This window comes from Pristiophorus japonicus, chromosome 15 (assembly GCF_044704955.1).
Source record: "Pristiophorus japonicus isolate sPriJap1 chromosome 15, sPriJap1.hap1, whole genome shotgun sequence".
Classification (NCBI taxonomy): domain Eukaryota; kingdom Metazoa; phylum Chordata; class Chondrichthyes; family Pristiophoridae; genus Pristiophorus; species Pristiophorus japonicus.
The window spans coordinates 64711218-65161240 of NC_091991.1; the positions used below are offsets into that span (position 1 = coordinate 64711218).

General features: G+C 44.9%; 2 protein-coding genes and 1 pseudogene across 3 annotated transcripts; 2 read left to right on the forward strand and 1 right to left on the reverse strand.

Annotated features, from left to right (window-relative positions):
* Positions 1-34465: 34465 nt before the first annotated feature.
* LOC139280820 (FYVE, RhoGEF and PH domain-containing protein 4-like) lies at positions 34466-404674 on the reverse strand. 2 transcript variants are annotated; one of them, XM_070900542.1, is made up of 18 exons: positions 404459-404674; positions 140137-140313; positions 126267-126441; positions 118049-118547; positions 113475-113564; positions 108573-108721; positions 85559-85715; positions 77587-77725; positions 72157-72215; positions 68382-68531; positions 66467-66559; positions 66291-66370; positions 61164-61194; positions 53785-53877; positions 52667-52792; positions 51922-52071; positions 51426-51569; positions 34466-38921 (listed from the first exon to the last, which is right to left on the reverse strand). In XM_070900542.1, the coding sequence occupies exons 1-18, from the start codon at positions 404541-404543 to the stop codon at positions 38646-38648; spliced, it is 2673 nt and encodes an 890-aa protein (XP_070756643.1). In that variant the 5' UTR covers positions 404544-404674; the 3' UTR covers positions 34466-38645. The 2 variants fall into 2 exon arrangements, with proteins under 2 accessions (XP_070756643.1, XP_070756644.1); XM_070900543.1 differs by lacking the exons at positions 85559-85715; positions 108573-108721; positions 113475-113564; ... (2 more) ...; positions 140137-140313; positions 404459-404674 and adding an exon at positions 78343-78442.
* On the forward strand, positions 61341-61542 carry LOC139226000 (U2 spliceosomal RNA; annotated as a pseudogene).
* Positions 404675-406545: 1871 nt separating the features above from the next.
* On the forward strand, positions 406546-407843 carry LOC139281497 (dynein light chain Tctex-type 1-like). Its single transcript, XM_070901668.1, has 2 exons — positions 406546-406781; positions 407744-407843. The coding sequence occupies exons 1-2, from the start codon at positions 406546-406548 to the stop codon at positions 407841-407843; spliced, it is 336 nt and encodes a 111-aa protein (XP_070757769.1).
* The last annotated feature ends 42180 nt before the right edge of the window (positions 407844-450023 follow it).

Here is a 450023-nt window from a genome sequence, read left to right on the forward strand (position 1 = left end):
GTTACAATTGTCTGGACTGGAAGAATTTCGAAGATGATCACATCAGACCTAAGCAGGAGCAGAAGCATGCATTACATTTTTTTTAAAGACATACACTTTTTCTGTCCCTTCCAACTATCATCTTTTATGTGATGGGGTATCTCTGTAATTGGAAGAGGTGTTCACCATTTCATGTACAGTAATTTCCATCCACACATGATGTATTTACCTGTTATATTTTTGGGGAACAGGAGTAGGCCATTCAGCCCCTGCAAATCTTGGCAGTGGTCAGTTTCAAACGGACATCACCGCAGAGACTGGAGCCTTATTCCAGCACCTTAGATTGCTTGGCCACACTACTCTATTAGTACAATCAGATATTTCTCCGCTGCTCTACATCCAGTCTTACATAAGCTGTGACAATAAGAGCTCCATTTTGTATGAGTTTGCATCTCCTCTCCCCTCTGCCTACCCAGCTGCAGTGGGGATTTTAAACCCTTGTGAGCTAAGTTCAACTAAAATGTAACACTTTGATAGCCAAATTCCTCTGTGGCAACATAGATTGAAACCTTGAAATGTAACAGCTGTGACCCACTGAGAGGAAACTTAGATATAGAATGTATAACATGCAAGGTGCACACAATACAGTCAAAATGTTGGACCTTAAACTTGGAGATCCCAGTTTACATCCCAATCAGACTTGGTGTTCTCCCCTGGGATGATCTTTGACAATTTTTAATGAATCATTTGGGAAAAGAGAGAAGTTTGGAGATCCCTTCCCTGAATGGTTGACTGACCTTGGGCAATACCTCTGGAGCTTACAATGAGCTGAACTTTTCCACAATTTTTTGACAGAAGAGAGTGGGATAGGGGATGTTTGGGAGTAAACCTACTCATTTATTTCTGGCTTCACATCCGTCAGAGAAATGGTCTGACAGTCCATGATACTCTAGTGTGCATCAGTGATAAGAATTCCTTTGGTCACTGTGCATAGCGATCGCGTAAATGTATTGATGAAGAGCTGCTCTGTTGCAAAGGTACATGTACTCCATATAAGAACACCTCACAGAGGAAAACTTCACCAATACATTTTTACTGCTGACACAAATAACCACCAGAGGAATTCTTCTTCCCCCACCACATGTCTCTGACCCCAACCTTCTTGAACCCACAACCTTCAGAGACGAGAGTGCACGGACAACATAGCTGCACTCTCAGAGAAGCTGTGCATAATGAGACTGCAACCAACTGCCACAGAAAACACAGTTTCAAGGTCACTGCAGCCCTCAACTTCTTTGCCTCTGGTTCCCTCCAGGCTGCCACAGGGGATGTGACATCAAAGTTGCTATAGGAATGGAGTGGAGATCATCATCATCATAGGCAGTCCCTTGAAATCGAGGAAGACTTGCTTCCACTCTAAAAGTGAGTTCTTAGGTGACTGAACAGTCCAATACAGGAATTACAGTCTCTGGCACTGGGTCGTTGAAGGAAAGGGTGGGTGGGACGGGTTTGCTGCATGCTCCTTCCGCTGCCTGCGCTTGTTTTCTGCATGCTCTTGAGGTTCTCAGTACCCTCCCGGATGCTCTTCCTCCATTTTGGAAGGTCTTTGACCAGGGACTCCCAGGTGTCGGTGGGGCTGTTGCATTTTATCAAGGAGGCTTTGAGGGTGTCCTTGAAATGTTTCCTCTGCCCACCTGGGGCTCGCTTGCCATGTAGAAGTTCCGAGTAGAGCACTTGCTTTGGGAGTCTTGTATCAGGCATGCGAGCAATGTGGCTCACCCAACGGAGCTGGTCGAGTGTGGTCAGTGCTTCGATGCTGGGGATGTTGGCCTGATTGAGGACGCTAACGTTGGTGCGTCTGTCCTCCCAAGGGATCTGACCACAATCTTTCAATTCTCCTTGAATATGGGAGTGATGCCAGAGGTCTGGAGGATTGCAAATGTTACACCCCTGTTCAAAAAAGGGGAGAGGGATAAACCTAGTAACTACAGACCAGTCAGTCCAACGTCAGTGGTGGGAAAACTACTAGAGACCCATTGTCAAGGACAAAATTAATTCTCCCTTCGAGGAATATGGATTAATAAGGGACAGCCAGCACAGATGTGTTAAAGGCAAATCATGCCTGATTAACCTGATTGAGTTCTTTGATAAAGTAACGGAGAGGGCTGATGATGGTAGTGCAATTACACGTATGTATGGACCAACGTTCCCTCTAAGCTGTGTGGCCATGCAGCTGTATGCTGGACCTGCACAGCCCAGGACTTTTTTCAGATGTGAAATTTCGCACATGTGTAAAACTTTGAATGGGCTGCGCATCTGAAATAAATTAGGGGAACATTGGTATGGACTTTCAAAAGGCATTTGATTAAGTACCATATAACAGACTGATTCAGAAAATGGAAGGACATGATCTTAAAAGGATGATGGTAACTTGGCTCCGTAATTGGCTGAGGGATAAGAGGCAGAGAATAGTGATGAATGGATATTTTTCTGACTGAGAGAGGTGTGCAGTGGTATTGCTTTTCTTGTTATACATAAATGACCTGGACTTGGGTATGGAAGGATAGAGTTTCTGTTTTGGGTGCAATCATCATTGGTGTACAGTAGTCAGTTTCTTAGTAAATTAAATATTTTTTAATAGTTAAAAGGTTTTAAGATGTGCCTATTAGTGTCCTTGCGCTTTAAAAAAAAGCTTAATTTAAAGTGCCTCCTCGAAGGCCCAATTCGAACAGCGCAATTAGCGGAAACTCGCCATGTTGTTTAATTCGATTGGTGGGTGGGCTAATTTTGTGGGTGTGGCTAATATTGTGGGCAGGGCCAGTTGTGTGGGCAGGGCCAGCTTCCAGCACGATTTTTAAAAACAAGCGCACAAGATCGCAAAAACTCAATTTGTGCTAGACGTAATTTGTGCTTGAAATTCCTCCATCATTTGCGCTGGTTTCCCTGATTTTGGGCGAATTGCGCTGAACAAAACAGCGCAACATAGTGGAAACTCTAGGCCGAGGAGTACAATGTCGAAGGTTGCATATGATACAAAACTTGACAATGTAATAAATAGTGTGCAGGATAGTAGTAGCAGACTTCAGGAGGACATAGACTGACTGGTGAAATGGGCAGACACATAACAGATGTAAGTTAATGCAGATAAGTTTAAAGTGATGCACTTTGGGAGTGCACAGGCATATCCCAGCATAATTTGTAAGGGAGCTGCATCTATAAATGAACTAGCATGGCGATCCAGCGAGGAATTACATGGAGTGAGGGGCAGGATGTGTGCCTAATGTCAGGTGTGGGAGTGTGTGTGTGTGTGTGTGTGTGTGTCTGAGAGAGAATATCTGGAGAGTTCATGCCCAGACACACAGCACCGAGACCTGCACCATTTGAAGATCCACCGAGAGTCACAATGGCACAACAGAATATCGATTTATTTACCATTCATAAAATTACATAATTACAATTCATGTTGAAAGAATGATCAGCTGCTAAGGAAGCTGGAGAAGATTGGAAGCCTGTGCGTTTAATCTTCAGTCTGATGGTGAACAGCAGCAGTTCATTATGTGGAGGTTCCAGGTGACCCTCCGGGCGGGGTACACACGTTCTGTCGGTTGGTGAAGTAAACATGCAAAGGCATGTGATCGCCGTTGCTCCTGGGGGTTCTGGAAGAAGGACTTGCAATCCATGACATATGAGGTGATCCATTTTGGGATATCTTGAAGCAACTGCAGTGAAAGATCTTTTTGGAAGTCCATATAGCTTCTGGTGGGTTGCTCCTGATACTTTTCAATCAACGAGGAAGCCTCGGCAGATCCAGTAAGTGGGAAGACCAACCGTTGTGTTGAACTACAAGACCTAGTGACCTCCTCATTCTTTCCATCCAGGTGCCACAACAAGCGTGCCGGTTGGAATGGAGCTGTTGGCAGGAGGAGGATCTGGAACCTCTGATTCCACACTTGGCCAAGTTCCCCAACATGCTGAATGCTTCAGCCCGCACTTTATCACACTCTGCCTCGAAGAGTGGTCGAATCCTGGCGAGGATTTTCTCTACAAAGAGTTGGATTGTGTTTGCTCACATCTGAAGTAAGAGCTTCAAGAGGCACAACAGCATCTCACATATTAGCACCTTCTGGTTCTCCTGGTTCCCCAACAGATTAATCATTGTGCACATCACTTTCCGAGAATATCTTTCAGTCTTGTGATGTGCTCCAATTGTAACATTGCCCAGGCTCCTGACACACAGCAACTGGGCAACTGGTGAACCACAGAGCAAATATTTTAGCAATCTGCTTGCCAGAGTGTCTTTGAGCTGCAGCTGTGAAACCACTGCCGATTTTAACAGCTCTCCAAGGAAGGAGGCTGTTATATATGTAAACTTGTATTTACTCTGTACAGCCACCAGAGGGCTCATCCTCTGGAGTCCCAAGGGATCCCATAATCCCTTGGGAGCACAGGTATTTAAGGAGGCCTCACAGATTGGAGAGGCACTCTGTAGACCTGCAATAAAAGACTAAGGTCACACTTTACTTTGAGCTCACAGTGTTCAGTCTGACTATTTCTCCATACATAACAACTGGCGACGAGATACAGATAGTAAATCCAAAGATGCAAAGAACAGTGGGCATCCTGGAGAAATTCTCGGAAGGAGATGATTGGGAAACCTTTGTGGAGCGACTCGACCAATATTTGTGGCCATCGAGCTAGATGGGGAAGAGAACGCTGCTAAATGAAAGGCGATCCTCGTCACTGTCTGTGGGGCACCAATGTATGGCCTCGTGAAGAATCTGCTCACTCCAGTGAAACCCACGGAGAAATCGTACGTTGATTTGTGCACACTGATCCGAGAGCATTTGAACCCGAAGGAAAGCATTCTGATGGTGAGGTACCGGTTCTACACCTACTAAAGGTCTGAAGGCCAGGAAGTGGCGAGTTATGTCGCTGAGCTAAGACGCCTTGCAGGACATTGTGAATTTGAAGGACATTCGGAGCACATGCTCAGAGACTTTTTCGTACTTGGCATTGGCCACGAAACCATACTTCGCAAACTTTTGACTGTAGTGACCCCAACCTTGAGTAAGGCCATAGCGATAGCCCAGGCGTTCATTGCCACCAGTGACAATATGAAGCAAATCTCTCAGCACACAAGTGCTGCTCCAAGTACTGCGAACAAAGTAATGTTGTTTTCGAATTGCAACGTACAGGGCAGTTCACACGTCCGCAGATGTCTCAGAGTCCACCATCAAGAGTGATGAATGCAAGGCCATTAACAGCTTGTTGGCGCTGCGGGGGTGATCATCATATCCATTCATGCCGATTCAAAGGGTATGTTTGCAAGGGCTGTGGAACAATGGGACACCTCAAACGTATGTGCAGGCGAGCTGCTAATCCTGTTAAACCTGCAAACCACCATGTTGCAGAGGAGGACAGATCCACGGAGGATCACGATGAACCAGAGCCTCAGACCGAGGAGGTAGCATTACATGGGGTGCACACAGTCACCACAAATTGTCCCCCGATAATGCTGAATGTTGAACTAAATGGACTCCCGGTGTCAATGGAACTGGACACGGGCGTGAGCCAATCCATCATGGGCAAAAAGACTTTCGAAGGACTGTGGTGCAACAAGGCCTCAAGGCCAGTCTTAACTCCAATTCATATGAAACTGAGAACTTACACGAAAGAACTGATTCCCGTAATTGGCAGTGCTACCATAAAGGTCTCTTATGATGCAGCAGTGCACAAGCTACCACTCTGGGTGGTACTGGACGATAGTCCCACGGTGCTCGGTAGGAGCTGGCTGGGAAAGATACGCTGGAACTGGGACAACGTCCGAGAGCTATCGCCCGCTGACGACACTTCGTGTGCCCAGCTTTTAAACAAGTTCCCTTCGCTGTTCGAACCAGGCAATGGGAAATTCCAAGAAGCAAAAGTGAAGATCCACCTAATTCCGGGGGTACGACCCATCGATCACAAGGCGAGAGCAGTACCATACATGATGAGAGAAAGGGTAGAGATCGAGCTAGACCAGCTGCAACAAGAGGGCATCATTTCACTGATCGAGTTCAATGAGTGGGCCAGCCCAATCGTTCCTGCCCTCAAGGGAGACGGCACCGTCAGAATCTGTGACGTTTACAAAGTAACTATCAATCGTTTCTCCCTGCAGGACCAATACTCACTACCAAAAGCCGACGACCTCTTTGCAACGCTGGCGGGAGGAAAGACATTCACGAAGCTGGATCTGACTTCAGCCTACATGACGCAGGAACTGGAGGAATCATCGAAGGCCCTCACCTGCATCAACACGCACAAGGTCTTTTTGTTTATAACAGATGCCCATTTGGAATCCGATCAGCGGCGGCGATATTCCAGAGAAACATGGAAAGTTTACTGAAGTCGGTCCCGCACACTGTGGTCTTCCAGGACGATATCTTGGTCACAGGTCGGAACACAGTGGAGCACCGACAGAACCTGGAGGAGGTTCTAAGTCGACTCAACCGCGTGGGGCTCAGGTTAAAACACTCGAAGTGCATTTTCCTGGTGCCTGAAGTGGAGTTCTTGGGAAGGAGGATTGCAGCGGACGGCATCAGGCCCACCAATGCGAAGACGGAGGCAATCGAGAATGCACCGAGGCCAGAGAACGTGATGGAGCTGCGGTCGTTTCTGAGATTCTTGAACTTTGGAAACTTTTTACCGGGTCTCAGCACCCTGCTAGAACCATTAAATGTCTTACTACAAAAAGGGGGTGAATGGGTTTGGTGCAAAAGCCAAGAAAATGCCTTTGTAAAAGCGATAAAATTGTTATGCTCAACAAATTGCTTGTGTTGTATGATCCATGTAAGCGTTTGGTACTAGCATGTGATGCGTCATCATTTGGCGTCGGGTGTGTATTGCAACAAGCTAATGATTTCGGGAAACTGCAATCGGTTGCTTATGCATCTAGGAGTCTGTCTAAGGCTGAGAGAGCCTACAGCATGATTGAGAAAGAAGTGTTAGCGTATGTCTATGAGGTAAAGAAAATGCATCAATACCTGTTTTGGCTAAAATTCAAATTGGAAACTGACCATAAGCCACTTATATCCATGTTTTCCGAGAGTAAAGGGATAAATACCAATGCATCAGCCCACATCCAGAGATGGACGCTCACGCTGTCCGCATACAACTACGCCATCCGCCACAGGTCAGGCAAAGAAAACTGCGCTGATGCTCTCAGTAGGCTGCCATTGCCCACCACGGGGGTGAAAATGGCGCAGCCCGCAGATCTAGCCATGGTTATGGAAGCATTTGAGAGTGAGCAATCACCCGTCACTGCCCGTCAGATCAAAACCTGGACGAGCCAAGACCCCTTATTATCTCTAGTCAAAAGCTGTGTGCTTCACGGGAGCTGGTCCAGTGTCCCAGTGGAAATGCAAGAAGAGATAAAGCTATTCCAGCGGCGCAAAGATGAAATATCTATACAGGCAGACTGCCTTCTGTGGGGCAATCGAGTAGTGGTCCCCAAGAATGGCAGAGACACCTTCATCAATGACCTCCACAGGCATTGTAATGATGAAAGCGATAGCCAGATCCCACGTGTGGTGGCCCAGTATCGATGCGGACTTAGAGTCCTGCGTTCACAGATGTAATACATGCTCGCAGTTAAGCAATGTACCCAGGGAGGCGCCGCTAAGTTTATGGTCTTGGCCCTCCAAACCGTGGTCGAGGGTATATGTCGACTATGCAGGCCTATTCTTGGGTAAGATGTTCCTTATGGTTGTAGATGCGTACTCCAAGTGGGTTGAATGTGAGATAATGTCAGCTAGCATGTCGGCTGCCACGACTGAAAGCCTGCGGGCCATGTTTGCCACACACGGCTTACCCGATGTCCTGGTGAGCGATAACGGGCCATGTTTTACCAGTGCTGAGTTCAAAGAATTCATGACCCATAACGGGATCAAACATGTCACATCTGCCCCGTTTAAACCAGTGTCCAATGGTCAGGCAGAGAGAGCAGTGCAAACCATCAAGCAAGGCTTGAAGAGGGTAACTGAAGGCTCACTGCAGACTTGCCTATCCCGAGTCCTGCTTAGCTACCGCACGAGACCCCACTCACTCACTGGGATCCCGCCAGCTGAATTGCTCATGAAAAGAGCACTTAAGACAAGGCTCTTGTTAGTTCACCCCGATCTACATGAACAGGTAGAGAGCAGGCGGCTTCAACAAAGTGCATACCATGATGGCGCAAATGTATCACGCGAGATTGAAATCAATGATCCTGTATTTATATTAAATTATGGACAAGGTCCCAAGTAGCTTCCCGGCACTGTCGTGGCCAAAGAGGGGAGCAGGGTGTTTCGGGTCAAACTTTCAAATGGACTCATTCACCAGAAGCACTTGGACCAAATCAAACTCAGATTCATGGACTATCTTGAGCAACCCACCTTGGACCCTACCTTTTATGATCCCCCAATATACACACCAGTGGCAACCGGCACCACGGTTGACCACAAAGCAGAACCCATCATCCACAGCAGCCCTGCAGGGCCCAACACACCAGGCAGCCCAGCAAGGCCAGCTGCAGAGAAGCCCAACGAGGGCCCAAATGATTCAACAACACCAGCTTTCACACCGAGACGATCAACCAGGGCAAGAAGGGCCCCAGATCAACTCACGTTGTAAATAGTTACACTATTGACTTTGGGGGGGGGGGGGGGGGGAGTGTTGTTATATACGTGGACATGTATTTACTCTTCTAGGAGAGGGCTCATCTCCTAGAAGATCAAGATAAAAGACTAAGGTCACACTTTACTTTGAGCTCACAGTGTTCAGTCTGACTCTTTCTCCATACACATCAATCTCATTATGTATTTCATCAGTAAGCTGACCGGTCCATTCCTTGTCATCAATGGTATTGAGAGTCAAGACCAACAATAATTTCTCCTTGGCTTCCTCCCTGATATAAGCAGCAATACATGATGAGAAGCCGGGGCAGTAGTGCCTGGGCTTTAGGGAGATTGACATCTTCATTTTCATCTTTATCTATCTAATCGTAGCCAGAAAATCTCCTGCAATTGCTTCTCTTCTCACTCCTGCATCGTTACCTCTGGTGCCCCCCAAGGATCTGTCTTTGGCCCACTCTTATTTCTCATCCAAATGCTGCCCCTTGGCGATATCATCCTAAAACACAGAATCAGTTTCCACAAGTACGCTGACGACACACAGCACTACCTCTCCACCACTTCTCTCGACCCCTGCTTGGTATCTAAATTGTCAGATTGTTTGTCCGACATCCAGTACTGGATGAGCAGAAATTTTCTCCAATTAAATATTGGGAAGACCGAAATCATTATCTTTGGTCCCCGCCACAAACTGTGTTCCCTAACCATTGACTCCATCACTCTCCCTAGCATCAATCTGAGGGTGAAGAAGACAGTTCGCAACCTAGTGTCATATTTGACCCTGAAATGAGTTTCCAGTCACATATCCGTGGCATAACTAAAACTGTCTTTTACCACCTTCGTAACATTGCCCACCTCCGCCCCTGCCTCAGCTCTTCTGCTGCTGAAACCCTCATTCATGACTTTGTTACCTCTAGACTTGACTACTCCAACTCACTCCTGGCCGGCTTTCCACGTTCCACACTACGTAAAATTGAAGTCATCCAAAACTCAGCAGCCCGTGTGCTAACTCGCACCAAGTCAAGATCACCCATCACCCCTGTGCTTTCTGACTTCATTGGTTCCCAGTTAAACAACGCCTCAATTTCAAAATTCTCATCCTTGTTTACAAATCACTCCATGGACTTGCCCCTCCCTATATCTGTAATCTTTTTCAGCCTCACACCCCCACTAGATGGCTGCGCTCCTCAAATTCTGCCCTCTTGAACATTCCTCATTATAACTGCTCAAACATCGGTGGCCGTGTCTTCAGTTGTTTGGACCCTAAGCTCTGGAACTCTCTACCTGTCTTTCCTTCTTTAAGATGCTCCTTAAAACCTACCTCTTTAAACAAGCTTTTGGTCATCTGTCTTAATTTCTTCTTTCGTGGCTCGGTGTCAAATTTATCTGTTTTGTCTTGTACCACTGCTGTGAAGCACCTTGGGACATTTTACTAAATTAAAGATGCTATATAGATAAAAGTTATTATCTGATAGCCATTACAGAGACATGGTTGGAAGGTGACCAAGGCTGGGAACTAAATATTCAGGGGTATTTGACAATTCGGAAGGATAGACAGAAAGGAAAAGGAGGTGGGGTAGCTCTGTTGATAAAGAATGAAATCACTGCAATAGTGAGAAATGATACTGGCTCAAATGATCAAGATGTTGAAAAAGTTTGGTTGGAGATAAGGAATAATAAGGGGAAGTAGTCACTAGTGGATGTAGTCTATAGGCCCCCTAACAGTAGCTACACTGTTGGACAGAGTATAAATCAAGAAATAATGGAAGCTTGTAAGAAAGGTATGGCAATAATCATGGGTGATTTTAATCTTCATATTGATTGGACAAAGCAAATTGACCAAGGTAGCATTGAGGGAGAGTTCATAGAGTGTATCCGGGATGGGTTCTTTGAACAGTACATTGTGGAACCAACCAGGAAGCGGGCTATCTTAGATCTGGTACTATGTAATGAGACAGGACAATAAATGATCTCATAGTAAAGGATCCTCTAGGAAAGCGTGATCATAGCACGGTTGAATTTCAAATTCAGTTGGAGGGTGAGAAAGTTAGATCTCAAACCAGTGTCCTGATCTTAAATAAACGAGACTGCAAAGGTATGAAGGCAGAGTTGGCGAAAGTGGACTGGGAAAATAGATTGAAGTATTGGACGGTTGATTATCAGTGGCAGACATTTAAGAAGATATCTCATAACTCTCAACCAAAATATATTCCAGTGAGAAGGAAAGACTTTAAGAGAAGGGAGAACCGTCATGTGGATAACTAAGGAAGTAAAGGATGGTATCAACGGATAGGCATTCAGTAAGGTGCCACATAAAAGGTTACTGCACAAGATAAGAGCTCATGGGGTTGGGGGTAATATATTAGCATGGATAGCAGATTGGCTAACTAACAGAAAACAGAGTCAGGATAAATGGGTCATTTTCCGGTTGGCAAACAGTAACTAGTGGGGTGCCACAGGGATCGATGCTGGAGTCTCAACTATTTACAATCTATATTAATGACTTGGATGAAGGGACCGAGTGTAATGTAGCCAAATTTGCTGATGATACAAAGGTGGGTGGGAAAGCAAGTTGTGAGGAGGACACAAAAAATCTGCAAAGGGATATAGACAGGCTAAGTGAGTGGATAAACATTTGGCAGATGGAGTATAGGGCTCAATTTTCCACAAAGCTTTTTTTTGGCGTACTTGAAGAGTTAAGCCCGTTTTTTTGGGGCCCAAGTAAGCCAAAAAAAAATGTTCTATGTTTCCCCGTTTGATTTCTTCATTTTGGTGCAGCCTAACCTGTTCTTTAGTTTTGGGGGTGGAGCCTTGATCTGCGCCAAAAAGATCAGGTTGCCAAGGTAACCAGGGACACAATGCGGGCTGAGGCTGCAAAGTGAAACATACAGCCAGCTCGCAACACATTAAAATACATTGCAGATGTTATGTATGTAAACATTGTAACTGTGTGAGACGTGCCACCAGAGGGCGCAACTGTTGGTGACCCAAGGGTCACCTGCACATCTCGTGCAAGGGAATATAAAAGGTTGTCTGCCAGGTTGCTGAGGTACTCTGGAGTTGTATAAAAGAGACTAAGGTCACATCAGTTTTAGCTCACAGTACTCAGTCTTGGAGTTCTTCCATACTTAACAATTGGCGACGTGTAACAGATTACGAACTTTCACGCGGTCATGGCTGTTGTTGGTATTTTAGAGAGATTTGTAGAGGGTGATGATTGGGAAGCCTTCGTTGAGCGTCTGACCAGTACTTCGTGGCCAACGAGTTGGATGGGGACAATACAGCGATCAAGCACAGGGCGATTCTCCTCACCGTGTGTGGGTCCACAATATACTGCCTCATCAAGAATCTGCTAGCACCGGAAAAACCAACGGAGAAGACATATACAGAGTTGTGTACACTGGTTCGGGAACACCTGAAGCCGAAGGAGAGCGTCTTAATGGCCAGGTATCGCTTCTACACGCACCACACCTCCGAAGGCCAGGACATGGCGAGTTACGCCGCCGACCTGAGACGCCTTGCGGGAACTTGCAAATTTGCTGGATTTTTGGGGGAAATGCTGTGGAACATTTCTGTGCTTGGCATCGGCGACGAGGTCATTCTTTGAAAGCTGCTGTCCTCCGACTCCCTAGACATGAGCAAGGCCATCACGATCGCCCAGGCATTCATATCCATGAGCGATAATACCAGATAGATATCTTTCCAGCATCGAAGCTCACTGGCAAGTACTGTGCATAAAATAACGTCACTAGCAGGCAGAACGGCATATGGCAGGGCCTACACGTCTGCAGCTTCAAGACCTAGAATGACCCAGAGTCCGCCATTGGGCGTGAATGCAAATCCATTAGCACCATGTTGGTGCTGTGGGGGTAATCATCAAGCCCATCAATGTCGATTCAAACACTACGTGTGCAAAGGCTGCGAAACAATGGGGCACCTCCAGCAAATGTGCAAGAGTGCTGCGACTCACCACATGGCAGTCGGCAGAGGATGATCAATCCGGCGCAGATCACGCAGAACAAGAGAGGCAACTCCACCCGAGGAAGAAGTGTATGGGTTACACACCTTCACCACCGAGCCCTCCTATCATGCTGAAAGTCAAATTGAATGTTATTCCGGTATCAATGGAGTTGGACACAGGGGCGAGTCAGTCAATTATGAGCCAGAAGGCTTTTGAGAAACTTTGGGGCAACAAGGCACAAATACCCAAACTGAGCCCGATTCAGACAAAGCTGCGCACCTACACCAAAGAGCTCATACCAGTCATTGGCAGTGCAGCAGTTAAGGTATCGTACGATGGAGCTGTGCATGATTTATCACTGTGGATTGTACCAGGCGATAACCCAACGCTATTCGGCAGAAGCTGGCTGGGAAAGATTTGATGGGACGACATCAAAGCACTATCTTCAGTGGATGACGCCTCGTGTGCCCAAGTGCTGAACAAGTTTCCATCGCTATTTGAGCCAGGCATCGGCAACTTCACAGGCGCCAAGGTGCAAATCCATCTAGTCCCCGATGCAAGGCCCGTTCATCACAAGGCTCGAGCGGTTCCATATATGATGAGGGAGAAAGTTGAGATCGAACTGGACAGACTTCAACGAGAGGGAATCATATCACCAGTCGAGTTCAACGAGTGGGCCAGTCCGATTGTTCCGGTGTTGAAAAGCGATGGCACGGTCAGAATCTGCGGAGACTACAAGGTAACAATCAACAGAGTCTCGTTACAGGACCAGTACCCGCTATTCAAGGCGGATGACCTGTTCGCAACGTTAGCAGGGGGGAAGTCGTTCACCAAGTTGGACCTAACCTCCGCCTACATGACACAGAAGCTGGCTGAATCTTCGAAAAGATTGATGTGCATCAACACGAAAAAAGGACTGTTTATATACCACAGGTGCCTTTTTGGGATTCGCTCGGCTGCTGCCATCTTCCAGAGGAACATGGATAGTCTGCTGAAATCGGTTCCACACATCGTTGTGTTTCAAGACGATATCCTGATCACCAGTCATGACACCACTGAACATCTGCACAACCTGGAAGAGGTTCTAAGTCGTCTAGACAGAGTGGGACTCAGGCTGAAACGCTCCAAGTGTGTTTTCCTGGCGCCAGAGGTCGAATTTCTGGGGAGAAAGATTGCGGCGGACGGCATCAGACCCACGGACTCAAAGACAGAGGTCATCAAGAATGCACCCAGACCACAGAATGTGATGGAGCTGCTTTCGTTCCTGGGACTCCTCAACTATTTTGGTAACTTTCTACCCGGGTTAAGCACTTTGCTGGAACCGTTGCACATGTTGCTACGTAAGGGTGATGACTGGGTTTGGGGTAAATCTCAAGAGACAGCCTTTGAGAAGGCCAGAAACCTATTTTGTTCGAATAAGTTACTTATACTGTATGACCCGTGGAAACCATTAGTGCTAGCTTGTGATGCATCTTCGTACGGGGTCGGCTGTGTGTTACAGCAAACCAATGTATCGGGTAAACTTCAACCGGTTACATACGCGTCTAGAAGTCTGTCTAAGGCTGAAAGAGCCTACAGTATGGTCGAGAAAGAGGAGTTAGCATGTGTATTTGGGGTTAAGAAAATGCACCAATACCTATTTGGACTTCGGTTTGAGCTTGAAACCGACCACAAACCGTTCATTTCGCTGTTTTCAGAAAACAAAGGTAGAAACACCAATGCTTCGTCCCGCATCCATCGCTGGGCACTAACATTGTCCACCTATGACTATATTATCTGCCACAGACCAGGCACGGAGAACTGTGCTGATGCCCTCAGTCGGCTACCATTGCCCACCACTGGCGCAGCCCGCTGTAAAGTCCTTACACAATACCACAAATCCACACGAGGCACATTCTATGGACAATGTCACTCCATGACCTGAACCTTTATTCACAGGACCAAGAAGTGATGACCTTGCATGACACCTCCCTTTATATACCTGGATGACCAGGTGAGGAGTGTCTCCCACAAGTTCACCCCCTGTGGTCAATGTGTGCATTTCTCAAGTATATACAGTATTGCAGTGTTGTTACATGAAGGTTACATACATGATATCACCTCCCCCAACGTCTTATTGGGATCACAGGTTAAGCCTTTCGGGTGGTCTGCGCTCTCTCGTGGAGCGCCGCAGTTGGGGCTCTGGCTGTTGAGCCTTGGCCTGCATGTCTGTTCCCTGTGGTGATTCCGGCCTGTCCGGGCTGACCTTAGGGATGAATGTTCTTGTTGCTCGTTCACTGGCGGCGGTGTGAATACCATTTCATGATCTTCCTCAGGTTCCTCAGAGTCCATGCTAAACCTTTTTTTAAACTTGGTCCAGATGCTGGCGGCATATCTGTCCATTGTTAAGTTTAACCACGATGACCCTATTCCCCTCTTTGTCTATTACAGTACCTTCAAGCCATTTGGGCCCCAAAGCGTGATTGAGAACAAATATGGGGTCACCAATTTCTATACATCTCCCCCTTGAATTATGGTCATGGTACTCATTTTGGGACTAGCGCTTGCCTTCAACAATGTCGGACAAGACAGGATGAATGAGGGACAGCCGAGTTTTGAGTGTACGTTTCATAAGAAGCTCCGTGGGCGGGACCCCCGTGAGCATGTGCGGTCTGGACCTACAGGCCAGCAGAAGGCGCGATAGGCGGCATTGAAGGGAGGGACCTTGAATCCTGAGCATGCCTTGTTTTGTTATTTAGACCGCACGTTCCGCCTGGCCATTGGAGGCTGACTTGAATGGTGCTGTCCTGACATGGTTGATGTCATTACCCGACATGAACTCCTGGAATTCGTAGCTTGTGAAACATGGGCCATTATCGCTAACAAGGATGTCCGGCAAACCATGGGTCGCAAAGATTGCACGTAGACTCTCCAAAGTGGTGGATGTCATGCACAAATTCAAAATGATGCACTCGATCCATTTCGAGTACGCATCAACCACGATGAGAAACATTTTCCCCATGAACAGACCCGCGTAGTCTACGTGAATGCATGACCATGGCCTGGTGGACTAGTGCCACGGGCTGAGCGGGGCCTCCCTGGGGGCAATTCCCAGCTGAGCACACGTCGTGCACCTGCGAACAGTGTTCCAGGTCTGAATCAATTCCCGGACACCAAACGTGTGACCGGGCAATGGCCTTCATCAGCATGATGTCTGGGTGCTCGCTGTGGAGTTCCCTGATGAAAGCTTCCCTGCCCCTCTGGGGCATGACTACCTGGCTGCCCCATAGTAGGCAGTCGGCTTGGATGGAGAGCTCATCCATCCGCCTGTGAAACGGTCTGACCTCCTCAGGGCATGCTCCGTGTGCGGATGCCCAATCCCCAGTCAGGACACATTTCTTAATCAAAGATAGGAGGGGATCTCTGTTTGTCCAGAATTTGATCTGGTGGGCTGTGATGGGGGAGCCTGCACTGTCAAAGGCATCAACGGCCATGACCATCTCAGCACTTTGCTCCACTGCCCCCTCAGTGGTGGCCAGTGGAAGCCTGCTGAGCATGTCAGCACAATTTTCAGTGCCCGGCCAGTGCCGGATGGTGTAGTCATACGCAGCCAGCGTAAGAAATTATCGCTGTATGCCAGCTGACCCATTGGCATTGACGGCCTTGCTGTCTGACAACAGGGATGTTAACGGCTTGTGGTCCGTTTCTAATTCAGACCTCCTGCCAAAGAGGTACTGGTGCATCTTTTTCACCCCATAGACACATGCGAGTGCTTCCTTCTCAACCATCCCATATCCACGTTCTGCTTGAGAGAGCGACCTGGTTGCTCAAAGGTTGGAGTTGCCCCTCAGCATTGCACTGCTGCAACATGCACCCAACCCCATAGGACGATGCATCACATGTCAGAACCAATTTCTTACAGATGTTGTACAGGGTCAACAACTTATTTGAACAGAGTAGGTTACACGCCCGATTGAAAGTCCCTTTTTGACAGTCCCCCCAAGACCAATCGCAACCCTTACACAGGAGCACGTGTAGTGGTTCCAACAATGTGCTTAAGTTCGGCAGAAAGTTCCCGAAATAGTTCAAGAGTTCCATAAATGAACGCAACTCCGATGTGTTGCAGGGCCTGGGCGCTCGTCGAATCGCCTCTGTTTTGGATTCGGTAGGCTGAATCCCGTCTCATGCAACCCTCCTGCCCAGAAACTCGACTTCGGGAGCCAAAAACACACACTTAGGCTTCTGGAGTCGCAGACCTACCCAGTTCAGTCGGCATAGCAACCTCTTCCAGGTTGTGGAGGTGTTCCTCGGTGTCCTGTGATGAGGATATCGTCCTGGAATACGATCGTTCCAGGAATGGATTTGAGCAAGCTTTCCATGTTTCTTTGAAAGATCGCGGCTGCCGATCGAATGCCAAACGGGCACTGTTGTAAACAAACAGTCCCTTGTGCGTGGTGATTGTAGTCAGTAGTTTGGATTCGTCGGCCAGTTCTTGGATCATTTAGGCTGAAGTGAGGTCCAACTTGGTGAACAGCTTGCCGCCTGCCAAAAATATGGCAAAAACATCCTCCACTCTCGGAAGCGGGTATTGGTCTTGCCGGGACACCCGGTTGATAGTGGCCTTGTAGTCGCCACAAATCCTGACCGAGCCATCCGCTTTTAGGACGGGAACAATGGGGCTCGCCCAGTCGCTGAATTCAATGGGCGAGATGATGCCCTCTCTCAGCAAACAGTCCAATTCGCTTTCAATTTTCTCCCGCATCACATACGGCACAGCTCTGGCTTTGTGGTGCACTGGTCTGGCATTCAGGGTGATGTGAATCACTACTTTGGTACCTTTGAACGTCCCGACGCCAGTTTGGAATAGTGACTCAAATTGCTGCAGGACCTGTGAGCATGAACTTCACTCCACATATGACACTGCGTGCACATTCCCCCATTTCCACTTCATCTCAGCTAACCAGCTCCTCCCCAACAGTGCGGGACCATTGCCCGGGACAATCCAGTGCGGAAGCCGGTTCACTGATCCATTGTGTGTGACAGCCAACATTGCACTGCCTAGCACAGGAATGATTTCTTTGGTGTACGTCCATAATTGAGTCTCAATGCATTCTAGTTTGGGTCTGCTGGCTTTGAGTGGCCATAGCTTTTCGAATTGTTGAATGCTCATGAGTGACTGGCTGGCCCCCGTGTCCAGCTCCATGCATACCGGGATGCCGTTTAATAGGACCCTCATCATCATAGGTGGCGTTTTGGTATATGAGCTGTGAATGTTTGCCACATGAACCAGCTGAACTTCAGCGCCCATTGATTTGACCCACGTGTCATCCTGCCTCGCAGACCCCTCTTCTGGTCCAGCCGCCTCATAAATTAGCCTGGGTGCAGGCTTAGAAACATAGAAAATAGGTGCAGGAGTAGGCCATTCAGCACCAGCACCGCCATTCAATGAGGTCATGGCTGAACATGCAACTTCAGTACCTCATTCCTGTTTTCTCGCCATACCCCTTGATCCCCCTAGTAGTAAGGACTACATCTAACTCCTTTTTGAATATATTTAGTGAATTGGCCTCAACAACTTTCTGTGATAGAGAATTCCACAGGTTCACCACTCTCTGGGTGAAGAAGTTTCTCCTCATCTCGGTCCTAAATGGCTTACCCCTTATTCTTAGACTGTGACCCCTGATTCCCAACATTGGGAACATTCTTCCTGCATCTAACCTGTCTAAACCCATCAGAATTTTAAACGTTTCTATGAGATTCCCTCTCATTCTTCTGAACTCCAGTGAATACAAGCCCAGTTGATCCAGTCTTTCTTGATATGTCAGTCCCGCCATCCCGGGAATCAGTCTGGTGAACCTTCGCTGCACTCCCTCAATAGCAAGAATGTCCTTCCTCAAGTTAGGAGACCAAAACTGTACACAATACTCCAGGTGTGGCCTCACCAAGGCCCTGTACAACTGTAGTAACACCTCCCTGTCCCTGTACTCAAATCCCCTCGCTATGCAGGCCAACATGCCATTTGCTTTCTTAACCGCCTGCTGTACCTGCATGCCAACCTTCAATGACTGATGTACCATGACACCCAGGTCTCGTTGCACCTCCCCTTTTCCTAATCTGTCACCATTCAGATAATAGTCTGTCTCTCTGTTTTTACCACCAAAGTGGATAACCTCACATTTATCCACATTATACTTCATCTGTCATGCATTTGCCCACTCACCTAACCTATCCAAGTCACCCTGTAGCCTCATAGCATCCTCCTCGCAGCTCACACTGCCATCCAACTTGGTGTCATCCGCAAATTTGGAGATACGACATTTAATTCCCTCGTCTAAATCATTAATGTACAATGTAAACAGCTGGGGCCCCAGCACAGAACCTTGTGGTACCCCACTAGTCACTGCCTGCCATTCTGAAAAGTACCCATTTACTCCTACTCTTTGCTTCCTGTCTGCCAACCAGTTCTCAATCCATGTCAGCACACTACCCCCAATCCCATGTGCTTTAACTTTGCATATTAATCTCTTGTGTGGGGCCTTGTCGAAAGCCTTCTGAAAGTCCAAATATACCACATCAACTGGTTCTCCCTTGTCCACTCTACTGGAAACATCCTCAAAAAATTCCAGAAGATTTGTCAAGCATGATTTCCCTTTCACAAATCCATGCTGACTTGGACCTATCATGTCACCTCTTTCCAAATGCGCTGCTATGACATCCTTAATAATTGATTCCATCATTTTACCCACTACCGATGTCAGGCTGACTGGTCAATAATTCCTGCACTTTCTAGCTAAATGGCCAGTGAGGTTACAATTTCTGCAGACGAACTGTTGAAACCTGCAAGTCCTAGTAGCATGTCTGCCCCCACACCTCCAGCATGAACTGAGATTCCCATTGTTGTGAACAAAAGAGCTGTTACCAGACATTTCTCACTGATTGTCCCTTTGACTGTTCTTGAGCACCCTGTTGGTGGGTGTCAATGGCCCCATCCCAGAACGCATTGTCCACTGGGATGGCGTAAATGTCTGTTCAGCCTGCCATTGTCTGTGTTGAAAACCTGTTCTGGGGTCTATTGCTGCCTGGGGTGTGTCGAACTGCCCTTGCCTGCCTGCTGGGCTCTGAGTCGCGTTTATGATAATGACCCCCTGATCCATCGCCACGTTGGAGTCAGAGTTGTGCGCGTATATTATCTTGGTTTCCTCCTCCCCCGCCATAAAAGTCTGAGCCATCAACGCCGCCGCTTCCAAGGTCAAGTCCTTGGTCTCGATTAACTTTCTGAAAATCCCGGCATGACCGATGCCCTCAATAAAGAAATCCCTTAGCATCTCTCCCCTGCAGGTGTCTGTGAACTTACAGAGGCTGGCCAAGCGCCGGAGGTCTGCAATGACCTTCCCGACGTCGGTGGGTATAAAATCTGTGCTGGGCCATGTGTGTGCTGCTTGCTGGTTTGAGGTGCTCACTGATTAGCTTGCTGAGCTCTTCAAAGGTTTTGTCCGCTGGCTTCTCGGGTGCTAGCAGGTCTTTCATGAGCGCGTAAGTCTTAGATCCACAGCTGGTCAGTAGATGAGCACTTCGCTTATCGGCTGCTGCATCTCCCAGCCAATCCTTCATGACAAAACTCTGCTGGAGCCACTCAATGAAACCATCCCAGTCCTCACCAACCCAGTCACCGTTCATCTGTGCTGCCGGTGGCCATTCTCATGGGTCGTTGATTCCCGTTTCTCGTCGCCATTGTAAAGTCCTTACACAATACCACAAATCCACACGAGGCACATTCTATGGACAAGATCACTCTGTGACCTGCACCTTTATTTACAGGACCAAGAAGTGATGACCCTGCGTGGGACCTCCCTTTATATACCTGGATGACCAGATGAGCAGTGTCTCCCACAAGTTCACCCCCTGTGGTCAATGTGTGCATTTCTCAAGTTTATACAGTATTGCAGTGTTGTTACATGAAGGTTAAATACATGACACCAGCAGACTTGCTTCTGGTCATGGATGCTTTTGAGAGCGAGGGTCACCCATCTCTGCTCGCTAGATCAGGACCTGGACCAGTCAAGATCCTGTGCGATCATTTGTAAAAGGTCGCGTCTTCAATGGGAGCTGGTCGGCTGTTCCCAGGCAGATGCAAGATGAAATTAAGCCGTTTCACGGAGGCAAAGATGAAATGTCCATCCAGTCGGATTGTCTCTTATGGGGTAATCGTGTGGTTTTGCCAAAAAATGGCAGGGAAACGTTTATACGTGACCTACACAAAACCCACCAAAACATAGTCATGATGAAGGCTATAGCCAGGTCGCATGTTTGGTGGCCCTGCATTGACTCAGAGTTAGAGTCATGCGTACACCAGTGCAACACATGCTCACAACTGAGCAATGCACCAAGGGAAGCTCCATTGAGTCTGTGGTCATGGCCCTCCAAACCGTGATCCAGGATCCACATAGGTTTTGCTGGCCCCTTTCTAGGAAAGATGTTTTTAGTTGTAGTGGACGCTTACTCTAAATGGATTAAATGCGTAATCATGGTCATCTAGCACATCCACTGCCACCATTGAAAGTCTCCGGTCTATGTTCGCTATCCATGGCTTGCCCGATGTCCTTGTCAGTGACAATGGACCGTGTTTCACCAACTCGGAATTCAATGAGTTTATGATCAGCAATGGCATCAAGCATGTCAGGTCTGTCCCATTTAAGCCTGCATCCAACGGTCAAGCGGAATGGGCAGTCCAAACTATCAAGCAGAGCTTGAAACGTGTGATGGAAGGTTCCTTGCAGACCCGCTTATTTCGGGTTCTGCTCAGCTACCGGACGCTCACTGGGGTTTGCCTTGCAGAATTGTTAAAGAGAGCACTCAAAACCAGGCTCTCCCTAGTCCACCCGGATCTAAATGATCATGTGGAATCCCAGCGTCACCGGCAAAACATGTACCACGATTGCGTGGCTGTATCGAATGACATTGATGTTAATGACCCTGTGTTTGTCTTGAATTACGGTCATGGTCCTAAATGGGTTGCTGGTACTGTCTTGGCCAAGGAGGGAAATAGAGTGTTTATAGTCAAACTATTGAATGGACAAACGTGCAGAAAGCATTTGGATCAGACCAAACTGCGGTTCACCGACAACCAAGAACAACCTGATGAAGACATCACCATCATCGATCCACCAACACACACCCAACTAGCAATCGACCTCGCTGTCAATCAAGAGGATGAACCCACCATTCCCAACAGTCCTGTCAGACCAGCCGCGCCACAGTACAGCAATGGTCCAACCAACTCACCCATGCCAGAGTTTGAACTCAGACGATCAATCAGGGAGCGTAGGGCCCCGGATCGTCTCAACTTGTAAATAATTTGTATCAAAGACTTTGGGGTGGAGTGATGTTATGTAGGTAAACATTGTAACTGTGTAAGACTTGCCACCAGAGGGTGCAACTGTTGGCGGCCTAAGGGTCACCTGCAAACCTCATGCAAGAGAGTATAAAAGGTTGTCTGCCATGCCCCTGAGGCACCCTGGAGTTGTATTAAAGAGACTAAGGTCACACCAGTTTTAGCTCACAGTAGTCAGTCTTGTGGAGTTCTTCTATACTTAACAGCAGCAACTTAAAAACACATTAAATACATTGCAGTAACTTACCTCCAATTATTAAAGTCCCCCTGCTCCCCCTTCCCTACCCCCCTGCTCCCCCTTCCCTATGCTGGTGTCGATCCCACTCCTATCCCAGGCCAAAGGGCCTCCCAGTCTACTCCCCCGCCCAACCCTAGCCCTGGCCGAGTGACCTGCCAATCCGCTTCCCCAACCAAATGACCTGCCGGTCCGTTCCCTCCCTCCCCCAACCAAGTGACCTGCCGGTCCGTTCCCTCCCTCCCCCAACCAAGTGACCTGCCGGTCGGCTCTGCTGCCCCTAGCCCTGGCCGAAGGGCCTCCAAGTCCACTCCCCCACCTGCCCCTAGCCCCGAGTGCCTTGCCAGTCCCACTCTCCCGCCCCTAGCCCTGGCCCAAGGGCTTGCTGGTACACTCCCCCACCTACCCCTAATCCCGAGTGAGCTCCCGGTCCACTCCCCTGTCCCTAGCCCAGTCCGAGTGGCCTTCCGGTCCGTTCCCCCGTCCCTACCCCCTATCCCAGGCCGAATGGCCTCCTCCCTCCCAGTCCCCGCACCTAACAATACCCGAAAGGCTTCCCCCCCACTCTCTCTTCCCCTCTCTCTTTCCTCACCTGCTGCTGCTGTCCGGGCATCTGCTGCACTTACCTGCATCGATTTCCTTAACTCTCCAGAAGGTTTTTCTGCAGAGGCCACATACGCTGGCCTAAGAAGAACTGGAGTAACTCTCAGCTGGCCAAACTTCCCTAAATGGCTAGAATTGGTGCAGGTGGCAGGTTATGCCCCCTTTGGCTGAAAAAAAAGTACCTAAAAAAATTGTAACTAACTGAGTTACTTACGCTGGTGTAAACTGTGGTTTTTAAAAACTTAGGCCAAAAAAAAGCGGCCTACTCCAAAATAATGACGCAAATCACTGGGTAACATTGAGCCCATAATGTGGGAAAGTATGAGATTATCCACTTTGGCAGGAAAAATAAAAAGGCTAATTATTATTTAAATGGAGAGAAATTACAAAGTGCTGCAGTGCAGAGCGACCTGGGGGTCCTTGTGCGTGAAACACAAAAAGTTAGTATGCAGGTACAGCAAGTAATCAGGAAGACAAATGGAATGTTGGCCTTTCTTGCAAAGGGTATGGAGTATAAATGTAAGGAAGTCCTGCTACAACTGTACAGGGTATTGATGAGGCCACACTACTGCATACAGTTTGGTCTTATTTAAGGAGGGATATATTTGTATTGGAAGTAGTTCAGAGAAGGTTCACTAGGTTGATTCCTGAGATGAAGGGGTTGGCTTATGAAGAAAGGTTGAGCAGGTTGGGCCTATATTCATTGGAGTTTAGAAGAATGAGCGGTGATCTTATTGAAACATATAAGATGCTGAGGGGGCTCGACAAGGTAGATGCAGAGAGGATGTTTCTCCTCGTGGGGCAATCTAGAACTAGGGGCATAGTTTCAGAATAAGGAGTCGCCCATTTAGAAAGGAGATGAGGAATTTCTTCTCTCAGAGAGTCGTAAATCTGTGGAATTTTCTGCCCCAGAAAAGGAGGAAGTCAGCGGGTTCCTGAAGCCCTGTCAATTTCAGCAGTTTTAACCACCGACCTACCTGCCCCCAAATCCACACACCTGCCACTGTGAAAATTCCGGCCTTCATCGCTATGGCAACATCCAGTACCCGACACAGACACTCTGTAATGGAAAATTGCCCCAGTCGCTTCTTGTAGTGACAGGATGCCTGACTCTAACCTGGGCGGCTATTCCTCCAGTGTGTCCTTGGCAGCAGGGAGATGACATTGCCCAGAGCTTCGACTATTGGGATCTTCAATTCAGAGGACTCCTTCTCGAGCCTCACCTTGAATAACAGAGTATAGTCAGCGTTGATCTTGGTGGAGAAGGACTCTTTAGTCACTTTAGGGTCTGAGACGTTCTCCGTATTTCCCAATTGATTAGGATGCTTTTGCTAAAAGTTGCCAGTGCTGGGGCAAATGCAGATTTCAGTTCATCTTGGCTAACTCCAATGAGTGCTGGAATCGTGGTCCCTAAAATATGATGATGTAAAGGATTAAAAGCACCATGCCGCACACATTTTCCATTGACATTTTTGTTAAGGTTGTCACCATGTACATATGCAGATGGTGCCCTTGTTTGAAACTCTTTGTTGTCAACTGGACAACTTCATCTCTGTATCTGAAGCTCCTGGTAACCAGAAGATTGCTGGCAGTCAGCTTGTGCTCCTGTTAACATCGCCATCCGCAGTGCGCTTTCTCAGCAAGTGCTGGGCTAATGTGATCAAGGGTGTCTATGATAATCATCGCCATACTCTCCACTACTACAACACCATGTGGAGCTGTCTGCATGGTGTGGTGGGACAGATAGTTATGGCAGCTCATTCACACTATTTCCAGTGCTGTCGTCCCAGTGTCTTTGATATTTTCTGCTGATAACTTTCATCTTCCTCAGCTATCATCTTCATGAGGACAACTGAGAATGATTGCACATTGAGGTACATTTTAGCAGTCTTTCCAGAGCCCTGTGGAAATTTAGAATTGCTCACTTCTGTATTATTGTTACTGCCCTCTCACTAAGCTGTCCGATACACTCTCAGCAGCTCCGTCCTCTTTACCCTAAATTCATCTACTCTTCAATATGAAGAAAACCAAATCATTTCTGTAATGATCAATTAAAGACTGTCTTTGTTCACTCACTCACTCAGTGTGAAATCAGATCTCTGCTTGGATGGCTCTCTCCTCTCTGACTTCTTACTTTCCAATAACTAACACTGTTCCTTTCCAGTGTTACCAAGATGCTCTTGGTGATCTTCCAAGATTTGGATAGATTTGATGAATGCACTTGTCTTTAAGCTCTCACCTCGATGCTCTCTCATGCACAAATGCACAGTTTGTATCACCTAGCTGTATTTTGTTCACCCTTATGGTTTCTGTATTGCCATGGTTTTCATTGTGAGGTCCGGTTACATAACCCCTCAGTTGTGATGTAGCCCTGTGTCATGTGCCCATATAAGTCTTGTCAGCTATTTATGGCAGTTTAAGGTGGGTGGTGGGTAAAGGCCCAGACCTGAGATACAGACCATACGGACAAGGCAAAATTCACAACCCATGGCAGCCATATTAGATTGAGCAGCTGTTTGTTCCCAATAAAGAACCCACCGCACCACAGACTCTCAACGATGTAGAAATGAGAGTGTCGGACAGACATTTCTAGCAGAGTTGCCCTCTAATTGGGATGTTCATGTGACTTAAATCAATTTTAAATACATGAGAAATAAAAGATCGTGAACTCATGAGATTATTCTGGGGTTAGAATGGGAAAGCATCATTTCCAGGCCAGATAATATGGGAGAAAAATAAGGCTTCTTCACTCCAGTAGAATAATCCCAAATAATATGGAACAGGTCAGATGCTATTTGCATTTTTTTCTAGAAAGGATGGGTAAACACTGTTGTGTATTTGTATGTTCATCTAAACAAATGATTCCACTGTTTTTATTTGTGCTCTACTATCAGGGGCCATGCCTTCAGCTGCCAAGCCCCAAGTTCTGGAATTCCCTCCCGAAACCTCTTCTTTACCTCTTTTTCCTCCTTTAAGACACTCCTTAAAACCTTTCTCTTTGCCCAAGCTTTTGGTCATCTGCCCCAATATGTCCTTATGTGGCTCGGTGTCAAATTTTGTTTTATAATAGTCCGGTGAATTGCCTTGGGACGTTCTACCATGTTAAAGACGCTATATAAATACAAGTTGTTGTTGTTGTGGTGCATTGAAAGGAAGCAAACTCTATAGGGATTGAAGCTGTTTCATGATATCATGAGGAAGTTGTTGTGATATCAGAGCGGTCCATTGTGACATCAGAGCACTTATTCTACTCTCCTTTAAAATCCTTGTTCTCTACTGCCTACCACCTAGTTTTCTGACCCACATGTCTTCTCTGCTTTCCTCCTTCAGCATCTGGACTCAGTGGCCTCATCCTCATCATTTCAATCTCCATTTCAATTGCCCTTGCTCTCTCTCCTCTGATTTTACTACCCTCCTTTTGTCCTTTAAACTCTCCTACCCATGATCACGGCTACCCCTTCAACTTTGCCATCTCTCCTGGCTTCACTATTCCCATGGTCTCAATTACCTGCAAGGCCATCTCTGGCCAATTCCCTGTATCACCCACAATCGTCTGTCTCTTTCCAACCCCACTTCCTTCTGTATCCACCTCTGCAAAAATACTCTCCCTCTTAGGAACAGGAAGAGGACATTTGGCCCCTATGGTTTGCTCCACCATTCACTTAGATCATGGCTGACCTGCACCTCAACTCCATTTACCCGCTTTGCTTTACATCCCTTGATACCCTTACCTATTAAAATTCCATCTATCTCGGTCTTAAAAAGCTCCAATTGTCCTAGAATCCACAATCCTTTGGGGCAGAGAATTCCAGATTTCCACTACCATTTGTGTGAACGAGGGGGGCTTTTTAACCTCAAAAAACACGAGTGTCGGAGTCGGGTGGGAGGTTAAAGTGTTAAAAAACGGAATCCCAAGCCCTACCGCCTCCAACCCGCCCACTTGCGGTTTTCACGGAGGCGGGATGGGGAGCGGATATCCGACCTGCTCCCAGGAGACAAGTTGCCCATTTAAATATTATAAATAGGCTGGCGTGCCTCCAATTTAATCACCATTTCAAATTTAACTCTGGCTGGTCGAGTTTCTCAGGCCTCGGGGAACGCACCAGCTAAAGTAAAGCGAAGACTGCTGGATTCAGGAGGTAAGTGCCTTTACACTTACCTGCTGCATCCAGCATCCCTGCCTTACCCAGCAAGGCCTTCGAATGCCACTCCCGAGGCCTCCAATCCCACCCCCCGAGGCCTCCAATTGCCTTCCCGGACTCTTGCCTTCAGCCCCGCTGCTTCCCGCTGATCCTCCGGCCCCAATGCTTCCACCCCCTCCTCTCCCCAGTCCTCTGTCCCAATCTTTCTCCCCCCCAACCCCCGCATCCACAAATTCAGGAGCAGCAGCGAGAAACCCATTCTCCCAGGTTTTCCGACCACTTTCTAACCCCCACCCCTGCTCTCAACCCGCCTCCCTATTACAATTCCGGCCAACGTGTTTCTTGATTTCACCCTTGAATGTCCTGGCTCTAATTTTATTATCTCCCCTTGAATGTCTTGTCCCCAGTAAAATCCTTACTCTCTTCCATCCTGGTGAGAGGAACGGCTATTAAAATTGTGTGTACAGCAATGCACACAGTATCTGTAATAAAACAGGGGAACTGCAGGCAATAATACGTCACAACGAACCAGGTATGGTAGGGATTACCTAAACATGGCTACAGAAAAATCAGGACTGGCAGTTAAACATTGCAGGGTATAACACATTTAGAAAAGAATGAGGGGGAGGTGGACTAACTGTACTTATTCGAGATAACATAATGGCCGTAGAAAAAAGTGACGCAGCTATCAGTAACACAGAAATAGAATCCATGTGGATGGAGATAGAAGATAATGGGCTGTAATTTGTAGTCCCTACGGCTGTGTACGAGGTAAGGGCCGCGCAAGTACCAGGTTTTCCCGTGCAAAGCGCATGCGTGGAAACCTGGAACTTGCGATCTTGACAGATCCACGCATCCCTGGGATAAGGTCATTCTTGGGCGGAGAGTTGGGCTATTTGCCCAACTTCTGCCTAGTGAATGCTCATGAAATTCTTACACCCGATAAAAGCAGGCATACAGTCTGCTTTTACCAGTGTAAGATTTCAGAAAAACATACAAATAAAATGTTATCAATCATTTATACATTAAAAGCCCTGTGGAATAAGCTAAGTTTATTTTCAGACCTGTTAAAACAGATAAATTAATTTTTCAAAACATGCAATTTTGTTTTAAAATATTTAATTATTAAATGCCATTTTAATTCATTTTAAATATCTAATGTTTTTTAAAAAATGTATTTGAAGTGTAGATGCATTTTTTTGGGTATTCCCATTCATACTTATGGAGATTCCGTACATACGGATTCCCCATAAGCATGAATGGGGATCCCCTTCTTTCATTCGTTGGGCTGGCCCACGTGATCCCAGGAGCACTTGCGAACCGCCTGTGTCCCTGTGATACGTGGGCCACTACCCATGGGTACCTGGCGAGGCCCAGAACTGTGAATCTCCGTACCTCCCGGACAACCAGGGCCCACTGTTGTTCACAATTTATATTAACGATTTAGACTTTAGAATCAAAAACATAATTTCTAAATTTGCGGATGACACCAGGGGGGTGCATTAATCAATACCGAGGAGGACTGCAACAAATTACAGGAAGACATTAATAAACTTGCAGAATGGGCATATAATTGACAAATTAATTTCAACACAGATAAATCTGAGATATTACATTTTGTTAAGAAAAATAAGGTCACATATGACATATAAAATAAGAATCTAAATGGGTAGAGGAGCAAAGGGATCTAGGAGTACAAATACACAAATCGAACCTTAGTTAGAACACATTTGGAATACTGTGTACAATTCTGGCCATCATACAGGTTGAGCGTCCAAAATCTGGGGTTCTGAAAGTTGGAATGTTTCAAAATCTGGACTTACCACCGCTCCCCTCCCCCAGCTGGACTGACCTCCCCTGCTAGGCCGCCGAACTCACCTTCCCCGCTGGGCCGCCGAACTCACTTCCCCCGCTGGGCCACTGGACTCACCTCCCCCGCTGGGCCGCCGGACTCACCTCCCCCGCTGGGCCGAACTCACTTCCCCCGCTGGGCCACTGGACTCACTTCCCCCGCTGGGCCACCGGACTCACCTCCCCCGCTGGGCCGCCGGACTCACCTCCCCCGCTGGGCCGAACTCACTTCCCCCGCTGGGCCGCCGGACTCACTTCCCCCGCTGGGCCACCGGACTCACCTCCCCCGCTGGGCCACCGGACTCACCTCCCCCGCTGGGCCGAACTCACTTCCCCCGCTGGGCCGCCGAACTCACCTCCCCCGCTGGGCCGCCGAACTCACCTCCCCCGCTCCGCTGCCGGACTGACATCCCCCCCTGCCCGCCGCCTCACCCCCTTACCTCGGACCAAGCGTTTCCAGATTCGGGATGTCAGAAAGACGTTCCAAAATCCGAAAATACCCGAAATCCGGAACGGCCTCAGTCCCGAGATTTCCGGATTTCTGACGCTCTACCTGTATTATAAAAAGGATATAGAGGTACTGGAGAGGGTGCAGAGAAGATTCACATCGATGATAGCAGAAATGCGAGGGTACACCTATCAGGAAAGGATGAACAGCGGGGTCTCTTTTCTCTTGAAAAGAGTAGGCTGAGGGATGATCTGAAAGAGGTCTATAAAATTATGAAAGTTTTTTGTCATGTATTCAACTGTCATTGTTACCCATGTATAAGCTGACCTAAGTTGTACACCTTGAGAACACTGACCACAGGGGGCGAACTTGTGGGAGACACTCCTAACCTGGACTTTCCGGTATAAAAAGGGGAAGCTCCACCCACCGTCTGTCTCTTGAGGCCTTGGTAATAAAGGTAACTGGTCACAGAGTGATCTTCTCTCAGGTATGGGCAGCATGTGCATTTATACTGTATAGTAAGGGCATATTATTTTTGATAGAGTAGACACAGAGTGTTTTCATTTATGGGAAGTGAAAAACTAAAGGCCATCAATATCAGATAGTCACCAAGAAATCAAATAGGAACTTCTTTACCCAGAAAGTGGCAAGAATGTGGAACTTGTACCACAGGGAGTGGTTGAAGCTAATGGTATAGATGCATTTAAGGGGAGGCTAGATAAGCATATGAGGGAGTAGGGAATAGAGGGTTATGCTGATAGAGTTAGATGAGGAAAGACTGGAGGCTCGAGTGGAGCATAAACACCGGCATGGACTGGTTCGGTTGAATGGCCTGTTTCTGTGCCATATATCCCATGTAATCCCTTCCTTCTTCACTTGGTGCATGTTTTCATTAAGTCTATCCTTGAAGTACATTTTTACATTAAAGGTGTTATGTAATGCAAGTTGTTGTCCCACTGTACCTCTCTTGCTTGTAATACACTCAGAGAATGTTTTGTTATTGTCCTTTAAATTTTTCACTATGCTCCTCTTTTTTATTAGCTCCTTTGCTTGTATTTTTTATAGCTCTTCTGTTCTTTCCTGCCTTTTTAGCCACATGGTTTTACTCTACTGTTTTGTCTTGAATTTGATTTTTGAAATAAATGGCTCTGTAACATTTAAGATAATCTCCAGTCATTTCGGCAGAAATGTTGTACAAATGATTCGCTTGTGCATACAGATTGTCCTCACTTTAAGAGTCCGAAATTGCCCACCGCCTGAAACATGGTGCACCTACCATTTTCTGGCCGCCCCAATGCATGGGGCGGCCATTCCGTAGAAATTCAGCACTTCAGGGTTTTTATTGGAGCAGGATGGAAGTGGCCTCATTATTGGGGTGGAAGTGAGGGCAGGGCGGAGTGACCGACGCTGCAACGTATCAGCGGTGCGCTGATGACATCATTGACCTGGCACGTCACAATGTCTCTCCCCTTCAATTAAAGGGGAGGGCTGCTACGAACTCTGCAACCACTTTAGTGGCAAACATTGGGCCACCAGGGAGGTTTTCGGCCGGGCCACCGCGGCCATAGTCGTCGGCCTGACCTGGTAATCGGCCGACAAAGTAAAATAACATGGTGTCGCTGACAACGCCACCTCCCCTTTAAGAGCGGATTTGCCGTCAAGCCAGAGAGTGTACAGACAGCAAAAGCTGTCAGTGGCACTGACTGGCAGCGAGGCCGCAACCGCGGGGCAATTCTGGAAAAGGGGCAATTTCGGGAAGGGGTCCCTGCGGCAGCAAAATGGGAGGAATGGTCCTGGACACCACTCCAAACATGAGGAAGGACAATTTTCAAAATGGTGGCCCTTCTGCGGTGACTTGGAGGCCATTCCATACCGATCCGTGGCCGCCAATTTCGGGCGACCAGAGGCCTTATAGAAAGGGGCAATTTCGGCCCCCAAGTCTCTCGACTATGTCATGAAAGTTAACATCTTCCATGATTACAGCTGGCTTTAGCGCTAAACATTTATGACCTCTCACAGTAGTACATCCACTCGGCACCCATATTAATCTTTCGTGATGCACGGTGCCACGTCATCCCTTTATTTCCTTCGCTATCCTATTTGAAGTATGTACAATCAGATACGTGTTTCCCACTCATGCTCTTTTTAAAGCCAGTTTGATATTAGCTTCCTACTTACTCATCTTATTTCTTGTGTGCCTGGCATCCATGTAAATACATCATTGATCATTTGTCTTCCTTGCTGTATTCACTTGACTGCATCCTATTAATTGGCTAATGCAGTTATCCCTTCCAATCTGGTTTCCTAGTTTAAATCCTTTCCAACTCCTTGATTTATTCTATCTGCCAAGGTGAATGTGCCTTCTTGGTTTAGGTGATGTCTGTTCCAGTGAAATAGTCCTCCCTCCTCCTTTTCTTCAATCTTTTCCCTCGTTCCTGAAATTGCCTTTGCAGCATCTCTGTTCCACACCTATTTGGATCAATAGTTTGCCGAGGATTCATACTGCAGTTCTATTGTATGACGGGACTCACTGAAGTGCTGTTGCATCAGGCTTCATACCAGTGATAAAACATTACAGCAGTATGAAGTATGTGATTCATACTGCAATGCTGTTGTACTACATTATGACTCATGCCTTCAAACTAATTAAATATATTGGGTTCTTTTTCATAGCATGCTAAGTGGCAAAAGCATATTATGCACGTGATGCAGTAAAAGCCAGAAGTTGTGCCAGGGCTGGTAATGGGTGAACAGTAACTATGGAATATATTAACAGTCAACACTTTTCAATCCTGGCTCATCTGGTCATGCTACTTTTGGCTCGTCTAGCCTTGCCAGATTCTTTAAAGTATATCATTTACTTCCACATCGATTCTCAGGGTATGCACAGTTGAGCCTGGTCACCACCAGTTACCAGGAAGGGTTGCACTGCTCTCCTCTGGGGAGGGTATGGTGAAATGCCAAACATGGCCTAGCCCCTGACATCTACCTTGTACAGCAGTATGTTTATTTTGCTGGTCATCGAGAAGAGTAAATTAGTGTCACTTCCTTGCAGAATCTGTTAAGTACCTCCACTTTGGATTTCTTTGAGCTTCAGTTTTGACTGTCTTCGCCCCCGACCCCACCAAAAGCCAACATTTTTCAAAATTTGAACTCGACTTACTGGCCAGATTCATCCCACACCAGGTGGGCTCCCTGCACAAGCCCAAAGCCGCATAGACAACTGAATAACTTCCAATAAGCTGGTTGTGCTAAATTACAGTCCGCCAGCTCACTGCACTGAACAAGCTTTGCACTAGGTAGAAATGCCTAAGTGTAGCCTTGATTGCAAAATAAGCCTGTTAGATACTAGAGGATTGCTACATGGATATAGTTTAAGCTATGTTTATGGAATCTGGTATTTGGGGTCCTCTTGTATAAGGTTTGAGGTGGACGTATAATTAAGGGCTGCATTTACCATTTCCTAAAATAGAACAGAGAAGCCTAAATAAGTACACGTGTCACTTGCATACATGTTGCACTTGCATATAAAAGGATATACTTGCTTTGGAGGCAGTTCAGAGAAGGTTCACGAGGTTGATTCCAGGGATGAGGGGGTTGACTTATGAGGAAAGGTTGAGTAGGTTGGGCCTCTACTCATTGAAATTCAGAAGAATGAGAGATGATCTTATCGAAACGTATAAGATTATGAGGCGGCCTGACAAGGTGGATGCAGAGAGGCTGTTTCCACTGATGGGGGAGACTAGAACTAGAGGGCATGATCTTAGAATAAGGGCCCGCCCATTTAAAACAGAGATGAGGAGGAATTTCTTCTGAGGGTTGTAAATCTGTGGAATTCAGAGAGCTGTGGAAGCTGGGAGATTAAGAAACTGTCTATCATTGGAATAAATTTAAGACAGAAATAAAGGGGTTATAGGGAGCAGGCAGGGAACTGAGTCCATGATCTTATTGAATGGCAGAGCAGGCTTGAGGGACCATATGGCCTACTACTGTTCCTATTTATGTTCTTATGTCAATGTTGCCATTTAGCTGCACAGTGCTCTGGTAGTCCCATGCAGACCACTCTGTGCATGCATGGTATTCCTACTAAAAGCCACTGAGATTTGAATGGGCAGCACAGCCAGTTAAACAGACCACACATCCCAAAAAATTAGCGGGAACATTGCTGCCAATATAGGAACAATTTATTTATATGGCACCTTTAACATAATAAAACATGAGTCAGCCATTCAAAGAGATGGCTAGCAATAATCTATAGATCCCAGATTTAAAATTATTAATTGGGCTAGGATCTTCTTCCCACACAGGATTGTAGATGTGTGGCACTCTTCCACAATAAGAAATGTTTTGTAACTCTCCTGGGGCCAGCCAGCCAGCCTGTAAAAAAAGGTAGGGAGTTGGGCGAGGTACAGTAACTCTGAACTGGCACAGGAGGTTGAATGGGGGACAGTGTTGAGGTAAATTTTGAGGAAAGTGATGGTCTGGTGCTCTGTTGAAAATTGAAATGTCACGGTTAAGATTTTTTTTAAATCAGTTATGAAGTGCATATATACAGATCACCTCCTTCCCAGTCAATGCTACAGCTGCAGGTGGTACAAAAAACACACCGCCATTGCTAGCTGCCACATCATTCAGGTTGGAGGGTCTGCATCCTGCTCACAGTGCTAATTGTTGGAGTAATGGTTAATGTAAACAGTCAAGATTTTCCAGGGGAGCATGCCCCTGGATTCTTTAGAACAGTATCACCAATTTGATGCCATCAACATTTGGATTTCCCAATTTAAATTTCATATTCTTATATTTTTTTCCTTTCATACAAGTAAAAGAATGTTGGGAACAACTACAGCTCAAGTTAAAGGCTGGTTGAGTTGGCAGCTATTTTTTTGTTGAGAACTTTTAGTTTTCTACAGCAGCACGCATGCATTTGGAACCAAGGCAAGTAGATCGCAGTAAATTAAAACCAAATGAGCCGTTCTGCTCTGTACATTACTACCAGCTCTACTGCTTCCAACGGGCAAGAAAATTGGTCAGAAAACAATATCGCAGACTAGTTAATGTGCTAAGATTTGTTGTTTATATGAACTTGTTAATGGAAATTATGTTTTTAAAAAAAAATCAATACAAAGTGCCACCTTCTGAAAATTGTTGAAGGGGCTGTGGGGTGCATGTGATCACTGCACTGTACCTTATGGGAATACCTAAAGACTAAATATTATAAACAGCAATATGTTACTATAAAAGCAACTTTGAATATTGTGGCACAGCCAGTCATTTTAATTATACAGCCACCTTCATACACATAAAATTTCATTTCATTAAACTGCATTTCATAAACAGGAATTAAATGAGTAACTCAAGAAAAGCACTCTGAGCAAATGATTGAATAAAAGACATATTTGGAAAACAATAGCAGAATTTCACAAGGAACATAACTTGGTTTCATTTATATGTACAAGACCATTGACAGATAGTGGGAGGTGTGAGCAGCAAATTGTACCCATGTTCCCAAAATGAATTTCTCAATTGTGCTACTTTTTGTACTGATTTTGCACTCAAACCCCAGTTTGTCAACTGGGCACCATTCCAGTTCATGTTATAGGAGGTAGGTTGTGAGGAATTCTTAAATTTTACAAGCATAGGCATTGTACAACAATCCATATTTTAACAAGTGCTTTATGTAAAACCTCAAAACTCAAAGCAAAGCCCATCGGCACTGAGCAAATTATGATCTCTAATTTCTCTTTGCATTTTTAAAGTGTCTGTATAGAACAGGTTGAAACCAAATAAACATCTGTTGTTCATTTTGATGGGTAATCAAAATAGTCAATTTTCATACCATCTTCTAATTTAGCATGATTATGGTTCTTTAATATTCAAATATCAGATTTGCACCAGCTGTAGTGTCATGACAGAGCATTATATCCTCTAACAGTACATCTTATATCCTCAACTATGAATTATTTTTGAGAGTTGGCCTGAAAATCTTTGCTGACAATAATCCAAGTGTTAAGGCACTTGAATCCCAAGACAGAAGTAGCCAGTTCAAACACTTTTGGCAAATAGTTTCTCAAACTCAAAGGCCTTGATTAGGTGAGTTTGATCATCACTGGGCCAGTCTGAGGCATTTCTTCAGAAAGGAGAAACAGAACGGATAAACTAGCTCCCATCACTTCATGACAGCTGATGATGGATTACCAGTGAGCATGGTCCCTGGGTTTCATTGACCTGGCTGTAACAGGAAACATACAAGGTGGCAAATGGTACAATTAGGAAGAATTAAAATTTGAAAACAATTCTATAATATAGTATACCTGTATTCATTCAGTTTTAATACTGTACTGATTGGAAATTTAGAAAAACATTTATATACATGAATTTTCGCAAGTATCAGTTGATTGAAAATGATTGCAGAGTTTTATCATCAATTTAAACTCTACTGAAAAGTGTAGTACTAAAGATGCAGTCAATGCATGCCAGCATGTTCAAGTGCTAATACAACTTAAGCAGGCTACAGACCAGGTGACAGAACATTTGAAACAAAAGTGTGAAAGAACAGGTCATACAAAGTGGGGTCCACAGATACCTTTGAGGCATCCTCTGCAATGTGGAGCAAATGGGACTAAAGATTCATTGCACTCACCTACAGAACTGGTAATGTGGAACAAGAGGGAAAATCACAGGTATACGTTTTCTAATTGCACTGTAAATGAGAATGGCGATTAGTGTAAGTGATCAGCAGGAACATTAATTCTTAAAAGTGCTCCATTTACTGTTTGAAATCAACCTAAAATCAGCTATATTGTAATTTTTGTTTTTAAATGGAGTGTTTAAAAACTTACTATACAGTGCATCTCCCTGGGACCGGATATTATCTGGCTGACATCCACTGCACCAACATTTCGCGGAGACAATCCTGAGGAGTAACTCAAAAAGGACTCACAAACCTACCATAAGCTCCATCCACTTATTTTTTTCCAAAACATATTTACATTAAGAATTTAAAAAAAAAACTTCTCTTGAAATACATCTCCAATCCAGGCTCCAACAACATCACAGATGGAGACGGGCTGTGAATTGAAGTGCAAAAGATACATGGAAGGCTCCTGGGGGCCACAAGTGGTGCCGAGCATGTGCGAGTGCTAGGACATCTTTGATGAAACTGTGATAGAAGTTCCTTCACCAGATAGCAGGCCGAGATCGTGGAGGTTGGGGGAAGAAGTGAATGGCCATGATAACTGTCTCACTGTATTTTTTGTGTAAAGGTAGTGTCATGGGGTGAAATATTGTTTTAAAGGGGCACCATCAACAAGAAAAAGTATTTGCAAACCATTTCATTTGTTTGACGTATTCATGACTTAGGGAATACATTTCTTCCTTGTGCTACGTGTAGCAAAATCTAAACTCATTCATAATTCTTTTGGATTTCATTACCCATTAAACAAAGGAAATTTGCTCCCACGATGCAACTTGCATTGAAGTACATTGTTGCTTTGCATCAAACCCACATTATATCATAGAATGGTGACAAAATCCATTTTAAATAGTAATATCTGGCTTGGTCATTGAATTCCATTTGACACCATGGTCAAATGAAAAACAGAACCCTCAATATGCAGCTCCACACAAAATAATGTAAATGTTCAACTTTAATTAAAGTTGGAGTATCCCTTTTCCCGATCCTTTTACTGGGGGCAGGCACTAACCTACTACCTCACTACAGAAACCACTGCCTGCCATCAAGCATGCAATATAATTTCAGACACCAGTTTATACTGCAATACTTGCGCTCAACAACATTTCTCTGGTCAGTGCTCTTGGTAAATTTTCCAGTGATCTGAAGCAGGATTGTTTTTCAACTTCTACAAATGAAGTCACCAAACAATACATGTTATAGGGAATGACAAATGGGTAGGAAAGATTGCAAGACAAATCAAGGTCAATAGATTGTCAATAAACCCACATTTTAAAGCCATCAAACCCAAAAATTTTGTTTTTCTATTCAACTGCCTATCTTTCATCATTGCCAGTGAGAGTCTTGTGTTATGATTTCACATCAAAATGATTAAAGCTGTTATTTGGTGTCATAATTTTACTGAAAAATTGTAGAGTTTGAGCAAGTTATTCATTATTTTGTACATATTTACATAAAATGTATAGGCAGGACTTAAAGGCAGCGAGGAGTTTAAACTGTTTCATCCCATTTATTTAGGTCATGTTGTTGGACTCTTAGTGTGTTACTGCCTTTGTCTCTATTCTTTACTTTATATAGATATTGATTTCAATCTGTATAGATACACATTTTTGCTCTTCATTTGAGGTTTATTTTATTATATTCTTATTCAATTTTTGTAGATTTTTTCTCTCCCATCTTATTAGGTGACCCTCATATCTCATCATGGACCATTTACAATCTGAGTGGATGAGTGATTGACCTACGCCCAGGACACTGGCAATAGCACTGCTGAACTAAAATCAGGACGACTGAGGGGTCACTTGCCTCCTTTTGATTTTGAATCCCTTCTCTGTTCGACAGTTTGCCAGGCACCATATGCCTCAACTGAGAGCAGGGACTTACTTTAAATCATTTTGCTAACTTGCTCTTTTCTATAATGCTGATTCCTGCCATTCTGTAGTGCAGCATAACTATTAATGTATTATGGCTCCTGTCCATCTTCATTGGTTATTTTACATTTCAAAGCTGGTTAAACTTTTACTGTATTTCCTGATAACGAAACCACCCCATGCACACACATATCCATGATCTCTGACTCTGAAGTTAACCTGTAACTATTACATAGGTGAAAGAAAGGAAGGGATACTGCAGCTTTAAACAATACAATATTACATCAAATCTTTGCCACGGTTTAAAACACAAGGTTAATATCTTGAAGGAGGTCAGACAAACAAACCGTTGCCTAAAAAACAGAGAATTATAGTCTCTAAAGAACTTGGGTTGGTGCTTTTCTGTCACAAGCTCGTTGAACAGTCTGGGATACAAGGATATAAATCGCAACTTCACAGTTCATAAATTTCAATCCAGTAGATTACCGAGCAGTACCTTCTACACCACTTCAACTTTACTTGAAAAAACTGCCAAAAGACAGAAGGAATTTATAATGAGATCACCATAATTTAAACCTTATTCAATTGCCCAGTTTTTTTGTATCAGAAGTTGATGTTGGACAGTTTTTAATGGATCCTGGACATTTGAGAGAGCTAGGATGAAGTTTCAAAAGGTGAGTGACTAAGGTAGTTTGTAGTTGCTGCAGAATGAGTCCAGGGATGAATTAGGGCAACAGATGCCGTGGACATAGATATTTCATTTGAAGAAGTGGATTTTAAATTTTTTTCATGTAAATACCACACATGCTTTAGAAATTGTCATTACGTGGCTTTGGAACTTCCGTGTCAGCTGTTGATAGCTTGGTCTGCCTCAGACTGGCTGCTTAGTCGCCAAGTAGAGGAGTCATCGCTACCGAGATCATTATCGTCAGTGGGCGTTTCTCCCTTTGCAGCCATATTGATGATTCTCAGCCATCGTTGTTTTTGATCATCAGAGTCTGCAGCAAAAGTATGGATGAACCTTGACTGTTTAAGTCTAAACACATGAGACACATCAACTCCCCGTGGATTGTCTTCTATTGCGTAGCCAAGAAGAGGAATAGTGGCCAGTGCCTTCACATCCTAGAGAAACAAACAAAAAAATGCAAATCATTTTGTGAAATGCGTTTCCAAGAAACCACGTGTTAACTTGACTGCTGAATAATTGACGTTTTTTTTGCACAAATGGCAGTGACCTGAACAGTTAATTTGGGGGGGAATATTTATGCTTAGATGAGAGATGCTAGTGCTAGGATTATTTTTCTTCCCAGAATTTGTAGTCAACTGCCTCATGTAGCATATGGTTGTTTTTGGCAGGAGCTCTGGATACACAGATCGACATTTGCCCAAAAATCAGGATGGGTGGGAACTCTGATTTGTCAAACTTCTGTTCCAGCCACTACCCTGTTTTTAGGGAGAAATGGGGCAGCAGCAACACAAATATCATCCGGCGATATCATCCAGAAACAGCGTCAGTTTCCACATGTACGTTGATGACACCCAGCTCTACCTCACTACCACTTCTCCAATTAAATATTGGGAAGACCAAAGCCAGTGTTTTCAGTCCCCACCACAAACTTGGTTCCCTAGCCACTAACTCCATATCATTCCCCAACTTTTGTCTGAGGCTGAACCAGACTTCGCAATCTTGGTGTCATATTTGATCCTGAAATTAGCTTTCGACCACATATCCGCAGCATAGCTATGACCGCCTATTTCTACCTCTGACATCGCCCGCCTCCGCCCTCGCCTCAGCTGATCTGCTGCTGAAGCCCTCATTCATGCCTTTGTTACTTCTAGACTTGGACTATTCCAACGCACTCCTGGCAGGCCACTCACATTCTACCCTACGTAAACCAGAGGTGATCCAAAACTCGGCTTCCCTTGTCCTAACGTGCCAAGTCCCGCTCACCCATCACCCGTGCTCGCTGACCTACATTGGCTTATGGTTAAACAACGCCTCAATTTCAAAATTCTCATCCTTATTTTCAAATCCCTCCATGGCCTTGCCTCTCCCCATGTCCAATCTCCTCCAGCCCCACAACCCCCCCCCCCCACCCTCACCAATTGTTCAACCATTGGTGGCTGTGCCTTCGGTTACCTGGGCCCCAAGCTCTGGAACTTCCTGCCTAAATCTGTCCACTTCTTTCCTCCTTCAATACGCTCCTTAAAACATACCTCTTTGACCAAGTTTTAGGTCACCTGTGCTAATTTCTACTTATGCAGCTCAGCGTCAAGTTTTTAAATCGCAAAATACTCCTGTAAAGCACCTTGGCGCTATATAAATACAAGTTGTTGTTATGCAGAACATTCACAACTAGACGAATTTAGGGAGCTAAGAGTTAAATTAAAACGTAGGACCTCAAAAGTAGTAATTTCAGGATTGCTACCAGTGCCATGTACTAGTCAGAGTAGGAATTTCAGGATAGCTCAGATGAATATGTGGCTCGAGAAATGTTGCAGAAGGAAGGGATTCAAATTCCTGGGACATTGGAACCGGTTCTAGAAAAGGTGGGACCAGTACAAACCGGACAGTCTGCACCTGGGCAGGATCGGAACCAATGTCTTAGGGAGAGTGTTTGCTAGTGCTGTTGGGGAGGAGTTAAACTAATATGGCAGGGGGATGGGAACCTATGCAGGGAGACAGAGGGAAATAGAAGGGGGGCAGAAGCAAAAGATAGAAAGGAGAATAGTAAAAGTGGAGGGCAGAGAAACCCAAGGCAAAATGCAAAAAGGGCCACATTACAGCAAGATTCAAAAGGGGCAAAGTGTGTTAAAAAGACAAGCCTGAAGGCTCTGTGCCTCAATGAGAGCAGTATTCGGAATAAGGTGGATGAATTAACTGCGCAGATTGCAGTTAACGGATACAATGGGATTGGCATCATGGAGACATGGCTCCAGGATGACCAAGGCTGGGAACTCAATATCCAGGGGTATTCAGCATTTAGGAAGGCTAGACAGAAAGGAAAAGGAGGTGGGGTGGCATTGTTGGTTAAAGAGGAAATCAATGCAATTGTAAGGAAGGACATTAGCCTGGATGATGTGGAATCGGTATGGGTGGAGCTGCGGAATTCCAAAGGGCAGAAAACGCTAGTGGGAGTTGTGTATAGACCACCAAATAATAGTAGTGAGGTTGGGGACAGCATCAAACAAAAAATAAGGGATGTGTGCAATAAAGGTACAGCAGTAATCATGGGCAACATTAATCTACATATAGCTTGGGCTAACCTAACTGGCAGCAATGCAGTGGAGGAGGATTTCCTGGAGTGTATTAGGGATGGTTTTCTCAACCAATATGTCGAGGAACCAACGAGGGAGCTGGCCATCCTAGACTGGGTGATGTGTAATAAGAAGGGACTAATTAGCAATCTTGTTGTGCGAGGCCCTTGGGGAAAAGTGACCATAATATGGTAGAATTCCTTATTAAGATGGAGAGTGACAAAGTTAAATCGGAAACTAGGGTCTCGAACTTAAGGAAAGGTAACTTCGATGGTATGAGGTGTGAATTGATTAGAATAGACTGGCAGAGGATACTTAAAGGGTTGACGGTGGATAAGCAATGGCAAACATTTAAAGATCACATGGATGAACTTCAGCAATTGTACATCCCTGTCTGGAGTAAAAATAAAACTGGGAAGGTGGCTCAACCATGGCTAACAAGGGAAATTAAGGATATCGTGTTAAAACAAAGGAAGAGGCATATAAATTGGCTAGAAAAAGCAACAAACCTGAGGACTGGGAGAAATTTAGAATTCAACAGAGGAGGACTAAGGGTTTAATTAAGAAGGGGAAAATAGAGTACGAGAGGAAGCTTGCAGGGAACATAAAAACTGACTTCTATAACTATGTGAAGAGAAAAAGATTAGTAAAGACAAATGTAGGTCCCTTGCAGTCGGATTCAGGTGAATTTATAATGGGGAACAAAGAAATGGGAGACCAATTGAACCAATACTTTGGTTCTGTCTTCACAAAGGAAGATACAAATAACCTTCCGAATGTACTAGGGCACAGTGGGTCTAGTGAGAATGAGGAACTGAAAGACACCCTTATTAGGCGGGAAATTGTGTTAGGGAAATTGATGGGATTAAAGGCCGATAAATCCCCAGGTCTTGATCGTCTGCATCCCAGAGTACTTAAGTGGCCCAAGAAATAGTGGATGCATTGGTGATCATTTTCCAATAATCTATCAACTCTGGATCAGTTCCTATGGACTGGAGGGTAGCTAATGTAACGGCACTTTTTAAAAACAGGAGGGAGAGAAAGCGGGTAATTATAGACCTGTTAGCCTGACATCAGTAGTGGGGAAAATGTTGGAATCAATCATTAAGGATGAAATAGCAGCCCATTTGGAAAGCAGTGACAGGATCGGACCGAGTCAGCATGGATTTATGAAAGGGAAATCATGCGTGACGAATATTCTGGAATTTTTTGAGGATGTAACTCGTAGAGTGGACAAGGGAGAACCAGTGGATGTGGTGTATTTGGACTTTCAAAAGACTTTTGACAAGGTCCCGCACAAGAGATTGGTGTGCAAAATCAAAGTGCATGGTATTGGGGGTAATGTACTGACGTGGATAGAGAACTGGTTGACAGACAGGAAGCAGAGCTGGGATAAACAGGTCCTTTTCAGAATGGCAAGCAGTTACTAGTGGGGTGCCGCAGGGCTCAGTGCTGGGACCCCAGCTCTTTACCAATATACATTAATAATTTGGATGAAGGAAGAGTGTATAATATCTCCAAGTTTGCAGATGACACTAAACTGGGTGATGATGTGAGCTGTGAGGAGGACGCTAAGAAGCTGCAGGGTGACTTGGACAGATTAGGTGAGTGGGCAAATACATGGCTGATGCAGTATAATGTGGATAAATGTGAGGTTATCCATTTTGGGGGCAAAAACACGAAAGCAGAATATTATCTGAATGGCGGAAGACTAGAAAAAGGAGAGGTACAACGAGACCTGGGTGTCATCGTTCATCAGTCACTGAAAGTGGACACGCAGGTACAGCAGGCGGTAAAGGCGGCAAATGGTATGTTGGCCTTCATAGCTAGGGGATTTGAATATAGGAGCAAGGAGGTCTTACTACAGTTGTACAGGGCCTTAGTGAGGCCTCACCTGGAATATTGTGTTCAGTTTTGGTCTCCTAGTCTGAGGAAGGACATTCTTGCTATTGAGGGAGTGCAGCGAAGGTTCACCAGACTGATTCCAGGGATGGCTGGGCTGTCATATGAGGAGAGACAGGATCAACTGGGCCTTTATTCACTGGAGTTTAGAAGGATGAGAGGGGATCTCATAGAAACATACAAGATCCTGATGGGACTGGACAGGTTAGATGTGGGAAGAATGTTCTCAATGTTGGGGAATTCCAGAACCAGGGGACATAGTCTTAGGATAAGGGGCAAGCCATTTAGGACTGAGATGAGGAGAAACTTCTTCACTCAGAGTTGTTGAATTCCCTACCGCAGAGTGTTGTTGATGCCAGTTCATTGGATATATTCAAGAGGGAGTTAGATATGGCCCTTATGGTTAAGGGGATCAAGGGGTATGGAGAGAAAGCAGGAAAGGGATACTGAAGGAATGATCAGCCATGATCTTATTGAATGGCGGTGCAGGCTCGAAGGGCCGAATGGCCTACTCCTGCAGCTATTTTCTATGTTTCTATGTCTTCTCATGTTTTAATAACTGGTGGGATTCACTGGGCTGAATGCACTCTCATTTCAATACCAACTTTTATTGCAATGCTTCCATCTATGCACCTCACTTCCACTGTTGCCGTTCAGTTCGTTAACATCTTTGTACTGTTTTGTTAGATAATTTCATTAAATATCAAACAGCAAGCTACTTCTTTAAAAAGAAACTTCACTGATGACTCACTAGCCAGTCTCCCACTGCCCCACATGGTTTCATTACCTGTATTGTGTTTGCAACTGGCTCAGTTTGCCAATTATAATTCCTGTGATAGTCTCAGCATTTCTCTTCAGTACTATTCTGCCACTGTTACTTCCCCAACTAAAATGTCTGATGAAAGTCATTACAACACAGCCAAGTTTGATTATTGACCCAAGCAGTGGCATAATTGCACAACGCACGATTTTGACTTCAGAATTTAACTGCACAGTTGTGAATATATCTATCATTCGCTCATTTTACAATAACTGCCCATTTACTGCTCTGCTCTTTGAGCTGCCTTTCATTCTCTCCAGTTTGATTTTTCAGCAGTCTATAGTTTACTCTTTTTGAATCACTATTTCTGGCTATGGTTATTCATTTTCAATTCAATTTCTCTATTTTTCTGCTTTTGTTATTTGCCCGTTTGATTTTTCAGTTTTTCTGGTTGTCTGTTTTGCACAACAGTTCCACAGAATTATGGAATTTTACAATGTAGAAAGACAGAGGGCTAGAACCTCTACTTTTGAGCTTATCGACCAAAAATGGCCGTTATTTCCAGCGTGGGCGGTTAAAAAAAAAAAGTGTTTTCAGATTGCCGGCTTCTCGCCCATTCTCAAAACACCTAGTTTACATTTTCGAAAATGGGCATTACCGCGAGCGATAACAAATGGGTGGTAGCATTAAATTTTTTTGACCTTCTGCCATAAAGTGTGGCTATCCTTAGCTACAGCATGGCAACGCTCAATTCCCGTGAATCTGGAGGTCAAGGGTCACAATGACATGCGCAGAAGAGGAAACAGAGAGAGGGAGCTCAGAGGGACTGAAGGCGTGTCTGGGGTGATGTGGCTGCTTTAGGAGGAAGGAGGGAGACTAGAGCTTCACAGCAAGTAGGCAAACAAAAAAGTAGCTGTTACCAGCCACATATTTGACTGAATTTGCCCTATAAATGGAGGGAGAGGAGGAGGCATCACAACATGCTGTGGAGACTGACACTGGAGAGCAGCAAGGTGGGAGAGGAGCACATTGGAGGATGCAAGAGAGCCAGGAGGTTCTCGGACGAGGCAAATGCCTCCGTCCTGCAGGAGGTCGAGTCACGCTGGGGTGGTTTGACACGGATGGTGTGGGAAGCCCACCCCAAAGGCCTACCAGAGGATATGGACCGAGATAGCAGAGGTGGTCTCGTCAGCGACCAAGGTGAGTGAGGGCAAGCAATGCCGCAAACAATGGAACGACCTTGTGGGATCCGCAAGAGTAAGCATTACAGTGATTTACATGTACTTATATAATTTGATTTGTAACAGTCAAGAGTGACTATCAGCAGATGTGAGGTCTTGCACTTTTACCGGGAATGCATTACCCAAAGCCTGCAGTCACGGTATATGTCTTTAGTTAAAGAATGATAATAATCATAATCATGATTACATCTGTTGGTTATGTGTTGTATCAGTGTCTGTGACAGTACCTAGCAATGATATCACGCAATGATCTCATGCCATGTCATCCTGTCAGTTGTACAGGGCCTTGGTGAGGCCACACCTGGAATATTGTGTTCAGTTTTGGTCTCCTAATCTGAGGAAGGACATTCTTGCTATTGAGGGAGTGCAGCGAAGGTTCACCAGACTGATTCCCGGGATGGCTGGACTGACATATGAGAAGAGACTGGATCGACTGGACCTTTTTTCACTGGAGTTTAGAAGGATAAGAGGGGATCTCATAGAAACATAAAATTCTGACGGGACTGGACAGGTTAGATACGGGAAGAATGTTCCCGATGTTGGGGAAGTCCAGAACCAGGGGACATAGCCCAAGGATAAGGGGCAAGCCATTTAGGATTGAGGCAAGTAGAAACTTCTACATTCAGAGAGTTGTTAACCTGTGGAATTCCCTACTGCAGAGAGTTGTTGATGCCAGTTCATTGGATATATTCAAGAGGGAGTTAGATATGGCCCTTACGGCTAAAGGGATCAAGGGGTATGGAGAGAAAGCAGGAAAGGGGTACGGAGGTGAATGATCAGCCATGATCTTGTTGAATGGTGGTGCAGGCTCGAAGGGCCGGATGGCCTATTCCTGCACCTATTTTCTATGTTTTAATGTCAATAGCTTCTTATGTAAAAGGTGACAATGAAGTCCATGCAGAGGCGAACAGGTGGGGGGCCACCAATCCCCAGCGACATCACGGAGATGGAGGAGCGAGTGCTAGCACTCGTGGGGAAGCACCCCTGGACGCATCTGCAGAACCTGAAGTGATGCCACGTGAGTAAAACTTACATCATTGCGTGATGTATAGTCAATAGATGCCACACCAACTCATCCGAACAATCATATATGATAGATGATTTCCAAAATAATACTGGCCTAATGAAAATCATAGCAATGCACATTGTGTTGGTCATGAAATGTGATATCTGCAATGATTGAGAGCAGTGGTGCTTTTGTCGTGCATATGGTGTGTGTAGCGCTGGACTCACTTAGTCACCCTAGCACCCCCTTCTCCTCTAACAACCTCATGTGTCTTGCAGCTCAGCCAGCAGTGTGGCCCCAGAGGACTGATGCAAGAATAAAAAAGTGCTTATTAATCATTAAAATTGATTATGTGCAGGTATAAATGTTAAGTGTAGATTAACGGAAAGGCCTGTTTGTGTTGAGATAAAATGGAAGCCCACAGATTGCCAGCAAGGGCTAAGTTTTGTAAGAAACAAAATGAAAGCCCCCTAGAGCTGCTACATGGATTTTGTATATTGGAAAGCCATTTAAACTAATCAGAGATGGCTGAGCCAGACCAGACAGCCACAGGTGTTAGGAGAGCAAAAAAGGAGCTGCCCTGGAGCCAAGATCCAATCATGAGGCTTTCAGAGGGACAATGGACTCAAGGGATTTAAAAACTCAAAGCCACACAAGTTGCTCTCTCTTGAACATGGCACGAGAAGACATTCCTTTTTAAGACCAGTTGAAACAGTAAGCAGTGTGTCCAAACCAGTCAGCAAAAGGGACGTAACATATATAATTCGTTATTATAACCTTATTGTAGCTCTGTTATAACATAATTGACAACTGTTGGTAATGTGCATGTGTGTGTCTTTTTAAGATAACTGATCACTGCTGCTAATGTGCATATGTGTGTATGTTTTTAATAAACTCTAATTGTTTGGAAAGAATCATCTCACTGTCAAATATAAGCCCAGAGAGATTTAGAAATCTTACACAGAAGGTGTAAGGAGTCGGTGGACGATCCTGCTACATCTGGTGCTGAGCTCAGATTGTCGCCAATCAATCCGCTGAGTCTTTTTTCGACGATGAGAGCGCGAACTTCGAAGAACTTGCATCGCCACGCTCCAGAACCTATTCCACCCCAAGGCCATCTAGTGGTCCTCCGGTCATTCCCGCCTCCACTCTGGAGTGCTGGCCCCAACAGGGCACCCCATTTGTCCCCAGGATGGTGGCGACCCTGCGGAGGCCTCGTGGACACGGCAGGTCTGTTCCACGAGCGCGACACGACAGCGGCGAGATGGTGCAGTTGTCCAGGAGGACTGTAGATATTGGTGACCAGCTCATCGAAGCTTTGGGGGGGGCACATCCCGACACCTGGCAACCATGACCAAGTACATTCCGCGGATGGCGGAGTCCTTGGATGAGATAGCCAGCAACACTGCTGCCACAGCCCTCCCAGTGGTCCCAGAACGCGGCACTCCACCCCTAGGTTCCGCACCACCACTGCGAATGACAGATGAGAGCAAGGACCAAGATCCTGCTTCTGCATCAGAAAATATCGCCCCTTCGGCAAACTCCCCTCCCGTACCCATCCAACCAATGCATCTGCCTTCATCCTCCCCCCCCCCAAATGAGGCACCACTTGAGGAGCTCTTCAGCCAGGCACCGTGGAGCGAGGAGGGAAAGGGATAGAGGTGGGGGGGGGGGGGGGGGGGGGGAAGGAAAGTGAGGTGCATGTGCGCAGGTGATGGCTGTGTTATATCTCCATCTGGGTGTATGTAATTTGTTGCAATGTATGGGGGCTGGGGACCACCCTCCTGCTTTGCCTTTGTATTCTGTGTTGCTGGACATGTGATTTATGTCAATGGTAGAAAAAGTGGGATGTGGGCGTTATTGGCTGTGATTTCAGCCCAATGTTGGTATTAAACTTTTGTTATTGAACATAACCTGGTTGCGCATTGTCTCAGATAGCTGGACCGTTAGACACTGGCGATTCCTTACCACGAAAGGGTTAAATACAACTTATCAATCTATTATGTACATAAACCTTGGCAACCTGTATCACACCACCACCAGAAGGCCTACCTGTTGGAGTCCCAAGGGATCCCAGCATCCCTTGGGAGCACCTGTATATAAGCAGGCCTCCCACGCTGTACCAGCACTCTGGAGTTTAATTAAAGGAGCTAAGGTCACACATACTCATTGCATACAGTACTCAGTTGTATCCTTTATTATGAGCGTAACACAATCAACGTAAACTTTAACTGGCACCAATGTGATGGGCACCATTGATGTCTGAGTTGCACACACACAGCAGTGTGTCAGCATTGCCACTCACATCAGCACTCTGTCAAATTTTTCCGATATCAGCTCCTCACCCAAGAGTGGGATTTAACAAATGCCAGCCACAACGCTGGCGTTCGTTCCGGTTAGTTCCACTTTTTGTGGGCGGTTTTTTGAGCAACGATATTGTGGACGATGTGTGAGGTGGCGAAATTGAAGATGGGCGACCTCCTTGGCCGCTAGTCTGGATAAATATGCTCTTTACGACAAAAAAAAGAGTGGGCGGACATTATTGAATTTCTTAATTCCATGCGGAAAGTAATGCTGGGCGATATTATGGGCGTTGAATTTGCCCCCAAAAAAGTGGTCGGGCAGTGATATTTCTTCTTGGTGTCATTGGGAAAATAAAGCTCTGCGATAAGTCTCCTAAAAAGGCCCAGTTTCCATTTTGTGCTAGAATGGGCGATATCTGGGCATTACACATCATTACAGCAGTAAAATGGGCGTTAAACATGCAAAAAAAGTGGAGGTTCTAGCATAGAAAGAGGGCATTTGTGCTGTCACGCCTATTCAGGCTCTCTGAACGATTTCTCCATATAGTCCCATTCCTCACATCCTTTATAATGTTTCTTCCCTTTTAAAAGTTTTTATAGATTCTGCTACCACTACTGTTCCTGGTACAACATTCCATGTTCTAAAAACACAGAATATTTCCCCCAACAGCTCAGTTTGTTCATTTGGTGAGGACCTTAAATTTATGAATCTAGAAATTGAGCCATGTAGTGCCTATTTTTTTTTTTTTTTTTAGATAAAAAGGTACTACATGGCCTACCAAAGACACAAAATGGTGGGCAGGAAGCATGTGCACACTGTCAGCTAGAAGTACACTGACCACTTTCAACAAGAGGTGTCCCTAACTCACGGCTGAAGCAGGAGTTAGGCACTTTGCATATGCAAATGATGACCCAACGCTGCTCGAGGTCCCTGCTCCAACACAGGTTTGCCCCGAGCCAGCCAGCACCATCACTGGCTTCACTCAGGAAAACTAGCCTTACAATGTCTGCAACAATGGAGGTAAATAAATTACCTGAATGTGGAGCCTGGAGGAGCAGGATTGCTCCTCCCAACCCCACATTGGAAGGACTAAATCACCATTCTCTACTCCTCCCCCCTCCCAAAATCATCTTCATTCCTGACCCCACCCCCCCCAGCTTTCTACCCTAATCCTTCACCTCAAACCCCACCACTGCAGAAGTGCTGTTTAATCTAAATCCTAATTGCTGAAATCTCCCTTTGCAGGACCCTAATTCTACCTATATCATTGGTTCCATCATGAACCCACAACTTCTGGCTGTTTCCCTTCTCTCCCCAAAATCTTTAACTCCTGCTCTATGATATCCATGACCGAGTGCCCGAGGGGCAACATACCATTTGGGATAATCCTTGGTTGCAACTGCATTAGCAGAAATAGATTTCTGTTTTCCCCTTATTCCCCATTCATTCTCTTCCTTTGATTTTTTCCTCCAGTCATTTTCTAATTAGTTTACCTCTCTTACGCTCTTCATTTTCTGGGTGATTTCTCTGTAAGCCTCAAATTCAGAGGGATATTTCCCTCCTGTGGAGAAGGCATGTGGAACAGACTGGTAGCAAGAGCACCAGTAGTGGAACTATTATCTGTCATAATAGTTGAGCCCCTTCTGGCAGATAACGGAGTCCTCCTATTTTGAATCTGATACAGGGGCCCTAAAATACTGTGGGATATGAACATACACTTGAAAATAAATGGATCAACACCTCCACGGAAAAGGAGAGAAATTTCAGACGAACAGATTAATGTGGATGTTAGTATTCCAGAGTATCATTTCAAGGCCAATGAGTTTTTAAACTTCACATTGGTCTGTTTACATTAACTGATTACGTTTTCAGCACTCACAGTCAAGACCAACATTTTTCCATTTTATTTGTGGAAAAAATGTTTAGAACCTCACTGTTGCAGATGTCCAGAACCAGAAGGTACACATCACACTGCATGGATAGAAATTTCCATTAAGTACTAAACATTCAGATATTAACTAGCTATCCACTGGATCAAAAGTACAGAACTTGGAAAAAAAAAACTTAAAATGCTCAACTGCAATTTTAACTACTTTATGCAAAACGAAGCTTCAGCTTCCATGAAAACTTCTTGCATGTAATTGTATGTATGGATAAAGGGTGCACAATTCTTTAAAGGAGAGATTGGCCCTGAAATTCCAGCCTTCCCGGGTCTGTAGAGAGTGTGTACAGACCTGGGAAGGCATCAATGTACATGCGCTGAAAACCAGCTTTTCCGATCTGTCAAACTAGAGCTTAACAGATCCAATGCGTATCAGGAACGAGGACATTTGTAAGGGCAAGATTGCGGTATTCACCCATATCTTGCCCAGCAAATCTCCTCAAAATTCTTGCGCCTGATAAAAGCAGACGCATAAGCCTACTTTTACAGGTGTAAGAGTTTAAAAACATACAAAAATATTAAATTAACACATTTTTAAAAACCCTGCCCACTAAGTTACATTTATTTTTAAACAGTCATGAAAAAATTGTTTTAAAAACGCGGGGAAAAAAATTGATTAACTTTAATTTCAATTAATTTTGATTATGGGAGTTGTGTTTTTTATTACATGTGTTTAGTGTCTGTTTTTTTTCTCATTAATAGCAATGAGAACTCATACAGAGCTCTCTGCTATTAATGAGAAAACTGTGGAATATAGTACCTGATTGGTTCAGCAGTCACACGTGACTGCATCTTCTGCGTGGGAACTAGGAAGACGGGTGCGCGCTTCGCAGCGCAGGAAGAGAAGGCCTCCCCAACGGAATCGCAGGCTCCTCTTGGACTAGGTAAATTTGTAGAAATGTTTCAGGTCGGAGTCAATTGCTCGCGGAAAACCTCCAACCGGAATTTCAGGGCCATTATAGGTGACCTGTTCACGGGCCGGTGTCAAAAATCACCCTCAAGGTGGTTGCTAAGAGCACAACAAGAAGCTAGCATCACACACCTACCCAGTTTTGTTCCCCATGTGGTAAGTATTTGGTTTCCACAAAGCATCTCTCTCTGATGACAAAGATGATCTGGAACTCACCAAAGTGTGAATCCCAGATTAGATTCTGTGTCTTACCTCTCTCTAATGTAGCCAATAACATTATTGTTCAAGGTTTAAGATTGGTACCTGGGGTGCTCCATACATGTAAAGAACCAATCCCTCATTCTTAGGAACCACACACCACACTTTCTGCCAGGGTTTGGTAGGCTTCTCCAGATAATGAAGGAAGTCACAGATGATGCAATTTTCTGAGACCTCAGCAGCCTCAATCTGAAAGGCGGATGGAAAGGTCAAATTTTTTTTAAAAAGCAAATTTAATTGGAGTAAGAAATAAGGTGCAAATTTTTTATCATAAAAAAATGAGTCACAAAAACCACATAGATGACTTGGCTTATTATAAACCTGGGACAACATCACTTGTATTTTAACCTTTTTCTCTTGTATTAATACATTGAGACAATCTTTCAAATTTATTGTCACTTTGATTTTCAAACTGATTTGTTTCATTTTATGTTAAATGTGGTTGTCCCCATGGCATTAAGCTTTTTTTAAAAAAATATATATAGCAGGAACTTAGCTGCATGCACACATCCCGTCACACTTAGAAAACTACAGCTCCTACCTCTAGAATTCCTTTCTTTTTTCTTTCGTCCTTCTCCTCACTGTCAGTTTTTCCTGTTATTATGACATAACAGTCTTTACATACTTTGCTGAGCTTGCTGGTGTCATATGCAAGGTTTGCTTTGTAATCAGAACACTTCCAGCATACAACCTAGAAGAAAAAAAGAGACACATTCAACAAACACTCCTGATGGGTCACTCAGCTGGAAATGGCATCATTTATGTAATCTCCTGTCTGTCAGCCATCTTGATGAAGGTAAGTAAGTGATAGCAGGTAATTTCAACCTTTAAATTGATGATTTTTAAGACCATGTTATAAGTTTATGGTTGTGTGCCTCTTGGTCTGCCAGCAATTGATTGTCATTTTGTGTCGAACCCGCTTCCTCAGTTTCTGTTGACCCAACTAGGCCTCCCATTGTGGTCTGCGTCGAGTGCACACCTCTTCCAAGAAAGCTACATTGGCGGCTTCTTTCTCCACCTGTTCCTGGCCATTGTCACAGGGGGATCACATGGGGGTGGGGAGATCACATGAGGTTGGTCTTGATGTTGGGACAAAAACAACATGATTGCCCAGAACCAAGATCAAGATTGGATCAGTTTGAATGTCAGGTGTAGGATGGTGAATGATAGAATTCTCCTTTCCTTATAAAACAATGCATCTTCCAACTTACTGCCAGGAGCGATAGATTCAATAATTACAAAAATATATTAAAAGCCATGCACTTTGAGTCACCCATTCCACTTACATATCCACATGCACGGCAATGATGTCTTCGCCTGGTCAGTGCATTGAAGGGTTCCTTACATTTCATGCATAAAGTAACTTCATTGTCACGAATCCATCTTGGTGCCCTCATTCCCAGTTCTGCCGTCTTTGGAATGGTAGAGAAAGAAAATATCATTTGAAACAGAGGCGAAAGTGCCAGCCAGATGGTATATGAACAAAACATTGCTTATAACCCAAATTGGTCTGTTCCCCCCAGTGCTATTTAATCAGCATATCTGCTTTCTGCAAACAGAAGATACATCTTCAGATCCATTACAGATATAAAAACTATAGTGGTCATTTTTTAATTTTTTATTGTTACAGCTGAGTGATCTATGAATGTTTGGACTTAAATCAAGTTTACTGCCTCCAAATCCCTCTGCTTGTCAGATGATTAAAGCAGTGTGTCGGGTTTCCTTCTGCCACTGAAATCAGTGTAAACCCGGGCATCACCTGAATGTTAAATGCAAGCCATGTTTTTTTTCTGACCTTGTGTTCCGATCGCAGTTGGCATATATATAGGAATGGGTTTAAAAATGGTTTTGATTACTACTCGTTAATTCCTCGGACTAGAAGCACAGATTTCAGGAAAGCTAAGCATGTGGTAAACAAAAATGTCACGAGAGTAGATGGAGAAAATTATCTTGCAAGGGAACTAAAAATGCTGACACTTAAGAAAATGATTCCTTCTTGAGCGGTGATGTTCATTCACGACATGATTCACACCCTTCTCAATTTAGTTGCAGTTCTCTGGTCATGAATGTATTTTTTAACCTCTGCTAAAAGTTATGGATAAATAATTTCACTGTGGGCTCAGAATTAAACTATCATATAGAAGCAAGAGGTGTCGCTACACAAAATCAAAGTACTCATTATACATAGAATATGAAACTTGATATATTGTTGAAAAAAGTCCACTAATAACTCATCTTAAAAGACTGAAGCATCATGATAGTGATATGAAAGTCAAGGGGGAAAAATTACCACTGGTAAAGAAAGTTTCATAAAGTGTGTTCTTCTTTGTGTATTTCACCTAAATTCAGTTTAAAAATCAAAAATGACATGGTCAGTGAATTTATTGAATATCACAAAACTTACTGAAACCTCAGAACCCTGCTCTCCTTCCTTGGCTATTGCAGATCTGAATGTTTCATTCTTCTGATTAAAATCTTGTATTGTATTCTTGAGAGCCTGTAAAACAATGCAACTTTAAATAAAAACAGCACAGTACAGACCATGCCACAAAGGTTAACAAGTCAAAAATGTAGCTTCTCAATGGCTTAAAGGTAAATTGAGCACATGGAGTGCTTCTGAGCCATATAGAGCAGTCTGTTTAGAGAGTTACTTGATTTTGGTGCCAGAGGAGTTACTGGTTGGCTAGCTAACCATTGTCTGCTGTTTCAGGCCCCACTGCATTGGGTTGCCCAAATTGTGAGGCCTTGTACTCTAAAGATTTACAAAGATCACAAATTATTTAAAAAAAAATAAAGAAAGATACAAATACTAGGGATCTCTGTTCTTCAAAGAACTAGATAATAAAAAAAAAAAATAGCTGCATCATGGACAATATTGATTCTTTCTCTCCCTTCCTTCCACCCCCCCCCCCTTCCCAATCCCCACCCCATCCCCATCCCACCCATATACAGCAATGTTCATTCAATAATCTATCATACACTCAATCCCACAAGGCAAAACACGGTCAGTTTTTTTTCTCATAACAGATATAACAGACTTCTGTACTATTTTAAACATTAGTATAAAAAAAGTATACAATTAGCTTCTTGCATTGGCAATCAACTGGATCATAACACAAGCTGTATTTGTAAAACTTGTGACTGACTATAAGCATCTCCTTCAATCCTGCTAGCAAAGGTAAACATGAGGTAATAAGCACTTATCTACCAAAACAAATTCTTTATAATGGTCATAAGAACCCTGGCCCGAATGAGGAATTAGAGAATAAGGCACTGCAGTTCTAATGGTCAGGAACAGGGTGGAGTTACTGATCGGAGCTGCGCCAGTTAATGATATGCATAGCAAAGGCTGTGGCATCTCCTTGCTTAGTACCAGAAATTCTTCAGTGGGCAAGGAAAGATTTACAAGCATGCACAGGTAAAGGTCAGAAAGGAAAATCAGGAACTGCAAACATTCCAGATCTCTCATGTACTTCTGTCTGTACTGTCAGTCATGTTTATGCACAACTTCCTGTCATTACAGGCAGTTAACATTTAATAAAATGGATCAATAGGTGCACAAAATACCTCCATCCATCACGCTGCAACCCGAGTCTGTGAAAATGCATTGCAGCTTTCAAATATAGTGTCATTTTGCCATTACAAATATATGTCATAACAAATATAAAGAGTCCAGCACCAGAAGGGATAAGATATTGTAAATCAATCCTGCCCAGTGGCGTTCCAATGTTTAGTTAACTTATGAATCTCAAGATAAATGTACGGTTTGGGCCTTTGAATTCCAGAGGTCCCACTAGATTCACAGCAGTTCCATCAGGAGACTGGTGCAGCCCCTAACAAACCAGCAGAGATCCAGTTACACTGCCTTGTAAGCAGCAAAACTTCCCGTTGTCCCTTACGAGACAAATGGTTGGCAGGGAGCGGGGCCAGAGATTCCCCGCACCAGACGTTCAGTCCCAATCAATAGTAAGGACCCAGTGTTGCAATGGCAGCTGGTACAGCAAATGAGTGGAGGAGTACCGCCCACCACAACAGGCCGTCTTGGGCCCCCTTGATTAGGGAGCTGGCAAGGTAATGGAAGGAGGGCCTGAGCAACCCACCCACAGGCAAGTGCCAGGAGGTTCTGGCTGGCATGGGCAGTTGGACACAAAAGGTAAGCTAAAGTGATGTTTGCACCCCAGCTGAGCAATGCAAATGAGATAACCCACAGAAGTTTCAGGTACGTTCCAATATAACGACTATGATTGCAGCTAAAGACATTTCTAGCCTTCATTATTAAAAAAAAATGTGGAATTTGATAAATTTAACTTATTTGTCTGAAAGTGAAGAGTTGTTGTCTGATGTGTGAATTGTGCAAAGTTAGATCAATTAAATGGTATATCACGTGGTGAGGTAAACAAATTGAAAATTACACCATAATCATAAAGTGAGTCATTGTAACCCAAAGTATTCTAACCCAGTAAAACCAACTGTTATGGAACAGACACCCTGGGAATAAGTACATCTATGTAAAATTAGCTGCATAAAATGTGCAATGCCTTATAACAGGTTATTTGATTTCAGGCCTGTTTATCCACATAGAAGGATACACACAAAAAAAAGTTTAATAGGTAGTTGCCAATTCAAAAGGACACTACACAATCCAAGTAACCTATCTCCTCACTGGTCACTCTGCATCTCAGACTCTGGGATTGAGTGCCACCCAAAACTGAAGGAAAGAATGATATTCCTCTTTCTATTGGCTATAAAGGCTGCAGGAAATGTGCTTGAGGCAGTGTCAACCCAGTTTCTAGTGAGTGCAGGCCCATAGCACAGAGCAACTGAGTATTTCATTACGAATTAAGAATCTCACTTAGAGGATGGCTAGTGTGAATAGAAATATTAACAGCGTGCTATACTATCTCCCCTTTGAATCCTTTAATGATATTCAAAAGCAGAATATTTCATTCCACAGGAATAAATTTGCTCATATTGATGACCTCAAATATTTAATAAAAAAAAGTATGAAGTCACTATTTTTTTTTCCTTATAACAAATATAACTGATTGTAAAGAGAGAAGGTTGAGCAAGGTAGTGATGTATATACGGACTTTCGGAAGGCATTCAAAGTGCCACACAGGAGGCTTATTAAGAAGATGGAAGCTCATGGAATGAAGGGGTAAGTGGTGGTATGGATACAGAATTGGCTCAGTGACAGGAAGGTTTGCAATGGTGTTCCCCAAGGGTCAGCTTCGAGTCCATTAAACAACCTAGACCCAGGTGTAGGGTGCAGCATTATAAAGTTTGCAGATGATATGAAACTTGGCAAAGTGGTAGATTACAATGAGGCTAGTTATAGGCTTCAGGATGACAGACAGGATGGCAAAATGGGCAGAAGCACAGCTGATGGAGGTCAACGTGGAGAAGTGTGAAGTGATGCAATTTGGGAGGACTAATATGGAAAGACAATACACTATAAAATGGCATGATTTTGAAAAGTGTAGATGAGCAGAGACCTTGGTGTCCATATACACACATCCTTAAAAGTGGCAGAACAAGTTGACAAAGTAGCTAAATAAAAGCATATGGATTATTTTGGTTTATAAAGAGGCATAGAATATAAAAGGAAAGATCATGCTAGAACTTTATAAATCATTGGTTAGACCTCAGCTCAATATTGTGGACAATTCTGGGCACCACACTTCAGGAAACATAGAAAATAGGTGCAGGAGTAGGCCATTCGGCCCTTCGAGCCTGCACAACCATTCAATATGATCATGGCTGATCATGCAGCTTCAGTACCCCGCTCCTGCCTTCTCTCCATACCCCTGATCCCTTTAGCTGTAAGGGCCACATCCAACTCCCTTTTGAATATATCCAACGAACTGGACTTAACAACTTTGCAGTAGAGAATTCCACAGGTTCACAATTCTCTGGGTGAAAATGTTTCTCATCATCTCGATCCTATATGGTTTACCCATTATCCTTAGACTGTGACCCCTGGTTCTGGACTTCAACATCAGGAACATTCTTCCTGCATCTAACCTGTCCAATCCAGTCAGAATTTTATATGCTTTAATGAGACCCCCTCTCATTCTTCTAAATTCCAGTGAATATAAGCCTGGTCAATCCTCATATGTCAGTCCTGCCATCCCAGGAATCAGTCGGGTGAACCTTCGTTGCACTCCCTCAACAAGAATGTCCTTCCTCAGATTAGGAGACCAAAATTGCACATAATTTCAAGGTGTGGCCTCACCAAGGCCCTGTACAACTGCAGTAAGACCTCCCTGCTCCGATACTTAAATCCTCTCGCTATGAAGGCTAACATGCCATTTGCTTTCTTTACTGCCTGCTGTACCTGCTTGCCTACTTTCAATAACTGATGTACCATGACACCCAGGTCTCGTTGCACCGCCCCTTTTACTAATCTATCACCATTCAGATAATAATCTGCCTTCCTGTTTTTGCCACCAAAGTGGATAATCTCTCATTTATCCACATTATACTGCATCTGCCATGCATTTGCCCACTCACCTAACCTGTCCAAGTCAACCTACAACCTCTTGGCTTCCTCCCCACAGCTACACTGCCACCCAGCTTAGTGACATCTTCAAACTTGGAGATATTACATTCAATTCCTTCATCTAAAATCATTAATATTTATTGTAAATAGCTGGGGTCCCAGCACTGAATCTTGCAGTACCCAACTAGTCACTGCCTGCTATTCTGAAAAAGGACATGTTTATTCCCACTCTGCTTCCTGTCTGCCAACCAGTTCTCTATCCACGTCAATGCATTACCCCCCAATACCATGTGTCTTGATTTTGCACACTAATCTCTTGTGTGGGACCTTGTCAAAAGCCTTTTGAAAGTCCAAATACACCACATCCACTGGTTCTCCCTTGTCCACTCTACTAGTTACATCCTCAAAAAATTCTAGAAGATTTGTCAAGCATGATTTCCCCTTTATAAATCCATGCCTACTTGGACCGATCCTGTCACTGCTTTCCAAATGCGCTACTATTTCATCTTTAATAATTGATTCCAGCATTTTCCCCACTACCGATGTCAGGCTAACCGGTCTATAATTCCGTTTTCTCTCCCCCCTCTTTTTTTAAAAAAGGGGTGTTACATTAGCTACCCTCCAATCCATAGGAACTGATCCAGAGACATAAAGGTCCTAGGAAAGGGTACAGGAGGTTTACCAGGGGTGAGGGCCTTCAGGTATGAGGAGAGGTTGGTAAAGTTAGGACTGTTCTCTTTGGAACAGAGAAGGTTAAGAGGTGACCTAATAGAGGTTTTCAAGATGATGAGGTCTTGATAGAGTAGATAGAGAAAAAGGATTCCTTCTGGTGATAGATTCCAAATCATTGGCAAAAGATCTTGAGGGGAGATGAGGAGAATTTTTTTCATTCAGCTGTCAGGATCTGGAATGGTGGTGGATGCAGATTCCATAAATAATTTTAAAAAGGGAGTTGGACAGGTACCGGAGGATGAGGAACTTACAGGGTTACAAACAAAAAGCAGGGGTGTGGGACTAAGCACGACTGTTCTTTCAAAGAGTCAGCATGGGCACGAAGGGCCAAATGGCCTCCTTCTGTGCTACAAGTTTCTATGGGCCCAAGTTTTAGGAGCAACTGGTGGAGAACGGACTATCTTAGAATTCGCAATTCTCCACATTTTTTTTTCTGCAGTTCTAGTCAGGTAGAACAGTTCTACTTTGGAACAGAATTTTTTCTTCAAAAGGGGGAGTGTGCAGCCACTGACGCCTGATTTCAAAGTTTCCACAGTGAAAATGTACTCCAAACTAAAGTAGAATGGAGCAAGTGAAGATTTTTGTAGAACTGAAAAAACCTGTTCTACACATTAAAAAAAACCAGGCGCAGGTTACAAATCAGGCGTCCAGAATGAGGTGGGGGGGGGGGGGGGGGGGGGAAGGGAACTCATTAAATTCTACAATCAATCCTTATTTATACTTATACAAATAAATCCAACCTGAATAAACATTTATAAGCAAAGAAAAGATTAAATAAACCATCTTCCTACCTGTGTGAAAGTGCTTCAGCCAGGAAGAATGGTGCAGCAAGCCTCATAAAACGAGGGAGCCGACCGAACACGGGGGGGGGAAGGAGGAAGGGAGGGGAGGGAGGGAGGGAGGGAGGGAGGGAGGGAGGGAGGGAGGGAGGGAGGGAGGGAGAGAGAGAGAGAGAGAGAGAGAGAGAGAGAGAGAGAGTCGACCGAACGTGGGGGGTGGGGGGGGGGGGGGAGAAAGAGAAGGGAAGGGAATGGGATTGGAGCCGTTTCAGACGGCTGGCGGGAAAGAGAGAAGGCTGCAGGAAGCCTCAGAAATTGAGGAGCCATTTCCCGACGGCAAAAGGGGGAGGTCGTCGGGAAACGGCTGCCTCAACTTTGAGGCTTCCTGCACCCTTCTCACTGCTACAAGAAGCCTCTGTGCTGATGGCAATGTACTTTTATTAAAAAATGTTCAAAAACTAAACAGCTACAAAGAACTACAAAAATGGCCGAGTGCCAATGTTTTTTCACACTGAGCATGCGCGAACGCTCCAACGCGCACGTGCAGCGTTGCCGGCAGGAAAAAAAACTAATTTAAATAGTACCCGCCCCCTCCCACTTACAAAATCGGCGCGAGTGTAGGCTCCGCCCCCCTGGGCGCCGCGCCAAGCAGACAAGGAGCTGCAAAGCGCTCCAGCTCGGAGGGGCGCCCGTTTATCATGTGGAAACTTGGGCCCTAAGATTCTATAACGAAATAAAAATGAGGACGGTTGTTCAGTTCTTAAATACTTCTGTGGAGTTCTTCAATTTGAACACAAAAATCCTGTTTTGACAACCTATAAATGTTACTTGTGAAATAGCTATTAGGAACATAGGAATTGCTAGATGAAAAAAGATCAAGGTCCATCCACATATTTCACCTACCACCATCCTGGCAGTCGCATGATACAATGATAACGTTGTTGTTGACTAATGATAGCAATCAATCTCTATCAACTAGATGCAGATATGGCACGCAGAAAACTCCAGTGGTGGAGAGCTTTGGGAACCAAAGTCACCTTTTATTGAATAAAAAGATTAATTTCTTGCTTACATACAAGAAAACGGCAACTATCTGCAATGTTTGCAGAACTTGCTATATTGCCGATTCAGATCAAATCAAAATGTTAAGATGCAAGATATCTAAAACAATGGGCTAAATTTTAAAGGAGAAGGTGGGTTTGGGGGCGGCTGGACTCCGAGGCACTTGGAAAACCCAGGGAGAACAGGTTTCTCGCAAGCACTGCCAATTTTAATGGCAGGGCCAGATTTGAATGGGAAGCCTCAGCTAGATAGAGAGGCTGGCTGGCTATGGGTGAAGGGAGGCCTGTGGAGTGGGGGGGGGGGATTCTCGGATCATATGGTGGGGGGGCGGGTTAGACCAGGACCCTGGATCCAGGTGGTAGGTGTAAAGGCACTTACATCCTGGATCCAATAGTCATCGCCTTGCTGTACATGGTGAGTTTTACGAGGGGTGCAAAACCCAATCAGCTACAATTAAACATAAAATGGAGGTTAAAGGAGCTTCCAGCCTCATTATAATATTTAAATAAACATCCCGCCTCCTGGCAGCGGGTTGGCTGTCCGCCCCCTTCTGCCTCCGTTAAAACTGGAAGTGAAGTTGAAGGCGGGTTCAAGTCAGGATTTCAATTTAACACTTAACTACTCCCATGCCCCCAACCCACCCTTTTTTTTTTTAAAAAAGGTTAAAATTCCTCCCCCCCCACCCCCTCCAATATGTTCAGTTCTTACCTTTATCCATTCCTCTTTGTTCTGATCAGAGCTGGAATAAAACAAAAACTTAATCAGAAACGCTCCAAAGTACTCACTAATGGGGAAAGGTTTCCTCTAAGCAATATCAATAACAAAATCCTAAACATGTTCCCTTTTACATAAAGAAATAGGAGCAGGAGTTGACCATTTGGCCCCTTGAATTCTCGGCCTTTTGGCTAAGATCATGCGTAACTGACCTGACAGGGGAGTAACCATGACCCCAAAGTGGTTCTCCCTGGATCAGGAAGGTGGTTCTCCTATGCTTTTTGGAAATAGGAGGTGGGTGGGGTGGTTTGACCCATCCACCTCCATGGCACGAACCTGGTATTGCAGTACTTCCAGGAACGGTGCAGTGGCTCTAGGCCTTTTGGCTAAGAGCATTGGCGCAGAGTGATCCTTGATGTGTGCAAGGTGACCTCTGGCGTTTGTGATCTGAAAGAATTAGAAAGATTGGCTACGAGAGAAAAAAAAAAATTGGCCCCTTGAGCCTGCTCCGCCATTCAATAAGATCGTGGCTGATCTGATCTTAGCCTCAACTCCACTTCCCACCTTTTAAATGCTTTTATGATTTTACTCTTGTGGCTGGCAGAAAATCTGCCCTAGAAGTGCCAACAGACACTTTCTCGTGCTCCAAATATCTACCTGGATGCACTGTGCTGTTCCCAGAGACTGAACACAATTTATATTTGTATGATGTTTGAAATATAATGCACCAAGTAAATACTGACTTTTGTTGTCACCAATACTCATTGCAGCCATGCAACAGGCTCAGAGCCATATGTTATTCCGCATTTTAATTCAAACACTAACATTACAAACATAACGCACATTCTACATCCAATATCATAGACTATTTTCCTCTACAGAATTATTCTTCCCTTCAAATCTTTTGGCTAATGTTTTAAAATAACTTTTAGAAAAGTAATATTTATCAGCTCCTGCACGCATGCATGCACACACAATAAATATATATATTTTTTTAAATCACCCACATTCAATATCTTCTGTGCTAAAACAAAATGCAAAATACTGCAGATACTGGAAATTCTAAATAAAATTAGAAAATGTTGGAAACACTCAACAAGTCAGACAATATCTAAAGAAAGGAGAAGTGCTTCTGTATTAAGGTTAGCTAATCTCTGTTGAGGTGGAGGAGAGGGTACAATAAAATGTATCTCGATAACCCGATGTTAGGCAGGGCTTAAATGCCCGCCGGAGTTCCTGCACCCAATTACCATGTCAGTGGCTCCACTTGAAAATGTGTATGTGTCAGACAAAGACATAATCAAGCTCATCTGCACGTTCACAATTTGTGGTCAGCAGTGAAGCGAAGGTATTTGCTGCTGGCCCCAAAGCAAGCTTCGCACAAGGATCTCGTGATCCCAGTCTTGAGAACTTTGGGGTTTCCGACATTCAATTCAAATCAACGGAAGTTAATGGGGATCCCCTGGTGCGAACTGCTGTGACATCAACTGACTGTCTAAACAGCCAATCAAAAGGCAGAATTCCCACAGACAACGAACAAGGAAGGGAAGCAGCTTTTAAAATTCTAACTTTAAAAAAATGTTAGAGAACTAAACAAAAATTGAGACTCACACGAGGAAAAGGCAAACCTGAAATAAAGATAGTCAAACTTTAAAAAAAAATTGTTAATTTTCTTTGAAAATGTTTATTTTTATTAACTGGACAAATTTCACATTGCACAAAGTTAAAAGTACATTTTCCAGGCCCCTAACATTTGTTTAGCAGTGATAACGCTGTTAAAACCAGAGTTACACCTAATCCCTTTGGATCTAACTTTTAGTGGGGAATGAAGCAACATAATTATTGCGGAAGAGCCAAAGTTTCAGATTCCCCGATTACATGGATTGCCACCGCGGGGAGCAGGGGAGGGCACAGCACAGCCTATTTCGGAGCTGTCAATGAGACTGCAACTTCAAGATTTCCATGTGCCAGATTCCAAAGTTGCGGTCAGTTTCAAAGGCGGAATGACACTGAACGTTACCAGGTTGACGTCATCCCAACCAGACCATTGTTTTATTTGCACATGTGTAACTTTTGAAATAAGCACAGTACTGTTTAAATCCTACAGGTGGAGCTAGCAGATCACATTGTATGCTAGAAATGAACTTGTTTTTGAAACCTATTAACCATTATCCTATCGGGATAGGTTCATAAGGACAAGGGAATCATTATTTGAAGTATTTACGCCAAGCTGCGTATTTCACCATGACAACAGATTACATTTTGTTAATTATTTAAGGCAATGTTTAACACATTAAGCTAATGAAATTAAATTCACAAACTTTTCTGTTTACCAAGGAAAGATTCAGGAGGTCATGTGGATACTATCCAGTAGGTAAACACATTTTTCATGAAGGCAATGCTGCTTTAACTTCAAACAGTGAAAATCATTTGTTATTCTGATATTGTGCTTCCAGCTACCAGGCATATGTAGTCAGTTAATAAATTCTGAAAATGGCACTGCTTAAAAATTATGAAAATTCAGCAAAGTAACTAAAGGAAATGATATCCCAATAGTAAAGTTAAACATTAAATTACATTACTTGCTGTTCCATTCACAATCACGGAGTGGCTCTTCTTTTAGCTTGCCCTATATTCACTTATTTAGGTCACCTAGATTTCCACTGCCGTTTTCCTTGCTAAGGACTATGGGAAAATTACATAATTGACCCAAAGTTGCTGTTTAAAAAAGGTACGCAGCCCAGCAGCTTAGATTTATGCTGGATACCAATTAGAGTGTTACAGGATGCTGCCGATATACAGGAACTCCATTAGCTGTGACATGTCTTACCTACAGTTCTTTGCAGGAAAAGAGATTACACCAGCCCCAACTTGTTCAAATAAAAAGGAGGGCAGATGCCTTCAGCTGAGCAGTAAGAAATGGGGAAGAAACATCACAGGAACTTCACACGCAAGGAAAACTGGCTGGGCTCTGGTAATTTAACTCAGCAAAAACAAAGAACTACAGAATTAATGAGGATGTACGCTGACTCATTGCTACATCAGAGCGAATTCCTGTTGTACTCGCCCTCACTTTGCTGCCGAAATCGACATTAGCAGCATTCCACTCCAACATTAGGAAAACACAATCAGACCAAAAAAAAAACACAAGATGAACCAACCACTCAATAATAAAATAAATATTCGGTTACTTGTTTTCCAGTGAAATTTGTGATTGTTAAGCTAAGATTTTAATACTGGGAAATGCAGCACCTTCCTATTTGAGACACTGAATATCAGTAACGGGCACTCCAGCTCAGTTAAGTATGCTTAGATGCACAATGAACTTCCTCTTACTTCCAACAAGATGCCGCAATTTTAACCCCAGTGAGCATACTGCATCAGTGAGATATTGTTCCCAATGTCCACATCAACCATCTTGCAGTCTGACTGGCAAATTTGGAGAGGTTTTGTGCTGTGTCTAATAGATTAAAATGAGCTTACAAAAGGTGGTTTTATTTTTTTATTTGTTCATGGAATGTGGGCAGCATTTATTGTCCATCCCCAATTGCCCTTCAGAGAAGGTGGTGGTGAGCCACCATTTCAAAGGGCAGTTAAGAGTCAACTACATTGTGGGTCTGGAGTCACATAGGCCAGGCCGGATAAGGACAGCAGATTTCCTTCCCTCAAGGACATTAGTGGACCAGATGGGTTTTTACAACAATCTGATAGTACCATTACTGATACTAGCTTTTTATTCCAGATTTAATTAACTGAATTTAAATTCCCTGGCTGCCGTGGTGGTATTTGAACTAATGCCCAGGCCCCTGGATTACTAGTCCAGAAACATAAGCACTATGCTACTGTACCCAATGTACTGGAGGCAAGATTTTAGAAATTAGTGACGATAAAAGCACACCAAATCTTGCCTCAAAGTTAAAAGCTTATGGGGTCAAAATTGCCCCTTCCGATGAGGCCTCTGGCCACCTGAAAGTTGCGGGCACAAGTTGGCGCAGAATGGCTGAGTCTCAGTGGAGGGGCCATCATTTTGAAAATTGCCCTTCCTCAGGTTTGGAGCGGTGTATGGGACCGCTCCGCCTGCTTTCCTGCCCCGGCATGCATGCGCCGACCCCTTACCGACTGGCAGGGACCCTTTTACAAAATTGCCCCTTTCCCGGAATTGCACTGCAGGAGCCGCCCCACCGCAGGTCGGTGCCCAGGACAGCTTTTGCCGTCGATACACACTGTGGCATGGCAGCCCGGCCGCCCTTAAAAAGGGCAGGTAGCACTGCCATCGATGCCATGTCATCTATTTTTGTTGGCAGGTCAGGCTGACAATTAAGCCCATTGGGTCGGCCGGGCTACCAACAGGCAGCCCGGCATCCGCTCTTGGATGCCATGCCGTTGGCTCAGCCAAAACCCTCCCTGGTGGCCCAGTGTTTGCCACTAAAGTGGTGTAGAGTTCGTAGTGGCCCTCCCCTTTAACTGAAGGGGAGAGACATTGTGACGCGCCAGCACGATGACGTCATCAGCGCGTCGCTGATGACCGACAGCCTGGGCTACTCCGCCCCACCCCCACTTTCACCCCGCTAGTGATGACCACTCCGCCCCTCCCCCACTTCCGCTCCCAAAAAATCCCCAAAGTGCTGAATTTTGACGGTGAGGCTACCCCATGCATTGGGGGTGGCCAGAACAGATCAAAAACGATAGCTACGCCTCGTTTCCAGCGGTGGGCAATTTCGGCCTGAGTTCACAAGCACCACACCAGGATAGGAGTGCACAACCTAGACTGACACTTCAACAATGCTGTACTGCCATAGTACTGCACTGGAGGTGTTGTCTTCAGGATTTGTTAAACAAAGCTACCGGCTACATGTTCGGGTGAATGTAAAATATCTCATGGTACTATTCGAAGAGCAACCACGACCACTAAAACAGGTGATCTGATCATCTCACTTGCTGTTTGTGGGACATTCCTGTGCATATCTTCATAGGCTCCAAAATATTTGGACGTGCACAGTACGTGAAATATTTATATAAATGCATGCTCATTCTTTCTTCCAACTGAAATTCATTGTTTTACTGCAATGGAGAGAATAATTTTACATCTGTAATAACCGCTAAAGCAGGTTTATGCCTTACCTAGCCTGCAACTCTAGAGTTCGTTCTTTTCCAGAGACTTGGAACGTGTTTGGATAGTCTTTGTTATGGGTCTCAATAACCTAAAATATTCAGTAGCAGATAGAATATGTTAAGCTGACATGATACAGAAGAGACAAATGAACTGCAGTTCACTATTAAATAAGAATTTGACAAACCTTCATGCCTTCAATGCCAATTTTCGTTCGAACGGAGTATCGTGTAAACACCAAACTGAATTTTGGAACACAGTACAGCAACATATTGTTTAACTGAAAAAAAAATCAAAAATCTGAAAATTATTAACCAATTTCAACACAATGTGTATCCTGGGGTTGGATTACCAGTCATCAATGGTTTTAGCTGCAATTTCATGCCTGTTTTTTTTTGTTTAAAAAGGGAGCCCTATTAAATAGCACATACATTGAAATGGTGGAACTCAATAACACAAGCAACAAAGTCAGCAAGGTGATATAATGTTGGGTCTGCCCATTGTATCATTTCATATCTAATAGATCCAAATATCTTTCCTGTTATAGCATGGGCACAAGTATTTATCTATTCAAATACTGGATACAGTATTACTTTAGAAGAAAGATATTCATGCAAAATAATATCTCCAGGCACTTTGAAAGATTTGGGCTGGGGGTGGGGGGGTTGGGGGGAGGAGGCGTGTTGCAGGGTGTGTCGGGGAAGAGCTGGAGAAAAGAAGTTGGGCACTAACCAAGAAATGTCTAAGGATATTTGAAGATGTGGCAGATAAAACACACCCCAAATACAAGCTGGAAATTAAAAAAAAAACGGTGGTAGAGGTCTGCAAGAGACTTTGCTCTCAGTGGGAAAACTTTTCCACTAGGTATGGATATCAAAAATGCAGGAGGCTGTGCCTGATTTTCCAACCATTAATTTAAATAGTTGGACAATTATGTTTAGTAGTTGCCTGAATTTCTGATACATGTTCCTGGCAGGGAAAAATCTTTACCAGGAGTGTAAAGTCAGAAAATCTCCATATCCATCTCCTTTGTGACAAATTCTGTTAAGAAGTCAAGTAGGAAGGATTCTGGCAAAGCAAAACCCCATAAGTAGCGAGAGAGAGAATCACTAGTAATAAGTGGCATGCTGCTATTACTGGCGTATCAAATACCAATGAGAGAAGGTTTTCCAATACATTTTGTTTGTTATAATTAGTTTCCTTTCACATTTCAAAGTATTCACATCCAGCATAAAGTGAATTCAACTACAAGCTATATTACAGATCACCAAGTCCATCACTGTTGTTAGCACTAGGACTTCAATGAAATGTAATGGACATGGTGTGAAATTTTGGTACTACATCTATTTGAACGACAAACCAAAATAAAATGACTATTTTGTTTGTGCAAACTTAATAGTGCCTGAAGAAGGTACTTGAGCTATAACACTAGGATAAAAATGAAAGGAGAAATTTGAGGTGTTGAATTAAGAGCATCACAAAAGAAGCATATTGCACACAATGAAGATTAGTTTAAGTGCAGTTTTCCTTTAGAAAATTGGCGCCAAGGCTCAAATAAATCCGATGACAATCGATGGGTTTCCTCAGGGCTTCTGCCATGTCACTACCGTAACTTCGATGGAAGTCCTGTTTACGCACAAAGGGGAATTCCAGCACACCTCTGGCAAAGTTACAGTGGTGGCGTAAGAGAGGTGTTGAGGAACTCCACTGCCATTCTCCCTCTTTCCTCCCCCAGCCCTGTGGCCCCCTCCAGCAGTTACTGCTCATTATTAATAATAATGGTCTAATTTGGGGCTTTTTGTCCAAGTACAGCAAACGATCATGAATTTTACCCTCATACACATCCCTTCATGTTCCTAATCCTCCAGCTGAGTACATGACCAAAGATATCTCAAAAGGCTCAGTGATGTAGGGGTTTTCTGGTGCCAATTTTCTTACCTTCACATCAGCTAAATTCCCCCCAAAATTGAACAAAATGCCAACTCTCAGGCTGAGAAGAGAGAGAGAGAAGCCCATTTGCAAGGATGTAATATGAACACAGTTCTCACTGCCTTGTTGCCAGCTTATCCAATTTGTGCCTTTTTAATGGCAGCAATACTTACCAAGAAAAGATATCTTTCCTGCGAAGAAGTGTTGCGAGCAGCCAGTTTAAGGATTTGCCCCTCTTTTATTAGTTCATTTGAGGGATGAACAATATCCTCCTCTTCACCTCCTAACATTTCATACACATCAATCAACTTCTTCATCTTTTCCTAAATGTAAACAAAATATTAGTAATCTTCCTAAACTTATAATGGCATGCTATTAAAGAAAGTATTCATCGGTCATTTAAAGTCATTTCTTTCCCCATTTCTAGGTTTCAATCCCCCATGCCATGTATTTTTCTTCCAAAAAAAAAAGTGTATGGACAGATCTTCAAAATCATGCTTGAGCTGGTCATTCATTGATATGCAAGATTAGTCTACGGATTATGTTTGGAAGGAGTCTTGGGCTGGCAATTCTTGCTTCCTTAGATGGAAATGCCTAAATTCTGGTTTTCTTCTGAAGAATATTGGTGAGGATAGAAATCCAAGTGCAAACACGTTGGAATATCTCACGTTATGTTACACTGCATATCTCAGTGTACCACTCATAGCCAAGCTGCTAAGTCTGTTTTATTGTAATCTAACCTATTCTCCCCATTTACCGTAATCTTTAGGAGTGGAAACGTGTGTGGACAGGCCTCAATGTGTAATTTCAATCATATCCAATCAGATAAATTAGTCACAAGTTCAAATTAGTTATATATGGCTTCTGAAGTCAATTTTAAAAAATCACCATGGCTACTATCTTTATATCTAAAACTCTGGAATTTTATATCTCCCAGTTGGATATGGGCTGTGGACCATTTTATGGACCAAATTTCACCACCATTTAGCTCCAAATTTTGATAACTGTTTTTTGGAGCTAACTTAATTTTGCAAGTTTTGACAAGGGTATAATGCCATCCTTAACAGGTAACGGCCGATTTTATTTTTAAGTTAAGGTTTTTATGACGTCTCTCAGGGTCAAACCCCCCCCATAATGGCATTTTTGCGAGTTTTGCCAATAAGGATTTTTTCCAAAATGGCGCTGGGGACCTCCTTGAACAACCTTACCAAATCGGAGTCAGGTTGAAATTGTCACTACAGATGCCATCTTGTTTGTTGGAGCCGAGTTACGAGAGGGAACAAGACTTATATTATATTCAAAACAAATTAAAAATGTTTGCTTGTGCAGAGGGAAAAGAGAAACTTTATTTATCGCAGTAAATTGCGAGTTTGAAGATCCACCACCGAACCGCTGCTTACCGGGCTCGAGACACACCGGGTTGGAATGCCGGCTAGCAGCATCGCTCCCTTGGCCGGATACAGGAGCTCAGCACTGGGCTTCCAAAGAAGCCTGGGTGGGGGTCGCAGACGGTGAAAGCCGGGGAAAAGGCCGGCAGCGGGGGTTCCATTCGGCTGGGGATAGGGGCAGAAAATGCTGGAAATTTCAGCAGGTCGGCACAGGAAAAATCAGCACGGGTTAGCTACAGAGTAAAGCTGTACAATTACACGTTACCCAGCTTGGGAGTGTGCAGAACATGGCTTAAATTTTTCGGCGCCATCAATTAGCTTCACCCACAGAAGCCAATGTCTTTTTGCGCGGCGCCAAATTCAGAGAAAAATGGTGAAACCGGATTAATTTTTTGGCGCTACTTCGGCTTAAAAAAAAAACGGGTGTTCATCTTAAATAGTGCCAAAAAAAGGCAGTGTGAAATGTTGGACCCTATGATTGGCAATAAATGGCACTCAGGAATTGGCCATCAGGTTAGAGGTGCTCTTCTATGCTAGTTGCCTCTTCCGGTTGGCTGGAAGAGCTGTACAGCTCTGGGGGAAACCTGCAAGGGGAGAAAATGAGGATAGGGTTCACTGGAGTGTAACAGTCCATGGAACCACAGAAGTTGTCAGCAGAGGAGCCTACTCAGTCGATTGGATATGTGCTGTTCGAACAATCCAAAATTAATCTCACTGTATCCTTCTCTGCTTCAAATATTTATCAATTTTACTTTAAAAGATGCAATGGTATCTGCCTTAACCACTCCTTGTTGCAAAACGTTTCATGCTCCAACATTCCTCTATGTAAAGTTATTTTTATGAGCCTCACTCTTCAACTGATCTTAAATTGATGACGCCTTTGTCACTAACTGCCCAACCAGAGGAAAGAGCCTTTCCCTATTCACTCTTCATAATTTTTAAAACTTCTATTAAATCCTCTTTTAGCCTTCTCTGCTACAGTGGAAATCAAGCCTTTCCTCATAACTATGGTTTTCCCATCCCTGGCATGATCCTGCTTGGGGAAAAGGGTATGGTCATTAATGTAATTTCTGTATATGCAGGAATTTCCTGGTATGACTAAAAACATGTAATTCCATGCTTGTTTAGAACTCACCGAAAATAAATTCAGCGAGCTGCTTTAATTTTATGGCTAAATTTCAACAGTAGATAATTTTTTATACAAATGTAAACTGTGGACATTTTTGTAATGTTGAATAGCAAGATAATATGAATACATTTTACTTTTAAATGAAGATCCTACACTCTCCACAAAGATTTAATAAATAAATTGCATTCATAATTTGAGTTGGTTATGTGGCAGCAAGTTCAACAGAATAATAATAACTGGTAAAAGTAGCAATTTTACATGAATAATGGATCACAGAAATTGGGTCAGTATGTGATGTCTCCTGCACAAATTAATCCTCAGTCAATCTTCACCGCCCGGTATCGCTGGCAACATTGGTCCGGGTGGTGCGTCAGCGCAGTGCGACAAACGATTTGCTCCGACGGTGCAGGGCAAGTTATCTGGGACACGGGATTCTTTGGGTCCAGAGTTCTGCACACATGCGCTCTTCCATCGACCTCTGTGTCTCTTTCACGCTCTCTCTCCTCCTCCTCCTGCCCCCGCCTCCTCCCCCCACCAAAAAGAGGAGCAGTCCGGAGGTCAGAGATTGGCAATGTCGGATCGCAGGCAAGTGTCTCCAGGTAAGTGTCTCCAGGCAAGTTTAGATTTTTAATTGTTTTGTGCAGTGTTTTTGATTTATTTATTTATGCGCTTTTCTGGTTGGGGGGGGGGGAGGTGGCACGTGAAGAGAGAACTAGACCGCTGTGTGGGGAGGGGGGCATTGTAGTTTACTGCTACCACCGACATAAAACCACCTTTTTTCAGATGGCGTGCAGCTCCGGCGGCGTGTTGGTGGTATTCTACCAGTGTTAGACTTTTGGGCAGTCGTTAGGGTGCTCCTTGTGGGTGGACGGTATGCATACTGCCCGGTGGTATGTCGCTGATGAATTTCCCGCTGGGGGGTATGTAGGTATTTTTGGATCAATTTTCCGATTTTGGGCAGTATGTCCATCAATTTTGGCCCCAGGGTATATACCGTTTTTTTGCCATTACTCAACCGTACAGTTCGATCATTGGGCTTGCTTTAATGATTATGTGCAATTAGAAATGATTTACATTTCTCCAGCAGATTGTGCAGTGAAATCAAACCTGCTGCAGTTAATCTGGTTTGACAGCAGATGCAATTGCAGAGATATTCATGATCAGAAATGTCACAAGAGTGCACTGGTAAGACAATCTCACTGTTCGTATGCTTCACAATGAATATTTATTATATAAATAGCTGTCAACTACTCCCAACATGATTGGATTTTAATGTGCTGACTCCTCTCTGTGCAGCAAGGACCCTTACATTTAGTGTTTGTCAATGGCAATTACTTGCTTGCTTGCTCACTTGCAAATAGGTAATCCTGACGCAAGCACTTTTTGCAAAAAAATTAAGCTATATAAGGCAAATTTAATTTTTGTACTCACCATTATACGGATTGCAGCATTTGAGTGGGTGGCTGCAGTGGAAATAATTTCAAGGGACTCTAAAAATATTTTAAAAAATAAATACTTAGTTTAATTATTCAAAGTCACAATGAATCTTACTAAGTATCTCACTAATGCAGTCAATAAAAACTTGTATTTATATAGCACCTTTAACGTAGTGAAAGGTCCCAAGGCGCTACACAGGAGTATTATGCGATAAAAATTTGACACCAAGCCGCATAAGTAGAAGTTAGCGCAGGTGATCAAACGTGTGGTCAAAGAGGTATATTTTAAGGAGCGTCTTGAAGGAGGAAAGAGGGGTAGAGAGGCAGAGGTGTTTCGGCAGGGAGTTTCAGAGCTTGGGGCCTAGGCAACAGAAAGCACTGGCATCAATGGTTGAGCGATTATAATCCAGGATGCACAGAAGGGCAGAATAAGAGGAGCGCAGGCATCTCGGGGTGTTGTGGGACTATAGGAGATTACAGAGATAGGGAGGGGTGAGGCCATGGAGGGATTTGAAAATAAAGATGAGAATTTTGAAATCGAGGCATTGCTTAACCTGAATAATAATAATAATCCTAGTTTCTCAATAAATTACATTGACCTAAAAATATAATAGAAAATAATGGGCAGAATAATAAAGAAATAATATGATTGAAAATTTCAGGTGGCACCTTGGCCCCAAAGGTGAAGCTCAAATGGTTCACCAGAGGTAGCTGAGCCCCAAGCTGAGATTAAAACTTTAAAATTGCTTTCCTCCACAATTGTCAGAGTCATGCTCAAGTTTGCCATGCTTCTGATTGCAAGTTGGCGTTGCAATTATAAAAAATAAATAAAATTCAGTGAAAACTTCTGGCAAGAAGTTTGCTCTGGAGCGATTCTCCAGCAGCCAAGCAGTTTGTACAGACATCCTTGTGTCAACTGGTTCCGGTAACATGCCTGACCATCAACCTTCCACCATTCAGATGCAAGTATTTCTGCAATAGAATAATACATAAACTACTTATTTGCAAATATTCTGTCCTTTAGGTTACTTCCTAAATATTTACTTATCGTCTACAATTTGTTTCTTTGCTTAAGCATTATCTCACCAATTGGTGCGATGCAAGTATCAAAAATGTTAATAGCACTATGTGGCATGGTACAGAGTTAGATAGAAGATGAAGAGTCCATGTTCAATCCCTTGGCCTGGTTTGAGTTAGGTGATCTCCGTAGGGATAGCAATGGGACATGATGATGTATGGTCATCCCCGAGCTGGAGAGAAAATTCATCAACTACATTCTCTGCTCTTCATCCCTATCCAGCAACCTCTGTTAGGAAGTAGATGCCAGTGCACCTGTATGGTGGGTGAAGAAAGGATATGGCATATGGAAAAGCTACAATTGACCGCCGAGGGGAATATTGTGCCAACATTAACTTGGTTCACGTGTGAAGAATGGACCTTCATGGATAGCACTACTGCTTGAGTCAGGCAGTTTCAGGTTCAAGTCCCACTCCAGGACCTGACCACACTATCTAGGTGCAGTACAGAGGGGAGTGCTGCATTGACCGAGGTTCTGCCTTTTAGAAGAGATATTAAATAAAGACCCTGTCTGCTTCTTCAGTTGGATACAAAGAACAATTATTCGAAGAAGAGCACGGGTGTCCTGCTCAACATTTATCCCTCAAACCACTTACTAAAACAGATTATTTGGTCATTTATCTCATTTGCTGGGGTAAGATGATAAAATAAGTCAGTCTTATCAGTTTGTTTCTGAAAATAGTGGACTTTATCACATTTGATACCATCTTCTACATAAGGAAATATTAGTGGACATGCGCAATAAATACAAGATTGTATTGGTAGAGCTATCTAATCCCATTTCCATGCAACTTTTAATATTTTTCTTCTTCGAGTGCTTATCTAACTTCCTCTTAAAGGGAATGATGATATAGTGGCAATAATAGAGACCTGGTTCAAACAAGAGGAAGATTGGAAACTTAATATTCATGGCGACAAAGTATTCAGAAAGTGTAGGGAAGGAAGTATTGATCAAGGACACAGTTACAGCACTGGAAAGTATGATGTACTTGAGGGTTCAAAGACAATCTATTTGGTTAGAATGAATGAAGGAACAAAAGAGGAGCTATTACACTGCTGGACTGATACAGCACAGAAAGGGGCCAATGCCGAGCAAATACACCACCAAATAATGGGAAGGAGATAGAGGAGCAAATTTCAGGAAGATGCAAGAATCTTCAGTAGTGATAATGGGGGGTTTCAATTATCCTAATATAGACTGAGAAAGTAACAGTGTAATGGGCAAAAAGGGGGAGGAAATCCTGAAATATGTACAAGCGAACTTTCTTAATCCGCACGTTTCCAGCCAAAACGAGGAAGGAAGCAGTGCTCAATTTGAGTCTAGGGAATGAAACAAGGCAAGTGGAACATAAAAACATAATAGGCACAGGTGTAGGCCTGCTCGGCCATTCAATAAGGTCATGGTTGATCTCAACTCCACTTTCCTGCCTGATCCCCATATCCTTCAATTCCCTTAGAGTCCAAACAGCATGTTTCAGTGGGAGACTATTTTAGAAATATTGATCACAATAACATTAGGTTTTGAACAGTTATGGAAAAGGACAAGGAACAATAAACGTGAAAATACTCAACTGGAGGAGGGCTAATTTCAGTGAGCTGAAAGGGGATTGAGCCCAGGTGCATTGGAATCAAAGATTGGTGGGTAAAACAGTAAATGAGCAATGGGAGACCTTCAAAAAGATAGTTTGGGTACAGACTCTACACATTCCCATGTGGGGGAAAGAAAGGACATCCAAGGCTAGAGCACCCTGGCTGACTAAAGATACAAAGTTAAAGTGAAACAGAAAATGGAAGCTTATGATGAATGTCAGGCTCATAATACAGTAGAGAATCAAGCGGAATACAGAAAATACAGAGGAGAACTGAAGAAGGAAATAAGAGGGGAAGAGAGACTGTACAAGAATAGATAAGCAGCTAACAGGGAAAGCAAAAGCCTTTTATAAAAACACACACATAGTAAAAGGGTAATCAAAGGAAGGGTGGGCTGATTAGGGACCAAAAAGATCTTCTGGTGGAGGCAGAGGGCATGGTAAAGATACTAAATGTGTATATTGATCTGTCTTCCTAAAGAGGATGCTGCCAATGTCACAGTTAGAGGAGATGATCAAGAATTTAGATAGAATAGATAAAAGAGGGAGTACTTAAAAAGTTAGCAGCGCTCAAAGTAGAAAATTAACCCGGTCCTGATGGGATGCATCCAATCCGCCTTAGATATGGGAGTGGTGTCAGAGGATTGCAGGATTGCAGATGCTACACCCTTGTTTTAAAAAAAAAAAGGGGAGAGGGATAAACCCGGCCCCTACATGCCAGTCAGCCGAATGCCGGTCAGTTGTGGAGAAACAAAGATAATAATCAGAGACAACATTAATTGTCGCTGGGAAAAATATGGTTTAATTAATGAAAGCTAGCACGGATGTGTTAAAGACAAATTGTGTATGACTAACTTGATTGAGTTCTTTGAAGTAGTGAAGAGGGTTGATGAAGATAGTTTGGATGATGTGTATTTGGGCTTTCAAAAGGCATTTGATAAAATGCCACATAATAGACTTATCAAAATTGAAGCCAATGGGATTCAAGGGGCAGTGGCAGCATGGATATAATATTGGCTAAAGGTCAGAAAGCAGAGAGTAATGGTGAACAGTTGTTTTTCAGACTGGAGGTACGTATGGAGCAGTGTCCCCTAGGGATCGGTATTAGGACCACTGCTCCTTTTGATGTGAAAATGACCTGGACTTGAGTATACAGGGCATCATTTAAAAGTTTGCAGACAACACAAAACTGAAATGTGGTAAACAGTGAGGAGGATAGCAAAAGATTTCACGAAGAAATACACAGACTGGTGAAATAGGCAGACACATGGCAGATGAAATTTAACGCAGAGGAATGCGAAGTAATGCATTTTGGTAGGAAGAATGGGGAGCGGCAATATAAACTAAAAGGGGGTGCAGGAGCAGACACCTGGGGGTGACTTACACAAACCTTTGAAGGTGGCAGGACAAGTTGAGAAAGTCGTTTAAAAATAGCTTACAGGATCCATGGCTTTATAAATAGAGGAAGAGTGTACAAAAGCAAGGAAATTATACTAAATCTTTATAACATTGATTAGGCCCCAGCTGGAGTACTCTGTCCAATTCTGGGCACCGCACTTTGTAAGGCTGTTAAGGTCTTAGAAAAAGGTGCAGAAGAGATTTACTAGAATGGTACCAGGGATACGTGACTTCAGTTCCATGGAGAGACTAGAAAAGCTGGGGTTGTTCTCCTTGGAACAGAGAATGGCAAGAGGAGTTTTAATAGAGGTGTCCAAAAGAATCAGACAAGATGAAGAGTTTAAAAACAAAACGCAGCAAGTTATGATTTGGAATGCATTGCCTGCAAGGGTGGTATAAGCAGATTCAATAATAACTTTCAAAAGAGAATTGGATAAATACTGGAAGGGGAAAAATTGCAGGGCTATGGGGAAAGGGCAAGGGACTAATTGGGATAGCTCTTTCAAAGAGCCGGCACAGGCATGACGGCCAAATAGCCTCCTGCTGTGCTTTATAATTCTATGAATTGAAACCATGCAAAGCATTTAAAAAAAAACAGTATGCAAACTTATTCATGCTTAGAAATAGGATTAGAGACATCAAGGAGCTGAAGGAGCAGTGTTGATATGGAAAGGCAAAAAATGGAAATACAGGGAAGAACTGTACATCTCCCTAATTCAAGAACATCCTCAGATGTGGAACAGTACCAGGCCTAGGATATCTTGCCCTCATGAGCTTGAGGATAACAGTTAACATGGGGAATGACAAATGGTAATAAATTTGAAACACAAGAAAAGCTTGAACTTTGGTACAAAATTGAGGACTTGAATGTCATTCCCACAAAATGCTGACCAAGGTGTAACATTAAAAAAGGAAATCAATGTGCAGGGACATATGTGCAGAGAAGGGCTTGCATGCTTTGGTTTCTACAACTATTCAGGTTAATGCAGGATTAGGGCTGCAGTGCAGCTTTGGTGATCTATGTCATGTGGGTTATACTAAAGGAGATATATATAATTCCCAACCTAACCTGGTTCTGCCCTGCAAGCTACTTGGCACAGTGGATCATAGCATTCCATCCCAAGGCAGAATCAACAAACCCTCTTGCTCAAGGTTGTTGGGTGGGGATAAACAGAATGCTGAAAATGGAGAAAAGAAAACACAAACAAAAAAAAACCCCATATAAAAAAAAGTTTGAAATTTATTTAGCTTTATTTTTGTCAAGTACCCAGAAGCATTATTCTGATCTGATCGATTTAACGTCCTAATTTAGTGATCACAGTATTGAACCAATTTTAAAAATAATTCAGAGTTTTCCTTACTCTCTGCATCTTTCCTGTCTGAGGAATTTTCTGGTAGTTTCTTCAAATAATCCTTGAGGAGCAGCTCATAGCGAGGAATTCGTTGGATGGGTTCCAACATGTGATGTTGCATTGTGAGGGAACCACAGATCTCTTGTTTCTGAAAAGCAGACAAATACCAACAAAAATGTAAAAATCAAAGCTGGCATCACAAAGAAAAAAAGCAGAAGTAAATAAGAAGCCAAACTAAAAGTAATTGGCTCAAGTGATTGGAAAATAGGCTGTAGATATAAAATTCATCAAATGGTACATTATAACTGGTCATGAATTACACGGCATAATTTTAAGAAATCAGCATTTTGTACCCCTCAGTAAGTCTGGACTACTATCAGAATGTTGTTAAGAACTATTCTCACTCTCCTTGATAAATGAGTTATTCAGTAGTGCATTCAGGTTTGATTTTTACCTGTGCGGAGTTAGTGGATCATGGCTGGAATAATAGAAGCATAACAATTGAACTTGGTGCCCCTGGGCTACAAGGTAAGTGGGGTAAAAGTGTTTCAAAATTTGTTCTTGGGAAGCAGGAGACATTGGAAAGGCCACATATATTGCCCAGCCCTAGATGCCCTGCGAAGGTAGTGGGCCGCCTTCTTGAACCACTGCAGTGCTTATGGTGACTATACTCAATGGTGTTAGGTAGGGAATTCCACAATTTTTATCATGATTCCCAAGACCTTGCTCTTAGCATCGCAAGACCAATGTTCAAATGTTACTCACATGGAAACCTTCTCCACTTCAGCATCAAAGTTCTCGTTTGATTTTGATCCAGTAACATACATCCAAGTCAGAAGGGTATGTGACTTGGAAAGGACAGTGTTCCCATGGAGATTGCTGCTTTTGTCCTTTTCAGTGTTCAAGGTTGTGGATTTGTGAAGTGCAGTGGAAGTAAGCTTAGGTAAGTAGTTGCTGTGCATCCTGCAGATAGTATATACAAAGGCCACAGTGTGCTGGTGGCAGAGGACATTGCTATTGAGTCTCGTGGCAGGAGAGCTCATCAAGCAGACTGTTCTTCTCTGTATTGTGTCATGCTTCGAGTGTTGTTGCGGCTGCGTCAATCCAAGTGAGTGGCGATTATTCCATCACACTCCTGCCTTCTACCTTGCAGTTGGAGTCGTCGGAGGCATCAGGAAGTGAGCCAATTGTTGCAGAATACCCAGCCCCTGCCCTGCTTTTGGAGTCACTGCATTCATTTAAGGTTCTGGTCAATGGTGAGCCAAAGACTCAAATTGCTGGAGCATCGCATCTCATGGTGAACACAGTGAATTGGATTGTTTACGTCACCTCACTCTTCAGATCATATATTTGTGCCGCAAATTGCTGGAAATGCGAATAGATAATGACATGGCAACATCAACAGGACAACTGAATCCTCATGAACATCAGGTCCACTGGTCTATCTCTTTAACCAATGAAGCAAAAGGAGAGAAAGAAACAAAGCGAACGATGGAAAAGGAAACCATCACATTAAGCCAGTCGCAAACTCTACTCCCTTGTTACTGATTTCATCGCCTTCTTTGGCCACATTCTCAGGCTGAATGAGACTTCACAATCTTGGTGTCCTGTTGAACCCTGCACTGAGCTTTTAAATCCATATCATATCCATCACCAAGACCAGTATTTGCACCTTTCCACTCCACCACTGAAACCCTGATACAAGTCTGTCACCTCTAAACTCCTTGCTGGTCTACCTCCAAAAAAAACAATGATTGCAAAATTCTGCTGCACAGATACAGTCTCATACCAAGTCCTGCTTGTCTTATCCCTGTCCTTACTGATTCACACTGGTTACATTGAAACATACAAGAACATAAGAACATAAGAATTAGGAACAGGAGTAGGCCATCTAGCCCCTCGAGCCTGCTCTGCCATTCAACAAGATCATGGCTGATCTGGCCATGGACTCCGCTCCACTTACCCGCCCTCTCCCCGTAACCCTTAATTCCCTTATTGGTTAAAAATCTGTGATTTGAATACATTCAATGAGCTAGCCTCAACTGCTTCCTTGGGCAGAGAATTCCACAGATTCACAATCCTTTGGGAGAAGAAATTCCTTCTCAACTCGGTTTTAAATTGCCTCACCCGTATTTTGTGGCTGTGCCCCCTAGTTCTAGTCTCCCTGACCAGTGGAAACAGCCTCTCTGCCTCTATCTTGTCTATCCCTTTCATTATTTTAAATGTTTCTATAAGATCACCCCTCATCCTTCTGAACTCCAACGAGTAAAGACCCAGTCTACTCAATCTATCATCATAAGGTAACCCCCTCATCTCCGGAATGAGCCTCGTGAATCGTCTCTGTACCCCCTCCAAAGCTAGTATATCCTTCCTTAAGTAAGGTGACCAAAACTGCACGCAGTACCCCAGGTGCGGCCTCACCAACACCCTATACAGTTGCAGAAGGACCTCCCTGCTTTTGTACTCCATCCCTCTCGCAATGAAGGCCAACATTCCATTCACCTTCCTGATTACCTGCTGCACCTGCAAACTAACTTTTTGGGATTCATGCACAAGGACCCCCAGGTCCCTCTGCACCGCAGCATGTTGTAATTTCTCCCCATTCAAATAATATTCCCTTTTACTGTTTCTCCCCCCAAGGTGGATGACCTCACACTTTCCAACATTGTATTCCATCTGCCAAACCTTAGCCCATTCGCTTAATCTATCTAAATCTCTTTGCAGCCTTTGTGTCCTCTACACAACCAGCTTTCCCACTAATCTTTGTGTCATCTGCAAATTTTGTTACATTACACTCTGTCCCCTCTTCCAGGTCATCTATGTATATTGTAAACAGTTGTGGTCCCAGCACTGATCCCTGTGGCACACCACTAACCACCGATTACCAACCCGAAAAAGGAGCCATTTATCCCGACTCTCTGCTTTCTGTTCGCCAGCCAATTCTCTATCCTTGCTAATACATTTCCTCTGACTCCGCGTACCTTTATCTTCTGCAGTAACCTTTGGGGTGGCATCTTATCGAATGCCTTTTGAAAATCTAAATACACCACATCCATCGGTACACCTCTATCCACCATGCTCGTTATATCCTCAAAGAATTCCAGTAAATTAGTTAAACATGATTTCCCCTTCACAAATCCATGCTGCGTCTGCTTGATTGCACTATTCCTATCTAGATGTCCCGCTATTTCTTCCTTAATGATAGCTTCAAGCATTTTCCCCACTACAGATGTTAAACTAACCGGCCTATAGTTACCTGCCTTTTGTCTGCCCCCTTTTTTTTTTATAAACAGAGGCATTACATTAGCTGCTTTCCAATCCGCTGGTGCCTCCCCAGAGTCCAGAGAATTTTGGTAGATTATAACAAATGCATCTGCTATAACTTCCGCCATCTCTTTTAATACCCTGGGATGCATTTCATTAGGATCAGGGGACTTGTCTACCTTGAGTCCCATTAGCCCGTCCAGCACTATCCCCTTAGTGATAGTGATTGTCTCAAGGTCCTCCCTTCCCACATTCCCGTGACCAGCAATTTTTGGCATGGTTTTTGTGTCTTCCACTGTGAAGACCGAAGCAAAATAATTGTTTAAGGTCTCAGCCATTTCCACATTTCCCATTATTAAATCCCCTTTCTCATCTTCTAAGGGACCAACATTTACTTTAGTCACTCTTTTCCGTTTTATAAATCTGTAAAAGCTTTTACTATCCGTTTTTATGTTTTGCGCAAGTTTACCTTCGTAATCTATCTTCTCCATCTTTATTGCTTTCTTAGTCATTCTTTGCTGTCGTTTAACATTTTCCCAATCTTCTAGTTTCCCACTAACCTTGGCCACCTTATACGCATTGGTTTTTAAATTTGATACTCTCCTTTATTTCCTTGGTTATCCACGGCTGGTTATCCCTTCTCTTACCGCCCTTCTTTTTCACTGCAATATATTTTTGTTGAGCACTATGAAAGAGCTCCTTAAAAGTCCTCCACTGTTCCTCAATTGTGCCACCGTTTAGTCTGGGTTTCCAGTCTACTTTAGCCAACTCTGCCCTCATCCCACTGTAGTCCCCTTTGTTTAAGCATAGTACGCTCGTTTGAGACACTACTTCCTCATCCTCAATCTGTATTACAAATTCAACCACACTGATCACTCAGAGAGGATCTTTTACTAGGAGATCGTTTATTATTCCTGTCTCATTACACAGGACCAGATCTAAGATAGCTTGCTCCCTTGTAGGTTCTGTAACATACTGTTCTAAGAAACAATCCCGTATGCATTCTATGAGTTCCTCCTCCAGGCTACCCCGTGCGATTTGATTTGACCAATCGATATGTAGGTTAAAATCCCCCGTGATTACTGCCGTTCCTTTTTCACATGTCTCCATTATTCCCTTGATTATTGCCCTCTCCACCGTGAAGTTATTATTTGGGGGCCTATAAACTACACCCACCAGTGACTTTTTCCTCTTACTATCTCTAACATAGAAAATAGGTGCAGGAGTAGGCCATTCGGCCCTTTGAGCCTGCACCACCATTCAATATCATGGCTGATCATTCCCTCAGTACCCCTTTCCTGCTTTCTCTCCATACCCCTTGATCCCCTTAGCCGTAAGGGCCATATCTAACTCCCTCTTGAATATATCCAATGAACTGGCATCAACAACTCTCTGCGGCAGGGAATTCCACAGGTTAACAACTCTGAGTGAAGACGTTTCCCCTCATCTCAGTCCTAAATGGCTGACCCCTTATCCTTAGACTATGTCCCCTGGTTCTGGACTTCCCCAACATCGGGAACATTCTACCTGCATCTAAATCTGTCCCGTCCCGTCAGAATCTTATATGTTTCTATGAGATCCCCTCTCATCCTTCTAAATTCCAATGTATAAAGACCCAGTTGATCCAGTCTCTCCTCATATGTCAGTCCAACCATCCCGGGAATCAGTCTGGTGAACCTTCGCTGCACTTCCTCAATAGCAAGAATGTCCTACCTCAAATTAGGAGACCAAAACTAAACACAATATTCCAGGTGAGGCGTCACTAAGGCCTTGTACAACTGCAGTTAGACCTCCCTGCTCCTATACTCAAATCCCCTAGCTATGAAAGCCAACATACCATTTGCCTTCTTCACCGCCTGCTGTATCTGTCTGCTAACTTTCAATGACTGATGAACCATGACACCCAGGTCTCGTTGCACCTCCCCTTTTCCTAATCTGCCGCCATTCAGATAATATTCTGTCTCGCATTTTTGCCCCCAAAGTGGATAACCTCACATTTATCCACATTATACTGCATCTGCCATGCATTTGCCCACTCACCTAACCTGTCCAAGTCACACTGCAGCCTCCTAGCGTCCCCCTCACAGCTCACACCGCCACCCAGTTTAGTGTCATCTGCAAATGTGGAGATATTACACAATTCCTTCATCCAAATCATTGATGTATATTGTAAAGAGCTGGGGTCCCAGTACTGAGCCCTGCCTGCCATTCTGAAAAAGACCAGTTTATCTCGACTCTCTGCTTCCTGTCTGCCAACCAGTTCTCTATCCACGTCAGTATATTACCCCCAATATCATGTGCTTTGATTTTGCACACCAATCTCTTGTGTGGGACCTTGAGAAAAGCCTTTTGAAAGTCCAAATACACCACATCCACCGGTTGTTGCTTGTCCACTCTACTAGTTACATCAAAAAATTCTAGAAGATTTGTCGAGCATGATTTCCCCTTCATAAATCCATGCTGACTTGGACCGATCCTGTCACTGCTTTCCAAATGCGCTGCTATTTCATCTTTAATAATTGATTCCAACGTTTTCCCCACTACTGATGTCAGGCTAAGCGGTCTATAATTACCCGCTTTCTCTCTCCCTTCTTTTTTAAAAAGTGGTGTTACATTAGCTACTCTCCAGTCCATAGGGACTGATCCAGAGTCGATAGACTGTTGGAAAATGATCACCAATGCATCCACTATTTCTAGGGCCACTTCCTTAAGTACTCTGGGATGCAGACTATCAGGCCTTGGGGATTTATCGGCCTTCAATCCCATCAATTTCCCTAACACAATTTCCAGTCTAATAAGGATATTCTTCAGTCCCTCCTTCTCACTAGACACTCGGTCCCCTAGTACTTCCAGGTGGTTATTTGTGTCTTCCTTCGGTGAAGACAGAACCAAAGTATTTGTTCAGTTGGTCTGCCATTTCTTTGTTCTCCATTATAAATTCACCTGAATCTGTTTGCAAGGGACCTACATTTGTCTTCACTAATCTTTTTCTCTTCACATATCTATAGAAGCTTTTGCAGTCAGTTTTTATGTTCCCGGCAAGCTTCTTCTTGTACTCTATTTTTCCCCTCTTAATTAAATCCTTTGTCCTCCTCTGCTGAATTCTAAATTTCTCCATCCTCAAGTTTGTTGCTTTTTCTGGCCAATTTATATGCCTCTTCCTTGGATTTAACACTATTCTTAATTTCTCTTGTTAGCCACGGTTGAGCCACCTTCCTCGTTTTATTTTTACTCCAGACAGGGATGTACAATTGCTGAAGTTCATCCATGTGATCTTTAAATGTTTGCCATTGCCTATCCACCGTCAACCCTTTAAGTATTATTTGCTAGTCCATTCTAGCCAATTGACGCCTCAAACCATCGAAGTTACCTTTCCTTAAGTTCAGGACCCTAGTTTCTGAATTAACTGTCACTCTCCATCTTAAGAATTCTACCAGGTCATGGTCATTCTTCCCCAAGGGGCCTCGCACAACAAGATTGCTAATTAGTCCTTTCTCATTGCACATCACCCAGTCTAGGATGGCCAGCTCCCTAGTTGGTTCCTCAACATATTGGTCTAGAAAGCCATCCCTAATACACTCCAGGAAATGCTCCTCCACCACATTGGGCTAACCAAACTGGTAGCAATCAATATTTAGATTAAAGTCACCCATGACTACTAGGGGGATCAATGGGTATGGCGAGAAAGAATGAAGGGGGTACTGAAGTTGCATGTTCAGCCATGAACTCATTGAATGGCGGTGCAGGCTAGAAGGGCCGAATGGCCTACTCCTGCACCTATTTTCTATATTTCTATGTTTCTATGATAACTGCTGTACCTTTATTGCATGCATCCCTAATTTCTTGTTTGATGCTGTCTCCAACCTTACAATTGCTGTTTGGTGGTCTGTACACAACTCCCACTAGCGTTTTCTGCCCCTTGGTATTCCGTAGCTCCACCCATACCGGTTCCACATCATCCAAGCTAATGTCCTTCCTTACTATTGCGTTAATTTCTTCTTTTAACCAGCAATGCCACCCCGCCTCCTTTTCCTTTGTCTATCCTTCCTAAATGTTGAGTACCCCTGGATACCCCACTCCCCAACATACTAAAAACAAAATCCTGTCCTCACCCCTAAATCCCTTCATGTCCTTGTACTATCTTTGCAATCTTCTCCTCACATATATTCCCCTCCCAAACGCTTCATTCCTCTAATTCCAGCATCTCTTTTCTTCCTTGGCCTTCCCATTGGTGGGTGGTGCAGCCTTCGGGTGCCTCAGATGTACTCTCCGAAACCTGCTCCCTAAACCTTGGTTTCTCTCCACCTTTTAAAAAATCTCCTCAAATCCCATATCTGATTAAACTTTTTGTCACTCATCCTAATCACTCCCCTCCTGGCTTAGTGTCCATATTTCTCAAGTCTATTTGTGAAGCATCCAAAAGCATATAGACACAAGATGTTGTTCTGACCAAATGTACAATAAAATATGTATAAGAATATTAGTGTTCTGTCGAGGTGCATGAAATTGTCTTAACCTGTCCGCCTCAGGTTCAGCCACAAGTTCAAATGCTGCAATAGATATGACATTAAACTGCATCTTTAAAAGTAAAGATTGCTGTAGTATTTGTACTCTGTCACCATCATATTTAATATGAACCATGTCTAATTATAGGAGTTTTACTTTAAGCTATTCATCACGCCTGTAATTATGGCATCGCATCATCCTTGCTGGTTACCTGAATTTCCTCGACAATGGCTTTGAACTGTGGTGATCTGCCCAGCCATGTTTTCAGTAGCCCCATGGCCTTTTCAAAGTTTTTAACGTACTCGCCATACATCTTCAGAAATGGAGCTAATTTCTGCAAAATATCCCCTATCTGTGGTGTAGTAGTCCTACAGGAGATAAATTCAGACATTACAGAAAACAGTCATTTTGAACAATAACTGAGCCCACAGCAGTGCACTGGGCCTCCAATGTGTTGAGTCATATAACATTAGCATGTGGATTGGGGCTCATGAGTCTCCCAAGCAGTGAATTCATAAAGAAAACACACAAATTCTACAGTACATCTTATGTAAAAAGACAGTGATTTCAAGGTTGTAATACAATTGCTACTGACCATTATTCTCTATTTAATTACAAATATATTCCAAGACAACAAATATATTTTTACAAAAATAGAGATGATTAGTGGGAAAATAACAGAACTCACATGCCAGATATTCTTATGCACTGAAAATTAAAATTTGTTCATACAGGGCAACCACCATCTGGATTGGTCCTATCTCTGTAGATGTGAGAAACTGTGTGGTTTGAAAAAGTGGTAAGACAGCATCTATTTAATACTAGCGAGTCTCCTGTGGCATTGTGCACAGAGTGAAGAGATAATACATTGGATTTACAGCTCAAACAGGCCATTCAGCCCAACTGGTCTATGCCAGTGTTTATTCCTTTCACTCTGCATCTACTCACCCCATCAGCATATTATTCTATTCCTTTATGTACTTATCTAGCTTCCTCTTAAATGCATCTATGTTATTCCCCACAACTATTTCTGTGGCAGCAATTTACATATTCTAGCCACTCTCTGGGTAAAGAAGAAAAGGGTATGGAAGTTGTAACATCCCCCTCATCCCTGAGGAAGGAGGGGGAAAGAGAGGGGTCCAGATTGTGATGTAAATTCTATATCCTCTCAGTTCAACTGGTTTTTGCCAATGTTTATGCTTCACATGGGATGGGCCTCCTCCCACCCTATAGCCACATCCTTCTACTCCTTTCTCCCTCATGTGCTTATTAAATGTTGATGTAAAGTGTCCATGTTGTTGCATGTAGGTTAAAAACTGCTGCCCTAAATCAGGGATAGGAAATGGTTATCAGCCAATTCCCATGTACTGTAAAACCCATTACGTAAATTGTAACTTTATGCAAGATTTTGCAGGTCTAGTAGTGTGAAAGTTATGGCTGCATTTTTTATTCTGATTTTTACATAATGGGATTTAGTTTGGGAGGGTCAAGCTTGTGGGGCAGTGGTCTACATTGTGGAATTGGTGCGTTGCTTCAACCTAAAGCAGATGCCCGAAAATGTCCCCATGTGACAGACACTAAACATACTTGGGCTCATTTCTGTAGCTCAGCCATTTATACGATGTGTTAAGAGTGCAATAAACATCAATTTTTTCCTCATCAAAAGAGATTAGTTGCTAACTGTTTTTGACCTATTAAAACAAGAGCTTAGTTACAAATATTCTCCTTACATTAATTTCTCTGAATACTTTTAGGTTGGACTCAAAATGGATAAATTTGACAATCCACAAAATTAAAATTCGTTTTTCAGGGCCATATGTTGTTAAAACCAAAGTTACACCTGACCCAAAAGGAGCCATCTTTTAAATGGGGTATTTAACAGCGGTAATACCGTAGAAGTGCCAAAGCTTTTGCAGTTTCCGAGTGCTGGCCATGGGGGGCACAGCAGAGCCAGTATTGGAACAGTGAATGAATGACCACAAATTCAGGATTTCTGCATTAGGATGCACTATATCCTGAAGTTGCGGTCATTGTCAAAGGCTGCTCATTTGCTGTTATTGCCCACTGCAAATTTTGGACCAATTGTCTATGAAATAAAACTCAGGATTGCTAAAATGAGTACCTGAAATTTCTTTTCAGTATTTTAAAATATTATTAACGGAGGACAAATCTTTTATGAACTACATTAAATTCTTAACAATTGATTGCAAAAATGACAAAAGGGCTTATTTGAATATTTATTTAAAAAGAATATGCAAGAATAAGGTCACTATTTGCCATCAAGAGAAGTGAATTTTTATGTCCAAAAGAAATATTTCTTGGAAGAATCAATGACCAAAATTAATGAAGTAATGTGTTAAAGATACAGCAGATGTACAGTACAGTTCTACACAACAGTCTCTGGAACTAAGCAAAAGGTTTGTATAGCAAGGGTGGGGTTATGAAGAGGGTATTTTCAATATGTTTCATCGTTACTGATATAACTATATGAAATAAAAGTGCTTTTAAATTGGTTCAAATTTCCCAGAACCATTAAGCAAAGCAAGACAATTTATTCGCTATACATTACTGAAAACGTAACATAATAATTTAGCAAAGTCTAATTGCTGTATTCTATAGACTTTTGTGACAGAACATAGTAAGAGGTTCAAAGAGTTGGAGGAGCCGAGAGCCCAGTTATTGAAAAATTCCAACCAGGATAATGAGCAACATAATGGCGTGTTATTTTGTTGAATGTACATAGTGGATAAGGGTGTAGTTAACTATTTATTGTTTTCATTTACTAATTGTTAAGTTCAACATTACAATTTCTCGATAAGGCTGGAATAAGGTTCTACAATGAGACTAAAACCTGAGCAGCTAATTAATCTCATTTTAACCCCCAAATATTTTATTGTCCTTTGACACACTCCAGACTGCTATCTTATATACAAACATAGCATGTAGAATTAGATTAGCTCACATATTTTAAGTCTGCGTTAATCCATCCAGAATTTGTAAAAGAGGGACACATGTGCAATCCATTTTTTTTTTTTAAAATGGAGAAATCTAGTGAAAAGCTAAGAGCCATAGTGGTGGAAGGAAAGGGCAGACAAAAAGAGGGAGCAAAACAGAGAGAATTTACACAAGAACATAAGAAATAGGAACAGGAATAGGCCATTTGGCTCTCCGAGCCTGTCCACCATTCAACAAGATCATGGCTGATCTTCCACCTCAACTCTGCTTTCTTGCACTATTCCCATATCCCTTAATTCCTTCTGTTCCCAAAAATGTATTGATCTCTGTCCTGAATATACTCAATGACTGAGCATTGACAGCTCTCTGGGATAGAGAATTCCAAAGATTCACAACCCTTATTTTGAGACCATGACCCCGTGTTCTAGATTCCCCAGCCCGGGGAAACATCTCAGCATTAACCCGGTCAAGCCCCTCAAGAATTTTATATATTTCAATTAGATCACCTCTCAATCTCCTAAATGCGAGAATACAGGCCTAGTCTACTGAATCTCTCCTCATTGGGCAATCCCCTTGTCATGTTTGTAACCTCCACATAACTGTAACCAATATGTAACAACACTGTACACTGTATACAACTGAAATACACACTTTGACCACAGGGGGTGAACGTGTGGGAGACATTCCTTACCTGGTCAGCCAGGTACTTAAAAGGGAGGTTCCACGCAGACTCAAGACTCCTTGGTCCAGGGAATAAAAAGGTGCAGGTCATGAGTGACCTTGTCTGCAGTATGCCTCGTGTGAATATGTTCTAGAGTTGAGAACTCTAGATCTGGCGACGAGAAACGGGAATCACTGAACCACAAGGATGCCCACTGGTAGCACAAAGGAACGTTACTGTGGGTGAGGACTGGGACGATTTTGTGAAGCGACTCCGGCAGACCTTTGGTCACAAAGGACTGACTGGGAGTGGAAGCTGCTGACAAGCGGAGGGCGCATCTACTGACAAGCTGCGGGACAAAAACGTACGCGCTGATGAAAGACCTGCTTGCACCTCTCAAGCCGGCTGACAAGTCCTTCGAAGAGCTCAGCCAGCTAATCAGCAAACATCTGAAACCAGTGAGCAGCATACACATGGCCCGGCACCAGTTCTACACACAGGCATCGGGAAGGGCAAAACATCTCGGACTTCATTGCAGACCTGAGGCGCTTGGCCAGCTTCTGTAAGTTCACAGACGCCTGCAGGGGGGAGATGTTAAGGGAATTTTTCCATTGAGGGCATTAGTCATGCCAGTATTTTCAGGAAGCTTAGAGGACAAGGACTTGACTTTGGAAAGGGCAGCTTTGATAGCTCAGACCTTCTTGGCGGGGGGAAGAGGAGACCAAGATAATTTACGCACGCAGCCCTGGTTTTAATGTTGCGATGAACCAGGGAGTTAATGTTGTAAAAGTGAGAGAGAACCCCGCAGGCAGGCAAGGACAATTCGACACTGCCCAGGCAGGCAGGCAGGCAAGGGCAATTCGACAGTGTCCAGGCAGCTACAGACTCTAGGGTGGGACAGCGAGAGACAATAGTAGGAGGATCGGCAGGTCACGCCATCAAGAGGAACAATGCGTCCTGTGATGGGACCATTGACACCCACCACCAGAGTGCTTAGAAACACCCAAGGGGACAATCAGAGGAATGCCTGGTAACAGCCCCTTTGTGAACAACAATCTCAGCCAATGCTGGAGATGCGGGGGTAGACATACTGCTAAAAGCTGCAAGTTCCAGCAGTTCACCTGCAGGAATTGTAATGCCAGAGGACATTTGGCTAGGATGTGCAAAAAGGCTGCAGTGAGGCTAATCTATGAAACAAAGGAATCAGACGAGGGGCCTGCAATGCAGGATGATGCCTGGGGCCAAGCCATGGATGCTGAGGTTCAGAGGGTTCATGTGGCTGACGTCCGCAGCTCATACAACAAAACGCCACCCATGATAAAAATTTTATTGAATGGCATCCCGGTGCGCATGGAGCTGGATACGGGAGCCAGCCAGTCCCTTATGAGTGTCCAACAATTTGAGGGACTATGGCCACAGATAGCAGGCCCAAACTGGAACGCATTGACACGCAGCTACGCACGTACACCAAGGAAATCATCCCAATGCTGGACAGTGCAAACCTGGTGGTGACACACAACGGATCACCGAACCGGCTGCCACTCTGGATTGTTCCGGGAAATGGCCCCGCGCTTTTGGAAAGGAGCTGGCTAGCCGAGATGAACTGGAAATGGAGATGTGCATGCCATTTCATCTGGGGAGCGAAGTTCATGCTCGCAGGTCCTACAAAAATTCGGGTCACTTTTTCAACCCGGTGTCAGAACGTTCAAAAGGCACTAAAGTAGTGATACACATCATCCCGGATGACAGACCAGTGCACCACAAAGCCAGAGCAGTACCGTATGTGATGCGTGAGAAAATTGAGAGTGAATTGGACAGGCTGCTCAGAGAGGGCATCATTTCGCCCGTTGAATTCAGTGACTGGGCAAGTCCCATCGTTCCTGTCCTTAAAGCGAATGGCTCGGTCAGGATCTGTGGTGACTACAAAGCCACCATCAACCGAGTGTCGCTGCAAGACCAATACCGCTCCCAAGAGCGGTATTGCCACATTGGCAGGTGGCAAGCTGTTCACTAAGTCGGACCTCACTTCGGCCTACATGACTCTGGAACTGGCTGAAGAATCCAAGCATCTGACCACCATCACGATGTGCAAGGGACTATTCATCAACAACAGGTGTCAGTTTGGCATTCGTTCAGCAGCCGCAATCTTCCAGAGGAACATGGAAAGCTTGCTCAAATCCATTTCCGGCACAATCGTATGCCAAGACGACATCCTAATAATGGGCCGAGACACCGAGGAACACCTCCACAACCTGGAGGAGGTGCTACACTGACTGGACCGGGTAGGCCTGCGGCTGAAAGGCCAAATGTGTGTTTTTGGCCCCAGAGGTCGAGTTTTTGGGCAGGAGGGTTGCTGCAGACGGGATCCGGCCTACCGAATCCAAAACGGAGGCGATCCGTCGTGCGCCCAGGCCCGGCAACACATCGGAGTTGCGATCGTTTCTGCGACTTTTGAACTATTTCGGGAACTTCCTGCCTAACTTAAGCACATTGTTGGAGCCATTACATGTGCTCCTGCGTAAGGGTTGTGACTGGTTCAGGGGGGACTGTCAGGAACGGGCTTTCAACAGGGTGCGGAACCTGCTTTGTTCTAACAAACTGTTGTATGGCCCTTGTAAAAAAACTAGTTTTAACATGCGATGCATCATCATACAGGGTTGGGTGTGTGTTGCAGCAGGGAAATGACGATGGCAGACTACAACCGGTGGGATATGCCGCCAGGTCGCTCTCCCAGGCAGAGCGTGGGTACGGCATGGTCAAAAAGGAAGCACTCGCTTGTGTTTACGGTGTGAAATAAATGCACCAGTATCTTTTCAGCAGACCGTTCAAGTTAGAAACGGATCACAAGCCGTTAACATCCCTGTTGTCCGACAGCAAGGCTGTCAATGCCAATGCATCAGCTCGCATACAGCGATGGGCTCTCACGCTGGCTGCATATGACTACACCATACGGCACCGACCAGGCACTGAAAATTGTGCTGACGCGCTCAGCAAGCTTCTGCTGGCCACCACTGAGGGGTCAGCGGAGCAAAGCGCTGAGATGGTCATGGCCGTTGAGGTTTTTGACACCGCAGGCTCCCCCATCACAGCCCGCCAGATCAAACTCTGGACCAACAGGGACCCCCTCCTATCCATGATAAAGAAATGTGTCCTGACTGGGGATTGGGTGCCCGCACATGGGGCGTGCCCAGAGGAGGTCAGACCGTTTGAGACGGATGGATGAGCTCTCCATCTAAGCCGACTGCCTACTATGGGGCAGTCGGGTGGTCATGCCCCAGAAAGGAAGGGAAGCATTCATTAGGGAACTCCATAGCGAGCACCCAGGCATTGTGCTGATGAAGGCCACTGCCCGGTCACAAGTATGGGGATTGACTCAGACCTGGAACACTGGGTTCGCAGGTGCATGACATGGGCCCAGCTGGGCAATGTCCCAAGGGAGGCCTCGCTCAGCCCATGGCCCTGGCCCACCAGGCCATGGTCATGCATCCATGTGGACTATGCAGGGCCATTCATGGGAAAAATGTTCTTGATTGTAGTCGATGCATACTCGAAATGGATCGAGTGCATCATCCATCACCGTGGAGAGTCTGCGCACGGTTTTCATGACCCATGGCTTGCCGGACATTCTGGTCAGCGACAATGGCCCGTGTTTCACCAGCCATGAATTCCAGGAGTTTATGTCGGGTAATGGCATTAAACACGTCCGGACGGCACCGTTCAAGCTGGCTTCCAATGACCAGGCAGAACGTGCAGTACAAGTCATAAAACAAGGCATGCTCTGTATCCAGGGACCCTCCTTTCAGTACCACCTATCGTGCCTCCTGCTGGCCTATAGGTCCCGCCCGCACTTGCTCATGGGAGTCCCGCCAGCGGAACTCATAAAACGCACGCTCAAAACGCGGCTGTCCCTCATTCACCAAAGCCTGGCAGACATTGTTGAGGGCAAGCGGCAGTCCCAAACAGAGTGCCATGATCGAAACTCAAGGGGGAGGTGTATAGAAATGGATGACCCGGTATTTGTGCTTAACCAGGCACTAGGACCCAAGTGGCTTGAGGGCACTGTAATTGGTAAAGAGGGAAATAGGGTCATAGTGGTCAGACTAAACAATGGACAGATATGCTGCAAACATCGACCAGGTAAAGAAAAGGTTCAGCATGGACAATGAGGAACCTGAAATAGACCATGGGATGTCAACCACACCACTGTCAGTGAATGAGCAACAAGGACAGTCAACAGCATGCACAGTCCCTGCAGCCAGCCCGGAACCAACTCAGGCGACAGAGACGCATGCCATGGCTCAACCACCAGAGCCACAACTGCGGCGCTCCACGAGAGAGCGTCGATTGCCTGAAAGACTCAATCTTTGACCCAAAGACATTGGGGGGAGGTGATGTCATGTTTGTAACCTTCACATAACTGTAACCTGTATGTAACAACACTGTACAGTGTATACAACTGTGAAATACACACCTTGACCACAGGGGGTGAACTTGTGGGAGACACTCCTTACCTGGTCAGCCAGGTACTTAAAGGGAGGTTCCACGCAGGCTCAAGACTCCTTGGTCCGGGGAGTAAAGGTGCAGGTCATGAGTGACCTTGTCTGCAGTATATACCTCGTGTGAATATGTTCTGGAGTTGAGAACTCTACTCATCCCAGGAACCAGTCTAGAAATGTCCCAAAGTACCACATACACTGCATTATTTCAAAGTCCAATGACATGTTTTTCTACATAGAAAGAGAATAAACCAGGAAATTGTGATGAAGTGATGTCAAACTTAGGTTTTAAATGTTGATGTTTGGAAGGAGATCAGGTTGAAGACTTCCACAGCCGAACATTTGTAAAAGAATCAATTTGAGTTGGAAACTGTGCCATGAATCTTGATTTCAACACAGAGAATGAAGAGGGAAGCTGCAAGATGTAGAATAGCACACTTGGAGCTTAGGAAGGACAATAAATCTGTCCATAGTAAAACTAAACATAAAAAACAGAGCTCAGAGAAATGTCCATCAGACAACAACCCATTTCTTGCATCTTCTTCCTACTCCTGGACCAAATACAAGAGCCTTCCCAGATGTGGAAGCAGTTTAAAAGTTTGGACAGACTTGGGCTATAGAGAGATAAACATTGTTAAAGGCAAAAGTTGGCACAAAAAGAAACCTGAACAACTTCTTAGGAGTTTTAGCTGTAGAGATGATCTGGGGGTTCTATGAGATGAGGAGGAGAGCGCAAGGCCCAAGAATTGATATTCTTGGAAGAATTAAGTTGAAGCAAAAAGGTAAGAGTTTGTAGCTGATGGACTTGAGACACACAAAGAAACCTTGCCTTTGAAGATTTGAAAGGAACATTTTTGTTGCATGATCGATGATCAAGATGCAGTGACTCAGCACCATACTGAGAGCGATTGTGTGCACCGAAGACATGTAAACAAATGGAAACTGATGAATATAAATGGAATTAGCAGCGAGGACAGAAATGCATGCGATAGATAATGCACCAATACAGATCTGTATCATAAGCTATTTAAATACAAGAATGCCAGGAAATTAACATATTTAATTCAAACCATAATGAATCTGAACTACACACAGTTTTTTCTTGCTCTCTGGTAATAAAATTATTTTTTTCGTGAATTTAATAACACGAGTTTCAATTCACACACATTTCATGAAGTCAATTTTAAATTACAAATGCTGTGGAGAGGAGTATGTTGGTTCATTAAAGTTTCTTGGCAAGGTCGCACTGGCACTAGAAGCAATCATCTTTTTGTGGCCACCCTCCTGGCCCGTCTATATGTGGATTGCTGTTATTGGTCCACCTTCATCCCCATGAGGTGGTTTGGGAGGGGAAGGCACTGTACTAAATGAGTTTTGAAGAAAGTGCCCAAATTATTTTATTACACCATGAAGTGACGTTTATCTACATTAAAAGGCACTATATAAAAACAAATTATTGGTGGCAATTTTGTGGCTTTGGCCAGCCATGGTACAGGTAACAGAATGGGTTAGCCTTGCCAAACATTGAGAATGGAACCCATCCAACTAATTGCAATAGATTATCTCAAGTTAGGTACTTTGATAGTGCTCCTTCCAAAATCAAAAGTTTCAAATCAATGTTGAGAATAGTCTGGGGCAGAAGAGGCCCAAGCTTTCCTGTGGGGCCTGGAGAAGTCTCCACCAAAGAAAAGAAAAACACTTGCCTATTTCAGCCTCCTCTGGGGTTGATCCTCTTATGTTCCAAGTTGCCTGGCTAGAAAGCCATAGCAACTTGCTCATTCAATCCAGAGTTAAAATTGCAGTTGTGTCCCAATGATGTCAATGAGACTGGACATGCATATGTAAAGGGCCCCTTCTCCTGCCCCCTACCCCCTGCCCCACTTGATTCCCTTCAAGTCCAAAAATCTATTGATCTCAGTCTTGAATATACTCAATGACGGAGCATTCACAGTCCTCTGGGTAGAGAATTCCAAAGATTCATAACCCTCTAAGGTGAAGAAATTTCTCCTCATCTCAGTCCTAAATAAAGCAAGAGTCAATCACTTATCCTGAGACTATGATCCTAGTTCAAGACTCTACAGCCAGGGGCAACAGCCCCTCAGCATGTACCATGCCAAGCATTTCGAATGAGATTACTTCTCAATCTTCTAAACTCCAGAGAATATAGGCCTATTCTACTCAATCTTTCCTCAGAGGACAGGCCTCTCATCCCAGGAATCAATCTCGTGAACCTTTGTTGCACCCCTTCTAAGGCAAGTTTATCCATCCATGGATAAGGAGACCAAATCTGTACACAGTACCCCAGGTGTGGTCTCACCAAAACCTGAAATAAGAGTAAAGAAGTCGGATTACAATCATAAGCCAACTTCCTTGCAATAAAGGCCAACATACTATTTCCTTTCCTAATTGCTTGCTGTTAACTTTGTGATTCATGTAAAAGGACACCCAAATCCCTCTGCATACCAATATTTACTAGTCTCTTACCTTTTAAAAAAAAATATTCTGCTTTTCGATTCTTCCTACCAAAGTGGATAATTTCAGGTTTCCCCACATTGTACTCCTGTTATTTTCTTGCTCACTCACATAACCTGTCTATGGGCCCAAATTTCCCCAACCCCTTTTTTCAAGCGCACTCTCCCAAGGTATGCCAACTTTGTGCGCTGGAAAACTTACTCACGATTCTGGCCACTCTGCTGTGTCCCGGGTCCTGGCATGGTGCTCCTCATGGAGTGGGGGGGGGGGGGGGGGGGAAAGGGGCGGAGCTACAGCCCTGCACCAAAAACAAGGCTGGCAGCTGTGCGCATGCGCAGTAGCTCCGTCCCATGATTGTGATGATAATGCCTACAGAACGCGTCCAGCCCCTATCCCAGGCCAAATGCTGAGGGCTGCAAGAAACAGGTTGGTGCGACTGAGTTTTGATCAGGGCTGGGGGGGGGGGGGGGGGGGGGGGGGGGGAAGGTGAGGGAAGAGGTTGGTCGTTTTTGTCTGCAGACTAGTGGTTTGGACAGAGGATAGCTTGTCGTGTAGCAACGTTGCTTGCCATGCTGGGCTGGCTTTGCATTAGTTTGGTTGGGTGGTGGTCTGGTCATGTTAAAGAAGCACATATACAGTGACAGCCATGTGCTTAACCTACATCCCATCCTGTGCATCAATAAATAACCAGCAACATGCAGTTAGATTGTATTACAAATAATGTGAAGCTCTTTGAAGATGTCAGTGGGCAAAAAGGAAAAAAATTCCTGCCTGAAAAGTGTTGAAAGTCAGTGGGGCGGCAGGCCGAAGGTAAGATCTACTTCAGCTCTTTGTTAATTTAATTACTTACTTCAGTTTTTATTGGTTATTACTGCTTGTGCTTTGTTTGGTGCTTGGTGGTGCTTTAAATGTAGTTACTTGCACCGATTCCTTAACTGTAAGTAAGGTCTTTCTTTGCAGACAAAAGTGGACACACACACACCCCAAGTTAATTTAGTACAACTTTTTTCTGATAAAATTGGCATAAAATGGTACAAGTGGCTGAGAACGACCCCTTTTGAAAAAAAAACTGAACAAAAAACCTAACTAACTCACTTACACTGGCGCAAATTAAATGGCCATATTTGCAACTAAAAAGATACCAGAAAAATCAAGTTGTACCAAAAAAAAGTGCAACTCATGCGGGAAATTTGGGCCCCAAAATCCCTGTGTCCTCCTCACAGCTTATTTTCCCACCAAGCTCTATCAACAAACTTGGATACATTATACTCTGTCCCCTCATTTAAATCATTGATAGAGATTGTGGTCCAAGCAGAGACTTGCAGCACCCCACTAGTTATAACCGGCAAACCCGAAAATGACCAGTTTATTCCTACTCTCGGTTTTCTGCCCGTTAACCAATCCTCAATCCATGCTAATATATTACCTCCAATTCCATGAGCCGTAATCCTGTTCAACAACCTCTTACATGGCACCATATCGAATGCCTTTGGAAAATCCAAACATACTATGTCCATTAGTTCCCCCTTATCTACCCTGCTAGTGACACCCTCAAAAAAAACTATTTTTTCCAAACACTATTTCCCCTTCATAAAATCATATTGACTTTGCCACGACCCTAATAATATTGTTACGATCATATTCGGCATCATTAGGACTTTGCTGGTTTGTGTGGCTGAGAGAACCTTTTTGCAGTTGAACTTCAGGTGGTCTCATGCTACCTTGAGACAGATTAAAAGAAAGAATCAGCCTGTGGTAATTGATTTGATAACAGTGCCAGAGACCTTCAAGAAGGTCATAGGGTAATTGATTGGCTCTTTGCCAGATAGCTCTAACTATGGGTTTATATTGGGCTTCGTGTACACATCAAGGTCACTACAGTTACCAGCAAGCTTTAACCAGTAGCCTGAGAGCACAGTATTTAAAGTTTTATACCAGCCAGTAGATTAATTAAGCTTGCTTCAAATGGTAACCACTTCCACAGCTTAGGAAGTGAGTTTATAATTTAGTCTATGCTGAGAGAGAAAGTGAGTTACATATTTTATGCTTCAAAGGAGGGCAAGAAATGTATAATTTATTGTTTTATACCATTAATGATTTAGACAAAGGAATTGAATGTAATATCTCCAAGTTTGCAGATGACACTAAACTGGGTGGTAGTGTGAGCTGTGAGGAGGATGTTAAGAGGCTGCAGGGTGACTTGGACAGGTTAGGCAAGTGGGCAAATGCAGTATAATGTAGATAAATGTGAGGTTATCCATTTTGGTGGCAAAAACAGGAAGGCAGATTATCTGAATGGTGACAGATTAGGAAAAGGGAAGGTGCAACGAGACCTGGGTGTCATGGTACATCAGTCATTGAAAATTGGCATGCAGGTACAGCAGGCGGTGAAGGCAGCAAATGGCATGTTGGCCTTCAGAGAGGATTTGAGAATGGGAGCAGGGAGGTCTTACTGCAGTTGTACAGGGCCTTGGTGAGGCCACACCTTTAATATTGTGTACAGTTTTGGTCTCCTAATCTGAGGAAGGACATTCTTGCTATTGAGGGAGTGCAGAAAAAGTTCACCAGACTGATTCCCCGATGGCAGGACTGACATAAGAAAGACTGGATCGAGTAGGCTTATTTTCACTGGAATTTAGAAAAATGAGGGGATCTCATAGAAATATAAAATTCTGACAGGTTAGATGTAGGAAGCATATTCCCGATGTTGGGGAGGTCCAGAACCAGGGGTCACAGTCTAAGGGTAAGGGGTAAGCCATCTAGGACCGAAATGAGGAGAAACTTCTTCACTCAGAATTGTGAACCTGTGGAATTCTCTACCACAAAGTTGTTGAGGCCAGTTCGTTAGATATATTCGAAAGAGAGTTAGATGAGGCCCTTATGGCTAAAGGGATCAAGGGGTATGGAGAGAAAGCAGGAATGGGGTACAGAAGTAGCAAAAATGATCAGCCATGATCATATTGAATGGTGGTGCAAGCTCGAAGGGCCGAATGGCCTACTCCTGCACCTATTTTCTATGTTTCTATATTTACTGTTCACTTACCTGTTTTATGTAAATAGACTACTTGTTAGCTCAAAGCCCAAGTCTTTGATAAGAGTGTGTATTTAGGCCACTTTTAAAACAGGAGAATCATCTGGTGACACCTGACAAGTCTCAATAGCCAGTGTACAGATTAAAAGTTCTCGGTCACAATCTTTAGGTCTCACCATCAATTGCCTAGTTATTGTGCAAAAGATATGGTGCAATCCAGATTGTATGGGGTATAAAGGTTCACGTAGCCACACAAACTAGAAAAATCCTAATGACATCGAATATGTTCATAAAAACAAACAAAAATGTGACACCAACAAAGGTGAGGAGTGCTAGGGCACAGCTGACCTAAACAATGCAAATTTATCATAATGTTTCCTTCACAAGGCTGACACAGACCAGCAGTGCAGTTTCTCTGACGTTTTTTTGTCTCTGAAATAAATTGTGCATTCAGTAATTTGACATGCATCTAATCCCAATGTGTTCCCCATAGTGAGCTCCAACACTGTAGCGGGGTCTTGCAATTTTGGGGCTATACTGTAATTACATGCCATATCACATCACAAAAATTTCATAAGCCTTTTCCTTCAGCAAAAAATGTGTCCCTTTAAACATCACAAAACATTCAATTGAGGCACTGGCATGAGTCGTCAAAATCAAGACTGCTCTGGTCAAATCCAGATGTCTGTTTTTATATCTTACACACATCATCCATCTAAGGTCTTCAGTTTATGTACAATACTTCAAATCACAATATTAACAAAATTAAATACAAAGATTGATATTTGCTCCCTCAGTGGCTTGGTGTGTGGTACTATGTCACACAAACCATAAAAGTTCGAGGTGTAATCCCTGGTTTGTTCCAAGTTAGCAGATCTTGGCCAGAGTAGCAGTTGGGCATGAGAGTTAGGCACAGAGAGGGAGTGTATGTATATTGGTAAGGACACAATCCAACTCCAGTGATGTTTCCCAGATGGTTAAACATCTTGCCGACACTATCTAGTATCGTGCATGTAGAATTTGCATTTGGCATAGCACCAAGGGACTGCTGGTACCTGTGGACAGTGCACCGTCAAGAGCCAATGCTTTGGGGCGAGGTGGTGACATCTAGACCACCACCCTGCAACCCGCCCCCCCCATGGGGCTGAAATTGGTCGATGCATGAGGTCTGCCCATTTCTTGGCGGTATGTCGTTTCAAACCGCCGGCACACTGCCAAGACCGAAGAGGACAAAGTTGCATGCGCAGGTGAGTAAAAAAAACTGGGGGGGGGGGGGCGCGGAAAGAAAAAAAAAAAGAAAAAAAAAAAAAAATCGCACGTGCGCAGTTAAGTGCTGCACCGTCCATTGAAGAGAAAGTCGATCTGAATCGACTACTAAGTTATATACCACCCGCTGCAGACACAACGGCCGCTAATCCTGCAGCCAGTGGAGGTGGAGACGGAGGAAGATACACCAGCTCCATGTGGGACAGCTGGAACATCCTCCACCATGGAGTCGGTATTCAGAAGATTCCCCACAGCTCGTGATTCTGCAGGACCAAGCCATGCGCAGCAAGGCACCCCCAGTGTTGCAGCACCTTTGCCGCAGCTACAGAGGTGGGTGCAGGAAAGGTCGGATGCTGTAGGCATGTACCAGGACATGGTGTGTCTGCCACAGACCAGCGTCGACATAGGTCGAGCGCTGCTCAAGGCCATCATTACTGTCATGTATGTACATTCTGTTTATAGCCACTAGATGGCATCATTGTTGGAGGCCTATGAGCAGCACGCACATGGTGCTGCTCTGGTATAAAAGGCCTGCCATTGAGAGTCAGGCACTTTGGGCCACAATAAACCAGAGCCAAGATTGTACCTTGCTTAGTTAAACAGTACTTAGTCTGAACCTTTATTGCATACATAACATTTGGCGACGAGAATACAAGAACCTTTGTTTGCAAAATGAGCATGACTGGATTTTTAAGAGCGATTTGGGGAGGGAGAAGATTGGGCAGACTTTGAGCGCCATTTGAACCAGTACTTTGTGGTCACAAAATGAAGGGGGTCGATAATGCAGATCGGCGCCGGGCCGTGTTCCTCACTGTGTGCGGTTCAAAGATCTACGGTCTGATAAAGAATCTACTCATGCCTAGTGATCCGACAGAGAAAACGTACGAGGAGTTGTGTACATAGGTACGGGAGCACCTCAAGCCAGACGATGGCATAGTCATCTCGAGATACAGGTTTTATACACGTTCGATCGGCGGGCCAGAGCGCGGCAAAATTCGTTACCGACCCGAGACGTCTAGCGGGACCGTGCAAGTTTGTAATGGTGTTGGCAGACATGCTGCGGGACTTGTGTTATTGGTATCAACCATGAGGTGATTCTGTGCAAACTTCTGGCAGTGGGAGTTGGATTTAAAAAGGGCCATCCAGATCGCTCAATGAATGAATGATGACGGACAGGAGTCTAAAGCAAATAGCTGTGAAGAACTGAACCTTGGCAAGTACTGTAAATGCGATTGATTTGGCGTTCAGCAGAGTGGCACATGGCAGGGCCTATCCGGCTGCATTCGCGAAACCTGTGGCTGCCCAAAGTCCACCAGTGGGAATGTATCCGACTTCTCAGTGTTGGCCTTGTGGGGGAAATTGGCACCAGCAGTGCTGATTTAAGCAATATAGTTGCAAAGGTTGTCTGAGAGTGGGGCATCTCCAGCACAAGTGTCTGCAGATGAGCAAGCGAGCTGCGACACAACCCATGGAGGACGAGAGTCAGGCTAGTACGGATCCGGATACGCAATCCGAGATACCAGAGGAGGAAGTGCATGGACTATACTCTCATAGCCAAGAGTAAACCAATTTTGATTAATGTGAAGTTTAACGGGATACCGTTATCGATGGAGCTGGACACAGGGGTGAGTCAATCGATCATGAACGAGAGGGCATTTAATAAGCTGTGGGATACTAAGACTGTGAGGCCCAGGCTGAGCCCGGTTAATGCCAAGCTGCACACGTACACCAAAGAACTGATAAAGATGATTGTCAGCGCACAAATTAATGTGTCGTATAACGGTGCGGTTCACAAGTTACCGCTGTGGATTGTTCCAGGCATTGGCCCAATGCTGCTCAGCAGGAGCTGGTTGGAGAAAATCAGATGCGACTGGAACAACATAAAGGCGTTGCCATCGGCGGAAGATGTGTGTGCCAAGTATTGAGCAGGTTCCCCTCGCTATTCAAATGGGGTATCGGCAACTTCACGGAAGCCAAGGTGCAGATCCACGTGGACTCAGATGCATGACCTGTCCATCAAAGCTCGGGCAGTACCGTATATGGAGAAGATCGAAATTGAACTGGACAGACTCCAGCGTGAAGGGATCATATCATCGAATTTAATGAATGGGGCTGGCCCATTGTTCCTGTGCTGAAAAGTGATGGCACAGTCAGAATTTGTGGAGACTACAAGGCTACGATCAACAGGGTTTCAAAATGAAGGCTGATGACTTGTTTGAGATGCTAGCCGGAGGGATGTCGTTCCCAAAACGGGACTAGAGGTCAAAGAGACTTGCGTGTATTAACACGCACAAGACTGTTTATTTACCACAGGTGCCCGTTTGGAATTCACTCGGCTGCAGCAATATTCCAGAGGATTATGGAAAGTCTACTGAAGTCCGTTCCCAGAACCATCGTGTTCCAAGATGACATCCTGATCACCGGTCGTGACTCCAAGGAACATCTGAACAACTGGGAAGAGGTTCTACTGCGTTTGAACAGAGTGGGACTCAGACTGAAATGCTCGAAGTGTGTCTTCATTGCACCGGAGGTCGAATTCCTCGGGTGGAAAATCGCCACTGATGGCTTTGGTTTTCACGTCAGTAGGTCTGACGCCATCAAGAATGCACCCAAGCCGCAGAACGTGACAGAGCTGCATTCGTTCCTGGTCTACTCAACTATTTTGGTAACTTCCTACCTAAATTGAACATCTTTCTTGAACCACTGCACATGCTATTGAGAAAAAGCAACAACTGGGTGTGGGGTGTATTGCAAAACAGAGCTTTTGAGAAAACCACCAATCTGCTTTGCTCGAACAAGCTGCTGGTACATTATGACCCATGTAAACTTTTAGTTTTGGCCTGTGACACATCGTCATATGGAATTGGTTGCATGTTACAACAAGCCAATGAGTCGGGGAAACCTCAACCTATCGCGTATGCATCCAAAAGTTTGTCTAAAACTGAAAGAGCCTACAGTATGTGAGAAAAAGAATCTTTAGTATGTGTGTACGTTGTTAAAAAGATACATCAATACCTGTACGGTCTGAGGTTTGAATTAGAGATCAATCACAAGCCACTCATTTCGTTGTTTTCCAAGAGCAAAGGCATCAATACCAACGCTTCATCCCGCATCCAAAAGGTGGGCGCTGACATTATCTGCCTATGATTGTCATTCACCACAGACCTGGCATAGAGAATTGTGCCGATGCTTTGAGCCGGTTGCCATTGCCCACACCGGAGGTGGAAACGCCACCAGCGGCAGATTTAGTCTTATTCATGGATGCTTTTGAGAGTGAAGGTACCCCTGTTACGGCTCAACAAGACAAGACCTGGACCAGCCAGAACCCGATATTATTGGTGATAAAGGTTGCATCCTCAAAGGGGATTGGTCTGCCATAGCTAAGCAAATGTGCGAGGAGGCCAAACCGTACATTCGTCGCAAAGACGAACTGTCTATTCAAACAGATTGCATATTGTGGGGCAATCGAGTTGTAATGCCCAAGAAAGGGAGAGAGAAGTTTGTGCGTGAGTTACACAGCATACATCCTGGTATAGTGATGAAGGCCCCACGTATGGTGGCCAGGAATTGATTCCAAGCTGGAAGCATGTGTGCATCAGTGCAACACCTGCATGCAGCTCAGCAAAGCACCAGCAGAATCACCGCTGAGTTTGTGGCCATGGCTATTCAAACCTTGGTCCAGGATCCATGTAGATTTTGCAGATCCCTTCCTGGACAAAATGTTTAGTGGTGGTGGACGCTTATTCGAAGTGGATAGAATGCATAATCATGTCAACCATTACGTCCTTGGCAACCATAGAGAATCTCAATGTAATGTTCACGACACATGGTCTGCTTGACAGTGGTGAGCGACAATGGGTCGTGCTTCACCAGTCAGGAGTTTGTAAAACTTGACATAAAACATGTTCAAGCCTGCGTCCAATGGGCAAACAGAACGTGCAGTATAAATCATCAAGCAAAGCATGAGGAGTGTAACTCAAGGCTCACTGCAGACCTGCTTGTTATAGGACAAGACCCCACACACACAGGGGTCTCGCCTGCTGAACTCATGAAGAAAAGAGGTCTTAAGACCAAGTTATCTCTTGTACACCTGGATTTAAGTAATCATGTTGAATACAGAAGACAGAGTCAACAAAGGTACCACGATCGCGCAGCTGTATTATGCGAGATGTGTGTTAATGATCCTGTATGTGTTGAATGATGATCAGGGTCCCAAATGGATCGCTGGTACGGTCATGGCCAAGGAGGGCAACAGAGTATGTGTTAAGCTCAAGACTGGACAAACTTGCAGGAAACATGGATCAAACAAAGCTGAGGCACACAATCGAGCCAGAGCAGTCGGACAAAGAAACCGTCGACGACCAACCAACCTACCAGCAGCCTTCAGTGGACTCAAGGGTCATCAGTGAACCCGGAATTTCTATCACGGACTTGTTCAATAAAAATGTACTTGCAATTCCTGACATGGCCACTGCCACCCCCAACAAGTCAGTCATCCAGCCATCAGCCACAACAGACCCCGCACACTCACCCAAGGCTGGAATCGAACTGAGATGGTCAACCTGGGAACGTAAAGCACTGGACTGTCTCAACCTGTGAAAGACTGTGATAAGATCTCAGAAGAGGGTATTGTCATGTATGTACATTGTGTTTGTAGCCACCAGATGGCGTCATTATTGGAGGCCTCTGAGCAGCATGCACATGGTGTTGCTCTGGTATAAAAAGCCTGCCATTTTGAGAGTCAGGCACTTTGGGCCATAATAAAGCAGAGCCCAGGGTTGTACCTTGTTCAGTTAAACAGTACTCAGATTGTACCTTTATTGCATACATAACTACGATAGCCACAAACATCGCGGCTCTATCAGAGTTGGCAGTCGGAGGATATGTCACGCAAGATCACCACGATGGAGTGAACTGCTGAAGCCATATGGCATCCAATAGGCACCCGAGGGTGGGGAGCTGCCTGCAGCTCCCAGCCCCGAAGCCACGCCTTCCACATCACAAGCTTCTCCCGAGGCCCCATTTACTGCGCCTGCAATGTCTGACCCCCAACGACAGCAACAGCACTCTGGGTGCGGTGCTGCACCCAGACTTGGTATCAGCACGGGGAGGTCCATGCTCAGGGGCACTGGGAAAGGGAAGGCGAGTGTAAGAGGGGGGGAAGAAATAATTCCAAGGGTGGTTTAGCACACAGTCCAGGTCGGGAGCGAGGTCGTGGCCGAGGCCAGTAAAGGGTCTTTTTTTGTACTTATGTAAACTTAAATTATTCAATGCATAAGAACATAAGAAATAGGAACAGGAGTAGGCCATACGGCCCCTCGAACCTGCTCGGCCATTTAATACAATCACGGCTGATCCGATCATGGACTCAGGTCCACTTCCCCACCCCCTCCCCATAACCGCTTATCGTTTAAGAAACTGTCTATTTCTGTCTTAAATTTATTCAATGTCCCAACTTACACAGCTCTGAGGCAGCAAATGCCACAGATTTACAACCCTCAGAGCAAAAATTTCTCATCTCAGTTTTAAATGGGCAGCCCCTTATTCCAAGATCGTGCCCTCTAGTTCTAGTCTCCCCCATCAATGGAAACATTCTCTCTGCATCCACCTTGTCAAACCCCCTCAATCTTATACATTTTGATTGGAATTCAGAAGAATGAGAGGTGATCCAATGAGTAGAGGCCCAACCTACTCAACCTTTCCTCATAAGTCAATCCCCTCATCCCTGGAATCAACCTAGTGAACCTTCTGTGAACTGCCTCCAAGGCAAGTATATCCTTTCATAAATATGGAAACCAAAATTGCACACAGTATTCCAGGCTGTGGCCTCACCAATATTTTATATAGCTGTAGTAAGACATCCCTGCTTTTATACTCCATCCCCTTTGCAATAAAGGCCAAGATACCATTGGTCTTCCTGATCACTTGCTGTGCCTGCATACTATTCCTTTGTGTTTCATGCACAAGTACCCCCAGGTCCCGCTGTACTGCAGCACTTTGCAATCTTTCTTCATTTAAATAAGAACTTGCTCTTTGATTTTTTTTCTGCCAAAGTTCGTGACCTCACACTTTCCAACATTACACTCCATCTGCCAAATTTTTGCCACTCACTTAGCCAGTCTGTCCTTTTGCTGATTTTTGTGTGTCCTCCTCACAATTTGCTTTTCCTCCCATCTTTTTATTGTCAGCAAACTTGGCTACGACACACAGTCCCTTCCCCCAAGTCGTTTATAGATTGTAAATAGTTGGGGTCCCAGCACTGGTCCCTGCAGCACCATACTAGTTACTGGTTGCCAACCAGAGAATGAACCATTTATCCCGACTCTGTTCATTAGCCAATCCTCTATCCATGCTAATATATTACCCCCAACCCCGTGAACTTTTATCTTGTGCAGTAACCTTTTATGTGGCACCTTGTCAAATGCATTCTGGAAGTCCAAATACACCAAATCCACTGGTTCCCCTTTATCCACCCTGTTCATTACATCCTCAAAGAACTCCAGCAAATTTGTCAAACATGACTTCCCCTTCATAAATCCATGCTGACTCTACCTGACTGAATTTTGCTTCTCCAAATGTCCTGCTACTGCTTCTTTAATAATGGACATCGAACATTTTCCTAACCACAGATGTTAGGCTAACTGGTCTATAGTTTCCTGCTTTTTAATCTGCCTCTCTTTTTTTTAAAATTAAAAAAAAAAAAGTAGGGGTATTGCATTTACAGTTTTCCAATCTGCTGGGACCTCCCCAGAATCCAGGGAATTTTGGTAAATTACAACCAATGCATCCACTGTCCCTGCCATTACTTCTCTTAAGACCCTAGGATGCAAGCCATCAAGTCCAGGGGATTTATCTGCCTTTAGTCCCATTATCTTACTGAGTACCACCTCCTTAGTGATTGTGATAAGTTCCTCCCCCCCTATAGCCCCTTGACTATCCACTGTTGGGATATTTTTAGTATCCTCTACCGTAAAGACTGATACAAAATATTTGTTCAGAGTTTCTGCCATCTCCATGTTCCCCATTACTAATTCCCCGGTCTCATCCTCCAAGGGATGAATATTTATTTTAGCCACCCTTTTCCTTTTTATATACCCATAAAAACTCTTGCTATCTGTTTTTATATTTTGTGCTAGTTTACTTTCATAATCTATCTTCCCTTTGTCATTTTTTTTTAGTCATTCTTTGCTGGCTTTTAAAAGCTTCCCAGTCTTCTGTCCTCCCACTAGTTTTGGCCACTTTGTATGCCCTCGTTTTTAAATTGGATCCGTCCTTTATTTCTTTAGTTAGCCATGGATGACTATCTTTTCTCGTACACCCTTTTCTCTTCACTGGAATATATTTTGAGAGTTGTGAACTATCGCCTTAAAAAGGTACACTACTGTTCATCAACCGTCCTACACTTTAATCTATTTTCCCAGTCCACTCAGCCCTCATAGTCTCCTTTATTTAAGCTTAGTACGCTGGTTAGAGATCCAACTTCCTCACCCGCCATCTGAATTTGAAATTCAATCATACTATGATCACTCATTCCAAGGGGATCCTTTACTAGGAGATTGTTTATTAATCCTGTCTCATTACACAGGACCAGATCTAAGATAGCCTGCCTCCTGGTTGGTTCCGTTACGTACTGCTCAAGGAACCCGTCCCTTCCTCAAGGCTACCCTGACCAATTTGATTTGTCCAATCAAATGGAGGTTAAAATCATCCATGATTATTGCTGTTCCCTTTTTAGAAGCCCCCACTATTTCCTGGTTTATGTTACGACCAACAGAGTTGCAACTGTTAGGGGGCCTATAGACTACATCCACCTTTTCCTCTTATTGTTCCTTATCTCTGCCCAAACTGTTCCAATACCCTTATCATTTGCGGCAATATAGTTTCTTACTATTGCAGTGATTCCATCCTTTATCAATAGAGCTACCCCACCTCCTTTTCTTTTCTGTCTGTCCTTCCGGATTGTCAAGTACCCCTGAAAATTTAATTCCCAGTCCTGGTCACCTTGCAACCACGTCTCTGTAATGGCCATCAGATCATACCCATTTGTCTCAATTTGTGCCATCAACTCATCCAGTGTTACAAATGCTACGTGCATTTAGACAAAGTGCCTTTAAGTTTTTTTTTTTAGGGAGGAGGAGGGGGTACGTCGATCAATTTCAGGCCCCATGTGTTATATGCTATACACTGTACTTCCCAGTAATGCATTGCTAGAAAATAAGTTACAATGTTTTACTACATTCCACCATCTTGCATACAATGAGTAAATTATTCAATGTTTTAAAATTTGTTAATTATTATTAACAGAAAATAAACTAAAACCAAGAAAGATTTCAAAAAGACTTACCACAGATTCATGCGTGTTTCCAGCTCTGGCAGCAAGAACTGATTGTGGAAGGTGTAAATGGATGAAATGTTGGAGAAGATTTTGGTCACCACCTCTGCAGGAAAGGAACCCTTGCTATTGGCTTCCTCTAGTAGTTTAGCATAGAAAACCTGCAGAACAAACCAAAGAACTAGCCTTGACTAATTGTGCTCATAGATAGGCTACAAAAAAGGTAGGTCTAGGTTCAATAAGGTTCCACAAAACAGGTAATTTTAATATTTTACAGACATGGGCAATATGTATATAATCCCACTCTTCCTTTGAAGGATTCACAATATATTCTGTTTATACTGTATATAAACATTTATTTGTAAATAATTAGGCAGAGAGGTTTCTTTAAAAAGAATAGTTGGGTTGCTGTGTAGTTGCAGATGGAGAGAGTACTACTTGGGCTACTGCTGTGAGGCAAGGGTCAGGACTGTTTTATCATTTGAACATTTTGTTTAAACAAATTGTTCCACTGATTAGAACATACTACATCTTCACCTACACCAAAGAGCTCATACCAATCATTGGCAGTGCAGCAGTGAAGGTATCTGTGCATGATTTACCACTATGGATTGTACCAGGCGACGGCCCAAAGCTGTTCGGCAGAAGCTGGCTAGGAAAGATCCGATGGAACTGGGACGACGACATCAAAACACTGTCTTCGGTGGATGACGTCTCATGCGCCCAAGTTGTTATTCGAGCGAGGCATTGGCAACTTCACAGGCACCAAAGTGCAGATCCATTTAGTCCCTGATGCACGACCCGCTCATCACAAGGCCCGAGCGGTTCCATACATGATGCAAGAGAAAGGCGAGATTGAGCTGGACAGACTTCAACGAGAGGGGATCAAATCGTCAGTCGAGTTCAATGAGTGGGCCAGTCCAATTGTTCTGGTGTTGAAAAGCGATGGGACGGTCAGAATCTGTGGGGACTACAATGTAACGATCAACCGAGTTTCGTTATAGGACCAGTATCCACTATCCAAAGCGGATGACCTGTTCGCAACGCTAGCGGGGGTGGGGTGGGGGGGGGGCGAAGAGAAGTAGTTTACCAAGCTGGATCTAACCTCTGCTTACATGACACAGGAGCTGGCTGAACCTTCTAAAAAAATTGACGTGCATCAACACACACAAAAGGACTGTTCATATACCAGATGCCCCTTTGGGATTTGCTCGGCTGCAGCCATCTTCTAGAGGAACATGGAGAGTCTGCTGAAATCGGTTCCACGCACCGTGGTGTTTCAAGATGCGACCAGTGATCAGGATGTCAATACCGCCGAACACTTGCAAAATCTGAAAGAGGTTCTAAAGCAACTGGACAGATTGGGATTCAGATTGAAATACTCCAAGTGTGTTTTCCTGGTGCCAGAGGTCAAATTTCTGGGGAGAAAGATTGCGGCGGATGGCATCAGACCCATGGACTCCAAGACGGAGACCATCAAAAATGCACTCAGACCACAGAATGTGACGGAGCTGTGTTCGTTCCTGAGACTCAACTATTTTGGTAACTTTCTACCGGGGTTGAGCACTTTGCTGGAACCGTTGCATTTATTGCTATGCAAGGGCGACGACTGGCTTTGGGGTAAATCTCAAGAGACAGCCTTTTATAAGGCCAGAAACCTGCTATGTTCTAACAAGTTACTTGTATTGTATGACCCATGTAAATGTTTAGTACTAGCTTGTGATGCATCTTTGTATGGGGGCGGTTGTGTGTTACAGCAAGCCAATGGGTGAGGCAAACTGCAACCAGTTGCATATGCATCCAGAAGTTTATTTAAGGCTGAAAGAGCCTACAGTGTGGTTAAGCAAGCAGCATTAAGCATGCATATACGGGGCTAAGAAAATGCACCAATACCCATTTGGACTCCGGTTCAAGCTCAAAACGGACCACAAACCGCTCATTTCGCTGTTCTCAGAAAGCAAAGGTATTAGCAGCAATGTTTCGTTCCGCATCCAAACTAATGTTATCTGCGAATGACTATGTAATCTGCCACAGAGAACTGTGCCGATGCCCTCAGTCGGCTACCAATGCCCAGCACAGGGGTGGAAATGGCACAACCCGCAGACTTGCTTTTTGTAATGGATGCTTTTGAGAGCGAGGAGTCGCCAGTCATGGCTTGCCAGATCAGGACCTGGATGAGCCAGGACTCTGCTATCACTAGTAAAAAGCTGCGTCCTCAATGGGAGCTGGTCGGCAGTTCCCGGGGAAATGCAAGACGAAATTAAGTTGTTCCACCGACGCAAGGATGAAATGTCCATCCATTCGGATTGTCTCTTTATGGGGGAATCGTGTAGTTTTGCCCCAAAAAAGTAGGGAAACGTTTGTACGCAGCCTTCACAGTACCCACCCAGGCACAGTCATGATGAAGGCTATCGCCAGGTCGCACGTTTGGTGGCCCGGCATTGATTCGGAATTGGAGTCATGCGTACACCAATGTAACACTTGCTCACAGTTGAGAAATGCACCAAGGGAGGCCCCACTGAGTCTGTGGTCATGGCCCGCCAAACCGTGGTCCAGGGTCCACATAGATTTCACTGGCCCCTTTCTAGGAAAGATGTTCCGAGTAGCAGTGGATGCTTACTCTAAATGGATTGAATGTTTAATAATGTCATGTACGTCCACTGCCATCATTGAAAGCCTCTGGGCCATGTCTGCCACCCATGGTTTGCCCGACATCCTTGTTAATGACAATGGACCATATTTCACCAGCTCAGAATTCAACGAGTTCATGAGCAGCAATGGCATCAAGCATGTCAGGTCTGCCCCATTTAAGCCCGCATCCAATGGTCAAGTGGAACGTGCAGTCCAAACCATCAAGCAGAGCTTGAAATGCGTGACGGACGGTTCCCTGCAGACCCAGTTATCTTGGATTCTGCTCAGCTACCGTACTCGCTTACTGGGGTTCCCCCTGCATAATTACTAAAGAAGAAAGCACTCAAAACCAGGTTCTCTTTAGTCCACCCAGATCTCAATGAACATGTAGAAACCCAGCGTCACCGGTATAACATGTACCACGATCGCGCGGCTATATTGCGTGACATTGAGGTTAATGATCCAGTGTTTGTTCTTAATTACGGTCATGGTCCCAAATGGGTTGCTGGCACTGTTTTAGCCAAGGAGGGGAATAGAGTGTTTGTTGTCAAACTTTTGAATGGACAAACCTGCAGAAAGCACTTGGATCAGACCAAACTGCGGTTCACTGACAACCAAGAACAGTTTGAAGGGGCATTACTATCATTGATCCACCTACACACACCCAACCAGCAATCGATCCTGCGGTCAACCACGAGGATGAACCCACCATGCCCGACAGTCCGATCAGACCAGCCGCGCTGCAGCGCAGCATGATCCAACCGACCCATGCCAGGACTTCAACTCAGGCAATCAACTGGGGAACGCAGAGCCTCGGATCGCCTCAACTTGTATCTAAGACTTTGGGGCGAGGGGTGGGGGGGGACGGGCGGTGGGGAGAAAGTGATGTTATGTATGTAAACTTTACCAATGTGTAAGACTTGCCATCAGGGGGGGGGCGCACCTGTGGGAGACCCAAGGGTCACCTGCACACCCCGGGCAAGCAGGTATAAAAGGCAGTCTACAATGTTGCTTCCTCACTCTGGAGTTACATTAAAGAGACGAAGGTCACAACAGTTTGAGCTTACAGTCTTGTGGAGTTATTCTTAATATAACAGGTATAGAACATTACAAAATCATATAAACGTAACCATACAAAGCTCATCACAGCTCGTGTTCACACTGCTTCCAGGTTACTCATCTGCTCAGGTGGACTGCTAACTAGTAAATCTAATATCACATCTACCCCATGTTGAGAAGCAACCACTGATTACCTTTATGAAATTATCTAATTCTCTACCATCATCTCTACTAGTTGTTCCTTGTCTAGCCAATTAACTCCAGGGACAATGAAAACTCTTGTGATTGTCACATTAAAATGCCCTTCTCTTGCCTAAACATTCCCATTATCCATATGTTCAATTTGAACGTGGTTGATAGTTGCCAAATTTTATTTTGTTGCTTCTACCTTTTTTTTTAAAAAAAAAAACTATTTTCTACCCAGATTGCTTTGCTCTTTTATCCATCCTCTCAATAGTTGTTATATCTTCCATTATCAGTAATGCCAACCCCACCAATCTTTACACATCAGTATGTGTGAAGTATTCTACATCACCTTAACTTTCAAAATGCCCAAAATTAGAGTTCACATTTGCCTTTTTTGTTCTCCCCACATTAAAGAATACACTGCAAGGTTTTTCTACTTTTTCTCTCACCCCCACCCCACCCACTGAGTTTCACTTCTGAGTGCATGGAATCTTGCTGGGATATAGTTCCATGCTAAACTCTTGATATCTGATTCTAGTTAGCTCTTCTTCCATATATGCACTGCATAATAAGCTATGCAGCCAAAGAATCCACAAACCATTACAAGGCAAATAAAGCTCTTTATGTGCAAGTCTAAATAAAAAAAATCTAACAAAGGCGAATGACCGTTTTTCCTCTGCAGTTTATGACTCGTTAACAAAATTACAAGAAATGTGTAACTTTGAAATGTAAGTTTCAGGGAATTTTGAATTTTATCACAAGTGTTTAGTTAAATAACAATTAAAAAAAAAGAGAAAGAATGAAAGACTTGTATTGATATAGCTCCTTTCACAACCTCAGGGCATCCCAAAGTGCATCGACAGTCAATGGTACTTTTTAAGTGTAGACACTGCTGTCTTGTAGGAAATGTGGCAGCCAAATTGTGCACAGCAAGATCCCACAAACAGCAATATGATAATGAGCAGATAAATAAACAAAACAGTTGTTAGCACGCTTGTAAAAAAAGATAGACAAACACTGAACAAATCCATCACTAACCTGGTCTAGGAGATGAAGTTTGCTGACATAAGCTTTTTCTGTTAGCAGAAGCTCATTAGCAATCTTGTACAGCTTCTCTTCATTTGTCTCCTACAAAGAAAAACAGTTTGTATTTATATGGAATTATTGGCCCATAATTTGCTGTTAAAATAACAGCAAGGCTATTGGCTTCGCTATTATTTATTTTCAATTTAATGAAAAACAGGTGGGTTCTGTAAAGGATGTTCCATCCATCCCATCAGATTACCACCCAGGCAGTGAAGACAAAAATCTACCCCTACGTCTGCAGAGGACGTCACCAAGGGACAGCATGCAGATGAGGAAAAGGGAGGGTGAAGGAAAGACTCTGTTAGGAGGCATAATAAATTGTGCAGATGGGAGCAGAAAGTTACAAAGGACATAGATAAAGTGAGTGAGCTAAACTATAGCAGATGGAATTCAATGTGGGGAAGTGTGAGATGATCCACCTTGGCTCAGAGAATGACAATTCAGGAAAATTCTCTTAATGGCGAGAGTGGGAGCTGTGGAGGAGCAAAAGGATTTGTCCATGTACACAAATCAAAATGAAAAGCTGGTGCGCAGGTACAAAAAGCAATCAGAAAGGCAAATGGAATGTTCCCTTTATCTCACGAGGGTTGGAATACAAAAGTGAGAAAGTGATGCTTTAGTTGTACAAAAGTTTTGCTTCGGCCCTAAAGTACTGCATTCTGCTTTGGCCACCACATCTTAGGAAAGAAATATTGTCCTTGGAGGGAGTACAGGCCATTTCACCAGAATGATACCAGGGCTTAAAGGTTAAAATGACGAGAACAAGTTTGATAAACTATTTTTGTATTCCTTGAATTTAGAAGAAAGTGATCTGATCGATGTATTTAAAATTATTAAAAAGAGATAGAGAAATTATTTCCTCTGGTAGGGGAATCCAGAACAAGGGGCATAATCTTAAAATTAGAGTTAGGCCAGTTATGAGTGAAATCAGGAAACATTATTTTCACGCATAGGGTAGTGGAAATCTAGACTCTCACCCAAAAGGCTATGGATGTTGGCTCAATTAAAATTTAAGACAGAGATCGTTAGATTTTTTTGTTAGTCAAAAGGTATCAAGGGATATGGAGAAAAGGTGGGTAAAATGGAGTTATGGTACAGATCAGCATAGAATAGGTTTGAGGGGCTGAATGGCCTACTCCTGTTCTTATGTTCCTAAGACTATGGAAATAGTGGTGCAGGACTGGAAAGAGAAAACAGTGCTGGAGATCTGCAGTCTAGGATTGGATAGGTAAGAATCTAACCAAACGGCGACTCTCCCACCGAGCTAGACAATGGAGGAGGATGGTGTGGACAACCGTGTCAAAGGCTGCAGAGAACTTAAGCAAAATGAGGCATAATGCACCACGGGGTCACAGTCACAGAGAATATCATTTGGGACTTTGCTCAGGGCCATTTTGATGCTATGACAGGAGTGGAAACCCGATTGGAGAGATTCAAACAAGGAGTAGCTGAGGGATGACCTTGGATTTAAGGCTGACAGCACATGCAGTAACTTTGGAATTTATGAAAGAAAAGGGAAATTGAGTTGGGGCGGTGGTCAACATTTCCTTTAAGTTGCTGGCTACCTGTCCCACACAGCTCAGGAATGGCTTTTGCAACGATAAAGCACAAACGTGTGAATGGGCCGTGTAGCTCCTTAAAGGGGCCACGCACCCAAAAGAAAATTACAGGGAACATTGGCGGTGGCTTGTGAGGACAGATTCGTTAAGAGTGGATTTTTTTTTGAGGGGATGCTAATGGCGGCTTTGAAGAGTAGGAGGGGCAATGGAGGAGAGGAAGGGAAGTTGGATACTCATCAGTTTAGTGGGAACGAAGTTACTGCGAGAAGATGGAAGAGAATGAATGAGAGAGAGACAGGTTTAAGATTAGGGAAGATGAAAGTAGCAGAGGCAGCTGAATGGAAGATTTCAATCTTCACAACTAGGAGGCCCAAGAGCTCTTTGCACTTGTTGGAGGAGAGGTTGGAGGGGGAAGGGCAATGAGTTTTAGGGAACAAGTTTATAGTGGAGAAAAGAAGTCAGTGGCTAGCTTTGGCCTCCAAAGAGTGATCTTGAGCAGTGGGTATTTTGGCAGCGAGGATGGATAGCACTTGATGTGGTCCGGCCACATTTCGTGATGGATGACTAAATCAGTTGTGTGCCAGATACGCTCAAGTCTGTCCCCTTGGACTTCCAGGAGGACACATTGGGGTCATACCAGGGAGAATGACCAGAATGAGAGAGTAAAAGTTTTGCTGGGACAAGTGTCACAAAAGTAGAGGTGAAAGAATGGTTGAGAACATTGACAGCTGTAGTAGTATAATGGCAAATAGAGGGCCAAAAGCTGGGCTGGTGTGAATTTGAAAGTGCAGTTGCAAATGGTATGGAGGTTTTTTTTTTCCCCAACGGGAAGATACAGCAGGAAATGGGGTTGGACAGGGGATGAGAGTGGTAAGGGATACAAGGAAGTGGTTGGAGATGTTGTGGTCAGTGATCAAGACCATGGAAATAAAGAGGTCACAAGAGATATCAAGGTTAATGGGGTTGCCGTGAATATGGGTAGGAGCGGATGAGATGTAGAAAGAACAGGAGGGCAGTGAATTCAGAGGAGAGAGAACAAGGGGATCGAGATGGAGCTTGAAATTACCGATAATAAGAAGCTGCTTAATGCAGAGGCTGAAGGAAAAAAAAGGCAGGTGGATATCTTGGAGAAATTCAGGGTAGGGTATGGGGGGGGGGGGGGGGGGTGGTGGTATACAAAAAAGATTTTAAAGGGGAGGTGGGAGGTGTGAAACAAGATGAAGTGCTTGAAGGTATCAGGGGAGCTGGGGAAGTGACAAAAGTGTGAAATGTAGCAAATGGCACCCATGTAATGTGAGATGCTAAATTCATCATAGAATTTACAGCACAGAAACAGGCCATTTGTCCCAACTATTCTCTGCTGGTGTTTGTGCTCCACACAAGCCTTTGTATCCTACATTCAAAACAAAAATCTTGAAGAAAAAAAAAGGTTCGAGCTATGGGAAATGAGCAGGGGATTCATTGGATAGCTCTACCAAAGAATTGACACAGGCACGATGGGCCGAATGGCCTGCTTCTGTGCTGTATGATTCTACTTCATCTAACCCTATCAGCATACTCTTTTATTCTCCCTTATCTACTTATCTCGCTTCCCCTTAAATGCATCTATGTTATTCGCCTCAACTACTCAATGTGGTAGTAAGTTCCACATTCAAACTATTCTGTGTAAAGAGGTTTTAGCTCAATTCCTCATTGGATTTATTAGTGGCAATCTTATATTTCTGACCCCTCGTTGGATTCCCTACAGGCGGAACCATCTACCCTACCAAACTCCTTCATAATTTGAAAGACATCTTAGGCCACCCCCTCAGCCTTTGCTTTTTTTTTTTTATAAACAGAAAAGAACCCCAGCCTGTATTGGCATTCTTGTAAAACTTTTTCGTACTTGCTCCAGTGCCTCTATATCCTTTTTGTAATATGGAAACCAGAACTGTGCACAGTACTCTAAGTGTGGTGTAACCAAGGGTCAATACGAGTTTAACATAACTTCTCTGCTTTATAATTCTATTCACCTCAAAATGAACCCAAGTTTTTTTTGTATTTTTTTAAAAATCAGTGAGCGTTAGGACAAGGAAATGTACTTGTGTAATCTGGAGGGGGGGTGGGGGGATGATAGAGAGAGCAGGTTGGAGGTCCCATGCATGAGCTGGATTAGGGCTTTGCAGAGTTGTGGTGAGGAGGATGCCAAGGGGATAGTCTAAAACTGGAGATAAAATTCCATGAGCTCCACAATTCCCGTCCACCCCGGATTTCGAATATCAATGTTCCTCTCATGGGGAAGAATGACTTTAGTCAGGCCACCAAATGTAGCAATGTTGAAAATGCATTTAAAAAGAACCAAGAAATGTATCCCTCATTGTGGAAATCCTGGCCCATTGGATCATGGGCTGGTCGATTGGAAGATCTTTGAGCCTCATTTCAGTTTATCACAGCTAAGCTGCATTTGTTTTGTTTAACAAATTTAATCCACCCTCATAATTGCAAATTTAGATAAACAAATTGCTTTGAAAGTGCCATAATTTCAGGCAAGAAGAAATATCTTGTGGTCGGCAAAAGATTTAAGCACTCTGCTTAGACACCTACCTGGCTATCGGGCATAATGTAACTTTATTCCAAAGCAAGCAGTCACGTTAAACATGCACTTAATATTAGAACAGGCAGCAGTAAAATGTGCAAACCAAACATGGAGGGAGCATGGAAATTCAGTTTATAAAAAAGTACTCCATTGAAGTCAATGAAATTGGGTGGGGCATTAAAAAGTGTTTTTTTTATAAAACTGGTGATGGCCCAAACCTTTTAAAATGAAGGTGGGAATTTATATGGAAATGCATTGGAGGTGGGCAAATTTCTACTGAAAAATCAGCGTTGTTTATGAAAGAACATTTGAACCTAACTCTCTCTTTAATTAATAAATTATGCGGTGTAACAGGAGTAACCCAAGAGTCAGCTTTTAAAAAGGTTCCTTACCTTCTTTTCTACAGACACTTCATTTTTCTTTTCTTGAATTTCTCCATTCCAAATTTTCTTTGATTCCAGAACTTTCTGTGTTTCTACCCCAGACTCCTCTCTGAATTTCCCATGAGGACTCTGGCCAGCATGGGGGTCAACTGCTCTTGTGCACAGATCAGTAGATGGCAACAGATTCAAGGTAGCAGCCCTTTGTTTCCCGTTTGGTGGTTTGCTGGCCATCACTGAATCAACTGTACAAATGCCGACTTCAGTGCTGCTGTTATTTTGGCTCTCTGTTAGAAGTGGTGTTACCAGTCCATTGACTGGCTGAAGCCCTGTATCTGGAGCAGATTCTACAGCACGATTTGATTTCACTGTGTCTGTCCTCTGTCGTTGAATAATAGGGTGTTCTGACAGGAGTTTTGGCTGATGAGATTGAATCGAAGATCTTGCAGAATTGAGAGGAGAGTGTGACCCACTTTGAGCATCCTTCTGCACATCATTAGAGCTTGCTGGACTGTCAAAATAAAGCTATTGTTAATTCCCACTCACTCATTGGTTAAACAACACTACATTCTGTCTGCATACTGCTGCATTACAAAGAAGGGAAGAAAGATACATAAGCTAGTTGTTTTCTGCTTTCTGGCAATAAGTGATGCAGAAATGCAGTCCCAAGAGGGTAAATGCACCATTTCTGCAGAGCAAAAATACACCTACTAAAACAAGCATATCATATAATAGAACTGGTGAACAGTGTAACGTTGCACTGTGATAAGAGGTTGCTTCTTCCAAATATATACACACACTAATGGAAATGAAGTAATCCATAATAAAAAAAATTATTTATTTCTCACTTCTCAAAATGACCCAGTTAAGAACACAGCACTGTCCTTCATGATCAAGGAGATGTGACAATCCAACCTGCAGACATTCAGACAGATGCAGACAGTGCCATTCCTTAGACAAGTTGTCATGAGGTTTGCTGGTAGTGCAGGCTGGGTTGCCCACCTCCCCTTCCATTAGTCAGTATTCCCTTCCCCCTCCACCAAGCAAATATAATTTAGCTTACACTCAAGCGGGAATCCAATGCTTCAGTGTTGCAACTACCAGGTTGCTGTGACTTGGTCTGATAGAGCTCAAATACTACAAATCAAAACAGTTACAGGATTTAAAAAAGGGAACTTCTAGCAATGGCGGGTACTTATCTCCCAAATCATTCTCATCTTTTGATTCACATGGATCACAGCAACCTCACTCCCACCAATAATACTGAACAGAACTCAACGATTACACTGCCACCAAAAATACCGAGTGGAACACACTATTATTACTAAGTTAGGAGCAAAGTAAGGAGAGGCAAGGTGAAAACTGGAGAGAGCAACAGTTTATTAAAGGTTACTCTGCTCACTGGTGGCCCGTATCATTCTGGCCCTTTTGTTCAGCCCAACCCATGAAGAAAATCTCACTACATAAGCACAACAGCCTTGCTGGCCATTGCAGATGCCATTGTGCAAATGTTTTAAATGCTTTCCCTCTCATGGAACCTCTTAAAATGAAAAAAAAAGTTAAAAACAAAGAAAAACTAGCTGCAATAGAACTGTTTTTTTGACTCTGTAATCAAACAATGGGAAACCAGAGTCACAAGGGAAAGAATGTACTTCTACTTTTCACTACAAAACCAACTATTTCCAGGTATTCTGCATTGTATTTTGGTATGTGTACCATCTTACATTTAGTGATTAAATGCTGTATGCCACTTTTTTCCCATTCCATAGTCTTATCAATACCTCCTGAAGCTGCCCTAGGTCTTCAGAAGGATTTACTACGCTTCCTATTTTAGTATCTGAAAATTTGGATACCACTCCATTTAGCCCTATATCCAAACCACTGATGTACATGGTGAACAGAAGATTAAGAGCGCCATGAAGAAAACAGGATTTATAGATCCACATAAGACCTGTATACATGGCATTAACACAGTTTGCCTACTGATCAAATTAACAAGCTAACAGTTGGACATCTTGGGAGTATATTTGTGGCCTCCCACCCAGCAGAAATAGGGCAGCAGCACTCCAAAAATGGTGGGGTATTACATACCACCCTGTTCCTGCCAACACTATATTCAAAAGGGTTATATCGCTGGACGGCCAGAGCACCAGCCCAAATCAGGTCGTAGACTATTTTTTTTATATACAAATTGGGGTCTATGGCATACATAGGACTCTGATTCCCATTTTAGGACTCATGGGCGGAGCACTCTACAAGCCGGTTGTCCGAAAACCACACAGATGGAACATCTACCCCTTCATTTACTATTTGTAACTTGCATCAACACAAATTACTACACGAGTGATGATACAATAAACAACTATTTTACAACCCGGTACCTGTAATCTGAGTTACAACGGTCTTGATAAAGAATGTCAATGCGGTACCACTGTTGCGGTCAGGATTTACTTATTCAACAAATTCACATTGCACATAATTCTGGAATGGATCCTGCAATGTCAACTATTAAGTAATAACAAACTAGATTGTCTTTCCATTTTCAATGCAGTTCAATACTACACTCCTGCAGTGTGGAATTATCTAAAACCCACAAAACCAGTAATAATCCCTCAAATAACTTTTGAAGTTGATAAACAAAAAAATATGTAGAAGTCTACATATATCAAGCTTTGCTATATTGAAACATTGGTATATTTAACTTTGATATATATTAGATTAAAAAAAACACCTTTAATATACCAGAGTATCTTTTGGGCTGCACTGCCTATACTGTACCTTATTGACACATCAGTACAAAGCCGAGGATCCGTAATACATTCAATGATCTGCTCCATTGTGAGCTATGTTAGCTATTCACAGCAAATCCTTTAAATCTTTGGTTTATGTATTAATTTTTCAGAACCAATCATAATCAGGGTTGTAGTGTTCATGTGACTTGTCATCTCCAATCAGATTCCAGACTGGAGTATGCATGTGATCTGTCATACCCAATCCAATTCTGGGCTGTAATGTGCATGTAATTTGTCATACCCAATCCAATTCTGGGCTGTAATGTGCATGTGATTTATTACACCTGATTCAATGCCAGGCTGTAATATACATGTGATTTGTTACACCAAATTAGATAAAGATCTGCTTGGATAGTTCATTGATCAGGAGAGACAGAGGAAAAAAATTAAGCGATAGAAATATGAGGAAATCACAGAAAAGTTAGATTTTACTGGAAAAGTTTATTGGCCTGGTTCCACACCCCTGAAACACCCTTGGCTAACAGAACTCTATCAATTTCAGTTTTGAAATTTTCTATTGACCTAGCCTCAACAGCCTTTTGGGGAAGAGAATTCAAACTTCTACTTGCGTGAAGAACTGCTTCCTGAATTCACCCCTGATAGCCAAGCTCTAATTTTAAGCTTATGTCCCCCATTGTTCTGGTCACCTCCATCAGAGGAAATAGATTTTCTATATATACCTTATGAAATCCTTTAATCATTATTACAACAGTGCCTATACTCCAAAAGTACTTCATTGGCTGTACAGCGGTTTGAGACGTCAGGTGATCATGAAAGGCGCTATATAAATGCAAGTCTTTCTTTTCTAAAAGGGTAATCAAAGAAGATTGGCAGTCAATAGGAAGTGAAACAACAAGGATATTAAAAAGTACAATATAGTTATCATCATCATTATCATCAAAGGCAGTCCCTCGGAATCGAGGAAGACTTGCTTCCACTCCCAAAGTGAGTTCTCCAATGGCTGAACAGTCCAATACGAGAGCCACAGTCCCTGTTACAGGTGGGACAGACATTCGTCGAGGGAAAGGGTGGGTAGGGCTGGTTTGCCGCGTGTTCCTTCCGCTGCCTGTGCCTGACCTCTTCACACTCGCGGCATTGAGGTTCGAAGAGCTCAATTCCCTCCCGGGTGCACTTTCTCCTCCCAGGGCGGTCTTCGGCCAGGGTCTCCCAGGTGTCGGTGGTGATGTCGCACTTTACGAGGGAGGCTTTGAGGGTGTCCTTGTAACGTTTCCGTTGCCCATCTTTGGCTCGTCAGTATAGTTAAAGGATCAATGCAGAGCAGCAATCAAAAAAGCCAGAGGATATTGAAGTACATAGCTAAAACTGTCGAATAATGGTCAGAGGAGGTAATATTAAAATGTTGCAGTGCTTTAGTCAGACTGCATCTTGAATATCGCATCCAGTTCTGAAACAAACCGAAAGAAGACAGAAGTTCAAGAGCCGGAGGCACTGCAAAGAGCCATAAAACTGATTCCTAGGGTTAGAAATTCGGTTTTCAGCGAAAATAGTATTTTTCACCAAAATTACCATTTTCGCTTCGCTACCACTTGCAGGCCCGATATTCAGGCCTTATTTTGCGCAGAGGTAAAAATCAACATTGCACGAGGATTCGCAGCGCAAATTGCGAATTTCGGCAACTTTAGTTCGAAGTCGATAGTACTGCGAGAGAGGTCTTGGGCAGGCGGGGGGGGGGGGCGGTGGGGGGAGGGAGTACCAAAAAAAAATTGAAAAAAACAAACAAAAAAAATGCACAGAACATTTACAAGACACTTATCTATCAAATCGCTGAAAAGAAATTAAACAATAAAAACTTTAATTTACCTTTTTTGCAGATCTTCATACTTACCACTGCTGGCAGGGCAGCACGACAGGTTTTGGGCGCAGAATACGGGTGCAGAGAGAGCCAAATATCGGATGAAAACGATATTTCGGGTGTTGCACGACGGTGCTCCTCACCCGGCGGTACGTGGAAAGCGCTCACTGAATTTCCCGCTGACCGGGTTTTCGTCAAAAAGGGTGAAATAGCACCAAAAACCCGGTCGCAAAATCGCCCCTAGTGTCAAAGATTTGCATTGTGGGAAAAGACTGGAGAAACCTGGGCTCTTCAAACTGGAAAGGAGGTGTCCAAGAGGTGACCCGATAGAGGTATACATGATTGTTAAGGGTAAAGAAAAAGTTTACCCAGCAGTAGTAAAACTAGGGACACAGGTTCCAACTTGAAAAGAGTATTTTAGATCAGATGTCAGGAAATTCTTCACACAAAGAGCAATAAAATGTGGAATAAACTTCCAGAAAGAACAGTGGAGCCAATTACCCTGGAATCATTTAAGAAACAATTGGATGTTACAATGAGGGAGAATGTTAGGATCTCTCTGGATGGATGAATGAAATGGGCTGATTGGCCTTCCTCATCCTTGTCCTTAACTTGTAATCTGCTGATTTAAATGAGAGACTTCAGAAAATATTGGAAGATATCTATGTACCCGGGATGCCCTTGTGCATTCCAGTTGTGCCTTTTCTGCACTCCAAGTAGAAAATTGGTAATCGCATGTGGTTGTGAACCCCAGTTTTAAAATCTATTGCATACCAGTGGAACTCCTCTATATCTTATACAAAAGCAAAATACTGAGGATGCTGGAATCTGAAATAAAAACAGAAAATGCTGGAAATCTTAACGGGTCAGACAGCATCTGTGGAGAGAGAAACAGAGTTAATGTTTTAGGTCGATGACCCTTCGTCAGAACTCATATCTTGTTGGGAGTCAGAAAAGACCTTTCAGTCTATTTAGTTCACCTCATTGTTTAGGTTTATGCTAAGGATATGTTTTAACCATTGTACAGCATTATATTAGTAAGGTACTAAGAACAATATCTCCTTTTTAAGTAGCATCTGGGACCCTTGATTGATTGATTGGAGCCAAACTATTATTGAGCACTAGTTTGGAGCAGGAATTAGTCTCTCTTCTGTACTTTTTCCCCCCTCTGACTTTACATGTTTTCAAGGTCATGGTACAACACAAAATATGTGGAATTTGAAAATACATAAATTGAGGGCCCAACAGAATTTTGTATGTCTTAGTGGTATTCGTCAGTTTGAAGATTAGGACAGCCCTTGGTGAAGGTCTTAAGTTAAGCAGGGGAAAGGAAAACAGGCTCTGGGTGGTCTGTGAGCCTTGTAGACGTTTGGAGGGACAATAGAATATTGGTACATGCCCATGCTAATATTGATTACAGGGATGTGTAGAGGTTGAGTAGAATGTACAAGTAAGAAGGGAGATTTACTGAAGTTTATCTTCAGCAACTGCAGTATTCGTGACTTGAATTTAATTTGTACCAAAAAGATTACCATTATCATTTACCTCTTGGTTTGAAGGGAGTGAACATAATTTTTATAAATGTCAAACCAAATCTTTACAACTTTAGTTTTACTATTTGAAGTTTAGAATGGAGATGGTCTCTCGGAAAGACCATTGTGGTTGTTCAATGCAAACAGACCAGGAGAGTATCAGCTTCAATTCCTGCTCTGTGTTGGTTAGCTGATCTCAGACAGTGCAACAATTGGGATGTTATAAATTGCTGCAGTACGCCTTGGTTACTGAGGGGTTGCATTGAATCAGCCAGCGTTTCCTCTCATGACTCCTGCCAATAAGTGTGCTGATGTGCACAGCAATATTGAGCTCAGCTGTGATGCCTATTTTTGCGAGGTGCCAAAAGAATCCTAGTGCCCATGGAACCACACCTCAATGGTAATGTAGGCAATGAATCAAAGACTGCCAACGCAACAACTTTCCTGCCCATGTTTGACCTGATGCCACGAGTCTTCATGGGGTCCAGAGTCAATGTTGAGGACTTCCAGGACCACTCCCTCCAGACTGTATACTACTGTGCTGCCACCTTTGGTGGGTCTGTCCTGCTGGTGGGACAGGACATACCCAGGGATGGTGATGGAGGAGTCGGGGATGTTGGCTGAAAGGTATGATTCTGTGAGTATGACTATGTCATGCTGTTGCTTGACTAGTCTGTGGGACAGCCCTCTCAGTTTTGGCACATGTCCATAGATGTTAGTGAGGAGGATTTTGCAGGGTTGACTGGGCTGGGTGTATCTTTGTTGTGTCCAAATCCGTTGCTTAGGTCGATGTTGAGTGGTCCATCTGGTTTTATTCGTATTATACTTTGTCGTAGCGGTTTGACACAACTGAATGGATCGTGAAGCCATTTCAGAGGGCAGTTAAGAGTCAACCACATTATACCATTTTTATTTCGAGCTCCAAATTTAACTTGGATTGTGAATCAGGTGGGCAGGGCATGAGGCAAGTGCTAAAACCCCCTGACTTTGGCAGTGTGAGGCCTGGGCAATTTTAACCACTAGGTCTAAGACCAGAAGAAATAGGAGCAGGAGTAGGCCATAGGGCCCCTCAAGCCTGCTCTGCCATTCAATAAGATCATGGCTGATCATCGACCTCAACTCAACTCTCCTGACAGATGTCTATTTCCCTTGATTCCCCTAGACTCCAAAAATCTATCGATCTAAGCCTTGAATATATTCAGAGACTCAGCATCCACAGCCCTCTGGGGCAGAGAATTCCAAAGATTCACAACCCTCTGAATGAAAAAATTCCTCCTCATCTCTGTCTTAAATGGCCTACCTCTTATCCTGAGACTGTGCCCCTAGTTCTAGACACTCCATCCAGGGGAAACAACCTCTCGGCATCTACCCTGTCAATCCCCTTCAGAATCTTGTACGTTTCTATTAGATCACCTCTCATTCTTCTAAACTCCAGAGAATATATGCCCATTCTACACACTCTCTCATCATAAGACAGCCCCCTCATCCCATCTCTTCTACATTTCCTCGAAACAGATGGAAAATGGCAGCTGGCAAGCAGGCGACAACATAATTTCAGATAGCTGGAATGCTTGGATTGGGACCGAGGCACAGGGAGTGGGTTTCGGGAAGATCTCACATTCACGAATCGGGGGGGAGCCGGGGCAGGGGATGTGAAAATGTTTCTTTAGGTGCCGAGAGGAGCACTTGTATTCCTCCTGGCCCGATAAGGAAAGAAAAGTAAGGAACGTTTGTATTTGAACGCAGTAACCTGGCCCTTCTCCTGAAAACCTGTTTTTAGACAAATTGATTAATTATGGGAACAAAATGTGCTGGGACATTGTTCTGCTCCTTATACACCATAACAGAATTAAAGAATGCCAAGTCTTGGAAAAAAAAACTGTTCATAACACGGATGAGTTACTTCAGAACAATGCCTAAATCAAAAGATAACAAAAACTTGGGAATTACTGCTCCACTAACCACCTTTCCATTTGGAAAAGGCGGACGGGCATCAGGCAAGAAGCTACGGGATGCAGAGGGAAAGAATGAGAAAGTGGAAAGACATAAAAACAGATGGTACACATGACTGTTATCTTCATAATCATCATTACCTGCCTCCTTGAAACCGATTTATGAGATCAGACACCTTGCCAACTTTCTCCTTGCACGCGCTGGAAGGTATGAAGGTCTCCATCCTCGTTTTCTCACTGTGTAATGCCTTGTTTTCAGGAGTTTGGCTTGTTTGTTGTGTTGGTGAATTCTGAAGATGTAAAGGTTTTCGAGGCACTGAGTAAAAAAAGAAGAGTGAATGATTCATTTATGATTCCTGAGTTGTTTTGACACTATACAGGGCAAACAGTCAGAAATGGATTCAACAAAATATTTAGGCCAAGATTTAGCAGTAACAAGCTTTGCTCGTTGCTGTATATTCCTGTTTTACTTATAAGTTAATTTGATATCAATTGTTTCATGAAAATCAAAAATATTTGCATACTCACAATTTTCCCCAATGCTATTTTTTGGCATATTGCCAGAGTTACACTCATTTTTCTTGGCCCCAACTACTCCAAAAAACAGTAGCAAGTTTCCCCATTCTATTTTTTGAAATTGACAGCCTGTCATGTGGCCTCGGGGGGTGGAGCCTAATGTCTGTGCTGAAAAAAACTATGTCGTCCCTTCTGCGCATGTGCAAAAAAAAAGGACGTTTTTGAAGTGATTGCTATGGTTGCGCATGCCCAGTACAGCTCCCGGTCTGCATTCGGCCATTTTTAAAGAGCCAGCTGTGTGTGAGAACTTTAATTCTCAGTTGAAAAATTGGAGCTGCAATACAAGATGCAACGCGGTGCAAGGACCAATAATTTCTTACAGGATGAAGTGGAGGCACTCGTTACTGTGATTGAGAACAGATGACACGAGCTAGACGCCAGCAGAGGTCACATAAAAATTCCACCAAAAGAAATGAAGAAACGCTGGAACCAACTTTCACAAGGTTACTGTGCAATGGTGACCACCCCGAGGTCCGGAGGCCAGTGCAAAAAGAAGTGGCAGGACCTTGGTCAAGAAGTTAGTGTAAGTAATATTTTCATTTATTCAATGGAATTGCAATTGTAAATGTGACCTACTGTATATGTCCCACCCAGCAGAAAGATACCGTCTCTAAAAAGTTATATTTTCATCTTTGCAGAGGAAAGAGGCACACAACAAACGAGAAAGAACTCAAACAGGAGGAGGCCCGGCAAATCTGCATCCACTGACACCCTTGGAAGAGAGGGTCGCTGCTTTGATGGGTCCTGCCTGGAGAAAAGCAATCACCACTGCACAAGCTGGGCCCACACTCGAGGGAGAGGGTAAGTCCTGCAAATTCCACAGTCTGACTTTGCTAAATGTTAAGTACTGCGCGGGCTAGCCATGCTTCAGTTCATGGGGATGTCGCCATCAGCTACGCTTCGGTTGATGCAATGTGTTATCATTCATTGTGGTCCTTCAAATCAGCCTGCTGCCTGCACTGTGTGAGCCTTCTCATGTCACCAACTCTGCCCCCTCCTCTGCTGCTAACAATTTGTCTGCTCTGTTATATGTTGCAGAATTTGAGGCCAACCCTGACGATGCAGAAGAATATTCAGATGCGGACGATCCCACCTTCCAGACCAAGAGCATGGGGGTGAGGAGGAGGGGGAGGGAGAGGGGATGGACGAAGACCCACTGTTGTACTCACTCTGGAGGAGGTGCAGGTGGCGCCCATTGAGGTGCCAGCCCTTTCCCTGAGTGGTATGAGTGTTGGTGGGACATTCCATGGTTTCCCATTGTCCGAGGCTGGGGATTCCAGTGGGGTGCAGCGAGGCACACCCAGGGCCCCACCGTCCAAGGCTGCGGGTCCCATTGGGACGAGCGAGCCACACCCAGGGTGAGGAGGGGAAGGAGAGCTTGACAGCGCTCTCCTGAGGTGCAGGATCTAACAGATGTGGTTCAGATGATGGCAATGAGTGCGGAGAGCACTGACCTTACCCGATCACTCCTGGACACCATCAGTGAGGTGGGTGATGAGGTATCGGGACTGTCAGGAGAAGTAACAACACTCTCATGAGAAATGGGAACACTGTGTGGGAACATGAGGGAGGGAATATCTCAGTCAGAGGAAACAATATCGGTGCATATGAGGGAGGGAATGTCGCAGGTATCCCATGCGCTGTCAGTGAACATGAGGGAGGGAATGGTGCAGGTAGTTGACAGAGTGTTGTTCAACATGAGGGAGGACATGTCACATGTAGCTGAGACACTGTTGGCGAACATGAGGGAGGGATTGTTGCAGGTAGTTGACACACTGTCAGGGCACATGAGGGAGGGAATGTCGGAGAGGCCCAAGCCGGGCCCTCCACATTACTGCCTGCCCCTACCCACCATTAGGAAGTGCGCATTACTGGAGATGTTCAAAGGAATAAGCTTGGTACCAACCCGAGAAACGCTACGCCACCACCTGCGGGCAGGGGTGGAGTCACCAAGACCAAGCGCAACGGGTGGTCTTAGAATAAGGAGGAGAGATGGGTATAGCCTTTCTTTGCTGCTGTTGTTATTATTGTTGTTACTGTTGTAACTGTTCTCAAATTAAAGTTTTTTGTAAGTTATATAAATTTACAAGTTTGTAAGTGATCTTAACTGAAAACTTTAAAGTTTGATACAAGAATATTTTTATTAAAGTTAAGTACAAACAAATGTTTGTTAAACTTTTGAATAAAATATATTTTACATTATAACTGAATCATTTACATTATTTGTTCTATTATTAACACAACTTTTTGAAGTAAACTAGAATAATTTGTTCCATTAACACAACACATTACGGAACAAGTCCAAACAGTAAACATGGTCCATTTGGAATAGTTGCCGCTGAGCCTTCAGGCAGCAAAGCGTTCATGGATGAGCTGTTGGCGCAAGGCTCAAGTAATTATTAAAGGGGCTGGATGGCCCGCCCTCCTCCGCTGTAGTGCTCCGGGTTCAATAGGTGCATGGCTTCCACGTCCTCCCCTTCCTCGTCATATGCATCTTCCTCCTCATCAGCAGCCACTCACACCTCAGGTGGGTCTTCTACTACCAGCTGCTGCTGCCTCATGATGGCTAAGTTATGCAGCATGCAGCACACAACAGTGAACTGACTGACAATCTCAGGGGAGTATTGCAAGTAGCCTCCGGAATGGTCCAGGCATCGGAAACACTGTTTCAAAATGCCAATGGTCCTCTGTATTATGCTGCGTGTCGCAATGTGCGACATGTTGTGTTCCCGGTCAGCTTCCGTCCGCATAGTGCCGTCATGAGCCAGGTGGCGAGGCCGTACCCTTCGTCTCCCAGTGGCCAGCTCTGCCCTTCTGGCTGCTGCTGAAACATGGCAGATATAACGCTCTCACGTAGGATGAACACATCATGGAAGCTCCCAGGGTATCTTGCATCAACTGACATGATACGAATCATGTCATCACATACAAGCTAACAGAGTGGAAGCGTTTTCTGTTCCTGTACATCTCGGAATCCTCCAAAGGTGCTCGCAAGGTTATGTGGGTACACTCAATGCAGCCCTGTACATTTGAGAAGCCAGCAATCCTGGAGAAGCCCACAGCCCTGTCATGCATTGCCTGGGCGGTCATGGGGAACTTTATGTAGTCATTCGTCCGGGTATATAGTGCAGCAGTCACCTGCCGAATGCAGATATGTGTTACATGTTGAGAAATGGCGCACACATCCCCAGTTGTGACCTGGAATGATCCAGATGCATAAAATGAAAGTGCAGCTGTAACCTTCACTTCAACTGACAAAGCAGTCCTCCTGGCACTTCTAGGTTGCAGGTCTGCTTTTACTAACTCACAGATCTCAGTTACTACTTCTTTCCGGAAATGCAGCCTTCTGACACAGTCTGCATCACTCAGGTGCAGGTACAAACGCCTGTCTCAATATACCTGACGTGGGTAAGGCCTCCTGCCCATCACCCTACATGCTCTGAGGTTCCTCATGCGATGACGTCGAATCAATTGTCTCCTCCGCAGCACAATCATGCAGAAGGCTTGCACAAGGTATGGTATTGTCTGTATTGCTCCCATGATTAAAATGTACTTTTGCAAAAGGCTCAAAACGGCAGGAAGGACAAAGTTCTTTGTTCTCTCTCCACAAGGTCGACACCCTAGTATGGACTTTATCCAGTTTTGAGCAGGCGCAATGATTGGGAACCCACCCCCGGGTTTCATTTGATGCATTGTGTAGGCTTCTCATGCCTTCCGTTCACCTTCCACAGCCCCCCACCCCTCTGGGCTTCTTTTCAACACGAGCCCCGAGTCTCTGTGTCCGGGCGAGGGACCGATTCTATCGACCGATGCTCCGACCCGCGAGCCCAGTTTGGAGACTTTCGGTGGTGGCATGTCAATTTTTTTTAAATTCCATTAATTTTCCATTTCCTGCATTTTAAGTTTTTAAAATTTAAGCTTGATTATGGATATTTATGTGTTCTTGACTTCCTCCAAAACTTCGCATAAAAACAATGGCGTCTTTCTGCGCCGATTTTTTAATGTGCGCTGGTTTCTCTTAAGTGGCCAGAAGTTTTTTCTGGAGTGGTCACATACGCCATCCTAGAAGAAATTTAAATTGGCCAAACTTCCATAATTGTGAAAAACTGACGCAGACATCAGACATGACGCAAAAAAAAACTAACCTAAAAAAATCGCAACTGGCGCGCAAAGATTGGGGAAACTTGGATTTTAAAATTTAAGCCAAAAAAAGCATCGCGCGGCAAAAAAAGGGCACAAATCACTGGGGAAAATTGAGCCAAGAAAAACACAAATTGTAAATAAATTATTGAAAGAGCTACACTTTTACACTGCACGAGTTTCTGTTAAACACATGCCTGATAATACCATGTGGTTGGCACAAAGCAATTAAACTGCAAAAACTAAAACAGAAAGGAACCCTGAGTTCCCAACTAATCTCACCAATAATTTCTAAAGATACCGGAGAAACATAAAAAAATAAGTGTTATAAAAAAGTTCACCATCCAGTGGTATGCACATCCCCCATGACTTTATCTTTTGACTTCACTTGCTTGCCTCCCATCTATTTTTTCATGTCTATGTGCATTTTTCACAACTCTGGCAACTTAGCCTTACCAATTGACCATTTCTTAGTCTTCAACATTCTCCCTCTCTGCCTCAGGTCCTGCTTCATAGCCCAAACCTGCCTCTTCAACACAGCTTGCTTCCCACTCTCACCCTTCATACCACCTGTCCTCAGTTAAATCTTTCAACTTGCCTATCTTGTAAGTTTAAAAAAATTTTAAATGTCAGCCTGAGTCAGATCATGGGTTCAAGCTGCACTCCAGGACATGAGCAATTAATACAGGCTGAAACCTCCGTGTAGTACTGAGACATCATTGGTGATATTTCTCCAGCGACTTGAGGTGGTTACTGTACATGGTCCATGTCTCTGAGCCATACAGGAGGGCAGGTATTACTACAACCCTGTAGACCATGATGGATTTGAGGGCCTGGTCTTCAAACACTCTTTCCCTCAGGCGGCCGAAGGCTGCACTGGCGCACTGGAGGCGGTGTTGAATCTCGTCGTCAATGTCTGTTCTTGTTGATATGAGGCTCCTGAGGCATGGGAAATGGTCCACAATGTCCACGGCTGCGCCATGGATCTTGAAGACTGGGGGGCAGTGCTGTGTGGCGGGGACAGGTTGGTGGAGGACCTTTGTCTTACGGATGTTTAGCGTAAGGCCCATGCTTTCTTACACCTCAGTGAATACGTTGACTATGACTTGGAGTTTAGCCTGTGTATGTGCGCAAACACAAGCATCATCCGCGTACTGTAGCTCGATGACAGAGGTTGGGGTGGTCTTGGACCTGGCCTGGAGACGATGAAGGTTGAACAGGTTCCTACTGGTTCTGTAGTTTAGTTCCACTCCAGCGGGGAGCTTGTTGACTGTGAGGTGGAGCATGGCAGTGAGGAAGATTGAAAAGAGGGTTGGGGCGATGACGCAGCCCTGCTTGACCCCGGTCTGGACGTGCATTGGGTCTGTGATGGATCTGTTAGTAAGGATCACAGCCTGTATGTCATCGTGGAGCAGACGGAGGATGGTGACAAACTTTTGGGAGCATCCGAAACGGAGGATGCTCCATAGACCCTCGCAGTTGACAGTGTCAAACACTTTTGTGAGGTGGACGAAGGCCATGTATAAGGGCTGGTGCTGTTCCTTGCATTTTTCTTGCAGCTGTCGCGCTGCAACGATCATGTCCGTTGTGCCCCGTAGGGGACGAAATCCGCACTGTGATTCCGGGAGGATCCGCAAGATCCTGCAAATCCCCAGATGCACCATTTAGTGTCCTCGACCAGGCCAACATCCCCAGCATTGAAGCACTGACCACACTTGTCCAGCTCCGTGGAGTAGGCCACATTGTTCGCATGCCAGACACGAGGCTCCCAAAGCAAGCGCTCTACTCAGAACTCCTTCATGGCAAATGAGCCAAAGGTGGGCAGAGGAAATGTTACAGGGACACCCTCAAAGCCTCCCTGATAAAGTGCAACATCCCCACTGACACCTGGGAGTCTCTGGCCAAAGACCACCCTAAGTGGAGGAAATGCATCCGGGAGGGCGCTGAGCAACTTGAGTCTCATCACCGAGAGCGTGCAGAAATCAAACACAGGCAGCAGAAAGAGCGTGCGGCAAACCTGTCCCACCCACCCTTTCCCTCAATGTCTATCTGTCCCACCTGTGACAGGGACTGTGGTTCTCGTATTGGACTGTTCAGCCACCTAAGGACTCATGTTTAGACTGGAAGCAAGTCTTCCTCGATTCCGAGGGACTGCCTATGATGATGATGAGTAATAAGAAACTGTTCATTGTTTCCAAGTTCCATAGAGAAACTATGAACACACACACAACTTGAGAATTTGCAACTGCTCATGAAAATGATCAAAATTGCACAACTGAATCACATGTCGAAGCTTGTGAATCAAGTCTACATGAAACGTCACATCCCAATGAAGTTGTGCAACTTACAAAAAAAAGTAAAAGACCACAAGCTTAAAAACTCTTCAAAAATCCCACGATGGAAAAATAATGAAACACGATGGGCTAGAAATTCGGGTCATTTGCACCTCCGAGGTGTAAACGACTTAGCCACCGGGCGTGGCGCCTCTAACGACTCTCGCTAAATTCAGCGAGAGTTTAGTGGCGGCAGTAACCCGTAGCATCCCGCTCACTGCGCCAACGATGCTGATGTCATCACCATGCGCAGCGTCCCGGACCCTAAATTGGGTATCACCCACTGAAGATGCGCCAGGCGATGGCAGTGACAGCTTCAGGAGACGCGTACTGGGCGGTCGGCCGCTCGCAGGGCAAAACTTAAAGGGTGTTGCAGTATAAATGAAAATTGTCCGATTTTTTTTTCTGCGCCCCGTTGGCACTTTGAACGCAAGACCCGTGCCGCAATCGGTCAGCCCAGCATTTTACTTGCGTGCCGGGCTGTTGGCATGGCTTCCCTGCTCCCCGGTGGCCCAGATAGAACTCCTTTTTTGTTGCAGAGTATGCAGCTTGGGCTCTTCCCTTTAATTAAGGGAAGAGCCCCTCCTACAAGGTAGCGCTTCGCAGGCCAATGCATTGCGCTGTGCCCCGCTCCTGATGCATCCGCCCCGTTACCGCCCCAGAAAGGAAGTGGAGCGCGTTATTTTGCACACCACTTCCTTTCGGGGGCGGTAACCCCAATTTTTACTGAGAGGCGAGACTTCTGCGCCTGGGGCAAAGTTACCGCCAGTGTTACCGCCCTGCATTTTTCCCGAATAAATGTAACTTTGAACAAAAAGACAAACAGAAAAAGCTTGTATACTAAATTCCAGCTGGTTTCTTCATTACTGATGTGGTCAGGGAAGGAACTGAAAGAGGATGCACCTCAAAACTTAACTGTCTGAGGTTGCATTTTATCTTTTATGCAAGTCCCTTACATACTAATGGCTGACGTGACAGAGTAGAGACATCAATCAGACGAAACAGAAATGTCAACTTTTCCAGAGAAATAAGGAAAGGTTACTTCGATGGTATGAGACGTGAATTGGCTAGGATAGACTGGCAAATGATACTTAAAGGGTTGACAGTGGATAGGCAATGGCAGACATTTATAGATTACATGGATGAACTTCAACAATTGTACATTCCTGTTTGGAGTAAAAATAAAAAGGGGAAGGTGGCTCAACCGTGGCTAACAAGGGAAATTAGGGACAGAGTTAAATCCAAGGAAGAGGCATATAATTTGGCCAGAAAAAGCAGCAAACCTGAGGACTGGGAGAAATTTAGAATTCAGCAGAGGAGGACAAAATGTCTAATTAGGAAGGGGAGAATAAAGTACGAGAGGAAGCTTGCAGGGAACATAAAAACTGACTGCAAAAGCTTCTATAGATATGTGAAGAGAAAAAGATTAGTGAAGACCAACATAGGTCCTTTGCAGACAGAATCAGGTGAATTTATAATGGGGAACAAAGAAATGGCAGACCAATTGAACAAATACTTTGGATCTGTCTTCACTAAGGAAGACACAAATAACCTTCCGGAAATACTAGGGGTTCGAGGGTCTAGCGAAAAGAAGGAACTAAAGGAAATCCTTATTAGTCAGGAAATTGTGTTAGGGAAACTGATGGGATTGAAAGCCGATAAATCCCCAGGGCCTGATAGGTTGCATCCCAGAGTACTTAAGGAAGTGGCTGTAGAAATAGTGGATGCATTGGTGATCATTTTCCAACATTCTATTGACTCTGGATCAGTTCCTATGGACTGGAGGGTAGCTAATGTAACACCACTTTTTAAAAAAGGAGGGAGAAAACGGGGAATTATAGACCAGTTAGCCTGACATCGGTGGTGGGGAAAATGTTGGAATCAATCATTAAAGATGAAATAGCAGCGCATTTGGAAAGTGGTGACAGTATCGGTCCAAGTCAGCATGGATTTATGAAAGGGAAATCATGCTTGACAAATCTTCTAGAATTTTTTGAGGATGTAACTAGTGGAGTGGACAAGGGAGAACCAGTGCATGTGGTGTATTTGGACTTTCAAAAGGCTTTTGACAAGGTCCCACACAAGAGATTGGTGTGCAAAATGAAAGCATATGGTATTGGGGGTAATGTATTGACGTGGATAGAGAACTGGTTGGCAGACAGGAAATAGAGAGTTGGAATAAACGGGTCCTTTTCAGAATGGCAGGCAATGATCAGTGGGGTACTGCAGGATTCAGTGCTGGGACCCCAGCTATTTACAATATACATCAATGATTTAGATGAAGGAATTTAATGTAATATCTCCAAGTTTGCAGATGACACTAAGCTGGGTGGCTGTGTGAGGCTGCAGGGTGACTGGGACAGGTTAGGTGAGTGGGCAAATGCATGGCAGATGCAGTATAATGTGGATAAATGTGAGTTTATCCACTTTGGTGGCAAAAACAGGAAGACAGAATATTATCTGAATGGTGACAGATTAGGAAAAGGGGAGGTGCAATGAGACCAGGGTGTCATGGTACATCAGTCATTGAAGTTTGGCATGCAGGTACAGCAGGCGGTGAAGAAGGCAAATGGCGTGTTGGCCTTTATAGCTAGAAGATTTGCGTATAGGAGCAGGGAGGTCTTACTGCAGTTGTACAGAGCGTTGGTGAGGCCACACCTGGAATGTTGTGTTTAGTTTTGGTCCCCTAATCTGAGGAAGGACGTTCTTGCTATTGAGGGAGTGCAGCGAAGGTTCACCAGATTGATTCCTGGGATGGCAGGACTGTCATATGAGGACAGACTGGATCAACTGGGCTTGTAGTCACTGGAGTTTAGATGAATGAGAGGGGACCTCATAGAAACATATAAAATTCTGACTGGACTGGACAGGTTAGAGGCAGGAAGAAGGTTCCCGTTGCTGGGGAGTTCCAGAACCAGGGGTCATAGTCTAAGAATAAAGGGTAAGCCATTTAGGACTGAGATGAGGAGAAACTTCTTCACTCAGAGAGTGGTTAACCTGTGGAATTCTCTACCGCAGAAAGTTGTTGAGACCAGTTCGTTAGATATATTCAAAAGGGAGTTAGATATGGCCCTTACGGCCAAATAGATCAAGGGGTATGCAGAGAAAGCAGGAAAGGGGTACTGAGGTTGAATGATCAGCCATGATCTTATTGAATGGCGGCGCAGGCTCGAAGGGCCGAATGGCCTGCTCCTGCACCTAAGTTCTATGTTTCTATGTTTCTATATTACAATTCAATTATTTTCCTGGGGAACAGGGTCTAATTTTATCTGTTCTGCTCCAAGGGGGTCTAGCTTTGAAAAGAAAATAATGAGCTGGAAAACCACAACTGTAGGGTCTGTACAAAGATTGCACCTATCAATTGAAATTATGACACCCATACATCTAAAATCAAATGTAGTTTTAATTGAAGTTTTCTCCCATTTGTCCCATGCCACACATCAAATACATACATTTCATCTGCAGTTTATATGAGGATGTAATATTGCTGCACACTGCAAAACTGTAATGTTTCCCAACTGGAATTTTCAGTTAAAGGAAATCAGCAAACTGGCTTACACCAACTGACCAAATTAAGATATGTAAGGCAGAATGTAAACTCAATTGTTTAAAGTACACTCTCAATGAGATACCTCCACACAATTTACAACAATAATGCAACAAACAGAATATGTTGGAAAACACATAGTTAATTTTCATCTTTCATATAAAAACAAAAACATACGCTTCAAAAATGGATCTTTCACACGAAGAAAGAATGGTGCTGGGGGGAGGATGTGCTGTATGGAGTGCCTCGTGGTTTAGTTTTAAGACACCTGGATTCAGGAGCTCACTACAAATCACTCAGACTGAAAACTGATTTTAAACTGGGGAGGAAGATGGAAAAGGGGTGTTGTATCATGAAGAGGCAGCCAAAAGTCGACATAATCAGTTGGACAGAATATGTAAATAAACCGACTAGAGGCAGATGAAATTCACTGTGGCTAAGTGTCAAATGTTACACATACATACTCCATGAATGGTGTGAGTTAACTAAGGGTGACATTGAACGAGATCTGGGGCTATTGGTTTTCAATACTTAAATGATTCCAAGGCTTTTACCTCGCATTTTACCCAAAAATCATTCTTTGTATGAAGAACTTCTTGACATCAGGCTTGTATTTACTTTTTGCTAGTTTCAAACTGTGCCCCTTGTTATAGCATTGATGCAGATGAGGAAGACTATTTGATCCACCTTGGAGCATTCATCCACAAACAATTTACAGCCCCCAATCATGGCATCCACTTATTTTTTGAACAGTTCAAGATTTTTCACTTCCACTACCTTAGCTGAAAGTACACTCAAAGTGTTGACCACTCAGCGTGGAGAACTTGCTAACATCAGCCCTAAATATGCCGTTTATTACTTTGAACATGTGCCTCCTTGTTGTGCTGCCACAGTTTAGTTAGAAGTAGGGCTCCAGCTCAACTCAGTGTACTACCTTAATATCTCTATAAAATCACCTCTCTCTGGCCTCCAAATCACTCAGTCCTCTGATGCTAATGATCAGTCTTGTAGCTTAATGGCCAATACTGAACACAGTAATCAGAGTGTGGTGTGACCAGAACACTGCAATTTGAGTGGCCTTCCTACTGTTTTGGCTATATAATTCAGAATTATCTTTTCTTTGTTGATTGCTGTTCTTTAGTGAAAGGACAGGTCAACGAAAACCCATTGATCTCATTCAAATTCACCCTGAGGTATTTTGACACCATTCATCGAGTACACATGTTCTTATTAAATTTCATCTTTTGATTGTGCCTTGCTTCCTTACTGGTCAGTGGCTGTGTTGCTGAAACTAACAGTTCTGCTCATTTGCATAACTTGTGCAAGTGATTTTGTAGTTCTCAAACTGCCTCCTCAGGTTATTTGACCATTTGCATTGAGCTTCTGAATCCAAATTAGAAACAGTCGGGGGCCCAAAATTGATTCATGATGCACCACACTCTGCATTCCCCTCTGCTTTAATCAATACTTGCTGCTTCCGACCCTTATTATCATTTTCCAGATTTTACCCTGAATCCCAGGATCTTAAGCTTTAAATGGTAGCCTTTTGTCAAAGTACATTGTGTCATAAGGCTTTTCCTCAGCCAACATAGAATATCACTTCTTCAAAAAGACCAAGGAGGTTGGTCAGGCAGAATGTTCTCTGTTTTTGAGTTTATCTTTGTTACTGTTTGTGAGGCCATTCTCATACAGGTAACCCTCACATTTGTTTTTGATAAATGATTCCATTATTCTACCTATCCATCCCTGGGGATTTTTATCTTTTGAGCTCTTCAGTCTCTTGGGATTTACATCTCCTATATGCCGAAGTCATTAATTCATTGGAGTATCTCTATTTAGGGAAGGCATGTTAAATTGATTCAGGGGAAAATGAAGCATTTTAAAAAGTAGAGTACAAGTTGTTTGATTACATAATCACAGTTGCTTGCTTCTGCAACACAAGCACTAACTAATAATGAAGTAAGGCACACCTTGAACTTAAGCACATAATCTAGAATGACACTTCACTGCAGTACTGCGGGAGTGCTGCATTGTTAGAGCTGCCTTTCTTGTGTGAGATGTTAAACCAAGATCTTGTGTTACTGTTCAGGTGAACGTAAAGGATCGCATGGCACTATTCAAAGAGTAGGGAGTCTCCAAGTGTTCTGGATGACATGCATCCCTCAAACCACACTACCAAATCAGATTCATTGGTCATTTATCTTCTCTGCTGTTTGTGGGATCTTGCTCGGTGCAAATTGACTTCCATATTCATTTACAACACAACAGTGACTATGATTAAAAAGTAATTCATTGGCTGTGAAGTACTTTGGATGGATGCAGCATGGACATTTGTTCTAATGCTAAGATTGTTTCCTCGCAGCCCTCCAAGCTACCCCACCATCGGATAAACCAACCAGCACCCACCCGGGTCAGTGATCGGAACCCCCCCGGGTTCGGGGATCGAAATGCCCCCGGGGTCAGGGATCGGACTCTCCTTGGGATCGGACCCCCCACCCCTCCCTCCGCCCCCCCCCCCCCCAACCACCGCCGGGGTCGGGGATCGATCCTACCTAGTCCTGCAGCTTCCTCCAGAGTATTCCCCACCCAAATGGAAAGACGCATGCTGTGAACATGCAGTGTGTGGGGGGATCCAGACTTCTGGGTTTCCCACATGCTACCGGACAACACTGCTCCCAGAGTGTCTCTAATTAAAAATTCCCTTCTTTGTCTCTGTCAAGGTTGTGCTGCAGCAGGTCCTGCAATTCAGCACTGTGCTACTTGTGTAATTATTTTTTATTAGTTCAGATCTAATTTATGTTATCTGCAGTATTGTGGGCTCAGCAAGTGCACATTATTCATGCTTAGACCAGCTGTTTCCAGCAGTGAACTGCAGAGTGAATCATAGCTCTGTCAGTACTCCAGCGCAGTGGCCAGGCCAGGTCCAGGACTCCATCAACCTGAAGTCACTCATTTGGGGCACAGTTGGATTTAGCATGATTACATTTTTTTTAAATGGGGAGTTATCCTGTAGAGGATTCGGGAGGAAGAAGCACATTCATAGTGTAACATAAGAACATAAGAAATAGGAGCAGGAGTAGGCCATTTGTCCCCTCGAGCCCGCTCTCACATTCAATGAGATCATGGCTGATCTTCCACCTCAACTCCACCTTCCTGCACTACGCCCATATCCCTTGATTACCTTAATATCCAATAATCTATTGATCTCTGTTTTGAATATACTCAACGACTGAGCTTCCACAGCCCTCTGGGGTAGAGAATTCTAAAGATTCACAACCCTCTGAGTGAAGAAATTTCTCCTCATCTCAGTTCTAAATGGCCTGCCCCTTATTCTGAGACTGCGACCCATAGTTGTGGATTCCCCAGCCAGGGAACACATCGCATTTCATCAATGTACAGTTGCAGAATAACTTACCTTGAGGCTTTGGACTTGTTGAGTGTGATATGAATGTATTTGGGGTATTTCTCCCATTTATGTCCTGAGCATCGTTTCCTGTTCTGCTCTTGAAAGTTCTCTGAACTGGCCTTGACGTATTTGGCAGACTGGGCCTACGCTCTGATGCAGAAGTCTTTAAGTGATTGAAATTGCTGGCTGAGGATAAAGAAACAGAAAGGTTCAATACAAAGATCAGTTTGAGTTGAGCATTTTTAGTATGGCAATTTATTTTCGATTTCCACACACCTGGAGGAGTATAAAACTTGGTATATAATCTGCAAAATTTTGTTGCATTATTTTTAACTGACCAATCGGCAGCAAAATTTCATTAACGAGTTACGTTTGTTTTTATATTCAGCCATCATTACTGTTATGTCAGTCCTGTTTCAAGTTAAAAGAATTTCTACAGTGTATATTTTTATTTGAACTAGTAGTGACTCCCAAAGCAAGCACAATTATTTTTAAAAATGTAAGCCATGGAGGCTTTATTTTGAGATTCCTTTTATTCTTTTGTCTGCAGTGGTGATGTGCCCATTATTGCCAGTCTCACCTTGTTCTGTCCTCCTACTCCTTTAGCACCTTCTCCTCCTTGGAGTACCTCACCTTGTTCCATCCCTCTCACCTCTCCCTTAAAATCCTGTTCTCTACTGCCCACCCAAGTCCCAAGGCAGGTTTCTCACCGAGACATCCTCACAGCTTACCTCAGTCACAGACAAGGCCATCTCTGATCGCTTCCTGTATTCCTCACCACTCTCATCCCCCTCCTCTTTCACTTCTTTCTGTGTCCATCCTTGGAAATAAATCTTCCCCCAAGTAACTTACAACTTATAACCAGGTTTGTGTCCACGTTCAATGTTTCTATTTCATTGTACTGCTGTACAGGATAGATGGGATGTCTCATAAGAACATAAGAATTAGGAACAGGAGTAGGCCATCTAGCCCCTCGAGCCTGCTCCGCCATTTAAAAAGATCATGGCTGATCTGGCCGTGGACTCAGCTCTACTTACCCGCCCGCTCCCCATAACCCTTAATTCCCTTATTGGTTAAAAATTTATCTATCTGTGATTTGAATACATTCAATGAGCTAGCCTCAACTGCTTCCCTGGGCAGAGAATTCCACAGATTCACAGCCCTCTGGGAGAAGAAATTCCTTCTCAACTCGGTTTTAAATTGGCTCCACCGTATTTTGAGGCTGTGCCCCCTAGTTCTAGTCTCCCTGGCTAGTGGAAACAACGTCTCTGCCTCTATCTTGTCTATCCCTTTAATTATTTTAAATGTTTCTATAAGATCACCCCTCATCCTTCTGAACTCCAACGAGTAAAGACCCAGTCTACTCAATCTATCATCATAAGATAACCCCCTCATCTCCTGAATCAGCCTAGTGAATCATCTCTGTACCCCCTCCAAGGCTAGTATATCCTTCCTTAAGTAAAGTGACCAAAACTGCACGCAGTACTCCAGGTGCGGCCTCACCAATACCCTGTACAGTTGCAGTAGGACCTCCCTGCTTTTGTACTCCATCCCTCTTGCAATGAAGGCCAACATTCCATTCGCCTTCCTGATTACCTGCTGTACCTGCAAACAAACTTTTTGGGATTCATGCACAAGGACCCCCAGGTCCCTCTGCACTGCAGCATGTTGTAATTTCTCCCCATTCAAATAATATTCCCTTTTACTGTTTTTTTTTCCAAGGTGGATGACCTCACATTTTCCGACATTGTATTCCATCTGCCAAACCTTAGCCCATTCGCTTAACCTATCTAAATCTCTTTGCAGCCTCTCTGTGTCCTCTACACAACCCGCTTCCCCACTAATCTTTGTGTCATCTGCAAATTTTGTTACACTACACTCTGTCCCCTCCTCCAGGTCATCTATGTATATTGTAAACAGTTGTGGTCCCAGCACCGATCCCTGTGGCACACCACTAACCACCGATTTCCAACCTGAAAAAGACCCATTTATCCCAACTCTCTGCTTTCTGTTAGCCAGCCAATTCTCTATCCATGCTAATACATTTCCGCTGACTCCGCGTACCTTTATCTTCTGCGGTAACCTTTTGTGTGGCACCTTATCGAATGCCTTTTGGAAATCTAAATACACCACATCCATCATGCTCGTTATATCCTCAAAGAATTCCAGTAAATTAGTTAAACATAATTTCCCCTTCATGAATCCATGTTGCGTCTGCTTGATTGCACTATTCCTATCTAGATGTCCCGCTATTTCTTCCTTAATGATAGCTTCAAGCATTTTCCCCACTACAGATGTTAAACTAACTGGCCTATAGTTACCTGCCTTTTGTCTGCCCCCTTTTTTAAACAGAGGCGTTACATTAGCTGCTTTCCAATCCACTGGTACCTCCCCAGAGTCCAGAGAATTTTGGTAGATTATAACAAATGCATCTGCTATAACTTCCACCATCTCTTTTAATACCCTGGGATGCATTTCATCAGGACCAGGGGACTTGTCTACCTTGAGTCCCATTAGCCTGTCCAGCACTACCTCACTAGTGATAGTGATTGTCTCAAGGTCCTCCCTTCCCACATTCCCGTGACCAGCAATTTTTGGCATGGTTTTTGTGTCTTCCACTGTGAAGACCGAAGCAAAATAATTGTTTAAGGTCTCAGCCATTTCCACATTTCCCATTATTAAATCCCCCTTCTCATCTTCTAAGGGACCAACATTTACTTTAGTCACTCTTTTCCTTTTTATATATCGGTAAACGCTTCTACTATCTGTTTTTATGTTTTGCGCAAGTTTACTTTCGTAATCTATCTTTCCTTTCTTTATTGCTTTCTTAGTCATACTTTGCTGTCGTGTAAAATGTTCCCAATCTTCTAGTTTCCCACTAACCTTGGCCACCTTATGCGCATTGGTTTTTAATTTGATACTCTCCTTTATTTCCTTGGTTATCCACGGCTGGTTATCCCTTCTCTTACCGCCCTTCTTTTTCACTGGAATATATTTTTGTTGAGCACTATGAAAGAGCTCCTTAAAAGTCCTCCACTGTTCCTCAATTGTGCCACCGTTTAGTCTATGTTCCCAGTCTACTTTAGCTAACTCTGCCCTCATCCCACTGTTGTCCCTTTGTTTTAGCATAGTACGATCGTTTGAGACACTACTTCCTCACCCTCAATCTGTATTACAAATTCAACCATACTGTGATCACTCATTCCGAGAGGATCTTTTATTAGGAGATCGTTTATTGTTCCTGAGAATTCATTTCTCATGTAAAAAATGTCAACACATACTCGTTCAAAAATGAAACTGCTTCAGAATTTTGTTTTGGGTCCAATTTAATGTTCTAGTGAAAGTTACGTACTGTATTTTTATCTGCTGATATGCATATTCTTTCTAGCTACACTTTATACCTATTGCAGAGATCAGGATGAAATGGTGAGCAATCTGTATTATTTCCATGCATACCTCAGAGGTATAATGATAGGTTATTTTCCCTGTGTCACGCTACTTCATATGCTTCGTACGTAAAATCAAGTTTCAGTTAGTTGGAAGCTCGGACATTCCTATGAAAACCTGGTGACCACAAGTAAAGAGTACTGGGAGAATATTTCATGTGCGGAATTACTACTTCATAAGAACATAAGAAATAGGAACAGGAATAGGCCATATGACCCCTTGAGCCTGCTCCGCCATTCAATAAGATCATGGCTGATCTGATCATGGACTCAGCTCTACTTCCCTGCCTGCTCCCCATAACACCTTATCCCCTTATCGTTTAATAAGCTGTCTATTTCTGTCTTAAATTTATTCAATGTCCCAGCTTCCACAGCTCTCTGAGGCAGCGAATTCCACAGATCCACAACCGTCAGAGAAGAAATTTCTCCTCATCTCTGTTTTAAATGGGTGGCCCCTTATTCTAGGATCATGCCCTCTAGTTCTAGTCTCCCCCATCAGTGGAAACATCCTCTCTGCATCCACCTTATTAAGCCCCCTCATAATCTTATACGTTTCGATAAGATCACCTCTCATTCTTCTGAATTCAAATGAGTAGAGGCCCAACCTACTCAACTTTTCCTCATAAGTCAACCCCCTCATCCCCAGAATCAACCTAATGAACCTTCTCTGAACTGCTTCCAAAGAAAGTATATCCTTTCGTAAATATGGACACCAAAACTGCATGTAGTATTCCAGATGTGGCCTCGCCAATACCTTATATAGCTGTAGCAAGATTTCCCCGCTTTTATACTCCATCCCCTTTGCAATAGATACCTTGGCCTTCCTGATCACTTGCTGTACCTGCATACTATTCTTTTGTGTTTCATGCACAAGTACCCCCAGGTACCGCTGTACTGCGGCACTTTGCAATCTTTCTCCATTTAAATAATAACTTTCTCTTTGATTTTTTCTGCCAAAGTGCATGACCTCACACTTTCCAGCATTATACTTCATCTGCCAAATTTTTGTCCACTCACTTAGCCTGTCTATGTCCTTTTGCAGATTTTTTGTGCCCTCCTCACACATTGCTTTTCCTCCCGTCTTTGTATCTTCAGCAAATTTGGCTACGTTACACTCAGTCCCTTCTTCCAAGTCGTTAATATAGATTGTAAATAGTTGGGGTCCCAGCACTGATCCCTCTGGCACCCCACTAGTTACTGGTTGCCAACCAGAGAATGAACCATTTATCCCGACTCTCTGTTCTCTGTTAGTTAGCCAATCCTTTATCCATGCTAATATATTACCCCCAATCCTGTGAACTTTTATCTTGTGCAGTAACCTTTTGTGTGGCATCTTGTCAAATGCCTTCTGGAAGTCCAAATACACCACATCCACTAGTTCCCCTTTATCCATCCTGTTCGTTATATCCTCATAGAACTCCAGCAAATTTGTCAAACATGACTCCCCCTTCATAAATCCATGCTGACGCTGCCTGACTGAATTTTGCTTTTCCAAATGTCCTGCTACTGCTTCTTTAATAATGGACTCCAACATTTTCCCAACCACAGATGTTAGGCTAACTGGTCTATAGTTTCCTGCTTTTTGTCTGCCTCCTTTTTTAAATAGAGGCGTTACATTTGCAGTTTTCCAATCTGCTGGGACCTCCCCAGAATCCAGGGAATTCTGGTAAATTACAACCAATGCATCCACAATCCCTGCCGCTACTTCTCTTAAAACCCTAGGATGCAAGCCATCAGATTCAGGGGATTTATCTGCTTTATTGTAATGCATCTTCCTGTCATATGCCCATTCCTGGTAATATAACTGATTGCTTACTGTCCTGTCAAACTCAGGTCTTGCCTTGTCATTTCTATCACATGTTTGTAATGTAGTTGCTGCAACCTCTTCCAATGTTTGGGCATTGAATTACAGTCATTAACATTTGTAACTGAAACACCATGATCTACTATTCTCTATATGACCCATCATTGTCCTGCCAAAAGAATTTGAAATATAAACTGGTGTTATAGTTTCTTACTTACCATTTTGACACATCAGAAATGTCACCCTTTCACTCACCCAACAAAGACCACCCACACAAAAACTTTACATTTTAGCTGAGTGACTCAGGCAACAATAGGTTCTTCTGTTTTTTTTTTACAGATCTTTTTTTTCATTAATAACGTTAAACAAAACAAAGGAAATCTCTAAATGAAATTATAATATTGGCCCAGAATTTGTTAGGAAAATAATGGTGAGTTAAATGTGCATGCCATTATTAGTGTGTAAGTAACTGAGCAATTTGTGGTGAGGAAGAGATACCCAGTGAGTTGCGAATTGTCAGAGGTTAGATTGCTGGAGTATATACACTGCTCCACCATTAGCCTCGCAAAAGCAGAAGCTCGCCGTCAACCCCCCCCCTCCATGAGTGTCAAGAAATTGCAGAATTTGTGCTATTAGAATGAATTAAACTCTTTGCAGAAAGTTAGGGCTGGTATTTAACGATTTAAGCACCCTTTTAATGACGAGATTCATGTTCCTGCAATGCCATTCTATCTCTCCGGCCCAGAAAAGGAACAATTGGAACTATTGAGTCTCATTCCTGCAGGCAGTAAATTGTTCCTAGAGGTTTTTAATTTTTTTTTAATGTTTCTTTTTTACTCTTCTTTTCTGTCTCTTTTTTCTCTTAATCCAATTTTTCTTTCCCTCTCTTTATTTCTCTTTCTGTATATAATTACATTCTAATTCACCCTATTTCCATCTCTGTCATTCCTGTTTCTTTTTCTAACCTTCTATCTCTTTGGTTAAGGAGATAGACTGTTGCTCCCATCATTCACCAAGGTCCCAGATTCCCCGTTGACCTCGCCATGCTGTTATCAGCTCACACTTCTGGCAATTTGTGGCGCAAATGTATTTTGCGAGCTGAAGGGTGAGGAAAATAATCTAACAAACGGGGAACACAGCGAGATATCCCACTCCAGAAAATTCTGGACAGTTATTCCTAATATCCACAAAACATCCTTGCGGTACCCACCGGTCGCGGAAGATCTCAAACATACCCGCATGCTCCCTCTCCAGGACCACCAGGTGTAGATAAGACCGTGGGAGAGAGGCAGGCAGCTAGAGTGACACCCCACTGACAATAGAAATGGGTGGGACCTCCTGCCACAGCTCTCGGGTGGCTGGCCCATGCATTCCGCTGACCAAATATTATGTCAAGGAGACCCTATTCAGTTTCAGAATAGCAGGAAATGGTTTGTAGCGATCACGCTAAGTGTGGGGGTGGGGGAGTGGTAACCAGTTTAATTTAGCGACTTACTAGCCACTTCCAGGCAGGGAAAGGGTCAGATATCTGTCACTAGTTTCCTGTCCAGGAGAAAGTGGCAGAACACATGTGCAGATCTGTTAATAAAGGCAAGAAAGGCCTACACAGTTTATTGTAAGACTACTGCCAAGCAAGTCTATATAAAACTTTATCTATTTCAAAGCTAAGAGGGACTAGTAACGTGTGTATATAGCTCACTAACTGCAATTTATGGATTTTCTTATTCACAAGGAGAGATTTAAAGTTAAATGAAGTGAATTTTGATTATAACAGTTACTCTGTATATTTAATTGATGTCTGTAAAATAAAGTGGTTTATCGATTATTATCTGCTCTTGTCTTGCTACAAGTGGTTCTCAGTCTGCCTACTGAAAGATTAGAGAAGCTTTCATAATGTCACATGCGAATATCAGGTTCAGATCACTATTGTTACATTCCAGAGTTACACTACCATGTGATTAGATACTGGGCAGTACAGGCACACCCCTAAATATAGGGACCACTTAAGAATTTTGCACTTAAGAATGTTTAAGGTTTTATCATTTTATGTATATGTCCCCTGTTTATTTTCCTCCCAAAATGTAATACCCCGCATTTCTCCACACTGAATTGTTTGTTCAGTCTATCCACCATTCATTCCTTCATCCTCTATGAGAAGAACCCTAGTCTTTAAGTCTCCTTTTACCTGTGTGGATAAAATCTTTCACTATTTCCATGATGTTACCTGCTAGTCCTTTTCATATCCTTCCTTGACCGTTCATTTTTTCTTGCTTCTCTTCTATATTCTGCTTAATTTTCTTTCGAACAATATTTTTAAATGCATAAACCTTCCACCATAATAACATAATCCACAAAAGCAGAAAATAGTTGCAACATACAGAATCCTTAACATACCAGTTCTTAAAAAAAACCTCAATACTTTGCTCACTTATAACTTCTATGTTACAATTCTTTGGGCTAGACTTTCCACTTCTATCGCTACTGTCCCACTTTTAAGAACCATCGGAATACCACCCGTTTTCAAAACTGCTAGTGGTAGCAATTGGGTGATAGCGGTCTTTTTCGCTGTGCAAGGCTGGCGTCCCATGCGCAATTTATTTTCCTGTACTTTACTTTTCCCGTGATTCAGGGGTCACCTGCGCATGCGCAGAAGAGGAAGGGAGGGGGAAAGAGAGAGACAAACAGAGAGAGCAAGTGGAGAGTGGCTAAGCAGATTATTTGGTGTTTTAAACCTTATTACCAATTTAAAATACATTCACAATGGATATTGAGGAGGGAGTGATGAATGATGTGGCTGAGGTAGGAGGGAGGAAGAGGGCCAAACATTTTTCGGATGAGGCCCGAGCTGCCTTGGTCCATGAGGTAGCGACGCGGCAGAGCCAATTGACCCGGGGTGGGCGTGGGAAACCACCCCCCAGGGTTTACCAACGTATATGGGCAGAGATTGCCGAGGTGGTGTCGTCAGCCGCCCATGTCTATCGAGAGCCAAGCCAGTGCCGCAAGCGCTGGAATGACCTCGTTGCGTCTGCGAGAGTAAGTACTAACTTTAATAACTGTAATCATGCACTGACTCATTACTTAAAATGTAAATCTGCCAGATTGTAATTAAGCTTGGTAAATTGGGTAAGTTTGGTAAACATAGACATAGAAAATAGGTGCAGGAGTAGGCCATTCGGCCCTTCGAGCCTGCACCGCCATTCAATAAGATCATGGTTGATCATTCCCTCAGTACCCCTTTCCTGCTTTCTCTCCATACCCCTTGATCCCCTTAGCCGTAAGGGCCATATCTAACTCCCTCTTGAATATATCCAATGAACTGGCATCAACAACTCTCTGCAGCAGGGAATTCCACAGGTTAGCAACTCTCTGAGTGAAGAAGTTTCTCCTCATCTCAGTCCTAAATGGCCTACCCCTTATCCTAAGACTGTGTCTCCTGGTTCTAGGCTTCTCAACATCGGGAACATTCTTCCCGCATCTAACCTGTCCAGTCTCGTCAGAATCTTACACGTTTCTATGAGATCCCCTCTCATCCTTCTAAACTCCAGTGAATAAAGGCCCAGTTGATCCAGTCTCTCCTCATATGTCAATTCAGCCATCCCTGGAATCAGTCTGGTGAACCTTCACTGCACTCCCTCAATAGCAAGAACGTCCTTCCTCAGGTTAGGAGATCAAAACTGAACACAATATTCCAGGTGAGGCCTCACCAAGGCCCTGTACAACTGCAGTAAGACCTCCCTGCTCCTATACTCAAATCCCCTAGCCATGAAGGCCAACACACCATCTGCCTTCTCCACCGCCTGCTGTAGCTGCTAGCCAACCTTCAATGATTGATAACCCATGATACCCAAGTCTCGTTGCACCTCCCCTTTTCCTACTCTGCCGCCATTCAGATAATATTCTGCCTTCGTGTTTTTGCCCCCAAAATGGATAACCTCACATTTATCCACATTATACCGCATCTACCATGCATTTGCCCACTCACCTAACCTGTCCAAGTCACCCTGCAGCCTCTTAGCGTCCCCCTCACAGCTCACACCGCCACCCAGTTTAGTGTCATCTGCAAACTTGGAGATATTACACTCAATTCCTTCATCCAAATTGTTAATGTATATTGTAAAGAGCTGGGGTCCCAGCACTGAGCCCTGCGGCACTCCACTAGTCACTGCCTGCCATTCTGAAAAGGACCCGCTCATCCTGACTCTCTGCTTCCTGTCTGCCAACCAGTTCTCTATCCACCGTCAGTACAGTACCCCCAATACCATGTGCTTTGATTTTGCACACCAATCTCTTGTGCGGGACCTTGTTAAAGCCTTTTGAAAGTCCAAATACACCACATTCACTGGTTCTCCTTTGTCCACTCTGCTAGTTACATCCGCAAAAAATTCCAGAAGATTTGTCAAGCATGATTTCCCTTTCATAAATCCATGCGGACTTGGACCGATTCTGTCACTGCTTTCCAAATGCGCTGTTATTTCATCCTTAATGATTGATTCCAACATTTTCCCCACTACCGATGTCAGGCTAACCAGTCTATAATTACCCATTTTCTCTCTCCCTCCTTTTTTAAAAAATGGTGTTACATTAGCTACCCTCCAGTCCATAGAAACTAATCCAGAGTCAATAAGACTGTCGGAAAATGATCACCAATGCATCCACTATTTCTAGGGCCACTTCCTTAAGTACTCTGGGATGCAGACTATCAGGCCCCGGGGATTTATCGGCCTTCAAATCCCATCAATTTCCCGAACACAATTTCCCGCCTAATAAGGATATCCTTCAGTTCCTCCTTCTCACTAGATCCACTGTCCCCTAGTACATTCGGAAGGTTACTTGTGTCTTCCTTTGTGAAGACAGAACCGAAGTATTTGTTCAATTGGTCTGCCATTTCTTTGTTCCCCATTATAAATTCACCTGAATCCGACTGCAAGGGACCTACATTTGTCTTCACTAATCTTTTTTTCTTCACATATTTAAAGAAGCTTTTGCAGTCAGTTTTTATGTTCCCTGCAAGCTTCCTCTTGTACTCCATTTTCCCCCTCTTAATTAATCCCTTAGTCCTCCTCTGTTGAATTATAATTTTTCTAGCCAATTTATATGCCTCTTCCTTGGTTTTAACACTATTCTTAATTTCCCTTGTTAGCCACGTTTGAGCCACCTTCCCCGTTTTATTTTTACTCCAGGCAGGGATGTACAATTGCTGAAGTTCATCCATGTGATCTTTAAATGTTTGCCATTGCTTATCCACCGTCAACCCTTTAAGTATCCTCTGCCAGTCTATTCTAGTCAATTCATGCCTCATACCGTCGAAGTTACCTTTACTTTTGGTGTCACGCATTACTTCCTATCCACAATCTTATTACATTGCTTTTCTGAACTTAGATGTGTTCATCATGCATCAATTGCATCCTAACGGTATTAACATATAACATTAACGGGACATTGATGAAGAGCATTGGGGATGAATAATTGTGAATGTCTATCTGTGTGCTCCGACTAGTACCTGGACAATTACCTTATACCATGCTCTTGTCATCTTTACAGAAGAAGATATCTGCCAATCGCGCGGAGCATGGGAGGAGGGCCGGCAGAGTTGGTTGAATTGACTGATCTCGAGGAGCGGGCCGCAGCTCTCATAGGAGCACATAATCGCTCGGCCGCCCGTGGTGGTGCCGATCCGGTTGTAGCGGCAGGTAAGTCATGTATAATCCCCGGACCGTGCAGCAATCAGTCATGTAATTGAATGCTATTTGAGTATAATATATGAATGATGTAATGTAATGTAATGTAATTAATGCTGGGATCATGAAATCTTATTATAATGCCATGCAGTTTCTGTACATTCTGTTCATGTTAATTAAATGTAACGTCTCTCGGTGATATCTAATGCAGTAGTGTTGCTCCTCCTACATATGCCTACGGAGCATAAACATTTTCATCTCACCCTGGCCCTCCCCTCCTCTTCTACTAACCTCTCTTATAATGTTTTCTAGCTGCCCAAGCGCATCGGAGATGTGAGGAGCTCCCTGGAGTGTCACCCATACTGCTGCAAGTGGTACTCACCACAGGAGGGGAGACCACAGAGGAGGAGGATCGTTTGGATGTCATCATCATAGGCAGTCCCTCGGAATCGAGGAAGACTTGCTTCCACTCCCAAAGTGAGTTCTTTGATGGCTGAACAGTCCGATACGAGAGCCACAGACCCTGTTACAGGTGGGTCAGGCATTCGGCGAGGGAAGGGGTTGGTGGGGCTGGTTTGCCACGCGCTCCTTCCGCTGCCTGTGCTTGGCCTCTTCACATTCTTTGCGTTGAGACTCGAACAACTCAATGCCCTCCTGGATGCACTTTCTCCACCTCGGGCGGTCTTTGGCCAGGATCTCCCAGGTGTCAGTGGTGATGTCGCACTTTACCAGGGAGGCTTTGAGGGTGTCCTTATAACATTTCCGCTGTTCTCCTTTGGCTCGTTTATCATGAAGGAGCTCCGCATAAAGCATTTGCTTAGGGAGTCTCGTATCTGGCGAACTATGTGGCCTGCCCAGCGAAGCTGATCAAGTGTGGTCAGTGCTTCAATACTGGGGATGTTGGTGCACCTGTCCTCCCAGGGGATTTGCAGGATCTTGCGGAGACATCGTAGGTGATATATCTCAAGCGACTTGAGGTGTCTTCTGTACATCGTCCATGCCTCTGAGCCATACAGTAGGGCGGGTATTACTACAGCCCTGTAGACCATGAGCTTGGTGGTAGATTTGAGGGCCTGGTCTTTAAACACTCTTTTCCTCTGACGGCCGAAGGCTGCACTGGTGCACTGGAGGCGATGTTGAATCTCCGCATCAATGTCTGCCTTTGTTGATAAGAGGGTCCCAAGATATGGGAAATGGTCCACGTTGTCGAGGGCTGCGCCTTGAACCTTGAGGATTGGAGGGCAGTGCTGTGCGGCGAGGACAGGCTGGTGGAGGACCTTTGTCTTATGGATGTTAAGCATAAGGCCCATGCTTTCATAGGGCCGAGCTTGCGGCCAACACTTTGCCATAGGCAATTAGGCTTACAGAGTTGTGCCTGGTCTCCAGTTGTCTTGGATCCCCTTGCCACTGGACCAAGACCTTGTTCAGCGTTGGATGAGCCTCAAGCCAGCTCATCAACACATCTGGAAGAGGGGGAATCAGGGACTCAAGGGTCCAATCTACCTGCGGCCACCTCTTTCTCAATCGAATCAAACATTCCAGCAAGATTTGGTTCTGAGGAAGTAGCGGGACCAAACGGCTTGCAGCAGGGCACACCGAGTGGTCCAACACCTACACCGAATCTGCGGGGATTGATTTGGTGAGGTAGACATGCTCGACGACAGGCAGATGTTGACCTGGACATGGTAGCATTGTCTAGGGCGAGCGTCAACGTCGGTCGAGAGCTCCTCCAGGCAATATGTGGGTTAATCGGTAACATTGCCATGCTTTCAGCTCATCATTCGGAGGACATGGCGCAGCTGATTCCGGTGATGCGGCGAACCGCCGATTCCACCGATGCCAAGCGGCAAACGATGGAATCGGTATATGGTACTGCACCCCAAGGTGCCATACCACTTATGCCAGCAGCACCAGAGAGTCAGGAGGAAGCAATTGCTTCTGACTCTGAAGGTGGGTCTTCAGATACCGATTCTTCTCCGGAATCCCCAGAAATGATGCTGCCAATGTCACCCCCCCCACAGCAGCAGCGCTCGAGGTGCCCTGCTGCACGACGTCTTGGTGTAAATGCGGGTAGGGCCAGGGGCAGGGGCAATGGGAGGGGGAAAAGGTATGTAAAGGTCAGGGGGGGTAAAGGCAGAAGGAACGGTGGCTGCAGGTAGAATTTTGGGCAGGTGGAGGGTGTTACTGTTATTTTTATTGCTATTCACAAATTGTTGACTGTTGTGGGGGAGGGGGTGGTTTGCGGGTGTTTCTCGATTGTTTAAATGTTTTCAATGTTTGGTCTCTGTTAATTGGTTGTTTATTTAAAATGATGTTGCTTTTTTCCTTTAACAATTATTTAATTATAAATTTCAAAAAAAGGTTATTGCAATTTTGTTAAATTATAAAACATTTTATTACACTTACAATTCTTGTGCAGTGTCTCACTCACTTTTACAAACTGAAGGTTAACAATCAATACAAGAGTTGCAAACAATGGCCAGGCAAGGATGAACCGTAACTGTCACCGTTCAAGCAAAGTAGTGTTCATTTATGAGCTGCTGACACAACAGTTTTGCAGTTGCGTAATTACCACGGGGCTTCGCCTGTGGGGTGGGGGGGTGGGGGGGAGTGGAAGGGGAGGTGGCATGGGTTCATCACCAAGCAGATTATCCTCCTCGAGGTCCTTGTCCTCCTCCTCTTCCGCCTCCCCTCTCTCCTGAGGTGGACAAGCGGTCCTATCTGGCAATTCCTGTCCCCTCTTGATAGCTAAGTTGTACAACATGCAGCACACCACAATCAACTCAGCGACCTGCTCAGGGTGGTATTGTAGGCTGCCTCCAGAGTGGTCCAGGCATCTGGAGTGCTGCTCCAGCACTCCAATTGTCTTTGACGATATTGCATGTGACTATATGGCTTTGATTGTAGTGATGCTCGGCATCTGTCTGAGGCTTATGGAGGTGGGTCAAGAGCCAGGTGGCGAGGCCGTATCCTTTGTCACCCAGCATCCATCATTGACCTTGTGGCTGACTCTTAAAAAGGTCAGAGACAGTGCTCTCATGCAAGATGTGCGCATCATGAATGCTCCCTGGAAAATTTGCATTTACTGCTATGATTACTTGCTTGTAGTCGACAACGAGCTTCACGTTCAGGGAATGGAATCCCTTTCGGTGCTCACATGGCGATGTGCGTACAGTCTATTGTGCCCTGGATCTTAGGGGAGTTTGCTATACTCGAGAAACCCAAAGCCCTCTCACTCTGTGCCTCCCTGGTCATAGGGAAATTTATAAAGTCCATCCTACGTGTGCAAAGGGCTTCAGTCACCTGGCGAATCCAGCAATGTGTGGCGTGCTGAGAGATGCAGCAAATGTCGCCAGCTGAGGCCTGAAAGAAGCCTGATGCATAGAAGGAAAGTGCCGCAGTAACCTTATTCTCAATGGGCAGTGTGGTCCTGATGGTGCTGGTAGGCTGCAGGTCTCCCTTAAGCATCTGGCATATCTCACTGACGACCTCTTTTTGAAAGCGCAGCTTTCTAACGCACGCTGTATCGGACAAGTGCAGGTATGACCACTGCTCCCTGTAAATGCGTTGGGGGTAAGGCCTCCTCCTCCTCCTCAGCAGTCTGCCACCTCTTTGATTGGGCACATAATGCTCTTCAATGAATCTTCTTCCATCTCTATTCTGCAGCATGTGAGTTGTCAGCAATATTGGCTGAGAAATTATAGGCCCCATTCCTTTAAATGTTCTAAACGGTCTTCAACTGGGCCTGTATTCACTGGAGTTTAGAAGAATGAGAGGGGATCTCATAGAAACATATAAGATTCTGACGGGACTGGACAGGTTAGATGCGGGAAAAATGTTCCCGATGTTGGGGAAGTCCAGAACCAGGGGACACAGTCTTAGGATAAGGGGTAAGCCATTTAGGACTGAGATGAAGAGAAACTTCTTCACTCAGAGAGTTGTTAACCTGTGGAATTCCCTACCGCAGAGAGTTGTTGATGCCAGTTCATTGGATATATTCAAGAGGGAGTTAGATATGACCCTTACGGCTAAAGGGATCAAGGAGTATGGAGAGAAAGCAGGAAAGGGGTACTGAGAGAATGGTCAGCCATGATCTTACTGAATGGTGGTGCAGGCTCGAAGGGCTGAATGGCCTACTCCTGCACCTATTTTCGATGTTTCTATGTTCAGAATTCTTCAAATGTCCTTAAACAACCATAAGTGTACTCTAAATTGACCACAATGTGCTCAGATAATGTTCAAGATTTTCAAACGCCCTTAAAATCAGTCACAAATTACTTTAATGCTCCCATCAACTTGAAGCAGCCTTTTCATTAAGTTCATCCGATTTAAAACATCGTGTCCATACCGCTGGGTTAAGGTCAGGTGAGTGCAGCTTTTTCCGGGCGGTAAAATAAGCGGTATTTGGGCGAATTGCCGAATTTAGCACCTGGCGGTAATTTGGGCGGTAATTTGGCGGTAGTTTCCATTATAAACACTGTTTTGGGCAATGACGTCAGATTTTAATTTTAAAAAATGGGCGGGCAGTATCGCTTACCGCCGGTGGTAATTGACTGCCGAATTTACTGCCGGCGGTAGTTTCCATTTAAACACTGTTTTGGGCAGCAAACTGGTTCTCAGTGGTAAATGGGCGGAATGATGCCAAAAGTCTAACCCAATTTTATGTGAAGTCACACTTTTGACTTGAGGTTTGTGCTGCCAAACCAACAGACGTCACCAGCACTCATCATCCAGGTTTCTTACAGGTACACATAGGAGAATCAACACATGTCTTTTATGTTCACTTTGCAGTTAGGACATGTTTCATCCATTGGAATACCTTTATATCTACGCTCGCCTACAGCAGCACCCATTAGTTGTAATTTGTATTAATCAGGTGGTGTTTTAACGAAATGGACTACTAACTGCTTAAGATAAGCTTAAAAAATATCTAGTTTATAATAGTGCATATTTAAAAAATTTGTAAAAGCAACAATTATTTTTATTTAATAAAGATGCATTGTTGTATAATTCTGCATATTTACTGCTGCTTCCTGCTTTTATCAATGGCAAAAAAGTGTTCTCTAAACAAACAATATTTAGCCACAACAAAAGCGAAATACCTGTACTGCGGATACTGGAAACCTGCAATAAAAACAGAAATTGCTGGAAATACTCAGCAGGTCAGACAGCATCTGTGAAGTGAGTTTCCCATCCATTGGGGGGAATTTTAACCCCCAAAAAACAGTTGGATTTGGGTTAGGTGGGATTTTAACAATCTCGAACCCTCCTATGTCCGTTTTTTACGGAGACGGGACGGGTGGCCAACGCTCACTTAAATATTTTAATGAGGCTGCATGTCTCATATTTTACCTCCATTTTAAATTTCAGGCTCGCCGACCAGGTTTCCCGTGCCTTGAGAAACTCGTCAGCTGAAGGGAGGTGAGGACTGCTGGATCCAATAGGAAAATGCCTTTCCAGCACTGCATGTGGGCCAGGAGCAGAAGGACCCCCTCCACGATCGGCCATCCCACCCTATGATCCAATTTGCCCCACCCACCAACTTGGCCTTTCCTATCTCCGCCTCCTCTCGCCAGTCTTTCTGATCCCTCCCTCCCTCCTCTGTGCTCCCTGGCTGCGGCCTGCGATCTCCCCCCCCCCCCAACGCTTCTGACACTGCCCTCGACAACCCCCACCCCCCCCCCCCAATCTCCCCCAACACTGGCCTCTGATCTCCCCCAACTCCCGATGCAAAACTGCTTCTCTGCTCCCTTCCCGGCATCCCATAAATATCAGGGCCAATGGTTTAGGTCGATGACCTTTCGCCAGGACTAGAAGAAGTTAGAGATGTAACAGTTTCTAAGCAAGTACAAAGGCACGGAAAGGGGCTGGGAGGAAAGAATAAAAGGGAAGGCCTGTGAAGGCATGGAAGGCACGAATGATTATATGACAAAAGAGATGATGGTGCAAGGCAAAAGGTCATGGTAATGGAACAAGAAAAGAAATAAAAGATGGGTCTGGAGGAGCTGTAAATGGCAGCAGCAGAACCATTACCAACACCTTCTGTTCACAAAATGGGAGTAGTGGTTCTGATCTGAAATTGTTGAACTCAATGTTGAGCCCAGATAAAGTGCTTCACTGTAAGATGAGGTGCTGTTTCTCAAGCTTTTTTGAGCTTCATTAGAACAGTGGAGGAGACCGAGGACAGAGAGGTCAGAGTGGGAGTGAGATGGAGAATTAAAATAGCAGGGAGCTCAGGGTCACGCTTGTAGACTGAACGAAGGTGATCCGCAAAGCGATCTCACCCCATCTGTGTTTAGTCTGCCCAATGTAGAGGAGAAAATGCAGTATACTGAATTGAAAGAAGTACAAGAAGTTGTTTGACCTGGAAGGAGTTTTTGGGGCCCTGGACGGTGGGGAGGAGGTGAAAGGGCAGGTGTTGCATCTCCAGTGCTTGCACAGGAATATTTAGCCACAGCTCAGAGTTACTTCAGTGCCAAGCCTACTAATTTGTGGGTCTCGGTGGAGGGGGCAGGGGCAGGGAAAAGCTAAATTGACATGAAAATTAACTGAACTATAACAGGATATTCATGCCAAATTGATATTGATATGGGTGTAAACTTGGCAGGAAAATCCCAAAATGCAGAGTTAAATAACCTTCAGGCTGCTGAAAATGAATTCAATTACAGGCTGCTGCATCGTCAGCAGCAGTCCTTAGGTAGGTTTCAGGAAAGGGCGGGGGGGGGGTGGGAGTGATCAGGAGAGAGGAGGCATATTCAAGTAAGCATTTTTTCTTTTAAAAAGTAGCTTTTTATTGGCAGCCTCCTGTGGTCCCTATAAGGATCGTTGTTTAGGCTGTTTGTAGAACATGCCTTCCTGAATGCAGCCAGCCCCCCCGGGGCCCACTGTGTACAGAGCAGCAACATTTTACAAAGAACCCAAAGCCTGTTTCAGGCACAGGGCCCTGGATGCCTCTTTTTCTATCTTTACCGATAAGGCCTACGACACACTTCCAGCACGTAATTACCGCACACGTCCTGCCCACTATATAAGTGATCATTTTAGAACTGAGATGCTCATGGTCACTGATTAAACTTAAGGTGGAGATAGACAGATTTTTGAATGATACGGGAGTCAAGGGTTATGGGGAGCAGGCAGGGAAGTGGAGCTCAGCCTAAGATCAGATCAGCCATGATCTTATTAAATGGCGGGGCAGGCTCGAGGGGCCAAATGGCCTACTCCTGCTCCTATTTCTTATCTTCTTATATTTGCACATGAAAAACTAGTGTGGTGTTATTGAATTTCTAGGCTTTAATACTTTAAAAAAGAAGTGAAGTACAATCAGTAACATTTGTGTGAAAAAATACACTTCATGGATTCAGTCATCTGAGCTCATTCAACACAGACAGTACTACATTCCTCCATTTTTCTCTGTATAGTGCCTTTTTAAATCAGTGTTGACAGAACACGAGTGTCCTACTAAACAGAGATTGTTTAATTTACCTACTAAAAAGAGATGACATTTTCACTACCTCCCCCTCCTTCCCACGCTATCATATGACTGACTGCAAAAATGCTGATTACTCTTTAGGAAACCATTAAATCATTCACAGGCTGAACCACATGAAAATGGCATTTTCTCTCCACAGTCATTTGTTGTTCAATTTGCAAAATATGCAGCCTTTTAGATGGGCGTTGCATATAATTCACTTGCCTGAGAGTTACAATTCTCCACTCAACAAGGGATATGTACTTCTTTATGTAGGTGTTTGTTACATTTTAGGATTTTAGAAAAATAATGATGTTTGGATTCTGGATTTTTAAAGTAAAATGTATTCAGACAAGTTTTTAAAAACACTGAGATTAAAGCTCGTTGATATGCTCAAGGTCTGACATGGAAATTGTTTTCTCCAAAGATTATTAACAATAAAAAATGTATTAATCTGTTTTGGTGATCAATAAATAGGTCATACCCATTGTGCTGGGATCACTGTGCCCAGGTGCTCAGCAGAGATGGTCTGGCAACCCTTCCCTCTGGCTGTCAGCACGGAGATAAAAAGCGACAGAAACACTCAAGTGACAATCAGAAAGCTGAAATGGCAAGGAGGAGAACGCAGGATGCTAGTTCAGAGTTATTTATGACCCAATAAGGGGGTTCACGTGTAAAATAAATTAATATCTAGTTTGGATCATAAAGGAATACTATTGTTACACTGAAGTCAATGGGGATCAGAGGATAAACTTTGCAGTGGCTGGAGTCATTTCTAGCACAGTTATATCACTGCAGGAGTTCCTCAGGGCTGCATCATAGGCACAATTATATTCAACTGCTTAAGAACATAAGAACATAAGAATTAGGAGCAGGAGTCGGCCTTTTGGCCCCTCGCTTCCCTTAATTTTCAAAAATCTATCGATCTCTGTCTTGAATATACTCAACAACTGAGCCTCCACAGCCCTCTGGGGTAGAGAATTCCGAGATTCACCAACCTCTGAGTGAAAAGATTTCTCTTCATCTCAGTGCTAAATGGCCGGCCCCTTATTTGGAGACTGGTTCTAGATTCCCACCAGGAGAAACATCCTCCCTGCATCTACCCTGTCAAGCCCTGTAAGAATTTTTATGCTTCATCATAGAATATAATAGAATCATAAAACAGTACAGCACAGAAGGAGACTATCAATGACCTTCCCTCCATCATATGTTCAGAAGAGGGGTCATTCGTTGATGATTGCACAGCGTTCAGCTCCATTCGCAATTTATCAGATAATGAAGCAGTCCATATCTGCATGCAGAAAGACCTGGACAACATCCATGCTTGGGCTGATAAGTGGCAAGTAACATTCATGCCACACAAGTGCTAGACAATGACCATTTCCAACAAAAGAGAACCTAGCCACTTCCTCATGACATTCAATGACATTACCATCACTGAGGCATTAACTATCAACACCTTGGGGGGGGGGGGGGTGCATCATTGACCATGGAGCATTTTTCAGTCTTAAAAATACCTCTCTGCTATATATTACAGAGCCAGCCCTATGACTGCTATCAGCACAATCCAAGCAGCTCCGTAACACAGGACTCTGTGCTCTGCAGACTGTTCCCAGGGACGCACACCGAGACAGACATCATCTGCTGCTGGAGAGCAATCAACTCGGTGAAAGACACACTTTGGTTTTCCCGAAATTTGCTGGTCTTCCAGAGCAAGGAGTTGTCCACGGCCAAGTGTTGCAGACTGGCACAATCCAAGGTCCAGGAGTACGTGCTGAGGGACGCACTAAAGGTTGCTGCAGTCGCCGCAAAGGCATGATGGGGAAGAGCCACAGTTTAAGGCCCTTCCGCCATGGTAAACCCAGGGGATGGAATCAGATTCCCCTCGGGCTGTACTTGTTAATCTGCTTGTACCATGTACTGAAAAACACCTGTGTTGTGCCATGTATAATGAAAGTCTCTGCACTGTTTAGTAAATTGTAAAGAAATGTAAATGTATTCTCATCCGTTCCGTGTATTGCTTTCATCTGCAGAGTGCTACATCGTGATCAGTATTGAAATGTATCCTGGAATGTAATGTAAACCTGTTCTTATCTGCTCCATGTAATACCCTTATTTGCACAGTACTACATGTAATGTGATTTACGGATTGTACTAAACTGTACCTTGAAATGAAATGCACACTGGTACATTGTATGGAACTGCTGTCAGCATCCAAACAAATTGTATGGAATTGCTGACCGCAGGTTACTGAACTATTTTACAATGTATTGTGAAAATTTTATACGAATAAAGTATATTTTTGAAAAAAAACCCAGCACAATCCAATCCAACTACAATGTTGTAAACTTCGGGGGCTTGCTACCACCGCAGTTGTCTATTGAAAAACCAAAATGGGAGTGGCTGCAGTCACATAGACTGAAGGGAAAACAGATCATGTTATCAAGCGTCAACAGAAAGTTATTTTTACAGGGAATAACCACGATCGAGTTGCAGATCATATTTATGTCACAATATTATATTTAGGTGTACTGCAGCATATCATTGCATATAAATCAATCAGCCCATTTCAACATGTGTAACAGAAGCAAATCTGTGGCAGTCAACACAGATCCAGATCTCTAAACAAAGGTATTGCTAATGTTGGGCAGTATCATGGACAAACTCCTCTACTGCACAGTACAACACCAAGTAATTGATTATATGGAGAGCAATTGAAGCACAGTATTTTATTTTTCTTCTGGACTTTGGCATGTTGGTTGTGGATTTCTTTTGTTCATTGTGCTACGAACCACGTGGAAATACCAATTATTTCCCAAGGGCTAGAAATTTAACTCATTTGCGCCTGCCGTTAGCCCTGGGCACAAATGAGTTTATGACCGGGTGCAGCGCTGTTAACGAATCCCGCCATATTGGGTGGGAGTTTAGCGACGGTGCTACGGCTTTGCGCCCTGATCTCCTGAGCCCAGAGATCGCGACATCAGCGGCGCGCGCATCGTCCCATCAGGCTCCCCGGCCCCGAAATTAGATTTTCTCCTCCTGCAGCAGCGGCGGGCGAAAACACCGGCAGCTGCAGGAGGTGCGTCTTGGGCGGCCGGCTGCTACCAGGGCGAAAATTAAAGGCGAGGTGGCCGAGTCAAAAATTAAAAAAACCTTACCTTCGTTTTGCCGTTCCTGATCTGGTTTCTTCGTGGGGTCCTGACCGCGATCGCTCAGCCTGGCACTTTGCTTGAGTGCTGGGCTGATTGCGTGGCACCCCGCTCCTTGATGGTCCAGGTAGGTCCCTTTTGCTTCTGCAGAGTCGGCAGCGTGGGTCCTTCCCTTTAAGTGAGGGAAGGGCACCTTGGACGCGGCAGCGCTGCTGAGGCGTCCGCCCCGTTAGCGCCCCAGGAAGGAAGTGGAGCACTTGATTGAGTGTTCCACCTCCTTCCGGGGACGGTAACCCGAAAATCTGGAGAGGGGTGAGACTTCAGCGCCCGGAGCAAAGTCTCGCACCTCCCGACTGTTACCACCCCCAAATGGGGTGATACTGAATTTTCCCCCGAAAATGTCCCGTCTATTCTTTTGTATCAATATGCATTTATCATCTTCTGTAAAGTTATGTGCTATATAGGAGTTAATTTTACTAAAGAAAAGATGAATTATATTTTTATTTTTGAAAGCAATTCTTTTCACATTCAAAGTGATTTCAGTTTACCTGTAGAATTTTGAGCTGGATGTGCGAGTTTGCGTGCACACAAGGACATTACATTCATTTTTACATTGCACTGGTTCTATACTGGTGCCATCAGCTGTCAATACACAGGCCCATTACAGCTGGCAGCAATACCAAAGTAAACTTGCCAAATTCACTAAGGCTAGTTGCTGGGGTGATCCATGTTTACTCAATATTCCCAGCCACCAGATTTAGTGAATATGGCAAGTTACTCTTTTTTTTAATTACGCCTTTGCGAAGCACTCTGATGTTTTACTACATTAATGGCGCTAGGTGAATGCAAGTTGTTGTTGTGTTGCTGCCAGCTATGAGAGACCTGCATTTCGGTGGCAGCAGCACTAACACAGCACCAAGTAATGTACATACCTTGTGATGAAAGGTTTTTAGGTATGTTACAGAGTTATTGTGTCAGGATATTCTCTACTGTATATTCAAATTAATTCAATTTTGGATTAAATAAAGATGAACCCTGTTTGAATAGTTCATTAGTGAAATTTTGAGCAGGGTGTTTTCAATTACATAGTGATACCCTGAATTAATTTTAGGCTGTTAACAGAATGAGGCACTATCCCAACAGATACAAATGAATCTGTAATATAGCCATTCTTCTTTACACACAAGTAGTCGTGTTATATAAATTCTGATACGAAGCAACATTTTTCATCTTTCTGGCCTATTATTGTACACTTCATCATTTATTTCAAGTACTTGTGAGGACCACCCCATACCATCCATTCTGTTTAAATAAGCCCAGCTAGACCTTTATCCACTTTACTTTTTTAGTTCCATAGGGGATCGTAAGCTTCCTTTCATTAAACATGCTTTTATGTCTCACTTCAAAAAATTAACATACTGGAATGAACAGCGCCATACATGCCTGTTTCATAATTTCACTCATAAATCAGCCAATTTTCAACATAATATGCAGCTGTAGCACCCGGCGGGAAAATATGCAAAGCTGTGTGTTTGATCCATATAGTAATTATTGGCCTGTGCAGTGTTTTACAACTAAGGGAACAGTGCAGGTCACAGTGTGGCCATTATACATTGCGGAAAAAGGTAACTGCGCGATAGCTGTATATTTACATATGCTGACGGATTTGCTCTGTATTTCTACGATATTTTGTTTTTCTTTCAGATTTCCAACATTTGCAAGTTTTTTCTCTTTAAAATTGGCTGGCTAGTGCAAATCAGAACAAATAAAGCCATTGCATTCTTAAAAAGCTATAGGTGTGACGTTGAGATTGTGTTCAAGACAATCAATAGTCCAAGTATAAAACTACAAGCCCCACTTATCCTTGCTTTAGTTACCCTTTGAGCAACAAAAAACTCCAGTCTTCATTCGGATTAGATATGAATGCCACTAAGATTACATTATCTGTAACAATTTTAGCCAAGATGAAGACAGAAAAGTGTAATGAGCTTAGGGTCTTAGTGCAGGCCTGTACTCTACTTAAAAACTGTAATCAGCTTAAAAATTCTTAGTTGCAGCAACTTTAAAAAAAACCAAATAATGAGTGAATATGCCTATTGTACCTGCATCACAAATATATTTTCATCATAATGCACTGTTTCATCATCATAAACCAATCCTTAGGTTTGAACTATACCCCAAACATTCTTTACCTATAATTCTATTTGTACAGCTGAGTCCACCCCCCCATCCCGTTCCCAGCTCCCTGATGGCTGACTAAGTAACGTTACCCGACATCATATATACTTACAGGTTTGATACCTGATTTTCACAAGCTTAGTTGATCTCAGCTTGGATAGGCAAGGGATAGACGGCAATTGAACTATGTGTCCCTGTGCTGGGATAGGGAAAATAGATTTGCCTGGACTCCAAACAGCTCATGATTACTATCCATTGATCACAGCTACAAATGTGCATTGAACAAGAGCAGGCTGAGCTTAACTGCAGCTGTCTACTCCAGTCAGCCCTCTACACCCTCTTTGGTTGAATACCCTATAACTGTTCACTGCCTGTGCTCATGTCAGATGCTTCCCCCTGGAGAGAGAGCCAGTGCCACTCTTGTACATTTCTCAAAGGCTAATTATAGATCAGCTTTGGTGGAAACGTGAAAACAGTTGCATATCTGACCTCCTGTGCTCTCACCCAGGAATTGGTGTGGCAAGTGGGGGAAGGGAGGGAGGGCATTAGTTCAGAGTACTTATTTTAAATGATTGAAAAATATAAGGTTCATTTTGAAAAATATGTGGTAAATTTGTTTTACAACTTTAATCCTGAAATGCCGATGAGAGCTTTCCAAAGGGATTAAAATCTTGGTGTGAATACAGTACTACTATATCATTAGGAACAAAATAAACAACTTTAATAAGAACTGAAAGGAATTATAGCCTGAGGGAAAATAATTTCCAGCACTTTGGTCAGTAATTCCATCCTGACCTACTTATAGCAATGATCACATGATTTACAAATTCTTTTGAAACTCACATGTAACACATTTGTGAAGCTTCAGGGAGTCATAATGATAGATTGGCTTTTCTTAAGATGAGTTTTTTTAAACGTTTTAAAACAAATTTATTCCCAAAACACAACCTTGTTCAAGTTGGTGACATTTTTTTGTTTGAAATAGCCTAGAAAAGCTTTGAAAATTCTATAAACCTGCAGGGGGTTTGATTCAGTAAAATGTGCAGAACAATCTGTGTTTATTGTGAATTCTAACATGTAGAACAAAGCAGGTGAATCTGGGCATTGGTGGGTTAAAACTGAAAGCATCGTTATTGCCATTTCTGAAGTGTCAGCTGTAGCTCAGTGGTAGCATTCTCACCTGTGAGTCAGAAGGTTGTGGGTTCAAGCCCTGCTCCAGAGACTTGAGCACGATCTAGGCTGACACTTCAGTGCAATACTGAGGAAATGCTGCACTGTTGGAGAGACCATCTTTCGGATGAGATGTTAATCTGTAGCCCCATTTGCCCTCTCTAAAATCTATCAATCTCAGATTTAAAATTAACAATTGATCTAGCATCAATTGCTGTTTGCAGAAGAGAGTTCCAAACTTCTTCCACCCTTTGTGTGCAGAAGCATTTCATAATTTCACTCCTGAAAAGCTTGGCTCTAATTTTTTGACTATGCCCCCTAGTCCTAGACTCCCCAACCAGCAGAAATAGTTTCCCTCTATCTACCCTATCAGTTTCCCTTAATATCTGGAAAACTTTGATTGAATCACCCCGTAACCTCCTAAATTTCACGGAATACAACCTTAGTTCATGTAATCTCTCCTCGTAATTTAACCCTTGAAGTCTGGATATCATTCTGGTAAACTTATGCTGCACTCCCTCCAAGGCCAATATATCCTTCCTAATCTGTGTTGCCCAGAACTGCTCACAGTACTCCAAATGTGGTCTAACTAGGGCTTTGCATAGCTGTAACATAACTTCTACTCCCTTGTATTGTAGTCCTCTAGATATAAAAGCCACTATTCCATTAGCCTTTTTGGTATTATTTTTTGTACCTGTCACGGACATTTTAAGATCTATGTTCCTGGACCCCCAAGTCTCTTTGGATCTCCACTGTTTCTTGTTTTTCACCATTTAACAAGCACTCTGTTCTATCCTTTTTCGGTCCAAAGTGGATGACCTCATTCACGTATATTGAAATCTATTTGCCACAGTTTTGCCCATTCGCTTAATCTACACTGCCTATAATGCCGCTGATCTTTGTGTCCTCAGCAAACTTGGATATGTGGCTTTCTAGTCCAAATCTAAGATGTTTATAAATACGGTGAATAGTTGAGGCTCCAACACAGATCCCTGCGGGACACCACTAGTTACATCTTGCCAATTAAAGTGCCTGCTCATTATCCCTACTCTCTGTCTCCTGGTGCTCAGCCAATTTCCAAACCCGGTCAATAATTTGCCTTCAATTTCATGAGATTCAACTTTAGCTAACAGTCTCTAATGAGGGATTTTATCAAATGCCTTCTGGCTGCTTTTTTTGGCAAGTAGAGCTCTTGCCCCTTAGGGGTAAAAACTGGTTCTGTATCACATTAAATTATTTTTTGAGCACCTCCCACTGATCTTCTACCCATTAACAGATTTGCCTCGTTTACTATGGACATGTCTGTCTCATTACATTGAAGTCAGCCTTATCTAAATCTAGAATCTTAGTAGCTGATTTGCATTTCTCCCCTTCACTTTGTTGAACTCGATCATATTATGATCATTATTAGCTAAATGTTCATGCATCGTTAGGCTGTTAACTAAATCTGGCTCGTCATTAAATCTAATGTTGTATGACTGTTGTGAAGCACCTTGGGACATTTTACTATCTTAAAGGTGCTATATAAATAAAAGTTATTATTAAGTTATTAATATGGTCTGTCCGCTTGTTGTTTCTGGGACATATTAGCTGGGATTTTCACTGTCCAATGGGAGCCCTGGAGCACGTGGACATATTGGCTGGGATTTTCACTGTCTAACGCACTGGCAGTGCGGGAGCACGTGGACATATTGGCTGGGATTTTCACTGTCTAACGCACTAGCAGTGCGGGAGCACGTGGACATATTGGCTGGGATTTTCACTGTCTAACGCACTGGCAGTGCGGGAGCCCTGGAGCACATGGAGAACCCAGAAGTTTCAGCAGTGCATTTGCCTGTTTTTCTTAAACAAAGTTCTGCATTTGCATCTGACTTCCAGATTTCCCGACCAACTAATGCGAGCCGGCAGATGATATCAAGCATGGGTCTATTTCAGTTGGAGTATTTAAAGAAACACTGCAAAGATGACAGTTGAACATTTGTGGAAATAAAAATGGATTCTCAACGTTCCAAAGCTGACCCTCGCTTTAGTGATGCCTCCCTGGATCTCTTGCTGCAAGGAGTTAGGGCCGGCAGGGGGATTTTGTTCCCTTCTGACCGGAGGAAGAAGCCAGCCTCAATTAAGAAGAAGGTATGGCTGGATATAGCAGAGGAGGTGAGCAGCAGGAGTGTGGTGGCACATTCCTGGATACAGTGCAGGAAGAAATCCAATGACCTCATGAGAGCAGGAAAGGTGCATACAATGCCACATTCATACTCCTGCACATCATTCCTCACGCCAACATACCTTTCAGATGCAACCATCCCTCTCTGTATATGCATTTCCTCACATCGCCATCTGACCATTCATCACTGACACTCACTCTCCTCTTAATGCAGTGTCATGCCTCTCCCTCATAGTCACTGTCAATAGTTGTTGTCCATCCATCCGTTCCACTCATTTCATGACTCTCACTCAAAGGTTTCTTGTTTCCCTCCTTGCAGAAGAAGGGAGCACTGAACACCAGGGAGTGGCCCTCCAGTCATAGCAAAGCTCACAGCTGCAGAAGAGGAGGCACTTGAAATAAGTGGAGTGTCGGCATCCATGGGGGAGGGAGATGGAGAGATGGGGAGCTTCCCGCTACCTGATGACAGAATTAAATATCACACAGCCACATGGCATACAACACGCACTCATGTTGACTTGATGTCAGCAGCCAGTGAAATATGATCATGGGCATAATGTTCACTTAAAACATTCTTACCATGACAGTTCTAATTCATGTTTTTACTCTGCCACAGGCCCATCAAGTGTTCAACAAGCGATGAAGCTGGAGGAGGAAGACTCCTCAGAGAAGGTCGCTAACTCTGAGGGCGCGCCATCACAGGACACATGCACACCATGCACCAGCACAGATAGACACATGTCAGTGGGACCATCAAGACAGATAGTTGTTTTGTCACCTGGTGTCTCACAGATCACATGTAAGTAAGAGCAGGTGGTGGAGACAGGGACTGCAGTGGGGAGTCCTTGTCGGAGGATGCAGGATGCGCCAAGATCTGCTCAGCTGGACAAAGATGCTGAACCTCGGGCCGTCGACAAAGAGGTTGATTTTGGAGCTGCGGGAAAAAATGTGTGAGGTTCTGGCAGGATTTCCAGCCACAATGTGCACGCTTGCAGAGAGAATGGAAGAGTCCATCTCAAGCATAACTGACGTGATGTCGCAGACCTTGGGCTAGATTTTCAGTTTTTGGCGAAAATGGTAGTTTTACGCCCAAATTACCGTTTTCGCTGCGCTACCATTTCTAGGCCGAACTTTCGGCCTTTATATATCGGTAAAGGAGGCATTGCATGACGATTTATGGCGCAAACCGCGAGTGTTGGCAACTTTAGTCCGGGGCCGGGAGCGCTGCAAGAGAGGCCTTGGGGATGGGGGGGGGGATTCAAAAAAACATTCACAAAACCCTTAGCTACTAAATCGCTGAAAAATAATTAAAAAATAAAGGGACCGAAATTCATCGCAGTACCACCCACTACCGCCGAGCTACCGCCCAAAAATCCCAGTTTGGTGAAAAAGAAAATCACCTACCGCCAACGGTAAATTCATCAGAGAAGAACTGCCGGCAGTAGTCAATACTGCGCCCCCCCCCCATGGGAAAATCCCCCAAAACGCTACCTTCATCAGTAAGATGGTCTAAGATCCTGTTACCACCCACCAGAAAGACCGTTGTGAAAAAGGTGGTCTTAGCTCGATCTGGAGCGAAGGACGGTATGGACAGTGGAGCTGAGCCGTACAGAACAGTACATCACAGGTCAGATTTTATTCACTGTTGCAATATTTTTCCCTCAGAAAAACATGATAAATTGAAGTTAATATGCTCTGCTGAAGGGCATATGTGGGGTAGAAAGCTAACATCAGATCCCAATTACAGTAAGGGCCCCATGGACTTGTGGTATAAGGGTCTTGACACAACTGCACAAAAGAGATTTAGTCACACCCTGTGAGTCTCCAGAGGTAATGAGCTCATGTGAAAGTATACAGCTATTAATAAAATCCTGTAAGTTTCTCCATGAGATCTTAACAAAAAAATTTGCTCAAACACAAAGGTTGCAAATATATATATATATTCCACTGTTATAATTTGATTCAATAACATGTAATGTTAGGGGTGGGGTTCAGCGATCTGTTAGCTCAAAAACTGTACACTCAAATGCCAACCATAATGTCTGGCCTCCAAGTTCTGGAACCATCGGTCATTCAAAGCCACCCGTCCTGGATTGCTGACCTTTACTTGTCTTAGCTAAATGAGGTACTGTCAGGACTCATTAAAAAGTAGTATCTTGACTGTAAGGCAAAAAAAAATCCTTGTTGTGAAAGGCAGAAGTCTCCCTACCAAAATGACGCTTGTATCATCCTCTACTATTATAATTTTTATATCCTTCCTCATTAGTGACAGTTGCACCATTGCTTTGTTGTAATTATTAGTTAAAAAAATGAGTAAAATAAAAATCCTCATTCTCTTGATGAAATCAGCTTCCACCACAGAATGACAGGTACAGAATAAACAGCACACTCACATACTGGAAACCAGATTCATGGTTTGACAATCAAAAGATCCAGAGGGCAGATGAGGGGTGAAAATCAGTCTGAGAGTTATCGGGATCTGGAACGCACTGCCTAAAAGGATGGTGGAAGTTGATTCCGTCAAAAAAAACCCCAAAAAATCCTAAATCTTGCACATGTACAGCACATGGCCTCCGATCTTTCCCAAGTCAAGAGGCCTGCACCTGCCGCCGACTCCCGCTACCACCCGCTCCCGCCTGCTGCTCCCTCTGAGGAAACAGTGATGAATCTCCTGCCCAATCTGCCCCAGTGGTAGTGGGCGGTAAAAAAGCAAGGACCGCCTGGGTAATGCCGAGAAACGGGCAGGAGCAGCAGTTGTTGAATTTCGGGGCCAAAATCTTTAACTTACCTTTTTTGAAGGTTTTCATACTTACCGCTGCTGGCAGGGCTGCACCGACAGGTTTGACCTGTTGGTATTCTGGGCGCGGCATACGGATTGGGAGAGTGCCAAAAGTACGATGCAAACGCAATCTGCGGCGTTGCACGTCGGCGCATCTCGCCCAGCGATATTTGGAAGCGCCACCGCAAAGATCCCGAGGAGGGCGGGAAACCCGGTCGCAAACCTGGCGAAAATCCGGCCCCTAAGCTATGATGTATTTGTTCATGGAAAGGGTGTCCAACTGCATGGAGCATCAAACACGGCAGTCAAAGAAAGCCACATCAACAGCTTGCTCACTCAGAAGGCAGCTTTAATGAGGATAGATCAAAGCCTAGCCTTGGCCGTTCATTGCCCCATTGATGTGCAGTAAAGTGCTGTTCAGCTCATTGCTAGCAGAGAAGTGCAGGTGAGCCATGAGAGGGATGTTGGCTGAAGGGGTTATAGAAGTGGGGACTCGGCTCAAAGCAACTTCTCACCCGTTGCCCCCCAGTCAGTGCTCCACATGCTGCCTCCTGTCCCGATGGCCGAGTCTGCCCCTGCACAGGTGTAGCTGGAGCAGTCTTTGGCACGGCCCTCAAGGGCTCCAAAACTCAGAGGACTTCGGCCAAGAGCATCTGAGCAGTCAGAGCCGGGATCTGAGCAGCCTGCCTCTATCCCTGCTGAAGCCACAGGGGTTGCACGTCATAGGAGTTTTCGGAAAGGAAGATAAAAAAGTATTAATTGCACAAGGGTATACACATGGGGTGTTTTAGATATGTCACAATAAGTTACTCTACGTTTTGATGCACATAGAAAATTATTTCTTTGTACTACTTTCAAATCGTGCCCATTTTTGCATGTAGCCTATCAACTGGCCTTCTCAGTTCTGATGAGTGGTAGGACAAGACGTAAATCTGAGCAATGGGTGTGCGTGAAAGGGATGCTTTGTTGATTGCAGGACTGCTTTGTGCTGGGGGGAGGGTAAAGTGTGTTCAGCATGTGGTTGCCAGATGGATATAGTGGTGCAACCTCACTAAATGTTGAGTCCATATCGGGCATCAGGGGCAGCAATGTGCACTGCTGGTGGTGCTGTTAACGCTGGTTCAGATCTTGGTCCTTATCCGAGATCCAAGGTGAAACAGCATAAACGGCAACCAGGCTGATCTGATATGACAGGTTTAAAGTGGTGATCAGATGCACAAAGTAGTGAGAGTGATCTCCAATGTAGTGAAAGTCACCTGCAAAGTACTCTCAGCACAAGTGCTGCGTACAAAAGACTTTCACTTAGGCAAGCAAGCAGGTGTGAGGTCTCTTTTTTCACCCCTCAATTGTCGCTATGCTCTCACCTTTTTACTGGCGAGGTCCAGGAAGCTCGGGAAACCCACTCTGAAAGCTGAAAACCGCTGTTAAAAAACCTGTTAACTATCTCTTAATTGTTTTCAATTGCTAACCTGCTTCTACCAAGGGGGTTTCTCGCACGCTGTCGAACAGGCTCCAGTGAAATGCGGAAGTCACCGGGTTGGAGCCAGCTTCTCGACGCACTGTCAATTTCAGCGTTTTTACTAAACACCTGCTCCCAAACCCACTTGCTGCTGCTAGGAAAAATTCCAGCCATTGTTGCAGAAAACTATCCTGAACAACACTCAAGAAATTCACGACTTTTCTGACATGAACTAGTCTGCTTTTCCCAATCTATATGAAAGTTAAAATCCCCCATTAACAACACTCTGTATTTGCTACATACTTGTCTAATCTCCGCATTTATATATTCTACCACTTCACAGCTGCTACCAGGGGGCCTAGACACAATTCCCATGACTGTCTTAAATCATTTTCTATTTCCTAATTCTTCCCATAAAATCTCCACTGCATGCTTACCTCTCGTTAAATCATCTCTTATCGTTGAAGTGATTTCATCCTTAATCACTGAGGCTACTCCTCCCCTTCTACCAGTTTCTCTACCATTCCTGTAGACCTTATAACCTGAGATATTTAGTTCCCAGTCCTGACCATCTTGCAGCCATATCTCAGTAATGGCTACCACGTCATGCCCTCCAAGTGGAATTTGTGCCTGCACTTCAATTTGTTCCTTATACTCCGTGCGTTTGTACAAAGAACACTAATTTGGGCCACACACCCATACCTATCCTTCTGCTCGAATGTTTTACTCACACATTTCTTATTTATCTTTCTCCTGGTTTTATGTGACCTCTTATTCTTCCTACCAAAATGTATCTATACTGAAGTTAATTTGCCAATGACATGCCCATTCTGCATGTTTATTAAAGTCTTCCTGTATTTTGTCACAGTCCTCCTCTGTGGTGTAGTCTACAAATTTTGAAATTGTACTTCCGATTCCAGAGTCCAAATCGTTTATGTAAAATGTGAAAACCAGTGGTCCCAACACAGATCCTTGTGGAATGTCACTTCCCATCTTTGCCAGTCTGAGTAACTACCTTTAACCCCTACACTTTTTTCTGTTTTGTCGCCAGCTTGTTATCCATTCTGCTACTTGTCCCCTGACTCCACATGTGCTGACCATAGTAATGAGGCTACTATCTTATTGAAGGCCTTTGAAAATTCAAATATATTTTGTCTACTACACTACCCTCCTCTATCCTTTCTATTCCTTCTTCAAATAATTCAGTAAGCTTGCTCAAGCATGACCTTCCCTTTTGAAATCCATACTGACTGTTTTTCAATTTCTAGATGTTTTTCTATTACATCTTTGAGCAAGGATTCCATTATCTTTCCTACTACCAGCATTAACCCAATTTGGGCTATAGTTCCGTGGACTTGTTTTATCTCCTTTTTTAAATAAAGGAATCACATTAGCTGTCTGCCAGTTCTCTAGCACTATTCCCTTTAGTGCCTCTGCTATCTCATCACTGACTTATTTTAGTATATAAAAACATAAGAAATAGAAGCAGGAGTGGCCCCTTCGAGCCTGCTCCGTCATTCAATAAGATCATGGCTGATTTGATCTTGGCCTCAACTTCACTTCCCTGCCCGCTCCCCGTAACCCCATATTGTTCAAGAACCTGCCTATCTCCATCTTAAATATATTCAATGACCCAGCCTCCACAGCTCTCTGGGGTAGAAAATTCCAAAGATTCAAGACTCTTTGAGAGAAGAAGTTCCTCCTCATCTCCATTCTAAATGGGCGACCCCTTACTCTGAAACTATGCCCCCTAATTCTAGATTCCTCCACGAGGGAAAACATCCTCTCTGCATCTACCCTGTCAAGCCCACTCAGAATCTTATACATTTCAATAAGATCACCTCTCATTCTTCTAAACTCCAATGAATATAGGCTCAACCTTTCTTCATAAGCCAACCCCTTCATCTCAGGCATCAACCTCATGAACCTTCTTTGAACTGCCTCCAATGCGGTTGCAATCCATATTGTCCAGGGGTTTTATCCTCTCTAAGTTTTATTAGTTTATCAATTATCCCCCCCCCCCCCCCCCACCCCCACCCCCTGCCCTCCCACCATTCCATCTTAAAAGTCTTTATTTTCTTTTGTTAATCTCTTCTAATGTCAGGTACATCTTGTTAGTTTCCCTGGTGAATACTGAAGCAAAATAATTGTTTAATATTTCTGCCATTTCACTGTCTTTATCATGTGTATCCCTTAGTGGCCCTGTCCCTATCCTGATTTTTCTTTTGTTATTTATGTGTCTGTAGAATACTTCACCATTTCTTTTTATATTCCTTAATAAGTTAATTTTGGAATAAATTTTTGCCTTCCTAATTGTTTATTGACTTTTTTCCTAACTTTTTCATATTCCCTTTTATCATTCTCTCCTTTGTTGTCTATGTACTTAGCGTATGCCTTTTTTTTTAGTTTCAATTTTGCCCTTATTTCTTTATTCACCCATGGTTGTTTGTTTCTGCTTTTTAGTGGGATATATTTCTCCTGGACTCTACTGATCACCATTTTAAATGGTTCCCAGTGCTGTTCTATTTCTTTGTTTGTCAGTAAATGTTTCCAATTTATGGGGGAGAAATTTGGGTCATTTGCGCCTCCTCAGGCGCTAATGAGGTCCAAACGACTTTGCGACTGGGCGCGGCGCTGCTAACGGCTCCCGCTGATGTCATCACCATGCGCAGTGCCCCGTTAGCGCCCCGGACCCTAAATTGGGTATGGCGCCCTGAAGCTGTGCCGGGCGATGACACTGACAGCTTCATGGGTTGCGTACCGGGCGGCCAACCGCTAGCGGGGCGATAGTTAAAGGAAAGGTGGGCTGCTGTAAAAAAAATGTCTGGTTTTCTTGTGCCACTTGGGACGCGATCGGTCGGCCTGGCACTCTGCTTGAATGCCGGGCTTTTGGTGTGGCCCCCCCTACTCTGCGGTGGTCCAGGTAGAACCCCCCTTTTCCTGCAGTGTATGGGCGGTTCCCTTTAATTCGGGGAAGAGCCTCCTACGCGGCATTACTATGTGGCCCAGTACATAGTGCTGCTAAGACGTGCGCTCCATTCCCGAAGCGTCCGCCTCGCTACCGCTCCAGTGATGAAGTGGGGTGCTTGATTTAATGCTCTCCTTCCTTCAGGGGCGGTAACCCCAATTTCTCATGAGAGGCGAGACTGCTGCACCTGGCGCAAATCTTTAGCCTTATTTTCCTTCGTTCTATTTTCATCTCCTTAAAATTGGCTTTTTTTAAAAATTTATTACTTTGGTCTTCGACTTACTTATGTCTTTCTCAATCTTTATCTTAAACCTTATTATGTTGCGATTGCTATTACCTAGATGTTCCCCTGTGCTTATTTCTGTTATCTGTTCTGGTTCATTTCCCATTACTAGATCCAGCAGTGCTCTCTCTCTTGTTGGGCTTTTTGAATATTGAGTAAGAAAGAAGCCCTGCACACATTGTAAAAACTCCATTCCCTCTATCTCTTTCGCTATCTCTTCTTCCCAGTTTATTTGTTTATCATTTGATTTTCTTTACTTATTTCACATAGTTGCTTACATATTTCTTTCTCCATCTCCTTTTCACTATTAGGTGATCTGTAGTATAATCTTAATAGCATGTTTGATCACTTGGGGCCAAAATTGCCCCCCTCCATAAGCTCCATTAATGCCTCTAAGAGCCGGGAACGGGCGGAGAGACCTTTCCAACCGGGGTGGACGGACAGACGGGCTTACCCGACCAACGATTCACGAGGTTGATTCCTGGGATGAAGGGGTTGACTAATGAAGAAAGGTTGAGCAGGTTGGGCCTGTACTCATTGGAGTTTGGAAGAATGAGAGGTGATCTTGTTGAAACATATAAGATACTGAGTGAGCTTAACAGGGTAGGTGTAGAGAGGATGTTTCCCTCGTGGGGGAATCTCGAACTAGAGGGCATAGTTTCAGAATAATGGATCGCCTATTTAGAATAGAGATGAGGAAGAATTTCTTCTCTCAGAGGATCGTAAATCTGTGGAATTCTCGGCCCCAGAGAGCTGTGGAGGCTGGGTCATTGAATATATTTAAGGTGGAGATAGACAGATTTTTGAGCAATAAGGGAGTCAAGGGTTATGGGGAGAAGGCAGGGAAGTGGAGCTGAGCCCAAGATCAGATCAGCCATGAGAATGGTGGCGCAGGCTCGAGGGGTCGAATGGCCTATACCTGCTCCTATTTCTTATGAAATTGCCCCAGGGCCGGAAGTGGTGGAAATGGGTTTCCGCTCCACCCATTGGTTGGTGCCACTGACAGCTTTCCCTGACGGGGAGCTGTCTGTGCCTGGGCGATGCGTCCACCCTGACAATTATGCCCCCGGGTTCGGCTGAGCCACCAATAGGCAGCCCGGTACCTCCTCTCGGGTGCCAGGCCACTGGCCCGGCAGAAATCCTCCCTGGTGGCCCAGTGGACCTAACTAAAATCTCTGCAGCATTCGCAGCAGTCCTCCCCTTTAACTGAAGGGGAGGGACATTGTGACGCGTCAGCTGATGTCATCAGCGCGGTGCTGATGACTGGTCGGGGTGGCTGACCTGCTGCAAGGGCGCTCCTGCCCCGCAGCCGCCGCGACATCCGCCCCCACCTAGGTGAATTTCTCCGGATTCTCCATCCCATGGATTGGGACAGAGAAAAACTTTTTAAAACGGTAGATGCGCTCCATTTAGGGCAGGGCTCAATTTCGGCCCCTTATCTTTTATTTCAATCCATATGGATTCTGTTTCTATCCTTTTGTTAGTTATGTCCCTTTTTTCTACTGCCATTATGTTATCTCTAATTAATACAGCTACCCCATCCCCACTTCTTCCTCATTATCCTTTCTGATTATGTTATAACCTGCAATATTTAGTTGCCAGTCCTGTTCTTTTTGTAGCCATGTTTATGTTATTCCTGCTACATCTACTTCTACTTTCACGCTACAGATTATTACCTCCATATAACTGTATTTGATCCCTGACCATTTATGTTACCCTTGTTCCTTCCTAACCTTTACTTTCATTTCCTATTTATTTTTATCTTCAGACATGTTATTTTCACCAGATCCCTCGCCACCTCTTACTAGCTTAAAGTTCTATCGACAGCCCTATTTTATCCTTTCCACTAGGCCAGTGGTCCTACTCTGGTTCAAGTGGAGCCTGTGCCAGGGCTACAACTCCTTCCTGTCCCAGTATTGGTGCCAGTGTCCCATGAAATGGAACCCCTCCTTCCCAGACTAGTCCTTCAGCCATGCATTCAACTTCCTGATCGACCTACCCCTATGCCAATTTGCACGTGGCTTGGGTAGTAATCTCAGGATTACCACCCGTGAGGTCCTGTTTTTTAATTTAGTTCCTAACTTCGATATTCCCTTAGCAGGACCTCCTTTTTTTTTCCTATGTCATTGGTCCCAACATGGACCACGAAAACCGGCCTTCTCCCTCCTTTTCCAAGTTCCTCTCCATTTGCTATGAGGTAAGCAATACACACTTATGGACTCTCGGTCATGACTGTAGATGATGCTATCTATCTCCCTAATTATCGAATCCCCTATGACTACAATCTTTCTATTCTGCTTTTCCCTCCCTTGGACTGCCTCCTGCTCCACGGTACCATGGTTAGCATTCTGGCTGTCCGGCTGGATCCTTTCCCTCACAGGTAGCAAGTACATTGCATCTGTTGGTCAGGACCAATGTCTGCCGGATCTCTTTCTCTATCAGCCCTTGGTTCCTCTTACTCTGCTCTAATAGTCACACTCTCCCCTTCCTCCATCTGTGCTTTCCTCTGAGGTGTGACTATTCTCTGGAGAACACTATCCTAAGATTCTTCCCCCTCACTTACGTGGCGGAGTGTCTCTAATTTTCATTTCAGCTCAAAGACTCTAAGCCGGAGTGTCTCAAGCTAGAGACATTTACTGCAGATCCCGGACAATCTCATTGTCCACATGTTACAGTCTCAACACATGCACGTGCAGCTGGATTAGATATAGCATGATTAGATCAGCTACAGCTAATAGAGATGATCCTGGCATGCAAGTAATGTAAATGGACTGCACTCACTAACACACCCACCTCGCTAAGTCAACCATTGTTGACCAGTCCCTTACATGGTCATCGACCGGAAATGTTAACTTTGTTTCTCTCTCCACAGTTGCTGCCTGACCTGCTGAGTATTTCCAGCATTTTGTTTTTATTTTTGTCCATTATTTATTCAAACAACACAGTGTAGCGGGGTCCCTGAAAAACAATGAGCAAGAAGAACTCGGACTGATTTTCACCCTTCATGGCCTGGGGTACTGTAATCAATTGAAATGCACCAATTGCTACCCTGGCTGAGATAAGTGAGCTCAGCACAGAGTTGGACCCGGACCTTCCAGATTTGTATGGTTCAGTATCATAACTCATGATGGCTTCAGTGGGAGCTACATTAATGCTTTTTTAAAAGTTTATATTTCTTTCAGGTTTATATTTTTTTAAGGTAATAGTAGGGGACATGAAAATATATACTTCACATCATAAAACTCTCAGAGAAATTTACAAAACTCCATTGAGACAAACCTTCTGCTGCAAAAATAGCTCACTTGTGCTCCTTCAGTTATGCTGTCACTCGGCTACATATGCTGTTGAATAAGCCTAACTCACCCATCCAGCTAAATTCTAGTCTACATCCATAAACTCTCAAAAGAATTCTCCATATTTGTTTTCAACCAAAGCTGAAATAGATGTACTTTAGACTCAGAAAGGCAACCATTCACCATGCCAAGAAAACAGCTTTCATTTTAAAATGTAACAATGGCAAGTGATCAGGGTTGATAGCAGTAATACTCACAGTAGAGTACCATGCGCTGTGAAGAGCCAAACTCTCATCGTTCTATTGTACTATTATAGCTAAATAGCAGCCACGACTTCTCTGTAAATGAGCACAGACCCGCGTTTGACAACAGGAAAAGCAGTCTAATACATACTCTCAATTAAAACAAAAACAATTACCTTTATATATTCAACAATAGCATTGATTGACCGACTTTTTGTTGATTTTGTTGAATATTCGTGGATAATATCAAGTCCAATTTCTAAGTTATAATCCTTACTGCATAAGTACCGTTGTTACCGAGCTCAACTTCTCTCTTTCTCTGTCTCCAAATGACACAACACATTCAGGAAACTTTGCAAACTATTAATGCAAGGGACAAATAACCTCTGTGCAACATAATTACAACTGGCTGTCAAGTTCCTTATTCTATCATGACTGTTTTTGCGTAATAACTTCCCTCTCTTAAAATATCCTTCTGCCAAGACATGTCATTGGTCACATTGAAATGTAAGGCTTAGATCAGAAAATGCATCTGATGACCTGATCAGTTGTGAGAGAATGATATTCCAATCTGCCACTTGTTCACTTATCAGGATCCTATTGCTTTATAATAATTTCTTTCCCACTTCTTGACAGTACTGCTGCAACTGCTAGTAAATAGAGCTGTACACAGAATCATTATTCCAGAGAGAATTATGGTCCAATACATGTCGGAGTAGTATATATCCATGAATCTCGGGTTTCTGAATCAGCTGCATTGCCCAGAAGCCTCCCAAAATTGGGCATTTGGTGTCCTGGGCACTTTTGCTGGCAATCTGGGAGTAACATTACTTGAATGTGTGGTGTGTGCATGCACAGTACCCTGGCTGTCATGGCTTGCAGCCTGCCAACATTTCCTGGCCCCTGCTGGTTGCTCCAATGCTGGAAATGCAGGTGAAGTTACGTTGGTAGTGGAGGGAGCGGCTGCAGAGCACAGGTTATGCAAGGGAAACATTGTGGTCGTGGAGGTTAGATCTATAAATGAATTAAATGTGTAAAACATCAATGTAAATGAACCGAGTATTGCACAAATACAAAGCAGGGAAACAAGGCCTAATTAAGTGACTCTTATCATCAAACACAATAAAAAATAATTCTCTTGAAAAATTCTTGAAAATTTAACGAAAAAAGAATCTTTCTGGAGAAATGTACTTTTGTTTGTGATTTGAGTTCATGTGAGGGAAGTGTGAACGTATGGTCTTAAATTCATGATTGGGCCACGTGACATAAATAGGGATTAAATGTTAAATACAGAACTCTTGCTCCAAATAAATACAGACACATGTTGGTGAGGCAGCTTATAACAACTCTATTTTACTGTCAACTCTGCTTGCACCAAACTTGACAATTTGATCTTTCCATCAGAGTTGCTAACCTTCCTTGATTGTCCGAGTATTGAACGCTGCTCTCCTGCCAGGAGAAAGTTATTTGCATTCGCAGATGACAGAACTACGTGCCTGTGCACCTCATCCGCCCCAACTTATAATTCCCAAACCCCACCAATATACCTGGCTCGAGGAGGATCCCTGGCTGTTTCAACCATTCCTAGAAGCAGCCCAGAATTTCTTTGTGGCTGGTCCTGCCCTGTATTACAAGTCACCTCACACTTCCAGCAAAGTTAAGGCATGGAGTAACCAGCTACGAGGAACTTGCCTATCTGACAATTTCAACTCTGTTCTCTCTTCTCTATCCACTAACCCAGTCCAGCCTGCAACATTTGCGATCGGGCCATCATGCTCAGGTTTGACACTTGAATCAGTAAGAACGGGGTGATAAGGGGAAGTAGACATGGATTTTGCAATAGAAACAACAGTGAGACTATAAGCGCTCACAATTATTATGGGTAAATCAGACAGCAATTTCTGGTGTCCGCACATGTGCAGTTAAACGTGGAAATTGCTGTTCGATTTGCCCTACTCATCCACAAGCTTCACTACACAGGTAACTTGCCGAGAGTTTCAGCATGAAGGGCATGAAGTTCCAGTATTTACCCAATAGTTACCCACTAAACACATCAGTAAAAGTTAGGGCTGGTGTATTCAGGTGTAAGTGAATTTTTAATGGCATTATAAGTCTTAATTACAGCCAAACAACTTCTCTGGCACTGAAAATTTAATTTTATAAGTATGGAGTCTCATTCCTTCAGAATTTAATTATTGTTGGAGATTTAAAAAAAAAATTAAAATAATAAAAAAAAACTTTTTCTTTCTTTCTTTCACTTTTAACTCTCTCTCTTAATCCCATCTTTATTTTCCTCTCTTTATTTTGCTTCGATTTCAAAATTCTCATCCTTGTTTACAAATCACTCCACAGCCTTGCCCCGCCCTATCTCTATAATCTTTTTCAGTCTCACAACCCCATAAGATGTCTATGCTCCTCAAATTCTGGCCTCTTGAACATCGCTCATTAGAACTGCTTTACCATCGGTGGCCGTGTCTTCAGCTGTTTGGGCCCTAAGCTCTGGAACTCCCTCCTTAAACCTCTCCGCCTCTCTACCTCTCTTACCTCCTTCAAGAAGCTTCTTAAAACCTACCTCTTTAAACAAGCTTTTGGTCCTCTGCCTTAATTTCTTCTTTTGTGGCTCAGTGTCATATTTATCTGTTTTGTCTTGTAACACTGCTGTGAATCGCCTTGGGACGTTTTACTACGTTAAAGGCATTATATAAATAAAACTTATTATTATTATTTCTGTACATGATTTTACACTGAATTCTAATATTCTAATTTATACTTCCTGTTTCAGACTCTGGGTGAGAAATTGGGCTCAGTAGCGCCCGTTATTTAGGTGTCGTCAGGGATCTAAAATGTCGTTTGCGCACACACACTTCTGATGTACCGATGCCATCTTGGTGAAGGCGTTAACGCGCACGCAGTTAACGTCCACCGAAAGTACGCAGAGCAGGCAGATGATGCTAATGCTGATTTGACACCAGAGCTGTCATTTTGGAATTCAATGCCCCAGTTGATGCCCTCCCTTAACCTTGCACAGCTGAACACGCGTTAATCAGCAGGAGCGACCCCTCACCAATGCTATTTAAAGGGATCATCAACTACTTACAGGTTAGTTGCTGGTTGATTTCTACTGCCTGTTGCTGCAATCCCACAAGAATTTGGTGCTTTCTATAGTTGTTTCAAGTTTCAAAAGTCTACAGGGCGCGGTGTGACAGGTGCCGAAGGACTTTTTGTTGACTTCAAGGCTTCTGCACAATGAGCAGAGGCCTTGCAGAGCAGGAAAAGCTGCTAGAAGAGGGAGGAGTCTCAACAGGAGGCCATATCCACCCAGGGTATTCAGGGAGCAATTCTCCTACCTGAACCTCATTGAAATTGGCCAATTGCTGCAGACACAACTGCAATCTCAGAGCAAGGCAAGGACGGCATTGCCAGTGGCTGTGAAAGTGACTGTGGTGATGACCTTTTATGCGTCTGGCTCCTTCGGGCTGGAGCTGGAGATATTAGCAACATTTCGCAGTTTGCCATCCATATTTGTGCAAGCGAGATCACTGAGACTCTCTACTCAAAGAGAGCTAACTGTGTTTTATTCTCTCTTGCCAGAGACAAGCAGGCGAAGCGAGCACAAAGGTTTGCTAGGATTGCAGGCTTCTCCATGGTGCAAGGTGCTTTTGGTTGCCGCACATTGCTTTATGGGTGCCACATGCCAACTCTGCCATGTACTGGAACTGAAAGGGATTCCACTCCCTCAAAGTCCAGCTGGTGTGGGACCATAGGCTTCGAATTATGCAGGTCAATGCCCGGTATCCTGACAGCAGACATGGTGCCATCATTCTGCGGCAGTCCGCTGCCCCAGCTGCATTACAGCCATCGTGGCAAACCAACGGGTGACTACTGGGCGACAGGGGCTATCCGCTGACAACACGGCTCATGATACCGGTTCATAACCCATGCACACGTGTGCAGCAGGCATACAGTGAGAGCCATGCTGCAGCAAGAAATGTGATAGAGCAGACCATTGGCCTGCTGAAGCAACGATTCCGCTGCCTGAACTGCTCTGGAGGAGCCCTGTGACATATTGCATACAAATGTAAACTAATCACCCACGTGCATTCCCTCAATGCTTGTCTTCTGTGTGTCCTTGCTATTCCTAGTGCTCCTACGCAGTGCTACACTCGAAGGCCGAACTCCAAGCCATCGTCAACATCTTCACCGAGGTGTACGAATGCAAGGGCCTTACACTAAACATCCGTAAGACAAAGGTCCTCGATCAATCTGATCCCGCCACACAGCACTGCCCCCCCGGTTATCAAAATCCATGACAAGGCCTTGGAGAAGGTGGACCATTTTCCATAACTTGGGAGCCTACTGTCAACAAGGGCAGACATCGACGACAAGGTTCAACACCGCCTTCAGTGTGCCAGTGCAGCCTTCGGTTGCCTGGGGAAGAGAGTGTTTGAAGACCAGGACCTCAAACCAGGCACCAAGCTCATGGTCTACAGTGCAATGGTGATACCCGCCCTCCTATATGGCTGAGACATGGACTATGTACAACAAGCACCTCAAAACACTGGAGAAGTACCACCAATGCTGCCTCCGCAAGATCCTGCAAATCCATTGGCAGGATAGGTGCACCAACATCAGTGTCCTCGCTCAGGCCAACATCCCCAGCATCAAGGCACTGACCACACTCGATCAGGTCCACTGGATGGGCCACATCACCTGCATGCCTGACACGAGACTCCCAAAACAAGCGCTCTACTCGGAGCTCCGACACAGCAAGCGAGCCCCAGGTGGGCAGAGGAAACGCTTCAAGGACACCCTCAAAGCCTCCTTGAAAAAATGTAACATCCCCACTGACACCTGGGAATACCTGGCCCAAGACCGCCCAACGTGATGGAAAAGCATCCGGAAAGGCACTGAACACCTCGAGTCTCTTCGCCGAGAGCAAGCTGAAGCCAAGCGTCGACAGCGGAAGGAGCGCACGGCAACCCAGGCAACCCACCCACATATTCCTTCAACCACTGTTTGCCCCACCTGTGACAGAGACTGTAGGTCCCGCATTGGACTCTTCAGTCACCTGAGAAGTCATTTCTAGTGTGGAAGCAAGTCATCCTCGACTCCGAGGGACTGTCTATGATGATAATGACCCCAGTGGCTGCAGCATGGCTGGTGGACGGCTACTGACTTTCAGTGGGGGGAGACTGCAGATGGCCTTGGAGAACGACCGCAAGCAGCTCTGGGCCTAGATATGGGCGGCGCTCTTCTCTACCTCTGGTTAGTTCCTGCTACCTCCGGTTGTGCGCCACATTCTGCCAGAAAGAGGGAAGTGTGTCACTGAGTGTCGTGCAATATATTTGAGTGTTGTGACTATCATGGTTGGATAGCTGGCATTGTGTGCAAGCTGTGAGATGTGGGTGTGAGGCTTGCAACAGTGCTAAGTGTGTGAGGGCGAGGTGAAGCATATGCAGATTGATATGAGTCCTGATTTATAGAGATTGCTAGGAGGTGAGATGTTTTGTATCCACAAGGGGCCAGGATGCCCTCCAGACCGCACAGTGAAAAGACAATGGGAACAGATAGCCCTGGAGATCAATACCAGGAATCTAGCCCCAAGGACCTGGACGCAGTGCAAGTACAAGACGTTCAATGACCTCACACAGGTTCTCAAGGTCAGTGATTGCATCTTCAAATGCCACAGCCCAATGCAGAAACCCAGGGAGAAGCGCCAAAGCTATACCAGGTAGGTGATTGATGAGAGTTTGGTGATTTGAGGCTAGTCATACAGTTGGTAGGATATGGCATTTGAAGATGCAATCACTGACCTTGAGAACTCGTGTGCGGTCATTGAACTTCTTGTACTTGCATTGCATCCAGGTCCTTGGGGCTAGATTCCTGGTATTGATCGCCAGGGCTATCTGTTCCCACTGTCTTCACTGTGTGTCTGGAGGGCATCCTGGCCCCCTGTGGATACAAAACATCTCATCTCCTTTGCACCTCCTTCACCAAGACCTCCAATGCACCGACGGAAAACTTAGGTGCCCTCTATCTCACATGGTCAGCCAATCTACTGTCTTTTCCAGGTCAAATTCAGCTCCCACAGGACTCCCAGCACCTGCTCCAGCCACAGTCGACCTCCCCTTTAAGGAAACATAGAAAATAAGTGCAGGAGTAGGCCATTCGGCCCTTCAAGCCTGCACGCCATTCAATGAGTTCATGGCTGAACATGCAACCCCAGCACCCCACTCCTGCTTTCTCGCCACATCCCCCGATCCCCCCAGCAGCAAGGACTACATCCAACTCCCTCCTCAATACATCCAGTAAACTGGCCCCAACAACTCTCTGTGGCAGAGAACCCCACAGGCCCACCACCCACCGGGTGAAGAAGTCTCCCCCCATCCCAGTCCCAAATGGCCCAACCCCCATCCCCAGACTGTGACCCCCGGTTCTGGACCACCCCAACATTCATAAGAACATAAGAACATAAGAATTAAGAACAGGAGTAGGCCATCTAGCTCCTCGAGCCTGCTCCACCACCCAACAAGATCACGGCTGATCTGGCCGTGGACTCAGCTCCACTTACCCGCCCGCTCCCCATAACCCTTAATTCCCTTATTGGTTAAAAATCTATCTATCTGTGATTTGAATATATTCAAATGAGCTAGCCTCAACTGCTTCCTTGGGCAGAGACTTCCACAGATTCACAACCCTCTGGGAAAAGAAATTCCTTCTCAACTCGGTTTTAAATTGGCTCCCCCGTATTTTGAGGCTGTGCCCCCTAGTTCTAGTCTCCCCGACCAGTGGAAACAACCTCTCTGCCTCTATCTGTCTATCCCCTTCATTATTTTAAATGTTTCTATAACATCACCCCTCATCCTTCTGAACTCCAACGAGTAAAGACCCAGTCTACTCAATCTATCATCATAAGGTAACCCCCCTCATCTCCGGAATCAGCCTAATGAATCATCTCTGTACCCCTTCCAAAGCTAGTATATCCTTCCTTAAGTAAGGTGACCAAAACTGTACGCAATACTCCAGGTGCGGACTCACCAATACCCTGTACAGTTGCAGCAGGATCTCCCTGCTTTTGTACTCCATCCCTCTCGCAATGAAGGCCAACATTCCATTCGCCTTCCTGATTATCTGCTGCACCTGCAAACTAACTTTTTAGGATTCATGCACAAGGACCCCCAGGTCCCTCTGCACCGCAGCATGTTGTAATTTCTCCCCATTCAAATAATATTCCCTTTTACTGTTTTTTTTCCAAGGTGGACGACCTCACACTTTCCGACATTGTATTCCATCTGCTAAACCTTAGCCCATTCGCTTAACCTATCCAAATCTCTTTGCAGCCTCTCTGTGTCCTCTACACAACCCGCTTTCCCACTAATCTTTGTGTCATCTGCAAATTTTGTTACACTACACTCTGTCCCCTCTTCCAGGTCATCTATGTATGTTGTAAACAGTTGTGGTCCCAGCACCGATCCCTGTGGCACACCACTAACCACCGATTTCCAACCCGAAAAGGACCCATTTATCCCGACTCTCTGCTTTCTGTTAGCCAGCCAATTCTCGATCCATGCTAATACATTTCCTCTGACTCCGCGTACCTCTAACTTTTGTGTGACACCTTGTCGAATGCCTTTTGGAAATCTAAATACACCACATCCATCGTTACACCTCTATCCACCATGCTCGTTATATCCTCAAAGAATTCCAGTAAATTAGTTAAACATGATTTCCCCTTCATGAATCCATGTTGCTTCTGCTTGATTGCACTATTCCTATCTAGATGTCCCGCTATTTCTTCCTTAATGATAGCTTCAAGCATTTTCCCCACTACAGATGTTAAACTAACCGGCCTATAGTTACCTGCCTTTTGTCTGCCCCCTTTTTTAAACAGAGGCGTTACATTAGCTGCTTTCCAATCCGATGGCACCTCCCCAGAGTCCAGAGAATTTTGGTAGATTATAACGAATGCACCTGCTATAACTTCCGCCATCTCTTTTAATGCCCTAGGATGCATTTCATCAGGACCAGGGGACTTGTCTACCTTGAGTCCCATTAGCCTGTCCAGCACTACCCCCTTATTGATAGTGATTGTCTCAAGGTCCTCCCTTCCCACATTCCCTTGTCCTGCAATTTTTGGCATGGTTTTTGTATCTTCCACTGTGAAGACCGAAGCAAAATAATTGTTTAAGGTCTCAGCCATTTCCACATTTCCCATTATTAAATCCCCTTTCTCATCTTCTAAGGGACCAACATTTACTTTAGTCACTCTTTTCTGTTTTATATATCGGTAAAAGCTTTTACTATCTGTTTTTATGTTTTGCGCAAGTTTACATTCGTAATCTATCTTCCCCTTCTTTATTGCTTTCTTAGTCATTGTTTGCTGTCGTTTAAAATTTTCCCAATCTTCTAGTTTCCCACTAACCTTGGCCACCTTATACGCATTGGTTTTTAATTTGATACTCTCCTTTATTTCCTTGGTTATCCACGGCAGGTTATACCTTCTCTTACCGCCCTTCTTTTTCACTGGAATATATTTTTGTTGAGCACTATGAAAGAGCTCCTTAAAAGTCCTCCACTGTTCCTCATTTGTGCCACCGTTTAGTCTGTGTTCCCAGTCTACTTTAGCCAACTCTGCCCTCATCCCACTGTAGTCCCCTTTGTTTAAGAATAGTACGCTCGTTTGAGACACTACTTCCTCACCCTCAATCTGTATTACAAATTCAACCATACTGTGATCACTCATTCCAAGAGGATCTTTTACCACGAGATCGTTTATTATTCCTGTCTCATTACACAGGACCAGATCTAAGATAGCTTGCTCCCTTGTAGGTTCTGTAACATACTGTTCTAAGAAACAATCCCGTATGCATTCTATGAATTTCTCCTCCAGGCTATCCCGTGCGATTTGATTTGACCAATCGATATGTAGGTTAAAATCCCCCATGATTACTGCCGTTCCTTTTTCTCATGCCTCCATTATTCCCTTGATTATTGTCCGCCCCACCGTGAAGTTATTATTTGGGGGACTATAAACTACGCCCACCAGTGACTTTTTCCCCTTACTATCTCTAATCTCCACCCACAATGATTCAACATTTTGTTCATTAGAACCAATATCGTCTCTCACAACTGCCCTGATATCATCATTTATTAACAGAGTTACCCCACCTCCTTTCCCTTCTTGTCTATCTTTCCAAATTGTCAGATACCCCTGTATGTTTAATTCCCAGTCTTGGCCACCCTGCAACCACGTTTCAGTAATGGCCACAAAATCATACCCATTTGTAATGATTTGTGCCGTCAACTCATTTACTTTATTTCGAATGCTGCGTGCGTTTAGGTAGAGTGTTTTAATACTAGTTTTTAAACCATGATTTTTAGTTTTGACCTCTCCTGCAGCCCCCTTATATTCATACATATTGTCCCTTCCTATCACCTTGTGGTTTACACTTACCCCAGTGCTACTCTGCTCTGTTGCCTCCTGCCTTTTGCATTCTTTCTTGGGGTTCTGTTCATCTGAGCTCTCACCCACTCTAACTAGTTCAGAGCCCTCTCCTGGGTTCCCATTCCCCTGCCAAGCTAGTTTAAAGCCCTCCCAACTGTACTATCAAAACCACCCGCGAGAACATTGGTCCCGTCTCTGTTGAGGTGTAACCTGTCCGACTTGTACAGGTCCCACCTTCCCCAGAAGCGGTCCCAATTGTTCAGGAAACTAAAGCCCTCCCTCCTACACCAATGGGAGAGTGGAGAGCACCAGTTCCAACTGTCACAGGACGGGAGAGTGGAGACCACCGTTCCAACTGTCGCAGGAGAGAGAGTGGAGAGAGCACCAGCTCCAACTGTTGCAGGAGAGAAAGTGGAGAGCACCAGCTCCAACTGTCACAGGAGAGAGAGTGGAGAGCACCAGCTCCAACTGTCACAGGACAGAGAGTGGAGAGCACCAGTTCAAATTGTCACAGGACGGGAGAGTGGAGAGCACCAGTTCCAACTATCACAGGAGAGAGAGTGGAGAGCACCAGTTCCAACTGTCGCAGGAGAGAGAGTGGAGAGCACCAGCTCCAACTGTTGCAGGAGAGAGAGTGGAGAGCACCAGCTCCAACTGTCACAGGAGAGAGAGTGGAGAGCACCAGCTCCAACTGTCACAGGACAGAGAGTGGAGAGCACCAGTTCAAACTGTCACAGGAGAGAGAGTGGAGAGCACCAGTTCAAACTGTCACAGGACGGGAGAGTGGAGAGCACCAGTTCCAACTATCACAGGAGAGAGAGTGGAGAGCACCAGTTCCAACTGTCGCAGGAGAGAGAGTGGAGAGCACCAGTTCCAACAAGGAGTGCAGGCTAGCGTTAAACAATGTAGGCTAGCTTTAACTGGTGCTAGCAAGTATCAATTTTGTGCCTCCTGCTGATGCGTGCAGCCAATCAGCATCACGTTTAGTGCTGGCTGCATGCAGAAATCATGTCAATGAGCAGGCAGCACGAAGGTGGGTTCCTGCCTGCATTCCATCCAACGAGCGTGGGTTAATCAAGATTCGCGATCCCCGTGCCCTTTTTTGGGGTCTATCCAATTTAGCCCCCAGCGTGTCTCAGTGAGGATTCTTGAATCTGATTTGTTGAAGAGACATGCTGTTGCTTGACCTGATCACACACCACACAGATCCCCTGTAGATGGCGCCATGCTGAAAAGGATCTCTAAATGCCGCGAGTTAGAATCATAGAAATTTACGGCACAGTCAGAGGCCATTCAATCCCACTGTCAGCAAAGTTTGCAGACAGGTTTCGGCCACAAAAGAGCTAGCTAGCCTAATCCCACTTTCCAGCTCTTGGTCCGTAGCCCTACAGGTTACAGCATTTTAAGTGCATATCCAAGTACCTTTTAAATGTGAGGAGCATTTCTGCCTCTACCACCCTTCCAAGCTGTGACTATCAGACCCCCACTACCCTCTGGGTGAAAAAGGTTTACCTCAAATTCCCAAAAGCCCGTGAAAAGTCTGCGGGCAGCTGTAAGCGCATGAATGGCGAGAGCCGCTGACCACCAAATCTGGGCCAATGTGTGCTTTGCATGTGACTTGGTCTCCAGTGATAAATGGAGAGGAGCCCTTGACCACAGCCCCTGGGTGTACTAATCCAGCCTGTGGGAGAGCAGCAGGTCATGTCGTCCTGTGCTGTACACTATTGTATCATGTGTTTTATTAACAAAGTCAGATAGCTTTGGTGCTTCTCCCTGAGAACCAAGTCTCACCCCCTCTGTCGCACTGGGGTGTGGAAGTCAGTGAATTGAATTAGTTTTGGTTTTGGTTTTACTTCGTATTTTTATAACTTGCTATATCTTGTAAAAGGATGCAAAACGTTATGACGATGATGTTTTTGTTGAATCAGTGGCATTTGCTTGGTGTTTTTCAATGTGATCAATATTTTAGAAGTAGTTTTTATTTAACCAGGCCTGATCCTTAAATCTTTCTATTCTTTTGTGTTTTTCCCTTCGATTTATAAATTACGTTATAATTCATCGCACTGAAATCTTTGCATTCTACAAAACAAAAAGACAAATATTTTATTTGCCGCTTAGTGATACTGAGGCACTCAACTAAAAGTAAATGAAATAACATTTGCAAACAGTGGGTAACTGTCATGTGATCAAACATCATGTGATCAAGTGCAATGTGATTAGTGTCATGTGATATCATGATCAAACCTCCGGGAACCTGTCCAACCCTACATGCACCTCAAGAGAAGCACTAGTACCAGCCTGAGGTCTGCAGTATTAGTATGGGAATTCACCATACTAATAATCTTGGGCAGAACGTGTGTGGGCTGGATTTCAACTTTGTGACACGCTGGATGCGGGGGGCCTCCCAGCTACCTGGTGACAGAATTAAATATCAGACAGCCACATGGCATACAACACTCATTCATTTCTTTAATCTCCCACAGGGACTTCAAGCGTCCCACAGGAGGTGGTCCAGGAGGATGACGACAACTTCTGAGAGGAGGTCACTCACTCTGTTGGCGCACCGTCACAGACTCATGCAGACCATGCACCAGCTCAGATATGCACACTTCGGTGGGACTGGTAAGGCAGATATTTGCGTTTTCACCTGGTGACTTACACATCACAAGTGAGCAAGAGCAAATGGTGGAGTCAGGGACAGTAGTGGAGAGTCCGCGTTGGAGGGTGCAGGACGCCCCCAGCTCTGCTCAGCTGGATGCAGATGCTGTACCTCGGGGACCGTCGATGAACAGGATACTTCTGGAGCAGCAGAGAATGTGCGATGTACGGGTAAGCGTTCCAACCACACTGTGCACACTTGCAGACAGATCGGAAGAATCCGTCTCAAGCATGAGTGGCATGTCGCAGGACGTGGTGATGATTTCTTCATCAATAGAAAGAGTGGCCACCTACATGGAGCATCAAAGGTGGCAATCAGACAAGTGCATGCCGGCCTTCACCAATGGCTTGCACACTATGAATGCCACCTTCAGTGGGTTTGATGAAGTTCTAACCTTGGCCGCTCATCGCCCCACTGATCTGCAGCAAAGTGTTCGCCAACTCATTGCTGCAGGGAAGTGCGGCTGGGCCATGAGAGAGATAATGGTGAAAGTGGACATGGAAGTGGAAAGTCGGCTCAAAGCGCTTCCACTTCTCACCCGTTGCCTGCCCCTTCAGTCAGTACCCCACATGCTGCCTCGTGTCCCAATGGCCGAGGCTGCCCCTGCACAGGTGCAGGTGAAGCAGTCTTTTCCAGGGTCCCCGTAGATTTAAAAACCCAGAGGACGTTGACCAAGAGCATCTGGACAGTCAGAGCCGGGATCTGAGCAGCCCCTGCCTCTACCTCTGCTGAACCACAGGGGCTGCACTTTATAGGAATGCTAGGAAGAGGAAGATTAAAGCTTTGTAGTTGCACAAGGGTATGCACACGGGTGTGTTACACAATGTTAGATTGACAAGTTTCTCTTTTATTTTTGAGCCACATAAAGATGTTATTTGTTTTTACCAGTTTCCTGTCTTGCCCATTTTTGGTTGCTGGCTGCCAAGTGGCTTTTTCACTTATCATGAATGGTAAGACATGAATTGACGCCGAGCAATGGGGGCTGTGAAAGGGATGCTTCGTTGTTTGCAGGACTGCTTTGTGTTAGTGTTATTGATGCGGTGCGTGGGGTGGTGGGGAAAGTGGCTTTTGTATGTTGTTGTCAGATAGGTGCACTGATGGAACCCAAGTGAACCTTGCAATAATGAGGGCCTCCCAGGCAGCAATGAGCGCCGCTGCTGATGCATTAGCTCCAGCACGTTCCACCTCTGCTGCCTCAGAATCATCTGAAGAGGCTCCGTGCTCTGCGCCTTGTTCCTCCTGCAGGTCCAAACCTCGCTGCTGTGCAATGTTGTGAAAACCGCAGCAGACCACGGCCACTCTGGAGACCCTGGTGGGTGCCTCCAGGTCTGTCCAGACACCTGAAGTGCACTTCAGCGTGCCGACAGCTTGCTCAATGACCCATCTGGTTGTCACATGGCTTTCATTGTATCGCTCCTGGGCCTCATTGGTTGGGTGTCATCAGCCATGTTTTAAGTGGGTATCCCTCGTCTCCGAGCAGCCAGCCGGTAAGTCTGCTTCGAGTTGCGAAGAGATCAGTGAGGGTGGACTTCCGCAGGACGAAAGCATCAGAGCCTCTTTCACAGTGTCTGGGAATCTTTCACACAACTGCATAAATCTCTTTTTGTGGTTGCACACCAGCTGCACATTAATGGAGTGGAAGCTCTTGCGGTTGATGAACACTTTTGGGTGATCTGGGGGTGCATTTAGTGCCACATGTGTGCAGTCGATGACACCCTGCACTTATGGAAAGTCAGCCAGAGCAGCAAACCTGAGCACCCGTTTATTCTGACTGGCATCATCGCAGGAAATTGCTGGCCCTGCAAGCAAGCCTGTCTTATGCATTTTTGGGCCAACTGCGTGATCCTGCAAATGTCTCCAGCAGAGACCTGGAAATATCCAGAGGTTAAAAAGTTGAGGGCAGTGGTGACTTTGACAGCCACTGGTAAAGCATGGCCACCAGGTCCAGCTGGCAGCAAGTCTTGCTCCGGCAGGCTGCAAATGTCGGACACAATACCCTGAGCGTCCTGGGTGTTATATATGTATACTTGTATTTACTCTGTACAGCCACCAGAGGGCTCATTTCCTGGAGTCCCAAGGGATCCCATAATCCCTTGGGAGCACAGATATTTAAGGAGGCTTCACAGTTTGGAGAGGCACTCTGGAGACCTGCAATAAAAGACTAAGGTCACACTTTACTTTGAGCTCACAGTGTTCAGTCTGACTCTTTCTCCATACACAACAACTGGCAACGAGATACAGATAGCGAACCCAAAGATGCAGAGAACAGTGGGCATCCTGGAGAAATTTTCAGAGGGAGATGATTGGGAAACTTTTGTGGAGCCACTTGACCAATACTTCGTGGCCAACGAGCTAGATGGGGAAGAGAGCGCTGTCAAACGTAGAGCGATCCTCCTCACCGTCTGTGGGGCACCAACGTATGGCCTCATGAAGAATCTGCTCACTCCAGCGAAACCCACGGAGAAATCGTACGACGATTTGTGCACACTGGTCCGAGAGCATTTGAACCCGAAGGAAAGCGTTCTGATGGCGAGGTACTGGTTCTACACCTACAAAAGGTCTGAAGGCCAGGAAGTGGCGAGTTATGTCGCTGAGTTAAGATGCCTTGCAGGACATTGCGAATTTGAAGGACATTTAGAGCACATGCTCAGAGACTTTTTCGTACTTAGCATTGGCCATGAAACCATACTTCGCAAACTTTTGACTGTAAAGACCCCAACCTTGAGTAAGGCCACTGCGATAGCCCAGGCGTTCATTGCCACCAGTGACAATATGAAGCAAATCTCTCAGCACACAAGTGCTGCTACAAGCACTGTGAACAAAGTGATGTTGTTTTCAAATCGTAACATACAGGGCAGGTCACACATACCTGCAGCTACACGTCCGCAGATGTCTCAGAGTCCACCATCAAGGGTGATGAACGCAAGGCCATTAACACCTTGTTGGCGCTGCGGGGGTGATCATCATTTCCATTCATGCCGATTCAAAGATTACATTTGCAAGGGCTATGGAACAATGGGTCACCTCCAACGAGTGTGCAGGCGAGCTGCAAAGCCTGTTAAATCTACAAACCACCATGTTGCAGAGGAGGACAGATCCACGGAGGATCATGACGAACCAGAGCCTCAGGTCGAGGAGGCAGAGGTACATGGGGTGCACACATTCACCACGAATTGTCCCCTGATAATGCTGAATGTTGATCTAAATGGACTCCCGGTGTCAATGGAGCTGGACACGGGCGCGAGCCAGTCCGTCATGGGCAAAAAGACTTTTGAAAGGTTGTGGTGCAACAAGGTCTCAAGGTCAGTCTTAACTCCAGTTCGCACGAAACTAAGAACTTACACGAAAGAACTGATTCCTGTAATCGGCAGTGCTACCGTAAAGGTCTCCTACAATGGAACGGTGAACAAGCTCCCACTCTGGGTGGTACCGGGCGATGGTCTCACGCTACTCGGCAGGAGCTGGCTGGGAAAGGTACGCTGGAACTGGGACAACGTCCGAGCGCTATCGCCCACTGAGGACACTTCGTGTGCCCAGGTCTTAAACAAATTTCCTTTGCTGTTCAAACCAGGCATCGGGAAATTCCAAGGAGCAAAAAGTGCAGATCCACCTAATTCCGGGGGTGCGACCCATCCATCACAAGGCAAGAGCAGTACCATACATGATGAGAGAAAGGGTAGAGATCGAGCTAGACCGGCTGCAAAGAGAGGGCATCATTTCCCTGATCGAGTTCAACGAATGGGCCAGCCCGATCGTTCCTGTCCTCAAGGGAGACGGCACCGTCAGAATCTGTGGCGATTACAAAGTAACTATCAATCGTTTCTCCCTGCAGGACCAATACCCACTACCAAAGGCTGACGACCTCTTTGCAACACTGGCAGGAGGAAAGACATTCACGAAGCTGGATCTGACTTCAGCCTATACAACGCTGGGACTGGAGGAATCATCGAAGGCCCTCACCTGCATCAACACGCACAAAGGTCTTTTTGTTTATAACAGGTGCCCGTTTGGAATCCGATCGGCGGCGGCAATATTCCAGAGAAACATGGAAAGCTTACTGAAGTCAGTCCCACACACCGTGGTCTTCCAGGACGACATCTTGGTCACAGGTCGGAACACAGTCGAGCATCTGCAGAACCTGGAGGAGGTTCTTAGTCGACACAACCGCGTGGGGCTCAGGTTAAAACACTCGAAGTGCATTTTCCTGGCACCTGAAATGGAGTTCCTGGGAAGGAGGATTGCGGTGGATGGCATCAGGCCCACCAATGTGAAGATGGAGGCAATCGAGAACGCACCGAGGCCACAGAACGTGATGGAGCTGCGGTCGTTTCTGGGACTCCTGAACTACTTTGGTAACTTCTTACCGGGTCTCAACACACTGCTAAAACCACTGCATGTCTTACTACGAAAAGGGGACGAATGGGTTTGAGGAAAAAGCCAAGAAAATGCCTTTGTAAAAGCGAGAAAATTGTTATGCTCAAATAAATTGTTTCTGTTGTATGATCCATGTAAGCATTTGGTACTAGCATGTGATGTGTTGTCATATGGCGTCGGGTGTGTATTGCAACAAGCTAATGATTTCAGGAAACTGCAACCGGTTGCTTATGCATCCAGGAGTCTGTCTAAGGCTGAGAGAGCCTCCAGCATGATTGAGAAAGAAGCGTTAGTGTGTGTCTATGGGGTAAAGAAAATGCATCAATACCTGTTTGGGCTAAAATTCGAATTGGAAACTGACCATAAGACACTTACATCCCTGTTCTCCGAGAGTAAAGGGATAAATAGCAACGCATCGGCCCGCATCCAGAGATGGGCGCTCACGTTGTCCGCATACAACTACGCCATCCGCCACAGGCCAGGCACAGAAAACTGCGCTGATGCTCTCAGTAGGCTGCCATTGCCCACCATGGGGGTGGAAATGGCGCAGCCTGCAGATCTAGCCATGGTTATGGAAACATTTGAGAGTGAGCAATCACCCGTCACTGCCCGGCAGATCAAAACCTGGACAAGCCAGAACCCCTTATTATCTCAAGTCAAAAGCTGTGTGCTTCACGGGAGTTGGTCCAATGTCCCAGTGGAAATGTAGGAAGAGATAAAGCCGTTCCAGCGGCGCAAAGATGAAATGTCTATACAGGCAGACTGCCTCCTGTAGGGCAATCGAGTAGTGCTCCCCAAGAAGGGCAGAGACACCTTTATCAATGACCTCCACAGTACCCACCCAGGCATCGTAATGATGAAAGTGATAGCCGGATTCCACGTGTCATGGCCCGGTATAGATGCGGACTTAGAGTCCTGCGTTCACAGATGTAATACATGCTCGTAGTTAAGCAATGTACCCAGGGAGGCGCCGCTAAGTTTATGGTCTTGGCCCTCCTAACTGTGGTCTAGGGTACACATCGACTATGCAGGCCCGTTCTTAGGTAAAATGTTCTTTGTGGTTGTAGACGCATCCTCCAAGTGGATTGAATGTTAAATAATGTCGGCTAGCACATCCACTGCCACCACTGAAAGCCTGCGGGCCATGTTTGCCACAAACGGCCTACCCGATGTCCTGGTGAGCGACAATGGGCCATGTTTTAACAGTGCTGAGTTCAAAGAATTCATGACCCATAACGGGATCAAACATGTCAAATCTGCCCCGTTTAAACCAGCGTCCAATGGTCAGGCAGAGAGAGCAGTGCAAACCATCAAGCAAGGCTTGAAGATGGTAACTGAAGGCTCACTGCAGACTCGCCTATCCCGAGTCCTGCTTAGCTACCGCAGGAGACCCCACTCACTCACTGGGATCCCACCTGCTGAACTGCTCATGAAAAGAGCACTTAAGAGAAGGCTCTCGTTAGTTCACCCTGATCTACATGAACAGGTAGAGAGCAGGCGGCTTTAACAAAGTGCATACCATGACAGCGCAAATGTGCCATGCAAGATTGAAATCAATGATCCTATATTTGTTTTAAATTATGGACAAGGTCCTAAGTGGCTTCCTGGCACTGTCGTGGCCAAAGAGGGGAGCAGGGTGTTTCGGGTCGAACTTTCAAATGGACTCATTCACCGGAAACACTTGGATCAAATCAAACTCAGATTCACGGACTATCCTGAGCAACCCACCTTGGACCCTACCTTTTTTGATCCCCCAACATACACACCAGTGGCAACCGGCACCACGGTTGACCACGAAGCAGAAGCCATCATCCACAGCAGCCCAGCAGGGCCCAACACACCAGGCAGCCCAGCAAGGTCAGCTGCACAGCAGTCCAGCAAGGGTCCATCAAATGATTCAACAACACCAGCTTTCACACCGAGACGATTAACCAGGGCAAGAAGGGCCCCAGATCGACACACATTGTAAATAGTTACACTATTGACTTTGGGGGGGGGGTGGAGAAGGAGGAGAGTGTTGTTATATATATATACTTGTATTTACTCTGTACAGCCACCAGAGACCTCATCCCCTGGAGTCCCAAGGGATCCCATAATCCCTTGGAGCACAGGTATTTAAGGAGGCTTCACAGGTTGGAGAGGCACTCTGGAGACCTGCAATAAAAGACTAAGGTCACACTTTACTTTGAGCTCACAGTGTTCATTCTGACTCTTTGTCCATACACAACACTGAGACACTGGTGTTCTGACATGTCAAGGAAGCTTATCCTCTGCCTGTAGACCCTGTGTACCGAGTATGGCTTCCTGTGAGCTGCACCTCTCTGCTGATCCCCTCACTCCTGTGCAGCTGAAGGTCGTTGCTGCCGTTGCTCCCGTTCCCACTGGTCATCTTGTTGCTCATCAGAGGTCCAAAGTAACACAGCATGTAGCACCCATGCTAATCTTACAGATCCGAGCTCCAAATTGCAGATCAGATGGATAAACCTCCAAAGTTTAGACGACACTTCCAAAGTTGTAAAAGTAATCTCCAAATTTGTAAAACTAACCTCTCACCACAATAACTGTGAATAAAGCCTTTTGCAGAAGCAAGCAAGAAAGCAGCTGTGAGGTTTCAGTACTTATTGTTATTTTTTCCTGTCACGTCTTTAGCCGCTGTGCTCTCGCCTTGCTTTCACTGGTGAGTTCCAGGAAGCCTGGAAACCCGTGGACCCACAGTTAAATTGCAAAAACCATGTTAATATCGTTGTAGTTGAGAGATTAACATATTGAAATTGACAAACCGCCTCTCCCGAGGGGATTGCGGCACACTGGAGTGATACAGACGTCAACGGGTTGGAGCTGACTTCTCAATGCGCTCGCATTTTTCGAGGAATTAACACCCCAACCGCACTCAAACCCACACGCTCACCCACGTTAAAATTCCCCCCATATGTCAGTGCTTTAGCTATAACAGATTGAGTGCATTCGTGTGCACAGCCACTGGACAGTTACTTAAAAAAACTGAACTGACCAAGCTATGTATTGAGATTTTACAGCTGATACAATTCAGACATGTGCTACTAAATTAAAATGTCATACCTGTATTAGCATTTTGTTCCAATCAAAATAGATTAAAATATTTAACCTTTAATTATATAACTGAAGTTGTGAATGGTTTATTAATCTCAAGCTCAGTGAATGCGTTGTGTTAGGAAGAGCGAATAGAGCAGAGCACGGTACAGGAGTACCTATATATATATATATATATACACACATATATAAATATATATATAATGAGAGAGAGAGAGAGAGAGAGAGAGAGAGAGAGAGTGTCGCCTTTGATTACTGGGAAAAGCACAGTAGCTGAGCAAAGAAAACAAACAAAAATAGAGGGAGGATTGTTTTTAAAAGAAAAAGTAGATACAATTTGAATTTATGAACATTTAGTAATTTTGGAAACACCAAACAGATAAATCTCATTAAAATTAAGGAGGTAAAAATAGAACCGTTACTAAAAAAAAAGTATAGTTTTGCTGAAAGAACGCAAGCTAGCATTTCGTAGAAAAACTTGTGGAACAGATTACCACCCTGCTGACATTGCAGAAATGGCAACACTCTCATTTCCCTTTGGCACTTCACAGTCTGACTGGTGTGGCCATTATTCTATAATGGGGAAAACTAATATTCAAATTCTACCTTTAAATTCAAAGCTATGCCATTGGTTACACCTAGCTGAGACCCAAAATAACCTTATGTATATTTAAAACATTATCTTACTGCAAAATACATCCTGTGCTATCCGCTTTTACAAAGGAGTTTTTATTACACATCTTGCTTTTGGTTAGTTCGATCAGGAGTCACTGGGTGGCAATCAGGAGCAAGAATCCTGGCTGCTGTTCCCCCTCTGTTGTTCATTGTAGTGCCTCCATACCACCCCAACTGAGGACTGCCAACTCAGCTTGACCCAGGGGTCAAATGCCAGCTCTTTCTGGTCTGTATTATTCTGTACCACCCTGTGTCACTGTGGGAGACACCGTTTTCATATTTTCAATCCATTTGCTTTAAATAAAAAAACACAACTGCCTCCTATAAAAAACACAGTTCAAGCACCTTGCAGCAAATGGAGAACTGACACACCTGCTACAACCATCACAGGAGACATTTTTCATGCCTTACAAAAGGAAATCTCAGTTTTGGAGTTCAAACCCTTCTGGCTCCCACTGTGCCGATGGAAACACAATCCAGCATTTCATTTATTTCAATGGTGAACTTTTTGTTTCAAGTAGATTCAATTGATGTAATCCATTAACAAAGCTGCCGAAACGAGTATGAAATCCTACACCACTAACAGTTCCTTCCTCTATTTCTACATTCTCTCCTCAATTAAGTACCATGCCCCAGTATATGCACACACACATACACGCACATATAGTTCTCTATTATGTGTAGGCTTAGAGTCCCATAATAGGCGTGTCCACAGTTCCCATCAATGTTCACATGGTGAGTAGATGGACCTGTCTCTCTGAGACAATGTAGCTGAGTTAGGAGAGATACACCCTGGAAGACAAGCTGATACCTGTACAAAATGGACTTGAAGATAAATCTGGTACCTACTGTCATGTGAAGCGACATTTTTTTAGTGTAGAGAGATATAATCTTGGTGAGAACTGATGAAACTCATTGTGTATATAATCCAGTAATAATCAGCCCCACCCTCTCCAAATCAGCAAAAAACAGTTGTTCAGAATGGCATTTCCACAAAATTACTAGGAACCAGGCTCTCTCCACACCCCCAATTGTAAAGAATTCTCAATGTGAAGGGCAAACATCATTTGTAAACATTCATGGCAAAGGATATCAGTCTCAAAAGTAAGAGTCAAATGAAGTCAAACCAGAATGAGTTTTATGTGATTTTGTTGAAACCAACGAGAGTTAAAATGTTGCTTAGGAGGAACACAGTCCCCACCACTCACACTGTCCCGCTTATCCTGGACAGCTGCCTATATCAGGCAAATGGCGCTAACCATTTGCCATTACTATAGGCGTCAATTAAAAGATGCTGCCGAAATGTGCGTCGACTATTTTAGGCAGTTCAAGCAGCAGCCTGCACCTCACGATTACCTGTCATTAATTACTCACTGCTTGCAAGCAGGGTTTTTGTTTTGAGAATTCCTCAATTAATTTTCCCTTACCAAAAAAAAATGTTCCTTGAAGTTTAACGAGAGGAAATGACTTTAAAAAGCCTCTAGAGCTCCTGCCACTGCTTCTTGCTGGCTTGCTGAGCTTGGCACCTTCCGGCTATGTTTTAAAATTAAATATTAAATACTCTGAGGATGTGGTTGACTTTTGTTTTCGGACAAACTGGTGGCCAGAGACCAGTTAATGCCTCCAGCTCCATATTTGCACAGACTACTGCGCTAATGACAGTTGGGGTCAGAATAGACACCACCCTCTATACCAGCTTCCAGACCATGACAGCTGGGATGCTGCTGCTAGACTTCCAGGAGCTGATAGCTACCATTAGCCCATCCAGCCCACTAATGAGAGGGGACAGAGATCCGTGGTTCAGTGGGACGGTGATGGTAGGAGGCAGTAACACATGCCAGGCCTCCAGCCTTCTCCCGCCGAGCACCATGGTGCAGGAGGAGACGGTAAGGTACTGGTGTCGCAGAGGTAGACTGTGTTAATGAGGAGTCCTGATGCTCACCTCCATGTAGTTCTGCCTTCAAAGCTGCTAGGAGCGTCCTAGTCCAGGCCTTTCTGTATGGCAAACTTGTGAGCACAGAACAACAACTATGAGCTACAATATACTGCGGAGCCCCTCCCGACCTATCTAGGCAGCGAAAGCACAGCTTGAAGACCTCAATGGTCCTCTCAATGACCACTCTTGCAGAGGCATGTGCCTTATTGTAGTGCTCTTCTGCTGCTGTTTGGGCCACTCTTAGTATAGTCATTATCCATGGGAGCGGGGTAGGCAATGTTACTCACAAGTCATCTGTTGACCAGATTTTCTTGTGTGCAGTTGTCACCTTCATAGTTATAGACAGAGCAGTGTGAGCAGGTTACCATGGCTGCAGGTCGTCATACAGTAGGTGGAGAGCTCCCCTATTGCCTCTGTGATAAATTAGAATCTTCTAATATATATATCCTCACCAAGACCCTCAGAGGACTTATGTTGTCTGTATATTCTTTTTTTGGGGGGTGGGGTTAATACTTCCCTTTCCTCCATCCTCTGCTGCTGCTCCTCCATTACGATAGCATCCAATGGTACAGGGAATAGCAAACCAGCTCCGATAGATGGGGTGGTTGTTAACATTTGCTGGCAGTCTCAGACTTTTAGAAGCAGGGATAAGGCTGCTTTGGTTGAATGCCCCAAAGAACAAATTGCTCCAAAAGTCGTTCCCAACTGCAGAAATCACTAGTCAAACGCTCCACACTCTTCCGACTCAAAGATTCCTCACATTTCCCTGTCTCAGCCAATCCTGGCAACATCTGTGTCTTATATTTCTCATTCTAACATACCGCTCGTGCAGTGAAAGTACAAAACCAAGAAATTCAGGGCTGCAGCTTTGCTGGCCCTTATTTAAATATATTGTAATAAGCTCACTTGGGACTCGGCAGACAGATTGTGGGAAGAGCTATAAAGCACGAGAGAGCTCAGGGGAATTGACATTGGGTCAGAAAACCACTGAAAAATGGCTTCCAGTCCATTTTACCAGCAAAAAAGGTTATGTTTGGTGGCAAAAACACAAAGGCAGAATATTATCTGAATGGCGGTAGATTAGGAAAAGGGGAGGTGCAGCGAGACCTGGGTGTCATGGTACATCAGTCATTGAAAGTTGGCATGCAGGTTCAGCAGGCGGTGAAGAAGGCAAATAGTATGTTGGCCTTCATAGCTAGGGGATTTGCATATAGGAGCAGGGAGGTCTTACTGCAGTTGTACAGGGCCTTAGTGAGGCCTTACCTGGAATATTGTGTTCAGTTTTGGTCTCCTAATCTGAGGAAGGACGTTCTTGCTATTGAGGGAGTGCAGCGAAGGTTCACCAGACTGATTCCGGGGATGGCAGGACTGACATATGAGGAGAGACTGGATCGACTGGGCCTGTATTCACTGGAGTTTAGAAGGATGAGAGGGGATCTAATAGAAACATATAAAATTCTGACGGGACTGGACAGGTTAGATGCAGGAAGAATGTTCCCAATGTTGGGGAAGTCCAGAACCAGGGGACATAGTCTAAGGATAAGGGGTAAGCCATTTAGGACTGAGATGAGGAGAAACTTCTTCACTCAGAGAGTTGTTAACCTGTGGAATTCCCTACCGCAGAGAGTTGTTGATGCCAGTTCATTGGATATATTCAAGGGGGAGTTGGATATGGCCCTTACGGCTAAAGGGATCAAAGGGTATGGAGAGAAAGCAGGAAAGAGGTACTGAGGGAATGATCAGCCATGACCTTATTGAATGGTGGTGCAGGCTCAAAGGGCCAAATGGCCTACTCCTGCACCTATTTTCTATGTTTCTATGTCCCAATTCTACACTGAAAGTATGTGGAAATTTGAGACCAAGGGCTTTAAGATTAGATGAAAAATCAAGAAAACGAACAACAATCTGTTTGGTGGTGTAAAAATGGACCGTGACTACACTTCACAACTCCTCAATATACCCCGCCCTCCCGCACACACAGGATTCACTCTTGTTTCACACCCCCACACAGTTAAAAACCACAGTACAAATGGAGGGAGCTACAAGCTAGGTGTTTTCTGTGCAAAAATACAGAACACAAAACTAATCAATAACAAACAGCAAACAAAGACATGCAATTTTAGCCTTGTTCTTGTAGTAACCTGGATAGCAGCATCAGCAGAAATCCATTTTAGCATATACAATACTGGACTGAAGTACAAACAAAAGGTCAACTTCCCCATTTACATTGTTCCACTGGTTGCTTCCTCCTTCAGTTTGGTAAGCAATAAAGTTCATTTTGAAAACAAATGTGAACAAACGGAGTTGATAATTCAACTCGCCCGAAGATCCAGAACTTCCTTACTTTCTTTTGAAATAAGTACTGTGAATATAAATTATTGGCTCACTCAATTGCACAGCGAATTATGGCACTGAACAGCTAGGCCGTGCAGAATAAGGTGATTCTAGATTAGTCTGTGCCGAATTCGCTGGTATCAGTTGGGGCCTGGACTGCAGTAAAGGACTAGTGAGTAGCCTCAGGGCTATGGAGGAAAGAGGAAAAATGGCCAGGGCTCCTGTTGCTGATCACTACCCAATGACCCACTGCTATTATTGCCCACATGTGAACACTGGACGAGGACATGATCGAGCTGTTAATCTCCCCAAGTCAAATAGCCTGGATACACTTAGGGGCCGAAATTGCTCCTTTCCTTAAGGCCTATTACCAGTGGAAATCGACGGCCACGCTGCGGAGTGGAATGGCTGCCGATTTTTCGTGCAATGGCCACCACTTTGAAAATTCTGCTCCTGCAGTATCTCGGCGGTGACCCGCTCCCCTCACTACTGCTCCCCGGCTGCCGATCCATCCCAAGTGCATCATCAGAGCGCGCGCCGCCAATGTACAACCCGATCGCAAAATTCCGCTGAGAAAATCTTCCTCCCGCCGCTCGGTACCACTGACAGCTTTTGCTGCCAGTGCACTGTGCTTGGAGTGTGTTCAAAATGGCGGTGCGGCTGCCATTAAAGGGGAGGATGCACTGCCGCGGCTGCCATCTTAATTTTTTTTGTCGGCCGACTGCCATGTCAGACCGACAATTATGCCCCCGAGTTTGGCTGGGCCGCCAACAGGCAGCCTGGCACCCACTCTTGGATGCCAGACCGCTGGCCCGGCTGAAAGCCTCCCTGGTGGCCCAGTGGGCCAAACTTAAATAATGGCAGCGGCTCTCCCCTTTAAGTGAAGAGACGTGGTATTGTGCCAGTACGATGACGTCATCGCTACGCTGATGACTGACAGCGGAGGACACTCCGCCCACCCCCACTTCTGCCCCTCTTGTGTGCGAACTTCCGCTCACCGCTGCACTTCCGCCCCCATTATGACCGACTTCCTAGCTTCTGGGAAAAAAAAGCCGCAGAGCGGAATTTCATTCACGAGGCCACCACATCCACTGTGCCGGTAAAAACATCTAAAACAGGGAAGGTGCGCTGTGTTTCCGGCGGTGGGCAATTTCGGCCCCTTATTGTCTAGCTGCTCCTCTGAATTGGGGAGAGGGCAGGGAAGTGGGCCCGAGTCCATGATCGGATCAGCCAAGATCATATAAAATGGCGGAGCAGGCTCGAGGGGCCGTATGGCCGACTCCTGCTCTTATTTTTTCTGTTCTTATGTTATGTATGAATGGTGGCTAGATGGATGTGATATAGAGGGAGGCTGCAGTATACTCCAAGAAGTCAATATCACCAGAACAGGATAAGAGGAGAGAAATGGTGGGGGGGGGGGGAAAGGAAAGGCAAAATCTAGATTATAAAATCACACCTCTACTTTATGGTTCATTATTTTGGTTTAAAAATGATAAAGTGGTATGGTTCGTCCAGAAAATGGAAGGTGAGCAGAAAATTTGATTTAAGTACTTTGCACAGAGGGCGATAACAAAACTTGATCAGACTGTCCGCAGAGACACTGGGGAAGGTGGATAAATATTTGTTTGAGAAAGGAATCGGGAGGTAGTGTATGGTCATTTCTGAACAGTGGGACCAGCCAGACGAATCACAATGGTCTCTTCTGGTTCTGTATATTCCTACGGTCCAATTCCCATTTAAAGAAAAAGTAATTTCTTTATAATTTGAGTACATAAAAACATATTTCCAGGCCATCAACATGCAAATATAAATTGGAGCCAAAATCCTTGGTACTATTCCACTGATCCAGTGGGTTCCAGTAACCTCTTGACCCCACTAGATTATCCATGCTCACGTCAAGGTGGTAATTTACATGTGGTCTGCAGGTACCTGAGCCAGTATTGATTTACCTTAGGCCCCCACTATTAGTGGGAGGGGAATGTTGTGCCAGAATGTTGGGGGTAGGGGTGTTGTGGGGTGGGGTGAGGGAGCAGCTGGCAGCCCTCCAAAGTGCAAGCTCCCCTGCTAATCGGCCTCTTTATAGGATGCTTAAGTGTCGCATTGCTGAGATCTTCCTGCCCCAGCCTAAAGATCCTGGTGGGCCCCACTTCTGCCCTTTAACTAATCTGTACGCAATGTTTCTCCTGGTGTCCTGGATGGAAGTAAGGCTGGAGCCAAGGAAATTCCTGGTGTGTGAAATCCCTAAACTTGCCCCGGCCCCTCTGACATCATGTGTCATGTTCGAGGCAGATATAGATTTTGCTCACCTGGGCCCCTTCGGGAATTAGAAGCCTGGCTGGGACCTGCTGGATTTTCCTGTGGCTGCGCTGTACTTCCAGCCAACTTACACGGGGAGTGCACCTATTGCCCTGAGGAAATTCAAGCCGATTATATCCCAGGTATTCGTACAACACAGCCCTCAGGAGACAAGTTTTTATCATGTTACTGCGCATAATAGTACAAATTGAAGTCCAATTGGCATTCTCATAATGGAGGTGGGGTGCACTTAATGTAGGTCACTTAAGGTCAACACACCATTTACGCATCTCATTTCCTAAATAAATAGGAAAGTACGCAAATTTACCATACAGGGGACAGAGTCTGAGCTCACAGCAATTTGGATGGTTGAGGCATTCGATGAAATGTAACAAGGAACCAGTACACAAGGAGTTTTAATTTAATCTTCCTTCCACTCCTCTGTAGACGCTTCCTGAATATTCAATGTTTTTCTTGATTATATCAGAAGCTTAACAGTTACCATGACCAACTCCTAAGTGATGGGCCAGTACTCCATCAGCACTTGTATCTGTAGTCTATGGGGTGAGACGGTGGCAGGGGTATCACTCTAACAGTGACTACATTTCAAAAGTACTTCATTGGCTAAAAAGCGCTTTGGTTGTGAAAGGCGCTATATAAATGCAAGTCTTTCTTTTCTTTTAAGTTCCTGCAATGCCTGTTGGATAATTAGCTTAGGACAAAGATTGGAACTTGAACTTTATTCCTTTTTATTTTTCTACTTATCACACTTGCCTTGCTTTGTACAGATAGACAGACATTCTGCGGATCATGTTGGCGTTGCTTTTTCTACCTAAAACTGGATATTGACAACATTTCTGGCCTCTCTCCCAATAACCCACACAAGTTCTAACCGTAACTAATGACCAGAATCAATGACCTAATCAGGACAGAAGAGGAAATTTGAAGCATTTGTAAAATTAAGAGAAAGACTACAAAAGAATACAAGTGCTTTTGGATTCGTGAGATGCATATAAAACATCGATTACAGCAAAAAACTATTCTTAAGTGCTTGTGATACATATATTAAAATAGCCCATATACTCTTGCCTGCCAAATGTTTTGTAAATCAAACAGAAAAGTTTCAATGCTCTAAATTTTCACCCTACCTCCCAGTCCTGAGTTGAAGGAAGTACTAAATGATTTCAGCAACATTGCACTACTTCCTTTACTAAAAGTGCAATAGCACACTATGGGGGAAGGATGTCTGTGTGTGTACACGTGCTGGGGGGGGGTGGTTCTGGCCACTTTGTTTCTTATTTCTGTTCACATCCTTACACAAGTTCGGATAATGTTCAACAAGACGTTCTTAATGTCTCTTAAACGATAAGGGGATAAGGGGTTATGGGGAGCAGGCGGGGAAGTGGAGCTGAGTCCATGATCAGATCAGTCATGATCTTATTGAATGGTGAAGCAGGCTTGAGGGGCCGTATGGCCTACTCCTGTTCCCATTTCTTATGTTTTTATGTTCTAAGACACACCAGCATCAAATCCACACCTCTGTTTGAAAAGGCCTTAGAAACCAGTCAGAAATCACACACAGTAGCAATTGGGGTGTGGTCTTCCATATTATTTCATACTTAAACTAGTCAACAGAAATAAAGAGATTTCTAATAAACATTTCTGTGACTCAGATTTTTTTCTTTTAAATTCAGCATAAACATGATAATTTAATGTATTTTATGTGAATATTAGGCAATAGAAGACAAGTTACACATGCAAAATATAAAAAAGTTTCTCCTCTGATAAGTGATCTTCCCCTCACCTCTAGCCTCCAACTTCACTTTCTCACCATTGCAACCGTTCTTTTCTTTCTTGATTTCATGAATACTATTTTGGTCATTGGTTTTTGAACTTCGTCTTTTGTACTCTTAAACTGCAAATAAACCATCGTACTCATCTCCTGACATTGGCACGTGTTGCAAGCTCACTGACCCACCGGCCCCAACATTTAAGGGGTGGCGGAGAAGTTGGAAGATTGTGGGAGGAATGGATGATTGTGGGGGTCAGCAGATCGCGGGGAAGGAGGGGGGTCAGCAGATTATGGGGGGCGGCAGCAGATCATGGGGGGGTGCAGATCATGGGGGGTGACAGCAGATCATGGGGGAGTCAGCAGATCATGGGGGGCGCTGATCATGGGGGGGATCAGCAGATCGCGGGGGAGGGGGAGCCAGCAGATCATGGGGGGGGGCGGCAATAGATTGCAGGGGAAGGGGAGCCAGCAGATCATGGGGGGTGGGGGGGGCAGCAGATCATGGGGGGGGCAGATCATGGGGGGAGGGGTCAGCAGTTCATGGGGAGGTCAGCAGATCATGGGTGAGGGGTCAGCAGATCATGGGGGAGTCAGCAGATCATGGGGGTGGTCAGCAGATTGCAGTAGGGAATCTGGCAGATCGCGAGGGTATAGAAAGATTGCACGGGGGGGGTGGGGGTGGGGGCGGGGGCAGAAGATCTTGGTGGTGGGGGGGGAGGAGAGATTGCAGGGAGGTGGGGGTCGGAAGATTTCAGAGGAGGTCAGAGGATCACAGGGAGGTTGGAGTGTGGGGTGATCACGGCAGCTTGAGGGGCCGGGGGGTGGCGGGGGGGGGGGGGGGGGGGGAATACTTTGCTCATCCAGGCCCTCGAGCAGCATTCTAATAAGCACTTATCTGCTGATCCGGCAATTCCCGCCTCCCTTCATCAGACAGGTTAGATGCAGGAAGAATGTTCCCAATGTTGGGGAAGTCTAGAACCAGGGGTCACAGTCTAAGGATAAGGGGTAAGCCATTTAGGACCGAGATGAGGAGAAACTTCTTCACCCAGAGAGTGGTGAACCTGTGGAATTCTCTACCACAGAAAGTAGTTGAGGCCAATTTACTAAATATATTCAAAAGAGAGTTAGATGAAGTCCTTACAACTAGGGGGATCAAGGGGTATGGCGAGAAAGCAGGAATGGGGTACTGAATTTGCATGTTCAGCCATGAACTCATTGAATGGCGGTGCAGGCTCGAAGGGCCGAATGGCCTACTCCTGCACCTATTTTTTTATGTTTCTATGTTTCTAACTTCCCTCCCCCCTCCCCCCCATCTCTGGCTACTTGCGCTGATCTCTTAATTCACCGCAGGGTTTTTCAGAACATACAAAAGTAGCCACTTATTCTGGCCTAAGTTAGTTTGGAGTAAGTTTTAGCTGGTTAAACTTGCTTAAATGGCAAAAAAAAACTGGCGTAAATGGCTGGTAATGCCCCCTTTTGAAAAAAAAACTAAACTCAAAAAAAATCCTAACTAATTCACTTACACTGGAGCAGATTAAATGGGGAGTTACGGGAAACCTGGTTGGACAGCATTAGATTTAAATGGCTGCCAAAATCTGAGATATGGAGCTTCATTAACATACTATAATCATGGACCCACCTCTCCATGGATGCCCTCAACTCTGCCATGGTTAAACCGTGTTCGTGGTGGGTTTCACATATTTACTGATTTAACCCCCACCCCCGCCAATGACATTCAAGAAGCTGAAGGAGAACAGAGCGGTCCACTTCATCAGTACTGTTGTGTATCTGTAAAGCATGCACTCCCATGTTCCGCCACCAGGGAGTGCATCCCCTGAAGTCCCAAGGGATCCCAGCATCCCTTGGGAGCACTGTATATAAGCCGGCCCCTAAGGCCTGTTCTCACTCTGCAGTGTCTTAATAAAGACTGAGGTCACAGTTACTTTAACCTCCCTGTGTGCAGTCTCATCTGTGTTAGGAACACAATAAGTACCTCTGCCAGTGGACATAATATTCACCCCCTCCACCGCCAGCACACTGTAACTTCAGTAGGTACGATCAGTAGGATACATGGCAGCAGCTCATCAAATTTACTTCAACAACACCTCACAACCCAGTGACCTCCACTACCAAGATGAACAAAAGCAGCAATATTATGGGAACACAATCACCTCCAAGTCACACATTATTCCTTTATCATCACTAGGTCAATATCCTGGAATTGCCTATCTAATACCATTCTGAGAGCTCCATCAGATCAGCAACTTGCATTTACATAGTACCTTTAATCTAGGAAAATGTTAAAGTGCTTCACAGGAGCATAATCAAACAACAATTGACACCGATTGCATGCTTCTTTGCCAGAACCCCTCATAAGGACCAGGATTAAGCAGCTGGTGATGAGTGAGCCTGGTTTATGGCACTTGGCCATCTAGAATATCTAGATAGCTGTCACAAAGCAGGCTGCCCTATGTAGGTCATTCCACCACACTGAAGTCAGATGTTCACTGTATCACTGTTGAGGAAACTCAGATTTTGGCAACTCTTTCCAGCAGCAATTGTCCCTGGAGGCTAGGTATGAGAACACGTGCTCAAATATCCATGTCTCAGTGTCCCAATTAAGCTGCAGAGAGGTAAGAAGCTGCTGACGGAGCTCCTCACTTGCAATTGATCCCCAGGAGTTGCTCCGTTTTTTTTGGAGCAACTAGATTTTTTTTAAATCACAATTCTCCCCATTTAATCTGTATGCCATTTCCTTGGCTTTAATACTATCCCTGATTTCCCTTGATAGCCACGGTTGAGCCACCTTCCCTTTTTTATTTTTACGCCAGACAGGAATGTACAATTGTTGTATTTCATCCATGCGGTCTCTAAATGTCTGCCATTGCCCATCCACAGTCAACCCCTTAAGTATCATTCGCCAATCTATCCAAGCCAATTCACGCCTCATACCTTCAAAGTTACCCTTCTTTAAGTTCTGGACCATGGTCTCTGAATTAACTGTTTCATTCTCCATCCTTATGCAGAATTCCACCATATTATGGTCACTCTTCCCCAAGGGGCCTCGCACAACGAGATTGCTAATTAATCCTCTCTCATTACACAACACCCAGTCTAAGATGGCCTCCCCCCTAGTTGGTTCCTCGACATATTGGTCTAAAAAACCATCCCTTATGCACTCCAGGAAATCCTCCTCCACCGTATTGCTTCCAGTTTGGCTAGCCCAATCTATGTGCATATAAAAGTCACCCATTATAACTGCTGCACCTTTATTGCATGCACCACTAATTTCCTGTTTGATGCCCTCCCCAACATCACTACTACTGTTTGGAGGTCTGTACACAACTCCCACTAACGTTTTTTGCCCTTTGGTGTTCTGCAGCTCTACCCATATAGATTCCACATCATCCAAGCTAATGTCCTTCCGAACTATTGCCTTAATCTCCTCTTTAACCAGCAATGCTACGCCACCTCCTTTTCCTTTTATTCTATCCTTCCTGAATGTTGAATACCCCTGGATGTTGAGTTCCCAGCCCTGATCATCCTGGAGCCACGTCTCCGTAATCCCGATCACATCATATTTGTTAACATCTATTTGCACAGTTAATTCGTCCACCTTATTACGGATACTCCTTGCATTAAGACATAAAGCCTTCAGGCTTATTTTTTTAAGACCCTTTGTCCTTTTAGAATTTTGCTGTACAGTGGCCCTTTTTGTTCTTTGCCTTGGGTTTCTCTGCCCTCCACTTTTCCTCATCTCCTTTCTGTCTTTTGCTTTTGTCTCCTTTTTGTTTCCCTCTGTCTCCCTGCATTGGTTCCCGTCCCCCTGCCATATTAGTTTAACTCCTCCCCAACAGCACTAGCAAACACTCCCCCTAGGACATTGGTTCCGGTCCTGCCCAGGTGCAGACCGTCCGGTTTGTACTGGTCCCACCTCCCCCAGAACCGGTTCCAATGCCCCAGGAATTTGAATACCTCCCTGCTGCACCACTGCTCAAGCCACGTATTCATCTGCGCTATCCTGCGATTCCTACTCTGACTAGCACGTGGCACTGGTAGCAATCCCGCGATTACTACTTTTGAGGTCCTACTTTTTAATTTAGCTCCTAGCTCCTTACATTCATTTTGTAGGAACTCATCCCTTTTTTTACCTATGTCGTTGGTACCAATGTGCACCACGACAACTGGCTGTTCTCCCTCCCTTTTTAGAATGTCCTGCACCCGCTCCGAGATATCCTTGACCCTTGCACCAGGGAGACAACATACCATCCTGGAGTCTCGGTTGCGGCCGCAGAAACGCCTATCTATTCCCCTCACAATTGAATCCCCTATCACTATCGCTCTCCCACTCTTTTTCCTGCCCTGCTGTGCAACAGAGCCAGCCACGGTGCCATGAACTTGGCTGCTGCTGCCCTCCCCTGATGTGTCATACCCCCCAACAGTACTCAAAGCAGTGTATCTGTTTTGCAGGGGGATGACCCCAGGGGACCGCTGCACTACCTTCCTTGCACTACCCTTCCTGCTGGTGTTCCATTCCCTATCTGGCTGTGGACTCTTCTCCTGCGGTAAGACCAACTCGCTACACGTGCTACTCACGTCGTTCTCAGCATCGTGGATGTTCCAGAGTGAATCCACCCTCAGCTCCAATTCCGCAATGCGGTCCGTCAGGAGCTGGAGGTGGATACACTTCCCGCACACGTAGTTGTCAGGGACACCGGAAGTGTCCCTGAGTTCCCACTTGGTACAGGAGGAGCATATCACGTGACCGAGCTCTCCTGTCATGACTTAACCCTTAGATTAACTTAAATTGGCAACAACAATGTTAAAGTTTATTCACTGTTATAGAAGAGAAAAAAGAAAACTACTCACCAATCACCAGCCAATCACTTACCCCTTTGGCTGTGACGTCACCTTTCTGTTTCTTTCTACTTCTTTTTTGCCTTCCCTATGGTTGTACAAGCCACGTCTCTCGTCGACTCACTGCGCTCCTGGTCTCACTGACCTTTTGTAGGCCTCTCCGATCCCCGGAACTCCCGCCTCTCGCCGACTCACCTTTGTAGTAGCAACCTTAGCCAAAACGGATCCTAGAAACTGCTATTTTTTCCAAAGAGTTACATTAACTAGTTTGCATATTAAACTGAGACACAGGAGGGGGAGGGGGGGAGAAACACGGGGCGGGAAGGCTGTGCCAGGACCAGGGAGACACAGAAGAGCTGCCAGAATACGCAGTAAGTTTTTTGGTGCTGTTTTGAGCGCACAAAGTCAGCGTATCTCGTGTTAGTAAGCTGGAAAAAGGGGTTGGGGAAACTTGGGCCCATTATGTGTGCCCATGCTATTATCAGTAAGCTTGTGACAATGCACATTCACATTTTTCGGTGAATTCTGCTGCTCATCACGCTTTCTTGTGAGAAGCTCCTGCTGTCCACCTAGCACCTTCCAGTTGTCCAATGACCAACTAGTGACTATCCTCCTTGGGGTGGGGGAGTGAGGGGAGGAAAGTAGTAAGCAGAGACTCTTTGGGATTGAAGTGCCTCAACGCCAATGCTCCTGATGAAGGAATTCTCTGCTGCAGATGGAAATTTGATATCTAAATCAGCTGCCGGAAACAGGGCGGTAGGTGAGTACCCTGCAAAGAAAGGTAAGTTAAATGTTTTTTATAATTATTTTTAAAATTCTATAACGACGATTACGTTAAAAGGGGTCTTGAGAATGTTCTCTAACTTTTTATTTTTTGTTTAATTAAAAAAATATTTTTTGAGTTTTCTCCCCTCCCTAGGCCCAACTGCAGCCTCGGTCTAAATTTCAAGTATTTACCATCTATTCCGATAAGAACCGCCCATTTTACCTAGTTTCGCCTTTAACCGCTGTGCATGCTAGGTGACGAAACTTGGGATGGGCTTTGTGTGGGTGATCATTTCGGCGATGTGAATGGAAACTTGGGCACCTGTTTTTCAGACGATGTTTTGGGCCTAGTTTCCACTTTTTCATGAAAATGGGCGACAGCGGTCTGATTTGGGCGATAAATGGGCCTTAGATGGGCGATGTGAAGTGGAAAGTCTAGCCCTTGGTGCAAGATCCATTTTCTCGCTGGACGGTATTTTTTACCTTTTTTATGGAAATTTTCGCCTGCGTTATTTGCAGAATCTTAGCGGTCTTTCTGGGCGGCAATTGGGCAGTGGGGGGCTTTAGGGAAAGTCTAGCCCGTTGGACTTAAGCAAGTGTTGTGCATCCATAAGGGAAGACCGTGTGCACCCTATATGGGGCAAACATAAACTTTACCCATGTGGATTTCTCAGTAGCTTGGTACAAAGATTCTTAAAAATGGTGATGGAATTCTGCACTGGTCAGATATCCAGACAACGAGAATAAAAATTATGATGAAGCATATAATTAGTAGAACAGGAAAGGAAACAGTGATTGAAGTAGAATTCATGATATAGCTTTTAAAAGTGAAGTAGATACATATTTGAGAAAGAAACGTTTAAAAGTGTAAAGGGCAAGGAAGTGGTCTCTATGTGGACAGCACTTTCAGAGAGCTGACCCAGGTACAATGGGCTAAATGGCCTCCTCCTGTGAAGTAATTTCAGCGGGGACAGAAAACAGGGATTAACAGATCAGCCACCTGTTATACAACCCTCCCATTTAAGTCATTGGAAAGGAAAATTGGACAGACTGTTTAACGGGCAGCTGATATACTACCGGCCGTTTTGCAGCCCTGTCAAAGCTGCATTTTACCCCCTATGATTCTAGAAACAAGTATAAATATCTATGATGGGAATGCTGTACATTTTGGACAATTAGCATAATAAAGTAAAAATAACACAGATAAAACATTAAACTGCATACTGATGAATTATGTACTGCAATCTGAAATAGCTGCATAACTGAACATGGGGTTGAAATTGATGGAGTTAGTAAAAGTCTCTCTAGTGCATTTTTAGAAATAATGACCTGGGTTTTCTGGGGCCTACGGGTGTGTATGCGGTGTGTATGCGTCCACAAGTGCCCTGCAAGTTCCGGGTTCCGACATGGGCTGTGCATGCACGAAAATCCAGAACTTGCGATCATCTGTATCCCTGGGAAATGGACATTCGCTGGCAGACCCAACTACTGCCCAGCGAATGCTCATGAAATAAAGGTTTAAATAAATATTAAAGTAACATTTTAAAAATTGTTAACATTCAAAACCTCATGCCTACGCAGAGAGGTCCAGGAACGCATGTCTCTGTGGATCCAGGACCATCAAGTAGGTGTGTAGGTTTATTGCGGTTCGGAGGCATCCACCAGCAGGAAGCCTCTGACCGCAAATTCAGGCCCAATTACTTCTTTTAGAAAATTACATTTTTATTCTGCTTTTTCATTCGCGGTAACACATACGTAGCCAATAGGCACATAATCCTATTTACTTACAAAGACATCAGCTTTAGAGCACTGCAGTAAAAGCAGAAAATGCTGGAAAAACACAGCAAGTCCCTTCGTATTTGAAGAGAGAAAAGAAAAGTAGAACTTGATTCTGAGCAAGGTTCTTTATGCGAAATACTAACCTGCCTTTTCTCTTTTCAGATGCTAATGCACCTAGTATTTATTTCCAGTTTCTAATTTTTCTAAAATTTCATATTTCCAGTATTTGTAATTTTGTCTTTTTCTTTCCAACACTGCCCAAGCTAGCCCTTATTATCTGACGAGTTAAAGAGCAGCCTCTAGGAATCATCTAAATGGGTCATCTATGAAGATCCTAATAGCAAATCCATTCAAAATTAGGTTAAGTAAAGACTGTACACCATATTATATACCATTAATAAGCATGCCAATGTATAAGTTGGCAGGGAAATGGAATCAGAATAGATAGCTCCAATGGAAGAACTATCAGCAGCACAGGTGCAGTGGGCGGAATGGGCTTCTTTTGTGCTATAATCTTTTGATTCTAAAGAATTCCAGTTATCATATTTTATGTAGCTCATTAGAATGCACTCAGTTCTTTAAAATAAAAGCACTCCTCATTCATAATAAGAACATAAGAAATAGGAGCAGGAGTAGGCCATACAGTCCCTCGAGCCTGCTCCGCCATTCAATAAGATCATGGCTGAACTGATCATGGACTCAGCTCTATTTTCCCACCCACCCCCCCATAACCCCTTATCCCCTTATCGTTTAAGAAACTGTCTTAAATTTATTCAATGTCCCAGCTTCCACAGCTCTCTGAGGCAGCAAATTCCACAGATTTACAACCCTTTCAGAGAAGACATTTCTCCTCATCTCTGTTTTAAATAGGTAGCCCCTTATTCTAAGATCATGCCCTCTAGTTCTAGTCTCCCCCATCAATGGAAACATCCTCTCTGCATCCACCTTGTCAAGCCCCCTCATAATCTTATATGTTTCGACAAGATCACCTCTCATTCTTCTGAATTCCAATGAGTAGAGGCCCAACCTACTCAACCTTTCCTCATAAGTCAACCCCCTCATCCCCGGAATCAACCTAGTGAACCTTCTCTGAACTGTCTCCAAAGCAAGTACATCCTTTCGTAAATATGGAAACCAAAACTGCACGCAGTATTCCAGGTGTGGCCTCACCAATACCTTATATAGCTGGAGCAAGACTTCCCCACTTTTATACTCCATCCCCTTTGCAATAAAGCCCAAGATGCCATTGGCCTTCCTGATCACTTGCTGTACCTGTATACTATCCTTTTGTGTTTCATGCACAAGTAGCCCCTGGTCCTGTTGTGCTGCGGCACTTTGCAATCTTTTTCCATTTAAATAATAACTTGCTCTTTGATTTTTTTCTGCCAAAGTGCATGACCTCACACTTTCCAACATTTTTGTCAAATGTTTGCCCACTCACTTAGCCTGTCTATGTCCTTTTGCAGATTGTTTGTGTCCTCCTCACACACTGCTTTTCCTCCCATCTTTGTATCATCAGCAAACTTGGCTACTTTACACTCAGTCCCTTCTTCCAAGTTGTTAATATAGACTGTAAATAGTTGGGGTTCCAATACTGATCCCTGCGGCACCCCACTAGTTACTGGTTGCCAACCTGAGAATTAACCATTTATCCCGACTCTCTGCTCTCTGTTAGTTAGCCAATCCTCTATCCATGCTAATATATTACCCCCAACCTCGTGAACTTTTATCTTGTGCAGTAACCTTTTATGTGGCACCTTGTCAAATGCCTTCTGGAAGTCCAAATACTTCCAGGTAATGAATTTGACGAGACGGAGAAAGTGCTTAGGTTTGATGTTCCTGTTCATAGCTAGACTCAGCCTTAACATCCAGAATTTATGCTGAAATCATAAAGATATGGAAGGATATACATGCATAATTCCACATTAAAATCCTGATGAAATTGGAGGATCGACTGATGCAGATTAACTGCAGTTAAGAAAGTCAAATAGGATGCTATAAAGCAGAAATCCTCGTTGGAATTACTTAGGTGTTATGTTTTTGAGTTTAAATCATGTGCAGCATCACTGGCCAATTTCACAAGAAAACCCTGCATTCCGTCGCTCGTTACACCGGCTTACTAAAATCCACCACGTACCGCCTCATGTTACTTGGTAGCTGGCCAAATATACATTCTATCAGACCAAGGCTCAGGCTATAACCAACAAACAATTAACAGTACTCAATATAAAACTGTATATTTACAGTAGTTTACAAACTTTGCTATCCTTCTCAATATTCTGTAATGAGAGAATAAATTAATTATTTTAATTTAGATTTGCACAGTCTTTTGCAATTTAATTGTTTTGACACTAATCCAGGGATTCTAATAAACTTAAATGTATAATACTGAACATAATGTTTGACAATTGGAATCGCCAAACATTTCTTCAATGTAGCAGGTACGTCTTAGGTATAAACCCTGACTTAATGGTTTTGAAATATTCTATCGTTGTGCCCAAGTATTCAAAATAGAGTCCAGGATATTAGAATCATAATTAGAATTCTAGTCCAAAAGAAAGAATGGATCAAGAAAAGATAATTTTCCTCATTAAACCTGTTCCTTATACTCTGTCAGGGATTGGGGAGGGGGTGGGGGGGGGGAGGAACTTAACACAATTACAATCACTAAGGAGGTGGTACTCAGTAAGATAATGGGACGAAAGGCAGATAAATCCACTGGACCGATGGCTTGCATCCTCGGGTCTTAAGAGAAGTAGCGACAGGGATTGTGCATGCATTGGTTGTAATTTACCAGAATTCCAGCAGATTGGAAAACTGCAAGTGTAACACCACTATTTAAAAAAAGAGGCAGACAAAACGCAGAAAACTATAGACCAGGTAGCCTAACATCTGTGGTTGGGAAAATGTTAGAGTCCATTATTAAAGAAGCAGTAGCAGGACATTTGGAAAAGCATAATTCATCAGGCAGAGTCAACATGGATTTATGAAGGGGAAGTCATGTTTGACAAATTTGCTGGAATTCTTTGAGGATGTAACGAACAGGGTGGATAAAGGGGAACCAGTGTGATGTATTTGGACTTCCAGAAGGTGACAAGGTGCCACATAAAAGGTTACTGCACAAGATAAGAGTTCACGGGGTTGAGGGTAATATATTAGCATGACTAGAGGATTGGCTAACTAACAGAAAACAGAGAGTTGGGATAAATGGTTCATTCTCAGGTTGTCAATCAGTAACTAGTGGGGTGCCACAGGGATCAGTGCTGGGACCCCAACTACTTACAATCTATATTAACGACTTGGATGAAGGGACCGAGTATAATGTAGCCAAGTTTGCTGACGATACAAAGATGGGAGGAAAAGCAAATTGTGAGGAGGACACAAAAAACCTGCAAAAGAACATAGATAGTCTAAGTGAGTGGGCGAAAATTTGGCAGATGGAGTATAATGTTAAAAAGTGTGAGGTTGGTAGATAAAATCAAAGAGCAAGTTATTGTTTAAATGGAGAAAATTTGCAAGTGCTGCAGAACAAGTGCTGGGGGTCCTGGTGCATGAAACACCAAAGCTTAGTATGCAGGTACAGCAAGTGATCAGGAAAGCCAATGGAATCTTGACCTTTATTGCAAAGGGGATGCAGTATAAAAGCAGGGAAGTCTTGCTACAGTTATTCAGGGTATTGGTGAGGCCGCACCTAGAATACTGCGTACAATTTTGATTTCCATATTTAAGAAAGGATATACTTGCTTTGGAGGCAGTTCAGAGAAGGTTCACGAGGTTGATTCTGGAGATGATGGGGTTGACATGAGTAAAGGTTGAGTAGGTTGGGCCTCTATTCACTGGAATTCAGAAGAATGAGAGGTGATCTTATCATAAGAACATAAGAAATAGGAGCAGGATTAGGCCATTTGGCACCTCAAGCCTGCTTTGCCATTCAATATCATGGCTGATCTGATCATGGACTCAACTCCACTTCCCTGCCCACTCCCTATAACCTTTTACTCCTTTATCGCTCAAAAATCTGTCTATCTCCGGCTTAAATATATTCAATGACTCAGCCTCCATAGCTCTCTAGAGCAGAGAATTCCATAGATTTACAACCCTCTGAGAGAAGAAAGTTTTCCTCATCTCTGTTTTAAATGGACGGCCCCTTATTCTGAGACTATATCTTCTAGTTTTAGTTTCACCTTGTCGAGCCCCCTCGTTATCTTATAAGTTTCAATAAGATCACCTCTCATTCTTCTGAACTCCAATGTGTGTAGGCCGAACCTACTCAACAAATCCGCATAAGTCAACCCCCTCATCTCCAGAATCAACCTAATAAACCTTCTCTGAACAGCCTCCAATGCAAGTATATCCTTCCTTAAATACGGAGACCAAAACTGTATGCAGCACTCCAGGTGTGGCCTCACTAATGCCCTGTACAGTTGTACCAGGACTTCTCTGCTTTTATACTCTATCCCCCTTGCAATAAAGGCCAACATTCCATTTGTCTTCCTGATTACTTGTTGTACTTGCATACTAACTTTTCATGCTTCATGCACAAGGACCCCCAGGTCTCTCTGTACTGCAGCACTTTGCAATTTTTCTCCATTTAAATTATAATTTGCTTTTCTATTATTGCTGCCAAAGTGGATAATCTCACATTTCCCCACATTATACTCCATCTGCCAAATTTTTGCCCACTCACTTAGCCTCTCTATATCCCTTTACAGATTTTTTGTGTCCTCCTCACAATTTTCTTTCCCACCCATCTTTGTATCATCAACAAACTTAGCTACATTACACTCGGTCCCTTCATCCAAGTCATTAATATAGATTGTAAATAATTGAGGACCCAGCACCAATCCCTGAGGCACCTCACATAAGATTATGAGGGGGCTTGACAAGGTGAATGCAGAGAGGATGTTTCCACTGATAGGGGAGACTACAACTAGGGGGCATAATCTTAGAATAAGGGGCTGCCCATTTAAAACTGAAATGAGGAGGAATTTATTCTCTCAGAGGGTTGTAAATCTGTGGAATTCGCTGCCTCAGAGAGCGTGGCAGCTGGGTCATTGAATAAATTTAAGACAGAGATAGACAGTTTCTTAAACGATGAGGGAATAAGGGGTTATGGGGAGCAGGCAGGGAAGTGGAGCTGAGTCCATGATCGGATCAGCCAAGATCGTATTAAATGCCGGAGCAGGCTCAAAGGGGTGTATGGAATACTCCTGCTCCTATTTCTTATGTTCTTATGATACAAACCAGTTTATATCACATTTCCCCACATTATACTCCGAGGAAGAGATTCTGCAAAGTATCTCCCTGTTGCCCCTTCATTCCCCGGATATATCAAACAAATCTTCAGAATACCTATCCAATTGCATATCCTATATTGGTTTCCATTTCTGCTACAACAGTACCACACAGGCACAAAATAAATCACATTATAAAACAGTTTAGAAGAAACATTTATCTTTTTTAATATATCAAAACATTATCGGCTTAAATTCATAAAAATTACATGAAATCACGCAGAATTTTACTCCTATACACACCCAGCCTAAATCTCTTCACTGTTCCCAGTCCTCTTAAAATACAGGACATTTGGGCTTGCATCAACAGCAATAAGCTTCAAAAGCTTATATTGCTTTGAAAAGTTGTAACTGTGAAGCCTGTACTGTATGCAATGAAGGAAATGGTTTCTGCTCAGTGAGGCATGAAAGATTAGTTTGAGTGCCAAGTGTCCAGCAGGTATTAGTCATTGTATTGTAAACAGTTCTGAGCACCACTTCTCATTCAGTGCATAGATTATAGGCTCAAGAACAATGAATGAGCCTTTGAATCAAACAAAATCATGGCTTTAAGAAAAGTACCACAGAATAGATTTTGACTTCCTGGCATTCTATCTACCTTCCCTGTATGTAACGCCGGAGATATTACATTATTACAGGTCACAATGGATCACAGGGGTCTCTGTAACTTAATTCTCTGTAAGAGGTTGAATCATGCTGGATGTTATTCAATTGGTGGCAGCAGCCCTTTGTTACCTCAATCAAGTAGCCATTCTTCTTTTCTGTATCTACATAATGTGTGTTGGCAAACTATTGCACCATTCGGGGGCATCACAACTGAGCATGATCCTGTCTTCATCAAACACCCACACACACTCACTTTCTAGCAGGACTCAGCGGCTGGTAATCACCTTCACCTTCCTAGTCAAGAGGCACTGAAGTCAAATGCAGTGTCACTGTGACTCCCCCAGCTGGGATCAGCTAACTCAGCACAAAGCACATAGCAAACCTGGGTCTTTCTTGGCCTATATGGATTAGTGCTGCAAAATAGTTGGTACAATACAAAACTGATATTCTTTGAATTTTCAATAATAAAGATTGTGAACTAATATAAGGGAATGTACAGCATTTTTAAATTCACACTACTTCCCAACAAAGTTGTATTTTAACCAACGGCTTTCATAATTTTGAGAGTTAATATGGTTCAGTCAATTTTCAGAGTGCTAGATTTAGGGCAAAATTTTGGCCAGAAATTTTCTTGGAGCTGCTCCCGCTCCACCACTGTATCAGTCACCGGAAATGTGACTGAAAGTTTCACAAACCTGAAAATCTCCATCCCAATACTCTCTGTTCCCAGAACTGTTCCAAACTCTGACACCTCTCTCCAGTGATCCCAGATTCTCCTGTGTCCCAAGAACTAAAAATGTTCCTCGAAGGTGCTTCTGGAACCCTGGGAAGCTCCCCCGCTCCCCCATCCCAGTACTCCCAAACTCAGGATCCACATCCCCCTCAAAATTATGTTAGAACCCAAGACCCCATATTCCCTTCTAGAGCTCCCAGGTCTCAGGATTGGAAAGTCATGTAATACTAATTTGCAAACATGCCCATTATAAAATCTTTAGGATACAACATCTATAGGATATCTGCTAGTGAGTAGAACCATTTAAAAGCTTAAGCAAATTTAGTTACAGGATGTCATAACTGAAGTAATATTCTTGGGCTTTGTAGTCATCCGTAATTCACAATAGAAGCTGGGAGAAAATTAATTTTGCAGATGTTTTAAATGAAAACCATATGTAGGTTTTGATTGCTGCAGATTTAGTTCAATACTCTCTGGAGTTTTATTGGGTCTCTGCCAAGCCACCGAACAGAAGCAACTTAAGAAATAAGAGTGCATCATTACCAGGGAGAGAAAAATACAATCACCATGGCCATCTCTCTCCATGATAGAAGAGGGAAAATTGGTCAGATGAAAATGAGAAAGGTAATTCATGGTTGAAATGATGCTACTACCTCAATCAATGTCCTCTTAAAATGATGGAAGTAGAATCATCTCACTTTAAAGGTGCTTGGACTGTAGGACAACAAAGAGTTCGGCAAATCTTTAACTGGTTTTAATTGTGTCAAATCATATCATCACATAACTTATGCATGATATTCTATTGACAAAAATGCTGTTTTTTCTGCTTCTTCTCCTTCCCTGGACAAAAAGAATTATCGAGTACTTTTTCATTGAGATTGCCTGGATAGCCTAAGGTTAGCGCACCTTCCTACAGACATTGCTCCAAAGCAAACACATTTCAGTAATGTAGGCACCGAGCGATGTAGGTGTCAATCTGTTCATAATGGATAATATATATTCTCTGTCATTGAATTATACAGAATTTCTGTACACAATACTTTCATATTGGATGTTAAGTAAGCAAATTTGTCTCACAAGATAAAATAGCTATGATAAACCAGATTCTTTAGTACACTGCTGGACAGCAAATGTGCTGAGAAGGGAACGGTCAATGCATTAGAAGGATAGATTTACATGTAGCAGCAAAAAGGGAAATCCCTCAAAGCAAAATGGATTTCTCCAATAACATTAACGACTAAAGTGATTTGATTATTGAGCACTGGTAAGGTTTCCAATGCTTTTTTTCTGTACATATTAATCTTCAACACATTATTATCGTTATGGCCAATATTTCCAGCGTTTTTTTTTCAAGATCGCCAGAATATCGCCCATTTTAAAAACTGGTAGTTTCGCCTTTTTAATTTGGGTGATAGCCTTAGCGATGTGAAATGGGCGATAGCAATGTGTTCAGTCATGCAAGGCCGGCATCCGTAGCAATGGCCGTTCTGCGCATGTGCGTTTTTTTTAAAATCAATTAACTTTTCCCATGAGGGAGGGAGGGAGAGAAGGAAGGTTGTGTTGAGTCAATGGAGATGGAACATGAATTAGGAGAGAGTGATGTTGCGGAGGTTGCAGGGAGAAGGAGGGCAAAAGCCTTTTCTGATGAAGCCAACGGAGCTCTGGTCCACAAGGTGGAGACTCGGTGGGGCCAATTAACCCGGTGTGGGCATGGGAAAGCTTCTCCCCGGATATACCAGTGAATAAAGGTGGATATCGCCGAAGTGGGAACTTCGGCAGCCCACGTCGTGAGAGAACCAAACCAATGCTGGTGGCATCTGCAAAAGTATTAAATTATTAAATTTAAAATTGTAATGATGCACTGACTCATTAATTAGAATGTAAATCTGCTGGATTGTAATTAAGATGGTAATCTTGGGCAGCTTCCCTGTTAAGATTTGGATTGGGGTCAGAACCTGCGCAGGGCCCAGGACTCTAACCCTGGGAGGGCAGGTGTCTCGGGAACCATTCCTTTCAAATGTGCATTCATAATCTTGCTGAGATGCCTTAAACTGAATCGACAGTATTATTATTTAAATGCTTTGATTGAAAATTGGGGCCAAAGGAATGATTGGAAACAGACAGACCGCAAACATTCGTCATTTCTACCGCTTTAGTTTAGAAGGAGAATTATTCAATTATATCACTGCTTGTGTGCTGTGAGCAACTCTTTAATTTGGGCACCGTCTCCTTTTTGGTTAGGTTGGTAGATGGGGCACGACTGAGCACTGAGAGGTCCGGTCAGCTTTGTCCAGACTGTGAATCTCTCCTGCTGCTGTCAGTCACACAGTGACCCAGCCTGGACTGGGGTAGAGCTGCCCTGGCTCACTGTCTGCCCTGAGACACTTTGGGTCATTAGCTCCGGCCACACGGAGGTCTCCAAGCACAGCCCAGGTACACAGTACCCCATCCCCTCATGGTCCACTCATTGCCGAGCTCACCAGCAGTCCTGATTCCCCCCCATCGGGTGTCATGTATCTCACACCACTGTACATAACTGTATCTTACCATGCTATACCATGACTGTAACTAGATATGACCTGTAACCACACGCATACCTTACCATCAGGTGTGCACTTGCAGGAGACACTGCACACCTGTCCCACACAGGTATATAAAGGCAGGTCTCAGGCAAGTGTGGCATTCGAGAGCTGTGAAATAAAGGTGCAGGTCCTGAGTGACCTTGACTTCAGCATGTGCCTCGTGTAAGTCTGTACTGCAGGGTCAGGACTTTACAGTGGTGATGAATTACAGGATCACAGAATCCACAGAATGGCTACCAACGGCTCAGATGAGAAATACAATGCTGGAGACAATTGGGAGGACTTTATAGAAAGGCTCCAGCAAAGCTTTGTAACCAAAGACTGGTTGGGCGACGATAAGGCAGACAAGAGAAGAGCCCATCTCTTGACCAGCTGTGGCTCGAAAACATACGCCTTAATGAAGGACCTGCTGGCACCCGAGAAACCAGCAAGCAAGTCGTTTGAAGAGTTGAGCACACTGGTGAGAGACCACCTGAAGCCAGCGAGCAGCCTACACATGGCCAGACACAGGTTCTACAACTACAGACGCTGTGTGGGCCAGAGCATACCCGACTTTGTGGCGGAACTTCGGAGGCTGGCTAGTTTATGAGTTCTCCGATGAACTAAGGAGGGAAGTACTGAGAGACTTTTTTATTGAAGGAATAGGCCACGCAGACATATTCCGAAAGCTCATAGAGACCAAGAACTTGACCATAGAGGCAGCAGCTCTGGTCGCACAGACATTCTTGGCAGGAGAAGAAGAAACGAGGCTGATCTATACTGCGGTGACGACAACTAACGAAACATCGGAACAAGGGGTTCACAGCGTGAAACAAGCCGCTACCCACACACACAGACAAAGGCAGGAGAGGAGGCCTTCAACAGCAGGCAGTGGTGCCAGAAGCCATTAAGGGCCACATGAATGGCCGTTCATACCTCATCAAACCACAATGCGAACAATCAACTACAAACTGAGAGAAGCTCAAGAGAGATCAGCCAGACGCAGCTCATCCTTTGGAAACAATGGAAGTGGTCTGTGCTGGAAATGTGGAGGAAGGCACTCATCAAGGAGGTGTAGATTTCAGCATGCCGTTTGCAGAAACTGCAACTATACAGGGCATCTGGCCCGCATGTGCAGAAAAACAGCAGCTCGGCTGGTATACGAATCGGAAGGGTCGGAAAGCGGATCAGAAGACTGTGGGGACAGTGTCCGGGACACTGAGGTACAGCGGGTCAACACGATCAATGTCCACTGTTTTTACAACAAGACGCCTCCAATAATGATGAGGGTCCTACTCAACGGGATACCCGTCAACATGGAACTGGACACGGGAGCGAGTCAATCTCTCATGAGCGTCCAAAAATTTGAACAGTTGTGGCCGCACAAAAGCAACAGACCAAAACTCACAAGGGTCGACACCAAACTAAGGACCTATAGCAAAGAAATCGTCCCAGTCCTAGACAGCGCCATGCTCTCAGTCACACACAAAGGGACGATGAACCGACTTCCCCTGTGGATTGTCCCCGGAGATCTCCCAGCACTGTTGGGGAGAAGCTGGCTGGCAAAACTAAATTGGAAATGGGATGATGTTCACGCCATGTTGTCAGAGGAACGGACCTCCTGCTCAACAGTTCTAAGTCAATTTGAACATCTCTTTCAGCCAGGTGTGGGCACCTTCAAAGGGGCTAAAGTTAAAATCTACATCACACAAGATGTTAGACCGGTCCATCACAAGGCTAGAGCTGTGCCTTATGTGATGAGGGAAAAGATTAAACATGAACTGGACTGGTTTCTGCGGGAAGGCATTATCTCACCGGTGGAATTTAGCGACTGGGCAAGTCCCATCGTCCCCATCATGAAGCCTGATGGATCCGTACGAATCTGTGGGGATTACAAGTCTATCATAAACAGAGTCTCCCTACAGGTCCAGTACCCGCTGCCCAGAGCGGAGGACCTATTTGCCACATTGGCTGGAGGAAAACTTTTCTAGAAACTAGATCTCATATCTGCGTATATGACGCAAGAACTGACCGAAGAGTCTAAGCTACTCACCACCATCAACACACATCAAGGCCTTTTCATGTACAATCGATGCCCATTCGGCATCAGGTCGGCAGCTGCTATATTCCAGCGCAACATGGAGACTCTGCTCAAGTCCATCCCGGGGACGGTTGTGTTTCAAGACGACATACTCATCACGGGCAGGGACACCGACTCCCATCGCCGCAATTTGGAGGAAGTACTAAAGCGATTGGATCGGGTAGGCCTCAGAGTTAAGAAATCCAAGAGTCTGTTTCTCGCGCCCGAGGTTGAATTTTTGGGCAGAAGGATTGCCGCTGATGGAATCCGCCCAACAGAATCCAAAACCGAAGCAATTCGGCTGGCACCCAGGCCCCGGAATGTCTCGGAACTGCGCGCCTTTCTCGGGCTACTCAATTACTTTGGGAATTTTCTGCAGAACTTGAGCACGCTGCTGGAGCCGCTCCACGTGCTACTCAGAAAGGGGTGCGATTGGTTTTGGGGGGACGCCCAAGAACGCGCCTTCAATAAGGCACGCAACCTTCTATGTTCCAACAGTGTTTTGACTTTTTTTGACCCAGGTAAAAAGTTAATCCTTACGTGTGATGCGTCAGCGTACAGGGTCGGGTGCGTTTTATAGCATGTCAATGGTGCGGGTAAATTACAACCCAATGCTTGTGCCTCCAGGTCACTTTCGCGGGCGGAGCACGGGTACGGTATGGTGGAGAAGGAGGCGCTCGCATGCATGTACGATGTCAAAAAGATGCACCAATACCTTTTCGGGGCCAAGTTCGCGTTAGAAACCGACCACAAACCCCTCACGTCCCTGCTAACCGAGAGCAAGGCAATAAACGCCAACGCCTCGGCGCGCATACAACAGTGGGCACTCATGCTGGCGTCTTACGACTACACAATAAGGCACAGACCAGGCACAGAGAACTGTGCCGACGCGCTTAGCAGGCTACCCCTGGCGACCACGGAAGGGTCCGACGAACAGGACTGTGAGATGGCCATGGCAATCAATGCCTTTGAGTCCACAGGTTCGCCCATGACGGCTCGCCAAATCAGAGCCTGGTCGACCAGCGACCCCACGTTATCCTTAGTCAAAAGATGTGTTTTAACTGGTGACTGGGCAGAGGCTCGCAATGCCTGCCCTGAGGAGATCAAACCTTTCCATAGGCGCATGCATGAACTATCACTACAGGCAGACTGCCTGATGTGGGGCAGCCGAGTAGTCATGTCTTTGCGAGGCAGAGAGGCGTTTGTCCGGGAGCTCCACCGCGAGCACCCGGGGATCGTTCTCATGAAGGCCATAGCCAGATCCCACGTCTGGTGGCCTGGCATTGACGCGGACTTGGAGCTCTGCGTCCGCCGGTGCACCATTTGTGCCCAACTCAGCAATGCCCCCAGGGAGGCCCCCCTGAGCCCCTGGCCCTGGCTCACCAAACCGTGGTCGCGGGTGCACGTAGACTATGCGCGCCCATTCATGTGCAAAATGTTGCTCGTAGTTGTCGATGCATTTTCAAAGTGGATCGAATGCACCATTTTAAACTCGAGCACCACCTCCACCACTGTGGAGAGCCTTAGAACCATGTTTGCAACGCACGGCATTCCTGACATATTGGTCAGTGATAATGGTCCGTGCTTCACCAGTGCAGAATTCCAAGATTTTATAGTTGACCACAGCATAAATCACGTTAAGACGGCACCGTTCAAGCCGGCCTCCAATGGCCTGGCGGAGAGAGCAGTGCAAATCATTAAACAAGGCATGCTTAAAATCCAAGGTCCCACGCTGCAGAGCCGCCTGTCGCCACTGCTGCTGGCATACAGATCTCGTCCGCATTCGTTGACTGGGGTTCCCCCCGTGCAACTATTGATGAAACGGACCTTAAAGACTAATCTCTCGTTAATCCTCCCAGACATGCATGAAATTGTTGAGGCAAAGCGCCGGAAGCTAACTGAGTACTATGACCGAAATTCGAGGGGGAGATGGAATGAGATAGGGGACAAAGTGTTTGTGCTAAACTATGGCAGGGGTCCCAAACGGCTTGCAGGGACAGTAACAGGCAAGGAAGGAAACAGGCTACTGGTTGTACAAATGGACAATGGCCAAACCTGCCGAAGGCATGTAGAGCAAGAAAAAAGTAGATTCACCAACAATACTGCAGAACCAGAGGCAGACTACAATGTGGAACTCACACCACACCTGATGGACAGACAGGTGGAATAACCTGAGGAAAGGGCAGTCTCAACAGACAGCCCAGGCGAGATACCAGCAATCATAATGAACGAAACAGACAGCCCAGGCGAGATACCAGCAATCACACCGAAAGAAAAACAGGCACCAAGGCAAACAACTGAACCACAACTAAGACGCTCCATGCGAGAGCATAGACCACTTGAGAGACTGAATCTATAAAGACAATAAAACCTTGGGGGAGGGTGATGTCATGTATCTCACACCACTGTATATAACTGTATCTTACCATGCTATACATGACTGTAACTAGATATGACCTGTAACCACAAGCATACCTTACCACCAGGGGTGCACTTGCAGGAGACACTGCACACCTGTCCCACACAGGTATATAAAGGTAGGTCTCAGGTAAGTGCGGCATTCCAGAGCTGTGAAATAAAGGTGCAGGTCCTGAGTGACCTTGACTTCAACATGTGCCTCGTGTAAGTCTGTACTGTAGGGACAGGACTTTACATTGGGGACCTCCGTCGATTGCAATAACCCGGCTCCCTCCCCTCAGGCGGCGAATGACACGGTCCATGGATGGGGCCTTTCCTGAGGATTGTACGCAAGGGGGTTGGTGTCACGCATTAGTTCCTAACCACAATCTTATTAACCATGCATCAATTGCATACAAACCGTAGTAGCATATAATGTTACGATGAATAGCATGTGCGGTGACTAATTGTGGATTACAATATCTGTGTGTTTCCGTAATAGTACCTATGCAATTAGCTTCTGCCATGCTTTTGTCATGTTTGAAGAAGATGATATCTAAGAATTGGGTGGTACAAAGGCGGACCAGAGGAGGGCCTGCAGATCTTTTTCAGTTAACCGACCTGGGGGAGCGTGCCTCAGCCCTTATAGGGGCGCATAATCGTTCTGCCACCCGTGGTGGTGCAGATTGTTGCGTCACATGAGTAATGTGTAAACCAGTGGGGTAATTTAAAGTAATTTAATGCCATTTGATAATATATGAATGACGTAATGTTATGCATGCAGCTTCTGTACTCTTCAGTACTCTCATGTTAATTATATGTAACATCTCTTGTTCATACTTATTGCAGTAGTGTTGCTCCTCGTACAGCGCAATCATTCTCATGTCTCCCCTTCTCTTCTACTAACCTCAATTATGTTTTCCGGCTCCCCAGGCACAACGGGAGGCCTCTGGAGGATCACCGCAATTGCTGCAGATTGTGCTAACCACGGGGGAAGAAGGTAGAACTGAGGAGGAGGATGAGGAGCCGGTCGAGGAATCTGCAGTACCTGCGGCCACATCATCCTCAACGGATGAAGTAGCGGGGCTAAGAGGCTTGCAGCAGGGAACTCAAAGTGGTCCAATGCCCACGCCAACCCCATGGAGGTTGGGTCAGCGAGGAAGGCATGAGCAGTGACAGGCAGATGTGAACGAGGACATGGTGTCTCTGTCGAGGGCGAGCGTCAACATTGGTCAAGAGCTCCTCCAAGCGATTGGTGGGCTGACCGGCAACATTGCCACATTATGTGCGCGAATCTTGGAGGACATGGGGCAAATGGTTAAGGCAATGCGGTGAATGGCCAACTCCGCCAATGCCATGCGGTAGGCGATGGTTTCAGGATATGACACTGCACCCCAAGGTGCTGTACCACCAATAATGGCGACAGATATGAGTCAGGAGGAGGCAATTGCTTCTGACTCGGAAGACGTCTCTTCGGAAATGTCTACTCCTGGGCTCCCTGAATTGAATCTGGCAACATCACCTCCCCCCTCCCCCGCTCCCCCCCCCACCGCCCTCCCCATGGCAGCAGCATTCAAGGTGCTCTCTGCAAGATGAATTGGCCCCATTACTGGAAAGGGGAGCGTAAGTGAGAAAGGGGGGGTTATGATGAGGGGAAAGGAAGTGTGGCCGCAGGTAGGGGGGGTCGGGAGGGCCTTAATCTATTTGAATTAAAATTGTTGACTGTTGTACTTATTGTTATTAAAAATTTGTTGAATGTTGGGGGTGGTGGGAAGGTGTTTTTGTACTGTTTTCGTTATTGAAAATTTATTGTTGGGTGAAAAATGTTGTTGACTGTTGGGGGTGGCGGGGGGGAGATGGGTGTTATAGTTTGTTTAAATTTTTTACATCAATTGTTAAATTATTAAAACATTTTATTTAACTTTACAATTGTTGTGCAGTGTCTTCTAATAACGTAAGATTAAACATCAATACAAGGGTTGCAAACAATGGCTAGGCCAGGCCAGGCAAGGATGAAATGTAACGCGACTGTAACTGTCACCAACGTAACTTCATGCAAAGCGTTCATTTATGAGCTGCTGACCCAACAGTTTTGCAGTTGCGGAACTACCACGGGGCTTTTCCAGTGGTGTGTGTGTGTGTGTGTGTGTGGGGGGGGGGGGCATGGCTTCATTGCCAGACTGATTGTCTTCCTCCTCTTCTGCCTCCCCTCTCTCCTGAGGTGGACCGGCAGTCCCACATGGCAATTGTTGTCCTCTCCTGATAGCTAGGTTATGCAACATGCAGCACACCACAATGAACTCAGCGACCTGCTCAAGGTGGTATTGTAGGTTGCCTCCTGAGTGATCCAGGCTTCTGAAGCACTGCTTCAGCACTCCAATTGTCTTTTCGATGATATTGCATGTGGCTATATGGCTTTCGTTGAAGTGCTTCTCGGCTTTTGTCTGAGTCTTTCGCAGGGGGTCATGAACCAGCTGGCAAGGCCATATCCTTTATCCCCAGCATCCAACTGTGACCTTGTGGATGACTCTTAAACAGGTCAGAGAGAGTGCTTTCACTAAAGATGTGCGCATCATCGGTGCTCCTTGGAAAAGTTGCATTTACTGCCATGATTATTTGCTTGTGGTCGACAATGAACTGCACGTTCGGGGAGTGAAATCCCTTTCGGTTGCAGTAAACCTCTGCATCCTGTAAAGGTGCTCGCGATGTGCATACAGTCTATTGCTGCCTGCACCTTGGGGAAGTTTGCTATTCTCGAGAACCCCAAAGCCTGTGCCTCCCTGGTCATAGGGAAGTTTATAAAGTCCATCCTGCATGCGTAAAGGGCTTCAGTCACCTGTCGAATACAGCAATGTGTGGCGTGCTGAGCGATGCAGCAAATGTCAGCAGCTGAGGCCTGAAAGGAGCCGATGCATAGAAAGAAAGTGCCGCAGTAACCTTAACCTAAATGGGCAGTGCGGTCCTGATGGTGCTGGTAGGCTGCAGATCTCCCTTAATTAGTTGGCATATTTCACTGATGACCTCCTTTCGGAAGTGCAGCCTTCTAACGCACATGTTATCGGACAAGTCCAGGTATGATTGCTCATCTCCTCCTCCTCAGCAGTCTGCCACCTCTTTGATTGGGCACATAATGCTCTTCAATGAACCTTCTCCCATCTCTATTCTGCAGCATGTGAGTAGTGATCAATACAGGTTGAGAAATTACAGGCTCCATCACTATAAATCACTATAAATGCCCTAATATGTCTTCAAAATTCTTAAATTGTCCTCAACAAGCAAAAAAGCAGCCTTTTATTAAACTTCCTCCGAGTTACAAAATGGCGTCCATACTGCCGGGTTAAGGTCATGTGAGTGCAGCTTTTCTTGAGAGTCTTTTTGGGAGAGCGATCATTTGGGCGCAAAATTGGCGAAATGCCGAAACGAGCTTTTATGTATGTAACTACGTAATACTTGCCACCAGAAGGCGGGACTGTTGGTGTCCTAATGGTTACCTGCACATACGTGCAGAGCCAGTATAAAAGATTGGCTGCCATGTTGTTGAGGCACTCTGGAGTTGTAATAAAGAAGACTAAGGTCACACTAAGTTTAACTCACAGTACTCAGCCTCGTGGAGTTCTTCTATACACTACAATTGGCGATGAGTAACAGAATACGAACCTTCACGCAACCATGGCTGCTGTTGGGATATTAGAGAGATTCGTAGAGGGTGATGATTGGGAAGCCTTCGTCGAGCATCTCGACCAGTACTTCGTGGCCAACGAGTTGGAAGGAGACACTAAAGCGGCCAAGCGCAGGCCGGTTCTCCTCATCGTCTGTGGGCCTAAAATATACGGCCTCATCAAGAATTTGCTCGCACCGACAAAACCAACAGAGAAGGAATATACAAGGTTGTGCACGCTGGTTCGGGACCACCTCAAGCCGAAGGAGAGTATCCTCATGGCCAGATATCGTTTTTACACGCACCATCGCTCCAGGGGCCAGGACGTGGCGGATTATGTCGCCGACCTGAGACGCCTCGCGGGATTTTGGAGCTGCGTTGGGGCAAATGCTGCGGGACTTCTTCGTGCTAGGCATCAGCCACGAGGTTATTCTTCGAAAGCTGCTGGCTGCCGAAACCCTAGACCTGAGCAGGGCCATCGCGATCACCCAGGCATGCATGGCCACGGACGATAACACCAAACAGATATCTTCTCAACATCAAAGCTCACTGGCAAGTACTGTGCATAAAATGACGTCGCTAGCAGGCTGAACTGCATATGGCAGGGCCTATACATCTGCGGCTGCAAGACCAGTGATGACACAGAGTCCGCCATCGGGGGTGAATGTGAATCCATTAGCACCATGTTGGCGCTGCGGGGGTAATCATCGGGCCCATCAATGGCGATTCAAGCACTACGCACACGTAGTGCTTGAATCGCCATTGATGGGCCCGATGATTACCCACGCAGTGGCACCTCCAGCGAATGTGCAAACATGCTACGACATACCACGTGGCAGAGGATGATTGATCCGGCGTGGATCACGCAGCACAGGCAACTCAACCCGAGGAAGAAGTGTATGGGGTACGTACCTTCACCACCAAGAGCCCTCCTATAATGCTGAAAGTCAAATTAAATGGAGTTCCAGTATCCATGGAGTTGGACATGGGTGCGAGTAAGTCAATAATGAGGCAGAAGGCTTTCTAGAAACTGTGGGGCAATAAAGCACCAAGGCCCAAACTGAGCCCGATTAATGCAAAGCTGCGAACCTACACCAAAGAGCTCATACCAGTCATTAGAAGTGCGGCAGTGAAGTTATCGTATGATGGAGCTGTGCATGACCTATCATTGTGGATTGTTCCAGGCAATGGCCCAACGCTTTTCGGCAGAAGCTGACTAGAATAGATTAGATGCAATTGGAACGACATCAAAGCACTATCTTTAATGGATGATGCCTCGTGTGCTCAAGTGCTGAGCAAGTTTCCCTTCCTATTCGAACCTGGCATCGGCAACTTTACAGGCGCCAAGGTACAGATCCATGTAGCCCCTGATGCACAGCCCGTCCATCACAAGGCTCGGGCGGTTCCGTACATGAAGAGGGAGAAAGTTGAGATCGAACAGGACAGACTCCAACGCGAAGGAATCATATCGTCAGTCGAGTTCAACGAGTGGGCCAGTCCAATTGTTCCGGTGTTGAAAAGCAATGGCACGGTCAGAATCTGTGGAGACTACAAGGTAACCATTAACCGAGTCTCACTACAGGAACAGTACCCGCTGCCCAAGGCGGATGACCTGTTCGCAACGTTAGTGGGGGTGGGGGAGGGGGTAGTCGTTCACCAAGTTGGACCTAACCTTCGCCTACATGACACAGGAGCTAGCTGAATCTTCGAAAAGACTGACGTGCATCAACACACACAAAGGGCTGTTTATATACCACAGGTGCCCTATCGGGATTCGCTCGGCTGCAGTCATTTTCCACAGAAACATAGAGAGTTTGCTGAAATCTGTTCCGCGCACCGTTGTGTTTCAAGACAACATCCTGATCACTGGTCGTGACACCATCGAACATCTACACAATCTGGAAGAAGTTCTAATTCACCTAGACAGAGTAGGACTCAGGCTGAAATGCTCCAAGTGTGTTTTTCTGGCACCAGAAGTCGAATTTTTGGGGAGAAAGACTGCAGCAGACGGCATCAGCTCCATGGACTCAAAGACAGAGAAGAATGCACCCAGACCACAGAATGTGACGGAGTTGCGTTCTTTCCTGGGCCTCCTCAACTATTTTGGTAACTTTCTACCTGGGTTGAACATGTTGTTAGAGCCTTTGCACATATTGCTATGTAAGGGTGACGACTGGGTTTGGGGCAAATCTCAAGACACAGCCTTTGAGAAGGCCAGGAACCTGCTATGTTCATATAAGTTACTTGTACACTATGACCCATGTAAACGTTTAGTGCTAGCTTGTGACGCCTCATCGTACGGGGTCGGCTGTGTGTTACAGCAAGCCAATGAATCGGACAACCTCCAACCGGTTGCATATGCGTCTAGAAGTCTGTCTAAGGCTGAGAGAGCCTATAGTATGGTTGAGAAAGAGGCGTTAGCATGTGTATATGGGGTTAAGAAAATGCACCAATATCTATTTGGACCGGTTTGAGTTTGAAACTGACCACAAGCCGCTCATTTCGTTGTTTTTGTGAGAGCAAAGATATAATTACCAATGCTTCATCCCACATCCAATGATGGGCACTAACATTATCCGCTTATGACTGTGTTATCCGCCACAGACCAGGCACTGAAAATTGTGCCGATGCTCTCAGCCGGCTACCATTACCACCACTGGGGTTGAAATGGCGCAGCCCGCAGACTTGCTACTGGTCATGGATGCTTTTGAGAGCGAGGGGTCACCCGTCACAGCTCGCCAGATCAGGACCTGGACTAGCTAGGAACCTCCGCTATCATTAGTAAAGAGTTGTGTCCTAAATGGGAACTGGTTGGCCGTTCCCGGGGAAATGCAAGATGAAATTAAGCCGTTTCACCGATGCACAGATTAAATGTCCATCCAGTCGCATTGTCTCTTATGGGGTAATCACGTGATTTCGCCAAAAAAAGGCAGGGAAATATTTATACGCGACCTACATAATACCCACCCAGGCTTGTCATGATGAAGATAATTGCCAGGTCGCATGTTTGGTGGCCTGGCATTGACTCAGACTTGGAGTCATGCGTGCATCAGTGCAACACTTGCTCGCAACTGAGCAATGCACCAAGGGAGGTTCCACTGAGTCTGTAGTCATGGCCTTTCAAACCGTGGTCCAGGATCCACGACGATTTTGCCGGCCCCTTTCTAGGAAAGATGTTTTTAGTAGTTGTGGATGCCTATTCCAAATGGATTGAATAAGTAATCATGTCATCCAGCATGTCCACAGCCACCATTGAAAGCCTCCGGGCCATGTTCGCCACCCATGGCTTGCCCAATGTCCTTGTCAGCGACAATGGACCGTGTTTCACCAGCTCGGAATTCAACGAGTCTATGACCCTCAATGGCATCAAGCATGTCAGGACTGCTCCATTTAAGCCCGCGTCTAATGGTCAAGCGGAGCGGGCAGTCCAAACAATCAAGCAGAGCATGAAACGTGTGACGGACAGCTCCCTGCAGACCCCCTTGTCTCGTATTCTGCTCAGTTACCGGATGCAACCCCACTCGCTCACTGGGGCTCCCCTGGCAGAAATTTTAATAAAGAGAGTCCTCAAAACCAGGCTCTCCCTAGTCCACCCGGATCTTAATGATCACGTGGAAACCCGGCGACATCGGCAGAACGTGTACCACGATCGCGCGGCTGTTTCACGTGACATTGATGTTAACGACCCTGTGTTTGTCTTGAATTACGGTCATGGTCCCAAGTGGGTTGCTGGCACTGTTTTGCCCAAGGAAGGTATTAGGGTGTTTATAATCAAACTGTTAAATGGCCAAACATGTGGAAAGCATTTGGATCAGACCAAATTACAATTTACTGACAACCAGGAATGACTTGGACATCACCATCGACAATCCATCAACACACACCCAACGAGCAATCGACCTCGCTGTCAATCACGAGGATGAACCCACCATTCCTGACAGTCCGGTCAGACCAGCCACGGTGCAGTGCAGCAGTGGTTTGGCCAACGCACACATGCCAGTGTTTGAACTTAGACGATCAACCAGGGAGCGAAGGGCTCCGGATCGCATCAACTTGTAAATAACTTGTACCGAAGACTTTGGGGCCGGGGGGGGGGGGGGGGGGGCGGAGAGTGATGTTATGTATGTAACTACGTAATACTTGCCACCAGAGGGCGGGACTGTTGGAGTCCTAATGGTCACCTGAACACACTTGCAGGGCCAGTATAAAAGGTTGGTTGCCATGTTGTTTAGGCACTCTGGAGTTGTAATAAAGAAGACTAAGGTCACACTAAGTTTAGCTCACAGTACTCAGCCTCGTGGAGTTCTTCTATACACTACTATAGCACTCGGCGATAATCTGGGCGATATTTGGCCGTTAGTTTCCATTATAAATAGTATTCTGGGCCTTGCACGAATGATGACGTCAGATTTTATGTTTTTTAAAATAGGCAGGGCTGAATCTCGGCGATTATATGGGTGCTAAATGGGTGATAAATGGGCAAATATGTGCCAAAAGTCCATAAGCTTAATCACAGTCCTCTCCAGAGTGAAAACAGTCTATGTAAAAAAAGAAACACCTCACAAAAGATGAAAACAGAAAGCAATGAATAGATACTGTGTAAAATATTTAATTAAAGATTTCCTACAGGGATAGAAACAATTCTTATTTTAAAGTTGGCTTCTTGTTCCCAAGATTATTGGGAAATGGCTTGTTTTACCAATAAATGGCTTGGTGGTCTGCTTATCAACTGAATGTGCACAACAGTGGTCTTCAAAATCTCTCATTACTATGACACACACCTCAAATTATTAAAATAACAATGAAAAACAGAATGTAGAATACCAGACAGCATATGCTACAGAGATGCTGATGGCAACTGAGCTTATGTGTGGAGGCATCCAACAGAGGCAAGTGCCTCGCTATTGGAGCATCAGAAAAAGTAGCAGAGCCCTCTCCATACTGCGGTCACATCCCTCAGACCATCACTGGCAGAAATCTTGAAGCAGAGCACCTTCTCATCCTTTTATTCACAATATGTGTCTAATCCTCAACAGTCATACATTTTCCCCATGCAGGCGACAGGTCTCATGGACAGGGTCAGCTCAGAGAGGGCATGAGGGCAGGTAGAGAAAATAGGGATAGATGCGAGTTCAGGGCTAGGGCAGGGGGAGCCTTGGGGGATGTTTGGTTTGGCGGGCTAAGGGAAGGGAGGGAAGTGGCAGAGGCAGCTGAATGGATGGTCTCAATCTTAGTGACAAGGAAGTCCATGAGCTTCTCGCATATTTACCTCAGAAGAATTCCAACACAGCTAGAATGTCATTGGAATCTATCTTGTAGAGGAAATAACCTGGAATAGTAGCAACAAAATACACCAAACCCCCTTCAGGAAATAGTTTCAATCAGAGCCTCAGATAACGAAGTATCAACGAAATAGCAAAGATAAAACACTGTAAGTTTTTAATCAGGTTTACCATCTTTTTTTAAACCTCTCAGCATTGCTGGCTTGTATCGACACCATGAGAAGTCCACAACCTGAATGTTGACTACACTAACTGTGTATATATGTGTGAAGTGTGCTTTCAGTTGTTTTTAAGTCCCATGACGTGGCTTTTGAGCAACAGTGCAAATTTGGCACATGTACAGTTGTTCTGTGTTTGCAGAATCCACCCCATGGTATAAATTCGACATGATGGAAATTAGCACAATTTCAGAAGCTTTTTGGCAATGTAAAGGAGGCTTGAGACAGAGTGGGTGAGAGAGTGAGTTTTTCAAAGATATGTAATGGATGTTTGCTAATAAATAAATCATCAAAGAGGAAGACTTCAAGAAAAACAAACAAATCAACAAATGAAGATGAATTTATGAAAATATCTCTCTTCATTAATGATTTTGTGCCACTGTGCAACTTTGTGATTTGAGCTGCTATTGTGCTAATTTATAAAAATCGAGCAAACAAAACCCTCCACTATTTATAAGCCAAAAAAGAACGAATACCAAATTCACAACCCTTTTGAGAGTATAACATGTGGCTTTTAGAAACATAGAAACATAGAAAATAGGTGCAGGAGTAGGCCATTCGGCCCTTCTAGCCTGCACCGCCATTCAATGAGTTCATGGTTGAACATGCAACTTCAGTACCCCATTCCTGCTTTCTCACCATACCCCTTGAATCCCCTAGTAGTAAGGACTTCATCTAACTCCTTTTTGAATATATTTAGTGAATATATTTTGTACCACTCTGCCTCTACCATTCAAAACCAGCGTATTCTCCATCCAGGTCTCAATGAGCACAGGTCCACAGCAAAAAAAGCTACCCATACGGCGAGATTTATGGCACACTCATTAATCTCCAAGGTGGCTGGTGCAAAAAATAGAAATACTATATTCGTATCGTAGGGGATGCAGTTCTGGGGCTAGAATGAAGGCATTTTGTTGGAACAAGGTAGATGGAGCTTTACTGTATTTAACTGGTGCTATACCCAAGCTAGAAGTGCTTAATGCAGATTCCTAGGGACAAACTAGAAATTCCGTTCTTGAACAACTGACATCCCTCACCTTGATGAATACAAAAATTAGATGATTTTTTTTAGAAGGACAATTTTCATTTAAATAGCTTTACATAAAGGTCACATTTTAGCAAAAGCACCAAAATGATAATCCATAAATCTCCACAGTATCCAAATTCCCTGGTCGTTTTTCAATTTTCTGCTACCCACTTTCCTCTCCCCCTACCTTGGCAATAAAACTGCATTCAATTACTCTCTCTGCAGTTAATATTTCAGGATACAATGATGACACCATCAGTAGCAAACAACACACTGCAATGTACAGATAAACCTCATTCACACTGGACTTTTATGGTTCAAAAACAGTCAGTCAGTGTAGGACTTCTGAGATTAGGAAATGGCTGTAAAGGTTCACAACCCATTGGTGGAAATGGTCATAAAACAAGGAGATATGAGAAGCAAATATCGCATGTTCTCACAAAACCTTTTCTGCACTAGCAGCAGATAATAATACCAAACATCAGCTCACAACTCCACCCTTAACATCAGACCTAAAAGTTAAAATAGATTTCAACACAAGAACAAAGTCATTGATCTATGGCAGTGTGAGCCTCACTGATTCTGCCATTCAATACAATTTTGAAGGGTTGTTGTATTGTCTGGTATAACCTTTAATCTAATGCTAAAAGGGCACCAGTAATTGTTTCAACACCACAAATCCTCCATGTCTGCCTCCTCTGTAAGCACGATCCATTAAAAACACATTACTACCATTTCTCCAAGTTTCAACAACTGGTCTGTTCCGGCAAACATTTTTAATTCCCCTCAAATTAAAAACAAGCCACAGAACAACAAAAATCAATAAAAACATACAAGATGAGTGTAGAATTCTTTACATTTGGTAATAGTACTGACCTTATGAAAATGGGGCTAGCTGCCTTGGCTGGCAGCATTGCAGGTTTTCAATAAATTCCATTCAACTGCTCCACTAATCAAGCACTTATCGCTTATTAGCACACTGCATCTTAGATATTTCCCTTGCACGCGATGTCCTGCTTCTTGCCGACCCCAGCACAGCAGGAACAATTGCATTCCAATAGGGAATGAGCAGATGGCTGTTTCCAAGGCAACTACATCTATTAAAACTACTGGCAGAAGGATGTGACTGCTGTTAACAGCATTACAATTGCTGGCATTGTACTACAATGAACGGAAAAAAGCTGCAGTGCTGACTGAGCATGCTCAGCAGGTATTCTTGCCTTTTGAGTCCAAAATCTCAGTTTGAAAAGGATCTACATCCTATTACTTGTAACTTCAAGCAATCTGGAGTCACCGAGGCAGTTTCCAATTAGCAAAATCTGGCAAGTAGGTGATATCACGAGGCAGGAAGTCCTTGAGGTTTCAACCAGTACTAGTGCAAGACTGGCAGCCCCAGGAAAACCGCGCACACTGAGCTGTGACAGGTCTTCGTTGTTTCTGGGAATTTATCTCCCGTGCAAGGGGCGGAATCTCCATCTACCTCTTACAAGGCAACAGACAGCAAGGAAGCAGAGTTATGGATAGGGACTCCCCACATCAGCAGTTCCTGCTCCATTGGCTCAGTCAAGACCAGTGTATTTGTGGAGGCTGGTACACACAGTGAGATGAGGCATACAAGAGCAGACATGGGCCCCACTGGAGGAGATCAGATTTGGTTAGCAGCCTGGACCCCTGAAGAAAAGTAGGTATTTTTTCCAATGTCCAAATTGATTCTCTTGCATAGGGAACAAATGTCACTGTGGACGTGGCGGTGGCTGAACAATTCACCCTCCCCCCCACAATGGCAGGAGGCTACTGCAGTTTCTGGCTGCATTGGACAGGTGGATACTCGAGATGTCCCCGTAGTGGAGCTTGCAGCAGCAGTATGGAATATAGCGGCCCTCCCAACCAGACCCCATAAACTCTGCTTAGGTCAGTGCTGGAGGGCACCTGTCGGCATATCCCTGACATATCCCTTGAGATTTCTGCTCAGGTATTTTTAATCTCTGTTTACAGTTATTGAAATCTATTGAAAATATAATATTGACCTTTTAACAGACCAGTGATACTTAGATGATTTACAGAACACAAACATAGGAAAGTTTGGAACAGTTCGGACTGTTCTTCTTGGAACAGAGAAAGTTAAGAGGTGACCTAATAGAGGATTTCAAGATGATGATGAGGTTTTGATAGAGCAGATAGAGAAAAACTATTCCCTCTGGTGAGTGGGACAATAACCAGAGGTCATAGACTTAAAATCATCGGGGCTATGCCAACAGGTGCCCTCTAGAGGGGAGATGAGCAAAATTTATTTCACTCAGAGAATTGTCGGGGTCCGGAACGCTCTATCTGAAAAGATGGTGGAAACTGATTCCATAAATAATTTTAAAAGGGAGTTGGACGGGTACTTGAGGCTGAGGAACTTGCTGGGTTACGGACAAAAAATGGGGATGTGGGACTAAGCACAACTGCTCTTTCAAAGAGCCAGCACGGGCACAATAGGCCGAATGGCCCCCTTCTGTGCTGTAAGTTTCTATAATTCTATGACATCTCTGGCTCACCACACATCACAGGAGTAGATTAATGTATGATTGATGTATAGAATAATTATTAGTATCTGTTTTTGAATTTTGCAGAAGGATGAATAATTCAGAAATATTCAACATTTTCTAATTTTAGCTTGTTGCATTAGACCAGCTCTTAATTCAGTGGAAGGGAAATATCTGGTGAATTTATGACGTTGGTGTCTGTCCAAATATCCACGAGGGGATTGAGGACTTTTTTAACTTCATCAACATCATTGCTAACATTTCCATGTAACTCAATGGAATCTATTCTTGTTACCCCATACTAATTTTTTTGTAATGACACATTTGTTATATTTCCCCTAAATACATATTATGGTGTAGGATTTAAAGCCAAACTAAAAAACATTTTAATAGATACAAAACCAATCTCTAATTTTCAGAGTTTTTTTGCATTGACATGTAGCCTGTCCATGGAACTAGAAAAAGCACTAATTTTCAGTACAGAGCACTACAAAGTAATTGAAGCAATTGTCTTAATCTATTTTTTTTAAGTTAAAAAATGCTCCAGTCCTCAACATTAAACTCCACTGCTCCATAGCGAGGATATCCCCAACTAATGGTTTGACAAGACGTAGACCTGACCAGACAGAACATGTTTGCCACTCATGTACTGTATGGTTATAGATTAAAAAATTCTTCTCATTTTCTATCAGCTTGGACATATACCACTGAAGTGGTATGACGTGTCCATAGTGAAACCAGTGGAGTTGGAGCTATAGGACTCTCATTGCATTTTTTAATCTATAAAGGTGCTTTTGTAAAAAAAGAGCTTTATGGCAAATAGCATTATTGTGACACTGTGTCATACAGAGCAGGAAGCTTCAACATTTAAAAAGCTGATCTCAATCAAAGTGGTAGCGAGGATTCTACAATTTCCTCTTGGAGGGGTGGGGGGTGGAGGTGGGGTGGGTGGGGGGTGGTGTGGGGGGGGGGGCCGGGGCCGGGAAAGAATCAACCAAGGTTCCTAGTTCTGATCATGACCAAACGCCACCTACTGGAAAGCACACATGCATGAATGTCAGAGAGGAAAGGATTTCTCCCTCTCCCTAACAGCCTAATTGCCTTTCACAAAGAATAGCCATTCGGGGAAGATCCTGCAGGGTTGTCACTGTCCATGGAATAGTGCCCCTGCATTAGTCACAGCCTCAAGGGAAGAAAATTGGAAAAGAGAGAGTAATATGCAAGCTATGTTGTGGCTGCTCGCTTTGATAGAGGCAGAACAATTCTAAATAAAATCTAGTGATGCCATTGCTAAGATACGGTGTCACACATTGCCGGAATGTGTAATGAAGGTCTACTCTATATACTGTATATATTATTGATCTAATTTCAGTTAGAAAATAAGGGACCGAAATTACCCGTTTGGGGGTGGAAACAGTCGGGAGGCGGGAGTTCCTGCGCCAGGCGGGGAAGTCCCGTCCCACGACCTATATTTGGTTTACCGCCCCTGAGAACCCAAAATATCGTACTCCACTTGCTCTGTGGGGTGCAAGTGAGGCGAAAGGATTTTGCGAAGGGCGCCGCGCTGTGCGGTGGGCGCACAGCACTGTCGAGTAGACATGGCCCCCCCTTTCATTAAAGGGCAGGGCCAAGTTACTGACTTTGCGGGTGGGAAACAGGGCCATCCCTGGACCAGCAGGGAGCGGGGTGCCATGGCAGCAGCCCGGGACACAAGTGGAGTGCTGGGCTGTAAGATCGCGGCATGGACCCCGCGACTGAGGAGGAAGAAGACCGCGACTGGTAAGTTCGCCCTTTTTTTTTTACATTCCCCACCACCCCTTTAATTATTGCCCCGCGAGCGGCCTTCAGTCCGGTACACTTCAGGGTGCACGACCGAATTTTCGCTCTGGGGTGAAAACGGATCACTGCGCAAGGCGATGATGTTGTCATCACCGGCGCAGCGGAGCACTGCGCTACCGGTTACCGCCACCGCTAAACTCCTGTGGAATTTCGCAGGAGTCAGTAGTGGTGCCGTGCCCAGGTGAAAAGTCATTTGCACCCCATGGGGAGCGCTAACACAAGGCGCAAACGCCCCGAAATCTCCCCCTAAGTTTTTGAACTGAATCTTATGGATAAGATTCGACATTTACTGAATATGCTCAGCAACAAAAGTACTGTATAAACATAAATGTTAGCTGATTTGTTGCTTTCAGAAGATCAGTACCTAGTTAAAGCAGCACATTTAGAAATGCGTAGCACAGTGGAAGGAACAGCTGGGCTCCGATATTTCCACGGAGGTGGGGAGATTGCGGGGGAGTGTGGGGGGCGGGGAAAGCCGGCAAGGCCAGGATCGGGGAAGTCCTGCCGGATTTAATGGCAGGATCTCAATATAATCTTTCCTTCCTTTCCCTCCCGGCAGCCCGACAAATTGACAGGCTGGCCGGCTGTTGGGCGGGGAAAAAAGCGACAGGAGGCTGCAACCGGGGACCCTTGGGGATGGTGCCTGGCAATTGGGAGGGGATTGCAAGCTGCAGGTCGGGGTTTGGGGTCGGGGGGAGAGGTGGTGGCTCAGAGGTGATGAAAAGCACTTACCTTTTGGAGCTGGCAGCTCCCGCCTCCATTTCATGTCCGGGTTTCCCGAGCCCTGGGAAAGCTGGCTAGCAGCAGTTACATTTAAATCGGGCTCCCAATTGCACTGTGGGAGACTGATTTAAATACCATAGTAAAAATGGCAGCAGGCGTGTACGCATCTGATTGCGGTCATGTTTTTAAGCGTTTATCCCCCTCCCTGACCTCCTCCCATCCATCATGGGGGGTTAGTAACGAAGCCCTGGAGTCTGCTGTAAGTTTTTGGAATGATCTTTAAGCATTTGGATATTAAGGGGAATCAAGGGATATGGGAATAGTGGTGGAAAGTGGAGCTGAGGTAGAAGATCAGCCGTGAATGGCGGAGCAGGCTCAAGGAGCCGAATGGCCTTCTCCTACTCCTCATTCTTATGTTCTTATGTTCTTATTTGCTTACCATAATATTTTTGTATAAAAGGTACTTTACGAAAGTCCCATCTAACTGACTGATCAAAACTATGTTCACTAACTTCACCTCAAAATTAAGAATTCTTATGACCCATTTATTCTACAGGACGAACCCAGTATTCGCAGGGTGTGCCTTTGCTCGTTGCACAGGTGGAAAAAGTAACATTCCTGTTGGTGCCAAGTTCATCCCATTTATACTGTGAATATAAAGGTCTGACACTAAATCATGATACTCGTGATAACATTAATGCAAATTGAGCTAACTGTGCATGCACGATTCGTGCATTGGCAATAGCTTTTGAAATCATATTTACGACTTTCCAAGTAAGTGCACACATGCAAATCCTTTGTATGCGCAATTTCCCATTGTTGCTGAATCTACCTGACAGTATGAGTAGCATAAACTTGCACCAATAGGAATTGACACAATTACTGAACCATTTTAAATACAGAAGGCGCGTTAAGTGCACTACTCTGTGTCTGACCTCTGCTTTCATGCAGGAAAGAAGGTACAAGAATAGAAAGGCTTTAAAGTATCAACAGCTGACCTTCATAAATTCAATACAGCCCTTCCCCCATTTTTTTCAAGCAATAGCCGCTATGTTTCTTATATATCATCTACAGCAGACCTTCTCTAAGGTAGTCTTTGGAATTAATTTTAAAAATGCCATTGGCATGCTCGAGAAAGGATGTTTTGTACAACTTTTCTAACAGTGAGGGAGCTATAAACAATGAGTTAAAAAGCAGAGGTCATGGTACATGAAGTGAGGGTTTTACCAAGGGTGTAATGCACAGATTGCCTTGGTAAAAATATTTTGTTTTGAAAAGCTTTTGTCAAAGTTGAATTGCATTAATCTTTAATGACCTCCTTCCCACAGGTGGAAGCAGGAAGTCAATTGGATTGTCACTGGAAATGGAGAATAAGGTTTAGATAACTTTTAGGCTGTGAACTGAATACAAGCTTGGATTGCTTGATTATTATTGTGTTTAACTCATTTGATTCCATCAAAAGAACACCAGGGTGCCACCCAATTAGGATGTTAAAAATGGTTAATAAGCCTTTGACCATCTGTTATATTTTAATGACATAGCTACTTAAACTGGCTGTTTTTTAAATATTCTCCCTGGTAACAGTGGAGCATCACCAATGCCACATACACCAATATTTACTTAAGTTTCTCTGAGAAACATCATAAAATTGATAATTTACATTTTAAAAAATCAGCACAGAAATGAAAAATTACTTGCAAGACAGCCAAGATTCCCTCTGCACACTATGTTGTAAGCCTGTTCTCTATTATCGATTTTGTTACCTGTAATACACAGCCCAAAGCTTTTGTTGAAAAGTTTACGCACAATGCACTGCAGAACAGCTTCCAATTTCACTCAATTTTGCCTTTTGTCTTTCACTAAAGGGGCCTGAAGAAAGGCTCAGCCTGAAACATGGTCTTGTTTTTCACTTCACAGATGCTGACTAACTTGTTGTATTTCCATCATTTTCAGTTTTATCTCAGATTTGCAGCTTTTTGCTTTTTATTTTAACTGTATAAATGACCAAACTTACATTTCTATGGTGTCTTTCACATCCTCAGGACATCGCATTCAGTTAATTAATATTTTTTGAACGGTCATCGCTGTTATTTTGTAAGTGAATATAGCAGCCAATTTGGATACAGCAAGGTCCAACAAGCAAGAAATGAGACAGATGCCAGTTAATCCCTTTTTTTGATTGTGTAGTTTGCGGGCTGAATGTTGGCCAGGAAACTGGAGGAGTTCCATGCTCCTTTTTAAATGATGCCATGGGATCAGTAATTGCACAAGAATGATATTGCTTTAGTATCAGCTGTGGCTCAGTGGGTAGCACTCCTGCCTCTGAGTCAGAAGGTTGTGGGTTCAAGTCCCACTTCAGGGACTCAAGCACAAAAATCTAGGCTGACACTCCAGTGCAGTACTGAGAGAGTGCTGCACTGTCAGAGTTGCCACCTTTCAGATGAGATGTTAAATTGAGGCCCTGTCTGGATGTAAAAGATCCCATGGCACTATTTTGAAGAAGAGCAGCGTGTCTGGCTGGATATCCCCGGTGTCCTGGCCAATATTTATTCCTCAATCAGCATAACAAAAACAGATTATCTGGTCATTATCACATTGCTGTTTGAGGGAGTTTGCTTTGTGCAAACTGGCTGCCGCGGTTCCTACATTTCAACAGTAACTACACTCCAAAAAGTATTTCATTGGATTAAAGCACTTTGAGGCGTCCGGTGGTCGTGAAAGGCATGATATAAATGCAAATCTTTCTTTCTTTCTTTTCTTGTCCAACTGTTTGATTACGATGCCACAAACAAAAGTTAGCAATTATTGAATAGGCTGTAAAACCTGAAAGGTATTGCAATACTGTGGCACCACTGTACACTAAATGTAAGAATAAACTAAGAACAAGTGAAGCTGAATAAACTACCTCTGATCCATACAGTACACTATTACTATAGGTCTGGGTAAGTTATTGCACTCATTCCTCACACCATCAGTGTGATATGCTCTTGGTTCAGCATTAAACTCTACACGTTGTATTAAATCACTGGTGGAAATATACTTAAATTTCCCCTCGGACATTTCTGCTCATTTAAAAACTGGTTCAGTAAGCATTTCTCCACAAATATTGTCTTGTAGTGCACAAATCAGATCACATTCATGAAAATTCAGTAGCAGTTAATGCCAGATTAAAAAAATTTGCAATCTTATACATGTTAGTCTTTTTTTTAAGAATAAAACCTGATGGGACAGAAGATATGCCAACTTTAAAAATTCTGTGGATTGTTTTTTAAAAGCAAATTCAAAGCAGGTATGAGAGAAAATGATGGTATGTTGCATTTAGATAGCACTTTTAAAATAGAAAACCATCTTTAAAAGAGGTTAGCTCATTTAATATCAAATCTATCGATGGCGTTTTAGAACAGTTAAAAATCCTAAACCTTATGCACAAGGTAAAATCAACTGGAGCTTTCGAGAACACAGCAGGTGTAAAAATTATTTAGATTTTTAATTGGTAAATTTTATGATCAAAATGAGAGAAATTAGTGTTGGGGAATAAGACAATTTACATTTCTTGTGCAAAGTGTTAATTGACATGAATCACCAGCAGGTCAAGAATTGCATGGTTTTCATGCAGGTTAAAGCTCTATTCTGCTTTACCAAACAATGTGCCTAATGTTAACCTCGGAACAGTACCTTTACTGCACCAGACAGTTTATTTCACAGACCAACTGTCGTTATATCCTGTGTGATTAAAGCTACAAATCTTATGTAAAATGATTGATGGTTGTAAGCTCTGGATTTGTGCCCACTATGAACTGCCAAGTCATTTCACACAGAATCCTTACAGCCAACAGAGAAGAGACTTTTATCACAACAGCCATTCCTGGATTAAAGCTCAGATCCCTGGGGTGAAAGGATAATATTTTGGCCCACTGCACCAACTGCTTCCCGAGGACTGCGCATTTGGAAGGAGTTTGCATCATTTTAAATTTGCTGCCGACAGCATTGACTAGACTGGGTCAATAAGACAGCGTTCAAAACCCTTATTTGCTATTGGGCAATTTTTAAAAATTAAAATGAATTAAAACTATATCTTCTCCCAGTAATGCATTATTTACATTATTTAAAATCCAAAAGGAAAGTTATTCATTCCAAAATGTCCATTTTAGATTTTAAAAAAATGCTCATTGTAGATTATAAAATACTGGAAAATGCACTACGATAGGGGGATAAGGGGTTATGGGGAGAGGGCAGGGAAGTGGAGCTGAGTCCAAGATCAGATCAGCCATGATCTTATTGAATGGCAGAGCAGGCTCGAGGGGCCGTATGGCCAACTCCTGCTCCTATTTCTTATGTTCTTCTAAAGTGTCAAAAATCAAAATGTTCTGGGAGTGTATACCTGAGACCCTCCCAGTAAATACATTTTTTACCTTCAACATTTGTATCTCCGCTTTCGGTTTTTTCATCCAGTAAGAGTGAAAGAGTGGTGGGTATACCTACAGCTGAAGTTAAAAAGCCTGTGCAGGATTGGGAATTTGGGAAGAGGAGGAAAACAAGGAGGAAGAGGAAGGTATCCACGGTCTGTGGGCCAATCCAGGCAGGACTGGAACCAGGGTGGGGAAAGTTTTCAAAAATCTTCTGGATCACAAGGTGGGGGCATGGCAGGCTAGTGCATATCAGCTACTGGTGGATATACTTCTGACAGCAGGACACAGCGATGGAGGGTGGGCATAAGATATGGGCCACAATGACTAAAAGCTGTATTGCTGTAAAAATAACGCTCTTGTTTTTCTTCCCCACACAAACTGACTATTATTTAAAGGATAGCGCAGTAAATCTAAATGTATTCAGAGAAATACTTCTGAAACATTTGCTTCTGTGGTGTAGCTTCAAAGTTAGCTTTCTACTTTTCTCGGTTTATATTTAATATATGTAATTAATATCTAAGGAGCTAAAGAGATGGCCCAAAATATTAAAAGTGTTTTAATGAATATTTTTAAAACAAAAAATAAAACGAAAAGCTTATCAAATATATGCACAAACATGCTCTACTGTGCAAGGCACTAGACATGGGTGTATCTGTGACAGACGAGCTCTGACAACCTTAACACTGAAAACTCCCATTTACAGGCATAACAGATACCACAAGCAGCACAATGGATTCTTCCCTTAGAAGCAAATTTCACTTGAAAGTTTTTGATGAAATAGACATCCACATACCAAATTTAATAATTATCATAAACCTCTGCCAGTTTCAAATACTTCCAAGGTTGGGCAGGAACCAGATGAGAAGCAAATATCCCAATAATTGATTATAATCCTAATATCATCAAGGAACACACCTTTTGCATTAGTGTGACATTTTAATTTCCAATAACCTCTCAGGCAAAACTATGCTTATTAATGGAGAATTTAAAAGCTTTTGTGAGCTGTCAAACTGGATTAAGAATGTACAAGCTCACACTGTTAAGGGAATATTAATCTGCATCTGGCATGTACTAAGAGATAAAAGTGTAAAAGCTGCAGCGACATCAAAAGCAGATTACACGTTCTTGGGTAAAGAATTATTTGAAAAGGGGGGATAAAAACTTTTTTTTAAAGAAAAAGTCAAATGTGGAAAAATGTTCCATTCACCAGCAATAATACCCTTCACATTAATGGACAAAAATGTTTTTTCTATTAATTCTCACAACGTGGGTGTCGCTGATAAGGCTGGCTGTTATTGCCCATCTAGTTGTCCTGAGATAGTGTTGGTGGGCTTTCTTCGTGAACCACTGGCAACGTGTTCTTTGTAGAGGTTTGAGACCACTGAGTGGCCTGCTAGGCCAGTTCAGTGGCTAGTTAAGAGTCAACACATTGGTGTGGGACTGGAGTCACATGTAGGCCAGATGGAGTAATTCCTTCTCTGAAGGACATTAGTGAACCAGGTGGGCTTTTATGACAATCTGACAGCCTCGTGGTCACTCTTACTGATACCAACTTTTTATTTCCAGATTTTCAAAAAAATACAGATTTCTAATTCTCAAACTCATTTCCTCTAGATTATTAGTCCAGTAACATAAACATTACACTACCGTAGCCTTCTGAAATAAAGTGAGCTGTCTATGATCATTCAATCAGTAATGGGTGGTGTGTGAATAATCCAAAACAAATTTCCAGTCACCATCTCTGCTATATGCTAAATTAGCCGATCTCAGCTGTGTGGTGGGCTGGCCTACAGGTCTGCTGCATTCAGTGGTAGTGTCACACACACTTGTGTATGGACTGTACTGGCTAGCCCAGCATCCATAGCAGTCTTGCTAACCAAACATCAGTTCCACACAAAATCTGACTAATCCAGAACTCTGCTGCCCACATCCTCTCCCATTCTAAATCCTGCTCACCCATCACCCCAGTTCTCACTGACTTCCACTAGCTCCAGAGCATTGATTTCAAAATCCTTGTGGTGATTTACAATTTCTCTGTGGCCTTGCTCCAACCTTACTCTGCAATCTCTGCTCCTGCATCCCAGCTCACACACTGCTTTTCTGAGTCTAAATTTCTGTGCACATTCCCTTCCTCTGTTACACCATCACTGGCCATTTCATCACACATGCCCCTGCACACTGGACTTCTCTTCCTAAGCCCCTCCACCCATAGAACTCCTGCATGTTATCTGTCTAACCAACTAGTGATTATCCGACTGTGAAGAGTGGGGGAGAGTACAAAGAGAGTCAGGCAAGGTCTCCCTGGGAGTTAAGCTGTCCCCAAGACTAGATGCCTGTTTACTGAAATTCAGAAACAAATCAACTTCGAATGCATACTCAGTAATCCTATTCCTGTTGATAATTGACCAGCCACTCTGACTCATTGATGGAACCTGAAGGGGGAGTGGTCACTGAGGTCTAGGATGCTTCCTACTCACTCTAGGAGTCCCATTCATCCACCATTCTGATCTTGCTGACTGACCTGGCTCCCAGTCCTCCAAAACAACAAATTTAAAATTTTCATCCTCTTGTTAAAATCCATTCATGGCTTTGACCTTCCTTATCTCTGTAACCGCCTACAGCCCTACAACCCACCTGTAATGTGTGCACTTGTGAGTATGCTCACAGGTTTGTAGAGCTGTTGAGAGGGGATTCCTGTACGGGCTGCTCTTGCACACTCGCCACGTTGCCATCCTCGGCTGCCGTCAGGACAAGCCATGGCGCACCATCTTGCCATCCAGAGGAGGCTGGGGTCCCCAGTGGAGTGCTCTCTATGCGAGAGTCCTCCCTTTATTTATTGGGGACTTGGCCTGGAGGGTGATGCATGGAGCAGTCCCATGCAATAAATTTTTAAGTCGGTTCACGGGCTCCCAGGCCGCCTGCAATTTCTGCGGTCTGGAAGAGTCCGTGTTCCATGTTTTTATAGAATGTGCGAGGTTGCAGCCCCTGTTCCATTATTTAAAGGGGTTGCTCCTCAAATTCTGGCTGCACTTCAGTCCCACACTCCTGATCTTTGGGCACCCTGTGCGGAGGGGAGCGGGTAGGTCCGAAGGCCTCCTCGTAGGACTGCTTCTGGGCATGGCCAAGGGGGCCATCAGCTGGTCCAGGCAGTGGGCAGTCGAGGGAGTCATTCAGCCCGACTGCCTGCCTCTCTTCCACGCTTACATCCAAGCCAGGGTGTCCCTGGAGATGGAGCACGCGGTGTCCACCGGCACGCTCGCGGCTTTCCGCGAGAGGTGGGCGCCGGAGGGACTGGAGTGCATCATCACCCCCGGCAACCAAATTTTAATTTGATTTTATATGTTTTAAAGTTTCATTTGTTTTATTGCCAGGTTTTAGTGCACCCCCCTCCCCCTTTTAGCCAGGGGGCACTTGTAAAATTTGTGTTTTTTAGTGCCCTAAAAAATCCATGCAAAAAAACAAAAAAAGGGCACTTGAAAAATGTTTGGAGTGTCATCCCCTTTTAATCAGGGGGCATTTGACTTAATTGATTTTTTGTTTTACAACAAAAGAGTTGTAGAGCTGTTGAGAGAGGATTCCTGTACAGGCTGCTCTTGCACACTCGCCACGTTGCCATCCTCGTCTGCCGTCCGGACAAGCCATGGCGCACCATCTTGCCATCTGGAGGAGTCTGGGGTCCCCAATGGAGAGCTCTCTATGTGGGAGTCCTCCCTTTATTTATTGGGGACTTGGCCTGGAGGGTGTTGCACGGAGCAGTCTCGTGCAATAAGTTTTAAAATTGGTTCACGGGCTCCCAGGCCGCCTGCAATTTCTGCGGTCTGGAGGTGTCCGTGTTCCATGTGTATGTTGAATTTGTGAGGTTGCAGCTCCTATTCTAATATTTCAAGGGGCTGCTCCTCAATTTCTGGTTGCACTTCAGTCCCACACTCCTGATCTTTGGGCACCCTGTGCGGAGGGGAACGGACAGGTTGGAAAGTCTGCTCGTAGGACTGCTCCTGGGCATGGCCAAGGTGGCCATCAACTGGTCCAGGCAGTGGGTCGTTCAGCCCGACTGCCTGCCTCTCTTCCGCGGTTACATCCGAGCCAGGGTGTCCCTGGAGATGGAGCACGCGGTGTCCACCGGTACGCTCGCAGCCTTCCGCGAGAGGTGGGTACCGGAGGGACTTGAGTGCATCATCACCCCCGGCAACCAAATTTGAATATGAACCAGTTAACTGTTTAAAGTTTAATTTGTTTAAGTTTGTCGGTTTTAGTGCCCCGCCCCCTTTTAGCCAGGGGGCACTTGATTTAATGACTTATTGTTTCACAGGTACAACTCACAATAGTTGTAGAGCTGTTGCATTGTAAGTGGCTTAGCCAGTCACGTGATGTTCACAAGACTCAATAAAATCCCAGAGAGTTGGGTCTAGGTCATCCACGATGAGATATGCAGTTGTAAGCCTTGTGGATGAATTGGTAATGTGTAGTTTGATTGTTAAACCTTTGTTAATAGCAATGTATTGCTATGAATTCTTAAGCAAGAACCCATGAAACAAATACATTACACCACCCTCCCCCCACCTCAGAACTCTCTGGGGCCGAAATTGCCCCTTTCTGTAATGCCTCTGGCCACCTGAAAGCGGCGGCCAGTCCTCACCAATCCGAGTCTCCGCGGAGGGGCCGCCATTTTGAAAATTGCCCTTCCTCAGGTTTGGAGCGGTGTAGGGGACCACTCTGCCCGTTTTCCCGCCGTGGCGTGCACATGCCGACCCTTTATCCTCTGGTGGAGACCCCTTCCCGAAATTGTCCCTTGTTTAATTGCCCCTTTCCTGGAATTGCCCCGCGGGAACGGCCCCACTGCTGGTCGGTGCCACTGACAGCTTTTGCCGTCAGTACACTCTCTGTGGCTTGGCGGTTCTGTCGGCCCTTAAAGGGGAGGTGGCGCTGCCGGCGGCGCCATGTTATTTTTTTTTGTCAGCTGACTGCTAGGTCTGGCCGATTATTATGGCCACAAGTTCGGCCGGGCCGCCAACAGAAAGTCTGGCACCCCCTCTTGAGTGCTAGGCCACTAGTGCGGCCGAAACCCTCCCTGGTGGCCCAGTGTTTGCCACTAAAGTGGCTGCAGAGTTCGCAGTGGCTCACCCCTTTAACTGAAAGGGAGAGACGTTGTGACACGGCCACTCCGCCTTGCCCCCACGAGTGACGGCCACTACGCCCCGCTCTCACTTCCGCTCCGATGATGAGGCCATTTTCACCCTGCTCCAAAAAAACTCCCCGAAGTGCTGAATTTCTACGGAACGGCCACCCCATGCATTGGGGCGGCCAGAACACTTCGAAAATGGTAGCTGTGCCTCGTTTCGGGCAGAGGGCAATTTCGGCCCCTCTATTACTCTGACTGGCTTCTTGGGCAACCCCTTCTCTGCCACTTCATTGGCAGCCCTGCCTTTTGATATCTAGGCCTCACACTATGGAATTCCTTCCCTATACCCCTCCATCTCTTCACCTTCCTCTCTTCTAAGACAGTGCTTAAAACCAACCTCTTTGACCAACAGATGGGAGATGGAAAGATGGTGCTATTTTTGGCGGTGTCTAATTCATTGCTTAGCAATCTGAATGAAAATCAACGATTCCCAAGTCATTGGAATAGACCAGGTCTGGTTGTACATTGCAACATTTGATCTTGGATCTCAAGGGATTCTACTGTTACACTGAATACTGCAATTGGAGACTTCTTATTACATAAGATACTTCATTCTGTGCACCTTTCAAGATACAATCAGTAAGAGGCAAATTGAAAACCATAAAATATGCTCACATTCTTTCTGTGTTTATTGCAAATTATGAGCAGCAGTGATAGAAACAGTGACTTACAACAGTGAACAGGACTGTAATTTAACTAAATGCTTGAAATTACATTGTAAACATGATAACGAAATCTAAAATAAAAATTTGAAATGAAATCTGAGTAGTTTAGAAATGTAATTTGAATCCTTTATTTAATCTAGATAGGGGCTGGGAAGTATTTGTTTCCAGTTCTGATGAAAGGTCACCGACCTGAAACATTAACTCTGTTTCTCTCTCCACAGATGCTGACTGACCTGCTGAGTATTTCCAGTATTTTCTGTTTATATTTCAGCTTTCCAGCATCCGTGGTATTTTGCTTTTGTATTTGTTTGGTGGCTGTTGTTGACTGATTTAGGTGTGTGTGTACCCACTAAGAATCCATACATTCTATCGTGTTCATATGTTCACTAAAGGACAATTGTGTGCCGAGCGATACAACTGCATTTGGCTTAAAAACTGAGACACAAGTGCAGACGATTAAAGGTATAATTTTAAATATGGTTTTACTCTGACAATTTGTTGAATCAGTGCATGATAGTCGACCTTAAATCTGTGACAGCTGAAAGCTTTGTCGTTTGAAGATTTAACTTTAAACCACAGCAAATTAGTGCAATGTTGTATGATTTACATTTCAATACAGGTCAAATATTTTTTTCTCACTTATCTAGGCTCTGGGTTGCAATAGCTTTTTTACAGCTATGAAACTGTTACCATAGAAACAAAGATTGTCACCTTCCAAAAGGCATATGAGCTACATTTAAAAAAAAATAGATTTTCAATATGTATACATACTCAGGGACTGACTGCTTTTTGCACTATCCATTCCATTCACATCTGATATACCTTGTTACAGTTTGGATTTATCTTCCTTATCATTGAGTCAAGATGTAACGTTGAATCTATACAAAACATTTAACTCTAGGTTAGATAGGTAATTTAAGGGAAGGGGGTTATGGGAAATGGGAACAGCACAGGCACTTGGGATTTGGTATAATGATCATGTGGAGATGAACACCAATAAAAACTAGTTGATTCAAACATCCTGCTTCCATGTTGTAATTTTTATACAAAGAACTCAATTTTCCCCAATACTGTTTTTTGGTGTATTCGAAGAGTTACACCCATTTTTTTGGGGCCCGACTACAAAAAGAAAACGTGCAAGTTTCCCCATTCTAATTTTTGAAATTGGCACCGTGCAGCCTGTCCTTTAGCTTTGCAGGGGGGGGGAGGGGGACGGAGAGGGGAGTGGTTGGAGCCTAATGTCTGCATTGAAAAAAGGATGTTGCCCCTTCTCCGCCTGTGCAAAAAAAAATGAAGTTTTTTACGTTACTGGTATGGGCGCGCATGCCCAGTACAGCTCCCGGTCTGCAGTCAGCCATTTTTAAAGAGCCAGTTGTATGTGAGAATTTTAATTCTGAATGGAAAAAATCAGAGCTGCAATATACAACGTGGCTCAAGGACCAAGAATTTCTCACAGGATGAAGTGGAGGCACTAGTTACTGTAATTGAGGCCAGATGGCATGAGCTGGACACCAGCAAAGGTCAAATAAAAGTTTCACCAAAAGAAATGAAGACACGCTGAAACCAACTTGTACAAGATTACTGTGCAATGGTGACCACCCCGAGGTCTGGAGGCCAGTGCAAAAAGTGGCAGGACCTTGGTCAAGTAGTTAGTGTAAGTAATATTTTCATTTATTCACTGGAATTGCAATAGTAAATGTGACCATCTGTATGTCCCACCCAGCAGAAAGTCACCCTCTCTAAAAAGATATATTTTCATTTTTTCAGAGGAAGGTGGCACACAACAAAAGAGAGACAACTCGAACGGGAGAAGGCCCGGCAAATCTGCACCCACTGACACCCTTGGAAGAGAGGGTCGCTGCTTTGATGGGTCGTGCCTGGAGAAAAGCAACCACCACTGCACAAGCTGGGCCCACACTCGAGGGAGAGGGTAAATCCTGCAAATTCCACAGTCTGGCTTTGCTAAATGTTAAGTACTGCAAGTCTAGCCATGCTTCAATTCAGGGGGATGTCACCGTCTACAACTCTTCGGTTGATGCAATGTGTTATCATTCATCGTGGTCCTCCAAATCAGTCTGCTGCCTGCGCTGTGTGAGCCTACTCATGCCACCCACCCTGCCCCCTCCTCTGCTGCTAACCATTTGTCTGTCCTGTTATATTTTGCAAAACTTGAGGCCAACCCTGACGAAGCTAAAGCCGATGCAGAAGAAGATTCAGACGCGGAGGAGCCTGAAGAGGAGAACATTTTCCAATCCAACCTTTCAGACCAAGAGCATGGGAGGGAGGGGGATAGAGAGGATGAAGTCCCTACTCTTGTACTCACTCTGGAGGAAGTGCTGATGCCGCCATTGAGGTGCCAGCCCCTTCCCTGAGTGGTGTGAGTGTTGGGACATTTCATGGTTTCACCCTGTCCAAGGCTGCGGGTCCCAGTGGGGTGCAGCGCGCACAGCCAGGGTGAAGAGGGGAAGGAGAGCTTGACAGCGCTCTCCTGAGATGCAGGATGTAACAGATGTGATTCAGATGATGGCAATGAGTGGGGAGAGCATTAACCTTACGCGATCACTCCTGGACACCATCGGTGGGGTGGGTGATGAGGTATCAGGACTGTCGGGAGAAGCAACAACACTCATGAGAAATGGGAACACTGTCCGGGAACATGAGGGAGGGAATGTCGGAGGTAGCTGCTGCAATAAGGGAACACACCCCCTGCCCGGCAGCCACTGACAGAATCAACTGTCACTCCCACTCCAATCCCCAAACTCTGAAGACGCCCAAGCCGGGCCTTCCACATTACCACCTGCCCACGCCCCCACCGCCCCCCAACAAGAAGTGCGCATTACCCCCGAGATGCTCGAAACAATAAGCTTGGTACCAACCCGAAAAATGTTGTGCCACCGCCTGCGGGCAGGGGTCACCAAGACCAAGCGCAGTGGGCGGTCTTAGAATAAGGTGGAGAAATGGGTGCGGCCTTTCTTTGCTGCTGTTGTTGTTATTATTGTTGTAACTCTTCTCAAATTAAAAGTTTTTTGTAAGTGATGTAAATTTACAAGTTTAAAAGTTTGTAAGTGATCTTAACTGAATACTTTAAAGTTTGATAAAATAATAGTTTTATTAAAGTTAAATTAAGTGCAAACAAGTGTTAAAATTTTGAATAAAATATATATTTTAAATTATAACGGAATCATTTCCATTATTTGTTCCATTAACACAACACAACATTACGGACAGGTCCAAACAGTAAACATGGTCCATTTGGAACTGTTCACAGATGAGCTGCTGGCGTGAGGCTTGAACAATCGTTAAAGGGGCATGGCCCGCCCTCCTCCACCGTCATGCTCCGGGTTCAGGTAGTTGCATGGCTTCCTCATCCTCTTTCTCCTTGTCATCTGCATCTTCCTCCTCATCATCAGCCACTCTAACCTCAGGTGGGTCATCTACTACCAGCTGCTGCTGCCTCATGATGGCTAAGTTATGCAGCATGCAGCAGACAACAGTGAACTGACCGACAATCTCAGGGGAGTATTGCAAGTAGCTTCCAGAATGGTCTAGGCATCGTAACTGCTGCTTCAAGATGCCAATGGTCCTCTTTATTATGCGGCGCGTCGCAATGTGCGACATGTTGTATTTCCGCTCGGGTTACGCGTAGGGACGTCATGAGCCAGGTGGCGAGACCATACCTTTTGTCCCCCAGCAGCCAGTTCTGCCCTTCTGGCTGCTGCTGAAACATGGCAGATATAATGCTCTCGCGTAGGATGAATGCATCATGGGTGCTCCCAGGGTATCTCTCATCAACTGCCATGATGCGATGCATGTCGTCACAGACGAGCTGCACGTTCATGGAGTGAAAGCCTTTTCTGTTCCTGTACATCTCGGAATCCTCCAAAGGTGCTCGCAAGGCGTTGTGGTTACAATCAATGCAGCCCTGTACCTTTGGGAAGCCAACAATCCTGGAGAAGCCCACAACCCTGTCACACATTGCCTGGGCGGTCATGAGGAACTTTATGTAATCATTCCTCCAGGCATATAGTGCAGCAGTCACCTCCGAATGCAGATATGTGTTGCATGTTGAGAAATGGCGCACAAATCCCCATTTGTGGCCTGGAATGATCCAGATGCATAAAATGGAAGTGCAGCTGTAACCTTTACTTCAACTGACAAAGCAGCTTCTAGGGTGCAGGTCTGCTTTTATTAAATCACAGATCTCGGTTACAACTTTTTTGCGGAAACGCAGCCTTCTCACACAGTCTGCTTCACTCAGGTGCAGGTATAACGCCTGTCTCGATATACCCGATGTGGTTAAGGCCTCCTGCCAATCATCCTACGTGCTGAGGTTCCTCAGGTGATGATGCCTAATCAATCTTCTCCTCCACAGCACCGTCATGTAGAAGGCTTGCGCAAGGTATAACATTGTCAATATTGCCCCCATAATTAAATTGTAGCTTTGCAACAACCTCAAAACAGCAGGACAAAGCACTCACACCTCTTCTTCCCTCTCTCTCTCTCCAAGGTGGACTCTCTAGTATGGACCACACCCTGGTCTGCGCATGCGCAATAGGCTTGCTTAGAACGGGAAGCTAGGCATTCAATGAAGACATTTGGGGCAATAAAGTGTAATGGAATTCTTGAATTTTTTCAAAGTACTACCCCACCACCGATCGTCTCCTCACCGAGCTCGAGGGCTAGAGTGTCGGCCAGCAGAATCACTCCCTCGCCTGGACACAGGGGCTTGGGGCTCGGCTTCCACTCCACTACCCCCCTCCCCCACTCCGGGCTTCTTTTGAAGCCGAGCCCAAGCCTCTGTGTCTGGGCGAGGGAGCAATTCTGCCGGCTGACGCTCCGACCTTCGAGCCCCGTGAGGAGACGTTCGGTGGTGGGGTGGTACTTTGAAAAACATCAAATTCAAGAATTGTACTAGGTTTCCAATTTCTCCCTTTTGACTTTGAAAAAATTAAGCTTTATGATGCATATTCTCTGCCTTCTCGACTCCCTCCAAAACATCGTCTATAAACAATGGCGTCTGTCTGCACCGATTTTGTAATGTGCGCTGATTTTTCTTGTGCCCAGACGGTTTTTTGGGAGTGATCACATACGCTGTCCTAGGAAAAATGTAAGTTGGCCAAACTTGCTTAAATCTGAAAAACTGCTGCAGACATCAGGTTACGCCCCCTATGATGCAAAAAAATCGTAACCTAAAAAATCGTACCTAAGTGAATTACGCTGGCGCAGAAACTTTGGAGAAACTTGGAGAGTTTTATTTACTCAAAAAAAAACGGTGCAGATAATTGGGGAAAATTGAGCCCAATATTACTAATGTTAGACTTGAGCACATAATCTAGTCTGACCCTCCAGTGCAGAACTGAGCGAATGCTGCATTATCGGAGGCGCTATCTTTCAGATACTATTTTAGGGCCGGATGGGTGAGATTGTACTGTGTGGAAGATGCATATCATTTAAAGAATGAAGAAAATGGTACAAGGAAGTTTATTTTCTTCTTCATTCTGCACCCTCCATGCAGCATAGCAAACCAAATTAGTGCAGAATTAGGAGAAGGCCCCTACATAAAAACATAACACTAGCTGCCAGAACAAATGCATTGTTGTGCAGTACTGTTAAATCTGGACTGTGATGTTTGAGTGCATGAGTGAGGATTATTCCTATGTCAGCCTAGCAATTGGAATCTGATAAAGAAACATAGAAACATAGAAAATAGGAGCAGTAGAGATGTACACAAAGCCACTGTGAAATGATGAAACTGTCCTCCAGACATCTTCCATATTCTCTGCTTTCTATTCACATTGTATAAATCTTTTGCCCTTTACTAAAGACTTATGTGCATAACAGCAGTGTAGATTGCACACAAGCAACCATTTGGCTCTCTGCTGTTGTGTTTCGGTTTGCTCTGGAACCTTCAATTGTTGCAAACAAATTCCTGTTGAGACTATCAAAAATCCTCTGCATAATAGAATGGATTTTCCTGGGGCCCATGAAAATTAGTGTCACATATGGGCAGCACATCAGGAGTGTGCTTCACCTGGAGAACGATCCACGGAAACCCCAGGAACAGCGGAAACAACTTCCTATTGAGAGTAATTATTATGGTGGATGTTTTAAGAACATAAGAAATAGGAGCAGGAGTAGGCCATTTGGCCCCTCGAGCCTACTCCGCCATTCAATAAGATAATGGCTGATCTGATCATGGACTCAGCTCCACTTCCCTGCCTGCTCCCCCTTATTACCTTATCGCTCAAAAATCTGTCTCTCTCCGCCTTAAATATATTCAATGACCCAGCCTGCACAGCTCTCTGGGGCAGAGAATTTCATAGATTTACAACCCTTTGAGAGAAGAAATTCCTCCTCGTCTCAGTTTTAAATGGGCGGCCTCTTATTCTGAGACTATGTCTCCTAGCTTTAGTTCCCCTTATGCGTGGAAATATCCTCTCTGCATCTACCTTGTCGAGCCACCTCATTATCTTGTTTTGATAAGATCACCTCTCATTCTTCTGAACTCCAATGTGTATAGGCCCAACCTACTCAATCTATCTTCATAAGTCAACCCCCTCATCTCCAGAATCAACCTAGTGAACCTTCTCTGAACAGCCTCCAATGCAAGTATATCCTTCCTTAAATACGGAGACCAAAACTGAAGGCAGTACTCCAGGTGTGGCCTTACCAATATCTTGTACAGTTGTAGCAGGAGTTATCTGCTTTTATACTCTATCCCCATTGCAATAAAGGCCAACATTCCATTTGTCTTCCTGATCACTTGCTTTACCTGCGTACTAACTTCTTGTGTTTCATGCACAAGGATCCCCAGGTCCCTCTGTACTGCAGCACTTTGCAATTTTTCTCCATTTAAATTATAATTTGATTTTCTATTATTGCTGCCAAAGTGGATAACCTCATATTTTGCCACATTATACTCCATCTGCCAAATTTCAGCCCACTCACTTAGCCTGTCTATATCCATTTGCAGATTTTTTGTGTCCTCCTCACAATTTGCTTTCCCACCCATCTTTGTATCATCAGCAAACTTGGCTACATTACACTCGGTCCCTTCATCCATGTCATTAATATAGATTGTAAATAGTTTAGGTCCCAGCACCGATCCCTGCGGCACCACACTAGTCACTGTTTGCCAATCGGAAAATGACCCATTTATCCCGACTCTCTGTTTTCTGTTAGTTAGCCAATCCTCTATCCATGCTAATATATTACCCCCAACCCCGTGAACTTTTATCTTGTGCAGTAACCTTTTATGTGGCACCTTATCGAATGCCTTCTGGAAATCCAAATACAGCACATCAACTGGTTGCCCCTTATCCACCCTGCTCGTTACATCCTCAAAGAACTCCAGCAAATTTGTCAAACATGATTTCTCTTTCATAAAACCATGCTGACTCTGCTTGATTGAATCATGCTTTTTCCAAATGTCCCGCTACTGCTTCCTTAATAATGGACTCCAGCATTTTCCCAACGACAGATGTTAGGCTAACTGGTCTATAGTTTCCTGTTTTTTTATCTGCCTCCTGGGCAGGTACTGGCGGCTTCGATTGGGCACAAGCTTAACAGTGCAGGAAGGTGTAGTGCTGCTGCAGGCCTTAAATGCTTGTGACTGTTTAAAGGCTATTGCACATTGGGGATTTCCGAGAGCCTGTGGAGGAGATGCTGTCTTGTGGTGTCATTGTTTATTATGGAAGACTAAAATTTGATGTCAAATATCCTGCAGTACTTCTGCCAAATGAATACTGCCAGCTGTCTATTTTTAGTTTAAATATCCTAAGGAGAAAGAACTTATGTTTACATTCAGTAGAATCTGTTCAATTCATCAGAATGTCAGACAGGGTAGCATCAGGGTGCCCATTATATCTGATTGGGTAATTGAGCAATTGCCTCAGAATGTGGAACACAGGAAAGACGATCTGTGTTTCTGACATGAGTGGAAGGTTTTCAAGGCTCTGGCCTGAAGAGCATTGCAACAGGTTGCAAGGTCTGTCAATTCATGTAGCATTGTACACAGGATGTGGATCCAGTACAGCAGAAATTTAATGACCTCAACAGAGGGGAAAAGTAAGAATGGCATATTTAAACTGTTATACTGTGTGTGATCCCTCTGGCAATCATAGCATCTGGTCGCCATCAAAACGTATGTTCGCCTTCTCATCAAACTCAAACCAATGGACACTTTAAGACTAGGTGGCCAAAATTGTCTCCCGCCAAAAACGCAGCGCATCTCGCGTGTTTCAACTGTTTTTAGCGCAGCGCAAAATTCCGCTCTTTGTCTTTTTTTCCCGAGTGGCCCAGAAGTCGGTCATAATGCGGTGTCAGTGTGGCGGTGAGCGGAGGTTCGGTAAGTAGAGAGGCGGAAGTGGGGGTCGGGCGAAGTGTCTGCTGCTGTCACTCAGCTGATGACATCATAATGCGTGTGCGTCACCATGTTTCTCCCCTTCACTTAAAGGGGAGAGTCTCTTCGATTCTTTACGTTCGGTCCACTGGGCCACCAGGGAGGGTTTCGGCCGGGCCAGTGGCCTGGCACCCAAGACGGGGTGCTAGGCTGCCTGTTGGTGGCCCGGCCGAACCCGGGGGCATAATTGTCGGCTCGACATGGCAGTCGGTCGACAAAAAAAAATATGTCAGCCACAGCAGCAGGTCCTCCCCTTTAATGGCAGCTGCACCGCCATTTTAGAAACACTCCAAGCATAGTGCAATGAAAAAACTGTTGGTGGTATCGAGCGGCGGGAGCAAGATATTCTGGCGGAATTTCACGTTTGGGAGCGCACGTCAGCGGTATGTGCTCTGATGACACAATTAGGAAGGATTGGCAGCAGCGGAGCGAGTCACCGCCGGGATACCGCAGGAGCGGAATTTTGAAAATGGCGGCCATTCGACACAAAATTGGCGGCCATTCCACTCCATAGCGTGGCCGCCGATTTCTGGCAGTAACATGCCTTAAGGGATGGGGCAATTTTGGCCCCTAGCTCTCTTATTACAATCTCATTCCTGCAACTCCTGATAAGTAATAACACTGAATAACTGCAGCCAGCGACTTAATGCAACAGCATTTGCATGTTCAAATTTGGTGGCTTCTCATCCTCAAGGAGAGGCCTCAGCTAACGTGTGTTTCACGGACAACAGTTGCTGCAAACAAGATTTCCTTGGGTTTCTGCAGGAGAAGACGGCGCACAACAGGAAACAAATGCCAACCACTGGAGGGCCACTCTGCATGGTCTCCCAATCTGAAGACAGGGTCCGCCAGTTGCAAGGCAGAAATGTGAGTGAGGAAGCAAGAGATAAAGGGGGGTGTGAGACGGTCTGGAATGGGTGGTTAAGCGCAACCTATACTCTCTGAATCTGCGGCTCTATTTAAGAGTCTTAGTACTGTCTGCTTTTGTCAAGCGATCTTCTCAACTGATCTAGACCATGTGTTTCCTGTTTTGTTGTTTCCTAAGTGGACAAGAACTCAAAGATTTCACCTCTGACAGTTTCTTAGCTCTCCATGTCCAGGGGTTAGCCAGAAGAGTTACAAAGTAAATTGGCTACTGTCACCCGGGGTGGGGGCTAACTCGAAATGATCTTCTGCTGTTCCCATATGAATGGGACAATTCTGACACGATTTTAAGTGCCCCTGCCTGAAATGGATGAGGTAGTTGTATCCTGAAAATGGTGTTGGGACACTTACTGTCCCATTTACACTGGCGCTCCAGCTGCCACCATCTTTGATAGGGTCCTGTGATGGGTGGCCAGAGCACCTCCATGTATTAGGTGAGAGGCCATTTTAATATGTAAATTGGCTGTACCTAGGATCCCGACTGCAATTTTCAGGTACAAATGAGAATAGTATGTGCCTTTCATGCACCATCCATTTATACCAGTGTTGATCTGCCTAACTAATGGCAAATAACGGGACTGCTGTAGGCTGCTTAAAAAACAGCCGAAGTTTCTTTGGGCCACAAAAATGTTTTGACCTCGATGAGGCCCCCGTGCCCGCCCACCCACCCCGCCCCCCGCCATCGGCCAAATTCACTCTTTCACTCTTTCTCCAACCTGCTAGCATCCTCAGACTGCGAGCCCAACACTTGCATTTCAACGGCAGCGTGTAAATGAGACTCATGCCTCAAAATGGTGGCGTAATAGTCGGGTGCACTCTGCCTGCCAACCGCCTGCTGTGCACCTCAGGTTCCCAATGAGTCTGGATGCCTCACAGGAAAGAAGCTACATTATCATAATCATCCAATCTCCTGTCTGGGATGAGTTAGTGACTCTCGTTGTCTCAAGTCGAAGCAACATTCCACAAACCTAACTTTAATACACATTCTCTGCCCCTCCACTCTTTGGCTGCTGTGGGGATTTTTAATCTCTGGTGAGCTAAACTTAACTTAATATCATAAATGTCATAAACACCATCACGATGGGGTAGCTTCGTGGTTATGTTACTGGACTCATAATCCAGAAGACTGAACTAATAATCCAAAGAATGTGAGTTCACGTTCCACCATGGCACTTTGAGAACTGGAATTCAGTTTTTTAAATAAAAAAACAAATGACGTGACCATGAAGCTTTCACATTGTTGTAAAAACTCAGTTGGCTAGCTAATGTCCTTCAGGAAAGGAAATCTGCCATCCTTACTTGGTGTGGCCTATGTGACTCCAATCCCACATCAATGTGGATGATTCTTAACTCCCCTCTTGTGACCTAACAAGCCACTCAGTTAAAAGCAACAAGGGTAGGGCTATAAATAACCCAAGAATGAATTAAAATAAACAAACCAAAATAACATTGGCACTCAAATGAAATTAAACACACATTCCAAACTCAGAGCCATCAATCAAACCTATACTTAAGAAGGGCCACAGTATAGTTTTATTTGAATTGAATGGCTTGATCTCTTCCTGGAACAAATTACGCTATTCCAAATATTTTGAATGAACTGTGAGATCTTCATTCTTCTAAGAAAAAGGATACCAATAAACATTTGCATATCAAGCCTTCCTGAACAATGCTTTGTTGCATCCACAAGACTAAATCACTTTACATAAGTGACCCTAGATTTTAATCATGTATGTAAAATAACAAAAAAGAGAATAAAAACATACATCAGACAAAAATGCTTCATATTTTTCACAAAACGCATTTCACCAAATATAATGCCTGAAAATGTCATAAACTATTTCTAGCTGAATCTTCCATTCAGAAGAGGCAACAATGAAATAACTGAGGGAATCTTCCTCTATGTTGACTATTTCAGCAAAATATTGAGAGCCGTTCATCCCATTCATAGGCAATCCCTCGGAATCGAAGAAAACTTGCTTCCACTCAGGCTCAAGTTTTGGCCCGAGTTGCTCCTATTTTTTTGGAGCAATTAGTTTAGAATGGAGCATCTTAGAAATTGCAATTCTCGGCATTTAGTTTGCTCCAGTTCTAGTGAGTTAGAATAGTTTCATTTTAGAACAGATTTTTTTTCAAAAGGGGGCGTGTTCAGCCACTTACGCCTGTTTTGCAAGTTCAGGCAGCGAAAATGTACTCCAAACTAACTTAGAATGGAGTAAGTGTAGATTTTTGTACGCTCAGAAAAACCTTGCCTGCACTTAGAAAATCAGGCGTAGGGAACGAGCGATGGGGGGGGGGGGGGAAGTTTACAAATATTAAATATTTCACTTTTACAAATAAAGAGCCGCCATCAATAATAAATGATAAATAAATCAATAAATCAACCAATAAATCAATTTAAAAATTTATAAATAAATAAAAAATTAAGTTTCTACTCACCTACTGCAGCACCGGGAGCCCTCCAACAGCGTGCTGGGAAGGGGCCCGCCCCAGTATCTCTCTCCCTGTCCCTGTCAGTGTCTCTCTCTCTGTCTCTCAGTGTTTCTGACAGCGAGGGGTGGGGGGAGAGAGGGGGAGGGGGGGGAGAGAGGGGGAGGGAGGGTGGAGAGGCGGAGGGAGGGAGAGGAGGAGGGGGAGAGGAGGGGGGGAGAGGAGGGAAGGGGTGAAGGAGGGTGAGGGAGGGAGGGGGAGAGAGGAGGGGGGAGAGGAGGGGGAGAGGAGGGGGAAGGGAGGGGGAGAGGAGGTGAGGGAAGAGGAGGGAGGGGTTGGAAGAGGGGGAGGGAGGGAGGGGTTGGAGGAGAGGGAGGGAGAGGGGAGGGAGGAGGGGAGGGAGAGGAGGGGGAGAGAAGGGGGAGGAAGGGGAAGGGCTGAAAGGGAGGGAGGGAGGGAGGCTAAACGGGAGGGGGGGAGCTGAATGGAGGGGGAGCTGAACGGGAGGGTGGGGGAGCTGAATGGGAGTGGGGGGGAGCTGAATGGGAGGGAGGGGGGGGAGCTGAACGGGCAGGGGGGGGGAGCTGAACGGGAGGTGGGGGGGGGGGGGAGGGGAGCTGAACGGGAGGGAAGCCCGAGTCCCGATCTTCAATGCCCGGGGAGCCCATTCGGCCAGGGCTAGGGACGGTGTTCTTCAGGCCCCTCCCACGCAGCGTTGCAGAGATTCGGGCTGCGAGGAGCTACTGCACATGTGCGCACACTCTAACGCGCATGTGCAGAGGTCCCGGCACTGTTTTCAGCGCCAGGATCTGGCTCCGCTCCCAACCCCGTGTGCTGCACCACGCCGAGGCCGAAGACGTCCTGAGGAGCTCGCAGAATCACACGGTAAGTTTTCGGTGTCCTTTATATTCCAGAAAGTCGGCGCACCTTATGGGCGCCGTTTTTACAGAGGGCGGAAACTTGGGCCCTTAGAATGAGACCTAAGGACCATGAGAGCAGCACTGTCCTCGGAGATGTGCAGACTACTAACATCACAGCAATAGAAGCATTCACGTGATCAGGACAGAGCAGCTCTTTACTCCCGTATATTTTGTAGCCCTTAAAAAGACAGGTATTTTCACCCATGCTAGCTGCTAATTCTTAAGACTTGCGTAACTCAAGGTGGTAGCACTACCACAGATTATCTAAGCAATATACTCAGTGGACTGGCTATACGCCATAGAGCTATAGATGCATACTTCCATATTGTCATATAGGAAAGCTATAAACGTTTCTGAGGTTCAACTTCAAGAACAAAATTATCAGCACAGGGTAATTCCCTTCACATTATCCTCAGCATCCAGGAATTTCACAAAATAGCTGGCTGATGTCTAATCTCACAAATAGTAAGTAGTTTGGTATTTCATTCTCCAGCATATTTTGAATATACAACCACAATCTTTTTTAAAAGATAACAAATATAATTTTCTTTTGGGAAGTCACAATCTCATTAATGTAAATAAAGGCAATAGAGGAAGATCTAATACAAGGAAGAATTGTTAACACAACCCCTTTGAAACAACCAATAAAGAAGACTTTGAGTCTATTGCTGCTTTTTATTCAGGTCTTTTATTCAGGCCTATTTATGAAGTACCTTGGAGCACTTTTTTACATTAAATGCACAATATAAATGCAAGTTGTTGTGATATGAAACCAAGGAAAGTGAAGTAGACTGACCTTTCAGTTCAGGAGGATTCCGACAGAAATATCAGTCAGCTTACAAGTGTGATTCCCACAACCTGTATGATGGGTGGGAATGCAGATTTGGATTTTCTATCGTCATTGCCTTTTTCAGATTCTTTCTCATAGAAATATTGGGCCCAAGTTTCCGCCTTCTGGAAAAACGGCGCATCTCGATAACGTGCGCCGACTTTCTGGAAGAAAAAGGGCGGCGAAAACTTACCTAGTGATTCTCCGGTCTCTTCGGGACGTCTTTGTGCTCGGCGTGGCGCAGCACAAGGAGTCGGGGGCGGAGCCAGGTCCCGGCTCTGAAAATAGTGCCCCGGGACCTCTGCACATGCACGCTAGAGTTTGTGCGCATATGCAGTAGCTCCAGGCCCCCGAGGCTGCGTGGGAGGGGCCCGGCCCTAGCCCTCCCGTTTAGCTGCCTCCACCCACCCACCTCCCGTTCAATCTTCCCCCCTCCCTCCCTCCCTCCCGTTCAGCCTTTCCCCCTTCCCTCCCCCCTCTTCTCCACCCCCCTCTTCTCTTCCCCCCACCTCTTCTCTACATCCCCCCTTCTTCTCCCCCACCCCCATCGTCGGCGGGGCCTGCCTGGCATCTCGTGGGGGCATGGCCCGCCCGAAGTGTCTGCGGCGGCCCGGCCCGTTCAACCTCTCCCTCCCTCCCACCTCCTCTCCTCTCCCCTCCCTCTCTCTCTCTCCCTCCCGCCCACCCCCCTCGCTCTCCCTCCCGCCTCTCTCTCTCTCTCTCTCTCCCTCCCTTCTCTTCCTCCCTCCCTCCTCGCTCTCCCTCCCTTCTCTCTCTCCCTCCTCTCTCTCTCACTCCCTCCTCTCTCTCTCTCTCTCTCCCTCCCTTCTCTCTCCCTCCCTCCTCCCCTCCCTCCCTCTTCCCCCTCCCCTCTCCTCCTCCCTTACCCCTCTCCCTCTCCTCCTCCCCCCTCTCCTCCTCCCTTCCCTTCTCCTCTCCTCCCTTCCCCCTCTCCTCTCCTCCCTTCCCCCTCTCTCTCCCCCTCTCCTCCCTCCCCCCTCTCCTCCCTTCCCCCTCTCCTTTCCCTCTCCTCCCTTCCCCCTCTCCTCCCCCTCTGCTCCCTTCCCCCTCTCCTCCTCTCCCCTCCCCCTCCCTCCCATCCTTCCCCCTCCGCTCTCCCCCTCCCTCCCTCTCCCCTCTCTTCCCCCCACCCCGTTCCCTTCTCTCTCCCCCCCCAACCCCTCGCTGTCAGAAACACAGAGACACTGACAGAGACACAGAGAGAGAGAGACACTGGGGGGGGGGGCATCCCAGCACGCTGTTGGAGGGCTCCCAGTGCTGCAGTCGGTGAGTAGAAATAATTTTCTATGTATTGATTGATTTTTTATTTTTTTATCTTTTATTTTTAAAAATTTTTTGATTGATTTATTGGTTGATTTATTTATTATTTATTATTGATGATGGCTCTTTACTTGTAAATTTGCAGTGTTTAATGTTTGTAAACATCCCTCCCCCTCCCCCCATCTCTCATTCCCTACGCCTGATTTGTAACCTACGCCTGATTTATAAGTGTAGTCAAGGATTTTCTGAGTGTACAAAAATCTACACTTACTCCATTCTAAGTTAGTTTGGAGTAAGTTTTCGCTGCCTAAACTTGCAAAACAGGCGTAAGTGGCTGGGCACGCCCCCTTTTGAAAAAAAAATCTGTTCTAAAATGAAACTATTCTAACTGACTAGAACTGGAGAAAACTAAATGCTGAGAATTGCAATTTCTAAGATGCTCCATTCTAAACTAGTTGCTCCAAAAAAAATAGGAGCAACTCAGGCCGAAACTTGAGCCCATTAAGATTGTCACCAAAGGGGAACATTGCCATATCCTATCAAGCTTTGAGGGAGTGATGCTGTGCAGATTAGGTAAGGTGTTAAAGAAACCAAATCTTACTAACAGTAGCAAGTAAACTTTTTTAAAATTCCTTTTTCCAGTCCAAAGCTCAGTGAAATTCATCATGCTTTCACCACTTGAAAATGCTTTTTAAGTTTGGTGGCAGGTAAGGTTAAACATCATCTACATCCGCATTTCAAAATGTCAAATTCCAGAGGCCCCAGGATAGCATCATTCATTGGGGAGCTAACATGTAACACCCCAAAATAATGGAATGTAGTTTCACACTCATAATCAACCTGTTATTTTTCTGATGTAAGCTGCACTGCAATGGCAGAATGTCAGTTAAAGGCTTGCCCACTTTGGGGAAGGAGGCGGGAGGAAAGAGAGCAGGAGAGGAAAATAAAAAACATCATAAGCAGGAAGAGAATCAGGACCATACTTAGACCATATTGCCTGGTGGTCAGTTCACAGTAGTACTGGTTTAATAATCTTAAAAAGATTTAATAATTTCAAAAAGTAACTTCAAACCTAGTTGGACCACTGGATTATTCGGTAATCTCGAGCCGAGTGGGAATACGGGTTTTATATTTTGCCTCATCGTTCCTGGGTCAGGGAGGGAAAGAATCAGCCGGACGCCTGCCTTTTGGATACTGATTACAATGCCTATGGAAGGTTGTGGATGCTGAGTGAATATAAGATTGAGCTTGGTTTAGAAGCAGGAATCACCTGTCACCACTTACTTTCAAGATTCACACACAAATATTGATCACTTGGACAATGTACTGGCACCAAAAAACAAGGTCAACTCCTTTCAGGATGGGAGGAGAGAAAAACTGCTAAGAAGAAAAAAGGTAATGTTATTGTAAATTAAATAGAAACTAGTGAATCTCCCAACATGTTGCTCATGGCAAGTCAGAGGATATGCCTGTTTCATTACGAGTATTAAACCATGTACCACATATGCTGTTGTTAACAGCTATGGCTCTTTAAATAGCTGAAAAATAGACATAATCTGAGGTCATTTTGAGGGTAGTTGTTTCTCTGTGTATTGGTAACCTGCTGCAAATCCCTGACCCATAGAATCAGCGAAATTTACGGCACAGAAGGAGGCCATTCGGCCCATTATGTCTGTGCCGACCAAAAAAGAGCTATCCAGTCTAATCCCACTTTCCAGCACTAGGTCCATAGCCCTGTAGGTCACGGCACTTCAAGTGCATATCCAAGTACTTTTTAAATGTGATGAGGGTTTCTGCCTCTACCATTCTTTCAGGCAGTGAGTTCCAGACCCCCACCACCCTCTGGGTGATAAAGTTCTCCTCAACTCTATCCAATCCTTCTACCAATTACTTTAAATCTATGGCCCCTGTTTATTGACCTCTCTGGTAAGAGAAATAGGTCCTTCTTATCCACTCTATCTAGGCCCCTTATAATTTTATAAACCACAATTAAGTCTCCCCTTAGCTTCCTCTGTTCCAAAGAAAACAACCCCAGTCTATCCAATCTTTCCTCATAGCTAAAATTCTCCAGTCCTGGCAACATCCTCATAAATCTCATCTGTATCCTCTCTGTACACAATACTCTAGCTGTGGCCTAACTAGTGTTTTATACAGTTCAAGCATAACCTCGCTACTCTTATATTCTACGCCTCGGTTAATAAAGGAAAGTATTGTGTAAGCCTTCTTAACCACCTTATCTCCTTGTCCTGCTACCTTCAGGGATCTGTGGACATGCACTCCAAGGTCCCTCTGTTCCTCTACACTTCTCAGTGTCCTACCATTTATTGTGTATTCCCTTGTCTTATTAGCCCTCCCCAAAAGCATTACCTCACATTCTGGATTGAATTCCATTTGCCACTGTTCTGCCTATCTGACCAGTTCATTGGTATCTTCCTGCAGCTTTCTTCCTCACTATCAACCACAGAGTCAACTTTTGTATCATCTGCAAACTTCTTAATCATACCCCTTACATTGAAGGCTCCTTCCCAAGGTCTGAAAACCTGCAGCAAATGACTGGCTTTCTTTCTCTTCAAAGATTATTTTGTATTTGTAGCAAAATGTGGTACTTTGACGCTGGACATCTATAGCAAGATGGGTTCAATAAGATGTATTAAGCTGAAGAGATGCAGATCTAAAGTTAGGGAGTTACAGTATATTTGTGGAGGGAGCTTTACTTTTGCACCTACCATACGATAGGCATGTCCCGAGAGTGCTTGATGTCAGCACCGAGTGCAGAAAGTAGAAAGCATTCCATTTCGATGAGCCCAAAACGTGATCATTTTTCTAACTATTAATGTCCAAATCTGGATCATTAATCGAACCTCGGTGGAGTTACGTGCACAGTCACCACAGTTTACATGAAGGTATCAGGACTACAACAAAATTGTTCTCATGGTTAAGCTTATCAGGCTTCAGGTCAAAAGTGCAGCTTGAGTACTCTTCGCTTCATTGTATTTTTGCACTATTTCTGTCATGTATTTAACCATCTTGCAATGACATAGTCATGTAACTGTAACTCATTGACACTGTACTTGTACCATAGAAATACACACCCTGACCACAGGGGGTGAACTTGCGGGAGACACTCCTCACCTGGGTTTCCAGGTATAAAAGGGGAGGTCCCACCCAGGATCAGCACTCCTTGGTCCTGGCAATAAAGGTGAAGGTCACAGAGTGACCGTGTCTGATATATCCATGCCTCGTGTGAGTTTGTAGTAAAGTGCAGAGACACTACATTTGGCGACGAGAAACGGAAATCACCGAACCACGAGGATGGCCACCGGTGGCACAGAGGAACGTTACTGTGTGGGTGAGGACTGGGACGACTTTATGGAAAGACTCCAGCAGAGCTCTGTCACAAAGGACTGGCTGGAAGAGACAGCGGCTGACAAGCGGAGGGCGCATCTACTGACCAGCTGTGGTCCACAGACGTATGCGCTGATGAAAGACCTGCTCGCACCCCAAAAGCCGGCGGACAAGTCCTTTGAAGAGCTCAGCCAGCTGATCAGTGAGCATCTCAAGCCGGCGAGTAGCGTACACATGGCCCGGCACTGGTTCGACTCTCACCGGCGTCAGGAGGGTCAAAACGTCTCGGACTTCGTGGCGGAACTGCGGCGTTTGGCCAGTCTCTGTAAGTTCTCCGATGCCTGCAGCAGGGAGATGTTATGGGACTTTTTCATCGAGGGCATTAATCATGCCGGCATTTTCAGGAAGCTCATAAAGACAAAGGAATTGACTTTAGAAGGGGCGGCGTTGATAGCTCAGACCTTTAAGGCAGGGGAAGAGGAGACCAAGCTAATTTACGTGCGCAGCCCTAGTCCAAACGTGGCAACGGACCAGGGAGTTAAGATGGTGAACGCGGCTCGGGACCCCGCAGGCAGGCAAGGGCATTTAGAAATCGCCCAGGCAGCAACAGGCTCTAGGGTGGGCCTGCAACAAGGACAATGGAAAGGGGATCGGCAATTCACGCCATCTCGAGGAACAATGCGTCCCGCAATGGGACCATTAACACTCACCATCAGAGTGCTTAGAAACAGCCAAATGGGCAATCAGAGAGGAATGCCTGGTAATAGTCCTTTTGTTAACAGCAATCTCAACCTCAGCTCATGCTGGAGGTGCGGGGGTAGACAAACTGCGAGAAGCTGCAGGTTCCAGCAATATACCTGTAGGATTTGTAATGTCAGTGGACACTTGGCCAGGATGTGCAAAAAGGCAGTAGTGAGGCTAATCTGCGAGACAGAGGAACCAGACGAGGGGTCTGCAATACAGGTTGAGGCCTGGGGTAAAGCCATAAATGCTGAAGTTCAGCGGGTTCATGTGGCTGACGTCCACAGCTCATACACTACAACGCCACCCATGATGATGCAAGTCTTACTGAATGGCATCCCGGTGCACATGGAGCTGGATACGGGAGCTAGCCAGTCACTCATGAGCGCCCAACAATTTGAGAGACTATGGCCACACAGAGCTAGCAGGCCCAAACTGGAACGCATTGAGACGCAGCTACGAACGTACACCAAAGAGATCATCCCAGTGCTGGGCAGTGCAAACTTGGTGGTAACACATAATGGATCACAGAACCGGCTGCCACTCTGGATCGTTCCTGGAAATGGCCCCGCGCTTTTGGGGAGGGGTTGGCTAGCTGAGATGAATTGGAAATGGGGGGATATGCTCGCCATTTTATCTATGGAGCGAAGTTCATGCTCACAGGTCCTGCAAAAATTCGGGTCACTATTTCAACCTGGTGTCAGAATGTTCAAGGGCACTAAAGTAGTGATACACATCACCCCGGACGCCAGATCAGTGCACCACAAAGCCAGAGCGGTGCCGTATGTGATGCGTGAAAAAATTGAATGTGAACTGGACAGGCTGCTCAGAGAGGGCATAATTTTGGCCGTTGAATTCAGCGACTGGGCAAGTCCCATCGTTCCCTCCCTCAAAGCAGATGGCTTGGTTAGGATTTGTGGCGACTACAAAGCCACCGTCAACTGAGTATCGCTGCAAGACCAATACCCGCTTCCGAGAGTGGAGGACCTTTTTGTCACGCTGGCAGGTGGAAAGCTGTTCACGAAGTTGGACCTCACTTCGGCCTACATGACTCAGGAACTGGCTGAAGAATCCAAGCTTCTGACCACCATCACGACACACAAGGGATTATTTGTCTACAACAGGTGTCCGTTTGGCATTCGTTCGGCAGCAGCCATCTTTCAGAGAAACATGGAAAGCTTGCTCAAATCCATTCCTGGAACAATCGTATTCCAAGACGACATCCTTATAACAGGTCGAGACACCGAGGAACACCTCCACAACCTGGAGGAGGTTCTACACCGATTGGATCGAGTAGGCTTACGGCTGAAAAAGGCCAAGTGTGTGTTTTTGGCCCCAGAGGTCGAGTTTTTGGGCAGGAGGGTTGCCGCAGACGGGATCCGGCCCACTGAATCAAAAACAGAGGCGATCCGCCGGGCGCCCAGGCCCGGCAACACGTCGGAGTTGCGATCATTCCTGGGACTTTTGAACTATTTTGGGAACTTTCTGCCTAACTTAAGCACATTGTTGGAGCCGTTACACATGCTCCTGCATAAAGGCTGTGAATGGTTTTGGGGGGACTGTCAAGAACAAGCTTTCAATAAAGCAAGGAACCTGCTGTGTTCCAACAAACTGTTGGCTTTGTATGACCCTTGTAAAAAAACTGGTTTTAACATGCGATGCATCATCCTACGGTGTTGCAGCAGGGTAACGATGACGGCCAACTCCAACCGGTGGCTTATGCCTCCAGGTCGCTCTCCCAGGCAGAGCAAGAAGGAAGCACTCGCATGTGTTTACGGTGTGAAAAAGATGCACCAGTACCTTTTTGGTACACAGTTCGAGCTCGAGACGGACCACAAGCAGTTAACATCCTTGTTGTCCGACAGCAAGGCTTGTCAACGCTAATGCGCTGGGCCCTCACGCTGGCTGCGTATGACTACACCATACGGCACCGGCCAGGCACTGAAAATTGCGCTGACGTGCTCAGCAGGCTCCCACTGGCCACCACTAAGGGGGCGTCGGAGCAGAGCGCCGAGATGGTCATGGCCGTTGAGGCTTTTGACACTGCGGGCTCCCCCATCACAGCCCGCCAGATCAAACTCTGGACCAACAGGGACCCCCTCCTATCCATGATAAAGAAATGTGTCCTGACTGGGAATTGGGTGCCCGCACACAGGGTGTGCCCCAAGGAGGTCAGACCGTTTCAGAGATGGATGGATGAGCTCTCCATCCAAGCCAACTGCCTGCTATGGGGCAGCCGGGTAGTCATGCCCCAGAAAAGAAGGGAAGCGTTCATCAGGGAACTCCAGAGCGAGCACCCTGGCATCGTGTTAATGAAGGCCATTGCCCGGTCACATGTATGGTGGCCGGGGATTGACTCAGACCTGGAACACTGGGTTTGCAGGTGCACGATGTGTGCCCAGAAGGGCAATGCCGTCAGGGAGGCCCCACTCAGCCCGTGGCCCTGGCCCACTAGACCATGGTCACGTATTCACGTAGACTATGTGGGCCCGTTCATGGGGAAAATGTTCCTAATCGTTGTCGATGCATACTCGAAGTGGATCGAGTGCATCATATTGAACTCGTGCACGACATCCATCACCGTGGAGAGTCTGCGTACGGTTTTTGCGACCCATGCCATCTTGGTCAGCGACAATGGTCCATGTTTCACCAGCCATGAATTCCAGGAGTTAATGTCGGGCAATGGTATCAAGCACGTCTGGACAGCGCCGTTCAAGCCGGCTTCCAATGGCCAGGCGGAACGAGTGGTCCAAGTCATAAAACAGGGCATGCTACGCATCCAAGGACTCTCCCTTCAGTACCGCCTCTCCCGCCTCCTGCTGGCCTACAGGTACCACCCGCACTCGCTCACATGAGTCCCGCCAGTGGAACTCCTCATGAAACGCATGCTCAAGACGCGGCTGTCCCTCATTCACCCAGCCCTGGCAGACATTGTTGAGGGCAAGCGCCAGTCCCAAACCGAGTTCCATGATCGAAACTCAAGGGGGCGGTGTATAGTAATAGATGACCCGGTATTTGTTCTTAACCATACTTTGGGACCCAAGTGGCTTGAGGGCAGTGTAATTGGCAAAGAAGGAAACAGAGTCATGGTGGTCCGACTAAACAATGGGCAGATATGCTGCAAACACTTGGACCAAGTAAAGAAAAGGTTCCGCATAGACACGGAGGAACCTGAAGAAGAGCATGAGATGGCACCTACATCACTGCCAGTGGACGAGCAACAAAGACAGCCCTCAGCATGCACAGTCCCTGCGGCCAGCCCGGACAGACCGGAATCACCTCAAGTGACAGAGACGCGGGCCGAGGCTCAGCCACCAGAGCCACCATTGCGGCGCTCCGCGAGAGAGTGTCGACCACCTGACAGACTTAACCTCTGAAACAAAAAGACTTAAGGGGGAAGGTGATGTCATGTATTTAACCATCTTGCAATGACATAGTCATGTAATTGTAACTCATGCACACTGTACCTGTACCCTAGAAATGCACACCTGACCACGGGGGTGAACTTGCGGGAGACACTCCTCACCTGGGTTTCCAGGTATGAAAGGGGAGGTCCCACCCAGGGTCCGCACTCCTTGGTCCTGGCAATAAAGGTTAAGGTCACAGAGTGACCGTGTCTGATATATCCATGCCTTGTGTGAGTTTGTAGTAAGGTTTCAATTTCAATTTAAATTCACAAACTTCCCCTCCCTTTCCCAGCACTTGCTTAACTCCATAGCAGAAGTTATTGTAAGAAACAGAATCCAAAATACAACCAAAAATGCACGTACCCTGTATAAATGAATATGATGAGGAATAGCAAGAGTAGGAAGTGGAGCAATTCAGCAAAATAATACCAAATAAATTAAAACAAACAGTGGAAAAGAATGACATAATAGAAATGAAAAGCAACACACTTCAAATTAAGCCAACTTGATAGACAGCATTCCTTTCACTTTCTCTACTGGAAAGGGCAAGAGGGTTCACCTTCTTATTGCCGATACAGTGATTTACAGAGCATGTGATGTGTAAAATGGTGGCTTATAGCTGACCACCCCGGACTTCCTAAAAATATCTGTCAGGACAACACGGACTTGTTTCAGTTTTTGTACGCCGACAATTGCCAGTGTTTAATTTAAATTGTTGTTTTGTCCAAATATATTAGATTTTTTTTTTTAAGTTGGTTTTGGCAGATTTCAGATTGCCTCCAAGACATTAGCATATGTGTCACTCTGTAGGTTCTCATTCTTTCCATGCCAAAATCAGAGCTAACTTATGCTCATTTTAAATATATAATAATCATAGAATCATAGAACAATGATCTTTGTTGCACATTACTTTTACCAGTCTATCTTGTGAGACTTATCATTTGAATAGAAGATAGAAATTGATGACTGATGGTTTACTGAGGATAAGTTAATCATTCATTTCTGTGATCTGCCTTACAGCCAAATGTCATCATGTATCCTTTATTCAAGTCATCATCATCATAGGCGGTCCCTTGAACGAGGATGACTTGCTTCCATGAGTTCACAGGTGTTTCGATGAAGGACCCGATGTTCCAATGCTGAACTCCAATTGAGGGGTGGAAGATGTCTGTGCGTGAATTTTTTTTAATGTGTGATGACCGTTGCACACCAGCCACCACACGGGCTTGACAGAGCTAGGTCTTGGTCCAGTGGCAAGGATTAACCAAGACGACTGGAGACCTGCTCTGCTGCACAGACCTAGTGCGCACATATATCGCAGTGTGGGCTGGCCCGTGCTGCCCCTGGACCCTCGCCTCTTCTGCGCCCCGTACCCTCATCTGTCGCACCTCCGCCACGATCTCTCGCCGCTCATGTGCCCCGACCTTCCCACTCCTCTGTACCTGGCCCTGCCAATGTTCCTGCCCACGTTCCAAAACGGCGACCAGGGTTTTGATGACGTCACCCAGTCACCCATCTCAAAATTGGCACACACTTGAAGCAGCTCGCGCTGGAGGTTGAAGTGGTATGCCACTCCAGCTCTTTATTTTTACTCCATTAAGTTACAAAGTGACACAGACAAAGAAAGCTACAGTAGGTAGATGGAGAGGGAAATGAAATAAAATACAATTACACAAAAACCTGCCAGTATTTGATTTCCCTCCTTGAAAGACCTGCAAGTTGCATTAGTGTCTCTTTTGCCCTCTTTGACAGCATTAAAGCTCATCTACATAGAAACAAGGCAGGCACATAGTGCCTCCCAGAGCAAGGAAGAAATATTGCAATAGGTTGCTGCTGGCTGGCAATATTCTTTTTCCAATTTCATGTTGAAAAGTTAGGAAAATGATTGCATTCTAAATTCTTCAGGCAAAATAAGGTCCCGAGTAATGCAGTTATGAACTCCTGCAAATAATGCTGGTTTTGGTGCTGTTTTAAAAAAAGAAAATATGCATATGAATAATTTATTTTTTTCGGCCCTTTTTGAGTCCCGGCACCATTCCTAATGAGGCAGGGCAGGCTGATGATGTATAAGGACGTATCTACCAGTAGCTTCCTCCACACCAGATGTTAGGAAATGATGCTACTACATTTGAAAAGCAGCTGAGATTTTAGTTTCCAGTTGGTGAAACCACTTTTTAAAATATGAGGCAATTTTACTGACAGAAAGTAAAACATGGCTATTGGTTAGTGACTGCAAAAGGTTACAAATGTTTTTCAAAACTAAGATGTTCCTACTCAGTTCATATTAAATTCAAACTTTGTTTTATCTCCCACAACTAATAACTTTGTTTTACAGCACAAGAGAATACAAGCAACTCATTATCTGCACACGTATGTAACGGGAAAGCGTTGTAACGGCATTTTAAATTCCGTGTGTGTGACGTCACTTTGAAACTGATGTTCCTTTCGAATGTTGCCGGTTGAGCCTTGCTTTTAAGCGCACTGCTGCTCGCACACAGGTCCACTGTCTCTCATAATTCATTAAAATGCCATGAACAGTTATAGGAAGTAATCAACAAGCCTAATGGTCTTTAGATCTAGAGGACTAGAATTCAAGGATTAGAAGATACGCTAAAGCTATTGGTTAGAGCACACCTGCAGTAATGTAAGCACTAACTGTAATGTCAACTCGCTCTAACGGAGAAATCGTTTACCCGGCATAGCCCAATCCCTGAGGGACCCGGATAATCGAGAGTTGCCTGTATTATAATAATACTGTGATGTTAAGTTACATCACCATGAGGGCAAGATTTCCCCTCTGTACCTTGTGGATTGAAATCAAACTCATTTATAAGGAACGCCTATGATTTTGTCACACATAGCACAGAGGAGATCTCACCCTATATGTTGTAACAAGATATCACAACAACTGTAATTGGAGCCAGGATAACACTAGTTTAGTGCAGCTTCAACTTTGGGGCCAAAGAGAAGTAATTTATTTTCACCAAAGAACATATGAAAACAAGTAGTTACATGTGCTTCGTAATTTAAACTTTCCTTCACTTGTATTGGAGAAGAAAAAAACAAGTACATGAAAACCTGATGGGGACTTGAAAGCTTAAAATTGGTGGTGTATTTATAGATTGTAAATCTTGGGACATCTTCCTCTAGAACATTTAGTACTTATGCATTCTGGTCATTTTAAGCACATTTATACTTCACAATTATAGATTTTCAAATCTTAAAAAAGGAAAAAAGGTACAATTGGATTCTCAGTTGACTTTCCAGACTGTTGTTACCTCAACAGCTACTCTCCCACATCTAACCCCTCCCCACCCCAACCCCAACTCAGAGAGATGCTGTACCCTACTCAATTCCCCATCCTTTACTCTTCTTTTCCAATCCTCCCTGTTCATAATGGCACATGTCTTCTTCTCTTCCCCCTCACTTTAATCTGGCATTCTTCTCCCACTCCAACTCAGTCACACTTCTTCCACCCACCCCCCTTTCAAGATGGCACTATTATGCTGCTGTCCAAACTGACATTCCTCTTTTGTCCCTCCGTCCTTTCAAGCTGGTACCTTTCCACCAATCAGTTGAGCTTGTCACTCCTTCACTCCTTTCTCAACCCCCTTCAACCTGGCATTCCTTCCCTTCTCAGTTAATGTTAGCCCAATCCTTCCCCCTCTACCCGAATGTGCCACTCCAAGCTTCTCTCATCTTTTTTACCAACAGCATGACTCCCATCTTCGACTCTATTGCCATCCATTTTCCTCTCCCTTTTATTGCCTTCCATTTTCCTGCCTTTCCCACTCCCCATCATTGCTCTCCCCTTCCCTTCCATCCATTTCCCCTTCCCTGGCATCCATTTCTCCTTTCCTGAAAAGTATAGGATTCTGAGGAGGCTTGACAGGGTAGAAGCAGAGAGGATGTTTCCCCTCGTGGGGGAATCTTGAACTAGGGGGCATAGTTTCAGAATAAGGAGTCTGCCATTTAAAATGGAAATGAGGAGGAATTTCTTCTCTCAGAGAGTCGTGAATCTTTGGAATGCTCTAGCCCAGAGAGCTGTGGAGACTGGGTCATTAAATATATTTCAGGTGGAGATAGACAGATTTTTGAACGATAAGGGAGTCAAGGGTTATGGGGAGCAGGCAGGGAAGTGGAGTTGAGGCCAAGATCAGATCAGCTATGATCTTATTGAATGGCAGTGCAGGCTCGAGGGCCAAATGGCCTACTCCTGCTCTTATTTCTTATGCTCTTATGTTCTTATTTCCTCTTCCCTGCCATTCATTTTCACTTCACAGTCATACACTTCCCTCCCTCTTCCCGCTCTCCTTCATTGTGCCTCAGCTCATCCATGCCTTTTGTTACCTCTAGACTTGATTATTCCAATGCACTCTTGACAGCGCCTAGATTTTAAAATTTTCACTCTTGTTTTTAAATCCCTCCGTGGCCTGGCCCCTCCCCATCTCTGTAACCTCCTCCAGCCCTACAACCCTCTGAGATTTCTGCGCTCCTCCAATTCTGACCCCATTTTAATCACTCCATCACTGGCAGCCATGCCTTCAGCTGCTTAGGCCCTAAGCTCTGGAATTCCCTGTCTAAACCTCTCTGCCCCTCTCTCATCATTTAAGACGCTCCTTAAAACCTACTTCTTTGACCAAGTTTTTGTTCACTTGTCCTAATATCTCCTTATGTGGCTCGGTATCAAATTTTGTTTGCTAACGCTCCTGTGAACGATCTTGGGGCATTTTTCTATATTAATGGTGCTATATAAATGCAAGTTGTTGTTGTTGTCATTCATTTCCCATCCCTTCTCCCTTTAGTTACAAATCAATTCTCTCTTCCCTCTGCCTTCTAGTCCACTCCTACCTGAGTGCTGTCATTAGTGGAAGAGATTCCAATAACTGTGTGCTGTAGGCAGAAGTCCTGTTCTTAAAAGAATTCCTGCCTAGATTATGTAGTAGCGGAATTCTTTCCCCATCAGCAGTACTTGGATAGGAGCAGTAACAACGGGAGTGGAGCCTGGTTTGATGTGATTTTTATCAGTAAATGTTGGCATGGGGACTACACCCCAAAACACTGTCAGCAGAAAACCTTGGTAGTTGGTATGTACGTTGGGTTCAGGGGCCAAGCAAGTGCTCTGGTTTCTCAATGGTGTTGTTTTTATTTTATTCATTCAGGGGATGTGGGCGTTGCTGGCAAGGTTAGCATTTATTGCCCATCCCTAATTGCCCTTGAGAAGGTGGTGGTGAGCCACCTTTTGGAAACGCTGCAGCCCATATGGTGAACGTACTCCCACAGTGCTGTTAGGGAGGAGTTCCAGGATTTTGAGCCAGCGACAATAAAGGAATGGCGATATATTTACAAGTTAGGATGATGTGTGACTTGGAGAGGAACTTGGGGGTGATGTTGTTCCCATGCGTCTGCTGCCCTTGTTCTTCTAGGTGGTAGAGGTTGAGGGTTTGGGAGGTGCTGTCGAAGAAGCCTTGGCAAGTTGATGCAGTGCATTTGTATGGATCATCCACTTGGCACTTCCGGCTGAAGGTGGTTGCAAACGCTTCAGCCTTGTCTTTTGCACTCACGTGCTGGGCTCCTCCATCATTGAGGATGGGGATGTTCATGGAGCCTCCTCCTTCCATTAGTTATTTAATTGACCGCCACCATTCACAACTGGATGTGGCAGGACTGCAGAGCTTTGATCTGATCCAGTGGCTGTGGGATCGTTTACGTAGGATAGGGTTCCCACTTTGATTTTTGATTAGACGATTTGATTTTTGCAGACACTGTTTGGAGGTCTCTTATATGTGACCTGGTACCAAAAATCTGATTGTTAAAAGAAAATGTAATTTTTTTTCCCCACTTTGTTTCTGTGACTTATGACATGGAGCCATTCTTTGGTAAATTTTCAGTGAACTTCTATAATCAACAAAGCTGAATCCCACCTTCAGGGCTGACCTGTCCCTGCTCTCTGCCCAATTTTCAATTTATATGCTAACCTTTCAATATGCTAGCACGTGCATTTAATTCTAAATATAAATACTGCAGTGCATCCTGTGTAACTTTCCTGTACTCTAATGTATACTATTTCAATGCTTCTCTGTGAAAGTTGCTGCAGTGTTCTCAGTTACTATTTTAGCACATTACTAAAAAATAAACTCAACTCAAATAGAACAAAATCCCCAAACCAAACTGATTTTAAGTGTCCTTCAACTCTTGTTTTTACACCATTACAGAAGGATTACAAGACAGCCTTCCCTGATCAGCAGAATTACAATTTACAAAAAGAGACTAGCTTTGCTTTGCTTTGCTTTAATCTGGACAGAGGTTCAGCAGAAGCACCGTTTGCCAGAGTACAAGTTTCACTCACAACTTATGATGTTATCTAAAACCAGTGGTTGCATTGCAACTTTAGAATCATATCCATGATGTTGCACGCACAGAGCTCCAAATTGTTACTGTGCCACCAGAAGCAAATTTGAGGCCAAGCTATGGTCCATTTTTATGTACTTCTAGAGGTTGGCTCTAGAGCAACATTGGCAAGAACCTGGGAACAAGCATGTTAAGAAAGGAGGTTTGGAAGCCTTAAGAGTAGCCAAAAAGTGAGGCGCGGTATTAAACCAGTTAATCACATCAACATGGATTGGAAAGGAGCCAGGCTTACAAATAGCAAGTCCTAGCATGCTTTGTGAATTAACTAAGATACTTTGTTGAGTTTCTATAATAAACAGTGCTGTCTCTGGGAACCCCCATCACGTATGCTTAGAGAGCATGGCCTTTTTACTCGAGAGAAGTGTAGACTTCAGGGAAATTTTATTGAAATATTTAAAATAACAAAGAGACTGAACTGTATCTATGTGGATAGACAATATGAATTAGATAGGCTAGGGAGAACCAGAACATATGTGTGCAGGTTACATAAATACAGAAGGAGGTTAGCTGTCAGGAGGTTTTCAGACTGCAGAGGTTATTCATCTTTGAAACCAGGTGGTGCCTTGTGCAGTGAGTGTAGATTTGTTGCACCATTCAAAAGGGAGCCAGACCAATCCCTGTGTGTCACTTAATATCCCTATGCACAAAAGGTAGGATCGATATTAAGTGATGTGACTCCTGTGGTCACTGTGGTCGCCTGGAACTTCAGTTGATCACCTTTGGGCGTCGGAGAGAAATTTCCCAGAATTGTTTTTTTAAATATTGTGAACTTTTTAATCAGGTTTTTTAAATAATTTTTTTTGCCTCTCCCAGGAGATTACATGGCTGCTGGAAGGTGGGGAATGTTGGGATTCAAGATATAGACCAACATCCGAAAATGGCAGCTGGGGAACAAAAACAGCTGGTCCATGGAACCTTTCCCATACAGTCAATTTGCAGTTACGTATCATGAAGACCAATGCTTCCACCCACAGACAGCCATGTAAAAAGCAAAGGCAAAAATACAAAAAAAAACCAAGGTAAATTCAGGGAAAGGAATTCAGGGAAATTCCTCTCTGAAACTGAAGACGATCAAAGCGAGTTCCAGGAGACGACAGTGACAATGAGGCACAAGACTCAGCAACTTAGCAACCTTTTGTATGCAGTGATATCAGCCTCATCTAGAAACCCCCAGTATGGCCCTCACCTTCGCTCCCTTAAGTCCAAGGGACGCAGACTTGAATGGATATGTCGGCCAACTGGTTTAGCCATTCACCGCCTGATCTGGCTGAACCACATAAAGCATCATCGGGTCCTGTTCTCGTCTGCCAAAATTCTCACTATTCCAGAATCATTCTGGAATGCAAGGATAAACTCTGGCTTCTATTCTCCACTGCTAACCGTCTTTTTAAAGCCCTCTCCCGAGTCTCCACCCTCACCTCCGACAATAACAAGTATGAGGAGCTCATGGACATCTTTGTCTCTAAGATTGAGACCATCCTTCCAGCTCCCTCTGCCACTTCCCTTCCTTCCCATGGCCTACCAGGCCAAACTTCCTCTAACCATCCCTCTGTCCTAGCCCTGACCTCTCTGATCTCCCCTCATGACCTCTCTGAGCTCATCTTATCCATGACTCACTTTCTGCTCCCTTGACCCTATTCCCATCAAACTGCTGACCACCCAACTTCCTTTTCTGGCTCCCATGTTAGCTGACATTGTTAACAGTTCTCTCTCTTCGCAGGTACTGTCTCTCTCGCCCTCAAATCTTCCGTCATCACCCCTCTCCTCAAAAAACTAACACTTGACCCCTCCGACCATGCAAATTACTGCCCCATCTCCAACCTCCCTTTCCTCTCCAAAGTCCTTGAATGTGTTGTCATCCCCCAAATCCGTGCCCATCTTTCCCGCAATTCCATGTTTGAATCCTTCCAATCAGGTTTCTGCCCCTGCCACAGTACCGAAACGGCTCTCATCAAATTCTCAAATTATATACTTTGTGATTTTGACAAAGACAAACTATCCCGTCACGTTCTTCTTGACTTGTCTGCAACCTTTGACACGGTTGACCACTCCATCCTTCTCCAACACCTCTCTACCGTCATCCAGCTAAGTGGGACTGCACTCGCTTGGTTCTATTCTTATCTATCTAATCATAGTGAGAGAATCACCTGCAACTGCTTCCCTTCCCACTCCCGCATCATTACCTCTGGTGTCTCCTCGGCTCTCTCCTATTTCTCATCTACATGCTGTCCCTCAGCGACATCATCCTAAAACACAGTGTCAGTTTCCACATGTACGCTGATGACACCCAGCTGTACCTCACCACCACTTCTTCTGACCCTTCCGCAGTCTCTAAATTATCAGACTGCTTGTCCAGCATCCAGTTCTGGATGACCAGGAATTTTCTCCAATTAAATATTGGGAAGGCCGAAGCCATTGTTTTCGGGCCCCCCACAAACTCCCTTCATAAGAACATAAGAAATAGGAGCAGTAGGCCATTTGACCCTCGAGCCTGCTCCGCCATTCAATAAGATCATGACTGATCTGATCCTGGCCTCAACTGCACTTCCCTACAATTGTACATCCCTGTCTGGAGTAAAAATAAAACAGGGAAGGTGGCTCAACTGTGCTAACAAGGGAAATTAAGGATGGTGTTAAATCCAAGGAAGAGGCATATAAATTGGCCAGAAAAAGCAGCAAACCTGAGGACTGGGAGAAATTTAGAATTCAGCAGAGGAGGACAAAGGATTTAATTAGGAGGGGAAATATATAGTATGAGAGGAAGCTTGCTGGGAACATAAAAACTGACTGCAAAAGCGTCTATAGATATGTGAAGAGAAAAAGATTAGTGAAAACAAACGTAGGTTCTTTGCAGTCAGATTCAGGTGAATTTATAATGGGGAACAAAGAAATGGCAGACCAGTTAAACAAATACTTTGGTTCTGTCTTCACGAAGGAAGACACAAATAACCTTCTGGAAATACTAGGGAACCGAGGGTCTAGTAAGAAGGACGAACTGAAGGAAATCCTTATTAGGCGGGAAACTGTGTTAGGGAAATTGATGGGATTGAAGGCTGATAAATCCACGGGGCCTGATGGTTTGCATCCCAGAGTACTTAAAGAAGTAGCCCTAGAAATAGTGGATGCATTGGTGATCATTTTCCAACAGTCTATCGACTCTGGATCAGTTCCTATGGTCTGGAGGGTAGCTAATGTAACACCACTTTTTAAGAAAGGAGGGAGAGAGAAAATGGGTAATTATAGACCGGTTAGCCTGACATCGGTAGTGGGGAAAATGTTGGAATCAATTATTAAAGATGAAATAGCAGCACATTTGGAAAGCAGTGACGGGATCGGTCCAAGTCAGCATGGATTTATAAAAGGGAAATCCTGCTTGACAAATCTTCTAGAATTTTTTGAGGATGTGACTGGTAGAGTGGACAAGGGAGAACCAGTGGATGTGGTGTATTTGGACTTTCAAAAGGCTTTTGACAAGGTCCCACACAAGAGATTGGTGTGCAAAATCAAAGCACATGGTACTGGGGATAGTGTACTGACATGGATAGAGAACTGGTTGGCAGACAGGAAGCAGAGAGTCGGGATAAACGGGTCCTTTTTAGAATGGCAGGCAGTGATTGTGGGGTGCCGCAGGGCTCAGTGCTGGGACCCCAGCTATTTACAATATACATTAATGATTTAGATGAAGGAATTGAGTGTAATATCTCCAAGTTTGCAGATGAGACTAAGCTGGGTGGCGGTGTGAGCTGTGAGGAGGACGCTAAAAGGCTGCAGGGTGACTTGGACAGGTTAGGTGAGTGGGCAATCACGTGGCAGATGCAGTTTAATGTGGATAACTGTGAGGTTATCCACTTTGGTGGCAAAAACACGAAGGCAGAATATTATCTGAATGGCGACAGATTAGGAAAAGGGGAGGTGCAACGAGACCTGGGTGTCATGGTACATCAGTCATTGAAAGTTGGCATGCAGGTACAGCAGGTGGTGAAGAAGGCAAATGATATGTTGGCCTTCATAGCTAGGGGATTTGAGTATAGGAGCAGGGAGGTCTTACTGCAGTTGTACAGGGCCTTAGTGAGGCCTCACCTGGAATATTGTGTTCAGTTTTAGTCTCCTAATCTGAGGAAGGACATTCTTGCTATTGAGGGAGTGCAGCCAAGGTTCACCAGACTGATTTCCGGGATGGCAGGACTGACATATGAGGAGTGACTGGATCGACTGGGCCTGTATTCATTGGAGTTTAGAACGATGAGAGGGGATCTCATAGAAACATATAAAATTCTGACGGGACTGGACAGGTTAGATGCAGGAAGAATGTTCCCGATGTTGAGGAAGTCCAGAACCAGGGCCCATAATCTAAGGATTAGGGGTAAGCCATTTCGAACTGAGGTGAGGGGAAACTTCTTTACTCAGAGAGTTGTTAACCTGTGGAATTCCCTACTGCAGAGAGTTGTTGATGCCAGTTCATTGGATATATTCAAGAGGAAGTTAGATATGGCCTTTACGGCTAAAGGGATCAAGGGGTATGGAGAGAAAGCGGGAAAGGGGTACTGAGGTGAATGATCAGCCATGATCTTATTGAATGGTGGTGCAGGCTCGAAGGGCCGAATGGCCTACTCCTGCACCTATTTTCTAAGTTTCTATGTTCCTCATAACCCTCAACTCCCTTATCTTTCAAAAATCTGTCTATCTCCACCTTAAATATATTCAAAGACCCAGTCTCTACTGTTCTCTGGGGTAGAGAATTCCAAAGATTCATGACCCTCTGAAAGAAGAAATTCCTCCTCATTTCCCATCATCATCATCATCATAGGCAGTCCCTCGGAATTGAGGAAGACTTACTTCCACTCCTGAAGTGAGTTCTTTGGTGGCTGAACAGTCCAATTCGAGAGCCACAGACTCTGTCACAGGTGGGACAGATAGCCATTGAGGGAAAGGGTGAATGGGACTGGTTTGCCACACGCTCTTTCCGCTGCCTGTGCTTGATTTCTGCACGCTCTCGGTGTTGAGACTCGAAGTGCTCAGCGCCCTCCCGCATGCACTTTCTCCACTTAGGGCGATCTTTTGCCAGGGACTCCCAGGTGTCAGTGGGGATGCCGCACTTTATGAGGGAGGCTTTAAGGGTGGCTTTGTAACGTTTCCGCTGCCCACCTTTGGCTCGTTTGCCGTGAAGGAGCTCCGCATAGAGCACTTGCTTTGGGAGTCTCGTGTCTGGCATGTGAACTATGTGGCCTGCCCAGCAGAGCTGATAGAGTGTGGTCAGTGCTTCAATGCTGGGGATGTTAGCCTGTACGAGGACGCTGATGTTGGCGCGCCTGTCCTTCCAGGTGATTTGTAGGGTCTTGCGGAGACATCGTTGGCGATATATCTCCAGCGACTTGAGGTGTCTACTGTACATGGTCCATGCCTCTGATCCATACAGGAGGATGGGTATTACTACAGCCCTGTAGACCATGAGCTCGGTGGTAGATTTGAGGGCCTGGTCTTCGAACCCTCTTTTCCTCAGGCGCACTGGAGGTGATGTTGAATCTCCTCATCAATGTCTGCTTTTGTCGATAAGAGGCTCCTGAGGTATGGGAAATGGTCCATGTTGTCGAGGGCCGCGCCGTGGATCTTGATGACTGGGGGGCAGTGCTGTGCGGCGTGGATAGGCTGGTGGAGGACCTTTGTCTTACGGATATTTAGCGTAAGGCCCATGCTTTCTATGCCTCAGTAAATACGTAGACTATATCCTGGAGTTCAGCCTCAGAATGTGTGCAGACGCAAGCGCCGTCCGCGTACTGTAGCTCAACGACAGAGGTTGGGGTGATCTTGGACCTGGAGGCGGCGAAGGTTCTGTAGTTTAATTCCACTCCAGCGGGAGCTTGTTGACTGTGAGTTGGAGCATGGCAGCGAGGAAGATTGAGAATGTCATGTATCTCACACTACTGTACGTAAATGTATCTTACCATGCTATACATGATTGTAACTAGATATGACCTGTAACCACAAGCATACCTTACCACCAGGGGTGCACTTGCAGGAGACACTGCATACCTGTTCCACACAGGTATATAAAGGCAGGTCTCAGGCAAGTGCAGCATTCAAGAGCTGTGAAATAAATGTGCAGGTCCTGAGTGACCTTGACTTCAGCATGTGCCTCATGTAAGTCTGTACTGCAGAGTCAGGACTTTACAGAGAAGAGGGTTGGGGCGATGACACAGCCCTGTTTGACCCCGGTCCGGACGTGGATTGGGTTTGTAATGGATCCGTTGGTAATGATCACGGCCTGCATGTCGTCGTGGAGCAGGCGAAGGATGTTGACAAACTTTTGGGGGCATCCGAAACGGAGGAGGACGCTCCATAGACCCTCACGGTTGACAGTGTCAAAGGCCTTTGTAAGGTCGTAAAAGGCCATGTAGGGCTGGCGCTGCTCCCAGTATTTTTCCTGCAACTGGCACGCTGCAAAGATCATGTTTGTTGTGCCCGTAGGGGATGAAATCCGCACTGTGACTCCTCATTTCAGTCTTAAATGGGCAACCCCTTATTCTGAAATTATGCCTCCTAGTTCTAGATTCCCCCATGAGGGGAAACATCTTCTCTGCATCTACCCTGTCAAGCCCCCTCAGAATCTTATATGTTTCAATAAGATCACATCTCATTCTTCTAAACTCCAATGAGTACAGGCCCAACCTGCTCAACCTTTCTTCATATGACAACCCCTTCATCTCAGGAATCAACCTTGTGAACCTTCTCTGAACTGCCTCCAATGCAAGTGTATTTTTTCTTAAATAAGGAGACCAAAAGTGTACGCAGTACTCCAGGTGTGGTCTTATCAACGCCCTATACAGTTGGAGGAGGACTTACCTGCTTTTATACTCCATCCCCCTTGCAATAAAGGCCAACATTCCATTTGTTTTCCTTATCCATTGACTCCATCCATCTCCCCAATATCGGTCTGAGGCTGAACCACACTGTTCACAACCTTGATGTCATCTTTGACCCTAAAATGAACATTTGACGCTTATCCACAGCATAACTAAGGCCGCCTATTTCCACCTCCGTAACATTGCCCCGTTCTTGCCCCAGCTCATCTGCTGCTGAAATCCTCATCCATGCCTTTGTTACCTCTAGGCTTGACTATTCCAAAGCACCCCTGACTGGACTCCCACATTCTACCCTATGTAAAGTAGAGATGATCCAAAACTCGGCTGTCCATGTCCTAAATCGCACCAAGTCCCGCTCATCCATCATCTCTGTGCTTGCTAGCCTGCATTGGTTCCCAGTTAAGCAGCGCCTCGATTTCAAAATTCTCATCCTTTTTTCAAATCCCTCCATGGCCTCGGCCCTCCCTATCTCTGCAATCTCCTTCAGCCCCACAACCCACCCCGAGTTATCCGCGCTCCTCTAATTCTGCCCTCTTGAGCATCCTTGATTATAATCACTCAACCATTGGTGGCCATGCCTTCAGCTGCCTAGGCCCCAAGCTCTGTAATCCCCTCCCTAAACCTCTCCGCCTCTCTCCCTCTCTTTCCTCCTTTAAGACGCTCCTTCAAACTTTCCTCTGCCCTAATTTCTCCATATGTGGCTCGATGTCAAATGTTTTGTCTCATAATACTCCTGTGAAGCGCCTTGGGACGTTTTACTACATTAAACGTGCTATACAAATACAAGTTGGTGTTGTTGTTGTTGTTATGCTCCCTGGTTCTCCCTGCACAGTCTACCCACCCAGACACAGTCTAATCCCTTCACTGTATTAAATAACTCAATCAAATCTTCCTAACGTCTATGCTTTTCTAGAGTAAAAAAAGGCAATTACACATGAACATACGGAAAAGATCGACCAAAAAGAAACAACTGGTTAATAATCCTCTGAGAAAAGCAAAACCTCCTGACACCTAACCTAGTTCTATGCTTGCGTAACTGGTGCGCACGTCTCCTTGCTCACCCTAACACATAATTCAAATAATTTGTCCACATGTACATAGTTTAGTCCCATTACCATTTAAATACCCCGAACAAGTCTCACCAAGATCTACGCTTTTCTAGAGTTAAAAGGCCCATCTCCCTGAGCCAATGAGGATTAATCTAGTGGCCCTGTCTATCTCTCACCATGTGAGGAAACCACAACTGGACACAGCATTACAGATGGGGCCTAACCAAGGTCTTAGACATGAACACTCTGATGCTGTTAGTTTTATATTCTATCATTTTAGCTATAAATCTCAATACCCTGTTTTCTTTCATTATAGTCTCTCAGCACTGGTCATGGATCTTTAGAGACTCATATTATTTAACAACCAGGTCTCTTTTCCTCTCAACAGATTGTCATTCAGAGACCGTCATGGTATACATATGTCTGGCATGAGCACCACATACATTACAGTATATTTCTCAATATTAAATATCATCTGCCAGATACAGGCCCGTTACCCCATTGCATCTACTGTAGGCTCAAGGGTTCGGACATCAGCACAGGTCTTCATGTCCTCATGTCCTTTGCAAACTGGCAGTCAGTATGCCTTCATCCAGATCATTCATATAAATTATGAACAGTAATGGCTTTAACATCGATCCCTGTGGGATTCCACTTGTAACCTGTTTCCTTATGGACCTGCTACCATTAATTACAATCCGCTATCTATAAGTACACAATCAATTCCCTATCTAACCCAGGATCTGCCCTCCAATCCCACAGGATTGTATTATATGTAGCAACCTATTGTGAAGCACCTTTTCAAAAGCTTTTTGAAAGTCCAAATATACAATGTCTATTGGGCTACCTTCATTCATCTACCTAGTAATCGCTTCAAAGAATTCAAACAGGTTGGCAAGACATGACTCTCTTTTCCAGAAGCCATTTTATGAGTCTATAATAATCCCTCCTCTGTCAAGATGGTCATACAGAGTATCCCCAAGATCTCTTCTAGCAGCTTTTCTACAGTTGCTGTCAAGCTAATGGGCCTATAATTGCCTGGTTCTGATGTTGCCCTTTTTGAATATCGATGCATTAACCTCTCTCTAATCCTCAGGAATGATCCCAAACTTCTGTGAACAACTGAATATATGAGCAAGGGGCTCACTCCGCCCATATCCTATTTCTTTAAGCATCTCCGTGTAAATGCCTTCTCGATTAACAGTATGAGCTCATTTAAGACCCCTTATTCCCTTTAATTTAAGTTAGGCTTCCTTTTGCATTAGAATGGTTTTAAAGATATTACATTTTTAATTTTTTTTACTGGTTTGCCCAATTGACCTGATGTTTGCAAATTTAGCCCTCTTAAAATCCAGTACGAGCACTGAGTTTATTTGTAACTTTTGTACAACTGACCAAGTTGAATCTAATAATGTTGTGGTCACTGTTCCCAGGTGTTCCCCACATACTGTATCAGAGTAATTATTAAACTAATTACCACTAGTCTCCTCATTAACACGCTGAGATAGAAATAGCTATGCACTGCGCCCGATTATTGGCCATGCCAATTTAGCAATGGAATGGCCCGCGGCCAAGCTGGGCAGGCATTGCTTGCACTGCTAATTTTGTTGGGCACTTTTTTTTAGTCGTTCCGAGCGACCATGTTTTTTTCTGGGCAATATTCCTTCTGCCCCTGGCTCCACCAAATAAAAAACATTAACATTACTTGGACGTTTTTGTGAGCAGCCTCCAGTGCCTTTAAGGACTGCTGGTTAGGCTGCTGTCAGTACTTGTCATGTATCTCACACTACTGTACATAACTGTATCTTACCATGCTATACATGACTGTAACCAGAGATGACCTGTAACCACAAGCTTACCTTACCACCAGGGGTGCACTTGCAGGAGACACTGGATATCTGTCCCAGACAGGTATATAAGGACAGGTCTCAGACAAGTGAGGCATTCGAGAGCTGTGTAATAAAGGTGCAGGTCCTGAGTGACCTAGACTTCACTATGTGCCTCGTGGGAATCTGTACTGAGGGGACAGGACTTTACAGTGGCGACGAGTTACGGGATTACAGAATCCACAGAATGGCAAACAATGGCTCAGATGAAAAGTACAATGCGGGAGACAATTGGGAGGACTTTATAGAAAGGCTCCAGCAAACTTTGTAACCAAAGACTGGTTAGGCGACGACAAGGCAGACAAGAGAAGAGCCCATCTCTTGACCAGCTGTGGCTCGAAAACTTACGCTTTAATGAAGGACCTGCTGGCACCCGAGAAACCAGCAAGCAAGTCGTTTGAAGAGTTGAGCACACTGGTAAGAGACCACCTGAAGCCAGCGAGCAGCCTACACATGGCCAGACAGAGGTTCTACAACTACAGACGCTGTGTGGGCCAGAGCATACCCGACTTCGTGGCGGAACTTCGGAGGTTGGCTAGCTTATGTGAGTTCTCCGATGAACTAAGGAGAGAAGTACTGAGAGACTTTTTTATTGAAGGAATAGGCCACACAGGCATATTCCGAAAGCTCATAGAAACCAAGAACTTGACCCTAAAGGCAGCAGCACTGGTTGCACAGACATTTTTGGCAGGAGAAGAAACAAGGTTGATCTACACTGCGGGTACGACAACTAACGAAACATCGGAACAAGGGGTTCACAGCGTGAAACAAGCTGCTACCCCCACACACAGACAAATGCAGGAGAGCAGGCCCTCAACATCAGGCAGTGGTGCCAGAAGCCATCAAGGGCCACATGAACGGCCGTTCACACCTCATCAAATCACAATGCGAGCAAACAACTACAAACTGAGAGAAGCTCAAGTAAGATCAGCCAGATGCAGCTCATTCTTTGGAAACAATGGAAGCGGTCTGTGCTGGAGATGTGGGGGAAGGCACTCATCAAGGCGGTGTCAATTTCAACATGCTGTTTGCAGAAACTGCGACTATACAGGGCATCTGGCCCGCATGTGCAGAAAAACGGCAGCTCGGCTGGTATACGAATCGGAAGGGTCGGAAAGCGGACCAGAAGACGGTGGGACCAGTACCTGGGATACTGATGTACAGCGGGTCAACACGATCAATGGCCACTGCTCCTACAACAAGACGCCTCCAATAATGATGAGGGTCCTACTCAACGGGATACCCGTCAACATGAAGCTGGATACGGGAGCGAGTCAATCTCTCATGAGCGCTCAACAATTTGAACAGCTGTGGCCGCACAAAAGAGACAGACCAAAACTCACAAGGGTCGACACCAAACTAAGGACCTATACCAAGGAAATCGTTCCAGTCCTCGGCAGCGCCATGCTCTCAGTCACACACAAAGGGACAGTGAACCGACTTCCCCTGTGGATTGTCCCCGGAGATCTCCCAGCACTGCTGGGGAGAAGCTGGCTGGCAAAACTAAATTGGAAATGTGATGATGTTCATGCCATGTCGTCAGAGGAACGGACCTCCTGCTCAACAGTTCTAAGTCAATTTGAACATCTCTTTCAGCCAGGTGTGGGCACCTTCAAAGGGGCTAAAGTCAAAATCTACATCACACAGGATGCTAGACCGGTCCATCACAAGGCTAGAGCTGTGCCCTATGTGATGAGGGAAAAGATTGAACATGAACTGGACAGGCTTCTGCGGGAAGGCATTATCTCATCCGTGGAATTTAGCGACTGGGCAAGTCCCATTGTTCCAGTCATGAAGCCTGATGGATCCGTACGAATCTGTGGGGCCTACAAATCTACCATAAACAGAGTCTCCCTACAGGACCAACACCCGCGGCCCAGAGCAGAGGACTTATTTGCCACATTGGCTGGAGGAAAACTTTTCTCAAAACTAGATCTCACATCTGCGTATATGACGCAAGAATTGACCGATGAGTCCAAGTTACTCACCACCATCAACACACATCGAGGCCTTTTCATGTACAATCGATGCCCATTCGGCATCAGGTCGGCAGCTGCTATATTCCAGCGCAACATGGAGAGTCTGCTCAAGTCCATCCCGGGGACGGTTGTATTTCAAGACGACATACTTACCATGGGCAGGGACACCGACTCCCATCTCCGCAATTTGGAGGAAGTACTAAAGCGGTTGGATCGGGTAGGCCTAAGAGTTAAGAAATCCAAGTGCCTGTTTCTCGCGCACGAGGTTGAATTTTTGGGCAGAAGGATTGCCGCTGATGGAATCCGCCCAACAGAGTCCAAAACCGAAGCAATTCGCCTGGCACCCAGGCCCCGGAATGTCTCAGAACTTCTCGGGCTACTCAATTACTTTGGGAACTTTATGCAGAACTTAAGCATGCTGTTGTAGCCTCTCCATGTGCTACTCAGAAAGGGGTGCGATTGGTTTTGGGGGGACGCCCAGGAACGCGCCTTCAATAAGGTACGCAACCTTCTGTGTTCCAACAGTGTTTTGGCTTTCTTTGATCCAGGTAAAAAGCTAGTTCTTACATGCGATGCGTCAGTGTACGGGGTCAGGTATGTTTTACAACATGTCAATAGTGCGGGTAAATTACAACCCATAGCTTATGCCTTCAGGTCACTTTCGCGGGCGGAGCGCGAGTACGAAACGGTGGAGAAGGAGGCGCTCGCGTGCGTGTACGGTGTCAAAAAGATGCACCAATACCTTTTCGGAGCCAAGTTCGCGTTAGAAACCGACCACAAACCCCTCACGTCCCTACCATCCGAGAGCAAGGCAATAAACAGCAACGCCTCAGCGCGCATTCAACGGTAGGCACTCATGCTGGCATCTTACGATTACACCATAAGGCACAGACCAGGCGCAGACAACTGTGCCGACGCGCTTAACAGGCTACCCCTGGCGACCACGGAAGGGTCTTACGAACAGGACTGTGAGATAGTCATGGCAATCAATGCCTTTGAGTCCACAGGTTCGCCCATGACGGCTCGCCAAATCAGAGCCTGGACGACCAGCGACCCCACGTTATCCCTAGTAAAAAGATGTGTCCGAACCGGTGACTGGGCAGAGGCTCGCGATGCCTGCCCTGAGGAGATCAAACCTTTCCATAGGTGCATGCATGAGCTGTCACTTCAAGCAGACTGCCTGATGTGGGGCAGCCGAGTAGGTATGCCTCTGCGAGGCAGAGAGGCATTTGTCCGGGAGCTCCACCGCGAGCACCCGGGGATCGTTCTCATGAAGGCCATAGCCAGATCCCACGTCTGGTGGCCTGGCATTGACGCGGACTTGAAGCTCTGCATCCGACGGTGCACCATTTGTGCCCAACACAGTAATGCCCCCAGGGAGGCCCCCCTGAGCCCCTGGCCCTGGCCCACCAAACCATGGTCGCGGGTGCACGTAGACTATGCGGGCCCATTCATGGGCCAAATGTTCCTCGTAGTTGTACATGCATTTTCTAAGTCATTCGAATGCACTATTTTAAACTCGAGCACCACCTTCACCACTGTGGAGAGCCTTGGGACCATGTTCGCAACGCACGGCATTTCTGACATATTGGTCAGTGATAATGGTCCGTGCTTCACCAGCGCAGAATTCCAAGATTTTATAAGTGACCACGGCATAAACCACGTTAAGACGGCACCGTTCAAGCCGGCCTCCAACTGCCAGGCGGAGCGAGCAGTGCAGATCATTAAACAAGGCATGCTTAAAATCCAAGGTCCTACGCTGTAGGGCCGCCTGTCGCGACTGCAGCTGGCATACAGATCTCGTCCGCATTCATTGACTGGAGTTCCCCCCGCGCAACTATTGATGAAATGGACCTTAAAGACAAGGCTCTCATTAATCCTCCCAGACATGCATGAAATCGTTGAGGCAAAGCGCCGTAAGCTAACCGAGTACCATGACCGAAATTCGAGGGGGAGGTGGAATGAGATAGGGGACAAAGTGTTTGTGCTAAACTATGGCAAGGGTCCCAAATGGCTTGCAGGGACAGTAACCGACAAGAAAGGAAACAGGCTACTGGTGGTACAAATGAACAATGGCCAAATCTGCCGGAGGCATGTAGACCAAGTCAAAAGTAGATTTACCAACAACACTGCTGAACCAGAGGCAGACTACAATGTGGAACTCACACCACACCTGGTGGACAGACAGAGGAAACAACCTGAGGAAAGGGCAATCCCAACAGACAGCCCAGGCGAGACACCAACAATCACACTGAACGAAACAGACAGCCCAGGCGAGATACCAGCAATCACCCCAAAAGAACAACAGGCACCAAGGCAAACAACTGAACCACAACTAAGACGCTCCACGCGAGAGCGTAGACCACCTGAGAGACTGAACCTATAAAGACAATAAGACCTTGGGGGAGGGTGATGTCATGTATCTCACACTACTGTACATAACTGTATCTTACCATGCTATACATGACTGTAACCAGAGGTGACCTGTAACCACAAGCTTACCTGACCACCAGGGGTGCACTTGCAGGAGACACTGGATACCTGTCCCAGACAGGTATGTAAGGACAGGTCTCAGGCAAGTGAGGCATTCGAGAGCTTTGTAATAAAGGTGCAGGTCCTGAGTGACCTAGACTTCACTATGTGCCTCGTGTGAATCTGTACTGAGGGGACAGGACTTTACAGTACCCACCTGGCATGAATGGGTGGAGCATGCATGGCACACACTCTGCCGATTTGTTCTTCGTTATTGCAATCCAAGTCCTATGCATATTACAATAGCCTCTTGCCTGAAACAGGCAGCTGCTCCGGCCGTCCACCTCAGAATCCTACTTAAGATGGCGGCGGCTGACATTGGAGCGTAAACCAGGCAAACTTATTGACAGTCCACCGATGCCTTCATCCAGATCATTAATATAGAGAGTGAAGAGTAACGGTCCGACCATCAATCCTGCAGGACTCCACCAGTAACCAATCTCCCCGCAAAACCACTACCATTAATAACCACCCTCTGCCTATGAGAATGCAGCCAATTCCTTATCCATCCGAGGTTCGGCTCTCCAATCCCATAGGTCTCTATCTTAGAAATTAGTCGACTGTGTTGCACCTTGTTATAAGCTTTTTGAAAATCCAAATATACTACATTAAATAGGCTCCCTTCAAAAAATCTCTCACCTAAAAATTCAACTATGTTCGTGACACACAACCTTCTTTTCAGGAACCATGTTGGGAGTCTATAATAACCCCTTCTCTGTCCAGCTGGTTATAAGGTCTATCTCTAATAATTCCTTCTAGCAACTTGCCTATAATTGAAGTCAAGCTAATGGGCCTATAGTTGCTCAGTGCAACATGGCTGCATGGGATCAGTTGGTCTTTCATGTTTATAAGTCCTATGCTTATCCAAAAGGCACCAAAAAACTATTATTGACACATTTTGAACACAGAACATGCCAGGTAAGTTTAATGATCCATTTATAAGTTTTGTATTTTTTAAAATCTTTATTATGCTCCAAACCTTATTTCCATTATTACGATTTTTAGTCTAGTTAGAATCGAAGATGATGGCTCAATGAATTTTCAAAAAATATCTGGGGAGATTTCATTGGTTTCCATTTTCATGTTTTTTATTAGTAATTTGAGCTAATTGCTTCATTACTTTTCCATTGGAAGTTTATGTGCTTAATTTGCCTGCTTTTTATTAGTAAGTTTCCTATTTGTTCAGCTATAGTTTGCAGTAGTTTTATGAACATGAAAATTGAGAATTTATGTGGCTGGTTAAGTTTCTGGTCAATGGTGACCCCCAGGATGTTGAAGGTGGGGGATTTAGCAATGGTAATGCCGCTGAATGTCAAGCGGAGGTGGTTAGACTCTCGCTTGTTAGAGATAATCATTGCCTTGTACTTGTGTGGTGCGAATGTTACTCACCACTTATCAGCCCAAGACTGAATGTCGTCCAGGTCTTGCTACATGCCTGAGGAGTTGTGAATGGAACTGAAAATTGTGCAATCATCAGCTAACATTCCCATTTTTGACCTTATGATGGAGGGAACATAAGAAACAGGAGCAAGAGTAAGCTATTTGGTCCCTCGAGCCTGCTCCGTCATTCAATAAGATCATGGCTGATCCAATCTTGGCCTCAACTCCACTTCCCTGCCCACTCCCCATAACCCTTGACTCCCTTATCGTTCAAAAATTTGTCTATCTCCACTTTAAATATATTCAATGACTTGCAGCTCTCTCAGCTTTCCAAACCAAGGTAATTGATGAAGAATTTGAAGATGGTTTGGCCTAGGACACTACCCTAAGGACTTCCTGCAGCAATGTCCTGGGGCTAAGATGATTGGCCTCTACCAGGGTGTGAGGTTTATGGTGCAGATGGTGGGATATGGCATTTGCTGATGAATTTCACTCACCGTGACCAGCCGTGTGACGTCATTAAACTTTGGCACTGGATTCAGGTCCTGGGGACAACACTCGTCACAGTGACAGATTGAGTGATTTCCTCCCAGATCCTTCTTATGGTCAACCTTGAAGACCTCTTGCCCGCATGTGGGTATAGGGCATCCCAGCATTGTTGGACCCCAGGACCAAGGCCTCTAGTACCACATCAGAAAATCGTTTCACCCTTTCTCTTGGGTGTTGGGCCATGGCTTCCTTTCACCTGACAAGGAGGTGCTTCTGCAACTAGACAGCTCCCTTTTAAGTAGTTTCTCTTTATTTACTCATCTAAACCCTTCAAGATTTTAAATACCTCCATGAAACCTCCTCCTTGCCTTCTCTGCTCTAAGGAGAACAACCCCAGCTTTTCCAATCTATCCACATAACTGTAATCCCTCATCCCTAGAACCATTCTCGTAAATCTCTTCTGTACCCTCTCCAAAGGCCTCACGTCCTTCCTAAAGTGTGGTGCCCAGAATTGGACACTATGGGTTAGAGTTTCCCTAATCTGTTTTTCTGGCGCCCTCAATCGAGGTGCGCCGTTTTTGTCCGCCTCCAAGTGCGCCGAAAAAAGACGTCGGTATTCTGGCCACTCCCCAGCCTCTCCTCGGTCGTGGCGCAGCGTGGCCCAATGGATTGGGGGCGGAGCCAGGTCCCAGCGCTGAAAACAGTGCCGGGACCTCTGCACATGCGCGCTAGAGTCTGCGCGCATGTGCAGTCGCTCCTGGCAGGCCGAATCTGTGAGTGCGCACTGCAGGGTGTGTGAGAGGGGCACGAAGCACGCCGACCCTAGCCCTGGCTGAATGGGCTCCCTCATCGGCGGCCTGCTGCGTTCCCTAAGGTAGGACTTCTATTTTTTATTTGTTATTTACTGATTGATTTTGGTGCTTTAGGTGCAGGGTTCCTTCTATTTCTTTATTTGTTATTTATTGATTGCTTATTACTTTGGTCTTGGTGCTTTAGGTGCAGGGATCCTTCCATTTTATTTGTTAATTAATTGCTTATTACTTTTTGTGCTTTGTTTGGTACTTGGATGTGCTTTAAATGTAGTTACTTGTGCTGATTCCTTAACTCTAGATAAGGTTTTTCTGTGCAGACAGAAGTGGCAACATACGCTGGCCGAAGTTAGTTTGGAGCAACTATTTGCTGGCCAAACGCCTAAAACAGGGGTAAGTGGCTGGGAACGCCCCCTTTTGAAAAAACCTAACTAACTCACTTACACTGGCGCAAATTAAATGGCCAAAATTGCAACTAAAAAGATAATCCAGAAAAATCAAGTTGCTCCAAAAAAAAAGCAATTCCTGGGGAAACTTGGGCCCAATACTCGAGCTGGGGCTGAACTAGTGTTTTATATAGGTTTAGCATAACTCCCTGGCTTTTGTACTTTATGGTATATTAGTACATGTACAACACAACACAAAACAGTGCACAATATTACACATTTCCAGATGATTCACTCACATTTTTTACATTATTTTCTTTATATTAATATACGTCAAATTATCTAATTATGCTCTATTTTCCAATTACATTTGGATCCATAACTGTATACTACAGCACATGATTTTACCACAGCTATTATTGTATGCAATACAATACAATACAATGACAGATCATGCACCTTATCACACTAATACAGCATGCATAGAAACTTGAACTAAAGTTTACTGGATTGTAGTTTTGTAGGTTAACAATGTTTGCAATGGCAAAATGAAACAGATCAAAATTGCTCTGTTATATTTGTACATATTTTGGAGTATTATTAATTTGAAAATATTCAAATAAGTTAACATTTCAACTTCCAACATAGTTGGGACACTTATAAAGTTTAGATGACATCACCTACCAGTGAGAACAACTTGTGACTGTGAGACTTTGAAATAAACAGCCCGATCCATTTTCTGCCCTGTACCAGTGTTTCACAAAAGTAGCTCCAGCAAATTATACCTTGACAGCTCTTCTGACCAGTCAAACGCATTTCCTGTTCACATCCTGAATAACACTGGTACTAAAACAGGCCAAAAATAATTTGAGACGTCAGCTTATTTCCGCTCATACTTGCACTACTACACCAAATTCAACCCTACTGGGAGAGCCCTGCTGATCTCAAAAGACAGCAGTAACTTGACAACTACTATTGCAGCAAAAAAATTGATATGCGTGGCACAATGAAAGAGAAATCCTCAATGTTAGTGCTTCTGTCTAACATGATTCTGTAGTTCATAGGTTTGGGGCATGATTTCTGGTTCTTGGTGACTGTGCCAAAGTTAATTACACAAAAGAAACTTGCAGGCTGCTGCACCTCTAAACATTCAAATTTTTAACTAGTGGGCATGAAGATCCAGACACCTGGAACTCATTTTGAGCTGTCCTGCTGCAATATTTGACTGCATTTAGGTGCAAAGCTATACAAAATCTACATGCCAATAGTTAAAAATTTGACTGTTTAGTGAGCAGCTCTAAACATTCCAATCAGATAGGTTTAAAAAGTGCCTGTGAGGTTCAGTGGATTCCCCGAGCACTTTGTAAACCAACGCCCCAATTTGAACCCAGGGGTGGGGGAGGATTTGGTGGAATTGGGTGGGTGGAAAGCGAGGCAAGTAGCAAACCCCTCTGACATTGTCAGCGTTAGGCCCGGGGGAATTTTAATTCTCGGACCCTATTTTAATACGATTGACAGGTCAACACAATACTTGTAATTGCACCAGGAAGTCAGTTGGGCCAGACTGCCCCAGCAGCAAATGAGGTGCAGCAGTGTGCAGTCGGGCTCATATAGGCTCGAGCACCCAGAAGTCACCGGTGACGAGCATATTAAGGGTGCCAACCTGAGCAACAACAACCTTCCACCAGCTCTGTTGAAGCCACTAGGGGAGCATCTCGAAGGAGTAATTGAGTAAGTGCCTGCAAAATTTGGCTCCGTAATGCCCGTTGTTTGGCTGCTACGAGTGCATTTTTGGTTCCAAAACAGTATCCACAGTGCGCATGCACACTTTGGGACAGATTGCTGGACTGCCCTTTGAACAATAGTAACCATAGTCACAATGGCAGCAGTCTGAGCTTGCATGACAACAATCTAAGCTTGCATGACAGAGGTTTGAGCTTCTACTGCAGCACCCAGACGTTGGCTGGCTTCTGCTTATGCTGCAATGGAAGCTGAGGCATTGGCCATCAGACGCTGCTTCCTGGTTGGGTTCACAAGTGTGCTAATGGAGTTGGCCATCAGTTCCATGCTGAAAAGGATGGGCCCCAAGCTCTGCACAAAGACCTGTGCCAACTTGATGCCAGACTCCTCCATGTTCTTTGACATTGAATGCGGGCTTTCTGGCAGGCCTGCCAATGCACCAAGCATTTCATTGTGCATATCCATCAGTTGTCTTCTGTAGCCTACCTCAACCTCTCCCTCTGGGGAGCTGGCACCTGCGCTACCTTTGCCCCCTGCCCTGGCTGCAGGCCACTCGTGCCCGTGTCTCACCATGTAGAGATCCCGCATATCCTATCATCTAAAGTACATGGACTGTCAGTATCTGAGCTGTGTGAAATTGGGTGACGGTGCTGTGTCTTCAGCAACACTGCCTTCTTCCTTTTGCAGTTCTTGCTCCTCCACTATTGCCTGACCAGGTTGCAGTTCTTGGGTATCTGAAAGGAGAAAGGCACAAGGGTAGGGTTGTGGTGAGCGGGGGAGGGGGTGAAAGCAAGAGATGCATGTGCAGCTTGTAAATCAGAAGAGATTGTGGGATGAGGGGGAAATGGGATGTGAGCAGGAGGATTAGGTATGAGGATACCGTCATCTTCGACTGCTTCAACCCCGCCACTGGCCACGGGCTCAGTGATGACCACTAGATGATGGTGACCACCATCTCCTCCATCGGGGTAAGGTCATGCAGCTCCTGCTGGCATTGGTTATGTGCCACCTTCTCCTGAAGTGTTTCAGTGTGTGTGGTGCCCATGATGGTTGAATAGCTGACAGCATGTGCAAGTTATGAGATGTGGAAGTAAGACTTGCAGAAGCAGTAAATGTGTGAGGGTGAGGTGAAGCTATGAATGTTAGATATGAGTCATATTTGAGAGAGATTGTTGGTAGATAAGTGATTGGGGTGCGGTGCAATGCATGAGGCTAGTGGTGCAGTTAGGGGAATAAGGCATTTGAAGATGAATTCACTGACCTTGACCACTCGTGTGAGGTCATTGAACTTTTTGCGGCACTGCATCCAGATCCTCGGGGCTTGGCTTCTGCCATTGAACGCCATGGTCACCTGCTCCCACTGCCTTCACAGAGTTTGTCTGTAGGGCTACCTGGCCCCTCTGTGGATAGAGGACCTCTCTCCTCCTGTCCATCTCCTTCACTAAGGCCTGCAGTATAGCATCTGAGGACCTTGAAGCACACTCTCTCCCCTGTTGTGCCATTAGTCAGTGTTCTTGCAGGTCAGACTCTCTTCCACAGCCACTTCCAGCACCTGCTCCAGCCAAAATGCATCTCCCCTTTAAGAGCTGTAGGCTGGCTTTAAGTAGTGCAGACTAGCTTTAACTGGTGATAGCCTCGCACGGATTTGGGCTCCCTGCTCAGGCGCTCAGCCATTCAACAACACATTTAATGCTTCCTCAATGCTGCAATCATTTAAATTAGCAGGCAGCACAAAGTTTATATGCTGCCTCCATCAAGAGCAACGGGTGTGGGTTAATCGTGCATTGTGATCCCCGCAACCATTTTCAGAGGCTATTGAATTTACCCCCCCAGTAAACCTTCCTATAAGAAAATAACCATAGGTTGAGACTCGGGTGAGAAATTAATTAGTTTTGGAATTAAATTCATCACAATCACATTTGGCACTTTGGTCTGCAAAGTGGATTTATAGCAGCTTTTGCATCTGCATTGTCGGTGTGTCATTGATTAAAGAAGTTGATAGGTTGTGAGTGGGCAAAAATTTTGGCAGATGGAATATAATGTGAGAAAATGTGAGGTTATCCATTTTGGCAGGAAAAATAAAAAAGCAAATTATTACTTAAGTGAGGAGAGACTACAAAATGCTGCAGTACAGAGGGATCTGGGGGTCCTTGCACATGAAACACAAAAGTTAGTATGCAGGTACAGCAAGTAATTAGGAAGGCAAATATAATGTTGGCCTTTATTGCAAGGGGGAAAAGTAGGGAAATCTTGCTACAACTGTACAGGATGTTGGTAAGACCACACCTGGAGTACTGCGTACAGTTTTGATCTCCTTATTTAAGGAGGGATATACTTGCATTGAGGTAGTTCAGAGAAGGTTGACGAGGTTGATTCCGGAGATGAAGGGATTGTCATATGAAGAAAGTTTGAGCAGGTTGGGCCTATACTCATTGGCGTTTAGAAGAATGAGAGGTGATCTTACTGAAACATATTCCGAGGGGGTAGATGCAGAGAGGATGTTTCCTCTAGTGGAGGAATCTAGAACTAGGAGGCATAGTTTCAGAATAAGGGGTCGCCCATTTAAAACGGAGATGAGGAGGAATTATTTTACTGAGAGTCGTGAATCTTTGGAATTCTCTACTCCAGAGAGCTGTGGAGGCTGGGTCATTTAATATATTTAAAGGTGGAGATAGACAGATTTTTGAACGACATGGGTTATGGGGAGCGGGCAGGTAAGTGGAGTTGAAGCCAAGACCAGATCAACCATGATCGTATTGAATGGTGGTGTAGGCTTGAGGGGCTAAATGGCCTACTCCTATTTCTTATGTTCTTAAATATGTAGAAGATTGCTGAATGGCTTAAATATTCTTTAATGCAGGATTAAGGGAGCACTGAAGGATGTAACAAGGATTGTTAATGCAGGGGGACTTTGCATAAGTTTTCAGGGCAGGAGAATAGCTGTTCACTATAATCCCATAGCAAGTAGCTCATCCCTTGCGTCTCTTGCTGCAAGGCATTGAGGTGGTCCTCCATCTGCTGATTCCTCACCTTCAACTCTGGTCTTCTTCATCCAATGAGGACTGCTGCTGCACCTCCTCCAAATGCAGGTCTCTTTGTATAGCAAAGATGTGCATCACACAGCACATCAGTATGATGTGGGAGACTCTCTGCGGTGCGTATTGTAGACAGCTCCCCGACCTGTCCAGACACCTGGAACTAATTTTGTGCTCAATTATTATCCTAGTGGTCCCATGGCTTTTATTATACCTGTGTTACTCAGGTGTGATGGGATTGCACTGGGGTTATTTTGTCCGTAATGTACTTATGAATGACTCCACAAGGCAATGTGTTGTACTCAAACTATAGCGACCTTGGTCCTTTATTCCAAACTCCAGAGTGAAGCACAAGCATGGTGTGCAGCCTTTTATACTGGGCCCTGCCACCAGGGCAGGAAACCCCCGGTCTCCACCAGTTGCACCCTCTAGTGATGCCAGCATGTGTACATTATTGATAGTACATCAGGTAAACAAGTCTCCATTTTATACAACCACACAGTGACTACACAGAGAGTATATCCATAGTCTGCATACAATAGGGGTATCGTGAGCCACATATGTAGAGAGCATCCCTGGTCCCTCAGCAACCATCCTTTCATGCTCCTGAAAGCATCAAATATTAGGAGGGTGGTTGAGTGTCGCAGGATAAAAGCATCATGACAGCTGTCTTTGCACAAAGTTGCAGTGACCTGTTTCTGTGATCGTAGACCAGTTGTTCACTAATTCACAAAGGCTGCTGGTGGTATTCTGGTGCCCTAATGGCAACATGTGTGCAGTCAATGACACTCTTGACATATGTGAAGCCAGTCACTGTTGCAAATCCCTGAGCTCAACTTGTATTGACAACAATGGAGAAAGTGATGTGGTTAGCCCTGGAGAACAGGGCATTGTAACCAGCTTAATACAGTTGTGTACTGCAGTCTGGGATGTGCAGGAGATGTCACCTGCAGCAGACTGGAGTCAGTGGCAAAGAAGTTAAGAGCTGTGATGACATTGACAATCACTTGCAAAGAATGGCCCCTTCATCAGGAAAACAGCTTGCCCTTTTGGAGTAGACTACAGAGATCTGCTGCAGCCTTGCAGGAGAAGAGCAGCAGCCTGATGCACAGTTCTTCAGATTGTTCCAAGAAAGTGACTCTTGGCCTATACACTCTGTGTGCTGGGTATGACCACCTCCGGGCAGCCCCTTTCACCTGCTATCTTCTAATAGGCCCAGTAACTACTCTTGCTCCATCTCTTCCTCCATCCAAATCAAAATGGCACTTCTAGGGCTCAATAAGCATATGGAGCTTACCGAGTGCAAGAAAGAAGTAATCCGGAAGCTGGAAATGTTTCCGGCAATCACACCAAGAAATGAACATATAAAAATGATGGACTGGAAAAACCAGCTGCTCCATCTAGCTTGTTCCAAATAGTTGTGATGACCTATGCATGATGATACAACTACTCATTATCCACCCAGATAAAAACTCAATCCAATTAGGGGGGGAAAAAACCCAGAAAATTCTTCAGATCCCTTTAAACGTTCAAAACTAATGCAGGAGAGCACAATGACTCTGGTATATATTGCAGGGTATCTAACTCGAACAGGTCCTACTCTCTTTTGAAGGAATAGAGGAAATTAGAGTTCACTGCATGAGCCACCAACCTGTTCAACAGAGCCAGTCTTCTCTGGGAAAAGGAGAACCACCCCATGTCCTACCTATTGTGTATCTGTAAAGCATGCACTCCCATGTTCCGCCACCAGGGAGCTCATTCCCTGAATTCCCAAGAGATCCCAGCATCCCTTGGGAGCACTGTATATAAGCCGGCCCCTAAGGCCTGTTCCTCACTCTGGAGTGTCTTATTAAAGACTGAGGTCACTGTTACTTTAACCTCCCTGTGTGCAGCCTCATCTGTGTTAGAAACACAATACTACCTAACCGATTCAGTTGAAATAGTTGGTCCACATAAACACAATCTAGTTCCTTCATTATTTTGTAAACCTCAATCAAATTGCCCTTGATTCCATGCTTCTCTAAAGTACAGAGACCCAGCTCTCTGAGAGTATTTGGGCAGCTAAGATGTTTTAAACTAGGTACCAGTCGCTGCCCTCTTCTTGATCCATCCCAAAGCCTCAATATCCCCCACCATGTGAGGAGGACCAAAACTGACACAGTATTCTAACTGAGGCCTATCCAAGGCCGAGTACAATTACAAAAGGGTAAGGTTTTTTATTGTACTGAATTGTGCTGTGAATACAACCTAGAACCCTGTTTGCTTTAGCTATAGCTTCACGACATTGATCATGAACACTTAGAAAGTGATGAACTATAACATTCAGATGTTTTTCTTACACGCGTGGCCTCAATTCTGTTACCTGTAAGGTGTATGTATATTTAGCATTCGGCCTGACCAGGTGGATAACACTACACTTATCTAAATTAAAAATCATTCGTCAAACACAAGCTCACTCCCCCAACAAATCTGCTTGCAGTAGTTGAGCATTCTCTACAGTCCTAACACCCCCGCATAGCTTGATATCATCTGCAAACAGCACACAGATCCTATGATCCAATTACCTGCACTGAATGTCCCTTTAAATACTGATTCAGTGGTACTGAGAGACTAATCCCACGAGGTTTTACTGGTGGGTTGGGTGGGACTTCAGTGATTTCATGTTAAAATGGCATTGGGGTTCTAATTGTATCATCGAACTCCGATTTACACGTATTCATGAGGCCCCAATAGTTGAAGTGGTGGATGGTGAGAATGGAGCAGCAAGATTTTAACCGCCTGCCCTGTTACCGGCAGGCGGGCAGGGTTAAAATTGCCCCTCGTGTTTCATGAATTTCCACTCCATGCAGTGCCAAACGAAAGCTATGCAAGACTTCCATTCTCAGGGAGTGTCTAAAACGACACTCAGGAGTCCGGTTCAACCATAATTCCAGATTTACACTGCAATTTTAGATGAAATTACTTCACACTAATGCTAAACTTGTAATATAAAATCTCCCAAGAGTTGGGATCCTTGAAATTAGCTTTACTGGGGTATCTTAGAATTACAATTACTGGGGATACTACTTGCCGTGAAGAGACCTTCATCACCAATAGGTTGAGCATTGGAAATTATTACATCTTCTTTTGATCCCTGATTTAACATGCCATCAGAATCACGCACGGTGCGGGGAATAAAATTGAAGCAAAAAGAAAGGCAAGCACCAACTATTTTAATTAATGGAGTTTAATGGAAATGAATTTTTAAACTGGATCACTTCCTGAGGATTATCAGAATCCTTTGGTTTAAGCTAAAATTTACCAGCTCTAAATGCCCCCGCTATATTTTGGGCCCTTTCTTCGCCTTGTTCAGTTTACATATTTTAGTTGACTCTTACAGATGAATTCCAATGCCCAGTGACTTCAAAAATAACTTTACTAGCCTTAATATCTCAGTAAAATTTTGGTGACATGCCCTGGATAACGAACAGAAAATCCTCTCTGATTAATTATTTTAGATACTGTCATTAACTTATGCCACCACAGGATTCTTCACTATTTCCAATGGGCCGGATTTTGCTGTAAATTAAACAGTGAGGCTAACAGCATTCACGGATTTATGTGCAAATTGGACAGCAACTTCCAGTGACCGCACATGTGCAGTTAACCACAGAAATTCAGAAGTTGCTGTCCGAGATACCCTGCTCCTCCTAAAGCTTTGCGAAAAGAACATCTCGCTGTCTGACTCACCAGTCAATTACATTGAACATGTGAAATTCCTGTAAGGACTAACCTCGCCAGAAACAGGTTAGGGTTTGTCCATTCCAGTGTAAATATGATGTGGTAAGTCTTAATTACTGCCAAACAACCACTCTGGCACTGAAAATTAACTTTTACATGTGTGGAGACTCATTCCTTCAGCTTTTAATTATTGTTGGAGATTTTTTTTTAAATAACATATTTATTCCTTTCTTAATCCAGTCTTTCTTTTGCTCTCTTTATTTTGCTTACTGTACCTGATTTGACATTGAATTCAATATTCCAGCTTACACTTTCTGATTCAGACTCTGTGCTATTCATTAACGCGATTCTTCGATCTGACTGGTTAAGGAGATGCACAGTTGCTTTCCCTGTTCACACAGGCCGTAGATGCCCTGTAGAGAGCGCTGAGCTTTTTAGATGTTTAGCTGACAGGAATTTGCTGGCTCTATTCGTTCATCGTTCGAAGCAAAATCTGGCCCAAGAATAGTTAAAGCATTAGACCATATTTTAAGCTTAAACAATCAAGCAAATATATTGAACAAAAGATGAAAAAGTGAATAAATAACATTATTTACAGTAGAAGTTATACTATCTAGTCCCTCAAAATAAAATAAAAGGTTGCAATCCCTATACTAAATTTCTATTCTTTATATTCTGTATTAACATTTTATTATTTTCTTATTTTTCTCACCACTGCACAAGCTGAACTAGCCTAACTTTTGAAAGTTCCAAGCGGATTCTCTCAACTCAATTCCATTCACTTCACACACATATATATTCAATTTTATCATTCAGAAGGAAGCTGGATAAGTATCTGAAGGAAAAAATTTGCACCACTATGAGGAAAGGGCAGGGAAGTGGGATTAGCTGAGAGTCGACACGGGTTCGACGGGCCGAATGGCCATCTTCCATGCTGTAACCAATCTATGATTCTATGACAGCCAGATAAAGAAATAACTAGGTATACATATATTGAATACATTGCACGGTGTGTTTTTATTTGAATTTGGCTTGGCTTCTGCCCGAGCACGAGCTCAAAAACCAGTTTGAGCCATCTTTGTAATATTCATATTGAGCAAAGCTGGAAACAAGGATTTTAATTGCAGTTGGCTTTTAAAGACCTTGGGCTAGAATCTCCACCTTTTTTGCTTAATGCCCACTTAACACCCATTTTACTGTTGAAATGACGTACAACACCCAGTTATCGCACATTTAGCCACAAAATGGAAACTGATGGGCATTTTTCGGAAAAATTTGCACCGCTATGGGGAAAGAGCAGGGGAGTGGGATTAGCTGAGAGTCGGCACGGGCTCGACGGGCGTTACTTTCCCTATGTGCTTAACGACGGGAAAAAATAATACCGCCCGCCCACTTTTTTTGGGTAGAATCATCAAAATGGGCAAAATCAATGCCCATAATATCGTCCAGCATTAATTTCCGCACTGAATTAACCCCGAGAATCATAAATACCACCCGTCCACTTTTTTTTGTCGTAAAGAGCATATTTATCTAAACTAGTGGCCAAGAGATCACCCAGAGTCACTTTCACCACCTTGCACACATATCGCCCACAATATTGCTCGCCCAACAAACTGCCCAGAAAAAGTGGAATTAACCGGAACTAATCACAGCATTATGCACACCATGTTCTACATCACATGTCACATCCTTTAAAAGGCTGCTGTGCTTCAACCTCGGGGGAGTTCGGATGTACTCTGGAGGTCGTTGGAGTTGATGTGAACATCTCTACAAACATCTTGACCATACTGTGACCGATTGCAATTGAATAGGTGTCTTCATCGGGACAGTTATTGTGGAAAACAGAGAGCTACTGCAATGGGGCCTGTACTTTCTCACCCTCTCTTGGTGACCAATTACATGCAGCAGACTCGAAACCACCGAAGGTATGCTCCACTCCATTATGTGCCCAATGTAAGGCGTGACAGACTGATGAGGAGGACCAGACGTTACACCCCCGCAAGTACAGGGAGAAGCATTCTTACCTCGACTTGCCCGACACCACCTGCCTTTGAAGACTGCACTTCCACAAAGAGGTGGTCACTGAGCTATGCCAGCTGATAAGGGGAGATCTGCAGCCTGCCAGCACCATCAGTACTGCGCTGTCCGTCGAGGTCAAAGTCACCGCGGCACTGTCGTTCTACGCCTCGAGTTCTTTTCAGGCTTCAGCTGGCGACATTTGCGGACTTTCTCAGCATGCCACACATTGTTGCATTAGACAGGTCACTGAAGCCCTGTATGCATGCAGGAGGGACTTGATCAGCTTCCCTATGACCAGGGAGGCACAGAGTGAGAGGGCTCTAGGATTCTTCAGAATTGCAAACTTCCCCAAGGTGCAGGGAGCAATAGACTGTACACACATCGCGATGCGGGCACCTTTTTAGGATGCTGAGGTTTTCAGGAACCGCAAGGGATTCCACTCCCTGAATGTCCAACTGGTTGTCAATCACCAGAAAATTATACTGGCAGTGAATGCTCAATTTCCGGGCAGCATCCATGATGCTCACATCCTGCATGAGAGCACTGTATTTGACTTGTTTAACAATCAGCCACAAGGTCAATGCTGAATGCTTGGTGACAAAGGATATGGCCTCGCCACCTGGCTGATGACCCCCCTGCATGACACCCACACCAAAGCCGAGAGGCGATACAATGAGAGCCACAGAGCAACTCACAATATCGTGGAGAAAACCATTGGAGTGCTGAAGCAGCGCTTTAGATGCCTGGACCACTCAGGAGGTGAGCTCCAATACCACCCTGAGCAGGTAGCTCAATTCATGATGGTGTGCTCCATGCTGCACAACTTGGCTATCAGGAGGGGACAAGAATTGCCTGATGAGTCTGACAGTCCACCTCACCAGAGAGAGGAAGAGGAGGATGAGGAGGTGGACGCTGACATCGGCTCAGACAATCAGGTGGACGCTGAAACCATGCCCCCGCCCCCCTGTAGACCGCATGAAAAGGCCCGTGGTGGCATGATAGCTGCAAGAGCCTTACGTCAGGAGCTCATCAATGAGTAGAGCTGCAGAACACCAAAGGGCAAAAAACGTTAGTGGGAGTTGTGTACAGACCTCCAAACAGTAGTAGTGATGTTGGGGAGGGCATCAAACAGGAAATTAGGGGTGCGTGCAATAAAGGTGCAGCAGTTATAATGGGTGACTTTAATATGCACATAGATTGTGCTAACCAAACTGGAAGCAATACGGTGGAGGAGGATTTTCTGGAGTGCATAAGGGATGGTTTTTTAGACCAATATGTCGAGGAACCAACTAGGGGGGAGGCCATCTTAGACTGGGTGTTATGTAATGAGAGAGGATTAATTAGCAATCTCGTTGTGCGAGGCCCCTTGGGGAAGAGTGACCATAATATGGTGGAATTCTGCATTGGGATGGAGAATGAAACAGTTAATTCAGAGACCATGGTCCAGAACTTAAAGAAGGCTAACTTTGAAGGTATGAGGCGTGAATTGGCTGGGATGGATTGGCGAATGATACTTAAGGGGTTGACTGTGGATGGGCAATGGCAGACATTTAGAGACCGCATGGATGAACTACAACAATTGTACATTCCTGTCTGGCATAGAAATAAAAAAGGGAAGGTGGCTCAACCGTGGCTATCAAGGGAAATCAGGGATAGTATTAAAGCCAAGGAAGTGGCATACAAATTGGCCAGAAATAGCAGCGAACCTGGGGACTGGGAGAAATTTAGAACTCAGCAGAGGAGGACAAAGGGTTTGATTAGGGCAGGGAAAATGGAGTATGAGAAGAAGCTCGCAGGGAACATTAAGACGGATTGCAAAAGTTTCTATAGATATGTAAAGAGAAAAAGGTTAGTAAAGACAAACGTAGGTCCCCTGCAGTCAGAATCAGGGGAAGTCATAACAGGGAACAAAGAAATGGCGGACCAATTGAACAAGTACTTTGGTTCAGTATTCACGAAGGAGGACACGAACAACCTTCCGGTTATAAAAGGGGTCGGGGGGTCTAGTAAGGAGGAGGAACTGAGGGAAATCCTTATTAGCCGGGAAATTGTGTTGGGGAAATTGATGGGATTGAAGGCCGATAAATCCCCAGGGCCTGATGGACTGCATCCCAGAGTACTTAAGGAGGTGGCCTTGGAAATAGTGGATGCGTTGACAGTCATTTTCCAACATTCCATTGACTCTGGATCAGTTCCTATGGAGTGGAGGGTAGCCAATGTAACCCCACTTTTTAAAAAAGGAGGGAGAGAGAAAACAGGGAATTATAGACCGGTCAGCCTGACATCGGTAGTGGGTAAAATGATGGAATCAATTATTAAGGATGTCATAGCAGTGCATTTGGAAAGAGGTGACATGATAGGTCCAAGTCAGCATGGATTTGTGAAAGGGAAATCATGCTTGACAAATCTTCTGGAATTTTTTGAGGATGTTTCCAGTAGAGTGGATAAGGGAGAACCAGTTGATGTGGTATATTTGGACTTTCAGAAGGCGTTCGACAAGGTCCCACACAAGAGATTGATGTGCAAAGTTAGAGCACATGGGATTGGGGGTAGTGTACTGACATGGATTGAGAACTGGTTGTCAGACAGGAAGCAAAGAGTAGGAGTAAATGGGTACTTTTCAGAATGGCAGGCAGTGACTAGTGGGGTACCGCAAGGTTCTGTGCTGGGGCCCCAGCTGTTTACACTGTACATTAATGATTTAGATGAGGGGATTAAATGTAGTATCTCCAAATTTGCGGATGACACTAAGTTGGGTGGCAGTGTGAGCTGCGAGGAGGATGCTGTGAGGCTGCAGAGCGACTTGGATAGGTTAGGTGAGTGGGCAAATGCATGGCAGATGAAGTATAATGTGGATAAATGTGAGGTTATCCACTTTGGTGGTAAAAACAGAGAGACAGACTATTATCTGAATGGTGACAGATTAGGAAAAGGGGAGGTGCAAAGAGACCTGGGTGTCATGGTACATCAGTCATTGAAGGTTGGCATGCAGGTGCAGCAGGCGGTTAAGAAAGCAAATGGCATGTTGGCCTTCATAGCAAGGGGATTTGAGTACAGGGGCAGGGAGGTGTTGCTACAGTTGTACAGGGCATTGGTGAGGCCACACCTGGAGTATTGTGTACAGTTTTGGTCTCCTAACCTGAGGAAGGACATTCTTGCTATTGAGGGAGTGCAGCGAAGGTTCACCAGACTGATTCCCGGGATGGCGGGACTGACCTATCAAGAAAGACTGGATCAACTGGGCTTGTATTCACTGGAGTTCAGAAGAATGAGAGGGGACCTCATAGAAACATATAAAATTCTGACGGGGTTAGACAGGTTAGATGCAGGAAGAATGTTCCCAATGTTGGGGAAGTCCAGAACCAGGGGTCACAGTCTAAGGATAAGGGGTAAGCCATTTAGGACCGAGATGCGGAGGAACTTCTTCACCCAGAGAGTGGTGAACCTGTGGAATTCTCTACCACAGAAAGTTGTTGAGGCCAATTCACTAAATATATTCAAAAAGGAGTTAGATGAGGTCCTTACTGCTAGGGGGATCAAGGGGTATGGCGAGAAAGCAGGAATGGGGTACTGAAGTTGAATGTTCAGCCATGAACTCATTGAATGGCGGTGCAGGCTAGAAGGGCCGAATGGCCTACTCCTGCACCTATTTTCTATGTTTCTATGTTTTGCCTGAAAGAATGTTGGTGTTATTTACAAGGCTGACACACTGCTGGGTGTGCAGGTGATACATCAATGGTGGACATCACCTTGGTGACAGTTAAAGTTTAAGTTGATTGAAGTTAAGTGTCATTATTACCCTTTGATGTTAGGAATCACCAGCGTGTAACGGTGCAGCTATCTGAGCCAATGCGCAACAAGGTTTTGTTAAATAAAAAACATTTAAACCGAACATTTGTCTGAAATCATCAGTATTACTGTAAAAACCAACCCTTACCCCCACCCCTCCTTCTCCTCCCCACCTCCACTCATTCCCCTCCTGGCTCCAAGCCGCCTGGCCTAGGAGCTCCTCAGGCGATGCTTCATTGGCGAGGGGGAGGGGGGGATAACGGCTGAACCGCTGCTTGGACGATACGGGAAAGGACGGTCCCGAGATGGGAATGTGCTCCGAGCCAGAAGCAAGATGTTGCTGCTGGCTCTCATTTGTGGTTGGCAATGGGGGTGCGGCACCTTGGGGTGCAGTGCCGCGCTCTGGGACCACTGGGAGCCCTCTGCCACCAGTGCTCCTGGCTACCAGCTCCAGGGCCTCCACCACCCCTTCCATGTTATATCTTATTTGTTGAACAAAAACTCGGTGCCAACTATGTTCTTGGTGCTTAGTAGGCTTTTTGCTGCTGGTGAATCTCCCTTGTGCCTCCCACAACAGCCAAACAAGCACACACCACAGCCACACATGCTTTCAGTCCCTCTCAGCTCCCTCTCTCTCTGTCTCCTCTTCTGGCATGTCATGATGACCCTTGAACTCCTGAATCGCGGGAATCGAGTGTTGCCATGCCGTTGCTAAGGACGGCGACACTTTACGGCAGAAGGTCAGAGAGATTTAACGCTACCGCCATTTCATATCGCTCGCAGTAATGCCCATTTTCAAAAATAGAGGCTAGGTGCTTTGACAATGGGCAAGAAGCCGATGATCTGAAAACCCTTTTTTACTGTCCACGCCAGAAATAATGCCTATTTTTGGGCGATAAGCACAAAAGTGAAAAATCTAGCCCCTTGCATGGCTCGATTTGATGGGACAGCCACAAAACCAAACTAAAGAATACATATTTCAGTTTTGTCACAGTTCTCACCACATGGCAACAAAATCCCTCACAGAACTAAATCTGTAATTATAGCTATAGTGTAAAACATTGCTCATATTATTCCATAAATTGTTAATACTAATAAGCTTCAAACAAAAACCAAACCACTGTAAGAATAAAGTGTTTATTAATTGATTCTGTGTATGTATAAATGTTAAAAGTGTAGATTAACGGAAAGGCCTGTTTGTGTAGGGATAAAATGGAAGCCCACAGATTGCCAGCATGGGCTAAGTTTTGTAAGAAACAAAATGAAAGCCCCAGAGCTGCCGCATGGCTTTCGTGTATTGGAAAGCCATTTAAACTAATCAGAGATGGCTGAACCAGACCAGACAGCCAAATGTGTGAGGAGAGCCAATAAGGAGCTGCCCTGGAATCAAAGTCCAATCGGGAGGCTTTTGGAGAGACAATGGCTTTGAGAGATTTAAAAGAACTCAGCCAAAGACTTTTCTTCTCTCTCTCTTGGACACACGACACGAGACATCCCTGAAGACCAGCTAAAACAGCAAGCCATGTGTCCAAACCAGCCAGCAAAAGGGACGTAACGTATATCACTCATTATTATAACCTCATTGTAGCTCTGTTGTAACATAATTGACAACTGTTGGTAATGTGCATATGTGTCTTTTTAAGATAACTGATCACTGCTGCTAATGTGCAAGTGTGTATGTTTTTAATAAACCCTTCCAATTGTTTTGAACGAATCATCTCATTGTCAAATATAAGCCCAGAAAGATTCAGAAATCCTACAAAATTGGTGGCAACTGGCGAGACAGCTTTTTGATGATTCTTTTGAACAATTGGAAATCTCGGGAGTTGTGATTCTAACCTGTGTTGCAATGCAATTATAATTGAAACAATTAAACGGATCAGGAGTTGAGTCCTAGGAAAGCAGTCGTTTTGATAGTTGGAACTGTTTAAGTGGGGTGGGTTGAAACTTTTTAAGTGGGGACCCACCAGTAGCTATATTCAAAAGACACAGGATGAAGGGATCAGTCATGGACATAAAGCCAACAATAAAAAGTAATGCTGAGCTAGTTTATCAGAAGTTATCCAAAAAGCTCCCGATACAAGATGCAGAAGAGTTAAGGGCACAGGCACAGCACGAGGGTAGACCTGCATCATGTGGGGAGATGGTGAAAATTATACAGGAGAGGGTAGATGGGAGAGAGCTGAGATCAAAACGGGTAAACAGTCTCATGGCGATTAGCGCTTTTTATTGTGCCAGGAGAGATGAGAGATTAATGAGGCAAGACGCCAAAGTGATATAAGATTTGAAAGAATTGCAAGTAAAAGAGATTCAGTTAAAAGAAAGAGAGATTGAAGGTATAAAACAACAAAAGGAAGAAGGCCTCCAACTTGTGAAGCAGTTAAAAGAGGGAGAAATACAGCATTTAAGACAAGAAATTGGACAATTAAACCACAGTTTAAGCAATTAGAAAGAAGGGCCAAACAGGCAGCTTCACTGCTCCAGCAACAAAGCCTTTCAAACTTAAGTGCCACTGCAGCCATTGTTGAAGCAAATGAAAACAAATTAGAGTTAAAAAAATATAAATTGGAAAACTTGAGGGTCCAGCAAGAGATAGAAGATGCTAGAGGTGCATTAAGAGAAGTCATTAAGAAGCCACATAGGGAGGCAGATCACTCCCAGTGCCAACTAGAAATAGCGAGGCTAAAAATTAAGTTGGGGAGCAGCAGGCCCTGGTATCCGCAGTAACACGGGGAGCCATAACAGAGGCAGCAGAAGGGGAAAAGGGGAAAACAGATTGGGAAGAGGAAGGAAGTCAGTATAATCCCCAGGAGAGTGGTGTAGAATGGGATACCTTGGAGACACAAGAGCCAATTGTAGCCGTAGTAACCACTTCTTCATGACGTAATGCGCACGGCCACATCACCAGTAACCATACTGACTCATGGCCCATATCTGGCGCTGACGCCACGGCGTGTAGCCATGAGTTGGGGCCCATTAATGATGGGGACGACCCACTGGAAATTAATAGGAGGTGGGCAAATTTCAGGAGGGGTCACCCCGAGTTGGAAGAGAGAGACTTAACACAAGTCCTCTTCTTGGCCTGTTCCACTTCTCTAAAAGATAATTTGCCAGATGCAGTCCTCCAGCCTGGCACAGCAGCCGATGCACTCATGACCGAGATCCTAAACCATTTAGGGATCCGAACCTTGAACTTAGTGGCTCTGCTTAATCAGACTAAGCAGCGCCCTGAAGAGACCCCTAGAGCCTTCAGTAAATCGCCTGTACGATATCTATCAACGTACGCAGAACCAGGCACCCGCAAATGCTACAGTAGGAAAGAATCAGGAACAATTTAAATCGATGTTCCTGACCCAACTCCACCCTTTAGTTAAAACTACCCTGGGAATAGCCATGAGGCCCACCAATCAGTGGACAGATATAGAGACCAACGCTCAAATAGCTTGGGAGATGGTAAAAGACCAGTTAAAGGGGAAGTCACCACTCACTGCAAATAAACCAGTGCCAATGGTGGAGGGATCTCGAAACTGCCCCGTTAATTGTAATAAGGTAGGCCACCTAGCAAAAGACTGCAGCAGACCCAGACCAGCACCGAACCATGATGCAACGCATAGATACCTCCCAAGGGACGAATCCAAGCCTTCTGGGACAGACCAAAGATTGGATAAATTGATAACCCTTATACAAACCCAAATTGCCACGGGGAGGATGCAAAATCATTTACCGGTGCACGCAATCGCCGATGCATACTCATTAGAGAGACCCATTCCAGGATCGACCTTATGACAGGGTTCGGCCCTCAAAGATTGGTCGGAAGTGGGGTTCCAACGTGATATCTTAAAAGGGGGCTGGCAGCAGTTTATGCTTATCGATACCGGCTCAGCCATTACCATCATCCACACCTCATACCCTCGATGCCATGCGGCGGCGGGCAAGGGTTGTATGACCCTTAAAGGATTTAACGGTGATACAACCACCGCATATACAGGGAAGGCCACTGAACTTCAGTTAGGAGGCCTCACCTGTAAGGTCCCAGCACCTATGCTGATGACCACCCCCGACGGAAGGGGAATTTTAGGGACTGATGTGTTGGATCAGTATGGCGCGGTGATAGATTAGAATCAGGACTGTGTTTTGTGGAAATTTACTTTTAAAGTTACATTTTCTGTTAAATGTACCCTTTTGTAGTAAAACAAAATGGAATCTCAATTCTCCCAGAAGTCCCTACAGCAGACAGCCTGCCTCTGTATAAACCTGTTAACCTTGATTGATAGCCAATTAATTTAGAAGCTTGGGAGCCATCTGTGTGAGCGAGGGAACCTTGAGCGTACCCTCCCTAATAGAAAGAGCGCCCCTTTGTTTATAGGATTATACTCCCTAGTAGCAACTGTCGCAATGATAAATCTTAGAAGTTCCAGATAAAGGCTGTATAGATAAGTAGGAAATTAAAACGAGGATGAAATGTTAATCAAGTGATTGAAGAACTCCTTATCTGTATTTGCTACATGTGATGGAACCATAATTTCTTTGTTTGTTCTTCTGTATAAAGATAATGTGATTTTGAACCTATGTAAAAGTCTTTGCGGAGCTTTTGACTAAGCAGGACTTTTCCTTGTATGCAAGTAAATCTATTAAAGGGACATCTACTGAGCTGTTTATGTCTGAGTCACTTTTTTTTAGTCAAATTGAGAGTCGAAATTTCAACAGTTTGGATGGGATTGAGAGATAAGGCAGGAGTGATAGAAATTTCAGATGCTCACTCGGTTTTTGCTATTAAAAAGCCATCTGAGTTTGATGCTCCAGGGAGCGAAAATGAAGCTGTGGCGAAATTAATTCGGGAACACCTAGCGGTGTTTGCCACATGCAAGCATGACTGTGGAAAAATGGCAGGCGAGGAAGTTATTGAGGGACCCCTCACTCATTCACTAAACAGTACCCCATCCCAAAGGAGAGTCACCCTTACACCCGAGACACCATAAAATCCCTAGTCGAGCAGGGTGTTCTTAGGACAGGCACTTTCACAACCAATTCACCCACATGGCCGGTTAAAAAGCCCGATAGCAGCTGGCGACTGACTATTGATTACAGAAAGTTAAATTCTGTAACACCAGCCTGCTCACCGGTAGTAAGTGCAACTCCTACCATATTATCTCAAATTCCTGCTGGTTCCAAGTACTTCTCGACCCTCGACATCGCCAATGGATTCTGGAGTATCCCTTTTAAAGGGGAAAACCAGTACAAATTTGCATTCACATTTGAGGACCAGAGCTACACCTGGACATGCTTGCCTCAGGGATTCCACAATGCCTCCATGATATTCCACAAAAGAATGGCTGCAATTTTAAAAGACTTTCCCCGCCCTACCTGCTTGCTGCAGTACATAGACGACCTACTGCTGGCAACCGACAGCATGGAGGAGCATCTGTCCCTTTTGCACAAACTTTTGACATTGTTGGCTCAGGCGGGACTAAAGGTGCATCTCCGTAAGGCTCAATTAGTAAAAGAACGGGTCACTTTTCTAGGAATGTCCATTTCTCCAGAGGGATCGTCCCCCGACTCTCACAAGGTGGAGATAATACAGCGACTGCCATTACCCACTTCGAAAACAGCCCTACGATCATGCTTGGGTTTGGTGGGGTACCAAAGGAACTTTATCCCAGGCTTTGCAGAGTGTGCAAAGCCCCTGTATGATTTAATAAAACTGCAGGGCGATGACATACACCCGGCTTGGACCAATACCCACACCCAGTCTGTGGCTAAATTAAAAACTGCAGTGATACAGGTCGCATGCCTGATCCCACGCAGCCCTTCCATTTGGAGATCGGGGCCACAGAACAAAGCCTCACTGCAGTCCTGTGCCAAACACGTGCAGATCGACTACAGCCCATTGCATATGCATCTCGAATCCTGCAGGGGGCAGAAAAAGCATATACCGCATGCGAGCGCACCTACTGGCTGTTTTCTGGTCGGTACATCACTTTACCTTTATTACTGGGTTACAGGCTACAATCCTACACAGCGGGGACACAACTCTGAAATTACTTATGAAACCTGGAGATTCGCTAGTTTCCTCGCAGTGCCTCAGCAAATGGATATTGGAATTAATGGAAAGAGACATTGATACCATTTCCAAACCCACTATCTTGCTGCCACAATTTCTGATCTATGAAGGGGACCCGCATGAATATCCGTTATCCCTGATTAACTTTGAGACCCATCCCGTGCAGAAAGAGCCCATATAGGGTGGCCCAGATGTCTACATCGATGGGTCCTCATATCATATTGAAGGATCCCCTCACACCGGATATGCTGTGGTATTGCCAGAAAGAACCATCCAGCGAAGATGCAACAGACAGTCTTCACAATATGCAGAAATTGGCGCACTTCTAACTGCTATAAAGGAAATCTCAGATAGACCCGTGAATATTTGGTTCGATAGTGCCTATCCCTGCCCCTATACCACAAAAATGACTATTGTACGATAGACAGTAAGGCCCTGATCCATGGGCCCTGGTTACGCCTGCTCTGGTCATACCTTAAACAGCGATCCCAGCCCTGCTTCATAGGAAAGGTAGCAGTCCATAGAAAAGGGGGTCCACATAGTGAGGGAAATTCCAGAGCAGACAGAGCAGCCAAGGATGCTGCAATTGATGGGGAGGTAGAGGATATAGTTGTTGAGCCCTGCAATGCTGTTAGCAAGGCCTCCCCAACAGATCACCTCGATTTAAAATCCCTGCAGTAGCAATACTGGTCATATGCTGTTGTAAGCGCCTGGCATGAGGAAGGCAGACCCCTTCCTCAACCAACCCTTCACTCCCACCCCACAGCAGGGCACTATTCGGCCCTGGTAACCTGCTACAAGGTAGCATCCACAGCTTGGTGGCCTTCCATGAGGGAAACAATCGACTAATATGTGGCACGATGCCTACCGTGCCTGCAACACAATCCTCCCACATGCACTTAACTGAGCCTTGCTTCAAAGCATTCCCCCACCTCAAGGGTCATGGACTCACCTCCAGATAGACTTCATTGGGCCACTTCCACAGGTGCACGGCAATTTTCAGCATGCCCTTGTGGTGGTGGATCAATTCACTAAATGGATCGAAGCATTCCCCTGCCACTCCAACACCGCAATCACAGCAGCCAGAACACTATTAAATCATGTGTTTTGTAGGTGGGGTGTACCAGTACAAGTGGACAATGTAATGTCCTTACACCTTACTATAGAATCACACGAGGCATGTACTGCAGACAAGGTCACTACGTGACCTGAACCTTTATTCCCAGGACCAAGAAGACCTCACCCTGCATGGGACCTCCCTTTATATACCTGGATGACCAGGTGAGGAGTGTCTCCCACAAGTTCACTTCCTGTGGTCAAGTGTATACAGTGCACAGTGTTGTTACATACAGGTTACAGTTTTGTGAAGGTTACAAACATGACATCACCTCTCCCCAACGTCTTTGGGTCAAAGATTGAGCCTTTCAGGCAGTCGACGCTCTCTCGTGGAGCGCCGCAGTTGGGGCTCTGGTGGTTGGACCTTGGCATGCGTCTCTGTCGCCTGAGGTGATTCCGGCCTGTCCGGGCTGGCCGCAGGGACTGTGCATGCTGGTGAATGTCCTTGTTGCTCGTTCACTGGCAGTGGTGTGGGTGACATCTCATGATCTTCCTCAGGTTCCTCAGTGTCCATGCTGAACCTTTTCTTTACTTGGTCCAGATGTTTGCGGCATATCTGCCCATTGTTAAGTCTGACCACTATGACCCTATTCCCCTCGTCTGGTCCCTCTGCCTCATAAACTAGCCTCACTACGGGCTTTCTGCACATTCTGGCCAGATGTCCACTGAAGTTACAGTTTCTACAGATAAATTGTTGAAACCTACAGGTTTTCGTAGCATGTCTGCCACCACACCTCCAGCATGAGCTGAGATTGTTGTGAACAAAGGAACTGTTAACAGGCATTCCTCTCTGATTCTCTCTTTGATTACGCCTGAGCACTCTGTTGCTGAGTGTCAATGGTCCCATCCCGGGACGCATTGTCCCTTGTGATGGCGTGAATTGCCGATCCCTCTGCCATTGATTCTGTTGCTGGCCCACCCTAGAGCCAGTTGCTGCCTGGGCGATGTCAAATTGCCCTTGCCTGCCTGCGGGGTTCTGTGTCTCGTTTACAATGTTAACTCCCTGGTCCATCGCCACGTTGGAACCAGGGCTGCGCGTGTAAATTATCTTGGTCTCCTCTTCCCCTGCCATGAAGGTCTAAGCTATCAGCGTTGCCCTTTCCAAAGTCAAGTCCTTGGTCTCAATAAGCTTCCTGAAAATCCTGGCATGACCAATGCCCTCAATGAAGAAATCCCTTAACATCTCCCCCCTGCAGGCGTCTGTGAACTTACAGAGGCTGGCCAAACGCCGAAGGTCCGCAACGAAGTCTGATATGCTTTGTCCCTCCCGACGCCGGCGTGTATAGAACCGGTGCCGGGCCATGTGTATACTGCTCGCTGGTTGGAGGTGCTCACCGATCAGAGTGCTGAGCTCTTCAAAGGACTTGTCCGCCGGCTTCTCGGGTGCGAGCAGGTCTTTCATCAGCGCATACGTCTTGGATCCACAGTTGGTCAGTAGATGCACCCTCCGTTTGCCAGGCGCTTCCTCTCCCAGCCAGTCCTTCGTGACAAAGCTCTGCTGGAGCCACTCAACGAAATCGTCCCAGTCCTCACCAACACAGTACCGTTCCTCTGTGCTACCGGTGGCCATCCTCGTGGGTCGCTGATTCCCGTTTCTCGTCGCCAAATGTAGTGTCCTTACACCTTACTATAGAATCACACGAGGCATGTACTGCAGACAATGTCTGAACCTTTATTCCCAGGACCAAGAAGACCGGACCCTGCGTGGGACCTCCCTTTATAGACCTAGATGACCAGGTGAGGAGTATCTCCCACAAGTTCACCCCCTGTGGTCAAGGTGCGCATTACTCAGGTGTATACAGTGCACAGTGTTGTTACATACAGGTTACAGTTATGTGAAGGTTACAAACATGACAGACAGCGATCAAGGTTCACACTTTACCGGTAAAATTTTTACCCACCTGCAGGAAATGTTGGGGATAAAACACAAATTACATATTGCACACCATCCCCAGTCGTCTAAAGGGGTTGAAAGGGGGAACAGGACCCTCAGGTTAATGTTAAAAAAATTGTGCGCAGATCACCCCATTCAATGGGCTAACATGCTGCCAATGTGCTTAATGGCAATGAGGTCCACACCTCATAGAACAACAGGGGTCTCCCCATATCAGACCATGACGGGGAGGCTCATGAAAACACCAGGCCAGCTAACACTAACACGGATGAGTCCCCAGACAATGAAAACATGTAGTTCCAAGTGGCTGGAACAAGTGATAGATCACACCGATCAGATCAATCGATTTGTGGCCACCAAATTGGGGAAGTCAAAAAGACAAATTAAAAAGTACTTTGACAAGAAAGTACATCCCTTTGAATACGAGGTGGAAGACTCAATAATGATTCCAAACTATGGGAAAAAGAAGCTGCCTTTGAGCCTGGGTGGTGGGGACCGCATAAGATTATAGACCGATTGAACCCCGCGGTTTATTTAATTCAGTTACCGGGGAAATAGAGTGTTAAGTACAAGAAATGGTTTCACATTAATCAGTTAAAAACTGCCAAAGAATAAATACTGCACTGATCTTGTTTTCCATGATACGGATCCTCATGATTGTCAGGATGACACTGGCCAAGACCGAAGCCGAGGAAAGATGGAGAAGGGGGGAACTGCAGCATAACTCACGAACATCATTAATCATCAATGTGCTGTGATAAACGACGGTGCACCAAAGATACAGGAAGGGGAGAGTCTCCGCTGGAGATGTTATCGGACAGTTTGTAAATCCCCTACACCTTACGAGATGGGATCCAAATTAGGCAATCCACTGTTCTCTCTCTCCCTCTCAATGTCTATAATATGTGATCCCTGAGGAGATAAGCCATATTAGGGGTCAATAAGGAGTTTGTAAGAATAAAAGTGGTTATTACTTGATTCTGTGTATATATAAATGTTAAGTGTAGATTAACGGAAAGGCCTGTTTGTGTAGGGATAAAATGGAAGCCCACAGATTGCCAGCATGGGCTAAGTTTTGTAAGAAACAAAATGAAAACTCCAGAGTTACCGCATGGTTTTCGTGTATTGGAAAGCCATTTAAACTAATCAGAGATGGCTGAGCCAGACCAGACAGCCACATGTGTGAGGAGAGCCAATAAGGAGCTGCCCTGGAATCAAAGTCCAATCGGGGGGCTTTCGGAGGGACAATGGCTTTGAGAGGTTTAAAAGAACTCAGCCAAAGACTTTTCTCCTCTCTGTCTTAGACACATGGCACGAGACATCCCTGAAGACCAGCTAAAACAGCAAGCCGTGTGTCCAAACCAGCCAGCGAAAGGGACGTAACATATATCACTCGTTATTATAACCTCATTGTAGTTCTGTTATAACATAATTGACAAATGTGCATGTATGTCTTTTTAAGATAACTGATCACTGCTGCTATTGTGCATGTGTGTATGTTTTTAATAAACCCTTCCAATTGTTTTGAATGAATCGTCTCATTGTACAATATAAGCATAGAGAGATTCAGAAATCCTACACCACCAGTCAAGAATAGTAACTATGGAAGAATCAGAGATGTATGTAAGCTCATAAATCTAAGCTGACACTCCAATGCAGTGCTGAGGGTGTGCTGCACTGTCAGAGGTGCCGTCTTTCGGATGAGATGTTAAACCGAGGCCCCTTCTGCCCTCTCAGGTGGACGTAAAAAATTCCATGGCACTATTTCGAAGAAGAGCAGGGGTGTTAACCCCGGTGTTCTGGGGCCAATATTTATCTCTCAATCACTATAACAAAAACAGATTACCTGGTCATTATCACATTGCTGTTTGTGGGAGCTTGCTGTGCGCAAGTTGGCTGCCGCGTTTCCCACATTACAATAATGACTACACTCCAAAAGTATTTCATTGGCTGTAAAATGCTTGGAGACATCCGGTGGTCGTGAAAGGCGCTATACAAATGCAAGTCTTTCTTTTTTTATGTGCTCGGAGAATATCAATACCTACAATCTCCCTCTCATTCTCTCAAAAAGGGATCACTTCAGTTTGCTTTCTGTAAATATCTTGTTGCACTGGAATACTTTTGGGTTTTATACACTAATCTCAGAAATTAGGTACAGTAAGCAGTGAGACATTTATATGTACTATGCTATCAGCAAAGGCAGGTTTGAAAACAATCCTGAAAATGAAGAGGAACTTGGGATCATACTGAAAGTAAGCACACTACATCAGTGCTGTCAACTTATATTGAATAAAAGCCGCACTTGCCTGGAAAACTGGATATTCCTGCGGTAAGTATGTTTTGGGGGTATAATTGAGCAACATAAGAATGATGCTATCTTTCACTTCCCTTTGCTATTGACAAAGTTCAGGAGAAACCACCATGAAGAACTGATTTGCTGCTAATCTGTTGTCATCATCAGCAAAGTTCATTTCAGCTAAAATGGCTGTTTGACAATGTTCCCATGCCCCTTTTACAAGCATTAGCAAGCATCAGCAGGTAAACAAAATGATTCCAGCATAAACCACAATAAGGATAATAAATAAACAAGTTTGAATTTGATATCCGTTTGCCTGCAATATGATTAGATTATAACCGATTTGTAAACAAACGCAGTCCTCAGCAAAAAGCATAACTACAGGTATTACAATATAGTGCATGTTCATCACATACACTGGGAACAAGTGCCTTATTCTTGTACCACAATCAGAATGCACATTTATACGGGTCAAAAACACACTAGGGGAGTCTACAATGAGAAAACAAAGCCTGAAATAGCTGCACCAGCTTCTCCTTCCCCATATTCAGCAGAACCTGTTAATAGGAAGCAGCTGTTTCCAGATTTCAGTTCTTGCTCCGCATGATGTACAGATAGATGTATAACCTTGTCAACACAAATGTTGCAGCTTCTATTCAACCCTCTTTAGAACTCCCTTTATCACATTAAAATATATTTTACTTCCCCCCCCACCCCCCTACATATATACTACACAACAATACCAGACTTTGTGTGGATTAAATCACGCTTAAATATGTAAGGATTGGCCTTTGGTGCAGAATGCAAGAGGGATACCTCAATTTCTAATAGTACTCCACACTATGCATTTACCCAGAGGGATTTTTTTAAATAAAAAAGCTATTCACCTTGGCTTCTTAATATAAGAAAATGGAATTGAGACAAATTTTAGGCTCTTTTCAATGGAATTTGAAATTTACCTTTCAAATTACACGTTGTCAAGTCTTTGCAACAGAATAATTTGCGTTGCTGATATATAATACTTGCAGTTTATTTAATAATTTAGTGCAGAGATTCTCAGAATATGGGCTATGTGTACGCATAATATTGACCTCCTGTCTTCAGAGCCCTATCTCCTTGTCAATCACACAGCCAGAGGTGAAGACTGGAGATAATCATATCCATATATTAAGCAGATTCTAAAAACTAATCCCTGCTGCAAAATTCAGCACCTTTATAATTCCTTTCAGTTTGTAGGCTTCTTTATGTATTTTGGAGGAGAGCGAGCTTAGAACCTCTCCCCATCCACCCCGCCCCACCCCACGAAATAATGCAACAAATCTGAAGTATTTTAAATTAAGATTTACACAGGGAATTGCCAGTTATGACACTGCAATCACAAAGCAATTTCAGTTGATTTACTTGATAAAATAATCATGGCTTTTTTTGAACTATTAAATGAAATAGTTGCAGTTCTGTGGAATTTACTCTCTCACCACTCCCCCCGCCCCCACTACCTGTACAATGCCAAAATGCAAATTAAATGCCTTGCAGCGTGTAGTGTTATGTTTGTTACTGATTTTCTCATTGTTGATACCTGCCATTTCATGCCTTCTCTTGCAACAGCCCAAAAACATAAGCACTGACTGCCTGAAAGCAGCCAGACTAAACTTCAAATTAGCAAAGCAAGTTGGCGCATAAAAACAAAACGGTAGCAAGTCCAAAATCAAGTGAGCAACTGAGGCTTGGAATTAACTCTTATTGTCTGCCCGTTCTGGTTTTTGGGTGAACTGTGATTCTGCCTGTTGGAGCTCCTGTCAGAGACCGCAGGGAGCCTCGTGATGTAGTACGATCCCCGGCACCATTTTTGTCTCTGCCCATGTTGCTACCACTAGTTCCTGCCTCTATGCAACAAACATGGGCATCAGAAGTTGGTAGGTGGCCCTTGTGAGCGTTCTTTAAAAGGTATCCTTAGCTGCAGTCAGTAAAAGCCGACAGCAGTTTTGGCATTCAGTTTTCCTGCAGTCGCTTGTGAGTTTTGAGCTTTTTGGGCTTGTATATTTAATCTCCTTGTTTTTTTTTTCATTCTTGTCAGATCAACTCCAGCGCCAAAGATCACTTTGCGCTACTATACTTAATCTTAGCCAAAAGGCCGAGAGGGGAAGCTGCACCGTTCCTGGAAACACTGCAATACCAGGTCAATGCGTGGAGTGGACGGAGCAAGTCCCTGTTCCATCTCATATTTAATCTCCTTGTTGCTATAGGTGCTGCAAAAAGTTTCCCAACCACTATAAACCACTGCTCCATTTCTCTCTCAATGCTTTCGCCCCACCCCTTCAAGATGCCACTGTATGCCCATTAAAATAAACCATTCTGCAGATATTTTGCCTCCAGGGCAGGGAGTTGCCTATTAATGAGCACGTTTCGCAATGCCAGCTTGCCGAATTAATGTAAATGAGGTCTGACAATGAAAATGACTTGGACCTTAAGCCGACTCCATCTGGTGGGTGGACGGAGCACATGTCCACCCACCTTTTTAACATTGTGTACAAAAATCAACCCCCAAGTCTCCCCGAGTGTCAATCCAGTAACACTGGCTGAAGGCCTGGCTTGACATCACTGTGTTTTTAACCAATGCTAACTTTCCAAACTCGATTTCCAAGTTGGCCTGAAGTATCCAATTTCAGGTTAGTGCACAGAAGCCCAGCTGGACATACCTGTAACCCAAGATATCAAAGCATCTCCGCTGAGTAATTCAATGTTGGAGAAAACCTGGAAACAGTGGTCTCTGAGGGATATTTCTATCTTTTATATCCAATATAGATATTACAGATATTATAGTTTACATAATCTTTACTGTTCTTGAATTGCAGCAGCCACACGGTAAAAGGAAAAATTAAGCATGTTAATACCAATTAAAAAAACTAAAATTTCATTCCATTTTCTTTACTCCCTTACAACACATAATGGACAAGTGTGATGCTGACTTCATGGGATAGCATTGTGTACACAAGCCACAACTTTGTCACTGATGAGCTATGAGATCATTCACAATTACATATTATATACTTGGCCAAGATACATAGATTTACATTGGGGTAATTTTAATGTCCAGACAGGCGGGGGGGGGGGGGTGGCACGGTGGGGTAGGGGGGGAGACGGATGAGATGGGTAATTTAAAAATGGGAAACCTGATCACAACCCGCCACCAACGCGCCCACTTCCATTATTGGTGAGCGGGCGACTAACCTGCTCTCCAGAGGCGGGTCCCTCATTTAAATATACTAATGAGGCTGTATGCCTAAGATTTTATCAGCATTTCAGGTTTAATGCCTGCGGACCAGGTTTCCGAGGCCTTGGGAAACCTGACAGCTGATGGGCCATGATCTCTTTGGGGCCCCCCTAATGTCCGACCCATGATCTCTCCCTCTCTCCCTCCCTCTTACCTATCCGCACCATGGCTGCGACCTTGTGCCACAGGCCTACCTACCTGACAGACAGCCTCTCAATCTGTCTGGCTGTGGCCAGATGTTAATCAAGTCCTGTCGCTGAATTCGGCAGGACCTCCGGGAAACCCGTATATTTGGGTTTCCAGCTCACTAAACCTTCCCCAACTCCCCCCTCCCCGCCTCCGCCTCCCCCTAACTATTGGGGCCATATAATCTACAGCACAGAAGCAGGCCAACTGGTCTATGCCGGTGTTTATGCTCCACACAAAGTTCCTGTCAACCCTTCTTTGTCTAACCCTCTATTCCTTTCTCCCACGTGCACTTATCTAGCTTCCCCTTAAATGCATCTGTTATTCGCCTCAGCCACTCTATGTGGTTGCGAGTTCCACATTCTATCCACTCTCTGGGTAAAGACCTTTCTCGTGCGTTCCCTATTGGATTTATTGGTGATTACCTAAAATTTTGGTCTCCAGATTTGGTCTCCCCCACAAGTGGAAATATCTATACGTCAACCTTATCAAAGCCCTTCATAATTTTAGAAATCTCTATTAGGTCACCCCCTCAGCCTTGTCTTTTCTATAGAGAAGGAGCCCCAGCCAGTTCAGCCTTTCCCGATAAGTATATCCGCTCAGTTCTGGTATTATCTTTGTGAATCTTTTTTGCACCTTCTCCAGGGCCACTGTATCCTTTTTATAATATGGAGACCAGAACTATGTGCAACACTCTAAGTGGTCTAAGATTCAATACAAGTTTAACGTAAGTTATCTGCTTTTCAATTCTATCCTTGTAGAAATGAACCCAGTGCTGGTTTGCTTTTTTTAAATGGCCTTATTAATCTGCTTTGCTAATTTTAGTGATTTGTGTATCTGTATCCCTAGGTTCCTTTGCTCCTCTACCCCAAAAGGACAATGTATGTCCTCTACTAATTAGACATTTAATTGTGTTACAGTAAAATAAGGAATATTATGAAGTTTTTCAAGGTATGCTTCTTATACATATAAACTTCAACAGAAAAACATAACTTGAAATAGAATATGGTCTTACACTACCACCTTAGGCCACCAGAGACCACTATACCATAACGCAAGGAGAGTAAAGTCATAATTGGGGAATAATAGGAGGGACAAATATGCTGAAGGGTCGTCATAATCCAATATCAAAACAAACTGAGTATACCCAATTCTGGTGCAAATTAATACATTTTATGTGAATAAATAAATGAAATTTACTAACAACATTTTCATAAACACCTATGTGCGAACCCTCAGTGAACTACAAGTTTTCTTTTTCTTTTTCCACTGCTCCTATGTGGTGTTAACCCCTGTGGCTTCAGTAGAGGTAGAGGCAGGATGCTCTAACTTCTGAGATACTCGCGGCCGACGACCTTTTGGTTTTGGAGCCCGTGAGGGCCCTGCCACAAATTGCTCCACCTGCACTTGTGCCAGAGCAATCTCGGCCATCGGGAGAGGAGGCAGCATGTCGGCAACGGCTGAGACGTGGAACCGCTGAATGGAGTTGCACTACAACGTCCCCTTTCACCATCATCCCTCTCCTGGGCCAGTCGCACATCCCACCTACCTCTCTGCGGGAGAGCAGCTTGGGGCAGATCAGTGACGCCTTGTTCATTCAGTGAGTGTGACTAGTGGCACTGGCATGCATTTGAGGAATGTGTTGACTGCTATTTGATCACAAGTGCTGAGAATCAGGTGAGCTGACTGAGGTGGTATCACAGTAAATAAAGTATTCAGGTGAGAGGCAGTGGTGAATCACAAAAGGAGGTTAGGAAGTGCACAGAAATTGAACAATGGGTGGTGCTGAAACTTATGTGGATGAGAAGAGTGATGTGATGGAGTATGCTTGACAAGACAGAATGAAACATGGGTGGGGGGGTGGGGCACTATAGGATATATCACCTTTCCTGATCTGGTTAGATCATTAACCCGCTTCATGTACTGGGTCCGGGTACGGAGCCCTGCATGCCTGCCTCTGCCCTCTTGAGCCACCTTCTTTGTCACAGCGGCAGATTTTCTCTTGCCATCTGTGGGCAGCAGGATCTCCTTCCTAGCTCTCCCTGCACCCAGCAGCACATCAAGGGATGCATCATTAAACCAGGGCACAGTCTTTGGCCTTCCAGATTCCAACTGACAATTTTTCCTTCAATGCTCCCAATTCCTCCAAATTCCATCTTGGCGTTGTCTTTAAATAGTCTAGGTGAAATCAGGTTATGCAGGTGCACATCAAACCTGCTCACGCACATTGGAGACGCCAATCCTAGAAGTAAAATGATAATCATAGAAACTTACAGCACAGGCCCTTGTGTCCATGCTGGCACTTTGAAAGAGCAGTCGTGCTTAGTCCCACCCCCTCACTTTTTGTCTGCAACCCTCTAAGTTCTTCATCCTCAGGTACCTGTCTAACTTTAAAATTATTTATGGAATCAGCTTCTACCACCTTTTCAGATAGCGTGTTCCAGGAAAAAAATCTCCTCATCTCCCCTCTAGATCTTTTGCCGATGATTTTAAATCTCTGATCTCTGGTTAGTGACCCACTCGCCAGAGGGAATAGCCTTTCTCTATCTACTCATTGGCTCTATTAGGTCACCTCTTAATCTTCTCTGTTCCAGGGAGAACAGTCCTAACTTTTCCAACTTGTCCTTATAACTGAAGTCCCTCATCCCTGGTAACATCCTGGTAAACCTGCTCTGTATCCTTTCTAAGGCCTTTACATCTTTCCTGAAGTGTGGTGACCAGAATTGTCCACAATACTCCAGCGGAGACCTAACCAATGATTTATAAAGTTCTAGCATGATCTCTTTGCTTTTATATTCTGTTCCTCCATTTATAAACCCATATGCTTTTTAACCACCTTATCAACTTGCCCTACCACCATTAAGGATTTGTGTATATGGACACCAAGGTCTCTTTGCTCATCTACACTTTTCAAAATTGTGCCATTTATAGTGTACTGTCTTTCCATATTAGTCCTCCCAAAGTGCATCACTTCACACTTCTCCGCATTGCATTCCATTTGCCATGCTTCTGCCTATTTCACCATCCTGTCTGTCAACCTGAAGCCTATAACTATCCTTATCACTATCTGCTACGTTGCCAAGTTTCATGACATCTGCAAAATTTACAATGCTATTCTCTAGGTCGTTTATAAAAATTGCAATGAATAATAGACCCAAAATTGACCCTTGGGGGGATACCACTACAGACCACTTTCCTATCTGCCACCACCCTCTGCTTCCCATTACTGAGCCAATTCTATATCCATAACACCACTTTCCCCTTAATTCCATGGGCTTTCATCTTCTTAATAAGCCTCATGATTGTGGCACTTTGTTAAAACACTTCCAAAAGTCCATATATGCAGCATCTACTGCACTACCTTGAGCATCTTTCTCTGTTACCTCATCAAAGAATTCAATCAAGTTAATGAGACACAATTTTCCTTTAACAAATCCATGCTGGCTCTCCTTGATTAACCTATGCCTTTCCAAATGAAAGTTTATTTTGTCCTTGACAATGGTTTCCAATAACTCCCCCACCACCGATGTTATGCTGACTGGCCTGTAGTTCCTGGTTTATCTTTCTCCCCTTTTTTGAATGGTGATATAACATTAGCAACCTTCCAGTCCTCTGGCACTACTCCTGTATCCATTGAGGATTGAAAGATTGTGACCATTGCCTCTGCTATTTCTATCTTTGCTTTTTTCAGAAACCTAGGGTGCATTCCATCTGGACCAGGTGACTTACCAACTTTCAGTAATGCTAATCTTTTTAGTACATCTCTATCTATTACTGTCCATAAATTCCCTCTCCTCTTCATATCATCCACTTCCTTTGTGAAGACAGATGCAAAGTACTCATTTAATACTTTAGCCATGTCCTCAGCCTCCACGTGAAGATTTCTCTTTGGGTCCTCAATAGGCCCAACGTTTTCCATTGCTAACCTCTTACGCTTTATATGTTTGTAAAATGTTTTAGGGTTCAATTTAATTTTTGCCTGCTTTTCTTGTAACCTCACTTTGCCTCCCGCATTAACTTTTTCAATTCTCTCCTGTACTTTCCATAATTTTCCTGATTATTAACTGAATCTTGCTCCTGACATTTGTCACAAGCCTCCTTTTTCTGTTTTACTTTATCTTTTATTTCCTTTGCCATCCAGAGCACATTATCTTTGGATGCTCTACCTTTTCCCCAACGGAATATGCCCAGTTTGTACCTGAACTGTCTCTCTCTGAATGCCTTTCAATGCTCCGTTACTGCTTTCTGCTCCAATCACCTTTTCCAATCTACCAGTGCTAGGTCCCTTCTTAAATCACTGAAATTAGCTCTTCCCCAATTGAGCATTTTTACTTTCAATATTTTCTGGTCTTTTTCCATAATTACTTTAAACCGAATTATATTGTGGTCACTGTTAGCTAGATGATCTCCTGTTGTAACACACTCCATTTGCCCCACTTTGTTTCCCCAAACCAGATCCCAAGCCCCAAATACAGCTTCCTTCCTTGTTGGACTGAAGACATATTGATTGACAAAGTTCTTCTGTACACATATCAGCAATTCCTCTCCTTCCCTACCCTTAGCACTAAGTTTTCCCCTCCCTTATCCTCAACGACTATCTGTCCCACCTGTGGCAGGGACTGTGGCTCTCGTATTGGACTGTTCAGCCACCTAAGGACTCATTTTAAGAGTGGAAGCAAGTCTTCCTCGATTCCGAAGGACTGCCTATGATGATGATGATTTCCCCGGTCTATATTAGGGTAATTAAAGTCTTCGAATGTTACTACTCTATCTTTGCTATGCGCTTTAGAAATTTGATAACAAATTTGCTCAGCTATCTCCTTCTCATTATTTGGAGCTCTATAAAAAAAACTCCCAGAAATGTAACAGCTTCGCATCTGTTCTTTAACTCAAGCCAAATAGATTCAGTCCAGAACAATCTAATATATTCCTTTCTAGTTAGAAATGTAACATCGCACTTAATCAATACTGCCACACCCCCTCCTCTTTTTGATCTCTATCATTCCTGAATACTTGCAAGGGCTAGAAACTGCATAGCGACCCGCTGGGGGCAATAACATTTGCGGGAGCGCAAAAATATCGCCGGGCGCTACCCAATTCCAGCAGACGTGAACTTCCGGTTTAACGTTCCAGGAGGGAAGTGGAGCACTATATTAAGCGTTACCACCTCCCTTGGAGCTCTAAACGAAGCACGAGGGTTGGTAGCAATGTCCCGTGTAGAGCTGCCGGAATCATAGGCTCCTTCCCTCCCTTAAAGGCAGAGTTTCAGCAGCTAGGAAAAAGATTAAAACAGGGCCTGAAATCTAAGCTCCAGGCACAGGTGACCGAGACGTTAAAGTTTACCGCCAGCACGAACCCGCATGGGAAGTTCGCGGGCATCGGTACTTTCGCCACGCACAGTCGGAAAGCCGTCAGCATCCCGTTATCGCCCCCTGAGGCGCTAACAAAGTCGCAAAGGGGACGAATTTCTTTCCCCAGGTAACCAGGAATATTAAGAACCCATTCCTGGCCTTGTTTGAACCATGTTTCTAAAATGCAACCACGTCATAATTCCATGTGGTAACTTGTGCCTGCAGCTCACCAACCTTATTAGTTTTTGGTATGTACATACAATGTAATACCTCCTTCGTCAGTTTTGCTCTTTTCCTCAATCTGGTCCCTGCAATTTTAATTTTTCTAATTTTACTGCTGTTTATATCTGTATGTCCTCTGATCTCATTGCTGCACCTATCTGCTATTTTCTAGTTCCCCTCCCCCGGCGAGAACATTGGTCCTGGCTCTGGGCAGGTGCAACTTGTCCATCTTGTACAGGTGCCCCTTCCCCCAGAACTAGCCCCAATGCCCCAAGAATTTGAAGCCCTCCCTCCTGCACCACTTCTCCAGCCACACATTTACCTATCGTCCTGTTTCCATACTTACTCGCACGTGGCATTAGGAGTAATCCTGAGATTATTAGATTTCAGTTCTTGTTTTTAATCTTTTTCCTAGCTGCTGAAAGACCTCAATACTTTTTCTACCTATATCATTGGTTCCAACATGGACCACAACTTCCAGCTGTTCCCCTTCCACATAGAATACCCGGTGCTATCCTTTACTCTGGCACCAGGGAGGCCACATACCATCGGGAATCACTTTGCAGTTGCAGTTTACAGGCAGTATGCCTGTTTACACCCCTAACTATTGAATCCTTGATGACTATTGCATTTCTACTCTTTCTTTTTCCCATGTGCAGATCTGCCACGGTGCCAGGGGTTTGACTCTTACTGTTAAGTCCTGACTCTAATGTACTGACTTACACAAGACACATGCTGAAGTCAAGGTCACTCAGGACCTGCATCTTTAATTCCAGCTCTCCTGTGCTGCACTTGCCTGAGACCTCCCTTTATATATCACAGTGGGACAGGTATGGAGTGTCTCCTGCAAGTGCACCCCTGGTGGTAAGGTATACTTATTGTTACAGGTCATATCCAGTTACAGTCATGTATAGCATGGTAAGATACAGTTATATACAGTAATGTGAGATACATGACATCACCCTCCCCCAAGGTCTTATTGCCTTTATAGATTCAGTCTCTCAGGTGGTCTGCGCACTCGCGTGGAGCGTCTTAGTTGTGGTTCAGTTGTTTGCCTTGGTGCCTGTTTTTCGTTCGGTGTGATTGCTGGTATCTCGCCAGGGCTGTCTGTTTCGTTCGGTGTGATTGCTGGTATCTCGCCTGGGATATCTGTTGAGACTGCCCTTTCCTCAGGTTGTTCCACCTGTCTGTCCACCAGGTGTGGTGTGAATTCCACATTGTAGTCTGCCTCTGGTTCTTCAGTGTTATCAGTGAATCTACTTTTTACTTGGTCTACATGCCTCCGGCAGGTTTGGCCATTGTCCATTTGTACAACCAGTAACCTGTTTCCCTCTTTGTCTGTTACTGTCCCTGCAAGCCAATTGGGACCCCGGCCATAGTTTAGCACAACCACTTTGTCCCCTATCTCATTCTACCTCCCCCTCGAATTTCGGTCATGGTACTCAGTTAGCTTTTGACGCTTAGCCTCAACAATTTCATGCATGTCTGGGAGGATTAACGAGAGCCTGGTCTTTAAGGTTCATTTCATCAATAGTTGCGCGGGGGGAACCCCAGTCAATGAATGCGGACGAGATCTGTATGCCAGCAGCAGTCGCGACAGGCGGCTCTGCAGCGTAGGACCTTGGATTCTGAGCATGCCTTGTTTAATGATCTGCACTGCTCGCTTCGCCTGGCTATTGGAGGCCGGCTTGAAAGGTGCCGTCTTAATGTGATTTATACCGTGGTCAACTATAAAATCGTGAAATTCTGCGCTGGTGAAACACGGACCATTATCACTGACCAATATGTCAGGAATGCTGTGCGTTGCAAACATGGTTCTAAGGCTCTCCACAGTGTTGGAGGTGATGCTCGAGTTTAAAATGGTGCACTCGTACCATTTTGAAAATGCATCAACAACTACGAGGAACATTTTGCCCATGAATGGGCCCGCATAGTCTACATGCACCCGCGACCACGGTTTGGTGGGCCAGGGCCAGGGGCTTAGGGGGGCCTCCCTGGGAGCATTACTGAGTTGGGCACAAATGGTGCACCGACGGACGCAGAGCTCCAAGTCCGCGTCAATGCCAGGCCACCAGACATGAGATCTGGCTATGGCCTTCATCAGGACGATCCCCGGGTGCTCGCGATGGAGCTCCCGGACAAATGCCTCCGTGCCTCGTAAGGACATAACTACTCGGCTGCCCCACATCAGGCAGTCTGCCTGTAGTGAGAGTTCATGCATGCGCCTATGGAAGGGTTTGACCTCCTCTGGGCAGGCATCGCGAGCCATCGGTTAAAACGCATCTTTTAACTAGAGATAACGTGGGGTCGCTGGTTGTCCAGGCTCTGATTTGGCGAGCCGTCATGGGCGAATCTGTGGATTCAAAGGCATTGATTGCCATGACCATCTCACAGTCCTGTTCGTCGGACCCTTCTGTGGTCACCAGGGGTAGCCTGCTAAGTGCATCAGCACAGTTGTCTCTGCCTGGTCTGTGCGTTATCGTGTAGTCGTAAGCCGCCAGCATGAATGCCAACCGCTGAATGCGCACCGAGGCGTTGGCGTTTATTGCCTTGCACTCGGATAGTAGGGACGTGAGGGGTTTGTGGTCAGTTTCTAACGCAAACTTGGCCCGAAAAGGTATTGGTGCATCTTTTTGACACCGTACACGCACACGAGCGCCTCCTTCTCAACCATACCGTACCCGCGCTCCGCCCGCGGAAGTGACCTGGAGGCATAAGCAACGGGCTGCAATTTACTCGCATCATTGACGTGCTGTAAAACACACCCGACCCCATACGCTGACGCATCACACATAAGGATTAACTTTTTACCTGGGTCAAAAAAGGCTAAAACACTCTTGGAACATAGAAGGTTGCGTGCCTTATTGAAGGCGCGTTCTTGGGCGACCCCCAAAACCAATCGCCCCCCTTTCTAAGTAGCACGTGGAGAGGCTCCAGCAGCGTGCTCAAGTTCTGCATAAAGTTCTCAAAGTAATTGAGTAGCCCGAGAAAGGCGCGCAGTTCCGAGACATTCCGGGGCCTGGGTGCCAGGCGAATCGCTTCGGTTTTGGATTCGGTTGGGCGGATTCCATCAGCGGCAATCCTTCTGCCCAAAAATTCAACCTCAGGCACGAGAAACAAACACTTGGATTTCTTAACTCTTAGGCCTACCCGATCCAATTGACTTAGTACTTCCTCAATATTGCGGAGATGAGAGTCGGTGTCCCTGCCCGTGATGAGTATGTCATCTTGAAACACAACCGTCCCCGGGATGGACTTGAGCAGACTTTCCATGTTGCGCTGGAATATAGCAGCTGCCGACCTGACGCCGAATGGGCATCGATTGTACACAAAAAGGCCTCGATGTGTGTTGATGGTGGTAAGTAGCTTAGATTCTTCGGTCAGTTCTTGCGTCATATACGCAGATGTGAGGTCAAGTTTCGAGAAAAGTTTTCCTCCAGCCAACGTGGCAAATAGGTCCTCCGCTCTGGGCAGTGGGTACTTGACCTGTAGGGAGACTCTGTTTATGATAGACTTGTAATCCCCACAGATTCGCACGGATCCATCAGGCTTCATGATGGGGAAGATGGGGCTTGCCCAGTCGCTGAATTCCACGGGAGAAATGATGCCTTCCCGCAGAAGCCGGTCCAGTTCATTTTCAATCTTTTCCCTCATCACATAAGGCACAGCTCTAGCCTAGTCTGGCATTCTGTGTGATATAGATTCTAACTTTAGCCCCTTTGAAGGTGCCCACACCTGGCTGAAAGAGATGCTCAAAATGGCTTAGAACTGTTGAGCAGGAGGTCCGTTCCTCTGACGACATGGCATGAACATCATCCCATTTCCAATTAAGTTCTGCTAGCCAGCTTCTCCCCAACAGGGCTGGGAGATCCCCGGGGACAATCCACAGGGAAAGTCGGTGCACCATCCCTTTGTGTGTGACTGAGAGCATGGCGCTGCTAAAGACTGGGATGATTTCTTTATTATAGGTCCTTAGTTTGGTGTCGATCTTTGTGAGTTTTGGTCTGTTGCTTTTATGCGGCCACAGCTGTTCAAATTGTTGAACGCTCATGAGGGATTGACTGGCCCCCGTGTCCAGTTCCATGTTGACGGGTATCCCGTTGAGTAGAACCCTCATCATAATTGGAGGCGTCTTGGTGTAAGAACAGTGGACATTGATTGTGTTAACCCGCTGTTCCTCGGCGTCCCGTACACTGTTCCAACCGTCTTCTGGTCCGCTTTCCGACCCTTCCGATTCGTATACCAGCCGAGCTGCTGTTTTTCTGCACATGCGAGCCAGATGCCCTGTGTCATTGCAGCTTCTGCAAACGGCATGCTGAAATCGACACACCCTGGTTGAGTGCCTTCCCCCACACCTATAACAAAGACCGTTTCCATTGATTCCGAAGGATGAGCTGCGTCTGGCTGATCTCCCTTGAGCTTCTCTCAATCTGTTGTTGATTGCTCGCATTGTGGGTTGATGAGGTGTGATCGGCTGTTCATGTGGCCCTTGATTTTGATGGCTTCTGGCGCCACTGTCTGCTGTTGAAGGCCTGCTCTTCTGCCTTTGTCTGTGTGTGGGGGTAGCAGTTTGTTTCACAATGTGAACCCCTTGTTCCGATGCCTCATTGGTTGTCGTGTCCGAAGTACAGATCAGCCTCGTTTCTTCTTCGCCTGCCAAGAACGTCTGTGTGACCAGTGCTGCTGCCTCTTAGTCTCTATAAGCTTTCGGAATATGCCTACGTGGCCTATTCCTTCAATAAAAAAGTCTCTCAGTACTTCTCTCCTTAGTTCATCAGGGAACTCACATGAACTAGCCAGCCTCCGAAGTTCCGCCACGAAGTCGGGTATGCTTTGGCCCACACAGCGTCTGTAATTGTAGAACCTGTGTCTGGCCATGTGTAGGCTGCTCGCTGGCTTCAGGTGGTCTCTCACCAGTGTGCTCAACTCCTCAAACGACTTGCTTGTTGGTTTCTCGGGTGCCAGCAGGTCTTTCATTAAAGCGTATGTTTTCGAGCCACAGCTGGTCAAGAGATGGGCTCTTCTCTTGTCTGCCTTATCGTCGCTCAGCCAGTCTTTGGTCACAAAGCTTTGCTGGAGCCTTTCTGTAAAGTCATCCCAATTGTCTCCAGCATTGTATTTCTCATCTGAGCTGTTGGTAGCCATTCTGTGATCCCGTAACTCGTCGCCACTGTTAAGTCCTGACTCTAATGTACTGACTTACACGAGACACATGCTGAAGTCAAGGTCACTCAGGACCTGCACCGTTAATTCCAGCTCTCCCGTACTGCACTTGCCTGAGACCTCCCTTCATATACCTGAGTGGGACAGGTGTGGAGTGTCTCCTGCAAGTGCACCCCTGGTGGTAAGGTATGCTTATTGTTACAGGTCATATCCAGTTACAGTCATGTATAGCATGGTCAGATACAGTTATATACAGTAATGTGAGATACATGACACTTACTGCCTTCCTTCAAGGAGTCATCACCCCCTCCCCCGGTATTCAAAACTGAAAACCAGTTAGCGAGTGCCACTGGCTTGGGGGATTCCTGCACTATCCGTGTCTTCCTTCTACCCTGTCTGGTGGTCTCCCACTCCCTCACCTGCTGCACCTTCTATGGCAGCAGGGTGACCACCTCCTGGAATGCATGATCCAGGAAATTCGCAGACTCCCTGATGCACTGCTGTGCCGCTAGCTGCTCCCCCAGCTCCGAAACCCATGGCACTTCCTGCTCACATGGTTATCCAGGACGACACGCGTCCTGCAGTTCTCACATAGAATAGGATGTGCAGGCAACAACACCCTGCTGGAGTGTCACGGCACAAGACCCTGCTGGAGTGTCACGGCACAAGACCCTGCTGGAGTGTCACGGCACAAGACCCTGCTGGAGTGTCACGGAAGTCAATCAGTAGACCGCTAAATCACCGAAACCATGACTACTAAAACACTTGACATTGAACTCTAAAAATCGAAGGCACTGACGTCTGAGACACCGACCTATAAAACTCTCAGAGACTGACCTGAAAGAAACTGACCTCTAAAAACACTGGAATCAATATCTATCGATCTCAAACACAATGGAAATTCCTATCAAATAAATGATCAACAACAGTAAAAAAATAACAATTTAATGAAACAAACTAACAAACTACCTGTTACCCACCAATCTGCTCCCTCCGCGGCAGCGCCATTACTTTGAATTTCTTTCCCAGTGTTTTGCTTTCAGCTCATGCTCTGTCTCTGACATACTGCTCTCACTGATTCTCTGCCGCTGGTTCTCCCGTTTTTATTTGATGGCCTCTCGCACTGTTTCCCCTCAGACTCGCTCTCACTGTTGAAATCGGACAGTCCCACCCGTCCAATGATCTTCCATGTTTTGCGCCGCTATCACGGTCAGATATCGCCTCCGCATTAATATCAACCTCACTGAATTCAGCGTAAGGCCTGCATTTATCAGCATAAGACTTTTAAAGGACAGAAAAATATTTTTTTCTCAATAATGTAAACATTTATTTGACAATCGGAAGGACAGACAGAAAGGAAAAGGAGGTGGGGTAGCACTGTTAATAAAGGATGAGATCAGTGCATTAGTGAGAAACAATATTGGCTCAGAAGATCAAGATGTTGAATCAGTTTGGGTGGAGATAAGGAATAATAAGGGGAAAAAGTCGCTGGTGGGTATAGTCTATAGGCCCCCGAACAGTAGCTACACTGCTGGACGGAGTATGAATCAAGAAATAATGGAGACTTGTAATAAAGGAACCAAATAATCATGGGCGATTTTAACTTTCATATTGATTGGACAAAGCAAATTGGCCAGGGTAGCCTTGAGGAAGAGTTCACAAAGTGTATCCTGGACAGTTTCCTTGAACAATATGTTGTGGAATCAACCAGGGAGCAGGCTATCTTGGATCTGGTACTGTGTAATGAGACAGGATTAATAAATGATCTCATAGTAAAGGATCTTCTAGGAATGAGTGACCATAGCATGGTTGAATTTAAAATTCAGTTGAAGGTTGAGAAAGTTCATTCTCAAATCAATGTCCTAAGCTTAAATAAAGGAGACTGCAAAGGTATGAGGGCAGAGTTGGCTAATGTGGACAGGGAAAATAAATTAAAGTATGGGATGGTTGATGAGCAGTTGCAGACATTTAAGGAGATATTTCATAACTCGCAACAAAAATATATCCCAATGAGCAGGAAAGACTGTAAGAGAAGGGATAACCATGCATGACTAACTAAGGAAATAAGGGATGGTATCAAATTAAAAACAGGGGCATACAATGTGGCCAATACCAGTGGGAGACCAGAGGATTGGGAAAATTTTAAAAGCCAGCAAAGAACAACTAAAAAAATGATAAAGAGAGGGAAGATAGATTATGAAAGTAAACTAGCACGGAATATAAAAACAGATAGTAAGAGTTTCTGCAGGTACATAAAAAGGAAAAGAGTGGCTGAAGTAAATGTTGGTCCCCTAGAGGATGAGATTGGGGAATTAATAATGGAGAACAGGGAAATGGCAGAGACGTTGAACAAATATTTTGTATTGGTCTTCATGGTAGAAGGCACTAAAAACATCCCAATAGTGGATAATCAAGGGGCTATAGGGAGAGAGGAACTTAATACAATCACTATCACTAATTATTTTACCGAGTACTACTTAATGGGACAAAAGGCGGACAAGTCCCCTGGACTTGATGGCTTACATCTAGGGTTTTGAGAGAGATAGTGGATGCATTGGTTGTAATCTACCAAAATTCTCTGAATTATGGGGCGGTCCCAGCAGATTAGAAAATTGCAAATGTAACACCCATATTTAAAAAAGGAGGCAGACAAAAAGCAGGAAACTATAGACCAATAAGCCTAATATCTGTCGTTGGGAAAATGCTGGAGTCCATTATTAAGGAAGCATTAGCGGGACATTTGGAAAAGCATAATTCAATCAAGCAGAGTCAGCATGGTTTTATGAAAGGGAAATCATGTTTGACAAATTTGCTGGAGTTCTTTGAGGATGTAATGAGCAGGGTAAATAATGAGGAACCAGTGGATGTGATGTATTTGGATTTCCAGAAGGCATTCGATAAGGTGCCACATAAAAGGTTACTGCACAAGATAAAAGTTCATGGGGTTGGGGGTAATATATTAGCATGGATAGAGGATTGGCTAACTCACAGAAAACAGAGTCGGGATAAATGGGTCATTTTCTCGTTGGCAAACAGTGACTAGTGGGGTGCCGCAGGGATCGGTGCTGGGGCCTCAACTATTTACAATCTATATTAATGGCTTGGATGAAGGGACTGAGTGTAATGTAGCCAAGTTTGCTGATGATGCAAAAATGGGTGGGAAAGCAAATTGTGAGCAAGACACAAAAAATCTGCACAGGGATATAGACAGGCTAAGTGAGTGGGCAAAAATTTGGCAGATGGAGTATAATGTGGCAAAATGTGAGGTTATCCACTTTGGCAGAAATAATAGAAAAGCAAATTATAATTTAAATGGAGAAAAATTGCAAAGTGCTGCAGTACAGAGGGACCTGGAGGTCAACACAAAAAGTTTGTATGCAGGTGCAACTAGTAATCAGGAAGGCAAATGGAATGTTGGCCTTTATTGCAAGGGGGATGGAGTATAAAAGCATAGAAGTCCTGCTACAACTGTACAGTGTGTTGGTGAGGCCACATCTAGAATAATGCGTACAGTTTTGGTCTCCGTATTTAAGGAAGGATATACTTGTATTGGATGCTGTTCAGAGAAGTTTCACGAGGCTGGTTCCGGAGATGAGGGGGTTGACTTATGAAGATAGGTTGAGTAGGTTCGGCCTATACTCATTGGAGTTCAGAAGAATGAGAGGTGATCGTATCGAAACATATAAGATAATGAGGGGGATTGACAAGGTGGATGTAGAGAGGATATTTCCACTCATAGGGGAAACTAAAACTAGGGGACATAGTCTCAATCTATGGAATTCTCTGCCACAGAGAACTGTGGAAGCTGGGACATTGAATATATTTAAGGCGGAGATAAACAGATTTTTGAGCGATAAGGGAGTAAAGGGTTATGGGGAACGGGCAGGGATGTGGAGTTGAGTCCACGATCGGATCAGTTATGATCTTATTAAATGGCGGAGCAGGCTCAAGGGGCCAGGTGGCCAACTGCTGCTCCCATTTCTTATGTTTCTTATGTTTAAAAACCTGAGAAATAAGATAAGTTTATTTTTAAACCGGTTAAAATATGTAAATTTCTTTTTCAAAAAATTATATTTTTGTTTTAAATAATTAATTAAATTCCATTTTCATTAATTTTAAACATGTGATATTCTTTAAAAAAATATTTTAAGTTATGGTGTATTTTTTGGGGGTACAAGTTGAACCTCTCTTATCCAGAACTCCCCTAAACAGAACCACCCCTCGTCCAGAACCATTCCCGGCCACCGGGTGGCGCATACGCAGAACTCCGACATGAACAAATTGAAGTCCTTCCTTGCTGCTGACTCCTGCAATCGCTGGCCTGACCCCTGTGATCCACCGCTGCACCCCCACCCCCACCCCCCATGATCTCTCTGCCGCACTCCCAGCCCCAGCCAGCCAGCCCTGATATCCCCTCGCTCAGTACCTGTACCATCCAATTTAACGTGACCACCCCTCGTCCGGAAAAATCCCTTATCCAGAACAGTCCAGGTCCAGAGGGTTCTGGATAAGGGAGGTTCAACCTGTATTCCCATTCATACTTATGGTGATTCGATATATATAAAACTCACCACAAATATGAATGGGAATACCCCTACTTTGATTGGTTTGGCCGGCCTACATGATCCCAGGGGTACTTGGGAAGCGCTTACGCCCCTGGGATATGTGGGTCTCTACACAGGCCTTCACGTAAAGGCCCAGGACCACAAGACTCCAAACCTCCTGGACCACCGTAAGTTCGTAGAAATTTTCAGGTCGGAGGCATCCGTCTGCGGGAAGCTTCCGACTGCAATTTCTGGGCCACTGTTTTTCCAGAATTTTCTATTTTCATTTCAGACCTCCTGAATCTGCAGATTTTTTTTCTGCTAGCGAATTTCCTATTTTCTTGCCTTTTTGCTTACGTTGTCCTCTCCCATAACTTTTCATCACCTGAGCTATTTACACTTTTTGTTCTTTTAGTGTCTTTCCATTGCCATATTGCGATGATGGGGTCAATTTGAACTTCCAGCAAGTATCGGCCAGGCCGGGGAAGGGGTGTTGGGCTAAGTGCAAAATGCACTCATTGGCCCAGATTTTAGGCCAAGGGTATTTTAATTCCTGGGCCCTATCTGGTCAGCTGCCCACCTGAAATAGACAGAAAGCTGAACAGTGGAGCTCCTGTTCTGGGAACATAATCACGTGCCTCACACTGAGTGCTCCGCTGATAATTTTAATCTGCTTGAATATATAGTTTTGAAGTTTATCTTCAATTGTATTATCACCTTAAAAATCACTCTCAGATATCCATTGTTCTTTACACAAGGGACATATGCCATGTGAGGGGAAATTATGTAAGACCACTTATACAAAACAGTGCAAAATGCTATTCTTTTGACACATTTGAACTAATTTAAGTACATACGGCCCAAGTTTCCACACGCGCCTAAAACGGCGCAGTCCCGACCTGGACGCCCGTTTTTCGCGCCACAAAGTGCGCCTAAAAAAATCCTCGGTATTCTCCACCTCCTTGCAGGTCCTCTGGCCCTCGGCGCAGCGCAGCACGAGCTGTGGGAGGGCGGAGCCAGGTCCCTGCGCTGAAAACAGTGCCGGGACCTCTGCACATGCGTGCTACAGTGGGCACGCAAGTGCAGTAGCTCCAGGCGCCCGAAACTGTGTGGGAGGGGCCCGAAGCACGCAGCCCCTAGCCCTGGCCGAATGGCCTCACTGGGGCTGCATGAATAAGGCTCCTCCCACGGCCAGATCCTGCTTTCCCCCGACCAGACCCGACACCCTCCCCTCCCCCCCCCCCCCACCCCTGCCTCCGGACCAGATCCGACACCCGCTCCCCCCCCGGACCCGACCCGACTCCCGCTCCCCGCACCCCCCCCCCGCCTCCGGACCGGACCCGACACCCGCTCCCTCCCCGACTCCCGCTCCCCCCCACCCGACTGGACCCGACGCCCCACCCCCCCACTGGACCCGACCCGACCCGCCCCCCCCCCCCCCCGACTGGACCCGACCCGACCCGCGCTCCTGCTCCCGCTCCCCCCCCACCCCCGACCCGACCCGACCCGACTCCCGCTCCCGGACTGGATCCGACCTGACCTCCCCCTCCCTCCCTCTCTCTCTCTCTCCCTCCCCCCCCCCTCTCTCTCCCTCCCCCCCTCTCTCTCCCCCCCTCCCCCCGACCCGAACCGAACCGAACCTCCCCGACCCGACCCAACGCCACCTACCTGTAAATCTGGTGCTGGGGACGGGCCCTGCCCGAAGTCTCGGGCCGGCCCGTTCAGCCTTCGGTCCCGAAAGGCCTGCCTGAAGCACTTTCACACAGGTAGGAAGATGGTTTATTTTATCTTTTCTTTGCTTATAAATGTTTATTCAGGTTGGATTTATTTGTATAATATTTATAGAAGTATAAATAAGGATTTATTATAGAATTTAATGACTTCCCTTCCTCCCTCCTCCCCCCCCCCACCTCGTTCTGGATGCCTAATTTGTAACCTGCGCCTGATTTTTAATGTGTAGAACAGGTTTTTTCAGTTCTACAAAAATCTTCACTTGCTCCATTCTAAGTTAGTTTGGAGTACGTTTTCACTGTGGAAACTTTGAAATCAAACGTCAGTGGCCGGACACGCCCCCTTTTGAAGAAAAAATTCTGTTCCAAAGTAGAACTGTTCTACCTGACTAGAACTGCAGAAAAAAAAATGTGGAGAATTGCGATTTCTAAGATACTCCGTTCTCCACCAGTTGCTCCTAAAAATCAGACGCAAATCATGTGAAAACTTGGGCCCAAAATATTTAAGATTGAATTACAACCAGGGCTACACGTTTAAAACTAAATTTAAAAAGACTGTATGGATGAAATATATCAAGAGCATTAGAGCCCGAAGGCACTGTGTCAGATGCTTTAAATTACCAATTTTATTACTGCAATTATGAGATGCATTAGATGGAATCAGGCACTTCCCTACAAAAAAAAGAGGACATCAGTCAGAGAATGACTATGGGAGGATCGTGTACATCTTCTAGCATTTGTTTTTAGGACAGCATTGGTGGAGGCCTGGGAATTTGTTGCCCACCGTCACTCTCAGCCATGGATCACAAGAGATAAAGATGAGGAAGGTCATTCGGCCCATGCTAACTCTTCTATCCAGAAAAAACTGACAGAATTGTCACAGCATCCAGCCATTTGTTAAATGATACCAGGGTTTTATCATCTCAACTGTGGACATGGGGTGCGGAAAAAGAAATGGGTAAATTTCATGATAGTTGGAGATGGTTTGCAGAGGGAACAGGCCTATAGGCTCAACAACCATAACATACTTGTGTATTTTATGCTTTTATATTGTGTGTCAGTTTTAGGCAAGAAAGTAAAAAGCAGTAGCTCCTACAGCCTCCTTTTGACAATAAAACTTATCGCAACAAATACAATGGTTTGGCCTTTGCAAACAAACTACAAGGCTTAAATTTTAATTCCACAATCAGTTTAACCAGTTAACTATTAACACTCCTGTCACCTCCTTACTTCTTGTAAACTTCTGCATCAATTTCTCTGCAAACAATTTTTTATAAGGTGTGTGTCAGCCCCAATTGCAACATGGCAATGTGCCGAGACACAGTAGCATGAAATGTTAAATCTGGGCTCAAATCCAGCCATTCCCAACACAATTTCCTGTTCCCTGCAAAGACTGTGTAAGTTTTAAAGAGAGTCGAGAGTAGAAACTATAAAATCAGAGGAAGGCAGTCACACCCAATTCCAAAATAAAATCTGCTGACTGCTATTTATCTCTTAGCATCTTAGCAATTCAAAGCTGTTCATGTAGAGGGTAAGAAAGAATATTCCATTACTCTCAATGGAAGAGCTGTACATCGCACTGGAAACTTTATTTAAATTAAGGAGGAAAAAAACATACTTGTGTAAATTTTCCCTTCGGTTTGGACTTTGAGCAACCAACAGGCGGGGTACCCACTGGTTGCCCGATAGTCACTACAAAAGGCCCAGTTAATTTTGAGGGCTGGCCATCATTAACATTTGAATGGTGGGCTGCGGGAGAATAAGAGTGGCCTGGGGCAGTCCACTGATCCAGACAGCAGCAATATCATGCGGCTCAGCCAACCTCCAGGTAGATCCATGGGAGTAGCTCAGGCTGGTTTTGTGGAGCCCATAGGAGCTCCTGCTTGCGATGACCACAGCGACGGCAGGAAAAAGGTGGGAAATTATTCCCTATCTTTTTGGGGGCATTGCTGCCCCATTTATGCCTCCCTATGTAAATAAATTGTGGCATATTAGTACCAATTAAAGTTTGAAACATCTTCAATCGTCTCTTTCCCCATTCCGTCCTCCCCCGCCCCCCACTACCCAAATTCACAAAGGTACATTATGCCCTCCAGATCCAGTTCACAGAGACACTGTTCCCCATCCAATTCCCCACCTTTTAAGAGACATTCCTCTCCAAACCTCCCAGTTCATACTTTCGCTCCTTTGCCTCACCATTTCAATCTGGCATTCTTCCCTCTCTCCAACCTCGTTAAGCTGGTACTCGCTTCCACTTTCCCTTGTGCAAGCTGTGCTACTCCTCTCTCCAAGTGTTCACCCTACCACTTCCTGCCTCTTCCCATTCATATTGGCATTCTCCGAACTCTCTGGTTGTCTGGTGCATTAGCCCATGGACTCGGAAGCAGCGGGACGGAAGGTGGGGGCAAGGGCTCTGCCCTTGCCATTAACTTTGGATTACAAAGGGTTAACTTATGAGGACAGTTACATAAGCTTGTTTTGTTTTCCCTTGAATTTAAAAGTTTTTGGGCTGATCTAATCGAGATGTTTAAATTGATTAAAGGATTTTTATAGGGTAGACACAGAGCATCTATTTCCTCTAGTGGGGAAATCCAGAACAAAGGGGCATAATCTTAAAATTAGAGATAAACTGTTCAGGATTGAAATCAGGAAGCACTTTTTCACAGAAAAGGTAGTGAAAATCTGGAACTTGCTCCCCAAAAGGCTGTGGATGCTGGGTCATTTCAAAATTTTCAAGACTGAGATCGATAAATTTTTGTTCGGTAAGGATTTTAATGGATACAGAACAAAGGCGGGTAACATAAGAACATAAGAAATAGGAGCAGGAGTAGGCCATACGGCCCCTCGAGCCTGCTCCACCATTCAATAAGATCATGGCTGATCCAATCATGGACTCAGTTCCACTTCCCTGCCCACTCCCCATAACCCCTTATCCCCTTATCGTTTCAAAAACTTTCTATTTCTGTTTTAAATTTATTCAATGTCCCAGCTTCCACAGCTCTCTGAGGCAGCGAATTCCACAGATTTACAACCCTCTGAGAAGAAATTTCTCTTCATCTCAGTTTTAAATGGGCGGCCCCTTATTCTAAGGTTATGCCCTCTAGTTCTAGTCTTCACTATCAGTGGAAACATCCTCTCTGCATCCACCTTGTCAAGCCCCCTCATAATCTTATACGTTTCGGTAAGATCACCTCTCATTCTTCTGAATTCCAATGAGTAGAGACCCAATGTACTCAACCTTTCCTCTTAAATCAACTCCCTCATCTCCGGAATCAACCGAGTAAACATTCTCTGAACTGCCTCCAAAGCAAGTATATCCTTTCATAAATATAGAAACCAAAACTGAACGTAGTATTCTAGGTGTGGCCTCACCAATACCCTGTATAACTGAAGCAAGACTTCCCTGCTTTTATACTCCATCCCCTTTGCAATAAAGGCCAGGATTCCATTGGCCTTCCTGATCAATTGCTGTACCTGCATACTATCCTTTTGTGTTTTATGCACAAGTACTCCCAGGTCCCGCTGTACTGCAGCACTTTGCAATCTTTCTCCATTTAAATAATAACTTGCTCTTTGATTTTTTTTCTGCCAAAGTGCATGACCTCACACTTTCCAACATTATACTCCATCTGCCAAATTTTTGCCTACTCACTTAGCCTGTCTATGTCCTTTGGCAAATTTTTTGTGTCCTCCCCACACACTGCTTTTCCTCCCATCTTTGTATCGTCAGCAAACTTGGCTACGTTACACTCAGTCCCTTCTTCCAAGTCGTTAATATAGATTGTAAATAGTTGATGTACAGATCATCCATGATCTAACTGAATGGAGGAATAGGCCAGAGGGGTTGAATACTCCTCCTACGTTCCTAAGCGCAGACAATGCTAACAAGGGCCTCAAACACAGACTGTCCTTGTAGAAAGCAGAAGGTTTGCATATACATGATTGCCACAAATATATATTTGTCGTAAGCCTGGGGGAAAGTAGTGTGAGTTTTATTCTTCATCTAAGGATTTGGGCATGGAAGTGGGTCACACTAGTGGATGGAAGTCCTGCCTCAATGCACTTCTAGCAGAAACCCCATCACAGAGGAAATGTAAGCCTGAGTTTCAAGAATGGAAAAGTATTCTGCTTCTGAGCGCTTTAGATAGACTTATTTCAAGCTGAATCTGAGGGCATCCAATTTTTCCTCTCATTCGCACAAGAGTATACTAAAAAACTAGTTAAATGAAAGGGTTGCACTGTGAAATGTAATCATATCAGTAGATTGTCTCTTTTAGAACCCGAGTTCACAGCAAACTGATAAAACCTGTGAATAACTAACAATAACTAAAACTACTAGCATTTAATATAACAACATTTCGATCACACAGTGGCACAAAGTGTAAAATATTAGAAGGATCTCATCAAGTTTAGACCTTATTTCCAAGAAGCCCATATTCTTCGTTGGCCTCAATAAACTGATACACATGCCAACTATTCCCGGACCATTTATGAGGTTCGTGCAGGGGCTATAAAACTCGCTTTGGGGCAGGAGGAATTCATGCCATAATTCACCGCACCTTATCTCTTCTGTGCATGTACATTTCAACACATGAGCAAAAAGCTGAGTAGCGATGGATTTTGGCATGAACTCAGCTTGTCCCAAATCAGCTGTTTTCCCAGTCCTCGATGATGGGGGCTGCAAAAGTTAATTATCTGCACGAAGTTGATGGTTGTCATATATTTTGGCTAATCAGACATCCAACAGGCAATCATAGGTATTAGCCATTTTGTTATCTACTATTCCCAATAAAGAGTTAGCATCATAAGTGTCAGCTGTGGCTCAGTGGGTAGCACACTCGCCTGGGTATCAGAAAGTTGTGGGTTCAAGTCTCACTCCAGGAACTTGTGCACACAAATCTAGGCTGACACTCCAGTGCAGTGCTGAGGGAGCGCTGCACAGTTGGAGGTGTTGGCTTTTGGATGAGACGTTAAACCGAGGTCCTGTCTGCTCTCTCAGGTGGATGTAAAAGATCCCACGGCACTATTTTGAAGAAGAGCAAGGGAGTTATCCCCGGTGTCCTGGCCAATATTAATCCCTCAATCAACATAACAAAAACTAATTATCTGGTCATTATCACACTGCTGATTGTGGGAGCTTGCTTGTATGTAAATTGACTGCCGCGTTTCCTAAATTACAACACTTCAAAAAATACTTCATTGGCTGTAAAGCACTATGAGATGTCCGGTGGTCATGAAAGGCGCTATATAAATCCAAGTCTTTCTTCTTTCTTTAGAATCTAGGAGGCCATTTGGCATATTGTGCTTGTGCTGGTCTTTGAAAGAGTTATCCAATTAGTCCCACTCACCAGCCCTTTTTGCCATAACCCTGCAACTTTTCTCCTTCAAGTATTCATCCAATTCCTTTTGAAAGTTATTATTGAATCTGCTTCCACCTTTCAGGCAGTGCATTCCAGATTATAACAACTTACTGCTTAAAAAAGAATTCTCGTTATGTCGCTTCTGGTTCTTTTGCCAATTATCTTAAATCTGTATCCTCTGGTTACTGACCCTTCTGCCACGGGAAATAGTTTATCCTTAAGTACTGTATCAAAACCCATCATGATTTTGAACACCTCCAGTAACACCTCCCCTTAACCTTCTCTGCTATAAGGAGAATACACCAGCTTCTCTAGCCTCTCCACAAAACTGAAGTCCTGGCACCATTCACGTAAATCTTCTCTGCACCTTCTCTTAGGCCTTGACATCCTTCCTAAAGTATAGTTCTAAGAAACACAAAGCTGAGCCTAACCAGTGTTTTATAAAGGTTTTGTGTAATGTCCTTGCTTTTGTACTCTATGCTTCTGTTTCGAAAGCCAAGGTTCCCGTATACTTACTTAAAAGTCTTCTCAACTTGTCCTGCCACCGTAAAAGATTTGTCTATGTACGTACATCCCAGATCCCTCTGTTCCTGCATCCCCTTTAAAATTGTATCATTTTAGTTTATATTGCCTCTCATTCTTCTGACCAAAATGCATCACTCTTGGCTTAAAATGTCATCTGCCATGTGTCTGCCCATTTCACCCGTCTGCCTATGTCCTCCTGAAGTCAGTTAATATCTTCCTCATTGTTTATTACATTTCCGAGTTCTGTCACCTGAAATTATGCTCTGTATACCCAAGTCCAGGTCATTAACATATACCAAAAGATTGCATAGAATCTTATACAGCAGTAAAAAATTGCAACTGTATAAAGCAGCATTCTATTATACACTGATGCCAATGAATTTTATGTTAAATATTTACACCTGTCTGAACTTGCCCCAATCTATAGTCTCCTCCTTTGAAGTCATGCCATGCCTTTAACACTTAGCTCCCACCAGACATGTTTAAGGGAGTTACTGTGCTGGTGAAATGTGTTTGCCAAGCTATTTTATTGAGGGAGAAGAATTAGAACAGCTGAGTGTTTGACACAATGATGCAAGTCATGCCATCACATCATGTGACTGTAAGAAAAGGTTTTACAAACACTTTTTTGTCAGTAAAACAGTGCCCTTTCAATTTTGAGCTTTTAAACAGCACTCAGTAACTTGAAGACCTGTATGGTTATCCTTCAAATCTAGACTTTAGCAAGAACCGAAGACACATTGGGCAATCCAGGCAGGTATACAAGTTGTTGCCTTGACAGTGAGTGAGCTCTTTCACTGGGCAGGATTGTTTTATTTGCACATATTTATATAGTTTAATTGTATTTGCCATCTAAGTTCAGATTTTGCTAAGCACTGCATATACTTAAGTTTGTTTGGCTTTTGGTCAATTGACTATAATTCAGAGCAAGGAGGGGAAGTCATGCATAAACTTTTCACCCAAAGGGTAAGAGAATTATGGAATACATTAACAGGAAAGACAATTTACAAATGATTTGAAGAAATAATGATACATGTTTATCAGAGAGAAGAGCTATGGTAAGCAGGTGAGTAGGTGAACCTGATCTATTAAAAAGGGATGAGTTTCTTTTGACCTAATGACCTTTTCCTGTACCTAAAAATTCTCATGCTCTTATACCTGTACTACTCTTGTGCAGCATCGGAACATAAGTATATAAGAACATAAGAAATAGGAGCAGGAGTAGGCCACTCGGCCCCTCAAGCCTGCTCCATTGTTCAATAAGACCATGGCTGATCTTCAAGCTTAACTCCACTTTTCCACCTGATCCCCATATCCGTTGATTCCCTTAGAGTCCAAAAATCTATCGATCTCAGCCTTGAATATATTCAGCTGCTCAGCATCCACAGCCCTCTGGGGCAGAGAATTCCAAAGAGTAACAATCTTTTGAGTGAAGAAATTTCCCCTCATCTCAGTGCTTAGAATATGTCCCCTAGTACTAGACTCTCCAGCCAGGGGAAACAATCTCTCAGCATCTACCCTGTGAAGCCCCCTCAGAATCTTACGGGGCGAAATTGCTCAGTTTGGGGCGTTTATTTCGAATTAAGTGATTTTTTTTCGCCCGGCGGAAGGTGGACGCAAGAACCCCGGAATTGGGCACTTTAACTTTAAAAAATCATCTGGGTGGTCTCGCGGCGGGAGCGGGGCACTGTGAGTCAGTGCGACGCGGACGTGCCATGTCACACAGAGGCGTCGCAGCATCCCTCCCCTCCTCTTAAAGGGGAGGGCCATTTTTAAAAATTTTTTTATTCAAAATATACTTTATTCATTAAAAAATCTGTACAGTACATTCAAAGGCATTTCAATATCTTTAGCTGCGGTCAGCAATCCCATACACTATTATTTGGGTGCTGACGGCAGTTCCGTTCGTTACATTTCCCTGTTTTCCAGTTCAAGTGCAATTCGGTCCAATACGGGATACCTTGTAGTACATGCAAACAAATTACATTTCATGTGTCACTATACAGTACACGGAATGGGTGACGGTACATTTACATTTTTTTTTTCAACATGCATTTCGCAACAGACCTTGCATTGTACATGGCACTACATAGGTGTTTACAGATCATGGTGCTCCATGTACACAAAAAATAAATTACAAATACAGCCCGAGGGGGGTTTTGTACTGATTCCTGCCCCCGGGTTTTCTGTGGCAGAAGGGCTTTAAACTGTGGCCCTTCCCCACCGTGCCTTTGCGGTGACTGCACCAATTTTAAGTGCGTCCCTCAGCACGTAATCCTGGATCTTGGATTGCGCCAGTCTGCAACACGCAGACGTGGACATCTTGCTCTGGAGAACCAGGAAGTTTCGGCAAGACCAAAGAGCGTCTTTGACCGAGTTGATGGCCCTTCAGCAGCAGGTGATGTCTGTCTCGGTGTGTGTCCCTGGGAACAGCCCGTAGAGCACCGAGTCCTGTGTTACGGAGCTGCTTGGGATGAACCTCGACAGCAACCACTGCATCTCTTTCCAAACCTGCCTTGCGAAAGCGCAATCCTGAAAGAGATGGGTGACAGTCTCGTCCGCCCCGCAGCCGACTCAGGGGCAGCGTGCCGTGTTGATGATATGTCGGCTGTGCATGAACGCTCTGACAGGCAAGAACCTCCTCACCGCCAACCAAGCTACGTCTTGGTGCTTGTGTGAAAGCTCTGGCAATGAGACGTTCTGCCAAATAAGTTCGACAGTCCGCTCAGGGAACCACCCGACAGGGTCCACCGTCTCCTTCTTTCGTAGGGCGTCCAGGACCTTACGTGCTGACCACTGTTTTATGACCTTGTGGTCAAAGGGGTTTTTTGTGAAAAACTTTTCCACGAAGGACAGGTGGACAGGCATGGTCCAATTGGTGGGGGCGTTTCACGGCAGCGTGGCCAGACCCATCCTTCGCAACACCGGGGACAGGTAGAACCTCAGCACGTAGTGACATTTGGTGTTTGCGTACTGGGGGTCTGTGCACAGCTTGATGCAGCAGCACACAAAGGTGGCCATCAGGATGAGGGCCACGTTCAGAACGTCCTTTCCTCCACTGTCCAGAGATTTGTACATCGTGTCTCTGCGGACACGGTCCATTTTGGACCTCCAGACAAAGTGGAAGACGGCCCGGGTGACTGCTGCGGCACAGGAGCGAGGGATGGGCCAGACTTGTGCCACGTGCAGCAATCCCGAGAGCACCTCACTCCTGATGACCAGGTTCTTTCCTGCCATGGAGAGGAAGCGCATCTTCCACCATCCCAGTTTTTGTTTGACCTTGGCGATACGCTCGGCCCAGTTTTTGGCGCACGCCCCGTCCGCTCCGAACCATATTCCCAACCCCTTCAGGAAATCTGGTTTGACGGTGAAGGGAATGGAGGCTCAGTCGGTCTAGTTGCCAAAGAGCATGGCCTCGCTCTTGCTGCGATTGACCTTTGCTCCCGAGGCCAGTTCAAACTGGCCGCAGATTGTGAGCAATCTGCGGACCGACTGCGGATCCGAGCAAAAAACGGCGACGTCGCCCATGTACAGGGAGGTCTTGACCTGAGCACCTCCGCTGCCTGGGATCGTTACCCCTCCAATGCCCGCATCCTTCCTGATGGACTCGGCAAAGGGCTCGATACAACACACAAACAAGACAGCCGAGAGAGGGCAGCCTTGCCTGACTCCAGATCTGATTGGAAAGCTTTGAGTTTCCCACCCGTTGATTAGGACTGCACTACTGATGTCTGTGTAGAGCAGTTTGACCCAATTGCGGATACCCTCCCCAAACCCCATTTTGGAGAGCTGTTTACACTGTACATTAATGATTTAGATGAGGGGATTAAATGTAGTATCTCCAAATTTGCGGATGACACTAAGTTGGGTGGCAGTGTGAGCTGCGAGGAGGATGCTGTGAGGCTGCAGAGCGACTTGGATAGGTTAGGTGAGTGGGCAAATGCATGGCAGATGAAGTATAATGTGGATAAATGTGAGGTTATCCACTTTGGTGGTAAAAACAGAGAGACAGACTATTATCTGAATGGTGACAGATTAGGAAAAGGGGAGGTGCAAAGAGACCTGGGTGTCATGGTACATCAGTCATTGAAGGTTGGCATGCAGGTGCAGCAGGCGGTTAAGAAAGCAAATGGCATGTTGGCCTTCATAGCAAGGGGATTTGAGTACAGGGGCAGGGAGGTGTTGCTACAGTTGTACAGGGCATTGGTGAGGCCACACCTGGAGTATTGTGTACAGTTTTGGTCTCCTAACCTGAGGAAGGACATTCTTGCTATTGAGGGAGTGCAGCGAAGGTTCACCAGACTGATTCCCGGGATGGCGGGACTGACCTATCAAGAAAGACTGGATCAACTGGGCTTGTATTCACTGGAGTTCAGAAGAATGAGAGGGGACCTCATAGAAACATATAAAATTCTGACGGGGTTAGACAGGTTAGATGCAGGAAGAATGTTCCCAATGTTGGGGAAGTCCAGAACCAGGGGTCACAGTCTAAGGATAAGGGGTAAGCCATTTAGGACCGAGATGCGGAGGAACTTCTTCACCCAGAGAGTGGTGAACCTGTGGAATTCTCTACCACAGAAAGTTGTTGAGGCCAATTCACTAAATATATTCAAAAAGGAGTTAGATGAGGTCCTTACTGCTAGGGGGATCAAGGGGTATGGCGAGAAAGCAGGAATGGGGTACTGAAGTTGAATGTTCAGCCATGAACTCATTGAATGGCGGTGCAGGCTAGAAGGGCCGAATGGCCTACTCCTGCACCTATTTTCTATGTTTCTATGTTTCTATGTCCATCAGGTACGTGTGCGATATCCTGTCAAAGGCTTTCTACTGGTCTAAGCTGATTAAGCAGGTGTCCATCCTCCTGTCCCGCACGTAGGCGATCGTATCTCTGAGTAGCGCGAGGCTATCAGAGATCTTCCTGCCGGGGACAGCGCAGGTCTGGTCCGGGTGAATCACCAGCTCAAGGGCAGACTTGACCCTGTTGGCGATGACCTTTGACAGGATCTTGTAGTCCACATTGAGCAGCGAGATGGGCCGCCAGTTTTTGATTTCCTCCCTCTCCCCCTTCTGCTTGTAGATGAGGGCGATGATGCCTTTCCTCATCGATTCTGACATGCTGCCGGCCAGAAGCATACCTCCGTACACTTCCAGCAGGTCTGGGCCTATCCAGTCCCACAGAGCAGAGTCGCTTCCGGGAGTTTTATTCGTCTCGAAGGACCGGACGGCCTTTGTCAGCTCGTCCAGAGTTAGCGGGTGGTCCAGACTCTCCCGCTTGCTGTCGTCTAAGACCTCCGAAATAGACGACAGGAAAGACTGGGAGGCCGCGCGGTCTGTGGGCTTGACGTCGTACAGCCTGGCATAGAAGGATTTGCTGATCCTCTGCATGTCAGGCTACGAAGACGTCACAGAACCGTCTTCTTCCTTTAGGCTGGTGATCACAGAGCTCCCCCTGTGTACCTTTTGGAAGAAGAAACGCGAACACGTCTCGTCCTGCTCGACGGAGCGGACTCTGGAGCGGAAGATGATCTTGGAGGACTCTGAGGCAAAGAGCGAGGCTTGCTGGCCCTTCACCTCTTCGAGTTCCTCCGCGACGTCGACCCCCATCGACTGCAGCAGGAGCTGGTTTTGCATATTCGTCTAGAGTTGGGACAATTCCCTCTGTCTCCCTCTCGCCTGCTGAAGACCTTTGAGGATGAAGAACCTCTTGATGTTCGTCTTGATTGTTTCCCACCAATGCATCGGGGAATCGCAGAGGAGCTTTACGGTTCTCCAACCTTTGTAATCCCTCTTGAGTTCCTCAACGTTTTCCGGAGTCAACAGTTTCACGTTCAGCTTCCATATCCCTCTGCCAACTTTCTGGTTTTCCTGTGGGTGACAGTCAGCCAGTAGGAGGCAGTGGTCAGAGAAGAACACCGGCGTGACGTCGGTGGATCTGACCTTGATCGTGTGGGACACAAACAGGAAGTCTATTCTGGAACGGACGGACCCGTCTGGTCTCGACCAGATGTATCAGAGCAGTGCTCCGTCTGCAGGGTTGCTGAAGACGTCGCACAGCTTGGCATCTTTTACCGCATCCATCAGGAGTTTGGACGTGGCGTCCAGTTTGCCGTCGGCTCTGCTGGATCGTCCAGCCGCATTGATGATGCAGTTGAAGTCACCGCCCAGAATGACCGGCCTGGATGTTGCCAGTAGCAGTGGGAGCTGCTGGAAAAGGGCCAGCCTCTCGTTCTTGTTTCTATTCCTAACCTGAGGAAGGACATTCTTGCTATTGAGGGAGTGCAGCGAAGGTTCACCAGACTGATTCCCGGGATGGCGGGACTGACCTATCAAGAAAGACTGGATCAACTGGGCTTGTATTCACTGGAGTTCAGAAGAATGAGAGGGGACCTCATAGAAACATTTAAAATTCTGACGGGGTTAGACAGGTTAGATGCAGGAAGAATGTTCCCAATGTTGGGGAAGTCCAGAACCAGAGGTCACAGTCTAAGGATAAGGGGTAAGCCATTTAGGACCGAGATGCGGAGGAACTTCTTCACCCAGAGAGTGGTGAACCTGTGGAATTCTCTACCACAGAAAGTTGTTGAGGCCAATTCACTAAATATATTCAAAAAGGAGTGAGATGAGGTCCTTACTACTAGGGGGATCAAGGGGTATGGCGAGAAAGCAGGAATGGGGTACTGAAGTTGAATGTTCAGCCATGAACTCATTGAATGGCGGTGCAGGCTAGAAGGACCGAATGGCTTACTCCTGCACCTATTTTCTATGTTTCTATGTTTCTATGTTTCTAAACATTAATTAACCTGAGAGGGGAGTTTTTGTACATTACATCTGCTACGAGGAGGTGGCCGCCCACCACCTTCTTAACTTCGGTGATGGTGAAGTGGCCTCCCCGCAGCAGAATGCCCAGGCCGGAAGCCCGGCTGTCCATATGGATGGTCCATGGGTCCACCATCGTGACCACTGCCGGTAACTGCTGAAGTGCGGCAGACCGCACTCTTGCAAGAAAAGCAGATCCGCTTTGACCTTGGCGAGGTACCCCAAGGTAGAAACACATCGTGTAGTAGATTTTACGCTACGCACGTTAATAGTAGCAATTTTTTAATCCATTTTAACGTTACTGTTTACAGTTACAAACATTACACTTCAAGTAAATCGTCCTTTAAGTCTGAGGTCTGCCCAGTGGCCGGTTCCGGAATACATAGGCGATTACAATAAAAGTCTACTTCACCTGGGCTGGCGTGCTCGTCATCCTCTGCCGTGGGAGTGTTTCGACCAGGGGACTTCTCTAGTGCTGCGATAAAGTCCGATATGTCCTCTCCACTGTCCTCGCCTGGTGTTGGTGGTTCCCTTTTTTCATAAGTCACAGCGTTTTCGAGCTGGTGTGCTTCGATCGCTGTGTCGCTCCCGGTATTCCGGAGGTGGGGTGTGCTGGGCACTTCGCTGCTCCCGTTTTCCCGGAGCTGGTCTGCGTTGGTCGTTTCTTCGCTCTCAGTGTTCCAGAGCTCGTGTGCGCTGGGCGCTTCGCTGCTCTCGGTCGCCTGTGGCTGTGGGTTGGCGTGTTACCTCTTGCTTTGGTGTCGGTGGTGAGAGGCTTTATCTCGCCTTTCCTCATCAGACGAGCTGCCGTCGCTGCTGTCTGACGAGGTTTGTAGCCGCCTCTTCCCTGTCGTTTCCACAGGGGCCCTTGTTCGCCTGTTGTCCTTACGCTTGCGGGCCTTTTTCTTGACGGTCTCCCATCCCGCTTCATCGTCTGCTGTCTCCTCGTTGCTGGACTCGTTGCGCTGGGGGAGAGTTTTGCTGCTGGCTGCTGGTGTCTCGCAGCTCGCCGTGGCAGGCTTCTCTTCCTCGCCGACCTGTTCCGAGTTCACGGGGCGTTGGTTGGTTGGAGGGTGTGGCTCTCCTCTGGAGCGTTGTGTTCCTCAGCTTCCTCCTCCTCTGGTGCAATGTTCTTTGCTGCCTGTGCATAGCTGAAGTTGCGTTTGGGGCAGTTTTTGTAAAGCTGCCCAGCCAGACCACAGAGGTTGCAGCACCTGGTCTCCTTACAGTCCTTTGTCTGGTGGCCTTGGTTGTTGCAGTTTTGGCAGATGAGAGTTTTACAGCTTGCTGCCACATGGCCTGCCTTCCCACAGGTGCGGCACATGTTGGGTTGGCCAGCGTACACCATGTAGCCCCGACTTCCTCCGATGGCAAAACTGGAGGGGGGTGCAGGATGGTTCCGCTGGCGTCTACCTTCATGGTGACCTGGATCTGGCGTTTGCTGGTCCATATCCCGTGCAAGTCTTTCACATCGCTGCTGTTTCCTGCCCCATCGACATACCTGGCGAGGAAAGTCAGCACATCAATGACCGGGATGTGGGGGTTGTACATCTGCACTGTCTTAGTGCATCTTCTCTGCGACGGGAGGGTGACGAGTGGCTCAGCGGTCCACTGGCCTCCTTCAAACCCTTGAGGAACTTCAGGCAGAGGGCGACGTTTCTGACGGTCACATCGAAGTAACCTCTCTTCGGGAGGTCCTGCAAGGCGAAGATGTCGGCGACTTTCATGCCACATGTTCCCAGCAGGATTTTTTTTTTTTATTCGTTGCCAATCTTTCCAATTATTTGTCAAATCACAAACGCCAGAGGTCACCCTACACCTGTCAAGGATCACTCTGCGCCAATGCTCTTAGCCAAAAGGCCTAGAGCCACTGCACCGTTCCTGGAAGTACTGCAATACCAGGTTCGTGCCATGGAGGTGGGTGTGTGCCCCCCACCCACCTCCGTGGAGGTGGATAGGTCAAGCCGTTCCCAGCAGGATTTTCTTCACGAACAGGTCCCGGTTGATGGTTGTCTGTCCATCCACTTTCTTTACCGTCACTCGGATGGTGTTTCGGACACCCTGGTTCGCCGCTCGGTTGGCTGCCATCCGGGTTGCAGATTCCTCCTTTCGATGTGTATTTTGGCCGAAGCCCTCAATCTGTCGTTGCGCCAGTCCGGCACTTGGGCGGACCTCCGGGCCCGCCCCCTGACAGGCCTGCAGGCCCGCCGAATGGTCGGTCGACATGCAGATTTTCCTCTTCTCTCCAATTGGCGCTTGGCCCAAGCCAAAAGCCAGCAAAACTGGAAAAAAAACGAATCTCTGCAATCAGTCAATTTGCATATGAATGCCCAAACAGATACTACACTCAATCTTAGCCAAAAGGCCGAGAAGCGTGAAAGCAATGCATGAAAAGAGGCAGCACTTTCTTTAAAGGAGGGCCATTGCGACCTCTGCAGCCACTTCCGTGGCACCCACTGGGTCACCAGGGCTGGTTTCGGCCGGGTCAATGGCCCAGGACCCGCTCTTGCCTGTTGCCGGCCCGGCCAAATCAACGCACGCAATTGTTGTGCCGACTGCAAAGTCGTCCGACAAAAAAAATGGCAGCCACGCGCAAAGCCCTCCTCTTTAAGGGTGGACGGGGCGCCCAAGCCACAACAGCTTTGCGACCCGCAACGCTGTCACTGGCATCGGCCTGCACCAATCTCGCTCCCAAGAGGCAATTTCCTTCACGGGGTGTAAAGGGGTCGGCACGGGGTGATAAGGGGTCGATGCGCAAGACGATTAAGTCATCGTTGTGTGCACCGCCGCCCCGGGACGAAAAGTAAGGGCCGCGGCGCAAAGCCCTTTGCGTCTCCGCCATCCATGGGGCAATTCCCACCGGGTCGCATCTGCCTGGCAAAACTTCCTTATCGCCCTATTAGTGCTTCCCGGAGGCGCTAACATGCCTTTCAGAAAGGAGCAAATTCTTCCCCTATATGTCTCAATGCTATCACCTCTCATTATTCTAAACTCCAGAGAATAACAATGGGATTAAAAATAATTGGCTAGAAATTCTTACCTGGATTATATTTACCCATGCAAAAGTTTTGATCGGTACATCACTTTACCCATGAGATAAATATATTGCATAGAGCAATTTATAGTTACATTATTTTTCCATACAAAGTGTTGAGGACCAATTAAGTAAAACAGAAGTGTTTCACATCAGGTTAATGGAGAATTTAACAAATAAAATTAGGTACTTCTAATCAAAATCTAACAGTTCAATTTTCCCCAGTGTACCTGGTACAAATGTAATTGGAAAGTCATAATCAGGTTACTCACAGACAGCACATGACCTTGCCGTTGTTATTTGACCAAGGGAAAATATGACCTTGTATCCACACTATATCATGTGATTTGCCCCAGTTGGAATTTTGCCTGAAGTCATGGATAGTGGTGAATCAGCAACAATCACAGGAGGCACACTGGTCCCTGAATCGTTCCCATTGAAGCAGTTTTCCAGTCTGAACACAGAAATGCAATAAGCAGATTTCCGCCCTTATTAGTGGATAAACCCAGCAAATGAACAGAATTCTGCATCCTCACAGCCAATTTTAAAAAAATGGGAACAACAATGGTACGGAGAGAAAAAGATACGTCAGCATCCATTTATATTGGCAAACAATGCAAGGGTACGGAGGCTGCACCCAGGCGATTTGCAAACAGTTAAAAGTTAGAATGTGTTCCTCCGTAGAGACTAGAAACAGCAGTAACATACGGAGAACTGCTGTCAAGCCAGAGCTGTTGTCACCTGACTTTGTATTATTTTTGTGGTTGCAACTACAAAGGAGGGTGCTATATTGTTTTTCAATTTAACATCAAGGATAATGTTATGTATGTAAACTTTACTAGTGTGTAAGACTTGCCACCAGGAGGCGCACCTGTTGGAGACCCAAGGGTCACCTGCACACCCCGGGCAAGCAGGTATAAAAGGCAGTCTACCATGCTGCTTCCTCACTCTGGAGTTACATTAAAGAGAACAAGGTCACAACAGTTTGAGCTTGCAGTATACAGTTTTGTGGAGTTATTCTGAACATAACAGATAGCAAGTTGTACTACATTCTCTGTAGCTCAATTTCCTCCATCAAAATGTTATCCTCAACTAAATGCTAAAAACCTGCTATATTTTGATAGAAACTGGAGTGGAGTATTTTGAACCTCCAAACTTCCTTTTTCCTCCTAGCTTCCACATACACTGTGCTGCACACTCTTTATTTCTGTATCCTGAATGCCTTGAAAGCAAGACAATAGCAATCTTCGACTCTGTTTCTTTCTCAATACAATGGAAGCCTGTCTCTCTCAGCTTCTCTTCCCTTACAAACTATATGCTTTTAAAACCTATGCTTGACATCACTTAACCATGTTTTTCAGATGCGACATTAAACTGAGGCATCGCCTGAATGCTCAGGTGGACTTGAAAAAATCCTGTAACAGTATAATAGGAGCAAATAGGGAGTTCTCCCAGTGTCCTGACCATCCTAACAACGTCAAAACAGATTATCTGGTCATCTATTTTACTGCTGTTTGTCGGACCTTGCTGCATTCAAATTAGCATTTGCTGCATTTGTCTGTACAAGAATAATGCTTCACAAGTAATCCATTGGCTGTAAAGCAATTTGGGGTGTCCCGAGGATGTAAAAGGTGCTATATAAATGCATTTTTATTTCTTTATTACATCTTCTAACCTACCCTTTTCCCTCTTGATGGTCTTCCACACTGAGGGCAGTAACCCTTCATCTAGGTTTGACAATTTATAAAATTCAGCAGTACTGAGATTGCAAAACAGTCATCATATAATAAGAACATAAGAAGTAGGAGCAGGAGTAGGACATACAGCCCCTCAAGCCTGCTCCGCCTTTCAATAAGATCATGGCTGATCTTCGATGTCAATTCCACTTTCCCGTCCAACCTCCATATTCCTTGATTCCCCTCGAGTCCAAAAATCCATCGATCTCTGTCTTGTATATACTCAATGATTCAGCATCCGCAACCCATTGGGACAGAGAATTCCAAAGATTCACAATCCTCTGAGTGAAGAAATTCCTCCTCATCTCAGTGCTAAATGGTCAACCGTTTATCCTGAGACTGTGCCCCCTAGTTCTAGACTCTAAAGCCATTGGAAACCAGCATCTACCCTGACAAGCCCCCTCAGAATCTTATATGTTTCAATGAGAATGTCACCTTGGTCTCATCGCTCATACTTGCTTTTTTGTACCTATTTTTTGCACCTACTCCTGCATTTTCCATTCTTAAAAACCCTACAGTGAAATTGCATGAAACCTTAAAGGGCACTTGGGGAGAAATCTGTTTAGACCCTTCCTCAGGCCCAAGATGGTTAGCACACTCGCAGTGCACACTAGAAGTTGAAACACAAGGCTTTTTCAAAATTGGGCCTTGAGCCTCATCTGAATAATTCTGGCTAGCTCCTGGCACCTGTTGAGGCAGCTCGCCAATTTGGGGGTAGCTACGGCTCTTAGGTCCTGGGATGGGAGGTGTAGTGGATGGAGGTGAGCACGGGCTGTTAGCTGCCTGTATTGGTGCTCCGGAGCCAGGATCAGCACTCCTACTTCTCCTGGCTCCATAATAAGTTGAAAAGAAAAACATCTTACTTTTCTGTTGGTGGCCTCCAGCTGTCCCTTTAAGGAAAGGAAAATATCTGCCAACCCCCAAGGGGACTTTTGTTTTACATTACCCACACTGCAGAAATTCTACTTCCATTTTGTGATAAATAAATACAGAAGTCCAAAGGACGAATCAATTTTGAGGTATAAAAATAATAATAAAGAATACAAGGCTCAACAATGAAATTGTTTCTGTGCAATACAGTATAATTAATTGAACCTTTATGATACTTTGTAAATACTAAATCGCATACTGATACAGATGTTAATACTGCTTACTATTTCTACATCTTAATCTCCGAGGTAAGGAATGCTAATCCTCACTCCGTTGCAGTGCATTTCAAAGTGCAGTACATTAATTCCCAGTTTTTCTGGGTCACACACATTCTACAGCCAAGGCGACTATGGGCTGTACTGCTCCCTGGCCTTTGCGAATACCACCCTGAGGCAGCCAGCAGTAATCACATTACAGAGAATCAAGTATGCTGCTCCCTCCAATCTTCTCCCACCAAGGAATGAAACTGGCCTTGGCTCAACACCTCTTTACAGCAGCACAACGAAGATTAAAAACTTAGTGGCATATGAGCATTCTGCCCTCTCCCTTCAGGCTGTGGTATCCTGTGCTCATGCTCCAAAGAGCTGTAGCACTAGATGACAGCATTTGCTTGTAATCATAGTTTTAAATGACACTGGTGATTTAAATCCATGTTTTCATTAAATTTCATAAACCTGATGGTACTGAAGGCCTTGGTGTTCTGATTTAAGATTTATCCACCAACAGGGCAGCAGTGCTAAGAATAGCCCTTTCCACACAGGACAAATCAGAGGATAAGAATTGCCAGAACTCAGGGTCTCATGAGGCCCACGTGTTATAATTTGCTTTGAGACATCATTTAAAAAAAAACAAGAATAAAACTACATGGCACTGAAATTCTTTGCGTAACTGCTAGGATCACGCCTGACCGTGTCCTCCTGTGCAGGCGTTGCCAGCGTCTGAGGGGTCAGGCGGGTGAAAGCACCACATCAGCTGCATCTCTGGCACTCACCTGCCCATAGGAAATATAAAAAAGCAAATTATTATTTAAATGGGGAGTGATTACAAAATGCTGTGGTACAGAGAGATCAGGGGGTCCTTGTACATGAAACGCAAAAAGTTAGCATGCAGGTACAGCAAGTAATTAGGAAGGCAAATGGAATGTTGGCTTTTATTGCAAGGGATATGGAGTATAAAAGTAGGGAAGTCCTGCTACAACTGTACAGGGCGTTGTTGGTGAGGCCACACCTGGAGTACTGCATACAGTTTTGGTCTCCTTATTTAAGGAGGGATATACTTGTATTAGAGGCAGAGAAGGTTCACGAGGTTGATTCTTGAGAGGAAGGGGCTGTGTTATGAAGAAAGGTTGAGCAGGTTGGGCCTATACTCATTGGAGTTTAGAAGAATGTGAGGTGATCTTATTGAAACATATAAGATTCTGAGGGGGCTTGACAGGATAGATGCAGAGAGGATGTTTCCCCTCGTGGGGGAATCTAGAACTTGGGGGTTTTGTTTCAGAATAAGGGGCCGCCCATTTAAAATGGAAATGAGAAGGAATTTCTTCTCTCAAGAGGATCGCGAATCTTTGGAATTCTCTACCCCAGAGAGCTGTGGAGACTAGGTCATTGAATATATTTAAGGTGGAGATAGGCAGATTCTTGAACAATAAGAGGGTGAAGGGTTCTGGGGAGCAGGCAGGGAAGTAGAGTTGAGGCCAGGATCAGATCAGCCATGATCTTATTGAATGGCAGAACAGGCTCTCCTGCTCTACTCTGGCACCCGCCCATGAGGGATTGCCTAGGTACCCTTGAGAAAGGGGACAATCAGTGATTTTTTTAAAATGTTTTTACTTCATTGGGGGTCCAGGCCGCTTGCCTGTCTATTCGCCCAAGGATGACTTCAGAGCATAGTCTGATTCTTTCCTCAACCAATGCACTCATGCATAGACTTCCAGCAGATGTCATTGGCCATTTCCCTCCCTATGCTGGTCAATTATTAATCCAGCTGCTTTATCAAGGAATAAACCAACATAGTGCAAGCTTTTTAATTGGCGTCTATTCTATGCATCTATTCTCTGTATTTATATTGTGTGGAAGTGAGAGGAAGAGAAATTCTTTTAATCTTTAGTCTGGATGTCATCATGTTCTAAATAGTGTGCAAGAGCATTATAAACATTCTGCACTGAGAACAGTACACAATAAATAGTCTTTATTATCATGTGTGCTTTTCACTATTTGAACCCAAGTGATAAATTGAGGATACACAATGCAAATTTTGTTTTTGAACAGCAAGTGCTAATGATATCAGCGGAGAAACTAGCCAAATTCCTTGATACGGCCATCCATATTTACTATTCAAAAACAAGAATATTTTTATTTCATCAAAAGAAACAGACAGCTCTCCCAATGGCCTGGAGTGTAAATGCACAGCTTGCATGGTACTAAGCCATTCAGACCGAAACCCACCCTGGTGGCCCAGTGGGCGCCAGGAAAGCATCTGCAGAGTTTGCAGTGGCTCTCCCCTTTAAAAGAAGGGGATGGTTGCTGAGCGTCACGTTTCCGCCCCTCTATCGCCCCACAGAGGCGAATTACGCCTTAGATACCACCCCACAGAGGTGAATTACGCCTTAGATACCACCCCGCAGAGGTGAATTACGCCTTAGATACCACCCCGCAGAGGTGAATTACGCCTTAGATACCACCCCGCAGGTGAATTACACCTTAGATACCACCCCGCAGAGGTGAATTACGACTTAGATACCGCCTCGCAGAGGCAAATTACGCCTTAGATACCTCCCCACAGAAGCGAATTACGCCTCCGATACCACCCCGCAGAGGTGAATTACGCCTCCAATACCGCCCCGAAGAGGTGAATTACGCCTCCAATACCACCCCGAAGAGGTGAATTACGCCTCCGATACCTCCTCGCAGAGGCGAATTACGCCTCCGATACCGCCCCGCAGATTTTTTTGATTAAAAGACCCCAATTCCAGGACATTTAGCTGCCCATCTCGCCGAGCGCTAAATTTTCATTTAATTCGAATTACGCACCCCAAACAGGGTGCGGGGCAATTTCGCCCCCAGTATGTTCAGGAGAAGAAGGAAAAAAACACAAATACAGAAAGGACATTAATTCTAAATCTAATCTTTGGTGAAAAGGTAAGGTAGTTCAGAAAGAAATAAAGAAAGGCTTGCCTTTATATAGCGCCTTTCACGATCGCTGGACGTCTCAAAGCGCTTTACTGCCACTATTGTAATGTAGGAAACATGACAGCCAACTTGCGCACAGCAATCTCCAACAAACAACAATGTGATAATGACCAGATAATCTGTTTTTGTTATGTTGATTGAGGGATAAATATTGTTCAGGTCACTGGGGATAACTCCCCTGCTCTTCTTTGAAATAGTGCCTTGTGATCTTTTATGTCCACCTGAGAGAGCAGACAGGGCCTCGGTTTAAAGGTTCATCTGAAAGATGGAAACTTCAGTGTAAAGTATATTGGTTATGTTCGCAGCGTATGGTTTATGCTTCAATCATGCCACTGCCAAAGTTTTTTTAATTATTAAGGATAAAATGGTCTGTTTTTTCATATATTTCAACACCTTTAATTGTTATAGATGTTAGAGTTGAGCCTGGGGTAATCAGAATTAGTTTGTGTTGATTCAACTTTAATTCAAATTGAATATATCCACTTCAGATTCACAAAATTTGCATTTCTTAAAGGAACAGAAGTACGAACCTGACGAATACATGACATAAATCAATATGATGACTATTTGTGTGTCCCACTTCGACAGTGCAAAGATAGAAAAAAAATGCTCTTTCTGTATACACACCATTTTCGATATTTTTGGTAGTGTGGTGGAGAATATATATTGGTAGTGCAGTGGAAGATCATACAACAGTCTGCAGATATTGGGATCAAAGTTTGCACATTGCTAAATTTTAAGGCGACTGAAGCGGAAACCTATTTAATCATCACCACCCTGTTATGGACCTAATTTGTTACATGGTATATAAACCAAATAAATGAAACAATGGGACAGACATTCAATCTGTTGGCTATTTGCTTCTCGCCTGAAAAACAAGCGACCAACAGGTGAACGACTGGTGAGGACATTGTGCTCCCATTTGTCTGCCTGAATCAACTTTTACATGGGTACCGAGCATTCCCATCCAAAACAAGCGGGAGGCTGTTTAGTTACACAAATTGGGGTCCCACGCCTGTTGCGGAACCCGAATACAACTTTCTAAGAGAAATGGGCACGGTATGTACGGAACATGCCAGTCCCATTTCTCCAGGCATTGAGAGACCTAACCGAGGATCCTGAAAGGGATCGCTGAAAGCTTCTCCAAAAGAAAACTGATTTAATATAAAAACAGAAAATGCTGGCAATCTCAGCAGGTCAGGCAGCATTTGTGGAGAGAAACAAGAGTTAACTTTTCGTGTCGATGACCCTTGGTCAGAACTGGATGACGAAGGGTCACAGACCCGTAACGTTAACTCTGTTTCTCTTCACAGATGCTGCCTGACCCATTGAGATTTCCAGCATTTTCAGTTTTTATTTCAGATTCCAGTATCCGCAGTATCTTGCTGTTGTATTAGAAGAAAACGGTTTTGTTTTCTCTAAAAAATGTAGGCCAGGAGGAGCAGGAGTCCGCTCCTTCAGAGTCCACAAAAATTCTTCCAGCGTACTACTGCCTGTTCTCTACCACCCTCCCCGCCAAACCATCCCACCTCCCTTCCAGCATCTATTCTTCCCAGGCAGGCCTTCATCATCATCATAGGCAGTCCCTCGGAATCGAGGAAGACTTGCTTCCACTCCTGAAGTGAGTTCTTTGGTGGCTGAACAGTCCAATACGAGAGCCACGGACTCTGTCACAGGTGGGACAGATAGTCGCTGAGGGAAGGGGGTGGTTGGGACTGGTTTGCCTGCTTGCGCTTGATTCCTGCATGCTCTCGGCATTGAGACTCGAGGTGCTCAGCGCCCTCTCGGATGCACTTCCTCCACTTAGGGGGGTTTTGGGCCAGGGACTCCCAGGTATTAGTGGGGATGTCGCATTTTATCAGGGAGGCTTTGAGGGTGGTTTTCTGGACCAATATGTTGAGGAACCAACTCGAGGGCTGGCCATCCTAGACTGGGTGATGTGTAATGAGAAAGGACTAATTAGCAATCTTGTTGTGCGAGGCCCCTTGGGGAAGAGTGACCATAATATGGTAGAATTCCTTGTTAAGATGGAGAGTGACACAGTTAATTCAGAGACGAGGGTCCTGAACTTAAGGAAAGGTAACTTCGATGGTATGAGACATGAATTGGCTAGAATAGACTGGCAAATGATACTTAGAGGGTTGACGGTGGATTGGCAATGGCAAACATTTAAAGATCACATGGATGAACTTCAACAATTGTACATCCCTGTCTGGAGTAAAAATAAAACGGGGAAGGTGGCTCAACCGTGGCTAACAAGGGAAATTAAGGATAGTGTTAAATCCAAGGAAGAGGCATATAAATTGTCCAGAAAAAACAGCAAACCTGAGGACTGGGAGAAATTTAGAATTCAGCAGAGGAGGACAAAGGGTTTAATTAGGAGGGGGAAAATAGAGTATGAGAGGAAACTTGCCGGGAACATAAAAACTGACTGCAAAAGCTTCTATAGATATGTGAAGAGAAAAAGATTAGTGAAGACAAACGTAGGTCCCTTGCAGTCAGATTCAGGTGAATTTATAATGGGGAACAAGGAAATAGCAGATCAGTTGAACAAATACTTTGGTTCTGTCTTTACGAAGGAAGACACAAATAACCTTCCGGAAGACCGAGTGTCTAGTGAGAAGGAGGAACTGAAGGATATCCTTATTCGGTGGGAAATTGTGTTAGGGAAATTGATGTGATTGAAGGCCGATAAATCCCTGGGGCCTGATAGTCTGCATCCCAGAGTACTTAAGGAAGTGGCCCTAGAAAAAGTGGATGCATTGGTGATCATTTTCCAACAGTCTATCGACTCTGGATCAGTTCCTATGGACTGGAGGGTAGCTAATGTAACACCACTTTTTTTAAAAAGGAGGTTGAGAGAAAACGGGGAATTATAGACCAGTTAGCCTGACATCAGTAGTGGGGAAAATGTTGGAATCAATTATTAAAGATGAAATAACAGCGCATTTGGAAAGCAGTGACAGGATCGGTCCAAGTCAGCATGGATTTATGAAAGGGAAATCCTGCTTGACAAATCTTCTAGAATTTTTTGAGGATGTGACTGGTAGAGTGGACAAGGGAGAACCAGTGGATGTGGTGTATTTGGACTTTCAAAAGGCTTTTGACAAGGTCCCACACAAGAGATTGGTGTGCAAAATTAAAGCACATGGTATTGGGGGTAATGTACTTAAGTGGATAGAGACTGGTTGGCAGACAGGAAGCAGAGAGTCGGGATAAGCAGGTCCTTTTCAGAATGACAGGCAATGACTCGTGGGGTGCCGCAGGGCTCAGTGCTGGGACCCCAGCTATTTACAATATACATTAATGATTTAGATGAAGGAATTGAGTGTAATATCTCCACGTTTGCAGATGACACTAAATGGGTGGCATTGTGAGCTGCGAGGAAGACGCTAAGAGGCTGCAGAGTGACTTGGACAGGTTAGGTGAGTGGGCAAATGCATGGCAGATGTAGTATAATGTGGATAAGTGTGAGGTTATCCACTTTGGGGGCAAAAACACGAGGGCAGATTATCTGAATGGCGGCAGATTAGGAGAAGAGGAGGTGCAACGAGACCTGGGTGTCATGGTACATCAGTCATTGAAAGTTGGCATGCAAGTACAGCAGGCGGTGAAGAAGGCAAATGGTATGTTGACCTTCATAGCAAGGGGATTTGAGTATAGGAGCAGGGAGTTCTTACTGCAGTTGTACAGGGCCTTGGTGAGGCCTCACCTGGAATATTGTATTCAGTTTTGGTCTCCTAATCTGAGGAAGGACGTTCTTGCTATTGAAGGAGTGCAGCGAAGGCTCACCAGACTGATTCCCGGGATGGCTGGTCTGACATATGAGGAGAGATTGGATCGACTGGGCCTTTATTTACTGGAGTTTAGAAGGATGAGAGGGGATCTCATAGAAACATATAAAATTCTGACGGGACTGGACAGGTTAGATGCAGGAAGAATGTTCCGGAAGTTGGGGAAGTCCAGAACCAGGGGACACAGTCTAAGGATAAGGGGTAAGCCATTTAAGACTGAGATGAGGAGAAACTTCTTCACTCAGAGAGTTGTTAACCTGTGGAATTCCCTACCGCAGAGAGTTGTTGATGCCAGTTCATTGGATATATTCAAGAGGGAGTTAGATGTGGCCCTTATGGCTAAAGGGATCAAGGGGTATGGAGAGAAAGCAGGAAAGGAGTACTGAGGTGAAAGATCAGCCATGATCTTAATGAATTGTGGTGCAGGCTCGAAGGGCCGAATGGCCTACTCCTGCACCTATTTTCTATGTTTCTATGTGTCCTTGTAGCGTTTCCGCTGCCCACCTTTGGCTCGTTTGCCGTGAAGGAGCTCAGAGTAGAGCACTTGCTTTGGGAGTCTCATATCTGCATGTGAACTATGTGGCCTGCCCAGCGGAGCTGATCGAGTGTGGTCAGTGCTTCAATGCTGGATGAGGACGCTGATGTTGTTGCGGCTGTCCTCCCAGGGGATTTGTAGGATCTTGCGGAGACATCGTTGGTGATATTTCTCCAGCAACTTGAGGTGTCTGCTGTACATGGTCCATGTCTCTGAGCCATACAGGAGGGCAGGTATTACTACAGTCCTGTAGACCATGAGCTTGGTGGCAGTTTTGAGGGCCTAGTCTTCAAACACTCTTTTCTTCAGGCGGCCGAAGGCTGCACTGGCACATTGGAGGCTGTGTTGGATCTCGTCATTGATGCTTGTTCTTGTTGATAGGAGGCTCCCGAGATATGGGAAGTGGTCCACGGTGTCCAGGGCCGCGCCTTGGATCTTGGTGACTGGGGGCAGTGCTGTGCGGTGAGGACAGGCTGGTGGAGGAACTTTGTCTTATGGATGTTTAGCATAAGGCCCATGCTTTCATACGCCTCAGTAAATATGTCGACTATGTCCTGGAATTCAGCCTCTGTGTGTGCACAGACGCAGGCATCGTCCACGTACTGTAGTTCGACGACAGAGGTTGGGGTGGTCTTGGATCTGGCCTGGAGACGGCGCAGGTTGAACAGGTTCCCACTGGTTCTGTAGTTTAGTTCCACTCCAACGGGGAGCTTGTTGACTGTGAAGTGGAGCATGGCGGTGATTGAGAAGAGGATTGGAGCAATGACGCAGCCCTGTTTGACCTCGGTCCAGACGTGGATTGCATCTGTGTTGGTAAGAATCACGGCCTGCATGTCGTCGTGGGGCATGCGGAGGATGGTGATGAACTTTTGGGGGCATCCGAAACGGAGGAGGACGCTCCATAGACCCTCGCGGTTGACAGTGTCAAAGGCCTTTGTAAGGTCGAAGAAGGCCATGTATAAGGGCTGGTGCTGTTCCTGCATTTTTCCTGTAGCTGTTGCGCTGCAAAAATCATGTCCGTTGTGCCCCGTAGGGGTCGAAATTCACACTGTGACTCTGGGAGGAGCTCCTCAGCCACGGGAAGAAGACGTTAGAGGAGGACTCTAGCGACGACTTTCCCAGTGGCTGATAGCAGGGAGATTCCTCTGTAGATGCTGCAGTCGGACTTGTCCCCTTTTTTAAAGATGGTCATGATTACTGCATCTCTGAGATCCCCCGGCATGCTCTCCTTCCTCCAGATGAGAGAGATAAGGTTGTGTATTTGTACCAGCAGTGCCTCTCCGCCATACTTCAATGCCTCAGTAGGGATTCCGTCCGCACCCGGAGCCTTGTTGTTTTTAAGCTGTCTTATGGCTTTTGCTACCTCGTGCAGTGTTGGGGTCTCACTGAGGTGGTGGCGGGTAGCATGCTGTGGGATGGAGTCGAGAACACTCGAGTCAAAGGCAGAGCCTCGATTGAGGAGATCTTCGAAGTGCTTCTTCCAGCAGTCCCTGATTGCCTTGGTGTCCCAAATGGCTGCGCTTTTGAGCCGGCTGATTTTCTGCCTTGGGAAACCAGCAAGCTACAATCTGGGCACATTTCCTAGCAACACGCACCTAAATCGAGAGGCCCGAGGCCAGCATAAAATTGGGCCTCATATAAATATTCCAGGTGACTCGCGCCTTCACGGAAGGATTGCATTTTGGGCCCCTTGCCTTGCCAATGGTGGTCTCAGGTAAGTTCTGACAGGAGGGTCGGCTGGGAATAGGAGAACAGCAGGCGAAGGGACAGTTGTGGTCGTAAGGAGCTCTTCTGCTCCTCATTAAAATCTGGTCGCTTGCTAGGCCGCATTCATATCAGCGAAATCTGTGTGGAGCAGAGCAGCACCAGCTGTGCTCAGGGCAGCCCAATTTCCCTAAAACAGTTGTCAGGCCTTCATTATTGTTAGGCCTCTCATTAGCACATTCAAGGGACCTACCTCCTATTTATGGACGCTACCCACAATGCCTGAAAATCATCTGAAAGGCCAATATGGCATTGGGCCTTTTTGAGACATTCTCGGGGCATTGGGCTATGTCTTGGTCATTTCTGCCCCTGTTTTCTGCCCAAAAAATGGAGGAAACAATTACTAATTTTTACCCTTTTTGTTTAATTCTTTATTTCAAATTTCCAGCATGTGCTTTTCATCGACAATAACGTCATTGTTAAACTGCCTATAAAACAACACACGAAATAACAAAGTTCCTTTGTAACCAATTTTACTTTCTCATGGTTTCACAATAGAGATTAAACATCCTGTCCTTCTGCCATCTCAGCCTCCTCCTCTAACTTCACAACTAGTTATCTTTAGTTCTGCAATTACTCATGTTCGTTACCATATGCCAACATGAAACGGAGTACTATTATCAAGACATTACAGTCATTATTGAATAAGAAGAAACCACAGACATTTGCTATGAGCATTGGAATGATACGAACAATGTAAACATTGTCTTGCAATTCCCAACTTGAAATGGGAATCTGAAGACTGAGGAAGCAGATAGAAGGAAACCATGTACTGGGCAGTACTTTACAAATTAATTGGGAAATGTTAATTGTATTACAAGAAACGTATTTTGTTTAGTTTCAACCAATTATTAGAATGCTCATATTTATAAATATATCTCTCCATGGCCTTGCCCCTCCCTATCTCTGTAATCTCCTCCAACCCCAAAACCCCGAGATGTCTGCGCTCCTCTAATTCTACCCTCTTGAACATCCCCAATTATAATTGCACAATCATTGGTGGCCGTGCTTTCTGTTGCCTAGGCCCCAAGCTCTGGAACTCCCTGCCTAAACCTCTCCGCCTTTCTACCTCTCTTTCCTCCCTCAAGACACTACGTAAAACACACCTCTAAGCTTTTTATCACCTGCGCTAATTTCTACTTATGCAGCTTGGTGTCAAATTTTTTATTAAAAAAAAATGTCAATCTTATAATACTCCTGTGAAGCACCTTGGGACGTTTCACTACGTTAAAGGCGCTATAAAATACAAGTTGTTGTTGTATCCATGCATGGACCCTCTGACTATAATAGTGGAAGAGGAAAGTGACATTGAAACTTGGATTCGTGACAGATTGGCTCTGTAAAATGTGCACAAAGTCACCTGAGGATTTTTTTAAATTGGATCATAGATACTATCAATTTAACATCAAGAACATTAATGCACTACTGCACAAAGTGGTAGGGAGTGGACCCTTTCCTCTTCCAAAAGACTATTATAGCACTGAGTGCTTTACATAACATCTTTATCTAGAATTGAGCAGTAAATAACATATCAGAGTACAAGTCAAGTCAGCAAATGTTCTTGTACAGGCAGCGGCTAAATAAATTTTCATGAGATCAGTCCAAAATATTTTCTATGTATTTGAACTCTGTATTGCTGTTAAAGCAATTAATTTCATACGTGCTAGCCCTAGCTTGCAGAATTTCACACCAACATTAGATTTGCTACAAAATCAGTGTGGGCTAAACTCCTTTCGCCTCAGCGCTAGTCTTACGAGAGTTCTTCAGTCACTGCATAAATGTCACTGGGAATTCTCACAAAAACAGGAATTCCCACCTACAGAATATGGCATCTAGAATTCTTTCTATTAGCAACAGGACTTGAGCGTAAGTAATGCTAAAGGGGGAAGGAAAAGAGACCAATGGATGTAAATGAAGGGGAGAGGGAAGAGAGTAGAAGCTGGGTAAGGTTTTGGGGTAAGAAAGGAGAATGCCAACATTAAGTGGGGAGAGTATGAAATAGTGTCAGCTTGAATGGTGATGGGTGGGGGATAAGAGAAGGGCACCAGCTTTAATTGGATCAGAAGGTTAAAAAGGGGGCGAAGAGTTCCTGGTTGGATTGAGGGGAGTAAAGATGGATAAAATGCCAGCATGAATTGGAAGGGTTGGAAGATGAGAGTGCCTCTGTCAAAGGGTAGGGAGTTAGAAAGGAAATGGTGGGGACAATTCTCATTTTCACTGCCGGGCAGGAACGGGGCGATAGCACCAAGAAAATCAAAGTTCAGCACTTACTGCCCTCTTCCCACTGCTGATACCACTGCCAATTATGAGGGCCTTGAAATGGATTTCCCAGGAACCCTTATTAGCCCATGTAAATCAGAGTTTTATAATGTCAACACAATCCAGACGCAATTTTGAAGTATCAATGAGCAAAGCGTGCACCATACATGCGCTATCCATTGGTACTTGGCATTGAGAGGCCTGACCAGTGGTTATTGACCTGATCTATTACATCATGACTCCACCCCTTTGCATCACACTGCAATCTACAAGTGTGTCCCTGATACGCAGAAGTGGGACTATGCCTATATCAGCACAGACTCAACGTTGTGATTTTAATGAGGCAGGAGGGTAGGAGGGGCCATTCCAGGCCTCAAGCCTTAGTCTCCTCTGCCTCTGAATATGAGGCGATGGAACAGAGGGGTGCCTGAAGAAACCTGGTGCAAGAGCCTTTTCTTGAAATTCCCACAGGCCAGAAGGTCTGCGGGGGTGCCAGGGGCAGGCCGAAGATGAAGGAGGTGTCATTACTTTTAAAGATCCCCCCCTCCCCCCAGGGTTTTCTAAAGGCTTCAGGGACTTCTGACTGTTGCTTTCCAGCAGTAGCCAGAAGACACAATGCTACTGGCAGGAGAACAGCTGTACTAGTGTTTCCTGCCTGATTTCCTGGCACAGGGCCCAGCCAGAGAGCAGGCCAGTGCCAGGAGTGTGCCCAGGGTATTCAAATAGCTACAGCAAAAAATGTGAATGTTCCTTTATTGCAACAGCCTGTATTGTGCCAATCTAATACAAGTGAGGGCATGTTGGATCTACCTACAGCTTAAGCTGCAAAGCCCACATAATCAAAGCAAAATACTGCGGATGCTGAAAATCTAAAATGTGAACAGAAAATGCTGGAAACACTCAGCCGGTCAGGTACCATCTGACGAACGGTCATCGACCTGAAAAGTTAACTCTGTTTCTCTTTCCACAGATGCTGCCTGACCTGCTGAGTATTTCCAGCATTTTCTTTTTTTATAGCCCATATAACTACTTGTTTTCACATATTACAGACTTACAAATAGGACTGTTCTTGCGCTGAGCTATTTGGGAACATGTATCAGCTCTTTTGTTGATCAGCTTTTGCTAGTTCTACAGGGCCCAAATTTCCCTAACCTGTTTTTCTGGCGCCCTCACTCAAGCTGCGCCGCTTTTGGCCACTCCCCAGCCTCTCCTCCATCGTGGAGCAGCGTGGTCCAATGGATTGGGGGCGGAGCCAGGTCCCGGCGCTGAAAACAGTGCCGGGACCTCTGCACATGCGCGCTAGAATCTGTGTGGGAGGGGCCCGAAGCACGCCGTCACTAGCCCTGGCCAAATGGGCTCCTTCATCGGCGGCCAGAGTGTGCTCTGCAGGCTGTTTCATCTGATTGTTTTCTTCCCTTCATGTCAAAAGATGATTTGATTCCTTTCAGCCTTGGATTAGGGGATTTACAGATTAGAAACACTTTAAGAAAATCAAGATGGAACTTTGGCCTAGGAGGGGCCCGTAGTGATGGTTCTTGAATCCACCAGTGGCGATGCCTCTGACCTGATTGTAAAACTCCTGAAGAGTTTCTGGGGTCTGGGTTTGTAACTCTCGACCAGATGAACCAGGATTCCTGCGGGTGTTTGATGCCATGCCGGACATCAGTCTAAACGTGCTTCGCAAGAGGGTACTTCCACCTCCCCCCGCTCCCCCCTCCCCCTTCCCTGTCTCTCTCCCCCCTCCTCCTCGCTCTCTTCCTTCCCCTCTCCTCTCCCCCCCCTCTTCCCCCTCCCCTTCTCCTCTCTCCCTCCTCCCCCCCTCTCTCCGCCCTCCCCTCCCTCTCTCCCCCCTCCCCTTTCTCCCCCTCCCCTCCCTGCACCCCCCCCCCCCACCTCCCCAGCCCTGGCCAAATGGGCTCCCTCATTGGCGGCCCGCAGCGTTCCCTAAGATAGGACTTCTATTTTTTATTTGTTATTTACTGATTGATTTTGGTGCTTTAGGTGCAGGGTTCCTTCTATTTTTTTATTTGTTATTTATTGATTGCTTATTACTTTGGTCTTTGTGCTTTAGGTGCAGAGTTCCTTATATTTTATTTGTTAACTAATTGCTTATTACTTTTTGTGCTTTGTTTGGTGCTTGGTGGTGCTTTAAATGTAGTTACTTGCGCCGATTCCTTAACTGTAAGTAAGGTCTTTCTATGCGGACAAAAGTGGACACATACGCTGCCTTAAGTTAGTTTAGTACAACTTTTTTCTGGCCAAATTGGCATAAATGGTGTAAGTAGCTGGGAACGCCTCCTTTTGAAAAAAAAAACTGACCTAACAAAAAACCTAACACACTTACACTGGCGCAAATTAAATGGCAATATTTGCAACTAAAAAGATACACCAGAAAAATCAAGTTACATCAAAAAAAACAGTGCAACTCATGGGGAAATTTGGGCCCACAGAGTGGCATGTTCATATTTTACTGATATCCTCACTAGGCTCGCTAATGTTCCCAATCAACTAGAAATCAGTCAGCATTTGGAACAAAAGGGTGAAAAGAAATGATAACATTATTACCCCCTCCCCTCTCCTGATGTAAAAGTTAGATGCATTTGTCTACAACAACAACTTATATTTATATAGCATCTTTAACGTAATAAAGCATCATTAGGCGCTTCACATGAGTGTTATCAAAAAAACACTAAATACCATAGATCATAAAAGACTAAATGCTTGTGGGGGCTCTGTGGTACAGTGGATTAGAACACTGGAAATAGAGTGCTGTGTAAAACGGGCTAACTATGAGCACGTTTCACACTATAGACAAGGACCAATGTTACTGCCTTTTCACTTCTGGGATGCTTCACCTTTTTTTTTGTTCTCATGCAGAAATCCTCACCAGAAGATCCTACAAACTCAACTGCTGAGGAAAATCCACATAAGTAGAATAAAATCTGTTTGCCTTATATGGGTGGAGATTTCTCTTGTGTGCGTTTGTAACAAATATCAAAAACAAATTTTGTAAAACAGCATTATAGGTTTATTACATACAGCACACATATAAATCTTGACCCATGGCTGCACACTTTCTCACACATCCCTTTTATTCAAGTCCGTAGAATTTAATAATAGATTGACAAGATCCTAGGCTTCGGGACCCCAAGTCTATGTAGGAATAATGCAAGTGTTCAACCAGGTCAGAACTCCGGTAAGCTTTCTGCTGCTAGGGTCACATTACTCATGAGAACATTTACTTGTCTAAAACTGAACTGGAAGAATCCAAGGGGCCAAAAATATACAGTCCTTCCAGCACACTCCCAGCATAAATCTGGAAGAAATGCAATGGAAGGGACACAAATTATGCCAGGCCCCAGTCTCCTGGGGCGTTTCAGAATGGTTTTGTAAGGGGTGGAGCCTCCGCCTAACCCAAACAAGACCATCATTGTAGGAGGGAGTATGACACCAAGTGTACTGGCACATCCATTGGTGGATGTGATGTCCATTGCGGGAGGGAGTCTCGACCTTGAATCCCCCTCCCCCCTGTTATGTTCAGAATAAATCCACAGGACTGTATCGCAAGCTCAAACTGTTGTGACCTTGGTCTCTTTATTCAGACTCCAGAGTGAGGAAGCAGCATGGTGAATCATCTTTTATACCTGCTTGCCCCAGGGTGCACTGGTGACCCTTAGGTCTCCCACAGGTGTGCCCCCTAGTGGCAAGTCTTACATTTTGGTTAAGTTTACATACATCAATCCCCACCCCCCAAAGTCTTATGTGCAAGTTATTTACAAGTTGAGGCTATCTGGCGCCCACGTCCCCGGGTCGATGACCTGGGTTGAAGTCCTAACGTGGTGGGTTCATCCTCGTGGTTGATGGCGAAGTCGATCATGTTAGTGGGTCGCTGGGGCCAGGTCCTTTCACAGTGGTTCCTGGTTATCTGTAGTTCACAATTTGGTCTAGTCCAAATGCTTTACGCGTTAGCCCAGTACACGGTTTCACAATCAAATGCTCCGTTTTCATCACATACACTCCATTCCCCCCCTTGGCTAATGCGGTGCTAGCGGCCCAACAGGGGCCCTGAACATGGTCTACATCACTTATTCTGATGTCGCGTGGGGGGGGCTGTGCGATCATGGTGCATTCTCTGCTGAAGGCTCGGTTCTGAATGATTCTGTCTGGTGACTGCATAGCGCCCAGGACAGCCAGGTCTGTGGGGAGTCTACCGTGACACACATGGTGCTTGGCTTAGTGATTTGGGCTGCCTGCTCCGGACTATTGTCGCTGATCCTGAGGTCTAGCAAGCCCAGGATGGCCGCAATGGCATTGAGACTTTCGGCAGTGGCAGGAGGCCTCGTGGTCCCCGTGGATCCTGGGCCATAGTATGGGGGCCCCGGACCACCGACTGTGTGTAGCCGCCCTGCCTTACTTTGCAACATTGGGATGGGCCTTTCGTCCTTATGATGGATAGGTTGCAACATCCCGTCTAGCAGTTTACCTTTGGCAGGCGGTAACGTGAGATCTTGGCTAGTCAAGGTCCTAAACTGGGGGGCCGTTATGGTTGACCCCTCGCTTTCTAGCACTTCCACGGCCGCAAGTAGGTCTGCAGGTTGCGCCGTTTCCACCCCGGTGGTGGGCAACGGCAGCTAACTGAGGGCATTAGTACCGTTCTCAGTGCCTGGTCCGTGGCGGATCATGTTACAGTGCACAGACAGACATTCTCGAAACAACGCATTGATAATGGTGCCTCTGCTCTCCCAAACTTGTGGGATGGGCAGCTTGTCTGACTCGAGCACATATTGGGACTCTCTTTGGTACATCTCTTTAGTCCCGTGAATACAGGCTTCTGCCTTGGTTAACTTATTGGATACGTGTTCAATTGTTTGGGGCTCGCCCGCTACTTTTGCTTGCTGCACAACACTCACGACCCATTGTGGTAACACATCACTTGCTACGAATACTTTGTTAGATACATATACAACTGGTTGGGGTTCGCCCGCTACTTTGAGGCTTGCTGTACAACACACCCGCCCCCGTGTGATAACACATCATTTGTTACCAGTACTTTGTCAGATACATATACGACCGGTTGGTGTTCGTCCGCTACTTTGGCTTGTTGTAAGGTCCCCCCGACCTCATATAATGGTACATCGTTGGCCGCGAAAGTCCGCTCACATGGGTTACATAGTGCAAACAACTTATTGGAACATGGCGGGTTCCTGGCCTTCTCAGCGGCTGCCCTTTTATCTTTTCCCCAAACCCAGTCATCTTCCTTGCTGGGCGACAGATTCCTCTGTTCTGTTGCGGCGACCGCCCGTGATCTGGACACTCTCTCGTCCCGTGGTCTTGACGCCTTCTCGTCTGTGTCCGTGATGCCGACTGCCGCGATCTTCCTCCCCAGGGATTTGGCCTCTGGCGTCAAGGAAACACATTTGGATCGTTTCGGCCGGAGTCCTACTCTGCTTGGTCGACCTGGAGCCTCTTCCATCTTCGCGAAGGGGTCGCCGGCTTTGGGTGGTGGGAACCGCGCCTGTACCACTGCTCGGTTGATCTTCACCTCCTCGTGGTCGTGATGAGCGGCCTGTGCCTCGGGGATCTGCAAATGGATCTGCACTTCGAAGGGTGGGTGTTTGCTCAGCCTTTGAGCTGGGGAGACCTCGTTCGCTGGAGAAGGTACGCAGAGGTCTTCCCAGTTCCATCGAATCTTCCCCGTCCAACTCCTACCAAGCAGCGTTGGCCCATCACCTGAAACAATCCACAGTGGTAAATCGTGCACTGCTCCCTCATGGGATACTCTTATGTCTGCACTACCAATAACTGGTATCAGTTCCTTGGTGTAGGTGCGCAGCTTTGCCTGAATCGGGATCAGCTTGGGTCGCTGTGCTTCATCGCCCAACAGCCTCTCGAATGCCTTCTGGCTCATAACTGATTGACTCACCCCTATGTCTAGTTTCATGGACTGCCGTTAAGTTCAACTTTGAACATTATCGGAGGGCTTTTGGTGGTGAAGATGTGTATCCCATATACTTCCTCTTCATCCTCAGGTTGAGTTGCCTCTCCTGCTCGTTCATCGTGATCCTCGCTGGATCGGTCGTCCTCTCCTGACTCTGTCACATGGTGAGTCAGAGATCGTTTGCACATTCGCTGGAGGTGCCCCATTGTTCCACAGCCCTTGCATACATAAGACACCAATATGGTGCTATTGGATACGCATTCACGCCCCACTCTGAGTCACTCTAGGCCTAGGTCTGGTCTTTGCAGTCGTGTGGGCCCTGCCCTGTACTGTTCTGCCTGCTGAAAACATTATTTTATGCACAGTACTTGCCGGTAAGCTTCGATTCTGTGAAGATATCTGTTTCGTGTTATCGCTCGTGGATATAAAGGCTTGGGCTATCACGATGGCCTTGCTCAGATCTAGGGATTCGGCAGACAGCAGTTTGCAAAGAATGACCTCGTGGCCAATTCCAAGCACGAAAAAGTCCCGCAACATTTCCCCCAAGGATCCTGCAAATTCGCACTGCCCCGCAAGGCGTCTTAGGTCAGCGACAAAACTCGCCATGTTCTGGCCCTCGGAGCGATGGTGCGTGTAAAAGTGATACCTGGCCATCAAGATGCTCTCCTTTGGCTTAAGGTGTTTCCTAACCAGCGTACACAGCTCTGTGTAAGATTTGTCCGTTGGCAGCAAATCTTTGAGGAGACCATATGTCGAAGACCCACATACGGTGAGGAGAATCACCCTGCGCTTGATCACCATCTCAGCCATGTCCAATTCGTTGGCCAGGAAGTACTGGTCGAGGCACTCAATGAAGGCTTCCCAATCATCACCCTCAATAAATCTCTCAAGAATACCAACGGCAGCCATTACCGCGTGAAAGTTCGTGATCCGTTACTCATCGCCAATTTGTTATGTTCAGAATAAATCCACAGGACTGTATTGCAAGCTCAAACTGCTCTCTTTATTCAGACTCCTGAGTGCAGAAGCAGCATGGTGAATCACCTTTTAGACCTGCTTGCCCCAGAGTGTACAGGTGACCCTTAGGTCTCCCACAGGTGTGCCCCCTAGTGGCAAGTCTTATATTTTGGTAACACCCCCGAAGAAAAAAAAAACTTTATCCAGATACATTTTGGCATCCTTACAAAAGTGGCAAAGAAGGTTCTTGTAGATTCTTTTGGGTGGAAAGAATGGAAGGAAAATTGAGCTCGAGCATTCTCATGTACCCTCAGTATCGTGTCTCTGAATAGCACTACCAGTTGTTAGCAGCATGTTGTGTTCCTTGCCCATCAGTGGGAGACACAAGGAAGACAAAGAGGGGATGATATTCTTTATCTAAACAAAATCAGGGAATCTCATCCTGAAAAAAACAAGCAGAACTAGACAGTGACACATGGTGAAGTTTACATGATATTATGAAGGTTGTCAACATCTGAACTCAGAGATGTGTCTTTGAAACACATTCGCCATGTTCTATTCTCCAGAAGGTTGAAGGTGACAGGCACAATTCTATTTCATTTTTAAGCTGGTTTCAGAGGTCAGGACAGAAACATCAACCCACCCCCAACCCGGAAAATTGCAACAGCCTTTCTCATCCGTAAATATCTTGTGATCTGGTAAGCAACTGAATACTATAATGGAGAGGGTTTTACTGGATGAATGAATTAAGAACGGAGAATTGGTCTTTCTCATCTGTAATTATCTTGCAGTCATGTTATTGTACTACTTAAATTGCAGTGGTAACACATTTCATTTCAATGCATCTTACAGGAGAACAGCTAGGTTTTCAAGTCAAACTGACAAAACCTGTTAACACCTCCCCCACTACTGAAACACTCTGAAATCAGTGTATTGAAGAATATAAAACCAACAAAATATTTTTAAAAATTGCAATCCACTTATTCCAGTTCTTTCTCGCAGACAACAAAATCGTAACTTTTTTTACATTGAAAAATATTACAGCACACTCCAAAAATATTACTGCTTCCCTCCACTGTCTAGCAATAGCACAACTGTAGCATGGCATAAGATAAGTCATCTGAAAGTTGGGAGATTGTCAAACTAACTGAAACGCTACTGAGATTTTACCTAATGTGTTTTTACACAAAATAAAAACAGGAAACACTGATAAAAGCAGGAATTTGGGGACAACAAAATATAGCCAAAACAAAGACCAAAACCAAAAACTAAGCATTAGAAACAGGAAAGCCTGGGAATAGCATACATTGTATGAATTGTAAAAGTGTAACCAATGGAGAATAAACGTGCCTCATTCAGAATGGCTAACATCAGACAGTTCAATTGTTTCTCTCCTGTTGTGAATGCAGCAGCCAAAAGCATCAATAATGGAATTTGAGGAAAAAATGGAATGGATACAGATTCCATCCAAATGAGGTACATTTAAAAGGAATATATGAACTGAATTGTCCAAACATTTCAGATGCTGAATGTGCTACATACAGAACAAGAGCAGCCAGTTTCATAAACAAAGACACTGCAGGGTAAAAGTGAGCACAATTAAGAACAGTGAATAATTTGATCTACATTAAATGAAGAAATTAGAAATGAAGATAGTTTTCAGGAAGCATATGCCACTGGGATAAATACAAGCTTTTTGTAATCAAGTTCTGTATTATCATCTTGGCATAAATTCAGATCAATTTAAACAGCCACTATCAAACATACATATTAAAATAGATGGATTCCTTATATAATTTTGTAATTCTTTGGATATATCATCAACTCCACATCTTTAGAAGATGCATAGATATTCAAAGAGAAATGTGTGTTACAGATCTCTCCATCCAAGATGTTTTTAATTTAGTTCTTAAATCAGGAAAAGTATTAACAAGACTCGCAGGATACCAGCCAACTTCCCACCTTAGTAAAATATCTAATTTTACTATTGTTCAGATTTGAATAGAATTTTACATGTTGATTTAAGATAATGAACCAAAACAATAATGGCTGCAGTTTTTAAGTGGCACCATCATTAGAAAAAAGTCTTTGGCAAATCTCCCAATTCTATTTGTAAACGAAAATATGATAATATAAATCATGCCTCTTGCACGTGATGCCATGCTGAGGAAAATGACATTCCTTCTATCCCTTCCTCATCTGTAGAAATGATCCCTAAAAGAAGTCTGTGACAAATACATATTCATAAAAAGAGAATACTCCTTTAGAAGCAAGTCGAGTTTTTTTCTGCACTTATTTGAAGAGAAAGACAAGGCAATCCTTAACCTCTAATCCTCTAAATTGTCAGCTTTGGCTCAATGGTAGCATTCTCATCTGAACCAGAAGGTCATGGATTCAAGGCCCTCTTCAGAGACTTGAGCTCATAATCTCGGCTGACATTTCAGTGCAGTACTGAGGGTGTGCTGCATTGCCAAAGGTGAGAAAAATGAGATGTAAAACTGAGGCTCCATCTGCTCTCTCAGTTGCACATAAAAGATCCCATTGCCCTATTCGAAGAAGGGCAGGCTAGTTCTCCCGGTATCCTGACAACATCTATCTCTCAACCACGACCATTAAAACAGATTATTTAGCCGTTTATTTCATTTGTGGGACCATGCTGTGCCTAAAATCAGCTGCCACATTTCACCACATTACAACAGTGACTACACTTCAAAAAGTACCTTATTGGCGGTGACATCCTATGGTTGTGAAGTGTACTATATAAATGCAAGTTCTTTATTTCTCTGTGAATAAAATCAAAACAACAGAAGACCAGGCAACAATTTGCAAGGGGGAATGTTTGGCACTGAAAATCATATTTATATATTTCCAGACAGCGTTCATGAATTGTGGACAAGAGAGATTATATTTCCAGACAGCGTTCATGAATTGTGGACAAGAGAGACTTATAACACATGAAAAGCCAAGGATGATAAAAGGCATGTGTGGTCGCTAGAAGTTGCTGTTCAATTTACTCTTTAATAACGGTGAGCACTGATTTCTACCGCAAAATCCGGGCCAATTTTCATCTGCTTTTCCTCTTATTTGAAAGTTAATAAATTGAATTATTCAGATCTCAGAATTTGTCCAGAGCTGTTTCTCACATCAATACTTTTCCCTTCCCTCCTCTCCGGAAGGAATTAACTCTTTAATGCAGTACAGTTCAATTGATATATGTCAGCCTCCAGAATCTCTCTCAAGGGGCAATTATTCATGTGCAAGGCCAGTGATGAATGTCAGCAGCCTATTCGACCTAGAGTGTCAGCTGTAGTCAGTGGGTAGCATACTCACCTCTGAATCGAAAGTTGTGGGTTCAAGTCCCACTCCAGGAACTTGAGCACAAACAATCCAGGCTGACATTCCAGTGCAGTGCTGATAGAGTGCTGCACTGTCAGAGGTGCTGGCATTTGGATGAAAAGTTAAAACGGAGATCCCGTCTGCCCTCTCAGATGGACGTAAAAGATCCTATAGCACTATTTCACAGAAGAGTTATCCCCGTTGTTCTGGCCAATATTTATCCCTCAATCAACAAAACAAAAACAGATTATTTGGTCATTATCACATTGCTGTTTGTGCGCAAGTTGGCTGCCGCATTTCCCACATTACAACAGTGACTACACTCCAAAAGTACTTCATTGGCTGTAAAGCGCTTTGAGATGTCCGGTGGTCGTGAAAGGCGCTATATAAATGCAAGTCTTTCTTTTCTTTCTTATTAGAAGCTTCGCAGATGAACATGTCCTCACTTGATATTCATACTCGCGCACTTCTAGCAGGAATCACCAACCAGGAGCGGGAATCCTCACCGATTTTCCCTAAGCAAGAGTGCTGAGACCAATTGTACTGCCTTACTATTGCTGAAACTGACTAGGTTATTCAATACAGATCAAAACAAACCTGCATTAGCAAATCTAAAACTAAAAGGCACAATCACTTAAAGCTACAATTACTATCAGTATTTATATAGGGAAAAAAAATCACATTATAACTCTTTAAAAACAAAATGATACGTATACAAGCAGAATATCATGGTCTTATCAGCGTTGCATTAAGATTTTGAAGAACAATGATGGTTGCACATTGTAGTATAAAACTGCCGCGAACCAAATTCCATTTCTTCATGGCTATTGGGAGACTAAAAATATTCAGATTTTTTTTTTTTTATAATGCACTTTTGATAATGGAACCTACAGTACACAGGAATGAGTTCAAGATTATTTTAATTTTACGGAAAACTAAATAAAATGGATATGGAAAATCCCAAATAGTTTATTTTGTACATTTCACTTTGATTCTGGGTGGTTCAGGAACAAAATTAAAATATCATCCCATGTATTTGTTCCTCTGCAGCAAAATTCAAACAGAAATCTTCTTGTTTCCATCACTTGAAAGTGTTCATTGCGATACCGGCATGCGCCTAAGTCTTTACGATGGAATGTTGTGTAACTCTTGCTCTGATTGTAAAAAGACATGCCAAGTATTTTCACAAGCTCAATGTGTACAACTGTTCACACAGTACATGCAGTTCTCCTTTGAGAAATAACACACTCTGCTGTTGCGTACACAGAATCCAGTTTGAAAGCAGAACTGGCGGTATTATCTAAACTTAAAGTTCTTTGTAACTGAATTATTTATTTAAAATTGAATTCAATAGATTTGAATCATAGGTATCTTCACATAATAGCTCAAGATGAGTAGTTAATTACACTGGATTCCAAAGAGAGAGAGCACACACGCACATTTGGAAGCAAAACTATCTTTACCAGTTCACCACCTTGAACGGAATATTGAACTGTAATAGTGGCAATCAGTAAAAACTGATTTTAACGATCCCTGCTGAGAATAAGGCACCAATAAAGGTAAAGGAGGAAGTGTAGAGAAATTGGAGAGAATAAAAACAGATAAAGAGGAAGTACTTAAAAGATTGGCAATCATCAAAGCAGAAAAGTCACCTAGTCCAGATGGGATGTATCCTAGATGGCTGAGGGATGCAAGGATGGAAATTGCAAAGGCTCTGGCCACAATCTTCTAATCCTCCGTAGATATGGGAGTGGTGCCAGAGGACTAGAGGATTGTAAATGTTACACCCCTGTTCAAAAAAGGGAAGAGGGATGAACCCAGAAATTACAAGCCTGACGGCGGTGGTGGAGAAAGTTTTAGAGACATTGGGGGAGAAAGTCCCCAGCACCCCGATTGGGGGCGATAACCACGTGCGCCCTTTACGCATGCGTCACGTAGAGGCCCAGGAGCGCAAGTGTTCAAACCTCCGGGACCACTGCGTATTTATTGTATTTTTCTTGCGATTCGAAATTGCAGTTACCGCCCCTCACAGGAAGTGGAGCACAATGTCACACGCTTCACTTCCTAATGCGGCTGATTCCGGGGCGATACTGGGATGCAATCGGCAGCGCTACGCGGATGCTCCGCATAGCGTTGACGCGGTTCAATGTCCCTCCCTTTCGCTTAAAGGGGAGGGCCATTGCGCACTCACTCTGCTGGGCCTTTGATGACCTCCAGGGCGGCGTGGTGCCGAGGCTGCAGCCAGGCACCCAAAACGGAGTGCTGGGCTGCACAATGGCGGCCTGGACCTCGCCAGAGAAGTAAAGAGGCCGACCGGTGACTCGGCCAAACAGGTAAGATGGTGACGCGGGACGCTTCTGACCTCCTCTTTAACTTCCGCCTCGCGAGCGGAGGTCGGCCCGGTTTGCAACTCGCGGGGTGCAGGGCAATATCCGCTGTGGGGCGAAAAAGGGTCGGCGCGCGGCGCTAAGGGGTTGCCGTGCACGGCGATGAAGTCATCACCGGTTGCGCGGCAGCCCGAGGCACTACCGACGGGGTGTGGCATTACAGTGGCAGCGCCTCTGTTAACTCTTGCACAATTTCACGGGAGCCAGTAGCATTCCCCCCCCCCACCCCCACTGGGCGAAAGTTCACCCCCCCCCCGCTCCGAGGCACTAACAGACATAGCAAAAAGGGGCTAGGTCTAAATTTGCAATTGGACGCTTCCAGCAGGCGAATGCCTTTGAACCGCAAGAAAAATACAAACCTCCGGTGGTCCCAGAGGTTTGAACACTTGCGCTCTTGGGCCTCTATGTGACGCATGCGTAAAGGCCCATATATCCCAGGGGCACACGTGGTTCACAAACACCTCTGGGATCATGTGGGCAGGCCAACCAATCAAAACGGGGAATCCCCATTATGCTTATGGAGTTTCCTTTTACGTACCGAGCATGAATACTATTCATTTAATAAAACACAATTACACAGTTAAATAAAAATAAATCATTACATGTTCAAAATTAATTAAAAAACAATTAAATTAAACATTTAAACAATAATTTTAGTTTTTGAAAAATAAATGTGAACATTTTAAAGGGGCTAAAAATAACCTATTTCTAATTTTAAAGGTTATTTATGTTGAAATAATTAAATAAACTTATTTTAATGGCCCTGAATTTGCAGCCCCTACGGGTGTGAACAAGATACGCACGCGCCCATAGGGGCCACGCAAGTTCGGGGTTTAGGCATGCACTGCGCATTCGCCTAAACCGGAACTTGCGATCTGTCAAGAATTTTATTGATAGATCGCACGCATCTGAAGATAAAGGGCCTCCGTGGGCAGAGAGTTGGGCTATTTGCCCAACACCTGTCCAGCAATTGTCCTTCGAATTCTTACGGCTGATAAAAGCAGGCGTAAGGCCTGCCTTTATCAGCATAAGACTTTTAAAGTCCAGAATAGTAAATTTTTTCAATAATTTAAACATTTAAAATCCTATTAAATAAGGTAAGTTTATTTGTAGACCCTTTAAAATATGTACATTTATTTTTCAAAAAAATAATTTTTTGTTTTAAATAATTAATTTAATTCCATTTTGATTCATTTCAAATTTATCTTAAGTGTGTGTATGTGTTTATGGGGGGGGGGGGGGGAGGGGGCATTTCCATTCATTCTTATGGTGATTCTTGCACATCCTGACTCACACCAACTTGCTCCTCCCACTCTCTATCTACATTATCACATCCCCATCTCAATAGCCACAACTCACCCTCATCCTTGTCCAATCATACCAACGAACAAACACACAAGGGTAGGCACTTAGTTCTTTTAGCAAATGTTCATGTAGCGTTTCTGCTAATGTATTGTCAAACACTGAAATCTTTATTTTGAACACTTTGCATTCTTGGATAGATTTGTGTGAACCTCTGAAAGTGGCTGAGTGAGATGCAGTCAATGGTGAGACATGATGGTACCGCCCACCCCCCCACAATGGAGATGAGTGTGAAAGGAATGGCTTGGGCATTGCAGGGATGCTTTATGGTGCTGGTGTGGGGTGCTACCAACCTGCCGCTTCATGTGGCAGCCAGGATGTACAGCGGCATATGAAGTAAATGTGACCATAGTGAGGCCATTCCTGGCATACCAGGCAGCAATGTGGTCGGATGCTGATGCCCTGTGTCCTGTGCAGCATCAGGTGATTGCGGAGAAGTTTGGTGTTGTTGGTGGTGATCATGGTGTGTTTAGTGATGTTGGTGTTGATGCTGATTGTGGTCGGATTCTGATGACTAAGGATGAGATTTTTTCAAGGGCTGGAATAGATGGCAGGTGAGGTTGAGATGACAGAAACAATCTGTCAATGGTGAGAGAGGTTTCTTCAAAGAGGTAACAGTGTTACCTGCAGACACATGCAAACTGCATACAGCTCAAAAGTGTCTTCTAAAACCAGAAGGCTTCAGCCTCTGAGATTGGAAAATGAACAGCTGTGAAATGGTAGCTTTTATACCACTTCTGCAGCTGTCAACTAGTCAAAGCAAAGGAGAGTCATTGAGAACTCGACACACTTACCTGACATGAAGCCTTAGCAACAGGAAGCTGCTGAAAAACTTGGCAAAATGGTACGTACCTGGTAAAATTCTTTATAAATTATTTTTAAATACCTCTCAACTACCTCTTAATGATATTAATTGGCTGGCCGTCGCTTGATGCTGGGTCTATGAACTGCAGCCAGACCCAGTACTTTGGAAACTGACAAGGAGGCGGTTGCAGAGCACGATCCCACCCTGCTGTCAATCACGGCCATTTTGACAATGGACCTGCCTCCAAACCCGCACTCACAGGGCAAGAGCCTGGCCAAAGAGTGCAAATGAAGGATGCTATGCTAAACATTAATAAACACTGGTTAGGCCCCAGCTGGAGGATTGTGGCCAATTCTGGGCACCACATTGTAGGAAGGATGTCAAAGCCTTGGAGTGGGTGCAAAAGACAATTACTAGATTGGTAGCAGGGATGGGGTGCTTCAGTTGTGTGGAAGGACTAGAAAAGAGGAGCGAAGGTTAAGGGGATAGAAGTGTTTAAAATCATGAAGGGTTTTGATAGAGTAAATAAAGAGAAACTCTTTTCAATAGCAGGATGGTCGGTAAGCAGAGGATACAGATTTTAAGGTCATTGGCAAAATAACCAGAGGCGACGGAAGGAAAATATTTTTTACGCAGTAAGTTGTTATGATCTGGAATGCAGAACCTGAAAGTGTGGTGGATGCAGATTCAATAGTAACTTTCAAAAGAGAATTAGATAAATACTTGGAGGGGAAAATTACGGAGAAAAAGCAGACGAATGGGATTAATTGGATAGCTCTTTCAAAAAGCCGGGACAGGCACTATGGGCTGAATAGCCTCCTTCTATGCTGCAACATTCTAGGATTCTAACATTCTAATGATAATATCGGCGACAAGAGTGAAGATCGGGGGTGGGGGAGAAGTTGTTGGATTTTTAGCTTTGTCTCAATACAGCATCATCATAGGCAGTCCCTCGAAATCGAGGAAGACTTGCTTCCACTCTAAAAGTCAGTACTCAGGTGACTGTACAGTGCAATACGGGAATTACAGTCTCTGTCACAGGTGGGGTGGACAGTCATTGAAGGAAAGGGTGGGTGGGGAGTCTGGTTTGCCACACACTCTTTCCGCTGTCTGCGCTTGTTTTCTGCATGTTCTCGGCGACGAGACTCAAGGTGCTCAGTGCCCTCCCGGATGCTCTTCCTCCACTTAGGGCGGTCTTTGGCCAGGGACTCCCAGGTGTCAGTGGGGATGTTGCACTTTATCAAGGAGGCTTTGAGGTTGTCCTTGAAACGTTTCCTCTGCCCACCTGGGGCTCGCTTACTGTGTAGGAGTTCCGAATAGAGTGCTTGCTTTGGGAGTTTTGTGTCGGGTATGCGGACAATGTGGCCAATACAGGTGAAAAGTCGTCAGTGTGTTTGTGGCACCTGCCCAGGGCTACAGTCAGAAGTCTCAAATCATTTTCAGTTTCAGGTCTTATTTGAACATTACCGCCATGCTGTGGGCGCTCGTTGGTTTCAGATGGCAGAAAATCGGCCAACTTCTCCACAGAGCCGGACAACAGGTGGGGTCTGTTGGGAGGCTAGGGAGCTTATCCCGGGGTAGAGACGAGAACGGGCTGGCAGTAGGCTAGAAGATTTTTATGAATGCTCCTCCTGGTGCCACAAATATCTTAAAAACCCCCAAAACTTACCTTTTCCCAAGAGGCTTTCATCAGTGCCTTTAAGGACCACTGGTTAGGATGATCAACTCCCGGTACACCTGGGACTAGTACGCACTTCCCATTTGCACATTAAAATTACAATCAAGGTCCTACATACAATTTGTATATTTAAACAGCCTCCTGCTTGTTTTGGGTGCAAGTTTGGGACACCTAGTAAAATGCCTGCCAGAAAATGTAATCAGGTAGGAAATGGATGTGCAAGGTGCCCACCAGATATTCCTCTGCTGGTCGCCCGTTTTTCAGGCGAAAAATGAGCAGCCAGCAGTTGTATCATCCACAGAATCCTTAGATCCGCTTCCTGGCATTTAACTCACTGCCAGGCTTTTTTTTTTAAGTTCTTCATAATATGCATGAGGTAGGTTAATATTCATTAACTACAACTGTTGGAGCTGTTTACTGAGACTAGCTGTTAATACCAACACATTGGGGGATAAAGCTCACTACAGACACTTCAAATAAACAAATAAAGTTGCAATATTTGCCAAATTAACAAAAATAATTAATGTAATATAATTGTCCTCTCTGTTATTTCATTATTAACATTGAATAAAGGAAGGGGATAAAGTAAAAAGTAACTACCGTATATACTCGCGTATCCTGCGATCTCGCGTATCATGCGACCCCTAAATTTTCGTCCCCAAAACATGATTTTACCATAGATCTCATGTATCATGCGAGTCACTTTTTTGAGATCGAATACAGACCTTAACATGAAACATCGAGTGGATTCTGCTGTGAAAGCTGTTCGCGAATCGAACACCGATACAGCAATCGTTCCAGCTGGCTTGACTAGCGTCGTTCAGCCACAGCCTCTACTGTGTTTGGGAGTTGTGGGTGGCGGAGGTCGGGTCGCCGGGGGAGTGGGGGGGGTGAAGAGGAGGTCGGGTTGGGTCACCGGGGGGAAGCGGAGGTCGGGTTGCCGGGTGGGGGGGGGGGGGAGTTGGGGGAGCGGAGGTCGGGTCGCCGGGGTAGGGAGAGCGGGGGTCAGGTCGGATCCGGTCCGGTCTCTTTCCTCCCCCCCCCCGACCTCCGCGACTCTCTCTCATCCCCCCCGATACAGTACAAGCGACAATAGAGGCTGCAATCCAGCCCAGGAGATACCTGCCGAGATTCAGCGTGGATACGGTCTGCTTAACAGCCTAACAGCCTAATCTTGGCCAGCACTTCACACCCGCAAATTTTGTATCTCGCGTATCATGCGACCCCCCAAATTTAGGTTACAATTTAGGTCTTCAAAAGTCGCATGATACGCGAGTATATACGGTAGCTCTTGAAGTATGGAAGTTTGTCAATTTAAATCATAAGCTGACCCACAACAAATTCACATGGAGAAGTGATCATACAATCTACGGGTTTTACTTATTTATAAATTCTGTTTCGACAAATCAGACTAAATAAATGATTCCACGAACTCGTTCAGCTATAGTGCACCTGATAGATATTATGATATCATTCTAAAAACAGGTATTTTAGCTATTTGAGTCATATTTTATCTTAAGCTACCAGGAAGTTAAAGGAATATAAATAGAGATATTCAAATAATCTGGTTACTATGTAAATGTCTTAAAGAAAAACTAATTTTGATTTGCTGAATAATTATGTATTTTGTCTACAGACTTGCTGACAACAGTCATTTACAGCAAGGTAGTGCATATCGGCCCTGTATTCATGGCCTCTACGGGCGCATTCGAGGTGCACACGTGCCCATAGGGGCCATGCAGGTTTAGGCATGCAAAGCGCATGCATCTTATATATAGCGCCTTTCACAACCACTCGACGTCTCAAAGCGTTTTACAGCCAATTAAGTACTTTTGGAGTGTAGTCATTGTTGTAATGTGGGAAACGTCTTTTACGTCCACCTGAGAGAGCAGACGGGGCCTCGGTTTAACGTCTCACCCGAAAGGCGGCAACGCTGACAGTGCAGCACTCTCTCAGTACTGCACTGGAGTGTCAGCCTAGATTTTTGTGCTCGAGTCCCTGAAGTGGGACTTGAACTCACAACCTTCTGACTCAGAGGCAAGTGTGCTACCCACTGAGCCACAGCTGACATATATCACAGAGATTGTAACCAGTAACAAATGCAAGTACCTTCAAAGTGTGACAGAAAGTCTGGGGTGGAGGGCTGAATAACATTTGTAGATTAAGTTGATGCAGTGCAGTTTTCAATATTATTGCCGGGGGAAATATTTTCTTTACCGCATGCATGAAGAGAGCTGGAATTTAAAAACAGCGAGCATGTTCTAGCATGTCCATATATGGAATGAAAATAACTCTGAATAATATGTCTAACTAGATCTTCATTGCAATGCTCAGGTTGAGTCAGAGGATCCTCTGTTTTATAATAGGGATGTTTATACGATGTAGGTCATTGTATCAGCGATACTGATTTAAAATGGCCAAATAAATCAAATTCAATTTTTATTAAACGGTAGTCGAATTTTACTGGTACTTTGGGGATTTAGTTCCACAATTCTGTCCATTATTCTGCGAAAACTGTAAAAAAAGAAAGATATTCTTTATCTCTCAGCTTAATATGGGAAATGAACCAGAACAGATAAGAGAAGTGTAGGGGAACATCTAGGAAATAACAATCATAACATAATGGCCTGTAATTTGCAGCCAGCAGCGAAGCAAAAGTGTCGCCTCAAAGAAAGCTGCCCACATCGCCATGGTTTGCCTTCCTTGACGTGCAACTGATTGTATTGCTCTGTAATGGGAATTCCCAGCAAACAGCTGCAGTGACATCAACAAGCTGTCTAAGCAGCCAATCACATTGAAGAATTCTCTCAAACAGCAAACCAAGAAATGAAAAGCAACCTTTATCTGGACTTTTAAAAAAAGTGGTAGAGCGAAATAAAGACTGGGACCTTGACACAGGGATAAGATAAATGCTGAAAAATCATGAACAAACATTAAAAATGTTTTTTTAAGTTTTATAAAAAATGTAATTTTTATCATAATGGAGACATTTGACACATCACAAATATAAAAAATTGTTTTTCAGGGCTAGAACAGTTGTTTAGCAGTCAATACATTGTGAAACCCCCGTTACACCTATTCCAACAAGGCTTAACATTTAATGGGATATTTAACAACAATACTAGCATGAAAAAGCCCAAGTTTTCATCAGTTCCACTGATTACACTGATTGCTGGCTATGGAGGGGGCATGGGTCCACAGTGCAGCCTGTGTCGGAGCAGTGAATCACTGCCTGCAACTTCAAGATTTCTGCATTTAGAGGAGTAATAATGGCAAACACTGACAGTTCGCCGCCATGACCCATCGCAAAATCCGGGCCAATAAGGTTTAAGATATAGGTTGAACAGGACATAAGTATGATAAAGGCCAAAGTAATAAATTGGAAAATAAACTGGAAAAAACTTACTGACAAACAAAGAAATAGAACAGCAGTGGGAAACATTTATAATGGTGATCAAGAGTCCAGAATAAATATACCCCACTAAAAAACAAGGACAAATGAGCCAGTAATGACACACCATGTATGAGGAAAGAAATAAGAACAAAAGTGAAACTAAAGACAAGGGCATACACCAGGTACATAAACAACAAAGGGCAGAATAACAAAAGGGAATATGGAAAGGTTAGGAACAAGTCAAAAAAACAATTAGGAAGGCAAAGAGAAACTACAACATTAAATTATTAAGGAATATAAAAAGAAATAGTGACGTATTCTACAGACACAGAAACAACAAAAGAAAAATCAGGAAAGGGACAGGGCCACTAAGGGATACACACAATAAACTCACAGCTAATGACAACAAAATGGAAGAAATAGTAAATAATTACTTTGCCTCAGTATTTAACAAGGAAACTAACAAGGTCGACCTGACATTAGAAGAAGATATCAAAAAGGATATAAAGACATTTGATAGAAAGGGCGGGGGGGGAGATAATTGATAAACTAATCAAATTTAGCGAGGGTAAAACCCCTGGTCTGAATTAACTGTGTCCATGCATATTAAAAGAAATTAGGGAAGAGATAGCAGAGGCACTATTATATAAATTCATTAGAAAAGGGAGTAGTGCCATAGGACTGGCGGACAGCTAATGCGATTTCTATATATAAAAAGGGAGATAGAACAAGTCTAGGTAGACGTAGAGAAGATGTTTCCACTTGCAGAGGAGACCAGAGCTAGGGGCCATAAATAGAAGATAATCACTAATAAATCCAATAGGGAATTCAGGAGAAAGTTCTTTACCCAAAGTGTGGTTAGAATGTGGAACTCGCTACCAAAGGGAGTAGTTGAGGCAAATAGCATAGATGCATTTAAGAGGAAGCTAGATAAACACATGAGGCAGAAAGGAATATAAGGATATGTTGATGGGGTTAGCTGAAGAGGGGTGGGAGGAGCTTCATATGGAACATAAACACTGGCAAGGACCTGTTGGGCTAAATGGCCTGTTTTTGTGCTGTAAATACTTTGTAATACTTTTCAACATGTTTTCAAAAGTTTATAGAACACAAAGTAAAAGCTAAAAATGACTGGAATGTGTCGTTCTCTCACACATTCGTACACACGCAGACACTGTATTTAAAGAAAAACATTCAAAATAAACTTTACCTCAATAAAGCTTTTTTTTTAATTGTGAAAATCAACAGCTAGAAGCTAAAGAAAAATATACCAGTTATTTAGCTAACTAACTGATACTAATAAATCCTGGTAAATTGGGTGTACTGCTCATGCTCGGACTCCACATTCTACATTAAGCTAATCAAGTCACAGCTCTTTCGAATTCAATCCCAAGCTTTAGGGGAGGCTGAGGACTTAAAGCAAAAAAAATAGTAAGGTAATAACAGAAACAAAAGACAATTAATTTTATTGTGAAATATGCATTTTTTAATCTATTTTGTTCAAACCCTATTTTTGACATTAGAAATTTTAGATTTGAGAAATATATGGCAGCCATCTTTTTCTGAAAATATTAAAATAATAGGGGAAATATAGCAGCAGCACCTGGCAGGTAAAGCCTGTGATTACAATGTGACTGGTGATAACTGACACTGCAAAATTGAATGGGAAATGAGGTCATAGGTATTTACAAAAGGAAAGGTTGACACAAAAGTATGCACATGAGTACTGAAAACAGGAAATAGATTTTGAGGACAGGAAGTGTGCACCTTTTGTAAGATTTGTATTATAATATAGATGGGACAAATACGTAGTGCAGTTTTCTTAAACAGTATCTACTGATAATCTATACCCCTCAAAAAAACATTCAGAATGGCAGAGGATAGTTGCAACTCTTGCTTTAATAAGCTTGAAGTGCCAAACCTTAGATATGCCAAATTTCCTAGAGTTTCAGTGAGCCTTAACAGTTTTGTACATCGTTCCTAGAATGTCACTAAAAATATCCAAAATATAAGTCTCAAGATTTTTTTGAATCTTTTGAGTGTGTCTTGTCATTCTGCTTAGAAGCAGCCTTGCATTGCAATTTAGTATTTTTATTAAATAAAACTTTCACAAAATTGTGAAAATGGAGAAAACCAGCATCCTGTAAAGGATCAAAGAACGCATTGATTTCTTGCAGCTATCATTTAAAGAAAAACATTGTGGAGTAAGAAACTGTTGCTGTTTTGATTATGGTTAAGAGCTTTGCCTACACCACACTATAATCTCATTGAAATGCATTGTGAGACCTTGAAAACTGTGCTATACCATTATAAAACAGACGAGAGCAGAAATATGGCCCTTGGGCTATTTGAAGCTTAGTTTTATTTTCACTTGTTTTTTTATTCAGTGTTTTATGCTCTTTGAATTTTGTGGGCCAGTAGGAGTGGAAATAGCCATTCTTAGAGCTGTTACTTTATTGCTGGACAAATCATATACCAGAACACTAAAACTGATTAATACCATCAACTTTAGCTATATACAAATTATCATCATCATAGGCAGTCCCTCGAAATCGAGGAAGACTTGCTTCCACTCTAAAAGTGAGTTCTCAGGTGACTGAACAGTCCAATACGGGAATTACAGTCTCTGTCACAGGTGGGACAGATAGTCGTTGGAGGAAATTATACAAATTAATGACAACACACACTTACATTTTATACATAATTACCAAGGCTTCATGGTACGGACCTAAGCAGTTAAGAGACATAAAACATGTATTCTCCTACCCTAGATGATTGATTACACCCATTAGTAAATTATAACATCCATTAATAAATGGATAACAATACAAATATTGAACTTTAGAAGTTGAGCTCGTTCTAGGAATATTGGCTTTAACCATCCATTGATCCTGGCTGACTCTCCACAGATAGGATTACCAGGAATTAATAATCTATTTACTCACATAATTAGATATTTTGCCCTCATAAAAAGAAGAACAATCTATGTATGCATGCATCCCTGCATGTTCAGAGCTCAGATCCTAGGGTGTAAGTTATTAATATGTTTTGACAGCACAGCCAGGGTTGTCCACTCTCTTGAAGTGGGTCTCACATGGCTGTATTCCGTGGTAACAATGTTATTTGTAAATTGTTTTACTTTCCAGTTTTCATGAGCTAAAAAATATATCAACTTTGGTCTGGATGACAGTTGATATTTTAAAATTGTTATAATAAAATCTGAAATCTGATCCCATTACTTATGATTAATATCAAGTAACTCAGAATTAATTTGAGACAACACCTACTAACATCTACAAATCTGCAACTGTAACATCTTTCTAACAATTACCAGCCACCAATTTGTGACTACAGATTACCTATCAGGAAAACTACTAAATCGTCAAAATGTAACGTTCACATATCCATCCTTAATGTGGAGCAAAAAAATCTTTAACATTCCTCAGTGGATAAAGATTATGTCCTTAAAATTACTAATAAACTTATGGGATGGAAGTTTTCTTCCTCTATCAGATGGCAGTGACCTGATCAATAGAGATAGTAAAGATGGTACTCATTAAAGGCGCACATATGTTTTTTAAAAATCAGAAGGGTGTCTTTTCTAAAATTCCATTTTTAAATTAGTCTTAGAACAGACTGTAATGGCAATAGGGCAATTTTTGCTGCTTGGCTTTTCTACTTACATATTTAATATTCAGTGGAATACTACTGTAATAAAAAAAGGTTTGTTCAGCAATAGCCTTCTTTTGTCGCAGTAAAGCTTTCTGGAAGATAAACAATCATTTCTTGCAGATGTACAGGATTTCAGCCCTCAGTAAACAGCAACTAATTTTCTTTTTTAATTAAATAAACTGATCAGCCAAAGCCCTTGGTTGAAAATAGGTGGGGAGAAGACGAGGGAAACCAGTAATGTTTGGGTGATGTCACAGTTTTTCATATTTATAAAAGTAAAGATTTCTACAAGCTAAATGTTTTGTTTAGATTTTTAAAAGATTGAAATGAATTGCAAATTGTTTGCAATTCTCTGTGATCTAGACATTTAGATGTCAGCTTTATTTTTAATATTTGTATTGATAAACCAATAACTGAAGAGTACTCATGTAGTTAGGGAGATGCAAAATGAAAACCCTTAGTATCAAATAATCTGTATGTGCACTGCTCTGCACATCACTCAAACTAACACTATATCCAAATCATTGATATATATAGTGAGCAGAAACAGTTCCCTCTACCCACTTTTTAATTCATTAATGGGATGTGGATGTCACTGGGAAGGTCAGTATTTATTACCCAAACCTAATTGCGCTTGAGCAGGTAATGTGATCCATCATCTTGAACCACTGCAGGTCATGTGGTGAAGGTACTCCCACGGTGGTGTTAGGGAGGGTGTTCCAGGATTTTGACCTAGCGATGATGAAGGAACAGTGATATATTTCCAAGTCAGGGTGGTGTGTGACTTTGAAGGAAATTTGCAGGTGGTGGTGTTCCCATGTGCCTGCTGCCCTTGTCGGTCTAGGTGGTAGATGTTGCGGGGTTGGGAGGTGCTGTTAAAGAAACCTCGGCGAGTTGCTGCAGTGCTAGCTGTTACTCACTGCAGCCACGTTGCATCGATAATGAGTGAATGTTTAAGGTGGTGGATGGGATGCCAATCAAGTGGGTTGCTTGATCCTGGATGGTGTCGAGATTCTTGAGTGTTGTTGGAGCTGCACTGGCAAGTGGAGAGTATTCCATCACACTCCTGACTTGTGTTTTGTAGATGGTGGAAAGGCTTTGGGGAGTTAGGAGGTGAGTCACTACCACAGAATACCCAGCCTCTGACCTGCTCTTTTAGCCACAATACTTACGTGTCTGGTCTAGTTAAGTTTCTGGTCAATGGTGAACCCCAGGATATTGATGGTGGGAGATTCGGCGATGGTAATCCCGTTGAATGTCAAGGGCAGGAGGCTAGACTCTAGCTTGTTGGAGATAGTCATTGCCTAGCACTTGTGTGGTGCGAATGTTACTTGCTACTTATCAGCCCAAGCCTGAATGTTGTTCAGGTCTTGCTGCGTGTGGGCACGGACTGCTTCATTATCTGAGGAGTTGCGAATGGAACTGAACACTGTGCAATCATCAGCGAACATCCCTTCTTCTGACCTTTTGAAGGAGGGTAGGTCATTGATGAAGCAGCTGGTTGAGCCTAGGACACTGCCCTGAGGAACTCCTACAGTGATATCCTGGGGCTGAGATGATTGGCCTCCAACAACCACAATCATCTTTCTTTGTGCTAGGTATGACTCCAGCCAGTGGAGAATTTTCCCCCTGATTCCCATTGACTTAATACATTTTACTAGGGCTCCTTGATGTTGCACTTGGTCAAGTGCTACCTTGATGTCAAGGGCAGTCACTCTCATCTCACATCTAGAATTTAGCTGTTTTGTCCATGTTTGGACTGAGGCTTTAATAAGCCCCAGAACCAAATGATCCTGGCGGAACCCAAACTGAGCATTGGTGAGGGGGTTAATGGTGAGTATGTGCCATTTAATACCTCTGTTGACAACATTTTCTATCACTTTGCTGTTGATTGAGAGTAAGCTGATGGGACAGGTATTTGGGCAGATTGGATTTGTCCTGCTTTTTGTGGACAGGACATACCTGGGCAATTTTCCACTTTTTTGGGTTGATGCCAGTGTTGTAGCTGTACTGGAATACCTTGGCTGGAGTTGTGGCTAGTTCTTGAGCACAATTCTTTAGCATTACAGCTAGGATGTTGTCGAGCCCCATAGCCTTTGCTGTATCCAGTACACTCAACTCCCAACCTCCAACCAAACTGCAATGTTATTGTGAAGCAAAACCACTTCAACATTACAGTCATAGTGTGAATGCATCTTTCATCTGTAATTGCTGTGAAGGAAACCCCTTTAGCTTAACTCCTACCCTCTACTTCCTCTATTTTTACCACTTTTTCATCCAATTTGCTACCCTCCATACCCATAATATTTTCCAATAGTCTCCTGTGTGGTACCTTGTCAAAGACTTTCTGAAATACCATGCAGATTACGTCCACTGTATCCTTCGGAGAAAAATGTGAAAATCACTGCCCTAGCATCACTGTATTCTATGCTATTCCCGAAATACTTGAATTGAAGAACTGTTGAACCTTTCAATAAATGTATCTGACTCTAATTTGAGGATTTGGTAGCTTTCTCAATCATCATCATCAGTTTCTGACAGACGAGCAACTCTTCATTCAAGGTCAATATAGGAAACCCCGATACATCTCAAGGTATCCTGACATAAAAAACATACATGCACAAAATTCAATCAGATGCTGCAATGTAAGGACTTGAGGGTCCTTCTGCATGGACTTCACCTTTCTGTCCCTCAACTTCCTCCTCTATCTATCTACCAGCTGTGAGACACTGCTGTTTAATTACTAATTAATTTAAAAATCTGATTTTTTGTTTGTAGATGTTGTATTTGTAAAGCATATGCATTGAAAACTGTAAAATATCCAGTATGCACAAGTTTACATACCTTAAATAACTTTGGCATAACTAACAGCTCTAACCTTGATTGTTGTTATGCAAACACATTGTGAGGAATACTAAGAATAAACAGACAGTTTACATAGAAACATAGAAAATAGGTGCAGGAGTAGGCCATTCAGCCCTTTATATATAGAATATATTTAAGCTATAAGTTTAATGTGAAACATTTTAGCTCGTACTAACATTAAACTTGTTGAGTGTAATTTGGTTATCAAGACCCAAAGCGACTCAGAAGCAAAACAGAGTGAGACTCCCTCTGCAGGAATATCTCATTCCTCTTTGCTCTTTGTGTTCAGGCTGGATTTCAAATTCAGGCTGCATTTACATTAAAACTGCAATGTTATTGTGAAGCAAAACCACTTCAACACTACAGTCATAGTGTGAATGCATCTTTCATCTGTAATTGCTGTGAAGGGAAACGCCTTTAGAATTGGAGAAAATCTTAAGGTTCAATATTCACAACACAACGAGATGGATGAGCCCATTCAGAAAGAACCAATAGCATCTTTTCTTTAAATTATTGCAAGGTTTTTGTCTTCAGAATTCTACTGAGAAGTCCAATCAACAGGTTGATCACCCATAATGAAAAGAACTTCCCGACATCAACATTTTCTGGTAATTTTAATAACCTTTGTTCCAGCATCATCATCATTATCATAAGCAGTCCCTCAGAATCAAGGAAGACTTGCTTCCATTCCTAAAGTGAGTCCTTTGATGGCCGAACAGTCCAATGCGAGAGCCACAGACCCTGTCACATGTGGAACAGACATTCGTACAGTCAGTTTGAAACCGAAAAAAATCTGTAATAAGTTACTAATTAGGATTTTCTTCATCACCAAGGATTGCAAGTCCAGGATGTCGCTGCTCCTATTTGTCAGATATCAACCCAGTTCGCAGTTAGAAAGCTTTTAAAAGACCACAAGGAAAATTTAAATAAAATGTAGTACAAGTATTTACAAATATATTTGAAAACAAGAAAAGCATAATACAATATTATAACTCAGGTTTATTTTGCTTCACTTATTACATACCGAAATATATTTCCTCCCTAATGAGGCTTTACAAAGCTGATTTTAATTACAACTCTACAATGAAGTACATTTAATAACAGCAACGGATGAGGCAGCACCCTGCTGGCCAACCAACCAACATGTTGGGAGCAGTGAAGCCACATTGAAGCAATGAAGCACTGACCATATTCGATCAGCTCCGCTGGGCAGGCCACATTGATCGCAATGCCAGACACGAGACTCCCAAAGCAAGTGCTCTACGCGGAGCTCCTTCACGGCAAACGAGCCAAAGGTGGGCAATGGAAACGCTACATCCGGGAGGGCGCTGAGCACCTCGAGTCTCAACGCCGAGAGCATGCAGAAATCAAGCACAGGCAGCGGAAAGAGCATGCGGCAAACCTGTCCCACCACCCCTTCCCTCAACGACTATCTGTCCCACCTGTGACAGAGTCTGTGGCTCTCGTATTGGACTGTTCAGCCATCAAAGAACTCACTTCAGGAGTGGAAGCAAGTCTTCCTTGATTCCGAGGGACTGCCTATGATGACGATGATGATGAGGGAGCAGTACTCCCGCCTCCAAATGATTTGACTGCTTACTCGCTAATCGGGAAACCTAACCAACACATCCAAACCTCAAAGGCAAGATCTATATAGCTTAAGACACTGAAAAGGCGGTGCTGGTGAAGGATTATGCCTGAAACGTCGACATTTTCCTTTCTTTCCAGATGCTACTTGACTTGCTGAGAGTTTACAGCATTTTCTAATTTTGTTTCAGATTTCCAGCGTCTGCAATATTTTATTTTTTGTTGTTTTTTTTAAAAACAATCTATATCCCCTTTTATTCCCCCTCCCCTCCGAATACACATACACACCCCAGCATTCATGCACCATCTTACTAAAGTGGTCGATATTCACCTGTCAACATTGAATTTGATGATATGGCTATTGTAGCTGAGCCTATCCTCACCCACACACACTTCTCTGCTCAAGCTGCCGGATAGTGATCAGCCACAGGGACCCCGATAACATGTTCCTCCCTGCTCCATGTGCACCGAGACCAACTGCCAGCAACCCTAATGCTATCCAAGTTTAGATCGACTAACTAGACATAGCAGGATCGGATCTGGCTCCTTTCTGTACCGCACAGGGCAACTATATATACACTTAATAATCGCACCGAAAACCATGGAAGGAGGGCGGGAAAACTCATTTTCACAACAGGTTTTGAAAGCGAAATCTTTTTCATTGGTCCAATTGCAAACAAGGCTTTAACCATAATTGCGTATTTGTTTTTAAACACTTTATGACCCAGCATTAATGGAGTCCCGAAAGCAACAAGTTGGGCACGGAAAAGAGGAATGCTGAGGTTTCCAGCACTGGGGAATTGTTTGATGTAAAGGGTGAGAGTGGAACAGGCGCCTTGCGGTGAAGCACTGGATTGTGTCCCCGAGAGTGGGGGCGATGTCTCAGGGCCAACGCGATCTCTTCTCGCCTGTTGTCCTCTCTCCCCGCAGCATTCAGCCCAGGGCTGTCTTACCGGTTTCATCCAACGTCTTCTGTTTGGGGAGCGAAGGGTTCATCGCCCTCTTCTTCATTGCCGTCCTCCTGAAATCCTGCTGCATGGCGAGCTTCTGTACCACCGAGTAGAAGGGGAGTGGGGGAAATAAAATCCAAGCAAAAGAAAATACAGAGCCGCGATCACCAAAAACGTCAGACTCTGCAAATAGTTCACATAGCGCCAGCACCCACTCGGCTGTGTGCGCACTGCATCAGCGTCCCGCGGTGGGCGATTGGGAAACTTCTCCCCACCTCGTCAATCAGAGCTATTGGCCCAGGTAACCGCGCCTCCTATCACCAGAAAACCCCGCCCCATCACCCAGGTAACCCCGCCCCCGTCACCCAGGTAACCCCGCCCCCATCACCCAAATAACCCCACGCCATCACCCAGGTAACCCCATTCCCTATCACCCAGGTAACCCCACCCCCATCACCCAGGTAATCCCACCCCATCACCCAAATAACCCCACCCGATCACCCAGGTAACCCCATCCCCATCACCCAAATAACCCTGCCCCCATCACCCAGGTAACCCCGCCCGATCATCCAGGTAACCCCGCCCCTATCACACAGGTAAACCCACCCCATCACCCAGATAACCCCGCCCCATATCACCCAGGTAACCCCTCCCCTTATCACCCAGGTATCCTCACCCCATATCACACAGGTAACCCCACCCCCATCATCCAGGTAACCCCACCATCTCCCAGGTAACCCCGCCCCATCACCCAGATAACTCCGGCCTTATCACCCAGAAATCCCCGCCCCATCACCCAGGTAAACCCGCCCCATCACCCAAGTAACCTTGCCCCCTATCACCGAGGTAACCCCACCCCATATCACCCAGGTAACCCCTCCCCCTATCATCCAGGCAACCTTGCCTCATATCACAAAGGTAACCCCACCCCCATCATCCAGTTAACCCCGCCCATATCACCCAGGTAACCTCGCCCCCTATCACCCAGCTAATCCCGCCCATATCACCCAGGTAGCCCTGCCCCATCACCCAGGTAACCTCGCCCCATCACCCAGGTAACCCCGCCCCATCAACCAGCTAACCCCACCCATATCAACCAGGTAAACCCGCCCCATCACCCAAGTAACCTTGTCCCCTATCACCCAGGTAACCCTGCCCCATATCGCCCAGGTAACCCTTCCCCCTATCATCCAGGCAATCTTGCCTCATATCACAAAGGTAACCCCACCCCATCATCCAGTTAACCCCGCCCATATCACCCAGGTAACCCCGCCCCCTATCACCCAGCTAACCCTGCCCATATCACCCAGGTAGCCTTGCCCCATCACCCAGGTAACCTCGCCCCATCACCCAGGTAACCCCGCCCCATCACACGGGTAACCCCGACCCTATCACCCAGGTAACCCCGCCCCCTATCAACCAGGTAACTCTGCCCCATCACCGAGGTAACCTCGTCTCTATCACCCAGGTAACCCAGCCTCCTATCACCCAAGTAACGCCACCCCCATCACCCAGGCAACCCCATCACCCAGGTAACGCCACTCCTATCTGGCCCAGGTAACCACGCCCATCACACAGGTAATCCTGCCCCATCACCCATGTAACCCCGCCCCATCAATAGGTAACCCTGGCCCTTTCACCCAGCTGACCCCGCCCTTCCCACACCATCACCCAGGTAACCCTGCTCCATCACCCAAGTAACCCCGACCCTATCACCCAGGTAACCCCGCCCCCTATCAACCAGGTAACTCTGAACCCATCACCCAGGTAACCCAGCCTCCTATCACCCAAGTAACGCCATCCCCATCACCCAGGCAACCCCATCACCCAGGTAACGCCGCCCCTATCTGGCCCAGATATCCCTGCCCATAACCCAGGTAACCCCGCCCCATCACCCAGGTAACCCTGCCCCTATCACCCAGGTAACCCCGCCCTTCCCACCCCATCATCCACGTAACCTCCCCTATCACCCAGGTAACCCTGCCCCTTATCACCAAGGTAACACTGCCCTTCCCACCTCATCACCCATAAATCTCACCGCTTCTGCCCCCTATTTCCTAGGTAACCTCACACTCATGGAGGTTGAAAAAATGGACAAATATCAGAGCGGAAAGGAGACTGCACTTATTGTTGCTGAAATAATTGGCATTATTAAAGAGTCAATAGAGGACACAAATGGTGGAAATGCGTATCAGCCCAGCAGAGTTAACCAGTGGACAAGTGTAGTGGAATTGTGTCTGAGTCGGCTTACAAAACTGGATAAACCCTTCAAGTATATGACTTCTGTAATAATGCTGAAGAATGGAGCTGGTCTGCACAGAGCTAGTTCTTGGGGAGGTCTAAGAAGGCAAGAGAATACACAATAAATGGTAGGACACTGAGAAGTGGGATAGAGTATAAAAGCAGAGAAGTCCTGCTACAACTGAACAGGGTATTGGTAAGGCCACACCTGGATTACTGCGTGCAGTTTTGGTCTCCATATTTAAGGAAGGATATACTTGCTTTGGAAGCTGTTCAGAGAAGGTTCATTGAGTTGATTCCGGAGATGATGGGGTTGACTTATGAAGATAGGTTGAGTAGGTTGGGCCTATACACATTGGAGTTCAGAAGAATGAGGGGGCTCGACAAGGTGGATGCAGAGAGGATATTTCCACTGATGGGGGAAACTAAAACTAAGGGACATAGTCTCAGAATAAGGGGCTGCCCATTTAAAACTGAGATGAGGAGAAATTTCTTCTCTCAAAGGATTGTAAATCTATGGAATTCTCTGCCCCAGAGAACTGTGGAGGCTGGGTCATTGAATATATATACAGGAAAGATGTGATTGCACTAGAGAGGGTACAGAGGAGATTTACAAGGATGTTTCCTGGACTGGAGAATTTTAGCTATGAAGAAAGATTGGATAGGTTTGGGGTTGTTTTCTTTGGAACAGAGGAGGCTGAGGGGAGACCAACTGAGGTGTATAAAATTCTGAAGGGCCTAGAGCAAATAGGAAGGACCTATTTCCTTGAGCAGAGGGGTCAATAATCAGGGGGCATAGATTTAAAGCAATCCGTAGAAGGTTTAGAGGGGATTTTAGGAGAATGTTTCTCACCCAGGGGGCGGTGGGGGTTTGGGACACACTGCCTGAAAGGGTGGTAAAAAGTACTTGGATATGCACTTTAATTGCCGTAACCTACAAGGCTACAGACCAGGAGCTGACAAGTGGGATTAGGCTGGATAGCTCTTTGTCGGATGGCAGGGACACAATGGGCCGAATGATCTCCTTCTTTGCTGTACATTTATTTTTTCTTGTTTCTGGGACAATAATGCTGATGGGAGCTGCACTGTGGGATGGGAGAATAAAACTATGTTTTGTATAGTCAGTGTCTTTGGGCTGGGCATCTGAAACCTAGACTGCTGCCAGACCTCATCCTCAACCTTTTATATCTGCTACCTAAAGATCATGACTGTGAAGCACTTCCTCGCTGCCTCTATTAATATTACACAGTATCCTTACTAAACGTGAACTACAGTGCATGTTCCTTTACTGTCCAATGCAGTATGTCACCTTCAGCAAGATTTTTAGTTTTGACCTAGCATTGCTTTAATCTATACTGCTAAGAAAAAGTAAGCGTACAATTAACATTAGTGTTTTCATGTAAAGTTGTTGGTGTTGAAATTTGTAAATAAATATGGACTGTTTAAAGAAACCACCCCCATCACCCAGGTAACACCGCCCCTCCCACCTCATCACCCAGGCAACCCCGCCTCTTCACCAGGGTACCGCCGCCCCATCACTCAGGTAACCCCGCCCACTCACCTGTTGGTCAGTCCGTCTCGGGACTTTCACCTGTGCTCGAGCCGCGGCGCCGCTCCGATTGTCTGACCTGTCAGTCACAGCGAGGTCGCTTGAACGTGTGGTGACCGTTGCCCATCAGCCACCACACGGGCTCGTTCGAGGGAGCTATGATGATGACGACGATGATGACTTAAAACTTTGCAGTGAGTCCATTTATGCTTCCACCTTACACGGAACACAAGGCTGACGCTTTAACTTGCATATTTCGACTGTTGAACAATACTCCATGCATTTTTATTCACTACACATTGTGAAATTTTTCAAACATCTAAAATCCGTATTTATGAGTTACTAAATTGGAGTCTTAATATTTTGGGTCTGCCATGACTTAAATTCCCTCAACCTGCACTTTCTCGGACGTTTAAGGTCAGACATTGTCCACAAGTTAAGATGATGTCCCACATGTGTAAACGATTGGCTGTCTTAAAGGAAAAGTGTACGTGAAGGTAAATAGGAAATAATGGCTGTTTTTACATTTCAAAATGGCTTAAAATGTCAGTTTAAGCATTGCTTTCATTTGTGATTGAGACCTGTGGTTACAGAACTCCCCTATACAGGCAGCCACCATCTGATGTCAGCTCGGTGGGAGAAGGCTGGCAAGTTTAAAAAAAAGGATGCTGCTAATTGACATCCTTTGAAGAGATTCCATGCGCTACAAGATAGGTGTCTCGTACTATCTGTTTCAGCAGTTTCATCTATGTTGATAAACTCCAGTGCAATGTGACCTCAAGTTTAACCACGGTTAAGTGAACCAGGTACAAAATAACCAAGATGAATTTCCTTGCAGAGGTATGGGCATCATCCCTGGGTAGTCAGGGCTTAATTTGTATGACCAAGTTATGCGACTTCCCATATGAGCTTGAGCATAATTTGCATTATTAAGATGCAAAAGATTGGCAATAGACAAGTTTCTAAGACCTATATGGCTAGCGTGGTTATGGTACCTGACTAATAAACTGAATTTTCAACAACAATCATTAAGTGTTTATTTGCTTTCAATAATCAAGGCAAAGTGATGAGCATCACCTTGGAAACACCAAGAAGATGGAAACCCTGATTGGGAAGCTAGTCAGCTCACAGTGAGCCGGTGATGAGAGTCCTATTGTTCTCCTCTGTGCCAGTGGAGGGCAAAAATCAACCAGGGATCCCTCTCCTGATCATCATCAATTTACCCCCACCAGAAAGTGGCTGTGGACATTGCTCAGACTTTGATGCCTGTGGCAGGCAGTTATGAAAATCTAAAAATCCTCAGCAACAATTCAAGGGACATAAAAAGTGAACAAAGGAAAGTGCTGTGAGTGGAACTAAATCAAGCAGAATTAAATCTTCTCAGAAAGATAAGATAGACTATCTTCCACAGTTAGTGAAGCATGCAAGGAAGCAAAGAATTCCTTCAATAAAAGTTACTTAAAAGAAGAGTTAAGCATATATCACAACCATTTGTTTTTTCTTTGAGATAGTTAATATAATTTGTGCTGTATAGTATTGTTGTTTCATATTTGCATGTCTAATAAAATTGCTTCCTAGTTTAGCCTAGAATAATGTTGGCTTATTAAGGATTGGAAACCCTGTGAAGGCATCTTATTAAAAATGTATCTTGATAGTAAAGCTAGTGAGGACACTCTCAAAGGTATAGGGACTTGGACCTGCCTATGAGAGTGAACTAAGACATAAGAGCCATGAAAGCCATGAAATCTAGGAGTAAGAAAATACTAAAAAAACATAACAACGCCCTTCGCACTTAAAGAACCTGCCAACATTAAAACCTACTGGGAGAGGATCATAAAGTAATTAAAGCCTGAAGTCATTATTCAGTGAAAAGGGAATTACAGAGTTAATTGTACTTAAAAGTATTATAAAAGTATATTTCCAGTTTGGCAAGTATATTCACCTTCAATAAATTTCTATAGCTTTTACTGTTATTACGATGCAACTTTTCAATATATTAACTAATAGTCATTCAAAGGTATTTTGCTGGCATATTTTTCTTTCCCAGTAACAATGAATTGTTGGCAATAAGAGATCTATAATCTCACTGTTCCAGGTTTTATTAACTAAATTTGATCTCAGAATGTGCCACATAAGAGAAAACTTCAATGGAACAAATATTGCATACTGAAAATATGCAAGACATATGTTCAGATCAAATTGAACCACTTTTACTAAATGTGAATAAATCAATTATTTGCTTTGAAGCTGAGCTCTGCCATATTTAAAAAGTGGAATAAACCTAAAGCACTTTTATAGCCTTGATTTTAACTCTGAGCAGGAGTCAGATGAATGGGGTCCAGAACAGGTGGCAAACTGTCCTGACCTTGGCAGTGTCAGGCCTGAGAGACTCTAATTCCTGAGCCTCTACTGCAGGAAGCAGGTGGAAATCTAATGTCAGGTAGCAGAAGGTCATCATGGGGTGGGTCTGGGAAGGCTTCCCAGAGTAACACCTTTATTTGGAGGAAGTGAGTGGAATCAAAGGAAATATTGTTCAATGTGAGAACAAGTTCAGCCAGGCTGAGGAAAGTAGTGGTAGTGGATGGGGACTGCTTGGGCCTCCATTCAAGGAAGAAGTGACTCTCCTAATGCCTTTTGCCACTTTAACAGTTTCCACTTTCCTGGCCCTAACTATCCACTTTTCACCATGGACGTCCAATCCCTCTACACCTCCATCGCCCACCAGGATGGCCTGAGGGCTCTCTGTTTCTTGAATGGGAAAATGGCTTCTATTCCTTTAGCTCTGCATGGAGTATACAAAAACACAGTTGATTAGTAACAGACATATAAAAGAAAGACTTGCAATAATACAGCATTCACAACCACCAGACAACCCAAAGCGCTTTACAACAGTGACTACACTTCAAAAAGCTGTAATGTAGGAAATGCGGCAGTCAATTTATGCAGAGCAAGCTCCCACAAACAGCAATGTGATAATGACCAGATAATTTGCTTTAGTGATGTTGGTTGAGGGATAAACATTGGCTAGAACACCAAGGATAACTCCCCTGCTCTTTCAAAATAATGCCACGGGATCTTTTATGTACACATCTCCGACAGTGCAGCACTCCCTCTATACTGCACTGCCAGCCTAGATTTTTGCACTCAAATCCTAGAGTGGGACTTGAACCCAAAACCTTCCTGTCACAAAGGCAAGAGTGCTACCAACTGAGCCACTGGCTGACACCTGTACATTTGGGGAAGCAAGTTATCAAGAATACCCAAGTGCTAGAAATGACGAACATGCATCAATAGACTATTAATCAATGGCATAACCTAATCAGGATAGCATACACAATGCTTGTCAGACACAAATCGATATTCATTTGTGTAAGTAATACAGAGCTTTCTGTTCATTGTTCAAATAAAGTACCATTCTGTTGCAGACTGATTTCCCCGAACTTTATGGCTATAAAAATTGGGCAATTTGTATGTGCTAGTTAGTTATAATTTGAACTATTTACAACAGCTGCAGAGGCAAAATACAGCTCTGTACATGGAACCACCAAAGAAATTCGAAGAAAGACGGTAACCAATATGGACTTGCTGCCTGCTCCCTTTTGGAGTAATATTTTCCCATTTTTAAAGAACAATTTACAGAGAAATCAACTGTAATTTGAGTATTTATGAACTAGTTCAAAGCTGTTCTTTTACTTGAACTGATTACAGCCGCTGGTTTTTACTTCTTTCTTTAAATTATTCTATCTATGTGGGTAGTGTTATATATGTGGACTTGTACGTACTCTGTACAGCCACCAGAGTGCTCATTCCCTGGAGTCCCAAGGGATCCCATAATCCCTTGGGAGCAGAGGTATTTAAGAAGGCTTCATGGGCTTGAAAGGGACTCTGGAGACCTCCAATAAAAGACTATGGTCATATTTTACTTTGAGCTCAGTGTTCAGTCTGACTCTTTCTCCATACACAACAACTGGCGACGAGATACAGATAGCGAACCCAAAGATGCAGAGAACAGTGGGCATCCTGGAGAAATTTTTGGAGGGAGATGATTGGGAAATTTTGGTGGAGCGACTCGACCAATACTTCGTGGCCAATGAGCTAGATGGGGAAGAAAGCGCTGCCAAACATAGAGCGATCCTCTTCACCGTCTGTGGGGCACCAATGTATGGCCTGATGAAGAATCTGCTCACTCCAGTGAAACCCACGGAGAAATTGTAGGACAATTTGTGCACACTGGTCCGAGAGCATTTGAACCCGAAGGAAAGCGTTCTGATGGCGAGGTACCGGTTCTACACCTACAAACGGTCTGAAGGCCAGGAAGTGGCGAGTTATGTCGCTGAACTGAGACGCCTTACAGGACATTGCGAATTTGAAGGATATTTAGAGCACATGCTCAGAGACTTTTTCGTACTTGGCATTGGTCACGAAACCATACTTCGCAAGCTTTTGACTGCAGAGACTCCAACCTTGAGTAAGGCCATAGTGATAGCCCAGGTGTTCATTGCCACCAGTGACAATACTAAGCAAATCTCTCAGCAAACAAGTGCTGCTACAAGTACTGTGAACAAAGTGATGTTGTTTTCGAATTGTAACGTACAGGGCAGGTCACACATACCTGCAGCTACACGTCCGCAGATGTCTCAGAGTCCACCATCAAGGATGATGAATGCAAGGCCATTAGCACCTTGTTGGCGCTGTGGGGGTGATTATCGTTTACATTCATGCCGATTCAAAGGATACATTTGCAAGGACTGTGGAACAATGGGACACCTCCAACGAGTGTGCAGGCAAGCTGCTAAGCCTGTTAAGCCTGCAAACCACCATGTTGCAAAGGAGGACAGATCTACGGAGGATCACTACGAACCAAAGCCTCAAATAGAGGAGGTAGAGGTACATGGAGTGCACACATTCACCACGAATTGTCTCCCGAATGCTGAATGTTGAACTAAATGGACTCCCGGTGTCAATGGAGCTGGACACGGGCATGGGCGAGAGCCAGTCCACCATGAGCAAAAAGACTTTCGAAAGGTTGTGGTGCAACAAGGCCTCAAGGCCAGCCTTAACTCCAGTTCGCACAAGACTAAGAACTTACACTATGGAACTGATTCCTGTAATCGTGGGTGCTACCGTAAAGGTCTCCTACGATGGAGCGGTGCACAAGCTACCACTCTGTGTGGTACTAGGCGATGGTCCCACGCTGCTCGGCAAGAGCTGGCTGGGAAAGATAAGCTGGAACAGGGACGACGTCCGAGCGCTATCGCCCGCTGACGACACCCAGGTCTTAAACAAATTTCCTTCGCTGTTCAAACCAGGCATCGGGAAATTACAAGGAACAAAAGTGTAGATCCGGGGGCGCGACCCATTCATCACAAGATGAGAGCAGTACTGTACATGATGAGAGAAAGGGTAGAGATCGAGCTAGACCGGCTGCAACAAGGGGGCATCATTTCACCGATCGAGTTCAGCGAGTGGGGCAGTCCTATTGTCCCAGTCCTCAAGGGAGACGGCACCGTCAGAATCTATGGCGATTACAAAGTAACTATCAATCATTTCTCCCTACAGGACCAATACCCACTAACAAAAGCCGACGACCTCTTTGCAACGCTGGCGGGAGGAAAGACGTTCACGAAGCTGGATCTGACTTCAGCCTACATGACGCAGGAACTGGAGGAATCATCGAAGGCCCTCACCTGCACCAACACGCACAAAGGTCTTTTTGTTTATAACAGATGCCCGTTTGGAATCCGATCAGCGGCAGCGATATTCCAGAGAAACATGGAAAGTTTACTGAAGTCGGTCCCGCACACCGTGGTCTTCCAGGACGACATCTTGGTCACAGGTCAGAACACAGTCAAGCACCTGCAGAACCTGGAGGAGGTTCTTAGTCGACTCAACCGCATGGGGCTTAGATTAAAACGCTCAAAGTGCGTTTTCCTGGTGCCTGAAGTGGAGTTCCTGGGAAGGAAGATTGCGGCGGACAGCATCAGGCCCACCAACGCGAAGACGGAGGCAATCGAGAATGCACCGAGGTCACAGAACATGATGGAGCTGTGGTCATTTCTGGGACTCCTGAACTACTTTGGTAACTTCTTACCAGATCTCAGCACCCTGCTAGAACCACTACGAAAAGGGGGCGCATGCCAAGAAAATGCCTTTGTAAAAGCGAGAAAATTGTTATTTTTGCTCAAACAAATTGCTTGTGTTGTATGATCCATGTAAGTGTTTGGTACTAGCATGTGATGCGTCGTCATATAGCGTCGGATGTGTATTGCAACAAGCTAATGATTTCGGGAAACTGCAACCGGTTGCTTATGCATTCAGGAGTCTGTCTAAAGCCGGGAGACCCTACAGCACGATTGAAAAAGAAGCGTTAGTGTGTGTCTATGGGGTAAAGAAAATGCATCAATACCTGTTTGGGCTAAAATTCGAATTGGAAACTGACCATAAGCCACTTATATCCCTGTTTTCCGAGAGTAAAGGAATAAATACCAACGCATCGGCCCGCATCCAGAGATGGGCACTCACCTTGTACGTACAACTACGCCATCCGCCACAGGCCAGGCAAAGAAAACTGCGCCGATGCTCTCAGTAGGCTGCCATTGCCCAACACGGGGGTGGAAATAGTGCAGCCCGCAGATCTAGCCATGGTTGTGGAAGCATTGAGAGTGAGCAATCACCCGTCACTGCCCAGCAGATCAAAACCTGGACAAGCCAGGACCCCTTATTATCTCTAGTCAAAAGCTGTGCTTCATGGGAGCTGGTCCAGTGTCCCAGTGGAAATGCAGGAAGAGATAAAGCCGTTCCAGCGGCGCAAAGATGAAAAGTCTATACACACAGACTGCCTTCTGTGGGGCAATCAAGTAATGGTCCCCAAGAAGGGCAGAGACACCTTCATCAATGACCTCCACAGTACTCACCCAGGCATCGTAATGATGAAAGCGATAGCCAGATTCCACGTGTCGTGGCCCGGTATCGATGCGGACTTAGAGTCCTGCGTTCACAGATGTAATACATGCTCGCAGTTAAGCAATGTACCCAGGGAGACGCCGCTAAGTTTATGGTCTTGGCCCTCCAAACCGTGGTCTAGGGTACATGTCGACTATGCAGGCCCGTTCTTAAGTAAAATGTTCCTTGTGGTTGTAGACGCGTACTCCAAGTGGATTGAATTTGAGATAATGTCGGCTAGCACGTCCGCTACTACTACTGAAAGCCTGCGGGCCATGTTTGCCACACACGGCTTACCCAATGTCCTGGTGAGCGAACTGGCCATGTTTTACCAGTGCCGAGTTCAAAGAATTCATGACCTGTAACGGGATCAAACATGTCACATCTGCCCCGTTTAAACCAGCGTCCAATGGTCAGGCAGAGAGAGCAGTGCAAACCATCAAGCAAGGCTTGAAGAGGGTAACTGAAGGCTCACTGCAGACTCGCCTATCCCGAGTCCTGCTTAGCTACTGCACGAGATCCCACTCACTCACTGGGATCCCACCTGCTGAACTGCTCATGAAAAGAGCACTTGAGAAGGCTCTCGTTAGTTCACCCTGATCTACATGAACAGGTAGAGAGCAGGCGGCATCAAGAAAGTGCATACCATGATAGTGCAAATGTGTCACGCGAGATTGAAATCAATGATCCTGTATTTGTTTTAAATTATGGACAAGGTCCCAAGTGGCTTCCCGGCACTGTCGTGGCCAAAGAGGGGAGCAGGGTGTTTCGGGTCAAACTTTCAAATGGACTCATTCACCGGAAACACTTGGACCAAATCAAACTCAGATTCACGGACTACCCTCAGCAACCCACCTTGGACCCTACCTTTTTTGATCCCCCAACACACACACCAGTGGCAATCGGCACCACGGTTGACCATGAAGTAGAACCCATCATCCACAGCAGCCTGCAAGGCCCAACACACCAGGCAGCCCAGCAAGGCCAGCTGCACAGCAGTCCAGCGAGGGCCCAACAAATGATTCAACAACTCCAGCTTTCACACTGAGACGATCAACCAGGGCAAGAAGGGCCGCAGATCGACTCACATTGTAAATAGTTACACTATTGACTTTGGGGGGGAATGTTGTTATATATGTGGACTTGTATTTACTCTGTAGAGCCACCAGAAGGCGCATTCCCCGGAGTCCCAAGAGATCTCTTAATCCCTTGGGAGCACAAGTATTTAAGAAGGCTTCACAAGTTGGAGAGGCACTCTGGAGACCTGCAATAAAAGACTAAGGCCACACTTTATTTTGAGCTCACAGTTCTTTCTCCATACAGAACAGGTAGGTTAGTTACAAAAGAGTTTGGTGTGACCGATATTAAGCATTAAGAAGTGACATGGGCATATAATGGAAATCTTATGTGTCATTTAGAAATAATAAACAGGACTATTGTTCACCCTGGGTAGATTGTTTTGCATGCAAGGTCTCCCATATAGGATGTGCCGGCACGTCCAAAGGAAATGGCTTTTCTGTTGGTCATTGGAAAAAAGAATCTGATGAGGGCCAAAATTATGCCAACTAGCTTTGTCTTTTCTCTGGAACCAACATATTTAGTCAAGATAGTTCGACAGATACCTGCCTATCTTAGTCATTCTGATAATCTCGACCACGTTAACTGCGCTGCATCTGCTTCTTTATATCAAATTAATGAGCCATATAAGAGCTCATAATAAGAAATGCATTATCCCAACCCCCACACTATGGGCTCAATTTTCCCCAGTGATGTGCGCAATATTTTTGGCGCGCTGTTTTTTTTGGCGTAAGTTAAAAAATTTAAGTTTCCACAAGGAATGTGTGCCAGCGTGATTCAGTTACGATTATTTTTAGGTTATTTTTTTTTTGCGTCATAGTGGCCGTAACCTGATGTCTGCGCCAGTTTTTGTTAATTATGTAAGTTTGCCCCCCAAAAATTTCTCCTTGGTCGGCGTATGTGACCACTCCCGAAAAACCTTCTGATGAGTTAAGAAAAAGCAGCACACTTTGAAAAATCGGTGCAGAAAAACATCATTGTTTTTCAGTGAAGTTTTGGAGGGAGTCAAGAACACTTAATTATGCATAATAAAGATTAAATTGTTTTACCTTATAACACAGTAAATGGAAGTTTGATGGAATTCTGTAAGTTTTCATTTTTTTTCAACTGACATGCCACCACCGAACATCTGCAAATAGGGCTCAAGGGTCGAAACGTCGGCTGGCAGAATCGGTCCCGCGCCCAGACACGGGCTCGGGGCTTGGCTGCAAAAGAAGCCCGGTGGGGGGGAGGGGGGGAGGGGTGGGCGTGGGGGCGCTGTGAAAGGCATCAGAAGCCTGCACTTCATTTCCGCAAGGAAGTTGTAACTGAGATCTCTGAGTTAGTAAAAGCAGGCCTGCAACCTAGAAGCACCTGGAGGACTGCTTTGTCAGTTGAAGTGAAGGTTACAGCTGCACTTCCATTTTATGCATCTGGCTCAGTCCAAGCTACAACTGGGGATGTGTGCGCCCTTTCTTAACATGTAACACATGTCTGCATTCGGCAGGTGACTGCTGCACTATATGCCCAGAGGAATGACTACATAGAGTTCCCCATGAGTGCCCAGGCAATATGTAACAGGGCTGTGGGCTTCTCCAGGATTGCTGGCTTCCCAAAGATACAGGGCTGCATTGATTGTACCCACATCGCCTTGCGAGCATCTTTGGAGGATTCTGAGATGTACAGGAACAGAAAAGGCTTCCACTCCATTAATGCGCAGCTCATGTGTGACGACATGCATCACATCATGACAGTTGATGCAAGACACCCTGGGAGCACCCATGATGCATTCATCCTATGCGAGAGTGTTATATCTGCCATGTTTCAGCAACAGCCAGAAGGGCAGAGCTGGCTACTGCGAGACAAAGGGTATGGCCTCACCACCTGGCTCATTGCGCCCCTACGCGTAACCCGGACGGAAGTTGACCGGGAATACAACATGTCACACATTGCGAAGCATAGCATCATAGAGAGGACCATTGGCATATTGAAACAATGTTTCCGATGCCTGGACCATCCCGGCAGCTACTTGTAATACTCCCCTGAGATTGTCGGTCAGTTCACTGTTGTGTGCTGCATGCTGCACAACTTAGCCATCATGAGGTAGCAGCAGCTGGTAGTAGAAGACCTTCCTGAGGTGAGAGTGGCGAATGATAATGATGAGGAAAATGCAGATGACGAGGAGGAGGAGGAGGACAAGGACGAAGAAGCCATGCAACTACCTGAAGCCGGAGCACGACGGCGAAGGGCGGGCCGTCATGCCCCTTTAACGATTGCTCAAGCCTTGCGCCAACAGCTCATCTGTGAATGCTTTGTTGCTTGGAGGCTCAGCGGCAACTATTTCACATGGACCATGTTTACTGTTTCGACCTGTTACGTAATGTGTTGTGTTAATGGAACAAATGATGGAAATGATTCTTGTTTACTTCAAAAAGTTGTGTTAATAATGGAAGAAATAATGGAAATGATTCAGTTATAATTTAAAATATAGTTTATTCAAAAGTTTAACAAACATTTGTTTGTACTTAACTTTAATAAACATATTCTTGTATCAAACTTTAAAGTTTTCATTGACGATCACTTACAAACTCTAAGATCACTTAAAAACTTCTAAACTTATAAATTTACGTAACTTACAAAAAACTTTTAATTTGAGAACAGTTACAACAGTAACAATAATAATAACAACAACAACAACAACAGCAGCAGCAGCAAAGAAAGGTTGCACCCATCTCTCCTCCACCTTATTCTAAGATCACCCGTTGCGCTTGGTCTTGCTGACTCCACCCCTGCCCGCAGGCGGTGGCGCAGCATTTCTTGGGTTGGTACCAAGCTTATTCTTTCGAACATCTCGGGTAATGAGTATTCCTTGATGGGGGGCGGGGGGTGGGGGGGGGGGGCAGTGGGCGCAGGGGTGCGGGCAGATGGTAATGTGGAAGGCCCGGCTTGGGCCTCTTCAGAGGCTGGTCTGGGGATTGGAGTGGGAGTGGCAGTTAATTCCGTCAATGGTCGCAGGATCTGGGTGTATTCCCTTATTGCAGTAGCTAACTCCAACATTTCCTCCCTCATGTGCCCTCACAGTGTCTCAACTACTTCCAACATTCCCTCCCTCATGTTCACTGACAGTGTTTCAATTACCTGCGACATTCCCTCCCTCATGTGCACCGAAATTGTTTCTGCTGACTGAGATATTCCTTCCCACATGTTCCCACTCAGCATTCCTATTTCTCATGAAAGTGTTGTTACTTCTCCTGACAGTCCCGATACCGCATCAACCACCACACCAATTGTATCCAGGAGTGATCGGGTAAGGTCAGTGCTCTCCGCACTCATTGCCATCATGTGAACCATATCTGTTAGATCCTGCACCTCAGCGAGCTCCCCTTCCCGTACTCACACTGGACGTGGCTCGCAGCACCCCACTGGGACCCGCAGCCTGGGACGGTGGGCCCCTGGGTGTGCCTCGCTGCACTCCACTGGAATCCCCAGCCTCGGACGGTGGGAAACCATGGAATGTCCCACCAACACTCAAACCACTTGTCAGGGAAGGGGCTAGCACCTCAATGGGTGGCACCTGCACCTCCTCCAAAGTGAGTACAACAGTGGGGATTTCATCCATTCCCTCCCCCTCACCCCCATGCTCTTGATCTGGAAGGTGGGATTGGAAGATGTTCTCCTCTTCAGGCTTATCCGCGTCTGAATCTTCTTCTGCATCGTTGGCCTCAAGTTCTGCAAAATATAACAGAACAGACAAATGGTTAGCAGCAGAGGAGGGAGCAGGGTGGGTGGCATGAGAAGGCTCACACAGCACAGACAGCAGGCTGATTTGAAGGGCCACGATGAATGATAGCACATTGCATCAACCAAAGTGTAGGTGACGGAGACATCCCCATGAACCGAAGCATGGCTAGCCCGTGCAGTACTTAACATTTAGGAAAACCAGACTGTGGAATTTGCAGGACTTACCCTCTTCTTCGAGTGTGGGCCCAGCTTGTGCAGTGGTGATTGCTTTTCTCCAGGCAGGACCCATCAAAGCAGCGACGCTCTCTTCCAAGGGTGTCAGTGGTTGCAGATTTGCTGGGTCTCCTCCTGTTCGAGTTCTTTCTTGTTTGTTGTGTGCCACCTTCCTCTGCAAAGATGAAAATGTAACCTTTTAGAGAGGGTGTCTTTCTGCTGGGTGGGACATATACAGATGGTCACATTTACAATTGCAATTCCATTGAAAAATGAAAATATTACTTTAACTACTCGACCAAGATTCTGTCAATTCCTTTTGCACTGGCCTCCAGACCTCGGGGTGGTCACCATTGCACAGTAATCTTGTGCATGTTGGTTCCAGCTTTTCTTCATTTCTTTGGGTGGAACTTTTATGTGACCTCTGCTGGTGTCCCTCTCCTGCCATTTGTTCTCAATCACAGTAACTAGTGCCTCCACTTCATCCTGTAAGAAATTCTTGGTACTTGTGCATCCGATTTTTCCAATGATAATTAAAGTTTTAACACAGCACTCAAAATTTTCCCATATACAACTGGCTCTTTAAAAATGGCTGATTGCAGTCCGGGAGCTGTACTGCGCTTGCGCGCCCATAGAAATCACGTCAAAAACGTCCTTTTTCCCCCCGCGCATGCGCAGAAGGGGCGGCATCGTTTTTTCGGCACAGACATTAGGCTCCACGTCCCGGGGCTACGGGACAGGCTGCGCGGTGCCAATTTAAAAAAATAGAGCGTGGAAACTTGGCACATTTATGTTTGGAGCAGTTGTGGCCTAGAAAAACGGGTGTAACTCTGGCAACATGCCAAAAAACGGCTGTGGGCAAAATTTAGCCCTATGGCTTAAACTGCCATCATGTTACCAATGGACCAGCAACTCACTGGTTACCTGTTAATTTTCATTGTTGTGAAACTTTTTTGTGCATTTCAAAGAACTGAACAATAGATTCCTATTAATAAAAGCTTGAAAAAGTAATCTTTTCTGGTTAGACTTGTCTTTAGCATTCCTCTTTGCTTGCTGCCAAGCACCTTCCCATTCTTGCTGTTCAGATAGCCCAGTTAATACTGGTAACTAATAAATGATTCACTCCTGTGATTTCTGTTAGTCAATTAGTTGTTTCATGCTGGTTGATTGCACACATTGTTGCAGTTTTCCCTCTCCAGTGGTTTTGTTCCACTTTAGCTCTAATCTTACTGCCAATGGTGAGTTATGGTAGTTATTTCAGGACTGTGTGAAATAATCATTACACACGAATGCCAAGGATGCAAAAGAATTCTTGGAACTCACCTTTGGTGCTGTGAAAGCTGGCTCCTTCTCTGGGTTCCTGGTACAGCTATGAATACCTAATTAATTTAATTTAATTTATTGAATGCTATCGAGTATTAGTACATTTATTTTGGATTTTCATGTCCAGAAAGCAGCAACTCCAGGCATTCCTGCTAACTGATTAAAAGTCAGATGATGTGTCTCTGGCTGACTGAGCTGATACTCCATCTAAAGGATGAGTTAAGAACTGATGCCAATTCAACAAACATTAGAATCCTTAAAGCTAAATAACAGCGTAAGATTAAATGTAGCAAAACTACAACTGTTAGAACTAAATATCCGAAGAAATGCTGTAAAACTATAAACATTAGATGCATCAATATTTTGCTTCAAAAGTACTCTGACTGTAAAGCGCTTTGAGATGTCCTGAGGTTGTGAAAGGTGCTATATAAAGGCAAGTCTTTTAGTAAGTCCCTGCAAACACCTGGAGGTTTTTATTGAAAGTCTTAACTTCTTGGCATGACGTCAGCCCCACAAAAACCTTTGTAAAAGGTTCACCCATTGGAAAAACCCTGACCTTAGTTCATCTTACTAAATGGGGAAAGAAATTTCCTGCAAAATAACAGGATACAATACTGTACAATTACACGAAGCTTATAGTAAAAGTATGCCGGTATTCACAAACCTTCTGCAATTATTGTGCAAGCTGGCAGTCCGAGCTGTAGCGGCCGCAGTGAGGCAAGTAATGTCGATCTCGGATAAGTGTGATTGTTTTTTTTTTGTGATTTATGTTGTGGTGGCATGAGTTATTTATTGGTAATGTTTTTGGTGTTTTTAATTGCAGATTTCCCCCCCACACCCCCAGGCCTCTCTTACAGCACTCTGAGGCCGGCTGTTTAGCTCTGGATTTTCAGTAACACCTCCCTTAGTGCTCCGCCTCACACTCAAGGCCCAGCTGATGAATTTTGCTGACTGAGGCGCAAACTGTTCCTGGGCGCAAACTTTACCGCCCCGAAATGAGAAGAATCGAAAATCCAGCCCATAGTTTCTGCCTCAACCACTAATCCTGAAAATGAATTCCATATCCTTACAAGGGAGTTAAGGGTTATGCGGAGCGGGCAGGGAAGTGGAGTTGAGGCCAAGATCAGATCAGCCATGATATTATTGAATGACAGAACAGGCTCAAGGGGCCAAATGGCCTACTCCGGCTCCTATTTTTTTATGTAACTCTCTGTGTAAAGAAGATTTTCCTACCTTCTGTTCTAAATCTCTTGCAGTTAATCTTGTAACCATGGTCTATTATTCTTGACCCCTGAACTATTGGAAACAGTCTGCTGATATCTGCCCTTTTGCATCATTTCAAATCAGACATTGTCTGCTTACCCCAGTTACTTGCATAAAGGTTAAATGTACAATTATAATGGAGATTCCATTACTAATGATGTTCTTATACAGCAATACACTAACTAGAGAGATATTTTTGGGTCATTAAGGAGGTTGTTACAATGCGTGCCCAAGATAAAATCCCAAAGCCCATTTGAATAATCTCTGAAAACTAGAAACCTCATTGTGAATAAATTCCTGAGCTAACACACATTTAAAACTTGGTCAGCTGATAAGGGCCCTCATTGTAACCTGTAGTAAAAGAAAGTTCAAACTTAAATTTATACTTTAACTTTTGTTGCCACAATCGAGTTACTTCCTTTTTTCTTTTGTGTAAACTATTCCAGTGAATGGTATCAGGTAATTAAAGGAATATGATTGGGAATCAGTTTCCACATTTATGCTGATGACACCCAGCTCTACCTCACCATCGCTTCTCTCGACCCCTCCACTGTCTCTAAATTGTCAGACTGCTTGTCCGATATCCAGTACCGGAGGAACAGAAATTTCCTCCAACTAAATATTGGGAAGACCAAAGCCATTGTTTTTGGACTCGCCACAAACTCCATTCTCCAGCCACTGACTACATCCCTATCACTGGCAACTGTCTGAGGCTGAACCAGACTGTTTGCATCCTTGGTGTCATAATTGACCCCGAGATCAGCTTCCTCTGTTAGAGCGCCTATTTCTACCTCAGGAACATCGCCCGACTCCACCCCTGCCTCAGTTCATCTGCTGCTGAAACCCTTATCCATGCCTTTGTTACCTCTATACTAGATTATTCCAATACATTCCCATGTTCTACCTTCCGTAAACTTGAGGTCATCAAAAACTCTGCTGCACATGGTCTAACTCGCACATCACCCCTGTGCTTGCTGATCTACATTGGCTCCCGGTTAAGCAACGCCCAGATTTCAAAATTCTCACCCGTGTTTCAAATCCCTCCATAGCCTCGCCCCTCCCTATCTCTGTAATCTCCTCCAGCCCCACAACCCTTCGAGATATCTGCGCGCCTCTAATTCTGGCCTTGAGCATCTCAAATTTTAATAGCTCCACCATTGGCAGCCTTCAGCTGCCTAGGCCCTAAGCTCTGGAATTCCCTCCCTAAACCTCTTTGCCTCTCTACCTTTCTTTTCTCCCTTAAGACGCTCCTTAAACCTACCTCTTTCATCTGCCCTAATATTTCGTTATGTGGCTCGGTGTAAAATTTTGTTTCACTCCTGTGAAGCACCTTGGGTCGTTTTACTATGTTAAAGGCGCTATATAAATACAAGTTGTTGTTCACCTTGTGACATCAAAGCAGAACAGACCAGTGAGAAAACAGGGAAGCAACATAAAATGGGACAATATAATTGAACAGTATATTTATGTATCCAGGATTCAAAATCTTTCCACATTATACTGCCATTGTTAGAATTCAAATAATTTGTTATTGATAATATTAAATTTGGGATTTATTTTGAGGTTGTTATATATGTAAACCTGTATATACCTTGTATAGCCACCAGAGGGCTCATCCTCTGGAGTCCTAAGGGATCCCACAATCCCTTGGGAGCACAGGTACTTAAGGAGGCCTCACAGGCTGGAGAGGCACTCTGGAAACCTGCAATAAAAGACTACAGTCACACTTTACTTTGAGCTCACAGTATCCAGTCAGACTCTTTATTCATACAGAACAACTGGCGACAAGATACAGATGACGAACCCAATGATGCAGAGAACAGTGGGCACCCTGGAGAAATTCTTGGAGGGAGATGATTGGGAAACCTTCGTGGAGCGACTCGACCAGTACTTCGTGGCCAACGAGCTGGAAGGAGAAGCGAACGCTGCCAATTGAAGGTCAATTCTCCTCATCGTCTGCGGGACACTAACTTATGGCCTCATGAAAAATCTGCTTGCTCCAGCGAAACCCACAGAGAAATCGTACGATGATTTGTGCACACTGGTCCGGGAGCACCTGAACCCGAAGGAAAGCGTTCTGATGACGAGGTACCGGTTCTACACCTACAAAAGGTCTGAAGGCCAGGAAGTGGCGAGTTATGTCGCTGCACTATGACGCCTTGCAGGACATTGCAAAGTTGAAGGACATTTGGAGCACATGCTCAGAGACTTCTTCGTACTTGGCATTGGCCATGAGGTGATACTTCGCAAACTTTTGACTGTAGAGATCCCAACCTTGAGTAAAGCCATAGCGATAATCCAGACGTTCATTGCCACCAGTGACAATACTAAGCAAATCTCTCAGCACACGAGTGCTGCTACAAGTACTGTGAACAAAGTGATGTTGTTTTCAAATCGCAACGTACAGGGCAGGTCACACATGCCTGCAGCTGCACGTCCGCAGATGTTTCAGAGTCCACCATCAAGGGTGATGAATGCAAGGCCATTAACACCTTGTTGGCGCTGCGGGGGTGATCATCGTTTCCATTCATGCCGCTTCAAAGGGTATGTTTGCAAGGGCTGTGGAACAATAGGACACCGCCAACGTATGTGCAGGCGAGCTGCAAATCCTGTTAATCCTGCAAACCACATGTTGCAAAGGAGGACTGATCCACGGTGGATCATGACGAACCAGAGCCTCAGACCGAGGAGTCAGAAGTGTACGGGTGCACACATTTACCACAAAGTGTCCCCCGATAATGCTGAAAGTTGAATTAAATGGACTCCCGAAGTCAGTGGAGCAGGACACGGGCGCGAGCCAGTCCATTCTGAGCAAAAATACTTTTGATAAATTATGGTGCAGCAAGACCTCAAGGCTAGTCTTGACTCCTATTCACACGAAACAGAGAACTTACACGAAAGAACTGATTCCCGTAATCGGCTGTGCGACTGTAAAGGTCTCTTACGATGGAGCGGTGCACAAGCTACGACTCTGGGTGGTACTGGGCGATGGTCCCATGCTGCTCAGCAGGAGCTGGCTGGGAAAGATAAGCTGGAACTGGGACGACGTCTGAGCGCTCTTGTCCGCTGACGACACTGTGTCCCCAGGTCTTAAACAGTTCTCTTCACTGTTCGAACCAGGCATCAGGAAGTTCCAAGGAGCAAAAGTGCAGATCCACCTAATTCTGGGGGCACGACCCATCCATCACAAGGCGAGAGCAGTACCGTACATGATGAGAGAAAGGGTAGAGATCGAGCTGGACCGGATGCAATGTGTGGACATTATTTCGCCGATCGAATTCAACGAGTGGGCCAGTCCGATTGTTCCAATCCTCAAGGGAGACGGCACCGTCAGAATCTATGGTCATTACAAAGTAACTATCAATCGTTTCTCCCTGCAGGATCAATGCCCACTACGAAAGGCTGATGACCTTTTTGCAATGCTGGTGGGAGTAAAGACATTCATGAAGCTGGACTTGACCTCAGCCTACATGACGCAGGAGCTGGAGGAATCATCGAAGGGCCTCACCTGCATCAACACGCACAAAGGCCTCTTCATATACAACCGATGCCCGTTTGGGATTCGATCAGCTGCGACGATTTTCCAGAGAAACATGGAAAGCTTACTGAAGTCGGTCCTGCACACGGTGGTCTTCCAGGACGATATCTTGGTTACAGGTCGGGACACAGTCGAGCATCTGCAGAACCTGGAGGAGGTTCTTAGTCGACTCAGCCACGTGGGGCTCAAGTTAAAACGCTCAAAGTGCGTTTTCCTGGCGCCTGAAGTGGAGTTCCTGGGGAGAAGAATCGCGACGGATGGCATCAGGCCCACCGATTCGAAGACGGAGGTAATCGAGAACGCACCGAGGCCACAGAACTTGACGGTCGTTTCTTGGACTCTTGAACTACTTTGGTAACTTCTTACTGGGTCTCAGCACACTGTTAGAGCAAGTAAACGCCTTACTATGTAAAGGAGACGAATGGGTTTGGGGGCAAAAGCCAAGAAAATGCCTTTGTAAAAGCGAGAAAATTGTTATGCTCGAACAAATTGCTTGTGTTGTATGATCCATGTAAGCGTTTGGTACTGGCATGTGATACGTTGTCGTACGGCGTCGGATGTGTATTGCAACAAGCTAATGAATCTGGGAAATTGCAACTGGTTGCTTATGCATCCAGAAGTCTGTCTAAGGCTGAGAGAGCCTACAGCATGATTGAAAAAGAAGCGTTAGCGTGTGTCTATAGGGTAAAGAAAATGCATCAATATCTGTTTGGGCTCAAATTTGAATTGGAAACTAACCATAGGCCACTGATATCCCTTTTTTCCGAAAGTAAGGGGATAAATACGAATGACTTGGCCCGCATCCAGAGATGGGCGCTCACGTTGTCCGCATACAAGTATGCCATCCGCCACAGGCCAGGCACAGAAAATTGTACTGATGCTCTCAGTAGGCTGGAACTGCCTACCACGGGGGTGGAAATGGCGCAGCCCGCAGATTTAGTCATGGTTATGAAAGCATTTGAGAGTGAGGAATCACCCATCACAGCCCAACAGATTAGAACCTGGACAAGCCAGGACTCCTTACTGTCCCTAGTAAAAAATTGTGTGCTTCACGGGAGCTGGTCCAGTGTCCCAGTGGAATTGCAGGAAGAGATAAAGCCGTACCAGTGGCACAAAGATGAAATGTCCATACAGGCAGACTGCCTTCTGTGGGGTAATCGGGTAGTGGTCCCCAAGAAGGGCAGGGACACTTTCATCAGTGACCTCCACAGTACTCACCCAGGCATGTAATGATGAAAGCGATAGCCAGATCCCACGTGTGGTGGCCCGGTATCGATGCGGACTTAGAGTCCTGCGTGCACAAATGTAACACATTTGCGCAGTTAAGCAATGCACCCAGGGAGGCGCCACTAATTTATGGTTTTGGCCCTCCAACCCGTGATCCAGGGTCCATGTCGACTATGCAGGCCCGTACTCCAAATGGATTGAATGTGAGATAATGTCGGCAAGCATGTCCGCTTCCACCACAGAAAGCCTGCGGGTCATGTTTGCCACGCACGGACTGCCTGATGTCCTTGTGAGCGACAACAGGCCGTGTTTCACCAGTGCTGAGTTCAAAGACCCATAATGGGATCAAACATGTTACATCTGCCCCATTCAAACCAGCATCCAATGGTCAGGCTGAGAGAGCAGTACAAACTATCAAGCAAGGCTTGAAGAGGGTAACTGAAGGCTCACTGCAGACTTGCCTATCCTGAGTCCTGCTTAGCTACCGCACGAGACCCCACTCACTCACTGGGATTCCACCTGCTGAACTGCTCATGAAAAGGGCATGACAAGGCTTTCATTAGTTCACCCTGATCTATGTGAACAGGTAGAGAGCAGGCGGCTTCAACAAAGTACATATCATGATAGTGCAAATGTGTCACGCAAAATTGAAATCAATGATCCTGTATTTGTGTTGAACTGTGGACAAGGCCCCAAGTGGCTTCCCGGCACCATTTTGGCCAAAGAGGCGAACAGGGTGTTTCGGGTCAAACTTTCAAATGGACTCCGTCACCGGAAACACTTGGACCAAACCAAACTCAGATTTTCAGACTATCCAGAGCAACCCACTTTGGATCCTGCCTTCTTTGACCCCCCCAACATACACACCAGTAGCAACTGACACCGCGGTTGCCCACGAAGCAGAACCCATCACCTGCAGCAACCCAGCAGGACTCACCACACCAGGCAGCCCAGCAAGGCCAGCTGCATAGCAGCCCAGCGAGGGCCCAACAAACGATTCACCAAAACCAGCATTTGCACCGAGACGATCAACCAGGGAAAGGAAGGCCCCAGATCGACTCACCTTGTAAATAGTTACACTGTTGACTTTGGCAGGGGAGGGGTGGGGGAGTGTTGTTATATATGTAAACTTGTATATACCTTGTATAGCCACCAGAGGGCTCATCCCCTGGAGTCCCAAGGGATCCCACAATCCCTTGGGAGCACAGGTACTTAAGGAGGCCTCACAGGCTGGAGAGCCACTCTGGAAACCTGCAATAAAAGACTAAGGTCACACTTTACTTTGAGCTCAGTGTTCAGTCAGATTCTTTATTCATACATAACAGAGGTCAAAACATTTTTTCAGTTCCAAATATTTCCATTGGCATAATATTGATTACAAAAGCATTTTCTCCCCATTTCAATTTATGTGTTTATAAGGTTTCTTCTTTTCTATTGTTTGGCTTGTAACCCCTCAGTTTACTTTTGTACTCAGTGTATCTACCCTTTCTTAGGGATTCCTTCTATTGCTTTAAAATATTTACTTGTACAAAATTACTTATTTATTTCTGTTTAACAACTTGTGTTTATATATTTTAATCGTTTATTTATCTCCTAACAGCATTAGATTGAAATAGACCTGAATTTTTTAAATTAAAGCAATCAATATTTTCACTGTACATTTAAAAATGGAGGAAAACAACGAGCAGCAGGTTGAAGGTGAAAGGAAACAAGTGGTGAATTCACCAGCTTACATGCACCTCAGATCTGGAGCCACTACCAATGCTAAGCTGGGATAATAGAAGGTGTAGAGTAGCAGGTGGGAGAGCATATGACAGGAGAGCAGAATCTTAAATGAGGAGTATGAGTGGATTGAATAGCGCCTGTAAATTAGGAAACATAGAAGCAGCAGACAACAGGGTGAGGACTGCGCCAAGAGGCAGTGCCAAAGTGTGGGGCTGTGAAAGTCATCATAATAGCTTTTGGGAGTTGTTGTATGGTTGCTTGATTTAGCTACATCAGCTTCAGAGAACAATTGCGTTCTTTGCCATGTTGTGATGTAGGCTGGGCGACACAGTGATTCACGGCAGTTGTAGTGTGTTTGGCTCAGAATACTAATCTTCAGCTGGGCAGGCTGGACTGTGAAATATTAGTTGAGGGTGTACTCACATTTTGGAATGTTTAGGAACTCCAGTAGGGTGTGTTGTGGTATACATGGAAGGTGGCAGTGAATTGCTGGAGTGGTTGGAAAATGGTATGAATTCATTTGTGATTTTTTTTCCCCCTGACTTGTTGATTCAGTATGTATTTATTATGATACAAATTTTGTTTTAGTGGCAAATAGTGGAGAATTGTACTGCTGCTGTACCTTGGAGAATTTTTGGCTGAAATGTGATTGAGTAAAATTGTTTTTTTTAGTACAGTGTGATTGGGGAGGAAATTTTATGTAATATGTTTAGTTAATAACAAGTATTATGAAAATAGAAAGTAACCAAATGGAAAGGAGAAAAACACTTTCTCGATGGTTTGTTAGTCATGATGTAGACAACAAATGTGATATATATGGCAGATACAAGAAATTTTATACTTAAAACATATAGGCATTGTGTTTGCATTTTGCTGCTCAAACACAATGCAGCAATTTCTCCAAGATAAAGCACCTGTGACAGAGTCTTCAACCATATTCCCCTAAAATAGACATCGTCATTCGGTTAATACATTAAAAAAAAATCACAAATATACCTTTAAACTTCTCCATCCCATCTGCCCAATCACCCCATTTCTCCTCCATGCAAAATCAACATAGACACTCTATGCACAGCTGTTCCAGGAGATCTTCAAACCTTTTTTCAAAGTGTGCAGTGTGGCGGCTCCATGTTAGCTTCCTTCTGTGCCTCTCCTGGCATCCTCTGAAGAGCCCACTGTGGTACTCGTCGCTGTCTCCTCACGAGTAGCAAACCCAACTGTCCCATTCTACTCTCTGCCCAGCTTGCCCATCTCCTCTCCGTCCAACTCACCCCTCTAAGCGCTGACCCTGTGGATGCTGGCAGTGGATCAGCCATCACCGATCCTCTCCACATCTCCTTGCAGAATGACCATTCGTTTGAGAACAAGGCCGTTGCCATCCATGAACTTATCATGGATAATTCCATTGACATCATGGCTCTGACGGAAACTTGGCTCAGGTGATGACACCTTACTGTTAAACGAAGCATCCACGCCTGGTTTTACCTGCCACCATTTGCCCCTCCCAGACCGCCAAGGTGCGGTATGGCCCTCATCACCAAACCACACCTTGGTCTGCCCCCCGACTCCTCTGGCACTTTCTCCTCCTTTGAGCATCTCACCCTATTCCACCCCTCTCACCTCTCATTTAACATTCTCGTTCTCCACCGCCCACCCAGGTACCATAAAAATGTGATCACCAAGCTACCTTCACTGCTTTTGTAAAGTCCTTACTCTACAGTATGAAACCACACGAGGCACATTCTGGGAACAAGGTCACTCTGTGACCGTAACTCTTTATTCACAGGACTCCAAAAACGATGATCCTGCGTGGTATCTCCCTTTTTATACCTGTGTGATCAGGTAAGAGTGTCTCCCACAAGTTCACCCCTTGTGGTCAAGGTTTGCATCTAGGTTGAGTGTATACAGTAATACAGTGGTGTTACATTGTGGTTACATACATGACATCATCTCCCCCCTCCCCCCCAAAATCTTATTGGGATCATAGGTTTAGTCTTTCAGGTGGTCTACACTCCCTCGTGTCTGTCACCTGTGGTGATTCCAGCCTGTCTGGGCTGACCGCAGGGACTGTGCATTCTTTTGATTGCACTTGTTGCTCGTTCACTGGCGGTGTTGTGAGCTCCATCTCATGGTCTTCTTCAGGTTCCTCTGTGTTGATGCTGAACCTTTTTTTTTACTTGGTCCAGATGCTTACGGCATATCTGACCATTGTTGAGTTTTACCACGATGACCCTATTCCCCTCTTTGTCAATTACAGTGCCCTCAAGCCATTTGGGCCCCATGGCGTGATTGAGGACGAATACAGGATCATTTATTTCTATACATCTCCCCCTCGAATTTCGGTCATGGTACTCGTTTTGTGACTTGCGCTTGCCCTCAACTATGTTGGTCAGGACTGGGTGAATGAGGGACAACTGAGTTTTGAGTGTCCGTTTCATTTGTAGCTCTGCGGGCGGGACCCCCGTGAGCGAGTGCGGTCGGGATCTATAGGCCAGCAGGAGACGCAATAGGCGTCATTGTAGGGAGGGTCCTTGAATCCTGAGCATACTTTGCTTAATGATTTGGACCGCACGTTCCGCCTGGCCATTGGAGGCCGGCTTGAATGGCGCAGTCCTGACATGGTTGATGCCATTGCCCGACATAAACTCTCGGAATTCGTAGCTTGTGAAACATGGGCCATTATCACTAACAGGACGTCCGGCAAGCCATGGGTTGCAAAGATCGCACGTAGGCTTTCCACGGTGGTGGATGACGTGCATGAATTCAGAATGATGCACTCGATCCATTTTGAGTATGCAACTACCACAATAAGGAACATCTTACCCATGAACGGGCCCGCGTAGTTAACATGAATGCGTGACCATGGCTTGGTGGGCCAGGGCCACGGGCTGAGCGGGGCCTCCGTGGGGGCATTACCCAGCTGGGCACACGTCGTGCACCTGCGAACACAGTGTTCCAGGTCTGAATCAATTCCAGGCCACCAAGCAGGTAATGGCCTTCATCAGGCAATGGCCTTCATCAGCACAATGCCTGGGTGCATGCTGTGGAGTTCCCTGATGAATGCCTCACTGCCCTTCTGGGGCATAACTACCCGGCTGCCCCATAGTAGGCAGTTGGCTTGGATGGAGAGCTCATCCATCCGTCTGTGGAACGGTCTGACCTCCTCAGGGCATGCTCCGTGTGCGGGCGCCCAATCCCCAGTCAGGACACATTTCTTAATCAGGGATAGGAGGGGATCTCTGTCCAGATTTTGATCTGGTGGGCTGTGATGGGGGAGCCTGCGCTGTCAAAGGCATCGACAGCCATGACCATCTCGGCACTTTGCTCCGCTGCCCCCTCGGTGGTGGCCAGTGGAAGCCTGCTGAGCACGTCAGTGCAATCTTCAGTGCCGGGCTGGTGCCGGATGGAGTAGTCATAAGCAGCCAGCGTGAGAGCCCATCGCTGTATGCGAGCTGATGCATTGGCATTGATAGCCTTGCAGGGATGTTAATGGCTTGTGTTCCGTCTCTAATTCAAACTTCCTACCAAAGAGTTACTGATGCATTTTTTTTACACCATTGACACATACAAGTGCTTCCTTCTCGACCATCCCATATCCCCGTTCTGCTTGAGAGCGCGACCTGGAGGCATAAGCCACAGGTTGTAGTTGACCCTCAGCATTGCCCTGCTGCAACACGCATCCAACCGCATAGGACGGTGCATCACATGTCAGAACCAATATTTTACAGGGGTCGTACAGGGTCAACAACTTGTTTGAACAAAGTAGGTTTTGCACTCGATCAAAAGCCTGTTCCTGACAGTCTCCCCAAAACCAATCGGAACCCTTACGTAAGAGCAGGTGTAGCGGCTCCAACAACGTGCTCAAGTTTGGCAGAAAGTTCCCGAAATAGTTCAACAGTCCCAGGAATGAACGCAACTCTGATGTGTTGCAGGGCCTGGGTGCTCGTCGAATCGCCTCGGTTTTGGATTTGGTAGGCTGAATCCCATCTGCAGCAACCCTCCTGCCCAGAAACGCAACCTCAGGAGCTAAGAACACACATTTAGACTTCTTGAGTTGCAGGCCTACCTGGTCCAGTCGGCGTAGCACCTCCTCCAGGTTGTGGAGGTGTTCCTCGGTGTCTCGACCCGTGATGAGGATGTCGTCCTGGAATACGATCGTTCCAGGAATGGATTTAAGCAGGATTTCCATGTTTCGTTGAAAAATTGCGGCCATTGATCGAATGCCAAACGGGCACCTGTTATAAACTAACAGTCCCTTGTGCATGGTGATGGTGGTCAGTAGCTTCGATTTGTCGGCCAGTTCCTGGGTCATATAGGCTGAAGTGAGGTCCAACTTGGTGAACAGCTTGCCGCCTGCCAGCGTGACGAAGAGGTCCTCCGCTCTCTGGAGCGGGTATTGATCTTGTAGGGACACCCAATTGATGGTGGCCTTGTAGTCGCCACAGATCCTGACAGAGCCATCCGCTTTTAGAACAGGAACGATGGGGCTCGCCCAGTCACTGAATTCAACAGGCGAGATGATGCCCTCTCTCAACAGCCGATCCAATTCGCTCTCGATCTTTTCCCGCATCACGTATGGCACCGCTCTGGCTTTGTGGTGCACTGGCCTGGCGTCCGGGGTGATGTGTATCACTTGACTTTAGTGCCTTTGAAAGTCCCGACGCCAGGTTAGAATAGTGAATTGAATTGTTATAGGGCTTGTGAGCACGAACTTTGCTCCACCGATGACATTGCGTGAACATCCCCCCCATTTCCAGTTCATCTCGGCTAACCAGCTCCTCCCCAACAGTGCGGGACCGTTGCCCGGGACAATCCAGAGCGGCAGCTGATTCACTAACCCATTGTGTGTGACAGCCAACATCACACTGCCTAGCACCGGAATGATTTCTTTAGTGTAAGTCCGTAATTGTGTCTCAATGTGTGCTAATTTGGGTCTACTGGCTTTAAGTGGCTATAGCTTCTCAAATTGCTGAACGCCCATGAGTGACTGGCTGGCCCCAGTGTCCAGCTCCATGGGTTCAGGGATACCGTTTAATAAAACCCTCATCGTCATTGGTGGCGTTTTGGTGTATGAACTGTGAATATTCGCACATGGACCGACTGAACCTCGGCGTCCATCGATTTTCCCCAAAAGTCATCCTGCCTCAAAGAACCCTCTTCTGGTCCATCCGCCTCATATATTAGTCTGGTTGCAGACTTCCTGCACATTCGAGCTAAGTGGCCACTGAGATTGCAGTTCCTGCAGACAAACTGTTGAAATCTGCAAGATCTAGCTGAGTGTTTTCCCCCACACCTCCAGCATGAGTTAAAGTTTCCATTGTTGGGAACAAAGGGACTATGGCCAGGCATTCTGTGCTGACTGTCCCTTTGACTGCTCTTAAGTACCCTATTAGTGGGTGTCACTGGCGCCATCCCGGGCCGCATTGTCCACTGTGATGGCGTGAATGTCCGTTCAGCCTGCCATTGTCTCTGTTGAAGTCCTACTCTGGGGTCTATTGCTGCCTGGGGAGTGTCAGACTGCCCCTGCCTGCCTGCGGGGCTCTGAGTCGCATTGATGATGTTGACTCCCTGATCCATCGCCGCGTTAGAGGCAGAATTGCGCGCGTATATTATTTTCGTCTCTTCCTCCCGCACTATGAAAGTTTGAGCTATCAACGCCATCGCTTCCAAGGTCAAATCCTTGGTCTCAATTAATTTGCGGAAAATTCCCACATGACTGATGCCCTCGATAAAGAAGTCCCTTATCATCTCCCCCCTGCAGGCGTCTGTGAACTTGCAGAGGCTGGCCAAACGGCAGAGGTCCGCTACGAAGTCCGGTATGCTCTGTCCTTCACGATATTGGTGGGTGTAGAATTTGTGTCGGGCCATATATATGCTACTCGTCGGTTTGAGGTGCTCCCCGATCAATTTGATAAATTCTTCAAAGGTTTTGTCCGCCGGCTTTTCGGGTGCTAGTAAGTCCTTCATGAGCGCGTAAGTCTTTGGTCCGCAGCTGGTCTAAAGATGAGCCCTTCGCTTGTTGGCCGCTGCATCCCCCAGCCATTCTTTCGTAACGAAGCTATGCTGAAGCCTCTCGACAAAATCGTCCCAGTCTTCCCCAACACAGTACTGTTCCTCTGTGCTACCGGTGGCCATTCTCGTGGGTCGTGAATTCCTGTTTCTCATCGCCAATGTAAAGTCCTTACTCTACAGTATGAAACCACATGAAGCACATTCTGGGAGCAAGGTCACTCTGTGACCTTAACTCTTTATTCACAGGACTCCAAAAACGATGACCCTGCATGGGATCCCCCTTTTTATACCTGTGTGATCAAGTAAGGAGTGTCTCCCACAAGTTCGCCCCTTGTGGTCAAGGTGTGCATCTAGGTTGAGTGTATACAATAATACAGTGGTGTTACATTGTGGTTACATACATGACAGCTTTCCTCTATCAGTCTCTGCACCGAGCGACTTCATATCCTCGATAATTTCAACCTCCATCTCAAATCATCATTCTCTCCTCTGAGTTCACTAGCCTCCTATCCTCCCTTAATTTCTCCCTCCATGTAAACTCCCCAACCCATACTCACGGCCACCCCCTTGACCCTGCCAGCTCTCGTGGCCTCGCTATTCCCACCATGTCAATTGCAGATAAGGCCATTTCTGTCCACTTCCTCGTATCGCTCTCCACCCACATTCCCCTTCCCTAACCCAACCCTACCCTACCATACTTCCTTCTGCGTCCACCCCTGCAAAAAATTCTCTCCAAACTCTCTCACAACTGTACTTATGAAATCTGAACTGTCCAGCCTTTGGCTCTCCATTCACCATGACATTTCTGCAACCACCAATCTGCTCAACCACACCCTCATAACCACCTTTGATGCCCTAGTCCCTATTAAAATCATTACTTTCTCTCAACCTGGCAGTTCCCCCTGGTACTGTTCCCATCTTCGCCCCTGTAAATTCCTGTCCCCTCAGTACAGATTCACACGAGGCATGTAGTGAAGTCAAGGTCACTCTGGACCTGCACCTTTTTTTCACAGCTCTGGAATGCTGCACTTGCCTGAGACCTCTCCTTATATACCTCTCTCTTGCAAGTGCACCCCTGGTGGTAAGGTTTGCTGGTGGTTACAGGTCATATCTTATTACAGTCATGTATAGCATGTTAGGATACAGTTATATATAATAATGTAAGATACATGACATCATCCTCCCCCAAGGTCTTATTGTCTTTATAGGTTCAGTGTCTCAGGTGGTCTACACTCTCGCGTTGAGCATCTGAGTTGTGGTTCAGTTGTTTGCCTTGGTGTCTGTTTTTCTTTGGGTGTGGTTGCTGGTATCTCGCTTGGCTGTCTGTTTCAATTGGTGTGATTGTTATTGACTTACCTGGGCTGTCTGTTGGGATTGCCCTTTCCTCAGGTTGTTCCCTCTGTCTGTCCACCAGGTGTGGTGCGAGTTCCACATTGTAGTCTGCCTCTGGTTCTGCAGTGTTGTTGGTAAATCTGCTTTTGACTTGGTCTACGTGCCTCCGGCAGGTTTTGCCATTGTCCATTTGTACTACCAGTAGCCTGTTTCCTTCCTTGCCCGTTACTGTCCCTGCAAGCCATTTGGGACCCCTGCCATAGTTTAGTACAAACACTTTGTCCCCTATCTCAGTCCATCTCCCCCTCGAATTTCTGTCATGGTACTCAGTCAGCTTACGGTGCTTTGCCTCAATGATTTCGTGCATGTCTGGGAGGATTAATGAGAGCCTTGTTTTTAAAGTCCTTTTCATCAACAGTTGCACGGGGGGGATCCCAGTCAATGAGTGCGGACGAGATCTGTATGCCAGCAGCAGTCGCAACAGGCGACCCTGCAGTGTGGGACCTTGGATTTTAAGCATGCCTTGTTTAATGATTTGCACTCCTCTCTCTGCCTGGCTGTTGGAGGCCGGCTTGAACGGTGCCGTCTTGACGTGATTTATGCCGTGGTCAATTATAAAGTCTTGGAATTCTGCGCTGGTGAAGCACGGACCAGTCATTGACCAATATGTCAGGGATTCCGTGCATTGCAAACATGGTTGCGAGGCTCTCCACAGTGGTGGAGGTTGTGCTCGAGTTTAAAATGGTGCATTCGATCCAATTTGAAAATGCATTTACAACTACGAGGAACATTTTGCCCATGAATGGGCCCGCATAGTCTACGTGCACCCGCGACCACGGTTTGATAGGCCAGGGTCTGGGGCTCAGTGGAGTCTCCCTGGGGGCATTGCTGAGTTGGGCACAAATGGTGCACCTTCGGATGCAGAGCTCCAAGTCAGCGTCAATACCAGGCCACCAGACGTGGGATCTGGCTATGGCCTTCATGAGAACGATCCCTGGGTGCTCGCGGTGGAGCTCCTGGACAAATGCCTCTCTGCCTCGCAGAGGCATGACTAGTCAGCTGCCCCACATCAGGCAGTCTGCTTGTAGTGATAGCTCATGCATGCGCCTGTGAAAGGGTTTTAATTCCTCGGGGCAGGCATCACGAGCCTCTGCCCAGTCACCGGTTAGGACACATCTTTTTACTAAGAATAACGTGGGGTCGCTGGCCGTCCAGGCTCTGATTTGGCGAGCCGTCATGGGCGAACCTGTGGACTCAAAGGCATTGATTGCCATGACTATCTCACAGTCCTGTTCATCAGACCCTTCCGTGGTCGCCAGGGGTAGCCTGCTGAGCGCGTCGGCACAGTTGTCTGTGGTGGTCTGTGCCTTATGGTATAGTCGTAGGACGCCAGCATGAGTGCACACCGTTGAATTCGCGCCGAGGTGTTGGCGTTTATTGCCTTGCTCTCGGATAGGAGGGACGTGAAGGACTTGTGGTCGGTTTCTAACGTGAACTTGACCCCGAAAAGGTATTGGTGCATCTTTTTGACACCGTACACGCACGCGTGCGCCTCCTTCTCTACCATTCTGTACCCGCGCTCCGCCCGCGAAAGTGACCCGGAGGCATAAGCTATGGGTTTTAATTTGCCCGCACTATTGACATGTTGCAAAATGCACCCGACCCCATACGCTGACGCATCGCATGTGAGAACTAGCTTTTTACCTGGATCAAAGAAAGTCAAAACACTGTTGGAACACAGAAGGTTGCGTGCCTTATTGAAGGTGCGTTCCTGGGCGTCCCCCCAAAACCAATCGCACCCCTTCCTGAGTAGCACATGGAGAGGCTCCAGCAGCGTGCTTAAGTTCTGCATAAAGTTCCCAAAGTAATTGAGTAGCCCGAGAAAGGCGCGCAGTTCTGAGACATTCCGGGGCCTGGGTGCCAGGTGAATTGCTTCTGTTTTGGACTCTGTTGGGCGGATTCCATCAGCGGCAATCCTTCTGCCCAAAAATCCAACCTCGGGTGCGAGAAACAGTCATTTGGATTTCTTGACTTGTAGGCCTACCCGATCCAACCGCTTTAGTACTTCCTCCAAATTACGGAGATGGGAGTCGGTGTCCCTGCCCGTGATAAGTATGTCGTCTTGAAATTCAACCGTCCCCGGGATGGACTTGAGCAGACTCTCCATGTTGCACTGGAATATGGCAGCTGCCGACTTGATGCCGAATGGGCATCGATTGTACATGAAAAGGCCTCGATGTGTGCTGATGGTGGTATGTAGCTTGGATTCCTCGGTCAATTCTTGCGTCATATACGCAGATGTGAGGTCTAATTTTGAGAAAAGTTTACCTCCAGCCAATGTGGTAAATAAGTCCTCCGCTCTGGGCAACGGGTACTGGTCCTGTAGGGAGACTCTGTTTATGGTAGATTTGTAGTCCCCACAGATTCGTACGGATCCATCAGGCTTCATGACTGGGACGATGGGACTTGCCCAGTCGCTAAATCCCATAGGTGATATAATGCCTTCCTGCAGAAGCCTGTCTAGTTCGTGTTCAATCTTTTCCCTCATCACATAGGGTACAGCTCTGGCCTTGTGATGGACCAGTCTAGCATCCTGTGTGATGTAAATTATGACTTTGGCCCCTTTGAAAGTGCCCACACCTGGCTGAAAGAGATGTTCAAATCATTTTATAACTGTTGAGCAGGAGGTCCTTTCCTCTAATGACATGGCATGGACATCATCCCATTTCCAGTTTCGTTTTGCCAGCCAGCTTCTCCTCAGCAATGCTGGGGGGTCTCCGGGGACAATCCACAGGGGAAGTCGGTTCACTGTCCCTTTGTGTGTGACAGAGAGCATGGCGCTGCCGAAGACTGGTACAATTTCTTTGGTATAGGTCCTTAGTTTGGTGTCGACCCTTGTGAGTTTTGGTCTGTCTCTTTTATGCAGCCACAGTTGTTCAAATTGTTGAGCACCCATGAGAGATTGACTCACTCCCGTATCCAGCTCCATGTTGACAGATATCCCGTTGAGTAGGACGCTCATCATTATAGGAGGCGTCCTGTTGTAGGAGCAGCAGCCATTGATCGTGTTGTCCCGGGTATTGTCCCCACCATCTTCTGGTCCGCTTTCCGACCCATCTGATTCGTATACCAGCCGAGCTGCCGTTTTTTTGCACGTGAGCCAAATGCCCTGTATTTTCACAATTTCTGCAAACAGCTTGCTGAAATCGACATCCCCTTGACGAGTGCCCACCCCCACACCTCCAGCACAGACCTGTTCCATTGTTCAAAATGTTCCAAAGAATGAGCTGCGTCTGGCTGATCTCTCTTGAGCTCTCTCAGTTTGCTCGCATTGTGGGTTGATGAGGTGTGAACGGCCGTTCCTGTGGCCCTTGATGGCTTCTGCCTGCTATCGAGAGCCTGTTCTCCCGGTTTTGTCTGTGTGTGGGGGTAGCAGCTTGTTTAGTGCTGTGAACTTCTTGTTCCAATATTTCGTTAGTTGTTGTACCTGCATTTTAAATCAACTTCGTTTCTTCTTCCCCTACCAAGAATGTCTGTGCAACCAGTGCTGCTGCCTCTAAGGTCAGGTTCTTGGTCTCTATGAGCTTTCGGAATATGCCTGCGTGGCCTATTCCTCAATGAAAAAGTCTCTCAGCATTTTTCTCCTCAGTTCATCAGAGAACTCACATAAATTAGCCAACCTCCGAAGTTCCGCCACGAAGTCGGGTATGCTCTGGCCCACACAGCATCTGTAGTTGTAGAACCTGTGTCTGGCCACGTGTAGGCTGCTCGCTGGCTTCAGGTGGTCTCTTACCAGTGTGCTCAATTCTTCAAACTGGTTTCTCGGGTGCCAACAGATCCTTCATTAAAGCGTATGTTTTTGAGCCACAGCTGGTCAAGAGATGGGCTCTTCTCTTGTCTGCCTTATCGTCACCTAACCAGTCTTTGGTTACAAAACTTTGCTGGAGCCTTTCTATAAAGTCCTCCCAATTGTCTCTCGCATTGTACTTTTCATCTGATCCGTTGTTTGCCATTCTGTGGATTCTGTAATCCCGTAACCCGTCGCCACTGTAAAGTCCTGTCCCCTCAGTACAGATTCACACGAGGCATGTAGTGAAGTCAAGATCACTCTGGACCTGCACTTTTATTTCACAGCTCTGGAATGCTGCACTTGCATGAGACCTCTCCTTATATACCTCTCTCTTGCAAGTGCACCCCTGGTGGTAAGGTATGCTGGTGGTTACAGGTCATATCTTATTACAGTCATGTATAGCATGTTAGGATACAGTTATATATAATAATGTAGGATACATGACAGCCCCCTCAAGTCCAAGGCACACAGACTTGAACGGATGGGGCGGACAACAGGTTTAGCCATTCACCACTAGATGCGGCTGGACCACATAAAGCATTATTGGGTCCTAACCTTGTCTGCCAAAACTGTTCACTATTCCAGGATCATTCTGGAATGGAAAGATAACCCCCAGCTACTTTTCTCATTGCTAAGCATCTTCTTAAACCCCTCTCTCCTATCTCCACTACGCTCACATCCAACAAGTGCAAGGAGCTCATGGACTTCTTTTTCTCAAAGATTGAGACCATCCGATCAGCTGCCTCTGTCACTTCCTTTCAATCCCGTAGCCCACCAGGCCAAACTTCCTCTGAGGTTCCCCCCTGCCCTAGCCCTGATCTCGCTTCTCTCTCCAGTTTCTCTCTGATCTCCATTCTTGACCTCTCCACACTCATTTTGTCCATGAGACCCACTGCTAGCTCCCTTGACCCTATTCCCACTAAACTGCTGACCACCCAACTTCCTTTTCTGGCTGCCATGTTAGCTGACATTGTTAACAGGTCTCTCTCCTGGTACTGTCCCTCTCTCCTTCAAATCGGCCATCATCACACCCCTCTCAAAAACCAACCCTTCAGCCCACTGTGCTTGCAAGCAAATGCCCCATCTCCAACTTCCCTTTTCTCTCCAAAGTTCATGCCCATCTTTCCTGGGACTCCATGTTTGAATCAAATCAATCCGGGTTCCGCCCCTGCCACAGTACCGAAACGGCTCTCATCAAAGTAACAAATTACATCCTTTGTGCCTTCTTGAGCATCCCTGATTATAATAGCTCAATCATTTGTGGCTGTGCCTTCAGCTGCCTAGGCCCCAAGCTCTGGAATTCGCTCCTTAAATCTTTTTGCCTCGCTACCTTTCTTTCCTCCTTTAAGACACTCCTTAAAACCAACCTCTTTGACCATGCTTTTGTTCATCTGCCATAATTTCTTCTTATGTGGCTTGATGTCAAATTTTTGTCTTATAACATTCACGTTAAAGGCGCTATATAAATACAAGCTGTTGTTGTAGATAGGAGCCTCACAAGAGAAAGTCTCCCTGATCTCACTCCCATCTCTCCCTCACAGCTGAACTAGTTTAATCCGGTCCCAAGGGAGTGAAACCTGCCCAAGTATTCCCAGACTCCACATGTCTCCTGATCAAAAACTCCTCGGGAGACAACTCCAAACCCACAATAAGAAACAAATCAGTTCCGTAATTAGGCAATATATGCAGAATGGTGTGTGTGTTATGCGTCAGCTTCGCTTAATGTAGAGCAATCTCATCCCTCGGTGCAAGGAAGAACCACATACCAGTTCATAATCTAAAATGGTATTCCAGTCCACTATTGAGGGATTATTGAATTGTCAGACATTTCTTCCTCACCTGAGATGTTAAACAAATTTCCCATTGGTTTGTTGCAATAGTTCAGTTGGAAGGCAAAGATCCAACGGGACTAATCGAAGATGATTAGATGAATTGTTCCTGTTTCTTGGCCAGTATTTTTCCCTCAACCAAAAACAGATCAATTCCCATTATTGCTATTAATAGGATCTTGCGGTGTAAAATGGCTGCTATTTTTCCAACATAAGTCACTAGATTTCAAAGTTATTCTTTGAATGATCTGAGCGATGTGATAAGATGTTACATAAATACAAGTCTTTCTTAAACACCATATGGAATCTGTTGTCAAAGTAAAAATTCTTAACTTGGTGTAGGCAGAACATAACTGACAACGGTCAGTCACAAGAAGTGTAAGCGTAAGTCCCATGTACATGTTAGTTTGGGAAATCCAACATGATCATCTTTATTATACTAGATACTCTTCCAAACAGAAGTAGATTGGATGTAGTTTGCTGCTGAAATTCCTTGTATCCACAGATATGGGCCGGAACTTTCGGGGGGGGGGGGGGGGGGTGGAGGAGAAAGAGGTCAGCAGGTCGCCACATGCCTTTCCCAATGTCGGGTCTGTCAGCACTGAGCAACCTGACAGATAGTGGGCGGGGGACCCAATTAATCTCATTAACATCGAGTTGCCACATCATTAACAGGCTTTATTTAAACTTATCTTATCACTTTAGCTTCATGGCCACAGGAAGCATGCTGTTCGGGAACTATGGTTGTCATCCTGAGGTGGGTGTTCAGTGGCATTTGCTCCAGCTGATCACTTCACAGCTTCAATTATACAGTAAAAGCTCCCACCTGACAGATCTTCACTTTCCTCAGCCACAAGCTGTATCTCAGTCCACTTCCAGCACTTTTGCAGGCTTCTCACTTTCCATCCAGTATCACCTCATTGGAAGAACTCTCACCATTGACAGAATGCTTCACCTGCCATCTATTCCATCAACATGAGTGCCCTTTATACTGTCTCACCTTGGTCCTCAGAATCTGACCACGATCAGCCCCAACACTTCCACTAAACTTCTCCGCAATCACCTGATGCTGTACAAGCCAGAGGGCATCAGCATTCAAGCACATTGCTGCCCGGGAGGCCAGGGATGATCTCACCATGGCCAGATTTATGTCATTTGATGCTGTACACCCTGACTGCCACATGATGGGTCAGTTTGGCACCACCCCACACCAACATCATAAAGCATCCCTAAAATGCCCAAGCCATTCCTTTCATATTCATCACTATTGCGGGGAGTACCGTGATGTCTCACCATTCACCGCAACCCCTTAAACCACTTCCAAAGCTGCACACAAATCTGTCCAAGAATGAAAAGTTTTTAAAATAAAAGTTTCAATGTTTGACAGCACATTAACAGAAACTTTACATGAACATTTGATAGAACACCTAAGTGACAACCCTTGTATGTTGTTTGTTGGTATGATTGTACTAAGGTGAGGGCGATTGTGAGGGGTGGCTAGTGAGATGGGGATGTGATAATGTAGATCGAGAGGGATGGATGGAGGTGCAAGGTAAGTTGGTGTGGGATGTGCAGCAATAGGGTAAGGAAGGCAGAATGATGGGAGGTACAGCAGGATGAAGGCGAGTGTGGCTTTGTACTAATGTTATGTGATCGAATGAGATAATTGAAATGTTTACACCACTGCACCCAAGTCTTCATGATGACATCCCTTGTGACCTCCCGTGCAATGTGCAATCAAGCTGTGTTGGTGTCCTGGGGAAGTTCCTTCCGCTTATTGAAAGGGAAGAGGACCTCCCTGCGTGCTGTCTCTCCCTCCATAAGCAAATGGAGGGAATCATGGGAGAACATGGGTGCAGCCCTGCACCTCTGTGCAGTGATTGTCAGTGTTTGCAGCACTTCAATGTATCCTGCTGTGCCTCTGACAACACAAATGTCAAAATAAAGTTGGCCACAGTCCCTTTAAGGAAACCGGCTGATGACGGGTCATGAAATGATGTCACCAGACCCGCTTCCTCGGGAAATGTGCTGGGCGAATTTAACAATCCCTATCAATGGAAAATGATTTCAGACAGCAGGATGGAGCCAGCAGCGGGGTCGGGATCCGCTGAAGTAAGCAAAATCCCGGCCATGGTATTCCTTCAGTCATAAGGACCATTTTCATTGTATAATCACTAGTCTGTGCTTGTAGCCTTGACCAGTGCCAGTAAAAGGTGCGAGTTATATTTAAATGCACAACTCACTCAGCACCTAAATAAAGCAACAAAAACACCAAAAAGAAACAAGATCACAAGAAAGAAACTGTCTCCTCTTTATTTATCGGAAACAACACATTACACTGCTGCATGTTGCTTTTTAAGAAATAATTTAAAAACAGATATATTGCCTTCTTTCATCTCTGAAGCTTTCCAGTAGCCTTTTCGCCATCCCAAGGGCAGGAATGGGCAGTCTGGACATTAAAACCACACCACGATGGTGTTGTCAGTCCACATTCACTCACACAAAGGAGACAGCTTTCGCTCCAGATTCATGTTTTCAAATCAATCCAAGGCCTCATAGCTGGTTTCCCTTTTCAACCTTTAGTAGGACTAATTTCAAACTTGGTCACACAGAAAAGCCAATTTCAAAGCTGGGAACCTTAAATTGTCTGATTTACAATATAAATACACAGTAATACAGGGATTTACTTATTACAAATGAATAATTCAGTTACAAGTTTTGTATTGCAGGTCAAATCCAAGGGGAAGAAATCCATCAGTAGTGTACAGACCAGAATTAACACACTAAGTTCAAAGGACCAATGCAGGTCACTAATACCATTCCTAAAATCTACTTGTCAACCAAATAGTTATTATACATTTCAAACTACAAACTCCAGCATGGGAGATGAATACTTCTTGAGCTCAATATGAAGAGTGGAAGTATAAGAATACCTATGACACCAGCCCATTCAGGGCGGTACATACCATATAGTACATCAACCAATCTGCATTTCTCAGCTGTGTGCAATGTACAATCTTCTCAATGGAAAAAATATTTCTTAGGATAGTTAAACAATTAACTGCTTTTCAAGTATCAAGCACGTGCAAATTTAAACCGATTAATTTGTATGATTTTATTGGTATTGCAAAAAAAGGCACAAAATAGGCATTGAACAAATGTTATTAAAAAAATCAATTGTTGTAATTATGGTTCCGTCTCCAGGAGCTTCTCTGCTGGAATAGGGAAAAAGGGCAGATTGAATTCTGCAATGGAATTGGGAACCAAATTAAGTCACATGTGAGGTGAAATTTTGAGGATGAGGTTATCATGTAGGAAAGCAAAGGTTCTATCCTGTAATTTGGGACAGAGTATTGATTAAAGCAGGATTCAAAGCCGAGGAGGTGGCTATAGCACCTACGTGGCTTCAATCAGTTCAAGTTATGTTCCAGCATAGTAGAAGACTGGATAGTAGTCATTAGAAGATAGATTGCTCACAGTTCTACTTTCTGATGTCAACAATACTTTTAACATGTGGAGATCTGTCAGGAATTAATCCCCACTAACCTGAGTATCACAGCATATAATAAGGTGCAATCTATCTACCAATCTACCTCTGATTTTGTGTTAAAGTATACATCACATGATTTTATATCTAACCACAACTGTTACTACAGATTGTTATTTAATACTCTTTAATGTAATATTGCCCTACATTAATCACAAAAAATCCTCAAATCATACAGAACAATGCTAAAAAGCCTGCCTGATCTTTAAAGTCTTCAGTGTTCTCCTTTTCTGAGCTGCTGTCAGAGGCCTGGAGATAACCCCCAGCACTTGTGAGTTAGAGATTCCAACAGTAGTGGCCGCCTTCTTGCTCTTGGGTGGAATCTCATCTCTGCACTCAGAGGGGCAGAGTGGATACTGCCCCTTAAACTACAGCCTCTTTATTCTGACCCATCTATGTCGCTGTGGATTGTTTCTTTTCACAATTTATTTTTCTGTGAACATTCGAGCTCATACTCAATTTATTCAGTTCTAACATTGTATTAAACCCAAAACACATTTAATACGAGTCACTCTTTGGGTAATTTATTTCCCATTTACTGCCTAACCAAATGCAAAAGTTTTTATGGGGGAAAACTTTAAAATCTCTTATTGGGGCTCTTAGAAGACATTCATGGTTTTATATCAAAAGCCAATATGGAGAACATGCAGTTTGTGTGCTCGTGTAGTTGACTTATGTCTTTCACCTACTTAACTGTGAATAGTAGCCAAAAAACATAGGTCAGCAGAGTACACAGACTATGCACTCTTCAAAGTGACCTCCACTATAAAAACCTAAATTTCTTCATATTGATAATGACAGACACAAATTTTTAAAAACAGATCGGCTTCTGTTGATCCTATAAAAATTAAAAACTGTGGGCTGCTACAGCTCAAGAAACACAAATATAATTTATACTATGTAAATTAAAACAGCACAATTTTGGTAGAGTACAGATGTGGTTCCAGAGAGAAGGTTATGGTGAGTAAGCAGCGAGGCTGGGTTAAACTATGAAAAAGAGATTAGCTTGTTTGGGTCTAATACTCTTTTCTTCTTCAAACATAATGTTTTTATGTATAACACATAAGGATAAAGTAATTACTGATGAGATTACAAGTTTTTTTTTCATTTTTATAGAATTCTCACAACTTAAACATTTAAAATAGTGAAAGTGGTGGTAGTGCAAAAAAAGTTTAAATTGAAAGCTTACGCATATTTACATAGTGTCCAGAAATGAAAACATATATATTACAGACCCAAAACGTACATTTTCAATCATGATATTAGGCTCCACATTCAGTAAATTGCCAACAAACCCAACAGTGGGATAAAGCTGCTTTAATTCAGTGTTGGTGTGTGGCATCTTGAGCAGTTGGTATTTGTGATACTGTTTTCATACGGCAGTGGTGCATACATTATACAACCCACTGGTTATGTGCTATACACTGGGATTTCTCTGATCCTGGACTTAGGCAATCCTAAAGCAACAGCAAACAAAGACACATATCTAGAAATTATAGCATTAATATCCTGCCTTTCTGTAGGAGAAAAAATATTTGTTTACAAGGATTGCCACCGAAAGTGAACAGGGAGTTTATTTTTAATCTAACAATGTAAGAAAAATAGCTGGAGAAGGCATAATTTTTAGTCTTACGGTTAAGGAAAGCATTAAAAAAAATGTGTACTTGTTGGTACAAGAGCGACATGGTAAAATAACAGACAACATAACAGACAAAGCATAATGTATTGAATCAGGACCGCATGGGAGTTCCCATTAAACAGCTCATTTAAAATGTTATGCCTGTTGTGAAAATGCTGAGATGACTGGCAATAATATTTCTAGACTTGCTGATATTCTTTGTACTAGAACATGGTCAATGTGTTCCAGTGGAGAATTGGAAAAGACACTTGTCTTATGTGTATGACCTTGCCAATCCTGAGAACTTTGATTTCTCTGGCTAAATACAATGGTATTTCACAGGCTACAATGTCAACAACACTGATATTTTAAAACTTTAAACTCAAACTGTTCTGCTGGATAAGGAACAGGGGGAGGAAGAAAGAAGATAAGGGAACAGAGTTGTTTTTATCCATTCTCAATAAGTGTCAATTTTCAATAAGAGCTCTTGGACGAGCTGCCCAAAGTAAGTATGGTATAACAAATGGCCAGGGGTGAATCACAGACCAAAGATTCTGAATTAGTTTTGAACCAGAACTTAGCCACAACCGTTGATTAAAGCCCAAAACCAGTAATGATAGAATTCCTACCGTGTAAACCTTACTGTGAAATAACTAGGAATAACATATGAACAGCCATTGTTATCTCGAGGATTCTGAAGTCATTAGTCTCTCAGCTTTCAACACTCAATTTTTCATAATTCCAATATTGTTGGATTCAGAGTCAAAGTGGAAAGAATATTGGTGCAGTAATGATGTTTTGTCTTTAAATGCCTTTTGTGTGCTTTTTTAAGTATGATATAGAAATACATTTTCCTCTATTAACTAAGATTACCAGAGAGGAATATGTATCCCATCGTGTTTTCCTAATGTGCTAGTGACATCAATTGACAGAACATTAATACTGCACTCATTTTTATATTGACATGCTGGCTAATTTAAACCACTTTGATCCTTTGTGGTGTCCAGCTGCTATGTCAAATATATATATTTAACATTCCAGCTGGACACAATGGAAAATATATGTCACTAATATATTTTAATGGAACTGAAGTACAAAAATAGACTTCACACAGTTTTAACTTCAGTTGCATAGAGCTTGCTCTTTACACATACAGTAACATCGCTTATTTAATTGTGTTTGGACTTTGAGCTTTGTTCAAACTCAATTAATAGTTGCTCAGCCCAATTGAGGATATCCTCGCATGGATGTTTTAACAATGCGTCAGAGAGTCGGTAATAAGAGATTTTCATCATTGTTTACACCCATGGGCTAGAAGAAATATAGCCCAAATGGTATTTAAAATTGTACTCAACTGTAGTACGTAGTAACATACAGTTGGAAGGCAAGGAAATCAGAACTGTAGTTACAGCCTTCACATCAATCTCTGTTTGCAGTTTTCCTGTACATTACAGATAACTGCAGTCAGCAGAAATGCCTGCTTTTTTTTAATAAAAAGGTAAACATTCACAAACTGAAGGCAACAGACTGTGCATTTTCAAAATTGGAACACTGAAGATATAAAGAGAAATTTTCTCTTGTTAGAACAATGGAACAGTCAACAATTCATTACCCACTCTGTCCAGCTGAAGGAGTCCTAAGCAGGTCTCACTTTAACTATCTCAGGGTCTGTACAAAATTTAGTGAAACCATTTCAATTAACTTTTACTTAAAAAAATATTTGCTGGAATTCAGGTTTAGTTTATAATCATGGCTGTAAGTCAGCCTGACAACAGTGAAGCTTTGTGGCTGGGGGCAGTGGATAGTAGTGGGGAGCTGATAGGAACTGGCATTCTAACTGGACACCACAAAGGATCAAAGCAGTCTTCTTACCTTAGTCCACTACAGTTTTTACATAATTGTTTTCACAAAACAACTTTTGTTTCCTAAATAGGTTTGCTGCTTCTTGTTTTATTCACAGGTAACAATATGTAACAGTTTATGTTGTATAAAGCTATCAATACTTTCCTGAAAGGGCACTATCTTCAAGAATAGTTTGGCAAATCGTTTCACGCCCAGAAGAGTCATGTGGAATTTTCAGCACAATTACATCATGCTCAAGTGACATGTACTTTGATGCAGTTCATGTCTTTTTGTCATATATTTGCCAACTAATGAAAATAGGTTTGCCAAATATTTCATGTTCCATCAAGATGGGTGTCCCTTTGATACCTGATAGCCCTCTATTTTACTGCTACTCTTCAACCAGTTGGGTATGATGTATTCCATTGCCTTATGATAACAGGGTTGAGAATAGTCTCTCAGCAAAACAGACCAATGGGCTAAAGTCTCTTTCATGTCATACATAAGGTTATTCAGCACAAAGAATCTTTTGTACAGGGTTTGCGTAATATGCAGTGACTTCACTGACGTGGACACAGTGTTCCCAGAATTTTGTTCATAGAAATGAGAAAGTACAAAATGGTGCCAATTCAATACATATATTCAACATATCAATTAATTAAAATTGTGTAGTAAAACAACTATGCGTGAAGCATGCAAATAATGAAATGTGTCAGACAA

What these genes read in the sequence shown, in the direction of transcription:
- LOC139280820 (XM_070900542.1), bottom strand. Translation starts at nt 404,543, where the DNA reads ATGCAGCAGGATTTCAGGAGGACGGCAATGAAGAAGAGGGCGATGAAC. An exon ending in ACTCTAGAGTTGCAGGCTAG is followed by an intron (nt 61,195 to 66,290) that starts GTAAGGCATAAA and finishes GTTTTATTCCAG; the next exon opens with CTCTGATCAGAACAAAGAGG. An exon ending in AGCAGGGTTCTGAGGTTTCA is followed by an intron (nt 52,793 to 53,784) that starts GTAAGTTTTGTG and finishes ACCATTCCAAAG; the next exon opens with ACGGCAGAACTGGGAATGAG.
- LOC139281497 (XM_070901668.1), top strand. Translation starts at nt 406,546, where the DNA reads ATGGACAAATATCAGAGCGGAAAGGAGACTGCACTTATTGTTGCTGAA. An exon ending in GCTGGTCTGCACAGAGCTAG is followed by an intron (nt 406,782 to 407,743) that starts TTCTTGGGGAGG and finishes TACATTTATTTT; the next exon opens with TTCTTGTTTCTGGGACAATA.